The 528,418-nt window shown below is 37.4% G+C and overlaps 3 protein-coding genes across 8 annotated transcripts; 1 reads left to right on the plus strand and 2 right to left on the minus strand.

Annotated features, from left to right (window-relative positions):
- Positions 1 to 5,920: 5,920 nt before the first annotated feature.
- LOC113971941 (cytochrome c oxidase subunit 6C) lies at positions 5,921 to 11,283 on the plus strand. Its single transcript, XM_027692496.1, has 4 exons — positions 5,921 to 6,003; positions 6,615 to 6,742; positions 8,324 to 8,445; positions 11,156 to 11,283. The coding sequence occupies exons 2-3, from the start codon at positions 6,629 to 6,631 to the stop codon at positions 8,441 to 8,443; spliced, it is 234 nt and encodes a 77-aa protein (XP_027548297.1). The 5' UTR covers positions 5,921 to 6,003; positions 6,615 to 6,628; the 3' UTR covers positions 8,444 to 8,445; positions 11,156 to 11,283.
- Positions 11,284 to 14,152: 2,869 nt separating this feature from the next.
- On the minus strand, positions 14,153 to 439,022 carry VPS13B (vacuolar protein sorting 13 homolog B). Of its 4 annotated transcripts, XM_027692552.1 has the most exons (63): positions 438,942 to 439,022; positions 438,038 to 438,215; positions 430,492 to 430,635; positions 397,839 to 397,962; positions 392,994 to 393,161; positions 391,670 to 391,851; positions 387,938 to 388,112; positions 385,476 to 385,738; positions 382,829 to 382,924; positions 382,369 to 382,491; positions 380,894 to 381,031; positions 379,416 to 379,503; positions 374,220 to 374,411; positions 373,447 to 373,616; positions 371,158 to 371,352; positions 369,426 to 369,550; positions 352,151 to 352,335; positions 309,828 to 309,962; positions 308,846 to 309,019; positions 254,280 to 254,389; positions 244,424 to 244,571; positions 234,327 to 234,454; positions 225,897 to 226,131; positions 218,382 to 218,602; positions 214,525 to 214,731; positions 205,298 to 205,469; positions 204,121 to 204,235; positions 201,396 to 201,537; positions 199,188 to 199,596; positions 193,631 to 193,742; positions 171,081 to 171,284; positions 162,339 to 162,465; positions 160,534 to 160,677; positions 131,268 to 131,663; positions 130,961 to 131,165; positions 122,804 to 122,941; positions 109,172 to 109,579; positions 96,942 to 97,141; positions 94,137 to 94,344; positions 93,608 to 93,792; positions 76,976 to 77,172; positions 69,013 to 69,194; positions 66,892 to 67,241; positions 60,452 to 60,613; positions 51,085 to 51,240; positions 49,493 to 49,756; positions 49,263 to 49,346; positions 48,920 to 49,095; positions 48,263 to 48,433; positions 47,415 to 47,616; positions 46,237 to 46,425; positions 45,661 to 45,807; positions 44,189 to 44,472; positions 42,541 to 42,668; positions 41,750 to 41,949; positions 39,110 to 39,228; positions 37,125 to 37,939; positions 33,324 to 33,500; positions 32,233 to 32,403; positions 25,446 to 25,622; positions 22,932 to 23,034; positions 22,017 to 22,266; positions 14,153 to 16,141 (listed from the first exon to the last, which is right to left on the minus strand). In XM_027692552.1, exons 2-63 carry the CDS (start codon positions 438,182 to 438,184, stop codon positions 15,896 to 15,898), a joined length of 11,988 nt encoding a protein of 3,995 aa, XP_027548353.1. In that variant the 5' UTR covers positions 438,185 to 438,215; positions 438,942 to 439,022; the 3' UTR covers positions 14,153 to 15,895. The 4 variants fall into 4 exon arrangements, with proteins under 4 accessions (XP_027548353.1, XP_027548352.1, XP_027548350.1 ...); XM_027692551.1 differs by having other exon boundaries at positions 130,961 to 131,663; positions 397,839 to 397,959; XM_027692549.1 differs by having other exon boundaries at positions 130,961 to 131,663.
- A 62,591-nt stretch (positions 439,023 to 501,613) lies between these two features.
- OSR2 (odd-skipped related transciption factor 2) lies at positions 501,614 to 507,661 on the minus strand. 3 transcript variants are annotated; one of them, XM_027692534.1, is made up of 4 exons: positions 507,497 to 507,661; positions 503,855 to 504,581; positions 503,104 to 503,203; positions 501,614 to 502,381 (listed from the first exon to the last, which is right to left on the minus strand). In XM_027692534.1, exons 2-4 carry the CDS (start codon positions 504,508 to 504,510, stop codon positions 502,199 to 502,201), a joined length of 939 nt encoding a protein of 312 aa, XP_027548335.1. In that variant the 5' UTR covers positions 504,511 to 504,581; positions 507,497 to 507,661; the 3' UTR covers positions 501,614 to 502,198. The 3 variants fall into 3 exon arrangements, with proteins under 3 accessions (XP_027548335.1, XP_027548336.1, XP_027548334.1); XM_027692535.1 differs by lacking the exon at positions 507,497 to 507,661 and having other exon boundaries at positions 501,614 to 502,299; positions 503,855 to 504,669; XM_027692533.1 differs by lacking the exon at positions 507,497 to 507,661 and having other exon boundaries at positions 503,855 to 504,669.
- Between the last annotated feature and the right edge of the window lie 20,757 nt (positions 507,662 to 528,418).

Raw genomic sequence — 528,418 nt, forward strand, 5'->3', positions numbered from 1 at the left:
TATAGTAATCTCATGCCTCCTGCTTGGAAAAACACTGCAGTTTTTCCAGACGTTTACATGTAATGCCATATTGAATATGGCCAAATTTGTCTCAGAAAAATGTATCCTGAACTCATTTAACCAAAATATATTTAAGTAAGTTTGCTTATGCTGTTATCTATTGCCAGTTTTGTTAATCATGAAGCTCAAAAATTTCAATGCAGTAGAAACCTGAGGCCCACAATTTCCTAATTAGATTATTTCAAACAAAACATTAAAGTTAAAACAGGCTGGTTTAAGTATACATATTTTTAAAAGTTTATGCCAATAACAAGTTTGTTAAAAAAAAACATGAACAGATGATTTGTCTACTTCTGGAAGCCTCACACCTTTGACTGTGCCTCACCTTTCAAACCTGGGACCACAATCTGACGTGGATTTTAGCTCCACTGGGGATTTTGTAGTCAGAGACTGCCTGAATTCTGGGACTTAAAGTGTTGCCAAAGTTATGATTGTAAATAAAATCTATTATATTTGCAGTACCATCAAATATCAAATAAAATCTATGGAGCCCTTACAAAACATAGCAATCCTAAGTCGATAGATTCTTCCAATAACAAAATAAACAAAAGAAATGGCTTTTTTTTTAGGAAGAATCTTTTATTAGACCAGGTAATGTAATTGGAAACAATGAACAAGCTTTCAGGCTCACAATTTGTTCACCAGATCATAAAGAGGTCGAGAAATACTTGTTTTATTTTGGGTTTTTACTGTGTTCATTAATTCTCTTTTCATAAAAGGATATGATTTGGTTGACGTGACTGAACTATGATGAGACAAGGTACAACAAATCTGAGACACCCCTCACTCCTTCTAGACTCTAATTTCAGACACAGCAATGAAAACTTGCCAGCACCTCGTAAGGCTTACCGTGTCATCACCTCGATGTGAATTAAAACAGACTAAAATGAGATGTTCAGAAATCTATAAGAAAAAGTCTAAAAACTTGTCACAGAAACCAATTGCAAAGTGATACTTTATACATAACCCGAGCCAATCTTTTTTTTGTCAGAATGAGCTCTGTATTGTACTAGGTAAATCAAATAAATGGCAAAGATATCTCTAGGCTAAATCCTACTGTTGTAAATTTTTAGGTATCACTCTCTCAGGGTGCAGTCCCCAACCTGAGCAAGACCCTTCTCCTCTCTCTGCAGCTCTCTCCTCCGAGAGAAGCACACTGAGCCAAGAGCTGCCCAGAGCAAGTATATTGAACCTAACTAAGGACAGGGCAAATGTAGTGCCCTGTGGGGAATGAGTCCAATCTTCTATTTGAAAGAGACTTTCCCACTTTACAGCCACTGTCTTACACCCATGGGGAAGTTGTTCTGTTATTTTCTGTGAGAATTTATTCCTTGAACAAAATTATAGCTGTGTGAACAGCAGCAGTTGGCCACTTTCTGCTTTCCTGGAGGTCTGTTGATCACTGGTCACATCTAGGAAAAACAGAAGCTACCAAAGGGTCTGGCCTAAACCCTATTAAAGTATGAGGAACACTCCTTGTTTCAATGGCTTTAGATTACTGAAGGGTACATGTGAATCTTCTGCTCAGACTTACTGTAATGCATCTGTGATCAAGGAGGGAGCACTAGTAGATGTACCAAGGTGCTTGTGTGTAGTATTTGCCTGTAAAGATGGTTTAACTCCACATGTTCCTGGAAAAACAAGGATGAGGAATGAAAATACTTTTTCAGAGTAAGGCACCTCTACTCAAATACAGAGCAGTAAAGGAACAGGATAAAAACGTTCTCTTTGACGACTTTATTTCTATTGCAGACAGGCTACATAACATTTTAAACCACAAAAGATGGAAGAATCTTGGCATCATTTAAAGGGCTTTGAGCAAGGAACAGGGACCGGAAGGAGGTGTTTCTTGTGGGTGTGGTTTTGGTCTTTTCTAAGAAAACAGATGATAATGTAGAATGTTTATGGCAATGAATGATGAAGTCACACTTGTCTAAGTTCAGCTTCTAGGTGAGAATGACACACATAGAAAGTTGTATTTGTTTAAAAACTGAGTTTACCTAACCAAGGGTTTCCTGTTGCTAAAATAAGCAGTGTATTTATTTCAGATAGTCCCTCTGAACCTGGAGGACAGAGTGAGAACAATTAATGCAGAACAATACTCCAGAAAAAGTGGGGGGAAAAGCATCACATCAGTGTTAATGTCTCATCTGTGGAACCTGGTGTGTTTTCTGGTTCTTGGGCCTGAATACAGCCATGCTGGGAACTTGGGAAATAGCTATTTTTTTAACAATATAACTCATGATGGTACCAAACAGAGGATCATTCACATAATTATATCACTATTTCATGTGTATTGAATATACCAAAATCTGTCTATTTAAAAGTGGAGCAAAACTTAAGAAATCACTTTTTTGAGATTTTTCTATTTGAGAAACATGCATACAATCAACAAAGGCTTGTGAAATCCCTGTCTGCTCCATTTATTGTGATTTGAACTTTTTTTTTTCCCTCTCCTTTGTTTATAATGCTCTTTTGGAAGTACAAAAATATTTTCCTTCCCCCTACTAATTTTGACTTTTTCCATTTTGGAATTATTGATTCGCCCTCATTTTTTTGTGCAGCTGCCATTCCAATTGTGTCAAAGAACTTCTTGTGCCACAGTATCTTTGTTTTTTCCACAGCGCCATTGCTTTAGGTAGACACAGCTGTGGCAAGGGAGTATTTGATTAGTTAATTTCTGGCACACAAAGGGGAGGAGGAGCCCAAATATATGCATTTTCATATGTGGCACATAGCATTGTTTAATTTCTTTTTCTGTTGTGATAGAGAGGTGTATTTTATATTAAACTAAACTATTTGGGAATGCAGCTGGCTCAGGGGATTGCTGATATCCCATGTGATCTTTCTCCAGTAGATTTTTTGTTCTAATTTGATCCAGATTATGACTATCTGAAAACTTTTTGTGGCATATGCAAAATCACTTGATTGTCACAGTCCTGTTCCTAGTTGGCATCAGTCCACACCACAGAAAGTACAGTCCTAAGTATCACAGCTGGCACTCTTTGTGGGAGAGACAAGGATTCACTGCCTAAATTTGCTCTCACTAAAGTCAGAGGTAAATTTTATTTCAAATTTCAGTGGAGCACAAGCAAGAAATTATTTAGCATTAATGCCTTCCTTCACTCCTCAAAAGATGATCCCTTTCAAGGACACCATGGATAAGTGTAAACTGTTGCTGGCACTTTGGTATTTCGGAGAGGAAAAGAGGACTGAAGATTCTACTTTGATAACTGTGGCTCCTTTTGAGCAAACAGCCCAAAATTTTCCCAATTTTTTCCCAAAAATTGTCCCAAAGACAGCGGGACTAGGTGCCAGAGACCTCAGAGACCGAGTGGACTGGGAAGGAAACAACTGCTGTTGTCTCTGTATTATATGCCCTTGTGTTTTCAGAAGGTTTATTTGCTTTCATGCATTTGGATGCACAGGATCCAGTCAGGTCCAAAACCACGTTCAGCCTTATAATCCATTCAGAAACTGAGTCACAGGAAGCAACTCTGTGCACTGACTTAATGGAGCTGATTATCTCTGCCTTCCTTCCATTGCTCTTCCTCCAATGTATCCTCAATCCCTTTTTTATCTCCTACTTGCACAGTCCCTTTACACAGAACAATAAGGAGTTGGCTGTATATTCCTCAGTAATGACATCAAAGAATGATAACAATTAGCACTTCATTTAGCATCTTAACTATAACACAAAGATGCCTAGCCAGCAGTATCTCAGGCACATGGGAAAACTGGTCACACAGAAAAGAATTCAAGGACCTGGCCAGCCATGAAGTAAGCTATTGAAAACAGCAATCAATTTTTTTTTATTTGCAGACCTAGTTCCATCCACCAAACTACCCTGCCTCCACAAGACCGATGTTTATACGAAAGTTACTCATATATAATCTGTGATGAGAGTAGCCATGAAACCTGCTATGCTTTTATTCCAGTTAATTTTGTATCCTCTTTTTCTTGAGGTCAAGTTCAGTAAAGAATTTCTTTCTCATGTCTAATCTAAACCTGCCCTCTTTCAGTTTAATTGCATTCTCCCTTTGTCCATGTTGCCACCAAAGATGTTAGACAGTGCTGGTCCCAGTACTGACCCCCAAGGAAGGCCTCTCATCACTTGAATGTAAACCATTCAAGTGGTCTACACTTGAATATCAAGCCGTTGACCACAACTCTTTGAGTGCAACCATCCAGCCAGTTGCTTTAGTCCTTATCCACTAAATGGTCCATCAATCAAATCCATGTCTCTCTAGTTTAGAGACAAGGATGTTGTGCAGGACAATGTCAAATGCTTTGCACAAGTCCAGGTAGATGATGTCAGTTACTCTTCCCTCATCCACCAACACTGTCACCCTGTTGTAGAAGGCCACCAAATTTGTCAGCACGATTTGCCCTTGGTGACATATCTTGCCATTCTTTCTGCATGACATCATTAACATTTAGGTTTTTGTGTTAATCCACATGGGGGAAAACTCTTGGACAGACATTTTTCATTTTGGCCTCAACTATTGTAACAAACTTTTCTTCAGTTTGAGGAATGTTGTCCAAATTGTGTCTTTTCAAACGCCTCTTGCAAAGACCATTCTCCCAGCTTGTAGCCACAGCTGTACGAGTTCCCTCTGCAATTTTCTACTGACACTTTCCTCTTAATTCCATCATAGGTAAAGCAACTTCTCTTCAGTTTTAAGGGCCCATCTCTTCTGTCATTTTATGTCAGGATCTGCTGGCTTTGGCAAAGGAGTGAAAAGCTTGAATAAATACCTCATTGCACAGGAGGGACTTGTTTTTTCAAGGCAGGATTTCATAGCATTTAGTGTAAATCCCACAGAGACTCCCCAGGAATAAAAATGACAATTCCACATGCAGGTGGTGATTATGTGGAAATCACGGGCAAAGCACATGTGCCTCATTTCCAAGAAAGGTACAAAAACTGGCTAAGGGATATCTAGAAAGGATTATGAATGGTTTAATTTGTTTCTAGGCTTGGCCAATAAGTCCTGGCAAACTCTATATGGAAAGGCTTGAGCCTCTTGGCATCGCAGTGTCACCCTCTGCATCCTTCAAGGGGGCCAGCACAGTCTTCTCCTATGGCTCTTAATGGAATCACAGAATCACAGAAGGATTTGGGTTGGAAGGGACCTTCAAGACATAAAAAGGGACCTGAACATGAGCCAGCACTGTGTCCAGGTGGCCAAGAAGGCCAAAGACATCCTGGTCTGTATCAGGGATAGTGTAGCCAGCAGGACCAGGGCAGTGGTTGTCCCCCTGTACTTGGCACTGGTGAGGCCACACCTCGAGTGCCATGTCCAGTTTGGGCTCCTCACTACAGGAAGGACATTGAGGTGCTGGAACGAGTCCAGAGAAAGGCAATGGAGCTGGTGAAGGGTCTGGAGCACAAGTTTGATGAGAAGTGGCTGAGGGAGCTGGGGTTGCTCAGCCTGGAGAGGAGGCGGCTCAGGGCTGACCTTGTCGCTCTCTACAACTCCCTGAAAGGAGGTTGATTCCGGGTGGAGGTCGAGCTCTTCTCCCAAGCAACAAGTGACAGGACAAGAGGGCACAATCTTAAGCTGCACCAGGGGCGGTTTAGGTTGGGCATTAGGAGGAATTTCTTTACAAAAGGGTGATTAGACATTGGAGTGGACTGTCCAGGGAGGTAGTGGAGTCACCGTCCCTGGTGGTGTTTAAGGAAAGACTGGATGTGGCATTCAGTGCCATGGTGTGGTTGACACGGTGGTGTTCGGTCACAGGTTGGACTCCACGATCCCGGAGGTCCTTCCCAACCCATGTGATTCCGCGCCCCTGATTTGTCCCTGCGCGGGGCCGGGCGCTCCGCACGGCCGAGTTTGGCCCGCGCCGCCCGCCGTACGCCGGCGCCCCGCGCATGCGGAGTGGCGCGAGCTCAGCGGGAGCGCGGGCGGCGGCGGCAGGACCTCGGTGGGAGCGGAGGTGAGGCCGCGCCGCCCGCTCGCCGGGCCCCCCGGGCTCCTTCCGCACCCCCGGGCTCCCTCTGCCTTCCCTCGGCCCCCTCATCCCGAGGGTGCCAGCCGCCGCTCCCCCCTTGGCCGCGGCCCCGCGGCAGCGCCGTGACCTCTGCGCGTCCCTGAGGGCGGCGGGGTCGGGCCCTGCGGCGGCGGCAGAGCGGGGCCGGGGCGCCCCCGGAGCGGGGAGCGGCGCGGGTCTGGGCCCAGCCTGGCTCCAGGACCGCTTGGAGTGTCTTCTGACCTGAATTCCGGGACAGCAGGCCTGGAAGGGAAGACCCTGCAGGGAGGGGGGATTTAGTGTGAGCAGCGAAGGCCAGTCTTGATCCCACAAATAGTGTATGCAAGGAGTGTAAAAACTGATTTAGATTCATGTCATAAATAGGTTGCCCTTGAATGTTGTCCCTCAAATATTGTCATTGGAAGGTCAAATACACGGGAGCACTGTTGCTTATCTCGTGAAGATGATGATTACACCATACAGAAAGTACGATCTAGATCTAGAAAGTTGTTTCAGTAGAGCTGCTTCTCCTGCAACTCTCTTTATCTCCTTTTTTTCTTTTACTTTTCATCTTTTAGGAAGTAAAGTCACCATGTCGTCTGCACTGTTGCCCAAGCCACAAATGCGGCGCCTGTTGGCCAGAAGGATGAAGTTTCACCTTTTTGGGGCATTTTTTGTGTCAATAGGATGTGCAGCTTTATACAAGGTGGGCTCTGAAGTCATTCAATTACAAACTGTGCTCATTGGAGTGTTTTAAGAATTCATAATATTTTTCTGTTGAGATTCGGTTGAGCTGTTCATCAGAAAGGTTTAGTAATGTATTTTTGTAAGCATGTTTCCAAAACATAAATAAATCCTGCTAATCTTCATTTGAAGAAATAATATGAATAACCTGTTGCTTTAAGCTGTGTGGTCAAGATCACGCAATTCGTGACAACTTAACCTGGAGTCTCCCAGTCTCATACTGCTCTTGATCATTCACACAGTTGATGCACATGAACTCTGGATAATTTGTGTGTCTTTCTGTCACCTTATCCTAGATTCAGAGTTGTCAAAGCCTTATTTTATCTCTTGACTGATTTCAGAAAACTTGCTCTTAAGCAATTTGGAAAACCCATCCTTCACACTAAAGAGATCAGTGTGGGAAGGGGTGATGTGGTCCTTCTGTCCTTTCTTTTGAGGTATCATGTGGAAATGGACCGTTACATTTCCAGAAAAACACACTTAGAGGTTGGTCTTCTGATAAAGATAAGAGCAGTAGTTGTTCTCAAGTGCCCTTAACTAAATAATTCTGGGATCTCATACATGAAGCAAACAAGTGTGAATTTCTGGGGAAGAACGGGATCTTGGTTTGCCCATTGAACTCACGCATATACTATTTGCAGCAGAAAGCTGTACAAAGTGACTAGCAATGAAGGTAATTTCAGGTAATTCACAAAACTTTAAACTTCTAAGAGCAACAAATGTCTATCAGAAACAATAAGCTCACACAGTTAAAGCTCAACATGTACTCAATACATCTGTTAAGGGGTAGACAAGCTTGTTTGTGGTCAGAGTTAACAATATAAATTTCTTAATAGTCTCTGGGTGTATCCCTTATTTGGCACCCCCTGGTAAGGCGGCAGACCATACTTAGAACAAGTAACTCGGCTCTCAGGAGGGATTTACTTTGTTACTTGTTAGATACTGTTGTACAAACCCACCTTGGACTTCTCTTCACGTTTTTGGGGGATTTTTGAGCATACTCCTGTGCTTCAGGTGAATGAGTATCCAAGGAGTCAGGATTGTGTCTTTTTATGTTGGTGAGCTGTCAGAGTGGCTTGGCAGTCTTGTAAAATTTTACCAGGCTTCTGAAGTTGACTTACGATGTAAGTCAAATGTAGTCAAACTTCAGTTTAGGGTGCCATTTTATCTGGAGTTACAGTTTTGCAGCTGCCCACAGGCATAAAATTTGCAATAATGACATGGTTTATGTATAAAACTATTAGCAGGGATGGTGTTGAACACATGAGTATCAATATAAATGGAGCAGGTTTGGATCTTAAATATGTGATGTGCTGCTTTGTAACGTACCTTCTTTTTAAGGTTTTATTTCCGACATTTGTTTTCCTGACCAATGGTCAGGTATCCTGAACTGTGGATTTTAACAGGAAAAAAGTAATATTTAATAATTTCAGCTAAAGGCCTTTTAGACTAATATCCACTGATAGAAATCATAGCACTAACAAAAAAAAAATTCTGTTAATAAAGCTTTGCAAGCTTTAATTTTCTGTGTGTTACTTTCCAGTTTGGAATTGCTGAACCCAGAAAACGAGCTTATGCAGAGTTCTATAAAAACTACGATGCTATGAAGGACTTTGAAGCCATGAAGGCAGCTGGTGTGTTTGAGTCTGCACCACTCAAATGATGGTAAGCTGCATTTGTAGGTAGTAAGCTACTCTGTGTTAGTACAGGGGTAAGTGAGATTGTTTCAGTGAGATGTTGTGCTTCTGTTGGGAGGCTTTTCCTTTTTTTTCAAATCAAAAGGGATTTCCGAAGAAAAAGGATACAAATTGCGCTCAAGAGAACTCTGGGTAATAAAAATGTGAAGAAATAGGGGAATTGAGGGCTGAGGGTAAGGGCAGGATAGGAGCTCCTGAATACCTTTTGGGTAATTTGTTTAACTCATATGATATAGGAGACAGAGTGTTGATGCCAGGCCTTTGCCCTCCTCATGAAACCATGGAGAGGAGACAAAGTTCTTGTATTAAACTCCAGGTCTTCCCTGATTCCACTGTTATGTTGATGCTGTCACATCTTGAACTGCTTAACTTGGGGCTGTGTCTATCTACTGCTTACATACTTGTGGTGGTACAGTGAGTGAGAAAATGGAGAGGCTGTTTCTCTCTCATAGCTTGCATCTTAATGTAAGAAACAGAGATAGCTTCTGCACATCCTTTTTTATTTTGAAGTTGGTGAGAGGGGCAAGATAACTAGTCATGGGGGAAAATACATTTATATGCACACACCCACACACACACATATATATATATAAATTGCAGTGATGTACAGCTCTGTGTTCTCCCTTACTTGTAACACCAGGAAAAAAGCCTTGATTTCAGTCGTGCTGTAGTTACTAATAACTGCACTCACTAAACTGCACAAGCTCATGTGACAACTCAATAAAGAGTTTTTCCACCTTTCTTGATGCAAATTTTTTACATTGAGTTCTCTGCTTCTTCTAAAATTACTTCAGACTAATCTAGAATGATAGCTTTTTCATTCTTTTGGAATGTTTTCATATTGTGATCATTACGTGATAATCTGTGGCTCTAATTATCCTGGCCAGCTGGGTTTTCTCAGCCTGTTTGCGTGAAGCAGCAACATTGAATAAAAGACTTGTACTTAACAGTATTAATACAATATTCTGTTTTGTGACAATCTGCAACTCTGTGGTTTCTGCATAACACAATTACATAAAAAGCCCAGAGCTCCATCTCTTCTAAAAAATTAGAGAAAAAGGAAAAAAAACTTTGTCAGTCCCAAACTACCAAGCCAGTTGGTTTTTTCTGGTTTTTTTTTTTTTTTTTGGACAGTGGGATACTGCCGCTCTTTAGCTATGAGTGCAACGAAGATAAATAATGAAATTATAAATTCACCTGGTTTAAACCAACCAAGGTTTAAATCTTGGTAATTCTGCCTCTGGTTCAATCCTATTGCTAATATATAGTCACTTTTAAACTTCCTTAGACACTGGATTGCATTCTTTAGTCAGGTGGCCTTCATCAGTGTATTCTGAAGGGCCATCTGGTGGTAAAATCATTTGAAACAAACACTGTTAACAAGGATGCATGTTGAATATTTAATTGGAATCATGAGCAGGATTTTTTTCAATGCAAATAGAGCTCAGTTAGCTTGTGTTCCCATTTGCAGGTTAAAAATAAAAAGTTGCACGTTGTGTGCACCTGTTAAAATTAAATATTTCCTAAACATTTCTTCCATTTCTTAATTGTACTGGCTCAAAAGAAAATGAGACAAATCTTTTTATGTGATTTTGTTTGAATTGCTGATGCTTCTTATTCCTTAGCCTATTTATATAAGAACATATTTTTCACTCTATAGTAGAAAGAGGTTGTTTTTTGTTGTGCCTGCACATTAATGCAAAAGTAGAAGGGGAAAACAATGCCAGTGTTTCAAATGTTCTGTAAAGGACAAGTACACAGAACAGATGGAAGACATTTTTGGTTGCCTCAGTAGTTTAAATCTTAGCTATGGAGGTTGAATTTGATGTCTTTTTTTTGGTAGAGTTACCTAAAGGGTACAGTGGTTGTGCACACTCTACATCTCTTATTTTGTTGGACTATATTCTGTATGTGACAGTAAATACAGTGGCTTAACCTCACTGAATACTCACTCTGGAATCAGTACTTAGCCCCAAAATTGAGGAAAGGGTAGGGTAGGCAGGGAGGAGAATTCATTAGTTAAGGTGGTAGCAGGGCACTCTGTACCATTTGTTCCTGCTGGGCATGGAGGCACCTTGGCACCTCAGTGTTTCATCAACTTGGTGTGGTCTCCTTGTGGTGATCCTGACAATGGAAACTAAGTGCACATATAAATCTGAGGAGTGTCCTACCTCTACCTCTACTGTGTGCTCAGTCATAGAAAAACGGGGCAAGCTTGGAGTTTGGTGCTAACCACTTGCATGACTTTTGTCATGGAGCACAGCTGGTCTTGGATGGTGTTCAGTATAATAGGGAGAAGCAATTTGAATTTGGTTTTCTTCCTTCCTTGGTAGGCTGCCTGCACCACTTGTTTCCTCTCTGGCTCCTATCTGAAGGCTGCATTCCTTTCTCCTGCAGTCCCTCAGCAAGATTGATTCAGTTACCAGTGCAGCATGTATAGAGAATCTGATGTGCTGTGCGGTGTTGTTCCAGCTCTTGATTTGTTCCATGTTTCACTTCTGTTTGCCACATGAAGGGTGTATGAATCTTAAACCATCAGGAAATAACAGGGGGAATTCCTCTAGACTAAACTACCACATAAACATTTCTCTCTGTTGCTTTGCATTCATACATACTAATATGTTTACTCAGAGCATGAAGTTTGTCCATCATAATGTAATATTTTTTTTATCTTGCAGATCCCATTTAGTCCAAGGAGACCTGATGACCGAACCTTATTTGTTCACTGAATTGTGAAGTGTAATGCACTTCAGTGCATGGCACGCTCTAATGTAACTAACTAAATAAAATACATATGTCAGTGGCATTTAGTTGTCTTCATTAATGTAGAAATGCTTAAAGGCTTAGATGCTGGGAAGAGTGGTGGAAACTACTCAAATTTGCTCAAGGTGGTCAGAAACTGCACAAGATGACTAAGTCTAATTTTCTTTCCTCCAGGAATTATTTGCATCTCTGTTGTGGCCAAATTCCACATTTGATAACACAGAATATCCCTAAGCATAGACAGCTAGGTTGTCCCAGCTGCTGATGGGTGGGAATATGCAAGAGGACAGATGTTACAGGAAGAGAGAGGATAGATTTCTGGAAAGGTCTGTGTTACCTCAGACTTCACAAGGTGAACTGATCTTGAGAGGAAAGAATTTGGAGAGCCATTCTGGAAATATACTAGCCAACCCTCCTGTTTTTTTCTGCTGTCATCACTATATTGCCTTCCTTACAGCAGCAAACGGCTATAGCAAGACTTACAGACTGCAAATGCCTATTCTTACACGTGGTATGTTAGTTACTGTAATTGGGAAATGACTGTAAACTGCAGACATGTTCATGTGTGTTTGATGTACAAGGGGAAAGGGGGTATGGGCAGACAAAATAAGAAATACTTTAGGATATTATGGTAATGAAAATCTTGGCATGCTGCTTTTAGACATGTATCATCACCTTTTCAATATCTGGAAGTAGTCAGCTAAGCATAGTTTGGATCTCTGCTACATTCTGTGCAGTCTGAGACCTGATGCTCTGTCTTACCTACCTGTCAGTGAGGACAGGCTTTGTCATTGCCTGTTGCTCAGGAGAAACAAGGTACTAGGACTGCAGCTTTTGTTTGCTGCATGTGGGTACTAGGAGAGCAGTCAAAAGCTGACTGCGTGAAAGGGGAGGTTTGGTATGAAGCAGCATGACAAATTAGGCCATCTGTGTTGTATTTGAAGGTCTTCAGTTCAAATCCTGTTTGGAGTAACTCTTATTATTTTACATGGATCATTAACTACTTAACACTTAATAGGTATCCTTGAACAACATTTGGACTAATGAAAGCACGTAAGTAATGTATGTGATCCAGAACACTTTTTAGACCAATGTGGGATTTTCTTTGAACTTCCCATACAGGCAATGCTTCCTTTAAGCAGAGAAAGAATTTGACATTAGTGGTGCAGGGGAAACCATCTAGTAATCAAAATACCCGTTCTCCTATAAATGTAAACCAGAGCTTAACAACAGCAAATGATACCCATTTATCTTCCCAATGTACAGTATAAACATTGTATGCCATTAAGTACTGACTAACATTTTCTCAGGCCTGTGCATGTTTAAATAGCCAGTGGTCTTCAGTCATACTGACAGCTTCAGAGGCAAAGAAACTTGCTACTGCCAGGTGTGCAGGCTAATAGACATGACTTGCCTTGCAGTTGTAGTCCCTCTCTTCTTCCCAGTTGCTATGAATTAATTTACTTTTAAATTCTGTTTCTTCTAAGCTGTTGTAGCAAGCAGCAGTTATTGTAGTCTGTATTCCTTCACTTTCCAGCACGTGTTGATTTAAAGGAATGAGTTTTGTGATTGAAAGCAGTTTTTGACAATACAGCAGAGCTCAGAGGTGTGTATTCAATGTATTCAACAAAGAAAGGTGAGCTCTAATTTTCATGGCTGCGCTTTGAGAATCTGCAGGCTGTAATCGTTGCTTTCTGTATACATTCTGGTTTCACACTGGATGCAAGACAAGTACTTCCCTTCAGCAGGCAATGCCAACCAGCCCACAGCTTGCATTCCTTTGGAGTAGGGACAGCAAAGCTGGGTACCTAACCTGCTGTTCTGAGATCAGCACCAACCTGCCAGTTTTTCTTTTGTTTTTTGCCTTTGTCAGCAAGAGTTCAGCTAATTCTATCTTACAAAGAATGGGAGTGGGACTTAGCATAGTACAAGACCTGTGAATAAGACCCTAATCAGTTGCTTGTTACAGGGTCTGGCATGCTGTTTCTAGGAGATGCAGGGCTGAAAAAACATGCTTGTCCGCTCTGAGACCATCCCAACTGTCTAAAGGTTTTTGCTGTATTTATGTATGAAATAATATATAAAAAGGAGTTATTTGACCTAAACTACTTTGGGAAAGGTCTTTCTGTATATAAACCTGACCATGCCTTCAAATTTTTTGGCTGGCTTGCTTTATTCTCGAGTGTTTGAGGAGTGATTGATTGTTCTGGAAGCAAACTAAAAAGATAGATCTGAAGTTGTGAGCTCTCCAGGTCTAAAGAGCATTATGAGAGTAGGCATGTTTTAAGAGTACACACTGCAGTGCTTTAGCAGCTAAGTACAGGCAGCTGCTCTTTGGACAACTTTGTTTTCATAGTTCACGCAGCTCATATGTAGGAGAGGCTGATTTATGTGCCATCTCCACTCGTTTCCATACATGTGGTTAGAAGGGGGAGAAAGAACCTGTCTAATGCAGTAAAGATGCAGCTCAATTCACTGAAGAAAAGTGTAATTTAAGCGTTTATTCCAGGAGACTGTAATTCAGGAAAAACACAAATGTATTTTAAATAATGGCTGAAATCTACAAACTTTTAGAAATGAAACTGCTGTCCCTCATTTTTTACAGGTGTGTTTGCATCCCCTTGGCTTGTCTGTGTACTGCATAAATAAGGAACAGATTGGTTTAACTCAAATGGTGACTACAGTACTGTTTTGATTCAGTCACAAAAGCATAAAACTTTTCAGTACACATTTTTTGGCAATCTAATCATCAGTTTTTGCTTCCAAAGCATTGTCACGATCTATTGCATTTTCTGGTACATTACAAAGTCCAGTGACTAACTGGAATCTAATGGGGTCCACATGAAGTTTGTACGTCAGTATTGTCATCGTTCTGCATCTTGTAACTGAATGACCAAACACCTCACACACCCAAGTATTATAGGAATAGCTTTATTACCTTTAAACAATTCCATTATATTACAATTTATCCATCAAAATGCAAAATTAGAAATATTAAACAATTTCCATAAAATATTCAGGAACGAAGCATGGGTGTGTATATACATATAGAATTTTTAAATAGTGTTATTTAAACAATGACTAAGTTATTAAACCACTGTATGAAATGTTGATAATGGATGGGCTTATTTCACAGTCAGAAAAGGATAATGCAGACTCCAGGCCCCAGTATTCCCAGTACATGAGAGACACGGCTTTTAGAAATACCTTTTAACAAAACAACTCACATGAAAAACATTGCAGTTACTACATTCTTATTTACTGTGCATTTGGTCATATCAAGTATGCATAGGAGTTATTAACTCTAAAGCATATGCTCCAAATGGTGATCAGATTTTATTCCAGTTCTTATCTCTGACTCCAGCCATGTTCAGGAATCTCCAGACAAAATTCATGTCCGTAAACACATAGAAAAGGGGAGAAAAGTTAACATGCATAGTTGAAAACCAAGTAAGCTTTTGGGTTTTAAAATAAAACTGCCATAGCCAGATTTGGTTTATAAAGTCATCTAACTGTGCCCAGAGATAGTGATTTCTTGTCTACTACAAGAAATACAGCTATTTAACATATATTTGTAAGTGTATTGTGATGGTATCATTAACTATTAATGTGCCTGTGGGTCCATAGTTTTCAATCAATTTGGAAAAAAAGAAATCTCACTTTGCTTAGTACATACTTGAAAGGTCATGTTTCCAAATATTCCCGGTTTTATCTGTTTCAAGATGATAAGCATAAAATGAATTAGGGCTGAAGGGAGCACATACAACATAGATCAGAAATAAGCAAGACCCCACAAGGCTGTACTTAGCACCTGCACATCTGGGTTACATTGAGCTTATGAATTTTGAGGAGACAGCTCTGTTTCTTAAATTTTCGAACTGCATGTTACTTCCAGCTAATGACCAGACAATGCACAGTCATACACACATCGAAAGTACTTCTGAAAATTTGATGGTGGATAAAATAAAGTTTCTGTATACAGACAGTTTTAAAAATAAATTCATGTTGTAGTTCATGTTTTGTCCTCCAAACCACACAAAGGCACTAGTTTACATTACGGACTAATGTCCTGCAAAACTTCAGTCAAATAAAGGAAGCTATTTTAAGGTTAAAGTGGTGCTAAAACCCAGCTGTCACTAGTAACTTAAAACAGCCACACTTGGTTTTTCAGATTTAGTGGGGGAAAATGTTTTGCCTCAGGATGCACATGTTGGGGGAGAGTGGGTGTGGGGGGAAAGGCTCAGCCTTGAGCAAGTTTTTACAGCTGAGTTATAAACCTGGTTTATAACAGAAACTGGCAGACCCTAAAAGATGATATAGAGGTATTGATAGACATTTGTGTGTGTGGCACAAATGTCTGTATGCACGCAGTTTTCCCCTATTCTCTAATTTTTGGTTATTGAAAAGGGATTTTGATTGAGCTATAGTCCAAGGCTGTTCCTTCTCACTTTATTCATTTGCCAGAACACTTTCCTTCCAGCACTAGTATCTTGGCTAGAGAGCAGGAATGTTGTTAAGATTAGAAAAGCTATTGGGCTTTGTTACCAATTCTACCTCCTCAAAAATTATATGCATCTCTACTTGATGTAGGTTACTGCAGAGAAAGCATTACTTTCACACTGGTATGGCATTACTATACTCAACACAAATAACTATTAATTAAATCCTTTCCTCAAGGCCTTATTTTTCACCATGGTGAATTTGCTAATGAATACTTGTGCAAAATTTGGATCAACTACATACTGATAGGTTTTCGTTATAGTTGGGGGCTGTTCAGCAGCCACAGTTTGCGGTGCTGGCACTGTGGAGGTGCTGGGAGTGAGGTGGTAGGATGTCTTTGTGATGTACTCCACCAGGCGGTTGTACTGTTGTTCTGACAGTCTCTCTCTAGCTCCATCGGCCTGAAATCAGATACGATAAAATAATTATTGAGTATTTGACAGCAACTGAACTGAGTAGTAAGGACAATGACTTCCATATTACTCTCTTAAAAACCCTCCTCCCTAAAATATTCCTTACGATAGTTCAAAAGATTTTTTAAATCAACAATGTTCTCCCATAGTTTAGTCCTTGGTGAATTAGTCCTCCCCTCCGCTGTTTTGGACACTTCTGAGAAGCCCTAACTCTGCCACAGAAAATTTAAGCAGTATCTTTTGAGAATTTCATGGATGGACACCTTGGCCATGAGTAGAACTTTACAACAGATCAACTCTTTGTATACAGCAAAAGCATCCGGATCCCTTTTAGAAAAATGCCAGTAGCTCATGGAAGTGCTTATCAGATAGCAATTCTAATTAGCAAAAACATTTTCTCAAAAAGAACAATGAAAGACAGCCCATAGCTAATATCTGGGCAGTTAGTTTTAGGTCTTTAACTTGATTTAAAATAAAGACTAGAAGCTACCTTCCAGGTGAATGTTCTATGGCAGGATATATCCATCTGCTTCTGGTAACAAAAAAACCCCCATTCTGGGTCAGAGGACTCACACATGGACTTTTTTTAAACAAAAGGGTTTTACTAAAGATGTTTTGGGTATTTTCTTTCTGGAGAAGACATTAAGGTGTCTGTGCAAACTGGCTTTCCCACCACCAGGAGCTGGAAGGACTCCTCTGAAGAAATCTCTTTTCTGCAGACTGAAATACGTAGAGGTTCAAGGCCCTAGCAAGAGGGATTCAAGCGACCTACCGAGTGGAAAAAAATACAGTAAATCAAATACTGTCAACAGAAAGGTGGCATCTACCTATGGTTCCAACCAGATAAAGTATTAGATGAAAAGCTGTGGACAAACCTGACTTTGGAAGGTCAATCTGCTGTGCCCACTTTTTTGAAGAAGTTGAAGACAACTATGGCTAGCTTGAGAAGGGAAGGCAAGCTAATTGCATGGTTTCAAAAAAACTTTATTTCAAAAATACTACCATGGATGCTACAGTAGTATGACTATCTAAGTCATTCAGAACAGAAGTTATTTCCAAAATACGATAATGAACAAAAAGACAGGAGTTATCCTAGGGCTAGGGTTTGATGCTTCCTTATTTACAGCTGCAGAACTGCTGACCAGTTTAATTTCTGTAGGGTCTCAAATGTCTTTGTTGGACATCACAGTAAGGATTTATAGACTGCTATCTTCTGCATGTCTTTCAAGGAGTTTTACACATCTTACTAGATATGATGATGTTTTTAAACTGCCATTGGATTCCATGATCAGTATCTGGTCACATCTCTGGACTGCAAGACTCATTTTAAATACACCGTTGCTTATTTGAAGAGAGGGTTAATATAACTGATGGATAGTGACAGATGTCACATTCACATCAAAACAGTCCCTTCTGTTTTTTTTTTACTATGCCTTTGGAGATGGATTTGCTGCTCAGCAAGTAGAAACACTCCTGTTTTCAATCATCATCACAAAAATGCAAAAGGAAGCAGGCTCACGAACAAGCTCAGAAGCTTAAGGTTGATGCCTATGCCTAGAAACAGCAGAAATGATGAAATGGGCAGAGGGGAGTGTTGTTTTCATGAACGACCTTAAGAGAGGGAAAAATCAGAAGGCAGACTCTGCAGCAGAATCACGGCTAACAGTGGAGAATGGTGTCTGAACCACGTCTTCAGTGTGGTGGCTCAGTAGAAGTATCTCAGGAGTCAGTCTGTTTCACCGGTTGAAAGGAGAGAAATATGCTGAAGCACCACCTATGTAAACTAGATTTTAAGTTATGGGGTAAATCTTGCATGTAGGTGGCTTCACACTTTTTCCTGATTTCTCCTTCTAGAGAGGTAAGCCCAGGGGCAGCTGGGTTCTGCCTTCACACTGACCAGAAGACCCAGCTTATCAGATGGAAATGGTGCTGGCATCCCATTCACCTACTCTTGTGAACCCATTCTTCATTCAGCCTCAGGCTATATTCCACAGATACACCATAATTATCCAGGAGGAAATATTAACTGTGCTTGGATGGTCTTCCAAAGTAACTGGGACCCTGCCTGCTTCTAGAGGGCTTCATCTGTAACTAACTAACTGCTTCTGCAGCCACTTTCAGTTTAGCTTATATTGTCAAGACAAGAACAGAAGCTTGGAATTGTATTTTTTCCCAAAAGGCACCTAACATTGTCACTAAGTGCTCTCACTCATGGCTTTGCACAACTATCATGTTAATATCCAGACCATTCAATGGTTCAAAATTTAGTCAAGGGTTGCTTAATGCACCTGCTAGAGGAATAGTACAGATATCATGCCCTTTCATGCTGGAAGGGTTAAGAACTTTTGGCTTTATATATTGTGGAGTCAAACAAGCCATCAGGCAAACCAATTGCTTAACGAGTCAAAATATACTTTTGGGTTAAGAACTCCACAATGCTTCTAAAATTCCTCCCTTTACAGCTTATAAAGAATAAGCCTTCAGCAATTCTGACTCCACAGTAGACAAACAGCACCTTGTGTTGGGCAGTCCAGATGTGTTGGGCTCCTCTGTGCACACCGACTAAGGTCTGGTTCTTAAGGTTTTTTTTTCCACTCCTTTGAAGAATCCAGAGACTGGTTTTCAGCTCTAAAGATGGTAACATGTAGCACTGTCATGAAAGCCCTGTTGCATATTACCACAAAAAAATTCTGGAATATTTGAAGAGCCCTTCGATTTGTTGTTGTCTTCTTCATATTATGAGCTATACCAAGAGCAGCTGGAAGAGCAGGCCTTTTGAGTATGACATCTGTCTGGAAGCAAGTAGCGTGTCAATTACTTTGGAAGATAATCCAAGTACAATTAATGCTTCCCTTTCAATAAAAATGTTGTCAGTGCCAGAGTTTTCAAGAATCCATCCAGGCTATTCCTAGCCAGATGGATTAAGTTATATATTGTGTAGGCGAACAAGCCATCAGGCAAACCAATTGCTGAAGGAGTCAAAATATGCTCTATAATATCTCTGGTGATTACAGCTGTAGAAACTCATGTTTTGTTTCCTAACTGTTCCAAGAAGCTGAGGAGGGGGAATGGGAGAAACTGTTTTGGGCAGAGCTGAAACAAAACTTTTGGCAATTATTTTTGTGAGCAGTAATACAAAAAAGTGGATTTTTTAAACATTGAAATGAATTGTTTCAATTTGCTGCATTATTTCTATCATTTTTGACTAAATTAGTCAGAAAAATAGAGATAATTTACATTTGGTAACATTACCTCTGTTTTGCTAAACTTATCATAATATTTTGGTTGACTTGACTAGGCATTTTCCAGCTAAAAATTCTGTCCATCTTTACTAATGTCATCATGCACAGACATGTCTGCACTTCAGCTGAGGACATCTCCAGTGCAACAAGATGGCCTAGTTTTAATATTGAGGAGTTGTGCCTATTTAGGTGTAGGTCAGCAGCTCGGAGGCTGCTCAGCTGCAAGTCACAACTTGTTCCTCCTAAGGTTCCTTTTCCTAATCACATCACATCCAGTTTTTAGAAGCTCTTCACAGGGAGCTGAAGGGGAGGTTCTGGCTCCCATCAGCACTGGTGCTGCACATGACACCCCAGAGGACCACAGAACTGACATGTTCAGCTCCAGAAAGGAAATTATTAAGTATGAGGTCTCCCAATCCACAAAGGCAAAAAAAGCATAGTAAACATTAATTACAAAAGAATTTTACTTAACTCTAGGTAATCACTAAAACTATATGAAGTTTTTTGGAATCTTTCGTTGTGTAGCTGCCTTAACAAAAAAATTCAAACTCCTTTTATTCTGGTCTCTTTTACTTTCAACTGCTCCTTCTTATAGCACATTTCTTTAAATTTTTACACAAATTTAAGCATAAGCATCTGCATTTTGAAGGAATATTTTGCCAGGTCTGTTTTATACAGCATCACTCAACTTCTGCTGTCTTGCCATCACTGACTGTGCTGCACCAGGGCACAGGCACTCTTCACAGCTTTTACCATGCCACACATTTTCACTGCAATCTCAAGAGCCTGTGTCAGCAAAGAAGATGCTGTACTGATGCTGTACTGGTGGCTCAAGGCTTACAGCTCCTGGTGGTGCACTGCTGCACCACTTAAGTAGGACTCTCGTATTTCCATCCATAATTTCATAAAACCCCCATGTATTTGGTCCAGTACCTGCAAAAGAGGTCACACTTACCATGTATAACTAGGTGTGTGTATGTGGGAGAGCTGGACTCTGCACATGCCGGGTAGGGTTGCTCTGTGAATTCAGAGGAGCCACTTGGCCATAAATCCTACACATTCCCAGCTGCAGCAGCTGTGGGGACTAGAATTAGGCTCCCTGTCCCTTGCCTTCCCTTCTCCCAGACAGGCAGCTCCTCTGCACCCTTCATCACCTTCTTGCAGCAACCTTTGGGCAAGCTTCCCTTTTCCCATAGCAGCATTCTACTCCTCACCCCTTGGGTAACCAGACACAAAGACAAAAGCTATCACACTCCAATCTAATAAAAAAGGATTTAAGCTGGTGCTAAATTTAGGGTTGGAAAAGGTTGAGTGCATAAAATGCCTTAGGGAGAACAATTTTTTTTTCTTCTTCCCTCCAGGACAGTAGCTCTGGACTGAGCAGGATAGTCTGGATTCAGTCTGAGGTGTGCCATTCCCAACCACTCAGCACTCAGGACAAAAACCCTGAGCTTTGTCCACTTGCATCAAAATTTAAGTAATTCCTCATGTAGCTTTTTGATGAGAGAAGGCAATTTTAGTCAACAGTGCTCTGTGAAACTGAGGTTAGTGGAAAGACAACAAATGTAAATAGAGAATTCAGCACTAAAAAAAGCTTTTACAAAAATATTCAAGTGCTGTCACGACACAGATGAAGTCCTTGCTGTGCTGGAATCGATGGCAAAACTCTTCAGTCACTTCAGCAAAGTTAGGATTTGATTGAAGGTGCTCCTACTTTTTGTCACACCTCATACTTCATGGGGTTTTACATGTTCTTTTCTTATATTTGAAACAGAAATTTCTGGTATAGCAGTCTATACTTCTGACACACTTCTATAAAAACAACTGGGACATGCTTGTTTGTTTTTGAAATGCTCTCTCATATGATTCCACTTGAGAATTTAATACAATAAACATTGTTTCTCAAAAGTGCAAAAATATAACACCCTTCTACCATTAAAAGAAGATAATTCATCCAAAACCCAAAGTATTCAAATGGCTTAGAGATCCTTCAATATGAAGATGAATGTTTTATGCTCTTACTGGCAAACACTTGGTGCATCCAATCTCAGAAAAGAACTGACACAGTTTAAAGTTAGCATTTGCAGAAGAAGGAAGATCTAAAGAAGCAAATACAACTGGCAGCCAAGCAAAACAACTGCACTGGAAGTGGCAAGATAAGAAACATGCTGAAAGGAGCATCAGCACCACTGATCTGTCAACAGAATTCACAGAAGAATGAAAGGAACTGCTCTTGCTAGGACCTTGTAGGCACAGGCAGCAATACTGACTTGCCAAACAATAAACACCTTGTGCACATCTAGGCATGAAAACATTTCTGGAAAAGAGGTGATGCTTACCAAGAACTCAGACTTCCTCTACATTTTCCCTCAGAAAATTTCTGTCATAGATATGGTATATTATGATCAATAAGAGGACAGAAGGGAGGAGACACCTCCCTCTCATCCAAAGGGCAACACAGTCAAGTATGAGGCATGAGAAAACAGCAGGTCTCCTGGTTTGGCACTTATACCTTTGGCCTCCTGACCCAGTATAACCAACTGGTGACTATCCCTGTTGCCAAAAGCATCGTCATCAGTTGTAACTTTATCTTTGAATGAAAAACATATTCAAGTCTTTACCTCCAAATCAGAAGGCACTCTCTGCTGCTTTAGCTGCACCTTCAGCAGATCTTTTTGCTGATCATCTTCCAGACAATCGATTTCAGTCACGGGGAATGCCTGCTGCTGTGTGTCTTCACTGATGCTGACGACAAAGAGCACCTCTGAGGTGAGCAGCAAGCAGCCTTCATGCTGCTGGCCTGATCCACTCACAATCATGACATCTAAGGCCATATGGACCTCTGGCCTTCCTAGAGATTGCAGCATTTTCCTGCATTATCAAGGGAAAAAAAGAAAAAAAAAGATGAAAAAAAGAAGTAGTCAGTGTTGTGCATCGGGTCCTCCATGGCTTATTTTTATCACTAATGTTTTTACTTAAGCCTGTAGCTATCACCTACAGATGTAAAATAAGCCAGGGAGTGTATCCAAAACACCATTACTGAAAGATATTAGACTTCAGATTTAAAGAATGAATGTGAAATTGTTACTTATAAAAACCCCTTAATAATTTCCTGCAAAATTGGCCTAGTATCTGTGCTAGGTCAGCCTATTTCCCATCTTATTTCCTTGATAATAGAAAAATTACCCTAAGAAGTGGCTTAGAGATTCAGAGTAGAAAATAAAGCTATCTTCACTAACAGCTGTTTCTGGAGACGTGCAGTATTTTTCTTGGGCTTGGTGCAATGATAAATAAGTAAGAACTCACTGAATGCCATTAAATAAAGATCAACTCTGTAGTTTCAGAGCTGGATGCAGATCAGCAGCCCATCATTTGCAGATTGGGTTTCTATGCACTACCTTTGTGTTTAATGTTCCTAAACAAACTGCCATAACTCAGCCTTTCCTAGGGAAGCAGCCTGTTAACTTGACCACAGGCCAGAACCTATTAATAAACAACGTGGATGTAAAAATGAGCAATTGTCTAAATAATTTTACCAGACATATTTGACGTGGCTGTTTGGAGCCTGCTCAACATGTTGATCATTTGGATGAGAGCGCTGCTTGGGAAGCTGAGAAAGTCCAGCTCCATGCAAAATACCTGTGGTAAGAGAATTCAGGTTTTTCAGTAGTTGTTTTCTACAAAACAGTTACGTGTTGCAGTGATGTCATCTGCTTCAAGCAGTTCATAAAATAGTGCAGATTCAAAATGATGTCACATCTTTGGAAGCTGTATTCAAGATAATTCATTAAATATTACAATGCAGGAGTTGTGCACTTAACCCCAGTGATCTTGCATTAGCAAGAAACAAAAAAAGCCCCACTGTGTGTTCTCTGAATTAGACATACACTTGCAATCAAGAGAAACATAATGCTCCTGAGAGCCATCACTTCAGAGTAGGATCAGACACATCACTTAGGATTTATGCAGAAAAAATCAAGACCGTTGTTAACTTTCTTGCTTAATATTAAAATACTTTCATATACGTGTCATGATTGGTACAAATTAGAAGGCAAGTTTGCCTAGATACTGTATTTAAATGTTCAGTTGCTTAATCCAGCTGTTAAACACAGATCCATATACATTTATGAGATCTCCTGGGGCATCTGGTTTATTGTGAATTCTTCTTAGTGCCAGCACAGAATGGAGACTGCAAGCAGCAGTCAAACAGGTTTCTAAAAAGACTCTCCCAAGCTGAAGATGATACAGTATGTATGCTTTCAGATGGCCTGTAAACTTTTAATGATGAGGTATGGTCACCAGAAAGAATGAGTGGGTTGCAAAAAAATTCACAAATTAAGTAGTTTTAAAATTTTTTACATGAGAGACACAAAGTAGGTTACGCAGCAAGCACTACTGTTATACGGTTTGGTGCAAAGTTGCTCTCCAAATAAATGGAAGAAATTTTCTTTTTTCTAATTAAGCATTCCAAAGGCATTTTTGCACAAGGGTGTTAATAACTTAGATTCCTTTTTACACAATGGATAATAATTTAAACAAAACATCAGCGATGAAAAAAACCCTTTAATTTTTAGCACACATGTTGATGGTAATACTTAAAAGGAGTATCCCAGTTGTAACAGTTGGCTTACCGAGGTTCTCAGCATTATGTGAGTGAAAATGTTATTTACAGATGGAGAAAGAGAGAACATGTGTTTATTTCTGTGTGGTCCCCCACACCCCTTGGTCCCCCCCAAGAGGCACAGTCCCACTTCCAATTCAGTTGTGGGTAAGAGTTACTTGAACTTTTGTGTGTTTTCCTCTCACGCACTGTCAGTTATTATTGATACAGTTTTTATGTTTTTTCCTGGCTAACTCCTTTTGTCACATGCTCATGGAAAACATGACATCTTATATACCATATCTGCAATGAAAAGTGTCCCTCTGCTATTACAAGTTTCTTGATAAAGATGGGAGCAGAATTAAGTCTAGAAAGAATAATGCAAAAACACACAGGCAGCTGACAACAGAAAAACGTTTCTGATTTTACTGATATGGGTTTTATACCTATGGGATGTATAATTCAGGAGAACAGTTATTATTTATACTCATACAAACAAGCTAAAGTTGATTTGAAAGAATGCTAATAATTGTTTCATTATGTCTTTAAATAGATGGAATGAGTTGTGAATGTTGTCAGAAGCATCCTAAACTTAAGCCTTACAAGAACTACTCATATTCTAATCAACACATCACAAATATAAATATTGCTAGTGATTAAAGTCTTAAATATGCAAGATTTGTCTGGTATAATTAGTGAAGCAAAGTTATTGAAACATTGTCCTTTTATCAACAGGTACCCTGCTTCTCTTCCTTGACTGCCTCCACTCACCATTTCCTCTTCAATATCCAAACCAACAGCTTTGATGTATTGATACTGGAAGCAAAGGAATTAGTGTATTTTGGTATTTTATTTTTATCTTTTACACTTCTTGGTTGTTCACATCAATTTGAAATGATTTGCCACCACTGCCACTAAGTGCTAAGTCTAGCTGGAAACCCACTTCTTGTTGCTAAAAGGTTATCCATGTATCCAAAAACAGGACTGTCTCCTCATAACTCTCCAGTTTAAAGGGGATGCTCCCACTACATGACTCACTTCTTTCTCCCAGGAACGTAACTCTCTCTTCGCGCAGAGATAGCACAACTCTTTCCTTGCCATAACAAAGCAATCTCAAAATAACACTCTAATTGGATATAGTGTTGCTCTAATCCTTTTATGTCAAAAATCTTTTGTAAGCACATATGTTTCTGTAACTAATTCTACTGTATTCCAAGAATTACTTCATGCTTTCTGCATTCTATGTTTCTGTGGTTGTACATTGCTGATCGGTAACACAAGAGAGAACCACACCATGATGGCTTTTAAGAAAAGCAGCACAACATTTGTAAGTATTCTAAATCTTTCTCTAAGTCACACAGCTACTGAGCGGAGGAAGTAAGACACAGCAGGTTGTATCTGAAAAGCATTTTAAAATGTAAATGGAGATGTTGGAAATAGCCAAACTCACCGTAACCTGTCTGGGAGACGAGCTCAGCTGCCCCTCCAATGGGCTTTGTGAAGACGCCCATGATTCCTTTCCCCACACCCGAGATGACCCCTCTGGCTTTGTGCCCGGCTGAAGCCTGGGCCTCAGATACTCGTTGAAAATTCTGCATCGGCTGATCCACAATTCCAGCAATTGCACCTGAAAAAAACAAGGTAAGTAGTGAAGATTAATATCTCAGAATAAGAGGAAATCTTACTACTGGAATAGTTCTTGGAATAGAGACTGTACCCTACTCTTCTTATACAGCTATTTAGCATGTGACCAACTAGCTAAACACTACCTTAGCTTCAGTGTAAGTTAAATCTTGACTTTTTTTTTAAACATTCAGATCATCTAACCTTACAGTATGTTCTCCTCTTTCAACTACTTTTGCTAAATGCTCTTGCTGAGTTAGTTTAATTTGGCTCATTCTGTGTAGCAATTCTCAAAATTCTGGGCTAGGAATAAAATCCTCCAGTTTTAGACAACTTGAGCTCCTATGGAAATGAGATTTTCACGTAAGTGTGAGATTGACTTCATGAGAATAAAAACTGCTTGTATTCAATAGATCATTTTTATATCCTCTTCCACTGCCAGAAATGTTCATAAACTAACGCAACTTTTGATATATTACTAAGATTAGCAGAATTAGACTTTGAGACTTTTTGTTACTTTTTTGTGAAAATGATCATATTTTACTTTAATGTGCATGGGTCAAACTTTTACAAGTGACACAAGTGACCTTCCCAGCTTTTAGTATCAACAAAGAACTCCAACTTAAATCTTCCTAAATGTAAACAGGTATGTGAGGTGGTACATTCCTTTGATCTTGAGTTTACGCTAGCCACTTAACCACAGACATGTCTCTAGTTGTTGTAATTTTGATAGATAAGCTATTTGGAAATCTCTAAGAGTACAAGGATTGGACAAAGCAACACCAGTCTGCCTGATCCAAGGTGATTTGCTTAGTGAAAAGCAAGTTTGCAGGCTCCTTGGCCAGCTCTCAGTTTGCACCTGCAACTGCAAATATCAAAATAAAACAATTATTTAATCAGTAGGACTGAGTGTCACCCTGGTAACCAGGCATTTTCACTGCAACCTAGACATCTTTGAAGACTCTGCTTTGTATGCAGAAGCAAATCCAGGCATAATTCCACAGATTTGGGCAATTGCAACCGAGGTATTTGGCCCCATGTGTTTACCAGCATGACATGCACTAGGCAGCAAGCTGCTAAGTGATTTTCAGATGGTTTTAGTTTACTGTCACTGGATAAATGAAGAAGTTGCTGACTTTGAACAACAAGAACTAATATTGTACTTACATACTGGCTTTCTAACCAAAGAAAAGATGGGGATGAGAAGCAGCACACATCTCCCCAAATCCTCGTCCCTGGGATACTATCCATCGGCAATTCAAGAAACTTGCATCTCCCATAAATGCCTTCCTCTCCTCTTAGAGAGATTTCTTCCAACTTCTGTATATGTAACCTTTACTGATAAAGGTATAGTATTTTCCCAGAAAATGCTGGTCTATCTTTAATGTGATGCCTGCTTTTAATTGAGCTCACTCACTGAAGCTGAGCGTGCAGCTGAACCGTTCACCCTTTGTACCACAAAGGCCATGAAGCTTCTTCCTTAATGCCATGCCATGGAAATTATACAATTTTCAGTTCATTAGTACTTACCAGCTGCTCCTGCTGCTTGACTAAAATAATACCACAACACCACATTACACAATTGGGATTGTTTGTGCAGTCTTTTGTGCAATTGTGATGCATTTGAAGGCATAAAACAATACTTGGTGTCCTGCTAAGTTATGATATTACACTACCCTGTGAACTCTCTCACCCTATCTCTTGAGGTCATCTACAGCAACTGCACTTTTAGAACAGAAGTTATTGCCTTATTAAATGTAATCCACCTAAGTCCTAGCACTAGTAAATTATTTACTGCAATACACTTGAGCAATGTTATAAGGTAATAATAAATAAGAGCCTACTCCAAAGGACCTGTGGTATGCTCCAGGCACTTCTCAGCTGGAATTAGGCCCAGAGGACAAGAAAACAGAATGGAAACTGCTGTGACTGTGTTATATAAGATTATTTATATACTGCCTCAAATAATATATAGCTTAATTAGCCAGTTGTTTAGTACTTCCACACTTTCTGTTACTCTGGCATTTTATGCATGCTCTGAACTTGTTTGAGAAGACATTGCGCTTTTGTCCCTCAAATCCTTTTGCAAGTCCTGTTGTTCTACCTGCAAAAATATAACCAATGATCTTCTCTCCCTCTTTGTAATTCCTTATCTCAAATTGTGACTTATTGACATAACTCATTCATGTGCTGTAGCCATGCCCACAAATCACATAATAAACTATAACCTTACTCCTTTCATTGATGAGTGGCTGGTCCTAGCACCCTTGCATGGGGAATCCAGATCTGTGCAGCTTCTTTCCTGTGTGTATGAGTGATGTGTGGGCAAAGGAAAAAAAAATAGGCCAAAGGCTGAGCCACCTTAAAACCCGAGGCAGTGAGATAGTGGTGATACACATGTGAGGTTCAGGGCATCTCCTCACACCTGTAATGGTGCTAAGCACATATTACAGGTGCCTGTGTGGCTTCTCCTGTTCTAACATAAAGTTTGTGGCAGGAGCATCATGCTGGATGGACTTACCATAGAAGGTCTCTCCCTGCCAGATTTCAGTAGAGTATCAGGGGAACAGAGCATGGAACCACATGTAGTGGTTCCTCCCTTCCCACTCTTATTTCACACTCTCACATGGTGTCACTGTTGTCCCAGTCTTTTCCCTGTAATGTCCCTTGCCCATTATTTTTTTTTTTATTAAATGAAACCATTCTCCATTTTTCTTTTCTTCCTTACCCTAGGCATTTGATTTTATATGCATGTCCACATATGTACACACAGATTATATATGTATAAAGAAAACCTCAATAAAATTAAACACCAAAGCAACAAAACAAAAACATATTCTTCCATTACTGGACCAAAGAGGTTCCAGCAACAACATAACATCTGCTAAACATCAGATGGGGTGCACTCTGGTTAATACGTGTTGCTCAGTAACAATAAAAAAGTTACTTTGATAACTACGAAATTGAGATATTTCGGAGTATATCACTGGATTACTTCAAGAATTTGATTACGGGCAGCAACTGGTTCGTGCACAGACTGACAAAGTTTGGTGCATGTAGTACAGCTCACAGAACTTAGCAAAGCTCGGGTTGCTTGTGACAAACTCTTTCAGACCAAGACATGATCGGAAAAAATCCTCCCCCTCTCCCCAAGAGAAATGGGCCATGCTTTTCCATGAGGCTGGAAGCTAGCCAAACTGAAACCCTTTTGCTTCCTTTTCTCTTCTCTGTTGTCCTTCAGGACTGCTGCAAGTGTTTCACACCAAAATACAGCTAAAGCGTAGTCTCATCACAGCAAACATCACATAAAAATGCAGCTCAAAGAAAAGAGCACCTGCTGCCGTGCATTAATGTATTTGCAGTATTAGTGTGTGCAATAGCATACAACTTCAGGCTTAGCAGCAGCTCGTAGTATCTTGCGTTGCAGATAGGCAAAAGTAGAGTGGCCCTGATTCAGTGAGAGCTACACAGCAAGAACAGCCACTACCACCGATAATAACAAAAATTTGAGCTTCTGAAACCCAGGCTTTACCTTTGCTGGCAGGGCAGTTACACTGTCCATCAGCATGACTCAATTCACTTTCCCCAAAAGCAGGAAGGAGTAACTGAAATGTCGAACACTTTTGCCATTGTAAAAAATGGCTTTTTGAGTAGTTGTCAGCTTTTCAGTTCATCAGAAACTCTCAACTTCCTAAAGGGAGCTACTTCAATATGATATTTTTCACTAGGACCCACAGTTGAAAATTAAGCCAATAGTTTCAATAGTCTCTTTTACATGGTTATAAAGTATTATTTTAAGTTTGACCTTGTCATGCAAAATGTAAGAGATAGTTCCTCTGTGGGAATTCAATAATCTGAATATTTTACATACAATTTCACTGCATTTTTTTCTAATCATATAAAAGAAAAAAACACACCTATCATAAGCTTTTGCTTCTTTTCACACACAAATGTTAATAAAATTACCCAGAAGTCTCCCGCAAACTAGAAAAGAACACAACAGCTGGCCAAAGATAACAATCAAATCAAACAACACCCTGACAGTGCTTGAGTCATTTAAAATGAGACAGGACAAAGCACTTAAGAATGTACCACAGGGAACAACTTGCACTGAGGACGAGACAAGAGTACATGATTTTGGCCCTGATTCAGCAAAGCTCTTAAGCACATGCTTAAGTGCTCTGCTGAATCAGGGCCACCATAAGCCAGATTTTCAGAAAAATCAGAAAGGCAACTCTTCTTTCTGGGTAGATACCACAATGTATCGGTGAACTGAGGCCTCTCACACGAATGTGCCTCGGCATGAAATCTGCATTTGTAATTTTTTTAGCTGCTTGCATAGGTCAGATGGCTTTTACGAACACGAGAGTACTGTGACTACCCTAGAAATCTCTTTTACACTTGTCAACTTTACAATTAGAAAGTCACAGAAAGTATAGCTTCAAATGGTCTTGTTCTCTGCATTTCCGTACTCATTACTCTTCATCCTTGTGAAGGAAAATAACTGCAGTTTCACTTTGCTTTGTTATGTATGAAGAACCTGTAACTGTTTTTAGAGTAAGCATGTTCATGTTTATTCTGAATATGCTGGCAAAAAAAAGCAGCACAGTGATACCTTCGGTTCAACTATGACTGTTTTTTTTTTTTTGGAAGCCACAATATTCTTTAAACTAAATAGTCAGGACAGAAACAGCTTTCTGGTGTGTTTGTAAAAACTGAACATAGCTCTATTCTTAATTTAGGTCTTCACACAATTTATACAAATGCTGCTGTGTATACAGAGAAAATATGCTTTTTAAAAATTAGGTTTAAATTAAAAAAATTATGCCTAATACAAATTCAGTGGAATATTTCTGATTTCTCCCTTAGTGAAAGGTTCCATACTTGTCAAGTCCAGCTATACAGTATCTGTAGCTATTTATCTGCGTGCTTCATTGCCTCCACTGCTAAGAACAGAGGAATTTAGCAGGGAGGAATCTCTAAATAATAACAGCGTCAATAAGAACAAGAACTCTAACTTGTGAAATAGCACTATTTAAATGCTAATAATGAAGTTCTAAGTTTCTAACATGAAATCTGATTTCTCAGGAAATCAGGGACACTGAAATTCTAACTCCTTTTTTTTTGGTTTTGTTTTTAACTTGGGTGTACTCCCATGAACGATGGAAGCCTTGAGCGCAGATGGCGTATTTGTGCGTGCATGTTACGAGTTCTCAGCTTTCCTGAACAGCAGAAACTTTGCCTTATTACAGCCAAAGCTACAAAGTTTTGCTCTTTACTGCAGGCTGTACAGCTCATGCTTTTAGCTCTGAAGGGCTCTGGTGTGTCAGTGAAGGGGATATAGACACCATGTTACCTTGCTGTCTTATTAAAAACTGAACCAAGATCACCAACCCATTTCACCAGCACTCCAGGCAGACACAGTGCTTCTAAAAGTATAATCTTTCATCCAACTACTCAACCTGACTGCCCTTAGCTCAATAAAACAAGAAGGAAAAATAAAACCTCCTCCAAACTGCCTTTGATTTGCAACACCAGTTGCAGTTTTCTATTGGGGCAGTGGCTACTAATATATGAAATTTCTCCTTTATGCACATTTCTCCCAGGACACTCGCTTGCCGGCTTACAGACATTATCAAATGACAGTGCTTCACATCACCTAACGTTATTGCTTAAAATAATTCCCAGTAACTTAACCCAAACTTGTAACATTTTTACCACTTCCTCTTCAAGGCTTTCAGGGTTGCGGTTGCAAATTTAGGAGTTGTGTACACTACCGAAGATTAGGAAAGAGGACAAATCCTTTCAAGCTTCAGCTCTTCTAACCTTTTGCTCTGGGCTGGTTTTGGTCACTTTGATCTCTGAGAGATTCATACTGTTTAATACATACTCAGGAACTCTGCCAAACAATACAGTTCTGCATTCCTTTGCTGTGTGACAAGTCGAAGTAACCTAGAAAATCCAGTCCCTTACTGCAAAACTTCTCGCAGAGGTTTTTTCCACTGCGGGTTAGTGTTCAGATTTTTAGGTACTATTTTGAAATGGACAGAGAAATCTTCACTTCATTTGGCTGCTTGATGAATACAATTACACTGAATCTGGACGATCTGGGTCTCTTTGTAATAGCAGAATTCCTCATCAAAGCTTACTTAACATCTGCACTAAGTTCAAGTGGTTTTCAAACAAACCCAAGAATTCCTGATATCTACAGTGCAGCAAAAACAAGCAGGTTTGGAAGGCATTCCTGTACCTCATTGGAAAATAAACATGAACATGGTGACATCCTTGTGCTGACTTAGTTACAAACCACCTTGCTCAATGCAGAATTATTCTTCTTTTGACTCAGGTATACATCACGTACCAGTGAAAATATTATTTCACAAGGAAAGCGCAAACTCATTCTATATGTGCAATTATTTTATCAGCAAAAAACATTTACAAAAGTCACTAAGTCTTAATAAAAAGAAACTATCTCATACATATACTGTGAGGCTATTTCACAAGAAAACATCAAAATCCCCAGAATTTGGAATTATAACTCACATGTAGAAAAGGCTGGTGAGCAGATTAGAAAATAGTATTATCACTCAACTTGATATTTAATAGTACATTACCTAGAAGGCTAATGCCTAAACGAGAGAGCCCCTGTCTCAGTCCTTCTCCCAGGCTCTCTGGAAGTTGCCTTCTCCATTCTTCTTGTCTGTTGTAATGCTCCTCATCCAGTGACAGCCTATCCATATTCCGAGCAAGACTTGTTGCCAGATTGGTAATTGACGTCAGTGTACCTAAATACATGGAGATATACATTTGGGTCTGGATCAAAATGCTTTAATTTAAAACACGGAGTATGCCTCACTGCAACACTGAGCTTACGAGCAGAACAGCAAGTCAACTGAACAGACACCCATGTGGAACATGCTTTACTATTTGTTAAGCATCACCACGCTGCTGCTACGGTCCACATCATGCCTTTTACATTAGCCTGCTCCAGGTTTGCCTGGCCGGTGGGAACAGCAACTCATCTGAACATCCTTCCTCAGTTGCCTGACTTCTGTAAGGCTAACCTAAATGGAGGGAGGGGTGATGGAAAAGTAAACAAATATTTACAGAAGGAGCAGGGAGGCTGTGTCCTGTGGGAGGCTGGAGAGGGAGGCTTGGAGCAGCAGCCAGCGGCGGGGCAGCCGCCACAGTCTCTCCTGCAGCTGGAGCCACGCGATGGCACTGTTTGTACAGGCTTCTCAAAAGAAAAGCTACTCCTGTTCCTGGGCCAGGACAGCTCCACTGTCAAATCCTATCCTATAACTTACACAGTTATGACAACTGTATCTACTTCTTTCTTCTTTTTCTAAAGAAATAATAAATATGATGAGGCGACCGAGTGTCGAATTTCTGATGACTAGCAGAAGTGCAGAACACCTTTAATACTTCTGCAGTTATCACATCAAGTACTTGCTGAGTGAATCTCTATTTCCCACTGGGAGGTTTAAAATTCTGAAGTTTCTGAAACATTCTCATGGACTGCAGTTAAGTGGTGATCTGTTTAATACATGAGAGTTTACACGTGAGCTTTGTTACCCTCCCAGCACTTCGCTGCAGCCTAGCAAGCCAAACAAAGCTACAAGCAATACAGTTTAAAACTTTAACACATCCTTTAACAATGCATAACAACAAAGCAGTAGTTGGAGTAACAAAGTGAAAGCTCTACCTTTGGAAATGTGTTTTACAAATGATGTTGTTCCTCTGGAAACTCCACTGACAAATGCTCCTGGGCCTCTGGTCAGCCCTTCATAGGGGAGCCTAAAGAAATCGGCTATGCCATTCCCTATGCTTCTCACCAGACTAGCCGGGCTTCCCAGAATTTCCAACGAACCAACAACCCAGCCTGCGTAGAGAAACAAGACACATGTTATGGCTGCAAAAACTGCAGAAGCAGCAGTTGTGAAAAGCTTATTTCTTAATTATCTTTTTCACACTAGAATTCATCACATTATGAACTTCCTTTGAGCAAAACACAGGAAATAACTCATCCACTATGAATTCAGAAATGGCAATCTTTCATACTTCGTAAATCAAAGAAATCCTTTTGGCAAACTCACAAATAGCTTTAGAATTACTTCCTTCCAGGAGCTTCCCGTATTTCTGCTAAAAGCGTGCAAGGGAGGTGAATGCAAGAGCCTTACAGCTACGGAGGAACGGGACTGCAAGCTCAGATGGTTGGGTTGGTTTTAGATGCTGTAAGGCAGAGTTGTGATTTCACATCCTTATGTGATAGAATTGTGACAGGGAGTTTACACTGATACAATGTACTGCTTTACGGGAGTGTGCAGGTCAATTGCTTGATGGAGTGTTAGGAAAAGGGATGCAGATTTTTGACAAGTGCTTAAGAAGTTATTTTAAATCCACCCCAACACTTCTAAGCTGATCATTTTCTTTCTGAGTGCAGTGAAAGCCAGACAAATGTCTTCTGCTCAGTACAGTTGTGTAAACAGCAATGACATCTACATGCTGATTAGGTTACTCATAGGGGAGTATTCCTTATGCATATCCCAGGAGAGGTATCTGCAGATCTGGTTTCCTATATAAACGCAGGGTTGCCAGCAGCTTGCTGGATGGCCGAGCGCACAGCAATCTGTTGCTGGAAAGCTGTTTGCAGGTCTTGTCTTTCTCAGGCTGGTTGGCAGCAGATTTATTAGGGAACTAGTGCTGCATAACTCTTTTTCTGGCAGCCCAGAGAGAGCAATTCAGAAAGGGCAATAAACGTTAAATGGGAACTGCTTGGTCTTTGAGCCCTGGTACCATGAATTTCAACTGGCACTGTCAGAGTGGCACAAGGTGTGACAGGGCCAGGAGACTGAAGGATGGACAGAGTGGCCTCCTGCTCCCCCACAAGGGCCCTTGATCTGCACTCTGCCCTCCTCATTCCCATCTCATCACTGAAAACTCCTGCTATCCAGATGCTTTTCTTGTTTTCTGTTAACCCCTCCCAGCCACTCCTGTGGAAGGCTGAATCATGAAACTGAACAGAAGAGAAAATGTTATTCATATGAAATGGATTAATCTCATACTATCATTCTAAGCTCCTGGAAAATCTATTATTCTTCTTGAATCTGTCCCACATTTCAGTTCTGGCAGGTTGAGAACTCCAGTACATGGAACATAAAAAGTGGGAACCAGAGTGGACACAAGGAAGAGGGTGGGATGGACTACAAAAACAAAATGCAAGTGCTACTGGCAATGCAGTGAACAGAGCAGCAACACACACTGTGACCCCGTGGTGCCTGCCCTGAAAAGGAGCGTCCCCTGGCAGTCCTTCCCTGCTGGGACCAAGGGAAACCAGTGCTCCAGGCTGGGCCTGCAACTCCCTCGCTGCAGTATTTTTAATAAATTATCTTTGCCACTGTGTGAAGTGATGAAAAGCTGGACGGGTGGGGAGGCACGCACAGATGTAAGAGATGCTCTTTCTATTTTTTCTGATCAATACTATTGCAATAACCTCTCACAGACTTTTTTCCCCCTAAATATTCTTTGCATTCCTTGTCTCAGGTGGTGGTGTGACAGAAAGGGGCTGCAGCACACCGCAGCTTAGTGCCTTGATGTGCTGGAACATCCCCAGCAGGCACCACCAGGCCTGGACACAGGGGACTTCAACTCCCCTCACCTGCTGGGCCAGCCAGCATGTTCAGGAATGAAAAACACATAAAACCCTGGAATTAAAACAGTTAAACACAAAAATGATAACCCAGGGATGGTCTGTTCCAGTCTATCCCTGCCCTGTGGGTTTGGGAAGCTCTGGATGGAGCATGCTGACCCTTGGAGAGCTCATGGGAAGAATGTGAAACCTGCAGCACGGTTGACCCTCCTTGGCCAATGCTCAGAGCAAAACAAATGGCTCCTCAGTGCTGGCATGGACCACCCAACCCCAGAAGGAAGGTGTGGGAGTAAATCAGGAATAGGAGAATGAGGAACTAGGAATAATCCCTCAATTCACAAGCTCTGTGTGGCATTTACTTTGCAGAAATATATTATCATCCCAGGTTACCATTTCCCACAGTATGCTTAGAAATTATATCTACTGACATGAAATAATTACGACTATATTAGCAAAGAGGTACTGCATTTTCTTTATAGGCAACTCAGGGCTTCAGGTACATCATGTACCCACAGCAACTGATGGCCTTTGCACTGCTGCACACTGCAAGGCTAGCACAGGAGGAAAGAGCAAGAGCAGGCTCAGGAATCCCTATCCAGCATCTGTGCCTCACCTGGGATGTGGTGGATAAAAAGTCAGTATAGCCCCAATTTCCTGCTGCAGTCTGGAACTACTTGTAGCACCACTCCTAGCCAGTCGTGGGGAGAAGCATTCACATTGTGGGCCATATCTGGCCACAAATTCACTGTTAATTACCAAGCCACTAGATTTCCCCTTCTGTACTATGAGATTTAACTGCAAAACCAATCCAAAGAAGTAGGAAAAAGAAAGACCTGCAAATTTTGCAAGCATAATAATGCAAGAAAATAACGAATTGGTACACAACGTTCTGGTGCACAACTGTGTACACAGTTGTCACAATTAACAATACAAGTCAGGTATGCACACTGTGAAAGACCAGGTCAGCATTCCACCATTTCTGTTTATAAGTAGCTGAAATGCCTGCGTACAATTTTGGAAACTATGCACAGAAATCAGGTTGCAGCTATGACGGCAGCACAAGTGCAAGCATCAGGATCTCAGAAAATCTGACCATTAGTATTGAAGGAAAATAAATCCCACTTTTCATTGTGGAGTACGTTACTTGTGTGTGACCATGGAGGACCTTCTTCTTTCCTCAGGTTCACATTCTGTGCCACACTAAGACACATCAGAGATCAAATTTCATGATTTCTAAATTAGTATTTAGGGGAAACAGAATGTACCCGATAACCTGAAAAGACTAATTGCTCGCTATTGATCCTATGTGGGAAAAAGTTAGTAACAGCAAACTTCATAGTTCTTGGATCAAAGGACAACAAACATCTGTGTGCCAGTTTAGATTGAAGGTTGTATGAAGAAAGACAGAATCCTAATCATAAACTGCAGCCAAAAGGAGTTTTAACAACAAAACAACATACAGGGCTATAATTTACTTCTGAATGCAGAGCAACATGGTGAATAATTTGATTAAATGTAGTTTTGGGGAATTTATTTGAGGAATGTGGGTTGATTCTGACTAGTGCAATAATATAAAATGAGAAAACCTAAGCCAGCTAGAATACATTTTTATGCTGTGTTCAGGGTTTCGTAAAGCCTTCAGGCGGCTGGCTAATATTTAGCACAACTTCGGAAATCTTCACTGGTGTATGCTTGGCCATTTTATTTCCCTTATGTTGTATGGCAGGACCTGAAAGGTGTCTGAAAATATCATTAAGCAATAATTGTATGGCTAACATCTAGGTTATTCAGTTTGAGAGACAATCACAGAATCCTCGTGTCTAATAAAAATGTTACATGTTAAGAAAAAGTACTGACCTGCTCTGAAAAGTGCTCCAGCAGCGTAATGCATGGCCAAGGCGTGGACAAGTTGCCTGGCAGTGGTGAAGATGGGTCCTCGCTCAAACACAGAGAAGGAGAGAGGGGTGTGATCTGAGGCTATATACAGTTTCAATGAAGCATGAATACTGACAAGTAAATTTACAGGTTGTATTGTTAGTTTTCTTAGCTTCACGGGCTTAACTAAAGCTCTGGCATGCTCTCTCACTTGTTCAGGCACTATCAGGGTAGTATCTGAAGCATTCATGGATTTACAAGCAGTTTTGTTTTCTGGAAGATATGTATCAAACAAAGTCTTAATGTAGTAAACAAAGGTGTCTTCCACATACAGCCTAGCTGGTTTGAGTTCAAAGCTGAGGTCATTCACATGAAACATGAGATTCTCTTCCTCAGAAAAAGCAATGCAGAGTTTTATAAAGCAGTTTTCCTTATAGCTTTCCAAATCTTTGTTACAAACAATGAGGTTGTTCACTCTTGACCATTGCACAGTCTCATTTTTCTCTCCTTGGCACAGCAGGACTGCAAAATGGAAATTAGATTTGCTGTACAACTGATTGTCCAGTTGCAAGTCTTCACAATACACTTGGAGACTATGAAATTGTGGGAGGCCTTCCATGGAGTCCCGCTGGAACTCCTGTGACAGGGAACTGGTGGTTGGGGCCATGTGGACGAAAACATTGTCTGCTGTGAGACGCAGAAGTTCAGATGATACTTTGTGGTTTGTAATATCATCAAATGCAGCAAGACTTAACTGATTGATGAACATTTTCAGTGACAGGGTCTGCTCTTGACTTCTAGACAGGAGGGAGAAGAAATCTTGTTACTTCATGTATTTTGAGTCTATCTGGCATCTTGCTTTCACAAAAAGCTATCAGGAGAGACGTTCTCTATAACACATGGGAAACTCATTGTGCAAGTCCCGTTAACGTTAATGGGATTTGGCAGTCTTAATCACCACAGTGGGTACCACCAGGGAGGTCTTCTAAGAAATGGGATAGTATACATCTATTTCAGGTTTTTCTTTCTTTTTTATCAATCAGCAGAATAGTTCGGACAGGAATGTCTCTATCTACACATTCCCTATTATATTTGCTACAGAGCCAGATATTAAAGCAGACAACAAATACAATTTTCTGATAATTCATATACAGCCTCAGATGTTCCAATACCTTCTGAGAGCCACTACTGAAGGGTATTATCATGGATAATTCATTTCACATCACATGCAGTGAGTGCCCTCCAATGAGGTCACTACAGCATTTTTATACTGATGGCATTGAGGGCCTCCCTCCTCCAGTGTTAACTGCCCACTGCCAAATTTAACTAGCAAATGGGCTATTCTGTACTGCTGATGATCAGTTTTTTGTGTGATTATTACTAAATTATAGGGAAAATACAAACAGTACAAAAAATTTCATTCCAATTGTAACAGCATTGCTGAAGGTCAGGCATTCTGCCTTTTAGAAATACGTAGTATTATAACGGCACTTAATGAAGCTGAGGACCAGGTTGTGGTATATTATGGAAGTGGGAAAATCTTCTAAAGAGTGTTATAATCAAGTACAATTGATTACTGATTGTAAGACTATTTCTACAGCCCTTGCACATCAAGTTTCCTTAGGAACTTGTAAGATTACAGATGGCAGGACCTGGCTAAACTGATTAACACACTCAAAATTAATTATGATGGAATTTTTTTTGTTATGAACATCTCAGGTCCTCTTTTTGTATCAGTCATCTAGTGTTTACTCTAAAGTGACATGACTTTTGATCTTAGATTGTCCTTTTTAACTGTGATATACTAAGCCATATAGTCTAAACATATGCCACAGAGCATGCAGCAGTATTAAACCAAACAAACAGTTAGGCCAAAGTTCCTAAGTTCAGTTAACACTTAGAAAGCTGACTAACCTCTCAGCACTGTTTGGCAATGCTCTTTATCATCTTTTATGTACTTTATATACCTGTTGAGGTTGATCTCGATGGGTCCTGCTCTTCCTTCTGGGGCCAAGGTTATGACTATTGTTCCACAGTGATGGGCAATGTCCACATAAACACAGCCAAAGCCAGTTAAGAACACAATCTAGTGGAGAGAGGTAGAAACACATGGAATGTTACTGAAATTACTATTTTTAGTGTCATAAATTGAATTAATTCTATTAATGCCTTCTGGTTGAGATCTTTTACTCAAATCATGATACTATTCAGGAAAAAAAGTCAGAATTTAATAATTCAGAAAATAACAGCTCTGATACTTTAAGTATTTCAGTTGTACAGTTGAAATTTTCACCTCATCCTTCAACTGCATAACTGAATACATTTTAATAAAAAAATTCTCCAGAAATAAGCAAGATGTGCTGTGGAGGGGGGAGGTTATATGAGAAGAATAAATAGGAAATTTTAATTTGTGATTTTGCATTAAGAAGAAAGGCATATTTCTTGAGCTCTACAAAATTCCACCTTCTCCTTTAGAAAATAAACCCTTAACTAACACTGTGTTGCTATGGCCTAGCTCAGAGCTGGTTAGAAGAATGCCTGATAGAACGATGTAAAACACACGAAGATTGAAAAATAAGTAACCTTTTGGATCCATGAAGACTTGCGTGACAACTAACCACTGAACATACCTTTAGCCATCTAAACTGGTTTTGTGAGAACACCTTCACAAACAAGGTGCTGCCCCAAAGAAATGGCAAAAGTCTGTTGGAAAGCATAAAACTTCTAAAAAGGCAGGAAAAATGAGAACTTGACAACACATTTGTGTCTTGCTTCCAGATCTACAAACTTCCATTCTGAAGAAGTTGCTTTAAGGAACAAATATTTTACTTAAAGAAATGATGCATTTTTTTTTGGAGCTTAATTCTGCAATATTTCCATGCAAATTTTGTGTTTTTCCAGAATATAAAAGATTAAGGTATTTTACAATTTGGAAAACTCACAGCAGTCCTTCTTAGAGGAAGCTGGCTTCTCTATTCTTGTAGGGCTACAATCAGTGCAATTGTTTACTAGGTTGCAATAAGAGAAGCTATAATTTGAAGGCATGCAAACTCCAGGAATAAAACAAAGAGAATGGGCTAGCACAGGTAAAATAAACAGCTGTTTTTTCTTGAAGAATCTTTACTGCTGTTAACAAGTCATCAGAAACAAAAACAATTGGAAGTTTAGTAGGATCAGCACTTGAACTGATTCTTGTTAGACTATTTACAATAACCTTGTACAGATAATTAAATTTAATTCATCAAATTTCTTTCATATTCTTACGAGAATTACATATAAGAGAATTTCTAATTTTGACATGGTAGTTTCAATCCTTTGCTTGTCTGGAAAGGATTCGTAATCCTGCATGGTGGAATTGGAGAAAAAAGGACATTTACTGAATTTTCAAAACACCCTTATTATCTAAAAAACTCTCATTGATCTCAAAGATTGGTCATTTTAACTCCAATTTCAGATGATTTTGATGATAAACACCTCGATTTTTAGTAAGGTATTAGTTTTAAGTAATTTTAATTTACTTTCTAACAGAAAGAGAAGTACCTATCTGTGACTGCATAGAAAGAGTACAAATTACTTAAGATTCTTTAAATTCCCAGTTATTTCACAATCTGAATGAACTGTATGTAATGCTAGTAGCATATTCCTTATTGACATATATTTATAGTTTTCTAAGAGAAAGACTGAGAAATCCTGGGGAAATTTTCTTCATGTAAACCCTAAAACTTCAATAACAGAAGCCTACGCTTTTTATTTGGAGAGCTCTTCAAGTAGACAATGATCCCCAAATGTTGTCTTAGCATCTAATTCCTTCTAGGAGCCAGATACTTATAAAGAACCCTGGTCTGGCATAACATTAATGACTGAAATTTGAAACCTCGCATTGCTTGACTGGCTTGCTGAATGGAACTGAACTACTTGCTATATAACATAACACTCAATAATCAAGAGCATTTTGTGATTGCTGCCCAGGGAAAACATCTGAAACTAGTATTTCTTTCAAAGAGTCAAGCAGTTTATGTTGATTCCATGTAAACTAATGACTTCAAAGATGGAAAAAATTCCCATCAAAAAGAATTACTCCAGTCAAGGAAGCTTTCATTTACCTCAAGACTAGGGGAAAATTGCAGAAGGAAATAAAAGGGGATTTTGTTTTGTTTTAGAAAGACATGAGTAGCTTCTGTGAAGACACAGAGGGAGAATGACAGTGATGATTCCTACAAGATGTAAAGACAAAAATCTGTGATAATTAAGTTACCAAATAGAGGGATTTTCCTGGACCCTGTGGCATTCTTTGCTTACGGTGGCCAGAAAGTTTCTGGACTAATTTTTCTAGGAAACACCAGGTTAATTAAAAAGAAGTGAAAAAATTCAGTGTTAGAAAGCCTGTATTTCCAATCTAGCTATTTTTAAAAAGAGCCAGTGAAGAAGACAGTCTGTATTCTAAAACTTCCACAGGAAGGGGCTGAGGTAGGAGAGCTCCAAAGACTTAAATAAAAACACTAAAACCAATAGAAGGGAAATGCTTATTGCAGAGGAACAATGTACTGTGCAGGTCAGGAAGACAACCATGTATGCTGTGAACTAGGAAATAGTTTATAACGATTTACTTGTGTTCCTTGATTGTTGATGTCCACAACATCACTCCATTCATTTACTGATTCATCAGATGACATCACTTTCAGAAGAATACTGGGCAATAAATCTCTTGTTTTGCAATCTGGATAGCTGGAGACTTGATGGTAAAGTTCATGATGAACTGAACACTCAGCTGGAATCTTTCTACAATAAACTTCAAACTTTGGTGTATCTGAAATTTTATAAAATATGCAAGATTAGCACTTTCTAAAACCCATATGAAATCAAAACTCACTGATGCTTACACAAATGAAAAAGTTTCGTCTGAAATATTACTAAGAAATAAAAGTATTGCTTTTCTATTGGTTGGTATACTGTATGTTTGGGTTTCTTCATTTTTTAAAAAAATTTCATTACGTTTTACATAAATAATGTTCCACTGATCATTACTTTAACATACTGTAACTGGAATTTTGACAATGCATTTTTTGTTACATTTGTAAATCTGAGGAAATATAATTGTTCCATGGGATGGAATTGATGTCAGCAGAACTCTACTGCCTATGAGCTTCCAACAGCTGAGTCACCTTGACAGCTGGAACCAGAGAGACCCAAAAGCCTGGAGACATTTAAGTTCATATTCCTGACCTCACAATTAGCTCCAATAGCTTCCAGAGTCTCTCACTTTGAGACAGACCTTTATGAGAGCATCAAGTTCTTGTTAAAACCAAAACACATATTGAACTCAATGTTGGACTGGAGATACAGTAAAATAATTTATACTACAACAGTGCACTGTTTCTAATTATTGCACAGTACCTACCTTTGAAATTCTCTTTTACAAGCAGTGTAATGGAGCACCTGTTGTGTATAATTATACGAGGACTGGGATCTTCTGTAAGTGTTAGGTACGTCACGCCAAGATGCTCTTGATAAGTCAGTGCTATAGCTCTAAAACAGATATATTGGATTATGCATGTTTTGGATGAAATGTTTACGTATTATTACTCTGAACAATTAAAAACATTCAAAACTAGCATTTGTAAGATTCTTTATAATCACATTCCAATTCCATAGATATTTATCTATATTTAGGAGAGTATATATCTCCACTTCAACGGAACAACGCATGGAAATAGCCTAAAACACGTTAAGAGCAGAAATCTCTAACTAGAGACTACTCATGAGTTAAATTGAACACGTATGTCTGCAAGATGAGAGTCCTAGCCAGCAGAGATTTATATTAAATTAAAACCAGGAGATTGTAGGTCTAAATTTTCAACATAAATCTTTAAAATTTTCCAGAAGAATTTGCATGGATACTTCTCTGATACACATTTAAGGTATTTGAACAAATATATGAATCTGTAACTGACTGTTCCCCTGGAATGATCCACAATACTATCACTATTTTAAATGTCAATGTTATGGATCATTAGTACATCAATTTCAAAAATGAATATAAATTAATTTAGTTCTACTCATTAGCTACATAAAACATCTTCATGCATAAAGATAAATTCTTTTTTTTCTTATGCAAATTCATTGGCTATTTCTAAAAAGCTTCACTTCACAGTGAGTTTAAAAATCACTGAATAGCCCGAAAATTTGATTAGGAATATGAGATTCTTTATGCCTGTTATTATAAGGAATCCTTTGCTTGTTCTTTCTATAAAATTTTTTTAAAATCTGAAGGCCTTTTGAGAATCTTTAGTATCCACAATGACACCTCTTAGACTCTACAGAGGAACGGTATGAGGGTTGGAATAGTATCAAGCACTTCAGGTGAGAAAAAGATCACATCACTGCTAATATATACAGACTTAGCTTCTCTAATTTCAGTAGATTGTTTCTTGTTTGTGCCAGTATAAGAATGAATAGATTCAGATATCAGGTTTGAGAACTGAAGCTGGGCATATGACAAGTCATTGGACTGTTATTTTTAACTAGCTGGATGCATTTGCTTGTAAGTAGAATGCACATCTGGACAGTTCAGGGTTTAAAACTTAGAAATCTTTCTTTGCTGCAATCTCAAAATAGTTTCATCCCTTTTCTGCTTTATCCACTTATTATGCTTACAAAAATACATGTTTACCTTTTATAAACAAAATCTAAATTTTTGTATTGTCACAAGTCCTCAAACTCTTAAATTGTTATCCACAAACTAAAAAAGACCACAATCCTCAATAAAAACTTTTCATGCTCTTATTTGGGATGCACATAAAAAAATTGCAGACCATATATTATAAAAATTGTACAACTTGTACACGATTATAACATTAAACCATTTACAATAAAAGCATCAAAACCATCAGAAGATAACAATTTTTAAATTAAAGTAAGGCTTGCCTTTACATATGGGGGGCATGTGTTACTCTGACTTTTGCATTAATCTCTTACGGTTTCTTACTAGCTGAGGGTTTCTAGCAACAAGGGAAGTTCATTATTCATGACCGTTCAGTGTACAGTACCTGGTACAAAATCCACTTTCACTACAAACCCGCATGGGCACTGACACACTCTGTCTGGCAAACTCTGGTTTGATGACAGCGGGAAGGCTCCACAGGTCCCAGCTCCCAGCGCAGCCCCCTGGGCTGAAACTCAGCAGCACACGCTTTTCGGTAAGAGGCTCCCCTCCCATTAGGGGACTGGTGTCCGACATCAGGTCCCAGCAGGGAACAGCACTCAGTGCCTCACTGGGAGGTGCCCCAGACGGACTGATGCTGAACACCGTACTGTCAGGTGAGTGGAAGTCCTGGAAAGAAAAAAGATGATGGTAGCATAGCATGCTGGCTCCTAACAGGAATTTTCTTCATGTTGATTTTGCACAGAACACTCAGTGACCACAACTAACTAAAGGTTGCATGAAGTCCATTGCATTAGGGGCTATTTGGCTGAACACAGATATCTGGGCGGCCTAAGCAACCTCATCTAGTGGCAGACGACCCTGTCCATGGCAGGGGGACTGGATCTAGATGGTCTTTAAGGTCCCTTCCAACCCAAGCCTTTTTATGATTTTCTAATTTATGATCTACAGTCTGCTCTCAGTTGCACAACATAGGTCTACCAAAACCAAATTACATTGTTGTAACATAACTGTGAGAAGAAAATCCATTTATAGTTATAAAACTAAGAACGGATTTTAGCCTCAAGGTTCTTCCAACTCCCCATCCCATAAGACTGCCACAAATTGTGTGATGCACAACTGTAGACACTGATGTGAAGAAAATTAATGCAGAAGGAAAACAACACAGAAATAGTGAACTTTAAAAATTTGATCTGCCAACTCCTCTAGTAATTTTGACCCTGAGACTTCTTTCCATATATTTTACTATAAATGTAACCTTCAATAAATATGTATAAATGGTTGATTAAAATATATTGACCATGCATAAATTTTGGTTCGTGCAAGCTAGTCCTTAAATATACTGTGAGATTATTAGAAAACTGATATTCACGATTTGACGCAGTTTGCTGAAATACATAAACTTTGGGCACGTCTCTCTCTAGTTCTGCAGCTTTGTTCAGATAACTGGAATCTTCCCAAAAGGATAACAAAACGTTTTCAGCCTGCCAGGCCAATATACCTCTTTTACATGCAAACTCAGTAAAAATTCTGAGAATAATTTCAACAGCTACTATGGATTATGCTGACTATTTTACAGAAATGGCCATTAGTGCCTGAACAGATGGAGAACAGGCAGAACTAATTCTGTAATGTGCAAGAATCTGCTGCTTTCCACAGATTTCTGATCCCAGTTAATTATTGGAGTTGAATTTACCCAGTATTCCATATTTTAAATGATATAAATTACTTTATCATTATTATGTCTAAAGATTTCTGTTCAAGTCCTGCTTTATGCAGCTGATTTAAATACAGATACAGATCTAAACAACCATGTTCAATAGATGACAAACAAAAACAGCATCTGCAGTGCTTTACCTCTTCTCCTGACTGGCGTTTGGAAATAGAAAGCTGTGGCCTATAATAGATTTGATATGATGTATCATTGATTATTGTTGTCTTATCTTCTATCTGTAGAATTTGTATACCTTGTCGAACCATTGAAGAAATGCAGAACTGACACAACTGTAAGATAGTAAAAATCATGATGAGATCACACAAACCCACAAAAGGTACTGAAATGTAGCAATAGAACTGCGATTTTCTTTTTAACTGTGGAAATGCTGCCTATATTCATGCACTTCATAACTGGAGCCACATCATGTACTTTTGAAGTCGCATCTGTCAATGTTTCCCAAACAAAACTGAGAATTCATTAATTCTTTTTGTAGAAAATTATTACCTTGTATTATCTTGATGAGTTGCACAGTATGTTCTTGGTGATCTAATTCTTTAAATTATATTCAATACATTGTTTATACTCTCATTATGTAGGACATATATTAACATAATTAGGGAGGAGCTTTCACAGTGCATACATTTGATTGTTTTCATTTTCTATCTGACTTTGTTTTTAAATGATAAAGTTATAAACCATGAAAATTTTCTTCTAACCTTTTGATGACCTGGAAAAGCACCAAGTTTTATTTCAGCTTCAACAAAACCTTCTTCATCCAATGTTACTACTTCCCCATTATCAGCATCCTTCCATTTTGGGGAGGTCACATTATGAACCAGTTTAATTGCCACTGATTTGTGCACAGTATTAGTGTTTGCCCAGTATATTCCAACCTGAAAAGCTTCCTGCAAGTGAAAAATGAGCAATTATTAGTTGTTGACAATTTGAATCACTTCTACTAGAGTTAAACATAGTCTCCAGTATGCAGTCAATCTAAATCCCTACCTTTCTCCCTCTGATTCTTTCTATGTGGTACAAGGATAGATGAAACCTCAATGCAAATAAGGGACTGATCCTCACAGGGGAATTAAGCACATAGTCTACACTGAGATGTGTTACTAGGCAAACCTTTTGTTTATTAACAGACATATACCAGGGGAAAAAAGATGACAAAATAAACAGGAAGTATCAGTTAATTGGAATTGACAAGCTGCTGTGTCAATTCTTTTAAATATTTCAAAATTAAAGAATATTGGAGTTCTAATAAAAAAGAACGTGCATGGCCAACCTAAGGTATGTAAGAAGATTCATTACATAAAACTCTGAAATCAGGAAGGCAGGCATCCTAAAGAATCTTCCTTGATAGTAGTTCATCCTATGTCATTATCAAACTTTTCTTGGTAACATAAGAGCTGTGAAATAACTTGACATAAAATGCTCTCAAACCAAACATTCCTTCTGGGCTGTCAGCTCTGCTACTGTGGTCAACACACTTCCCAAGTGACAGGCCAGCACAGAAGCCAAAGTCTTTATTTAGCCTTTATAGCAATTTTCTTGGGCTGTTACACTGCGGACTTTTTGCCTGAATTGCAAGTAAGGAAAGAAGGCTGCTAATGCCATGAAGGTCTTCTGCCTACAGTGTCTTACAGACAATTTTTAACTATGCATCTTTAAGACATATTGTTTTTCAAACGTTGCTACCAAGTATGGTGTGTCAGTCTCTTGGTGACTCAGTCAGCGTGGCAAACTCCTATTGTTACTGCTATTCCTCAACACATGACTAACAAACAAACAGACGCAGTGTTGAAAGTGGGGATCATCTGGAGTAACAACCATTCTTCAGAATCAGCATGTTTAGCAGAAATGTGCCTATTAATGTGAACGACAAAGTTACCTCAAAGTTGGGAGGTATAATTACTTTCCCACTAGGTACTTGAAGAACAATCTTCTCTCCTTCAAACAGCCAGAGGTCCCACCTGGACTGATTGATAAGCAAAGCCCAGGGCAGGAGTTCTATCAGCAGAGTTTTAACACACGGTTTCCATACTGACAGCTTTACCCGCATCGGGCTATCCCACTGGGAGAGTTGCTCATTGCTGCTCAAAAGCAAATAAACAAAAACATAAAGTCAAAGGAATAATGAATTCAAGATTACAAATGATAAGCTCTTATTTTCAGAAATTTGTCAGGCTTTTCTGGTTTTGAAATAGAAAAACTATGTCCTCTTACCTTGTCATCCTGGAACTAAGATAATCTGACTACATGTAGGCTACAAAGGCATATTTTTAACTGCATAAGCTAACCCCAAATTTAGTCAATTAATAAATGTCTTAACAGAATCACCGTTATCCTTCAGAACTTGTGACTTCTGTAGTCATAAAATCACATTTCCTTTTTTCCCTAACAACTGCTTCTACAGCAACTCCATGTTTCTGTACTGAAACACACAGCAGCTGAATAAACAACAGCCTCTAGAGCTGCAGTAAAGAAAGTGCATTCATAAAAAAAGTCTAATTTTTAAAATATCCTTAGTGATGCAACCTTCTCAGTGTAAACAAAGGTAGCCCATAGGCTGACCTCATTTTTTTCCCACCTGCCACACATTCTGCAGCTTACATACAGGAATCACATAATTACTGAAAATATATTTAATGTTGATGACATATAGTCTTCTATTATGTGATTTTAGTTTATTTGGAAAGGCAATGCAAGAACCATGAAGAAGGTTAAGCAAGGAATTACCTGTCTGAATCCTTCCTATTATAGGGCCATGCAGGCTGGGGAGGATTAGCAGCACCATAGAACTCGGACAGTACTTGGCTGACATTGCCACCTGGATGGGATTTAGTTGCTATCTGTTTAATTAGTGAGGTTGAGATTGGGACTGCACATTCTGATGGATCATCTTCTTCCCTGTTGTTGAAAACAGATTCAGTCACACAACAAGATCAAGTATTAGCAGAACTAACATTTTCTCTAATGAAGCTTCCCAAACATACTCTGAGCAGGAACACTCTCGAGGTAATCATGGATGAATCAAGTTACAATGTCTAACAAGTTCCTGTGCAGTTCCTGACATGCATGGATTTGTTATGACAACGTAATGACCTTTGTGTCTGAGACCCTAGAAACTCTTCAGTATTCTCAAAAACATTTCAAGACCATTCAGGAATTTATATTTTAAAACAGAAATACATGGACTGCTTAACCAAACAAATGCCAGTGTGCTTAGCATAGTTATACCAAATTTAATATTTCATTTCAGGCCACATATGCTTGTTCTTTTTATCCCCTCTGCAATTGCCATACTCTTGGAAAAAATGCAGCAGAAGTTAAAGTGTAAATTATTCCTTCTTTTCCATACAAATGAACTGTTTTCAAGGAAAGCAAGTGTTTTACCTGGCTTGAAATGTCAGGTGGTGCGTAAGATCAGGTTCTATATTTTGCAGTACTTTCTCCTGTCCTTTCCCTGGAATCACTTGTGTTTCATTCAGTCCCAGACTTCTTTTCTCTAAATGTATAATAATTGGGTCTGGAAGATGGCTCCTTACAATGAAAAGAGGGCTGAAAACAATCTACAAAAAGAACAGAACACACCAATTTAAGGCTAATTTTATTTCAGTATTACAACTGTTCAAACAAACTATTAATAAATATTTACAGTGGGTCATTCTGCCCTTAATTTATTATATGACATGTAAGGCATAAATGTTTAGATTTCAGAGACATTAAATGTACTTACTAATCGTTGTTGCACATGCGAGTTGGGCTCTAAAGTCAAAATTGTGCACCACACATATGTAATTGAATTCTTTGAAGATGGTACCTGTATGCAGAGAGATCAGCATTACACATTATTTCACGATGATAATGTTGAATATTTATTATATCAAATAGAAGCCTAAATGCAAAGTCCCCAGTTATCTCAGACATTTTTAATGCTATATTCCATATACCCATTTCTAGTCATACCTGAATGACAGTGCTGTGTTCTGTATGTTTAGAACTTAGACATACATCTCGGGACCAGTCTTCATCTCCTGTAGATTTCACACTCAGCTCAGTGAGCTCATTGTTTTCTAGGATATACGAAGGCAATTTCTGCTTGGCTGCAAGGCAGTTGATGTGTTCTTTAACAACGGCCTGTCCATCTTGACTAATGTAATGCTGAACCACTTTCAGTTCAATACTTTCAGAGAGGTAACTACAGACTGTCTGTCTGCCACAGATTAGAATCTAAAACACACAAAAAATACAGCACATATATAAACAATTGTGAAAAAAAGGTAAAAATTGAATTAGAGTGTGAAAACCTGTAGAAGAGTAATCTCTCTGCTTTAGGTTTTCCCAAGCACTGCTGAAGGCAGTGAATGGTAAAACATTATTTTTATTGGCCAAATGTACGTGCAATTTCATAGAAACCCAGGCAGTAAAATGCTTGAAATATTGCTAAGGCCATATCTGGGCTTGAAAGAAACATGTAACATATCCACTTTCCTTCCCACTGAATGCAGCAGTACTGCCCATGGCTAACATAGTTCTAGTTTGGATGGTCTCTGATTGCTGAGACCTCTCTGAGCAGTTAGTGATGTAATTCAGAAGAAAGATTTCTACTGACACCTCACATTCCCATCACAAGCCAATGATCTAGACCTCTCACAGTATGTCTGCTGTTTTAAAGCTTATAATTTCTTTAAATGGCAATAACATATTTCTATATTTAAGTGCATCCACCTAGAAAACGACCAAATTAGACTTGGTGTTGTTGCTGTCCATCATGCATGAATTGTTCGTCACAGAACACACATCTGACTTTTTCTAAGCTATACCAGGGAACATCATTCCACGTGTATCTCTGCTACAGCCATCACCATTTGTTTTTCATTAATGAGGGCACACACCACAGCTACAACCTACCAAATAAAATTTAAGCAGGGCTTTCAGTGACGCCAGGCACGGTTCTTGTCTGATCAGCTGTATTGCTGTTGTGCAACGTAAGGCGCTCTGCCATATCCATGAGCTGAATGTGTTATGTCCACCACATGCTCTGGCTTCTGCCAATGCAGGCAGAGCAACTGCAGTGTTATTACAGATCTCTTTACAAAGATAGTACGTGAAAAGTTATTGCACAGCAGCTCATTTTCAAATGTTAATTTGGTCATTACTTCTTTCTCTTTAAAAAATAGGAAGGTCTGAACTACAACCCAGAATGTATTTTAAAACATAAGAACAGTTTCTTTAAAAAAAAATAATCTGTTTCTCAAGAGCTTAAAGCATGCAAGAGATTGTGTAATTTAGCACTGTCAGAATTTACAAACCACGCAAAGGGATGTTTACTGGAACATATAAAATATGTGTTGGCAATTGAGCTTTTAAATGCTAAGATCCACACCAAAGTGAAGAAAAGAGTTGTAAAAACTTCCAAAAATGGCCCCAGAAGACTGCTATACTTGTTTTTTTGCAGATCCCAGTAGGAGAGAATAAATAACGAAGTGACTAATTCGTGAATAGGTAACAGTTTAAATTACTCATGTTATTTTTTCCAAACTGAATCAAATCCTTACTTGCTTCTGCACTCCACTGATTTGCTGAACCTTGATAATAAGTGATGCTGTCCGGCCCTTGTACTGAATGGTACGAATGAAGGTCCCTGTATTGTCCACACTGAATGGTTCAGACCACCGCCAGTTTCCCCAGCCTTCAATACAGATGTGTAACAGCTGAAAAGAAATAAATTATTATTTCAATACATAACTGGGAAAAAAAAGTGCCTTGCAGTAGGATATGGATTCCCATGACAGAGAAATATTCGTAGTTTTAAAACTAAGCAAAACTAAGCACACTAGTTGTCTGAATGATTCACTCAGTCTGTGATTCTGTGATTTCAGATACAATCAGAAGAAACAACAATACCCTAAAATGGCTCTGAATCCTGCATTTCTATAGATTACCTGATTTAACAGTGTATTTAAGACTGAGGCACACAACTGTTCAGAAAAAAAGGGTAAGTAGAGAGCATAAAACAGGAAATAAGAGATTTTCTTTACTGCCCTTGAAATTGTTCTGGAAATCCACTCTATTACCAGTGAGGTGATACGGAACACAGGTCCAGGCTAGATTTTTGGCCTTCAGAATAAGACAGAAAATTACAAATACCCTTCCCTTCAAAATAAAGAAGGACTTATATAGCTTGCATATATGAGTGTTAAATGAAGAACATGGCATATTGCTGAGAGATGGGAAACATTTCATTTCTTACTCAAATGTGGTGGTAAGTTCAAGCTTGACTGCATGAGAAGAAATTTAACTGCATAATTATACTCCCTGTGTGATTTATTCCGGAAAAGGAGTGGCTTTTTTCCAGTTTAACTTAAATCACTTCCAGAGCAATATAGTCTTTCATCATCTGAAGAGCCTTTCATCCATTTACCCACCATACGCACTTACCTCTGTCCCATGGAGATTCTTTAAGCCAGAGTAGTGAAAATTGGTACTGTTCCATGTAGGTCAATGAAGTTATATAAATTTACACCAGCTGAAGATCTGGCTATTTAGCTCTGTATAGATCTTTTGTGGCTGTGCAAACTTAAGGATATGAGTTATATATAAGGGATCAAAGCAATAAGCATTCTGGGTAAAATTTATTCTTTGCAGAGGGCCAGCATAGAGCCTAAGCATCACTTAAGTTGTTTAAAACAGTCATATAAAGGACTTGTGGGAATTCTTTCTTGGGGGTTGAATTTCACTCTGATTTTGGACATCTGTCATTAATTAATTTAAGTAATTGAGAACAGGATCAGGCCCAAAGTTTGATTATTTACACTAGCAAAAATTGAAACTTGTAAATAGTGTGTTCTTCCCTGATTTGTTTCCAGAAGGAGAGCATTGGCCATGGGTCTGGTCAGTCGGACTTTGTGAAGGGCTGGATGTTGGGGGTTTTTTCATTGTTTTAAGAAACAACCGCAGCAATAACTTTCAAAGACATTACAACTCAGTAGCCTGTTTGCAATTTGTGGTATCCTCAGCACAAGTTACACACAGAACAATAACATCCATTCAGTGGGTGGCTTTTGAATTTGCAAGAGTGATGACTTTTGTATTCAGATTCAAATGAGTTTTATGCTGGAAGCACAAAGGCTAATATGTGCCCCTGCGCGCAAGGGCAGGCATCTGGATATGCTCATGCGTGGGCACAGCTTTATATTCAAGGTTATGTTGAAGGAAGTTAACACACTAGGACAGTCAAACTCATAAACAAACACCTCACTTTGATTCTTAAGTATTAGTTACAGAAAAGGAAAAAGAAAACAAAAGAAAAAAATCCAACTGCAGTGGCTGGAATCCATTCAGTTTCTTACAGAGGCAGCTGGGAATAAATCTCATCACATATGAAAATTAAGAGAAACAAGAAAACTGTTTACTTTGGAGAGACTAGTAGCTGGAAATGACAGCCAAATAACCAGAAAAGGTACTTAAGTGGTCAGTCTCAGCTAGAAGGCACACAAAGTACGGTATGCTCCAAAGATAGATGTCATGTAATGCTATAATTTACTATTAGTAATTGTATGTAGCTCCAACATTAGGATGTCTCCCACCCTGTATAAACAGCTTTGCTCATGAGCTGAATGTTCCCAAGAAACACACTGTCAGCTTTCCCTGAGCAGTCATTAGCTCCCAAAGGCTGCCTTTCTAATTTTCTTTGTAGCACAACGATTAGTCTGCATTTAACTTCACAGTTCAGAAAGAAAAATAAAAAAGAGCTATTATCACATATTGGCAATTTCTTATTTTATAAACATACTATTTGTAGACTGGTAAATGCAAAGGGAACAGCCTTCATAATTTATTTTAAAGATATCTAATATATTTGTATTAATGATATAACAGTATAAGAATTGGGTAATGTGTAAGCTTACTTTTGAGCCAAGAAACTGCATTCCATGAAAATGCAAAGGGATCTCTGGATGATTAAGTTATTTAAATGTGAGACTTCTGGAAAATGTGGCTAGAAATAATCAGCAAATGACACTAAGTGATACAGAGATATATGGCACGAAATAAAAATGGAAGTGATTTTAGAGAATTAAGTAATCAGGCGTTAACATTATTTTAGCAGAAGATGTAATAGGTGGTGTTAGATACTCAACAAGGCAGAGCTCTAATGTTATAAAACTGACCTAGTACTACAGATTCACAGTAATTGCCATGTAATTCTCATTCATTTATCAAGCTTTATGCTAATTATAAGAATTTATTAGACATTGTTTAAAAAAAGTTCAACAAGTATAGCTAGGTATGGGACATATATTAGGAGAAAAGAGAAGTCATTGCATAAAGGCATAAAAAAATTTCAATGGACTTCAAAAGCATTCTAACAAATATAATGAAAAGTGGAAATTTGTAGTTGAGAGAGAACTTAGACTATCTATTGTATATGTGAAGATAGGCACTCATTCATGCAAATATTTGATTTCTGCATTTTCTGTAAGGGAAATATACCAGCAGATAACCCAGAGAGTTTTGTTTTGACTAGACTTAGCTGGGGTTTGGATTTGTAATTCTGAGCCATTATGGATTTCTGTTTTGAGAGAAAAAGAAATTGCTCCAGGGGAGCAGACTAAGATGAAACTGCTCCTACTGGAGCAAATGTCTAGAAAAGCTGTATTTTTTACCACATCTCTTCACAGATTATTTCTATGTGCTCCTCAAAATTTACTTAACTTTTCCGCTAGATGTGTGAGTCAAGGATACAACCTGAGTAAATAAAGTTGAGTGTCATATGACAAGGCATGAAGACTAAAACGGGGGATTAAAAATGAGACTAAGAACGGAGCCTGTTCAGAAAAGGCAGCAATTTCCAGCTGTGTAAGTAATTTAAAGCTTGAGCCCTCAAAATGCTTAGTGATGCAAATTTGATTTCCACTTTGCTTGTAGACCCACCAAAGTTAACTTGGTTTCACCAAGGTTCTTTACTTAGATTGTATCTGTCTTGTTTTGCTTGTATTGCTCTGAACTCTGAGAGACCGGGAGGAATCAAATTAGGACCTGATTAATGGTGTGAAGGCAGTTCTTATTTTAAAAGATAGAAGATAGTAAAATAAACGCTGTGATAACACAGAAGCATGGAGGAAATGTTGCCCTGGAAAAGCAAGCTGAATTCTAAGACTTGAAGCTAAAGCACTTTTTAATTGAAAAATTAAAGGAGAAGCTTGACTGGTATTTTTCTGCTATGTTTTCAGGATACAAGGTGGCTCTTGACTAGGGTTGGGATTTACAACAATAAAACCAACTGGTATTTGGGTAAACAGTGAATGAAATGTTCATTCTGCACATTATCAGCTGCAGTGGCCACGAAAACAGCTTGAATTTCACTTTGGCTTCATTTTCTCATGGGACCAGTCCTATGCCATCAGTCCTTGTAAGACAGAAGGCCACTGCAGAGCATGGGAGAAGGCAGTTTCCATCACCCCCATGCTGGCTAGTAGAAAAAAGGTCACACTTGGCAGATAAACTCTGACCCTGGGGGCTCCTGGAGGTGTTGTGAGCCTCAAATAACCTGCAAAGGAGACCTGAAACTCACAGGTACAAACTCCCTCTACACACTGCAGAAGAGCAGGTTAAGGAACAGTAACCAAATTATGCGGGTTCATGGATAACATCAATCCTTATCTGCTCTAGATATTACCTAGAAAGTCAATTACATGTAATATAGTATAAGCATTGATTTAGAATGCAGGACTCCAAAGAAAAGCAACAGTACTTGAACAGTGTAAATTAACTGAAAACTGCTTTTTGCCTGATGTTGTTTTGTAAATGACATGGGAAGGATTATGTAAAGTACAAGAGATTGTGCAGAGATCCTGTAACATTCTAAACAGTAAACCAGGAAAATATCCTAATAATAACTGATACATAAGTTACAGTTTCTAAGTTTGAACCCACAGAGTACTGCATAGAATTGTACACATTATATAACCCAATATCTGAAAGAACGGCAACATGGAAATAAATAACAATAAATTGTGATCCTGCTGGAGATGCCACATAAATTAAAATTTGGCTTCACTATTTTTTTGCAGGAGAACAAGAAGGAGGTTCTTAAATAGCAAATTTGCTATTTGCAAAATTACAGTAGCCCTTAAAAATATGTTCATAAAATTCTATCAGAATTTGTGCTTTGCAGGCATACTGTTTAAAATAAGAGAAGAAAAACTTTAAATGTGTTCCAGTGAAGGTATTAATAATGTACTAACCAGTACTAATATCTAACTCAAGGATTTTTAAGTGCATAATCAGAAGAAAAGTAAGTGATAGAGATATTTTCCCTCAAATTCTATATAAGTAGCAATAAAGTGGCACAGAGTTATTTCAGGCATATTTACCTACTGTGATAAGAAATAAATCAATTTTGTTCATAAACTGTAACTTGGTCGCATTCTCATTGAAATAACTGCCCAAATCAACAGAAGAACTGATTTTCGCCCACTACATCTGCTGCTTCAAGTTAAAGATGGTGAAAAGTGAAAATGGACTGTTATTGTAACCCTGTGAGGAAACTGCAGAGAGGTTTGAGAGTTGCTACTTCTAAAAACTTCTCCTATGCAAAATTATGTTTTGCATAAAAAACAAAAGAATGAACTTAAATCCATCACTCTTTGCTTCTTCAGAGGACTCTGCTGAAGTTTGTGTGGGGAAAGCAACTAGTAATAACTGGCATGTTATAGACAATTTGTGCTGTCTATTCACAAGCAAACAATCTGCAGAATACAGTCAGGGGACTCTCACATGAATAGCTGGTTTTTACATTTGCTGTGATCCCTAGTGGGACCCTCCGACTGCCTACTGTCTTGCAAGACAGAATTCCTTTACTCTGAGTAAATTGCTAGGAAGATCTGATCTCTTCTAAATTCAGTTTCACCCTATGTATCATATGCTCCAGTTCTTCTCCTAAAAAACACAGCTGTCTTGGAGACAAACATGACTTTTGACATAACTGGGGCCCATCCCACAAAGCAATGTGAAGATCAAGATAAGGAGTGCAGACTCGATCCAATAATGACCTAGGAGCCAGTGTTGACTGTAAAGCTCAGGAGTGATGTAGCTTCTCTTCCTTTTTCATGATATCTAACAGACCTCTATCTTTCATTAAAATCTGCAAAAGGAACTCACGAAGTCTGGCAGCTTTAGCTGGAATTGCTTAAAGCCTCAAATGCCATCAGTTTTAGACCTACCTCAACTCTGAAAGGAACTATATAGTTGGGGGTGTCTTACCCCTAAGGAAGGTCAAAACCTCATGAAATCTGAGGAAAATGTGGGGGATGGAGAGGCATAGAAGAGTGAGCATTGGACCTCAGACTTATTACTGAAATATTAGCCAAACTAGTGAGACCTGCAGTATTCAGAATGAAAGTTAAAAGGGAAAGGTTAGGTTCCTGAAATGTAGAGGATCTGGGCAGGAAAAAAACAAAGGAAGTAAGAAGCTTTAAGTTAAGCAAAACAGTTGAAGGGACACCATCAAGAGCTGAAAAATCTAAATCTTTGGTGTGTTCTGGCTGTTTTTGTAACATGAAAAAGTTGAACAATTTTTAATTATAGACTATAGTAGCTTCATTAATATTAAAATTAATTCTAAATGTAAATAAAGCATTATATAACTATCTTCTTATTAAAAAATAACTTATTTTAGGTATATATATTTGTGTTAAATAGTTTAAATGGGCAACTACTGCATCTCTATGTTTAATTAGCAAAAGAAAAATGGAGAATTTTATTGATGTGAATGTAAAAGAAATACAATCCTTTTAAAACTATTTATTTTTGTTTAACTGAACTGCCTTGCCATACTAAAAAAACATTTTGCAGAGGTTAAATAAAGTATTTCATGGCAACCGCTGCTTCTTAGTGCCTGTGTAACAAGAAACATGAGCCAGCCGAAGTTGTGCAAGTTGGTTTTCTTTCCCAGTAAGAGAATGTGGTATCTAAGACCTTGTCCTAACTCATTTTATCCCCAAGAGTAAGTCAAGTAAGTCAAGTATGAACTAATGCCTGGAGGGAAGTCCCTGACTCCAGAAGTATGGATTATTTCACATTTATCTTACAATCGGCTCTCAGAGTTCTTAAAATTCACTAACTTGGCAAGTCAGGAATTATCATGAGAAATGAAATAATTTCATAACTATGAAGTCATCTAGCATTCCATGAATATGACACTGTGAGGGTTTGTCCATGCTTGGGCATTATTCTGACCTTTGGATAATAAGCTGTTAGATAATTTTGCATGGAAACAATTAGAAAAGTGCCACAGCATAACAGGGACAACCTGATGTCTTGATTGAGTTATTTTCATTTCAAGGATTTGTATTAATCACTGAAAAAATGTACATGACAACATTCGTAATAATATTTAAACAAACTTGTTTTGTATGATTTGAAACAACAAAGGATTGTACTGTTCAGATAAGCTGCCATTCTGAAGCATGTTATTTTTACAATGAATCGTATTTGGCATTAACCAAACGAATAAGCCTATAGGGGAATGCCAAGGTTCTCTGACCTTTATGAAGAAAATTTGGTTCTATCTCAACAGTGTGTGGAAAGCCTGTGCTTCCATATATTTTCAGTGAAATTACCTCAGCTATTTTTTAGTCTCTAATTTTACCAGCAAGACAAGACTGCTGAAAAATGTTAAGAGAGCAGAAATCATCTTGAAATTATTCCAAGGGTTGGGACATGGGAGGTATAACCCCCCTACTAGAAGAGCCTGCTGGTCAGCAATATGGTTGAGTCAGAAGTGAGCTGTTATTTTTGCCATCTCCTGGGACTTGGGAATCCATCATGACACTCTTGACTGTTTATCAGTCCAGTTCTTCAGTGAATCTAAATCTGATTAGAGCAAAACAGCATGGGGAAACCCTTTGACATCACCAACTCTCAGCTGAAGAATGAATATCTGAAAAATGAATCTGAAGTTCCTACTGTCACCTCACCCACTCCCTTATGTGTGATTTGGTTTTCTGATGGATTCACAACCAAGTAATTTTATATACGTAACCAGAATATGGATATAATAAATTTTTAGGAATAAAGCCTTACTTGGTTCTGAGTTTATTTACAATTGCTTTAAATATTTCCTTCTTCTTCCATGTGTTTATGAAAAGGTTTAAATGTTTTTTGGGTGGTTGCTACAGAAGCAAATGGTAATTGGATATGAAATATATGCCACGTTTAGCTAGCTTTCTTTCTCCCTCACACAACTGAAGGGAATTACATCTATCATAACCCAAGTGTCACTTGATGAGTGGGGATCCTGTCTAACACTGACACATGCCCAATTGCACAGAGCACAGTCACCCATTTGGTTTGCTTGCCTGTGGGATGGGACATCACAGGCCTTTTGCTTGTATGAGAAAACATATGTCTTTTTTGAAAACATGAAAAGGGATGTACAGTACTCCAGAGTCTCTACACCTCCAAAGGCCTCCCTCTGTGCACACACTGTTTATAACAGCTCCTCTGTCGCTGGGGTAAGACAGCCCTTTATTAGTCTGGCTTCCTCTTAACTTATGCCTTGACTTCAGTGTCAACTACAACTGTTTACTCTGGCTGAATTTTCTCTGCACAGATGACCACATTTATGTAAAATTCAGTAGTTTTGCACATCCACCAGCTGACATATGAATGAAAACCACAGTAAATTTGCCATATCTGCTTCCCAACGTAAGTTGAAACTTGCCAGCAGTAAAAGTGGGCACAGCTCCTGTTTAGAATTATGACACCTTCTTTCTCACATGCTAATACTGGTATCTTCTAGGGCTCTAGAGGAGTGAGGAACCCCTGTTCACTACACTTCTCCTAGGATCTGTAAAAATTTTAGTAACTCTTCAGAGCAGGAATACAGCTCAACAAGTAGAGTGGCACAGGTATGTAGTCTCCCACTCAGCAGGAGTTGAGTATATATTAAGAAAAGAAAAGAAATAGGTTTGCTGTCTCATTAACATTTTCTTTTTTAAAAATTTAAATTCCTATCTTGTTTTGAATTAAGATGAAAAGTCCATTTCTCACCACCATCCAAGTGTTGGTTTCCTCTCCCAAGTAACAAGTGATAGGACAAGAGGAAATGGCCTCAAGTTGTGACAGGGAGGTTTAGATTGGATATTAGGACAAATTCACAGTAATGGTTGTCAAGCAATGGAACAGGCTGGCCAGGGAACTGGTCAAGTCACCATCCCTGAAGGTATTTAAAAGACGTGATGATGTGGCACTTAGGGATATGGTTTAGCAGTGGACTTGGCAGTGCTGAGCTGGACTCCATGATTTTAGAGGTCTTTTCAACTTAAATGATTCTATGGTTTCATTGAAATACTTCCTGTTGATAGTTTAAAAATATTTTATTTCAGTTTCAGTGTTTATTCTTCAAATAAAATCAAAGAAACAGAAACTGAGTTATTTAAACTATATAAGTGGGGCGTTTCTCACAACTTCAAATCTTTTCTAATGCAAGCACATGCTAAGTTGAGCACTTTGTCCAGTTTGACCCTGTTCTGCAAACAATTTCAGTGAACAGATGCTCCTGGTAAAAACAATTCATTAAAAAAATTCTCCAAACCTCTAATGTACATCTCAGAAAACAGACACTGATCACTTAGTTATAAAAACCTGGCAAGCTGTCTTTCTCTTTTTTCAGAAGCTTCAGTTTCCACAAGCGCTCGGTTTTACAAAAAGCGGTCATGCACATCCAGTTCCACCCTTGAGTAACTTCTAAACACTTCTGGCTTTCCTCACTCTGTGTTTACCTTTTCTCTCTGTTGCAGCTCCTGAAGGAACTGGAGCTTGAGAGATAGTCAAGGCCACAGAGAAAACCAAAGAATCAGCATGTAAAGCCAACAGTCAGCTTTAGCAAATGCTGCACTGGGAGGACTGTTTCTGACATACCTGCGGGGACTTGTGCGAGCGCCAGCTGTACTGGTGACTGTGGAGACTGGCCAGCAAAATATTTTCATCAGTATCCACCTGGCCAAACCGCAGTGTCTCTTGTGTGTCATTACACATCACGAAATGGCTGAAGACTAACTCCTCTGCCTCAGGGCATTGGTTCTGGAAGGAAAGGGATATGAAAACCAGTAAGAATCAGCAAGAATTTGGCAGCTGCCTGCCCAGTGGCGACTGTTACAACACAGAAATGCCAGATCTCTTCGATTAGTTTTGGTCTCATAGTACTCTACTCTCCGCAAAAAATAGTGTTTAGGCTGACAAATAATATCCTAAGACTTATCATATTTTACTTTATGTTTCTGTAAAGCAAATCTTAGATTTAAAACTACAATAAAGACTAAATTTCCTAATTTGGGTAAAAAACTTCAAGGAAATTCAATTCTGTGGGAAATGACATTCACACAGGGCAGACAGGGCACTACAAAGTGAGCAGGGAGGCATGAAGAGGTTTCTCCATGCTTGACAACTGATCTCTAAGGCCAACAGGTTGTACTTCCTTTTCCCCAGCTCCTGCTTCTACTTTGAAATGTTGCTGTGGGTCAGCAGAAGAAGACTCTCTCTTTCCTGATACCACAACACTTGAAAAGTCAACTAAAGAAAAAACAGGAGACACAGGGAGTGTATTTTCATAGGTCCATGAGGCTAGTTTGAAAATGCACCATGCAATTTAAAAGGAAAAAAAAATTATCAAGGGTTTTAAAAGTATTTCAGATTCTACAGTATTTTTTCTCCAGCCTGCAGCATCCTTCCATCCCTCTCTTTCCGCTTTTCATCTGGCTGCTTGTCACTCTGTTGACACAGTGAGACTATACGATAGTCATAAAAATTACCAGAGCTACAGCTCCTGAAGGCACGAACTATAATCCCCTATATGGGAGAGGTCAAAGTGTGACTGACAATTTGGTTTGGAGATTATCTCTCATATATTTCTGCCCTAGTCACTACTGGGCTAGCACCTTCCACTTACAAGCAACTATCTAGCAACCATAACAATTACTCAAAGAAAGTAACATTTGGATAGTCTTCATGCAATTTAATGAGTATAACACAAGGAATTCATCTTCTTGTGTTTTTTTTTACCTCTTTTTGACCCATCTTTCCTAGCACACACTTTTGACAACATTTTACTGTTGGTTGGTTTCCTTCTTCATAACACAGCCCAGCTGGTCTTTTCTCATCCTTTCTGTCCATGACATTTTCTCTAACTTATGGAACCTCCATGGTTTCTGAGGGTTGCTTCCCCTCCTTGCTCTCTTGGTGGACCTTTTAAATGGACCTACCAAAGCTAGCACCTTCTCCGTCTCTAATCATACAAGTCTCTTAGTTCTTTGATAACAATGTGCCTGGATGCCTGCAGAAACTCAGAGATCAAACAAGAGGGAGAGAATTCTTTCCTCACAGATCCCTATGGATCCTCAGTTATTCATGAAAAACTGTTTGGTACACTACTTGTAGCCCATTGCTGGGTGATGCACATGGAAGAGTTTTTCTGAAAAGTGAAGTGTGCAAGGTATGTCCAATTGAGCATCCTTGAATGCATGTTCATTACCGTTATTAACTTCAGAATGACCAAAGATGAATCACAGAATGGTTGGAAGGCACCTCTGGTCATCACCTATTCCAACCCCTCTGCTGAAGCAGGTTCACCTAGAGCAAGTTGCACAGGATTGCACACAGACAGCTTTTGAATATCTCCAAAGGAGACTCCACAGCCTCTCCGGACAACCTGTGCTCTGTCACCCTCACAGAAAAGATGTTTTTCATGATGTTTAGATGGAACTTCCTGTCTTTGAGTTTGTGCCCCTTGCCCTTTGTCCTTAATTAAGGCAGGTTGCAATTCCCTTCATAAAGGAATTTCAGAATGATTGGCCAGGAGTGTTTGTGCAAAAACTATTCACCCAAGGAGTATTTAAGCATGAGAATATTTAGATTAAAGGTTTCTCCCCAAATCTCATGAATTGTTCTGCATAAGATCAGGTATCTTCTGTGAAACAAGAGTTAGGTAAGCATAATCAAAACTGCACTTCTTCCAAGTAGCAAAATTCATCATAGAGAAATATGTCTGTATGACATTCAGTAGCAGATCTGGGTGTGCTAAAGGCTGACATTTACAGTGCCACTTCAGAGTGCAGAGTTTATTTTGGCATTTTCTAGTGGAGGATCTATGACTTTTTACTGTCAAGCTGCCATACCCACATACCCATAAGTCTACCACAAATATATATATTTTCCCGTAACAGCTTTGCAAAATGTTCTTTTTAGAAGGGAGAATTTACTATCCACAGAGCTAAGCATGTTGCTATAGTCAAACCTAGATCTAACCTCAGAGGAATTTAAGTAAAGGCTTTTCTTTTACTCCAATACATTTTCTTGCTGATTACGCAGAGACTGGAAGAACAACACCAGAAGGTGATGAACTTCCTTCTTTTTACCTTACTAACTAACTTAGTTTCAAGTAAGTAAACACAAACTGTAGGTTCTTGCATTTTCCAGAGGGAAAAGAGAGTCCAGCAAGTTTTTGGCATGCATAGAACTCCTAAAATTGTGCTGGAGGAATGTTATCCCATCAGGAATTATTAATAGACTTCCACACATTTTGCTGCTGATGAATGACTGCCATTACTCATTACTCTTAAATCCTAGGTTTGCTACTAGAGTCCAATGCTTTTAACAGCAACACTTTTCAAAGTTAAATGAAGAGGTATTTTAAACTCAATTTTATAACAATTCCAAAATTTTAACCTAGGAAATACCAAGTTTTGCATAATAAGGCATTGGTCCATGCTGCCAGGCTTAAGAGAAAGCTACAGATGCCTCAGGTCTTGGTAATAAGGAACGTCAAGGAAGCTTTGGGATGCTTTAGCTCAGTATGGCAACTATTCACTGCACACAGGCAGGGTTCTAGGCAACTTTTATTCTCCTTGCAGTAAAGACAGGAGATTTTTCCCAGATAGAATAGCACCCATGCTTCTTGATCCCTGAGGATCTGCAGCAAGTCCTTGCACCCATCACTGGGAGATGCATCCTACATTGCTACTGAAGTCTGATGGTAGAAGCTTCTACGGGGTAAGCAGAAAGGGAGAAAATAAAAAGTCAGCAAAAAGATGCAGTGAGGAAATCTTGAATGACAAAAGAGAGTCTAGAGAAACCAGACATAATAAAAACAAATAGAACTGGGTCATTTGTGTGGCAATGATGCTGAAGGGCTGAATGATGACTCTAGGAGCAGAAAACACCTAAGTGTAGATTAAGAAAAAAATTTCCTCTCTGAATTAAAACACCAAATCAAAAGAATCAGCAAAAGATCAACAGCCTGAATCAGATACAGACTAGGGTCAGTTCCTGGGGGACAGTTTCTTGCCACTCTTTAGATCATTTTTCAGCTGTTCTTTTCTCTCAGAGAAGCCTGGAAAGTGTCTCTCCTTTACTGGGTTTCAAATATTTTGTGAATTCTATTCAGAGAGGGGGGAAAACATCCTACATAATACTAGTCACCAGGCTTTCCCTAGTCATTCAGGACTTTCTGCTCATGTCTCAGCTCATAGCTATTTCAAAGCATTTCTGGATCTGGAAAAAAACCCCCCATCATAAAAGCCTAGGCCTCTTTATATGCACAAAGTTATTTTCTTTGTGCTTCACAAGCTACCTAAGACTTCTGCAAGCTGTTTCTCTCCCTCTCATGTACACACACACACTCTCACCTAGTAATGTTTTTTGGACAGAAAATCTTTAGCAATTTCTTATCTCCCTTGAAGTTCCTCTAAGAGAAAAGAACATTTTTCATAGGATTCTTTAAACTTCATTCTCACAGCGATGTCCTGACATTATCAGCTAGAAACTTTCTGTATCCTTTTCCTTTGTTCTTTGTGCTTATGGTAGAAAGATGGGGAAACTACTGTGATCACAAGATGTCATTTTGACTGATCCCAGCTCATTAAGAAAACTTATGCAACTGCCAACAGAAAGGTTAAGCACCATCCAGACCTTGAGGAAAAGAAGTTCTAGTGGTTTAAAACAGGAGCTTTTGTAACTTCCGAGGAGTTTAGGAAAACATTTGCAACGCGAAACCACAAAGGAAAAGCTTTTTCCCAGGAATAACATTCAGTACCATACCTGGGGAGCTGCTTTCGCAGTTGACCCTCTGTCTCTAGATATCACAAAGCACTAATGCTGTAAAACAATTTGTGAAGGCTTAAATGCCCAAATAAAGGAAAAAATCACCACATCCTTCATCCCACTTATATTCACAGGAGACACGCATTTTCTATCTCACTTGATAGTCTATGTGTTATTATTAAATAATAAAACTAAATTAATAACAACCTTGAAGTTCCCTGCCCAGTTCTTTAATTATTAAACCCATTACTCTAGCTTTGCATTTAGATGTTCATTAGCCAGTTACTGTTTGCATTTAAATAGGGATTTCAGATTAGACAATGAAATATGTCAAAAGGGGAAACTCTTTCTAAAAGTGCTAATCCTCTCAGATTTTCAGCATGTGACTTAGAAGTATAAACCAAGTTGTATGCCTGGTGTTTTTTAGATTCAATCTACTTTCAAGATGTTCACCGTTACTTACACAAAAAAACCCCCACCAAACTCCCTCAAAAAAGAGAAAAAAAAGAAAAAAGAAAAAAAAAAATCAGTCCATATCTAGGAAACAAAGACACTGACAGAGGCTTCTGGTAATCCTGAACTCCTGACCTAAAGGTGCAGGGCCAAATTGTTTCATGCTTCATCTGTCTGTCTACTGACTACAATATCACTTGTTTCAGATATTAACCCAGTAAAAAGTATGTGGAGAATTCAAATAACCTTTTCTGGTTATTAAATTAATGCTTCTAGTTGCAGCATTTATATTCCATTTTGTGTGAACAGCAAACATCAAACAATGCCTATTATTGTGAAATTTATTCCCTCCCCATGCAGTGCATGCCAACCTCCCAGTCTGGAGGTAAAGTCACATAAAAAACATCTTGGCAACAATTAATTTAATAATCCATTTTGAACCCACTTGTGTGTTAACTGTTCCCTAATTTCAAAGCAATGCAAGTTTTTAATCTCAAATACTCAGGGCTACATACCCACCACATCAGAACATGGTGGCAAGTACCCTTGACATGAGAGGAAACGAGAAAATTACAGCAACAATTACAAAAGTATATCCTCCTGTGGCTCATGTTAACATTGCCAAATCCATGTATAAATCAGTACCAACTATTCATAGAATGTACCTGTCAGCAATATACTATGCGACATATGGCTCTACTTAATCAAATATACAATTCCATTTTTTTCAACTCAGAATATTCCTTCAAGGCACAGAATAGTCAGTCAGTCACTCACATGTGATGTGGTTTAAAACATTTAAATATTTATGCACCATATTTTATTTATATGTATAGCTATGTCTGAGAGATCTTTTTTTTTCCCATCCTAAGAGGAAACTGACCTTTCTGAAGGCCATTTTGCAGTAGTTGCCACACATGTCTTAGATGAGGGAGTAGTACTAAGTCAGAAATATTTTGGGTTTAAACAGCCTATCAAGGACTCTCTTATACTTTCTCTGTTTGTTTTTTATTAAAAGCATTGTTCAAAATATGACAAAAAACAGAAATTGGAGCTACAAAGATTTTTGTTCACATTGATATTTGAGCCAGCTGTAAAGATTTAAATCACACTAGATCTTGTTTTATGAATGTCCTTTTGCAACAAGAAAACCATGGAATGCCCTTAAAAAAGAATTTTTTGATATAAACCAGATGTTTTATCCTTTTTGGGGGTTTTGTTATTGTAGTGCCATGATAGGTAATTAATTCCCAGGCTCCACATAGGTCTTCAGGCAGATGAAGAGAATGATTTGATTTCAAGGCTGTAGTAGAGTAAGGGAATTACAGGCCTTTGAGGGGTCATTGCAGAAGCAAGGTTCCTTATACTGGGACTGGCTTCAGCCATTAATGCTGCTTGCACAGAATGTAACGTGAAACTAGTGTTGAACTTCAATAAGGATGGAAGTAGTAGCTGGAAACAATATGCTCTGGTGCTCAGACTTAGCTGTGCTTATATATCATGTCTCACTCACCTTTTCATAAATTAATGGATATTATGCATTTCAAGACAAATATTTTGATTATTCTGATATAAATTCATGTAGTTTCGCTGAAGTTTAAGCAGTTTAGGCTACATTTACCTTTACAAATAGCAAACACTGTCTCCTAATTTTCATTGCTATCACAGAATTAACATTTATTAGTAAAAACCACTTTCAGTATAAGGTACAGCTTTCACATCTTGCAATATTTTTAATGAATGCAGTTGTTATTCTAATTTGCTGTTAAATTAATCACAATAGCTACATTCTTACTATTGCATTTGCATACCTGCTGCCAAGCTTGAATTGCTGTATTTAAAGAATGAACTGCATACTGGCCAAAGTTGATGAAAATGGGGTCAACCATTATCGTGCAGTCCAATAGCCTTCTTGCTGTGCTGCTGGAAATAGCAATCTGTCCCCAGATTTTTAAAGGTTTCACAACACTCTGCAGAGTCACATTTCGACACTCCAAAAGTTTACAGGAGGCTTGAGTTGAAAACTGGATCTCCTGGAACACTGATTCATCGTTCCACTGACGAAGATATACATGAGGCTCATCAAAGGAAACTATCATGTATTCTAGTTCAGATGGTATGTTCTTATCAGATAAAAATGGCTGAAGAAACTTTGGTGGTGCTGAAAAGTGAAAGAAAAAACAAGACTGGAACATCATGATCACCACATTCTGTATGTTTTTGTAAATTGCGTGTTAACTGCCTGTACATAAGATGAAAACAAGTAAAATTCATTTAAGAGTTGACATTTCTGAAATCTGAAATGAATGCTGTTCACACTGTTTGTTAGATGTAAAATAGAATTGTAATTAATAACAGCTGCAAACAAAAAGTATCTGCAAACCAAAATCTTTTCATGGTAAATAGACCAGCCACCAAACTGCTTTATCTACACACTGCTCAATACTTCAGATTGCTGCCTATTTGGAGCAGAGACCATATTTCTGTGAGAATTTTGTAGAGGTCTATGATATTCCACACACACATTACGAACACAATAACAATTAGTATTATACTATTTGCTGACATGTGACAGTGCAGGCTAACAGGCTCCACAATGGAAGTTGTCTTTGATGCAATTATGGACAGTTCAAGACCACAAACCCACTGAGATGTGACATATTACCCCATAACACTAGAAATGAAACAAAACAGTATCCTGAGACTAAAGCATGAGAAATATATCACAAAAAAGATTTTATCACCTTCATTGAAGTCTCCGTCCTGCAAAATGCTGAGCACTGAGGCAGCAGACACTGCAAGGCATGTATGCTACTTGTGTAACATGAAGCATGCGAATATTTCCACTAATATTATTTATGTTGCTGGAACTTCTCACATGCTTAAAATTAGCATATGCTCTAGTGTTCTACAGATTTGGAACCAAAACACTCATCTCTATCCAGGATCAAGCCCTATTATTCTACAAAAGCGTAATAGATACAGTAAGTTTTGTGCTCCGTTGGTGTGTAACAGCACAAAGGAGCCCCAAAACTGAAGGCCTTTAGACACTATAACAACAGCAACAACAGCATAAACTGTCGCTGTTAAAAAATGAAACAGCTGGGTTTGATTTTAATCTGATTTTTGCCTTTTCCAGTATATGTACTTTTAAGACTGAGCATCTGGAATTGGAGTGCAATAGTGAGGAAAATTATGTACTGATAAAAGTAGCTGATAGACAAGAAATTATTTGCTAGTCACTGAATGTCATTTTTGGTATGATTTGATAATGAATATATTATAATACTTGCAGAAACACAAAAACTACTCACAAAGAAAGCTGTCCCTGTCAAAACTATCCAAGAAGTTTGCCCATCTTCCACAGAAAGCATTCCTGGCATTTGAAAATCAGACAATAATCTAAAGATCTCTTGGAATGTATTTGCCATTAATGCAATGACAGAAAGCACTGAACCAAACCATATGTAGCTCCAAAAGTGATCATAACTGAAATTACAGTTAAATCTGCAGTTCTCAGAACTCTTCCAAGGAATTCTTACTCAGGAGGTTGCAAAATCTTCAAATATTTTAGCAGTACTGTTAATATGCTGGAAAACGTAAAAGATCAAATTCATTCACTAAGATGGCTCAAAAGTGAAGTGGCACCTGCTGTCACTAATCAGACTATGGAAAACAGACGGCTTCTACAGTTACCCATTCCGGAGGCAGGAAGGGGGCTGATCAGCCTCACTGCCTACCGTATGTACTTTCTCAGTGCACAGAAGTCATCGGTTTTACCCTCGAGCCTGTACCACTGGTGGCTGTTTGTGATAATTTATTTCAAGAATGCTTGTTTGAATGAGGAAATGAGGACTACAGACAGCAAAAGAGTGGTTAAGCAGCATGTACAAACTATACACTTTTACTATGCTACACAAAAGAGTACATACCTGTGCCAAGTTGATCAAGATGATGGCATAGGTGGACTTCCAAATACGTAAATTGGATCACCACACTTAGTGATGGCACAAACCAAGGAGTAAAACAGGAGTCAACCCTGGTACAGGCTGCTAATGCTGTGGGGGTTACAAGCTGATCACATGCGCTTTGGGAGCCAGATTCACTTTCCGAGCTGCAGAAGGCAGATAACAAAGTAGTACTTTCAGCACTTCCAGGATTTTACCACTTTACAGTACGACTTGATCATGTTCCATGCTCATTTTCTGACACAGACAATGTCATCATTTTATTTTAACTACTGTCAGTGTCTGTACTTTTTCCAAAGCAGAACAGAACAGACAAGATTGCAATCCAACCACACTTTTATCACACTACACTTTCAATTTACAAACATTTGAACCACAACACCAACACATATTTTCAGAAAATAAAACCCTTATACACCAGGTATCTTTAATTGTTGAAATAGCTAAACAGCTGCTTTATCATTACTTAAGCTATATGAATGAGCTGCAAGTTAATCTGGTCAAGAGAATGATTTTTTTCCCCACTTGATTTTAAGAAAACCAACTTGCAACAATAAAACTACTTCTATGCATGAACCCTGTCCCTGTAAGCTTTATTTCCTTTGTTCTTCTCACTCTACAATCATAATTCAAAAAGAATCTCCAAGTGTTATAAGCTCAGCCTAGAGCCCTTTACTAGCATCTATTACAACACATTAACTACACATTTATAATGCCATGCCACTGATTTTTTTTCATAGCTGTGCTCCTAACACCATGAATTTCCAAGAATTATCTTTCAGTCTTTTGAGAGAAACTAACACTAAATCAGAATTCTATAGGTTGCTAAGACACCACTGAAGTACAAATAAACTTTCTAATTTAAGCCAAATCTATCCTTAATGTTCCTTATTCTCACTCATTTCGAAATTTGGTACTAAAGAGTTGTAGTTTAAAAGTTTAGACTTGATTCAAGAGAATTATGTCCACGTCCTCAGTCAAATAGTGTCTTTACTTTTCAAATAAAATTTAATGAAGGATGAACTAAGGTCAACTTAATATTTCTGTCAGAAAGTCATTAGCTTTTATAAAGCACCACAAATACATTTTTATTGACATTTTCAAGATATTTTAAATTCAAACAGGAGTTTAAATTTGACAATTGGCTTTTAAAAGTCTTATGCTTTCAGGACCAAATTTTTCACCATGCAATGTGTTTTACTTCAAAATTATGCACAAATATAGTAGGTACTAAAAATGTTCAGCCATGAGTGAATGGAGTTCCACAGATAGGTAAATTTATCAGGTTTTTTTTGTGGTACAGTAACTATCTAGCACAGTATTTATTTATAGAGCTTAAATCCAACTTTAGATTTGCAGACATAAAATACTTATGCAGCAGTAAAACCCAACTAAAATTAGCCAATTATCAAAGAATCATGACAGGATATTAAGAATGGACTAGGTTGGTAAATGATGAAACATGAATGACTTAATTGGAATTTTAGCTGCTTTCCTGTGCTTCTTTACTTCTTCAAATTGTCAATTTACATTCCAAAAATGGTGTTATAGGCCTTTTGAGACAGGCATCTTTGGAAATAAAATTATTCTTTGTGTTCACATGATAAAATATTTATGGGACTGGACCACAGTCAGAGAAGTGGGATGCTTTTCTTTGTTTTGCCATGGATATTTCTTAGATTGTTGGAACAAAGCATGGAAGCAAATCCGAAAGGACAAAAATTCATATGCTGATTTAGACAACCAAGTACTTTAGGCTCTATGAAACTGGTTAATTCTCTCAGAATAATGATTAATATTTAAAGATTTTTTGCTCATTGCATTTTGATTAGAAACAGAAGTTCAGGAACATACGAAATGAAAATGGAAAAATGGTAGATGGGTGCAAACAAATGCTAACCAAACTGTGAGGAACTTTAAAAAAAAGTAATTGCACTTTGATATTCTGAATTAAGACTTAATTCACATGAACAGCTGTAACACTAATTGCTGTAAAAAGGAAGGACATTTATTTCTGAAATTTGAGGTTTATTCTGAAAATATATACATCTTTTCCTCAGAAACCTATTCCTTTAGTCACCTATCACTGACTCAGCATTTTTATTTCTTTTAATATGGTTCGGAGATGCATATTTTCATAGAATTAAAAAAACAAACAAACCCCTCCAATTTTGCATTTAGTCAAATTTTAGTACCTGCTTTTTATTTATTGAGCATTTTACTGTGGTGGGACCTTTGTAATTTCTCAGTCATAACCACAATGATCACAGAGCAACATGACATGCTTGACGCAGGGGGAAATGTGGCAGGAACTTCACACTAGGGAGATAAGGTAAAGTATTTAGCCCTATTTTGCACTAGTTTTGCTGCCCCACAAACAGCAGACCAAGTGGAGGTAATACTCTCGAATTTAAAGTGTTGGGAACAAAAAGATTCAAAGCTGCTTTTTGTTTCCTCATGGAGAGTCACCTTAGAAACCAAAAAGGCTCACCACTGAAACAATTCCCTACAAAATTCTGAGTCTAGCCACGTGCTTAAAAACCTAACCAGAGAAAAACAGCAAATGAGAGTGGGACAATGTTGCTCCATGGGACAGAATTGGCGTTGCACCCTCTCTCCTGCTAGGGAGGGACAAGTGCTGGCAGTGACAGATTGAGAGGAGCAGGACAATGCTTGCTAAACCATCGTTTAGAAGGAAAAGACACTCTAAAGAGAGAAAATAACTTTCTAGAAAGCATCTGAAAAGAAATGCAACGAGGTCTCATTCATCACTCTTTTCCCATCTGCTCGGATTTCATTGAAGTGTAATTGTTTTATCTGTGAGGGGGTCAATTTGATTTTTACTCAACCAGAATTCATATTCAGAATTATAGCCCCCATGTCGTTATGAAAAAAAAATACAGTAACAGTATAAACCAGTTACAGTACATGTACTAAAAGCAGCAACCAAATTACTATTGTATTTTCTTAAAAAAACTCAACTGTAATAAAAAATTGTAATATCAAATGAACAGGTTTTAAAGAGGGACTGTAGCCACTACCATGACTCTCCGATTTTAAATTAAATCCCATTTAAATGTTTCGCATAGGTAGACTTCTGTCAGACCTGTAGCACTGCCACTTTGACCTTGCACAGAGCACAGAATGCAAAGACACAGTCCTTCATCACATGCTGTGCGCAAACAGAAGAGAAAGCAGAGTTAGCTGAAAACGCAGGGAAATTTCTATTAAGTCTTGGTAAACAACAGCAAGAGCATTAATATCAGAAGTAGATGTGATTATGAAATCAAAATTTGTGCATCAAGTGAATACATTATAAAAACACCCTCACTTTTCTCAGCTGCCTTGGAGCTGTGTGTACTGCCCATGATTTTTCACCTGCAGAGAAAAGGAACAACCAGCTTCTACTGCTTTGTGTTTGGCACAACATGCTGAGGGATGGGTGTAGCAAAACCAGAGGAAATTTTAAATAAAACTGACCTGACCAGAATTCTATTTTTTTTCAAAATCCTGGGAAATATCAGAATTTTTAAAATGGAAAATACCCATGTTTGAACTAATTACATAAGTTATGATATTCACATCATGCAAAGCAGTTCAAATTCAATATATGGCAACTGGGAGCAATGACTTAGCAGTGACCTGCATTATTCTTGTTATTTTAAGAGTGGAATATTTAAACCAAAACTGCCATTTGTGATGAAACTACAACATGGGAAAATATCCACTGGGAAGAAGAAAGAGACCACTTAACTCATTTAATTTATGACTCAAATGCTGGTCTGAACCCAAATTTTTAGAGGTCAAAATCCAGTACATCATTTACTTTGAATAAAAGCTAAAACAATTAGCAAGAAATATGATCATGATTCTTCACTTGAATTTTTAAAAAGTAGCAATTTAAGCTTATTTAAAAGTTTTGGTACTTGTTTCATGGTTTGTATGTTAAGGCATTTTCAATTACTATTTTACATTAATATGTCAGTAATTATAGAAATACTGTTCAAATTAGACAGCAGATGCATAAATATATAAAATATCTTCTAACATAACCTATTTAAACAAAAAATTATAAACCCCTCCCAACCAAACCAGGGAGGGACTTTAATGTCTCACCAACCAAACAAAGCTTTAAAAGTAATTTTGAATATGATTTTTTAGTCCTGTAACATGAAAATGCAGCCTCTAGAAATAATTTATTCTGTGACGATTTCTGTGATCATTTTCCTGTGATAAAACCCCCTACTTTAAGGTCTTGCATAAACAGTCATTTATGCCATATATGATTTATTTCATAAACACTGTCTTACATCCCCAAAGAGATGCTAAATTATTTCACTTAGGACTTCAGATTTGTTCATTCATTGATTAAACATTCGTAAATGTTCATTCAAACCTTATGCATACATGAAACAGGCTACAAATTTCTTAAAAACAAACAACATACACATATATACTATGTCCTTCACCAGATAGCTCCTTGATTTTTATACTTCCAATTCGTTCCTGATCAATCTCAGAAAGAGCTTGCATACCACAAGATTTGGATCATGACATCTTTGCACATTCCCATATTCATTACTAGTTGATATACTTCAGCCTGCCAGCTACTGGCTCAACATATCAGCTGAATCCACATCTTCTCACAAACCCTGTCGTTTTCCTGTTACATGAACCACATAAGTTTCATACTTTATAACTGATGTTAGGAATCAATAATAAAGTACTTAAAACACAAGGGATCAGCTCTCTGTTATTAATAATTAGCATATCATAGAGGTTACCACCAAAAAAAACCCTTGCAGAATTTTAAGGAAATGTTATTATTATTGAGCAGCAGCTGCATGCATATGGCAACTGTTAGAGTCTGACCCAAAATACAACATCAAACTAAGAAAATAAACTTCAACAAGACTAAGCATTTTTATGCTTTTACACAATTAATAGTGAATTAAATTTTCTAATCAATCATACAGTTGCTGCATGTAATTAATGTCAAATTATCAGGAGCCTCCAGGAAAACTGGGATTCAACTTTTATACAGCCTTTGTTTCTTGCTCTCGCAGATCCCTCAGCGTTAGAATTTGGTGGTCTAACAAGTCTGTAAGATCTCATGTTAAACATTCGTTTCAGGAACAGGTCTAACATTGAAATTTACTATGGGCATTACATGGGCAGTGTCTCTCTCAAAACCAAAAAAGTTTGTGATTTTTTTGGTCACGGTAGAATCTAGAACACATTTTAGAGTGCTTGGTGACAAGAAACTACCCATACTGGCAGCAATATGTTTGTTTGATAAAGCCAGGGTTTCAGCAAAGTTACTGCCAACATGGACTTCCTACATGCTACTAGGGGTCTAGAAAGGCTGGCCTTCTCTGCAGGTTCACAGTATCTGTCACCACCTTCTAATCAAGGCTTCCCTTTAAGAGAACATGATCCTTTGGGGCTTAATCATTACCTTAAATTTGTTCTGTAGCAGTAACTATATGCATTTCAGTGCTTGTGCACTGTCTCAAGACCTCCAGGTCAGTGACGTGACTGCCATGTTTGCTCTATCTCCAAGAAAAAGCCAGTGCGCTTCAAAAATCCTAGGTCAAAGCCTCATCTCTGAGGAACAGCTGATCTTATTCTGATTCACTCAGGAGCACTTCTGACTGGTCAGGATTAATTCTTCCTGACCGGTCCTTCCTGCAGTTGTCCTCAAGAAAGTTTGCAGTGCAGCCTTGTTTGAAGTTAGTGTAGAGAGATCAGCTTAAATTTCTATCATAGAACCATAGAACAGGTTGGGTTGGAAGGGACCTTAAAGACCACAGTTCCAACTGCCCTCCCGTGCATGGGCAGGACACCTTAACTAGACCAGGTTGCTCAAAGGCCCATCCAGTCTGGACTTGAACACCTCCAGGGATGGGACATACATAACTTCTCTGGGCAACCTTCTTCCAGCGCCTCACTACTCTCTGAGTAAAGAATTTCTTCCTAATATCTAATCTAAACCTGCCATCTTTCAGTTCAAATCTATTCCCCCTTCTCCTATCACTACATGTCTCTGTAAGAAGTCCCTTTCCAGCTTTGTATAGGTTCTGGAAGGCTGGTCTAAGATCTCGCCAGAGCCTTCTCTTCCTCAGGATGAACAACCCCAGGTCTCTGCCTGTCCTTACAGAAGAGGTGCTTCAGCTCTCTGATCATCTTCGTGGCCCTCCCACCAGGAGGCCCACATCCTTCTTACATTTGGGGCCCCAAGAGCTAGAGCAGTATTCCACTATGCCTCCAAACTGAAAACACTGCTGAGGCAGGGAATAGAACTTTTTCTCTTCTCTGATTGAAATCAGAGGTTTTCCTTGTCTATCCCATAGGTTTCTGGTTTCTGGAGTTTACCCTGACCTACACAAATCTTTAAATTTCCAGTCTACTGTTAGTTCATGTAGGTGTAAACTACACTTCTTAAAACTATTATAAATTCCCCAGGCCACCAAAGGTATCAAGACTACTGATTCTGCAGTCTCTGTACAGGTAGGTGGCAGTTTAAGGTACGTTCCCTTGACTTCCCTCTTTCTCTTCTGTTTATTTACCTTCAAATGCTTCAGTAGTGCAGTGCATGCTTTTTGCTACCTTATTCCCTCTCCTACTATCCCTCTGCAGTGAACTGCAAATGCTTCAGTTTAATTTCTGTTCTTTTTGAACAGTTACAGCTCATTAGTTTATCAGAGCTCCCTGAATGAAACATTGCATACAGTGATAAACTCTACTCAAGCAGAAAACAATAAACACGATTACAGTGCTAAATGCCTTAATGAAAAAAAATCTACTAAATTTCACTACATCATTTCCAGTTCCCACCGAGTTCACATTTCTGTGGTGTTAAGCTGACCAGGAAGGCAATTCTGCCAGGGTCCCACATTCAGTGGAATTAACCTTGTCTAAAACACTTAACTTCTCAATGATGAAAATGCATTCTTTCACAATTAACATCAAGAAATCATTTCCAACCTGATACTATTAATGGAAACCAGATGTTAAATTTTCTTCATTAATTTTGTAAGCCATGGTCTTATTCCCTGATTTTTGTGAATTCTGTAGCTTCGTGCAACGTGTATGTGGATGCTACATACTCATTCAAGCATGTGTTCATACACAAGCAGCAAGAATCAGCAAATACCAATAATCCAACAGAGTAATTTTGGCTTTTCTGCTCTAAATATAAAATATTAAGAAGGTCTTTGAAAGCAATTCCACTTCTATTTCTGGAGAGAATTTGTACTTATTTTTTCTTACTCTACATATTAACCAAAATGGAATAAATGCAAATAGAGTGAATATCTGTCACTGCACACTGATTCCAGCTGCAAACACAATGTAAAATGGATCTCCAGTGTTTGAAGACACCAATTAATTTTTTTTTACTGTTAGCATAGTAAGCAAACTGTGTGAATAATAATAATGTAATGCTCTTGAAATACTAAAGTTTTGTACAATATATTTAAAATAGACACTTGGATTATTTTAGTCATTGACTTGCACTGAGGAGAGAATAAGGTGATGTATGAGCATTGCATGGAAGAAGAATGTTTACTACTACATTATAGAATGGATTGTGTCTCAGCCTTCTTTTGTTAATTAGCTAATTTTACTGCCTTGTGCAGTTAAGAGGTTTCAGGATATGACCTGTTTGTCTCCACTTTTCAGCAATCCTTGTATTCAGAAAATGTATGGCTATGATGATGCCAGGCTGCCTATAAACCTAAAGGAAGCTCTTTTTTGTGCACACTCCATGCCCTTGTGTGAAGGTGAATGACAGTCTGAAGCTCACGTAAGACTAACTACCCTTATCACATATGAAAGCAGTATCTTATTTCCTAAGTCTCTTGAAATAGATCTCTCAAGAGGGTAGCATTTAGATGCCTCTTTTTCCCTCCTCCTTTAAAATTACCTTTGGTCATCGGCCACATTCTGGCTGTTATTCAGGACAATCCTCCAAAGGTCGGAGGCGATGAGCTCTTTCTGATCATTCACCAGGTTGATACTGGGCAGCTGCAGTTCACAGACTTTGCTTTCTGATAGACTGAATTCCCGGAATGCAACAAATGATTTCTGAAGCTCATCCCAGTACTCCAAACTGCAAGGAATCTGTGACAAAAGGGAGAAGGCATAATTAATTTATACTCAAGTGCAAATATAATAGTTTTCCTGTAAACACTAAAAGAGTAAAACTAACTAAACTAAATAAAAGTAAATTGCCATATAGAAAATCAGAACTGTAACCATTACTGAGATCCTGTGCTGTCTGGACTTAAAATGCTTTTAGAACATCATTGGAGACTAACTTTTCTAACTAATTTCCAACTAATTCCAACTTCCTCTGGACAAAAATAGCTGCTTGTTCCACAGTACCCATGAATAACAAAGACAATTCAACTAATTATTATTTGTATTATGCAGCCAAAAAATCCATCAGATGTCTTCACATTGTGGTATCAAAGACATTCAAGTCACTATTAATTTTTTCTGGAACTTGTTGTTTTAGTTTTATTATATAACAAAACATAAATTTATTAAAATAATCAATGATGCAGAGAAAAAAATGTGATAGACAGCACAATGCGTTGTTGGGGGTCAACACATTACTGAAAATCCTGGGTGAAATAATGAAGTACTTGTAATCACATGATCTTTTTTTTCAAGGAATATTTGTTATTTAGACTAACAAATGCAAATCAAACCCAGTAAATACATAGTAGCTTCTGTTTAGTCACATCCCTAACTTTAAATCTGTAAATAATCCACTTGGATTATTTCTGGATGCACCAATGAACTCGAGAAAATGTTATTAGATACATTTCTAAAGACAAAAGAAAACCATCTTTAATAAAAGTATAGACTTTAAAGGGTTGTGTCCTAGACCTCTTTTTTTTTTGGTAATAGCATGAAAATGAATGAGACTATGAATTTAAAACAAATTCAAACTCAGCTATGAAGATTTTAGAATTAAGATATTGAAATCCACAGTTATGACAGTTGTACAGGCTCAAGAACTACTAAAAGTCAAGCTGACATAAAACAATTAGTAAGAAAAAATTTACACATATATACTATTACCTTTTTCATCTCTGTGTGTCTGTGTATAGACATGCATACATAAATAACCAGGAAAAAAAGTAAGAATGTGGCAGAGATGCAAGCAAATCTAGGAAAAGTTCTGTAAGTTATCTTCCTTGTCCAGCAAAGATTATAATGCACATGGAGGTGACAGCAGGCTGATTAATTAACAGGAATGAAGGTTAAGAAGAAAAATTCAGGGAGCTCAATGGTTCAAGCTGGGGAGGGCAAAGGAACATAAATAATCACCAAAGAATTCTGGAGGACTTAACATGTGGAACCACAGAGCCTGAAAGGTGGATTTTTACTATATCTGTCAAGTCACAATGACTGAAAAAATCCACCACAGTCACTAAAATTTTTTTTAGTTTAAAAGGTAGGAAAAAAAATTATCTAATAACTGACAACAAAACTCTGACACCAGTAATGTATATATCACAGCGCACCACAGCAATATCAATCTGGAGAGCTGCTTTAATTTTAAAGACTAGAGTCTGAGAGAAAGGGATTGATTTAACATCAAAAACCATGTCATATGCATAAAGACAACACATTTGTTTATAAGTTACATACCGAATTGGAAATGGTGAAGATACATAAATGTCAGCCAGAAAATTATGAGGCGGTATGAAGATGACTAGAAAAAGCGAATGCCATCCTGAGAGACACCAGGTGAGATATTTCCAAAAGCAAGGGACAATTATTAATTGACTTGTATAATACACCGGTGGGGACTCATCTGGAATATGGCATACATTTCCATTTTTTCACCTTTAAACTGTATTAATTCCTGCTGTGGAGAGTTGATGACTAAATGAAATAAAACAATAGGAACATAATTGCTCCACCCAGACACCTCACAAAAGAAACAGTTAATACAGGAAAGGTCTTTAGAAACTATGGGTCAAAATTGAGGTTGCTCTATGAATAAAATGTAAGGCTAGAAACCACACAGAAAAAGATGGAAAGGTTCAAGGACAGACTTGGTGCTCATGACAGCTGCTTTTAAAAGCTTGGTTTGTTAATAAGATGGAGAAAATAACAAGCATTGCCCAATGGGAGGAGGCTGGGCTTGATCTTTGCTGGTTCTGTGTTGCTAACTGTACAATAGTGCTGTGCACAACATCAGCAATAAGAAATATCATATTATTGCATTTATGGGCATATTTCAAAGTCACACTAAATTGATTCTTTTTGCTCTCAGTGTCACTATAGAATTTTAGATATTTTCAGAACCTTCCAATGTTGAATTATTTGAAAGTTTAATGGATGTGGGCAAACACTCAACATTGCTACACTGCCACATCCGTGTTCCTACCCTTCAATTATGGATACCTCCAAGAAACTCCCCTATGTTGATGATGAACACATAAAGAGCAACTTCCGTCATCTGCTATCTTTCGTACAACATTGTGGAGCCATTCACACTCCCATATCTCTTTTTTTAAACCTCCACAGTCTCTACTGGCAATAAAAAATTTGATTTTTTAAAAAAATATTACAATACTTGGCATATTTTCTATATCATAAAGTCTTGGAATGATATAATTACAAAAGGATCTGTATAATTTTTGACAAAAGGCTGTGGTCTTTCATGGTTGCATAGGTAATTCTACATACTGCAGCATTTATTTCTGCATACTTTTAAATCTTAGTCCTTAAAATACTTTGAGATTCTTTCAGGAACCTGATTCAATCTTTTCAATCTTTTCTTATCCATGTTGTTGAGTAACATGTGTGCAACAAAAGTCTCACAAAGCTATCATGTTGTTTAGAATATTTATTTCTCTAACATTACATCTCAAAATAAAACTCTCTTTAAATATGCAAGTCTCCCTTATGAAAATCTCACAAAATTGGATTAGAATGGCAAGTAATGGGCATTTTAAGAGAAGCTAAGCAAGACGATGAATTCTATTCCCACTAAGATTAATGTGCTGGAAGAACAAGTTAAAGAGCACAATAATGGAATTTCCTAAGTGGCACTACAATATGAAAGCCATAAAACTATCAGTAAGGCAAGGGGAAAGTAATATAGAGAGATTGAAAATAAAGATTTAAAAAAAGGCAGAGCAAAACTTGAAAAAATCCAAACCCGATTTCAAATATACTCTTAAAAAAGAAAGTAGGTACGTCAATATTTCCACCCACTCAGTAGGTAGTGAATATATTGAAATTTATTGTGAGGAAAAGATTGCAAAATAAAATTATCAAAGCAATTATTATGCCATAAAAAAGTAATAACTCTTCTTCAGGTTCTGGTATAAACTTAATGCAGTGGAAATTCCATCTGAACATGAGGAAGAACTTTACCGTGCAGGTGATGGTGCACTGAACAGGTTGCCCAGAGAGGTTGTGGAGTCTCCCTCATCGGAGATATTCAAGAACCATCTGGATGCAATCCTGTGCAACGTGCTCTAGGATGGCCCTGTTTGAGCAGGGAGGTTGGACCAGATGATCCACTGTGGTCCCTTCCACTGTGACACATTCTGTGATTCTGTATGCTACATGCCAAACACTTTAAAGTGAATTATGAAAAATTTGGAAAGGCACAGGAATGATTGCTGAACTCAGCAGTATGAGTAGCCAAAACAAAAAAAAATTGCCTAACAATTAAAGCAGACTTTTAAGCAAGTTGAAAAGATTATTCCTCTTCATTTTTGTTTACAATTTTTTTCTAAATATCTTGTAATATGTCAAGAAAGTGCAAGAGAGTATGCTTCAAGGTGTCATCTGCATATTAGAAGTAAAAGGTCAATGACACACTTCATGTGACTGCTTGTAAAAAATACAGCTCAAGCTTTGGGACTACACAAACTGTAAGCTTTCTAGTTGAAGCTTGCAAAAGACTTAGTTGACTTAGAATCTTTGATTCCTACATATCTAGCTTTATTTGTTCTAGGGGGTTTATTACTAATGCCTGATCTGGATAAGTTTAAGGAAAGATGGTAGCTCTGGGCAATACTAGCTGCCAAAAACAATAATTGTGAAACTCTGGAAATGAGCTGTAATGCCAGAACTGAGTCATAAGCAGTGGGAATAAGTGAATTAGCTGCAACAAAAAATCCCCCATATGTTGAATTAAATATGGTACTTTTACCTTAAAATATTTGAATAAAAACTAAGCTACAATTCAGATAATTGTTACCTCTTAGAAAATGTGACCACTAAGGCTGCCTCTGTAAAAACAACCACTAACAAAGCATATTTAAATTTTTTGCTAAACAGCAAGCATGCATCTTCAGCAGACACTTTCCTGCAACTTTTTTCTTCTTCCCTAGCTCTCAAAGATAGTTTTAAATGCGATATTTTATTCACCTGTCACTTATGTGTGCATAAAATTATTATTTAATTTTAAACTCAGATTGAATCAGAAATCTCCAAGCTCTGTTTTGTAAGAAAACCACATACTATGGTGCAAACACTTATTTAGAAGGATGATTATGGCAATAGAGAGCAAAACGGTTGTCAAATGCTTTTTTTTCAGCAGCATAAACAACAGAGATTAGAAGCAGAAATGAAAAGCTGCATGAAAACAGTCTAAACTCTAAGTAGAGAAATTAAAGGTTCATTCTTTTTCTTTTTACTGCTGTGGACTATAGACATTTTGGGTTTGAAAATAGCATGGCACTGATTGGAAGAAGAAGGAAAACGGTGTATTGGCAAATTCTGACTGGAAGAAAATCAGCTGTCTCCACATGACAATTCCAGTCCTGCTTCCTGCAATTACAGGACACAAACAACTCATTGGAAATAGGTGCCTTGGAGCAGAAATCTTTGGAGTGGATTCATGTTTTCTCTGAAGCTCTCATTTCACTCTATATTACACTAACACATACGAGAAACACATACAAGCTAAAATCTCTATCATACACATTTCGCAAACACCACTCTGAAAAAACAAGAAACTTGAAAACCCTCTTAAAAATCTGCATCCCTCAAGTAATTTCCTTCACACTTGTTAACCTATCAGCAAGACAGTATTAATGTTAGTAACCGACATGAAGTACTCCCATGAAGGCACTACAATGTGATAGCTTGCGGTTTTCCTCATTCATCATATCTGTGTCACACATTATCTGTATTAGAATAATTTAATTCCTATTTGGAAACCAGGGGTTAAGAAATGCTACAGAATCTGTTCATGGTATGTTACATATTAATATTTTCATCCCTGTGTTGAAGAGATGGATACTTATTCCCACTTGCAGTTATGTCTAATAATAAGACACAAGAGGAGAGAAATGACTGTTGACCTGTACATGCTTTTTAAAGGATTTCATGACTACAACATGCTTCTAGATTTTCCTGTGAGCTGATGTTAATCTCCCAGCTTCAGGCTACTTGGTTAATTTGGACTTGAAAGGCTCTGGGTGCACACCACTTAATCTGTGTACAGAGCTGAGCTCTCTAGCTGAGCAGAGAGACAACACAAGTGGACTTCCACAACCTGTCATGTTACCATAAATGATCATACCTATGTTGTCAGAATGCTAACAGGTCTCAGACACAGACATGATTTCCAAGTAGGAAAGAAGTGATTGAAGTATCTCCATTTCTTAGCTAATCCCATCTTTTTCAGACATCTTTTTTGTCTCTAGGAAAAAGCTACAGCTATCAGTCTACTTCTTTGAGGTTGTTGAATGAAGGCTGTATAGAAGTATTTTTGCTTTACTGCTTAAACAATAAATAATTAACTTTTAATTGTACACATTGAGATTTCTTAGGCTGCAAAATATATATTGGCCAGCTGAGAAAGAAAGATAATATCAGCTGGTTTACAGGATGTATCTAATGTCATTTTCTGTGATGCTTCCTTTTGATCCACGTATTTTCTAGAAAATAAGCTTTTACAGAAGAAATATTCATTTCTGGAGTCTCAGTTCCACAGATCGTGGGCGCTTCCTCTTGGAAATTAATCTATTCTTGTTCCAGAAACAACTAAGAAACAACAAGAAATGCACACAGAAGACAGGAAGCGCGCGTGTTTCATCTTCTCCAAGGAAGGCCACCTCAGTGAATGAGGCAGAATACAACATAAACTAGCACTTTGACTCAGACACCAACCCATGCTGAGATTTTAACTTCAGCTTCCTGAGCATGAATAAACTGATTGCTATTCTGTTATTAGGATATTTTACTGTTTTAGGGCCAATTGCCTTAAAAACACAATTCTCTCATTAAGTGAACAGAAGTTGCAGTAGCAGGAAATAAAAAGCTTTATCCAGATTTTTACTAGGGAAAAATTCTTGGCAATAACTACCAGGAACATTAGTACTAAATTTGATTTTGAAGTATTATTTATAGCAAAAGAACCCTGTATAAAAATACGCTATATAGAAAATATGCTCAAAAGAAAAATAATATTAAATAGAACAAAACCTTTGTAATATGCCTATTCACACGACATACACAAGTCAATCTGACTGTTGGAACACCATTTTGGACAACTGTAAGATACTTCATCATCCACATTCCCTTTTATCTTGTGTGGTTGATTTTGTGAAATCATGCTACAAACCACTGGATAACATTTTTTAACCTTCCTTAGGGCTAAGATGGTATCATATCAGTGTGGAAAACACTCACTGGGCACAGCTACAGAGCACCAATTTTCCCATTTCGTGGAGGAAAAAAACCCCACAAAAACCCAAACAAATGAAATAAAAGTGGTGGTTTACAGTATAGCCTAGTATTAGTAGTGTTAGGATTAGCAGTACTACTAGGATTAAAAGCATTCTAGTTGTACAAAGTATTTGCTGTCCCCCCCAGCTCAATCTCCTTTGTATATTCACTATGGTTTTCTGTATATGGATGCCAGTTTAAATGTTACATACTTGCATATTTCAGGAAGTAAGAGTTATTTCACTATGGTGCACTCTCGATTTTCAAGGCTCAGGAATAATCAGACAACCCAATTGGAGATGTTGTTCAAAATTAAGCCATATAATTTCTTCAAAGAATTGCTCGCTTCTCTTTGAATTTGGTTTAACAAATTTGGTCCTAAAGCTAGGACCTTTAAATTACAACTACTCACTTTAAAATTGAATATGTAATATCTGCTTAATTTAATTTTTTCCCCTATCTACACTGAGGTCTTTGGCTGAATAGCAAAAATAACTACTATTTTGGTTTCTGAGTAATAATATATACTTCGGCTCTTTCAACTCCATTTAACATATATATTTATGTTCCTATTAGCATATTTATTTAATTTTATTTAATTTTACATCTGTCCTGCAGTTTCTAAAATAAGTATCAAATACAGTTATAATAAAGAGATGTGGAAGAAAACTCTTGCCTTCTGAGATAAATTGTTCTTTAAAAATACATAACTGCCTTTTAGCTGACTTTGGAAAAAAGCTTCTATACATCTTCAACTAATAGAAGCTATAAAAAACCTTTTGTAATATTGGAACCAGTTGAGAAACCACAAGTATTCAAATGCAGGAAATCATGATTTTATAACATTTTAATGTGATCTACTCTTGGGAAACAAAGTTAACCAAGCCCTATTTCTGTACAGGAAATATTCCACTGCACAGTTGTAATACATTGTGGTGAGGGGTACAGCTGCAATTTTTTCACCTGTAATGCCCCACTGGTATTGTGGCTTACTGAATTGCATCAAGATTGCCTTCCTGTCCGGAAAGCCCTCTAAGTACAAACAAGACTCTAAGCCCAGGTTTTATTTTCCCTTGGTATCAGAATATGGTAATTTAAGAGCCCTGAGAAATGCTTTTTAACCTTTTAGAAGAAATATGTAGCATTCTTTTATTAGGAACTATGTTCTTTGCCTTTTTAAAACAACATGTGACTAACTTATCAATTTATCAGGCTAGCAGGTTCAGAGCAAATGCAGGTGCGTGGAGTAAAGTAATCTGTCACAGATACTGGCTTTCTTCATCATGGAAAAATTACTCTAAAGACACTAACAGCTTTTGTTAAAGCACAGAATAGTGCTATGCTCTAACTGAGATTTCTGCAGGACTTTAAACAGGAAAATTATGTACTGCTAAGTTCAAACTTTTCTACTAATTGTCATTCATCTTGAGACTGAGTTTATGTGATGATCGCTTGCTTTTTGAATAGCAAAACCAACAATTTACTTTATTTACTTAAATTAATTAGGTCTTAATTTATTGTTGCAAGTATTCAGAAACAAAAGTATACAGATAGGAGATCATACATTAGGGACTTACCTATTTCTTGTAAAACCCCTTATTCTCTCTTTCTGATACAGGAACTATCTTGTGCATTTAATTTAAGGTTTTTAATTTTCTAGGCTTTAGTATCTATTAATAATATAAACATTATGCCATTGAAATGTAGCTCCCTCTGGGATTGAGAGTAGCAGCCTATTAATACATAAAGTAGTTTGTAATTTTCAGTATATGGGCTATTTTGACCACATATTCTCACCACAGTAAAGCCTGACTCCTACAAGAAGTACAAGATAAGTGTTCAGCCGGAAGGACTTGGGTTTGCAAAATTCCATAAATCAGAGTTATAAAATCTGAAAAGTACAGAACACGAGGAGAGTGTAAATCTGTCATTAAGATAATCTGATGGTTTCGTCAGTCCTCTGGCACCCGGTAGAATTTTCACTGGCTCAGTAACCCCAAAGGGTAAATTTCAGTATGATGCACAAGCAAATTATGCACAACTTCCATTAACATTCCCAGCAAGTTACGCTTAACTCCCTGCAGACTGCACAGAAACTCTAGGCCAAACGATACAGTCTCATCTCAATGCAGTGAACACTAAGATCACACGGCAAAATAATTACGATTATACACACACAAAACAGTAACAAAATAGTAAAGTCTGACATAATCCTAGTCTCAGGCAAGGAAGTTCACAAATAATGTTTAAAGTTGGAATTCCTAGAGAGAATGGGCTCTGTTTCAACATCTGCTTAAGACTCACGGTGTAACTCTCCAACTTCTTTAGCTCCTACTTCCTTCCTTGCAAGAAAATGAAGACGATTCTTACAATTAATAGTCAGTGTCTTAACTTTGGAAAACATGTGCGAAACTCTTCCCAGCATCAGAAAACATGCTTGCACCTGGATCATCTGAAGTGTAAATGGCTCAAGCAAACCTACAGCCCTCTCACACAGACCAGCCGTTTATGTGATGAACTGCATTCATTTTTGTCCTCATGCACGAATGGAAACACTGCTTCTACTGCTGGGAAAGTGGTTTCCTACATTAGAATAAATGGCAGTTGTTACAGTTATAGTTTATGATCAGATATGCTCAATAATTGGACTCTATTGTTTCATTTCAAGCTTGTTGCCACTCTTCGCACAGTAGAGAGATCATAAAAACACTGTATAGAGTCTGTGTATAGTAGTAGTATGACTATTACAGTCATACTGAGTAACATCAAAAGGTAGAATTAACAAGAAATGTAAGTTTTTTTAAAAAGCAGAATCCCAGACAAAGCACCAAATTTGCATTCTGCGCAATTCACAACAACTAGACAAATTATTTCTCCATCCATCTAAAAAGTCTCATTATTTGAAGACAGTACTGAAGTGTGTGGCAGAAGATTCAATAATTTGCAAACTGACAGGTTCATCAAGAAGCATGGTTGAACTTTACAGCTTATTATCTAGTAACACCATGACCTTAAATCACTAATCCGTCACACACAAATCATCTGGATTTCCAAAATAGTCGTTGCTTTGGGAATATAAGAAATATATCAAGCATGGATAGAAGTTGTGGTTTCCCAAAAAGCACTTTTCCCAGAATCTTAAACGCCCAGCTGAACACTGCAGTCCCAACAGGAAGCGAAAAGTAAAAAGGAACCAGAGTCAGCCAAAAATGAGGTATTCTCCGTTAAAAGGAAAAATGAATGTCTTTGACATTGATCATAATTCTTTTCCTGTTGACTGTCATGTCAAATCCTTCCTGGTATAATGACTTACAGTAGGTCTAATGTCAGTCACTCTTAAGCTCATGCTTCCTTAAGCCACTGTTTAAACAGCCACAAGGTGTTAGAAAATGACTGTTTATTGGCTGACAGTGTTGAAAGAATCAGATTCCAGACTACAGAGTTTGCAAATGCTTTATTTAAACAGAATAAGCATGTAAAGCAATGCAACAGACAATTTTTTGAAACCCTGTCTTTTGAAGTTGGAAATATTTTATGGTCTTCTAAAAGAGATTTCACCACCTTAGGAAATTCTCTGTGTAAATCTTACCACAGTAGTTTTATTTACCTAGCCTTTCCTTACTAAATCCCAGCTAAGCCCTTGCAACCTCAGAACTATACTTTCTGCCCTAAAATTTTCTCCAGTAGTCCTTGAGATTTGGTTAATTAAATCACCACTTTTCTAAACGGTGCTCTGTTTCTTAGGACACTACATAAAGAAGAAAGGCCAAAAAAGGAGGCCTTAGCACACATTCATCTTTTCATCAGCTGTTATAATGCTGACTACACTTGCATGCCATAGGAATCCTGGCAGGTACACAAGGGAAACATCCTCAAATACAAAAACCTGTCATAGTTATAGTTCAGCAAATATTTTAACTTCATGTGGAGAAACGAGCAAATGCCACAGATTATCTTTCTTTTATTTTGTGAGCTTTAACAGCTTGCATTTCTCACTGGATGACAATCCAGGAGAAAGAATTTTAAGTCTGTGTTGGTGATGCAGCTTAAATAAATCAGAGAACTCAGATTTCGGAGCATTACACATCATATGATTACTTTGATAAGACAAATCTGGTTTTCTCCTACATTTAAATCCATGGCCACTTATGTAAATAGTTTTGTGACAATGCATAGCTTTTTGTTTGAGATAGGGGGCAATGCCAGCAATATCTCTTATTGGAAAGATAACTCTACAATGCAATGGTAAACACTGAGAATCTCTGTAAACAAAGTTCACTAGTTAAAACAGACCTCCAGCTGTACAGGAAATCATTTGCATATTCTGTTCACCTGCTTGCACAGAAAAGCAGAATATTTCCTTGATGGCACATGCACTGTTTTCCTATCTTGGCGAGCCCCTCCTAATCTTTGTTCTCTCCCCTGCCAACCCAAACCTGTCAACCTTGTTCTTGGTAAAGATAAATGATATAAAAATATGACCCAGATTAAATCAGAAAAGTAAAACAACAACAGACTAATCACAGGCAAAGATAAACATATATCTGAGATTCTCAAGACTGCAAGAAGACATAGGAAGACTTTGGGAAACTAGATGCATAGTGCAAGTACAGTTCTAAGCGCCACAACACTTTCTTTGAGGTTAAATATCTAAATGTAGCTAACTCCGTATTGTATCTGCACAATGTGAAAGTCTGAATCACTAACTGAATTTTTTCCCCTGCAACTCCCTCCTTTGAATTTTAAAAATATCACAGTAATGAAGAACACTTGTCCTTTCTCAAATGCTGAACCTGACAGATCCAAGGAACTGTACAAGCACGGTTGAATTTAGCATCACGTGACAGCTCTGAAATACCATCTTTTGTTATGATGTGGAATACATTCTTCTTCAATTATTCTTTATGTTCTGAGACAGTGGCATTATCTGCATAATCATAAACTATTGTCTAGAATTCAAAACTGCTCCTACTCCTTTCTTCCTAATGCCATACTTCCAAGGCAACCAGAACAATCAGGATGATGTCCAATTTGGGAGATGAAGAGAGAGACTATGAAGCCTTTACTCTGCAGTTTAGACTGCCTAGCACATTCTTGCTCCTGAGATGCTCATGTATCTCCTACAACTCTGACACCTCTGCAAGAGACATTTCTATATACATTATAAACTCAATCCTGCTTGAAGGCTATCACCATGCTTCCACATCTCCGTAGAAGACATTTTATGGTCATATTTCATAAGAATGAGAATCATCACTGCCCCCCGACTCCAACTTTAACTGCTACACACCAAGACCATCATAGAGCAAATAGAAGACCTGTTGCCCTGTAATGATGAGCTGCTTGCCTTGTAGCATACAGTTTACTGTTAAACTGGGAAACCAAGGCATGACTTAAGTCTTCGCAATGAATACTTGCTGAGACAAATTTATAAACACCTGCACAATTTTTATTATAGAAATTATCTACACAAGAGAGTGTCCTAAATGTAGTATTAACTAAACTTTGGGAGCAAAAAACAGTAGGCTTTGGTTTTGTGGACATATTTTCTTTAAGTACTTAATAAAATAAGCTTTTGAAGTTGCTCATCCACATATCTTTAACCACAGCACTTCCTCTTACCAGCAATCTACTTGAAGGATTTAAGTTTCATTTGTTATAACAAAGAATGTCTCAGAGAGCATCCCTTTTTGATTTATGAATCTTCAACATTTTTAAAGTAAAGGCATTGCTACCTCATCTTGCTTTTTAGCTTTTGAATTAATTTTGTGAAATTTTTCCAAATTTGGACTTTCCTCTGCTCCTCAGGTGGCAATAGAATTCTAATGCCAACACCATTCTACTCTTTGCCCTTGCTGCTTTGGGCGGTAATAGACTATCCTGATTTACATGACATTGGATGGACTCAGCGCTGGAATTAACTTCATGAAGTTATCGGTGGAATATGCTTTTTCTTCTCCAAGTATTTTAAAAATAATCTTAGCAACATTCAAGATCAAAATGGTATGCCTCTACCAACATTTGAGTAGCTGCCTGAAGGTCTTCTGTAGATCTTCTTCATACAAGGGGTACATTAGTGGTGGCTCAAAGCAGTATTTATCACATTACTTGGATAAGACAGCCTATTTACTTTTTCTTCCTACAAGAACATGAAACTACGCTCTTGTGTGTATATTCCTTCACCCCTACTCACCTCTACTGAGGTATTTTGGCTAGACCTTTCTAAACATCAATCAAAAAATTTTCACAACTTGAAAAACAGGCAACCATCAGTGGAAATGACACAGAAGCTGACAGAGCAGTCAAGAGAACAGTTTTGATCAAGGAATTAGAAAGATTTTCAGTGTAAAAGACTCAGGAATATTCTACATCCATAGCATATTTCTTTCTTGACACAGAACCCAGTATTAACTCATTTTTCCAGTTAGGTTTCACCCAAACCACTTGTAAGCACATTTGTAAGTTGGTTTTTGCTTCACTTAATTGATCTTGCATTTCAAAAATAAAACCTATGTTCTCTCTTCATTAGTTAGAGCTTGCAAGTACTACCACAGAAACTTTGAAACAATCTTGAGAAGTTATATTCAGAAAAGGTCTTGGCAGTGATGCAGACATAAGAGGATCAAAATAAGAAAAGGTCTCCAGATAAAAAAGGGCCAGAAAAAGATGTCAGAGAGTGGCTTTAGTACCTGAGGATAAGAAACACCTTATGTCACTGAACAGGAACTCCTTAAAAGTTAAGAAGAGATACCAGAGAAGTCTAAAGGTGTTTCACCAAATACTAGTTATCTGAAAGAATGGTAAATCACAGAGCCAAAGAACATTTGCAGCATGTGAAAATGGGACAATGGGGGATTAAAAATTAAAAAGAAAGTGTTTGCAATGTCTGTTAGACAGGAAGAACAAGTTCAAATACTCTCAACCTCCCCAAAAAAATACAATCCTGATGCAATTTCTTGCAAGCGCATCTAGGATTCTCACTTCCTTCAAACAATAAGATCAAACTTCTATTTAACATTGCTAAAGAAAATGCAACATGCTATGCTATGGCAGAAACATCAGTTCTTCCTGTTCCCTCCACAAATAAAACAACGTTTGGATTGTAAAAACCAAAGTATTAGAAACTTGACCAGTGAAACTTCTTAGCTTTGCAAAAAAACAAGTAAAAGCATAAGAAAATAAGATTTTGGGACAATCTAGAAACAGCGGCAAGGTAAGGTTTTACAGAAAAAAACAATCTGAAGCTGATCTCTATCTTTTGGCCATAGCAGATGACATACACCTTCAATATTTAGAAAAATTCTCTTTATGGTGAAGCTTTTCCAACTTCCAGGAATTTGAAGAATAGCTATAAAACCAGAGACTTCTAAAACCTACCCATGATTAAAACGATATGCTAGAAGTTTAACAAAGATAGAAAGCTAGAAGAAACGTCACAGCAACCTAGAAAGAAAGAAAGAACATGCAACTGGCAGACTTTTAATTCATGACAAACTACAGAAGTGCACCTTTGACCGGATTCATGTGAAGTAGAGACTTAAGGGAGGCTGGTAACACAGTGGGTGACATTACGGGTCCTCCTTGCATTTGAACATATATGCAATCCTGGGAAAGTTTTTGAAATGTATTTTAATATATTTTTGTCATCATTATCTTCAAATTCAGATCCTTTGCTGAAGTCTTTGGCTTGCAGATGTTTCTCTAATGTTTCATTTCAAGAACTGAAGAAAATAAATGTTTTTTTGTCTTTTATCTTTATATTTAATGAATTTTCCATATCCACTAAATACACAGTAGGTTAATAAACAAACATATATCTATATAGGAGAAAAAGTGGAGTTGATGAAAGGCCTCACAATTGATTTAAATTAGAACCTGAAGTTTGGAATAAGTATTTGGTAAGTGCAGTTTACCTAAAAAAAATTGAAAACCAACTCTGTATTACTTATTCCACTCACATATCTCTCTTAGATTAATAAAAATACGCACGCTGTCCATGTTCATAAAGGCTGTTTATCCACACTGTGCAGAGCTGCTCTGTGTAGGGTCATTTCTGGAAAATATGAAAAATCACCACCTCAAGCCAGGCAACAGTTACTGCCGTAATCAATGACCCAAAACCAAAATGTGGATCCTCTTGGCATTTCTGTACTCTATGTGCCCAAGATCAAAGATTTGAATATGTGTCCTCCAATTTGGCTGACCGTTTTCATCTCTTCCCTTGTAGCAGAAATCTGAAGAATTACACGAACACCAGTGGAAGCTGATAGAACCTGACTGCTGGTGGCTGACTGCTTCCCGGTTTCTATCTTACTCTCTGAGGCAATTGCAGTGGACAGGAAAAAGGATTGCAACTTCCTTTCTTTCCCTAGACCACGGTATGGAAGCACAAAGCAGCAGAACCTGCGTGCTACTAGCAGCCCAGCTTTGTATGCCCATTTGAAGAAGAACTGCTATTCCCCCTGGACAGGGTCACATTATTACACAAGCACATACATTATGGCTCATGATGTCTGTTATCTATAATGGCAGTGTAATGCAATTACACCAAAAACTTGGTGTGCTGTGCTCCAAAAATACCATCCTGAAAGAGGGCAAAATGCTGGCTTTCATAGCAATCTAATAGGGTCATCAAGACAGCCTAGAATAACACAATTTTGATCTTTGATTCAAACCTCATGCCAAGTGCAGCTGATTTTTTTCCATTTAATTTTAATTTTCATATAACTGAAAGGAGTTGACATTTGGCTGTCTAGAGGGCAAAGAAATTGGCAGGACACTTACATGATCTCACTAACAGTATGTGCATGGTAATAACATTATACCATTTATCTGAGGAAGATTATCCTACTTCCTCATAACTCAAAGCATATTGGTGCATAATTCAATTTTAAAAGCAATTTTTAACATTATAGCAATAATGAAATACAATTCAACATTTTTTAATAAATAGGAAGAATGGGGAGATATTTATTTCCCTTGACTCACAACACTGTTCTAATTAAAAACCAGATTGAAATTTAAAAAAATAATGACATGTCCAATTTGTAATACAAAAGGGAAACTGAGATTAACAGAATTAAAACTGAGCTAAAATCAAAATAGGTATGCAAGGAATAAGCGCATTTATAAAGAATTATACCAGACAGGAGAAAATGTGACTACCTGATGGCACACATTAGAAAGCAAATATTCTGGAGTTAAGGATCAGTGTAATTGTGAGGTATGGTCTACTTCTGGGGCACAGAGTCATACAGCTGCAGCACTCAGCCCTCCTTCAAAGAGCAGTTCCATGATCTCACACAGTCAAACTGGACTGCCCACTTCAACCCTCTTGAAGTAAAACAAGAGAAAACAGACCCTTTCTTTCTACCCTGTGGATCTTACTAGAAGCAACACAGCCATCTGCCAACACAGACACAGGAGAGAACGGCTGGAGTGGAGATTTTAGTTCAATGATTCCACTGAATCTTGGAAATTTCAGACCAGGTCTTCCTCACATACTTCAGTTTCAAAATGAATGAAGTTTTAAGCAAGGACTGATAGATGAAATCACAGGAAGTCAGAATAAAAACTCTGTATGCTCGCAAACCAGAAGTGATAAATTCTAGCTAGCTTATTATGCAATCGTAAAACTTCAGAGATAAGTGGTTAAAAAGTCTGCACAAGTAGTTTTAAAACTAAAGATGTGCTCAAGCTGTGGAATTTACCTCCTATTGATTTTATAGAGCTCCTGACATTGGTTTTGTGCTTATTTTTAATAAACTGAGTTTGAAAATGCTCACTTTACAGCAGTAACATTTTCATTTGTTACTAAATGTAGAAAACTCTCATTACCCACCTGAAGAACATCTCCAAGGTCAGCAGTGCTAATATCTGGGTCTTCAGTCGTATTAAAAGGAACAGGGTTGATTCTTACAAGAGTGAGCACTCTGGGTTCTGGGTATCTCCACAACATCATTCCTGGACTGTCCTCAGTTTCATTGTAAAACACAACTTCATAGGCACCAGGCAGCTTTTGTGCTTCTGTCAAATGAAAGAAAGCTATAATCTATTACACAATTTCTAGAAAGAAACATGCTGGTTTATGAAACCAAAGTGGTTAAAATAAATTCCTTGGGATCAAAAGGAGAGAAAATAAAAAAGCAATTTCCCTGACTTTTAAAAGATTACAGCTTAATGGAAAGAAATCAAAAAAGTCTTTTAAAGTATTTTTTCTTTTTTTTTTTTAATTCTAGCAGATGTCATCTCAACTAGTTTTCAAAAAAATGTAGTTATTCATTGTAAGAGGCAAGTAATCTCTAAAAGGTTACTACTGTTTTTATTTTATAATCTAGAAAAAAAACAGAGAGCCATAATATTCTTCTTACCTGCATCTTGTATATACTGAAACAGGCCTGTTCTCAGATCATCTGAGGTATGCTCAGTTTTTGAGGCCTGATTCCTTTCCATAGAAAAACAAGTCGGGTGTGTACTTTCAGGTGCCAATGTCTCTACACTGCCCTTTTTAGTAAAGTACTGCCACAGAAGCTCCTGGAGAAGAACTAAACAGTTCAAATGCTCTTGACCCCAGAAAACCTTAAAAAAAAAAAAAGGAAAGACGAAACAATTATATTCAAATATTCAGTCATTTTTGAAAGGAAAAATCCCTCCCTAAAACAATAGAAACTTTATATGGCTTTCAGCCTGCTCTGCTTACACCATAATTGCTTGTAAGTATCCTTAATGTGAAAATAAAGAACAGGAACAACAAAAAAATCTTTACAAAAGCATTTGGTAAATTTCTTCTTTTCATCATTTGAAGGAAAGCATTAATTCCTACCACTTAACAATTCATAGTGATGCTGCCTGGACGACCACAGATCTTAAAAGCCACATTCAAGAATAGTTCGTAATGTTAGGATTGGTCACAGGTTTTGCAGTTTAAGATATGACAAAAAAGCCTTAAAGATATAAAGTTTAAACTGTTCAAGGAGCTTGTTGCTCCAAAAGTGGAATTCTGGAATACATTAAAAACTGACATAGCAAAGAAGGTGACTTGAAAGACATATTAAAGATCGTCTTAAACACAAACTGAAGCATAGGAATTGGATGTTCTGCAAGTCCTCAGAGTGCGGTTAAAAAGTTTAAAGTTTTTTAAAGTTTAAACCAGAAATACAGAAAAATATCTAATAAAACCTGGCATTCAAAGTACAGAAGATTCACAAACTTTATAGCAAAATAAAAGGCAAGTAGACATTCTTCTCTCCTGGTTTTGACAAGCATTGCTGTTTTTCTCAAATCAAGCTGCTATTTAAGAGAATCATATTAATGGAGACAAGTCCTTTAGTCTCTATGTGCAGAAGCAGATCTAGAACCAACATGGAAGACAAGGATGCAAGTAGAAATTAATAAAGAAATTAGACTTGGAAATCGGTGTGGGATGAAATCAAAATCTCCAAACAGTAACTTAAAAGTCCATAGTAAGGGTGTGAGTAAAATAAACAAGGCAAGTGTGTACATAAAGAGTAGTGCAAAGTTTTTCACTGGGGAATATCCATTTTAAACATGAAAAAAAATCAGAAGATGCCTAAAGGGAGTGTAGTTTAGCTGTCAAGAAAGAAGGTTTTCCTTCCCCTCCATCTACATGTAAGCCCACAGAATAAACCACGACCCTCTTGAAACACGGCCACAGCCAGTCCTGAGCTAAACATTCCCAGGCAACCCAGCTACCCCCCTAATTTAGTACATCTCTACTGCAGTTTATCTAGAGTACCTCTGGGCTCAGAGTCCCACTCCTGGTCTACCACCACCTCAAAGAAGCTCTCTGTCATCTAAGCCAATCTCAGAGGCCTCAGTTCCCCACTGATGGAGGAGGGATGAACGCTCTTATGCCTCCCTCTTCCCTCGACTTTTATTAATTTTATTTTCAGGCATCTGGGAACTCCAGGGTATGGAACTCCTACTACAATAATACAGATGAAGCACCAGTTTCATATAAGCTCTCAAGGCTCTGCTGCAATACAAATTAACAGTGGTAGAAGATGAGGTCATGTTTAGAGCTGGTAAAATCATTGGCTGTAAATAAATTAATTTGAAACAGAACTGCTAATGCTTTTGTCAGCATTCTCAAATCTATTCTGCCAGACCAAATACTTTACTGTTTTCTGCAAAAGCTAATTATCCCAGTGTATTCTCTAATAATAAATGGCTTTCTTGGATTTATAGGTATTTTTCTGGTCTTTGTCAAAACCCCAAAATTTTTGGAAAAAAACCCAAAAAACTTTCATTAACAACACACAGAGGTAGTCAGCCAAGTATCTATGAAAAACAAATTAAAAAGAAGCAGAGAAACAAACTGACTTTATTTATGCATTAAGATATATGTTTTTTAAATTTGCATTATTCAAGTAGCCCTATCCCCAGTGCTGTGGTTTGAATAACTTCTACTGCCAACTCTGGGAAAATACCTAATGACACGTTTAAATGTCAAAATTTCCTTTTCGTGTTCTATATGCTTGATTTATGTATTTATTTTAAAACATTTGTTGTGTATAGATACTACAATAAAAATAATTAAAACAAGACATATCTTAAAGCCCACTTGTTCAAGCCCCAGAGAATCTATTTTTCATTTCAAGAACTCCCATGCTTCCTGGACTGGTTTCAAGTTGTGGGCACTTCCAAAATGGAGAAGATAGCACAGCAAACTGAATATTAATTGCTACAAACAACAGTTTGCAGTTACTCCCATGAGAAATCCATGTAAGTTTAAAAAGAAAGGATATGTACTTCTTAAAGCTACCCCTACGCACTACACACACATAGCTCATGAACAGACAAATACACACCCATCAGAACAGCATCTTAGATATTAAGTGTTAGTAATTTGATCCAGTAGTTTTAGAGAACACACACATATAGCTACAATACAGGGCTTGAGCAGTATTAAAAAAAAAAATCAAAACCAAACCCCTGTACGTGACTTTTCAATCAATAGCTTTACATGAAAGAATAGATACTTATTTTATAAAATAAAATAAAACCCACTCAAATCAAACATGCAAAAAACCCCAACCCTGTGACCTACTGTAGGAAGCAAAGCTTTACAGGCTTTCATACAATTTATTTATGAAATCTCAATCATCCAAGGGCAGTCCAGCTCAATAGCAGAACCATAAGCATCTTATACAGACCTGCAGTAGTCCTCCTTTCAAATCGATGTATATTTTTGGAATAGATTGCTCTGGGCCCGGATCACCACTGTGCTTACACCACTTGGCTTCCACATTAACAGAGCAGCAAAAAGGGCCCATCAGAGATCTGGCTCTTTCCTTGAGACTTGTTTTAAGTAAGAAATTTTTAATGTCAAGGACAAAAGATGATCCATGGATTCCTAAAAAAGAGAGAGAGAGAATTAATCTCGCTGGTGATCATTCTCCCAACATTTATGTGCTTATTTCCTGAATTCACTTTACCATGAGCCTGGGAATTCCTGTCTGCAAGCAATTACTCACACAACTAGTCCTACTACTATTCCACTATTTCGTGGAAATACTTGTGTGGACAATCCCTCTCCTCTCCAAGCAAGGGCATCACAGTTGGGCCACAAGTTTGGCAATTTTGTAATTTTACTCTTTTTTAATTGAGCTTGCTCTTCCCACACTATCAAGCATGTCTTATATGGTGTTGCAGTTAGGGAGCAGGTATGTCTCATCCACATTCCTTACAAAGAACTATTTGCCAAAACATGACTTTTTACATGTGAGTATTTTAAGGTTTATGAGAAGAGACATTTTTCAATAAACTATGAAATTTTTTTTCAAAAGAGTATATTAAGAACAAGAACAGCTGGTTCGCTTGATTATATTTTAAACTAATAGGCAATAGGCATTTTAAACAATGCTCTGCTTTTGTTCAGGTTAGTTACTATAACATAGCACCTTGCCAGACTTCAGAGTGCTTACCAGGAGAAGAGTACGGTTTGAATTTAAATAATTCAAAACAAATGCTTATCTCAAAATATGTAATGTGCATTTTCTGAAAAAAATAGTTTAATCTACACTTTTCACATCATAACCATTTGCACTTTACATTGATTTATAAAACCTAAAAATGATGACAGCAGATTACATTTCTGACAGAACTTACATATTCTCATTAAAGATAAAAGCATTTTGAGGAAAGAAACACCTTCTAGAAATGTCCCAGCTCTTGTGAATCACTGTTTAATAAACAAACTATACTTAATATCTCTGTTTCTTTTGTATGCTTATATGGAAAGAACTACATCTGAGGTTGGCTTAACGTTTATCTCTTCTGGTGCTTGTACTTGGACTCAACACTCTGAATATTGGATGGCACTATACTTTATAATGCCCACAGCTTATTTTTCTAATGAAACTGGATATTTACAAAAGGCAAAAGATTAAAAAAACACCTAAGGCTTACACACAGATGTTTCAAGGTACAGTTTCATTTTATATTTTCATACCTTTGCTGGTAGAAAAATCCCACAAAAAACACAACTCGCTGTTTTGAACACATGCAGTAAAACTTCTCCTATGAATCTCTTCTGGAATCCAGGAAGAAGTATATCTGTATCCTGGGTATTATGATTTCATGATACTGAGAAATATTTTATATAATGGAAGGAAATATATTGGATTTTTTTTCAAACCAGGATCCGCTAGGAAGGTGGTCCAAGAGTCCCCACTGCAATAAAGGCATCAAATTGTGTCCAGCTTGGATAAGAACCACAAACTTGAACTACCTCTGCCTTGAGCAGCTTGGAGTTTAGTAAGAATGATCAAGGGCTCAAAGGAACGATCGCCCCATGCCAATCAACAGGACTGTTGTCACTGATTAGGAAAGAAGTTCTACCTTTGGGTTTTTTTTATTTAGGATGGCTTCTGAACCCCTGCATCTGGTCTCACGTGTAACAGGCTTATAGGACAAAATCTGTTCCAAGTGTTTTTTTGACTGAACTGAACTTCAGTGATAATCAAGACAACTAACATTAGCACACCCTGACACTTCTCCTTTTGGTTCTGGTTCAGGCTTGATTCTGTAAACCGTGGAATGAAGCAGCTTCACGTCTTAAACTAAGAAAAAAGGTGTTTTTACAGGAAGGGTTCACCCTGTTATCCCTAGTTATTTTAAGAGGCACTACAATATTTGGAAATTCAATTTTTTCATATTCTACATGGAATTTTGATTTTAAAGTAGAGAAATTCTTGCTAACTATTGCACAATTCTGCAATATACAGAAATGTTCTATAGGTTTATTGGAGTATGTGCCAAGTTGCAGAAATAACAAAAGGGAAAAAGGAATGCCAGAATACAAGCGATTTTATTTATGTTTTCTTTCACTGGGATTACATTTGGAAGGATCATGCTTTCCAGTTTCTTTGTGTTGTCATCTCAGCTCTACAAAGTACAAAGAAAACACAATATCCAACAGCTTAGAAACAGAACTGAGCATTCAGCACATAATACTGCTGGTTCAAAATCAGCAGTGCCTTTCTCAAATGCTAAGTAAACAATGAAAAATGAAAAAACAATTAAGAATAAGAAAGTGTCAGTTAATTTTAAATACATGAAATATTATGAGACACATGCATGGATTGTGCTTAAGAAATACCAGGGAAAGCTCAGGAACTCAATAAGGGAATTTTTTTTTTTTTGCTGGGACCCAGATTGCTCCTGTGTAGGCAAGAATCACACCCCCATCCTTTCTAGCAGTTATATCTACATGTCCTTTTGGGGATGAAGTGATTCAGTATAAAAACCACTGTTCTCTTAATAAAAAAATACAATGCAGAGAGCATTCTGACAAACTTGCACAAAGTGATGTCTTGAGGACGGTTAAAGAAAACAAATGAAGAATAAGTACGCACAAACCTTAAAAAGTAATTGTAAATAAAGGGATCTTTGGGCCTGAGGGAAGCTTCAATAGGCTACTGCTACTATGGAAATCCTAAAAGTATATGTTCACTTAGTGAGGGGCTTTCCCATGACTAAAGCAATCGTCTCAGAAAGGTAAAGATGCAAAATCATTTTCCTCTGGTTTTTTCCCTCCTACAGGGTATTTTCAGTAGGTCCTTCAATATCTCTCTCACAAATCTCTATTGTAGAAGTCTAACTTCAGTTTAAATAGATTAAATCAAAGTCTCCATTTATGAACTTGAGATGGCACCACACAGAAGCAATATATCTTAATAAATGATTGTTGTGCTATGTAGAAGTTAACTTATGCTGTTTGGATTATTGCTCACGAACACCAATGTGCTTTTCAGTACATGCAGTAATTTACTTCTAAGAACAAATAGTTTCATGACTTTTAAAATACTCCTCCAAGAGACTAATAAATATGAAGCACTTGCTTTGGACAGTGTTTAAAAAATGCTGCCAGCCCTCCCCTGTCAGACTCCATCCAGACCCACAATAGCACGACAAAATGCACCTATGCTAATGGAGCAAAACAGAACTGACACCAGGCTTCTGCATGCCACCGGAAGGATTACCTTTATGATGACATATGCTCAAAAGGAAAACCCAGGTATTTTTATATGGCTAGAAATAATGTAGGAGAGCTTGACTAAAAGCTAGCACTTGCTTGTTAAGTTCAGGAAATTAACTTGCTCAGAAATTAAAGACAGAGATAATTTCAACGGAATAGTGAAAAAAATTTACTAAAAGCAATTTGCTTTGATATTCTAACATCTTTTTCTAGTCAGTAGAGACTTGATTTATGCTAACATTTAGAAAGACATCTCACAGAATCTGAGTATCCTGATATAGTTATACATATAGTTAGATTAGGGTTTATATATAACTACAGTAGAGCTGTATTAGCATTTACTGATAGTAGAAAGCTCCATGCTTGTTAAACTGCCCTGTGTGCATAAATTCATTTGTGTGTACAGAAAAAGAAAGAGCTGGTCCATTTTAATAGATGGAGCAAATAGGCTAAAACAATCCTTGCCTTATAGCAACAATCACTTAGTGTTTAGGCAATACAGGTGTTAAGAAATAGTTCTGTTATTTTTCCTGGTTCATAAAGACAAATTTTGATACTAACTGTGGACTTTCTGTTTTCAAAAGCAGTTCAACACTGATATTTGAATCAACTTGAAATGAGTAGAAATGTAGCAGGATTTTTTTTCCTTCTATTATTCTCTGTGCATTTTACTCTTCCTTCACTGAAAATCCAGTTTGGTTCACTGCACTGTCACCTAATACAACACAGAGCATTATTTTAATTGGCAAACTTCAATATGGGACAGGAGTTTTAAAGAAAATGTAAACACACGTATTATAATAAAGATAGCAAGTGGCACTCGACTATAGTCAAGCTATGTTTTTAAAAGCCTCTTTCAAAATCTAGTAGCTTTGCTACAAACCATAGCACTAAGAAGAAAACTGCTATTCTGAGTGTGGGGCAGCTCAGAAGAAGGAGTGTGTCCCAGAGCACAGAGCCTGCCGTGCTGGTTCAGATGCACGTGAGACATGTGGTCTGCTCCGACAGCAGCAGCTGGACGACTGCATTCCCCCCTAGGGTTTGTGGTGCCCTCTGAAGGAAGAAGTCCAGGCTCTCCCATGGGTCCTCCATGCCTGGGCAGCAGAGATACAATCTGGCTGCTGAAGGTTAATTAGCAAGTGGTTTTCTTTAGTACCTTCTACTAAAGTGATAATCTGTGATATTTTCTCCTAAGCATTCACTCTTTGTAACATTTGTAAGTTCAGGAGCTAGTTTCAGATTGCTGATGACATTGAGATACCTTTGAATATGTAAATATGCCATTATATCTAATATAATACCATTATCTACATGACTTTTTTCTCTTAAGAAAACTTCAGATACATTATGTAATGAGTAGTTATACTACAGTTACAATGCTCTGTGCTCTGTTGACAGGTGTCCTCAACAAACAAAGTTTCTAAGAAGAAGGAGTAACAAAGCTATGAAAATAATTACGGGGGCAATACTGCAATTAATTTAAACACCAGCTCATTTATTCAAGTCTGGAAACAGCAGCAGCAAATAAATGGTGAGGCATAGTAAAGGACAATTTTCCAGGAGAGATTTAGTTAACAATCCACTGACTGCACTGGATTTCTCATTAGTTTCGAGCTGAATCGTATGATGGTTCATTCTCCCCACGAGAACAATATTTACACATTACCAATTAGCTATTCTTTAGTGAAAGAGAATTTCTCAGCATTACAGGGGGACACATGTGGGCTGTGCGAAAACATGAGATGTGTAACACACAGGAAACAGAAAGTAATGATCTTAAACAGGCCAAACCCTTGAATTCATCACTAATAAATGTCCCCATGCATTCAGCAGCACTGGCTGCTGCGAGCCTGTTTTCTTCAAGTACTTCAAACACTAAAATCCAGGAACATTTATTATTTTAATCCATTACAGGCAGTGCTTGATTTAACTTTATTGGTTGTGGTGGTGGTAGTAGTTATAGTGGGGGTAAAGCTATGTTCTTTTACACATCATTTCAAAAGGGCTTAATTATATTTTATAGCTCAGGCCAGGAATCCTGCTTGTTTTGTGTCTAACAAGGTTCAAATGGAGTTCAGGTCAGTGATGAATCAGAAGGGAAGTCAAAGATGGTTATCTATTTGAAATGAGCTCATCTCCCTTAAAGAATAACTGGGCAGGTACATCATGTTCATTACACTACTGCATACTAAATAACTGAAAAATCTCAATTCACTTGGTGATTTGGTAATTTTGGATTTCGTGATGCCTGATCAGAGAGGGCTTATTAAAGTTTAGATTTAAAAGGATTTAAAGTATTGTTGAAGGCTGTCTTTGGAGTACAATAATATTTGCAAAGCTCTATAATACCCTATGTTATTCCAATTAAGTGGAGAAATATGCATAATATAAAGTAACAAAAATAGTGTTCATTTTACATCTGTGAGTCCAGATTTCAAACCTGAGTGCTATACAGACATGAGTAGTACTTGGTTCTTGTATCATAAACATTTTAGATATCAGTAGGTTTCAGAAAAGCAACATTCTTACTCCAGCTTTACAGATGGGCATGGAAAGATTCTTCAAAAAAAGATCTATGTATTTTCACATCTTAATTTTAGCTGGTTGGTTGAAAACTTTGGTTTATTTTCAGGAGACAGCTGGTACCTACAACTGTCACTGTTATAAAGTTGTAGATACTTAGCACTACTGAAAAATCAGACACTGAATGGTTGCACAGTAAATGAAGCATTACAAAATAGTGGATGTCACTCAAACTGCAGCCCAGTATAATTCACAAAGCTGAATTAGAATTACAGTTTGGGTGTCTTGCTTCTCTGCTCTACACTTGATTCTCTAGATTTTGACTGCTTTAGTAAACTAAGTAGTCCACGAAGTAGAGGGTAACTTTTCTCTATAAATGAACCATGCTGAAGATACTGCCTGGCAGCAGCAGAGGTGTTAGAGCCTCTACAACCCAGTGAATTATGCTTATGGAAGTTCCAGGCTTGACAGATATACCCAGGCCACACAAATTTAACGGGCTTTCCTCCTCTCTTGGGATGTGGTTCCCGAGGATTAAGGACAGTCCAGGTCCGGCCTCCTATATTCCTATAATCCTATAATCTTCTCCTCCTTTCAATCCTTCCTCCCCCTTCCTCCTCTATATACTTCTCTGAATTCTCTTTTGTACCAGCATGGCCATTAAAGTGTACCTGTCTAGTGAGCCAGCTGAAGGAGACAATCTTGCTGGAAACTTATCTTTCCTGTTGCTTTTGTTTTCACACAGATCAGTGCCCTGACTCAACCTAATGAAGAGCTACCTGAGTAACTGAGCTAGCACAAGGCAGAGTGCAGAAATGTGCGGCCACAGTAACCTAAATTTCATATGGAATTGCACTTTTTGTTTGGGCAGCAAGCTGGTGATCTCATCCCATAAAAAATATTCTTGATATAGAGAAAGAAGAAACGTGTTGTCAGTATGTTAGCAACTTAAACAGCTTAAGGAACTGATCCCTAAGACTGCGCAATAATGCTTTACCTCTGTGTTCTGTACCTCACACTGAAAAAAAAAGATTGAACTGGAGGAACAGCACAGAAAGCATGAAATGCATAAAAAAAACTTCCAGCTTTCACTGTTATATATATTTTCTCACGAATGTAAACATTCTATAAAGTTGACTTCCATGAAAATACTGTATCACCTACTAGTGCCACAAACAGCACTGCGACCAACGCAACAAAAGAAATTCCAGTCTCAAAAAATGTATAATTGGTTTCACAATAAAAGCTGAAGAGATTACCGACCGAACCATATTTGTTCTGAGTCAAATTTAATTTGAAATAGTTTTAAAACCGAGTTACTCAAACTGTAAATGCAGTTCTACAAAATCGTTGCACACTGTCTTGAACAAACAACCTAAAAGTAACTTCTTTTTTAGCTTTTTTTCTCCCCTGAGTTAATGTGCTAGTTCATCAGTAGCAATTCTGAACCCTATTACAAAGTATCAGTAGGGAATCTGACCAGGATTAATAGTGGTACTCAGTCCTGGGATTAGGTGGTGTCTTGTTTCATGGATTTTAGGCCATCTGTTCTTCCCTCCTACGTTATACTCCTGCAGAACTATAAACGCACCTCCACCTCAGGGACTATAGAAGGGAATTAGAATTCTTCTGCTTTTCATTATCACAAGATTCAGTAACTCATTTCATTGTCAGGATAATCCCCTTTTACTCTTTCTTTTGCGCTTGCAGGATATGCCAAAATGACAAATAAAATCCCAGATGTTAGAGACCTGATGAGGTCTCCACCTTTTCTTGAGTGTTGGGTTTAAGCTACTTGGGACACAGTGTCAAATCTGACAGGACCCTGATGCCCACACCCAATATTCATTAAGGTTTGTTAGTGATTTGTATAGCTGTCTACAAGCTGCACTTCCACCTCAATCCTCAGTGGCCATTTAAATATTTAGTTTGTCCTCTGGCTTTTACTGACAGAGAATTAATTTCCTATTGTTTGAGTATTGGAAAGAATTTATATTTCTTTCTAAAAGTAACAAACGTCTTCTGGGTGTTGTAAATGGCTTGTTACTGCTGCATATTATTTTAGGTAGTCATATCTAATTTAAAGTTCTATTTCCCCATGGGCTAACTTGCGTATCTGCAGCATGCAAAGGCTATGACAACGCCTTAGCAGAGTTTTCTCGAGAGAGTTAGTTCACTCCAAAATGAAGTTTGGTCTTTGCTCTATACCAATTAATATCTGCATTTAATTTCTAATAGTTCTGTAAAGTATCTGAAGCATGTAATTATTTTCAGGTTTAGTAAGAATACTTACAATTATCATATGCTCAACTAGAGTTTATTTTTTTCCCCCTTATTTATAAGCGAAAGTAATCATCTTTACATATGGTATGAAGGGCTGGGGAATCCGGTGTATGATTCTTGAAATATTTTACGTCCGTAACTCTCTCAGTTCAGACACTGAACAGCAAGACTTCCCTCCTGCATCCAGCCAGAGCAAAATAAGGCTCCATAGGCTTATGAGAGGCTACGGGCTTTTTGCTGTCTTTCACTTTGGGGAGAATATGGTCCTCAACTCCTCTAATGTATCTGCTCTTTTGGCAGGTAGGTAGTGCTAATTTCAACACCAAACCTAAATTAACTGAAAGCCATATCTTTAGAATTGAATTATATTTTCTAGTATTTATTGCTAAAAATAATTTCAATTTTAATGGCATGAGAGAGTTCTGGAGTGAGCAACACAGCTCAAGCATGATACCAAGCAACCTCAGATCTGACTGGGTACATGGCACTCGAGCTCTTTGTAGAAGATGCCACATACTTCAGAAGACAAAAACTACTGAACCAGGTCTAACAATAGTTCTTGGACTTGGGGTTTTCTTCAACAGTATAAATAAACTGCCAAAAATAATCTAAGTGTTTGTTATTTACTTGTATAAAATGGGTACAAATTTTAACTTGTAACTCTAAGCCACAAAATATAAAATTACTACAGATAACTATTTTAATGAACATAAATATGACTTAAACCCCTGGCCTTAAGGGTTTCAAAAAACTATACCAGTAGTCTCTTTTCAAGTACAATAAATACCTTTCTTTTTGGGAAACGGATTTTGGGTTGATTTGGTGGTTTTTTGTTTTGTTTTTTTTTTTTCCTTCTTTTTTTGTGCCAATACACTGCATCACAGTATAGTACTACTTTATTAAAACCAAAATAGGATTTCATCATGACTACCAAGGAGAACATAAGTATTCTAGCAGAAATAGTAACCATGTTGTTATAAGTAACTGTTGTATTAAAACATAAAAAATGTCCAAAAAGTGAAGTCCCTTGACACACTAAAGCTTTGGGGGTGTACAACAGTGCAGCAGAACATGTAGAAACAGAGGGTGTTTTAATTTTATCCAAGTGAAATGTGAGTGTTCCACTCTTACAAATTGATTTTTAGAAGTGAAATCATTCAACTAATTAGCCCCTCTGCTTTTCAGAAGCTACAACTTTTTACTTTCGTAAGAATTTAAGAACAAAAATGAAAACAGAATGCCTTTAGTTTCCCTGATTAATCCAGGAAAGTCTACAGGGAAAACTGATAATTAAAAAAAAAATTTGGATAGTGAGCTTCTTTCTTAATTTCAGCTAAAAAAAAAAATTAAAGCATTACACAAGGTCATGTACTTTTGTTTTCCCCCTATAAGGGAGGAAAAATGCCGACAATACATTCTTGCAAGGTTTTTTCACTAAATAATTCCTAGCAAATAGGATTCCTTACAAACCAACTTCATCTCCTGCACTAAAACTCATCTGGAAAAGGGGTCATTTACACTGTTTATAAAACACTGCCACATAAAATGTGTAAAAAACTGTATTTCACTAAAAATAGCTTGCGTAAGTAAGGGATTAGAGTATTTCTACTGCTATAATTGTTCCTTTGTAGTTTTTTCCATGATGTTTTTGAACAGTGTTTTTAACTATGTTTATTAAAGTCAGGACATCAAAAAGGATCAAAGAGTAAGCTAGTGAGAACCAAAGAAACCCCAAATGTATTGTGTTGTCTCACTGGGGAGTTATGCAGATTCAAGTAAACAAGTGCAAATTGTTGAGGTTTTAATGAAAATTTTCTACAATTATTGTATCTGAAGTCATTCTATATAATAACATCTGTACAGCAGATGGCCATACTGTACAAAAGGCAAGCAATGATCCTTTTTCTTCCTCTGTTTTAACAGTACATCTGAGATGACTACTTTTGTCATTGCGCTTAGCTTGGTTCAGCAAATAATTCGTAAAATGCAGCTGCTGCAGATGGTCACAATACTTATTTGACTGTAAAATCAAAGACACAGTGAAGTATTTGTGTATTAGTTTCATTCTATTAAAAAATAAATCTGACATTAACCCTGTTCAGCTCAAAAGGTGTATCTATAAAACCTTTTGTAAAAAGAAAAGTAGTGAAGAATGGCAATATTTAAATAATCCTTTCTCTCAGGACATGGCTACCACACTTTTTAAAATTGATTTAGCTTGCATAATGTCTTTGTAATAATAAAACAAATCTAGTTAGCAACTGTGGTATTCTTCTAAAGTATTTTTAACACAAGATTATAACACCATTTCCCCCACATGGAGTATTTTATCTTCTTTCCTCAAGTTCTAATCTCCACTTTGATTTCTGTAAGTACTTTAAATTCAGATTAATAATTGTAAATAAAAATCCAAGCAATTTCTTAAAAGATTTTTTGACAATTTCAATCAGTTTTATGGAAGTGTGCCTTTTGCTCTTACTAAAACTTAAACTTATTGCACCCTCAGAACAGCATGCAAAACCTCATGCACATGTATTTTTCTTTCTATGAAGTAGAGATAAGGCAATTTTAACTGGAAAAAACTGTGCAAAAAGTCTGTTGATGCCTATTAATTGTCTGGTTAAGAACATTCTTTATAAGAATAACTAATGTCCATTTTCATTAGATTCAGCATCAGTACTGCTTCACTTAACAATGCCTGCCAGATTATGAACATACTGAAGATTCATGTATAGCTTGTAATGTGGAAAATAAAGATTGCTTTTCTCAGACTGCCAGAAGAATTAAGCAACAGAACTTCATAGGAGAATGTTCCTGAGGTTTAATGTGCAAGGCAAGGTATGTCCTTCTTCTGTGAGGATGAAAAACTTCAGGGTAAGTGATATACAGTGCTGAGTTTGCCAAATTGCTTTATAGTGCAGTGACAGAGCGGCTCGGCTTTGATATATTGAAGCATGATGTGGACACCATAATGTACCATGGGACGGATAATGTATAAATGATAGAGGGGAAGCGATGGAAGGAAAGAGGATTATTACACAGAAAGAAAACTAAAACTATTTAAAGCACATTAGAAAGATCTTTTACTCAGCTGCAGTGCCTTCAATGCTAGGGTTGTTATATGATTGGAAAAGCGTGGGAACACAGGCACTGTTCCTGCCTGTACTGCTGTTTATTTATGGATAAATCAAAAGTTTCAGGCCCCAGAACTTTCACAGGCTTTCATGTCCTATGAACCTTAAATTTTTCATTTTTAACTTTTAAAACAATAAAGAAGCACTGAAACTTGCTGGCCTGAGGAGAAATATTTCTGATGGAAAAGAAATAAATCACCACCTCACTTGGCCAACAACTTGCTCCTTTCAGCTACAGACCATTTTACTTTGCAAGCTACTCTGCCAACTACCTACATCTGGGTTATCTCCACATCATGGAAATGTACCATCTTATTAATTTTATGACAAGACTAATAAAAGAATTTACAAAGACACTCAAAATATCTTCATTTTATATGAGTCTCTGGAATCTGGTTAATTGTACCCGAGGTGTAAAGTTTCCTTGCAGTTCTGCAGTAATGGGGCCAGAGTGCCTGTTTTCCCCAAGTGACTTTCAGGTGCAGAGGAAACACGTAAAAATCGAAAACTTCATAACCCTGTAGGAGTGTAACTGTATGACCCCATATTTACATAATAACACATGTAAGGGTTCTGAACAATTATTTTTTTATTTGTTTTAGACAGAAACATAGGGTCCTATCAAAAAAATGTAGTTCTAGAGTGAAAACTATCAAAATTTTACTCTTTGAAGTATGTGCTAAATTACTAGGATACCAGAAGAGTGGTTCTCACAACTACCATTCCAGCCAGAATTCCATCAATAATTTAGTAATTTCAAACTAGGGGATATATACTACAAAATAAGTCACTCCTGGGTGGTGCCTCACTGAAAAAAAACCTCAGGTAATAGAATCTCTCAGGCATTTGTTGTTTTCTGTTGTGGATTTATGATGTTAGCTACAGCAGTTCCCTGCAATGCCCCATGCTTTAAAATGGTTACTGGACCACTACTTGGACAAACCAACTTCAAAAAAACTCTTACCTGCAGTTTTATGTCCACTTTTAATATTCAGGCTCCCACTGAGGCTTGACAAAGAGACTAACAAACAAGGTTTACTGGGATGTGGGATGGTTTCCATCAAAACGACCATTTGAACGGTGTGAATGGAAATTTTCTGGAAGCAGGAAAGGGCTTGCCACAAGTTTTCTTGTACTGAAGACTTTTGCACAGCATTGGTGTGCACTGCAGGTAGAAAATCCTTTGTACTGGGTTGTCTGGATACCAAAGTGACATCCTCATCTGGAATAGTGCCAGCTAAAGGAGCAGCCTCTTTTCTAGGATCACCATCATTTGTGGTTACGATTTTCTTCAAAAACTGGTTTATTTGGTCAAGTCTGGCAAAACTGAGATTTGCTTTCAAAGGTTTTGATATGTCCATATTTATGTCAGCTGTAGGGGAGAATTGGAGAAAGAAATTTGAGAAGCTATCATGTAATTATTCAAGCAATTTACAAGTAGTAGGCATTGAGTGGAGATAACTTTTCCACCATATTTCCATCATGTTTCATTAAAAGAACTGAATCAATGTTAAAACATATTGAAACAACATTTTTAGGAATAAATCTTAATTAAAATATTATAAAAACTACTATAAGCAACCTTCACTATATACAGTTTTAAAGTAAGAAACATAGCACAATGTGGATCCTATTTCCTTGTTTCTTCCCAGGGATCACTGCAGCTATCTAAAAGACACACTTTATTTGAGTGTGTAGAAGGGTAGATACATTAGTTCTTTTGTGTCAGAATGAAAATATACTTCACATTCTCTTGAGTTTTACAACCAGTAGAACTATTTGACTAAACTCCAAAGCCAATAGAGAACATTTTCAACACGTTTAAATGAGTGAATAACATGTCTGTTCTGTTGTTTCCTACACAGCTCATATGCAGCTTTCTTCAATGCATTTTCAAGATGAAATGAGAAATAAAAAGCAAATATAAAAACTGAGGTCTGTTTAGATTTCTTTTTTTTCCAGGGAGATTGAAATAACTTATTTTTTTAAAATGTTTTTTGTCTCCTTAGTAAAGGATTTAGGTACTTCTCAGACTGCTAAAAGTCTCACAGAATTTTTAGAACTCACAATTAATATGAACAACATTGTCAATAGTGATATCTTAGTACCTGAGATGGAGCAATTACCAAGATTATTTCACAGATGGGAAGCAGCATTTTATGAAGGCTTAAACTTATTTCTGTGTTGCAATGCGCCTTTATATCAGTACATAACACTTCCTTACAGAAATCAGCTTTAACTTAGTTTTTAGGATTTTTCATTTCAAATTCAGCTTTCACCAAGTAATGAGACAGTTACTTTGGTCTGGGGAAAAGTTTGTTTTTCCCTTTGCTTTTTGATTCCCACTGCCCCACCCCCAAGAACCAAAAGTGATTAAAATTCTGTGGATATATCTAAACTAGATTAAACATTCAAACAGCACTACTTAGTTTCAAGTTTCATCATAAGTATATACAGGAAATACTGTTTGTTGAAGGTTTTACACAGATTAATGAATATTTCATCAAAATTTGTTTCAACTTGTCCAAGATCACATTCTATTCTTAATGTTGATGCAAACTGATGAGCTAGGTAAATTTTTACACCAGTGGTAAAGGGCTGCAGGGGCAGAGTCAGAGTACTGACTTCAGAGAGTCCCAGGCACATGACAAAGTACATTTCTGATCCTGTCCCCCCTGAATATCTGGCACTTTTTCTACAAAGGTAAGAGAAATTTATTAATGACCGTGTAAGATGTGTCATAGCTGAAGCAAAAAAACCCAGAACAATCTTAGAAAAAAGTCTGTAGTACTCCACAAGCCACAGCTAACTGAAATTTCAGACTGAAAATCTACTTTAATTGTAACTTACAATTTTAATTAATGGTTTTCTGAAAATGTTTTTGCTTGCATTTAAAGCCTTCCATAGTGAACTAGAAACCAGCAAAACTCTAGTTAACATGTGAACCTAGTAGAAAGGCAAGTATCAAAGCTAGGAAGCTGGACATTAGAAGAATGCAAGACTGGAAAGGGTTCTAAAGCACTGGAATGGGCTGTCCGGGGAGGTGGCGGAGTCACCACCCCTGGAGGTGTTTAAGAGACAACTGGACATGGCACTTAGTGCCATGGTCTAGTTGAGATGGTGGTGACCAGTAAAAGGTTGGACTTGATGATCTCAGAGGTCTGTTTCAACCTAAATGATTCTGTGAAGATTTTTAGGCATCCAAAACCACACAAGATCAACTAGGAAGATTTTTCAAAATACTTATGTACTGGTATTTTTAATTAAAACCATGGGAGGAAAAATGTCATAACACTTTGGAAAATCTCCCTATCTTTCTTGGCACTAAGAATACCTCAAGACTGGCCTGCCTTTTCTGCAGACATCACTGGGCTTTTCCTCCCTCTGAATGGAGAAAGGAGACTTACGAAGAAAGTAGAGACCCAAGTGACATTATGATGTTAATTTATCTACAATACTCAAGTAGAAAGGAGTGTTATTCTAATGAAATGTTAAAAAAACCAACCAAACACATGTCTTATGAACTTAAATTTCTCCCTTAGTGATGCAGTAACAAAGGATTAAAATAGATGTTGTTTATTGGCTTTGCTAAACAATTAGGTTTTTAAGTTAGTAAATGAGGAAATGACCCTTACTGCTTGGTGTGACAGCTTTCACATCTATCTGCTTTAGCTAATGCAAATCTAATTGTCAACACTTTCCTATGGCAGTATAGCCCAGAAGAGGAAAAAAAAACCAAAACCCCCTGCAAACCAAAAACTGCTTAGACATAAGTTGACAGAACAGGTGTCAAGGGCTGAACTCAGAGAGTAAACTGATAGAGAAAGATTAAAAAGGAGATAAACACAAAGGCAATAGTTCTTTCTGGGGCTTCCTTGGGCCAGGGCAGAGAAGACACAAGGTGCTGGTGCAGCTCACGGTGGAACTTGCATGGCTCCTGGGCCTGTGCTTCATCACCGCTTTCATGAACAATGTGCTCATCCAAGAAAGCAATAAAAAAAAGGGACAGCAGAACACCAGAGAAATGCAAATGACTTCCCTCTTTTCTGTTTGGAAGCTGCACATGTCTGTCACACAGAATAATGTTGTCATGACTGATAACTTGACAAAGTTTTGTATGAAGTTATTATTATCCAGTAAATCAGCCCTGACAGAATGTGGTGGTAGCCAGAAGCATAGTTGCAGAAAATGTAACTTTGGAACCTTCACTGAAAATATTTTTACTATCTCATAATGATATAGGTTATTTTTAGAACTGGTGAAAGATTATGTAAAGAGATTCTCTGGCATCTTAAGTACAGCATTAAAAAAAAAACCAAACCAAAGAAACCCCACAATTGACCTCTTTTACACTTTATACTTAGCACTGCAAAAGAAACTTTAAAATCCCTTCTAAGAAAAACATATCCAAGTGATGGACAGAACTGTGAAAACTGATGAAATACGAAGAGCTATTTATAGCAGTTGATTAAGATAGACATTCGGCAGCTTCTCCAGTCACTTAAAATGGGCTAAAAAAAAAGATGTCAAAATTTAAGGGTCATCGAGAGTCAGCTGGAATAAAATTTCCAGGGTGCAAAATCCAAGCGTAACAGTCTTTTTAGATGATTTTAAACACCTTGGGAAGCATAGCACACAATACTGTGCAGATTCTGTACCCATAGTTCCTGTAACTCAAGTAACTCTTTGAATTGTCCAAAACTACACTAAAATCAGGACAGGGCAAAAAGTAGCTCAAAGTCACCTTTAACTTCCCAATTACAGAATCACAGACTATGCTGAGTTGGAAGGGACTGACAAGGATCAATGAGTCCAACCCTTAGCTCTGCACAGGACCATCCCCAAGAGTCACACCATGTGCCTGAGAATATCATCCAAATGCTTCTTGAACTTTGTTAGGCTTGGTGTTGTGACCACTTCCCTGGGGGAGCCTGTTCCAGTGCCCAACCACCCTCTGGGGGAAGAACCTTTTTCTAATATCCAACCTAAACCTCCCCTGACACAATTTCAGGCCATTCCCTCAGGTCCTGTCACTGGTCACCACATAGAAGAGATCAGTGCCTGCCCCTGCTCTTCCCCTCACAAGGAAGTTGTAACTGCAATGAAGTCTCCCCTCAGTCTCCTCTTCTCAAAGACAACAAACCAAGTGACCTCACCCACTCCTCATATGGCTTCCCCTCAAGGCCCTCCCCCATATTTGTTGCCTTCCTTTGGATGCTCTCTAATGGCTTAATATCTTTCCTATATTGTGGTGCCCAAACCTGCACTCAATATTCAAGGTGAGGCCACAGTAGTGCAGAGCAGAGTGGGATGATTCCCTCCCTCAACAGGATGGCAATGCTTTGCTTGATACCCCCCAGGACACGGTTGGTCCTCCTGGCTGCCAGGGCACTGCTCACTCATACGTCAACCAGGACCCCCAGGTCCCTTTGCACAGCACTGCTTTCCAGCACCTCATTCCCCAGTCCATCTGTACATCCAGGGTTTCCCCATCTCAGGTGCAGAATCCGGCACTTTCCCTTCTTGAACATCCTATGGTTGGTGATTGCCCAGTCCTCTGATTTGTTGAGGTCTCTCTGAGGGGTCTTCCTATCTTCAATGGAGTCAACAGCTCCTCTGAGCTTTGTATCATCTGTAAACTTGCTTAGTATCCCTTCCAGTCCTGCATCCAGGTCATATATGAGGATGTTGAAGAGCACAGGGCCTAAGAACCCAACTTTTGCATCACTCTCCTTTGCCACTAGTGACTGGCTACCAAAATTACACCTCAATGATTTCTTTAGATTTAAGATATATTAGCAATTACTTATTTTTGCCAGGTGTTATCTATTTCCAGCAAATAAATAGTAAAAAAATTACTGTACTTCTAAATAGATAGCATTCAAGTGAGTTATTACTGTTATGTTTAAATCAAACTCAACTAGATGGTATCAAAGGAATCTTTTTTATTGCAGTATAGCATTTGAGTGTAGAATTTGAATTGCTCTTTCTCTCTCTCAATTTCTTCACTACTTCTCTTTAGATTATCCAGTAAATCCATGTATGCCCATTATTAGTTTCTAATTAGCCTTTACAACTTTCTGAACAGCTACTAGGAAACAGAATGATGAAATAACTATTGAGTTAAAAGGAGATTAGATAAATATAAATAAATTACACTTATTATATGCTCCCACCACACCAGGAGATGACTTAACAGTGAAGGAAAAAGAATCACTTTGGAATAATGAAATCAGAGAGGGAATTCAGGTCCCAGAGGCGATTCTACAGAGTTTTATGTTAATGTACACCTTGTGGGGGGACAAAAATCAACTGGAATAGTTTCCTGAAAACTGTTTCCAGCTATTTTCTCATTTTAAAAGTTCCAACTTCACTTGACCCATTAGTCATCATATTACTTACGTTTATTATGTATTTTGAAATCTATTACAAAAAACCCAATGGATTCAATATGGCCTGTTTGAACTAAATCATAACATCTATAAAAGAAAACCTATGAGCAGCCCTGAAATTTCTGTCTGAAACAATTTCTTTCTTTGTCATTTTATTACTTAGGGCTTCAGATAAAAAATTTCAGGGTTATGAGCATTTTACCCTTGTTCTCCATAACATTCAGATTTGTATTATGAAGATATAATTTTAATCTGTGAAATTGGGATAATGATATTACTTAAAAGGACTTTTTATTCAGTGGGCTAGGGATGAATAAGCAGCACAAAAATAACAGAGCTCCTAGCATGTTGTTTTAGATAAATCCCAGATCTTACTGAAGTCACTGGGCTTATTCTAATGTATGCCATAATTTAAAGTACTCAATGCTACTATTTCTATGACTAATAAAATACTATAGTATATTTTTAATCTTAAATACCAGAAAGTAAACTCCATGAACATTACTTATAAGCTGGATCTGGACAGGCTGGATCAATAGGCCAAGGCCAAGACTATGGGATTTAAAAGACAAAGTGTGAGTCCTGCACTTGGGTCACCACTACTCCATACAGTGCTACAGGCTGGAGGAAAAGTGGCTGGAAGGCTGCTTGTTGGAAAAGACCCTAGGCTGAACATGAGCCAGCAGTGTGCCCAGGTGGCCAAGAAGGCCAAGCACATCCTGGCCTGTGCCAGGAATAGTGTGGCCAGCAGGACCAGGACAGTGATTGTCCCTCTGTACTCGGCACTGGTAAGGCTGCTGCTGCTCAAATCCTGTGTCCAGTTTTGGGCTCCTCACTACACAAAGGACATTAAGGTGCTGGAGCAGGTCCAGAGAAGGGCAATGGAGCTGGTGAAGGGTCTGGAGAGTGATATGAGGAGCATTTGTAGGAGCTAGGGTTGTTTAGGTTGGAGAAAAGCAGACTCAGGGGAGACCTTATCATTCTCTACAACTCCCCGAAAGGAGGGTGTAGCCAGGTGGAGGTCAGCCTATTCTCCCAGGCAAATAGTGACAGGACAAGAGGAAATGGCCTCAAGCTGCACTGAGGGAGGTTTAAGTTGGACATCAAGAAGAATTTTTTCACTGAAGGGTGGTTAAGCATTGGAACAGGCTGCCCACAGAGGTGGTGGAGGCACCAACCCTGGTATTGTTCAAGAAATGACTGGACGTGGCACTTAGTGTTATGGTTTAGTTGACAGGGTGGTGTTTGGTCAAAGGTTAGACTCCATGATCTTGGAGATCTTTTCCAACCTTAATGATTCTATGATTTGTAAGACTGGGATCTTTTCACAGGCTGAGAAATGTGGAAGGGTGAGAGAGAAAAATATGGCATTTTCCAAGAATTTGTTCACTTTCCATACTCCTCATTCAGCAGTGGATCTTTTCTTCCTCATAGCTAATACAGAAAAGGCCAGGTCTTTCTCCTTCAGGTTGGACACAGATCTCACTCTCCTCTACCCCAAGAAGGCTGTAAAATATTAAACTTTTTAATATACAGTACTCCTATAGAAGAAACTACTATTTGTCCTAAACTCTTAGGATGATTGAATTTCCTAGTCCTAAACAGGAGAGAAGCAGATGATGGCATGATATGTTTTCTCTCTGAGCCACCCATCCTGATGCAGGGAGTTTAAACAGAGGAAATCTGAGGAAGGTAAAGGTAATCCTAGGCCCTGATTCTGATTTGGAATTAGGGTGGCCCTTCAGCAACAGGGTAATGGCTGAATTGCAAAAATTAAATTTATAAAAATAGGAAAGAGACGTAAAGAAAAGACTAGCTGTACTGTTCTCAATTGTCTCTGGTCAGGCATCAAAAGAGAGACAAATTAAGAGAAATTGAAAAGCAAGAAGAATCCAAATGAATTGTTTTTATCCTCTAATTCATCATTCCCAATTTGGATTAAGGGAAAAGGAGGAAGAAACTTGAGACAAGGCTTCAGAGGCCATCTGCAGTCCATCTTGCATTCTGCTCCTGTGAGACATATGCCAATTAGTCTGGAAGAGGCTGGTAGTCACTGCCCAGTATTCCTACCTACTGCTGTCTACGTGATGCAGCCCCACAGAAGCGGCTCTCTATGGCCAATACAGCAAACTACAGCCTTCAGGGAGCTTTATCAATGTGAGCCATGCCAAGTGCTCCCCAGTGGTAACAACACCTACTTCCATGACCTAGTATGTCACTGACATTACACAAAGGTGACACTGAGACATTAATAGCTTTAACTGGACAGTGCTCAGGTTTGAGATCTCAGACAAGGCTCAGAGTGAAGCAATTCTATTAATTTTTTTAAATTGTCACAAGTAAACCAAAATAAATGGTTGTAGGTCAAGAAAACCCAAGATAGCATTATTAAGTGACGGAGAGTCACTGCTATTCATAAGATGCTGACCGAAATTAAGCAACTGAGCAGCTACCAAATACAGTACAGAAGTGTGTCAAGGGGTGGATGGTGAGGCCAAAAACTATAATGAGGGCACTGGGAGGCACTATCATGAAAGGAAAACCCTACCTAAGGGAAACATTAACTCTCTCAACAGAGAGTCAGGGAAGATGAAGCACAATTCGGTGAAACAAAATAAATTGTTCCAGGTCATGGAGCACGTTTGTGGAAAAGAAAAGAACCCATAAATATTAGCTCTCTATTTTCTGCCTAGCTGCTGAATAATAGATCTATTTTAAGACACACATTAAAAAAAAGGGTTTCAGAAAATGGAGTGAATGTTTGAAATAAGTTTTAAAAGAATGCCAGTACACTGAAAAAGATCCCAAGAAAATATTTTCCAACTTATCCATGTGGCTTCAGTGTGCAGTTTTCATTTTCAGTACTTAGGCATTTAAGAAACTAAATTTAAAGTAAGTGTTGTAGACATTGCTTTCAGAAAGGTACTTTGATAATTTTACTCATTATTACATTGATTTTACAGACAATAGATGTGTCAAATCCAAAGCAATACCTACAGGCTGGTACACCTGTTTGGAATATTTCTCTTTGCCCTCTTAATCAAATAAATATCATTTCATGGCTACAGTGTCAGAGCTTTAAAAACTTGTTTGTAAAAGAGCAAAGGGAAAAAAAACCTACTAGAAAGCTCAAAAGTTTTGCAAATGACCCAGAGTTAATTAGAAAAGTCTGCACCCTGGCTAGTTCCCCTTCTCACGTGTCAGCTCTCATTAAATCAAAAAATTCTCCTTTCAAAGTTAACAAACACCATGGTTAACAAAACTGTTAAACTGGGATCAAGTGTGCACATTCCTAGGTGTATATATGATGTCATGCTAAGCAGCCCACAGCTGAACTTGCAAGTAGTATGAATGATTTTTCAATATATTAAGTATCTGATCTAATGCTAATTTTCTCTCTATAGGCTAACTGTGCTGGGAACAGGTGGCCCTGCTTTCAATTATGGAGGGCTAACATGCCAGTGTGAGGCCTGGATTAGTTCACCTTCTCACAGGGAATTTGCCTCGGTTGGGAATGGATTTATTATGGCTTCACACATGGAACGGAGCTCATGTCAGCTGAGGGCAGTGATACATCATATGATTCAAATTAACCTGCTGTGGACTGTTCCGCAGGGCTGATATTGTGTATTAAAATGACGACATTTTTAAAACAGCTTGAAAGAAACCAGGATTGCTGAAGTGCAATGGTTCCAATTTGTTCCAACTAATCTATCACCTGCTGGAGATATTATTCTAGTTGGGTTTCTGGTAGCTGCTATTTTCCAGGTTTCTCCACACCACTGACCTTGGTAATGGATACAATTGTTGCCTCTGCAAAAGGGAGGGGGCGAAGGGAGAGTGTGCCATGGTGCAGTTCTGATTCCTAGGTCCACTGCTGTGCCCCTTGTGGTGCCCAAACCATGTGTGGAGGGACTGGCAGGAAAGAGCAACCTCCCCAGTCCCCAGTTATCACTTTATCTTTCTGTGGGACATGACATTTCTTAGTTTGTTTGGATAGTTTCTGCTGCAGAAATTATTTACAAAGGACCTCAGTTATTTCACTTCTCACTCAACACCTTCCCAAGAAACTGCTGGGAGAAGAGGACTTTGGTATAAACCACCTATATTTTGTGTGTATAAGTATTTTGAGGCAATTTGTATGAAGCCGTACTTCATAAACATATTTTGTATCATTTGCATGCAGAAAAAAATACATCAAATGGACAGCTTTTATAGCTAAGAAAGGTGATTAAAAAATAATCCAGAGAAAGGACACGAAACTAAAAAGACTAATTTTTCAAAAGCTATTGAAATAAGATGGTCATATTTGTTTCTCAACTAATGAATTATATCTAATGCTAATGCAATAAATAGTTTGCTATGTATTAGATAAGAATTAGAGGTACAATCCAGTAACAGACTGAATATAAAAGTCACATAAACTGATGTAAATGGAATTTTAAATATTTTAAATAATTAGTTTCTGTAAAAAGAGAAAAAATAGTCCTTTAATACATTGTGGGGTTAAAGCTGAGGTCTGTTCCCACAGGCCTGATGATGAATGCTTATTTCTCCTAGGATCCTATTACCTTAAATCTGGAAGAAATATAATTTTTCTTTAGTTGCCAAATATGTACAAAATAATCAACTCATGTGGCAAGAAGTGCATTAATGTATCCTGTTATTCTCATTTAATTAGTGGTTTCCAAGCTTAGCTACTTGGTGCAGTTTTTTGATCTCCGAGCTAATATAGACTGACAACCTGGTTTCCTGTGTGGTGAAACCATATGATTTTTCTGTGGAACACTATCTACTTATCTGATTCAGTTGACAAACTATTTGCAAGGAGTTCTGGTTTTATCTAACACAGCAAACACTGGGAACCACTTGCAGATTTTTTTCTGTTAACTGCTTGATAGCAGTTTGCATTATAAAACATAGGCATGTTTGATTGCTATATTTGAAATTTAACCTCAGCACATCAACAATGTATTTTGAGAGAAAAATGGCATTACAATTAAATCACTGAACTTTGAACACTTAAAGCCTACACAGAAAACTGAACAGTTATCCCAACTGCTACACCAGATTTTTGTCTGCATAGGCACAGCTTTCAAAAAATGTGCTGGCTTTTCAGAACAGCTGATCAGCTGTATCAACAGGTAGCACCTACTAGTACATCCAATGTATTTCAACAATTTACTTACTGCAGTTATAAAAAATACGTACATAAACGAATACGAAAACAGACAATCTGTAATTAGAAAATAGGTCACTTAGTAGCCGCATTTTTTGCCAAATATTCACCAAAAAAGAATAGCCTTCAAGACCTGTAACAATACCATACTCCAGCAGTGCTTTTATTTATTCAATTTATTAGCTGTCTCCCATCACAAATTATTTTTTTGTCTGTTGATTTTGCAAGAGAGTTTTGCTGAGGTTCTTGTCCTCAGTGAACAAGTACCAGCTGAATTAGGATCTGGTGGTGTAACACTTTCTCCAGGCTTGCTGACGGCCAAGCTACCTCACCCTGGAAGAAGCTGTGGTTAGGGGACTTCTTGTCCCCCAGGAGAATTAGTAACTCATTTTCCAGTAGCCTGCTGGGGAGCTGTCAAGCTCTCATAACTCTTTGCATGTGCTGTTCTGATGCAATCACATGCAGAATGAGCCTTCCATTAGTCATCCAATGAAACTTCCATACCCCGAGGAAGGCTTCTTGGTAAAGGTTAGTTTACTGAAGAGGATCTCATAGTGGTAACTGCTCTGCAAGGGAATGCAGAGCTGTTTTGTTATATTACACTGGCAAAACACTTCATTAAAATTCAGAGTAATTACTGTTGAGTCATGTGTAATGATAGTTCCAATTAGCAGCAAAAAGACGATAATAAATGCCTTTTCGCTAAGAATAGATCCTGAAAGAAATCTCTGAAGTTTTAAATGTTTTGTGAGAATAAATGGATTGAAGGTTATGATGCATTAATTTGTGGGTTTTCAGTTCCCTATTTAGCCAAACACTATGGAGGGGAGAGATTTAACACTGAATTGTTGAGATTGGGGTGGACACTTGCATTGCTTGTGAAGATATACTTTGCAAGCTGGTACCAACTTCCATGTTTGCTAATTTAGTTAGAAGTCTGTCCTGCTGGCCAGGACAGCATCAGGAAAACACCTTCAGGTGTGGAATAAATTAAATATAAAGGCTGTGCCAGGAAACTACAGTGAAAACCTTGAGAAAAGGGGAATGCACAGGTGAAGGGTCTGGGAATATGGAAATCTGCCAAATCTGGGGAGAGAGGACACAAAAGAACTGGAGGGAGAAGGATAAAAGAAAACCAATCTGGCATCAGTGACGAAAAGTCCCCTGATAGTAGGTGTCTTTACCCCTCTTGTGCTGGTCCTGATTAAAATGAAAATCTACCATTACTATCAATTAGTCCTTTTTTTCAAATGGTAGCAGAAGTAGAACATGCAGTAGGTCTGAAGGTTCAAAGGCCTATTAATGAAGCCAAATAGCAGTCAATATAAAAAAAGCTTTGCATTGTTAAGTTGTTTTAAAAAATCTTCTCTTAAAATAATGCATTTAAGACAGCATGGAAAACCAAAAAAGGAGGCAAAGATGCGGTTGTTCACATACTTTATTCTTTCCTTGAGACTCCTGTCTGTGTGCAAAAAATGTTTTTTCAAACTACTTAACCGCAGTATTATAGTTAGAGGGGAAATATGTGTGTCTCATTCACTGGTTGTTCTATTTGATGTCCTGGGCTCTAATATTCAGAAGTGATTACTGCTTCACCCACAGACAATATGAACTGTGTTTCCAACATCAAATTCTATATTTAAGTACCTGGGAAAATTAAATTACTTGTTTTAAATTGATAACCTTAACATAATGAGAAAACCTTTAACATCTCTGTGCCTCAGTTGCCTTCTGTGAAATGGCAAGGGCACTGTATTCCATCACCCATGTGAAGGTTGCATAGGTAAATTAGTATTTCCATAGTGTTCAGATCCTATAGCTAAGCAATGGAGAGGAAATAAGTAATTCTGCTGTAGATCCAGGTTTAGGTAGTGTGCTGTAAGACTGTATGAATAGGTAACTGAATGAACAGGAAAACCCAGTACTGAAGAGCTACTCACTGACTGATAACAGCTCACTCTGTGTGCTGAGTGAAGTAAGAATACTCAGGGTAAAAAAAATAAGTTAATTCAACAAATGATAAATACACATATGAGAAAATAATTATGATGGCACAGGTATATGTATTTTCTAACATTTAGTATAACCTCAATTATTCTACACTGTAATTTAGCTATAAATATATAATTCAGAAAATACAGAAAGGATGACATACTTTAATTTGCAGGAGTTTCTGACACTAGGAGTGAAACTTTAAGTCACATTATGTTATGTAAATGCTAACAAATCCTTTATACCACACTACTTATATTAATTAACGAAATACAATATCACTAATTTTTAAAATTTACAATATCAACACTTTATATGATTGGAATTTCCAATACCAGGTATCCAGATTTTGAAGAACCCAAGAGAAGATGGCTTACAAAAATCTTCAGAAACATTACAAAAGTCATCTTTTCTAAATGGAACTGCAATAAAATTTCAGTTGTTCTAGGACTGGAAGCAGGTACCTTCCATTCCCCTAGAAATCTGCCAACCTCAGCTTTTCTAAATTTACTGTGGGAAGAAAATTAATAATTAGACCTTAATCCAGTGATTGGTCCAGGACTGACCATTCCTCAATTTTCACTTCAATTCAGGGTAATTGCTGGAGGAAAATTTCACATTCATGAGCAAGGAATACAACACTTTTCTGATTGACTAATATAATTGAATCATAGAATAGTTAGGCTTGAAAGGGACCTTAAGATCACCTACTTCAAACACCCCTGCCATGGACAGAGACACCATACACAAATGAGGTTGCTCAGGGCCCCATCCAACCTGGCTTTAAACATTTCCAGGGATGGGGCATCCACAACTTCTCTGGGCAACCTGTTCCAATATCTCACCAACCTCAAAGTAAAGAATTACTTCCTAGCATCTAATCTAAACCTGCCCTCTTGCAGTTTAAAACCATTGCCCCTTGTCCTGTATAAAAAGGTCCCTCTCTCTCCTTTATATACTTATATGTGTGTCTATGTGTGCATATCTACAAACAGACTATATTAGAAAAGAAAGATTAAAGAGCAATGCTTACCTGGTCCATTAAGGAAGTCTTTAATTTGCATAGTGATAAGAGGAGGTGGAATACCACTACGAGCATCTACCTCTCCTGCTACTGTCTGCAACCAAATCTTGCAATAGTCCAGAGCTTCTGGCAGAGTCTTCCCAGGATCTACAGATGATAATTATCACAGTCATTAATGCTATTCTAAGAATGTGATACATAACAAAATACTACACATAAAATTGATTAAACAAAATTAAAAAGTTTAAAATGTAATATGGTAAACACTGTACCTAATATGACTGGTATACATAGCATTTGTGCCTAGAGACACATGTATATGTAGAATTATACATGCACACATGGGCAAGAGCACAGAGCTCTAATTACACAAAATTTAGAAAACCTGCAAAAATAGGAGTAAAATACATCAGTTACCCCAAGATCACTTTAAATAGCATACAATTTTAACTTTAATTAATGATTAATTATTGACACTTTTATGCAGTCCTTACAAAAGAATCGGTGCTCAAAATCTGCTACTTCTAGATTGTATTGTCATTTCCAGGTAGAGAAGATAATAATGGAAAAGTAAATTATGAAGGTGAAAAGACAAGAATGCTATGAGCTCTCAGGAACAGAGCATGATAGCAGTGCAGTTATATAATTCCCTTTGGTTTCACTCAATAGCTAATCTGCAGCTATTCTTGCATACATGCATGAACTGTGTTCCTTTGATCAGTCTATAATATTACAATTGTATATTAAAATTAAATCTGTCCAAGTGCTATTCTTGTCTTCATTTTCCAAGTATTACAAATAGCAAAAAGAGTAGTGTAAAAATGCTTTTTATTCTTTAGGGACTCATGACCTTCATTATAAGAGTACTCAATTCTGGCACAACAGGCCTTAAATTCTAAATAATCAATCATTCTTTATTATCAAGACTGCTATGTTAATTTTTGAATATCTGTCTCATCTTCAACAACTTAAAGAGCTTTTCTTGATGCTATTCTTTCCTTTTTTTCAGTCAATTAAAAACTGCAATAATTGCTTTGAGTTTTACTGAATGAATTCCTTTCAAGAATACTCACTGTTATACCAACATATGGTATCGTGGTATCATGGTCATATGTGAATTAGGTATATAAAGTCAGCTTTGGAATTTGTGTTTCTTGACCTTATCATGTGATTCATATAAAACTTGGCACATATGAACCCTTATGTGATTTCAAAGAACCTACTGAAACCAATTGATCATGACTTTAGATCTATATGGAAAAGATCAAAAGTTAGCACATTCTTCTGTTTTTATTTGATCAATTTTCAGGCAATGACTTTACAGCAGTGTTTGTACTGTATGGCATATACATTACAGCTTTTCCTTCCCTTTATTCCTGCTATATATATTTATAAAATCAGCTCTCAATAGTTATTTAAGAGCAGTCACTGCATACAACAGATTTGTATATTTTCTATGAGAATTTCTACATTTTTATGGTTCTTAAACCCTTTCCTTTAATTACAATAACCAGAATGGTGTGGCACACTCCCTTTTCTATAGTAAGTGCTTTAGGGAACATGTTGTTGTGTGTAGCATTTGTCTAGTATACTGCAAATAACAATAGTAACAACAATATCATCCTTTTTACCACCAAAGCATGTGTTTTTTCCAAAACACAGATTTGTAGCTGTTGTAAACATGGTTGTTATCTCTGACTTGGATCTATAAAATAATATCTTGTTTTGTGCTAGTAGATCATCATAAAGAACTAACATTCTAAAGTTTCTTAGAATATATAGCGTAAAGCATTGTCAAAATTACTGAATATTGTTCAATGAACATCACTGAATCAATTAAATTGATCTCTAAGCTACTGTTCCTTCAGAACTATTAATATAAACATTTAGGTGTACCAATGTGGAGCAAAATGTTGCAATATTTCATTATTTTGTCTCATTTCTGAAAGATACCATCACATACTGTATACGGCAACCTGTATCATCCACTGGCTTTTCAGAAAATCCACTAAATTTAGTCGAACATTTCTTTTGCATAATACATTTACAGGTAGTCTTATTATCCTAAAATGTGTTTATGTTATAAAACACCTAATAATTATTTCGAAGTTGTAGCTCTTTAAAGATGAAAACATCTCAGATGAGATTGCAGAAAATCCCTGCATGACCTAATACATTAACTATATAAACACTACCCTCAGGGCACTGGGAAATGCAGTGTGTAAGCTCAGTCAAAAAATAAAGGAATCATGGGACTCTCAGGAGATTGTTTTGCTCAGTCATGCCTCCAAGGAGTGCAGCACTGTCACCTCTTCATTACCTGGGGCACTGCAGGACTGGAATGTGTGAATAATGATAAGGACTCTGAAATTTACATATTAGGAACAGAACATGAGGAAACCTCAATGCACAAAATTAGCTTGAGCCCAACAAAATATATTACTTTTAACTCAGCACTGGTCTTACTGAGTTCAAGCATTTTCTTCTTAACTTTAAGTGAAACTGAGCTAATTCTGGAAGCAGGAGTGTTGCACTGACACAATTTTGCATTGGAGGTAATAATCTCAAAGGGCCACACAAAGAACTTGTTTGAGTGCTTCCAAGACCATAGCATATGATTCATTTGAAATCTGGGTAACAGACTTGACTGTACAGCCAAATATGCCAGAAACTGGTCAATAAATAAGGTTTTACGTAATGACAAGGAAGCTAAAACCCAGAGGTTTCAAAACTGACTATGATTCTGTATATCAAAAACTTGAGGGGAGTTCCAAATAAAATGTATCTGGGTAAGATAAATACATTTACATCAAAGGTTAAACGATTGAAACGTGTATCTTGATCAAAATACCTTATAAGGTAGAAAACAGCATATGCATTTTAATAAAATCAAGGATCAGGAAAAGAATAAAACAATATCAGTCAATCAATCCCTATGCCAAGGGCATAGGAAACATCAGAGAAGCAACTGAATGAAAAAAAAAAGAAATTTTAGGATGAAAAGTGAGGAATCCATGATGAGGAGAACTGTTAGAAAAAGGACTCTTGTCCCTCAAGGAAATGATGGAAGTGTTCAGAATGTTTAAAAATACACTTGACAGAACACTGTAAAATATACAATAGGGAACAATTATGCATCAGCAGGGAACTGGTCTGAATAATGTATTATAATAAGTCATTCCCATTTCCACTTTCTATGAGTCTCCCAAAAATCAACACTTAAATTTGCAGTTATTTGTATAAAGAAAATGCTGCAGAAAACCCCAGGGATGCATATATAAGTAAAAGGAGAGGCTAGAATTACTCCACAGCAAGCCAAGAGAGAGACAAGAAAGGCTTGAGAAGTGAGGAGTGGTGAAGACGGCCAGAAATTCTATCCCCTACACCATGAGAAAAATTTGTCTGTGGCCGCAAAAGAAAAATGGTGAGACAACAATTACAGATCGACAAGATTTTAAATTATAAGACTGTAATTTAAAATCTGCAAGACAGAGAGACTGAGGCCTTCAATAGGTCAACATTCACCTTCCTCCCTCCCCTTTAAAAAAAAAAAAATTTACTATATTTGAATTCACCTAAACCACTTTTAGCCTTTCTAAGATCCAGACCTCACTTCAAACTTCAGTTTATGAAGTATCTTCCTAAACTTGATTTGAATTTGCAAACTTTTTATTTACATGCTATCCCTTTGGTCTTCCAATAACAGCAGATAGCAAGCCCCAAACTTCTGAAGAGCAAAGGGAATAAGGGGAAAGGGAAGGAGGAAGGCAGAAGAAATTCCACATCTTGAATATTTTCATTCTCCAAAATGTGTTTTTGTTCCTGTTTATAGCTGACAACTAGGCCAGCTCAGGGGGCACAGCCTGTGGGGGTCTCAGCGACCCACAGCCCGCCCGCAGCCCCAGGCAGGGACAGGGCTACTGAGCGTGTGTGAGGGATGGCAGCTTGGCCTGTTCAGTTGGAACTCTACACAGCCCACATGAGAGCTGCAATGTGCTTTTATTTCAATGGATGAATCATATTTTGGTCTGCAGTCAATTTTAAAAGCCAGTACGATGCTGCAATCATCTTCGCATTCGAAACTCTGAAGTGGAACGTTTGGTCTTATTTTAAAAACGGTTTCCATTGGAATTTAAAGAACACAAGTGGGAAAACATTTCTGCTAGCGTACTCACAAGTGCTGTGTCAGGAAGTTCAAAAATGAGCACTTACAGTAACCTGAGGAATGCACATTCCCCAGCCTACTTGGCTTTATGGGTGGGGGCTGGACCCCCCCGCATCCATGGCTGCAGATGTACTGGACAATAAATATACTCAGAGGGGAACAGGTGACACTCCAGCAGAACTCCCTCAATGCTATGCTAAGAAGCAGCCTTAAATCCTCTCTCTGCCATGTAGTAAGCACAGGCTGACGGAGAGGCAGTGAATCACACCTCCTGCCAGAGCCAGCCTGCATCGCTCTTCATGCAAAAGCTTGGGCTTTACATTAGATCAGAGGTTACATGTGATCTTAGCTACTGCATCTGCTCTTCATGATCTCCCTGCCATCAAAGGCGTGGGTGTCAAATAAAATAAAATAAAATAAAAATCAAGAATAATTCTGGATGGCCTCATAATGCCTGTTTTTGCAAATGTGTCGTTGGCGGAAGTTGAAGAAATTCCATGCATAACAGATATTTACTGAGAAACTTCTCTCCCTTAAAACAACCAAGCACCACAACCTCCTCTTTGAAAGTAAACAAACAAACAAATAGAAAAAAGATTTTTCAAGAATGCCCAGAGCACAGTGGTCAGGAAATGAGGCAATTTTGTATCTGGATTGCATTACCTGAAACAAAGCAAATAAAGATTTTAAAAAATATTTATAAAAGCAGTTTATGAGATTACATTAAAAACAATTGCACCCACTATTATTTAAGTGGAAATGGTCAAAGCTGTTTGCAAAAACTAACAGTTAGCAGATGCCTTTTTGTTGAATGTAGGATGAACATTGAATAAAAAGGGTTTTTTTACAGTATCTTCCAGTCTATTTACACAAAATCTTACATATAAACTCAAGGAGCAAGTAGGTTTCTTTAAGAGCACTTAGTAAGGAGTTCAAATTTATTCCATTAATTTATTTACTTTGATTTGAAATTCCTGTACCTGGCAGTAGCATAACTGCAATCAAGCTGCCCAATTACAAAACACAAATGAAGCAGTTTAGTACAAGCATAATAAAACTGAGCTAACATTTCAATAACCTAATAAGTATCCTCCTCCTACAAACTGATTTGCCAGTGGACTTGGTTAGAGAGAAAGACTGAGGAAGCCCAGCCATCGGGTCTTCAGCTCCCAGGCAGGCAAATGCTCCCACATACAGACACTGATGGAAGTCTGATGCTACTAACTGTTAATTAACACACTAAGAATACTTAACTTTTAAATAGCCTATTTCCTCTTATTTAATTCTTAAGTTTTTATTTCTTTTACATTTCAGAAATTAAGCTAAAAATAACACAGCTAGTGCTAGTGACAGAGGAGCCAAGTTCTTTGGATAAAGTTTGGTGTTTCGGCCACTGTGCAATATACTCTTGCACAAAAAAAATGATAGCTTAATGTCCAAGATCCTGAATTTTATGCTCTGTTCAAAAATAATAACAAAACCCACTTCCAAATAAAATACATATGGTTTCACAACAGCATAAAAAACTTCATTTCTACACAGTGTTCAAAGCAGTAAACCATCATGAAGCAGTAACCTCAATTCTGTCACCAGCCCAGGAGTAACTATTTAAAATTCATGTTGGTGCAGTTTTAAAGGATAATTTCCCTGTTTTATTCAAAGGTTCATAAAACAGACTGTCATCAAATTACCTGTTAGAAGCATTTCTAAATTCTAGACAATTTTTTTGACTTACAGCTAAACAATGTATTTCTTAAAAGTACACTAATGGGAGGTGAGGGATGAAAAGCACAACTAGATCCAGACTATTACCAGCCTTTCTTTACCCTAAAGTTTTTTCTGGAGCTAATGTCAACCAAAGAATAAGACCTTCCTAATTTCGCAATAGAATTTTGTATTTGCTTCTGCCTTGCAAAAATTTGAGAGTTGTTTCAGAAGTGCAGATTTTTTCTTTTAGAAAAGCTGTAAGAAATTATAGCACAGTATTTCTCAAGACCTGAATCTACTGCTGTTGAACTAACAGTAGTCAAGTCTTCAGAATTTCACAACAAGATTGATACAAACAATTTTTCCAAATGTTTTAAAACATTCATAAAATACTCTTATGCAGTGTATACGGTGTATAGATATCCACAGAATGATTTGAAATGGAAGAGATTTTATTAGCATGTTTAGAATGTAACTTAAATATTTCATATATAGCTTAACTATGTAAGTTTAACCATATTAGTGGAAGTAATGAGAAACTACCCCCATAGGAGTACCAATAAAGTTTTATAACACACAATGTATTTTTTCTTTTGCCCTGGCAAGTCCCAATTTTTAGGTTGTGATGAAAATTTGCAGTGTTATAGGCCTGAATTTCTGAGCTGCTGCTGTGCTGTTGTCTAATCTCCATCATAGAATGGAATGCACACAATGTTTTCATCAGGCAGATGGTTTGGTGGTTGCTTTTTTTGTTTTGTTCTGAAGGGGGAATATGCTCCCTCAGTTCTTATAATCCAGTTAAAATATATCTTTTATGTTCAGCTTATGTCCTCTTCCCCATTCTACATTAGATAATGGAGTTAGTTTCATGTGTACATACACACACAAGAGCAGTCTTCTAGAGAGGCTAACTGGAAATACTGTTTAGCAACATTCACTGTAAATTAGACATAATTTATGTCTCCTTCCCACTTTCAAGTCCTTGATATATATTTCTTCCAGAGAAATAGAGGAATATAGTCCATATCTATTGTATAGAGGGAAAGAAGCTAATCTAGTTCCTTCAAATAAACTTCATATTGCTCTTCATATGGATGATATATCTGTTTCCCCAAATCTTCGTTCGCGAAGCCTAGCCATGATATCTCTTTCACAAAAAACTGTTGGCAAACAATGTCAAGAAAAATTGGTGTGATTGATGAAATCAACTGCAGCAGCGCAGAAAATGCCACAAAGAGCTCCTGATTCTGTATTATATGGTATGCAATATATAGTGTGTGTAGTGTGTATTCACATACAGACATATATAAAACACACGCAGTTCATGGCTATTTTCCCTCAAATACACGTTAGAAATGAAATACTAACATGTTACTACAGCGGTATGACGGCATTAACCCTAAACGATGCAATTACAAGCACAGCAGGTCTTCCTAAACAAGAGGCAATAAAAACTTTATACTACCTATTTTGCTGTGTGAATTAGTGTGTGACTTGAAGTGCGGCCTAATTTTATTAACTTATTGATACATTTAGGATGATATTTTTAGGTACTAGAACTTTGGCACTCACCTCTCAGACTCTTTTGAAAAGCACACTAATGCTTTGGCAGCAAGCACAGAATTCTGCGTAATACAGGAGTAAGGTACTTATTATTGCCCACAAAGGCAACAGGATGAGACTAGAACTTCTGCCTTCACATAATGTCTGAGTTCTGCCTCCACACTATTTTAAATTTGCCTGACATGGAGATGTAAAGCCAAAGGAAAGGGTTAGACCCATGTATGGCTAATCTTTGGTCTTGCAATTGAGCAACCACTGGTCACTGTGATACCGTCTGAAAGATCACTTTAATTTTCTTACAGTTTATGTTCAAAGCACCTGGTGCTTCTATAATGTTTATCTTTACATTTTATCAGTAAGCTAGTATAGGAAAATATTGTGACATTCAGTCATAAAAAATGCTTTTTATGAAATTACCTTGGCTTACAACTCTTACTTCCTTAGAAAACTTTGAGAAGTTAGAGCAATGCAACAATCCCTGTCACAATCTGGTAATGAGAAAGTAATACTAAGGAACAGGAAGAACTGGTTGCTAAAAGGTTAGATTTCAAACATTTTACACACTTAACTTGATTCAGCTGTGAGGTGTAATCCTAAAAATATGTAAATGTAGTGGCTAGTATTTAAAGACATCCTAAAAGTCTCTCAGCTGTTTTCTACCACACTAGTAACTTTGAGACGTGCAACGATTTTCACAGTTATATCCAGGACTGAATGTTAAATGCTCTTACCTGTACACTTGTAGTCTGAGGCAACTCCTTTAAGGCCAGCATCAAAAACTGATATTTCTACTTTTTGCTTTCTGTGGTGGCAGCTCAGGAGCACAGAGGGCTGTGATACAACGAGGTAGAGAAATGGCTGTAGCTCTATGTCTCCGGTTCCCCTGCGACCAGGCTGCCGTACAATAGTTATACCCAGAGCTTGTCGAGCAGATGATCTTGTGGAAGCATGTAGACTTTCCAGTGACAACAGACCCGTTTTTCTCCCAGTAGACAGGGGAGTGTTACTGTTCAAAAGATCATCTGCTGTGACAGATGAGATGCACGGCTGACTGGGCTTCTTGGTATCATGGCTGCTGCCTGAGCCCGTTTCTGGAAGGTTCAAGGAGCTTTTGCTTATCTTCTCACCATCTTTCTGATCTTGCACTGATTTTGAATTTGGTAAGGCAGTGCATGAGTAAGTCATCAAGGAGATTCGACTTGCTGTAACGAAAATGTCAAAGGGAATGAAATTGAGATTCTTCACAATGGAAGACTGGCGGGAAGGACGAGCAATGCGGTGCTGGCTGGTACCACTGTGCTGCTCGATCTGAATGATTCTGATCTTAACGCTGTCACTGCCAATTCCACTGTCCTGTGCCCCACTATAACGGGAAGAAGTCTCAACTGTTCCTCCATCAGCCACATCCATTTTTTTCTGCTCTTGTTTGGAAACCTGCAAAGGAAAGTATTATATTAACTTCTGATATACATATCTCAATTTTTTTCATTTCAGTCAGAGCAAACAATCACTAGACAAACATGATGTCAAAAAAGAGACTTTTAAAAAAAAATCTGTCAAGTTAACTTTAACACAGTAATAACTTGTGAAAACGCAGCAGGTGTCTATTCCAACAAAATGATGACTCACGATAGCTGAAGTGCCAAAAGAATACGTGAAAGAAAAACCAAAAAGCAGGCAGTAATGATTTCTAGACATAAAAACATTTGTTTAATTTAAATGCTTTATTTAAACTCTAAAGAATCTACAAAAAATTTATGGTTTTTACAAAACCATATAGCTGTGAACTAATGTACTGAAAATAAAAAGCCTAGGTAGAATTGTTTTCCAGTTTTGAGCACTGATGCTGAAAAAGTAATTTTTGTAACTAAAATATTTTACTGTGATTAGATGAAATAGAATATGATATTAATCTATTGCATAATCACAAAAAGATTAAATGGAATTATAAGCTGAAATGTATAAATATTATGTTGTAAAAAATATTTTTCTTGAGTGTCATGGAAATACAGCTGCCTTATATAAAACACCAAAGTTACAGGAAACATCAGCACTATCTAAAGACTGGTTCTGAGATGGGGTATGAGCTTGTAGCTTACTAAGGCTACACATGGTATTGTCTGTGATTTTCACAGGGTTTCACACGAGAAGTCATTGCATATAGAAATATTTTAGAAAGAAAACATACACCACTGATAAAAAAAAAAAATGTTCCTTCTATCAAATGAAATGCAAGAGTGAAACAAAAAGTCACAATGCTGTGTCCAGAAGCTGCATAGGCTCAAATCAAAAGACAGAGATATCACAAGACAAAGAAGTACTTCAAGAAAAATCACTTTCAACACTGCTCATGAAACAAGTAGAAATCCTATCAAGAGCTTGAGGACAAGGTGGGGAACATATACCAAAATCCTTGGTAAAAAGAAAATCTGCAGAAATTCAATTTTAATCATCATCATAATGATGCATGACCAATTCCTCAGATTCACAGAGTTTAGAGTCATGCATTCACCCTGTATAGCTTCCACAGCATAACTAACAAGTCCATCTGTGCTGCCCAGAAGCGTTTCTGCCCTGCTCTGTATAGGAGCTAACATAAGAAATGCCCAACTCAGTAGGATTCCAGCCCAGTATGCTGCTTCCTATAGCACCAGGAGGAGACTCTATTGAGATAGACTGTGAACCCTGGTCACTTCCCGCAATCTGTTCCTCTCTTACTTCCCAGGCATCCACAGCTGTTGCATGTAGGATGCCAGTGGTTCATGTCTGTGTGGTTGTTTAAGTAACCGTTTCTGGACTTCTTGTCCATGAATTCATCCTATTCCTTTTTGAATACACTGACAGTGTCTGCCCTCCACAATCTTCAGGGGCAACAAGTTCCGATTTTTTATTTAAATTACTTTAAACCATCTCCTCCTCATGACATTGCATTTTCCTGATCTTTGTAGTACATTAATTGAATAGGTCCATGTTCAGCTTTATTAGTGTTGCTACGACTTTGTAAACTGCGATCACAGCCCCCCTCAGTCTTCTCCTCTCCAGAAAGGGATATCCCAACCTTTTTAGTCTCTCCTCCCAAAGAAGTTGCTCCAGTACCTTTAATCTTTTTAGCTTCCCTTCTCTACTTCTATAACTCCACTACGCACTTTTTGAGTACTCTACAAAGCATTCAAGAAGTGGAATCACTGTGGTTTTATATAGTAATAAAATGACGCCTTCTGTCTTGTTCTCAGTCTCCATCCTGATATCCAGCATTTTTGTTGGGTTCTTTTGGCTAACACTGCACATTGACTCAATGATTTAATTTCTATGTTTCAAGACCTACTTCAATAGTTACTTCTTGTCTTCTCCACCCCCTAGTGAATCTTTGAAAAGGGAGGTATAAACTAGGACAAATTGTACCTTAACTTTCTCTTCAAAGTAGAATAATGAATTACAAGTACTTACATAATTTATCAGCAACTTAACTATAGGAATGAAGGGCAGTGATTTACTGAATTTCTTCAAATTTCCGTGGTCTTTATGCAGCAATATTAATAGAAATGTGGTTATGGGGGAGGTGAAGAAAAGCAGTTAAGGTTCCTTTATACTGGGCTTTATAGAACAAAGGCAGCAATCACCTCTCCTTTTCTTTAAAGGAATGAACATACTAGAAAAAGTATTACAGAGGAAATCCTAAAACAGAACCATTAACTAGCTGAGATTTTCTTTGAAAAGGTTTTTGCCAGCTCTGGTTACAATCTTTTCAGATTCACTCAAGTACATATTTTTCAAATAACCAATAAAATTCTTTGCGGCTGTTTTCTGTGGCAGACTCATATCACTGACTTGTAAATGTGATACCACTTTTAATGCAGCCTCTGTAAAAATAACTAGAGACCATTTTAATGAATCACTACATTATGAGCCAAGAAATCCTCATTCCTCCTGATATTCTAGCAAAGTTAGGCTATTTAGACCTCAGCCTCTCTCCCCGGTTAACTATAAAGTGCTTCACCCGTATCCTGCACTGACAGCACTTTCAAAATTGGTACAGATGGTTTTATTGCTTATATGTACTGAAGGCAAGCAGAAGGCAGAAAGGATGAAGCTGTGAAACAATCTTGCCTATCATTTCATGGAAATGCTGCCTGAAATGAAGCTGAGGACATATGCTGCTAAACCCAGCAATTTTTAATTGCTACACAGACATCAGTTGAGTCTGATAAAAAATGTTTTTAAAAAGCATGATTCTGTAGTGAATGACACTCTTATGGTTACTACATGGTATTCTCTTGCAGCAGAAATTTCTGCAGCTACCTGACATTTAGGTTATGCATGACTTGGCTAGAGGAAATGAAAACAGCGCCATGCACTAAATGATAACCTTCCAGGGAGAAAAGCATTGCATGTGTATGACCAAGTGGAGGGAGAAAACACGGTCCTTCTGATTTCTGAATGGATCTGCTCTTCTCACACCTCAATAGATTTGAATTGAAGCCTAGTTCTTTTCTTCTGCCTCTTTTTATGATTAAGTATTTATCAAATGTGCTGGTCTATGTAAAGCACCTCAAGGAAGGTAAGAAAGTAGCTCTGCCTCCATCCCCAATCAGACTGTAGTTTCTCTGTGCAGACTGCTGCAAGGGTGCTAACTGGTCCCAACTGCTGAGTTTCCTGTTACGCAGCCATTCGACTACAGAAACTTTACTGAGACCCCAAATCAATTCACGCAGGTCACTGAACAGCACTCAAATGGCAATTTCTACTCAGTACGAAGCAGTATGGAATATGAACCAGTGCCCGAAAGGTGAAAGACACCATATCCTATTACAGTTTTCCATGCCACCCGGTTCCACAATGAAACTTTGACTTACGTATGGTCTTACCACATATATTATAAAGGTTGAAACAAGTGAGTAATGATTTGCAAGACAGCTTTATATAACACAACTGGGTACAAAATAAAGGTGCAGAAGTATGACAGGAACTTCTTGCATCATTTTCAGCTCAGTGAGCATCGAGCCTTCCAACCATGTTTCACAGTTAACCTGAAAATACACCTAGTAATAAATTTGGGAAGCATTTAGGTATTCCTCTAACGGGATAAGGAGATGAGAGGGAACGACTATCAGTATAACAACTCTAAAAATGCTCTTTGCGGTATTATGGAGTAAACGGGCCAATACTTTAAACATGTCAAGAACAGCAATATCATCTTGCTGTTAGTAAATGTAATGGTAACATTTATCATTGGGCTGTATTTTATCAATTCTCCTACTCTTTACATAACCCATTTAAAACGAACAATAAAAGTTTTCTTTAATTAGCTACTGGTGTGCATAAACATGATCATGATTAAACCATAAAAACCAACCGTACGTTACTTTGGTCCCCTCTCCCATGTGTTTTAAATTATTTTAGTTGAAAATGTACTTTGAGTCCCTTTTAAAAGTTCGACCTTCTGCTTTCAGAGAATTAAATGCATATTACTATAGTGGAGAAGATAATGTTTCAGACCTCCAGGCATATATTAAACACACTGGCAGCACATTAGACAAAATGCTTTACTTATTAGATACTTCCTATTCTAAACAGTGTCATCAAAGGCTAAAAACAAAATCCATATAAAAGCTGCACAATGCTTCCACACAGAACCTGTGCCAAAATCCCTGTACTTTCCAGCTAATGAGGAAAGGATGTGTACTCTTAACATATGAATGTAAGATTTTCCAAGCATTCACTTTAGGAAACAGGACTATTGATTCCACATGGCTTATGTTAAATGAAACTGTATTGGTAAAATAACCTTTAAGATATTTGGCATGATAACGATAATTAAACAGTATTCAAAGGAATAAAACAAAAGGGAATTTGGTTCCACAATGGCTAATTAAAATAAAATGAAAAAACACAGCATGTCATCTATCAAGATAAATTGTTATTGTTTAAGAACTATTTAAATACTGTTAAAATATACTTTTAGATAAAATCTGAAAGGACTGGAAAAATATTTGTGGCTTAAAAATGGATAGTTTGGTGAAGAAAAAAGTATAGGAGGCTGAAATTTTATGCTGAGATAATAGCTTTAAAGCTTTGAGCATAACCAGATGCTACTTAAATCAGAGGAATTCTACAGTCTCACTGTCAGGATGAGTTGCAATATGGAAAGGTTTTCAATAGCTAGAAAAAACACGTCAAGATGATAGTTTACTTCTTAGATCACTTTAGTGCACTTTCTCATTCTTTCACAGTTATATATCCTATCAATACCACACACCATAGAAAAGGTGTTGAAAGCTACACTAGTAGTTGGGGAACTGTGGTTAATTCTTCCTTTTCATGTGTTGAGATAGGTAACTTGACTAGCTTAACCCCTTGAGTTCAATAGGGCATATGACACATATATCTATTGAGAGATAGGGCATGGAAATGGCATGTCCTGTGGAACACAAACAAATTGGCAAGCAGTCCCATCTGAGGTCACTGCCATCTTAACCAGGTAAGAGGTAAGTCTTGTTTATTTTCCATTTCTGATCAATGTATTTAGATGGTAGAGACACGTCTTCAAAGTTTTTACTGCATAAAGAGCGGGAATAAAATCAAGGTAAACACACAACCTAATACTTTAGATCAATAATTAAGACATTTTCCTGATCAAAGAGAGGTGTTTTACAATTGGCAACATTTCTACATTATATTTCCTAATCTCCCAAGAATTTTCAACAATAAGAAATGTAAGCACGTCCAAATTGCACTATAAACATTTATATCAGTTTTATATTCTTTTTGTGATACTTGACAGTATAATTCCTTAATTAATAGAATAACTGTAAGGAGTCTTTGGAAGTGCAACTGCTCTAGATGAAAAGCATCTACATCTGCATAATTTTTCCAGCTTCTCATATTAATTATGGTTACATAATGACACTATTGAAGTAAAATTTCCAACCATTTCTTAACTCTGATCAAAACCCCTCAGCCAATCATGAGATCATGCTTCACATTACATAAGTTATGGAAAGACTCACAAGTGTGAAACCACAAAATCAAAGTGCCAATCACATCTGCTCCATCACTGTTGCATGTGACCTAGTTTTATTTCTTTTGCTAAAAAGTAGTAATATTTACATGGAAATAAAAATCTTGCCTACTGCACAAACTGAATTACAGAAAAGGAATATGCTCCATTTTTGTTTTCCATTGTGCTTAAACTGGAATGACAAAGAAAACACTGCATAGCTTCTTCCTGGCTTTGTTCTAAGTACTTCATCTATTCCACTGAAGAGTTTCCAACAGTTTAGAAATCCAGTTGATGTATCGTTGTTATAAAGATAACCCTTTTTTTGTTTGTCACATTGCTCTACTGAACACTTCAACTAAAACAATTTTATTGTTTTGCATATGAGTTAAATGACTGATTTTAATTCTGACCATCATCAAAATTATTTTGTAACTTGATACATTAATCTCACATGGAAAATAGAATGAAAGACACATACACAAACATATTTGACTGCTAAATTATGTCTTCCAGTCTAATAAAGTTCCAAATAAAAACTTCAGACCTGCAATTAAATCTAGACAGAGTTACTTCTACTTGTATCAATCCAGCTGCAGAAAGAGTTCTGGATAACATGAATCCAAAGCTATCCTCCAAAAATGGAACTATTAAATCAAGCCAAAATGAGGCACTAAAAATAGCAGAAATGTCTAAAGTAGTTTATTTCATATAAAAATCAAATGTGGGTATTTTTTTCAACTAAGGAATTTTCTTTTTAGGCAGAATTTGTTGCAAAACAAATACAGAAATACTTCTGATGGGAATTCAATGTAGTTTTCACAATACTGCAGGAATTATGTGAAAGATGTGATGGCAAGGAGCAATACAAACTCAAACTCAACTTTTTTGTGCTATGTTTTCCGGCTCTTTAAAAGTAAAGTAAGAGGCTACATTCTGTTCAACACTGATGCAAATATTCATAAATCAAAGCTGTACTAAATGTTCCAATTGTAACATGGGTATATGCAAGTGCTAAATCCTTTCTAATGCCAACAAAATTATTTTTTTCATCTTAATACAAACAATCTGTTTATTTTGCTATCCTATGAAAGGCCAGTATGAAACTTGAGTCCATTTTTTTTCTTTCCAAATAAAGGATTTCAATTTAAAATGACAAGGCTGAAATCTGGCAGAGTATTTTTTTTCCCCAGTATTTTTTCACTAATATTTTTACTAAAAGCATTAACTTTTTTTAATGTAGTTTTTAAAATTTAAATTCAGAATTTTAAGTTATTATTTCTGCTTTTATGGAAAAAACAGTGGATTAAAATACACATGCATATTTACTTTAGACATGGTGAGAGTTTGCTTATTTTTACACATTCTCTTCTGGGTTTTGTTTTGTTTTGTTTTTCTTTTTAAAGCCAAGGAACAGCATTTTTCAGCTTGCATATTTCATTTGGACACTTTCAACAGCAGTAGTTGAAACTCCACCTTGCACAACATTCATATGGCACACATAAGACAACCAGGGGATCAGGCCCAGCCGTCACGGGTTTAGGAAAGGCAGGTCCTGTGTGACCAATTTGATCTCCTTTTATGACAAGGTGACCTGCCTAGTGGATGAGGGGAAGGCTACGGATGTAGTCTACCTGGACTTCAGCAACGTCGTTGATACTCTCTCCCATGGCATTCTCCTTGAAAAGCTGGCAGCCCATTATGATCCGATTAAGGTGCAAATGAGATCACAAGCCGAAGTCAATAACACAGATTTTATTTAATAGTAAACATGATGTAGAGAGATAGAAAGAAATAGAAAAGGATGTATGTGTGTGTGAGAGAGAGAGATTAAGAGAGAGAGAGAGAGAGAGAGAGAGCAATCAAGGAGAAGATGCAGTGGCATCCATTGGTCCTTCTCCATCCTGGGCTTCTCAGTGGTGGTTCTAGAGTCATTATTCTGGGTGTACATTGTGCATTTCTAAAAATTCCAGGCTAACACACAAAATCTTTTGTCATGAGAGGTTTTCACCATGTCAAACCTCTGTGCATGTGTGCACATGCATATGTCCTTTGGAGTAAACCTCATGTGCTTTGCCTTCATATCCACAAAACGGACCCTCCCCCTTAAGGCTTCCTATTTTAGTGTGAATTTACTTTGGTCCTACACCTCTTTTTCGCTTTATTGAAACCTAAGATTTCTGCTTTGAAGAGTCTTAGAAAAAACACAGCCATTTACTCAGTATAAGAATTGCATGTAGATTTGTACTGGCATGAAGATTTTTGCTCCTATGAAGTATCAAGAAGTAATGCACAGTCTTTCAAAAAGATATCTCCCTGCTGGTTTTTGCAAGAAAATCAAATGATGACACAAACCTTCCCAAGGAACGGAAACATGGTATAGCAGTGACTCAGGATACTGGCAAGGGCTTTATTTTGATAGTGTCCTTGAACTAACCAAAAGACCTTTTATTTTCAGGAAAACATCCGACAAGTGGCTATGTGGGAACCCAAGTAGTGGTAAAACTACCAGGAAAATGATGCAAGTATTATTCAGCTATTCCAGCTAAGGGTTTTTATTGGCATTCTCAAAAAGTTACACTTTTGGCACTCTCTCTGACAGTACTGAGTTACAAGATTATGTTTAAAACAGCACGGTGCCAATTTTGTCCCTCAAATCTATGCACACATAGGTCTTAAATGTGCTAACTTTTCCTACACAAATCTTCATGTTATTATATATCTGAAAAAAACCAAACAGACAAATTAACTCGTACAGCTTCCTTTCATGTGTCAAGGTTTCAGGTCTTTAAAATGACTAGAAATGGGAAATGTATGTCACCTTAGTATGAAATATTCACCATCTTACAAAAGTGCTGCAGAACACACATTTTCAGATTTAGGTGAGATTGATTCAGATGCCATTCTTTTACAAAGGTCTAACGAATAAAGAATTCTGATTATAAACTGGAGTTCTTTTCTTTTTTAGTTTCTAACATTAGAAAATTATTAAACTATAAAATAGTTATAGGTAATCCTGCCCAGCATACAACTACTTGTTGATGCCTAAAGATTTTTAGCTTTTTGTAGATTTTATTGTAGCTGTGTAGTTTTCTTTCACTTTGGACAGTTACTTTCTCACAGTCGCATTCTCAAGCTTTGGTTCATCTGTCTTTTAAATGTCTTTTGAAGGTAACAGAGTTTTTAGCAAGGACATTCTGCTGGGACATCCACCTGGACTGGAATAATAAGTTACATGGTAGACAAAACAAGACAGAAGGCCTGGAACCCTTGGAGGACTTCCAGTGGGGCAGTTCTGAGGGTGGTACCAGGGCAAATGGGTTTTTGGGTTGGCTGTCCCCACTAGATACGATAATTAGTTAAAGATATAAAAGTGTAAGAATTCTGTATGTAGGGGTGTGCCTATGTATTGTGTACCTGAAGGCCTTCATTAAAGAGCTGCTCTCTATCTTATCTATACTAATATTGTTTGGAGAGGTTTTTCCCCTTCCATTTTAGGCATCAAGTTATAGGATGTATCATTCTACTAGACAGTCTTGTATGATGTGGCATTACCTGAATCTGAAGACAGACTATAGCTGGCCAGAAAAACTGAAAAATTAGGAAGGCAGTTAATACAATTACCAGCAGTACACTCTGAAAAATTACGCCTCATTGCTTAATAGACAGGATATTACTACAGTACAATTCTGGCCTTAAGAAAATCAATATGAAATTAAGCAGTATATCTATCCCTAATTAACCACTCAGTCCATACAAGTCACACAAGTGTCTGAACAGTGACTAATGCCAACTACTGAATAGCGGCTTTCCCTCAGTGGCAGCACATGTTTTGGTTTCTCATCATTCACTTCCTGTTTTTTTACAAAACAGATTAAAAAATTAATTAACATTGAGACTTCTATTCTGCTTTTTAATTTAGTTGAGAACACAAAATATTATATATTATTATTATACAGAGATAGTATCATTAGCTTTATTTACATCTAAAAATAGGTTAAAATGCATGAAAAAAATTGTTTCTCATGAGGGAACACCAGAGAAAAAAAGTGAGGATCCTTCCACAAAGAAAACAGAGAAGTTCAAAATCAAAATTGCCCACTGTCTATAACTTCAATGAACTCTTTATTGGCCTCAACCATCCTTTCTCCTTTTATTCCTCATCTTTCCCTTTAAGCAAAAAAAATCTTATTTCACTTTAAAATGAAGGAAATTACAGAATCCATGTGTTTATAATTGCTGTCAAGATCCAAGTTTTCTGCACCTAGCAGGTGATGTTCCCTGCAGGGAAGAAAGTGTAACTGGTGCTGTCTAAAGGTAATGTTACCACAGCATCAAACTCTACTGTTTACAAGCATTAGATGACTCAAAGGAGAAGATTAGTCAAGATCAAAGCATGCAGAACCCTCAGTCCTACATCGTGTGACCCAACATTTAAACTTTTGTCTCCTCATCAGACGATTAAGCAAATCATCACTATGACACATTCAATGTCCATACTGTGAGAAAGTCCAAGCACGTGTTCTCTCACACTCCTCAGGGTGAGTTTTAGTCACCGCCTGTCTTCATTGATTTTGTCCTGCCTACATGTCAACAATCAACTATATTTGTTATTTATGGCAAAACTATAATAATTCTTACATAGTTTATGGTTTTCTTTTTTTTTTTTTCAAAAATGAACCAATATGATTTCTTGCACATGTTCTAATTTAAAGAACAGTTTGAATTTTGGACCTTTTTAATGGCAATATTTTTATTATCTCTGTAATGAATACCTCAGATTTTTTTGATTAATACATTAAATGATCAGAAATGGTAAAATTTTAAATTAACTTTACATACCATTTAGTTATTATTTTAATTTGACAAGGAAGTACAATGATATTTTAGGTAATAATAAAAGTAATTCACAAGTTGTCTTCAAAATATTGCTAGGCAGGGTATGCAATACAGAAATTGGACAGAATGTTTATGTCTTTTAGACTATTTCATTAAGGATAGTATGAGACAGAATAAATGCAATTCATTGAGCAAGAAGGTCTGGTTCGGATAATCGAGTACTGTGGGCTAAAGAAAGAAAAAAAAGGTGGACTGAATCCTCACTTGCACTTAACATTCATGTAAAAATTGTTCTATCCCATGAGGGTCCATCTTAAAACACTTAGAAAAATACCAAACCAGGAAAGAAAAAAACCCAAACCTTCAGACATTAAGTAGTATTGATGAGAACACAGAGGAAAAACAACACTGTAGGTTTGCTGTTGTTTTTTTTTTTGCTTTTCTTTCTGTCTTACTGTAAGTATTTTATTTTGCTGTTATAACTTCTTTTTTCCAGAAAATAATCACAATCCTTATGAGGTGTTTTCCCATTAGCTATGTTCCAGCATGGGAGTCTTTAAATCCTATTGATAATGAAGCTTCACAGTATTCCAGGGAAATACTTGTATTTTTCCTTTAATTAACAATACAAAATATCTTTTTGTGCTGAAGAAATATTCTTTGGAGTGTCCATGTAAGGAAGATTTGGAAGCATGCCTCTAATTTACAAACATATTTGCAGACTGTTGTTTTGTGTAATTTTCTCCCCAGTTATATTTTATGTGAAATCTTGGTATGCATGAACATCTTACCACCTTAATTTAACTGGTCACAGAAGACATTAATGAAAATATCAGAGAAATGGGTCCTGAATCATGAAGTGTTTAAATAGCTATGGGATACAAATTTCTATTTTTTTCCCACATAGTTTGTGGGACAAAAACCAGAAGGACAAACCAGTTTCTTCCTAGCAAAAGGGAAATACACTTTGAATCCACAGTTCAAATCTGGTTTTACCACACTAAGAATTCTTTACCTTATAAGTTTAATATCTATCTTATTTCATCTTATTGAACAGACACTTCATTGTAAAATAAAAATTTTCTTAACTTTGTATCTCAGAGACCATAAACCCTTTTTTTTCCACTTTAATTTTGTATTTGCAGAATCTAAGCATGAAGATTTCCTCAAAGAGCCATTTTTTTGCGAGAATCAGTTTGAAACATTCTTTTTTTCCTAGTAATTCTAGGACAGAAAGTGAAGGTCACATATTTACAGCAAAACAGATTTTCCTTTGTTTCCTAGTTCTTAATATTCCCTTTTCACGTTCTAAGGACATTACCCAGATTGACATGAAATGCCATTCCTCCTTACCAAAGCTTCATGAGCTTTTAGGTTATGGAAGTTACTGTCTTTTACAAATTCATGTGGAATGTACAAGGCACAGTTTGGATTTAAAGTACACAGAAGTGGCCTCACTATGCAAGAATGAATGCAAAAGACATTTCCTAATGCTGGTGACACAAATTAGAACTGCTTTGGAGATCTAGTTGTGGTGTGTGCTTAGAAACTACAACTTTCTGCAATCCTTTTCAACTGCAAAAACACTCCTCTGGATGTATTCCGTTATTTCCAAAGCCATAAAACAAATGCAATGAGAATAATCAAGCCTAATCTTAAACTAATCTTGTCAAGGGGTTGTCCTTGAGAACCTCTGTCAAAGTGCTTCAAACCTAAATAATCCAAATTTTGTTACTTTCCCTTTAACTTATTTCTTTGTTTCTGTTCCCCAAATCTTTGTTCACGAAGCCTAGCCATGAGTGAGTTGTTTCTGTTATCTGAAACTTTACATTTTGTAATCTAACTAGAAGGTTCATAATATCTTGAAGTGGGTTTCTGCGGCTAGGTTGGTAGCTACAGGGGTGGCTTCTGTTAGAAGCTGCCAGAACCTTGCCCTGTCTGGTGGAGTCAATGCCAGCTGGCTCCAGAACGGGCTTCCTGCCACTGGCCAAGGCCAAGCCAATTAGGAGTAATAGTAACGCCACTGTGATAACATATTTAAGAACAGAGGGTTGTTGCGTAGGAAGAACTCCAGTCAGGGAAAAGTGGAGTGAGAACATGGGAACAACAAAGTAGACACCAAGGTCAGTGCAGAAGGAGGAGGAGGAGGTGCTCCAGGCACTGGAGCTGTGGCCCCTGCAGCCTGTGGTGAAGACCATGGTGGAGCAGCCGTGCCCCTGCAGCCCATGGAGGACCATCAAGGTGCAGAGACCCACCTGCAGCCCATGGAGAAGCCCATGCTGGAGAGGTGGATATCTGAAGGAGGCTGTGGCACCGTGGGAGGTCCAAGATGGAGCAGGGTCCTGCCAGAGACCTGCAGCCCATGGAGAGAGAAGCCCACACTGGAGCAGGTTTTTCCTGGGTAGGACTTGTGGTCCCTGTGGGGGACCCACGCCGGTACAGCTCATTCATGAAGGACTGCACCCCATGGAGGAGTGACCCACAGGACAGCAGTTTGGGAAGAACTGTTGCCTGTGGGATGGACTCACACTGGAGAGGTCCATCCAGGACTGTCTCCCGTGGGAGAGACCCCACAGGAGCACGGGAAGGACTCCTCTTCCTGAGCAGCACAGAAACAACAACTGCCTGTAACCACCATTCCCTGTCCCCCTGAACTGCTGGAAGGAAGGAGGGGTGGGGGGAAGGTGTTTCTAAGATTATTTTACTTCCCACTCTTTTGCTCTGATCCTGTTAGTAATAAATTTAAGTAATATCCCCACTCTCAGTCTGTTTTGCCTGTGATGGTGATCAGTAAGTGACCTCTCCCATCTCTTATCTCTACTCACGAATCCTTAGCTGTGTTTTTTTCTCTCCTCTGTCCAGCTGCAGAGGGGAGTGGGAGAGCGGCTTTAGTGGGTACCTGGCATCCAGCCAAGGTCAACTCACTACATATCTCATGCTTTGAAATGTACAATCATAAAAGAAAAGCAATATTTATTGATTATTCATGCAAAAACGCAGTCCATGCATCCCAGATCATGAGATTGTTGCTAACAATGTTATCAATAAATTAAATATATTAACCCCAACTGCAATAAATTTGTGATTCTCCAATTACTGTAGTGCTGGCCCACCAGAAAGCATACCATAGCCCAGGATATCAAAGTTATGGTACTACATGCTGTGCAATCTGCTATTCCCTGAAATGAAAATTCAAAGCTTTAAAACATGGGGCAGAACTGACCAGGTACACAAGACCTGATCAGTAATTGTGCAAGCTACCAGAAAGAATTCTCTCAGACATATTATTGGTTCACATTTCAATGCCTACTGTTTCTGGGACATCACTAATATCATACACTAAGTTTGTTCTGTTCAGTCATTGCAACAAATTTCAAATGCATAATGAAAAAAGTTTTTAAATCCTCAGAAAGTTATCTTCACACAGCATTACCTTTTTTTATGCCCCAACACATTTTAGGACATCAAGACATACCTAAATTCAACTGATCTATGTAAAATACAGAAACCAAGACTCTTCTGGCTCTTTAACACTTATTACCTTAGATTTCAGTAATTACAAGACAAAAGATAAACAGCTTCTTCAAAAGAAACTTGTAAATGAGGATGCCAACTTCTCAAAGTTTCAACATACTAAAAATACTTCCAATTACACAAGCTTCCATAAGGATACTAACCAGTCAACACAACATCTGTGCAACATGTGCATCTGCCATTTCACACTTTGGCTGTCTGGCTTCTTAAGTAGTATTATCTGGAACTTGTTTTACCAGTTTTCTGACTGTTATTTTTTCTAAACAAAATACAAATGGAAAACAAAGTTATGTTTGTTTTCAACAAAAAATATGGTACTATTTGACTCTTTTTCCTTCTCCACATAAGTAATTGATAGCCTTAACTTAATTTTAATTAAATTGCTCATCACTGAAGAGCTCGCTCTGCTAAAGTACCATCAGCAAGAAAGTGTTATTAACTCCACTAGCTATTGTTCCTTCAAATTTTATGTGTGATACAATTGTAATAGCACTTTTGTACATACCTCCTGCTGATCATGTTCTTTATCTTACAGTGAAGTTATAGAAACAACAGAAGGTTGATGAGATTACCATAAACAAACTACAAAAGAACATAAGAACAGTCCTACTGAGTCAGATCAAAGACCCTTTTAGACTCCTGTTCTCTAATAGCAGACATAAGTGGATGCTTCGAGAAAAAAGTATAAATAAAGCACAGAGAAATACTTGTTTACAAGTTACAGACTTCCTAAACCGGCATATTGCAGGGTTTTATAATTTACCATAAATGCCTTTTTAAGCCTAATCTGCAGTGACAGAGAATGACTTATACCTTCTGCAAATGTTACTGCAATATCTCTAAAATGACAAATCAGTACGCAGTCTGATTCCACCAGGCTAGAAAGGAATCAGTTGCTATAAGTGAGTTTTTTACACCTTCTCCATTTTGGAGACCTCTCAGTTAACAATTAGTTCATTGTAATTAGCATGCTGCCTCTTACTCACTCAAGTATTTGCTTAATTATTTGGGTATCTGAGCACATAGAAGCTGTACTTACCCCAGTCTTTCCCATTATTGGGATGAATACAAGTAATACTCTGCTTACTTTGAAATCTCCAATATTTATACTAGTTTTTGTGGTAAAAGAACAAAATGTCAAAGTTGAAACAACTTTTTCTCCCCCCCAGTATTAATATCATTTATTCAGGAAGCTGGTGGGTTGTTGTTGCAATTTATCAGAACACAGGGGTTTGCCCTATGGAACATGTCACATCTGTTGATGGGGTTTATTCAAAATGATTGGCCATGAGCCAGGTCTAGAAGCAAAATACCATCTGACAGGCTGACAAACACTCTTGTGGCCAGTGCTTGTGCAGCCTAGATGGAGTGCTCAAAGGTCAAATACCTCAAAGCAGGTTTTACCAAAGCAGAAAACATTAGCCAGCAGGTCACGCCTAGAATTTCTGAAAGAAAACAAAGATCTGACCACAGCAGGTTTCCCCCTTTTTGCTCAACACTTCCCCCAGGTGAATGACAGCTTGTGTCCATTGCCTATTGGCTCTGACTGCAAATTATGTTTGAAATTTATATCAGCTATGAAGAAAAATTCCAACCAGAAACTTCAAGTCCCAGATCATTCTTTGTATGACCATTTTGCCAGCACGTTAGTTCACACTTCATCAGCTCAATCATTAAACAGAGGTGCTCATCAACTTTAACAAGAAGATTTTTTTCATATGCTTTTGGTGGAAGAAGTAACTTTTTAAGCATCTCATTTGTGCAGGACCTACTGTATTCTAATGACTAGCAACACATAGACACAATAATACCAAGTACACTGAAGAACTTTAGAAGGTTTGTTCATTGCTTAGGCAGAAATAATAGAATGTCAGGAAGGGGCAGGGGAGGTTCTGAGAGAGATCCAAAACAGGGACAATTTTTTGGTTTCTATTTAAACTGTGAGCAAATCTTTCCATATTTTCAACAACTGATTGTTGAGTGCTGCATTCCTCACTGCAATAAAAAACTTATGAATAAGAATGATGAATGGAAAAGATTATGAATTTGGCTATAGTTCTCTCAAGAAACAGCTAATGCTATTTTTATTTGTATATTAGCTACCTACCTGAATTTCAGACTACAGGATAGCTATGGACTTGTAGCTTACTGAAACATTGGGACTAACAGAAAATAAACAAACAAGGCTACGTGACCTGAGAAACAGGGACAAGGCAAACTGAGCACTGGCTGAATAGCAGGTCTGAGGGTTGTGATCAGTGGCACGGGGTCTAGTTGGAGGCCTTTAATCAGTGGTGTCCCCTTAGGGTCGATACTGGGTCCAATCTTGTTTAACTTTTCATCCATGACTTGGATGAAGGGTAGATGCTTCCTCAGCCAGTTCCCTGACATCACAGAACTGGGAGGAGTGGCTGACACCCACAGGGCTGTGCAGTTATTCAGAAGGACCTCGACAGGCTGGAGAGGTGGGCAGAGCAGAACTATCTGAAATTCAACAAAGGCAAGTGCCAGGTTCTGCACCTGGGGAGGAATAACCCCCTTCAAAGGTACAGGCTGGGCTGATCTGCTGGAAAGCAGCTCTGCGGAGAAGGACCTGGGGTTCCTGGTGGGCAACAAGCTGTCCATGAGCCAGCACAGTGTCCTTGTGGCCAAGGCAGCCAAGGGTATCCTGGGGTGCATTCAGAAGAGCACTGGCAGCAGGTCAAGGGAGGTGATCCTGCCCCTCTACTCAGCCCTGTGTTAGGCCTCATCCGGAGAGCTGTGGCCGTTTTTGGGCTCCTCAGTACAAGAGAGACATGGAGCTCCTGGAGCAGGTCCAGTGGAGGGCTACGGAGATGATGAGAGGACTGAAGCACCTTAGTTATGAGGAAAGAATGAGGGAGCTGGGCCTGTTGAGCCTGGAGTAGGGAAGACTGAGAGGGGATCTTACCAGTGTCTATAAGTATCTGAAGGGACGGTGTCAGGAGGATGGAGCCAGGCTCTTCCTAGTGGTGCCAAGCAATAGGACAAGAGGCTATGGGCAGAAAATGGAATACAGAAAGTTCCACCTGAACATGAGGAAGAACTTCTTTACTGTTCGGATGACCACACACTGGAACAAATTGCCCAGTGGTTGTGGAGTCTCCTTCTCTGAAGATATTGAAAAGCCATTGGGACACAATCCTGAGTAAAATTCTCTGGAGGACTCCTGAGCAGGGAGGTTGCACCACTTTACCCACTGTGATCCCTTCCAACCTTAGCCATACTGTGACTCCACAAGAGAGGAGATAAGGAGAAATATACCATCAGAGAAAATGGGTGAAGGCTTTCGATGACATTCTCTGGGAAACACTTCAGATGTTTAACTTGCCTTTAATTTTAAAAGCAAGCATCTTCTGTTGATTAGGGTAACCGATTCTCTCCTAGAACCATAATCCTCACAGAGATATTGTGAAGAAAAAGTATTTCAAAGTACTTTTTAGATTCTTCAGGGAAGATACACAGTGACAGTTCTTCGTATTCGCAATTGTCTGCAAAGTAGATAGTTACTAGATAGGAACATTTTTTAGGATAAATTTAAACAAATTGTTTGTGTAGAAATTAATTTTTTTTCCAAAAGTCTAGTCTTACTCTCAAGCTTACTGAGAAGTAAAAGAAAAGTTGGTAATGACCTCAATGGCCATAATTGAAGAGTGTAACATTCACTGACTGCAGTAAGATTTGTTACCTGTGCATTCCTATATGGACATCAGCAGACCAATATATGTGTTGGTTTGTATTTAACTTATTTTTCAAAGAGGAGTTCTTGTATTTTCTACTTCTAAATGCTACTATAACAAAGAAATGCTCTCTTTCCAAAAAATCTCCAGGTGGTAAGTGATGGACACTAGGAAATGGATTTGCCAGATTAAAAATTGATTCCTTGAAAATTCACCTGTTTTATCACTGATCATCAGTAAAACTACTTATCATTTATATTAGAAATACTTTTACCAGAAAATTAAAAATTTTTCTAAGAATGAGAAAATGTGGTCCTTTTATTAACATTGCACCTATAATCTTAGTGTATCACTGAAGAAAATCAGGACATTAACCACACTTCACTCTTATATTTGTATTTCATTTCCTAGCACTTCTGTTTCTGTTATCCATGCGTAGGTATTATACGTTCTTCTTCTAAGAATTTGGAATACATTAATTTTGAAAAAGTGAATAATTACAAAAAGGCAGCAACATTCTTTGCCCCTCAGGTAATCTATCAAACACCACATATGTGTCCTTACTCTAAACCTGTCAAGCAGATCAAAGCAATATTCTTTGCAATAATAGATTATACCTTATGAAGAAGTCAGTACAATAGGTCCACTGTACATCAAAGATGAATTTATAAAACAGTATAAAGCTAAGGCTTATAATAAGTAAAAACACAGCACTAGAGACCTGGCATGAAACTCGTTAGAGAGTTGAAGGAAATAGGATTTGCCCATAAATCATCACTTCTTTATTATTTTTGTCTACACTAATCTTTATGCCATTGCCCTATAAACCATCAAATACAGTCCATTTGGAAATCACACCTTTAAAGTTTAAACACGGGGTTGCTACTTTGATGACTATGTAACCAAAGCATAAACCCACAACGTATTTTATTTTTTAAGCAGGACACAATTATTTAATCCTTCTATTTACCAAGAACTTCCAGTGAATCAAGCTTTCTAATGAAGATTCATGATGTTTATAATTGCTTAACAATCATCAGAATTTATCTAGTCAAATATTTGGAAGAGTGTGTTGCTTTTTTACATCTTAAATGATGTTTTTTCCCATTCTTCTCTAATACCCATGAAAAACATTTTTCCAATGAGATTCAAAGCCAGTATTTATAGAGTACATTTTCTCTTTATTCTTTCAATTTTAAAATATAGTCAGCTATTTAAAAAATTATTTACAGACAAAAGGGAAAAGAAGCAACACAAACTGCCACTCTGACATTTGGGCATTAACAGCAATTACTGAATTTCTAAAGTCATAGATCGTAATTTTTAAACAAGAAATAGGATGCACTTTTTAAACCGGAAAATAATTACTTACTGGAAAAGTTTATGAATGACTATAGTGGATTCTCTATCAATGAATTATTTTATTATTTTTAGAAAACTCATTTAGGAAACAATCATTAGAAAATCTCATTAATAAAAAATTAAAGATAATTAATTGAAGGAATTTTCATGTTATGTGATAATTCCAATCACAGTGACCTCCACTGTCCTCTTAATCAAAGAGTCCATAAAACTCTGAACTATTAAAAAAGCCTAATGATAGAAAAGCTAGCATACCTGTCAATTTTGCTTCCAATGTTAGACAGCCTTCCAAAAGACATCATCCATATTTGCCCAAATCAGTTTTAATGCCACTTCTTTCAGCCTTAACATTACTTGTCTCATTCAGACACTATATTCAGAATTATATCTCTGAAATTTCATCCCCATGTTCCAATCAATACTTTTAATTTCATTTTAGCAATTCATCTGTTTTCATTAAAGCTTGCTAAATCTCCTAATTTACTTAAGTTCATAAATCAGTAAAAATCCCAGTTGTTAGTTCTACCTTAAATAGTGACTAAAATCAAACAAATCTAGTAGCAATATCAATGCTTCCAGGCCACTTGATGCCTCCAGCAAAAGCTACATGCACTGATGATTAGACAGTCCCTTAATTAAGTTGGACTCACCACAACTGATGAACAGTGCCATTCAGTGTAATCATACTTGGAAAATTTATGAGCAAGCAGATCAGCTTAGGTTACTGAATTAGTTACTGGTTATTTATTTAATAGATATCTGTGATGATCTAATATCATTCTAACCTGTAGTGCTAAACCGCTGAAAGAAAGAAGTTAAGAACAGCTCCTGACACGTGGAAGATAACAGTAGGCTAAATCACTAAGTTAAATAGAACTCTAACAATCCATATTTTTCTGCTTATACAGTCATAACAAAATATTTCAAAAATTCAGCAATGCCAAAACTTAAAAGCCTCCATTTAACTAACAGAGCAACAAGAACTCACAACTACATTTTGAACTTATGCTCAAGGCATACGTACAGAATTCTATTTTTAATTGTAATGTTCTGAGAAAAACAAAAATTTATCACTATTGTGTATCCTGGCCCTACTAAACAATTTATCATCTCGGTAGAATCAGAGATTAATCCATCTATTTGAATGTACATTGAGAAGAAAAAATCATTTTTCAAAAAGTCATTGTCTTACCAACTGAATAACTGCAGTTTTCTGGAATAAGGTAAGTCTGTGACCCATATACAGATTGCTTCCAATTATAAACATATTTAAAGGAAAACTCAGACATACTATAAAAGACATTATAATTCTAATTATTGAGAGAAGCTGGAAAAGAGCCTATTTTATCTCTGTCTGTAAGTATTTAGATAAGAGCTTTATTTCCTGCACCATTAAATGTTCTTTGTAACCTTTCATTAATTATACTCAACTTTTAAAACTCTTCAGATGTCTATGCAAAAAGCACATAATAAATTCCCCAGTACTGTCAAACCAAAATGTGCTAAATAGTTGTCTAGTTTTGTCAGATAATCCAGTGGTAAGCAAGAAGCAGGAGAGCTCTTCCCTTTCAAGTCTAAAGAGCAAAATGATAACTGTAGATTTCAACACTGAACTGATTGCAACAGGTTCCTCTATTTCAGAGAGTCTTTAAAACACAGGGCCTGCACTTTTTTAAGTTTACAAAGTTATTGGTAGGAACTTAAAGCTTTTAGGCACAGATAGACTTTTTTTTCCCTGTTTGCTTGCTTTTTAAGGGGAGAAAATGAATTTGTTGCTCCTACTTTACACCAAAGAGGACCTGCATTAGAAAAGTCATTAATATAGAAAGAGACATCACTGGAATATAATTGCCCTAACTGGAGTGGTAATACAGCTCATTTCTTTTCCCATTTATTCCAAGTAACAGTGCACTTAATCAAGAATAAGATACTCTACACTGGTAGCTTCTAGTCATGTTTTCAAATACTGACTGATTACAGAAATACCTGTTATTGAAGACAGGCAAACTCTAAATTACAGATACACACTGACTCTCAGAAAAGATTGCCTAGTACTTAAAACATGTACAAGTCATGTTTTATATGCTACCTAGTGCATATCACTGAATTATAACCAGAACGTGATCCTAACAGAAAAAGTTAAATGTATTTTGTGTTGAAAGCTTAACCATTAATTAACCATCAATACTGTTAATTTGTACTCGTGTGCTACAAGTCAACAAGAATACATGGAAAAGACAACCACTGCATTCTTCCCCTTCTCTTTAAAGAAAGAACACCACTGCTCACAGACAGACATGTAATGACATTCCCAAAAGTTATTTATTCCTAAAAATAATGAGCTGCATATAGGTGCTTTTTTTGTGTGTTGGACTGAATGCTAAGCAGATTATTGCCTTTCTAAGACTTGAATCTAAAGTTCTTAATTTTATTTGAAACCCAGCTTTAGATTATCATGCTTCCAAGGGAGGCTGGCAGAAGAAAAGCATAAATATAAATTTCCTATTTGTTTAAAATTTAAAAAACCCACCACAATTGCTTCCCTGACTCTAAAGGTCAAATGTTTATAAACACATCAAAACTAGCAGCTGTAAATTCAGGGTATTTCGACTCTGAATGACTTGATTATTTTTATAACCCCATAGATAAGTTTATCATTATCAAGTATGGAGTATTAGAATTTATAATTGGAATTTTTACCCTTCAAATTCATGTATAGGCATATAGGCCTGGGCTAAAGGCAGGAATCCAAAAAAATCCATTAACTCTAAAACCATGTTATTTTAAAAAGAGAAGTTACCGGTATCCCATTATATTACTGTTGGATTTTTACTGCCAGTACATTTAGACAAAACTTAATTATTTAGTTTGAAGAAATTTCAATTTGATGTAGAAATAGAAATTACTTTGTTTTTAAATACAACATCCACTATTAAATGAACCCACACACTTTTGGAGAACCCTACATTTCTCTATAAAGCATTAATTATGTTGGCTGAACAGCAAGGGTGAGTGTGCATTTATGTAAAATTTATATAAGAAAATTAGTTCTATTTTTAGTGTGTGAGACACACATAATAGCCATGGTACCTAATGCAAAACATCAAAAGAAAAAATGTTTTTCTTCCAGTGTCTGATATCAAGCAGGTCATATCCCTTTACAGTACTGAACATCTGTTGGGCGTGAATTAATTTCAGTGGCATAGATTTTCTTAATGAGCAGTGTGCCAAAATTGTGATACAATGTGGAATAGCTGTCTGCTTTCAATCTGCTTAAATTCAGTCCCTTGAAAACTCTCCATCTCCTTCCTCTGTAGCAGGCTCTTCTTACAAGTAATCATGTTACTTGCGAGAATTAATTACAAGATGATTGTAATCACAAGATGCATTATTACAAGATAATTCATTAACTATTGATAATTTCTCACTTTTTATCCAGGGCAAAAAAATACAGGTATGCAAATCCACATTTTTCAGTTACAGTGAAAATGTTTCTCAAAACTGCAAAATTCGTAACTAACAAAAATATAATGAATAAATTTTAAAAAAACAAAGCCAAAACAACTGAAAATTCATCATGGGAACAGGAATGGCTGTAAAATTTCTAAGATTAATTATAGAGGGGTGAGGAAAAGAGGAGGAACAGCCATATTGTCAGTTGACTGAGTTGAATTTCAAATGAGATTTTAAAATGTTGGGCTTGTTTATTTTAAATTCTGACTGGTTTGAATATTGACTTAAGAGCAAGACACGTGAAAAATCAGAACTATATCAGGCAATAAGTTCATGATAGGTAAGTGTGTCTCTGATTTCAAACCTGCTCCCATTGTCATGGGTTTTCTCATTAGACTTGGAATACTGAATAAAGAGAGTACGTTGTAAAATTGTGGCTTTAGGTAATTTTATCTGCAGATAAAATATTCCCACTATTGAAAAGCAATGTGCTAGCTGGGAACAAGTGCTCAGTTCACTGTGTGTCTAGTCAACTGGAGCTGATCACATTCAATGTATGCACTAATGAAAAAAGGAATGAAGAACAACAGCCTGAGGATCCATTTCTAGTCCAGACCATGTTCTGCTTATTCCTCAAAAAGAAAAAGAGTCAGAACATATTAACAAAAATAACTAATGGAATAGAACCCCCAGGATTCTTCAACCTGTAAGAAGAAAGACACTGGAAACAGGGTGTGTTCCAAGCACGTAAGATAAAATGGCCCAGAGATAGTGACTGAGAAATGGAAAATTTAGATGAATTTCAAAGGCAATTGATGATCTTCTATAATAAAATAGCTGGATCTGTGGATAATGGTACAGCAGTGGATGCCATTTACTTAAGTTTTGGCCAGGCTTGCACAATACTCTTGTATCTAACCTGGGACATTACAGTCTGGATGGGTTGATTACTAGATAGATATAAAACTAATTGAATGATTGAGCTCAGAGGGTATTAATTAATGGGAAGCGAATATGTGGAAGGACAAGGCTCGAAGCCCTAGTGCAACCCAATCAAATAGGCCTGGTCTATATGAACTCTGTAGATCCCTTCCACTTCAAATTATTTCATTGTTTTATCCTACCTTAAACCTTGTATGCTAAAATGCAAATCAACTGCAACTGTACACACATGCATAACAAGAAAACTTGTTATGCACATACCAACATACTTACAGGAAAGGTAAGGTAGATATACACTAAACACTACCAACTTTGCTTTTCAATAAAACCTCTTACTGTAAAAAAGGCTTCCTGAAAACAAGTTAAACACCACATCTTTGAATGTGGTTGAACAGTCTGCCTGCAAGAAAGATACACAACCTAGAGTATTATCTTAATTAGTAATAATGGGAGTGCCTAAAGAAAAGCCAAGCACTGCCTTAAGTCACTGTCATACAAAATTCCATTCATCATCTGAGTTCCAATCTAACTTTCCTTTTATCTCCCAACCCTGGTGCTCGAAAGTCCCTTCAGACCTTATATTTTCTTAAATGTTTTCATTAAGTCTGAACAATGATTCTGTGCATTCTATATATTGGATTGTTTTTTCTTTAAAAAGGCTAAATCACTACTAGCAATGCAGAATTTTTAATCAGCTGGACATTTTTTGAAAGAAGAATTTTTTGCAACTTTCAGTAGTTCATGGTCAGATCTGTAAAAATTCAGATGCATTTCTAGGAGTTCTTTCAATATTTCATCTGCAGTGTCTTTAAAATGACACCAATTCATAAAAAAACATGAAGACTTTACCATTCTTCTTCTGTTCATACACTTAGGCAACTCTTGAATTCCACAGCTTCTGTTAAAATTCATTTTTCAGTACTGAAGTATACTTTTTTACAGATACTCAACAAAATTTTTGACAAGAATGTATCTCAATTTTTTCATTTTTCTAGCAGAAAAAAATTACAATCAGTAAAACTAATTTCTCTTAGCATCAGTTATCACAAAGGAACGCTTGGAATTTCTTATCCCCTTTCCTATTCAGAGAATACCTGTGTACACTGTTTTTACATACTTCTGTTTATTCTATGGTTGCTCATTCATTCATGAGTCCCTGAGAAGCATTGAGTGTGCATAGTTTCTGAATACCCTTGAAAATAATTGAACAAGGACTTAATACAAACAGTTCAAAGGTATAAATTAATGTACAAATACCAAAACAGTATTTATTAAAAATGTTCTATTCCTTTCAACATTTAAAAAAAAATCACTTCCATGCTATCTTGGGGCAGGTTTGGAAGACAGGTTTCATACATTCTCATTTGGAAATATGAACTTTCTTGGTTTCTCTGTTTCATTTTGTAATTATCCATGGGGAATATACTTTCTTCTGTTTCTTCCTACTCTTCTGTTAATCCTGCTTAAGCATCTAATAGAAATATAGGTGAAAATCCTCAAATGCTATGCACCAGAGAGTCTAAACCTGAAGAGCAAATAGACACTGTGGGGAAGAAAGCACCTTTCTGTGAAATGTCTCGCTAAGGCTGTGTTGAATGCAAATGCAAGAGGAAACTGCAGCAGGAGAAACAGGGTCTGCGTATCGCTGACCAGGGTAATAGCCTAGTTAATTTACAGTACTCTTTGGAGGATGGGTAACTTAAGATCAGTTTTTTCCTTAACTATCAGACCAAATACATCCAAAGGTGTTTGAGGAACTGGCTAGTGTCACTGCTGGATTCTCCTTATCATATGTGAAAAGACATATTGTCTGCGAGAGTCTTTCAAACCTGGAAAACAGTAAATGTCGTGTACGTCTACAGAAAGAATAAGGAGGACCTAGGAAACTACTTGATAGTCAGCTTCTCTGCAATGCCTGGGAAGGTAACATTTCCACAGAAGCCAATTGCAGGCACATGAAGGACAAAAACATTTTTGGGATCAAACAACACATAATTACGAAAAGGCAAATCATGCTCTACTACAATCTCATCGTCACCTATGATGAGATGATTGATTCTGTGGATAGAGTACTAGATATGGCTTGCTTTGACCTTAACAAAGTTTACATGGTCTTCCACAGTAGACTTTTATCCAAACACCTAAATGTGAACTGAATGGGTGGAATACAAGGTGGGTATGAAGGACAAAAGTAAACTCAGAGTCCTGCTCCTGGATGTGGCACTTAGTGCCACAGTGTAGTAGACAAAGTGGTGATCAGTCAAAGGTTAGACTCCATAATCTCAGAGGTCTTTTCCAATCTAAATGATTTTGTCGTCTACTCTCTTATACGGCTCTGAATCATGGGTCATCTACCACCACCACCTGCGTCTCCTAGAACGCTTCCATCAACGCTGCCTCCACACAATCCTAAACATCCACTGGTCAGATTATGTGACCAATACATCTGTTCTAGAACAAGCAGCAGTCACAAGTATTGAGGCCATGTTACTGAGAGCACAGCTGCGTTGGGCAGGGCACGTCTCAAGGATGAAGGACCACCACCTCCCTAAGATCCTGCTTTATGGTGAACTTGCCACTGGCTGCTGCAAGAGAGGAGCCCCAAAGAGAAGATACAAGGACTCCCTGAAACAACATCTCAGCCTCGGCCATATTGATCAACATAACTGGTCTAGTGTGGCCTCCAATCGGGAGGCCTGGAGACACACCATCTATAATGCTGCTGATGCCTTTGAGAAAGCACGCAGGATCACCCTTGAGGAGAAAAGACAACGCAGAAAGAATCGTGTCTTGCAGAATATACCATCTAAGGAGTCTTTCTGCTGTGCCTTCTGCAACTGGACATGCCTATCTCGTATTGGCCTTTTTAGCCAACAGCGCGCTTGCAACAACCAGCGCTCTTGTGGGTAGAGCCCTTCCCAAATCTTTGTTCGCGAAGCCTAGCCATGACGTGACGATGACGATTTTGTGATTCTGTGAGATTATAAAATCCTAAATAAAATACTGGCTGGAGGCCAATGCTACAGAGTAGCTTTGCAGAAAAGAACGCAGGGGTCCCTGTGGATGACAAATTGAACATGCGATAGGAGGATGCCCCTGTAGTGTGGAAAGCTGAGCACCTACTGGGCAGCATTAGCAGAAGCACAGCCAGCAAATCAGAGGTCAGATTATCAGATCCTTGCAGGTCAACATCTACAGTACTGTCTCCAGTTAAGCACTCAGTAGTAGAAGAAAAAGATTCACAAATCTGAACAGGCAGGGGATCGTCAAGAGGGTTACGAGGCACATAATTTATGAGGAGAGGGTAAGAGAGAGCTAGGTTTGTTCAGACAGAAAAAAGAAGGATAAGGATAATAGTGGGGTATTAAATTACTGTTTCCAGTTACTTAAAGCAGGGTTATGAAGATTGTCAGACTGTTCTTGCAAATGTATAGTGAAATGGTGAGAGACAATGGTTAAAAGTTTTATGAAGCAAAATTCTGAATGGACATAAAGACAAAAATATGCCAGAGCGAGGGTAGTTAAGCACAGAACAATTACCTAGAGGGTCATTCCTCTGAGATAAAGAAAGATTTGACTGAACATTGTGCTAAAAATCTACCTTGAACATTAGTCTTCTTCTGAGCAAAAGAATGGTTTCCAGAGGTGTCTTCCAACCTAAAATATGTTTTGATTCTTGCAATGAAATTATAAGCAGGTGTGAAGTATGAAAAGCCATGTGCAGACTCCTGACTTCATTCAGTGAGATGAAAACAGCAGCATACAATCAATGCACAGTATTTCTCTCTGCTAACTAAAGGAGAACCATGAGGAAAATAATAAATGTGCATATATTAGAAGGGTGGGGTGGCTTCATACAGGCACAGAGAACTACAGAATACTGAAGAAGAACTGCACAAAAAGTAACACATTATGGGTTTTACATTTCCAGTATAGTAAATCCAGACATAGCTCTATAACTTACTAAAGAGAAGGCAAACACCATCTTGAACCAGAAATATTCCAATTATTCATTACAGGAGACCTCAGGTTTGCAAGGGAGATATCAATGAAGAACAAATAGTTATCTCAGGATGTAGTCAACAAAAAGCTTTCTGAAATTATGTAGTAAATTGCTTTTAAGTTTGTACAGTCCAAACCAGTTAAGCAGCACTTCTGTACAACGCCAACTCAAAATATAAATTCTTGGCACCCATTCAGATCTTCTGATTCTGTCCATTCCACTGACAATGCTTTACAAATAATTTATTGACAATAATCCCACATATAATTTACAATATTCATCTCCCCATGTCTGCAAAGCATCCAAGGAAAAAACACACTGTATTTCTTTTCTTCATCTTTCACGTTTCCAAATGGTAACAAAACAATGCCCTTTATTTCCTGCCATCCTTGGGAAGGAATAAAGAATGATGCCTAGATTAGCACAACCAACCAACTTCTGGAGTTTTGACAGGATGAGGAGAGAGGAATAAAGATAGTTTGGCTGCTGTAAAGCATTCCTCACTTCTACCCAGACCCACATACAATGCTGAATTTGTGACATTCAGGAAAGGAAGGAGAAAAGTTTCTCCAGGTCTCCCATTAGCCAGATTCTTGGAAGAAGTCTTGCTCTATAACCCTTTCCCTAACTCTTGCTCTTATTTGCAAAGGTACTTCAATGGGTTCAAACAGCCATTTCAATGGAATTAGTGCTTTGTCACATATTAACTTCTACTATCTTAAAGTTGTTGTCAGCCTGAGTAGATTCCTAGTTTTGAAGATAAGAAATACACATTTTTTCTTAGGGCAAAGTTTTCCCTTTTTTTTTCTTTTCAGTGGGCCCAGAAGTTTAATACTTTAAACTTGCCAGTCTGGCACACTTAGTGACTGGCCTTCAATACAAACTGAGGTATCAAGCTCCAGAAATGAAGAATGAAAAAATTCAAGAGATGGCTGTTGAACACCAGTATTTCAGAAAAAAGGAAAGATTAATTGTTCAGGTGTAGGATCCCTCATGATGTACCCATAACCATTCTTACTAAAAATATGAAAATATTCAGAGGTGGATTGAATTTTAGGGACTTGAGTGCAGACAGTTAATGTGAGTAGTGGTTACTAGGCACAGACAAAATTTTATAGTCTACTGGCTTTAGTGAAGCACAGTGTAGCATGTGAACTCACAAGAAAATGCCAAAGATTCAATAAAAGTTAAACACCAAATAATTTCAAAAACCTACTTCAAAATTTGTTTCCAGCATCATTTACATAAGATAACTCTCGTTGTACATAAGATGTGAATAATAGCATTTATTGAACAATATTCTTATTAAAATGACACTCATCCTATTCTTAAATCAACATTAACCAAACAGTAAAAACCCATGTATTTCATTTACCTGCATAATTTTTTCTAGATGATGCAAACACCTGAACAGAGTTACATTACTTTATGGGTGGATTTTTTAAAAATTCAGTTGCAAACCAGGGAAAAACGTACCTCAGTGGTGCTATTGGAAGGTTCCAGTCCAATCATGTTGGCTTGTACCAGTTGCTGAAGAAGTTGCACTTGAGCCACATTGAGGAAGAAATCCAGGTTCGTTGTCACATTCACCTCCAAAGAATGACCACAGACCAAAATTTCCTGTGGAGAAATTAAGGGAAAATTCTAGGTAACAGCTACTAGGAAAATAATTTTCAGCTTCTATATAACTGTATTGTGGTTCTCTGCTGTAGTCAATACTTTAACATTACATATTGTAATAATTAGGTCTTTTTAAGAGAAATTGGTGTGTCAGGCTTCTAAAGGATGCGACTTATTCTTTGCTTTGCTTTCAACAGCATAACTATTAAGACAAATTTTGCAAGAAAAGCACCTCATGCACAAGATCCTGTTTCCATCTCTTGGTAGGGTTGTCAGATTTTGGGTTTTATTTCCTTGGAAATTATTCCAATTCTCCTTTCCTTCCGAGAAAAGGATGCAGCTTTTATTTTTTTTAAACACAAACTCTACTTGATTTATAATGAAATCATGTGTTGGAACTCACTGATAACCAATCTAATTCATTTCTCTTTGCCTGTAAGCCACTGTTAATACCTTGGCAAAGCTAGTTGGATAGCCACTGTTTTATTGGTGTTATCTAGCTCAAATAAAGCTCTTCAACACTGTTGGCAAGCAATAAGGAGATGAAAAACAGAACCAATGCAGAAGGATTACTTACTAAGTAGAAGTACTGCTGTGTCTCATGAGAAGCTTGCACAATGTTCAAGCTCTTCCTAATCTAAACTAGACCTCTCCCTTCATCAGGGAACGTTATCCAGGGAATAGATAACAAGAAGAATGCATGTACAGAAACCACTGAAATTCTTGAACATAAGCATTAGTAAAGCTCAGATTTTTTTTAAAAAATGGAATAACTTCTATGCATCCTAGCCATCCCTAAGCTTTCTGTTTCTTTTTTAGATTAAATAATTTTCCATTTGCCCTGGTGATGACGCTTTACACAAAATATGAAGCTGCCATTTTCTCCTTTCTATACCCACTAGCTATTATTTTCAAACAATGTATTCCCACTGAATGTTGCAATACACACGTAATACCCTTTACACTTCTGTACCAGTTTTGCCCTTTCGAGGAGGTAGCTGTTAAGAGAAATGATCTTATGAGCTGACAAAAATTTTCTAATGTTTCCCTTATATAAAACACTCTTGCACTACAAACTAATGCCAAAAAGGTAGCCAATACCTTTTGTGTGTAACTTGCTTCACAGACTAATAAATAACAAGCTGACCCACAAACACGCAAAAGTGATTGTTAAATCTGGAGTACCTTGAAGTACCCACAGCAGTGATTGGGAGGCGGATGCTTTGTAGCAATCTCTGGGCTTGGAAATATGACTAAAAGAACTCAGCTCAACTTTCTTATAGATAGTCTATAGATTGCATTTCAGGCTTCTGTATGAGAAGCTTGCAACGCTTGTTTTGTAATGGTGTACTGTAGCAGCTCTTCTCAACACCTTTCCATCACCAACTTTTAAAAAATATTGATGGAAATCATTAAAAGATTCTCGTTTTTTGAATTGCAAATAGGCTTATCTACCTCTAGACAGACTGCCTTTAATATTGAATGCTATACACAAATTTTTTCTCCAACAGAGAAAGAACATTTCAGCTAGTGATCTTTTTCTAATTAGCAACCTCTGCATTTGAAAACACACCTGGACACTTCCAATGGTGGAATGGTAGAATATTAAGATTATCTACATATTAAAAGTTATGCTATTTCTGTTGACATATTGTACTGACCTCTGGGTGTAAATTCTCTGCAGCATCGATTTTTGTAAAAATAATTGCAGGAGCTGCAGTTATTCGGACTGTGAAATCTGTTAAAATTGGAGTTAGAATAGCTCTCCTTTCCTGATGCCGCCTTATGCTAGAAAAAAAAGGAAAAATAGGAAAGATGGAACTACATTATAAATTGTCAAGGGGTAAAAACTTCATATATTATTCTTTACATCCAGCATGTAGCACAAAACTTCTTCAATACCAGTTCAGCATTTAATTGGTACCTAAATAATCATTAAATATCATTATCATAAGTCATGTTAATTCCAATCCTGAAGGTAGACTTCTACCTTCATTTCACAGGAAAAGTAAGTCTAAATATTTAATTCTACAACCTATCTCCAGGTAGACATGTTTGACACTTGACATTGCTTCTTCTCCTGTTTAACACAGTATACTCAATAACTTTAAAAAAGATGTGAACTTCATTATCAGGATTCTCCAAACTTTATAAATAGCTGTCCTGAAGCCTGCATAATATTTGAACTCATGCATTAAAACTCTTCATTGAAAAATTCTGCACACAACATAACCAACACAAAAATGAAATACATGAAAAATTAAACTAGCAAATCCCATGCAACTCTAGGACTCACACATTAAATTTATAATGACTGCCTAAGATGTTAAAAATGACTTGAAAATGAAGGGATGTCACTCTTCCTCCAACGCTTCTGTCTTGTTCTGGTTGCTTTTAGTTGGTACCTTTTCATCTAAATAACAAAATTTAATCACCAAGAGTATTTGTGCCATTAAACTTGATAATTGCATTTGTTTTCCAGCTGGGTGTTTAGTTTTGGGGTTTTTTTTCCATTTTTTCCCCTTTAACCAAATAGTAAGCCTAGAGGCACAATTTTGTCATAGATGGATCACTAATAGATTATGACAACACATTCCAAATAGCCAGAATCTTCTGGGTCAGGTCAAATAAACTATTGGCACAAAATGCCATCTGAGAGCCTCTGATGAGGGAAAAAAAATGTAATGAGATCAAGATGGTGTTCAGCCTCTAAAAGAGGACACAGTTCAAATTCCTGGGAGATCCCTTCCATCAAGATAGGTAAAAAGAATTATCAAAAACTATTATCATTTGCAGAAACACTAAATAACTGCATTTCACCAAGGAGAACTCTAAAAAGCATCAGAAGTTTATTGGTCTGAGGTAAGTTTTCCTATGCTTATAAAATAGAAAATTAGCAACTATGAAATGATGCAATTTAAGAGATCAAACTACACTGCCCTAGAGAAGAAGAAGATAAATCTATGCAGAATTCTTCATCAGCATGTCAGTTACACTTCCCTGTATTACCTTGAATCTTGCCATCTCCAGTGATGGAGATGTGGCAGTTCAGACATCAGCGTAAATCACACAAGTGACCCAAACACATGAATTATGGAATTAGAGAATTAATCCTTACCATCAGCTAGACTTATGCATGTTAATGTTATTAAACAATATTATTATATGCCTGTCTATGAAGAAATATCTTGAATGCACGTGGAATAGGTATTTAAATCTCTTGATTAAGAAGGAGTATTGAGATACATAGTCTAGTAATAGTTCTGAAATGGATTTTGTTGAAAAGCAAACAACTTCAAATGCTGATGGTTTGTAAGCCAAGAGTTAGGCTGAAAATAAATTAAATGGATATCATAACCTGACTGGAATTCAGTCAACTGCAAAAGATACAAAATCTCTAGACGATAATTTACTGCTCAGGCTATTTCAATTTCAATGCTTCAAATTCTACTAACAATTTTTTTAAGTGTCCTCAGAACATGCAGAAAGCATGGCGACCTATAAGGAAATATAAACTGTATGGTATGGGTAGGCCTTAAAGCTTTTGAATTCATTTAGGACAACAGTATACAGAAGTTAACAGCAGATGCCACAGAGCTAGTATTTGCAGAGCACAAGTCTAATAAACTTTTACTTCAAATGACCCTCACAAACACCGCCGAGCAGGCTGCATGCTACTGTAAGTAGTGCGCAGTTTGCTTAAGAGTAAGTGAGTGTGAGAAAACTACCATCTTACCTTAAAAGTTTTAACATTTTGGTCAGCTATAGCTGTGTTGACCTCTAATGATGGCTTTTAAAGCAAGGTTAGTCTAATTAGAGCCCCAAACTAGAAAGTAGACCTGTTAGTGGTTAGTCAACATCTTCAACTTGAGAAAATGGTCTTAGATTTTAGAGTTCTACAAATGTTTCTCTCCCTGCCATCACCTTCATTTCAGATTTAAACCAGATGGCTTTCTACCCAATTCCTATTTCCTCTTCTCAACAGGATGAGAAAGAAATTCCTTTTTTTGAGGAAAATGAAAAAGCTAAGTAGTAGAAGAATTCTGTGAAAGAACACACAGCTATACATCAGAAACCTTCCACTTGAAGTGGCATAAAAATGCTATTATGATTTTAATGACGAAACAGAGCTGTAAAAGCAACTTATTTATTGTACTCCAAAACCTCAAATGGCTCTCTTCAATCATTGTTCAAATTATTTTTTAGCTCATGCATATTCCCATTTCTTGAATTTCATATGTCATTTTAGTAGATACGTAGTACACTGCATCTTAAAGGACTTTTTTGGCAATATATATTGATTACAGATTTATTTTATTTTTAAATCATCCTTATGTGCTATCCCTGTTCTGCTCTACTTACTACTTTCTGCATTTCTTGTTGGTGAATTTGAATCTCAACCAAATCAAGTATTAGCAAAATAATTGTAAGTATAAACAGAAGGCAAAGAGAGCACAGTAAATAATGAAGGGAAAGGATATGAGAAAGAGCAGAAAAGGAACAAAGAAACAAATTCCACTTTGAATTATTAAGTCTTCCACACTGCACCTAAGTGCAACGTTAACTTAACACAGGTGTACGCCACATGAGCTTATGAAAAAACTTGATTGTGAAGAGCGTAATGATGGCTCTATGTCTGCAGCACATTCATTCCATGGTTCATTTATGCATCTGTTATATATTTGTCTTGGAAAAAAAAGGAAAAGCTAGTATTTTTAGAGATGTTAAAGCAGTTGATCATGTACACTTAAAAGTAAGCACATTTGAAAGACCATATGCTAACGCAAAGCAAGAAGGCAGTTAAGCAATTGTGATAAGGCCTGGAGGTGCCTTAGTGCTGAATTTGGGGTTTATGGGCACAACAACATCAACTCTGGGTATGGACCGCGGATCCACATTGTAAAAGCACAGGATGAAAATGGTCTCTGTCCTCCAAGGCTTACAATTTAAGTATAAGGAAAAAATATACCCACAGACTGGGAAGTAAAGTAAACCACTACAGCACCATAGGTAATGATATCCAGTGGCAACCTGTCTTATGAGTTTTTATATTACAGTATAATAGAAATGAATTTTTTTGGAAGAAAACATGACAATAACCCTGTGAATGTTCACAAGAAATGCCTTTATAATACACAGGTTACCCTAGCAGTGAGCAAGGAAGTGCTTCTTCAAAGAATTGAATGCGGCAGTCTTGGTAACTGCTACAATGAGGTCTCACGAGCAGTGAGTGTAGATGTGTCAAAGTAAATGAAAGAAGACACATAAGGGGAAATGGATAGACCTAGTGGCCTGGAAGTACCTTGAAACTAAAGGCATATCTAATGATTAATATGACAAAAAATTTTGTGGGAAGAAGAGAGAAAAAATTGTGAAGAATGGAATTTTGCAATGGATGCAACAACATTTGATTACATCAAATCAAATCATCAGTATTTGATTATATCCACTCAGATGCATATTGAATTTATACAAGGAGGAAGGACTGCCAATGAGATGATGTTGCACTTATTAAGGAGGTGCCAGGATGTGAGACTGGATAAGCTGAGAAAATGCACAAGTAGGATTATAAGTTTGCTCTCTTATGTGGAAAACACTAATCAAAACAAACAAACATTGCCGCTAACAGCTAAACATAACCTAGATGTAAAACTTGGAAATGTTTGCCTTATTGCTAATTATATCTTTTTTAAAATAATACCTTATTGAATCTAGAGTTTGAGACTTTATATACTTAACAATTCATAGGTCAGGAACTTGTGTACATTCAATACATGAATGACAACTGAGCACATTTGCAACATGTAAATTTACTACCTACAGAAAGATGACTTCTCATGGAAAATTTTGTGATGTGAAAAAGAAAAAAAAAAGCATTAGCATGAAATAGGCCCCATAATCAAAGTGATCTCTAGTAGTGTGAGGCATGCAAAATCTCAAAAGATGTTACTTATGTTAGCATGTTAACTTAGGACTTACAAAAGATTTTTCTCTTGCAGGTTTCCCATGTAGTTGTATAAATCAGTTAATCTCTGATTCACCAATGTATTAGGATATCTGACTACTAATGACTCATTAACATCCTTTCAGCTCTCTGAGGTGTTGCAAAGACATGTTGCAAGACAGTAAAATAGCATAGCAACATTTTGAGGACCATTTAATGACCAAAATTAGATAACAAACAAATTTACACCATCTGGCTGTACAGAATTACTATTTTTATAATATAATGCTCAGCAAAGCTAATTTTCATTATATTAAGAATACTGTGCAGTATTTCTTTGCTGTGGATTAATATAAAAAATAACGTACCCCATCTTATTGAGTAAGGCTTTGTACAGTATGAATATAAGCCCAAGTTCAGGTACAACAGAAGCAACTAAAACACAGGACTGAATAAAAATGCAACTGCATTTTATTCCAAAAGATTCAAGGGAAATTCCCTTACTTCCATAGACATGGATCTGCAGATGAATTTTTTCTGGTCTTTCTTATTAGAACTTGGCAAGCTGCCAAGAACTTTCCAAAAAAGCATGAAAATGAAAACTATTCAAAGCAAAATCTGCAGGAAACCTTTCTGAGGATCTGCAGTGGTATTTTGTTCAATTTTGCACAACTGATCACTGGCTCCCTGATGTACTCAACAAGAGTCACAGAGAGCTGTTCCAGATGGTGGTATGCCAAGGACAAAACTGTAACACAGTATATTGCCACACTCAATTCATTACCACACAGAGAAGTAATGCTTTTAAGCTCAATTATTACTTTTTTTTAAACAGAGTTTATTCAGGCTGCAGGAAGCAGAAGTTGCTGCTGGGAGCTGTAGAAGGATTGCACAGGGATGGGGGCGAGGCCTCAAGAGAGGATATATTTCTTGATTTCCTTCAGGGCTGTTGTTTTTTCCATTGAGTGGAGGGAGAGGGAGGAGGAGATCTGCAAGCTGAAAAAGCAGTTTTCAATCAAGAAAACTTCTTTTGGTTAAGTACTCCCAGTTCCCCACATGCTGTTTGGTAAAGGGAATAAATGTGGACAGGTTTCATTTGTACATAACCTTATTAGAACTGTCTGACTGTTTCCAGTATTCTTTTTATATATTACACCATTAGGGAGCTTTTTATAACATCTACAGTGAAGTATAAACATTTCACAATGGAAAGAGTTATGATCCCTGATCCTCAGTACAGCACAGCATTTGACAGTTTTTTCTGTGAGACGGCATCCACACTACCAGAGTTTTCCAGTTCCCCCATTCTTCTTGGGGTGACCTGCAGAGACACAGGAGGCATCACACCAGCATTTCACGATCGCCATTCTTGAAGAATTTCGCACTAAACACCTTCAAGTATTCAACAACTTAGTCTCAAAGTATGACAGCATGCTTTCCAAACTACAACATAAAGGTTGAAAAAAAAAAACCAAAACAACAACCCCATGGGATATTGAGTATTAAAAGTACTAAACTCCGGAAAAAGTGATGGGAAAATGCAAAGGATTTACTTTCTGTGTAAAGACTATTAAAGCATTTAAAATTATAAATAATGTCAAGAGCCTTCAGATATCCACAGATCTTTTATTTAGAATGATTTGGTTTTCATGCAAATTTTTAAAGTGAGACCAGATTTCAACCCAGTAGACTAAATTACAATATAATTTATTTCAGAATTTTTGCAACCTAATTTTGAAATAATACAGTAATGCTTTTGGAAATGGGAATGGAAAATGAATGGCTGGTATCTATTCTGAAGTTTTCTGTAAAGTAACTATGAAATATTTGGATAAAGGTTGGATTCTATATCGCCCCACACAGCACCTAAGAACTAAAAAAATGAGAGAAAAGGATTTCAAAAAAGAATCTTTATGCCAAGTGATCCTAATATAGCTTAACACTGGGTAAAAACAAATAGAAATATATTAAAACCAAACAAAGAAATTAACCCTAAAATAACTCAGCAAAAATAATTAATTCATTATTCAGTTCCAGGTTAAACATGTCTAAGCAACTTAAGGAAATAAAAAAGAAAATGGTATCACAATTAAGTTAAAGAACAAAGCTTCTGTGGTAGTTGCAGGAAATCTTAAGGTAAACTTAAGCCCTTACTGAAAACAGTAAGCACCATGTAAAACATCATGCAGCTACCCTCTTGGTGCATGCTGGAAATACTGCGGTGGATGGCAGAGTTCAGTGCAGGTTCTTCCAGTTCTCAGCACAACACTTCCACAGCTCATAAAATAAATCCAGATACAGAAAAACTGACTGCCAAATAAAAACCAAAATGGGAACATCCTGAAAAAAATGTACTAAATCTGTAAAATTTAAAGCTAAAAGGACAGGAAAGCATTCATACTTTTTCTTGAAAACAAATTCAAGCTGGAATTAAAATACTGTAATTGCATACCAGAAAGGAAAAGCTAATGTACAACTGATATAAATTAAAACCCAAGTAGAAGATGCATTCAAAAGCAATTTTAAAACCAACATACTTATTTGTCAAACACATTCTAATAACATTTTATTTTGGAAGTCTGGCGAGGAAAAGAAGAATGTCCAAGCAGTTACAGAAAAAAAAAAAAGAGACAACTCAGATTGTCTGTAATAGCTGCTTCCCTTATGTTATTAGCTCTTCAGGAATCCCACCAAATTTTCTATCTAAATCTATAACCATAAAGTTCAGACCAAAGTGTGCTGGCAACAGGGTTTCAGTCACCAATGGGAAGGAAAACAAAAGTCAATTCTTCAGTGGCTGGTTTTGCTATGTTAGCTTAACTTGCAAATTGGCCACAAGTCCTTTGGAGATTATTATAATCTTATTTTTCAAGATATTCCAGTGGACATACGTAATTTTGTGACAAAGAACTTCATGAGGAACTTGTCCAATCTGAAGGCCCAACTAGGATGCCACAGATATTTTTAAGGCTAAGAATTTAAAATAAAAAACATCTTTGGAATGATGAGTTTAAAAAATAATAAATAAATAGTTAAAAGACAGGAAAGAACCACATGATCTTATAAATGAAGAACAGAGACTATTACTGTGTTTAAATTTTTATTGATACTCCTGTCACTTCTTGTGGTTTTATCATTACTGGGGTTAGAGCTGTTTTTCCTGCCTTCTATTTTTCAATGATAAACTGGAATTTATTATTGATCACATCTTTTTCCTGCATGCACTCCTCCAGAATGAGCTTATTTGCCCTCTTGGCCTTTCATCAATATATCACTTACAAAGCTCAGTCTGCGTGCCATCCTCATGTAGCCTTTGCTACAGACTGCCTCACTTTCAGAAAAATCTGAGTCCTCTCATCTCCCCTTTTTTGGAAAATTAAACCAAAAATAGTTATTTCATTATGATTCTGCCTGGTTTTCTACATCAGTTTTAGGAACTCATCCCTCAATTCAGATAGGAATCCTGTCTTAGGAACCATAAAATTATGCATGCATTTAATAAAAATTGGATTGCTTCTGCATGAGTTAGATATAAAAATATATAAATATATAAAACTTAGATATAAATGAAAATAAATAACTAAATGTGTAGGCAAAGAGGCATCTCCAAGCAGAAACACTGTAAATCCATCAAATTACTTTTGAAAGCTTGCTCTTGGCCATCAGACCTTATTCCTGTTGGACTGCTAAACTGTCAGTAAAAATTCAGTCTTAAACTACTTGGATGAATACTTAAGTATAAAAAATTACATTAAAACTAAAATAAAAATTTTAAATCTTCACAAATTACCAATTAACCCCCCTACTTTATATTTGAAAACTTTAAAATTTAAAACAGCACGCAAGTGTATGCATGCTGTATCTTCCAACCCTGTTTAACCAGAGGGTGGGGCTTTGCGTGCACATATCATACAATACACAATAAAGGAGACTTAGTTGAAATATCTCATTCTCAAAATTCATCTGGTTTTAGTTACAGAAGTGCAAAAAACAGTTCAGAATCAATAGGAAATGTTCTACTTTATCCTCCACTAATTTAGAAATGTCTAAGCTGGTTTTACTCAAGCTTTGTTAAATTACAAACAAAAGAAGTTTAAAAATACAGAAAAAACAACAACAACAAAAAAACCCCAACCCAAAACCTCCCATCACTTGTAGAGACTGAGAAGCTGAAGTCTCAGCCCTGGAGTTATTTTTATGGACAGACAGCAAGCCACTTAGGGAACAGCTTATAATGGAAGCAAAGGCACACAATAACTGGAGAGTAACTACAGTGCAACAATAACAGTAATATGCAATTCAAATGTGTAATCCAAAACTTCATGGAAATGTGCTTGTAATGTAGAGCAAACCCAATACTGAATTATTTAATTCAGATATACCGTCAATGATTTGTGTCTGTGCACATAGTGTCTGTGCTATGTAATGGCAGAAAATAAGAAGTTTTAAAAATCCCTACCTACTGGCCATGTTCCATTCAAGTGCTGGATTTTGAGAATTTCTCTCACTCTCTGTCAAAACCCCTCCTTTTCCATTTTCCTTTTCTGGTTTCAACTGATTCCAATAAGCAGTGCCAATGTTGATAGATTGAAGATCTATTTGATATTGTCTGTCTTCAACCTCCGATCCAGGGTCTCGAAGTATTCCTAGATTTAGTGCTCTCCTGTAATGCCAAAGAAAAAGGAAAAATAATCAGCATAGGTCAAAATCAGACTGGTCAGATATTCACTAAGATACAAAATTAAGGTATCAATTTTGCCATTCTTGACTACATGAAAGCATTATTTTCATTCTAGATCTTCAGAAACAGCCAGCTGCCTCTTTCCCATGGAATTCAATGTGAAATATGCAAATAGATATATTCCTAAATTTAGCCAGATCCATCAAAGTTGATATAAGTCTTCACTGCACTTCCAAAAGTCAGGTCCTTATGAGTAGCCTTATGGGGAAGCAGGACTGATTCAGATCTACTGAACGGATAACGGATGTCACATTCAAGTCCTCAAAAAACCCAGCCATATAACCCAGAAGATCATTATGAGACAATTTCCCCACTGTTCAAATTTATCAAAGAATAAAAATTAAAAAGAATATTCCAAGATGATGGAAAAACAATTAAATCCTTTTAATTAATCCTTTAATCCATGGAATTTCAGTATGGTGCTTTTTTTAATTAAAATTCTTCTGAAAAGTGAGAAAAAAAGCATTTTTGAGTGAACCATATTCCTTGTGGATTCTTCTAAATTCTACCACATTAGATTTTACAGAATATTTCAGTCTTGAGCTGAGTTTTGGAAACAGTGAGACTCAACTTCAACAAAACATTCAAGAGCTATTGGATGAGTGGGGGCTGCTGAGACCATTCAGTTTTATCAGTAACTGGTATCAGAGGAGTCTCCTACTACATTTGTCTTCTGCTAATAAGCACTAGGAAATATTAAAAAAAATTATCTTGCCCTTTTTACACTGGGAACAATATAGCTTTTTGAGCACTTGATACTATAATAAAAATTCACAATTAAATTTATCACTGCATTTCAAAACAAGCCAGTAAAGGGAGCAAGAGGATCCTAATTTTTTTTTTGCTTTCAATTATGACCACAAATTTTAGTCTATTTTTATTGATTTCATACACCTGCATTAAAGCTTAAGCTTCTTATTTGCATATGACATCCAATCTAGTGTTCTGTTCTAGGTTGTTGTCTTATGTCAGAATTATTTAGTATATAGCTGCTGTCTTCACAAAGAACTTAATAATTCTGCAATTTGTTTAATCATTGATGCTAATAATCTAAAAATAAATAAGGATTAAAGCAGCACATCCCAAACTGTGATGTACACACTGTATGTAGTCTGTAAGTATAGGTATGCAACCTGTTTCAAAGTGCAATCCAAATGCTGGTCAAATCTAAACACAGTTGAAACTGCTAATACACTGCCATTGTCAGCAACAGAGTATGTCAGCAATTAAGAAAATTAAGTAATTAATCGTATGTACCCACAGAGGCATGTGGATGACAGGAAAGCCATTTTGATCAAGTCATTCCTGGTGAGGCACTGTGATGGCATTGTTCAGTAGCCCCTATAACTTTCTTAAATGCTTAGTAGAAATACACTGAAAATCTGTTATGTCAGTAGTGGCATTTCAAAATTAAATGTGGTTTCTTAAAACTCAAGAATGTGTTTGTCAACTTTCCACATAGAGAGATTTAACCACAACAACCGTGCCTTTTATTATTTTTTCTAAGGCATTATTTCACCAGTATGAATGCAGTTGTTTTTTAAAAAACTTCACCACAGTAGATTATTATATGACCCAGTGTCTATTTACATACTTTGTCTAATACAAGTAAATATTGACATGTATGTTTTTAAAAATATTACTGAAAACAAAGCACCAAATTACATATTTTAGGAAATTTGCTTATGTATATAAAACAGAATATGATACTAATTTCACCTGCATAATGGACTCTTCTCTCCTGTACTTCACAGAGAAGAACATTTTTGATTTCTTCTTTTATGAGCAGCTTGATAACTTGCACTAAGATCACCTAGAACTATATCCCTTAGGCTAATTCAGCACAACCATGACTTTGTAAACCAAATTCCTTGTGACAATGGTTTTCTTTCCCTCACAAGTTTACTTGTTTAAATACAAACCACAACAAAATCACCCTTTGACACACATTTTTAGGTGCAGCAAAATACACAAGGGTATTATTTAAACACAAGGTACTGGTGCATTTAATTGGTGGTATAAAATTTGTCCACTGTACCTTTTTTTTGTTCTCCTTTGGAATATTACAGCCTAATACTTTCATGCTGATATAACAATTCACATTTTCATTCCGATCCTACTATTAACAATCTCCTATATAGTACAAAACTCTTCTTCTGACCCTTTAGATCACATTTGAAATCCAAGCAAACAAACTGTGTTTCTATAGATGACCCATTTCAAGCAACACCTATTTTACACATAGACGTAAAATACAAGAATTAGTTATTAATGCCTTAATTTTATTGACTAAGCTTATTATTGCTTTCAGAAAGTACATCATGCCAGTTTTATATAAAGATGAAAAAATAGCCTTTTCCCAAATAAGCAATATACATACAGGCATTTATATAAGCACTAGTTTCTGGTTTCCCATATCAACAAATTTATGCACAGGCATTTACATAAGCACTCATTCCTGCTTTTCCATATCAACCATTTTCCTAAGTATGCCTCCAATTTATTAGCTGTATACTTCCTAGAAGGATAAGAGCTAAACCATAGCAAAACTGGCTTCATCTTAAGCATACATGTCTTGTATAAACTCTGCAGCCTTTTTGATTCTGCAGCAAATAAAATCAGGAAAACAGACTAAGCCAAATTAATGACTTCTGTACCTCTAGCATCAACAATGTTTTAACAGCTGAAGTTTACTGTCAGGGTTATGATTTCAAGTGCTTCCCTCTTCTGAAAACAACTTCACTATCCCACCTGAACTTTTTGGCAGGCGGTGTAGAATGCAACAATTGGTCAATAATACAGTAAGATCATAAGCAACCAAAGACAATCGTAAGCATGTAACAGGAAACACAGCATTAAAGCTTTTCTTTTTTAAAATTGATTTAGTCTGGGTCAAGCTTTTTGTATGTTTACTGAAGAAGCAGCTCATGTTGAACCAGTTACTACAAGCTGCTGAATAGCCATAATTCTGAGATCCATTGTAAAGAAGCTAAATCTATCCACTTACAGCTCATCTGAGACCTACAAAAAGCTAAACAAACCACGAACGTGGCATTTAAAGACTATACATTATGTAACAATTGAAAAATATTAACCAGCTTTACACACAGCAGCTAATTTTTGTTAGCACTTATTGGATCTCTGTGTGCACTGATTTCTGCTTCCAGGTACAGAGAAGACAAACCTGTCTATCCAAATTTCTAATAAATTATTAAAGGTTTTGTCTGGTGGTAAAAGACCCTTCCTATTCTAATTTAAAAAGCAAACAGATAGTAAGCTTGGATCTATTTTAAAGAGGTAAATGGTGTGGCCTGTATGCAAGAGGACCCCTTCCTCTTCTGCTTAGGCTGGTGGAGTCCCAGCCTAAACGTAGTCCCTCATCTATGCATGAGATGTAACTGGATACTGCAGAAATCACAGTAATATTTATCACTGACCTAATGCACCTTAACTGCCTTTTTCCCAATTCAATTCAATAAAGTTTCCTCCTCGACAAGGCCATCAAACGTATTTTACCAAACAAGGAAAACTGAAGCAAGTGTTTATGGATGCAACGGACTCCATCTGGAATGAGATGCTACAGATGTTAAGAAGGGCACAGAACAAAAACTTAGTAAACCTAGAGAATCTATGACAACTACACTGGCTTTTGAAAATGCTAAGCTTCTATAAGTAAAATCTCAGACAGGAATCAGCTTTTCAAAGAAGGACAACTACTCTTTTTTTTGTTTTTAATTATAGCAAATAGATGCCTTTTTGTCACACACAAAGAAGTTAACACTTGAGCTACTGGGAGAGAAACAGAACTTCCCCAACATCACAAAACATCTATAGACATGATCTTAGAACAAGAATAAAAAAATCCTGTAGCTTGATTTTTCATGATGGAAATCTTGGATGTGTCTAAACTTGGCGATATTAAACCTACTTTTTTGTGAGGAAGATGGAAAGAAGAATGAGAGGTTAAGCAGAAAAAAAGGGGAGAAGAATTATTGGCTCAGGGCACTGAAGCTGAAATTAAAGAAAAGCAGCAGCTAAGAAAATTTTAATGTTGTAAGAAGAGAGGATGACACATCCTTAGGCAATAAGGGAACATCCTGACAAATTTCTAATATTTTGTACATGATCCTGGGTACACATTCTGCCATGCTGAGTGATATATGTATCTTCCAAGACAAGGGTAACCTCAGGTTTCTAACCATGCCATCTGTCCATAGGGAGACTCATTCATAGTTTAACAAACCATGACTGCCAGAATGTTGGAAACCACTTATTTTAGTCTGGGTCACTAGAGCAGGCTTTTAAATGCCATCAGCAGCAAACTCCAAATCTCACAGTTTCTGCTTCTTTTCTACAGGAACTATGCCACATATGACTGGCTTTGTTGGCAGCTGCTCCTTCTCCCTTCTCCAGCTCAGCCTCAGAATAACTCAACTACTGTCCCATCTCCACATCTGCTGGCTCATACTCTGGATTGGATACCAACAAAATTTTATTAAATGCAAATATAAACTGAGTACAGTAAACCTACTTTCTTTAATGCTTTACTGATTAGCAAGTGACACTATTGATTACAGGAATCTGTTTAACAATGAGAACTGCATGCCATCTGATTAGCTCTTGTGTTGCCTTCTGCACAGCCGGACACATCAACATGAGCTACAGAAGACAAAACATGGCAGATGTCCTGTAAGTCAGAGTGGTTAAGGTACCTGGGTTCATATTCATACTTGGAAGAGCCTTGAAAAAAGAAAACATTAGTGTTAGCTCCATGGGCAAAATAAAAATGACTGACCACTTCTAAACATTTACATAGTGGACAAATACATCACTCTAGGAATACAAAGGAAGAATCCATTAATTGCATTCTAACTGAATGTGTTTTGTAGTCAATAACAGTCATAAGTTCTAACTCTACAATGACTTGTAGTGTTTATAATTTTTGTGCATAGACATAAATCAACTTAGAGGTAGATTACTTGTGCAATTAGTATGTTGGAAAAAAAGACCAGACACTGAAACATATGCAAAATTTTCTTTTGATTGCACTAGATTGCTTCAAACTATTGATACAGGGATGCAAAAGTACAAGTGCAGCGGGAACTTTCCTTTTTCTTTAATTAATGTTATAAATGTTTGACTTTTCTCTCTTGGGCACCTCTTCCTCTTTTGCACCGTATACCTACAGAGATAAGTATCACTGTCAAGACAGGAACCGGTATAAGTGTTCAAAAAGCTAAAGAAGAGGATAAGACATCAATTAGCTAGAAAGACTCTTAGGTAACACAAGGATAAGCATATTGGAACATGGTACTTTTAAGTCATTAAAAAAATTATGATTCAACTATGGATTAGCGTGCCCTAAGACATGATTCAATACATGAATGCCAAAGTGCCTAATGGAAAAAAAAATTTGAATGTATAGAACAAATCATCTACACTCATTATGATCTACAACAGATCATCAAATAAAAGAGCACTAAGGTTTTAGTTGAGTGTTGTTATATGTTGTTGAGTATGTCAAAATTTGTAAAGAGGACATGTTAGATAAATGTTTAGAAAATTCAGCCCTGTAAAGGTGTTTGATCTACTGCTATTTGAAGACACTCTGAGCTTCTAGATATTCAAGCACAGTACAGAATCTACTACTATGAAGACTGTGGTTCCTGGCAGAGAATGACATTAAGCGAAGGTATTCAAGATCTCCAACAAAGCCATCACAGTACTCTATCTACAACTCTTTCTTTTAAATAGCTCCAAGCAAGGTATTAAAGTCACATTTGAGACATATAGATGGGACAGTAACAAACGCAGACTTATTTCCTCTCTGCTTCTAGACTTTTCTAGTTATGCACAATAAGTCTTCCACAGAAAATAACAACAGTAATAATCAAACTGTTTCCAAAATATCTTACTAGAACATACTATTTTCTTTTTACAATTACCTTTCAGCACAGCTTTTTCTTACCAAGTTGAAGCAGACCTTATGTCTACTCTTATGATTACTTTGTAAGCTTTTTGTTAAAAACATTCAATACAGAGAAAAACCCTCATTTCTTAAGCAAATTGCTCAGAGATTAAAAACCGTAAAATTACAGTCACTTTTCTTTTTGCTAACTACTCTGTGTCCTGTACTTGACCAGTTTCATCAACTGCAACTACTGAGTCATAAGGTATTTACATTAATCCAAAACTATTTCAGAAAGTACTGATAGCCATCGAGCTACCATAATGCAAGAGAAAAGAGATTTGGTCACGAACATAGAAGAAATCTGGTGAATGAAACTGAATGGTTTGTGCCTTTTTTGCACATGTGGTTGATACCCTCTCAAAAGAAACAGAAAACACTGTCTCGGTTAGAACTTGAGGTGTCAAGTGTAACTGGATGCATGGACATGTAGAAGAATGGAATCTGCCAGGTCCTCCTCTGTTGTGCACAAGAAGGTTTGGGTCTAGGGAGACCCTGCTGTGGGCCTGTAGGACATGCATCCCTCTTTGCAAGGCTAGAACATGCCAAAGGAAAATAGGAGAGGCAGCTTTCATTCCTATTCTCTATAAACTTGCTTACTGTGTATCTCTAAGTAACAAAAGTAACCTCTTCAACAGTTTACTAATTTATATTGTGGGGATAAAGCCAAAATGATGTTGTGAATATACTTAACTGCATAGAAAACATCTTGAGATCATCTGATATACAGCACATGAAGATATAAAATATGCATAAAAATTAATAACTGCAATTTTTTAATCAATATCTTATTTATGTATTCTATTAAGTAACTACTTACATATTTTTATTTTGAAACCCGGTCGGTACATATTCAGAGACAACAATGCCCACTTCATGCCCATTAATTACAGTGGTGGTGCCAGGTGGGTGCTACTATAATTCCATTTGCTATCCATTTAGAAGGTCAGATTTTAGTGAACCAGGCCACACCAAGGTCAGGATTGGTACCAGTGCACTGATCATATAAAAGCTACTAACCACATGAAAGGAATTACAGTAGATCACACATCAAACATTTTGGTCCCGTAATTCCTTCCTCTAGTCCTACAGGCAGGAAATGCTCTACATATCCTGTGAGGTGACCAGACATTTAAAACTAGTCCCTTGTAACAAAGGGTCTGGTACAGTAATTGCCTGCAAAGAAGCTGAAGAACTTCTCCAGTGCAATTGTCTTCTAGAGCTGTATCTGGAACACAGTAGGAATGACCCAATGACAATAAGGTATGGTATGGTAAACTATGAAGTAATTTTTGGTCTCTCTCAAAAAAAGCGTAAAATGAAACAAAGTTGAAGTTTGCAGCTGTGCATTTAGATGTCATCTGTTTAATTACTTCTGTAATTTTATTGTTTAAATTCCTCAGCAAAAATAACAGCATGAAAAAGTCTAAACTTTTAAAAATCAGTTTTTCATTTTTATATTGTTTAATGTTTAGACAGTTTGAGGAATCTCGTTATACTTTTGAAGCATTCACCCAAATTCAGGGAGCACTGTATAAATATACATTTGACAGACTGTATAAATGATAAGTATGCACAATTCCAAAGGAAGGTCTGCATGATATTTTTGGATGCCAAATGTTTCTAGAAAAAAAACGAGTGGAATAGAATTTCTCTAAATAGTGGAAGTCTGGGGAGGGGGCTAGCAAAAAAGCCAAAATACAGTATAACCCAAAGACTTTTATGCTTTTGTTTCATGATAAAAACAATTTTATCTCAAAACTTAATGCTGTTTGGCACTCAAAGGATCTTTTGTTTTAATTTTTTAAACATTTAATGTCTACTTGCTTTACCACGTGTCTAAGGTAAATAATCTTGTGATTTTCCCATTGTTTTCAGCCTGTATTTTACCTTGCTTTAATCAATTAATCTAGTTAAGTGGTACAATACCTCAGTTTTTTCAGATGTTCTAAAAATTCACCTGGAAATACCGAGGTTGAGTTTCACTGAACACAGCCATCAGATTTGATGCATGGAATTTCTTTAAACGGTGTGGTACAACCTGGTATAATGGTACAAGCTAGAAGGCACACTGTCCACAGTGCATTTGATAAGCTGACACAGGACAGGGTTTCTTTTCACTGTTGTGTCAGTATATCAAACTCATAGCTGGACATCAATCAAATTCCACACGAAATAGAAAAAAACATTATAAATAAAAAAATATCAGCTTTTCCTTTACAGTAAACAATGTGTACTAATGCATAGTTTCAGCACACGTCTATTGTAATAGATGACGTTTATAGCATGGATAATACAAGAGACTACTCTAAAACATGAATATTTAACTTTCCAAGTCAATTCACATTTATCTCTGGCACTGATTGATTAGTTTCTCAAGATGCCACTTGTACTTTCTTTTCCTTTTTGCAGAATCATTGTAATCATAATGGCAAGCTGGAACTATTTTTAAAACAGTGTATATGATATTGTAAAATACATCAATAACAGAGTATTAAAAATAACCTCCCTTTAATTCTTCTTTTCTGAAGTCCTGGCATATTGTCTATGTCTCTACTTTGTCTATTTCAATATCCCTTGAAAACTCTCGTGGTATAAAACTCATTCCATATTCATTATGAAATGTATTACCTGTCATGTTAAGTCCAATACTTTTTCTTCCTAAAACCCCCATTAAACTATTTTTAATTGCACTTCCAAAGTCAATATCAATCTATGCCTAGCAAGATATATTGAAGGGGAGTTTTACTTCTAAATACACATTTGAAGAAGGGGAAAAAGAGAAAGAAAAAAATGCAAATCTACTCAAAATATGCCTGTGTATTCACAACATTGACCGTGAAGACTACAGATGCCAATGTCAGGTAGTTCAGTGACTCCATCAGGCACCCAAAACATTTAAATGGTGGTGGTTATAAAGAAAACTCAAGAGTTTTATTTTCTGCCAGAAAAAAAATAAAAATGCAAGGACACTACACAGGTACAAACACACAAACAAATACACTGCCCATTTGGGAAATAGCAAATTCTATCATCTGTAATTAGTTTGAGTCCAGTTTAGTTAATATAATTTGTTACACTCTTATGAGCTGCAATGTGTGAAGAATACAATATGTAGATTTTATGAGTTATTTTTAGAAAGCAACTTTAAAAACACTTGTAGTTACATAATATATCAAGGGGTTTTTTTGGACTATGCCAAAAATGTAGAAAAATCAACCATTGCAAGCTGTCCGAAAAAAGTGGATCAAAAAAGATATGCCAGAGAATTGCATTCCTCCATATTTTTCTTGAATACATATATGCACACAGAGATACACTTTCAACCTTAACCTGGGAAACAGAAAAATTTCAGATTTGCTTTGAAACTGGACTTGCTAATCTGCAAGTTTCTTCCTGTTCCCTGAAAAACTGTCACATACAAAGATTAAATAATACTATTCAACAGTTAAATAATTTTGGTTATCAGGAAAAGTTCAAACCTGTTCTACTCCTATCCTGCTAGTACAGAGTATATTTATTTATAGATACTCTTATGTTCTATTTGTATCACCTCCACACCTGTTTATTTTTTATTGCTGGGGAACATGTAGTATCATGCCAGAAAACTGGAGTATTTGTGATTTATGCCAATCACTTACATTGAACTCAGCAGAGATGCCCGATACCATCTCTGTATTTTATTACTCTCAACGTGCACTTGTGTTAGCCATTAACATACCAGTGTTAGCCACTGCCTTCTTGCAGGCAAAACCCTAGCAAAAAAAAAAAGCATCAGTGGGCATGGAAAATATTTTGAGAGACTGAAAAATGGTACATTTATTTTTGTGTCCTGAAATTAATAAAGCCCATAAGATTGCAAACCAATCTTTAAAAAAAGAAAGTGATGGATTTTTTTGTTCTTAAGGACAAAAAAAAAGAATAGCTTCTGAAATGCAACAAAACCACTGTCCAAACCTTTTTAGTCTGGTTTTCGTTTTGTTGTTGTTGTTGTTGTTGTTATTGGTTTATTAATTATTTTTTTATTTTATTGCAGCATAATCAGGTTTAATAGCACAGTAATGGCTTAAACATAGGAATCATTAAGAATGACTTTTGACCATACTTAAGGTGGTTGAGCTAAGTGAAGCTATATTGGAAAAATCAGTAAGGGCTAGGAACCATGCTCACTTAAACAGCAATTTGAATTGTTCAGGATAACAGTAACATGGATTTAATTTTGCCATGGGAGCTTGGAAGAGTATCCCATAGAGAAATATGCTCAAATAACATGTAACCATTCTGTATATTTCTGATAATCCCTTTTGTTAAATAACTGAAAACCAAAGTAGGAATACTTACAAGCATTAAATGAAAGACATTGGCAAACATCTTTGCAAAAGAAAGAAATCTTCTATCCAAAAAGTAGTTTAAGAGCTGTGGTATGAATTTGTCATAGATAAAACCCTGTGAGGGACATCAGAGAACCCACAAATATTTATGGAATGAACCGCAATCTGTATACAGAAGTTAACAAATGTCTCATTACAAATGGGATATGGTTTTCCCAGTAACAGAAGCACACAACTTACATTATACTTACCTTGAGATCCTGTTATAATTAAAAAATACCACAAAGAAAAGAAGTCTGCTTCATATATTATTGGAAAATACTTTTCAACAAAAAATATTTGTTGAAACCAGATCTGATGGAAATTATATTTACTGACAAACAGTTAAGAAGAAAACTGTATAGAATACTAAGTTTTAAAAGCTCTTTTGAATTATTTTAGAATAAATTATTAATTGCAGCTGAGACTTTTAGATGCTAATTTTCATTATCTAAGACAGAAAAGCAACTTTGATATATGAATTCAATTGTATATTTTAAGAATCAGCAAAGGAAAGCCTGGGAAGAAACTGTAAGGAGTCTGTGTAAAGTAAATGAACATTACTTCAGTAATTCATACAGAGGGACCACTCTAACTCTTAACATGGCATTAATTTCTAGGGACCAACTAAATATTTTCTCCCATGTTAACAGAAACCCAAATACCTCCCCTCATTCCCCTCAGCTCCCTGTATTTTACAATAACAGGCAAAAAATAAAGCTCCTTGATTAGGGAAAAAGAAAGATTAAAGGGAGGTAACTTGAAGAAATGTAAAAGCTTCAATAATATTGCTTTATAACATAAAACATAAACCACAACTCATATAAAAAAATAACTCTAGCTTTCAGATTACCTTTTATTTCCTAGTTTTACAGCTTATCTGAAAAATTTTTCATTACATTTAGGTTGCTGAGTACGTAAACTGTGAAAAGTATCCTGGGATTTTTAAGTGGTATTTAATGTGTTTTTTCTTTGTCTCTGTGCCCTTTCTTGTTCAACTTTTTAAAGCCGTTACAGTCTATTTAATAATGTTAATGCTGAATCTGGGAATTTTATTAAAATTCTTAGTACACAGTGTCAGATTCTGTGCTGTGTTTCAAAAGCCTTGAGCATGATGGCAGCTTAAGCTGATACAAGTCCACGCTGATACAGTGCCCCTTTTTGCCAAGGCTAATCCTCATATATCTATAGAATAAATAGGCTCAGGGCAATAACCTAACTGAAAACAATTGCCTGATGACCCCAACATTTTTTTAATTCTTTCAGCTCCCTCAGCCAGTTCACAATACACAAGTACAAACCGCAACACCGTGGAGAAGAGAAGTAGGTCTTAAAACAGCTCGAGTTGTGATTTACAGCCTCAGTGGGCACAAAACTCTTTGCCTAAAGACCATAGGTAAAGTAATGTTAAAAATCAGCATTACATTCACCCCACTCTGGGCTGCTCCAAAGAAGCTCAGGGACATGCTTTACTCCTTTATCCCCTTTACTGGGCACGGCTAATCTGCACATCACTTGCTTCAGTGGGAGAGTGAGAGACTTCTCTACTCAAAGAACTCTTCAAACATCTGCCATGTTTTTTCTCAACTGTGGTAAAACAAGAACTGTTTTGAGGAAGAATTAACAGTTTGAAAAATATTTTCAAATGGAAGGAAGGGCCACTATTGGAGTTAAGGGAAGCACATAGTTACACAACTTGATCTCAGTGAAGGAGGTATGTTTCAGTGCTGCTTGAAGGGAAAGAGATATGAGATTTCTGAGGGGTTCATTCAAAATGTGCAAAATATTATGAAAAAAAAGGAAAATAAATTAGTCTTCCAAGGGAAAAGAAGAGGACAACTGCAATAACCTTAGGTCTCAATAAAAAATCCCCTATGTGTAACAAATATGTAGAATCTAAAGACTAGGAAATATAAAAGCAAGTAGTTAAAGATACGGAGTATTTGAGTATATAAAGTGATAATAGAATATAATGAAAAGTTTAAAAGGATTAAAATTAACCAAAAACCCCAAACAATTTGTTTCATTTTGTTTTGATTGGCTTCATCACAGTAGAATTGCAGTTTTTTGGAGAAAAGGAAGTGGACCAAAACTATGTTAAATAGCATCTAAAACCAGCAGAAATAAAGGAAATCCTAATCTCCACTGAGTCATCGTAAACATATTACAGCTTTCAAAACTGAGGCTATATGAACTCCATGCATCAAGTTCCGCATACACCACACAGCAAATACTAATTTAACTATGTTAAAACAGTTACTGAGACAGCAAGAAGTATCAGCAGAACAAGAAAACTCTGAGTTCAGGCTGCTGTTTATCTCTAACTTAGCCTTGACTTCGCAGAATATGTCATAGTTAAGATCACCCACAGCTGAGAAACGTTTTTATAGAACAAAGTATAGCGCACAAGCAGAACAGAGACAGCAATGCCCTTGTGAAAGTTTTACTTTACAACTGCTATTTACTTCTGACCTTAAGCTGTTTAATGATGGCATCATAATTAAATAGCCAAAGAAATGGAGTACATGCTACAATAAATGATATAAAATATGGTACTGAATACTTCATAGACTCCATTTTGAAAAGATGCATCTCTCGTGCCTGGCTCCCAAGTTCACAGCTAAACTGTTGATATGGTTTGGAGCTGGCTCCCTGCCAAATCTCCAAACCTTACCACAAGAAGTCCTCCCCCCACCCCAAACCAAGGGAGAAGAGGGAAAAAAAACAACCAAAAGAACCGCAAACGAGAGAGAGGCAAAGCAATATATATAAATATATTTACACTTATATTACAGTTATGTACAGTTGAAATATATATACAATTTCACAGGGAAAAGGGAAAGGGGAAGGGAAGAACAAAAACCAAAATAATATATATATATATATATATCCCGATCAGTAGCCCAAGGTCTATCAACTAAAAGAATTAGCAAAGAATATCTTACTACTCTCCTTGGGACAACGGAGAGTCACGCTGGAGTGACTGCCGGCAGCCTCCGCCTCCCAAGGTCGACAAGGCCTTACCAGGCCTTGCTCCCCAACCCGGCAGACTCAAGAGCAGGGAACCTGCACCTCCAAAGCTGCCGGAAGGAAAGAGAGTGAAGGCGTCTCCTCCTTTCTTCTTATACTGCAGCTTACGTAAAAATCGTAGGGAATACCGGGTAAATCTGGGCACTTCCTTGGTTACAAACTGGTCACCAAGGAACGCCTAGGCTAAACTACCACAACTGTCCAACATGAGAATTTCACAATCTGAACACAAAGTCCAGTTTAAAGGGATTCTGGAAATATAGTCCTAATTTAGTTCTAAATCACACACAGGTGTCAGAATGAATGACACCCAAGTAATGAAACAATCTTAACCCCACTGTAAATTCAAATGCTTTATGCCATTGCTCTTCAATAGGAATGTTTCTACAAAGTATTCACTTTGCTTTCTGTGAGAAACTGCATGAAGAAATTAAAAATTGTTGCAAGAATCAGATTCTGTGCTACTAGGCGAAAGAAAAAATATAAAGTAGGTATGTGTATTGAGAACACAATGATTAAACCAATGAATTGAAGAGAAAAATAAAGTTGTAAAAATGCTTTTCTTATGAAATTTATTTTATTTTTACTATTACATTATAAGGAAATATATTTCAAATATATGTATTTAGGTAAATAAGGAAATACATTTCAAATATATATATTTAGGTAAATTAGATACGTTGAAGATTCCTGTACAACTCATAAAGAAATTTCAAGTAAAAATAAGATTGATAGTTAAAGCTGAACATTTTTAAAGTTGAATTCCAAATATAAATTTAGCTTTGAATAGCTTTTGGTATTAGATAATTAACAAGCTACATTTCTGAAACTAAATGGGCAGTTCCAGCTGTTATTTTACAATTAGTTTCCACTGAGGGTTTTAAATTAATAACTGATGCAATAGCCTCAAACATGCCAATGTTAATTAGGAGTGGTGTTTCCATGTAATGCTATCCATATACATGAATATTTTACTGGGCGAAAGGTCTAAGCAGACTTGTTTTTTGCCTCTTAACTAAAGATAGAAGAAGTGAGAAACGTAAACCAGGAAAAGACTTTACCTTCAAGCCCCATTCCAGAGAGTGGTATAGGACTCTTATGAAAGATAAAGACGACATTCCTAAGGTCCTTATGCTAAAAAAAGCATGTGTTCAAGTACAATAGCAAAGAACAACATTTAGAACTTGCTTTTTGGTATGACTATTTTGATTTACACCCCAGCTCAACAATTAATAAATCTAAATTATTAAATGCAAGATTGCATGTTGAAATTATATGTACAGAAAATCCTGTTTAAAAAAAAAAAAAAGAAGCTATATCTTGAGGAATAAAACCATCCTGGTCTGAAATCTGAAAAAATTAGTAAATAAATTATAGGAACAAGTTAAAATCTTCACTGTTACAATTTTTTTTTCCTTTAACACAGGAAGAAGAGAACTGAAAATGGTGCTAGTGCAACTCTGTTTCACAACTTGTATGCAATGAAAGAAATAGTTTTCCTTGAAACACAAAGACTTTCTTTTCTTAAAAGTTATTTTCTTACATAACATTCCCTCTGCAGTTTTAACCATTTAGAAAGTTTAGAAAAACTGCAGCAGAGATTTTATGATATACTCCTTTTCCCTATGGTACATATGGACATTTTAATAAGCAGTTCACATTTCCATCAAAAATTATGTGCACATACTTTTTTTTTCACTGATTATCTTTGTTGCTTTTATTAAAAGAAAAAGAAAGAAACTCAGGTCAGCTAATTAGCATTAGCTAATTCCTTGTCTGCCTACCAAATAAGCTCCAAAGAAGTGTTAAAAAGTAAAGAAGCAAAATAGAAAATAAGTTTTAATAGAATCTTTGTAACATAATAAACTCTTAAAAGATAATTACTCATATTAGGTCCATATTCTGGAAAACATTTAGTTACTGTAATGCTACAGTTCTATGCTAAAAAGAATAGTTTTTAAATTGTTAATTGGTTTGAAAAGGAAAACATCAAAATTAACATTTTTGCTCATACTAGTTATAGAAAATCCAGGCTTTTTGTAACAATAATTTCAATGTATAGTTTTTGAATACAAATTTGTCCCACAGCGATTTAATACTGAATAAAAAAATATTCCTGAAGAGAAGATGCTTATAGATGTGGGTGCTGCTGAAAAGTTTTGAAAAGCATTTGATTTTCCAAACCACATTTGAAAGAAAAAACAGATTTCCACACAGACTGCTGGCTATGTATGTGCTTCTTTCATAAATTCCTTGCATCATTTTTTCCTTCCCCTCACTCCAGCACTATCAGGACAGACACACAAAATTGTTTATTACTCCTTATTTCACTGAAGGATTTTTGTTAACCAATTATGGGCCTTACATGATTATCACAACCATGTTCCAGACAGAGGTCCTTGAAATAAAGATAAATAGAAGATATTCTATACGGAAAACAACTTTGTTTTGTTATTTATAAATGTTTGAGAGTTGAACAGTGAAAACCAGTAAACTACAAAAATTAAAAGCATAGATTAGATACATTTACAATGAAAAAAAAACTTGCATTGATAAAAGGTTTCATGAAAAAAATAAGAAAATTTACAGCTACCTTTTCATGAGTAAACTCTACGTGTAATTTTTTTGGGGGGGAAGGGGCATGTTTAAAGAATTTCCATTTACATTCATAAATTGGAAACAGTCTAAGGACAGTTTTATGTTTTGATCTATGAAAGATCTACACATGAAAATGACCATGGAACACTCGGAGCTGGACTATTAAGCTTTGATATATGACATGAATGAAATCCTTGGATCTCAAAAATGATGAATCCAGAGCATGGACAACAATTAGATTCTTTATCGGCCAAGCTGAGGAAAGCTTGGGATTCTGTTTACCTAAACTCCCAGAACCTGACAGCTCTAGCAATATCATTCCAGATCTTATTAGTAAGACCTTTACAAACCAGTCTCCAGACAGCCTGTATTCTCTGAGTGCTTCATCAGCCATTTCATTCTTGCATTAAAAGTACTGTACCTGAACATTGCTTTACTCTATATGTTCATGGATACTCCCTAAAATTCTATTAGTTAATGTTTCACGACAGAGTTTGCTAAAAACAACCATGTTGAGGATGATCAGCAATGACCTATATAATCGATCAGAACATTTGCACAGTATATGGTATAATAGGGCCCTTATCCCAATATAAAACTAAACATCATCTCAATTTCAGCTCTGTGCTGCTTTATATTCAAGCACATCCATGTATCTACTTGCTGTTATTTTTTCAGTCAGAGAAACAGAATTTCTGTGTCTTGTGATGAAGTTTCCTCAGCCATTTTCATAATGACAATATCCAGTTCTGCTGGTAGCTTAGCACTACTAGTGCTACTCATTGTTCCCACCCCTGACATATACATGTTTTTTTAAATTCATTACTTTCTGTGTCATGTTTCCATTAACTAGAAGTGTTCAGATTCCACCTATGCTCAGCTTAATTGCACTAAGCACTCTTTGTATACAGAGGAAAATACTGCTGTAATCTAAAAAGGTGACAAAATTTTCTCATAGAATGTGAGATAATTGGGCAGAAAACTGATCAAGATGACTACACACACAGCTGATTAATCACTTCTTTAAGGATTATAATTTATTCATGTTGATATTCTACATTAGCCACTTCAATTAAAATAAAAAGAACTTAGGAAATGGCAAAAGGAAAACATATGAAGACACACAAAGAAGAAAATGTGGCTTTTTGAATTATCCTGGAAGATGCTACTCTGTTTGCTGTAGCCACCTCCATCTTCCACCAAGAAGGGCACGATCCTGGTGTCATCAGAATTGCTTTATATTCATAAGTAATTATCAAAAATCTAATAATCCGCTAGGTTTGTTGTCTGGACAAAGACTTGTGCAACTTGATCTAAATTGTTTGAGTAGGAGACTGGACAAGGTGAACTAGAGAAGTCCCTTCCAATTTAAATTATTCCATGACTTTTTTAAGCAGCCACATATCTGCTTTTAGCACTCGCCACATAATACCAATATTTAAGTTTTTAGAGAAGTGCTCACTGCTAATGAGAAATCTTAACGGATGTCCTCCAAAGCAAACAAAGTATTGCTACAAACACCACAACTGCTAAAAGTCTCCATGTAGTTAAGCTCTTAATTCCTTTACACTAACACTGTAGCAGCAGCATTCCTTTCATGTAGGGTACCAAAGAACCATAGACGAGAGAGCTTTATAAAGATCTTGAGGAAAGAAACTTCAGATGGAATTTTTATACTAGACACCAGAGAGCCAAACAAGAACAAATCCAGGCCTGAAAAATGTAACTTTTTGCATTCAAAAAGATGGTTGTTTTTTCCTGTAGTCACAGCATTTATAACATTTCTCTCTGATGCAATTTCTCTGGTATCGCATAACTGCCTGACTTTCCCTTCATCAGGGCATTAATATGATTTCCCTATCTCAGAATTCTTATTCCTCAAAACTGCTAGACCTCAGTTTTGACAAATCTATTTGACCATTCATTTGGCCACTTCAAAAGTTCTAACACATATAGCACGATCACACAAATGAGAAATGACCACATCATCTTGGTTTTTTGCAGCCTGTGGAGTCATGTACAAGCAGTTACCTCCCCCACTCCCAATCCCAAATTTAATATGACCAGGTAGTTAAAGCCCACAAAAATGTAGTTCTCTCCTTCACTGCTTAGCAGAAACTTCATTTAATCTGACTGACTCCTCCACAGTTTAAATTAACTGCTCTTCCCACTCTTTAGCCAGGTTAGGCAGCTGCTTTACTTGCATCCTTATTCAAAACTTCCTTTATTCTGCTCCCTGGCCACATACCAAGGCCTTCTGGTATCTACAAGAGTACCAATCAACAGAACTGGAAGTTTCTTGATAGGAACACACAGTTCTGGTCATATCTGTGGAAGACAAACACACCTTACCTGGAGCTGGGGTTTAAGAATGAGAAAATCATGAGAAATCATTAAAACAAGCAAAACAGCTTTTAGGATTTAGCAGAGGAAAAAAAAACCTGAAAAAGGGATATTGTCTCCTACTGTGACCAGTTAAAACTGTGTCTGTATACTTCTTTCAGAAGCCCTAAATTTACTGTTATGGTGCATGCATCTTTGTTTACTATGTGTACTAATAGACAAAACTATACTGGTCCATTTTCTGCTGGAAGAAATACTTTTAGACTCATTTTTACATGGCATAGGAAAACTGAAGTTACTATGTCAATACATTTCTTTCCAAATTCCAATAATCACCTGAAAAAATATTTGTTCCCAAACTTTTGAGGCACGTTATTTTTCCAACATTCCATTTTCAGTTTAGTTCTCTCTCCAACTTAGCACGTAAGCTATTTTTCCTAAGACATAGATGGAGTCAGTTCAGCTTACAGGCCAAAAGTAATCTGGCTTATTTAGTATGACCTGTAGCCATACCAAACTTACCTTTCATGCGCTGGCATTCTGTTAATGATATATTAGCACATTCAGTTTTTCATGTGTAAATTTATGGGATAAATTCAAAAGATATTTGGAAATGCTATTCAGCCTCCAGTCATGAAAATGTTTCTCAGCCTTTTCTAAAAGAGCAGTTTCTAAATGAGAAGCAAAAATTCTTTTCATGAAGCACTACAAAAGTGATATTAATTGCACGTGGTTGTAGTTCAGGCCTAAACAGAAGACTGTTTAAACCAAAGTGACACTGCAAATTAAGCTGGTATCCCCACTCCAGAAACACTGTAAAGACAGTGGTGCAGACAACAATCTATTTTCTTTTATTCTATTAAAAGCAGCAGCAGCAAATTAGAGAATAGCGGTTGGAAAAAGACAGAAGATGACATGTTGGGATTATTAGAACACTGTAGCAGCTAATTCTTCAGTAATCAACAGACTGCTGTAATTTAATTTTTTTTTGAGTCTCTTAAACTGGATACCGTACTCCTTGTATCTCTGTTAATATTTCACCTAAGTACATGAACTACACATTGTGAGGGTTTGCTCATTTTACTAATTGATTTTTAAGCATTCTGTATTAGCTTCAGGTTTTGCTATCTAGTACCATCTACCATGGGCATGCTAAAAGGGCATGCTACTTTTTAAGTTAACAAATCTCATATTTGGAGAAACAAACACTAACATTAGGCCTAACATCATGTGTTAATAATATCCCACTGTTTGGGTTTTTTCCCTTGAATACAGACTGTATGTCCTGCCCAACAATAAAAAATCCTTTGTATTATTTTACTTAAAAAACCCCAACAAAACAAAACAAACTGAAAACCCCCAAAAGCAAAACAACAACAACTGAAAAATGGTGACATTAACTCCACTCAAAACTCCAGCAGTCTAGCAGCAGTGACTACCATGTAAGAAAATGAACAGCTATCTTCTCTACCATGGTCCTGTAAGTACACTTTGTTCTGGATCAAAGAATATGTAATTAGAAAATGCATCTAGTTCAACCCGAAACTGGAAGCTTAATACTTTTATTTAAAAACCAATTAATTTATATTGCTTGAAAGTGTTGAAGTTCACTTAAATGGATCAAAATAGTAACCTTCTTCCCAAAATCAAAGGACCACCCACTACCAACTTCAATATTGTCCCATGAAATGCTGCAAAGTAACTTGACACTCTGTTCCAATATATCTTAAAAACAATAAAGCTAGTATGATTGGATGATTACAGAAAGAAAGATCTAGTCATCTGAAAGATGCTGAGAAATTAGAAGAGTGGTCATTGAAACAGTTAGAGGAAATTACTAAAAATGTGAGACATTTCTCAGAAAAAGACATAGGAAGCATGATGTTGTGAGACTGGTTGCAAAGAAGCCAGTAACACTCAAGATGAGAGAGGTCTTCGGCCCAGCACTAATTTCTATCTTACCCATTTGGTGTCTTCATTTCTGAAGGAGAACTGGAGCACATTGTAACTGTATAAAACTATGAAAACCAAATACACACTGCACAAATCTTATGTATATAAGACCCAGAGGCTCATAATGCAAAATGCCACCAGCACCTTTAAGCAATTAGGTAATTTGAAAAGCACTGAATTTCTGCATTTCAGGTAAAGAAACAGATGCAAAGATATTAGACTCAAAAATGTAAACTAGCACAGCTTCATTGATTTCACTGGTTTGTAATGTGCATACAAGGAATATCTAGGGACCCCTGGTGGCCTAGTGGTTAGGATGCGGCACTCTCACTGCTGCGACCCAGGTTTGATTCCCGGTCCCCTGGGCAGATGGAGCTCGTTAGCCCTGTGAGGCCATCCATCTAAGAGAAGGTCACTCTAAACAAACCTATGTCCTGAGGACCTCACTGCCATTGTCCAAGCTTGCTTGGCCCCGGCAGATGAACCTTAGGATTAAAGGGTGGGCTCAGTTCAGCGCATGCTGTGTCTCACCTAAAAAATCCATTGTGCAGGCTTGAAAGGTAAAAGACCTTTCCCAAAATCTTCGTTCGCGAAGACTGGCCATTATTATTATTATTATTATTATTATATTTATTACAAGGAACACCACAGTTTCCCTTGGTGACTGAAACGACCTCACAGAAGCTGGAAATTACAAATTCCACTTTATAATCAGGGATTTTCCTGATGAATTTTTGGTTGCTATGCGAAGAGCGGAACCTAAATTTGGTTCTCTAACTTCTCGAAGCAGATATCAGACTGTCTCCTCAGACAGAAAGGGCAGAAGCAGGAAGAGCCTGTACAAATGTCAGGAAGATCTCTTTCATCTGTGGGCAGGGGACCCTGGACCAGGGTCTACAATCCAAAGCTGCTGCTAGTGCCAGGCTGTAAAATTGCTTCCATGAAAGCTCCATAATACAATAGATACAATGCTTATTTAAAAACAAAAGGGAAAAAAAAAGGATAAACTACTATAACTAAACATACAAGGAAAGTCATTAATTTAAATGTTTCCACATGGAAATATGAAGAAAAAGACATTCTTACAACTTCTATGTGATCAGAAGTAAAACTGCAGATATTTCATGGTCTCCTAAAAATTCTAGTTTTGACAAAAAGTAAAACTTGCTGTCATTTTCTAGGCAGTAAATGTTTTACTGCTGGGAAAAGATTTTGATGTATGTAATTTCTATTGAGAAGCACTATGAAGTAGTTAAAAATATTGCCACATCTGAAAAACAGACCAACGGGAAGTATAAGACACTTGTTCATCTGTATTTCTGTGACTTTTCTCACTTGGTATTATTTGCAACCATACTTTCATGTCTGGCAACAGTGCCAACTCTACTAAGGATCATATATTACTTTTATCATGCTGATTACATATGTTCACCAGTTTTGCTGCCTATATATGATTAGTGTGGTTTGCACATACTTAGTGACACAATCCAGAGCATGACATTTTCACAGAAAATGTGTTTACTGGAAAGAGCTCCTTAGAAGTTTGCGTTCCTTTCAGCTTTGATCTACATGACATGAAGAATCCTGCAGTTTGAATATATGTTTACCATTTATATTATTAAGATCTATCTCCTTCACACTATATGGCTACTGAACACTTTGGTAGTCACAAAAAATTTCCTTTTCTCTTAGGTGAACTTAGTAGTAGCTGAATAAAAGAAAGCCTCTTAAAATGTTCTCATCTGTGAGCTTAAAATTCATAATGACTCAACATTTAAATTCTGTTATTCATCAGCACTTCACAGCAGAATTTGATTTGTCTAAATGGATTTGAAAGCCCACAAGTGAAGAAAATCAGAAAAACCTGGTTTTGAATATCAAAAGGTTGTATGTGAAAAGTATTTTTACAGGCTGCACGTACCCGTTTTATTGATCAATTAACTTCTCCCAGAATGAATTTTTCCGAGACCATATTTGAAAAGTCAAACCCCTCCCCCGACACTTACTGATAAATGTCTTTTCTGAGCACAGCTCTGCTAAGAGGGTTGTCAGCCTGAGGAGCCATAGAGACAGATCCAATCTTGAGAACCAAAGTGTCTTCTTTAATTGCCGGATTAGCTGTAGTTAGGAGAAGAGAAAAATATGTTTGATTAAAAGTCAAATGCACATAGCTGGAATAATGAAAAATTATTACCTTAAAAAAAATGAACATAAGAATATTTGCTAAGGGTTCAATTTTGTTCAGAAGCACTATTAAATCAATAGCCCTGCTGTGATACATTTCATTTCCCCAGAGTTTTATGGCACCATTGAATCCTGGTCTGTGACTTCTCATTTTCTCTGATGCTTTTTTATTATTATTAATTTTTTCTTCCAAAATTACTTTTTCCACAGACTTCTTTGAAATCTGTTTGTTTCTCGAATAATTATTTGCTGAAATATCAACATGTAAACTACTATAAATCATGTATCCTTTTTATTAAAGACCTAGATCCTTTAGATGTAAAACATCGCAGGTTATTGCAATATAACCATCCTAGTAGCATTTGTAATGGGCTGCAGCATACATGAAAAGTTCAAACACAAGGACTGAAACAGGAGAATCTGAAATCTGACACATATACAAAGAACAAGATGTAGTACTGGACAGTAAATTTCACATCAGTAACAAAATTATTCCAAGAAGAAAAATCTCTGCTTTCCACTTCATCTCTATCATTTTCAAATTTCATCCACATGTACAGTTTCTTATTTTTAAAAGCAATGGTGGTATTAGATTGAAAACCAAAGTTCTACCCAGAAATAGACTAGCACCACGTTTTCTTGCAGTAAATTAACTCTGTCAGCAGACAGACAAAGCACTTGGATAAGGTTGTGCTCAGAAGACTCCATAGGAACTAGGAAGCTCCTGAGAACATGCAATGCAAGTTCAGAGTTCATCACATGAAGGGAAATGTTCAGTGCAACACCTGTGTGATAAGTAGCAAGGGCGGAATGACATCACACTTGCTCCCACATCCAAGGAAGTTCTGGAAGACTCATATATGAGTTTTAAAAACAAAATTATAGTAGCAGAACAGAGTTTAAATATTTTACTTAAGAGTGAAATGCTTGGTGTGGAAAGAACAAGCAAAATCTATAAGCTTAAAAAAATGGCCATTCAGACCCACGAATGTCTTGGTGGAAAAGATAGCATGTTTTGCAGCTAAATGTGTATGTAGACATATCTGTATTTTTTAACAGATCTAAGAAGTCACAGAATTCACAGAAATTTCAAGATATTTTGAAACTATTGTAGGGAATACCACAGTAAAAATGTGGCAAAGCAGGAACACAGATTCTGATGCACAACTAAATCAGAACACAAGTGATTTACTTAAAAGAACCTCATCTATTTACAAAATAAAGTCAAATTCTTTAGTCCCCCCCAAAGCAAAACAGATGGTTTGGTTGCCAGAACTAAGGTAGAAAGGTTAAGCTGATGAAAACCCCTTTTTTTGACTAAATTTGAACCCATATTTTCAACTTTAAGACAAAAAAAAAGAGTAAGGCATTGTGCTAAGTTTTAGAATATCACCACTGTACATTTGTGTGTTGGATTTTTTGTTTCCAACACTCACATAAGAAAAAGGAGTGAAGGTATTAAATACACATCAGATTGTAATTGCAACTTAATTAGGTGCAAATGCCTTATTCTGAGAAGCGGTTCTTAATAAAATACATCTTAGGATAAGAATTTTAATTTGTCTCTGACAATTAGCAAAGAAAAATAAACAGAGGACTACTCATTACGGTCTCTACTGAGTATGTATTTCAGGAGTTTTTTTCAAGACAGGGCATGGACCTTTTGTGTACAGTTTCCTGTAGGTCAATAAATTAAGTCAATCTTAAACCAGAAAGAATTACAGGCATTAATATGTTCAGCTGGTTTTTAATGAGTCATGACTTCATGTGATGAATTCACATATCCATTCACTAACCCATGTTTTTCAAAATATGGGAATAATGTAGCAAACATAATGACAGTCATTACAGATATTAACAACTTTCAGGGGAAAAACATCTACACTACACAACGTAAGTACAATCTAGGAAAGTCTTAGTTACTCAAGTGTAATAATGTTGTTCATAATTTCACTTGGTTTTACGCACTGATTTCAGTTGTCTTTTTGCTGAGCTAAAGACATTATGCCCTTTTAATCCTTTCTTTTAAGGCTTTTCTCCAGCACTTAATCAATTAACATTTGTGATGCTTTTCAGCAACCTCTCTGCTTCTATCAATACCCACTTTTATAACAGAAAGCAAATTGGACATTATATTTCATCATCTGCCATATGTAGAAGTACAGCTCTCACCCTTATTTCTTTTCACTAAGTTCACTGTGACCCTTAAGCTGTTTTCAGCCACTGTTTCACAGGATAGTCTCTCCAGCCCTGATGACACAGTCTGCATGAACTGTTTCCTTGATATATAACTTCAGCTTTGGAAGATTTAGTATATTTTCTACAAGCAGGGATGTAAGGACAGTGACCCAGATGCATGGCCTCGGGAAATTCTTTGCAACATTTGCTGATGCTATTTACTTTCAGAAATACCAGTTTCACTTATTATTCCCAATTGACAAGTTTTTGAGGGTTTTTTTTAGCCTTCTGGTTAGCCATTTTTAATTCATTTAACATTTCCACAGATATCATATGGGGATGTATTTAAATTAAATACCACAAGACACAATGTCAAACTCCTTACAAAAGTCTAAGCATATCAAATCTTTGCAAACATTTTATCAACTAAGAATTGAAACCACAATGAAGAATGGAAATCAGATGTGTTTAACAAGAATAATTTTCCATAAAACCATGTTTATTGTCATGTAACAAATATGTAATCATTTATTAACTGAATCCTGTAATATTTTTTCCTATAATCTCACTGAGGGAGAGCAATAAAACTACCTGTCTTAATTTTGTTTGAACATCACACTTTTCACTTTACTAGATATACCTTTAGCTGTCTAAAACCTGGTTTTCCAAGGTGTGTTAAAAATTAGCCTCAGAAGACTAAGATCCCTGAGCACAAGTTACTCAGCCTGACTGATTTGAAACGTTAATAGTAAAGAAGGAGGATATTACAGACCATATGTTATGACAGACTTCAAAGTAGAGAGTCATGCTCATGTGACAAGAATATATCACTTCTACAAATGCAGGACATACGTTTATTCAGTATGCCGCCTTTTCTTTTTCACTATCATCAAATTTATCATGTCCTTTCTAGAGATTCCCTATATTTTGCTCCTAGTATGTACTAAAGAGAGTTGCTATTGTCCTCAAACCAGCCAGATGTGGATTTTCCATCTCTACCACTTATCAGTTTTTTGCAATTTACCATTTTTATTTATAGTCTTCTGCTATTCAGTAATTCTTGTTCCTATTTGTTATATATTGCTTTTATATATTTAGTTATCTTTACTTCATTGCTAAGTAAGTGTGGGCTGTTGGCCAAAGCTTGAAACACCACCTGATGTATTAAAAAATCAAACTTGGAGAAAGCAGCATTGCTTATTGCCTAGGATAGAATGCTGCCCTCAAATCTACCACAAAAAGAAATGTTAATTTGGTGCTGCTGCAAAAACCATGCCACTAAAATATTATAAAGTTGTGTGGATGTAGTCATGCATGCATGTAAATTCCTCAGAAGAAAAAACATGATTTTGATTATTTCATAGTGTTTGTCTACCACAGTTCATTGTGCAAGTTTGGTTTTGAACTGCATGAAAAAAGAGATTTGCTTTTGCTATTTTTAACTCTACACGTAAAGTCACAATTACATGTGGTTTCGGGGGGAAGGATAGTATTCATTTTCATAACTATTGGTGTGCACAAGGTACGAATAGCAGACAAATGACTAGAAGAGAAACTGAAATAATTTTTCTACTTCTAGTGCAGTGATTACAAACCAAAACATATAAATCTGATCAGATTGAAAATCTCTCCTAGTCAATAAATGATGAATGAGGTCTTATGGAGGCATACCTCCACAATATATAACACTTCCCTGACCTAGCACACCAGTGATGTGGGTCACATTCAACTCTTGCTCCTTATTACTGTTTCTAATTTCTATTGTTCTTGAAGACAATAAGTAGGAGAAGAGAGAAGCAATCTATTTCATGTTCATAAACAAATGAGACTTTGGGAAAATCTAGGGTGAAAGAAGAAATGAAAAAACAGTACTGATTTTCACAGTGATGCTATTTCAGAGTTTTCCAGTGAAAGAGGTTAGCTGGCTGTCTTATTAATTTAGTAAAGATCTTTAGCGTTATGCTTTAAAAGCAAACAGTTTTTCTTCCTACCTCGACTGCCTAACCATGGCAATTCTGTTCCTTGCATGTATTTTCAAGCAAGAGATAGCAACAAGACATGGTTTTTTTAAAACATCTTTTTAATGAAATATACAGCTACAGAGCTACAAAAACATACTTTTAAAAAAGATTTCCTTGACAGCATGCCCTAGAACTCCCTTCCAACTAGAATCATAATTCTTTCTTGCTAGAGAGCCAGTCTAATTTTATCTTCCTGTGTTTTCAGCATTCCCAGTTGGAAAATTGTAGAGGATACTGGCAAAAAAATGATCTATGTAAATTCTCACTGTCTGCACTTCTTGCAATTAGGTTATGAGAAAAATCTAAAGACTATACTCTTAGGACTAAAAAAAAATCTAAAGACTATACTCATTGTATGTTGTCATATATAATGGTAAAAAAAACCCCTCCATACCTACAGAACTTATGTAAACATATCATGATACCACTAAAACACTACTTTTTTTTTTTTAATCTCTAGAAAAATTGTGAGAAGTGAACACACTGTTACTAGCTGTTACATGGTGTAATTTTAACGTCAGCATCTCTATTTATCTATAAAGATTGTAATAGGGATGGAAATATATTTTTACATATGAAGAGAGAACAATTTCTAACAGGACAAGTATTATCCATAGATCAAATAGCTATTTACAAACAGCTTATTCTACCCAAAATGTAAATACCTGAAAGCCTGTTCCATAAGAGAGTCAGAATAGTTTCAACTAAAATGATAAACCATATCATCTGTTGGGCATCAATCACGAGGTACATTTTAACAACATTTTCCAAACTGAACTAGAATACTTAGTTGCTTCACTACTATATAGTTTTCCAGGTGTCAATTCCCACAAGAACTATGGCTCCCTGATTATGCTCCATTGCCAGAACATGTGTCTATGAAGACTAATTGATAGCAGTGTAATGAGAGCTGACACAGAATCACCACTGCAGAACTAGGTTAAGCTCCCTTTCCACAATCCTTGACCATTTCTTAAAATGTAAACTCTTTAGGTACCAGGAAAGCAAGGATCAAATAAATACCCAGAAGAACTTCTGAGCAAATCTGCAGAGAAACAGCACGAATATTGGATGTTTTCTAACTATGACTCTTAAAACTGAAGCAACAGTCAGCAACTTAACTACAAGTATTTGTCTACAACACTGAACAGCAAAAAATCTCTAACATAAAATACTGTACCTTCTGGATTATGACGATCTTCCTCGTTTTTGGGAAAGAAGACTCTTATTACACCAGTGTTGATATAAATCAGAGGCAAGTTGCGGGAAGTTAGAGCATGAGTCCTCATAGGTTGGCCTGGTGACTTTCTTTTCTCCTTTTGACTCTTTGGCAACCTGGCTTGAAAAATGCTTGCAATGGCATTAAGCAAAGGAAAACAGAGAACCACATCAAAGGCCTGAGCAGAGAGAAGGATCTCATGGAGAAAGTGAGGAGAACCATCAGTGTGACCTTCTGACAATTTATGGAATGTTCTTCTTTCATTTCTTGATATCAGTTTGTGCCGGACATTTTTTGTCACGGCTTTGGTATAAGTGAGAGAAAGAAATCCATGTTGCTGGTGTGAACCATCTAAAAGTTTTGCAGTTGTCTGTTTCAAGGAAAAATAAATAAATAAATAAACAGCAAAAATGTACATGTAACATTCATCAATTACCATATTCTCTGCTAGTTAGGTTGTTTAGTGTTCTATATTTTCTAATAGCTTTCCACAGTTCATTAACAGCAAAAAAACCCAAAACCTTTCTTTTTTTTTGGAATTAACAATTTGTTCACAGCATGTCCACACTTCTCTGCATTGGGTCAACTAAAACTATGAATTTCTGAACAACTTTTTCAACACTGGGTTGAGATGTGGGAGGGGAGCTTGGACTCGGGAATTGGATTTTGGGGCTCTCAAACCATGACAATTTATGTTGCATGAAACTCCAATCCAACCAGCCAAAAAAATCCCATGTATTTAAGCGTTTAAATTTACCGAATCTTTCTGATACTTTTTAACACAGTTATATATTTTGATTTCTCCTTCATTTTAGGCATTTGTAGATCTTACTCTCTTTGCATTGTTCCTTCTGTGTGTGCAAAAAACATAGGTGCTAAAATATGACTTGGGTGCTGAGACAGCTTCATTCTATTTAAACATGGGTATGTAAACCACCCATAGTCAACTAAATAAGTATTGAATCAGTTTTGCCTCATCAACTCTGAGCATTTAAAGAAAATAGCTGTACCACATGCTAAAGCACATCACTTAAACGTACAATGCATTGTACTTTAGAAGCTGCAGATTCCTTCACTTAAGACAGATTTTTCTAGCTGAAGATGACAGCTAGATGCTTAGCTCCCAGAAGATGTATAATGCAGTTTGCATATTATCTTTGAAAGTTAGTGATGGAAAAATATAAAAAAAAATATTTTACAATGTTATAAAGATTTTAATAGAATTCTTTACTATTGTTTAAATATTAGCTTTTATCATATGAGCACAAATGAAAGTAACTACATTTTGCAAGCTGTTGCTTCCTTCAGCATCTTAAATTTGATTAAATTAAATTGATTTCAAACACTGTTAACAGAAAAACAACTCTTTCCTTAATAAACAGGATATATAGCTTAAATGCTGGAAAACTGGAAGCTTTTACAATTAAGTGAATTAAAACAAATTGGTAAATTAATTTCCTATAAGAATTGAAACAAGGAGAATAAGAGAAAGTCTTCCCGATGAATATTCATGATGAAAATAAATCAGACCATACAGAACTTCCACTAACATAAAATGATATACCCACACAATTGTAAAGATAAAGACCCCAATGTCATAATATATAAAGCCTTTTAAGGATAAAGAGGCAAGAAAAAAAAGGGGTTAAATATCTCACACTGAGCTATTCTGAAACAGCAAGTAATGTTTGAAGCATTCAAAAGGAAGACTTAAATATGAAATTGTTAATTGTTTCATTATCATAATTAGAGAAGCAATTTTAAAAGGCTGCATAAAGGTATACTGCAGTAATACTAAGTACTTAAATTCCTAAGTAGATATCAGAATTACAGTAACATAATGCGGCATTTAGTATACTGGCTTTTATATATTAGGGCTTCAAACATTACTGTATGTGCTCATTTTTAATATAAATGAATCCCACTGACTTCAGTAGTCTGTTATGTACAAGCTGGTGAACCATCAACCCTCATTCCTGTATCTACTAAAAATGACAAATATTATGAAAGGGGAAGAGGGAAATAACACAATACATAATCAATATAAGCAAGAAATATATTCACCACAAAAAAATTAGATGCCAAGAAACTAAAGCACTTTAAGATTTTTCTTTTTTACTGGCATTTCAGTGGAAGTTCTGTAGTAAAAATTTTTAAGAAGATTCTTACAGAGGGAAAGAAGCCAGAGAAGTTACTGAAAGGATCCTGCTTGCTGATGGGTCGAACCAACAAGGTACGTCTGTTCAGCTTGTCAGTACAGGAAAGGAACACACCTCCATATTGTCCCAGAGACCAAGAATCTTCCCCAAGGCTTAAGGTAATGAACGAGGCATGTAAGATGGGAAGACAAAAACCAAAGAAACAAAAAAGTTGCTACAAGCAAAAAAAAATATTTACATTTCACTTGCATGTTTTGATGTAACTGCAAGATAAACCTATGCCACAGCTTTTCCTAAAAAGCTGAAATTCAATCTGATCAAGCAAAAAAAAATTGTTACTTTGCAAAATTTTATGTCAAGGGACAACCTATAGCAAGAGCTCAAGACACATGAGAATAAAATTATAGTAAAATTCTGCATATAGAAAAGGGACTTACCCTTGGATTTTCAGCAGATAGCTCTAACAGAACAAGAAGGAGAATGATTACAAGAACAAAGAAACTGTGAACATAAAGCTGTCTTCACGTTACAAAATCAGTATTATTTAGAAAAAAATTAGCTTTTAACTATTAAAATGTGCTTTGTACTACAGCTCTTGTAATCATTCTTTTTAACACACTGAAGAATAAAGCAAAAGTATGTTGCTTGAGTTATTCAGGTAAGCACCTTAGTTTACTAAAGACATCTCACCAAAAGTTTTTCTCTGCATTGTAGAAAAATTCCTTCAAAATGTCCTGACTGCCAAACTCCCCCTGGCCTGGAAGACAGAAAGTTCACCTCATCTATTCTCTGCTTTTGGTTTTAGTACGCAGAGATTTACAGATAAGAGTAAGGTATTCCGAAAAGATTAGGAAATACAAATGAGAACAGTAACAATCCTGTCAAGTGGAATAAGTTTTGGGCTTTTCTTTCCTTTTTTTTTTTTTTTTGTCCCCCCAAAGCTTCTTATGAGCACAAATCTACTGGGATTTCATAGAAGCATAGAATATCCCAAGTTGGAAGGGACCCACAAGGATCATCCTGGCCCTGCAAAGGACCATCCCCAAGAGTCAGACCATGTACCTGAGAGCACTGTCCAAATGCTTCTTGTACTCTGTCAGGCTTGGTGCTGTGATCACGTCCCCGGGGAGCCTGTTTCAGTGCCCAGCCACCCTCTGCATGAAAATCCTTTTCCTAAAATCCAACCTAAACCTCCCCTGACACAGATTCATGCCATTCCTCGGGTCCTGTCACTGGTCAGCACAGAGAAGAGATCAGTGTCTACCCCTCCACTTCCCCTCCTGAGGAAGCTGTAGACCACTATGAGGTCTCCCCTCAGTCTTCTCTTCTCCAGGCTGAATAGACCAAGTGACCTCAGCCGCTCCTCATGGCTACCCCTTAAGGCCTTTCATCATCTTTGCTGCCCTCCTTTGGATGCTCTCTAAGAGCTTAACATCTTTCTTATATTGAGATGCCCAAAACTGCACACAGGACTCAAGGTGTAGCTGCACCAGTGCAGAGCAGAGTGGGACAATCCCCTCCCTCAACTGGCTGGCGATGCTTTGTCTGATGCCCCCCCGGACACGCTTGGCACTCCTGCGTAGTGACTTGATTTTAAAAAATAAAGTACAAATTTCGATTATTAAATGTTACATTATATACAAACAATAACTGCATTTGTAACTTAAGCAAAAAGATAGAAATTGAAATATTTTTTAAGACAGCTGATCTGGAGTAAAGTCTAAGATATGTTGGTAACTTTGCTAAGTTGAATCTAAATCTCCTTCCTATTGTACCTAGGGAACAATAAGTGTCCAATAAGACCTTGCAGACATTAGTTCCCAAGTCAAAATGATTTGGGCTCCTAAATATTTTAGTTATTTTCAATGCCAAAAACTGTGCTAAAGGCTTTTAACTATGTTTTTCCTCTCAAGGAGTAACACAACTATTCTATTTTCTCTTCATTTTGGTCTCATATAACAGAATTTGTTGATATGTAAGGGCAAATTCTAACCTAGTTGAACAAACACTACATAGGCTCTCTCTTACTTTATCAAGATTAGTGTGTTCATGGCCAATACAAGTCAGAAGGTGGCACACGCAATCTCTCTATAGAACCGTGTGCCCAGGTGCCAAACGAACACAGTCACATTGGTTTAGCAAATTATCCAGATAACAGGACTTGCTGAAGTTGGAAGGCAAACTAGGCTTAACTACCTACCCTAAATGTACATAATATTGATGATATACTGGTTGACATTAATTACTGAAGTTTCACTCCTGTGTTTGCACAACACTACACTGTGTCACACAGACACAGGTACTCAGCTTAGTTCCCTGCACTACATAAGTGCTGCTTTGCCATAGCAGTAGAAACAGATTCATTTTTCAGAAACTTGGCTTTAGCATAAGAGTAAGGTATCATGAATCATTAAATACTGGCACTTGCTAACACACCACGAACCAATATTTCAGGAATTTCCCATTCAAAAGTTAAGCTAAAACCAATTATTTTGGTCCAATGGACCAACAGAGCAGTAAGTGTGAAAAAAAATGCTCTCCTGATGTGCAATGATTTCTGTGTATTTCTTTGGAATAAGATCTAATTCTGAGAAGACATAATTCTGACTTTTCTTACTTAAAAGGATTAAATATTTTCACTTAAATTGAATACCTTAAGAAGAAAATAAACCCAAAACACCACTTGCCTCCTTCTTTCAGTCTGAAATTAAAGCACAGCAACTCACAGGAATTACCTGTTTCTGTAATGGTCAATATTGAAACTTTCTATTTTACATTTGATTTTTGTATAGACATCCTGCATATCCACTGAGGCACTGAGATCTTCTAATTCACTGACAACACAAACTTCTGAAATAGGCAAAGAAAAAAAAATTAGTTAATGTATCTGAAACTTGCAGGATTTTAAGCAAGAAGTATATCTGAGACACTACATTTTGTAAATAGAATGATGCTACTTCTATGCAGAGTTTTCTCAAAAAGCCCTTCTTGATTTGAGTGTCACACAGATAGGTACCAGAAAAAAAACCCTATAATCCAAACCTTTTTATATAAATGAGTAGAGGTTATATATGGGGTTTTCAGTTCAGGTGTTCATAGTATAATTCCTGAATAAGAAAAGTAAAAATATATTTGCCAAGATATTTACTCTAATAATACTGGAGTTTTCTTTCTCTCATGTAATTAGTGTTTTAAAATCAAAGGTTCTTGAAAATTTGCTTTAATCACTAGCCACGTTATTTTTTTCATATATCTATGAGCAACAGTGTTAATTACTAAGCAGTAGTGTTTCCTAGCAAAAAAAAGAAATTTGAAGTCCTGCAGTTTATGGAATCTTGCAGTTGCTTTCAAAAATTACTGTTCAACGATAATCCAACTTTAATCTCAAAGAAAAAAAGATCAACTGTGTACCACACATATTTCTGTTTTCAGAAGAGAAGTTGAAACTTCTCCACTGAACTCCATATTAAACTTCCTATGACTGTTAGGATTACATTATAATGATTATGTTAAATTTAAATTTGAAATTATCAGTACAAAACTATATGACTATATATTGGACATACACGAAATAATTATTAAATCATATCAAAATGAAACATGCTTGCTTCTAAGGCAATAAAGGCAGCACTTTATTGAATAAATTAGCCAACTTATTTCCAATTTAACATAATTATCTTTCCACATGGAGTGGGAAGTTTATGCCAAAGAACAATACTGCAGTTTTGCAAAGAACATTACACACGGTAACCTAACTAGAGCTTGTTGCTGTAGTTTAAAATACAGATCCAATCCATTTTTCCATGTTACAATGTTCAGTAATGTCAATACAAGCTCTGAATAGCTAATACTGTGCTGTAAAATAATGTATGAAATTCAAAACAGCACATTAGGGGGAAAAGTGCTGAATACCTGTGCCATTATTTCTAGGATCAGGAGCAAACAATTTTATAGTAATTTTTGGCAACATCCACTGCATCCATAGGCTGACACGTCCACTTGAGACTCCGATATTACTTGTTGTTTGTTCCAGTGTAATGGAGTCTGAGAATGGAGAATCATCACCACCCTGAAGAGAATCACCCTATGAAACAGAAGCAATAGCTGAGGAAAATAGTATTGCTTTTTAGCATTCAGCTTCTTTCTTCTCTCAAGACTGATGTAGATGCCCAAACTATATAAACACAGACTCACCAATAGTATATTTGAATCAAGCCATTTTTAACATCAGGAAAAAATAAACAAAGTAGAGATAATAGACTTTGGCAAAGACTATATGGTAAAATTTTAAGGTTCCATGACAGTTCCACAGCTTTCCTCACTAACTCTACACTTTGGAAACACTATCATCAAAAACATAGGCTGATAGAAATATTTGGAGATGCAATAGGAAAAGGGATATGCAGGCTTGTGCATATCCAAAAGGCAAAGGAAGAAAGAGTTATTGGAGGTACCAAGTGAAGAGCCATCCAATAGGACCATAACACCTATACTATATACACACCAGGTTTGGGTTACTTTTTCCCCTTCTATGTGCTTCCCTGTAATGGCTTGGGAAAGAGGTTTCAAAAAATAAAAGTTTTTTGTAAGAATTGGAAATATTTTAGTTGCCACTTTCTAAAAATTTGGGTTTTTTTTAAAAAACATGATTGTCACTTGCAATACTCTTAAATATAAGAATATTGACAAATGTGCTTGATTTCTGTGCCATCGATTATCTCTGTTCATTCCCTAAAACATTAAGGGTTCAACAAAGAAGACAAGAAGGTTAATGTCTTTTAGGAAAAGAACATGACAAATGAAAGCTATACTGAAAATCCTGTTATGTGGGCTTATTAGAGCAATGCAGGCATGTTCTGATAATATTTACCAGCCATAAGACTTCATCCTGCTCCTTTGCTGGATCTTACTGCCTCCAAATAGGGAAGGAAAGATGCAAACATATAAATGCTCATCAGCTCCTAGTGTTTACAGCCTATTAAACTGAATGTAATGGACACCCAAGTCACTGGTGTCAACCAAAAGCCACTAAACATCCAGCAGCATCTTCACTTGCAACTCCACCATGTGTTGCAAGTTTACTTCATTCAAGCACAAAAGAAAGGAGCAAGGTACAGTCACTTTGATCCACTAAGATCAAGTTGTCTCTAAGATTTACAGATCAATAAACACTCAAAGTCTTAATTTTCATTGAAGGTTTGGGGGATTAGACAACGTAAATTATGATGAACAACATGTTTGCGATTTATGTAATTACTAACAAAGATTATTTCTATGGCAGACAATCTGGAAATCAGATCAACACAGCAAACATTGCAATTGGACTGAAACAATTTTAACCTGTCAGGCAAGAAGCAAGAATGCACTCACTTCAGCTTCACATGTTCCAGGAAAACTTACTTCCAGGAGCAAAATTAAAAATGTGACAATACTTGCCTCATTCTGCAGTCCAAGACTAGAGAATGTGAGCATGGAAATTCTGTTAGCAATCTATTTTTTGGATGGGTAGAATTTATCTCAAACCAAATGACATAACTCATATGGAAGCATTTATGTTGACAAATCACATTTTCAATCAACTCAGGCCTACAATTTAATTATAGGTTTTCTAAGCTCTTAAGAGGACACACAGAGAAACAGCAAAGGTACTTTATCTGTGTGCAGCAACCTTTACTCTTGAAAAACTCAGTGATACTTACCACAATTGGTAAGAAACCATACATGTTGTCAACAGCTGACACAGAGAACTTACCATTCCAGGTATTCCCTACCATCTCATTGAGCTTACCTTCTTACACAATCCCACCTGAAATCCCTCTCCAAGTCATGGACTTAGCATAACCCTCTTGCTTTTATTACTTGTTTACTCTTCCTTCTTCTGTTTTACTCTCACATTGCCTGCAAATTTAGTTTATTAAATGTAGTAGGGCATCTCTCCTGCTGTGTATCTAATAATATTTAATGCCCACCACAGCAGGACATCTAATTGGAGAAACATCAGATAGTTCATTTCACTAAGATGCATCCAACTCCAAAATATGAACGGCACATTGGACGTAGGGCACGCAACAAGATGAAAAAATAAAGGTGTGGTAGAACCTGCTAAATAACACATTCAGGGGTTAACTCCCTTCTGCCAAACTGTAACTCATATTTCCTATTTGCTTCTCCAGCAAAATACTTCCTGCCTCTTTTCAGACCTTTTGGTCCGGAGACACCTATCTCTGAATACTGTTTGCTAACTATGTCCTTGCAAGACATTCCCTACCGTCTTCACAAAGAACTCTACTCTCTGTAGAGTCCCTTAATTATCCTACAAGGCAGCACTGACAGAAATATGGTAGTAGATATCTTTTCAACACTGTAAGCAAAACTCAGTTTTCTTTCTTCAAGGATGCTGGCACCTGTCCTTAGAACAAAAAAGTATGGAGAAGCAGCCTTGGAGAGTGTCAGGACTGGAAGTTCCCCAGCAGCTGAAAGGATGTAGGTAGAGCTGGTTCTCCAGGGCTAACCAATGTTAGTCCTTATTGCTTCTCCTGAAATGGCAGGCTCCAATAATAAGACAGTGACATAAGCCAGGAGACAACCATCCAGCCATTTTGCTTGTTCTCTGACTATCCCTGTCAACCCTCTTCAAACATTAACCTGCCTCCCTTCTGACTATGTACTCTACCCACTTGTAAAGCTACAAAACGTAGGAGTGGAAAATGTATCCTTTTAAAGCCAGGAAAAAGCACAATACTTTGAAAATCCTATCCCCCTTTTTAATGAGTCTCTATTTGTCAAATCCTCATTCTGACATCAGAGAAGCCCCAACCTATTTCATGACTTGCAATTTCATGGCATCAGTTCTGAGCCTTTCAATTTCTGCCAATAAATTCCTTTCTTTTTGTTTCTTTCGTATAACTGATCCACATGGTCCTTTTGACACTCTGCCTTTCAATAATTTCTCATACCTTCCTAATTTGCCTTTGAATGATTGCCCTAAAAAATGATGCTTCTGTGTTGGAGTTGTGTCGGGGATGCCTGTTCTCATCAAATCTCACATGCTCTAGAGATGGTGGAGTAAACAGTACTTTGGAATGGGGGGATCCCTTCAGCAGGGCAGCTCTGAAGGAAGGAGCCAGCCAAGGAGAATTTCCCTTCACTGAGATCTTCAGATGGATTTCACAAGGTATCAAGAAATAAAAGCCAATTAATGGTTAAGAAAAGAGAAAAACAATACTTATTTAAACCTGAGAATATGCTTATATACAGTTCAAGACAAAGTTCAAACCAATGCTGATGTTCTGTGTACCCATTTGCGGCTCTCTGGTCCTTGCATTCTATAAAAAGCATTTATCTCCTTTTTTTTTTTCAGTCTGAAAAATTTTTCAAGTTTTTTTTTTTTGAACTGTAAACACACTCAATTTTGCCAAGCCATAACTTATAAACTGTGATGGAACGGGTGGGAACGAGAGACGGTCTCCTCCTCGTCTTCCACACACACCCTCACTCTCCCACTGAACACGTTCCAAAATGGATTTTGTATGAAAACCAACTTTGTTCTAAAATTTTGGCAGGTCTCTACATTTCTGATAGTTAAAAAGGAAGACAACAATAGTTGATGAAACTTAAAGCGGTACACTTAACAGCAAATATGTACTGCCACCGTGGCAAGTTTTGAATTTTATATTTGGATTCTTTTATTTCCATAATTTAATGTGTTCAGCTGTTTCATGCATTTTCTTGGGTTTTTTCTTCCAGAGAGCTGTTTTTATTTAGTGGTTTGAGTATATAGATAACTTTGTTCTGTAGAAAACTGAGGCTATAATTTTCCCACACTTATTTAAGATTTTTCTGAAGATATTAAATTATGTACTATGCCTCTCAGAGAATCAGTCAGTTGATAATTCTGACACAAGGTTACTTAAAACAGTATTGTGAGATTCTTGAAGAACTGCATTTATCCAGCATAACCCCAGCTATATATTAAAAGCAAATTAACCCAGAAAGTTCAACCAAATTTAAAAGCAGTAAATCCTGAATTTTAGGGAGTGTGGCCTCTACCACCTTCCAAGCTATTGTATCTATGAATTTCACAAAAAAACAGAGTTACAGGTACCGACCCAGATGTATCATTCTAGATACATTGTAGATGTACCATGTAGAAACTGGACCTGCAATTGCCAGGGGTTTGGAACTCATTCTACCTCAGAGCCTGCAAGTCCTAATCAGGGCCTCAACTCATTTGGGCTTAGCCTTGCAATTCTGTACTCTAGCGTGTTCCCACACAGTATTGAGGTCACTTGCGTGTCCTTGGACTAGCTAGCATGTCAGTATAGCTGAAACTGCAGTAAGCTGAGGCTTTCAGCAATAACCTCTTGATTGCAGTCACAGCAGGTGCAGAGCTTATCAAGAGACACCCCCAGCTGCTCAACACCTCCTTGTCAGATGCGATGGGGTTGCAGCCTCTACACATCCCCTACTTCAAGAGTTTAACGTGAACATACTACCTATACTTTTTTTCTGACATTAAAACATGTGTAAACAGTTGAATTGACCCATTCTCTTTCTCAGAGGTAGATGCTCCTCTGAAGACAGATGTGTCATATGGCTGTCCTTTGGGATGCAAAAAAATGAAAAAGATGGGATTTCTTCTTAGCCTTCTATTAATGGTACAATCACAACCATTGGGCAGAGCCACAGGACCTGAAAAACTGACGGTCTGCAGTAGCTGACATCTTTTTCCTATTTTTTCCCCAAATAAGCTGAAGTTCTTAGATTTTTTTTTGCCATGAAAAACTAAGAAATTGAAGTGAGAAGGAAGACTATGCTCTTGTTTCTCACGGAGTTTCAATTTTCATTTTGGATTTTCAGCACCCAGCGTGGTATTGTTAAATATGTTTATGCATTAATTTTCTGCTCTGTTTCCAGATCTACTGAAAAATAAAGCCAGAGTCAGAAACCCCAAACTATTTTCCCACAACTTCTCATGCCAAGTTTTAAAATACACAATTTAATTCTTTTACCAATTGTTGCAAATTGACCAATATACTGAGTTTATTTTCTTAACAGAATTTATCTTTGTTCATCAGGAAGATCCAAACATATGAGGCCTTCATCCTTGGCCTGCCTAAAGCTCAGGGATGATCATAGTTTGGCCACACTAATGCTATGCCTTATCAAAATAACTTCTGCGTTCTTGCTCAATCACTGACTTTCCCCAAGGACTAAACACTTCTACCACTGTTTGTACTTAAGTAAACAGTAACAAGTGGCCTGTTGTAGTCTGTACTACCTTTGCTTTTGCAGTTCCAAAGGAGGAATGGTAAAAATGATTAACTGTTTCCAGCCCTCCAGTATTTAAGCCGCTCACTGATGTTTCCCTGTTCTACCAGCATGCCAGACTAAAAGTCAGTAAGCTAGATAGCTTTATTCACATCGGACTGTCGAGTTCACCATCAAGTTGTCAGCAAGAAAAGATTTAGACACAGCTTAAAAATATAAATCATTCACAGATCATATAAACAAATTACTTTTTTCTTGCTATTTAATATAAACAGTTGTGCAAGTTTGCTTTCTTCCGATTCACTTATAGCAAGTCCATTGCAGCTGAAAGAAGCTCTAAAAATAATCATGTGTCTCCTATAGAACAAAACACGTTAAAAATCTCTAAACTTAAAAAAACCCCAATATCTATTGCAGCAAAGCATTTTTGTTTGACAGACTTCAGGATTTTAAGGCTCAAAAATGTAGAAATCTATAAACAAAATACAGACTGATAAAAAACCCAAACTTCTGGAAAATTTCCCTATGAAAAATATATTATTATTTAATTACTCTACATACTACTTCGCTGTTGTTCAGCAATAATGACTATAAAATATATAGCTACAAGGTAAAATTGTGCCAGATGCACTCAGTTTGTATTAACCTTTCTATTTCTTTCATTTAAAACATTACTCTTACAATAGTCTGAAATCAAGTTAGAATTTACAAATCCAGGATGGTATCAAACCACATGGACCTAGACTTGCTACCACTGATTTCTTTGAGATTAATACTAGGCCAATATTAAGTGCTTCTAAACTTCTAAAGACCAAAATAGGCATCAATAAGTAATCGATACTAGCATTTTAGAAAATGAAATATGTTAAGTAGGTAGTATCTAAAGAGATTAAATGTAAAGTATTTTTCTAATCGAGCAAGGTTGTTTGTTTGGTGGTTTTAGGTCTCCTGGATAGTGAGACCCTACGCTCTAATTGCCTCATCTGCTTTTATTGCTCTCTTAATTGAATTCAGAGTCTGTGGAAAGAGAAAGGTGTGGTCCTGTTCCAACCAGCATCAAAACCACAGACAGGTATATATCAGACCCAGGAAAATGATGGAATGCTGCTCCAGAGTTCTCAGCTGCCTCTCCAAAGCTGCCTCCACCTATTCACTGAAAGCATGCCTCTCTCAGTCATCCTCAACTTCCATGCAGTATCACTTCTCAGTTGGTTAACTTTCCTGACATCCCAGTTCCTAAATCACCATTTCTGTGAGGTCTTAAAGATAACTTCTGCCTTCCTATCTCCAAACACTAGCAGTCCCTTCCCATGGCTCAGCTTTTCTACACCAGTCTCTTAAGACTACTTGAAGACTACCATGACACATGAAGCTGAGAAGCATTTAGGTTACTCTGACATCCCCTACTCCACCTCTACGTTTTTGAAATTAAAATTACTTCTTCAGATGGTACCTGGGAAAATACTCAGCCCTCAATTATACTTTGGTGTAAGATAATTCAATTTGGGTTTTAAAATACCTGTTTGGATTTCAGCAGTTAGGCTCTTGTTCTCCAGATAACAAGTCATATGTCTAAGATAGATGTTATATACAACAATCTATACCTGGATAGACTGCGGAGGACTACATCTTCACCCAGAAGAAAAACTTGGCCTCAATGAAAATTGCATGACGTAACAGACTTACATCTGCAGCCCATTAGGCAACTTGACAGGTATAACTAGCTGCTGTACTTCACAGGAGACAAAACAATTTAAAAAATCTGTCTACATTTCTTGTCTACAAGGTCTGTTGACTTATTTTGCCTACTTTTGGGGCAGAGCTCTACAGTTCTATGTACAAATCATCTGTAACAGGGTTCTGTGCATATTTGAACATACTAAGGAGGTTAGTTTTCTTCATAGAATGTCTATAATGTCTAAAATTATACTATATGGACTATAACTGAGACACTCAGCAGACTGAAGTAGTCCAAAGTAGTACCTGGAGACAGCAGAAGTAACCCGATTCTCTCATTTACTGCTAGGTATGGTGATAGTAATTAACTTAGCAAAAGGAACAGGGAAACTAAGTGATTAACTTCTCTCAACAGTTTTCATTGATGAAAAAGAATGAGGGGGAACACTTTTTAGCTAATTTTTCAGTACATATATTTTTAAATTCTCGACAATCTTTACCTCAAGGAACAGGACAGGAACCATGTCATTATAATGAAAACCTAGCTGGTGCTTTGATACTATGAAATATGTTGAATAAGTTCAGAGACAGACACCAACCACAGAAGAGAATGTGTGATGGAGATACTGCCAACCATTATGTTACAAATGATTTAATTTATGTTGCCTAAAATATTTTATTAGAAATGTGAGAAGAAAGTATGGTTTCTTTTACTATTTCTTTCTGGTTGGCAAAGTGTGATTCTCTTACTTCTTTCCCCTTCCCACCTCAACAGTACTACAGAACTCATAACATCAGGACTGTGCACAGTCTCAAGAACAATGTTCCTGGCTACCTTACACATGACGATCTGCAAAACTTCATTGTATAGCTTCAAAACACTTTGAAATTTATTTTTACTGATGACCACTAAAGGATTAAAAAGAAACAAAAACTCAGGTAAAGCAATGACTATATTGACTTAAAATGCTGGTAGAGTGCTCAGGGTAATTTTCCCTATGGCTTAATAAAAATCCATTTGGAAAATGTTACTTTGGTTACATCATCTAGAATGTGTTAACTTGGTCATCCTACTTGGTGATTCAACTCATTCCAACTGGTAGCTTGACAAAATTAGTCCTAAGAGTGAAGGGATAATTGGCTTTTTGAGGTTTGTTTTGTTTTAAATCTCAGGCTTTAAATACAGGAAAGCAGTAGGTCAAGACAAGCTTTGATATTCTTTCCCATAACACTCAAATCATTTAAATGAATCCTCCACTGGCCACCCATTCTTTTATACCTTACAGTACCATTAACTTTAAAAAAAAAAAATCACAAAACTGGTATCAAAGGTGGTCTTGAAAAATAAATATTGACTCACAAACTCATAGAAATGATAGTACCTGAAAAGTCAAATACAGCATTGTTGTAGCTACTAATCTTATAAGAATATAAATTCTGGCTTGAATTCCCATGGCAAAGGTATTCTCCAAGTCTCTCCAAGTTTTTCAATTACAGCAATTCAAAATTCACCCTTCTCTTTTTTTGCTGTTAATTAAATCCCTTGTACACCCTACATACTGTTTTGATTTTAATCACCTCAATAGACCTAATATTCCCAATGAAATCAGAAATGGAACAAAATTTTCCTCAGCTACTGAGCCAAAAATATTACCCTTCTACTTGAACAATTCTATGAATCTTTTCCTGACAATTTAAAAATTAGCCTTCTAACTCTTATTTTCAATTTCTGACAAAACTTCTTACAATCTCAAGTATCTGTCCACATATACTTTATTCCACCTCCCTCTCTCCATTAAAGAAATGACACCTGCCTCAGTATGCTGTACACTTACATATTCCTTTCAAAACAACATTACTATTCTAATAATTCTGGACTTGAAAAATGCCTTTTGCTTCTTGACCTGCACACACTAACCATAACTTTCTGACATAAGCTAATATGCACTCACTTCAAAGAGAAATGATACAGACAAATAATAAATATAGGAGAAATACAGCAAATTCTTTTTTTTTTTCTTTTCTCTCCTCCCTCTTGTTCCACCAAAATGCATAATAAAGTATTCTTCATTATTTTATTGGGGCAAAGTTACTTTCCATCTGGACTCTACTGCTCTTTCTGATTCTTACTTGACTGCATACTGCCACATGATCAGAACTCACATGACACATTTTTTAAAGAAACAAAATACCTCTGTAGTGGTCCCAATGTCAGCAGATGGGCTGTATGTACTGGTATCTGGTGGAGCGGTACCAACACTACTTTTAACTGGAGAACTAGGAGGAGCAGGGCCTGCCATGGTTTCAGTATAAACAGAAGATTGGTATAGAACTCCTTTCCTCTGAATTTTATTCCAAACTTTACTTGTGATCTCAGCCAGTTCATACAGAAGCTGCACCTAAAGGAAAAAATAAAACTTAATTTTAACATGAAGCTTTTCTTAATGTGTGGAAGGAAAAATCATCAAAGTTCTCCACTGTGACTTAGAATATAGCAAAACTGAACTTCTCACTATTTATAACGCTCTGATAAGCAATTACACTGCAAATAAAATAATTAGCATCAGTTACAATATAGTTACTTTGGTAAAAATAATCTGTGCTGTGTGTAAACATACGGTACATAGATCAAAAACGTAAACGAGAACATGATCTTATAAAAATTCTACTAGTATATATTTTAACAATTGAACAAAGGTAATTTATTGTATAGTTCATATGTATAGATCCTGTCTGTAGGAGAAGGCAAACATATAAACTTTATAAAACATTAACAATGTAAAAATTATTCATTTAAATTGTTTTAAAATAATGCAGTATGTGAAAGTGCTCTGGATTTGGAAGAATATCCATTATCAACTCAATAGTCTCCTGGCATATGTCATTCCAATATTCAGAAACACTGTTTAACTTGCACACTGTTTGACTCAGTTCTAAGATATTTACACAAGTTTTTGTAAATAGGCATAAATCATGGAATTTGTATGACAACATACTGCAATATACTGTATAAAACAAGCTCAGAGAAAACTGCAAACAATATATAAGCGGATTCACAGCTGGATACCATACCCAACTTGCCATTATAAAAAATTGAAATTCCCATATTTATAAGAACCTTAAGCCTCAGGACACTTATACTCCATGAAGCTGGCTTCTTATGTGGGCAGAACAGATGCATAAAAACACTGTTGTCAATCTACATTTGATATAAAACAGTACTCGATGTTGTGCGTGAGAATGTGTGATGTCTCAAAGTACAAGCTGCAGTCCTTTCTTAGGAGGTGAAGTGCTGGAATTTTACAAAAACCTTCTTAATTCATCTTGGGTTTTCTTTTGAAGTTTCAAGGCTTACACAGAGCAGGTCATATAATCTTGTGACAGAATTTTTCCTTAAAGGAGGTAAACTTCCCAGTACAATTTTTGGTCTTCATATACAAAGCAATCTACAGACAGATAACTCTGGCTGTGACGAAAAGCTCTTTCATTTATGCTTAAAAATATTTTGTGCCTGTAGCACTCCGATATGCACTGGCAACCTTTAAATTACCAAATTCAAGTGTCTAAGTTTTCCCAAGTCTTTTCCATGTAATGCAGAAAGATCATCTAATAACATCCCCACGATTGATTGACTAGTATAACATTAACTGGTGTTGACGCTTTGCTGGAAAAATGTCTCTAGAAATTTAATATTATACAGGCAGACACCCAAATCATACATGCTTGCAACTTCCCCTATCTCTTTTTTTTTTCCAAGAAACCAAAGGATAATTTAAGTTATACTTGTCCCAATGAAGCAGGACCTTCAGAAAATTATTTATGCTACTGTTCATAAAGGCACAATGTAATGCAAAAAAAAGGAATTTGTGTTTACACCTATAATCATATAACAAGGTGAAGAGGTTTGTTATTAGTTAATCCAACACTGAAGGGTTTAAATCTTATTGGGGTTGCAGTACTCATAATCATTAAAGTTAATAATTACTTATATTTTCAGGGAGATTTTTTAAAATTGCTCAGGCTACAATCCTTGTAGCCACTCTGAAACAGTGGCTATTTCAGACAGCAGTAGCTGTATCTCTGAACTTCACCAGCAACATGACAGTGAAGTAGTATGACCAAAATACTCTATCCTGCTCTGAAACTAGATTCAAAATAAGTTAACCAAACAAAAAGGTACACTTTTATTAAAGGAGATAATTTTCAATGAGGTATGTTTAAAAGTAGAAGATACAAAAAGGCCTCACACCAAAAGCTTTTTAAAAACAAAAAAGACAGCACATGTCTACATGTAAATAAAATTTCAAAACTTCAGATAAAGAGTTAAAGTTACGTCATTGATTATTTTTAATACACTATTTTATTCCACTGGTTGTTACTCATTGAAATAGAAGGATTTCTACTCATGTTGGTTGCACTTTTTCAAATGAGTAGTCTCAATATTTTGAAAATCCATTTCTGATTATATTAGAAGGGTTAATGTCAGGCCTCTCTCCCTTGTGTTTTTGAGCATAACAGTTAATATATAATTATTATATTTAGAAGACTCTATTGATGAGAATAGAAATGGTAGGACAAAAATAATAATAACTCTGCCAGTATTTTTTTAAAAAGGCTTCCCCCTCTCACTGCTTCCAATTCCTCTCCAGTAAAACCACACAGAACTCAATAAGACCCCACTGACTATTTGGCAAAATCTGTAAAGCTCAATATGTCACAGCATTTTATACTTTAAAAATAACACATTGCTGCAAAATTGAAAACTACAACCAAAGACAATTTTGCACACTAGAACTATCTACTGACTTCATGACTATCAGAACATGGTTTCATATTAAATCATTATAGTCATATAAATAAAATACTTCACCTTTGCTACTTTTTAATAAATTCACCAAATAGCACCTACTTTTAAAGCTGTCATCTATAGACAAAATACAGCTCATCATTTAAGGAATCAAATTTCATAGTTACTGTGTATTTATAACTATCAAATGCTGTTTATGTAACTGTATTTTTCATCTTCTGTTCTGCAACATCTGGTAAAGAAGACTGATGGCTTTTTTTTTTCCCCTTTTTCCATAAGTGAAGCAGAAAGGACATGTGAGGCACATGTAAAGGAGAAAAAAACAGTTCAAGAACCTTCAGTAAACTCAAATAATTTGTCTGCATCCTTTCAGTCATTAGAACACATCAGTAAATTAATAACATCACAGTGTACAAGGACATCCTTTAAGACAACAACATTTGGTCTGATATTCCACTGTACAACTTCATTTTAACATTTCACTATGCTCATGATATGATTTATATGCAGCTTACAGTTTAAATTTTTAGTGTAACTATTTTCTTACAGTTTGCAAAACAAATTACTAAAATTACACTTTAATAGGAATACTTAAAAAATGCTGTTTACTTCAATTTTCTTTTTAATGCACAACTCAAACTTAGATAAGGCTTGCACTTGTAACAATGCTCTGCTTTTAATATTATTAATTAAAAACCTTCTCTGTTTGGAACTACAGCGAACTTGGTCCAGGTAAGTAAAATACAGGGTGCATTTTCTGAAAAATCTAAGAACACCTTTGCCTTTTAATAAACATAAATGAGGTGGTAACTTCTGTTTACACACATTGATCTCAGGCTTTTTCCCCTTTACTACTGGACACCTTTATTTGCTTAAAAATCACTTCATGTTGGAAGAAATGTTAGTTCTATGTAAATGTAGTAAAAAAATTACATTCAACCACTTCAATATATGAATCCACAGTGACAGCAGATCAGTACCATAGCATTTAGTGGTACATCTGCAATTCATTTCACTCCATCAGCCAAAAGATGCATTTATACTACAGCTATTACATGTGGAGAAGACTTTAAATTACAAAACTTGAGAGACTTTCAAAGCAAATCTTAATCTAAGCACCTTGATCTTGATGGCCCAGCTAAAAAAATTAAGATAGAGACCCTCTTCATGAAAATGCAGAACAATTGTACTTAAATCAAGTTATTTTTAATTTCCTTTCATAAATCAATTAAATGTACCAACCTGGGGGTTGGAGCATTTTATTTCAAGGGACTCAAGGTCGACATGGAGACAGACAACAAATGAGTGTCTGGATTCTGGCCCTGAAGGAAGCAGTTTCTGTGAAGTCACAGCTAAAGTAGAAGTACAGCCCATTGGTTCCACTAAATTAAGTGTCATCTGTTGTCCAAGAAGAGTATATATACTGAAATGATGCAGACTAATTGTCCATGGAAAAGCATCACCTAGTCAATAAAAAGAAGGGAAAACAGTTAAACAATTGCTTGATAAAAACTAGGCTATTAATTCCACACAACTCAGTAAAGACCTTATTCTAAACCACCTTAGAAGTCACAGCAAACGCAATCAACAACCATTATATTGATCCCAAACTCTCACAAATATAATTCAACCATCAATTCCATGCTATTTCAAAATCTAAACAATAGCAATAATTTTTTTACAACTTTTAAAAAATTAAAATCCATTGGGAATTTTAACCCAAACTGTGAACAAATGTACAATATTGTACTTAAAGAAGTCTTTTTGCTTCATGTGATTTTCCTCAAACGGACAAATATCTAGAACCCACTCCCCACTTATTTCAGCATATGGATGCAGTTCAGAGGCAGTTCTTTCTCTTATATACCTATATATATTTACAGTTTTTAACACTAAAAAAGTGAATTCTTTCCTCCAAAAATCTGCAGCTTGCATCTCAACACAGTGGTGCCACAGAGTGAAGCCTGTCCCAAGGCACTGCCCAGATGAAACTGATCACAGTGCAGCTTTTTCCACTGCCTCCACTTAACTTCCTAGGAACAGAACGGTGATGGATTTTCTAAAAACAGATTGCTATATTCATACACTTAGCACTTCATTTCTTACATTTAGGAGGAAGCCTACACAGAGAAATGCCTGGCACACTGTCATGAATCATTATCAAGAATAATCAGCGAGGGAATTGGTAGTGTACAGATGAACAACAAAATGCCAGCAGCTTCCATACAATCAGTTTTCTTTAGACTGTCAATAGATTACACAGATTACTCAACCTGAAACAGAATTCCTGTGGTGGGTTGACCCTGGCTGGATGTTAGGAATACACTGTTATCAGGAAGCCACTTCCCTTACTCAGCTGGAGTAGGGAAAGAAAATATAACCAAAGGCTTGCAGGTCAAGTATGAACAGAAAGAGATTGCTCACCTGTTACTGTCACAGGCAGAACAAAATCGACTTGGGAAAGTTAATTTATTGCCAGTTAACACCAGAGAAGGGAAATAAGAACAAATCAAAAATCATCTTCCTTGCACCCCTCCCCTCTTCCTGAGCTTAACTTCATTCCCAAATTCTCTACCTTCTCCCTGCTCAGTGGCACAGGGGGACAGGGAATGGGGGGTTGTGGTGAGTTCATCACATGTTGGTTTTGCTGCTTCTTCCTCTTCATGCTCTTCTCTTGCTCCAGCATGGACTGCCTCCCACAGGTGACAGTCTTCCACAAACTTCTCCAATGTGGGCTCTTCACACAGACTTCAAGAACTGCTCCAGCATGGATTCTTTCTTTGGGTACAGTCCTGCCAGCAAAACCTGCTCTAGCATAGGTTCCTGTCTAAGTTTTGATTTGGCTCCCCATCAAGTCCCCAAGACCCAGCACAAAAACCTCCAGCAAAGAGCAAAAGAGAAAAAAAACTAAGAAAAAATCCAGGCTAGCTGGCCTATATTAAAATATATATGTATTTACGTATAGTACAGTTATATACAGTTGAAATACTATATATTTCAACAAATATACAAAAAAAGGAACAAAAGGACACAAAAAAAGGAACAAAACCAAAACAGATATGCACAATCAAAAACTCAGAATCTAGCAAACTAAAGAATTAGCAAAAGAATATCTTACTACTTTCCTTGGGACAACAGAAATTGCACTGAATGACCACCGACACCCTCCACCTCGCAAGGTCCACGAGGCCTCACCAGGCCTCACTCCCCCACACGGCAGAACCAACAGCAGGGAACCCGCGCCTCCAGAGCCACTGGAAGGGAAGAGAGGAAGAGGCTTCTCTCTCCATCTACTTATATGTTGGATTACGTAAAAGAATAGGATGGAATACTTCCTTCCTGGCAACCAGAAAGGAAGGCCTAAACTCAAAACCATTACAGCTCCTCTCTCCATAGGTTCACAGGTCCTGCCGCAAGCCTGTTCCAGCATGGGCACTCCAAGTGGTTACAGCCTCCTTCAGTACTCATATACCTGCTCTGGTGTGGCAGGGTCCTCCACGAGCTGCAGGATGGATATCTTCTCCACTACAGACCCTCAAGGACTACAGAGGGACAACCTGTGTTGTCACCATGGTCTTCACCACAGGCAACCCTTTACTGAAGCACCTTCTCCTCCTCCTTCTTCTTTGACCTTGGTGTCCACAGATTTGTTTCTCTCACGTGTTCTCACTCCCCTCTCCTAGTTACTGTGGCACAGTCATTTTTTTTCACCCTTACATACATTATCCAGAGATGTTACCACCATGTCTGATGGGCTCAGCCTTGATCAGCAGTGGGTCCATCTGGAGCCGGTTCAAATTGGCTCTGTTGGACATGAGGAAAGCTTCTGGCATGTTCTCACAGAAGTCCACCTTGCTACCAAAACCTTGCCATGTAAACCTGATACATTTTCACATATGATAACCAGGTCCCAGTGAAAAAAAATTAGGCTTTTGGAGAAACACTAAGCCAAAACCCAAAGAATGCTCAAAAGAAGTGAGGAAAATAAGTCAATGAAAGGTATGTGGGTAATCCTCACTTTACCTGAAACAGACATTGGGTTTTTGCTCTTCAAAAGTGTAAGAACATAATATTTCAGGGGGGCTTTGTATATATCAGAAAAGTCTGTGTGTCTCACCCTAAGCAGAAACTGAACACTTCAGTAGTTTATTTTGAAGCTATTACATTCTGAAGAATTCAGTTCAAAGTAACTTGAAAATATTTTGGAAAGTTTTCAGATTAAAAGTTTTGAGGCAGGTAATTTGTGTTTTTTTCCAAGTTCTGACAGCCAAGAAATACAAAATATTAATTGTAATAGATGGAAAAAATTCAAATGCGAAGTCAACCCTGATTACACGTTTCTAATTACTACTCATGAACTTTGTTTTTCTCTGTGACCACCACAGTAAATTCACATAGTTTATATTTCATGGATTAGAAAGAAAGAATATCTAAGGAAAATACTGAATGTTAGGTCTACTAGGCTGCATACACTATCTACCTGAAAAGGAAAACACCAATAACATTTTATCAATGCAACCACAGTATGTTGAAAAAAACCACTGTAGTAAAGATATGGTGAATTTACAACTATAAGATTCCCCCTAATGCCATCAATTACCTCTTCTTCAGCTCCACATACATTATGTGTCCATTCTAACATTATACTGGAACTGCCCACCTGAAAAATCCTTGTTTTGTTGTTGTACCTATGTCTTATTTGTTTGTAAAAAAACTTGCAGTCATTTGCAAATTTGTTTTATGAAATGATTAAAAAAATTAATTCAAAGGGTCTACACATCAAAAGCAACATCACTTGTAGGATTTTTCTAAGATTGCAAGAATGATTTACTGGTAGAAAGGAAGGAAAAGTCAGTGCCACACTTGGCAGGTATTTTCTCTACATCTAACCTTCCCACCCATGTATACTATTATTTTGTCATCTAATTGATGAGATTCTTTTACTCTGAAATATAAGTAAACCTGGCAATGCCTTCAGTGGAACCAGAACACACTCCTTATCTGTTATGACAAGATTATAAAACATACACATGAAAGACCCCTGCTATGGTTGAAGATTCTGGCTAACTCCTGATCCACCGCTATCATAAATCCTTATTTTTAATTTCTTAGAGCATCATCACTGATTTGTATTTGAAAATTTATTTATTAAGCTATTTCAACTGCTTTTATAACTTCTTAAATTTATAAATACCACTTCTAGATATTTGGCATAGATAACTGACTAACCCAGTTATCAGACAATTTTCAAAGAACTGGCATTCATCACTTGTCTGCTATTTGCAATTGTTTAGCAAGACTCCCTTACTATAGAGTGTTTGAGTTATTTTTCCAATATATAAATAAAGAATTTTGCTATGTGCAAGCACTTTGTCTGGTACTTACTGATGCACTTTGTTTCTTTGCTGGAGTTAATTGCTAATGCTCAAAATAAGACTTTTCATATGCATGACATATAACATCGATAAATGTACCTAACTACTAAAAATTATGTGTTTGCTCTCATTTTTTTATGGCACTTCCTTTATTTTAAAAACCAGATCACAGAAGTGGCTGTTGTGTATAGAAGGTTGACAGTTCTACAAAAGAGAAATTTTGTTTGTTTAAAATTAGTAATGGTATGAGAGCAATCATGAAAGCTTTATCATGCATATGCTCTGGGATCTATTCCCAGACTTGCTAATGGTATCTGTTGGAATCTTCAAAAAGCATCCTGACTACTCTGTCCTCATTTCCCTTTCTGTACTCACACTGGTCTTTACATGGATTTCAAGTGCACTCATCCTCATGTGACATGCAATGTTTAAAAAAAGATGCAAACACTCCATGTTAGGTCACTTGTACTTCCTCCCAGTCATGGAACAGGGAAGCAGCTCTACAGCTGCAGAATCCCAGGTTCTCAAATGTGAGAACTAATTTTATAAGGTCAATACCATAACAGGTAAGTTGAATAAAGTAATTAACATATTTTATAAACAGTGACAGTGAACATAAACTCAAATAAACTGAAAGAGGGCAGGTTTAGATTAGATATAAGGAAGGAATTATACACGATGAAGGTATTAAGGCACTGGAATGGGTTGCCCAGAGAAGTTGTGGATGCCCCATTCCTGGAAGTGTTTAAGGCAAGGTTGGACGGTGGTCACAACTCGCTCTGTAAAGCACTTCTCTAAATATTCCAGTTTTGCTTAAACTGAGTTTCTAACTATTTAGTTTCTTTTTAGTAACTATTTTACTTAAAGAGCAGCTACAAATAGGACAGAGGGCCTCCTCCTCGCAAAGTGCCAAAACAGAGAAGACAGGCAAGAGGGCAACAGGTAAAAGTTGCACTGGGAGAGGTTTTATCTTGATATACGAAAGTATTGACAGTAAGAACAATCATTCGCTGGAACAACCCCTTTAGGGATGTGCAGGCTTTCAAGAAGTGACTGAGCAGGGTGTTGGAGAATCTCACCTTGGATCCCCTTTGCACAGAAGTGCAAAGGAATATCTCATTCTTTACATAGATAAATCAATTTATGTATTACTTAGTTGCTCAGTATGACTGAGCTATATTATGTTTCTGAATTAAAGTGCTACACTTAAAACATTCTTTTAAACATTCCTATAAACTACAACTACCCCAGAAAAGAAATTTATCAGAATTCTGAAAAAAAAATACAAAGACCTGATTGTGGGATAATGTATAAACTATTTTTACAGTAAGTTGACATCTTGGGGTCAATAAGTATCAGTGAGTGGGCTGAAATATCCCCAACGAGAGTATGACTATGCTCTCTTTTCCTCCTTTTTTAGTTTTTCATATAATAAAAAATACATAAGTGAGCACACAGCTTAGTAATGATGTATCCTTCTGAACAAGCCTTTTACTTATATATTTTTTTATATAAGAAGGAATGATTCAAAAAATAGTTACCAGGAAAAGCAACGTTGAATAAATATAATTTCAGAGAGATGGCAACATGTCTTAAGAATGATGGTATGTCCCTGAAGTCTTGTTCAAAGACAGAAAACAAATTAAGAGACTCTTACAATAAAAGTCCATTAAAATTATTTACCTCTCCAAGGAAAGGAGCAAAAGAAGTGACTTTAAAGCTTTCAAAAAAATTTTTTAATAATCTGTTTAAGAGGGAGTTTTGGCATAGGAGAAGGCAATGGCTCCATTAGAGAATCAAAAATATCTAGATTGTGAGAACTTCTGTTTGGCATTATTCCCAGGGCACAAAGCCACACACAAATAAATTCCTGACTTTATCCCAAACAGGGGGATTCTTTTCTCTCACTAGGATCCTTCCTTCAAATCTTGGTCCGACAAAATTCAAATGACTTCTTACTTTCATAAATGGTTCAAATTACATCATCAGTTTAAAATGAAAAAAAGACTTTGATTCAATTTTTCATCTATCTGTCACTATGCTTAGCAAATTAGATCATTCCTACTGAAAGTTATTAGGAAAAACACATATACCTTTCTCTCCCTCTTTTTTACTTTTTTTAAAAATTTTCATACGGCAGCATCTCTAACATGACTTTCAATATTAGAAACTACACTTTTATTTCTGCTGCTGTGAGTTAAGGAAAAATACAGAAAGGAGGAGAAGGGTCCAATATAAATGGCAGAATAAAAGGAGAAGAAAGACAGTGTCATAAATCCAAACAAATTTCAGATGGCAGGAGCAGGACTAGCTTTTGAATGTGTTTTTGACTTAATTTTTCACAGCATACCCTTTGTATTGTTTATATTTCAGCAACAAGTATGCAGAAAACAGCATAATTTTCCCAGAAAATGCTGTCACAAAATCAATGGAACAATTACTGCATCTCCCTCTCTTCATTTTAGAATGAATACACAAAACAGCAACAATTCTTTCTAAATAACATAGTTTGAAATGTTTGGAATGTTAAAGGCTGATTCTTTCCTCAAATCGGTCTACAATTCAAGTCCCTATCAAAGATTAGCTTTTCAAATAAGAACTACTGTACTTTTTCTCAACCTTCATAATTTCTTTCTTCAAATCTCTACAAAAACCTTGCTACAATCCATAAGACACAACAGAGAACACAACTGTTGCCTATTATGATGACCATTAAAGTCTCATTCTTTTCTTTTGACAGTCTGTTATATTTACGAATTTATTTTCTCATCTTACACTGAACCATAGAATATCTCACGTTGGAAGGGACCCATAAGGTTCACTGAGTAAAATTCCCTGCTCTTCACAGGACTACCTAAGGTTAAATCTTATGACTAAAAGCATTGTCCAAATGCACCCTGAACTCTAAAAGGCTTGATGCCATGACCACTTTCCTGTGAAGCTCTCAGTGAATAATCTTTTACTAATGTCCAGTCTGAATTTCAGATCCAAGACCTTGGTGGGATGAGAATTTTTTCCTAACCTGTCTCCATTCTGTCTTGGAATTCACAATTTACTGCTGCCTCCTGCTATGTCAGAATCATTGTTGGTGGCTACGAAACAAGTTGAATGACAAAACCAACAAGGGAAAAGATTGCACTTCTGAAGTTTTTAGCTTCAAACATACCAAACATATCACAGAAGTAGCTCTTTGATGATGAGTTTCACTTCGATTTCCATGGGGCAAACCTTGTAATTACTATTTCTAGACATCAATATTACATAACATACTGCTAAAAAAGCAGTACAAAATCAGAATTTTTCAAAATAAAACAAAGATAATTTTCATAACAGTAAAAAATGGAAATTAAAGAGTAAGCTTCTTTTGAGTTTATCACACTACCTTCTTCCAGGATGGGTCTCAGCACAACAAATGGGATTTCTTGCAATGGTTCCATGTGTTTGTGTCCAGCACTCATAACCTTTATCTGGGGCAAGCAGACAACAAGTGTGCCAGGCATATTGGCCTGCCCATGGTACCAGCTTCGCACAGTCCCAGGAATGTCACCTGATACAATAGTACTTGGAGAAGGCAGGCTATCATTTGGAAGGAATACACAACAAGATTGCACTTCAAGCTGAAAAAACAAAGCCAAGAAAGATCCTCAGATTATTTCCTCCCACCACTGGAGAGTATTCATCTTGGTACAAAATATGAAGTTATTCATCCATCACAGCTGATTAAAAATAGTCTTAACTTTTAGTTGAATTAAGGGGAAAGATGACACGAAACGTTGGAAAACAATACATTCTTGTAAATTATGATTATGGGAGGGAGAAGAAGGATGACTTTGCTCTGTAAATTAATCAGAAAGGTGTTGCCATATAAAGTGAACATACATACATTTCAACAGCTTTTTACAAGTGCAATTGAGTCAGAAAATGTTCTCACAATAGAGCTGAGAAAGTCCTCTTCTTTTAGCAGTTCATTAGCTTTTGTTAGCAATAGCTAAGTCTCTAGAACTAGCCAACATTTTATATGCTGTTACTTTTTATACAGAACTGTTCAGGGAAAATTCTGTCTTTACTTAACAGACAACAATAATGAGCATATACAAAAAGGTTAATCATTAGATAAACCAGGAAAAATACAAACTTTAGTGAAAACCTGACTTTTAAACAAATGGAGAGGTGTATATGTACACAAAGAGAAAGAGAAACTAATAAAGTTGGCAAAGTTTATACAGCTTTTGTCCTGTTTTCATTGCAAATGAGAAGTAGCATACACGTTTTTATATGAAATAGCATTTTTCTATTCTTTATTTTCAAGCAATATTTTTACCCTGGAGCATTTCTGACCATTTTGACACCTTCTTACGAGTTTCTAGCAAGGCTAAGTGAGCCCAAACCAAGAACTCAACTCATTACAACTTCTTCACTCAGAGTTGGTGTAAACTGCAGGCTGTTAGTCTTCCTTGGCTCCTGCAAATACCATTCTGGCACCTGGATTTCAAATAGCTCTAACAGCCTGCACACTTGAATGCTTTGTTAAGCAAATACAAGCTATGAGTCAGTTCATTTCTTCGCATTGCTTGGAAAAGTCTAGCATACAAAATGTTGGACAAGATGTTATTTGTAGCTGTGATAAAAACATTTATTTGCTGTAAACTTACGTAACAGTCTTTCAATTTGACATCATTAAAGACAGCACAGCTTAAAAGCCATAACCAAGGTTTGTATTTCATACTCTCCCCTGAAGGATATTAGGCCCTCAAGACCACAACAGTGATTTGCAATAGAGCTGAATTCCCCAGCACCATCAGCACTTTGCCAGTCTACTGAGGAAAACACAGATATTCATCTTTATTTCAGCATTTTTGTGCTCTTTTGCTTAGACAAACTGACAAGAATTCACTGCAAAAAATATAACTAGAATTTTGCAAAAATAAATACATTGTTACATGAAGTCTGTGTTTGTTTCTGGTTTTAGAACTGTTTGAGTTGTAAAATGAAGTTAATTACATCTTTGATAAGTAGTTTATTGATCCAAGGTTGCAGAGTATACTTTATTTATACTGGATGAAAAGTTAGGGTGTATTGTTACATATGTAATAGATTTGGACTTTTTTTTAAAACGGTAAATTAGTCATTATGTCAATTTGCAAAAATTTTTACAGTGACACATTAGATGATTTTCTGGTCTATTAGTAACAGGTTGCAGGTCAAGCCATTGTGGGATAATGATAAATAGATGACAAAGAACTTATTATCAGTATAACTATTGTTTTATCTGTGCATTTGCTGAGTAAACAGTTTATAAAAAATCATCCATTCTTCATATATATATACATACATATATCTATATCTATATATATATCTCCATGATGATTAACATCAAATGTTGCCAGGATATACAAACCATGTGGTAGTAATAATCCAAAAATTTCACCAAACTTGAAGAGATACTATACTTTGTCACATTACCAGCAGCAGGATCTACAGGACATACTTTACAAAGCACTCTTGAGAAGAGATCTCAGTACTTGGTATAGAGTTTTTGCACTTCATTTACAATTCAGCACAGTTTTGTACTAAAGAAAAGTTCTTCAGATTACTTTTGTTTTATTTTACTTTGCCGTATCAAGAATACTGAAGTAGAATCACAACAGTTTCACTTCTTTAAACTCCTGATGGAAATTCCTTTTTTGCACAAGCAGCTCTTTGTCATTTATTTTCACACAACTGAATGGGGGTTGGGCCATGAGTTTTGGTGGGCTTTACATAATAGCATCAGGCCCTCCATATGTGTGATATATGCATTCAACTGCCTTAACTAGACCAGCAGTAGCTCAGTACAAGCTCCAAAGGAGGTAAAGGCCTCTGCAGATGGGTCAAGAACTCCTCCAGGAAACCCAAAAAGGGCAGAGTGACCTGGTGAGCATGGATGCCTGGAACACTGATCACATGATTCACACTTGAACAGCAGGTGTTTTTCCAAGACTCAGTTATCAAGGAACAAAGAAAGCTGTGCATACAAGGAGTCTCTTGCACACCCTTCCCACTGTATGCCATTTGACTACAAGTCAATCACTTTATCCCATAAAAACGGCAGACTAAGTGAACCTCCTCTGAGCTCTCCCTGCCAGGTAGCACGGCTGCACAGCAGTGATGTCCCCTTGAACTGGGACATCTTCTACAAACAACAGATCTCTGGATGAGGTCAAGTTTTCTTGAAATTGCAAATGGACTGCACATCAGTTAACTCTCCCCTTGGGCTGGGATGCCTCCCAGTGTTTTGAGTATTTGATCTGAGACTGAAAGATCCTTCTGTACCCAAGGCACAGAGATCCCTTATTTGCAACAGACCCTCAGTAAGCTGCTGATTGCATGTTAAATTAATACTAATGAAATCCATGTAGTTAATTCCTTTAGACATAGTCTTAGACTTTGACAATGGTCTAAGATTACACCAAGCTGCACCTAAGTTCCATCAGGACACTTAGAAAGCAAGCGGGTCTACTCTGAAACTTGTGACTCAGTGGGAGAACTTCCTTACTCTTTGTATTTTTCCATCAGATATAAACTGTCATCCAGGTTTGAGACTAAGATCAGACCTAGCTGCACCTAAGCTCCATCAGAGGCTTAAGCAAGCAAGGATGTCCACTCCGAATGACTCAGCAGGAGGGTTATCTCACCGTTTTTTGTCTTCAGCCTCCATGTAAATAATGCCAAATTTATTCTATTTTCCTTTCCGTTTCACCCATGTAGTAAGTGATAGAGTGAACATTGCTATTGAACTTTGCCAAGTTGCAAAATTCCACGTTTGAGAGAAAATTATGCAATTATTATGATCACACAAGAAATTTCCAACTTGTATGCAAAAGGACCCCAAAAAAGCAAAATTGAATAGCACCTGTTGAACTTCTCAGAGGCAAATTCTGCTTATGCACAACTATCAACTTCAGTGGAATTTGTGTACTACTGAATTGGGAGATCTCTCTACTTACAAATTCCAGTAAAGGAATGAAGAGTACACCTAAAATGATGGAATTATATGTTGGACAAACGCGAGAATGTGAGCTACAGACTGCTTCACCAATCGGAAAGTGTTTTAAAATATATGTAATCCAAATTCTTAAAATTAAACTACATTAATAGCATATATTAAAGCTATCATATAAATCTTTTTACACTTTTTAAATAACTGTTAAATTGTGTGCCTAAAATTGTGAATTTAATGTAAGATGTGACTGATTTATGTAAGTGAATATAAATCTGCAGCAGTAAATCTTGCATTAATGTAAGGATCTGACAATCCAAGGGAAAGAAAATGAAGTAATCTGCCAGTAAGAAGTCCTCAAGCTGGGGGTCAGATCCTGTTCATGGAAACCATCTGGTTGGGACCCTCCAAGCCACACCAAACACAAATGATCTTTTAAAAAAATATCCTATTCATTAATGCTTCGCAGCTGCACTGAGTGTTACTTCATTTTTCCATGGCAACATCCTTTCTGTTTCAAGGATCTTATTTCAGTTTTGGTAGCAACATGTTCGTTTGCCAATACTGAACACATTCATGTGTTAAAGAGAAGGAATTATTACAATTTCTTGAAACAGGATCATCCCCTATTTTCTTTTCTATTATGTCAAGGCCTATACATGCTAAATAACATACACTAATGTTAAGCCAATGAAGTAAGCAGTATTTTCCTTTCCAGCTTTTAAAAGGTATGCAAAGCATATTGCTCTATGCTTCTATTAATATATGAGCCTAAAAAAGTCCAATGACTTTAAGACTTTTGTATAAAGAGGAAAGTATTAAGTTACTGAAAAAAATTGAGTATTTTTAATTCATATTTTATAAAAAGAGAATGTTGCTCATTAGAGAGAACACTGATATAAATACTGCCGAAAGATTAGATCTTCCTGAGCAGAGCGGGTGGAAGGAAAACAAGTGACACGCCACAGTTATCCTGCACAAGTGCAACAAAGAGGGAGAGGTTGTACATGAGTCTTTACAGCCTTTCACGGTAGTGATACCATGAGGAGATTCCCTTCCATAACCCACATTTTATAGTTACATAAAACAATTAGAGGCACCAAAGATTTTCTACAAGGTGACACTTGTATAAGGTTGTCTCTCTTGAGAAGTTGCCTCTTTCCTCATCATCCCACATATGCTCTTGGTAGGAAAGCTAATGTGTTTTTCTGGGACTTTCAAGTACAGAATATCATCTTGCAATGACTCCCAAAAGTGCCGAAAACTACCGATAGACATCTCATGTAGGGGTTCTGGTGCACTCAGCATTATAAGACCATAGCTCAGACTCTGACAGCCAAATTAGTTCTACCCATTTAGACCATTCACAGTTGAGCCAGAGATGCACCATTTGTCAGAATTTTAAAAAGCAGGACAGAAATTTGTGTTTTGAAGTTATACAGAAAGTAAAAATTATATAAATGGAAAGCAGAACATATGAGTAAGAGAACTAAGCGAGTAGGCTACCTGTACACAAAAATGAGTATAATATGGATCAGCTGCATTTTCTTTGACCACTTAAAACACGGTGTCTTTGTACTACATAGTATTCCTGTTTTTTTCTAAGAAAAGTTTCAAATGTTTTAAGAAGGTTTTATTTAGTTATGGAAAATTCAATTTTTTGTTGGTTTGTGGTAAGTAACAAATTTAAGAAATCATCCTATCTCATAACTGCTGAATAACTGCTGTGAGCTGTTACTGCTAAGTTACAAGTCACAGAATCTCTTTCAAAGAACAGGAACTGTTCCATCCTTCCCTTTCTGCTTCACTCTGACAAAAATTTTGTACAAGTTATATGTTTTAAAGAAAATATTATTTTCAATAATTTCAGGAAACAGATTTTTTTTTTCCAAATAAATTCAGGAGAATTTAAAGGCATGTGGCATATCTAAGTTTTATAAGTAACAATTACACTCTTATTTAGTTGGCATTCATTGCAACATTACTCATTAATTCATTTACTTTTAATACAGATCCTTCATTGTTCTCACTGGAATTCAGCATTAACAGCCAATTAAAATTAATTGTGTTTATACTGCTTCAGAATTTTAGCAACTATTAGTATGAAGAACATGTGAAAAATGAGTATTATTCTCCTACACAGCATAACTGCCAAAAAGACTTCAAGGCTGCATATAAAATCCTACAACGACTAAATAATAAACCAACTTTTTACAGTTAAGTATGAAAGTCTTCTAACTTACATACTAATAGCTTACCACAACTCCAATGCACAAAATCTTTATGCAATATTCTATCAAGAGCAAGCCAGGGCTAGGGCTAAGCAAGTACCAGCTTTGGATCCAAAATAAACTTTCTAGTTACTTTGGTTCCAAACTCATTTACTTAACTCAAACTTCTACTAAAAGAATAATCCTTTGATGATTTTAAGTTATGAAGTTCAGTTTTATCTGATGACAACTACAGACTTTTCTGTTCTACAATGATACTACTAAAATATCCAGAAACATAAAAATTAGCTTTAAAAAAAAAGCCACAGAGTCTAAGTGCTCCAGCATTTAACCAGACAAATTATTCTAGAGATTTGCCTTTTTCATGCCAAATAATAATAAAATACAGAAAATCTATATGAATTTAATCTATAAATATACTTATATGTGTTTAATAATATGCACATTATGTTTAATAAAATAAAGTTGAATTGAAAAATAGTCATAACCCTCATCTTCTTATCCTCTATATATTGCCTTGCACGAATTTTCCATTTAGGCTGGTATTGAAGAAAACAAGCTGCATAAATGGCATTTGTGTCTTGAAAAACATATTTAAAAAAAATAGATTTAGGGACAACTAGCAGTAATAAAAAGAACAGCAAGCATATCTATAAATCCTTCATATTTTACTAAGAACTACTGCATATTTGTGTGGAAGCACATTATTGAACTTTTCTCGTAAGGTTTCCTTGGAGTCATTGAAACTTTTCACTGATAACATGCAATATCTTTCTGGCAAGACACTGGCAAATTCTTTATCAAGTACAATCAAAGCACAAGGATGAAACACACCAGAAGTGTGTAAGGTACTGTATCAATTCATAAGGGTGTTTAATTTCAACATACATAAAAACTAAAAATATAATTTCATAGTCATAACGATGAAATAGAAAGCACGAGTACTCTACCAAAAAATCCTGTAAAAAGTAAATAAATCTAGAACCTCAAATACTAGAAAAAGTACCCAATACAAAAAACCCTCTGCCAGTATTAGCTCTAATCTGTGAACATATTAGGTCAGAGCAGCAATATATTAATGAATTACTCGCTGAGAAAACCTGTGCCTATCACTGTCACCAGCTTTCATCTCCACAAAAAAACCCATTACCTTTCTTTTTTTTCTATCTAGTAACAAGCAAACTTCATTTTTAGCTGGTTGTTATCTTAACCATTCTTCAAAACAAATTCACTTTTCTAGTTTCTCTCAAAAAAACATACTATGAAAAATGTATGAGCAGAGGCTCTTAGCCCTGATTCAATTTTCTGCATTTATAAAGGATCCACCTCTTCTTCATCTTCATTATGTTATTATTTTTATTACGACTCAAACTGTAAGTCTCACTGTGTTAGGTACCACCCAGACACTTAACAAAAATACACAGTTTTCTTCAAATAGCTTACAAATTATCTCTCTTATCTAGACATTTTAATCTACAGTGGTGATAACATTAAAAAGAAAGGAAAACAAGCAAAATACTTATGAAACAATGATGAAAGATATGGCTGAAAACTAAATAGAGTTAATAGGAAGCATCTCCTCAACTTTATGATGTTCTGCAATCAGGTCACAAGTCTCAAGTTCTTGCTCAGGCAAAACTTGAACTTTCAAACCTTCTAATATTGTCAATAGTAAGTCCTTTCCACATGAAAGAGAAGTAACACAGACACAGGCTCTGGGATGAGCCTGTATATAAATAAATATATTTCCTGGTAGGAAGAAGGAACAGGCATTCAGTGATTACTTTCTATAATGTTGGGGTTTCTTGTGATTTTTTTTCTTTTTTAAACAAAATCAGTTTTGGTACTACATACTGGTGTACCATAAAATACCAACCCCATAGACTGTATGGTTCAAACGGCACAGGTTATAGTAGTTCCAAATTAGGGTTATTTCCCAGCAAGCACTTGATAAGTACTGGGAACAGTCTAATTCTAGCATTTCTCAGCGATCTAATATTTGTTCATCCAATCTTAACACTGGACTTCTAACACAGCATCAATACTGCTACATGAATAGCCTGCTCTTACTGATCAGCAACCACCATCTAGAGCAATATAAACCAAAATGCTTTAATCCGAGCAGCCAACTACTTGTCCTTTTTGACAAGGTAAACAAGTAAGCTGCTGAGCCTTCACTGTATAACGGCATATTGTATCATACACCCTGAGAAAGTATTTATCGTACATGCTTTCCTCAAATATTTTTAGAAAAGAAGGCAATCTTCAAATCTAACTACAGATACAAAGGTGTATATTTATGCTTATAATACAGAAAAGTGTGACAAGCAATTTTTCTTCATATATTTTTTTTTAAGAATCTTTCCCTTGAATACAACAAAGTATTTCAAAACCCAATATTCTAAATCTAAAGCATTCTTTGTTTAATTTACCCAAAATCTGTATTTTATTTTTCATTCTCTCAGACTTTGAAACTACTGAAATAAGACAATAAAACTAAGAGCTCCTTTAAAAACCCTCTAATAAAAAGCACTAGGATGCATAAAAAGTATCATAAAGTTTGGAAAGACATAGTTTTTTTTCCACTTCCTTTTCATCTTACCTGAAGTGTAAGGCACTTAACTGCATTCCACACTATTCCAATAAATTCCTTCATTCTTTCCTCAGGACTTCTGCAACTTTCAGATGAGTTCAGCATGGTTTTCACAGGAAGTGACAAAGGACGAGATTCTAATGCAAACAACAAAACTCAGTTACAAAAAGAATATCTAACTAAATAATATACTTACTGATGAGCAAAGAAAAAGATTATTTATTTAAAATTCTAGAAGAGATTTTTCTCTCACTATGTATATCTCACCGTGGACATGATAACAATGTCTCTATTATTGGTTTTAAACCTGGCAATACAACTGTAAGCCTCATGAGAAATGCAATGCAATGCAATGAAATTAAAGGCTTGAAATTTTTTAATATAAACTGCTACAAAAATATTATGAAGAATGTTTGCCCTAAACAAATTAAGATAATTTGCAATGTGTGATAATCTATTTGGTGATGGAATAGAAATCCCGGAGGTTTTCACATACTTCGCTGCCAGTGTCATCTAAAGGTTTCACCTTTCTAAAATTGTAAGAAGTGACAGACAGCCCATATTAAATTACAGCCTTTAATTTGTTTTCTAAAAAAAATTCCATTAAAAAACTTGATTATGTTTCCAAAAAAGGCAATCTTACTTTGTCAAGATTAAAGGTATGAAATATTTTGGTAAAATTCATTTTTCTCTAGTAAAAAGAGAAATTTTCTTAAATTGTTAATTATTTCATAACATGAAAATATTTTAGATAACAGAAGCATTAAATTGAATATGAGCATAGTATAACTTTACAAGAAGACTGAGCGGTGCATAGTTCCTTCTGACATCTTCTACCGAATATCCTTCTCCTAATGTTTTGGGATACCCACAAAACTATTGTCAACTTCTTAAACATTTCTAGATTTGGCCTACATGTTATTTAACTGCCAAAACTGCAGGAATAAATTATGAGATCTTCATGACTTAAATTTAAACTAAATCGAGATCAGCACAGGTATGACAATTTATGTCTATCAATTATAGAGCTAAAAGAAATCTGTGGCATGCAAATTACAGAAAAATTCTTCAAACAAAATTATGCTATCAACTGAACTCAGGTGAACAAAAATATAAGCTCCTTGATATGCATCACTGAGTCATCAGTCAGTTTAATCATGCAATGAAACATGCAGAGATTTAAAACTGAAACATCTAAGAGGTGAATTTCTGCCAAGAGCGTGCAGTGTTAATGCCACAGGAAAAATGAATTTGTGACACTTTCCCTGTAAAGGCTAGATTTGATTATTATTCTAGAAAAAATCCTTCAACAAATAGTATTTTTAATAATCTCTAAGAGAAACATTCACTTTATTAAAATGGAGAATCCAAAGATTCAAAAAGAGAGGTGGTCAAAAGAGTGAAAGAATTTTTATAGCTGTAGTATAATTAATCCTCTCAGATATTCCTGGCTCCAATTATGGATATCTTAGAAGGATAAGGAATGAAAATTGGCTCGTGAGAATGTAAAATCCGTGACATTTCATCATTGTTTGTTGTCAGTTATGCTGGAGAGACAAACATGTAAATTGTTCATTTGGAGAAGCAGTATGCTGTAACTGTTTCATAATACCTTCTCACATGGACACTTATGCAACAAAATAAGTCTTCCCTCCACATTATGAATGGATTCAGTTAAAACAGACATTCAGTGAAGAATAGCTGTTCCTCTTTAACTTCTTACTCTACCTCAGTTCACACTATCTTCTGTGTAGGCAGGCCCTACCCTACACTTACTACAAAATAAGAATTAGGAACAGCTTGAGTATCAAGAAATATTAAAATAAAAGAGTTTTTGAAGCATAAAACTCTAGATCACAAGTGTGGGTAAGGGTGAGAACAGCATACAAAGTCACTGGGAGACTCTGGAAATTTCACAGGTAGGATGCTTCAGATCAGGATGAATAGATAAATACAAAGGAAATACATTCTATAATGCATTCAGCAAGGACTGTCAACATGCTATATCATTGAACAAGTACATCTCTCATGCGTGGGATTTAAAGCTAGGTTTTGTTCCAATCTCCCATGTTTTATTTGCAGGAAACACTCCGCTACTTCTCTCCCATTTAGGGGAATAGCCAGAAACAACAATCTGTGAATTAAAAACAAAATTTGCTGACTAAAGTACCACTTGTTTCTCTTCATATGTGTAACTGAAACCTGCAAAGCTGATAAAAATTCCAGGAATATCCACGATAGTAAATAGCCTCACTGTAACTCCTCATGCTCAACCAAAAGACAAAAAAAACCCAAAAAAACAAAAGAAAGTTTCAAAACCCAACAAAGAGATAAGGAACTATTCAACCAGAAATCATGAAAAATAGAAAAGAAATAAGAAGTGTGTCACATAGGGGAAAGAAGAAACAAACATAAAAGTAACTCCTGAAGAGAACAGAAGAAAGAAGTCTTCTGTTAGTTTTTTTTCCTGCCTTGGTAAATCCCAGAGTTTTGCCTGAAGGGATGCTGGGACAGAACAATACCTTAATTCCCTGTTGGCAAGGACATCAGTAGATGACACTTGCTAAGAGCCCATCAGTTGTGGTTACCATGTGTGTTTGGCTAGTCCCCTATAGCAGACATGTAGACTGGATCAGCTCCATCTGTCTCAGTAAGAAGGTTAATTTCCTAAAATAATTATGCTACTTAGCTACTACTGAATTGAAAACCTCGGAACATTTCCTGGCACTGTAATCTGCCTTGTGTTGAAGCCAGATGCCAGTCAGCAACCACTAGATAGAAAATAAGATTTGTATGAAACACTTGGAAATTTATGAAAGGGGAAAACCCAAACCAACACAATGCAGGGGGTGCTGCTTCAGGTTGTACAAGTAGAAGTTTTAAGAAAACCAGTGTATGGGAACATAAAATATTCCTACTCTCACCTTCTAGTACCATATAATTGGGATACCCATAACTGGTATTTTTGCAAACATATACACACCAATTACAGAAGCTGCCACACTCATCATCAGTTTCAGAAAACACTAGTAATGAACAGACTTTTTGAAAAGGACTGATCATATCAATCAGGATTGAGCTGCCAGAAGGAGCAGTTTTCATAATTAATGTCATATATTATGGTTAAAATACAGAGGGAGTTAAAAGTGGCAATATTGCAAAATTAATCATTAAAGTACTCACTTTGTAGGAGAGGCCACCAAGCCAAACCATAGGTATAAATTCTAGTTAGAGGTGTCTTTCTTAGATACACGTCTCCTTCTTTGTGTTTTTTAGACTATGGGGAACAAGTTGTTTTACAAGTCTGATCCATAAAATACATACGTTTTGAAAATAAAAAGAACATTTGGGAAAATGACGCTATTCCGTGCTATTAATATTCAGTGATCTAAGGAACAGAAAAGGGAAAAGAAAACTTTTGAAGTGTGAAGATTTTGGACAAATGGATATTTCCTAAAATAAATCAAAGCAAAAAAGACAACAGATAGAGATCTTCCACTACTGAATTGAAGAATAACATAGTGATAACATGTACTCAGTGCTGGCCTCGCTCTTCCAGTTTCTTCTCTCTCCTTATGGCTAGCAATTAAACTGAAGGGAGGTAAAATACAATGCTAATACCTTATTCCTCATTTCTATGTGGTACAGATCTATCATGTCTCATCTCTGTGGCACAAAAAATCTCATTTTTCAAATCTGCCCCATTGTGTGCTTCAGATACCTGACACATTAAGAAGTCAGTAGCTTCTTTCTGATTGGAAAAGGTTATCCTGCTGCAAGCAAACCCATACTTTCAGTAATCCACAAAAGCTCAAAGAGCTCCTACTTCAAGACAGGACCGCAGACAGACACCCACAGCAGAAACCTGCGTCTGTCATATGACCTCAACAAGCTGGGTAAGCTTTCCTTCCCACATCACTTCATCTGTCATACAGCTTCTCACACATCAGAAAGGAACTAAGCTGAGGAAAATGTTGCAAACTAGCCATAGTTACCAAGAGGTTATGATAGCAAAACACATGAACATTATTTAACAGTATTTAAAGAAAAAAAGAAAACAAAAGAAAAGTGGTCTGCATAGTGTCAAAGTACGCATTGGGATTTCTTTAATATGTATTCAGTTTCATGCATTAGACATGGTTTTCTATTAAAAAAACCCAAAACTAAGGTGTTTTCAACAAATGCAAGCTATTAAGGAACTGATCAAGGGTCTAAGGCATTAGAAATGAGATCAAAATGCAGGGGAGGAAAAAAATTAAAACTTCAAACGATCTTGAAAAAAACCAAAATGGCCTACAGATATATATGTATGTATGCATACATTTTTTTTAACAGAGGATAAATTGGTTTCTTTATATGCAAACAAAAACCTGTATTTACCAATTTTCTGAACCACCAATACTCCTCAGAAGTCTTTCAGAAATACTCACATTTTATTTTTGCAGTGTCGTAAGAGAAGTTATTCCCCGTATCTGGATGACTGATATTTGAATTATTCATGTAACTGGTATTTTTTTCGCAAGGATAGACTCTGATAATTACTTTTTAAAGTTTGCACTCTTCATCAGGATGCTTGAGAATAAGAGCAGTACTTAACTAACTTAAATAACAGCAGAAAATTCTTTAAAGCTTACAAAAAATGCGATATATTTGCTGGCATACTGAATAGTATTTGCGGCCTTTGAGCATTTTTGCATTTTACTTTACTAATAATACAGATAATACATTACTTTTATCTACCAAGATGATAATTGAGCCACACAGTCCCTGACAACCTGTGAGAGCAAGTCCTTTATACCAAGGGAAATGGAAGCAGAGAGGTATAGTGACCAAATTTGCATGGCCATTTGATGAGTTAGCAGCAGAGTAAGTGTTAAAATACAGAGGCTTTTAATATACTGTCAGTAAACAAAGACAAGTGTGATATTAACATTGCTGTGCAACCAGAAAGGATCTTTCTGTGTGAAAGTGTGTGCTGGCTAGGGAATGGCTGTGGTCAGCATTTTCTCCCACCAAATTCTTAAAGATTGCAGCACTATTTCTGGCAAAAAATACCTATTTAGTCCTGGGAACAAAAATAGAAAAGCACTACACTTTCCTACAAATCAATAACAGCCACTCAGAGGCCAAACTAAGCTACTATATTAGTAATTACAGAAATGTGACATATATGTGTTCATATCTAAAGACTATGCCTGAATTTTTCTTAATATCACTTACCATTCCAAATACAATTTATACTATGAAGTAAGAATTTCAGCGTTTGGATTTGCAGTAACTTCTGATAAATGTGGAATTCTGCCTAGTATTCTGCCTTTTTAAAAATACATGAAAAGTTACTTAGTCTTATAAATATAATCTAAAAATAAACAACCATTTTTTTCTCTCTCAGCATTGAATTTCTCCATACAGAAAGGATGTTTGATATACTACACTGTCTTTGAGATACTAATGTTTCTGAGATTCATACAGTTTCGAAATCCACACAGTGAACTGAAAAAATCATGCCACCATAACAAAAAAGTCAAACATTTTACCAGCTGAAAAATCTCAGAATAATGCATTTTTTATATAGATATGTGATTGTCCAGCCATTTAAAACTTTCTATAAATCACCTGTGCCTTAACATCTTTCTTTCAAATAATCCTTTCAAGAACTAAAGCCCTTTCATGAAGATCCCAGTATTTTCATGCACCCTAGGTAAATGTGTGTCAGACTTAAATTTCTATATTTTACTTAACCTATTTATCATCTTTTTAATTTCATTCATCTTCCCAAATTAATCATCATACATTTCCTAGTAGGCATGAATAAACAATAATCATTCAGTTCATTGAGCAGAAATAGTGACCTACTAATTCAAATACTTCAGATAATCCATTGATTTCTCACCAGCCAGACTTCTCTCACATTTGCCAGTTTTTTGCGTTCCAACACATTAGGTTCATTTTAGCATGGACCTAATTAAGCATTCTAGCCGTACTTTAGGGGGAAAAAAAACAGTAACTGCATCCATTTTTGCTAAGTACAGGTCCTATTCTGCAATACTATACTCAGTAAAACTTTTTTTAACTTAAGATGAAACTTCAAATAAAGATATCAGTCTGTCTGGACCTGTCTACATTTAAAGCTTCATCCTTTCTCTAATTTTATGGAAAAGTACTTAATAGTGGTTCAGAAAATATCTCATGTATACTTTTAAGGAATTTTAAGAATTACTTCAGTAAAGCTTTCAAAATCAAATTACTAACACTTCCCATAACAACCAAGAAATTTCAGTTATAGTAAGTATCTCATGGCTAATTTAAGTTTTATTATAACTACACTGTCAAATACTAGGAAGTGATTGAAAGGAAAGGTGGAGATCTTTGCCTGGTTTCCTATTGTAAAAAGGTTTATGCATGCCTATACTTGATGCTTATGCATGCAACTAATTTGCTTGTTTTGTAACTCTTTTTGCATTGGCTGGTCAATATAAATCAAATTCGACAGGATAAATATTTCAAAGATACTAAGTTGCTACAAATTCTGGGAAAATAAGTAAGCAGGGTAAAGCAGCTAGAAATTGCCAACCAGAGCTCTGTCCTTACTGCAATTCAGGCAATTTATACAGGACAGAGAACATAAGGGCCATCTAAGACAGAATTTTCAACTTTCTTGTTAGGACATGGTCCTGAAATACCAACAAAATAGTAGACTACATGTAATTGAGTACTTACGAAACTGTTAAACTCTTTAATTATTTCCCTGTAAGAACAATTGTTTCAAAGAACAAAATACCAGTGTTCCAGATACACAAGAGATTTTTCCAAACTGGAGTGCTTTCACGTCCTATATTTCTCTCCATATGCACATACTCTTATGCAGCACATCGACACTTCCTGCAGAATGAAACAACACCGGATTCTCTTCTCAGCTTTGAACTTGGGACTAACGCTGAATTTGTACTGGAATTACAAGACCAGTGAGCTGTGTGACCTGCAGACCTAGTCCATGAAAAACGCTGCCCCAAACCCCCCACTGTTTAATTCTCTTTTGCAAATGTCCTTGCAATTTGTCCACCAGACAACTAAATGGAGCAATTGGGTGCTAGACACAGTGATGAAAAGCACTTGCCTGCTTTTGCAGGCCTAATGTACACTCATGACACGGTTGAAATGCAGTCACCACCTGTACCATGGGCAAACATCTCGCTGTTGCATAACAGGGATCAGCAAAATTTTATGTGACAAGTGTACGTTCAGTTATGGACAAGGTATTCAGTTTTCAGATGCCTTTGTAACAGGTTACGAGGCCTACTATTATCAGAAATTTCATAACCTATTAGATGATACATTAAATTCCACTTACCTACCTGTTCTGTGGCTATAAGAAAAGTCAAATTTGAGGATTCTGAGTGAGAAAAAAATTAATAACCTTTTCAGCTTCTGTAAGTAGCTCCTTCCATTAAAGGCATTCCTCATAATAAGAGCATATGTGAGACTACTTTCCCACTGTTACTGAAAAATTACATGACATAGTCACCGGGTTACATCTCACAAGACAGCATCAAATTTGTATCTGGGATACCACAGTTACTTCCAAACACTGATAGATGTTGCTGAAATTAAATTTCATTATATTGACTACAAAAAGACCTCTCTAGAAGGCGATAAAAAAAACAAAAAACCCAACAAAAAACCCAACAAAAACCCCCCTCACACCCCAATTTCATCTTTAATAATGGAAAATGTTACTAAGTTTTTCAAACACCATGAAAATAATTATAATAATTTAATAAATATGAATGAAATTTATGGGTTATTTTAGTAATGAACAAGCACCCATCTTGAATGTGTGAACACAGGCACTTTAGCTGTAATCATTATTCAACGGTGTACACAAGACAGCTTTCAAAGACTGCACTATTCATCTACTGCAGCCCATATTATCTTCCTGTATAGGTATGCTACATATATTACATAATTACACACACATATAGCAATCATTTTGCAACTATCCAGACATAAGAGCTATAACTCTAAGCATAACTATGGGTCTGCAAATCACTTTTTATTGAACTAACATGAAACTGTTGAATTGCTGAGAATGGGAGAAGTGGGTGGACAGAGAAACAGAAGTACACTTTTTGTAATTATCTTTATCACCTTGCTTGTTCACAGCTACATCATACAAAATTTAAACCATATATTCTATTATCTTATTCTGTTTTTGAAGTCTCTGTGGTTAAGGAGATTTATAAATAATTACAATTTGAAACTTAAGAACAGAAACCCTGGATTTTCACAGACAGATACCATATAAATAGTAGTTTTGCTCTTTTCCCATGCTTCATTTTTGGCAAGGTCTCAGCAGCCATTAACTAATAAACTGAACTCAAGATCGATGTTTTAAATCATTTTACAGCTGTGATTACAAACTGCTTTCATCTAGTACATAGGGTTGCTTTCTAGCAGTTCTCAAGGGAGTGACTGCTGAGATCATGCTAGACTTGAAAAGAATTAATTCAAAATTACCACCTGAATAGCATGATTTTAAGATGAAATCTCTTTCAAATTATACGGACTATGCATATGTGCATATTATCAATGCAGGATCTCAGTTTTCTGACAATTTAAAGCACGTGTAGCTAGAGCCTTGGCAATAATAAATATGAGGCTTATGAGAACCATTGCCTCTTTACCTAGAATGGGTTTGTAGCATAGGTAGTATTACATGTCCTAGATCTATAATCAGTGTGGTATTCCTGGTTTAAAACAGTGACACAAATAATGAAAAAATACTCAGTCAGAAAGTAGATGAAGTTAGAAGAAAGGAATTAAAGTGAAAGAGGTACCCAGAAGAATTAGAAAGGAGAAGAATCACAGGCACTCTATTCTTAGTGCAATGAACTAAAGTCATATTTGCCATATTCCAACACATTATATAGCTGTAAAGAAAGAAATTGTGAAAGGTAGAATTAACCTTAAGAAGAAAAAAATTACATCATTCATTATATTGATACAGCAGAACAGATGACAAATACAGTTAAAAGAAGAATATGCTTGATATAGTCATTTAATTACATGGGCATATATTAGGCATAAATGAAGGAAATGCATAAATGATTTGTAAAAATAAATGGATAAATGGTAAAAATGAAGAATATTCATAAACAAAATAGAAGTCTTTGAAATTAATCTATTGTTTTACTACCAATGATAACACATCAACCCACTAATATTCAGCAAACAGATTTTCTGGTTTTAGCCCTTTTTATCAAAATAGGCCTTTATCCCAAAACAGGATTTAACTCTAACACTAATGGACAATACTGCAGTCTTAGTTTCAGCAGACAACATTTTGAAGTACTTCATAATTATCTGGAAATAAACATCAATACAAAGGAAAAGAGAATTTGCATAGTGTGTTTCAGAAGGATCAATAAATGTTTCAGCTGGACAGTAATTTTCTTTGGATCATCACCTATTTTACTACTTGCAGACAGTACTATATGAATAAATAGACTAGAAATTTCCAGAAAACCATATCATCCTGATTAGTGATAACAAAGTTTCAGTTTAGACTCTTAAATGGCCAGAAAGTACTCCTAAACTTAAATAGTTTCTTGAAGTCCAGAAACAGAAGCACTGACAAATGCACTTTCTATGGGTGATTTTGAAAACAATGAATTTTAAATTTTCATGCACAAATCTTGACTTCCATGTATGCCAGACTTTAAGCAATGCAAACAAACTGACTGAAATCAGAGATTAATCACAGCGAAGTCTGACAAAATTATGGACTAAGTATCAAGGCAACTGGCAGATATCCTATTGAAAGCAGCTCTTGTTTATCTCATTTTAAAAAATCTATTACATGAAACTATTGGAGCCCCAAAGACAGCACTAAATGAAAATGAGAAGAAAAGTAAACATCTATTTCAAAGTTATACATTTGTAGCACTACTGTTATACATTTGATTATTTTTAATTCAAAAATTTGTAATTTCTTTAGAGCTGAAAGTTGTTCCACAGTATTTGCACAGCTGATGTGTTCAATGGTGAAGGCATGTTATTGAGAGGTTGCAAATGCAAAAAGGCTAGTTTCAATTAAGTGATCATACCCGTTACTGTTTTTGTTTTGACGGGACTGCTGGCATACTCAGAGGCTTGATTTGACTGCTGCCTTGCCAAAGGTGCACTTCCAACTGATGCTTCATCCTCTTTTTTTCGAGTTACTGACACACCAAGCGGAACAGCTCCTACAGATTGCTAGAAAAAGAAGTACCTTGTGAACCACTGAAAACCAAAACACATTAATATTGGATTATGACGCTGTCATGAGAAGCATGTCAAACTACGTATTTTGAAATGTACAGAACACAAATTGAAACACTGACTGGAGCACAAATATTCTGATAACCAATTATGAAATGCTACATTCAGACTTGCACCTCTAATTCTTAATTTCAGTCCTGTTAGTCTGAAGAAAAAATCTATGATAACAAAAAACTGAAATATAACTAACTTAAAATACCATGGTTGTTAGCCAACCAAAATGCACATGAATAAACCTGGCTGATCACCAAAGTAAAATAATTATCTGAATGATTAAAGAAAATTGAAAAATTTTAGCCAGATATGAAGATCCCAAAGAAATTTATAACTTTCATTAAGCTTCAAAATAAAAGGTGCTTTGATATTTATATATTACTGTGTTTGTTTCTCACATCCTAAGTATAAAATGTAACTGACAACTGATTTTGAACTGTATTGTTTTTCATGCATATCTCCTCAAAATGTGACACTTATACAAAATCAAAGGCATTAAAACCTACTTTGAAGGACCGCATCATTATTTTAAGATTAGAAAAGAGTAATGTGTATTAATCCATGTGGGTTATGGAACTGGAGGTCCACAAATTAATATAGTCTATTGGCTTTGTTGTAACTTTTTTTTATTAATGAAAGCTACAAAAGACAAAATTATTAAAAAAAATTTGATCCTCAATGTTGCTGTCCAGTTGGCTCTTAATATTTTGCTGTAGCATCAGCTGCTACGTAAATTGCAGATGCATCACAGTTGACAAAAGCAGAATATTTATACCACTGATTTTGCAGAGAGTTATCATTTAAGGATGACAAAAGTTTTTTCTAAAGATCAGACATTAGGATTACACAGATCTTAATTTTTGTGTAATTTAATTTTGTTCTTATTGGAGTGAAAATATAATCCATATAACTGTGTAACGAGAAACCTCACACATTGCATTAGGAATCTCTGTGGGAAACAAATTCGTGTGAGGCAGGCAATGCGCTTGTAAATTTTCTCCAATAGAAAACAGATCCTGAATCAAGCAGTGTGCAACATGTGCACACATACAAAACCCCAAAACAAACAGAAAAATCATTTAATTGAAGTAGAATGACTTCCAAACGCCTTCATCATTTTCCACTATAAAAGTAAATTAAAATAAGAAAGACAATTTAATCCTATTCCAGTGAAAACAATCAACTTATATATACAGTGGTATGCAAAGTTAATAGAAAAAGACTAATGTCAATGACAAACAGAACTCTCATCTCTCATCCTCTTCTCTCTAAATGTAGAGTCATTAATTTTGTCTCCAAAAGCACAAAAAAGTTGTTCTGGAACATAGTAACATGCCACTTTGGTGTCCTCTAGCTATAACAACATCAAAAATCCCCATCAACTTTGAGAAGACAAGCTATGCCCCACAGAAATACTTCCCACATTCATACAGGGAGATGATCTGAAGTTTTCTAAACATTCATCAGACACTTTACATCACTTATTTTCACGAATTTTCAAAATCTAGCCATTTATCTGATACAACTTTTCACAAGGCAAAGCCATCTGCAGCTTTCCCGTGATGGCAACTGTTGAGCCATCATTTGGTAATTCTGGATGTAACATAACATTGCAAGAACACTTGACTTGCCAAAGTGAAGCAAGAATTTTTGAAGAATGAATACAGACAATACAGGACAGTTCAAAAGACAATAGGATAGAAATACTGTCTGAAGAAGCAGTATCTATTTCTGAACCACTAAAGAAACGAATCAGCAAAATATAATAAGTTACACTACTAGTCATGGAGTGAAAAACATCAAGGCTATCACAGCCAGACAAAGCTGGAAAAAATTATGACCAAATATTGAGTGCTTGAGTGCTGATCTGGACAACGAAACAGCTGTTTTATCTTTGCTCACTGAAATCAAGGCTGATGTTGCTGCTGATGACGCCCAGTACAATCTTGTCAGGTTTTTGGCAAAAGATTTCTGGTTAAAAGAATGCAGAAGATGAAAGATCAGCATTGAACTAGATGGAAAATGATTATCAAGATTTGGGTTTTAGCCACAAATTGATGAGGAAATTGTTGCTTGGGAAATAGCAGATGACAAGAGCCCCACAGCTGTAGGAGAAGCTGAATCTGATGGGAAAGGAGATATTCCAGGCAAGTGTTATCATAAGAATTTCATCACAAGAATCCAAAAAGCTAGCTATAAAGTAGTATGTAGTAAATCTTAAATACACCTACTTGGGTTTAAGCTTTATGGTTACTAATTGATAGTGTTATAAAGAAGATAAAGAGCACGTAACAAAGTTCTGGAACTACGGCAACATTTATATGATGTTATTTTGTTGACACAAAGTCAAAATCAGATTCTGCTCTAGAATACTGATCACAGTTTTATCAATGGAATAATGTTCTGTGGCTATTATACACAGAATACGAAATTATTTACAATACATGGAATTCAGAGTAAAAAAAATTACTACTTTTCAAGTACAATTATTACAATTAAGTTTTTAAGCAGAGGTTGAAAAACTACAGAAAAGCTATCCTTTTCTGAGTTTAATTTTTATTGGCACAAACAATCTAAGACATTACATACCATGTGAAGTATGTGTACACAAAACACACACATACATATATGCTATTTATGCACGCAAATGGATCAACAGATACTAATTTTTTTTTTTTACTTCATACTGTCTGGTCAACATGACTTTGGAAATGATAAAGATCTAAAATCAGAGAAAGGCTCAGAACAATCCTAGCTAAAAACCAACCCGCCAGAAATACTAAGACCCAAGTATTTCCCGGATTTATGTGGAGATATGCCAACTAACCAAACCTAAAATATCCTGTAAAGAGGGTTAGTGGAAATTTGCCCTAGGTGAATTAATATTTTATTTTTCTTGGGATTTTTGGTAATTAAATATTTTATTTCTGAATTATAATTTCCCACAAGTGTGAGGCTGAAGAGACTGCAGGCCCATCTGGGAACACGAGAAATGTGTTTTTACAGAAAACTGGACCAACAGAGCAGACGAGTAACTTTCATTTGAGGGATGTCTATGCAGTCACTTCCTTGATAACAAACCAAAGGCAAAAGAATATTCCAAGATAAGAAATTAACTATTACTATCAAAAGAAAAAAAATGAAGCACTGGCTTGTGAAATGTAGAATTCAAAAGAATCAGTCCAGGCGTGGGTCGCTATTTGAAATGGTACCAAACCCAGCTATCCCATATGGTGGATGCTGCATGCACACAGATGGATGTGAACATGTGCAGGAGCTTGTACCAGCAAGCAGAAAGAAAAACTACTGAAGTCTTTGGAGAGGGGACAGATGGCAGTTTCACTCAATATATGGTGCTTATTGAACATCTAAATCACTGTCATGCAATCACTATCTCCCTCAGAGAAGAATATTTACCTGTGTTACAAGACTGTCCAAGCTGTGCCAGAATGAGCTGCAACAGCGAGGAGAATCTACCTTGCCCATCTTACAAGTTCTAGTATCTTGAAATCAAAAAACTGCAGTTACATTTCATTGGTTTGATTTCTGAGATTATTAATATACTTAAACTGCTTCAGAGAGTTCAAACAAAACTAGGCATTAGGCCTAGTTCCCAATTAAAATTAATTAATTGAAATTAATTGCAAAATAAAAAGACTAGGTATGTCTAACCCCTGGGGTTCACAAATGCACCTTCTTTCCTGGCAGGTGAACTTGCTAATTCAGATGAAATTCTGTGACTGCTTCAGGTAGGAATTTCAGGTATGGTTGGAAAAGTGCTCTGCTGGGATAAAAGACCAATCTCTGATTAGCTGTAACGTTTCAAACTTATGCGATGAACTGGTGTCAGCCAAGAACCCCCTCGTTTTCACCAACTGATGAAAGCATTCCACCAGCAGTTTCAAGGGGCCTCTGAAAGTAGAACATATAAGGTTTGAGTCCCATGTAGCTCTAGTTTCCTAAGCAAGCAGTAACTTCATTCCTGTATCCTTTAGAAACATGATTGCCTTCCGTGGAGTAAGAGGTCAAAGATTCCGAATAGGGATAAACACAGTGCTCCTGACCTGCAAGTAATATCAGAAATCAAAACCTATCATAATTTGAGAAGTCTTTGCATACCAAGAAGATAATTATGTCTACTGTAGATACATGCTTGTTTTATCAAAGCCTTTCCAGATATTTATCAAGGTAAAAGAGAAACTAGGCAACACAGCTCTGCCTTCAACAGCCAACGTTGCTGCAACAGGGAAAAATCTTAAGTTTGGGTACTGAAACTTACTCTTATATTGAGTCATTCATTCATTCATTATCAGAATCATTTGGCTCTTAAAGAACCAAAGATGTGCAATATACCGAAAGTCATCCTAAGACAGAACAATTTAAAGGACTTTTTCTGCTAGAGTCTACTGACCAAGCTATAATGATAAAATTACTTCACCTCAGTCAAAAATTCCAGAGAGACCTCTAGTGCAGACTTCTGAATGAAAAGGTGCCCAAAGTACACCATCGAGATCGATAATATCCACAGCTCATATTGAACTTTCCATAAAGCAGTGAAAAGATTTTGTAACAAGGTAAAATTCCCAAGATAAGGGTAGTGAAAAGAGAAAATGAGCAGAGAAAAAGAAGAGTAGAAGGAAAATGATTAAATTGAAGTCTTAATGACAAATTCTGTAATCTACCTACACAGCTGAGGAAAAATTCTTCGTTTTGAATTCAGATGCAGTCTTCTAAGGCGGAGACGTTTATCGAAAGAGAGAAATTTGGATTCTGGATTACTTTAGGTGTGTTACATTCCAGTGCTATAAAGCACAATGAATCTGGAAGAGGTGCAATGTATTTTTCATAGTTCCTGTATTTTTCTGTTCTTGTATACAACTAAGGATGTTCACCGTGAACTGTTGGGCTTAGATTTACACTTTAACTGAAATACTCATTAGATAAGGTAATAACATATGCATGCATATGGAACAGCCAAAAAAATGACAGAAGTATGCAGCCATACACATTTATATTATACATCTCTGTGTAAACAGACATTTTTGATAGTTTAGTCTTCCCTGAAATTACTCATTTTATCTCATAGAAATGAGTAGTTAAAGAAAAGCATTGACAAGCCATGAAGGTTTTACAGTAATGTGCATTTGAGAAAGATGACATGCTCATTTATAAATTGACTGCAAACAGCATCACACATACCTGACTGTCTCACATCAAAGTATAGCTCAGGCTTCTTTACCAAGGAAAACAGACTCTTCAAATTTTTGTCTGTGCAAAGCTAAGTATGGGATTTTAAAAGGGAGTAAATACACGAAAAACATCATTGGTTAACAAATATAAAAAGCCACATCTGAAAAAGTCTTCAAAAATACTCAAATATCAAAAAATATCTAAAAGTTGCTAGAAACAAGGCCTTGCTGCCACAGAACACACCTGAAGAAAAAATCTTCAAAAAATACTCAAAATAAAACATTAAATTACTGGAAACTAGGCCTTAAATTTGGTTTTGTGTTGCTTTTTAATTGGAAGGCAATGTTAGGCTGTAAACCACATACATACAAGAAGTCACACTCCATAGTGATATCTTTCCCAAATTCTGTTCTAACTAATCTTTCACAAGGTATTAAAAAATACCTTATGGCATTCAGATACCCAAGGTATTCGGTCTGCATACCTTTTCAACAGGGCATCCAGACCAAAGAAACACAAGGGGTTTAAGCAGACATTACAGATATGCTGAGTTACAGAACTGATGCACATACAACAACATCACATTGGCTGCTGCTACACATAAAGCTCATTTTACAAAAACAATCCATACAAACTAAGTATTCTTAAAAAATTAACACCAATTTTGGTTGACATGTTTAAAAACAAAACCAACTCAAACTTCTGAGTCAGTTTACACTCTGCTTAAAATCTAGCATAAGTTCATCAGTTCACCAAGTCGGGTAGGGATGTCTTTTGATTTTGCTGCTGCAACTTCACGGATTATTATCAGTTACTGAAAAAAATGGTGGTAGCAAACATATTTCGTAGAAGTCTAACCAAGTCAGGGAACCAGAAATGTGATATTTAACACCAATAATGTAAAATATGTGATTTCAATGTAGGATGCATGGATGGGAGTGCAATGATTCTAGCTTATACTAATTTTCCTTTGAGCAGTCACATGGACAGTATATAAGCATAATAATTACATTTTTATCAGGTTTCTTATTAATGTATTTGTTCTTAAGATGTAGGCCTTAAGAGCAAAACATTCATATTCAAAAAATTTACCCATGTGTCCAACATAATATTTCTTATATATATTGACATCTTTAAACCTTTCTTAGTGTTTCTATTTCATAGTTACAAAAAATGTCAGTACAAAAAAGTATATACCATGGAATAACTTTCTTCAGAATAGTTTTCACCTATTCTTCATGTTTTGAAATAAAGGAGCGTAAAATTCTAAAGTATATTTTTTAATTCATTCTTGCCATAATTAATACTAGAAAGTTGAAAATCAATCCACTGACCATTATTACTATCAGATGACAGTTTAATAATAAGATGGTATGACAAATTCACTCTTTTTTAACATATATATTAAGCCACTGGATGGGGCTTTGAGCAACCTGGTCTAGAGGAAGGTGACCCTGTCCATGACAGGGGTGTTGGAACTAGATGATTTTAAGGTCCTTTCCAACCCAAACCATTCTGTGATTCTGTGATTTTAGCAAGTTCTGGTTGTTGAGGTTTTTCTTTCAAATGCAGAATTCGGTGTATCTTGATAGGCATGATGTTCAGAAGGGGTTGAATTAAAACATCTCTAAGATGTCTTTAGCTTACAAGCCAAAAACTGAGGATTTTGAAAATATTTTTATGCTACAGTACTTTAATTTATAAAGTTTATTCATTGATCTGCCCCAAGACTCAAGTTATTTCAGCTCATTATTATTAAAAAAACCCAGTAATTCCTGCTAGTTTAATATACAGTGTGTTTTGAGTGTTCTAGGGGATTTTTTGGGTTATTTTTAATCCATCAGCTTGCAAAGGTTAGTGTTGCTTACTGTACACACAGTACAGTGGTCCAAACAGGAAAGGTGTACCAGTAGTGTCTTTTCTCAAACAAAGCAGCATGTAATACTTCCTACACTTATTATCTGGAAAGACCATCAGCTGATGATGAGGTGAAAAGATTCTCATGATATCAAATATCGTTTCCTTACCTCATCCTGTCCCTATTACCAATCTGTGGTTTGTTGTTTTTTTTTAATTTTTCTGACACTAAACAACTGTATTTTCTTCTCCTTGCACATTATTCAGAGCTGTTAGATACGAAATCAACATAAAACACTTCAGAAAAATGTGTATAAATCATGTAAGTATTACACAATCTTTATTAAATTCTTGTGCTCGCTTGAGTTTAGAAAAGGAAAGGAGCAGGAGAACAAAAGAGCTGAAAAAGATCCAGCTAAAATATTTCATTATCTATAGGAATACACATTGATATTAAGTCAGGAAAATTATGAACTTATTTTCCTATTGGAAAAGGCTGAGGTACTGAATACCTTCACCTCAGTCTTTACCAGCAAGACCAACCTTGAATCCCAGTTACCAGAGAATGGGCAAAAGGCTGGAGCAAGGAAGGCTCACTCTAAGGGGAAGAGGATCAGATCAGGGAATACTAGACAAACTAGACATATGTAAGTCCATGGGATGTACCCATGAGTGCAGAGAGAGCTGGCAGATGGCATCACAAGATCACTTTTGATGTTCTTCGAACAATCACGGCAACTGGGAAAGCTGGCTTAGGACTGTAAGAGAGCAAATGTCATTTCCACTTTCAAGATGGGCAAGAAGAAAGCCCAGAGAACTACATGCCAGTCAGTCTCACCTGAAGGTGAGGAACAACTAATCTTGGAAACAACTTCCAGGCATATGAATGAGAAGGCGGTGGCTGGGAGTAATCAGTATAGTTTCCAGACCACACACTCCAATAAATAGCAGTGTACCCCATGGATCAACAATCTCATGTGCCAGTATATGCTGGGGCTGCCCAGCTGGAAAGCAGCTCTGCAGAAAAGGTCCTAGTAGACACCAGGTTGAACAAGAGGCAGCAAAGTGCCCTTGCTGCAAAGAAGGTGAACGGTATCCTGGGTCACACTATACAAAGTACTGCCAGCAAGTCAAAGGAAGTGGTCATTTCTCAGTACTGGGTCTAATTCTGAACTCCAGTACATGAGAGACATGGGTATACTGGAGCGAGTCCAGCAAAGGGCCACAAAGATGATTAAGGTACTAAAGCATCTTCCATATGAGGAAAGGCTGAGGGAGCTGGGATTGTTCAGCCTGGAAAGGAGAAAGTTCACAGGGAACCTTCTCAAAGTATAATAATACCTCAAGGAAAGCTGCAAAAAAGTTGGAGCCAGGCTCTTCTCAGTGGTGCCCAGTGAAAGGAGCAGAGGAAATGGACACAGACAGAAATACAGAGGCTTCCCTCTGAATGAAGAGGAAATATGTTTTTACAGTGAGGGTGCCTGAGCACTGGAATAGGCTCTTTATTCAGCAAGACCTTGTAAAACGTACTCTAATAACTGATAGGATTTTGCAGACTTCACACGAAGTAGTTAGCCTCAAGTTCAGTTCAAAGAGAGATGCTAATTCTATTTCTGGCTAATATAAACATAAGCAGCACTGGCTTGGCCATATCGCCTTTTAAAGAAAACATGCTGCACATTACACCATATAGTACGCAAACAGACAGCAGAACTTCTTACTACAAACTGTTTCAGTAGTAGAGTGGTGAACCTCACTGGGCTGCATGTACCCCCAACACTCCAGCACAGCAGTCATTAATTGTTCTGTTCCCGCTGAATAAAAATCTCTAATTATGAGACAAATATCTAAAGATTCTTACAATTGTCAGTTAATAATTGACCACTTATAACTGAGAGAGAACATCAAGCGATAGAGACCACTAGTTTTATCAGCTATGACAAATTTAAGCTCTAGAAAATTCTGCCAAACAACAGTTATAAATAAGTTTAGTATCAGGCAAAACCCATGTTCTTCTCAGGTCAGGAATATGGGGTATGAAAATTAGTGTCAAAAATACATCAAGAAAACATTGCGCCACACAGACCCACAGCCTTTGCTTCTTCTATCTTTTTCAAGCACTTTGTACGCAAACACGTAGTTCAATATGATATACAGAATCTGTTACAGAGCTCACTTCTGCCAAGTTATGAACTGTATGGTTCATCTCCTATTAAATGGGGTTTAATTAGAGTAGTGACTTTATAACCAGCTATGTAATTATTTGATAGACCATCCCAAATTTTAAAATATGATGTGTTATTCAGACTCAGAAGGCTTATGAGGTCTCAGTAGTTAAAATTAGTTGCAAAATAATGATCCCAAACAGTGACCACAAAACCACCTTTGTTCTTTAAATCAAAAAAGAAAAATTTATGAAATTAAAATTTAATTATGCAAACTTAACATTTTAAATAATTCAAAATATGATCAACAGTATGCCCAACAAGCTACACAGAAGATGGTAGCAAACAATAAATATTAGGAAAAAGAATGCACTACCGGCACACATGGAAGTGAACGCTTCCCCACTCCCACCCCTTTCCCTCCAAAAATACATACCTGCTGAATGTGTCTACTAGCTCGTTTCTGAGGTTGGTAGATAAGCCAAGTATACAGGACTGGATCAACATTAATTGCTAATCCTTGTACGCTGGACAAGAGAACTGCACCTACACACCATAAAAAAGAGAAAAAAATGTAATCTATCTGCTTAAGAATCTCCTTATATGTATTCAGTTTTCTTGCACATAAATCATCTTTCATGCAGACTTTTGTTTGGCTTGGATCTACATACATCATCATTTTAAATTCTAATCAAGAGTAATAATTAAAGTATAAAATTCAATAACTTCTTCCAAGTGAAAAACTTACCAGCACCGCCAGTGTTATGGACACACAAAAAAAGCAGCAAATCGCATTTTGATTTTGCTTATTAAAATTTTTTTGCCAAGAAAAGTGCGTGTTTTCACAAAGTTGTTTGTGTAACTGAATAAACACAACATCTTTCCTCAAATTCTCAGCCAATATTAACACTGCAAAAAATGAGTCAGTAAGACCCTTGACAGAAAGGAAAGAATATAATGCATAACTTCCCACAACATCAACAAAAAAATGCTCATGGTCTAGGACAGTGGGTTCTTTTAACAAAGACAGGCCTCCTTTAGGTTAATGTTCTGCTCAAAGCTGCTTAGGACAAACATTTTTCATGTAAACGTGGCTATGAATGTTCTTTAGAAGATGAGCTAGGCAAAATAAGGCAAATTTTTTAACTCTGATAAGATTGGCAATCTCAGTACCGTGAGCTCTTAGGATTTTACCCTAAGTTTTACAGTATATCTTATTTTCTTTAAATCTCACTTTTGAATTCCTAGTATTACAAAACAGGGTTACTATACCTTCATTGCTTAAAAGGAAACTTCTAGTTTTCTTATGGTTGTGAAGAAAAACTTACATGAAAAATGTTAAGGCTCAAAATAGGAGAATAACTATCCCAATACCCAGAAATGTTAGCATATACACCAAGCCATGCACTCTAAAACCCAATTTATATATCACTGTTTCCATTAAACCTGCATTAAAAATCTGATGATGCATTGGTGATGTATATTAATATAATACAAAGTATCTATTATATTGAAAAAGTGTGGCAAGTAGAAGTAGGTAGTTATCTTTCCACATAAGCTTTGCAATGTTAACACAAATTCATTAATTAAATATTTAAATAAATAACAAAATAAATTTAAACAGAAATCCTGGTTACTGGAAGATCCCAGCACCAAGTTCTAGAAAATTACAGTAGTTCTATAACACTAAGAATCATAGTTCCCAAAGCAATATATATTACATTTACTCCGTAGTATACAATGTAATTATGGAGCAATCTGAACTTAATAATAAATTCAAATAAATTCAGAAAGCTTGACACACAATTCAGTGTACTTTCCAAAAAACAGTAAAAACATGTGCTTCAAAACACACATCAGCAAAACTGTAAATTGGAAATTAATTAAAAAAATATAAGTTATGAGTTTATTGTATATAACAAAATTTTAAACTCAGCTGAATTCCAAATAGCAAAGACCCACCAACCTGGGGTGACAGAAGCAAAGCCTAATGAGCACAATGGGAAAATGGCAGTCAAGAAATACACAAAGATAAATCATCTGCCTAGCACAGGCTTGGAGTTGGAACACACACTGTGAGGAACTTCTATGCACAGAGTACTCCATGTGAGCTGATGGTTTTAAATGTCAGTAATAAACCTTAGAAATAAATCTGCAGTTAAGGCAAAGCCAGTGTCAAGCATAAAGTAAAGGAGTAACATGCAAGTAAGAAGAGCAGTGAATATGTCATGTGGCAGGATATGGAGGAAACTAGAAAAAGGAAGAAAAAGGTAACAGAGGATTGATAAAGTATATGCTTCAATCATTAGCTTTTATAGGATACTTGGATGCCAAAGTAAGAGAATCCTGCATCTTTAAGAGATACTGCCTGTTGTCAGCAATACTTAATGAAAGGTTTAATGTATATGTGAATTGATAAGTGGGAGACAGACCTCCCAAAGAGCTAGGAATAGTCAGCCTACAGGCAAAGTCAACAGAAAATCCCACACTTCTAACAGACTCCTGAAAAGAAAAAATGGTGTTACTGTAGCACATCATGCTATGGTAACGTAACATAGTTTCCTGATTACTGAAAAAAATTAGCTACAACTAAGAAGTTCAGTAAAATTAAGTCATGCTTTGAACTGAAGCTACCTTTTCCCCTCAATGAAGTCACACTGGCACAATCCCATAAAATTTTACAGTAAGACAGCAGAGATAGCAAAATATTTTATTTTTCCAGATGTCTTTCAATAGCTGGTGTCTGGGATGTAAAAAAAAATAAAACCAACCAAACAAAAAAGTCCAATAGAAGTAGTCAGACAAGCAATGACATTATTTATTTCTCAATTTGACTGTCAGGTAACTTTGGCTTCCTACTAAGCTACTTCTGCCACACTGAATTACTGAAATTTACTGTTGTATTTGCTACTCCACCACCATACTCAAAGAGCAGTTTAATCACCTATGTAAAGTTATTTTCTGTGTAACAGCTTTCTTCAAAAAAAGTATTCAGTAAAAAAAGTTTCTCAGATTTGCCTCCTGATTTCATGCCATGAAATAAGAATCCATCCCAGTTTTTAAGGAAGTTCTCACTGATGTGAGGATCAAGCTTTAAGTTGGCAGCAGGTTCTTTACACGTCTAAGAAAAAAAAATAATTGCTATTTTGTCTCTGTCACAAAGCAATGCTAAAGTTTCCTGGATTTCATTAAGATTGTGGTAAACTTTCTTTTCTTCCCCTCCCCTTTTCTCCCTTTAATTAAATTTACATTTTAGAAAAAAGCAGATCTTAGTCCCATAGCACACTTGAGTTTCCTTTCCAGATCCCAGTTCTGGCCAGATTTATCTATTATATATATCTAGTAAATGACTTGAAAAATAAGTATCGACCCAACATCATGTAATCTTCAATGTTTGAGAATTTCCTCAGTCATGGTGTCATTTGCCAGGTTCAGCTTGGGCAAAGAATTTCTTTCCTCTACAACTTTCCACTCTGTCCTGAAGGAACGAAAGAAGGAGAGGCTGCAGGCAGGCGGCAGAGGAGGACAAACAGAAGGTAGCAGAGCACAGCAATGCTTGGCACTCTCATCCACAGGATGAGCTTCTTGACAAGCCTCCTTGGATGATGACAGCTGCAACAACAGCACTTGTCTTCCCAAGGGATGGGGGATGGGGGCCCACAGAGGATAACCTGGGGCCTCCTGCACTTGGGTTGGCTCTGCCACACCACCTCCTCCCACTTGGAATGCTGAGTATAGGCTGCTGGAGGAGCAGGGAGGTGAGGGGTCATTAGCCTGGGGCTCTCTCTGTACCCGCTCCTTCATAAGGAAAACTCAAGCATGCAACAAGTGGGGAAAAAAAAGGGAACGTAGTACACTTCTGGTGAGCTGGAAGAGGACACCCTGGGGACATAGCTGCAGAGAAAAAGAGACCAGAGGTAAAGGCAGGGTAGGTGAAATGGGGCAGAGTCCAGCAGTAGAGCTGTGGAGCTGAGGAATGCTCAGTCACCATGAAAGAATAGGAAAGAGCCTCAAATATCACAGAGACAGGAGAGAAGAATGAAGGCAGCAGGATAGTGAAAGAGGAAGGCAGAAGTGAATGAGGACTTTGGGAAGGAGAAGGGAAGGGGCAACACTTGGCAAAAATCACTGTCTTTTTGGAGATGCGCAAACCTTGTGAAAGAGTAAACTGCGTTACTGAGTCACTCCCAACACTTTGGAGAAAAGAAAATTTACCAGGAAGAACAGACAGTAATAGTTCAATCATAAATTTGTTTAGTGAAACTCAACATTCAACACAATGGTAACAAACCATGATGAACTAGACATTGAGAAGCAGTGTTGGGATTTATGCACCTAAACATGTATTTAATCTCTGCAACAATAAAGGATCGCCCTGGCAGAATTCTTTCCAAATTCTGTTCTGTGTGTATGCAGTATCCAAACACACCTTTATTACTATTTCCAGTAAAAACTTTCAGTAACACATTTCAGATAGTCCTCTATAAAATGAAGAACCTCTACAGGAAACTGAAGTTCAAGTTATAGTTAATGTACATTTTCTATTGAGGAGGGATCATAAACATGAACAAAGGGAACGATCAACAATAAAACCCAATTCTGACACGCTCTGTAAATTACTAGTAACTAACTTAAGAAAATATTACACCATCTTACCATATTAACTACACCATGAATTATTTTAGCATTGAGCACTCATGACTCCTAGATGTCTCAGGCCACATGAATGATATATGCAGGATGCTGATACAGGTTGGGGTAAGTATCCACTTATTTTAAAGGATAACAGAGATAAGAAATGTTTTTTTTTATTTTCTTGCTGTTTTGAAGGGCATTTTCACTAAGGCATACTATGAAAATGCAGATGTGCATATTACACCCAAATGAATAGTTCTAGTTTATAAAAGTGTATAGGTAATTAATTCTTTCTGCTAGCTGACTCAGAACAGATGCATTGTAAATCCCTAAATGTGGAAATATCTAAGTCTGTTTAATTTTAGTCTGGGAGTCAACTAAGGGAAAAAGACTGCTCTTAACTATTCTGCTTACTGCCAATATGGCTCGCTTACCCACATTCCAAACAGGCTTTAGCAATTAGCTATCCTGTGGCACCACAGCCATTTTCAGTAACATCCCGAAGTGAAGGATCAGAGCTAAAGAGTCAGAGATTGCAGTTACACAGCATAAAAATTAAACCTACAATTTTCTTCTACTTTGGAATATCAAGGACAAGCCAATAGGATTGTCTTGCAAAATAATCAGTTTATCTAAGAGACACAGTCTTGTATTTCATCCTAAATTGCCAAGTCAGACAAGGGAAACAGGTATTTCAAGCCACATCAAAGTTTATGTGATTGTGAAAAATTATTTTTACATTATAATAACTAATTTTTACATTACAATAACTCACATAAGTTAATAAATTTTGTCTAACTACAGAAATATGTCTGCATGTCTCTTTATTCAAGGTTGACTTGAATGACTACAGATGTAAACATTATCCCAATTTTATCTCAGATAAAAACTCTAAGTCTACTGTACTTTCATAGAGTTCTACATTCCCCAAGTGCTTAAAATAACTCTAAGATCAATTAGTTTAGTTACTTAGACCACTATAAGAATGCTTCATTTAAACAGAGGTAGTGGGGTAACATTTTCCCATTAATTAAAGTGCTTTGGTCTGTAAAATCAAACACAGTTGTTATTCTTTGCTCGAGAATACATACCCCACAATATTTTAAATCTATTCTTTTTAAATAAAAAAACCCCTTTTAATCTTAAGAAACATTCAGTAAGAACATACTTCTGCTATCATCACCTTGTAACTCTCCTACTGAGGTTTATAGCAAAAAAACATGGAAAAAAACAGAGGTCAACATCATTATTTTTATTTCAAAAATAGAGAAAGTGAGGCAGGGAACTGCAATTATTAAATTACACAGCAGGACATCAGGACCCACGGATAGAATTCAGATGTTAAAATTATGTGCCACAGCTACATGGCTGCTGTAATCAGTAAAAAAAAACAAGTACAAGTGAGTCTTGTGTTAACCATAACTCTAAATCACATAGGCCTAATTTCAACTGAACCTTCTGATAAGCCATTGTTAGGATTAAAGAAAAAAAATATCCTCTCTCTATTAACATACATACCCAAATACTCACAAATGCTGAATTATGAAATTATAGAATTAACACAGAATTATAGTCAAAGATGAGGCAAAACACAAAACTGCTGAACACACCAGTTAACACAAAGGACTGCACGTAATGCTTCATTTTTCAGGTACAAGTAGCCGTTTCTGCAAATCAATCTCAGCAGAAGGAGTTACAGAGTATTCTGAGCTGGAAGAGACACGCGAGGATCATTGAGTCCAACTTAAGTGAATGGCCCATATGGGGATTGAACCTGCAACCCTGGCATTAATAGCACCATGCTCTGACCAATTTGAAACAAGGCATGTCAAATCAAGGTGTGGACAACAACCCTCAGTTATTTCATATCATCTCTGCTCTTTGATATTAAGAATAGAGTTGATTCCATTTAGCATTTTGTCTTTCCTACTGAGGAAAAACATTGTGACATGTTGAGATGCAAGTTTTCACAAAAATGCTAGAATATATTAACTTGTGTCCTGCATGTTTTTGGGAAAAAAAAGTTATCTTGAAAGACTGCTTTATTTTCCAAAATCATTTGAGCAAAACTTTAATTTCCTTTAGAGAATATGGTGATGTGGGTTCAGGGAAACAGTTTAATAGGCAATAGCATGCCTTGGCAGGGAGGTTGGACTAGATGATCTCCAGAGGTCCCTTCCAACCCTAACAATTCTGTGATTCTGTTATCAAGAAAAAAAGAAAACATGTAGGCAGCTGTAGTATACAAAGATGCCAGTTTTATCTGCATGATTACAGAATCATCTCTATGAAAATGCAATGGTAATATTCCTATGCTGAGCTGCATAGCACCTCTTCTTTAATTCTAGGGTTTTATTGCAAGAATGTCTCACTCAAATATCATTTCCTTATGTTAACTTTTAGGTCTTGTTTACAGATTTAACCATCACAACTACTATTCTGTAAATATAAGAAGACTGAGGAATTCTAAATTCAACTGACAGAAAGGGCTATACAGATAGAAAGTAAGAATATAGTATAAGGACTTCAAAAACATATTGTCAGCGAGTAAAGAAAATTATTCTGAATGCTTTAGAAAACAAGACATATTTAGAACACTTGGTTTAATTCATAAAAATATAAGGAGAAATAAAATATTTGATTTGCCCAGAGAGCTATGTTTCCACTCAGACACTGCAGGGTGGCCCAAACTGACTCCAAGCAGAGGTTGTTACTGGAGACAGTGCTATGAAAGCGGGTATTCAGAAACCCAGAAACATTTATATCTCGCCACATCAGTTTACAAGGTTATCTACCAAAGTCTGGTCCCTTTGTCTTTTTCTCCCCTGCTAAGTCCCACTAGAAAGCTATCTAACAGTCAGCATTATAAATCTGATCATCAGTCTGACTCCCAGTCCTTAGCCTGTGTTTATTATGAAACTTCATGGCTAAGATGTGCTCTGCAAGCATCGTGGTACTTTCACAAATAAGAGAGTTAACAAGCTACCAACAGTTCTGCCTCTGCATCTGATACCACCATCAGTACATGCTTGACAAAGACTACTCAGAGCTCTCACTAATGCCATAAATTACAGTTACTTGATCATAGCTGACCAAATTCTCAAAATGCTCACAAAGGCTTGAGAATTTTAGCTTGTTTAGCTCTCCGACAAAAGAACTCAGATACATGTTGCAATGTTAAGGCTGTTTATTTCCATTTTCCATGTGGAACCTGTACAATTCACAGTTACTCCTACGGATCAAGAGGAGACTGAATATTCCACTAAAGACCTTGTTTGGGGCTCTGAATAAACTCTGAGGCAATTTTCCTAACTTTTTGTTCACCTAGCTGAGACCTCCTTGGTCCCATTTTAAAGGCTGTAGTGGTTATTTTTTCAGGTTAGAAAGACTTCTAGTCTCACTTGTAAAATGTAGTAACTTCATTGAATGGATTTCTGACAAGCTACTGAAAACAGACATCTTCTCAAGCAGACTAGAAATAAAATGTTTATATGGATATTTTTTATTCAAGAAGAATTTTTCTAATTCCGTTATTTAATGGACTAAAAGTAGAAATGATAGGAATAGGGCAACAAATTCCTTCTTCCATTTGATCTCAGGAGTCTAATACTACTTTTGGATCCCATTCTATTCTGCAAAATTGTGAACAAATTTTGTGATAAAATAAATACTGTGTCTCAAACCTGAGGAATCAACACACATAAGGACAAGGCAGATTTAATTACATAGTCTATTATAATTCCCTACACAAATTCCACAAGGTGATTAATCAAAGGCTTTTAAAGAAACTAGGCTATCTACAAGGGATATGAGAGGAAAGAAAATAGATACATAGTTTGAGATGCGGTAAATTATTTGGGAGAAAAGAAAAAGTGATAGAAAATTACCCACCATGATAATTTTCACTATGGAAGAAGGCAGATCCCTGCAGGGACCTGTACTACCCAAGACATTTCAGGAGATTCATGTGGTGACCAGCTCTGCTGAGCTATCCGGAGAAACCAAAAACTGGGCTGACTGAAGAACTCCCAAAGTATTCCACCTGATTCAACACAGATAAACACACTTTTCCTACTAATGTTGCTGCCTCATATCTTAACTCTACATGTAAAATGATAACTGAGCAGACTGCTTTGACTAAGAAAACAACATTTTTGTTTATTCTAGAAAAGCGTTAGACCAACGTTCAGTAGGAAGAAAGGAACAGGCAATAAAACAGAAAATACCATCCACACCATTGCATAAATCCATTGTGTACAAGATATTGAGAACACTGCATCTAGCTCTGGTCAGTCAAAAGGGTCAGTTTTAAGCATTCAAACCTGAAATCTTCTGTTTCACAATACCATTCATTCAGCATTTATGCTCCCTGATTCATTCTATGCTCCATGCCAAATGCATTATACATTCTCCAAATCCCAGAGCAGAGAGCACAGAAATAAAAATGTATACGCATGTGTATCTTGAATTTCACTTACTGGTTAAACAATTTTCTTTTCTTCATTTTTAAATGATTGCATATTTACTACAGTCAACTCCAAAGCAAATGGGTTTCAAAAAACTTCAGGTCCAAACCACCTGGACGTGGAACTCAGAGCCTTAGACAAGCTGCAACATCAGAACCTCTTTTCCAAATGCATTATTATTTGTAGATTTTTATAATTCTGTTGTTCTAGGTAAGTATGTACACACTTGTGTATGTACCACCACTATCTGCACTTTATATGCTGTTTACACAGACATAAATTGATGAAGATCCCAGATACACAACAAACAAGTTCTAATCATTGTAGACAATCCGGAAAAACATTTTGATTAAAAAATCCTCCAAATTCCACATAAAAATTCTGCACAGAGAGCTTCAGCTGAAGGGCAAAAGGCCATGGAGAGGCAAGCCACTGAGAAAACACTTATCAATGGACCAAGACCTCTTGCAAGTGAGTGAGGAAAACAATGCTTCAACAGAGAAGAAATCTAAAAGGTATCTTAAATTGGCTGGGTTTGGAACAATTAATCATATAGAATCATTATATATATATAAATATATATATATATATAAAAATAATACACACACACACGATATATCTATATCAGATATTATAGGCAGAAAATAGCTGAAGTCTGCTCCAAGGCTCTGAAATTGTAGGAAATAGGTCTTTGCTGAAACACTTCCCATGCTCCAGCAGGGAAGAAAGGAGTACATGCCATCATCTTTTTTAATGTAGAGAAAAATATCAGTCGTGATCCAAATGTATTACCCTCAACTAAGCTGTCAGAATGCCTAATAATCTCTCTTAAGTTTTAGACTATGAAAAACAGCAGAGAGAAGCTTTACTGAGTTTACAAATTATGATTTCTATGACCTATAGGCAGTTAACTGTGTATCACAATATACATAAGCACACTGATAACAGGATTGCATCCTCCCTCTCCCTATGAGCAGATTGCTAGTGTTACCACACCTTTTCTTCAGCTGTGACACAACAAGAAGATTGTGAACTAATGAGCTAGTTAAAATGAGTAATGCCTCAATACATCACTTCTAAGTGATTTTCAATACAGTCTCCAGTTATATACTTCCATAACATGGATTTTAAACTAAAACCAGAAAATGCTCTGAAAACTGCCAAGAAGTTTCTTAATACAGTTCAGCTTCTGTATTTATAAACACCTCACTATCATCTGCCAAAGCGGTATTTTGCAATTTCTTTCTGCAGTATGCTTTTGGGAATTGCAACAGGATTCTTCCCCTATGGCAGCAGAGCACCAAGGGAGCTATTTGCATTCCTTCTTCAGTAGTTGAACATTTGTAGTGTTGTGACTATGGATACCAACCAGTCTTGCACTTTAAGTTATAAGACTGAAATCTTTTCAGCAATAGATGCCTCATGTGCCTTCTCTTAAAAGTAATTTGAATAATATACAGCTGTGGTTTCTGTTTCTTTTTTTTTTCCTAATCATTACAGCTTCTCAGAGGCAACAGAAAACACACATTATTTCATATAAATTCTGAAGTACTCAATTAAAAGAACACAGACATAGAGGCTGAGAAATACAAAAATAATTTAGAAGGGCAAGCAAGATTTACAGTAAAAATTCCACATAAGCTTATGCTTTTCTGTAGCAGAAATGTAAGAACAAAATGCTATGCATCTTCTAAATAGAAAGTCCTAATTAATTGATTTATTCCTTTCTATTGCTTAAGAAGACTTCGTGCTCTACAGCAGTGATTCAAGACTGCATTAAATAGCATATAAATGAGTTTCCAAACAATGAGCCTGAATAAAAATAGCCACAGTATTTTATACTGTCAAAGTTATGACACTGCAAGATAGGTAAAGTTACACAGGCAGTTCAACTATAAACTTCTTTTTCTTTTTTTAATACGTACGATTCAACAGAAACTTGACACACAGGTCTCAAGCTGAAAGCAAATGTTTTCTTTAAAGTAAACAACTTTGAAAAAATGCGAAGTCTGCAGTGCTTGGTTACTCAATGAGAAAGAAATAAAAGCTTTAGATACCACGAACATAAAACGGACACATTTTCTAAAGGACAGTTAATCCTGGTCCTCTTTGCAGCTGATATCTGCATAGGCAATAATTGCAAAAGGGGGTTGTATTTGTGAATGACAGTACACACATATCAAAAAGCCATTTCATTGAATGCATACTCAATTTACATAAATAAGGCCATTTACATTTTAGAGGTAAGCTTAATAACATCATATTAACTCCAAATTTAAATGAAATTCAACAAATCCATTAAAGATCATTTCATTTCGAGATTTACAGTACCATTTTGATAGACTTACACCTGTCATGTAAAACCAAAAAGCCTTCCTCAACTTATGAAATCTATGTGCAAGAAAGGAGAGAGAAGAGATAAGCATCTCCACATACACTGAAATGGTTGTACCAAGACACCAACAGGCACAGGCTAACTGACATCTCAAATGTGGAAATAATTCTACTCACACTCAAAATCAGCTTCAGAAAGTCTTGGGAACGTGTTGTAGTTTCAAGAAATTCCAGAAAGAAGATTTCAAGTTAACTACATTTCATATTGGGGGTCCTTTTCAGGATACATGCTGTACTACTAACTGAAAATTTCCCACACAGAATAAATACCAAGAATAAATGTCCTGTTGTTGCATATTGTGAAATTGCCTAAAATTCTGATTGAATTTACCTATGAGTGTATTGAATGCACACAGTGCAATCTGGATACCTTGCTTGTAGTTTTGTTTATTCCTTCTCTAACAGCTGGTAAACTCAGCAGAATAAACTTTTCATTGTATAATCTTCTTCTGAATAAAAAAAATCTAAAATTAAATAAATCTAAAAAGAAATAATTAGTCTATTAATTCAGTAATCTCTACATAAATATAAAATTGTGTCTTTACTGGTATCAATTTTATCCCCTTCCAGAATATCTTCATATATACTGACTACAATGAAGAACTGATATGAGACATCCTCTAATTATTTGGTAATTTCCTAAACCAGTATTTATACTACTAGAAATGTACAGTAATTCAGACTCTGTAGACGATGGTGATGGTCACTATGAATGTTATAGATATAGATTAAAGAAAAATCTTAGTTGGGCAGGGGAAAGCCCACCACAGTTTTTCTACAGAGATGAAGCAAATAATGTTAAAAATTTCAGTAAAGCGAGGATCCAACACAAAGCACCAACACAAGTAATACTGGAGGCAACTGTTGATCATCCTGCCTTTATGTATTTTTAGAAACTGAAATAATCTTCCAATTCATAGAAATAAATGTTCCCAGGTAAATTTATCAAAAATTTTGAATTATTTAAGTAACTTTTCTCAATAATCTAATGAATGTTTCCATGATCGTCAACAGACAAATAATTAAAACACATCTTTACAGGTCACACAGAGGAAAGAAAAGGCAGAGGATTAAGTTAAAGGTGGTGGTTAAATCTTCATGGCACAGTATGATATAATTTCATAAAGTATTATTAAAAAAAATCGATGAAAGAAAATGTTTAGAACATCTTTAAAAATATTCAGATTGCCAAACTAGTTTATTTTAAAAGTTGCTTTTTTCTTCTGCTTGAAACAATACTGTGAGCCTCCAATGCAGCAAGCAGAACAAGTAACTGCCTTTTCACATCAGAAATTAATGCACAAAACTACAAAGATGAAGTCTGTGCAGTTCATTTCTACCAGCAGTGAACAGGGACATGGTTATTTAACATTTGTTTCAACATCACTGCATCATTTAGTTCATGTAGAACTAAGTTATTCTTCTCAATACCAGCATGTTTGTACACTTGGAACATACAATGAAGGTCAGGTGTTAAGACAAATGATTATGAAGATTGAGAAGAGCTAGACATGATGCATCCAAAAACCTGAAACACCTATTATAATAAACTCACTTTGTTTTAGACTGAAATACACATTCTTAAATGGTGGCAAGACCTATGACCAGTATCTTCTCACTCATGCTGATCTAAGACAGGGTAACTAATATCTCCGAATTACTGAAAATCTGTATTACATTAACTATGCTTAATATATATTAAAGCATTTGTTGTATTCCATAAACGCACCTATTTTCAAATCCAAATTTTAACCTCTTCAATCACTGCTAAGCCTTTTTAAAAATTTGGAAACGAGGTAAAATTTAATTTATTACATACAGTCTGATTAACAAATCCAAAAAGTTGTTTAGTTCAGTCAGTGTTTTAAATCACTGCCTAGCTAGACAGAGAGCAGGAATTTTACTTTCACTTTCGGGCTTGAGTGAATGGTTCTCCTTATTCAAAGTATCAACAACACTGTCTAGTTGGCTATTATTTACCAAAAAAAATTATTATTATTATTGCTTTTAAAAGGCACAGAAACTTCTCCAGTACGGGTACTGCAAAATCACAGGTAAGGAAAATTTAAAAACTGCATCTCTTAACAAGTAGAAGTGCAGAAAGCTGTTGTCATACATTTAGGTCACAGTGGGAGTTTTTAAATATGTTTCCTTGAAAAACTGATTAAGTGAAACCAGCTTTCACATTTTTACAGTGTCTTCTGAGAGAGATGTTACAAATAAATAGAAATATGTAACCTTTAGTATTATTTTGGCAGTAAGCTGAACACTGCAGCTTTATGATTTTGCAAACCTCATTTAAGATTTTTAGCAAAAAAAGTGTTAACTGTACAAAACATCTGCACAAGCACTATAAGAACACTAAGTTTATTTACAAACCAAATATCACTGCAGATGGCTAACAATATATCATGTTGTCTTCAGTATACTAATTTTCTGAGCAGATCTTTTGGGGATGTGCTCCAAAAGAGCAGTATGTGCTCCTGCGTCATATTTTACAGATCAGCAAAAAACATACCTGCTACAGACTATTTAGATCAGGTTTTACCGCATTTGTTAGTCCACAAGTCAGACTATTAAAACTATAATAAAAAAGAAATCCAGTCAGGCAAAAACAATAAGAAAATAACTGAAGAGAGTTCTAAGCAATCGAACATTAAAAGGAACGTTTCCTTATAGCCATGCAATTTTACATTTTCTGCCTGACACTAAATGTTGGGGCCCTATGTGGTCCCTACATGTAACCATAGCACTAGCTAAACAAATCGTTTCTAATCCAGATATGTCAGAGCTGTACTTCTATGCTGGGGCTGGAGAGGTGCCAGTTCTAAAACCAAGAGGTGAACATAACAGCGAGCGTGCTGTGGAATTTCTGTACCTGGAAGAGGAAAAAAAACTAGAGGATTTTACCTCATCTTTTCTTGTTATTAATGGAAATAATTCTGACCAGCTGCTTCTTCCCCAGCTCATTAACCTCATAGTCCTTTATTACGATTATAACACTGCACATAGAAACCAGAATTCTGGAATAAAATACAGATGATTATAAAGTCCAGTGCCTGTTTACAGCGTTATGTTTTGTGATACTAAGTGGATACTTGGCATTTGGGTTGGGATTTTAAGCGGGGGAGAACTGGTGAGAATGTTTAAAAGCTGTTTAAAAAGTGACTGATGTATAAGCATTTCAAGTATGCAGTTTTCATTCTAACAAAACTCTCAGTTCATAAACTAAGTAATTTTAAAGTTTCATAGAGTCATGGGTTTAAGAGAACACCAGTTGATACACACTGCTAACAAAAGGAGCAGTACCATACCTGCTGTGTTTCAGTTCCTTCCTACTCCTTACCACATGAATAATTTTACTTGGAATAAACTTTATCTGCTTTATTACTATTGCTGTATATCTGCTTTTTTCTTTTATGTAAGTTTATACCAAGTCCAAAGGTATAAATTTTCTGTTAATAAATCTATGCTCAGCTATCTCCAGAGTGACAAGCTAGATGCTAAACAGTGTCCAACCAAAGAACACGACAAGACAGCTCAAAATAACTCTTGTTTACTTAGCTCTTTCCAGTCCAAGGCAAAAGCAGATGAACAGTGAATATGACAAGCTTGGCATTTTTTAATTTCATGTTCTTATTTTACAGATATATGTAAATAAAATAATCTTCATATTTTCTTATGATCCAGAAAATTTTTTCACGTCCCTCATAGCTAGGAATATCCATGTTGTTTTTACGCAGTAACTGAGTGCCTCCTGGAAATGGAAATGGAAATGGAAAATAACTTCCATTCCTATCAATCTGGTTGTGTTTGCAGTATGCCTTAAAAAAACCCAAAAAACCAAAACCAAACCAAAACAAAACCCAACAAAAACTAGGGAGGCTCACAACAGCAGTCTGCTACAGTTACAGACCTGTTGGAAGTACATTATTTAATAGAATCAGCTCTAAATTCTTTTACCCTCAGGTGGAAAGCTCCTGCCTGGATTACTATGAAAACAACAAGGTACACTTGAGTAAGCAAGCATTTTATCGTGCTGCTTGTACAGTTTGCTGGTTATGAGAGCATGTTTACATTAGTGTTTGCATCAGTCAAAACTTCAAAGACCTGACAGCATCCTCAGTTATTTTATTAAATGCACCTGCTCCTGGTACTCTCACATACTCTCATGCAGATGATTATATGCCGAATTCTACATTAATCCTTTTCACACAACTACACAACTCAGAACATCTAACTGCACAGAATCAAATCTTCCTCACAAGCTGAATTATGATTTTCTGTTTTAACAATTTGCAGTGTGTTTACAAATTTACAAGAAGGATTATTTAACAGCCTAACAGATTTGTATTTTTGAATGTGTAATTGTCTAGTTCTTCTCATTTGTCAGTACATTCAGCCACACAAGAGTAGGATAACAGATTTCAATGGATGCTTATGATTAAAACAGGCTATACCTGAATTTTATTAAAACTCCCAGACACTAGGAAAAATATGTTCCTTATTTTAAACAATTCTCATAATGATAAAAAAGAAATACAATACTTCTAATTCAATCACAGTAGCACAGGAAGAGTAAAAGAAAACACAAAACCAGTACATAAATGTAAATGAAACTCAGTAGGGAGAAATGCAATAAGCAAATCCAATTTCAAAAGATGTTGAAGATGAAAATTTAAATGTGGATGGCAAGATTAACCTCACTGAAACTATGATTTTTCCATATCTGTCGTAGGTGTAAATTCATAGGCTACAATCAAGTAAAATATTTTTCAATATGAAACATAATAATGTATGAAAGTTTTAAGTTTCCTGCATCAGAAGTATGATAGAAAGGTCATACACCAGTTAAAACCAATCTGTCTTAAACATCTATTTTTTGTCAGACCACAATGTAACGAATACTAATTGTGCTTAAAAATCAAGGTAAAAAAAGGGTTCTCAAACATGAAAGATGAGCACTTTTAACATCAAAGAACCTACTGTACCCTTCTTCATTAGATATGACTTTTTCACTTAAGCGGAATAAAGCAAATTAATGAATAGATCATCTGTGGATCTAATCTGACTTTTTGTAGTTGTTTCCATCTCTTATTATAGTCTCCAGCTGTAGTGGCCAGTGAAACTGTTACAGGCACTGAAAAAAGATAGTACTTTAAAGCTGAAGTTTTGAACAACAGATATTTCATGTGCAGCATATTTTATACTATGAAACATTGTGATTATTATAATAATGCTATGGGGATAATCCATACACTATTTACAAATAAAAAACAATTTACTGATAAAAATTCAGAAATTAATTCAGTCTTGTATTATCCTACAGAAAAGCAGCGATTAACAGTTTCTTCCCAATATCACAAAACCATCTAACTTTAACTTCTCTAATATATTCTACAGACAGATTTTTAAAGTAAGAGATACCAGTATTGCTGTAATACCTAGAAATGTTGAGATGTAGACTTTTTTCAGAGTCTTTGTTTGTTTGTTTTTACAACTGAAGAGATAACTTTCTATATAAAACAGTCCTCCAAAATTATATATAAATTTCCATTCTCTCATGATATGCACACTGACTCCAGCAGCCTTAGCAAAGACTATTGTCATAAGAGATTGTCACATTCAGGAAAGGGATGAGAATCCCCCATGGATGCCACTTGAAGAACAAATACACACACAGCTCCCAGCACTTTCCAGCAGAACTAGCCCATCCTCCCAGATGGTCAAGCTATGCCCTCAATTCACAGGCCCACAGCTCCTTCAGGGAATGGCTGGCACAGACTAATTCTGCACAACCTTTCCCTCTCAAGTACCAGCAGCCACCTTGAGCTAACACACACATAACTGATGCACCACTTGCAAAGCACCTAAGGCAGATAACCCCAAAAGCAGTACTACTTCCAGACAGCTGTTTGAAGGGAAGATACATAGGAACTTTCACAGTATATGCAAGAAATCTATCATGTTAAGAGATTTCACTGTGAATTAGAAAAAAAAGACTTATTCTAGCCACAAACTCGGTACTCAAGCTTCAGCACAGTACAGTCAAATAATAAGGTTCAAATGTAATGTACATCATTATTACATCAAAGTTTACTTTCCTGTCACTACTGCCACATTCAGGAGCAGCCTACGGTTCTGAAGGACTTAAGTATTTTCCATTAGTGTAAAATATTTGTAAAAGTTTTCTTAGCTAAATACTCAGAGAGACTTCTGTGAAGAACCTTTCCCCCATTATTCTGTCATTACAAAGTGAGCTACTGTGCACCATACACTATTACATAGTGTAAAATGCTGAATTTGACTGGAAATATTGAGAGAAGCTATAGTCTCCCTTTACTGATATATAATTTTTTCACAGGCAGCACAATTTTCATATTGTCCAATGGAAGCATTGAGTTGACACACAGCAGTGTGTGATTTATTGATTACAAGGATACTGTGGATCCTAAGCGACAGTCCACGAATTATACCTTAAATGCCTGAAGAAGAAATGCATGAGACAGGCTGACATGATAAATGCGAAAGGATGAGGGGTGAAAACAAACTCACACCAAAACTCAGTAGATGGATCTTCTACGACTTTCTTTCTAGAACTTTTATTGGGCCAAGATGGGAAAAAGGTATTATCAGAGAATAAGTTATGAAAACATATAGCTTCCTCTATATCATCAACTCTCTCCAAGGCACAGACTGACGTGATGGCCCCCTAAAGAGACCCAGCAGTGCCCTCTGGTGATTCAGGTCAAACTTAGCTGTCTTATATGGGCAGAAAAATGGATCCTACAGTGCCACTACAGAAGCTCCAGACAAAGGAGGAGGACTCTGACACCTCTGTTGGGGAATTACAAAGGAGCACATCCAGTCTGCATATATATGTACTGTGCTGTGAAAACATTGCTACAACATTTACTTTTTTGGAGCAAATAAAAATTTTATCTGCATTTGGGGACAAAAAGGCACCAACATACATCGTGTCTGATGTATTTGTTGCAAGTTGTCAGTCCTTTGCTGACACTAAAGAAGACAGTGGTAAACAGAGCAGTTTTAGAGGATGAGACAACAGAAGAGGCATATGCTTTCTTGGTTGCTTGGGGGTCTTTTTTCTTTTTCTTTTGAAGTTATGTAAGAGACTCCCCACAAGAACATGGCAGAGTAATATGATTGAAATGAACTAAGTGCAGCAGACTGGCTGCTCTATAGCAGACTATCTTTTGGTCAGGAGAAACAATTGAAAATGGTAGCATGGGAAACTCTGGCAATATTGCTGGTCTCAGTGGAAATCAAGTATTCAAAATTTGAATACTTGAATACCCAAGTATTTAACTGTATGGCAACATCTACAGGTTGGATTCCACAAATCAAAGCTTTAAAATACGCTCTTAAGGCATAACTAATTTAGGAGCTTTATATACTGATACAATCACTCCTGTTTTGTATCTTATCTTCAATCAAACTTACTCTCATTGACTTCTTAACCTTCCTTCCATTCATTCTGTTATCAAACAGCTTCCTTCCTTCTGTCTCATCTTCTTTTGCAATTCCATATTATTCCCAATACACCAAATATCTTTATTCTCACTGGCATTTTTATTTTATCTTCAAATGTAGCCAGCCCCTCAAATACATGTAATATTTTCAACTTTTGACCCATCAGCATACCCTATACTCTTATAGACATGTTGTCCTACACCTATGCTTTTGGTTTTATTTCTTAAGTGTGCTGAGTTTTCTGAACCTGTAATAGAGTTTATTTTTTGAAGGTACCATTTACTTCTACAGTGTGACAAATAATTTAGAGTAATCTGATTTGAAACTCAATTTTGGTAACTGAAGTTTTACGGCAATCATTATATATAGGTCTCATGTAGGAAATAATTACCATCTATAAAGTTCCCACTAGGTCTGCATTATTTCTATTTGAAATTTAAACAAAAATTATCAAGAAAGGAGACTTGCTGTCTTGCATACACTTTGATGCTGTAAGCCAAATGTGAAAATAGCCTTTCAAATATATTCTTCGGCTGAACACTTTTAACTAGAACACAAATTAAAAGACATTCAGAAACAGGGAAGGTGAGCAAAACTTTAAGACAGTATTTTGTTTTCTGTTGGGTTTTTTCAACAGAAGTTAAGGTAATAGGACAAGAAACATACATATGTTGGATTCTCACTTCAGAGATTCACTGGAATGGTGTTGCAGAACAATCAGTAAACCTGGACCACGTGGATCTCGCCTTTCCTCTTAAAGAAAGTAAGGCACAAGACGAGGAGTGTGTCACTCAGCTCCACTGCAACAGCTGTTCTTCCACTCCATTCTATGTCAGCTAATTTTTCTCTGTAGTCATTTTACTGCTATCTCCTGTGCAATTGGTTTTTACATCTGCTCTAAAATGGCACAAAAGAACAGCAGATGCATTACCACTGAGCATGACTTTAATTCTTATCTGGCTGCAAAGTGGGGTCAGAAGCAAAGATTCCTTTAATCTAATTTCTTTCCTAAAATACTATCACTCCTGCTAAAGCATATTATATCCTAACTAGGTTATTAGGGACACGAATAATATGTTGCTGGGCTACTGTTTCATTTCCCATAGCTCAGAAACGTTCTTGTGTTCATCACAGTGAAAAGCAGTATATGCTGTCAGGCACATGACTTGCTGATCTGTGCCACTTGGCAGCACTGCCTGTTTGGAAGGCAAATTGCTAGAAATTATGACAGAGAACACACACTCCTTTTGCTAACAGATAATCATGCAGAGCTGGCTATTCCTACAATAAGGGCACATTTGTAATTCCTTTTTTTCATTTGGTCTTTATGCTTTTTGGGTTTGTATAATTCCAATACTGAAGATGAAAGCTCAATCTTAAGATAAATCTGAAAAATAAATTAGTTACTGATATAAAAATGAGTTACTGAAAATATAACTCACTAGTATTTACAAAGGTATACTGTAAATATAAAAGTTGTTGTAAATGCCTACATATCCCCCCATTTCTTCTCCTACAGACAATGAACAAACACTATCCAAATGAAATTCACACTTCAGAGGCAAGTTAACGTCTTTTCATCTGAAAAATGAGCTTTATCAAATTACACACATACAGCTGAAGAGAATGAAAGATTTCCTAGATGTCAAACAGGGGGAAAATATTGCTGTATTCAGCAAAAATTTTTGCTTCATACCATTTTAAAGGTCTCAAAATGCAGAAGAAACAGAAAGCATATTTGCTTTGCTGCAAAAAAAGAAATCAAACCATTATTGGCTACATTTAATAGATTACAAAGTGTTGTCACTTTGTGCAGAATAAATTTAATGTTGCAAATGGTAATGTATATCGGCATGTTTAAAACAATGTAGTGTTAAGCAAGAATAGATTGTAAGTATAACACTGACTTTGCACTCGTAAACATCCTTTCCACACAGAGCCCTTCGGGACATTCAAAGAATTTACTGAATGAGCTACTTGGAATAAATAAAACACTCAACTTGGCCTGTAACACTGTAACTGATTAAAAAAAAAGTTTTAACTGTTCCCCTAGTTGCCTGGAAATGGCCATTTAAAAAAAATGCTGCTGTGGCAATAGCAAATGTTTATTAATAACTCACTTTTGGATTTTACTGCATGGGGCTTGTTAAAAATAAATCTTCAATCCAACCCATTCACAACTGAAAACTTAGTAGTATATAGTGAACCACACAGACATATGCAAAAAAAAGATAAGTTACCTTTTTTCAGCACATATTCACAGAAACCAGTAAAGTCTGACAATAAAATTAACTTTAGTGACAGTTACATAATGAGAATTTAGAGACAGTTACATAATTACACAAATCAGAAGATGCATTTCTTCCAGATTACCATGCTGAGCTTTCACAAAAATCACCTTAAACTCAGTTGCAAGTATCAGCTACGACTTCATTGCTAAGTTAGTTAACATGCCAAATTTTATTTTTAAAATATTGAAACAGATTTTAGAAGTTTGTAGATACACTTACATAAAAATTAATTTAAAAATGAGGTTTAAGTGCTTGAAAGATGAACTTCTAGAAAACTGGTGCGCCACAGGTGCATTTGCAAAATTACGAGTTATAATTACTTGAAAAGTGCATTTCTTTTCAAGTTATCTGTTTCAGAGTGCCAGCACCTACCTTGCCATATATTGTTTTGTTTGAATACCAAGCACGTAAAAGCCAGTTGAACTCTACGAGCTCGGAGTTGACAAAGAATTTAAAACTGCTTTATATACAAAATGCCTTCCCTAACTCCACTGTACATTCTGACTATATCCATATGGGGGCAGTAATGTTAAAGAAAATAAAACACCCTAAAGCAGTCACCTTAATTAATTTGTTCACAGACAAACCCTTAAACGCAAGGTTCTCAATACAATACTAAAAATCTCATCCAGAACCTAGGTCTATTTGTAGGTGTATTTAATTGCCCATATCAATAATCTGCTATTATTTTTGCATTGTAGTTACTCAGTCTAAAGCAATACCTACAATGCAGCACTGTCCAAAGATAGGCAGCAGATGGGGAGGAACTCATTTGTCTATAGTGTTTGAAGAAACAAGATGCTAAAATAGCTATTATGGATTGTTACCAGAGTAACACTTCCTGGATTAAGAGAATTTATCTCAATGTAAATTATTCTATCAGGTCAGCTGCCTTCCCCCACCATGGAGTAGCTGGAATCTTGCTGGGATAACTTCTGCTTGACGTTCAGAGCAGCAGCTTCTCCCTTGAATTGAAGTTGGCCTGAATCAACAGCCTTGTCAGACTCACAGATGAATGTTCTTTCAACCCACGTGTGTACCGCTCAGGCAGACTTTTCCAAGCTAGCTACAAAAAACCACCATTATGTATGTCTCTGAAAAAAGTCAGTTCTTCCCCAACCTTTCCACAAAACTAGAGTAAGTCACCACCAATTATTCAATGGTTTCCTGAATATACTGGTAATCTACATGGAAGAAGTCATTTATATTTAGGTGAAAGGCTGTAGGAACACAGCAACCAGCCCCACAATATATTAGAAAGAGAGAGCATGAATGAGCTACAGAAGCATAAATGTTTACGATGTTGCACAGAAAATCCCCCAGCAAAAGTCAAACCCCAGAAAGTATGCCAAACATACAGTGATCATTACCCTGATCCCCTCACTAAAACTTACCATTACATCCCCTAAACAGCCTTCTGACTTTCCCAACACAACAGCTTTCTACCTTTTGTGGTAAAAGGGTTGAGAGGTGCACCTGTGTGAAAACAGGCCCTCTGAGATGCAGCAGGCTTCGTACCATTCAGAAGTTTGAAAACCCAGTAGCTTAACAAAGGTTGCAATGCACTGTAATGTCGCAAAGCAACCAAAAGAAATAAATACAAAGTTTCTTCTGTGCTGAAGATTCAATGACAACTACTTAATAACTTAGGCAGAAAAAAAAATTCAAAAGTGAAGTTAATCATATCAACAGAACTCCAACTCACTGTTACAGTTGTGCTATTTGGAGATGGAAATTATATAACCAGGTCATAAAATAATAACAACGATAGTTAGTTAGCTGTAAATACCATCATCCAAGGTGGTAAAACATTTTGAGTCTACTCAATAAGAATCATATGGTTACCATAAATATCCTAAATACCATCATTTAAGGTGCAAAGGGTATGGCATTTGCATGTAATTCTGTGAAACCGAGTAAAAGCCTCCTTGCCTCCAACTGTGTATATACATTTCAGGAGGAAAACAGCCATTCCCATTAACCTTCAATTAAGACAAACCTATTTCTCCCTCACTCTGCATTTCCCAAGGTCAACTTTCTCGTCTCTTCACTTTGCAATCTCCTCTATCCTCTCCTGCAGCTCATCCAGCTACTATTCACAAACATCCCCTAACCATTCATTCAATTATTCACAGATTTTTCTCACAAAATCAACAGAGCAGAGAGAAACAGGAAAGTAACTGAAAATAAGACTACTTTGAACTTATTAGATGTAATTTGATCCCCATAGAAAGTGAATTCAAATTTGATGATGATGATAGTTAATATTTGCTTACTTTTTCTTTTTAACAAGGACTTTCAGAATTTCTGTGACTTCTGTAATAAATTAAAAGGAAAACGAGCAGAGAACTACCTAATTTCTTACTGTACTACAAAAATAACTACAACTGGCCATGTTATCCAATGACTGTGATGCAAAACCCGTTTTCAAAGTTAGAAGAAATGGAAATGGCTTACAGAATGAGAGAAAACTTGGAACATGACTATAAATATATTGGGACCACCTAGTCATTTTGAAGATGCAATAGCCTTATGTCACTTCTGAAGTAACTGGTCCAAAAACGCTTGACTTGCAGTCTTCAAAGCAGCAGCGACGACGAGCTCTGTTACTTTTGAGGCAAGAAGGGGCTGTATTAGGACTAAAGAGCACCCTTATTTGGGAGAGAATGACAACCTTGAAGTAGTTTTCTGGGTTAAGGAAAGGGAAGCCTTATTATCTGTGTCTGATCATTAGCTCACGGAACAGACACTTTCCTATATAAAGGGCAGAAAAGGGTCAGAGCCACAGAGCATGTCTAGTGATTATGTTGATAGCTATCATGCCAGCTGACAGCTGGGGGAATTGTGGGGTGCATTACACATGAAGTTGACTTTATGGCTGCAAAGATATCAGCTTTCTTCATAATTTGGAACTAACAGGGAGTTTCCTCTTAAGGCAGATGGATTTTTCTGGCCATTTGAGAAGGATCTTGGTTGTTAATGCTAAGAACCTGTACAAAGAGAGAGAATGCTAACAACTGTCTTAATTGCACTTCTGACCAGAATACCCACAGAGATCTAGACTAGAGAGCTACCGTATCAGATAAAATTCTTCCCCCAGACATTTGTTTGTCCTATTCAATCATGATTTCTCAGATAAACATTTTGGATTTGACACTAACAATTCTAATTTTACTTAGGAAAAGACGTGCTGAAAGGTTTTGGTTTTGAAAAGCAAACATGAAACATTCCTGGTGCACAAGTTCATACTGAAAAAAAGAAATCTCAATATATATTGATCCTTGTGTGAGTATGGGATTCCTGGTAAAAACTGAGAGACACTAACTTCTCCACCTAAATCAAGAACATATTGTGTTCTCCTTAAAGTAACAGAGCAATGTAGCAACAGTTTCCAGGTACTGTTCTTGAGTTTCTTTTTCTTTTCAGGACTAAGAAAGAAAAAGAAAAAAGAAAAAAAAAGAGGGGAAAAAAAAGGAATGGGGAAAAAACCCAAACTAACAAAAAGAAAAACAGAAAAAGAAGGAAATACTTTGGCATATCTGCTTTTTAAGTCATTTAATCTAGTTCCCTTACCACAAAGAACTAACACACATAACCCACTTTTCCCAACTGGGTTGAAAAAGCTTGTTGTTACCTAAAAGACATCATATTCAGATTTTAACAACAATTGCAAGTACACTGCGGCAAATAAATCATTCCTCAACTCCACAGGCTGTAAATCAGGCTATTTTAAAATTTACTGCCTAAGTTGAGTGGAACATGGAGATATTTTTTTGCCTGTGATCCTTGTCAGACATTCCTATTTATTTTAAAAGACATGGAGGGTTCCCACTCTGTCAAAGGGATAGGATCAAACTACAGGGTATCCTTAATTTTGTTAATTATCCAATCAGGTCACATATGCATTTAAGCAAGTCTAGGACTATTCTGAGACTGACAGCAGGATGTAACCAACCTGTGTGCTCCTAACCACAGCACCTGCAATATTTACAGTAAAAAGAGCATCACCTTTTCAGTCACACCTAATCACATCAGCAAAGCCGAACAACAAAACTGTGGTATTAGATATTGACCTGCCTATTCTTTTTAAAATGAAATTTCCAATATAAAGTTCAGGATACAGAGAAAAGAGTATTTGTATATACATACTTGCATACACATGGGTATATACGTACTTGGTGAAACTTCATGTCTCCCCTACTTCCTCACCATCCCCCATTAAATCAGTCTAGTATCCACCTGTTTTTTATTAGATGGTTAAACAATTACATACATCCCAAAAGCTATGAAAAGATTTCACTTGCATCAAACTACAAGTTCAGGTTGCACTACCTTTTATCTGTAGTGCAGAGCCTTTACAGGCTTCAATTTTACAGATGAAATCCATTATTCATGTGAGATAATTATGTACCATATAATTTATTTATTTAAGCTTAATTTTCTTTTTGGGCACCTCATATTGCTTTACTTATTATTTCTTTTGCAGTCAGGTTGGCTATCGCCTTAGGTATAAAGCAGCTGTAAGACACTGTTCCTGCTTCTTCAGATATCACGTATGGACAAGAAGCTTTCCTGTCTTAGAAATAGGAACATATGCATACACACTATATACACATTATCTACATCTTCACACACAGATACTGGCTTACTATCAGCATTTAGTTTCTTTCAAACATCTCAGATTCATTATTAAAAACCAAAGCTTTTTTCACAACGTGATGTTTGAAACATCATGGGTACATGGACCAAGTCCAGTAGCACTCCGTAGAAAACACAGGTGACTGCTGGACTTTTGAGTGCACCACTAATTACTGGAAAACACATCAGAGCAAACTAAAACATCCCTCCTTGCTGACTTCTCCTCACTACACCGGCAGCAAAGCTGACTGGGTGACCTAACAAGCCCTTTTCCAACTCCAGCTTCTGTGTGAGCTGACAGGTTCACAAAAGAAGAGGTTTTGAGGAGGAGTTTCAATGGAGTTGAGAAATGCAATGCACAGTGACAACATAAGAAGAATAAAGAAATGAATGAAAATGAAACACACTTGGGAAATTGGCTGGTCTTTGCTACTTCAAAGACAACTAACTTTTTTGCATTTGAACATTTGTTGGCAGCAGATAAAACAAATGCATTACAAAATAAAACTTTTTAATACTATATTCACCAGTTGCAGCCTCATGAAAGACTTGTTGAATGAAAAATGTGTATAGATTTACACACAGAGAGAGTTAATAATTGTTGAGTTTTCTATCATCACAATGAATTAACATTCAGAGCAATAGAATGCAACCAAGGATCTATTAATAATTCAGCAAAATAATAGATGACAAGTTTGAAATCCCTTTGCAGGTTGTAACAGTGCCTTCCAGTAATACTATTATAATTGAGAATCTGTCATCATTGTTAAGACAAAGCAGGGTGAGGGTTTATACTTCCAGTCATCAAATTCAAATTTATAGGAAATAAGTTGTGTTCAGCATCCCCATTCTTTTCCAATAAAAGCTGTGGTCAGGAAAGGTAGCCTGTTACATTAATGTAATCAGGTTTTGTATCTTTTATTATAAATCTAATAAACAAAATCATATCATTATAACCTAAATGTACATAAGTCTATGGGACCCGACGAGATGAATCCCAGAGTCCTGAGGGAATTGGCTGATGTAGTTGCCAAGCCACTCTCCATGATATTTGAAAAATCATGGAAGTCATGTGAAGTTCCAGGTGACTGGCAAAGGTGAAACACTGTACTAATTTTTAAAAAGGGTAGAAAGGAGGACCCTGGGAACTACTGACCTTTCAGCCTGTGTACCTGTGAAGATCACAGAAGCAAGGGCAAGTCTGGCCTGACTAACCCAGTGGCCTTCTGTGATGGAGTAACTACATCAGCGGACAGGGGAAAGGTTACAGATTTCATTTCTCTGGACTTCTGTAAAGCCTTTGACACAGTTCCCCACAACATCCTTCACTTTTAGTTGGAGAGAGATGGATTTGATTGGTTGACTGTTAGATGGATAAGAAAGCGGTTGGATGGTCACATGCAGAGAATAGTGGTCAACAGTCCAGAGTCCCAATGTACATCAGTGACAAGTCATGTCCCTCAGGGGTCTGTACTGGGACCAGTGTTATTTATCTTCTTTAGCGATGCAGATGAAGGGATTGAGTGCACCTTCAGCGAAATTGCTGATGACACCAAGCTGGGTGGTGTGGGACATGGACATGGACAAGCTCAAGAAGCGGGACCAATGGGAATGTCATGAGGTTTAACAAGACCAAGTGCAAGGTGCTGCACCTGGGTCAGGGCAATGCCCACTCTCAATACAGGCTGGGGCATGAACAGATCAAGAGCAGCCCTGATGAGAAAGACTTGGGGGTGCTGGTGGATGAGGGGCTGGACATGAGCTGGCAATGGGTGTTGGCAGCCCAGAAAGCCAAACATATCCTGGGATGCACCAAAAGCAGCGTGGGCAGCAACTTAAGGGAAGTGATTCTGCCCCTCTACTCTGCCCTCGTGAGACCCCACCTGGAGCGCTGTGTCCATCTCTGGGGTCCTCAGCACAAGACTTGGACCTGTTGGAGTGAGTCCAGAGGAGGGCCATCAAGTTGACCAGAGGGATGGAGCACCTCTCATACAAGGAAAGGCTGAGAGAATTGGTTTTTTTCCGCATGGAAATGAGAAGGCTTCAATGTGACCTAATTGTGGCCTTCCAGGGCCTGAAGGGAGTCTACAAGTAAGATGGAAAGGGACTTTCTACAAGAACATGTAAGACAGGGGTGCATGGATTCAAACTGAAAGACAGTAGGTTTAGATTAGATTTCCGGAAGAAGTTCTTTGTTGTGAGGGTGGTGAGGCATTGGAACAGTTTGCCCAGGGAAGTTTTGGATGCCCCATGTCTGGAAGTGTTCAAGGCCAGGCTGAATGGAGCTCTGAGCAATCCGGTCTAGTGAAAGGTGTCCCTGCCCATGGCAGGGGGATTGGAACTAGATAATCTTTAAGGTCCCTTCCAAACCAACCCATTCTATGATTATGCTAGTATCATCACTTCCCATAATTGCAAAAATATTGGAAGGAGCCTGCCCTTCAGTCTGCAATTCTAATACATGCAGTAATTTCACTAATGGATTCCCAACCAGATAAATATACCTTTTTCTTCCTCACCTTCTCCAAAAAAATGAGTATTTTGATTTTATAAAACATTTCTCCTTATGACAGGCTGTTACTAGAGAACTTCCCATATTTTTAGATCATTCTCCTTTCACTGTCTTCTTTACCTTGTCTGCTTAGGATTCTCTCCATTACAGTCCTGCAAGAGCACAAACAACCTAAAAGTAACAAATTGCACAAATTAACCAACTCCTGAGGAGACCTACCAAGACAATAATGTCTAATGTTGTGCTCATGAGGATGCGATCACACCCTATTTTTGGCAAAGTATGACAAAATTCTCACTCTATCCAAAACTCATTCCTGTGTCACCGGTTTAAAGCACTGCCCTAACTCTGCTAATGCTATCGCTGTGGCTACTGATCGCACCCCTCCTCACAGCAGCAAAAAGCCAAGTACTTTCTCCTCACCAGACCTCACAGAAGAAACAAATAAGCAGCAGAGAAAGCAAAGCTTGGTAAGAAAGGTGTTAACAAAGGACTTAGCTGTCAAAGAGCTGTGCCATAGACAAATCTATAAATTAGCAGCATAATCCAATGAAACTACAGTGACAGCTCTAAAGCCCTAATGCCTGTTCTTCATCAGGCAAAGATAGATCTAGGTCTTTGACATTTTAAGGAAGTAAAATTATTGCTGATTTGGGTTATCAAACCAAAAAGCCAGAAAGAGCAAACCAGCCAGCAGCTAGCTGACTTTTTCAGCATCAGCCATGTAATAATAAGAGACATAATGGCTTCACAGAATCCAACTACTTCTACTTAATACCTGAATTATGGGACTCTGCTAGAGAAATACTCTCTGTCTTAAGAGACGTTTAGGCTCTTTCCAGTAACTAAAAGGAAAAAAGAACCTACAAGTTGGTACATTAAGGCTAAGCTTTAACTTGAATTTTCTGTCAAATACGAAGTATGTGAGAAGAGTCCCTGAATTCTGACAATCCAGAAAAATAATTGTTTCAGTTCTAGTTTCCTGCATGTTCTCCTTTGCAGTGCATTAAAAACAAACCAAGCAAAAATAAACCAAAAATTTAGAAGACATTTCACGGAACCTCTTCTTCACTAAAAGGATAAAGAAAAGCAGCTGAGCAATTTTTTTAATCCACATTTCAAGATTAAATATTTATGGAAGAATGATAATTTTGCTCCTATGATACCATAGTCATAGTTCCTGTGATTAAGCAACAAATGCCTTCCAGAAATATATGCTCTTTTTAACAAAACAGTGGAGCAGGTCTGTGTAAATAATCTAAATATATTAAACTCTTAAAAATGTCAGTCACGACATGAAATATTTGGCACAACTTTATTCTAACTCCCCAAGCTTGAGGATTCAGAGGATTAGTTTTCAATGCTTCCTACTTTTGAAAAGTAATGTAACTTCACAGTTTCTGCAAGTTTCTTTCTAGCCCCACCTTCTCTTTTAAGACCTTCTACAGCATTTATTTTCATTTTGAAAGTTACATGAGATACTCATGAGGTAAAAATATCATGATCATTGGTTTTAAAGGAGCAGAAGGGGACAGTATAGTAGAAAAAGGTAAAGGAAAAATACTGGAAACACTCCTTTTATGAGGTTCCTGGAATCACATACAGACTAATCTGGCTTTTGTTGAGCTACCCATCCAACCCCTGCTATCATTAGACTTCTTACGCTCTCTTCTGGTCCCAAATCCTACTAAGTTCATGACCTTTTCAGCAAACAAATATAAGTTTTACTAGTATTGGCATAAAACAACCGTGTTGAAAAGTTAAGAAAGGCTCTTGCTATGAACAGCTGAAGAACCATGTTTAGTTTCTTGGAAAATAATTCATTCCTGAGTCTTGAAGTGCATATGTAGGGACGCTTCTGGGTCTTCTCCAAGTCCTAGTGCTCAGGAGAGTATGTGAGCTCTAAGACTTCTAAAAGCTTCCCATGACTTCGGTGCGGGTCAAATGCACACCCTGATGCCAGCGGAGATTATGACTGAAGAACCCGGAACTCGAGGAACAGAATGGAGATATTGTAACACCGCTCAAGAAGAGAGTTATGTGTACATTTAAAAAAATTTTTTTTCCAAATGAAGAAGATTTATAGGTTGCTTTGTTTACAAATGATGCAACACTATTCAAATCACCTCTTAAATTTTATGAGTGAAACTTTTACTTCAAATCACTGAAGACTTGCCAAAGTGGCTTTACTAGTAAATACCATACTTAGAACTGAATTAAATGTGACTATTGGCCATTAACTGTCTTTTGGCTGACTTCGGCATTCAGGTTTTTATTCTCACAACAAGCTCTATCATTCAGTTTTAAACCAGACTATACAACCATCGATCCTGGACAGACATTAAAAAGTCATATTAGCTGAAGGTTTATATGTTTTACCAGTCAAAAGCAATGCAGCTTCTTTCATTCAAGTGAAGCAGAAGTGATCATAATAAGTAAATATTGTCAGCTTGTGTCTTACTCATGCAGCATCTTACATGCTAAGATCTGTTTTGAAACAACAGTTTATAAACTGAAACATCACTGAACCTTTGATAAAAGATTTGTTATGCAATTTATATTTTTCTTATGTTTTGTCATAATCCAAGCAATAAATATACCTTTCTAAAAGAAATGTGAAGCACAACCTCTCAAACTTTCATCCGTAATCATTATTCTTTTATTTTCATGTAGCAGTGTATGCAGTAATTCTTCAAGATAGGGCAAAATGCATGATCAATATCCACTTATTCCATTCTTAACTGTCATTTAAGAGTAACCAACTAAAGTTTTACTTCAAAAATTACATTAAAAGACAATTTTACAGATAAATTATCATTTGTAAAAAAATATTTTACTTAAGCAGATCTTGCAAATTAAGACACTCAACAGGCACTTGATGCACCACTATATTGGAAGTTAAGAGATTTATTTTGTAATCACAAAGTAAAAGTGAACCTGATTAAAGACTCATTCCCACATTTCAATGATTGAAAATTTGTTTATATTTAATATATAGAGAAAATTAACTAAAAGAAATTTAGAAAAAAAGAAAGAAAATTAACTAAAAGAAAACTGAATAACCAAAAGAACACTTTATCTGATTTTTAGCTCGTGATTCTAAGATGTGGTTGTACAATACTTGGAGTTGCCATTACACACTCTTAATTTCCAAGTCTATAATGCTGTCAATATTATTGACAACAAAAGTTGCCCTGTTAAGCCTACCTTCCTTTTTTTGGTAGAGGAAAAAACAAAAACTAACCTAGTTCGGCTTAATAAGCACCTAGTCAGTAAACTTTCTGTGCTCCCAGAATTAATATTGGTTACATTCCATCAAAGAATAAGAAGGGTTCCTCCAGGCTGCTTCTCTTAAACCACTGCCATCAGCTCATATTATTTGGCTTTCAGCCAGCTCGTCCTCATGTAAATCCTGTATCTTCATCTGACCCTGACTAATGTCACTATCCAATGGAGACACATGCAGCTGGGTGCCATCACTGCAATGTAATCACTGTTCCATGGACAACATTGAGTATACAACATCCTCAACAGGTTGTTAAAATTCAAATATTTCAAACCTGCATTTAAAAAACCAAACCAAACCAAAAAAGAAAACCAAAACCAAACCAAAACCAAAAAGAACTTCTAACTTTTGCTATCAAACAGGGGAAAACAAATCCCATCCTTTTGAAGTAATCTGAATGACCAGAAACAAGCACTAAAACACTTTACATCTTACTGAGAGTGCACCCGAATACCTACAAGAGTTGGGCCAGCTGCAATTTTAGCCTTCACTACATATCTTGCTTGTATTTGACATGTCAAACAATGTCCAAGACAATCATCAGCATTAAGCTGCATATTAGTCTTTTAAATTCTTTTCATGTATTTTTGATTTCTAAAAGTCAAAAGGAAGAGCCAGTACTACAGAACTCTAGAGATAAATTAGCAAAAAACTCTGAGGAAGACTAGTAATGGCTCTATATTGGCTAACTTACCTTACTTAGGATTTCTATAATAGAAGTCTATCAGTACCATGTATTAAGTGAGAGACAGCTGTAAGTAAAGATCTGTCTGCCTACTTAATTAATTCTGCTGAAAAACACATACAGAACTTTCCTGAATTGGACTTCAAACATAGCTGTACTTGAACATATCTTCTGAAAAAGCCCATACTAGGTTTTAACATTACCAGTATTAGAGAATACATTGACCACCCTTCATAAACAGTTCTAATCACTACAATACACAACTCTTCAGTTTAAATTGTTCTAGAATCTGCCCTATCTACTATCAGAGAGATAAGGCTGTTTTAAAAATTACTTAGTAAGCAGTTTTCACAATGTTTAGTTTATCATACCCCCACACTGTCAGTGTTTAGTGACCATTGCTTTTCCCTCAGATCTGTAGCAATAGTTATTCCCAAAACAAGCTGTATCCTTTCTCTGTAGCATCACTACTTGCCATTCCAGATTGTGAAATCTTATTCTTACACAACTGGCCAGTTTGTATCTAAATAAGAAATAAAAAAATCATCTTGTGGAAAAAAAAATAGACCCGTCAACTCTAAAAAAAGGATTATCTGTTTCAAATCACAATTCTGCTTCCTTTGTTGCTGTCATGTATCTAATAACGTTATGGGGAGAGCTTAAAGCCCTTCAGGTTAGCCATTCTGATGGAGCAGCTCTTGAACACTGAGTGGTGAGAGGATGAAGCAACCAAGTCACTAAGGAGAGGTGATCTGATAAAAATCCTCAGTTTGACAGTTATGGGGGAGCTCTACTGTAACAAAAATAAATACACCTGCCTCACCAGACCTGATCTGGGCCCTCAATTAACAAATGTCACTGACACAGAAAGAAACAGCTCATCCACAGATATTTTCACTCCCAGGACAACAAACTCAAGACCAGGTCATGCCTGAACAATGTAACTAATTAGCACTGCACTTGGATAAAAATTTCAACTGCTTAGTTCCTTGGGAACTACAAAGTATTGAATACATTTTCTCCACAAAAGAAATTACAAATTCCAGAAATTTAAATTAGTTCACTTGCATGTTTTCCAAAGCACTGCTTCTGAAAAGAAAGCAAAGGTAGACACAAGCAACCTTCCTCTTCAAGAAAATTTCTTGATAGTATGTTGTTGCAGAACTAAAAAGCACATAATTTATAAGCGTGCTTTGAAACAGGAATAATTTTTTTAATTGTGTTAAAACCAAAGGGATGACCCTCAATTTTGCTCCTTTCACCATGACCAAATTAAAAGAAATTTATGTGGCTTAACTTTTAATTCCTTTCTTGCATTCTTACTTCAAAGCCAGTTCTCCAGCAGAGATCCAACTGTTGGCTTAAAACAAAAAAAAAAAATTTCCAATGCTTTTATCTTTGCTACTGTCTGCAAGGATCTCCTCCAAACCCCCAACTAAGGACTTTATGCAAGTTCAAATCTTACATCCCATCCTGCATTCATTACTTCACCCCATTAACATTCCACGCAGAGAGCCCTTTGCTAGTTTTACGAGGCGAAACCACAGAACGTCAGGTTAACAAAGCCCTGCCGAGAACATTCCCCTCAGTAAAACTGTTCATCGGAAGTCTGTTTACATGGATTTGCAATGAATTATTAGCATTATATAACCAGAGGAAAATTAGAAAGGTTGATAATAAAAATACAAAACTTATCTCTATAGCTATAAATAATACTGGCCACTTTCTTCATCACTGATATTATTTCATCATATCATTGTTTATTAAATGAAATTTAAGACATAGCTAGTACACTCTACTATGTTATCACAAGACTTTTTGTTTTGTTTTACTCTGTTGGTTATAAGGTGGTAAAAAGGAAAGGCTTTATAGCTTGTAGGACATGTGGACTGATGTTTTTTCAAGTGTTCTGACTTAAAATTATTATTGCATTGGTACCTGTAATTCGTTTGATGATGAGGATGACTCAAGTCTATCTATATTCTTGTAATCCACATATATAAATCAGTACTTAAAAAAACCAGTCTGGGTATGTTTTTCTGGGATCTGCCTCATCAGTATTTAACATAATTAATTGAAGAAAGATCAGGCTGGATGGGGCTTTAAGCAACCTGGTCTAGTGGAAGGTGAGGTTGGAACTTGATGATCTTTAATGTCCCTTCCAAACCAAACCATTCTATGATACTACAAAGTAGTAGTTGTGAAACTTACATATAAATAATACTAATCTGATAATTAAACTACTATTAATGCACAGATCAAAATTAGTGTATACACCTACATATACCACAATAACACTCAAGCACAGCATTCAAACATGTACACTTTATCATACCACCCAGCCTGCCATGTCTGTATCTTGCTGCTCTAGAGGCACCTCAGGTGCCTACAGGGCTTTAATTGAAGTCCTCTTTATTCAGAAGTTTCTTCCTATCTTGCAAAGACATGGGAGTTCTTTGCATCTTCCAAGAGGGACATGACATAATGCTTATATTCATTTTAGATTGAAAAAATTACAGAAGTACATAGATTTATATCTGTAAAATAAATTTCACTCCTCTAGTAGGAGTCCACCTTGCAAAAAGGGAGAAATTAGATGCTACCTTTATTTTAGCTTTAAGAAAGAATGAAGAGAAAAATCAGAAAATTAAATGTTAAATACAACATAATGGAAAAGAATGCTAAAGAAATGAAGTTATATGCTTTAGAGAAGGTTTGCATAACATACAGCTATTTACTTTTAAATATTTTCTCTAGCTGTTGAAACAAGATTATAGGAATATAAGATTTTACTGAAGCACAACTGAGGGATTTTTAACCCAAATAAAAGTTACTGTGATAGAAAATATAACATCTCAGCAAACCTTCTTTATATCCTTTATATCTAAGTTATCATTATTACAATAAAATTATTGCTATAAAGGAGTGTGCATAAAAATGTCGATTTGGGTTGGCTAAGCTAGATGACTTACACTTTTTACAAATATAAGAAAAAACAGAATGGGAAACCATCTTGAAATTATGATTGCCACAGGAAATTTTAATTCAATGTCTATTTTTAATAATGGTAAATATTTACACATTCATATACATCACCTTACTATGGTTTTAAGGATACAACTTAATACTTGGAATAATTTCCAAATAAGATTTTTCTACATTTTCCAAAGGCCATTTAACCTTGCAAACAGAGCAATTCTAATGTAGAAGCAGTTGGTTTCATATTGTACCACCTCTGACAAACAGAAGTACAGTGAAGATGGTTCAAGCAAGAACTATTTAAATGAGTGCTTCCAATTTGATTCTCATTGCAAATCCTACCAGTGGTATTGATCAAATATGCCCCATTCAAAAAATCTTATTTAAATATGACACTACACAACTCTGTAATAACTTGGTATCTCCACTTCGTAGCAACACATTGCTAAGCTACTAATTTTACTTTTGTCTGAAAATGAGGGAAAAACATTGTTAAGGGCAGAAGTAAAAAAGAAAGGCTATTTTCACTGAGACATGACTGATTCAGTGGTCCTTATTCTAAGGACCAGCTCCAGTAGGTAGCCAACTGTGTTAAGAAATCACTACCAAATTTTTTTAAGATCTGCAATACAACTTGTTCGACCTCCAGTAAAAGGCCACCTCTTTCAGGCAATTGCCTGTTGTTGGTCCCTTGGGTGGTCCAAGACCTGGGTGGTCCAGTGATTTCAGCTTGGACAGCTTATTTCAGATTTTACTGTATTTAACTGTCTCACATCACATTTTATTCTTCTGGAGAAAGAATTCAAACTTCACTAAAACAAGAAACAGTCACTTATTTAAATCTTGCTTCCTGAACATTAATATGAGTCTTACGGGAAAACTGTATCACCAAACCAAACCAAACAAACAAAAAACTTCTACACTACATCATTCCAAAATGAGATGAAGGACCCTAGGGATCCAAAACAATCCTGAACACATAATACATCTGCACAGTAGTTTGAAATCTTTAAATGCTGAGGCTACTATTCATGTCCTCACACCAAAATTTCTAGCATATCCACTGGCAGAACTGTTGTTAGCATCATTTTTTTCTTATTAGTGTGGGATGTAAGGAAGAGAGCAAGTCAGTGCAGGTGAGACTGACACTTCCACAGTTGGTTATATTGCTTCTGGCACCTGGCTGAGCTCTGGTTTGATTTTCACTATGCACTTGACAGGCAATCTGTTGTGGTGTGAACTTGTTTGAACAACGGTGGCACGATGAAGCATTTCTTTTAAAACTGATTCTTAGGACATGTTACTATTGAGAAAAACAACAGCAACAACAGAACGGCACCAAGTACCAAGCCCTAGCATTTAACCAGTAATAGAGAATGGCAGCACTGCAGCTGGATGCTGTTCAACATACTGTTGCTCTTCAGAACTTCTCAACTGAGAATTATTATCCAATTGCTCCTGCGGGGCCCTATTGCAAGTTCATATTTATCCTTCATTTTTCCCATCACACCAGCATTGCATTTTTACCCTCTCCATGTTCTTATTCATTACTTATATTTGACATGAAAAATTAAAGATAATTAAATTATCTTCATTATCAAACTGCATAAAATTTAGAAGTAGACAGCTCAATTGTTCCACACAATGATTTATTATAAAGATTAAAATTCAAAGAATATTACAGTAATGTTGATTTTGTAAACACTAGATGGTACCAGTAAGTAGAAACAACGAACAATAAGTGACCAAAACAAAGCAGAAATAACTGAAAGAACAGATGTTCATTAAAAAAAATTACATATAATTTTGATCAAAGCAGAAAATTCAATTTGAATGGGAGGGGAGCAGGAAGCAGCATTGCTACATTTTTCTACAATCAAAAATATGTTCTGAATGTTCAAATGCACATGCCCCCCTCTTTTTTTAAACAGAGATGATTATATCGAAAAGATTCTTCTCATGATGCAGAAAAATTATTATTATTAACTAAGGTCAAAAAGTTCTGAAAGATTCAAGGAACACACCAGCAAATGCTTGAACTACTATTATTATCTCCCAAGCTGCCTTCAGGAGGATTTAGCAATAATGCTGCTAAACAAGTTTGAAGTTTTTTATCAGTTTCAAATTAAGAGTCAATTTAACAACAGGTATAAAAATCCCCTTCATGCTTTTTATTTATACTTATCTTATTATTAATGTATTAAATGCTATACCTTGACCCAATTAATTACATACTCTGGGAAGAGGAACTATTATTAGTAAATAAATGATTCTTGAGGGCAGTATTGCACTGGGGGGTTTAAAAATAACCACTGTCCAATTTTCCAGTGAACGCAATCCTCCTCTTTTTGGGCAAAAAAAGCCTAAGTTCATACATATGGAATTTATACAATAGACTTGCTTCATCAGAACTATTCAATATTTAAAATATCATACTAAAATTAATAAATATGCCTATGTAACAAACTAATTCCTCCCTATCAGCATTGATACTGGTGAACTATGCAGTACCCAGAAGTTACCACAAAATCAGCTGGGCGAAGACAATGAGTAAGTCCAGGACAGACAATGACTTGGGAGATTCTCTCTTTCCTTTTCCCAAGATTGTACAGCCTCTGGCATTTCAGGAGGAGAAAAATAGCCCTAGAAACAATCCTGTATTTGTTTCATTTAAATGCATTTTAATAGCTTGGGCAGGCAAAAGCAATCTGTATTCTGACAAGTGAAGAAGCACCAAACAAAAATCCTTCCTTCACCCAAGGATAAGCTCCCAATACAGCCTGTGAAATCTCACTGTGGGATAGAAGCAGCATATGAAACAGCAGGGAAAAAAAAATACCTTTAAATTTGCCTATGCCTTAAGCAATAAACACATTTAAAAACCTTCAGTTCTAGAATTCTGCTGTGTTATTGTCTTTCATATGGAAAATGTATGAGCAGCATATGTAAATCTGTTCAAATCATTTTGCCGTTAAACAAACAAGCACATGCCTAGAGGGGACAGAATAAAGTAACTGGTCTCCCGATGATGAATAGCATTAACTTGCTTTGGCTTGCCAAGTCAGTAAGCAGTGTGAATTTAATGGCAATTAGCCCAGATCAAAGTTGAAGTACCATGAACAAAGTAGGTAAAACTGACAATATCAAAGAAGGGAAGCCTATCATGAGTGACTGAAAAAAAATTACTTAGATTTATTTATAATGTTTGGAGCTGTTAATGAAAAAGGACAGATCCTTACAAAATGTTTATTTTCAAAACAGTATTACCGATTAAGCAGATTTCTAGGAGACTGCTTTCATGGGTAAATTGGCCAAAAAGCGAAGTAAACTATTCTGTAATAGCTCTCACTGTGGACACACTGCTCAGAATGATATTTGCTCAAGAAATTAAACTCTGAGTTAAAGTCAAGCATTCTCCCTCCTACCCGGCAAACAATTTATCAGGCATTCAAAGCAACAGAAAAAGTTCACAGACAGAGGCAGTTCAGAAGCAGAAGAGGAGAGAGTTCATGTGTTTTACATGCAGTAGGCTTTAGGCATTATTAATATAAAATATTCCTCTCATTAAATCTACATGTCTTAATTAAGACTGACATTAAAAAGCTATAAATTTAAAATATACATGAATGATCTGGAAAAAACAGCTTTGGATCTTTTGTTTGTTTTTTTACTGCTTAAGGAGATCTCTACTTCCACGTAATATTAGCAGGAATAAAATCCTATTTCAAATATTAAATGTTTACAAAACTTACAGCATGCTAATACTTAATATTTAAACTACTATCACTATAAAATTGCAGGCTTCGTGTAATATCTTCCAACCAATAGTCTGAAAATCTTCTTATAGTAATTCCCATAGCATTTTGCATGGATTGGTAACATGTATTTTTGCAGATGAAATGATACACAGAGAAGTTAAATAATTAGCCAGAACCACTAAGTTAATAGAAGAAATTGGAATTAACAAAAGATTGCTTCTTTCTATTGTAATCACTAGCCCATTCTTATAATATAGGTAAAATAATAAATAACTAAATCAAGTTGCATTCTGTTTGAATTAAATGTATTAAAGCTAGGCACAGAGAAACGGTTCCAGTATAATAAAGAGCAATGTATTTTTGACCTTAAGCTGAAGGGTAAAGACCCAGCAGTTCTTCAGCAATTAATCAGTGAGGTTTATGAGAGATTTGCCTGAGCAAGGACTAAGTTTCTCAGAAGATCAAAGATAACTGGTGTTACACTCTGCCCTAACCAGACCCAGATTCACACTTTCCATTACTTATTTACATTGATCTTATGACTATTTTTATAGATCCATCAGAATAAGTGTGCTTTTACTCTTTTACTAATATTTGTTTAATTAAGTTAATTAATTACAGGTTAACTGAAACGTTGTACAAAAGACCTCACGCAGCTTTCAAAGTGTAGGTTGAATCTAATCCTTTTTTTTTCTTTTAACTAGCAGTAAGGATAAAGTCAATAAATTGTCAATTAATAACATACTTGCTTTGATGGCTCTTCAGTAATTTACTTTCATACCACTTCATAAATTTCTTAGGAAAACTTCTGGGATCACTGATACAGTACCTCTGCCCTGGGAAAATTTCGTTTAAATCTGCTCTACTGCCAATAAACCAATAAGACTAACTGGCTGATAATCCTCCCACACTACACTGTTTAGGTATATGCACTCAAGCAGCAAAAGTTTAATTTGTTCCACTAATGGCACAGAAAACTACTCAAACTTATTCACCATATAAATTTGAACTTCAGTCTGCTACTTTTTGTTATTCCTTAGACAGAAAATTCGAGCTATCGGATGCTTTGTAACTCAGACTATTTTATCTTTTCCTTGATCCAAACCATAACAATAATAATGGACACTATCAGTAACTAAATATTAAACTGCACTTCACAGAAGAAACATTGTAAAAAGCCTTAGAAAAGTATGAATATTATTTGCATTGCCACACTGACATGCAAGGCACATTCTATTGTTCTAAGTAGGTGTAACATTACTCTTAAACTACTAAAATCAGCCATGCTTGCTGCCTTGGACATATTTCAAGCTGCCATACAATAACTTTTGTTTAGAATTTTTAGTGGGATAACACATAGTTTATTAGGTAGAGCAGAAAATGTTTGGAACATAATTTAATTTATAAAACCACACTATGAATTTAGTAAAGAAGCCATATGATGCTAAAAATCCTGATTTTCTCTAAAGTTGTATTGAGAGCATTGATACTGATTAAATAAACCAAAAGATCTATATAAGATAATTTGGCACACAAAGTTCATTTAAAAGTGTTGCAGGTGTCAAACATTCATGACAGTCCAAGGCCAGGTAGAGTTCCTAAAATAATTATTATATCATGAGATATTTTATTATTATCCTATCTTATGAAGGAAAAACTACTGGGAAGTAACAGGAAAAATTCACTACATACATATACTGATATATATATATGTGTTTGGCTGGCATTTTTCCTGGGGTATGAAGAATCAACTGGAGATTTTTCCAAAGGGACTGAGTTATGGATAAAGCAAATAAAGAAACTGTCCTCCTGTTCCACTAGTAATCCTCTGGGAAACAAGAGCATCTAGAGCTAAAAAGATTTATATTTTCCCTCAAGTTGTAGCTCTCCGACATATTTATAGGGCTAGGTCAAACAATGCACTGTGGATTACAGAATCATTTTTCTAAGATTTCCTCCCAGATCTCAACAATACTCAGAGCATCTTATTCACAGATACAATGAGTAGGTATTTCGTTCTCTCCTTACATTTATATACATGTGTATATACATGTACAGCTAAACATGAAAATACTTAGGAAAACTATGTCAGCTGTCTGGTAAGTAATTATATATTTCTACTGTTTTCAACTGTAATTAAGAAATTGACTCTGGCTATTCCAAATTCTAATTGTAGCATTCCAAGTTTAGAAAAGAAGGGTAGGAAGAGGGTTTTATCTCTTAAGAAAACAAATACAATTCTCTGGAAAAAAGAAAATGAGTAGGATTGCAAGCAGGGTTGGTTTTACATTTTTACTAACTAATTTTTTCATTTGTTACATTGTTTCTACTTCTCTGAAGCAGCACCAGTAGGAAGGCTTTTATGTTCCAGTGCAGTTGGGAGTCATGACCTGTGAGGTGTGAACTTCAAAACAACTACCCACAAAGGCTAGGTCCAAGGCTTGGGAACACACAAACAGCAGTCCCCCACACTGGCTGCTATGCTATGAGCCAACAACCACCCCTTGCAAGAGCATTAAGGAAAAGAAACATGCAGATGTACCTCTATTAGACAGCCCCTTGCCCCATGTCGATAAGCATGGCAGGAACTCAGATGTTGCTTTATTTCTTCAAAGCCAGGTCCAAAATGCTGCTGTAACTGATTCTCTGCTACACTGGCTCCCAATATAGCAGCATTCATTTGCAAGTGTTTCACTATGGGGGGACCTCACAGAAAATGCATGAAAAACATCTTGTTCCCTTAGCATTACCTCATGCTACTTTTGTACAAGTATGCTTCTTAATTACTAATTTCTGTGCTCTTAAAAACAAGTGTTCTGGAGTAACGTAATTGAGTTAATTCACATCTCAATACAGAGAAACCATTTATTGGAGCTAGCTGAGCTGCTGCCATTTGAGAAGGGGTGAAAACCTCCAGCAGGTCAATCCAAATAGAGCCGAGCCGGTCAAGGCTACAAGGGTTAGTGCATCCTTCCTGCAAATATCCCTGCATCATACTCTTGGAGTAGTCCAATAGAGTACCTCAGTGGAAAAGAGCAATGCAAACCACTCCAAAATGTCCCACTTCACACAATAGTGTAAGAAAAATACTATCCTCCCTGGTTATATACAATCATGGAATCGTTTTAGGTTGGAAAAGGATTAACCAGGCACTACCAATCTTAGCACTAAACCATGTCCCTTAATGCCACATCTACATGTCTTTTAAATACCACCTGGGATAATGACTCAGTCACTTCCCTGGGCAGTCTATTCCAAAGCCTAACCACACTTTTGGTGAAGAAATTTTTCCTAATACCCAATGAAACCTCCCCTGGCACAACTTGAAGCCATTTCCTCTTGCCCTATCACTTGTCACTTGTGAGAAGAGACAAACCCCCAACTTGCTACAACCTCCTTTCATAGAGTGGTAGAGAGTGACAATGTCCCCCCTGAGCCTCCTCTTCTCCAGGCTAAACACCCCCAGCTCCCTCAGCCACTCCTCATGGGACTTACTCTCTAGACCCTTCACCAGCTTCATTGCCCTTCCCTGGACTCACTCCTCAATGTGTTTGTTGTAGTGAAGGGCCCAGAACTGGACACAGCTGAGTCAAAAAGTTAACTTCCATACACTCCAGTAACCTCCTAGGCTGTTTCCTCTCCAATGTATTGTATTTCAGCAGACATCTGGTAAGTTGAAGTCCCCCAGGAGAACAAGGGCCAGTGACTGTGAGACTTCTCTCCCAGCTGCTTACAGAATATTTCATTTGCCTCTTCATCCCAGTTGGGAGGTCTATAGCACACTCCCACCATGATACCTGCCTTGTTGGCCTGCCCCCTGATTTTTAAAATAACTCACCCATCACCATCATTAAGCTCTAAACTATCAAAACACTCTCTAACATCCAGGGCTACTCCAACATCTCTCCTTATCCTGCCTACCCCTTGTGAAGAGTTTATAGCCATCCATTGCAGCACTCCAGATGTGCAAGTCATCCCACCACGTTTCCATGATGGCAAATATGTCATACTTCTGCTGCACAATGGCTTCCACATTCTGTTTGTTGCCCATGCTGTGTGCATTGGTGTAGATGCAATTCAGTTGGGCTACTGATCCTGTCGCCTTTTGGGGGTGACAAGCCCTAATACCTATGGGACCGTTCTCAGGTGCTTCCATGATTTCTAAAAATTCAATAACCCTTATGTCTTTGCTGCTGTATGGATGTCCGTCCCCTACCTCCAGTGAGATGACAGACCAAAGGATCTTACTGGCACACCATCCCTCAGACAACAGCGTGCTAGCCCCAGCCTTAACTGTAGCAAGCCTAGTTTTATTCCTTTCCCCTTCAAATCTAATTTAAAGCTTTTCAAATGAGTCCTGCTAACTCCTGTGCAAAAAGTAATCTTGAAGAGCTACATCCAATAACTTTAGTAGGGCTGCCTTGGAAAAATGTAACTGAAGATGTTAATCATTATATTTCTACCTTTAAGGTGGATTATTCTTGCCTCTCAGTTTTCCCAGTATAATGAAGGAAGGCACAATCTCTGAGTTTGTGGCTTAATCTGCTGTCATTGTGTAGAAAACACCTGCTCCTTCCATCACGATTTTGAGATAGTGACTTTCCAGAGGAAAAAAAACAAGTTGTATGGTGTATGCTAGAGATGCCCTGTTCCAGGAAACAGACTGAAAGTACATGGAATCTTAATTCTGTTTGTAACAGAAAGAAAGAAAAAACCATTTGACCAATTCCTGAATGATCCTTCATTAAGCATCCCTGCAGTCTCACCAGCTGCTGTAAGATGATTATAAGTATCCCTGGGTAGGTACAACACAAACATTATTGTCTATCTCCCAAGTGCAACACAACGATCACACTGCCCTTACAGATATTCCAACACGCAAAACTGGATGTTCCTGCTCTCACTTCTTTTCGTAGGAACATGTACAATTCCTGCAGTAAATGAAGATGCGTTACTTCTGTATTGTTGATTTGGGAATTGTGAGGATACTTGAAACACATATGGCACTTTTTATCAAAAACCTCTGTTTCAAATGTAATGGGATGCACACCCTTTGGTATTGTGCTGGCATTTGAAGAAAAATTGAACAGTTAATTTACTGTATGTATTTTCAAAGAAAACACGATATCAAGCTGTGAAGACAAGGAAGCTGGCAATGCCATCATCTGCAAAAGACTGTGTAAGCTGAAACACCCCAACAGTGCAAAGAGACATACATTAATTTAATACATGGCTTTTACCAGTTATTATACTATTACATTCTTAACGAGCACAAAGGCAGCATTTTTGAAACTGCTACCCATACAGGGGCTTTATTTTGATATTTTATGCATCTCTAGGATTACTATTCCCTCATTACAAGCACAACAAAAGTTAGAGAAAAATCTATTTGCTTCTATAAAGCAAATAAGGTCTTCAAATAAAGTTGGAATAAACTGTGCAATACAAGTGTGCAAAAAGCAGATAAATATTCTGTTTCTTTAGTCCCAAATGTTCCAATGGCTCTAGAAAACAAAGTCTTTAACCAAGGATGCAATGACTAAAATAATACTAGCCTTGGTTAGCAATTAAATGATCACACCTTGCTTCAGACTAAAAATGTAGACAACAGCTAGTAGCTGACATCTCACTTCAACATTTTACAGCTGCTCTAAAGCAAAGACTTTAGACATTTGAATGCAGGCATGCATGCATCTTATTTTCCCAGGATTTCAAAGTCCACATCCAGGCTGCTGTTCAGCCATTATAAATGAGTAATTCAAGTAGGGCATGACTGCTTCTTGTATTAACTTGATAAAGATGTTTCATTCGGAGTGCATCAACAGTTGTGTTAAGTCATCCCTTTCACAGGCTTAAACTTATTCTGTGTTATGTTACCAGTGAAGGAAAAAACAAAGTATTATTAGCTTCAAATTATTATAAAAGTCTTTCTACTAAATATAATTAGTATTATGATTATTATATTTTATTACACCCGTTTTCAAAACTCAGAAATATAAATATACCTAAATTATTTCCTGTTTTTTTTAATTAAAAATAATTTAATCAACTGATTGCAACATGCATTCAAGTTCCATCTCATTAGTTTAGACATGCAAGTGCTTAAAGAACTGATATGTGCACTTTAAAATACAAATCTCTTTTCAGAAAATTCCATTATACTGAAAATTATTTTGCATCCATAAGATTTTTCAAAAGTAGGCTTTGGTTTAAAACTGCAATTTTAATATAATAGGTTCATTTTAAGCTTATCATTTAACAATTAATTTATTATCAAACATGTATGACCCAACTATTTTGCAGTAATTTTAATGTCTGAAAAATATTAATTCAAGACTTCGGCTAAAGCATCTTTCAAATACTACAAAGACATATTGAATATATTTAATTTTCTCGTATGAATCTTCAGGTCACAACCTGCGAGAGAAGATCTGCTCAGTACCGAATTTTTCTTCTCTTATCGCAGCAGGGACATGACAAGAGAGCTCAAAATTACAGAAGAGAACCCATACTCTCATTTCATAAATTTATTTCCACTGAATAGATGACCAAACATGAACACAGTTACACTAGAAATAAAATGTATACATGTCATCCATAGTCCAGTGCCTTAAAGTTGTACTGCATCAACTTTTAAATAAACTGGACGCCTGACAGATTATGTCTTATGCCATAGAGAAATACAGAAAAGAATAATATCCAAAGATGGTGATCCATCACATGTTCTCCACAACCCTGCTCACTAATGTTGAGCTGTATATTGTATTTAATAACTCATTAGATTCAACCAGATCTTCTCTTATTTTTCCAATAAGTACTGTTCCTATTTACAAAGTTTCCACTATTTTCCCCACTTTGAGGGGGAAGAATACCTATGATAGCCAGTTCTAATATTATACTTTATATTGTATTTACACAATGTTTCTGCATGGTTTAAGTGGTTTTATTCCAAAAATAAAACAAGCACAGGCACTTTTGAGGGCCGGGGGAGATGGCAAGAGGCAGTCAGCCTTTTACTTACTCAGATTATCATTCTGATACATATTATTAATCTTCAGAGAGTACTTTACATTCATTTATGGTTTGTATCATATTACTAGAACGTGGTCTTTTTTTTCACTGGCATGATTAGTTATCAACACCAAAATTCAAAAAGACATGGCTCAAACTCAGTCTGACTCCTTTCATGTCCACCTTCCCACTGGCAGTGGGCTACTTTACCAGGATTTCTAGACATGCAGCATTATAGTCAAAGATACTTCTTCAGCTTAGCACAGATCCCAGATGAGCAGACCAGGAAGCTGTACAGTGACAGACGACGCACACAGGTTAAAAGTGGAAGAGTTGGTCGATGCAGGCAAACTTACTGTAAGAGTTGAAATGTTTGGAACTCCTCATTCCTTCAATTCTCAATATCAGGGCACCCATTCACTGCATAACCATGAAATGTTCTCCTAAGGTCAGATAGTAGAACCCCAAAATAATTCGCTATTCTGCAAATACACGGTTTTCTAAATCTCTTGGAGGGTAAATGACTTCTTTTTTTCAGATCCATCTACGTCACCTTGGAAAGATATCAGGAATTAAAAAAACACTTAGGAAAGCCAGACTTTGCACTATTGTGCTGTGCTGCAAATGGAGCTCAGTATCAACAATTAGCAATAGAAATGTGTTTAGATGGAAACTCGGGACTCAGGTCAGCAAATACTTTGCTCCAGCAAATGTTTGTCTTGACTGAACCAGCTGCAAGACCAGGTGAGCACCTAGAATCTTCTCTTTAAGACAGGACTTCTGAAAAACAAATTTGGTTTTTTTCATTTTCAAAATGCCTTTCTCTCTACTGAAGAGTGTAAATCAGATTAAAATTAGGAATTAAAAATATTTAGGTATTTAATTGAACTATATATCCACTCTAATCCTATCACTGCATTTCTCAAGTAGATTTAGTTCTCCATGTGATACTGAGAATGTCAGGATAACCTCAAATATACAGCATTTGTGTTTGAAGTTGCTGTACTCAGAAATCTGTTATATAGAGGTATCCAACATTAAAGGCTCAGATTATGTATGTAGACTAATTTTAGCTATTAAATAAAACTGAAAAGTTACACAGTGCACTCTTTTCCTCATATCAAGTACTTCTGCCACCTTACACAAGTACATATACAAGTATCTTGCACATATTAGTTCTATTTCAGTGCACAGGTAACATGAAATCAGCTCATAAAGCACAGAAGTGATTAAGTGGTCTAAAGGTTACAAGTGAATAACAGTTCTGCAGTTCTATATGGTTTGCAGGTTTCTGATAACAACAGAGATTGACCTCAAGAAGCTTCATAGCACATGAAAAAAAACCAGAACTAATTTAAATTACTTTAAAGATCATCTGTCTGTTGAAAATCATTTTCAGTTTGGTCAGCTACAGGAGGAAGTCCTAGCTTGGGGATCATCATAGGGATTATCTAGATAAATTAAAATTAAAATATCACTAAAATTCTAACCTACTTTGTCTAATCCTGGCTGTGAACTGTTGTTTTCTACAGAAAACTAACTCCTCAGTCCCTTAGTAACGACCACAACTGGCTATTTGTAACGTGATAGGAAGGAACTTCTGGACAGTAATGTTTGGGTAGAACAGGACAATGTAGTTGAATATTCACTCTAACTGCATCCTAATAAAAATGAGACTATTAGTACATTTATATTATAACCAGAACACTGTAATATTGGGAGTAACCTGTAGCTTCTTTTTAACCTGCTACAGGGCTGAACCATGAAAATTACTGAAAAAAAATTAGATTTAGAAACAAATACATATATATTTAGATCATAACTTCTGCATAAGATACTTCATTTAGAACTGTTTTTCATCAAATGTGCTATAGTTCAGTAAAATGTTATTTAACTACTTGTTAGTAATTCGAAAAAAACAGAAGCTGACCTAGTAAAAATATATTTAACCACCAAGAGTGTACTGATTTTCAGTGGTATCTATTTAGCATTTAATTACAAAAAAAACCTCCAATCTTATATGAATCATTTACATAACTAAAGAGGTAGTGAGAGCAACATAATTCAATTATAAAACCTGGAAATAATTTAAACACTATTTGAAAATAAACAGTTACAGTCCCATATGCCCATGTCTGGGAAGCATCCAAATGGAAGTTAAAAATCCCATGGCATTTTTTCAAAATGGGAGGGAGCTATCCCAATATGCTGGCCAACATATATTTTCTCAATTAAAAACAGATTTCAGTGTCCAAAGCTATGTGTCAGCAATTGTTGAGAGCCTATACCTGCCACATTTTCAGAAAATTCCAAACCATCAGTAAGTATGTAGTCACCTTGCTGAATAAGGATTTTCCAGATGCCACAAGTGGAAAAGGTGAATGCATTTTCATAAATACATTAAATACAGATATATTAGCCTACACTGTTATGAAAATAGAAATCATCATTTGAACCCACATGGAGATTTTTTTTTTCACTAACAGAAGTGCTAAATAGGACTTTGGTGGCCATACGGAACACTTTGATACTGCCAGACTGAAGTCAACAGGAATCCTGTGGAACACACATACACACACACAAAACAAAGGTAGCAGAAATAATCTATCATCTGCCATTCTCTAACTTCTACATATTTAATGAGTTAAAAGTTTAAAAAAGAAAAGGCTTTTTAACAACTTTTTTTTAGTTACTTTTACAGAATTTTCTAGGTTATGAGCTGTTTAAAGAGAAGGTTGGGAGATTGCCGTTATGTAGTTTAAAGCCTATATTGACTGTACTACCCTCCACTCAAGAGCTCAGAACTTCAGTTGCTAATACTGAAGCTCAAAGTCCTGTCCCAAGAACTACAAGATCAATTACATTATCTATAGGCAGAACACTGCTATCCTCAGTTAAAAGAGCAAGTCAGACAATGACTTTTTAAAGAAAAAGTTATAAAACCAGAAGAGATCCAGCCTTTCCAATTTCCTCAGTCAACAGATTTCCCAGTGCAATGTCTAAGGCTCCTGCTATTTGGAATTGAGTCACCATCTTCATTGTCCAAGTTTGGTTCTTATTTTGCCCTATTACCAAAGTCTTAAGTGATACTATTAAGAAAAAGAAACGGGAAAAAGGCAAAAGTACTACTTTGACTAAAGGTATTACTCAACTTCCACAGTGCAGCTGACCAGTACATCCAAAGTCAGTCAGGATTGAAAGAAAAACAAAAATATTTTCAGGGAACTTTACTATACAACCTAACTTCCTAACAACTGACAAGACAGTGGAGTTTTTTCTCTCTCTCCTTTTTTTAATCAATTTTTAAAGTACCATTTTACAAAACTCAGAATCCTATTTAGTCACATTTTCAGAATTCTAGAATGAATACATGTACTGCTGAAGGATTTATGGCATATTGAAAGAAACCAACCGCAACATAAGCAGAGAGATGAAAACACCTCTTCCCCCAAGGGGATTTGCAGAATTACTTGAGGGAAAGTTGAACAAGCTGGCTTACTCCTGCATTGTGCAATTACCTTTCTATAACAAGAACTTACTGCCAGTTGCCAGATTTATGCAATTCACTGGAAATACTCTTAATCTAGTTAGCATAGTATAGTTTGTCCCTCTCTCATGCTACTCCCATGGACATGAAATTTACCATTGGAGCCAGCAGAGGAACAGACTGCACTTGAGGACAATTTACTTCCCTCTTAGAATAAGATCTAAATGCTGGATCTTTGTAAGACAGTAGATGCAGACGTGATTCAAGTCTGGAAAAATATTTTATAGCATACTGAGTTGTGGGGGTTAATGGTTGAGGATGGAGCACACACAAAGCTGGCAAAAAAAAAAAATAAAAAGAGGCTTTTACTTTCTCATATAGCTATTAACTAACTTGGCATTGGTGAACACTGGTTGCCAACTTGCTCTTCCCCACACCATTCTCCCACCCTGAACTGGTCAGCAGTACCACCATCTGCTGCCCTTGTTTGAACTGTGGATAAAGTTAAGTTCTCAGACATTGTGTGTGCTACAATCAACTAATTTCAAAATCACGAGAGAGAAAGGGAGGGAGAAATTGCATTACCATGAAATACTTTTGCCACAAGTTCTATCAAAGATAAAACTTGTAAATTTAGCCTCATACTTCAGGCAGTTGAACTGCTATTTTTAATCAAATTTTGAAAACTATAGGATATTACCAGAAAATTTCTTCTGAAAATGTTTACTTAATTGAATTTAAATCCACTCTACTCCAAAATAAGACTACATGAATACTGTGTTTTCAGTAACTTATACTATTAGTATTCATATTTTTCCAAGGGAAAATATGACAATAAGCCAGATTTTAAAAGCAATTAAGAGGATACAAATGTTGTGCACTGCAAGAGCACAGTTCTCAAAAGACCAGAGTCCTGGCAACTATCATAATCCTTTTGAAATTGTGCATATTAAGATTAAAGATCACTTTGTTCCTCTATTCCCACAGCTAGTTGGTATGGTAAAAAGATCAGTCTCCTAGTTTTATATGCAACATCTTTAACATTTGCTCTCCTTTCTGTGCATGTGATTAAATGTAACATTTTGAAATCCCAAAGTTCTGAGAAAAACATAAATCCTTGTCCACAGCTGCTGTTTGACTCTGGAAACACATGCATTTTCTTTTCAAGCATCTACCATCAAAAAATCCCAAAGGACTTGAACTGGAGAACACCTGCATCTCTTCATTTAGTTCCAATAACAGAGTCTAAACTTCAAAATTACAAAAATAGATGCTATGTTCAGCTGCAGTTACATTCTGCCCCTAATTTCCGTGAACAAAAATGCTAAGAGCATGAAATCATTCAGGCAAGCTCTGTCATCGAGAGGATAAGATTTTTTGCACCAGAAGCCCAGTGGGAACTTGATAGAAAACTGGCAACAATTACAGATAAAGTACATAGTGAAATCCTCAGGGAGAGAAAAGGAAATGTAATAAGATAGATGGGTATAATTTTTACACATTTATGTCCAAACCGCAAATGTGAATTGTCTTTAATTACTCCAATATAGTAAGCATTTTTATTTGTTCATTGTGTTAAAACTTCCAAGATACTTCAAATTAGTCTATGAATTCTCTTTTACAAGTTTTTTTTCTTTAAAATTTATTTACTTGTACAAGTATTCACTTAAATTTGAACTGAGGACTTAAAAAATATTGTTCCAGCTTCAAAATCCAGACTTTGTAGTATCCCAAGTCCAAGCAGTGAAAACTAAATAAAAAATATGTCAATGACAGGCATTTTTAACTGCAAAAAGTGGAAGCTGGGGGCATATGTAGATTTATATGCATAAAACCAAACATATGTAAAAATCTCTCACCTCCTTTCAAGTAAGTTCTAACACATAAAAATCAGCTGGTTTATGATAAGAAAAAAAGTTTATGTCCCTACTTTTACAACAATTTTTTCATATTTGAAGATATGATTTCTTCAGTTATTTTTTTCCTTTGTTGGGAGAAGGGGGTGAATGGAGTGATCTTATCTATATTATAAAATATTGACAGAGGAGAAAAAAAAAATCCAAAAGTTTTTGGAAGTTTGAGAAACTTATCACTTAAACATGAAATATCAACTTTTATAAGGTTGAATATTTGCTCTTCGGTCTTCATGCAGCTTTGACAAACCAGAAAAGCCTCCCCACTCTTGCTATGCTCCACAGCATAATAGGAATACAGGTGATACAGTACTTCTGTTTACTCTCTTACTTCACTGCTGCATTACTGAATATTTAAGCTGATCTCAAAGAAAACTTTATTAATTGTATTTTTTATTTTAGTTCCTCTTGATTTATATGTAATAAAGCTGTCCATACACTGGCTGTGCATGCACTCCCAATTATTCAACATGGCAAACCAAATAGAGCGTAATCAGCTCACCCCATCTATTCAACAGCTGGTCATAATTAAATACTAACACCAGCATTCATTTTGAAATTTCCCTCTTCTCTCAAAGGCCAGGTGAAACAAACAAGGTCTGCAGCTTGCTCCAGGGTTAATAAAGCCACGGTTATTTCAGAGAAAGAGTAAGAAGACCTCCCCAAGCCCTGGAGTAATGGAATAATCTCCTCTCTTGTATTTATTTTAGATGCTGCAGTTTAAAGACTGGGTAGCATATCAACTGGTTTTTACAACTATGCACAGAGATACCTGGGACAGTTTTTCATACAACAAAATAGCCAAAATTAACATCAGAACTCAGACTTGTATTTAAGGATTAAACAAAATCATGCTTACGTTCTTTGTCCCTAAATACTTCCCTCAAATTTTAAATATATCCTCAGGGCCATGTACAGGCAAGCAGTAAAAGGAATTTGCACAACCATCCCGATCACCCTGGATCATATGATTCAAGTGATACAAGACAGTATACAGTTGCTGACTCAACAAAGAAAGGAGGAGGAATAGTGTCCTACCTGTTCCCAAGATAAATATGCCCTGATTTATTCAAGAAAACCATGGCCATTTGCACAACCTCTTCCTTAGCATTTCATATCCAAACAGGTGCTTTGAGTTTTGACCAAGTTGTTTTCCAGTCAACTTAATAAATTAATTAGTCCAAATTCCTATTCCAGACAACATTTTTAGGAAAAATTTCACAAACAGCACAATGTCAGTACTGCACAATCACCTTCAGTAGTACAGCTCTAAACCCTTTTACTCCTGAGGCATGAGTTTTTGCTGTGAAATTATCCAGTATAGCTTTTTGAACTCCCAGAAGTGACTGCAACTGACAGCAAAAGCATTTTTATGCTCTCAAAGCACCTCCTGTTTTCCCTACATGTAATTTTCACAGTCATAACAAAAAGAATAGCGATATCTCCTGTATTAAATTGCCCAGCTTCTTCAGCAAGTATTTGAAAGCAAAAGCTTTTCTTAACTCCCGACCGTTTGTATAGAACCTCAAACAATTGAAACATTAATGTTTCCTGGTTTAATTTATGTTTAAAAGAAAAATCACTTGCAGTATGCCATTTTTCCTGTTGACTGGGACCAAAGTTTAGCAAATCAGTCAGCTTTTCCCCCTCATTTGTCACCAGACACAGGTGCCACCTTACAGATCTAGAGGAGCAGAGCTAGAGTCTGAACATGCAGGTTAGCAAATGTCATTGAGTACATGGGATCAATACAACTTTCCTGAGACACTGAGGGGGTAGGTGATGTGTCCAGTAAATTTTCAACTCTAAGATCTTCAAATTTGTAATGCATCTCCATTCATCTACAATACAGGTACCACAGACACTAGTCTTACAAAACCTATGTTCTGCCTCTCAGAGTCCCTGCACCACATTTGTCAGTGCCTTAATTCTCATTGGCACCTCCTGTCACAACCTATTAAGGTCTCTCCACTATCTAATTAGACTATTCATAATACTGATGAGCTAAAATGTACCCTGTGACCTATAACAAAAGCAGTCATTCTACAGTATAGGTAAGTATCCACAGATCCTTTAAAATGTAGTTAATATTCTAAGACAAAAATCAGAAAATTTAACTGAAAAAGGCAAGAAATGCAACAATTAACAATAGCAATAAATATTGTTATTATGAACATTTAAAAGTTATTTAAGTAAGACAACAGGTGCAAGAGATTTTAACTTTGTTTCAAAATGGATCTGAGTAATTCAGACACTGTTGAATCATGAACTGCTTTTTGGCAATGTTTTAGGGGCAGGAACTGAAGATAATTATTACAAAAACACTGCTGTAATCATTTCCAACATGATGCTCTCCAAGAAACATACAAGTACAGTTACTGAAAAAATAACCTAACTGCTGGAGTGCACAGTGCTTACAAATATTTACTCTGCATAAGAATCAAGTGTTGCTTACATATGCTCATAAAAATTACAATGACGGTAATAAATTCACTGTTACTTTTCAGACTAATGACATTCAACAACCATTACAGATAAAAAAAATACAGAAAAAAGCACACTGTTCAAGTTATGTCTGTGTTTCATAATATTGGGTCAGCTAATTCTTTTGCTTTCCTTAACCTTGATACTTTTGGGGTTTGTTTTTCCCCCCCATTTGATTCCATTGATTAGCATGGCAACAGAATAAGCTTTGAAAAACACGAAAGCATGATTTTTAACAAGCACCATACCGACAGCAAAACATATTTCCATGTATATTTCACAAACCATATGAGAGTTATTTTAAATAACTCTAGACACATTTCAAAATGGTCAGTGTTGCTTAGACTAATGTTTTCTTTAAAGATCACTTGAAACCATAAGAATGTCAGGTAAAAGAATTTATGCCCCCACAGTCAACAACACCCTTCAATTTATCCAAGCAACTCTCCAAAATTATTAACTTCTCATCTAAATCCACCACAACACCGAATTTGATGAGGTCAGATGTGTGCCCTGTAGCACTTTAAAAATCTCTTTTTTATTTTTAACAAATTTTATTATAAACAAATTCTTAATAATAAATTATGCTGCAAATTCATAAGAACCATTTTGAATTCAGTATGTCAACTTCTGTATAAGAAGCTCAACCAGGAAGAAAGACTAGAGCTAATATTTTCAACATGGATCCTGCTTCCCCCTCCCCCACAAACTCCAAGTTTACAAAAGTTTCCATATAAATAGTTTAAAAGGCAACCAAAGTCAATGAAGCATTCCTTATTGAAGAAGACATACATCAAAATGCAGTTCTTAGTTGTTTTGTCTCACAGTGAGCTGAAGTTATAATGCGTGCAGTATGTGTAAAAGATACTTTGACATTTGGCACATTTTATATCAAGCCCTTCTTTTGAAAATTACATTGGATCGGAAAAATGTAATGTGATACCAGCTTAACAAGACTTTTGCACTTACCAGAATTATGGCAGTAGTCCATATACTGTGGAATTTGGATTGTAAAGGCTACCAAATCTGGAGCTAAAAGAGATTCTGGCTTTCTACTCTCATTGAGCCATTTACTGCTGTGTAAGTCTCTGGTGTCAGAAGGTCCTTGAATTAAAGGAATCAGCTTCTCTTTTCCACCATCACCTAAGATAAAGATTAGACTTGTTACAGCTTTTAGTATAACAAGATAAATTTTCAACACATAAACATTCACTAGTCCAAAGAGAACAGCTATTAACATTGCGAGTACAGAATTAAAAGAGGAAATAGAAAGAGTAGTATCATATAAACTACTGAACAACTTAATGTTTATCCTGTAAATGCCTTGACATCCAAGAGGATTTCAAATAAAACAATCAATTATCTTTAAAATAGTAATTTCCTTTCCAATTTTTTATAATATTATATTTAAATTGAGTTCATGGTAATGTTCAAATACACTAAATTTTTTATGTTCTTGACATTAGCTGCCTTTATATATGAAGGCATCATAGATGTTGATAAGTTCATGCATGCTCTTCAAGAAAAATTCTATTAACGAAATAAAAAAATAGTTATCACAAAGTCCTCTAAAACTTCACAAGCAAAATACATACTTGTAATCTTAATGGAAAATGAGACATTAAACAATCAACATGAAAATTATGCTAAGAATAAAGCCAGGTGCAACTATTCTCTGGTTTTCTCATTTCTTGAGTGCTTTTAGATTAATATTTGTCTCTGCAGAAAAAAAAATATTTTTGATTTAATGTAAAAATTGACTGTTCTGGGGCAAGGCTGGATCATCATGACATACTTAATAATAATAAAAAAAACAAAACAGAATACAAAAAACCCTCTCTGATTCATAGGAACAATGAGTAAATTCTTGTTTCAGTAACTCTCCTTGTAAAAAGCAAGGCCAATTCTCCTATACAGGCAATAAAGTTTTACATGGTCCAGCTGCACATACCTGGGGCTTTGGCACAAATTTTTATTGATCCCATGGTCCCAGAGGCACATTTGACCAATGATGTGCTGCAGTACTTCAATTCAACATTCTGGATTGAGCCCTCAAGAGTTGGCAGGGGATTCTTAGATTTCACACCTAATAAAAGAAAACTGCAAATGTACTAGCCTGTTGAATTTAAATATTTTTATATTCCTTCACCAAGGCATTTAAACTTAATTATATTTTAATTATCTACCTTAGATGTTCTTACAGCATTTTTGTTGTGATTCACAGTTTTTAAATGAAAGTGAGAGAATGCTGCATATGGGCTCTTTAATACAAACAGTTATGCATGAAATATATATAGATACTGTCAGGAAAACACACAAGGCCACTTAGAAATTGGAATAATAAATAGGTATATATACACACACATACAGTTTTGTTTTCACTTTATAAGTGCCATGTCAACTATTCTCCACATTTTTATTACAACCATTTCATTTCAAGATCTTAAAATGACTAAGTGTTTTCAGCTTTAAATTAGACAACAGCATTTTACTCAGTAGCAATGTAAAGCATTAAATCCATGCAGCTGAACAGTACAGAAGGCCAACGGCACACTTGCCATTTTTCAGAGGAAACTGGAGTTCAAACCTTGCCTTAGGTCACAAGTGGAAATAAGTTTTGGTGGTCTTTCCTCAGCCCCCATTTGTAAGCACCAGAAAACTACTACACCACTTGGAAGAAATCGGTGCTATTGGCAGCCACTTCTGAAGAGCTGCTGAGAACCGCAGCAGAAGCAGCAGGGGATCTACAAGCCAGGACTGAGATATGTTGGCAGAGCTCAAGGGCAGGCCCCCAAAACAGCCCCAGAGCATAGGTGGAGGAAGCCAGCCCTCCTATTTTCTACAGCTCTGCCTATCAGAAAAAAACACATAAATTTACTTGCAAATTAGAAATAAATAGTTTCAACACCTGTAAGAAGTATGAGAGGAAAAACTAACAGAAGTTACCTTTTTTATGTTTTTTTCCCCTCTTGCAGAAGTGACTTGGAATTTGTCAGTTAAAACTGGCAAGCAGCTTGTTAATTATGCAAACATTAGTATAATTATGGAACCATTTCCTCACATATGTGACACAGAATTTGTTCCAAAGTCCGTAATTATGCAAGGAAAGCATTATGGAATATCAGGTAAAAAATTAAAGCATTTTGATACATATTTCAAGATAGTTATACACATTAAAGAAACTTAAAGTAATATCTACAGAATGAATTAATTAGTTTTTTGCAAAATATCTCAAAGACTTAACCAAAAGAAAAACCTTTAACATATATTAACTAGGAAAAAAATCCTAAAAAAATTTCAGGAAACAAAAACTTTCAGATTAAACTTGGTAATTGTGCTTAGTTCACTGTGACTATTTCAGCTCCTAAACATTGAAGAGTATATGGTAGCGCACACACAATCATTTAGCAAGCAGTCTTTAAGCTTTTTTCTGGTAAGACATTAAAATAAATTTTGAATAAAAAGTACTTTCCAAGATACGAAGAAAGAAGCAGCATATGAAGGGACACACAGCACTTAGTAAAGCACAATGCTGTCTGCAAGTAGGTTCCATGTTCTATGCATACTTTCTTATCAAAATTTAACCTGTCTTCTGTCTTCAAGGTATGTCCAGCCTTTTCCTAATTTGTGATTCAGGAAGGCTTCAGGCTGAAAGAATGCTCACTAAAACCCATTTGTATGCCTTCCTTTACAACACTCCATCAGTTCTCAGTCTGAAAGATCAGTTTCAGTCTTGTGAATAGACCCTCTTTCCCATTCTTGCCCAGGGTAAGCCTCTCTTAAAGCTGAAAATCCCGTTTGATCTAAGGGATGGTATCTGACACATCACATGAATTTGTTAAAAGCAGATAGGGTAGCTGTAGGCATTTCTGCATTCTCATACTTCCTATAAACTTGTTCAAATAGAGGTCATTGTGTTAAAAAAACTTAAAAAGAAAAAAAAAGAAGAAAGAAGGAAAAAAAAGAGGAAAAAAAGGAAAAGGAGAAAAAAAAAGTTTTCTCCATTTTCTGCCTATTCCAAAACAAAGTTTATAAAATACTGTTAGTAGCACCCAATATTACAATAAACCAAATCAAACTCAGTTCATATTTTGACCCCCATCTTTTAAGTCCTCTCAAAACTGGTAGCTTCTTGCTGTTTCCATCTTTCAGCAACTCTTTTTTGCCTGAAAATACAAGGTGGGATGTCTGATACATTTCACTTCCCCATGCAAGACTAAGTTTTTTTAAAACTAAATAATTCCCATAATGGAGTCCACTTTTAGATGCACTACCCTGGACAACTTCTCTGCATTGAGCCTAAAATATTCCATGTTAGTTATATGCATAACTTATGTTCTCTTTTAGTATCCTATTTGAAAACAAGGAATGAAGTTTAACATGATTGTGTTCCCTATTTGTTTCTGTTTTTCTGTTCACTTCTATTCCCTCACCAAATAACTTCTGGACTCATTGAATTTCAGCAAGATATGACAGCATTATCAAAGACATTTATTTTCTACAATATTTATGAAAACATAGGTACATTTGTCCTGTTAATGGACCAGTCATCATATTCATGACCGCCAGCAAAGCACAGCTCAAAAGAGCCAGTGCACTGCTTTTCACCCAGCCAGCAGTTAGGGATGTAACTGCTGGGGAACCTGGGAAAGCACATGAAGAAGTAACTGTACTAAGCAATTTTTTCTGGAACACCTGTTACAGGGATAGCATGAACACTTCCTCCATTGTTTGCAACTGCCTAAAAACGAAATACAAAAGCATTAGGAAAAGACAGTATAATCATGTCCCTCCTTTCCTACTACATTGCTTTTGACATCAAATGGCAACCAGCTTTCAGCTTTAACACCTGATAACCACCACACACTACAGTAATCAAGGAGAAGTTGCAAGAAAAAATTAATTTTTCTCAAGTTTCACAGCTCTGGACTGAAGGATACTCAGAAAACACATTTATTAATTACTGAAATCCTATACAGAGTCTACAGTAAGGAGCTTAAGATACCTAACAAGACTTTCATCACAAAGACAAAAATCACTTGAACCTAACGTGATTTCCCTTGCCAATGCACAAGTACCTTTTTCAAAGCACAGAAAGTTTAGAGACTGTTGGTGAACCATTTATAATGAGCAGGTTTAATATAGGAGCACATTTTCTTCAGTCTCTGAAAATTTTTGGAAATTATGAACCATCACTCATAAATTTGTCAAATTGGCAAGCTGCTCCACAGAGAAGAAAGAAGCCCTGTTTCCTCCCTACGCCTCTGATTATCTGTACTTTCCTACCCTGTAACTATAGTTCTTCCCAAATATTCTCCCTTTTAATTTCTTTCATCATAATAATATCATCATAAAATCAAAGTCTCAACAATTGTAAACATAACTAAAATATTCCTTAAACACCTATTTCAGCAAACAAATGTTTAAGTGAGCAAAGACTAGGGCTTCCTTCCCTCCCCTCAATGTTCATTAACTTTTTAGAAGTAGTGCCATTTCAAGGGATTGATTGAGCAGGAAGATGTTCAAACTCCTAGATAAGAAATGCTTTATGCCTTCAAGTACTAACTCAAATTTAGTATGAAGACAAACATACCAACATTTTAATGTAGACATTGAGCATGAATTTGAAGAGGAAAACCAAATCTATCACTGCCAACAGCAACATTATGCAAATTCAACGTCCTGCACATGAAGCGTGAGAAAGGCTTATTCCCAAGATGCAAGACAAGAGACTAGAATTTGTACTGTCTTCACTCTTCAGGAAACACCACTGCGATTTACTTGACTTGGTTGCTCAGTGGAATCAAAACTGGAGAACAGGGCAGCCATGTTTATTTTTTAGTACAACTCACATTTTCTCCAATTAATTTAGTATCTTCATCAGGAACAGGGTAATTAAAGACTTTATGGAGAGTGAGAGAGTGTGAGAGAGATATACATATGCTTGTCTCCATTAAACATAACCCATTGCTGATTCCAGATAAAAATTACAATTTTCTAAATGTGCGATTTTTTTTACTGGAAACATCTTGCCCATTGTAGAATGATTTGCAATACAAATCAAGTGTTTCCTTCCCAGTATAAATATAAATTTATATATAAAAATCTATATCCATTTATATAAATATATATAAAATATCGGTATATGTTTATATAATTATATATAAACCGTGTTTATACTTGGGGATCAAACATAGCCTGTTTCACTTGATTCAGACACAAAGATTAAAACACATCACCAAATATCTAGAAAGCTGTTCTTTCTGTACTGCAGAAGCCAAAAATAGGCAGAAAGGTTTTCTAACTTAAAATCTACTCAACCTCGACAATTTAAACCTTGTGCACAATAACCCTGAAGAGCCATTCTGTTCCAGAAACACAGACGAGGAAGGCTCTCCCACACTTTCAATCAGACATTCACATCCTACTCCCAACTTTTCTGATTATGGTCAGCTTTGGTCTGTTCCATGTACATAACCCAGCCACACAGCTTGCCCTAAGTTCCTGCATTTCATGTCATTTTGTGCCATTATCATCATCATCATCACCATGGCTAGGCTTCGTGAACGAAGATTTGGGGAGAATTCTATGTGCAAGCAGAGGGGAATCAAATACCTAAAGGCAGGTCACAACTGTGTCTTTATAGATCAGCCCAGGATTTCTGTTAACAAATCTATTAATGCTGAACAATCCTTTAATTTAAGACCTGTTAAAAAACATTACCCAATTAGTGATTTTACCAACGACCTACACATCTTTTGCCAATCTGTTCATGATAAGGTGAATTTGCAGTGATTACCAGCAAACAAAGAGACAAAATCTAAACTGATCAATAACAAAGACAAGAAACCAGCAAAAGAGGTACGTTACTGATTCTGAGGACAACAGTCAGGACTGTGTGCTGCCAAATCCCCAAAATACAATAAATAACTCTTTAGAAAAATCATAAAAGAGAGAACTTCAAAATATGAAATAGGAAATGAATAAGGCATGACTAAAACTTCTAGAAGCAACTCCACATGAATTGTCCCCATATTTAGGTTACGGCCTCAGAAGAAAAAATTACAATATTTAAAGCATTAAGTACCAATAAACTATGGCTTGGCAACATGCTATAGTAAAAGACCATCACATACTTGTCAAAATGATTGCAAACTGAGTAAAAAGATCAACCCATGAATAAAAGTAAGGAGTTATTAACCAAATGAAATAACACTTAGGCCTAAATCTTACTGGAATCAAGACAAAAAATGTCAAATTATTTCCACAGAAATATATATTTACGTTTTACATGACTAACACAAAAAAGCTAGTAAACAAATTGAAGCATTAGAAAAACTTCACTTCTCTCCCGATACCCATTTGTGTTCAGTCTCTGCTTAAGGAGTACATCAGTGAGAACTTCTGAAAGTCAGTATTGAACTTGGTTAGAGAGATGGCACCTCTGAGGAACTTGAAGATAAAACCAAACTTAATTCTTTCCTCCTTATAATAAGAATGTAATAGAAGCCAGAAAGATCAGCTCTAACTGGCACCAGTCCTACTTCTCATGTTCAAAGCATTAGGGGAGCATAAGTTTTCATATTCTTCAATGCAATAAAAGCAACGCAGTGGCATAGGAACTTATATCTTTTGATCATTCTGCTTCCTCACACACATCACCTGAAGAGAATAAACTGGGAGTTTGTGTTTGGGATCCCCCCTCTTTTTTTTTAATTGGAAAACAGAGAAAAAGAGAGATTTTTCTAAAATGTAGAAGCTAGGTTATAAGTACTTTCTGAGTTTTTTTCATAGTAAAATTAAATCTTTGTGATGAACTTCCTCAAGCATCTTTACTGTGTTCACAATTGCACAATTTTAATCTATCACCATAGTCTACAGATCATATTTTGCAACCCTAACACAGACACTCACAAGCTACTATTTTCTTTCTTCTTCAAAACAGTAATTCAGGCAGCTTATTTGAAGGAACTTCAAGGGACAGTTGTTCAGGGTTTTTTTCTAACTCAGATTTATTTAGCATCACAATTCCTATTCTGATTATCATAGTTCCTTATTTTCTAGTAACTGTGTCAACCTGTTTTTAGTCTACATACCTCTATTCTAAGAAATTATTGTTTCAACCTCACCCACTCCCAAGACTTAACACGGCAATAACAAAAGGATTACGGTAGACTTGTCTTGCATCCAATGCATGGCAAACTGGACAGATTTTCTACTGTCTTAAGCTTCTTGTGCCACAGTTCCACACATAAAAGAAACCTGTCCCAAAAAATAGCTCTGCTTTCATTTTCTCTTCCACCATGGTACTAAAAGAAAAAGTAAATGCATGAAAGGGTGAAATTCAGTGACAGTGTGAAATACTCTAAAAAAGGTCAAGTTGTTTTGCTCTTGGGCAACAGTGATAAAATACTTATCAATTTAAGTATCTACCATTCTCTTCATCAGAACACAAGCTGCAAAACCCACATGTATGCGCATATACAGCAGAAATGAACCTCTTAACACAGTTCCAGTATTTTCACAGGCAGATTTCAGGGCCAAGCACACAGCCAGTCATACACTGGTCTTCACCTTGGAGATCAATATCAAAATCTCTCTAACTAACCACTTTAATCCTCAAACTGTCTGTAAACAAACTAAGGCTTCTCCATTGCCTGAACACTAAACCAGATGTAGGACTGCCATTATTAAAAGAGATTTACATATTGCAAAGTATTTCCCAGCTTGCTAAATAACAGCAGCATTTCACCTACAGGAAGAGTCACTTAGAAATGTAGCTGTTGTTACATTGCTATTTCAAGACTCCCTACACAATGGCCTTCAAACAGTTCCCCATCTGCCTCAATCCAAAAGCCTCTTGATTTTTCTAAAGCCCTGCTACAAATGGAGAGGTAAATAAGAAACCTGTGACTCAAAAACTGAAAACCAATATTCAAGAAAGCATGAAACACTTGGAATAATATATTTAAGGCATTCTAGGTAAGAAACACCTTTGCATAATTCTTTAGTGATAATCTGTTTTAAGCGATTATCCAGTCAGGCAAAATAATGCTTTAATTTTGCATGCTCACAGAAGAGCTAAACCGCTACCACTGAAAACACAGCAGAGCTGGGACATGTTTCAGAATTCTCCTTACACACTGTACTAAGGCTGGCCAGCAAACATTCATGAACTTACTACCACAAACTATCAAAAGCACAAGGGCTATCCTGAAACATTATCAGTGCAAGGTACAGAAACAAAATCCATGCATAGAATCCCTGAATCACAAGAATCATTTAGGTTGGAAAAGACCTTTAACGTCATTGAGTCCAACTGCAAAGCTAACACTGCCAACTTCACCAAAAGATGTGATGGGATGACCAAACACCCTTCTCCAGGTGCAAGAGCACAGCTGGAGGTGATGTCAGTGAAGATAACATCTTCACTAATTAACTAGGATTTTACCATTCTTCCCTTCTAGTAATACAGATATTTCCTCATAGACCTACCAAAACTCCCAGTGTGCTGTTTCCACCTCCAATGGCACTAACACTGACTGGAGCACAACTGAGCAGTAACTGGCAAGAGTTGCACACTGACTGCTAAGTTTCACATGTGATTATTAACAAGTAATATTTATTTCAACTACTATTATGTACTATTTGATAAGTGTTTGCAGGACAGAAAAGACAGGGAGTGTGGTGATGGAAGCTGTGAACTTCACTAGGAGCAATGATTCTGTGAAAGAAATCTGCGTCAAAAAACTGCACTGGAGTTGGCATAGGCACAAGAGCTGGTGCCTGAGGTGCTGTGAGAGCAGGGGAACAAGGTGGGAACAGCTCTGCCTCAGCGACTTGAGGGAAAAATTGTAGCAGCTCAAACAGTAGACCTGTGAGCGTGACATGGAGTGGCAAGCAGCTGGCCCTTGGCATCCCCCAAGTCAGAGGAGGCCAAGCCTGGGAAACATGGACAATCACCAGTCTCTCTGCCATGAGCAACCTCAATCTTGTCCCCCACTGCCAGACTTCTCCCACCCCCAACTGGACTATGGCTCCTTTTGATCTAAATAGCCAACATTTAGAAAAGGAATACTCCCATCTTTAAACATATATAATATCGCAAATAGCTTTAAAATCTTGGTGTGGAAAGTGTAGTTTTGGGCAACTTATTAACCTCACTATTGCTAACAGTCAGGCTATTTAGGCATCAATAATTATAAGCATACCTAATTGAAGCTATTATTTTAGATTTGGCAATCTGACACTGGTGAGGACACAGGATTAAAGTGGCTTTAGTGCCACAGTTCCTGCTGTTGTAAACAGGGGTTCAAAAAAAGAAAAAGATCATTTTTTCTTTCTGCACAATTCAAAACCTGCATTTCAGATACTGCTGTGTCATTTGAGAAAAATGGAAGAAGCCCAAGTTAATGAAAATAACGTCTTCCAAGAAAATGCAAAAAACCTATCAGTCTGGATTTCTAACTCTCAAAAAGCATGTCTTATCAATCCACATACCTATGCATTGTCAGTAGACAAATGCTAAAAGTTACTTGGATGCAAATGCTTCCAGGATACAGATAAATAAGGACTTGAGAAACCATTAAATATTTGAAGTAAGATCCTGAAAAAAACAAAGACTGACAGAGGGACAGAGGAAAGAGCTCACAGATTCCACTCCCTGCACGACAGTCTTTGTTTGGAAGCATGCACTCACAATTGGTTGTTTCCATCTCAGTTGTACATGCCCTTTCAAATACAGTAGTTTTGTTGTATTCGAGGATAATAATAGTTCATGCAAAATGTCAACATGTAAAGTATATTAAAAGACTTTTTCTCATTAATATATGCTAATATGATCAGAAAAAACCTGAACTGTGTTTTCTACCAAGTCTAGTTTGATTTCAATCGGCTTATCTTCAAACACACTAAGCATAAGTTTCATTATATCTTAGGCTCTGGAATACAGCCTTCATTTTACAAGTCTTCTTTTAGTAAAAAGGAAGGTAGCAACTAAAGAAAAACTTTCTAGGAAAGCAAATTGTAGGACGAAAGGACAAATTCTTAGATGAACCCTAGCTCATCCCAGATCTTATCACTTTCTGGTGCAGCTGTGGAGCTCTTTTTTCTAAGATGCATCTACTCAAATAAGCTATTTAGCAACTATAAAACTAATAAAGGTTTCCTATGAGTTTGTATTACCCATAAAAAGCCTCATTCACCAGAACAAATGCAAACTCTATAGTGCTATGTAACATACCTACTATGCAAAAGACAAGAAGTGCCAGATCTTCGATGGCTGTGAGTTTCCCAGTAACACACATGATACCCAGTCACCTGTTTGCTGTCAAACAGAATATCCAATGGCTGAAATCTGTCACAAGCTCAGTTGGAGATAACTGAATACAGGACAGCACAGTTATGGACCAGTAAAAAGGTTAACAAGTTGAGGATTCTAGAGGATGGTCACTGTAATCCTTTAAGTACAGAAACTGCAAAGGTCCATAAAAATTCAAAAGAAGGGCAGATGTGTTCAGAAACAGCATTATAAAAAATAATAAAGACCATCTAAGGTGCAATCATTAACAGTTAATTTCCTGAGATGCAAGGGATGGTGGGAGAAGCAAAAGAGAACATTGACATCTTTCAGTTGGGAAGTGAAGAAAGCCAGCAGTCGCATGGTTAAAAGACAGACAACAGAGGTTGCTGCTTCAACCACTGACTGTAAAGGAGTAGACGATGGCAGGAAGACAGTAATTTAGACGGGGTGGATAAGTAAAATACGACGGACATTACATGGAAAGATTAAAATACATTATATCAATATTATCTTGAACAATCTCTCCATGATTCTTCTTCTCGGGGAATACATGATGCTTTAAAAAACAGAAAGATCTCAGGTTACCCTTTACATGTTGTTTTCCATGCACATAGATGACAAGATCTCACTGTCTTTAAAGATGAGTTTTGTTTCTAACTGAAGTATCACTTTTACTCAGAGTTTTCTATATCACACTGCATTTCTTTATATCACTATGCTCCTCCCAGCAATTTAAATATAGATTGTTAGGATATAAACTTAAAACGAACAATGCTCTGATATTAACAACCATGTTTGTATTTTCTTTTAAACAGCCTATACAACTACTGAGGACTTAAAGAAAAACAGTACATTTAGTGTATGGAATGGCAGTTTCTTACACCAGGAGGATATTAACCTTTAATACTTGAAATGATTAAAGAAATGTTTGTAGAAATATTTTTAGCCTCTTTATCTGGTCAAAGTACTGGAAGTTAAGTCGTGTCTGTACAAACCAATCATTTCACCAGCAGTTTTATATTTCTTTAAAGCCTCATATAAAAAGCACCTGCTTAAAGTGAGTAATGGAGTTTTATATTCATTGCACTTAGGAACAGCGTATGTAACCTATTCCGTTTTCCTCCCTTGTGGAATATATTTCAGCTTATATTGCACAGCACATTACCGATGTGTATAAAGACTCTCTGATCAGCAATTTGGACTGCAGACAGCAACCTGCATGAGTACACTTTTTTCCCCCCTCCTTAAATACAGTATCCACTTGATTCACCAACACAAATTAAAACCATCCTTTTAAGACGATGATCTCACCTTCACAGTGAATACATAAAGCCCATGCATGGAACATCATAACAATGTCAGGCTACAATCTGCAGTATACACCCTGCACAACCAACAAGCAATACACATGCTGTCAGCATTATAAAGAAAGAAGCAGTATATAATCTTTTGCGGCCAAAGAAGAGAAAATCTCCATTAGTGTGATTAATTTTTGAAATGTTAAAAACCTTACTGTCTATTAAGATGAAAAAAAAAAGAAAATCCAAATGCACGGAGTCCTGTAACATAGCATGTATTAAGGATACAATTTAATCTTGGAATTTGCATCTTGTTAAAAAAAGCATGAAAAAGGGTACTTCTTTACTATAGCTTATTAAAGCACATGCTTGTGACATCTTTGTAGTTGAGTAATTTAAGGAATTCAACTCAGCCTCAGCAGAAGGTTTCCCTGCAGAATTTAGTACTGTATTTATTTTAATAATAACATGAACTTGAATAGCCTAAGAACGGTTGTCTTCAATTACAACAACATTCATATTGTACTCAAGTATGTAATATAGGCATGATTGTAACAAAAAGAACATATTTCAGTTTTTTTTCATTAACAAGGCAACAGTGGATTTTAAAGGAAAACTTATATAATTTCTGTAAACATTTCTGCACAATTAACCAGAATCATACAATTGTATTCATGAATCCATTGTAACATGGATTTTTGTGTTCTGTGTGTATATTACACACAGAAAACACATTGATTTCCATGTATTTCGAAGTGTCCTTCTAATTTATCCCCTATGCACAGAATCCTATCTTCACAAAAACAGATGCCACCTTAAAGCAGACAGTTACTTTTTGCATCTTCTTCCATGCACGTATCTCTACGTTGGTAAGTTTTAGGTAACATGGAAAATAAATTTGCCAGAACAACTTAAACCCATCAATATTATTGCACGTAAGTACTCACTGAATACTCACTGAACTAAACATGAAGAAGGGCTATATTACATTAGCTTGATTAGTACCTCATGGAAGGTTGCAGAAGTTTTGAGGTCAAGGCAAGTTTACAGAGCTCATGAGCAGTGGAAGAAATAGATATTCTGTAGTCACACATCTGAGGTAATATCTGTGATTGGGGAAGAACATGTTTTCTAACTTACTCTAATTAGGTTAGCACAACAGTAGGCTTGTTTTTTACAAATTTTAACTGTGATATACTTAGGACAGTAAATCTTGATAAATTTACCCATTATTAAAATAGCTGAGGAAGAGAGGACTTCAAAGTTAAAATTAAATCCTGGTAAATCTTCACAGTATCTTAGAATGAAATTCAAGGGAAATGTTGAAAAGGAAAAAAAAAGTCAACTTTTTAATACATGGGAACAATACTATGAACTTACTCTTTCTACATTGTTGTTTCTTTTGCAATTAGACATCCTTAGCATAATTTCAAGTCTATATTAAATGTCCTTATAAGTATTATAGTTCAGCTTAGTTTATAAAAAGGAGGGCTATATGAATACCAGTTGTATGCTTTTCAACAGAAAGATGTAAACTTATTTGGTGATCTGTTTTTCTCTTTCATCTTATCTCTAGTTTCTGTGTAGATTTATAACGCTCATTGTTTCCAATTTTAACAAATCACCTAATGGCAGAAAGGAAAATATGTTAACCCTGGAATTATTTGCAGTTGTAGAAATCCCTTTTGTCTGGCTCATGCAAGGCCTGCAATCTGTTTTAAACACAGATTGTCTGTCTTTTGTCTGACAGCCACCAAGCTGCACAAATTACTTTCTGCCTGTTCACCTGTTTGCAGCTGTGTCTGTAAGCTACGGATTCTGTAGTTTGACTTGAGCAACCACTCCAGGATTGATGACATGTGCTGCTGATAAACTGAGCAATTTGAAGAAATTACTGGCTAAACTTATTGAAAGACATCTGTGCATGAGCTGAGAACTAGAAGCCTTCAGTTGTGTGTTTGCAACCTGCAGTGGCGGCAATCTGTTTGAAGTGATATCCTTCTATAAGAGAGCTGACCCTGCCGCAAAATAACTGAACCATCTTTGCAACATATTTCTTCAACCACCAATGGAATTCTGCTCTTCTGGTCTTACATATACTTCCTATATGTAAGAAGAGGCTATAACAACAATTAAGACTTTCTATACTCATCTAGCAGAAGCAACTTTTTTAAGTGTTTCCATTTCTCATTTAGATTTTGCATTCTCTGTTGCTTCCCAGCCCTCTCTGCTCTAAAGACAAGTTCTCAGCAGTTAATGCTAGTATAAGCATCTCGCAGGCACACTTATTATGTTAGCCAAGACAACATACCCTTGCAGAATTATGGGGGTACAGCTCAACTTCTCCTTCCACTTGCAGTACCTCATTACCTCTTTGGCTAACTAATATTACTGCCTGAGATTTCTGCTCTAAAATTCAGTAATCCAAAAACTGCATTTCTGAGCCATGTGAACGTGGATAATGTTTGAGCTTCTGAAGGATACTTGCAGATGTTCATTTTAAGTACAAGAAGCCTAAGATCTCTCAGGGTGAGCATGTGCATGCATATGTGTGTATGTATGAAATTCTTTTCATTTAAAAAAGTTCCATCAGCCTGGTGAGCTGCATGTGATAGCTAGTCATTTTTAAGCTGTGCATTACATTTAGCAAAATAAATTTCTAAGTCCTTTGGGACACATTCTATAGTGATATACTTCAATGTTGCTCCCATTTCCTTTGTTCTTACACATTTAGCACAGGGATATATTGTGACAGAGTAAGCCACAGCAGAATTCTACACATTTGCAAATGTTTTAGTAGCCCAGAATAAACGACAAATTAAAAACATTACTAAAATTGCTTCATACAGTAATGAGAAAAAAAAAAACAATCAAAGGGAAAGTATGTTAAGCCTAAAAAGGCAATTAAGTGCCTAGAGAACTTCCACAGCCTGTAGACAGAAGCACAGAAATTGTCCACTCTCACATCTGCACATTAACCCTCTCTCCCTTAAGCCCTCATTTTAGGCATTTAAAAAGGATTAAGTAAGCAGCACTTAAGTACCCAAAACAAACTGGTCATTTCACCTTGTTGTCTTTGCAACTACTTCATACCAAAAGTCAAGATACTGACTAAAAGGATCAAACTATCAAGACTTATATCTGCACTATTTGTGAGAATTAGCAAATGACAGGAGGGTTTTCATTTAAATTTCTTTAGTATTTGGAAGCAAATATTACCTTTAAAAGTATCTTTACAAACAAGGTCTACTAACAATGATAACAATTTTCAAAACGCATATTATATTTTATGAAAAATTATCACTGCGCTCAAAAATAAGAAAGCAAAGCTTTCCAGTCAAGTAGTTATTATAAATTGGTCTTTCCCATTTCAGAACCCATAAACTGGATTCACCATAGAGCTGAAGTGACTTCCTGGAAAAAAAGAATATATAGCACAGTGTATATGCAGACAATAAATCAAGTCCTGATTACGTGCAGCTAATAAGTATACATCACTAATAATAAAACCCTTAAGATACCACGCTACAGTAGATATCTAAGGAAATACAGCACATTTTTATTTTTAGTGTCTATGCATATTGTGAGTTCGAGCGTTTTTAATGTCAGCTTTTATTTTAAAAGAGCTAAGTCGTGAGAACATTCTTATGTACCACTTCATAACTCTGACACCAAGTATGTATAAAAAGATTAGCCTTTATTTGGTATAAAATCAGTTGGCAGTTTTACATCTGTGCAATGCAACATAAATACCCCAGCTGGCATCTCAAGCTCACACACATATGGACTTCAAAACAGAAACTTCCTTATTTGCAGCACTGCCAGGGTAATTTTGTATACTCTGCATACTACAGCTATTTGTCAGGCCCCTGCAGGTGTGCACTGCACATAAACACACAGCTGTAGTCTAGCAAGCCAAGTGTTCCATCAAACACATAAAGGGAGACCTCAGCAGCTGGATTAGTCATCCCTGCAACAGGTCCAGGGAGAACAATATGGGTTAGTATTTTTGGAAAAGCATGGATGGTAAATTTATGATTATGCTGGCCTTACCAAATAACTGCTGGATTGTGTCATTTTTATGCAATGTCTACTTATTAAAGTTTTTGTTAGAATGGCTGGAACAGACTGAATATTTTTTAGTTTTTAATATAAACAATAAGGTAGTTTATGTATAAAATAGTTTATTAAGTGCAAAATGTTAAAAGGTTTTCATGCTAGTGGTTGGTTTTTGACAGATGTTACAATTATTTGCATTGGCTTTAACAGACAAATCGCTGGAATCAATTATAGTTAGTATATCAAAGTTTCTTACTAGTTATATATTATGCTTTGTCACATTTACTATAACTACATAGGATTTTTCTATCTCTGTTTTTTGCTCTAACTGCTTAGATCACAGGTGAATTCCTAAAAACAGTTGATAAAGAGAAGTGCAAAATAAACATTTACTGTTATTAACTTGCTTATTTAAACTATGATTTTATTAAATTTAAAAAACTAACCAAAATTACTCTCCCTCAGCACTCTTTAGAAGACACCAGCATCCACAGAATTTCATGGTGGATATACAGAAGTTAAAAATATTTTAATCAACCAGAAAAAGCAGTAAAACTAATTTTATGCAATTTTTTTTAAGAAACTTCATATGTCAAAAGCAAGAATAAGATGAATCAGTAAGAAAATGAACAAAACTTTCAAAATATTTTCCACCTATTTTATCCAGAATGTTCACTGTCAGTATGTATTTCAGCTTCAGAAAAGATGACAAACTATGAACACTGTCAGGACCAATCCTAGACACATTTCATCCACTAAACTCTGAGTTCAAATAGGCGGGCACCTGTGCTTGCTGCTCTTTGGTGTTTGTTTAGAAACACAAATATTTACCAGACCTTACTCATAGGTCTCTTTTCTGAAGATGACATATTTACACACTTGTAACAGCTCTTTCGGATTTCACGTGCTGGGAGGAAGATGTCAATTCGATTCGGTACAGTGGACATTGACCAGCACTGAGAATATAACCATGTTTTTCCTTGCATACAGCAGCACTTGGCAGCACCTGGGAACACTATGAGCAGGAATCCATTCCCAACTGCTCCTGCTTCATTAAGTTAATTGCATCATTTCACGAAAGAAGAGAAGGGGTTTCCTAAAGGTCACTTTCCTGAACATGACCAAATGACATTTCGAGACCCTTTATGTGTCATCCACCAGGAATATCACTACTGGTGGCTCAGAAACGTACATGAAGGTTATGTTAATATTATGGTAACATAACATCTAATCATTACAATTACTGATACGTAACTATCACATAGTCATTTCCTCATAAAGGTAGCTGGTTTTTTAAGCCAAACAGGTTGTAGTAAATGCTGAAAAGGCACTCATGGCACCAGACAGAGATGAACAGTACTCAGCCATACTCAGTATAACAGCCACTAAAACATGCCATAACAAAATCACAAAGAAACACTTCAATACAAAAAAAATCGTTATTTAGGATATAGGGTAAATGGAAAAGCAAAGTTAATGCAAAGTTTTATGCAAGCAACTATCTTTCTGAATCAAAAGAGAAAATCTGCTACTTCAGGGATACATATTTTGCACCCATCTTGGATCTACAGCTGACAAAAAACATGTATAAAGCTTTAACCATGGAATTACTCATTTGGTAAACTGAAGACAGAGTCCATATCAAAGATACAATAACAAAGGGAATATGGCAGAACAGACCGATGGTTTGAAGGCAAATTTTTCAAGGTTTAATGGATATTATACCATTGATGAACAAACCTCATTCAAAAGAACAATAACTGTATTAAAATGATGTACAATCATAAAAGAGCCTCTGAGAAATCAGTCAACCTTACTTCAGATGAAACCTAAAATATCTTTCTTTAAAAAGAGCTAAAGATGATCATATTATAGAGCAAAATAACATGATGCCCATAAAGCAAAACTGTGCCTTTCCAAAAAGGTGACTTCTCAGGGCATCTTTAAGAAAGTGTTTCTGTGAATATTACAAAAAATTTTAAGAGAGGAATTAGTGGTTGCAAGTGTTAATATTATGCAATGAGCTATAGGAGAATATAAATTTGAGAGGGCAAGAGAGCAAAGAGAGGGACAAAGGGCATTGGTTTTCCCTGGTTGTTACAGTTATATAATGGATTATATATGGATCTATCAGCCAGAAACTTGTGTTTTAATCCTGGTTTTGGCAGGTATTTCCTGTCCGACCTCAAGTAAAAAAAGCATCCAATTTCTGGGCATTAATCTCTCTAGAGAAATATAAGGTCTTACAGGGGCATTTATTCATTTGATAGGGGGAGATTCATGTTTTGTAATAGTTTTATTAATATTATACACATTAATCACTACACAACTATCACAGAACTATTACAGTATTATATATGTAGATCTAAAATAAGTTTTCTGCTTGTACACCAGGACAACCTGGATTAACTGAAGCCCACAACAATTGCTGTGTTATGCATCAGTCCTGGGACTGCCCAGTTGCTCAGATTCAGCCTTTCCAGAAGCAAAGCTTCAATAGCACCCATGAAAATGATGAACCCAATCATAGGCTCTACTAAGAGTATCACTGTATTTTGGCACTACAAATGCATGGTGCACAGGTGTCCATTACTGGGCGGGTGAGGGGTAGAATGTCCTAGTAAGAAGTACAAGACAAGGAATGAGAGCACTGAATACTCACATAGTAGTAGGGCTCTGGAAAAGGGAAAGTCCTATAGAGCCAGAAGAAAATCAGGACCTACTTCCTCAAGCAGACTAAATATGGATCTGGGCTTAGCCTTATTGTAGGTATGGATTTGAATCTGGTTTGAGCTCTCTGAGATAACCCTTTCCAATTAAAAAAAATAATAATTAAAAATCTAGACCCATCATGATGCAACTTTCTCTTAGCCTGTTCTCATGTCCTGAAGAACTGCATTCCAGTACAACTAAATCAAGCCATAGACCCTCTTCTTTGCCTAGAGACCTCAGGCAAGCAACCACTTTCAACAAGAGGTCCTTTCTAGGAGGAAAAATTAGCTTATTTGAAAAAACTGATAGGGAACCTGTTCTTACAACGAAGGATGTGTCTGTACAGCTAGATGGCAGGGATAGCTGTACTTTTTTTTGCTTACACAAGTCAAACCATATTTAAAATATCTTCACAATCAAGTCATCTACACTTTTGTTTTCTTTTAATTTAAAACTGAAATTCAAAGATTTGCCAGCCTTAGCTGACTGGGATTTTAGGTACAGTTACATTACATATATCTTGATCACATCCTGCCTAAGACTGTATCAAACCCTTTCAAAGAAAATCAAATGAAAAAATCTAGGGGTATAAAGTCATTGATGAACTTCATTTTCTGCTGCAGATAGCATGCCATTTTTAAAAATTTAATTAATAAAAGTTAAAGCATGTAAGAGTCCCACTTGGGAACTGTTCAAGAATATTGATCAACAGCACTGCTGGGTAAGAGCATTTCATGTCTCCAAAATTTTGATGCACTCCTTACGCAAGACACTCCTACTCAATGTTAAGAGAGCAGACCTGGATAATTTAGTGAAGTATATAAATATTGCCTACTGCCGGAAAACTACCAGCTACTGCTGAAATGGCAACAACAAAAAATGCTGGTGGTTAATCAATTGATACTACACATTAAAGAAGAGAATAATAGACAATTACTGGAAGGATACAATGGTTTCCCAAATTAAATTTTGAGACTCATCAGTGACTTAAATTTTAGAACCCACCATCACTAACAGATAAGTGTTCTTTGAGAAACAAAGAAAATGTTCTCCCTATTCAATAAGTCTGTCAAGTGAAATAGGCAGGCTATGCAGAGATACATTCCATTTACACAAATGGATACAAATCAAGAGCAGTAAAAAAGATTTTGTACTAGAGAGAAACACAGGGAAGAATTGCAAAAGGTTCTGTAATTTTGGTCTTTATTTCAGTTAAATCCTATCCTGGTAAATGTTTCAATTGAAAAGCCATCCTGCATCTTAAAATGCTTGAGAAATGCATACTGACTGTATCTCCAAAACATTTTAAAAGCCTAGTTATACCCAATTTGATAAAGAACTCCCTATATGGAGAACTATACTACCATTGCCCAAACAGCTGAAGCAACACTATCAAACTGTAACCAATTCCAGACCCCTTCGGGCATCACACAGATCATGCTTGCTTCTCTCTCCATTCCTACCTCCACCTTTTTTCCCCCCATTTTTCTTAAAATACAAGCTATTTTATAGGGTGACTGTAATAGGATACTATGATCATTGCTGATTGCATTTAGAAACAGACCCTTCTAATCCAGCTGCTCTCCACTTCAACAAATGCCATTTAAAAGCTACTTCATAAAAACATTATTGCTTCATACTTAAAAGACATCAAGATTTTGAAAATTCCATTCACTTGATTGTATCAGCAAGTGCACTATATGTTAGATTTATCATTAAAGCAAAATCTATGAGAACTGTTTTCCAGACTTCAGTTAATGCTCTTATGACACATTTGGCCAAGGAAAAGGGATGAAAACCAGTAGTGCTTTGAAGCAATAGCCAGTAAATGCCACTGTGGTTTACCAAGAGTGGGATGCACAACATATTAGACCACAGCTAATGAAATTAAACCATTTCTTATGTTTTTTAAATGTGTGCTGTATTACTTGCTTGGAAACTACACAACTGCTTCATTTTTGAGATTTTACCTTTTTTTGTACTAAATTGTATCTCTTCCATCTACTGGTAATTAAATCAGTAAGCGACTACCACTGTTATGTATTTGATAATACTATTTAAAGCAAAATAACTGAATAAATAAACTGCATGTTCTTTTTTGTTTCTACATAAAAAATAAGTTCCAACTTTATGTTCCTTACTCAAAGATCCGGGGAAAAGATTATCGTGAGGAAAAGAGGATAAAGTTTTCGCATACTACGTACTTGTGTACGATGTGCATTGATAAGCAGTTTCCTTCCATAACATGCCCATGAAATGTGGATTTAATGTAATGCTTTCTTGACAGAAAAAGAAAATTCTCCTGGCAGATATTTTTGCGTAATAGATTTCTAAAGCTTTAACTCCAGTCTTCAAGTATAACGTCTTCAAAGAAATAAAGTGGCTTATTTACCAAAATAAAACACTGTTTGTCCTCTATTGTTCTTAAGTCTTGAAAAAACAAACAGATAATTACTCTTCAAAATCCATTTACATCTCTAGCACTTCTAAGTATTTACATATTAATGATAAATCTATGGTTAAAGCACAGCTAAATTAAATCCTTAAAGATGACTATATGTGTCCATTATATAACAATACACTGCATATTTTCCTATTTAAATCAATAAAACTATGAAAGATAGTATTTTCCCCTTGGAATTTAAGACAGAGAGCTCACAGACAAAAATTAATTTCTTTCTAGCAGTCCAACCAGCTGTTGTCTTAAGCTAAGAACTCAGTTCTCCTCAGTCCTTCAAACTTTCCAAATGCAGCTCTTCACACACTACACTCTACAAAGTTAATTTATGACTACACAATGTTAATTAATAAACTTTTCCAGTTACCATAATTAGTTAACAGTAAACTGGGGAACGGTCAACAGTCTAGATCATTTTTACATTGCACCACTGTAAGAAGCCATTACTATTCATCCCGAGGGACTATCATGCCACAATTTTGTTAATTATAGTTATCAGCAGAGTGAGGAGATTTATATGTGAGAGATTAGTCATGAAAGAGCAGCAAAAACAACCTACAAGAAAAGGCAAATGGCAATAGCCCTTCTATTAGCCCAAATCAGAAGAGCTACTGTCTTTTGTTTGCTACTGAGGATCATTTTAATAAATATTTGGAAAAACACTGATATAAAAATTAGAACTCTGATATTGGGAGGTGGGGCATGGGAGCGCCATTGGGAGGGAAATGAAGATATGGGACTTCTCATTATCAGGACTTTTTTTAGACAAATCACTTTTCCCAGATAAAAACTCAACAGTGAAGCTCTCAATGAAACTTCCAATACTGAGTCTATAATTTCCGTAGATATAAAAAGAGAAGACTCCTAAAGTGAAATAAAATGAGATTATTGTGCTTAACAGAAAACTGTCCTTATTAGCAGAAGCGTTGGATAACACAAGTTACACTGCAGACCAAAGTGGCAGTGAAGTTCAGATCACATACCCTCATTTCCATAATCATTTTCAGATGCCTAGAATGCATTAAATACAGTACCATCTTAAAAATGAAAAGCAGACATTCCTTTGGAAATTAATTCACTATTTAGCATGTCATACTCAGAAAAGATCTCCTTTTATAACGCAGAAAAATTGGAACATAATAAATACTATAAGGATGTTTGTTATTTCATTTGCCTTAATTTTGTCCTACAGGCATAAATATACACTACAGTTGTGGAAAGATGGCATTCATGTTCAGAACACTGTATTCTAAGAATGTAAGCTGTAAGTCTTTTTCTGAAAATAAACATACTCAGAATCTAAGAAAAAAATATCGTCAAATCTTCTTTACCATGCATTTTCACAGACCTCACATTATTCCTGCTCGATAGTCTTTAGCCACTTCCCAGAAAGAAACACACACATCACAGAACATTTCTCCTTATCAGATTCTTTCTCCACAAACAAATATTCAAGCCTACACTTAATGCATATTCCTATCTTAAATTCACATATGCTAGCATTGCAGAAGCTAGAGCTAAGGAGTCCATGCAAGGATGCTAATTAGAAATTGTTGTGAATATTGATTCTCTTTATGCCGACTTTTGAAGAGGATCAAACCCTTCCCTACAGTTTGTGTCTGGGTTATCCACATTCAAGTTAACTCAGCTCTGAGGGCAATTGCTTATGGAACAAAACTAAAATTACTGCATCTGTAACAGTGGTATTTTCACTCATTTGTAATTATGACTTCCAGAGGCAAGACCGTGGTTCTCATCATGGCAAATTGAGTTCAACTATTAAACCCTCCACTGTGGAAAACTTGATTACCTCTTTTGGATTAACAGGATATCTTGTGAGAGTCACTAAAGAATTAGTAAAGGCAAGTAGAGCTAAATGACATTCTCCCTGAAGATCACACTACAAGATACATTAACTTAAGCTTTAACTTGCATTTTCTTTCAGGACTTTCCATTATGCTACTATAACATATGGGAACAGAAATTATTTTTGCAGTGCTAAGAAGCCCCTACTCTGCAAATGCATAATAAATCACAATAATGAAATTTCAAATTACATCCATGCTTAGAAGAACATGTCTGTAAGCAGAGGAGCAAGGGAGAAATCGTTTTTAAGTTCAATCATATCATAGAATAAATAAAATATTCCAAAGTGAAGTTTCTCCATTTACATCACAGTGCATTAGCTACTTGGAGTGGATACACAACATATGACAATGTAGTTCCCAGAACTTCAGACAATGTCAATAAATACAGGAAATAAATTTTTTCAACACACCAACCAGAATGCATAATTAATAATCAGACACAGGTTTCAAATTAATTCCCAGAGGAAATAGTAACTAATAAACTTTTCACAGAGTACACAGAAGCAATGTGTAGACCAGCTAGATGAAATGGCAACTGATGTTGAATACAGGAACTTCCAATAGGCTTCATTCTGTCATGGGAAACTACACATCTGCCAAAACATTCACAGGTGGAAAGATTTGGGTTATCTTGTCAACCCAAAATAATTTATTGCTACAGGAGACAATACACAAAAGACAGACCACACAAAAGGCATAAACTATTTACAACAGCACATCAAGGAAAGAGAAGATGTTAGCATGATTTGTGAAAGTCAATTTACTCCGTAACAGTGATCCAAATTAAAAACAAGTAAATATTTCTAACATCGGTGGCAAAGCTACCCTAAGAGAAGACATATTACCCTAATACTCCTTGAAAAGGCATGTGAATCTTAAGAAAATATGTCCATACTGATACAGACACACATAAATGTAATGTCTAAAATAAAAGACAAGAAGATAGAGATTTCATTTCTTGTATAAGGAATTTTTTTTTTATTTCCTCTGCTAAGCATGTCATCGCTGTACGGTAAGGCCAAAGAAGGATTATTCCTAATCTTGCTGATTATCAAATTTTGTTTGTCCAGAAGACAGTTCTAATGTTAAAAATGGAGGCATCTGAAGGACTGTTCTTGTTAACCAAGAATCATTGTGTTAACCAAGCTGCCAAACATGACAGCTCTTACTAAAAATATTGTAACTGCTTAGAATAGTTTTGGATACAAATAGCAGTTTTCTTTGCACTGCATACCCCGGCAGCTGTATAGTACAGAGGCTTGCTTCACAACTCTTTACAATTGCAGGATCCCTTCATAAACACAATCTCCATATGTACCTTCCTACAGTCAAAAGTTTCTGTTCTCCACTCCACTCCTACTTTCAATTTCTCCTTTTATATCTCCAAAACATCTCCGATGACTGTTGATATTTTCCCCTCTCTTTAAGGCCAGAAAAAAACAAATGAATTTTTTACAACAGAGTATCTGCAGAAATCTCACCATACAAGAGTGACTAAGTAGTGACAACTTCTGAAATGACCACCAAATAGCAGTAGTATAGAAAAGAAATTAAAACTTTGCTTTTTGAAAAGTTATTCACTCCTTCAAAATTGCATGACTAAATCTCACCTACATGCTGAGTGCAGATATGTGCTTCATAAATTTTCAACGTAGGGATGTTGATGAAAAAAATTCAGCTGTTTTACCACTAAGAGTAACTATATATATATATATATATAATATATATAATGGCCAGTCTTCGCGAACGAAGATCTGGGGAAAGGTCTTTTACCTTTCCAGCCTGTGCAATGGATTTTTTAGGTGAGACACAGCCTGCGCTGAACTGAGCCCACCCTTTAATCCTAAGGTTCATCTGCCGGGGCCAAGCAAGCTTGGACAATGGCAGTGAGGTCCTCAGGACGTAGGTTTGTTTAGAGTGACCTTCTCATAGATGGATGGCCTCACAGGGCTAACGGGTTCCATCTGCCCGGGAGACCGAGGAATCAAACCCGTGGTCGCAGCAGTGAGAGTCCTGCATGCTAACCACTAGGCCACCAGGGGTCTCACTAAGAGTAACACACAAAGTATTTTTGGCACATTACGTGTTACAGCACAGCAGAATGTAGAATTTCATCAACTCTGACATCCTTTTCATTGAGACAGTACAGACTTCAGCATTAATAGACAAGGCACAAATAATCCTATGCAATTTACCTAAGTCCAGTGCAAACAATAAGAAGTTAGTATTAATAATTATGTTAAACACACAAAGAACATAAATTATCTTAACCTGCAAGATTGTACATCTTCCAGAAATTAAAAGAAGCCAATGCATTAAAAAGTGAGCTTGAGATTGCTGCAGAGAATGATACCAAGACCAGCTTATAAATTCATGCAGCTTTGAGGCATTGAGTTGCCTCTTATGCTCTTGTGGGCACATTATAGGCCAAAAAAATGGCTAAAATGATGGAAAAATAACCTCAGAAGGAACAACTTGCAGCTGGATCTACAAGCTGAACTAGCTGCTCACATATCTATCTGACATGTGGGAAAGCTGCTGGCAGGGTACACCCCTCTACACAGTAGTATGATCCTACACCCCAAAAATAAAAGGAAATCACATCCTTTGTAAGACAGTACAGGTGAGGTTTTAAAACTCTCTTAACCTCATAAACATGTCTACAGTCAAAATCTGGCACCACAACACTTCAATAGTGCGTACAAGAGTAACAGGTGCCAAAAGTTTCTAAAAGACTGCCTACGACTTTGTAAGAGATAGATCAAAGTGTTACATGTTTATTCCTCGAACTCTAAGGCATTCCACTGGGGGTGTGATTAGATTGAAAAAACTGTTTTAAAAAAAAATTTGGCTCAAGCAGACTGAGGGGGGCTGAGAGGGCACAAAGCAAAACTCTGCATCCATTATAGATGAGATATGACAATTACAAAGGAAGAACACAAAACACTGCTTTGCAATGTACTTAATATCTTTCCTTGCTAAGGTAAATATTACTTGTTTTGAGCTACTCCCTGGGAACCTCAAGCAACAGGGCCCTCTTTTCTAAATTAGTGATTCTGAAGAGCAGCTATGAATGCCACCACTATATTAATACATTGAAGTGTTAAAACCCACTATGGATTTGACATCATAGTAAAAAAAAATTAGTTCCATAATATATTAGATACTATACTTATTGCTAAAGGATATTTCAAATTTAAACCGCTTAGATTCTAACTAAAGAACCAGAATCAGGGAAATGAGGAGGCAAATGTGTGGGCAAGACTGCTAAACTTAGGATTTGCAGTTTCCACCTCACATCCCTGCAAATAAATTGCCTAGAAAAATATTACCAACTAGTGTTTAGAAATTTTGGTTTTGATTTTTTCCCATAAAATGACAAAAATTAATTATGTGTATTTTTTCCACAGGGTCCTTGTAAGTAATTACAGACTACAGAAGCTCAGATGCTTTGGATGCTCAATTCTTCCATGACACAGAAAGCCGTTATTGAGTTGTGGGCTGCTATGGTTTGTGCACATTTTAAGCATCTGTACTTTCGAGGACTGAGATCTTCTTTGTATAAATTTTGCCTACATTTCTTGTTCAAGTTTATATCATCCTGGATTTTACTTCAGTGGATCCCCATAACCATGTAATTCAAATCATACCATGTTTGATATTCTTCCTAAATCACATATTTTGCAATGCATAATGGTGAAATTTTTTCCAACAGTTCTGCAAACAGGATTATTTATCCTTTAAAATGATGAAAAGTTCTGGAATAATAGAAAAGTGTATTTTGTGGTTTTTTAAATAAAATATTCATACCACTACACAAATGTCATTAAACCAAACTGATGCATAGGCAGTCTTGATTCAGGTAAATGACACATCAGCATGAACAATCTTAAAAAATGTGTGAGAAGTAAGAAGACTTCTTAATGAAAAACATAGAAATGTTTCCATATGTTTTATGAAGTATTCTTTACCCTTTAAATGAGCACATTCAGATTTAGTCGCTGGCTTTGTTTCAGAGAAACTCCATCTGTACACTACATCGCTTACAGGCACATCTCAGTCATGCAATAGCTATGTCACAGCTCATATATCAAATAAAAATCACATTCAAGGCCACACAACCTTATATACCCGAAGTCTTCCATTCTATTTTAAGTAATCCTAAGAGAGCTCTTATTGCACCTCACTGCTGATGTCACATGACTTTCGTAGGGAAACAGAGTCCTACAAGTGAAATATCAAACATATCTTAACACAGATGAGAATGATACAAAGTACAACTGTATTGTACTTATATATTCTGAAAGTCTTTTTATCAAGAAAGAAACAGGTGTGGAACTAAGAGCATAAGAATAGTAATACTGCACAATATTATGTTGTACTGTGAAAAGCAGAATAAAACACATGCAACTCACAGTAGGCTTAAGGAATACATCTGACACAGGTTCCAAGGCTAATAAAACTGATTGTCCACATCAAGGACAGAAAGCAAAGAAGTTATCTAACCTTTCCGACATCAAAGGTTTCAGTGTCAGAAAATTGCATTTCAAACCCAACAGCAAAGACAGCCGAGTGGTCAAAAGGCTTCTATCCACATTACATGGCAGTCCATAAACCATTAACTCTTGTAGCAAGGAAATAGTACAAACTGCTATGTTAGAAATCATGAAATCATACAAAACCAAGGCATCTCCTCCACAGAACACCTTGAGCAAGCAGAATGCTTCTGAAACACTTCTCTATTGACTTTTTTTTTTACCTTATTATCAGGAAGTTTCCCTTGCCAAAGAGAAATTGTGCGAAACAAAAAATACCCCAGGTAGTCAGCTAAGTATAAGCACCTTACAAGAAAAACCAACTATCTTCAGTTAAAAAGAGATTCATTCACGCCAATGTCTAAAGTTACAACATATCTCTAAATCACAGGGAATATATATGAAGATGATTATTTAATAGTTGCTGCTTGATAACTTCCTGAGAAGGTAATGCTTCCATTAGCATATGAAATAGCTGAGTCACTATAAAACCGAATGTTTGTTGCTTTGTTTTCGGAGTTTTTTTTCATTTTATAGATTACACTGATGAATGACATAGCAATCATCAGGAAATTATAATACACTTGTTTAATTTCAAACAGTCAGTTTCAGGAGGTTTATCCTACCAACATTTAATAACTTGTATTTCAAACAGCTAGTAAAGCAAAAAAAAAAAAGATGAGCCAACTTCTATAACATGTCGTAGTGAGCAAGTTTAGTAAATTTGTCTCATGATTTGGTATTCTAAGTCTGAACTGTCATAATACTGACAAAACATTTTGGTTTTTAATTGCCACTCACTCCAGATAAAGGTATTAGGTTAATATGCAACAGAATGAACAGAAGCCTCATATAATGAAGGCGTACACACAACAAGATACAAATTCAATATAAACCAGTAGCAAAATATACAACTTCCACTAGCACCAAAAAGCCAGCTAGGGTCAACTGCACTAAACAGACACACCCTGAACAGGTAGATAATTCAGAAATCAGTTGGCTTCAGTTAGAAAACTGGGGGAAACAATATTACAAACAGAAAATTTGCGAAGCATCAAGTAACACAAAATGAAAAAGGAAGAGAAGGAAGCCTTGTGATCATCCAGCCTCAATTCTTTTAAAATACAGGCCATGGGATTCTCCTCCTATACGTAAACAACAGTATGAATCTATCAAAAAAAATCTGCATTCTCGGAAACTCGTTGTAATCATTAACTATTGTTAACATAAAAAAGCATCTTTTTAATTGGAACTTGTTTTGGATAATGGAACTTGTTGCACCTTAATTTGCTAGGCAGAGATGTTGCATTTCAAATAAATGACTCAGTTGACTGAAATACAGGTAGATTTGCCTCTTACAAAGAAAATTTTTCAGGTGTGTGTGCAATTTCTGTTATGGGTCTCATCTCCTGCTCGAAAGTCCACATGAGCCTTACGATGATGAGCGGCTTTTCAAAATTACAACTTGAACAGCATTTGGAAGTCGAGCTGTTCTTTGAGACTTCTGGGAGTACAAGACAGCACTAATCTGAAGTACGACCACCATGGAGTTGTTTCTCAACCTTATGCTCTTTTTGTTTATATGATTAAAATTGGGGAAGGCTATGACAAAAAATGGCAAAGAACAAAAGAAAATATTCTCCACTTAAACAAAAAGACTTAGCCAAGAGGTGATATTTGTATTTAAAACAGATAAAGGAAAAAGTGAACTACAGAAATTATGGCTTTAAAAAGGAAGAAAGCATCCTGGCACTACAGCCAGCGATTTTCTGAACTCCACCTGGTAAGCAGTATTCAAACAGGGAAGCACCCATTAGGATACTTAGTCTCTGAACTGTGATTTTAAGTGTAACTGCACTAAGAAGTAGCTTTCTAATTGCCAAAACAAAAAAGCTCTGTACTATCTCAATGTAATAAAACATGACTCTTTCGTATAGAAAAAACTCAAGTGCGTTTTACAGAAATGAAGGGCAAGTCTTTTCCCTTTAGATTATGAGACGCTAGAAGTCTTCTACTGACTACAACTTATTATTAATGAAAACAGTTTCAAAACAGCAATAAAGCAAAGTCAGAGCTGGTTAAAAAATTTACAGTGTGGTTCATAGCCATATGAATATAGACCGGCACATTAAAGCTTCAAGTTTCCCCATTCTTTGCAATAGAAACTTTTAAAGTACTATAAATGAATAGGAAATAAATACATTATCAGAATATATTCAATTATATTCAAAATGTGCAATTATATACAAACAAAGTAAAACTGGTCTTTCAAACTGCAAAGGAGATCAAGGAATGTGATACATACACAGAGAAATTTTTATTCCAGAGATAGACAAATCTTATTGCATTACAGCAAACAAGAGTTTCAAGGGAAAATTAAAAATTTCAAGTGAAAATTAAAGTCTTAGAAAAACTAAAAAACTCACATAATTAACCTACAGATACTTGTGGCATTTGGAAAGCCTAAGAACAAAGCCACTTGGAGCAATAAACCAGTCTCATGTTTACCCTGGAAGCATTTGTACAGTTAGATGCATTCCAGAAAAGATTGGGCATTATTAGAGAAACCTGAATGACAACCTTCATAACTCAGACTAGCTTCAGAATGTAACAGGGAGGGAAATACAGAATTCAGTTCTCTACAAAATCATCCATTTTACTTGCACATGCACTTCAAGGTATCTTGTTATAAGGTCTGCAGCTTCTTTTTCTGTAGCCAGATTTTCTCATCAAATGCTACCATAGCAAAAGCAGCACCTGGCTGAATGCCTGATAGACAAGTATTAAAAAAAAAAATCCTTGTCAGTGAATGCTCTGTACCATATTTCTTTATTTCATGTCACAACCATGAGTCTGGACTTCTTAGTGCTTATTGCAATGCTGTAAAAACTGATACCAACTCTTTTCTGTTAAGCACTTTCCCCTCCAGTTTTGAAGTTAGAATAGCTTTCTACTGACATTGTTAGAAAGAAACTCGCATAAAGGCTTACACTCAAACTCAGCAAATCATTTAAATGAAGGCAGCAAAGGAAGTGGGAGGGCATGAGGTGCAAAGACTGAGATCCTGACAATAGTTCAGTCCAGTACTATTCCCTTTTCAAATAGTATTTCCTTCGTATTTAGGAAATATTCTGTACATGTAAAGAGAGTTTTTCAAGACTTCATGCAAATTTACAGAAGGCAAGTTTTGTGAATTAAAGGAGTTGTTCTTATTGCTGAATATGGTAGAGGTACTACCTTGGTGATAAGCTCAAAATCTGCTGGCAAGCTGTGTTTCATTGATAACATATGGGACTCTGCAACATACGAATAGACAGCAGCATAAAAGTGATCCCACTGGGAAAGTAGCCTGGACACGAAGTACACATCAAAGCAAGTTTTATAAAAAGCTCTCTTGAAAGACAGAAGATCAAGTGCTTAGCACTTTGGTGATCACAACCACCTCATCTAAGCCCAGTGAACGGAATACTGAGTTAACCGAAGAAACCAGGAGCTGTGAGAGCTATAGCAAGATGCAATTATATGAGCTTTCAACAGAACTGCAAATGCCGTTATATCAGTGCCTCAAAGCTTTGCTTTAAAGCTTACACTCAGCCTAAATTGAATAGACAAATATCTATGGACTGCTAATGCTTCTGAAGTTATCTGGTTTGTTGGCACAAACTGTATGTTTTTAGATGCAATTTTCTAAGACCGTGGCCAGAATAGTGCCATTCACCCTTCTGAACTGTACATTATCATTGTTAGACACAATTCCACAGCATTTGAAAAGCTATTGAATACACACAGAAAATACATTATTTAAAAGTCAAGAGGGATTCCAAAATAATCTGCAAAAAGACTAAGTATAATAGATATATAACAGGTGTTTTACATTGTATACACTACAATTCTAAACTTGCCAGTCAGACGTGCACTGCCAAGGGCATACCAAGCACACAGTTGTAACTACTTACAACAGCAATATTCACTATTGAGTATTCATACAAAAATTGCATTTAAATCCTGGGAAGCATGAAAGACATTATGACTAGGTTAAAAAAAAAACAACTGTCCTCCCTGTTGCCAATTCCTTTGTTTATAACACACCATAAAAAAAAACATTTTGCTTTGGTACATTTTGGATGGAAGGGAAGATCCCATCTGGCAGGCAGGGTTGCCACTCTCCTTCATTCCACTGGGTAAAAATGGACTCATCTCTGATTGCAAATGCAACAGACTCTTGTGATATCCAAAGTGTCTCTGACAAAACACCAATTTCATTCTTAACTCTAGTCATCCTTTGGAATTGCTGAAGTTTGAAAACTTCCCTTTTTTCAAGCAAACAACTGAACCAAGTTCTTATGTAACTCCTTTTGCTAAAGTCACTGTAGATGGATGGCTGACTTATTCTTCACACTGGTAACAAATCTGAAGGTACTCAGAAAAGAGTAATTCTGCATCTCAAAATTTAACTGAGGTCTGGATTTCTTAGATAACACATTGGTATATGTGTTAAAGGAGAGCAACAGAATTTAACATAGTTCTTAGATGGCCAAAATTTCAGAAAGCATAAAGTTAGAAAACTGAGTGGACCCAGCTACCCAAAAACAGGGCACACATTTGGAGGATGTATTTTTGCTATCCAAACTGACACCAAAAGACATCAGATAACTTCTGAGTACAATCCACTGAGTTCACACTAAATAGGCTGATACTGAGATAGAAAAGAATGGATTTTTCTTAAAATATTTTCTTTGAAAATCCATAAAAAGATAACAAAAATATGTCAGAAGATAGATGAAAATTAAAATCTTATGGACTCCTTGAGTTGCTAAAATAGTAAGTTGAGACAGCTCTAAGTCAGTTTAAAAACACTTTTTTGTCTTCTTGGCTTGTAGTAAAGCAAGTGATAATTTATTAGTATTGTTACTCATTATAACTTCAAAAATTTTCTCCAGTAATTCCATTTACTAAAATACCTGGTTTAAGATGATTTGGCTACATCACAAATCTGAATTTACATATAGGAGAATGAAAAATGCTAACTAATGCAAGAATACAACAGTTGACATAACAGAAGTGCTGTATCCAGCTGTGGTATGGCACACAAACCAGGTAAAACCCAAGCAATCTATCATAAGAAGAGAACTCAAAGTAGCAGCAATGGCACACAGCTAGTTGGAATTCTTGCATTTTGCTCTAAATCATCCAGTATTCATTACTCTCAGAAAACAGAATCAGACTACAATATAATCCCACTATGGTGACAATTCATTTGAAGAACTAAATGTAGCTTCTCAACAAGATCAGACCCCTTAGAACAATTAAGCTTTTCTTCTTCAAACAGTAAGTTTCCATGTTTTAAAATTGGAAGTTTCGAATAATTACTGGAATAGGTCAAAACACCCTTGGAATCAGTCAAGAAGACTCAAAACATTTCTGTAACACTACCCAAGATCTGCATTTCTTCTTTCTCAATTTCTGTGTTTTCTAGTCACTCCTTTTGCCCTACAATAACTGATGGGGGAAGAGAGAAATGGTTACCATAAACCCCAGAAAAAGTTCAGAAAAAGCATCTTTAATGAGAAAAGCAACATTTGAAGCTACCATGCAAGAGATAATTTTCCTCATCCATACCTAACTGATCATGTCCCCTGTTGTTTATTAAAAAAGAAAAAAAGAGGAAAATCAAAAGGAGAAAGGCAAAAGACTGAAACCAAGAAGTCCAATAAAGAAAAGGGTTAACTACCACAGGATCTGACATAAAAGTAGTAAAAGGAGGAAGAAGTCCTGAGTGAGATGCAGCAACAAAGCCAAGGTGTAAAGAGAGGAGAAATCAACATAAGACTACGTGATATCTGGATTTATTTATCATGTTAAACAAAAAATTAGAACAAAACAAAACAAAAAAAAAAAGGCAAAAGATATTTGGGTTGATCTTTATCCATACTAGACTTATGATACAGTCGTAAAAGAAAGAAATTAAGACTAGGAACTGTGCTTATTTAGATGATCTCCAACTAAAACAAAGGTGCTTCTGGAAATAGCTCTGATTACATTCTCTGAATCGACAGCAGCCCTGGCTACAAATTATGTTTTGGAGGATGTTAAGCAGATTTAGGAGCTCTTACTTTGCATAAGACAAAGCTCTCAAAATGCAGGAGCTGTGGTTAAACATAGAACTCTGACATCTCCTCAAAATCTAAGATTTTAATTAACATTTTGCATAGTGTGACATGTATCTTTACAATACTACAAAGTAGGGAATACTTGTTTCAGTAGTACAATACTTCAAAGCAAGATCAAAGCATCTACATCTGCTTGTGCCATTTTCGATTTTCCTATTATGCTTCACACAGAAGGGACATTCACTGGATACAGTCAAATAACACTGTAACAGAACACATCCCTTTCTACACTAGGTCCTTAATAATTACTCTCCAACAGTAAAATCAAAACTGTAAAATTTTCATTTAGGAGTTTTCTTGCTTAGCATAGTTTCCTGAGAATCTAGTGTTTCACTAACTTTGTCTGCCTTATTGTTACTACTTTTTTATGTTACTGTGTATTTCTACCATTGGTAGAATTTTTCTCCAAAAGAACTTCCCACCTTTAGAGACATAATACTGACTAAAAAATTAATTGCCAAACAGTTGCTATAATTGTAGCTCAGCATTTTCCAGTAAAAATACATTTTCTGTCCTTACCATTACCTTATTACATGTACCTTGCAATAATTGTATTCTATGACTAAGAGGTGGACTAGACACATAGAAGAAACATTAATTCTTTACTGCTGGATTTTTAACAGCTTAACAACTCGTCCACATGATATATTCCAGAAGAAGAATACATTTTTCTTGAATATCCATGCAATTAAAAAATAGGATTTGGATCTATAATCTCTAGGTTTAAAATAATCACAATGTATGTAGCTTTTACAAAAGCCAGATTTAATATAATAAGAAGTCATGTGTTACATCAGACTAAAAATTGCTATTGCAGTACATAATGCTCTGGTATCTTTCTATGGCAAGAATACCACTGGTATTTATCATCTTACCTTGCCACAAGAAATGAAAAGTAGTTTTCCATGCCATTCACTACTACTTTACACAAAAGTAACTTTAGAGAGTACTAGTATTTTTTAACTCTTAGTATTGTAGACACTTTTATAAGTTTTAAGCAGCAGTTCAATACTTGGAATCTCTCCCATGACTTCAACTTAGTGCAACTTTTATTTCATGAAGACTACATACATTACATAAACTCACTATTCAAGGTCAGCCTTCAATATTACATATTTGCAAACAGAAAACATGCTTCTACCACATTTAATAGTTGCTTATTCTTAAACCTTTCTACTTTTGATTATGCCTTGGCGATTTTTTCCTAAAGCAAAGAGTACTACTAAAATAAACACATTTTTACTACATTAAGTTCCTCACAGGAACTTCTTCAATTTTATCTTTACTATTTTCTCATTTCCTTCATATTCCTTAATCATCTATTCCATTAAAAATTTCCTTGCTGATATTTCTTGCCTCTGAGATCAAAACATCTAATTAGCCAGTCACTTTCCAAACTGCAAAATTTATCATTCTAAATACAAAGAAGAAAGATATGCTATAAGGTGCTCCAATTTCTTTTAGAGTGATTCAAGTTGTTTCTATAAATAAAAAGAAATAAGTAAACATCATAAAAAGGTCCAATGAAACCTCAAACGGAAAACAATATATCATAATGAACATAAACTATTGATCATTTCTTTGTGCTACTACTTAGCACTTGTATGCATTTTCATTGTCTTCTCAGAAAAACTCACTATATAAACTGATCTGATATCCTACAAAATAGGATAATTGAAGGGGAAAAGGAGACATACTGACTTCTGGAATTTCCACAACTGCCAAAGTAGCACAGAGTGATGATCTAATCTGGAATTAAGTCATGTCATTCATTAGTATACTCACTAATCAGACATACTGAGTTTGTATGTACTGATACCATCAACACTCAGGTTAAATCTATTTGGCATGAGAATTATAACTGGAAATGGATTCCAGAGTCACCATCACCAAGTTTTAGCACTAGTTAGGACTCCTCAGTTATAGCTTTGTTCTACTGTTTAAAAAGGTCAAAACCAGTAGTAACACACTTGACATATTAGCAGCTTTCCCATATGTATGAGAAGGTTGTGATGAAGGATTGTAACAGAGGTGCACAGGGGAACGATGAAAAACAATGGTCATATATCGAAATAAGAAAGGTTCTGTCTGGATTGGAGGAAAAGCTTTCTTGCCATGAGAACAGTCAAGCAGTGGCACAGGTTGCACAGAGAGGTAGGGTGTTCTTACACTTGGAGATTTTCAAGACCTGACTCGGTAAAACCCTAAGGAACTCGGTCTGATCCCATAACTGACTCCGATTTTAGAAGAAGACTGAACTAGAGACTTCCTGCAGTCCCTTCCAACTTGAATTTTCTGACAACCCTTTTATTTTTTGCCAGGTGAAAAGAAATCGTTGCCTTTTGCTCTTCCGGAAAGCACTGTTCAGCCAAAGGCAGTGTGACTGGCATTGATACTTCTGCTGCAGAACCTCTGCACAAACTTTTTCTTAAAAAACACAGATGTCAAAAAAACACCATGACCTTCTCATTGATGATTTATTCTTGCATGAGCAACCGCTGATGGCTCTCTGGTTCACTCTAAATTTGACAACAAGCTCTCTGGGCCCTCCTGCAAAAAAGAATCTTTCCTTCTGTTATCTCTGAAGCTTTCTTTTGTGTGTGCTCAGAGCACTTCTCAGAAAATTCACATCTCCTATTCTGCAGCAGATTCATGACTTCTGTTCTTCCCAGTCTTCTTGTCATAGCACTGAATTCCAGTAGTTTCAACACACTCTATTGCTCTTACAAAGAAGCCACCATCTCAACCTCCCTGAGAGTTTTTCACCTGATGCAGTACCTGGCAGCTAGAATAAGGCAAAAAGGCAGCCCTCCTCTCTGCTGTCCAAGCACACCTTTCTTAATAGAACAAGAAATAACACTAGACTAACAGCTGAACAAACAAAACAGGTGCTCTCAGTCACAGCTTCCACTGCTATTTGTGCAAATAAACTACAGACTGGAGTAAGAGCACTATTTATAGCTCTAAGCTCAGGTGTCTTGGTGTTTTGGAAGCCCACCTACATACTTAAGAGTTTGCTGCTAATTTCAACATACACACTGAACTAAGCTCTTCTGCAATTCTGAAATAATTCAACTTAAGAAACTTATATACATTTATGTATAGCTATGGATTCCACGCATGCATGTATTCCTTTCACAACTTACTGGGTTTTTTAGCTTTTCTTTTTCTCCTTCGCTGTGCTGTTGACAGAACGTATACATTCATTTTCACCACAACAGACATTTAAAAAGTCTCGAGTGAATTTTGAAGCACATTAGATTCTTAAGCACAACATTAAAAACCAAAGTTAAGCTTGTATGGATGCCTTAAGTATGGTTACCACCATTCTTTCATCAGAATACTGCATTTTTCAATTTCAAACCTTATTAATTAATTTCAAACCTTATATTAATTAGACCAGAAAAAAAATAACAAGATAATCATAATTACTGGGTTCCATGCATACTTGGCATCGATTGGCAGTTTCCCATTTCAGGCCACTACAGAATCATTGCTTCTGGCAGAGGATTTACTAAGAAGATACCAGTAACATAAATCTGACTGATTACATATTGAAATGATAAAATGTCCCACTTATCTCTTTCAGTGCAAGTCAGTTTATGACTTAAGAATATCACTGAAAATGTTTACAATAAGAGGAAACAAAAGCTTATACACAACTCTATTAAGCTTAAACAGTAAAGTTAAAGAAAAATTGTGCTTAGGTTGCTTATCCATGCTGTTTTTCCATCTGGAATTATTGTTGATAATCTACCAGACTTTTAAAGAAATGTACAATGTATAACAATAGTACTATTTACACACTTCATTCTGAGCCTACATGAAGGATAAGGACACATGTGGGTAGTCACCCACGCCAGACACTAAACTGTTTATACTGCACAAGTTTCATACAGCTGTGTCCTGCCACTCCCAAGCAACCACTTAAGAGAATACACTCTTACACTTTGATTCTAGACAGAAAGCTTAATTCATAATGCCAAAACTGGCCATGTTATATGGAACAAACAAAGGTTAAATGCCAATATGTTGTAAGGAAGTGATTGGAGCTGAACAACATGTATTACCGCTACACTTTGAAATGTTGGGCTTTTGCTGGCTTTTGTGTTTTGGAGTTTGGTGGCAGGGGACCAGGCAAGAGGAAAAAAGTCGTTTTAAAAACAGGGGTATTAGAAATGCAAGTCACTTATTTCAGTCTTTTTCCTAAGTGGTTAATAGAACTATGCAGCAGCTCCACATCCCTTTTTTATATGTACACCTGGGAAGAATACTGAATCCTGTTACTTTCCTCAGTGTTACCCTGATGTGGTTTAGACCAGATGTTTAAATGTTACAGTATGTACATTTTCTTCTCTTCTTCCAAGGCAAAAGCAAAATAAGAGGAATATTTGACTTCACTCCACAAGAGACCTATTTAATAGTTTGGCGGTTATGTAAGTAAAGGTAGCTTGGCTAAGTCAATGTTGACGACATACAGAACGACATGATCCTAATGAGTTGGAAAATATTGGCTCTCATGAGATTCAACCAGATGCTACTGCGCTGAGAAAGCTACTGTATTATTGAATTTCATTTTTATGAGGTAAAATTTATTATTCAACCATTAAGGTATCCCACATGAAATCTTGCATAAAATAGTTTTACAGTTACTTTCTGGAAAGTAGATTTTATTTTAACTTTAAGACATCATTTACATGAGGGATTCAAATGCCTATTTGATCACCTTCAATAGAGAAATGTAAGGTCTGCAAGCAATTTTCCCAAAAATACCAGATTAATGGAACCGAACTGTCAACAAAATAATGAACTACCTGAATAGGACAAGGAAAAAGTGGTAGCAAGTTCCAGTTTTCCAGAGTAAACTAAAGCCACATGTAACTGTGTACGTATTTTCTTGGCAGGCTGAAATGGTTAGAAACTGAGTGCTTCAGGTACTTACTAACAAATAATGGAAAAAATACACAGTAAAATTACTCTATAGGATTAATCATGCTCAACCTTTGAAAGATCTTAACTGGCACCCTTTTCCTAACATATTGGCATTTTGTACATTTATTTTTGTTTAAAAATTTGTATAATAATAATTGTAATAATATTATTAACATCTATACCTGCAATAATGTAGAAAGCATGGCATATTTCAGATTTATCTTTGTTTCCACTTTTATAGTGATTGAAACATAAAATTAGGATGTTTCACAAGCATGTGCAAGCACAAGAACTAACATCATTTAACTGACAGGTAACATGCTCTTGTGCTTGTACTCCAAAGGATTATAAAATAAAACCAAAACAGACATTTCCAAAGATTGTAGATTGAAGACTGCTTTGTTCTATTTTTCTATTTTAGATGTAATGCATTAAAAAAAGCTAGTAATGGCTTTTTCTTGACCCACGGAAAAGAGCAAAAAGCTGTTTGCAGCTATTTTACTTACCCATTTCTTATGGTGCATTTTGTCACTTGTATTCCCATCTACTATTTTAAATTTTCTATTCTTTTTGTTCTTGCATAACTATTTTAGGCAGTATGCATCAATCTTGTACTTGAATGGTAAAGCCTATTCATTCAAGTCATAAGTTCCATTGTCTACATTATCTCAGTTTTTTTAATTGCCTTGGCTTCTCAGAACCCTAAAAACACCAGCCCACATTTGAAAAGAACCTTTGCCAAGTAGGCATTTAAATATATGGATTACAAAAGGTGTCACTGCAATGAAAGGAGTTAAGTGCTTTCAAAAATCCCATTAAATTCCATATCAATTATAATTAAAAACCTGCTCTTAGCAGAATTAGACAGTCTCAAGCTAAGAAAGACTAAATATTTAAACATGTTTATAAAAATATCTATCTATAAAAAAATATCTTTCTTGACATAGTCATTTTATCTGTCCTCCACAAGTTCTGAGCTCAATCAGCTAGTTCTTTTTACTGGAAGTTTTAAGATAACAGACCTTACTAATGCATATGACAAATACAAATTTTAGGTAGTACAGGCACTTCATTTTTAAATTCCGTCAGAAACCAAACACACACAACTTGCTTTTGAGACTTCAGCTTTTATTATTTTTTTTCAGACAGTTTGCCTTTGGATAAGTTAATTAGAAAGTCTAAGATGATCTGATAAAGTAGCAATCTAATAACAAACTAGGAAATATTTGAGCAGTGTTTTTCTCCTACTAGGAAAAAGTTTCTGAAGAGCAAGGGGAGGAAAGTAGATAGGGAACAGAAGAGTGTTAATCCTAAAGCAATCTTCCCTTTCTGGTATTCTATTAAACTATTCTGAAGAAGAATTTGTAGAGCATAGAGCTTGGAGAGGTTCTTCTGAATCCCTAGACCAACTTCAGCCTCAATTACTTTTGAAAGAAGTTTTGGAGCAGGAAATCATTTCTGCTCCAGGTAAAACTTTAGGACAGAATCCCAGATACCAGCTATAAATTCTGTTCATATGTTCATGGAAATACACAGTGCAGTTACCTTGCAGACAGGTTCCCAAAGAGGCCTTTGTACCTTGTGAGCCTTTCCACAGCATGTCAAAGGGTCAATAGACACCTGCCTTTCTCTGAGGTTTTTCCCTCCTCCTGCAACTCATGTATCTGTACTTGTCTTCCTAATAAATTTTGCCTTTCTTAACTTTTACTGTTTTTCTACTTGAGATATTCCTACCTGTTTCTCCTTGTTTTATCTTCTTCTGCAGCACTCTTCCCTTTTTATTAGATGATCCTCTTTCTCGCTTTTTTATTCCTTTCTATTTTTCCTTCTTTTTTCCCCTAATTTCATCTGTTCTTTTCCTATGGAATATCTTAGCGCATATTATAAGCACAGTTTAAGTGATACAGTTTTAAAACTGGAAGAGATGGCTGTGTTGGAAAAAGCATATAACTATGGACCATAATTCCTGCTAAAAAATATCTGCTGAGAGGATGCTCGTGGTATCACTTTTGAGTTCAAGTAATACTGAATCACTATGTTACGGAAGCACATCACTCACTAAAGCACCTGGCACAAAGCCCCAATAAAGACATAAGCCCCAATAAAGCTGAGCAACAACTGTTTCAGCCCAATAATGCTCTTCAATCACACATGAAAAGTGGGAATACAGACATAGGCAGATGAGAAAGATGTATGCTATGTAAACAAATGGCAAACACATTTCAGACTAGCTATGTGCAAGTAATAGAGAGAAGAAAAATGTCAAGTCTCAGTATATTTCAAAATGGGCAGAACAGATCTGGGCGACTAACTTATAACTAGACCATTTCACTAAGAGGCCACATTTCATTCACAGAGGACAAAAAAAGCATGTTGTTTCACTGTATATCAAGAATGTGTAAAATCCTGTGATCCAGCCTGGAGCAGGCAGATTTGCTGAAAACCTCTGGATAACAGCAGACCATTAATAGGAAGACAAACTACATAAGTCCTTTTTTTTTTTTCTGAGAATAATGTCATAGATGGGTAGGGCTTTTTTACTTATTTTTAACAGGGTGATAAAAATCTAGATAAATGCATAGCTGTTTGTCCTGCTGTATTTCCAATTAGTTAAAAAGATGGTTTTTAGAAGTTTGAAAATGCAAACATAGAGAATAATTTGGGCAACTGTATTCATGAAATACATAGTTCATGATTCTTTTTAACAGCACAATGAAAGTAAATCATATTAAGAAAGAGATTTCCTGAGAAACAGGATAAAGTGAAAGTAAGGGGATCTTTAAGCATGTTGTTAATTTTTCCTGCAAGAAAACTACAATTTCATGGAAACATAATCGGAAAAAGCAAAGGAACAAAAGTAAAGAGCTATAAAAGCAAATACAGCAAACATGTTTATACTTGCATTTTTTGTACTAAATTGATCAAAGAAACAATTAATTCACAACACCATGTGGATGGAAAGCTATTTTCTCTAAGTATTACTTTTACGTGTAGCTAAAAATTAGTTGGCTCAGATGGAAAACACAATCCCATTGACAAAAAGGCTATTATTTCCTTGAGATGTCAGGTTACACAATAATAGCTCATCTGTACACCCACAAAGATTCTCAGAGAGACAATGGCTACTGCCAGGCCTACCACATGACCCGTCTAAGGCCAATGTGCACCAGCCCAGAGGAACACAGGGGCAATGGCAGGTAGGAACTCCAATCAAGGACTCCCAGGGAACACTCATCAGCTGTTGTTTTATTTTGGAGAAACTAATTTGAATGAATATCAGTAAAAGAATATCAGTGCATTATCCTCATAGTTACTTCACTGGAAAACAAAAAAAAAAAGAGAAAAAAGGAAAAAAAGAAAGAAAAACAAAGAAAGATAAAAGAAGAGTTGAAATTCAAACTTCCCTGTGCAAATACGGTCAGGTAATTTTTAGAAGCTTACAGACATACACATTACTGTTAAAAGTATGTGAAAGGTAACACTAAGTATAAGGATGACTTTCAACAAGGCATAATACTACATTTTACACACCAGTATTCAAGCAAAATGTAGTTGGCTTATAGAATCAACAAAGACAAAAATTAGGACAAAAGGATAGACAGCAATCGCTTCATAGCCTTGAACACAAAGCTGCCTTCATCTAGTTAATGCGAAGCACAACTACAGAAGTATAAAATTTACCAGGTCAAGCGTTAAGCCATGAACAAGAAAAGATCAAAACAAGTGTATTATATTGTTCATTTACTTGAAGTACTTAAAATGTGTGCTCCAGATTTTTATTCTGCAGAGATATTGTTAGCAGAGTTGTATCACAGTTCATTAAACCGACAGATTGAAACATGTTAAATGATAGAACAGGTTAGTTTGAAACTGTGAAAGTCCTAAGACCATCTGAAGTGATCAAATGACCATATTTTCAGATTTCTCCAAGGTGTGGATTGTAAATCTGCTACCTTTAGAAATACCAGAACTTGAACATAAAACCTCACCATTTCATCCTAAGGCGACCCACACAGAATGAAGGATTAAAAAGAACAAGTGACTTTTGGGAAAGCACTTTAAACACAAAAATACAACAGTTCTTTTGCAACATTAAATCAACATAGATTTAACTTTAATATAAACAATAGGACTGAAAAAGAAAAATAAGATTGAGAAAAACAGGACTGAAAGACTTCCAGTAGTCTAATCTACCATTCTGCTTCAAGTCATGACTTTCTACATCTGAATCATTCTCCTAACACATTCTCCAAGACTGGTAATGATGGAGATTCCAAAGTTATTCTTGTTACGGGTTTACACAGTAACAGCTACAAATTACTATAGCCTGCATAGAAATCTTAAAAAAAAAAAAAAGTCATTTTCTGGATGACCTTTATGTACTTGAAAATTCTAGTTTCCTCTGTAAATTGGTCAAAATGCTTAATTTATTTATTAAGGATGACAGGTAACGGATTTCATTATTTATGTCACCAACACCAAAACTTGCATATCTTCAGCAGTTTCACAACAGTTAAGTAACATTTATTTATGAAACTGGACGAGAAACATCTGCAGCCCCTCTAAAAAATTCAGTGTATGCCATTGATTAATAAAGCCCTTAATAATCCAACTTCACCTCTGAATGATCCTAAGTTACAACATTGGACCTTATAAGGTAGCAAGGGTGGATGTTTCAGATGAGGGAAGCATGGAAAAATTATCCTGTATGGGAAAATTAAATGCATTCAGAAATTGGTGCCAAGGAGTGAAGCTGGGTGGCTTAGCTTACATCCTGGATTTTAAGCATAAGCTATAAATACCCATATACACACAAAAACCATTCTGTCTGTTAACTACTATAAGTAAAAACCTGGATTTAAAGGATATAGTTGTATTCACATTCACTAGTAGTGCTCTGTACCACCATAAATACTTAACCAAAAGCATCACATATTTACCTGAAGTTTGGAAAACCTCATTCAGTAAAGGTTCATTCACCACCACTGAACTGACATGTCCAACAGGATGAAACCAGCTCTGATAAATAGTTTGAAGCAGAAGGGTTTGAGCTCTAGTTGCTTGAACGGTCAAATTAGGGAGCTCAAAAATGCATTCTGTTAGTGGGACATGAGCTCGCTTGGTCCTGTTTAATATGGAGGAAAAAAAAAAAGGAAAATCAATACTTTGGTGCATAAAAATAACAATTTTAGAACTTAGTCACAGAATATCAAACTATTAGCAATTAGTTTGGAGGTTGGAACTGCACGCCTATTAGATTTTTTCTTGTAAGAGCTGATTCTGCTTATACGGAAATGAAACCTAAATAGGACCTGTTACATGATTTAACTTTATATCTCCGTCCAAAACATGACAGGAAAATTCATATATTTGTATCTAATTATCTCTTGGTTTTAAAATACTTAATAAAAGCAATTCCATGTGCTCCCACCAAAATAAGAGCTATTCAAAATTATTAAGTTATTAAAAACACAGAAAACACCTGTTCAAAAATTGAATGTTCTGAATTTTTTTATTTAAAAAGCTTACAATGAATCACTAAATGAGATATGGCCAGTGACCCAAAAAACATATAGAGAATATTCATACATGAAAATACAAACAGGCACATATTCCACATTTCGCTGACATAATAATGGCCAGTCTTCGCGAACGAAGATTTGGGGAAAGGTCTTTTACCTTTCCAGCCTGCGCAATGGATTTTTTAGGTGAGACACAGCCTGCGCTGAACTGAGCCCACCCTTTAATCCTAAGGTTCATCTGCCGGGGCCAAGCAAGCTTGGACAATGGCAGTGAGGTCCTCAGGACGTAGGTTTGTTTAGAGTGACCTTCTCATAGATGGATGGCCTCACAGGGCTAACGAGCTACCATCTGCCCGGGGGACTTGGGATTCGAACCCGTGGTCGCAGCAGTGAGAGTCCTGCATGCTAACCACTAGGCCACCAGGGGCCCCTTTCAACTGGGGAGGAGGAACAGGAGGGAACAGGGAGTGGGTAGTGCAAAGTAAAGGACATTTTGTTTGGAAATAAATTCTTCTGTGACAATATAATCCACCATCAACAAGAACACTTTACAAAAACGATAGCAACGTCAGTAACTTACTTTTTCTTCCTAACACACACACTATTACCTGAAATGAAGCAACAGATTGATTTACTACATTCAACAAAAACTATAAGGTTTTTTAACCCTTTCATTTTGGAGCCTTTTCGTGCAGCACATTTACAACATTATTATTATTGCCCCAATCACCTCCTGCTCCATCACTGAAACATACTTTTTGTGCTATTTGGCATTATTTTCTCTAATGTCCCACATGGCAGGGGCAGTTGGAACTAGATGATCTTTAAGGTCCCATCCAACACTAATCATTCAATGATTCTATGATTCCATGAAAAATAATCACTGATGAACATATTAGCTCATTCTCATTCTGGAGAATCTCCTAAATTAGAAGATTTTAGGGACATTCTTAAAGCCACTTACAAATAAATAAAAAAATGTTCTATTGGGAATCAGAATCTCAAACGAGGTAAAGCTGCTAAAGCTGCTCACAAAAGCCCTTAACCCAGAAAAAGAAGTGTGCTTTAGCAAAATACTCAGGACTAAAGATGCAATACATGCAGACACTGAATGGTTCTTTAGATCAGCAAAATCAAAACCTTTCAAGGAACTCTCAGAAGCAATCACAAAACACCGCATCTCCATCTGGGTCCAGAAGAAAATGCTTGCAGCTGCACGACCTAACATTTGGGAGAGAACATCAGCAGTACAGACTCTGCAGGAGGCTCCATGAATTCAGAAACAGGCCATTCCTGATGCTCAAACTCTAAAACTTTTAGCAGAATGAAGTGACACAAAATTCCAGTAATAAGACTTCCTTGAATATTCTCCATCTGATTGGGAGAGTGGCCCTTCAAGATGACTAGAAGGAAAAAATACTTCACTTCTCAGCCCCAGGATAATTATGCTCTAAGTGAAGGAGCAGAATAGAAAAACATTCTGTTATTAACACTTTTGGCCCATAAGCTGCAGATAAGGCCTGTGTGACACATGAAACATGGTTTGGAAATAAGTATTCCAAACATCTGAAGACATCTAACAACTACTATGTTGACATGGTGGTACAGCCAAAGGCAGTGTCATGACTTGGAATTTGGACTTGGGCACACAAGCATTCACCTTAAATCACAAACAGAGCTCCTCCCTTAATCCCTCGTCAACACCAGGAAAGAGCAAAGCGAAAGCTTTCTTTCTTTGGTTTGGGTGGATTTTGTTTGTTTGTTTTTAATAGGAGTCACAGACACCAAATAGTGAGCTAGAACAAAAGTTACATATGCCCTGTTTGGGGGAACTGTGCATCTCCCACCTGCCTTTTCTGCTGACAGCCAGGTAAAGATCTACAGAAAACCACTTTGGCTCAGACAGCCAAAAGGAACGAAGAGCCTGGAACTTATTCTGACCATCTCCACCACACAACATGCACAAGAGGACACACGGAAATCACCGTCTTGTGGATACAGTTAGATAAAACATGTCTCCCATTTCAGCTCCTCTTCAGATACACAAACAATCCTCTGTGCAAATGTACATATATCCCTATAAAGACTCACAGAAAAACTCTGGGTTCCATGAAAAGCACAGGTGGAGACTACAACATTATGACCTTTCCTGATGTTCATGTCAAGTTAGAATTTGAACTTGTTTGCCTAAAATTTCCTAGAATTTAAGTCCAAGCTCGGTAATCTATCAATTTAAGCAGAAAAGGTGTACTTAAGCAAAGGAGTATTCAAGGCAATTCTGTACTTAGGAAAATCCATTCCTGTAAAACAAAATGGTACATACATTATAAATAATTTATTTTAAAACTCAAGACTAAACAGACAGCACAGCCCATTTCTTTTACATAGAACTGAAGTTGGACAACTAACTATGCGTGTTTGCAAAACTTTTGCAGGCATTGCCTGGAAAGAAATGGAATGCATGGTGATATCACAATGTTTCCTGGTATTCTTTTTTTTTTTTTCCCCAAGACATGTACTGTAATCCATTACTATTTATCTCCTTACAAAAGTGCACTGTACCATTTTTCCTTTCTGGTATTTTTCCTTTTGTTATCCTTTCAGACAACATGTTTGTCTATTTTTCCCCTCTTATTTCTGACTACCATTTTGCAGGATTAAAACTAAGTATTACAGAACAAAGTGTCTGAATATTTCAAAAGATGGGTTCCCTAGCGTAAAACTGGGAAGGAAGAAAGTAGGTAGAAAACATTTTTCAGCAAAATTCAGGACAAACATGATTCTGCAATAATTCCATCTAAAATAACAATTTGGTATTAACAAATTCATGTACTTTAGAGGGAAACTGAGGAGCTGTGACAATCACAAGATGGAATATGGCACTGGAAAAGATTTTGCTTTAAAAGTTTGCCTCTTCAACTAATACATATTACAGCTACTGTATGACCTATGTTACATTCAAAACTAAGAGTTTCACATAAAATAGTCCCTTAGGAGTAATAACAGTGTATTAATTTTTTTAACAATATGCAAATTCTACACTTACTGTACTTTAACAATCCCATAGGAATAAAGTCCACTGCTTTTTTTCAGATAACTTTGGGGGAATGGGAAATTGAAAATAAATCTTTTTTTATAGAAAAAAAATCAGGGCAGGGGGAAGCATTGTACCATGTGTGCAGCAAATGTTGCTTAAAGGAAATTTTAACTAGACCTGGCTAGTGATGAAAGTACAATTATAATTCGGGATTTATTATAATAGTTTTGAAACACAAACAATGCATTTAAAAGATCTTAAAATATAAGTTTACTACCAAACTGCACCTGTTATTACAGAAAATATAACATTAATAAGGTATTGAGCTATATTTAACCAAGTTTTTATGACCCAAGAGATATATTTGAGCAGTAAGTGAAAATACAACTAAAAAAAATTTTTTTCAGTAAACCAAGTCTGATCTGTGTTTCTATACTGTATCATTAAATTTGTATTAAGCAACTGAATATGACTTCATATCAAAACTCATCACCATACTAAAACAGTTATGGCACATAGTTGGAGTCTAAAATCACTACTTAAACTGCATTTTAAAACTGCAACAGCAATAGAAATAATTGTTTCTCAAATCTTTACACTCAAGAGTTAAGATGCATTTCTGAACATATGTTCATTTAACTGAACAGGTTAAAAAACTACCAATTCAAACACTCTTCTCTAGGGGAAAATAAATCCTAATGTAACTAGCAGGATAGGCTACTCATTAAAGCTGAACTTGGACAAGTTCCAGAATAAATTTAAGGAAATATGAACAAGAGAGTCTTGCTGTGTAGTGGCATGGAGTGAAAATGAATCTGTCCTAATTAAATGATTTTTAAATACACTTTGGTTGTAACCAGTTTGCTGACAAACTGTAATACAGACTTGCTGAAATATTTGGATAAATCTGGCATACTATTAAAGAAAATAGTTTTCTTCACTGTTTTTGAATGAAAACAGGAACTGGACCTTCTTATACACCAAGCATAGGCACCAATATAACCAATTCACAGGCCCGTTATGAAATATTTTCAGTTTGTAGACTTTAGGAACAGCAATTCATTCTTGTAAAATCAACACCTCAGAGTGATTGAAAGAATATAGTGGTGAACAGCTGGGTCCAGAGGTTTATACAGAGTCCCCAACTGCAAAGCTGGACCCTGCGAAATGTTTGAAAAAATTTGATTTTTGTTATTACTCATATCCTGTACAGTAAAATACGATTAGTTCATTTTTTCCAAAATAACAAAACCAGTAACCTGCTACTAGAACCCAGCATTGTGCCTTAGAAGAACCTGAATGTAATTTAAATGCCCAAATAATTTCAGTCAGCATTTGAACACCTTTCCTCTTAGGCAAACGGAAAGTGTATGCTGGTTTTATGTGACATGAATGAAGGCTTCATCTACATACCTACAACAAACCTGTATTTATTTCTACTTAACCTGATGTTTCGTATCAACTTAAAGAAAATTATAATTTTGACCATTTTTCTTAACATTTAAGCAACTATTTATTATTGTAAAGGAAACAACATCTAGCTATGTAATGACAAATATCAAACCTCTGAAGGGAACACATGGAAAGGGAACTGGAATTATTATTGTTTTAAATGCAAAACTGAAGTCACCGCTACTCACAAAAAAACCCCAAAACATATCACGTCCACATATACTAGCACAATTTTCAGTCTTCAGTGAGCAACATACAGTTATTCATGCTAGAGGGTCAAGTTAATTATTATTAAAAAAATAATTAAACTGGCTTTAGAACACTTAATTCCAAAAACATCTCAAAGACTGATGTCTTCAAAACTTCTGTTCTTCTAAAGACTTCACTAAAAGCTGTCTGACATCTTACGCCATCTCTTACATGGATTAATTTTCAGGAGCTGCAGCTGCCTTGGCCTCTTATTTGTAGGAAACACTGCTAATCATACAATCCATTACAAGGGAGAAAACAATGAACTTAAAGGTTCACCACTTTTTTTTTCAGGAAATCAAAACATTAACTTAGTATTCCTGCAAATTTCAGATATGGGATTAGAAGAGTACAATGCTATCATTTTTAAACTGACTACTGTATCATTTTTTAAACATTAGATCTGAAATTTGTCAGTGATGAAAAAATTTTTGTAAAGTATTCAGTCATGTGTGAAGTTCAAAAAAAACCCCCTACAGATTTCCTTCAAACAATTGTGAAAACCAAACAATACAGGCAGAGTAAAAGCTTCCATATGGCTTAGAAAATGAACAGAGACTATCCATTCTTCATTCTCAATAAAATGTGTGTTTTAGTGGAACAATAAAATTTACCTTTACATGGCAAAGCAAAAATGAATAATTGCATATTACAAGACAGAAATAATAAAATCAAACAAATATCTAAAGGAAGAAACCTCAAAAAAAAAATCTATTTTAAGTAAAGAATGCAGGACTCTGGACATACCTGTTAGAAGGTCTAAATTTGGATTTTTTAAAAAATAATTTTATTTGTTTTGATATATCTGGATATTAAAAGTTATGATCATTAGATTAAAAATTATGATTGCTATATGCAAATAACTATATTGGCTTGTGAAGCAACAAGGAAGTGAAAATCAGTGACCTCAGTAAGACAGTTATTGTAACTTTACCTGCCATGAGATATCATGAGAAAAAAGTGGAAGACTGCAAAAAAAACCCCAAAGACTGGGACAGCAGGAAAGTCCTAATTTTCACCAACCTAATTCCAGCCACATTAATCATGAGATGAGTCTTTCCACCCACTGGATTAAAAGTTTAAGAAAGCAGTCAAGAAAGCAGTCTATGTCCATTTCTTGTTAGGTCATTGCCTATGTGCCACAGATCTGAACTAAAAATCTATTGTTACCAACAGGGGATTGGGGATTTTCAGTCTTATTTTTAGATAAACTAAGGTGGCTGCTGAAATTTTAATGGAGGAACATGTTAAACCCGCAGCTGCACTAGAGAAACATACTTAGGATATTATATCAAATTCAGCTTACTAGCTCATCAATGGGACAGATGCTAGAGACCTGAACACTCATCGAATTGCAGGTGAAGATCAAATGAATTGTCATTTCTTCCTTTGTAAAAACTCTGTTTCTAATAATTAAAGTGATATGAGCAATCTACTGAAGAAGAAAATGAGATTACAACCAGATCTCAGCCTTCTTTAAGCACTTAATATATATGGGTTACACACATTAAACAACTTAATCTTATGCATAAAATTACATCTTTAAAGAACCATATCTTCAAAACTCCACAAAGTGTGGGGTGCACATCAAAAAACAAGGGATAAGAAACTCTCCTCATGGAGATGCCAATTCAGGACTTTTTTTCTTGCTTGCACTTTAAACATCCAGCCTTTCTTTACTTCTTCTAGAAGGTCTAAATTTTTTACTTGGATCTAGGAATCTTCCTGTCACTGATGGTGGGTATTAGTGAGAACAAGGGAAGGGCTATGACATTTAGCTGCATTATGTTCAACAAGATCCAAACATAAGGACCATGAGAAAAAAGTCAGTACTCATTAGAGTGACCCATGATCAAAATGTATTAAAAGCAAAAAAACCCCAGAAACATTCCAGAAAGAAGCAAGGACTTTCTATAGGGAAGCACCGGCTCGATGAAGGTGTTACAGGGTGGAATCATGTGAGAAGCAAAGGACTTTTATATCTACATCTAAATTGTGCCTTGTATCTTTTCACAAAAATAGCTTCTACCTGAAAAAGCAGCAATGACAAACTAAATGACATCGTTATCATTTACCTCTTAAGTAAATACTGGGGGGAGGGGTAGGGAGGAATCACATGGAACTTGGAGATGCTGTAACTAAACAGCTGCAGATGAACAAAAGCACCAGGGGTAACCAGGTAAAAGTTGCTAGTGGCCATAAACCTTCCAAATGCAAAGATCTGTGTTTATTAAAACAAAGCAAGCATTACTTTTTTTTGTAGCTTTTAGAAATCCAGTATCATTGCTTTATATATCCAAGTGTAATCCAAGCTCATTGGCCACAGGGGTGGTACAGGGTTTGGGAAACTGGCTTCCCACAGAGCAGCCTGCTTTACTGTCCCGGGAAGTAACCCCATCCTCTCCCTTTCCTCTCCTTCTTCTCCTTTCACACAACCCCAGAAGGAGCAGAAACAGCCATTAAATCAATCATCTAAATCTGCCACACAGAGCCATTTGGTTGCCATTAGCAGGTAAAACAGGGAGCCAGAAGGGCTCAAACATGCTGGTGCTCAGTGAAGAAAACTGCACTGACAAATCCAGTTCAAAGGTCTTCTTGGGAACAAACACAGTTTCAAATTCCTTGCTGAAGATTCAAGGGCTGAGGAGAGCCCCAGCTTCAAGTAAACACTAACAACTGATCTCAATAAGAAAATTTGTCAAAAAAGGTAAGCTGGTTCTGATTTGGGGGTTTCTGTGAATTTCTTCTACTAAAAACTTGTGCATAGCGTTTATGTTGTTTTATAAATAGATTAAATACTTTGGTGGAAAAAAAGACATATTTACTATGAGAGAAAAAAGGTTACTTGAAATTGCAGTAAATCATTTATAGCTCGTCAGAGAAGTAAGAAGGTGAATGTCTGCATTAGTGAAACAAAATTAGTACTTGAACAAAAATATTGCACTAAATGGAGATGTCACAAACAAAATACACAAGACTAAGAGAAACAAAGCTATATCTTTAAAAAGCCATGTCTGTCGTGCCATACCTTTCCCTCATCATCCCCTGCTAAATGGGGATATATTCACAGGCTACTGCTCAGTTCTGTTAAAGACAAATCACAATGGTTGGGGGTTGGAAGGGAGATCATTTAATCCAACCTTACTGCTAAATAAAAGCACTTAACCCCACTCTTTACCTTACAGTACCTCAAAAGCCAATTCCACTATCCTTTAAGATAAAAGTTACAGCATCAAAAGGAAGCTGCTGGAAGCAGGGAAGCGTGTTTTGTTTTTCTGATTACCAGAAAAGCCTTTAATATAGCAAAGGATGGATCAAGGGTGTCTTCAACAGCAAGGACATGAATGGACAAGGTGTGCTAATGGTTCACGTGTATACTCTGCATAACTGCAGAAAGAGTATAAAGGCTTTAAAATTACTATACTGTGGCCTCACTAAGTAGCAACCTCAAAAGAATTTTAAAGGATATCAAAAGCTATTTAAAGCAAAACATTAAATCTCAGTAAATGCATAATACTTTGTACTTCAAAGACTACAATTATTTTTAAATCTAATCTTAACATCTTTAAGCACTGACTCCACCACTACTTTACACCATTCATTCCTCAAAAATAATACAAACTTTAAAGCAGATTCTATGTATACACTTTTCCTGTGTTCAGTTTTGGTCCATTCACTGTGTGCCTCATAACATTTATTTCATTAATTAAAAACTCCACATATGAAGAAAAGATACTGACAGTAAAATACATCAAAGCCATTTTCTTGTAATATGTATACACAGCCAAATCCAAGATGTATCCAAAATCAAAGTCATACATGTACTTTCAGAGCAACAGACTAAGTCAGTGACATAAGAAAAATTCCACTTCAATTTGCCCTTCCTTTAAAAACCTATAATACAGAAATCAGATGCTTAATTGTGTCATTCTCTATGTATATGCACATTTCTGCACTATCAAAGGTAAACATGATTAGAATATTCTAATCATGTTTACCAAATATATTTCCTTATATTTGATTGTTTATTTTGGAATCAGTCATTAAACTCAAAGAAAAAACATCTGCAAAGTAAAAATTTTTTAGGCTTTTGTTTAAAAAACATACATGTTACAATGGGCAAAGAAATCTGATCAATTGAAAAATGAATCCACAATTTTTGTACTCGTGTCTGAACTAACACAATCCTTTCCATTTCTTGCATTGATATCAGAAGTACCTGCAACAGGTACTACAACCCATTTCCAAATTTGATAAACAGGTTTTATTCTCACAGTTTACTGTTTAAGGGCTTTATATCCCACCTGAGCCTGACTCAGTTGTTCTCTTTTTCGTTTTTTGTTCAAATGGCCCTCTAACATTCTCATCGAAAACATGTCATGCTAAAAAATCTAGTTCAGAAACTGGGAGCTGATGTCCTGTAGAAGATTAAAACATAATGAAAAGCAGACAATGTTTACCAAACATACAGGCCCAATGGAGGTCTAAATGTTCACATGTTTTCAATACAGTACCTGTTTCTCGGTATGTACACCTGACAGGTTACTTTAACCTACTTTAAAAGGCGTTCCTAAAGAAACAGTAACAAAAAAATACAAAGCTATAAACAATGAGGATAAAAGTGCTTGAGGAAAAACACCAAGGATGTTTCCTTGCACACAAACGCTTAGCTTAGAACCCAAGACAGATCCTGATCTATGAGAGGGACTATTTCTATAGAAAAGAAAAGGCACATCGGGTTCTGGGGGAAACAAGCATGAGGAGAATACAGCAAACAAATGATCCTGGACACAGGACAAAATCCTTCTCCAACCTAGAGATGAACATAACAGGTGCATTAAAGCTGCTAAGGTATTATGGACAGCTGAACGCGCACAGGAGCCCTTAGATTTGGTTTGAGTCAAGATAAATACAGCTTTTTTTAAACAAAATGATTTTAGTTACCATTTATCATGTTTAAACTTTAACCGAGACTCAGATTAACATGCTTGTAAGAGTAGGTGCATAATTTAAGACGACAGAGTTTCTGGTGCCTACTGCTTGAGAGTGAAGCTCTGCAGAGTCAAAAAAGGATATGCTACAGCTTGCCCAGCAATACTACAGTGATCCATGAGCGCAATGAAGATAACCATATTATAGCTTCACTGATAAGCATGTAGCTTATTCAAGAAGCCTTTAAACACACAGTTTTGGTGGAATATTTGATACGTAAGGTGAATAATACAATTTCATAAACATAATTCTATAGGAAACTATGTTAGAAGTCCCAATGAAAGAAAGGCCATTTTTTTCTTCAAATTATTGTATTTAATGACTACAATGACTATTTAATGAATACAAATTATTGTATTTAATGACTATCAACTCCCATGGTATTGTCTTAAAAAGAAGATGCAAAGAAAAAGGTGAAAGGTTAGAGAGCAACTTCAACACTATAGTACATTTCTTCAGAATTCTATGTAATACCCAACATTTGAACAGGCTGGCTAGCAGAATGACATCACAGTCAGCTTCAGGGTGCAAGTTTCAAGCATCCTTGATTGCAAACTAGGGAGGCCAAGTGCAGGCTCCAGTAATGGTCTGTGGCTGTGCCCACTGCTGACCTGTTTGCTTGCTCTCCGCCAGTCTCAGGCCACGGCAGCTGGTACTTTCTCAAACAATGCTGAAAGGATCAAGCACATCAGAAGCTATTCTCAGTCTAAAGCCTGGCCATATCCTTCTTAGCTTTAATTTTACTTTTTTCCCCCTCCTTTTGGGAGCAGAAGGGAAAGCCACAGGTATGTGTACATGAACTGAGCTACAAGAGGTCACCAGGCCTCAGGGCAACGGATGTCTTCTAGAATATTTTATTTAGCAGCCACCTAAATATTTAGATTTATTTAGATGACAGCTCAGAGATTATATTTTTCTTCGTAATTCAGAGATACACTTTAAGAGGTAGAAAAAAAAGGCACAAAATTGCAGGCAAAATTCTGGAGAAACAAAGGACAAACCTTGTGTGACGAATTGCCACCAGTGCATCTTTCTAGCCAGAGTTTACATGGGTAAAGCCTCATAATAAAGAATATCACTGAAAATCCTAACCAGATCATTTCATACACATAGCTTTACCATTAAGAGAAACAAAATTTCTAAATACATCCAGTGCAAAAGGAATATATATTAGGGATTCATTTTTTCTTTAGAATCTATGCTACAGAACAGCACTTCAGCTTTAAGACTAAGTTTTTGAAACCTTTCACCAGTCTCTAACCAAAATTTGTCTTTAACCCTGAAAATCCCACACATTTTGAAATACCATTTTCTTGGTTTTAGTACAAATGCCAGCAAATACTTACGGCAACAGTTATAACAACCAGGATTAAGTATTAGCCATGTGCAATCACTTTCCCCGGACAGATATTAGTTAATGGGCTTAATTTACTTCCACTGAAGAGACTTGACAATTAATTAGTCTAAATAACTACACTGGAAACACTACAGATGACCACCCTTTACTGTCAATTCTGCTGAATTTCCTCCTCGTGGACAATACTGAACAATGCAACTGCTTCCAATTTACGCTGATTAAAAGTGAATTTTTAACAGATTTGCTGAATGCTGCCTGCCACATCTGCTGAGAAGCAGTAACATTAGATCTGGACTTGATTTAAAAAAAAAATTAAACTAAAGGTTTGCAACTGAAGTTAATTTGTTGTCACACTAATCAAGCTGCAAGTCATGTACTCAGGATGCAAAACTCTTCCTGGTCTAAGGGCTTTTCTTGGTAACTGACAACAGCTCCTTCCAGAAGTTGAAAAGTGCCCCAAAATGTTCTTGCTGAAATTTAACATATTAATATCACTACAGATTATAAAATGTTCCACACAAGTTCCTTAAGCATCTTCATCCTTACACACAAGCATTGGCTCCCTTGAACTTTCATAACGCAAGATATGTTAAATCACATTTTCAATGAAAAGTCCTTCTCCTGTTAAAGCTGTTAAATCACCCTTTATTACTGTTCGTAATGTGCTATGATATTGCCATACCTACTCCTCAAACACAAAGATGCACAGGAAACCAATTTCTGAAACTGTCAAAGTTGGTGCTCACAAAGCCTTACCAAAACCAGCTACCAATAAGTTAATTTAAAAAATCTGATTTAGTATTATGTTCTTTGATGCATTTCCTAGGCAATGGCAGAGAAGCATACAATGCTGAAGCAATCCAGCACACTCCCTAGACTGATTGTTCACATCTGAGGCAATTCTACACAACCACCTCTGTAGAACCCAAGAGAATGACTGTTGCATTCTGCTTTTGCACAGCCCATATCAACTGGCGTATCTCAATAGTTCAGACAGGTTTTAACATGTGCTAGCTCTAACTGGCGCAACGTTGACGTGGTTGAAACTCCCCCATCCCATACACTGATGGCATCTGTTCAGGCATTCAATCTACCCTGAATTTTCATCTGGCAGATATATCCAATTACTAACATAACTAATAGTCACAACTGAATGCTACAAAATGAGTTTCATGTGTTTTCAACCTGTTTCTACTTCTGACCCAGGAAACAAGCATGCCCCTCAACTGCCCATGTGAAACGCAATCCACACCCAATCTAAATTGACATTACTCTTGATTTACCATGACTAGCCAGTAAAACAGGCTGCCAAAATCAAGACCGAAGTGTCAATTTATGAGAAAACTTCCTAGATTTACGATCTAGTGTTCCCAGTCTGTGGATATTGGGCTCTGTGTTTCCTGCCAATAGGGTCCGCTTGCCTCTTACTAGCACAACTGCACTGAACAGCACAACAGCTACGTCTTGTGACTCTCAAGCTCAGAAAGCTACTGTGATTTCTAGTTCTAAGCAGATTATTCCACTGAACATGTCCTGCAAAGATGTTTCAATCAAAAAAGTAACAGAGACAGATAGTTCACCTGATCCCCCATAATACACTTTTAATCCTCTCTTCAGTGAGCAGCAAATCCTAAAATCTCCTACTATCATCACAATAGTACCTTGTAGGTAAAGGCCATGTCACCAGGAGATAACTTCCTTGTTAAATAACTTAATATGTAAGAAGCCAGATCTTCGTCTACCAATCTGCTTGTGGATAAACATGAATTGCTCTCACTCGAGTCAGTTCATTGGGATATCGTCAAATGCACACAGGATTTACAAGATGACACAGAGCAGACATGAGTGGGTGCACATGTTCACTCATACTGGAGCCTATAATGACCTTACTGGATTGTGTAAGGAGTCTAACAATGAATTCTGTCAATAAGAATACGGCTGTATGGCACACTAGTACATGGCTATGACTGAGAGGGATGTTTGCCTTGTAAGGGGACACATCATGGAAGAAAATGGAAGCAAAGCTGTATAAAAATACAAACAACTTCACAGTAACAAAAATTTGAGCAGAAACCTATACAGTGATAATGAGGGCTTTAGAATCCTCCATTTTTGTAATAGTAATATTAAAGTTAAAAAACATAAGAGAAACTAAATTGTATGTAAAAGCAACCATTTCACAACTACACGGTGACAAGTTCAAAATAAAATGCAGGAAGTCAGGTAAGAAAGTAAAACGCTGATGTTCAGGTTGCTGGCAAAGTATATTTCTCAATATCACTGCATAATAGTTAGCCAAAGGCTAACTTCCGAGTGTGCCTGTCAGAGTATCAAAAGCTGTCACAGATAGACACAGTGAGAACCTTCCCACAGACCTGATAAAGAAAAACGAGAGTCTGGAACAGGTTAAGAAAAGCAAAAGCAATGCAATGCAACAACACACATAACTGGACTAATATCTAGCTCAAAATATACAGAGGACACTTCACTATCATTCAGATATCAGAAAAATAAAAGGAAGGTTATTAAGATTTTATATTGTGTAATGTTAGTTTAATATTCTTCAGAAGTACAACGAAGTGGTATTTTATAAGTGATAGAGGGTTATAACACTAAAGTGTCTTACACTAGATTACCTCATCTGTTACTACAGACATTGTAGCCAAAAGAACAAAAGGGAAAGAAATCAGCTAATTCCTGTTTGGCAATAAACATTTTTGTCCTTCATTCTAGGCTTTTAACCATATTCAAATAATTCTCAGTTGGTTTTAGACATCCTCCTAAAAGCTCTGAAAGCTGCTTTACAATCTGACATGCAACACTATATAAAGTAGTTGTAAAATATTGACATGAACGTATTTTGCATCTTGTTGTGCTTGACAAAAACAAAAGACCAGATGGTTTGTACTTTCCAATAAAAATAGATTAGCTATGCAATTTAAAAGATGTCCAAGACTTAGTTAACTAGTGAGTTGGAGCATATTCTTTTATAGAAAGAAAGAGTATTAACTGCAATTAAAACAGACATCAATTTAATACAAAAACAAAACAGCACTTTATGACAGTTTATGGTTATTTACTGGAACTCACTGGGTTGATGCTGTTGAAATTTTATCTCTTAAAATATCCTGCCAATGTTTATCAACCAGTTTTAAAAAAATTAATATTACTACAGTATTTTATACACTGTATACATTTTAAGATTATTGTACTGAAACTAGAAAAGAAAGCTATTCTACTGATTTATGTCAGAAATAAAGTTAAGATTTTCACTGCTAACTCAAAACATACTACCTAAGGGATTCCATAACAGTTCATAAAATGTCTTTGTTTTTAAAAGGTATGGTCTGTGGTATATATTTTCTATGAAGAAATAGAAGAACACATGTAGCATCAGATGTGTGTACTTTAAGAAACTCTGGAATGTGAAATCCACAAATCCAAATAAAGCAGGTGGTATAATTTGGGAGGGAGGATTGAATTTAAGTTTAATGACATTACCAGGTTATCCTACCAGACTAATTCTCACTCACTGCATGACTTCAATGAAGCTCTCAGTCCTCATGCTGATTTCGATTTAGTTGAAGTGCTATTTGATGTGTTTCATCTGGAGTTTTATTCACTTCAAACTACACTTCATTTAACCAGGCTGCTGCTGTACTCATTTGTTTTTCTACTTTATTACTCACAAATTGGTGCTGCTTAGTTTAGATAAATCCTTGGAATAAGTTCATTTTATATAATTGTCTTGTACTGTTAATAAACAAACAAGCTTTACAAAAAGATCTTATCACAGGAAAAAAGTGAGAAAAATATTTAAATACACTAGGCCACAATAAGTGTTGATCTTACAAGATCTACTAATAAATGCTGATAGATGATTTGCTGTTTTAGCAGGACCACTCCCCTGCCTCCACTCCCCAAAACTACTGCTCCTTTATGTTATTAATCTACCATACTCTATTTTCCAGCTGGGCACACACTGCAATACAATGCATTTTTAAAAGAGAGAGACAGAGAAACAACAGAGAAACAGAAACCATGAGAGAATCAGAGAATGCACGAGCAAGAGAATGTGAGCGCGAGACCACGAACATGTGAGACAGAGCGTGATGGCAAGTGTGCAACTGCACATGTGGAAAAGCACGGGACACCAGGCATGGGCCAGCAAGAAAGAGATGGAGCATAACGAGCACAAGCACCTGCAGAAGAGCACTCATGAAAAAGCAGCAGCACTTGAACTTGTCAGATGACAGATTTCTTCAACTATTTTTCATCTGGAAAATAATTTTTTTGATTTTGCATAACTAACCTTGGGATTTATAATACAGTAAATAAATTTAAGTTTACCATTAAACACTAATTCGTTCTTACAGTTTGCTAACAAGGATCACTAACCAGAGCTTAGTGTTAAATTTTAGGTCATGTCATGAAAGGTTGTCAATCTTAACCAGGTCCTGAAGTACTCTAATTAGTGCTGATTATGGGTTATCCTGGTAACAGTTATTATTTTTCAAAAAAAGGTTGCAACACAACAGCAATTAACTTGAAGAGGTTAATACTTTTGCAAACTATTGATAAAAAATATGACAAAGTCAGTTAGGCTGCTACCACCTGGTGGTGTTCTGATAATGCTAAAACCCCAGCCTGCGAGAGAAAAATTAGTATATTCTCTGTGTGGCACTAAGAACAGTCAAAGACACAGTCCTTTTTTCTTAATCCATTAAGCTTTCACAAACAAATGTATCTTATAAATTAGCTATGCAACACAATGTTTGAAGCCAAAGTATTGAACATATTAACGTGTTTTCTTGTCATTTTATGTAAAATTTTTTGCACGTGTTTAGTCAAAGTAGTATTACAGACAGCTACTTCTCAAAAGAAGGGATAAAGAAAACTAATATCCTGTCCAAAGTATTGCCAAAATGCATTTTCCTGAAAATAGATTTTATAAATGCATTGACATCTATGTCCACGAGATTTAAACTGAAAAGATAAATTTAAATACTGAATTTTCCAGGACAATTAAGCTTAAAATAATTTTATATAGCTCGTTTCATAATAAAGCACAGAATTTGTTTCAGAAGAAAAGTGTTCTCTTTTAATATATGAACTACTACAAACAGCTAAAATACCTGATCACAATGTTAAAACACTTCCAACTGTAATGAGAGATAAATAAAAGTGTAGTAGAGATTTCGTGGGGTTGGGATGTTTTGGGGTTTCATCCTCCAACTTGTTGCTTTTTATTTGGTTGAGTTTAAAACAGCAAGAGCTGACCTGTTCAGTTAAACACATCAAGCTTTGCTAGCAGTATGTAACTTAGAGTGGAAACTGGTTCTAGAAATCTACGAGGTCTAGAACAAAGCTATTTAATATAGGGCTTGTGGGGACTGCTGTCTTGGCCAGACAAGGGTCTAAAATGTTTATTAATAGCAATCGTTACAAAGAAACTTATTAATAATAACAAACAATAATAGAATATGATAGATGAGACAGAAAAGTTTAGGGATATATATGAAGCTTTGCATTTTTACGTCACTCATTAGAAATGCAAAAGTAATTGTGCATTACTTAAACACTTAATGCTCAGGCTTAATGCTCACCAATATTTGGGAAACTTGATCAGCTTGCCATAAACAGCAGTACTGAACGAGGGGATAACTGGAACAGGGATGCAGTATAATCCTTTACTGTCCAAAGAAGTCAGTGCTGCTTGAAAACCAAATACCTGGAACAAATTCAGTTAGTCAAACAGTATGCTACCATAGGATTAGGTCGCTTTCAGGTTATTTTATAACATAACATACAGAAATATACTCAATAAACATTAAATAAATTATGTATTAATTTTAGATAATTCCTTTCACCCAAACACAAATATAGCTACAGAAATCTACGTAAAATAATGCCCTAACAGGAATACATACAACAATATTTTCTTCACTCAAAAAGTGTTAACTACGCTCTGCTGAATTTTTAACAAAATGCTGAATTACAATTTAACAACTCAAGTACTTTATTCTATATTCTTTAACTTGCAGATCACACGCTGCCTTTCATATAAAATAAAATCATTTTTGGTAATTGTAACAACACTGGTATGAAAAAGTGGTATTTAAGGAAATTAGAAGCTTTTCTTCAACAACAAATTAACTTCAGTTGCAAACCTCTAGTTTAATTTTGTAATTAAATCAAAAAGCTTTTTTTCCTTCAAAAAGCTTTCCTTTCCCTGTTCAATAATGGAGAATGAACTTTTGTAGAGTTGCTTTTTAAACTGCTGTACCACCATTCACATAAGAACAGACCACTCTGGCCAATATTAAAGCTAGCAAATAAACCCTTTAAAACTCAAATCTGATGTTCAAATGTTGCTGCTGAAAAAGTTTTTGAATAGAAAAATCCCCTCAAACTGAAAAACATACAGATGACTTGCAATATTGCGATCCCAATCACTTTAAATGTGACAGAAGGTAAACATGTCACCCAGAAAACTTAAAGCCTGCCATGCAATTCTGGAACAGAGTTTTGTTCATGCAGACAATAAAGATTTAAATAATTAAATTCTTACTAAGATCCCAGCATGGAAGTGAATAGATAATTGAAAAATTGAGCAAAACTAACAGTACTAGTATTAAATATTTACATTTTACTAGCACCCAAAAGGTTTTGAACTGCCTGAGGCCATCCTAAAAGGCTGGAAGGCCTGTTTTAAAATTCCTCTTGAGAGCAGAGGGCAACTGAATACTCCCAAAACAATTTCCCATAACTTAAGCTTCCCCCAACTTCACAATAAGAACTCCTCTCACATACTGTCTCTTTAATCGAGAACATTCAGAGGTCTTTCCTCTTATAATGAAAAACAATTAAATTGTTAGTCAACAGTTTTTGATTGCATACCTTCACTATCATGGTATTGCTACATCAATACTACTAGTAGTGATGGTTTTCCCTCATAACATCCCATCAAGTGTCTAAGTGTACTTTGCAGCGCTCAATCTACATATTCTATGAGCATTATCTGGGAAGAAGAAAAAGATTTCGTCCCACATTATTTTAACTCAACCTTGCCACAAAGACCTTGGGGCTTCGCTCTGTGCAGTTTCCTCATACGAAGTTCTCTGTTCATATTACAAAGCATTTGGCTCCAGTCAGAAGCAGCAATCCCAAACAACAATGTTATGTGAAATGTCTTTACATCCTTTTAGACAAGCTGTTTTAGACAAGCTGAAAACTTTCTCCCAAGAAACATGCTAACACTTAGGATTAAACTATATGTGTATGATCACATATTTTTTCAGCACAGCAGCAAGAAACAGTTTTCAAGCCTTCCTTTACCTTCAGATAGCAGTGTGAGTAACAGTAATGAAGCAGGTTGTCAGATGGCTGGCCAAGGTTGCTGACCACATGCACCAGTTGCTCAGCATACATCGGCACTGAGTGCTCCAGGTTAACCTTATCCACCAAAATTCGGATGGAAGGTAAAGGTCGGAGGGGATGGAAACTTGCAGCATTTAACACCCCACTTAAGTTCTAAGTGACAGAGGAAAAACCCATACAATTATTATATAACAGATGTATTATTTATGATATCTACATATTCTTACCTACATACACAAGCAAATCTACCTGTAATTAACTATTTACAGATACCACGGCATTACACTCATCAACTTTTTATCCAGAATTGTCTTGGGTGCATGTGATCAGGTGCTGGTGGTGGGCAGAGGGGGTTGCAGGTCTGACCAAGGGTTGCCCCAGGGCAGGCTCAGCCAGTGCTGGATAAAAAGTTGATAAATTTTAAACTCCAAAGAAATTATTTTGAAAATATTTCAGGATTCATAGTATAATGAACATCCAACTATATTTTTTAATAATATTCATTAAAATGAAGCGCTGTATTCAGCACAAGACAGACATGGACATATGAGAATAAGTTTGTTGGAAACAAAGTGGTTATGGGGTTGGAGGACATGAGTTCTGTCTCAAGAAAGACTGAGACAACTGAAGTAATTCAGTCTAGAGAAGGCCAGAGGGAAATGCTACTGCTGTCTACTGCTACCTACTGGGAGGGTAGAGAGAAAAGGGAGCCAGACTCTTGTCAAAGGTGTACCGTAAGAGGATGAGTGACAATAGACACAAGCTGGAATACAGGCAATTCAAATTAGGTCTATGGGAAAGCTTTTTATAGCATCTCCATTCTTAATGCTAATTTGGCACTTGACAGAGTAACCCCTGGAGCAACCTGCTCTTCCTTTGTCCAGGATGTTGGACTCCTGGAGAACACCTCAAAAGATCTTTTCCGATCCAAATTACTCTATAAATCTAAAACAATTATTAAACTTGCACCAAAATAGGACAGTAAGTTGACATATATATGATTTTCAATCTAAAACTCAAAATTGTTATTTTAAATATGCATGGCTTCACTCAGGAAATGTAAATTGAAACTCCAAGTGGTGACTACACCAACCAAAAAGTTCACTTGATTTAAACTCTTTGCCTCACATCTAAAACAAACATGGGACTGTTCTCCCATTATAAAAATACCATCTTCCCATGCCCATATGGTGAAAAGCACCACTGCAGTGCAACATGCTAAAAAATTCTAAAAAGGAAAAACCTCTCTGGGCAACCTGTTCCAGTGCTTCATCATCCTCTGAGTAAAGAATTCCCTCTTAACATCTAATCTAAATCTGCTCTCTTTTAGTTTAAAACCATTGTCCTTTGTCCTGTCACTATCTGCTTGTATAAAAACTCCCTCTCCCTCCTTTTTATAAGCTCCCTTTAGGTACTGAAAGGTCACAATGAGGGCTCCTTGAAGCATTCCCTTCTCCAGTCTGAGCAACCACAGCTTTCTCAGGCTATCAGACGAAATATCAGACAAAAGTTCCAGAAATTTAATTAAATCAAGAATTGATTGATTTTGCTCTTTTCCCATTCCTTCTCTTAGCCATAGAATACCTTCCAGCCTCTGCCAGGAGAGATAAACCTACTGCAAATCTTCACTACCAAATGCAGATTCATCTCTACAGTACCTCAGCATTGTGCACTGAGGAAGGAACTCTATAGGAATAAAACCAGATTCTTAAACTGGTGTTATACTACACATATCCAGAAGATAAAACAAATTAAGGCTGTTAGGAAATTTCCGTCTCTCTGAGCAAGTCGTTCAGTAGTTAAATTCTCAGTAACAGCCCATGTCCTGCTCGCATCCTGGCTGGAACTAGCACACACACACCTGGCTGTTAACATCTGTGTAGTCTCTATTGAGCCTCTGTATTAAAAGATTTCAGACTCTACCAAGTCTGGGAAGACCTGCACAACAGGTACTCTTCTGATCAAAGGAGCTACTACTTTTTCAGAGCTACTACTTTTTCATCTCCTTGATGGTTTAAAATCTTTTTTCTTCACAATTATTTTTTCTTACAAGTACAAGACATCTTCAGTTTATAAGCCTAACTAGTCATATCCCACTCGTCTTAGGTGAGCTAAGGCTCATGGGCACCAAACCAATTCAGAATTCAGCAATGTATCCAGCACATGGAATCACAGACCAGTAAGAAAATTTATACGGAACAGCACATGCCAATATAAAGAACTGAATAATTATCTGTACATACATACCTTCTCACCCATGATTATGGGCAGCAAGTGGTCTAGTAAATTGAATTCTGCCACAGGGATTATAATTGTACACTTGAGAACAGTGAATGTTGTAAGTCGAGTGGGAATGTATTCCTCCAGTGATGCTATTTCTTCTGAGCTTGGCACAGTTCTGTTTCCATCTGTAATATCTACAATAAATCAAGATTACATGTTTCACTAAAATATATAAAATGTGTCCTAGAGCTGCTGTTTCAGAAACGATTAGGGACTAGCAAAAAAAGCAAAGCTTCCCCCCCACCTCATAGTTAATAATGTTATTCCATGCTGGTTCTACCTAAGGCTAAATGCAATAGTAACTGGATTTTCCTGACTTTGAAATCTGTATTACTCTTCCTCAGAAACTCATCTTAACTGTTTACCATAACTTATTTCCATGCATTTTCATCCTGTATAACTATTATTTCAAACTAATAAATATCAACAAGGATACTTTCTTCTCTAAGACTCCAAAATTAACCTAGAGTAGTCAATTAAGTAAGCCCTTCTTACTCAACAAGAGTCTTATGATTAAAACAAATGGCTTCCAAAGTGTCTGAAATTATCTCAGAAGTATATCCAACACTGATGAGGATACTACAATGAATTTTATCTTTATTTTACATTTTGCTCTTCAGACTCATAAAATCCCCTGAAAGGTTTTGAGTTTAACTACTTGGAAGCTGCACCTTCAAGAGCAATAAATTTGGTCTGGTTTAATTCTGTACATTTGTGTATATGCAATAGGAGCAAACCTGGCTTAGTTTTGCTGTAAGGCTCATACTCATGTTCCAGAGCACAAACTATCATTTTCATTATCCGGTGTACCGCGCTGCTATCCAGCCGAAGATTGAGTGGGCCCACAATGAGGCTTTTTGTAGACATCTCCTGAACATTTCCAAAATCTTCACTCTTTACTGAAGAGAGGTCTTGTTGATTCCCAGAGACTATAAGAAGTTTTATAAATAACAAGTCACACCAAACAATTGGACATAATAAAATTTTTTATCAGCTACTTCTGTTTCAAATCCTATGATCACAGACTTATAAATATATACAAAAATATAACAGTGCAAACAGAACACACAAATAGACCGTGACTGGTTTAACATGTTTTTTAACATTATTTCTGTTTAATGCAGAGAAAACAGGGTAAATTTTTGCCTTGCCTCCAAGCAGAGTACAACTTAGGAACCCTTCCATGAATTTTGTATTTCTCAAGTTTAGTATTCCCTGGAAGTCTAAACTTCTGTGGCAACTTAACCCCAGGTGCCAATGACAGCTGTGCTGTTCAAAACTTTCTACAGCTTGTCACAAAGATATCCATCCCTAACAATCAAGGAAAAGGTGTGCTGCAAAGAAATTACAGACTTGGGCCCTTAAAAGGTTAGCTGCCTGTACACAGCCATGAGAATCACACTCACTTGTACTGTCATAAACCAGACTGACAGCTAAGGCAAACCCTTCCTTCCATTCACATTTACCCCAACTCACTATTGCATGGGCAGTGAGAAAACAAACTTCTTTAATCATTAGGTCTCAGGCTGTTTTTAGAAGAACCAACACAGAGATAAAAGAGTGGTTTAGTAAGGTCAGGTAATAAGGTAGACCAAAACCATACATTCACTGGATACAGGCTACTCATCAGTTACCAAACAGCATGACTATTTCTCTAAACATACTTCACAGAAATTCTTCAGTTAAATTACGCAAATTTCAGAAACTCAAGTTTTCCTGTTACATATGACTTGTAAAAGAATACCCTCATCCCTCTAATATATTTAGCTTGCACAACTGCAGAACTGGATTTTTTTCTTAATAAACCATCACTTTGACAGTGTCTTCATTGCTTTGACACATGCACTAAACATTAAATGTCTTGCTGATCATTACATAAATGAACAGTTAGTCTGACAAAATAAGCATCAAGATTAAATGGATTCTGAGACCACAGAAAGGCAACAGAACTGGTGAAACGTCTGGAGCACAAGTCTTAAGAGGAGCGACTGACAGACCTGGGGCTGTTTAGCCTGGAGAGGAGGTAGGGTCTCAGGGGAGACCTTATTGCTCACTACAATTACTTGAAAGGATATTGTAGCAAGGGGGCGGGAGTCAGTCTCTTCTCCCAAGTAAGAAGTTATGGGATGAGAGGAAACAGCCTCAAGTTGCACCAGGGAAGGTTTAGATTGGATACTGGAAAAAATTTCTTCACTGAAATTGGCCACAAGCATTGGAACAAGCTGTCTAAGGGAACTATTGTAATCCCCATGCCTGGAAGTGTTTAAAAAACGTATGAATGTGGTATTTGGGGACATGGTTTAGGGGTGAACGTGGCAGTGCTGTGTTAATGGTTGGACTCAGTAGCAGTTCTTTTCCAACCTTAACAATTCCATAATTTCTGGTTGCCTGAGAGGAACCCGGTCTTTTACCTTCCAGAGTAACATTCCCTTTTGCCTCTCTTCTTTACCGTACTCATTCAAAACAGTCTTTCTATTGGGGGAAATGAGCTTGGGGGAAAAGGAAGCAAGGATAGGTTTTTTTCCTCCCTTGTGTTTAAATAATAAAATGTTGTTGCTTCTAAGCATTGGTGAGAAGAAAGGTCCTAGCACAAACCAAGACTATGCCCAATTTGACACTTAGCTGGTCTAATGCTCTGCAGGCCTTTACAGGCTTATATACTCAGCAGAAGAATTAACTTTATCCTTAAAAGCCCAACAGAAGTTGATGGCAAGAGCATTTATAGCCTCTGATTCCCCTGGCGTGTTGTTTTTCGGAGAGGAAAAAGAACAATAAAAGAAAGATAAAAGAACAGAAAGATACTACCTTATAAAACCTATTCAAATCTTCAGCTGGAACTGAGTTACAACCTTTGTAATAAATTCCGAAAAAGATTTTTTTTTTAAAAAGCCAGCATATAGCCTCCTGCATTTATTCTACAGGCAGTTAACATGCATACTTTTATCCTTCCAATTCTACAGAGTATTCAGTGCAGATGAACACTACTAAAAAGAGCAAAAAGCCATAACATCACATAAAAAGGCCAAAAATAATAAAGCCAGGAGTAGTAACAGCCTACCTTTTCAAAGACTTATACTTGCTTGTATATATTGTTTGTATATGAATAATACATTCAAGTGACAGAATTTATACAAACCACTTTCTGGAACAGTCCCATTTAATTCTAAGTGCAAAGAGAATGTGACAGAAAATCTATTGGTTCTACTGAACTAGGTGATCACAGGTGACTTGAAAATTCACAGTTGCATAAAGAAAAACAATTTTTGATCATTGAGTATTCAAGCTCTCTGTAAACCTTATGTCTAATTCTAACTGACAAAAAATACCAAAATGAGTGCTGCATAATAAACTTGCCACCAAGATAAGTACACATTACAAACAAAATGGAACTTCAAAAGTACACCCCGCCAGGTCAGCGATCAGGGAACTGACAGGCTACATAACGTTTCAGGGAAAATGTTTTGCATTGAAATACGAAGCCAAAATCCAGAAAAATACAGGAAGGGGAGGACAGGCAGCATTTCAAAATAAAACTACTGTGCATGACTATCTCGTTTTCATTCAAAATACAGAAATTGATTAATGCACTTCTGTAAGTGACAGATGAAACTCCTGAGGTTAATGTTATCCAGGAGGCACTTGTGGTTTAATCAGTAATTCTATGCTTCAGGAAAGGTTAAAGGTGCAAAGAATGTGTCAAACCAAAATTGCCTTGACAGATAAAAATCTTACAATCACAGTAACTGCCTCCTATAACTTAAGTTGGGTTAGGGTATTTTATGGAATGTGGTGTGCAGTGATTGTAACTAAAAAAATAGTTAATATCAAAATAAGAAATAGTAAAATTTAAACTTTCATATAAACGACACATTAAAAATGCAGCAGGTTTATATTGTTTTCAAAATCTTGAGGTATTTATATCTTCATTTTAAAGAAATTATTTACACTTTTTTTTATGTGTTATTTAATAACTACCCACTTAACCCACAATATGGAAAAATAAACTACAAAATAACTAGCAGAAACACCACATTTGCTTTTCTGAGGAACAAAACTATTTGAAAATTTCAAGTTTTAAGTTCTTGATTTAGAGAAACAACAACTATTTTAACAATTTAATAATTAATCATTCCATTCTTCTATGTAGAGAGGTAGCTGAAATCAAAGGAGTAATACCAAAATAAAAGCACACAGCTTGATAGGAAGTCAAGCTACATTTTGTGAAGTGTTTTCCTGGATGGAGAAAACAGAAGCTAAGGCTCTGAGAAGGCAAACTGGAAGAAAAAGAAGAGAAGCTAAGGAGGGAAAAATGTAGTCAGAATATACCAGTAGCCTGGCATTGAGGAAAATAAATTCATTCCTGAGTTCAGTCATTCCTGAAAAGGGCTAGTTAAAAGTCAGAAAAAGATATGATCACAGCATTTCTTGTGCATTCAGAGAAACAAGACAAAATACTCCACAAAACCAATTTTTCTTCATAATCAAATAGTCTGCATATTCAATTTTCTACAGCAAGATTCAAAAAGGAGATAAGGCTTACCCAAGATTTTCAACTTCTCTACATAAGAGTTCAACACACAATTAAATATTTATCTCTATTAAAACCAGAAGTAGACTGCAGTAGAATCTTGACTTAACTGTATATTTTCTCAGCTTCACACCACACTCATAGTACAGAGGAAAGCCTCAGAACCAGGAAAGAACTGTTAAATTTCCTAGTGTATTCCTCTACTACCAAAGGCAATAGCATCATTTATTTATTTTTTTTAAGTTTTTCCTCTAAGGAAACTGGAAGTTTCTTTCCTACTCCTTTTACTCTTAATGTCCAACAAGTCCAGAAAACAAAATCAAACATTAAGAGTTATGGTTTCTTTTACACAGACAGAAAAAACACAACAACAACAAACACACACAAACAACAACCAAAAAAAATAAACAAAACCAAAAACACCAACCAAACCAACCAACCAAACAAAAAACCAAACCAACTAAAAAAAAACCAAAAAAACACAGATGAATTGGATTAGGTAGCAAGGACAGGACAGATAAATGTTCGGTCACAAAACAGCAAGAAGTTCCCAATACATGTCCAGAGAAATAGTGTTCACGATAATAAATACACAGGTGGGGAAGAAAGCACTATTAGTTTGACAATGAAACTGCAGAGCAGCAGCTGTAGATGACAGTCTTAGAAGAATTGGGGGGGGAGATCACATTGCAATTAATGATAAGAATACATGTGTAAAAATACATATGCATTTCTTACTAATAGATTAACTTCTTTGTCCCGTTTTTTGTAACACTCACAGTAGTAGATATACTTCCTGCACTAAATTCACTTCTCAGACTTAGAAAAGACTTGATAGGAATCTCAAAAATTACTCAGAATTGGCCAATATCTATGTGCACATGGTTTATTTGTTCACAGAATTGTTCAGATACATATATTTCAAGATTAATCTCCACACTATCTTGCATCCTTGCATTTTAATTCACAGGAGAAAAACCACAGCCCTTTTCATCTTCTGCAGCAAGTACACAGTCAACCTCATTCTTCAACCAGGCTTTCTCAAAAGTTGGGGTTTTTTTACATGCAAAGTCAATAATGACAACTTTAAAAAAAGAAAAAGACATCATACTTTATGAACTTCATCACTGCTACAAGCTAATTACTTTCAGTTTAGCAACTGGCTATAAAAATATCACTGTGATTCGTTATGCAGGAAAAAAAAAAAAGAACAACACCGACAATCAACAGCTAACCAAAATAGCTAACCTCAAAGACATCAATAAAGAAACAAAGATGAAAGCATTTTAATGATGGTTTTGATGGTAAATCTAAGATAAGTTAGAGGACAGTTGGTCAAGGACCATCTAGGCATGAAAAGTCTTTGCTTCTATTATTTATCAGGGTCAACAAAGAAAAAAGGTACCTTTGCCACTGGTGCTTTCCATTGTGTACAAGTAATCCATGTAGAAAGCCCCAAACCTCTGCATTCCAGCTATCTCTGTGTACATCTCCTACCAACACAGCAAAGCAAACAAAGAAAATGTTGTATAAGGATAGAATCTTGAGATTACCAACTGATAGACTGGTATTAGAGAGATATATTCATGTTTGGATTTGTGCATCAACACACGGAAAGGCTTATCAAAACAAAGGACAGAGGTTATCCCAAAGAATTCACCTTTCCGATAGGTAATGTAATTTCTATTTGAGGCCACACAAATGCACATCCATAATTCCAGTGGACATGCTGACCAATTCATCAATAACATCTAGTCAATCAGTACCTTTAATGGAGTAAATATTCTTCACCTCTTGCATGCAACAGATCTACCTAATTAAGTACACTGAAAACTTAAGCTCGTTCAATCTGGCTTTGTTATTCAAGCAACATTGTGGTTTTATCTTTAAACAGCAGGAAACATATTAAGACTTTATGCCATCACTGGGATTTATACATAATATAATCCATTACATAGCAAACTTGCTTCGCCAAAAAAATATGCAAATCTAAAAGCATTGAAGACAGACCAAGTATAGAGTAAAGCTTAAAACTAAAACACTATATGGGAAAAGTTTGAATACAACTACTTGTGATTTTACTAATTTCATTTTTACGGGATTCTTCAAGGTTACACTTCAGTAGTGCTAAAAAGGTGACATTAATAAAATTTAAATTTAAAAGAAATTAGACACATTCAAAATTGTAAATGGATTATCTGTACATTAAACAGAGCATAGAACTCCACCTATGAACAAAGAACCATCTTGGTCATTACATATAGTTTTTAACAATCACAGATAATCAGAGAATAAAGTTTTACTGCACAATTTACAACAACAGACACTATTGGTGACTGAAAATTTGTCTCTAGAAAAGGCAGGATTAGTAAAATTTTCTCTAACTAGACAAACACAGGACACAAACAATAAAATTAACACTGCCCAAATCTGGTTTCCAAGACAGCACTTCTTAGTCTGAAGACCATGGACCACTTACTGTTTGGGTTTAAAGTATGTGCTGGTAAAGCTTTTGCTAGCATTCTTTCATACCTATTTTTCTCTTAAAGTGTTCTGTGGTTAGTGCTTTTAGAAACTATGGAATTAATTCCGTTTTTGGAGCAGGAGACGGGGGTTTGAGGTTTCTTTCGAATATGTTTCTTCAGTTTTGGGGTTTTTTTTGGCTCGGTTTTTGTGGGTGTCTTTTTTTTAACACAAACAGATCTACTTTTTTTTAACACAAACAGATTTTCTTTTTTTTTGGCCAGCTGCAAAGTAAGATTCAGTTAAACGCGAAGAAGTAATGAAAAATCAGTCCTCTAGTAGTACACAGATCTAGATAGTTATTAGAAATCTATTAGACAGCATTGGAATTTTTTTCTAAGAAAAATGTGATTCTCTGACCTTATGATGAGCTGCATCCAATATAAATTCTGCCCGAATACTATTATTTTCTGGACTTCTGTAATCGAATAGTGAATTGGTAAGATATGTCATCCCTTTCGCACTCAAATTTTCTCCACAATTGAAGAAGTAGGCCTCCTTCACGAGGTAGTACAAAATAATATGGCAGGGGAGGGGAAAAAAAAACAACATAGTCAAGTTAACAGAAGTTTCAATTGTCATAATACACAAATAACACACACACAGTAGCAACCCTCAAGAGTATATTTCATTATGAATGAAGATAAAATAATTAAATTATTTTCACTGAAGTAACACTGAAGTTCCTGTCCCCTCCCTCCCCATTTTCAAATCAATAAAAATGATTTTATAGCTGACAATCTCATAGTTGCTGCAGACAAGGCTGCTGCCCACCCTCACATGCCCAGAACATCTCACTTGTACTTAACAAGGCCACCAGAGCATTTTTACAGTTTTTCAGCCTCTCTTTCTGGAAAAGCCCACTTTTATCCCTTGCAGCACACCGGCCATGTAGTGTGTCCCACTGCATCTCTAAAATCCCATATCATAATCTAAAGTTGTGTAAGGATATCTAGATCTTTTTTTGTTTTCTGTGCTGCATACACAAACACCTGAGATGGATGCTAAGCCATGCTTCTCTCATAGGTTAAGGATAAGAATCTGTCCCATCGTACCTATCACAGTACAGTGCATGGTTTTCCAGATTAGGAGATATTTTACATAAATATAATCATTTCGTGTTTTCTTTCATATTCTTAGTTTTTCTCCTTAAAATACATTCCAAGACTTCACAAAACACTAATGTCAAGTTAATAGGTTTGTTCTTGGCTGCATTACTTTTTTTTATTTAAAAAAGATAATAGTTGCTGTTCTCCAGTACCTTAGGACACTATTCTATCTACAGTTCAACCAAAAATCGTTATTGAATTTAAAATTTAATGCACCACTTCATTAAATATTTTAAAGTACTCCATACTTGATTTTGTCTTAAGCAATTGAAGATTTGCTTCTATTTAAAATTTAGAAATTAATACTGTTTAACTCCTTAATTTAATACTTCTCTTAACCTTATTGAAAAATGAGGTAAAATACTCATTTGATATTTGTACCACACTTCTATTATCTGCAGTATACAGTGTTCCCAGTTGTTCCCTTCCAACCTTCTGTTCATTTAAGCACTTTCAAAGATTTTCAATTGCTTGTATTTGTTATATAAAATCAAAGTATGCAGACATAGACAATAATGGGCTATTGTCAAAGAAAAAAGTCTTGTTTTGCCTCTTCTCATTCTGAAATATTTGTCTTTTCTGAGGAATAGAATTGAGTCCTATATACCAGTAACATTCAAAAACTTAAATCACAATTTGTAACAGCAGTCTTTTCAATTTTTGCAATCAATAAAGCATAACAGAACTGCTAATTGAGCAAGTCAGCTCATATTTCAACATACTCACTTCATCACTCCTATTCATGTTCTCTTCAAAATCTTTAATTCCCATAATTCCTTTAAGGCACATAGCTTGGCAACCAACAAAACCAATTTGGCAATCAAAGAAAAGTTCACCTTTCATAAGGACCTAGTGAGGAAAAAAAAGTGGTATTTTTAAGACTTCTACTCCCCAAGAAATAAAAAATGTGGACAAAAGTGAAACAAAATATGTTTAGGTTTATATATTTAGAGCTTTAATAAACAGCACTCACAAGGGCACTTCAAAGGAAGAGATTACTTTAGTATTTCATCACCACAGCACTAGAAATTTAGAGAATTTATATGTAAGTGATTATTACAACAAACACATCCAATATGACAGAATATGAAAACTTGGCAACAAAATAATTAAAAAATATTTTATTGGTAAGTATTTGCTACATTACTTATGATAAATCAAAAAAGCCCAGTCAAAGGAAAATTACCTCAACTGTTGTTCCTTCTTGTTCCCAGCATATAACTTCTTTGGATTTTACTTTCTGAGGGCTGTAATAACTACTTTCAGCTTGCATTTCAGTGAGCTATGAAACAATAGGATAAACACATTATAAAAGTCAATATTAGTATTAAACAGCAGTAATGTCATTAATATACAGAATTGATGAAGACAAACTATGGGCCAAAATTTATTAATAGGCAGGAAACAGGTGCAATTAAACAGCTGTAACACATTATCCATATTGGAACTTCTCATATGCAACTTCTGGTTGAAACATGCCATAACAGAACGTCTAAAATCCACTCTAGTATTTTTAGTTTCCTTATCTAAAGAGAAACTATGTAAAAAGAAGAAAGAAATACACAGTTGCATTATTAATATAATAACAAATTAGCTCATAAACTGCTGTAAAAATACATAAATGCGTTATTTATTCTTCCCAGAAATAACTAAACAGCATGATGATATTACAAAAATATTTTGGTTACAACCATACTCATTTTTCTTTCTTGTCATGGCAACCAAGAGGAACATGCATTTATATTTCTTGAATGATTTCAATATAAAAATTCAAAATGGTAAAACAGGTTAAAAAAAAGCACATAGCCTACAGCTAAGAAAAACAGGAAAAGAGGTACAAAATAATGATGTTATATCTTGACTGAAAAACACTTAGTTTATGTTGAACAGCTTAAATAGTTCAAATTCTAATTTTTATATAAAAATATCCACAGGCTCTCATTTTTTTCAAGAGTGGATACACATGGATGTTGTTTCAAATTAAAATTTTGCAATCCAAATGTCCAAGAGAATTGGATGAAAAAAATCACTGATCACCCTTCACCTGCGTGCAATTATAGTAGAGGAAAAGCAATTAATTGATTAAAAGAACTCAGACATTACAAGAATAATTTTCACCATTATTAGAAAACGCTACATTTAATTTGGCATGATTTTTAGCTGGAATGATATCAACTGTTCAGAATGCTAATGCAGAAACTTGACCTTATTTTTTAACCAAAGTATGAACCACAAATTAATTCCATACATTCTTTGCATGCAAGCAGAACAATGAATTCTGTTTTCCTCCTAACTGTCACCATATTAATATCGTACATCATTTCACATTTAAAATTTATAGAATGTAAGATGTTACACTCAAAGTAGTTTTTAATCACTTCCCAGTATAAAATGCGTGAACTTGCCAATGAAGCATTAGGAAAGCCCCCAGAAAAGTATGTTCAAAAATAAGTTCATATTATTTTTAATGATTTTTCTCACATGAGGAAAGAGTATAAAATTACTATTGTATGACAAAATGCAAAAGAAGATGCTGAGCCATGAAAAATGAGAAATTTGAGTCCTGGTAGTTTGTTTGGGTTAAATGTCCCAGGGATGATAAGTAATGCAGGAAGAAAAGATTTTCCATTATTTATTTTTAGCCTTTTTTATTGAAGACTGAAGCAGATTGACACAAAAGAACACGACAATGTTTGTTGATATCCTCAAATTTTGCAACCAAATTTGCCAGGAGGCTGAAGGCTTAAAACATTAACCTTCCCACAGAATGTCTACAGCTTCCAAAGTCATTTGTCTCATCCTTTCTGACAGTTGCCAAGCAGCTCAACACCCTGCTATGCCACCAAACAAAAATAGCTAAGAGAAACTAAGCATAAAGCCCCTCACAACACTCTAGTGCACAGATGACAAGCCAAACAGGCAATAAAGGTTCAGGGAGCTGCTGATGGTATTAGGTGTATAATCAGGCACGTAACTGTTGTACCAGAGTTACGAAAGTATTGCAGTTCATTTGAAAGGCTCAAAGCCATAAAAATCAGCCTTAGTTACTCTGTGGCAAAGTTCTGGCCTTGATTTAATACATGTTTAATTGTAAAGCCAAGAGCCACTTTGTGTAGTTATGCACATAAAATTGCTTGCATATAGTTTGGCACATGTTAAAAGTATTTTGCTAATTCAGAACCTTAATTTTAACTTCTGTCAGTATATCTCAATATCTTATTCAGACTTTCCATATTCCCTTCTGCAAGCTTACAAAAGAACAGAGAGAAGGCCAGCAACCAGTTTGAGATTTGTTTACAAAAAAATACTTAAATCTTTCTCTACATACATAGTATATAGCTCAAAGTATATGTACCATTTATCCTTTGTTTGTTCAATTCAATTTCAACAAATGGAAAATAATTTCAACATTATCAAGTTAAAATCATACTTTTACTCACAATAGTCTAAAAAAAGAACAGTCTAAACAATTCCTCGAATTCACAATCTCTATGAAGGTAAAGCATTTTTATAAAGAAATATTACACATTACATGGATAGAATACTTCAGTAAACATTCACAGAAAGCCTTTAAGATTCTTCTCCCATCAAAGAATATTAATCTAAGTTGTTTCCCTTTAAGATTATTAAGTTGGTTGAAATGGCAAAACCAGCTCACATTGCAATTATCAGTAGAGTATGACGGAAGAGGAACATTCAACATTCACTTTCCATGTTATTCATTAATGTACCATTTCCCACCTCCAATCAAACTGTATGCAAATGCCCAGGTAATCTTTATGCACTTCCTCAACAAGTCAAATGAATCCTTTATGAAACAGAGAAATACTTACCTTAAAAGTCACTGTTGCCTTCGTACAGTAAAACCCAACTGAAATAATAGGATCCTTTAGGGACTGAGATTTCTGCTGATGTAACATTGTTCCATCGTCAATTCCACTAGAATCATTCTCTTCATCATCATAACTTACAATGGCAGGGACAAAAGACCAAGCCCAAGATACCCATCCTTGTTGCTGGTCATCGTCTTGATGCAAATAAGGATCTTGATACTGTGTTGGATATTGCATTATTGAGCTTGTTTCATCTTCTGCATCTTTTAAAACAAAAACCAATTTAAATTTCAGAGCAACCAAGCTTCAAAGTTTATTTATTAAGTTCAAATTTTCAGCATATGAAATTTATCCAGGACAGTATTACACATAGCATTCACTGATACTTGGTTTATAATGACAGAAAACAAGAAGAAATTTTAAATTACTGAATATAAGTCTCCAAACACTTGTTTCTTTCATTAACATTTTCCTCCAAATAATATTAAGGATCTTTGCAAAAGTTTTAGTATATTTGCAGTGAGGCCAGAATTTTTCATTTATACCACAAGCTTTCAAGATTTCTTCCATTAAAGACCTTCTAAAGTTGCAAATTAAACCTTACTCTAATTAATTAAAATAAAAAATTAAAAAGATTAATTAAACTTTACAGAAATTATGCTATGTTACGATCTCGTAGTTTCCAATTTTAAAATGAAAAAAAAGGACTTCAATTGCAACAGTGATAATAAGAAAAATGTAAACACAGCACAAAAATTAACATCCAAAATTTAAGGCTGAAAACCTCCTTTGTTTAACTCAGCCTTTCAAGTATTCAAAGATACAGGTTTAACTATGCTCAAAAAAGCTGGTATGCCATCTGTAAGTCAAAAGTCCAAATGTTAATTCTTCTGTGAAAAAAATTAGAGATAGCATACAGAACAAAACAAGGATTTCCCCAAGGATTCAAGTCTAAGATTCACGATCCAGATGGGTAATACTGCATGTACTAAGAGCATAATTATCGTCTATCTGGTTTCATCACCACTCTTACGGGACTCTCAAGGGGTATTAACTACTTCAGAATTACTAGAGGTAGTATAGGATGCAGTACTGTTCCTTTAGGAGAAAAATATTATGTTTATTGTATCATTTAAATGAGAACAGAAATAGGCATACTCTATTTCTATTCTTTTTAAACTCAGAGATCCCACTCTTACAAATTTTAGACCTTTCAATCTTTACTCTAATTAGTCTTTAGTCTTTTACTCTAATTATTTATACTTGCATAATGGAAGAAAGTGTAATAAAAAAACATTTGTGAGAATTCTGTGCACATGCTTAGAGGCAAGGACACCTTCACCCACAAGGGCAGTGCAAGCTTCCTTCCTCCTCTCTTCACAAAAGAGTCTTAGAGTTCAGATTTCAATCCAAATGTAAATCTTGAAACACAGGAAATACAGAAGAGGTGCACGTAAAATCTTGGAAAAAGCCAAGAGGCGCAACTGTCAGATACAGAAGGAAAAAGACTTGATATGGAGGATGACTCAAGTAGTTTAGACTGACTTGATGACTCAAGTAGTTTAGCAGTAGTGTAGACTGCTATAGACTGCTGTTGGCAAGCACAGAAGAAATGGTGGAAGGTCTGACAAAAAAAAAAAAAAGGTGGAGGGGTAGGACCTGGGTCATGCATAATATTTAGTCTACATAGCCATAAAATTAAGCCACCATTTAGCATACCTCTTGCTCCAGCACACACAGAGGCAACAGTAAAAGATGCCAGATAATAGTTTGGACTATAAATTTTGTGGAAGTCATTAAAAAAAGACAGCACCATTTTAGTTTACCTGCTCTATGTATTTGCTGTGAGATAGAAAACAGAAGGAGGAAGCTATACGTATTTTCTATCACTAAATTAAAACCACAACAACCATTATGAAGAAACATGTAGATGAGGGAATACATGTTGTATGAAAATAAAAAGCAAACAAGACCAGACAATGTAAATGGACAGAACTATTGAAAACATAGTGCAAAGCAGTACTTTGATGTTTAAAAGAAGTTCTGATATATCAATTGTCAATAACAATTTCCAAAGAAAGATGACAAAACACACTCTGGCTTTTCTCTTATTTAGTTCAAATGTGGCTGCTGCCAGTTTCAAACTTGCTTATGGACATGTGCTTTGCTGCATGACACAGTGACAGGTAAAGTGAAAGTACCCTACTGTGTCACAACTCCCAAAATGGTCTTTTTGGATCCTGTTTAACCTCAGTTTAGTCAGGACCACCAGAACTCTTTATGGAACCTATATGAAAGAATGTTAGAGTACTAAATACTTACCCGGCACAATGAACTGCTTCTAACAAACTGCAAACTGCAGAGATACTTGATAAGGACTAGACTTGGGCATTTATATTTGCAAAAAGCAAAGAAATTCATGTTTTTAACACTGCTTCTTAAAAAGTAGAAGTTGTATTTACCTGTGATATTTCCCAACATATCTTTAGTGTGGCAAATCAAATCTTCACTTTCCCCATCTTTGAAGCTGCCTATTTCTCCATAATACAGAGCAATCCCAAGTTGCATTATACGTATAAACATAGGAAGCTGCTGATCAGAGATTGAAAGTTTCAAACTTTCAACTAATGTGTGAATCTATAATATGAAAGAGAACAAAAGCAAATAATAACAGTGATCAGTAATGTTGGCTTTTAAACTGTACAACTCCAAATCCTTTTGGTATGGGCATTCTGATTTCCAAAACTGAAAGCTGCAGTACAACACAAGGCAAAGGGGTGCAAACAACAACAAAAACATACACTCTTTGGGTTGCCACACAACAGACCTTCAGGTTGAAAGGTCAAGTGTAACATATTTTACATATATAAACATTTATTTATTTGGGCTTTTTTACAACTGTTGCTGAAAACGCTTCTCAAACATAAGTGACTTAACTACATCTGATTGAACTTTTATTTTCATTTTTCATAAAAATCTCTGCATGCTAAAGAAACAGTAGATATACTAGTTTTAATATACAAGGTCCTTCATTTTGATTCTTTCCCACTTCCAACACTGTTGCAAGCGCACAAACCTTTTCTGTGCAGAAGAACAACAGGAAGGATAAGTTAAAAATAACTATCTGGAAGAAATTATTTGGAAGAATAAAAAAGGATTATTTTCCCAGAAGCCTTTTTAAAGTCACAAAAGGCATATGTCATAGTCGAGAACAGGAACACTAGATAGCATTGTAGGCAATGGAGATAATTATAGAGTAGCTTCATTGAAATTACATTACGCTCCATGACGTCCTGTATGGTACTATCCTCCCATCATGATCCTGCTCTTACATGGTCAGTGGAACTCAGCTGCTCCTCAGCTGATTCACTCATCTTCCTAAAACTGGTAGGAAACTATTTATTTCTTCTTGTCAAGTTAGCTTTCTGTCAACACAGTGAGTGGACTTAGATGACTGACAGGTCAGACAAATGTCAGTGCTGCTACAAATAGACGGAGGCAGGACTGACATCCCCAGTGCAAATCAGCTCATCTCTCACAGTTGCCTCATCCTGTGATGGTTTTTACAAGAACAGCAGAAAAAAAAGCTTACAACTCTAATCATTTTACATGTGTTTTGTCACTCTCACCCACTTACACTATTTGCATTCTAAAACTGAAAATAGGAGCTTAGTGTTCCCAGTTTAAAAGCATACAAATACATAGCCAAGTACTTAAGAACCATCCTCCTTTTAGAAGTCTTAACTCCAATAAAAGTCATTAAAATTAGTTTGGCCAAAACTTTGCAATGGACACAGTAATCAAAATTACTCAAGTTACAAAGAAACTTGCCCCTACAAAGAAACCAAAAGAGCACGTCTTGGAAGTTTTCTCTCAAGCCTGAAAATCAGACATCCTTTACTAAGTGAACAAGACATAGAATAAAAGATCTTATTATAAAGATCTTCACAGATTTGGAGAGAAAGATTGAGTGCTGCTGGCTTTTGTCTTGAGCTGGGAAACAAACCACTGTCCTTCACTAACCTACCCTTCAGACACACTGAAGCTGCAGTAATATCATTTCCAGCAGACACTTTTAAAAAGCTTTAAGCGTCCTTAAATTAATACCACTAATGAAGTTGTTGTATTTACTGATAACAGCTCCTTTTACTTCAACTGTAAGAAAACACAGCTATTTCCACTGATTAGCTAAATATTTTGAAGAGTCTCTTTAAAATGCTGCAACCTAATGACCCACAATGCACAATCTCCATGCATAAAACCATTCAGAAAGTTACCAAATCCAAATTTGCATGGGTCAGCAGATTTATAGATCTAATTGTTGCATAATGGTATGGCAGTGAAATATTAAAAAAGAATAAATATTAAAAAAATAATTATCTTTAGACCATTATTCTATGGATCATAATAAACAATTATTACTTCACTTAAATATTAATTTAGCATCATATGTCTAATATTTTAATTGTGCACATTTCTGAATATTTTAATAAACAGTATTTTATGTTTAAAGATTGAAGAAGAAGGAAGAGAAAAAAAAAGAACAAATGAAAAAATAAAAGTGTTAAGTAAAATATGTGCAACATAACCAAAACCAAAATCAAAGTATTAAAAAAAAAAAAAAGTTAAGACATCTTTGAACAAACTGACATGTGCCTTAAAAAAGGGCAGAAGCAATAAATGGCCAACAAAGATGACCAAAAAAGTTTAATACAAATTTAATTAAATTAGTACCGTCACTGTGTATTTTAGTATGAGTTTTATTTTAGTCCAATATCCTCTAAAAAATTGTAAGTAATAAAATAATAACAATCATCATTTTTACAACTCTATAATTTCAAAGTATATGGAAGACTGTCAGCATTTACATTAAAGCATGCTGTCAGAGACTTGTAATTTGGCCATAAACTTTTCCTCTGCAAACTTAGTATATAGGATAATCATATGATTCCTTATTAACACTGGAGTTCACAGAGATTCCAAAGTAAAGGTATATAGTTAAAAGTCCTACTATGACTGAATGCACAACTACTTGTTTATAAAACTCAAAATAAGCAAAATTCCAAAATTGCTACACATTTCTCTGAATAAAGAAGAAAATAAATAAAAGAAAAAAAAAAGTTTTTCTTTCCAGTATGAAGAATCAGTCTTTGTATAAATCAAGATACACATATGAAAAAAGGAAGTTTCTGCAAACATGCATACCACCAGGCATTCTATGCAACATTTTGTGATTATTCTTAGCTGGATAAATATTCATCTGGTCATTACCATATCCACAAATCTTCAAATTTGCTCAAAGTAACCAAAGGCATAGAGATGTACAGCACATAGAACAAACAGGGGCACTTGGCAAACCAGATAAGATTAACTCCCAACCTCAAATTCAAAGCAGGACTTCCTGAATCATATGAACTAAAAGACTGACACTTCTAAACTATATTCTTGAGAAATGTCCATCAAAACTGATCTCAAAATCTACTATTTTGCAGTACATACATCCAGAGATTAATTTTTATTGACACTGTATTTTTCCTAATTTAAAAAACTTCTCAGCTAATTAAGCGGACACCATTGATATTCTTTGAGAGAGGGAAGGAGGACAGATGAACCTTACATTTGTGACTATTCAGAGCAGAAAAAAAAATAGGAGTGTAAGATAGCTTAGTCTCCCCATCAACTCAGTGTTTTGTTTCTGCACTGCACACTGTAAAGATGTCACCTAGTGTCGGATGTCTGTGTACAGCATCACAGCCCTGCTCACGAGGAGCTGTTTGACTCGCTAATCCATTTCACGCGGTTCACTGCACAGTGTTAATACACTTGAGTTTCTTCTTGTTCGTGAGAGTTTGCACTGCACTTGAAACAATAACTTGAGGCAAAAAAATCCTTTCCATCTTATTGCAGACACCTTTGAGAACACAACTGGTTTTTTTTCTTTAACAGATTACCTGCAGACTGCACCTTACAATTGTGCTTTTTTTAAACTCCAAGGAAAAAATATTAGAGAACATAACTTCCTTATTTACATACTGTTACTGTAGATAAACTAATTGCATCATATGAACAAAACACAATTAAAAATTCCTTTAGCAAAAACCAACAGCATAAGCTTTTCATACTAATTTAAGTATCTTTTGAAAAATCTCAAAACTCACAAGTGAGAAGCAAAAAATATTATTTTGGATACCTACTTTAATAATTGATGGCATTTTGGAGTTGAGGTTATCATACGTGAAATGCAGACGAGTCCTGAAGGAGCATTTGTACAGCAGAGGTTCCTGGTAAAATTCAATTTTACCACTAGCATTTCTCTTATCAAGACATACTGTGCAGTCAGAAAAGTTGATCATCTTTCTCAGTACCAGATCGGTGGCTTTTAAAAGAAGTGTATAGGTTAAAAAAATATATTGCATAAGAAAAATTGTGCATAAAGGTTCTTAACTAAAAAGAATCAATACAAGATACTTATTTGGTCATTATTCAAATCAGCAGCAAAGTACTTGCTTAAATGATTAATGTGTCACAGACTTTTTCTGCTGAATGCATAAGAGGTGAGGACAAATTAGTCACACTCAATTAAAATTTTCACCCCTTCGCTGCACCTTAGATCTTTCTATAAGAGTACTGTTTCATATGGAAGCATAAGAGCAATAAATATCGTTCTCGTTATTCTCCCAGAAATAACTTTGCATGTTTTCCCCCAAAGTTTTCTTTTGAACCTTCCCAAACAAACAAGAGTTATTACAGTGATCTTAACATGGAACATATTTTGTAATTTTGTCATATTAATTTGTAATTATTTTAGCCAGAACAAAAACAATATGTCCAGGAAAACATTAATTGAATTCCCCACTCTACCTGAAATCTTCTATGTGATCTTAGTACTCGTACTGTATTTCAATTCCACTTCTACCAAATGTCAATAAGAGCAGCTAGACATAGAGGTGAATGCTGACAATTCAAGCACTGAAACATTGAAATACTGAAGACCAAAACAAAAATCAGAAGTTGTTTCCTTTTACCCCTGAAAACATGAAGCGAAATGAATCATGTCCTGCAATTGGTATGCTGTGCTCGCTACAGTGCAGCACATTTTACTGCCTCTCTAGCCAGCCTGTTGAGAGTTTTAAGATCATCACAAACAAGGGCAATGAAATGCCTTAATATGCTACTGCTCATTCACAAAAATAGAAACTGCTTGCCTGTGTACTCACCACCAGCAGCAAGCACAGAATGAAATACCCTCAAAGGACGGCAAGTATGAGCAGAGGACTGCAACACATCTAATGTAATTATGTGCGATCATACAAGTATGCATTAAGAATCAATCTATATTAGCATAATTGGCTTTTCAGAATCAAGGAAAGGACCAGGAAAAAACTGATTAGAAATGAACACAGGCAGAAATTATTTTACTTCTGATATAAAGTGCCATTTTTATGAGACTTGCAAATTTCTATATGAATTTAAGAGTGTGTCCACAGTGATATATAAAACCAAAAACTGTCTGCTCACCAGAAATGTCCATAAATGCTCGATCCCAAAACTCATCCACTGTATAGCATTCTGCAGAAGTGATATTGACCGAGAGAACAATATCATCCTCCACATACTTTAATATGAGATTGTTGATCACAATGTTGACATTGTTTACAACACGCCTAATCAAACTCTGAACATAACCTATAAAATAAAGCAAATTATTGGGAGTGATAAGGAAGACATGATACCAAACTCATTTAGTAATAAATACAATTATTTCCATAGATTCACTATTTTCAACTTGCACTCTTCTTTAAAAGTCAAAATTTATACAAACTAAGTAACATTGTCTTTTATTTATCAAAAAAATCACACAACTTAAAACTCTTTAACATTCTGTGCAGCTGTTAAGTCAACCAGCATCCTAGAAATGCAAGACACTATAAAAAAGTTGTAAATACTGTGAATACAATAGAGCATAAGAGACTAATTAACTTCCAAACTGATTAAGAAAATAGAACACACTATGGATTATTGTAGACAAAGAATTGTAATGGCAATTACTTTTTTACTTGAAAGATATTTAGAAATAGGTTTGGAAAAGTGAACACCAGTTGCTACATTACTTTCCATCTTATGTCTATCTGCTCCCTCACAGTTTTTTACAAGTTGCCTAAACATTAATATGCCTACTACTTTTTCCCCTTCTAAAAGCTGATACATCCACATCTTGTTCAGTAATACCCCTATGAGGTATATCAAAACCAATTTCTGTCAACAACACAACTAGTAAGCACCTGCACTGAAGCCTCTTGGGAACAAAGCCATTTACATTTTTTCAGACATAATATGATTGGAAAAATAATATCATCTGGGAATTCACGGTGTGTGGTATACACTCATATTTTACCAACATCATAAAGAAATAAATGCTACTCATATTTTTGTCTTTTATGTATACTGAACCTAAGTATGGAGATAACTAATTTGCGCTGGAAAAAAGTGAGCCTTAAAATTTCTATGTTTATAACATTACCTGCATCTAAAATACATTTAATACACACTATGGAGTTCTAGTTTGGTAACTATGCCGAAAAAAGGCAGTTAATGATACAGGCTTAAATCCACAGGTTTCAAGGGTAGCTTTCTGAAACTTGCATTAAATATGACTCATTCATATCAACAATTTTAATTCAAATAAAAAACTAAATTGAACATCAAAATATTGTGAGGTAAGTAGGAAAAGACTGAAGTTGCTACTTCCATTCCACTCTGTTTTTTGTAGTTATTCATTGTTTTCACACTCAAATATTACTTTTCACCTCTGAGTATATGATAATGTTCTCAGGTTATATGAATTCAGAAAACCAGATGTATTATTTCAATAATTAAGAGGCATAAGAGACCCATATTCATCACTAGAGTGATGTAAACTGACCTGTATATAAGTAGAAGCCAGCGTAAAGCATTTAGTTCCTTTTCTTAATTTCACCATAGAAATATTTTGCAGACTATTTAACCAGCAACTATAAAATTATAACCAGGTATTTAATTATGATTTTAAAGCAAGCTACTAATTTCATTGAAGAAAGTGAAGTTATCCCTCCACGGACCCAAAGTTTTTTCCATATTTTGCTTTCAAGGGTCTTTCAAAGTCAATCTAATATACATTTTCCTGATGGGGATGACAAAAGCATTACAAACCCAGCATCACAGAAGGAAAAAAGGCAAATTCTTGAATACCTTCCAGTCTTTTAAGAAATTGCAATCCTTCTTATTAAAAAAAAATTAATAAAAACATCAGCAAGCTCATGTATAATAAAGAGTTTGTTGGGTTTGGGTTTTTTTTTGTTTTGGTATGTTTTTTTTTTAAAGGGCTTTGTTTTAAATGCAAGTGGGAAAAATGCAAGTAGAGGTTGCTTGTTACTTCTGTAATTTTTAAAAATAAGATTATGAGCAACTTTGCACTAAAATATAAGTTTTCTACAGTAAGTGACTGTAAAAACACCAGAAAATCTGTATGGCTAAATTCTTTTCTGAAGTGTCATACGAAATCCACAAGTATGTTTTTTCCAAATTATCCAGAACCCAGGAGGCTGCACTGTGCACTAAGAGCTACAAATGCAGTTTCGGATCCAACATTCCAAAAACATTGTAGCTCTACAGTCAGAGAGTTGATATCATCTGACTGGTCACTTCTAAATAACTTAAGTTTAGCAGTGGTCTATTGTTACCAAAGCTACGTTTTTAGCTAAATTCTGCCTAGCTTCATCTCTGAGAATACTGTAGAACTAAAGGGCTCAAAATCTTACTAAAATGCAGGATGTGCACATTGAAGCTTAGGAGTTTTTACCACATAAGCTCTATACTAAACAGTGTTATTTGTCCACACAAAACCAAAGCCAATTGTACTTAGAGAACTTTGCCAGACAGGCAGTAATGTACAAAAATCCTAAAAATGTCGCTGGAGGCAATATAATCATCAAATTTTTGGCAAGCCTTTGACTTCTGTGGTTTGCAGATGTGACCCAAAGAATCAAATGCCAAGGAGCAGCCAGAGCTGAAGTGCTGTCCATGGTAGGAAATGGCGTCCTGCAATTCCAAGCCACTGGAGTTTATTGCATCTCAAAGCCCTAAAAGAGCCTCCAGATCTGTCTCCTCAAGTACCCATTCCAAAGCAAGATGATACTCTGTAGTATACGATATTCTACACACTAAATTTCAATGTTGTCTTATGATTCAAGTCAAGTATAAATTTTCTGGTAACAAAAGACAGCAAAAAAGCCTAACACAAAACTGTCATGTCATGTCTTTTACTCTTCTAAAATTACATGCCCCAAGAAGGCAAAATGCAATTCATTCCAGTACTCTCCAATTTCATTTTTCTGCACAGAACAACAGCTCATATCTGTTGCAGATGTAACAGAAATCAGAGACATAATTCCTTAGACATTTTTATATCATAAAATATCTCCAAATTCAACATCCAAATTCCACATTCACATTCAAATTCTACATCTGGGAAAAGAAATCAGTGAAAATTTCTACCAGTAGATACAAGATTGTCATAGGTTAAGCCACCCTCCCCCCCAGAAGGGGGCTGGAGTGGTTGGTCCCAGGAGAGTTTCCCCTGAGGGACCAATCAGAGCTGTTTTCTTTCACTCCTGTGAAATTAGATATTCACAACAGCCGGAAGTTGTTAGGGGAGCGTGTGGGAGAGTGTCTGAGAGAGAGAGAGAGAGAGAGAGAGAGAGAGAGAGAGAGAAGCCGAGGGATGGCCACCGGGCCCCTGCGGTGCTGGCCTGGCCAGGGCTGGAGGCAGTGTGTAGGAGTGTGTGTATTGTGAGGGAGAGACTCACAACCATGAGGTGAGAGGGGGAAGGTCCCTGGTACCTTACAGGGGCCAAGCCCTCTTCCCTCCCCAGCTAGGCTGCGGGGGCTTGGGACAGTTTATAACTGGACCGAGTACCCGTGGCCAAGGCTAGGGGTCTCTTTTTCTTCTCCCACTGCCCGGGGAGGCGGTGGCATGGACTCAAGGCAGGCGAGGCATTGGAGCCGAGCCAAGAGACGGGCCGGAGTGGTCCAGTTGCCCGGAGAAGCAGCTGCAATTCATGCAGGAGCTGGAAGAATTCCAAGCAGAAATGGGAGACGGGCCAAGCGGCTCGGAGGTGCCCTACGTGGGTTTGGACGAGGGCTGCCGAAACTGAAAGCTGCAGCAGCTAAGGAAGAGAGGAAGCCAAACCAGCAGGTTTTTCTGGGTTTAGGACTTTTGGTGAAAACTACCTGGGGTAAAAGACTGAGCGAGATCCAGAAGCCTGCAATGTGGAGAGTGAGAACGGATCATCTTACTTTCTGGGAGGAAACCTTCATGAACCAGGGAGGAAGGACTCACAAGCTAACTCCTTGGACCTTTCGTGATGAACACCTGATGACACAAGTGTTTCCCTTGCAGCTCAGGATGAGACCTCAGCAGGGGCTGAGGGCTGGTGGGGGTGCGAGAGACCCCTTTCCCTAATACCCCAATGAGAGAGTGACTTTTCACTATCGCCCTGAAGACTTCTCCTGAACTGATGTGGAAGAGTCCAAGGGGTGGTAGGGATTGTGTTAATATTATGTATATAGTTGCTTTTTCAGTTTCTTTAGTATTTATTGTGTATAGTAACAAATTGTATATAATCCCCTTCCCCATACTGAGTTGTGCCTGCCTGAAAATTTCTCTTCTGTGTTGAGGTAAATTGTGGGAGGAGATTGGAAATTGGATTTTTTTGGGGTCAAGCCCCCACAAAGACTCAATAAAAACCTCAATAAAAAGCAGCCTTCCAGTACATAAAGGGACTCTACAAGAGCTGGAGAGGGACCTTTGACAAGTGCATATACTGACAGGACAAGGGGTAATGGTTTAAACTGAAAGGGGGCAGGTTCAGATTAGATATTAGGAAGAAATTCCTTACTATGAGTATGGTGAGGCACTGAAACAGGTTGCCCACAGAAGTTTTGTTCAAGGCCAGGTTGGATGGGGCTTTGAGCAACCTGGTCTAGTGGAAGGTGCTGCTGCTCATGGCAGGGGAGTTGGAACTAGATGATCTTTAAGGTCCCTTCCAACTCAAGCCATTTTATGGTGCCACCTTGCACTATAAATGACTTTTGTAAATTTAAGAATTTGATAAAATGGAAAGAAAGGTTATCAGCATTAAACCACATTTTATTGTGATTTTGTGATTGTTCTATTTTCTAACACACAAGTACTTCACTGACTTTTATGTGATTTATGGGTAGACAAAAATATAATAATCTAACTTAAACACTGTGGACATCTGAATGAACTTCAGGTGTTTTTTACAACTCAAATACAAACCAGCTTCTGACATTATGGATTACCTGGAGGCAAATCAGGGTCAGGAGAAGCAGATTGCTGAACTCGTCGTGGTTTTACTGCTGATTTCATGCTTTCTGTGGTACTGCGATTTGTTGAACTGGAACCACAGCTTTCGTGGTCTTCCTGCTAGAGGAAAAGAAAGCAGCTGTGTCAACCAAACAGAAAGAAAATAAATGTGGGGAAAACAAGTTGGTCAAGATTCAGGAACTTCTGTTACTGTTTTTCCATCAATTCAACCCTGTAATACAGAAATTATTACAAAATTAGCTGGACAACATAAAAAAATGTTCATAATTAATACTTTCACTAACTTTTGTTTAAAAAAGAAACCAGTCATTTAAATATTAATTTCAATTGAACACATTTCATCTTGCTGCATTTCTGTTGAAACATTCCTTCAAACAGAGATTAAGCCCTGCAGACTACTGAAACAAATATGAGAAACTACCTAATTGTCTGAGCTTACATGCCTACTCATGAAACCACCTCAGATGGTTCTAAGATGTCAGTCACATCCTTCCTAATACCACTAACTGAAGCTGATTCATAAGGCAAAACATTTTCATAGACTTCTATAATAGTAAAACATGACCCCAGAAAAGATATATGAAATGAGGGCACCTGCTCATCTTGAGCTTTTATATAGTTTATTCTACTTTAGGAATTCAAAAGCAGAAACATCATTCATAATTAGAGAATGTGATATAAGCCTTACAAGATTAAATTCACTGACACAGGAAAATCTTAATTAGCTGAATCAAGGATTTTAAATACACCACTAGTATTCCCATTACATTCCAGAATGACAGTTTAACTACAGGGCTCAAGTGCAAGAAAGCCAAGAGAAGTAATACAAATATTCTTGTAAATGTATTAAAAGAACGGGCTAAAGAGGATGCAAACACAACTTTTGACCCAAGTCAAATTACTTATTTGATAGATGTAGTCTTTTGCAATGCAAAATGCCTTCTGGGTCATGGCACTACTCAGATCACACAATGTGTTGACAAAAAGATGGTTTGGGGAACAAATGTCAAGTACCACAGTACTAAGCTGTAATATTCTTAAGTCCTCTAAACACTAAAAAGCAAACAGCTTAAACTGCTGAGTTTTTGTACAGGACAGATCATGTGTTTCCCTGCATGCTGCCTGGTATTTTTAATAATCTCAGAGAAATTACAAAATGGAATCTTCACAGCACTTGCTTTTTGATGTAGGGGGTTTTTTTCATTTAAAAAAAAAAAGAAAAAACAAAATTAAGTTACATGTAATGATACATTTTAAACACGAGTCTACAACTTCAAAAGTAATTGAAGAGATTTTTTTTCCCTTCCACTCCGTATTTAGAACAACAAAACACAGAAATTCTCTGACAAAGTGGAAATACCATTTCACTAAGAAAAAGAAAAAAGAGCAATACAATCTTAGTCTCAGAAAAAAATAAGATGAAGATAGAAGCTTGAATTTATTTGGAGCAATTGCATAAGACAGACATATTCACATATTAGAAGGGTAGATGATAGTTTCTAAAAGAAGGATGAGTTACCATAAAGGATTTGAGATTTTCCAGTTATTAATAAATATAGAATTGAAACAAGCTGTTTGATGTTTTTTAATTTATGGTTATTAGGCCATTGAAGTCATACAGGACTGTCTCATTCCAATGCATAAAAAAACCTAAATGAGCATTTAGCATCAACTCTGTTTACAGGGAATTTGTTTGTTTTGTTGTTTTCTCCTCTCTGATGAACTTCTGGTACTTTTTATCAAGGAGAGTCTCCTGAAGACTTCTTCAGAACTTCAAACTATGGTGCTATTTCACAAGAAAGCCACCTCTCTCTTCATGGCATACCTGACCTAATGAAAACTCGAAGCTCTTGCTTTGTCTTTAAGCCCAGGGTGATGGAAGCCTCTTCATCAACATGTATATTTTGTAATTAGTGAAGCTCAACCCACCTTCCTCTCCAGTTTACTGAGAAAACTTAGATCACATACTTTTAAGCTAAAATTTTTTAAATAACTTCTAACTATACTCTTTCTTGAAAACTAGTTTGCATATGACGTGAAAATATTTTTTCACATGAGTCATCATACTTATGGCTTAAACCTGCAGAAATCCCAAGATGTCAGAGTGACCAAACATCTCAATTAGCACATTTCCTTCTTTCCTGAGCTCACTCTTGGATTGAACATATTGTTGTGCTGTGACAATTTAATGACCTGATCCGATGGGATCACATTACGCTTGACTTTTAATATTTATGTCAACTACAAGAAAAAGAAAAGGGGGGGTAAGGAGATGAGGAAGGCATTCTTTTTTTTTTAAGCATTAACTGTATCAAGCCCGATTACATTCAAGTTTAACTTTTCCATCTGTGTACTGCTACTACTACGTTTGATGCATCTTCTGAAAACTTCACGTAAAATCTATGCAATATTGAGTATTATGAACAAAGATTAAGTAAGAGTGGTTTAAGTTTTTACCACTCAGAGAGCTAGGAATAAATACTAGCACATTGGGGGTGGGTTGGTTTTTTTAAAGGAAAGGGGCAGAGAACACTCAGAGTTAATTTTGAAAGAAAGTCTCAAATCTCAACCTATAAATTCATTAAATACAATAAGCTTTTTATATTTCCCTGAGCTACAAGTCTGTTGTGATGGAAAACGGTTGGAAATCATTTACAGCAAGTTGGACCCAAACAAAAGCAAAAATGTACATGTTCCAAGATGGTATCAAAATACAAAACAAATTTATCTCAGAAATATACCTATGTGACTTAATCCATATGAAGTAACAGAGTATACCTACGTTTAACAAGAATTCAATCTAACATTTGAAAAAAGGGTTTTTTTTTATTATATCTGGGATTACATCCATTCATTTCTTTACATTACACAATTATCAAAAATATTTTACAGCTGCATGGGTTGTTTTTGGTTTTTTTGAGCTTGAACACACACCATTTTTTGCAACAGTTACTGATACTTTGTAAGCCAAATGTATTCTTCAATTACTGGAAGATGATAAGAGTGGCCATGAACTTATAAAAACTACATTCCTAAGTACACATACATCCAAAAGCTTTCTGTATCTGCACGCCTCTGCTCAATGTTAACTTTAAGAGCACGCTATTAATTTCTCAAACATGTGGCTGCCTCATAAGCCCAGAAGTAAAACATGTTCATTAAAGAGATGGGGAAAGTTCCAAGGAAACTGCCAAAACTAGCATAATTATGAAACTATTTAACACTGGAACCAACTAGAGTCACACGCTGTGTCTAGATCATAGTGATGTCATCAGAAACACCCAGCCAAAAGGCACTAAAACTACTGCGGTCCCATAAATCCACCTCACACCAGGTGACAAACATTTAAAAGCTGAAGTCAAAATCACACTGGTGGAGGGAAGGGAGTTACATTCTGAAAGTGGTCATAACTATAGTTATGGTACGAGATTTGATAAATGCCCCTTCATTTTAGCATTAATGAGAGCGATTCCAAACAACAGTCACAACAGTGGAAAACTAAAAATACTAATGATATATCTAGAGAGATGATTTTTAAATAAGATAACTCATTTACAAAAATATCTTTTCCCACTAGCTTGTATCATAAGCAAAGCCTAGAACACTTACATTCGAACATGAGGGCCTGTTTTGGGGTGTTGTTATGCAAATATGACAAAAACAATTTTGCACAACCAGGCTCCTTTTTTGCTTTTAACAAATGTGTCAGATCAGGTACTCAGCTGAAATGTTTTTATAGAGCACTATAATTACTTCCAAGTAACATCCTAAAGACACCTAGGCTAGTAAAGTTACATGCAAATTCCTCTATCAATTTTCTACTGCAATATAAAATTATTGCAAGGTTTAGTGCAGATTACAACTGACAACACCTGAACGCATAACAGATGACATTTATTATGATCCTTCCTAATAATTGTTTATAATCTTCATTCACTATTCTGTTTTCCAAACACTCTCTTTTTAAAACACACAAATCTTATTCAATGTGCAAGACCTCCAAAATGCCTCATAAGCATGCTTTAGGGGAAAGCAATGTTTTCTCTTGGAGATCACTTAGCTATTTATACAAATATTATCCCTCTGCTTTCATCAAATCAAGTTAGAGATAAAGAAAACTGAGTTCTTTAAAAGCCACCCAGAAAAATGTCTAAAAACAATTAATATTATGAATTAAGATTTTAAAACCCAAACTGATCCTAATTACCTACTGCAAGAACTTGCTGAGCTCTCCATCCCCATTTTTTCCTCTTCCTCTACAAAATTTGCTTTTTCTGATCCTTTATAATTTCTAAAAAAATAAGCTTAATATCCTTTTAAAGTCAGTCAAAGACAGCTACTCCTCTTTCGGTAAAGCATATCCTAAACTACAAGATGCAAAAATTGGAAGAGAACTCATTTCCCACTGTGCCTATATGGCACAGTTCTTCGCTGGTGGCAAGATTAAAAGTCATATTCAGAATGTGTTAATTTTAGGAAGGCCTTTGACACAGTGTCCTGCACAGACCTTATCTGCAGATTGGTGAGGTATCAACTGGATAGTGGGAGATAAGTTCAGTGAGAAAGTGGCTGGACCACTGGGCTCAAACGGTTGTGATCAGGGCTCCAAAGTCCAACTGATGGCTGGTTACTTGTGGCATCCTTCAGGGATTAGTACCATGCCCATGGTGTTTAACACCCATATCAAAGACCTGGAAGATGGGATAGAGCACACCCTCAGCAAGGCTGTGGATATTACCAGCCTAGGGGGAGGAACCAATGCACTGGTGGGCAGGGCTGCTATTGATACAGAGTCCTTCAGAGGTTGAAGAAATGGGCTGTCAGGAACTCAGTGAAGTCCAGATTCAAACACTAAGTGCTGGGGCACCTGGGATGACAGTGCTCTGGAAATGCAGACTAAGAGCCAAACTGCTAGAAAGCAGCTTTGCAGAAAACAATCCAAGTGTCCCACAAGACAGTAAGCTGCGTGGGTCAGCAGTGTGCCCTTCCTGCAAAGGCCAACTGTGTGCTGGGCTGTACTAGCAATGGTGAAGCCAAGGGCACAACTCTTCTCCTCTCTTAGCTCCTTGTGAGACATCGTATGGAATACTGCACCCAGTCTAGGGCTCCCCAAGACATACCAGAAGCAAATCCAATGCAGGACCACCATGGTGGTTAGGGCACAGGAGCACCCTCTTGTACTCTCCCTCAGGGGAGATTGAGATAAATTAGGGTTGCTCAGCTTGGAGAAGGGAGATCCTACCGCTGTCTACAGCCACCTTCTGAGAGGGTACTGGGAAGAGGAAGGCAGACTAAGTCTGTTGCCATTCATCTTTTCGTGGTACACCCCGACAAATCTGAAACACATGCAACTCCAAGCAGGGAAAGCACTTTTTCATTGTGAGAGGTATCCAGTATTGCCCAGAGAGATGGTAGTCTCTCAATCTTTGGAGCTATTCAGCACTTTGCTGGCTAAGCCCTGCAGCAACCTGCTCTAAATGGACCTGCTTTGGGCATGAAATTGGACTAGGTCATCACCAGAAATCATTTCAAATTACACTATGATTCCCCTGCATGCAAAAATGAAACAAAAAGTAATACAAGTTTTTAAAAATAATATCTTTAAAATACACAAGTTTCACTGAAATGGTAAGCACTATCAAGAGTTTGTTTTCAGAAAGATATCTGATTCTTTTCCACTGCTATAAAATTGCCAATATGCATTATACATAAATAGACAAATTGATTCATATTACACTTCTAACCTCACAACAACACCGCTGCTGGCTAGCACAGGTTAAGTGTTACTTAGAAATTAGTACAGAAACAGAAAATTAATTTTATAATTTTTTCTAATGAACAAAAAACTAGAAGCATAACAACACTGAAAGAGAAAATCCAATGACCAAAATGTGACATCTTTTGTAAGGTGTGATTTAATAGTGTAATGCACATTAACGTTAAAATTATGTAAATACATGTATATTTAAAAACTGTGACAGTATAATATTTGGAAGATATTAGACAAATCAGGCTGCACTACAATTTTGTAGAATAATTAAGTTCAGTATTATATATAGAAATTATATCTATAGGTCCTACACATACACTTCTTGTACTTTCAAAAGTCTTTTCAGGACTGTTCATTTTTTTTCCACTGTTACAAAACTCAATTTTAAATCTTTTCAAATTGGCAAATCATATACCTCAGACTGAGTGTTCAGAGATTAAACGCTGTCTTTCTCTATGGCAGATGGGAACATGATGGAAGGTCTTTTTTTCCTGCTAAATTTTTTTCAGTACAATTTCACGTAGAAAGATGTCAAATTTTTTCATTTATTTAATAATTTATTAAATGAATTAATATTAATAAAAATATTAATTAATATTATGTACCAGACCACAAAGAAGAAATACGAAGGAATTTTTGGGCAGAGGTGCAGAGGGTGGGGCAAATAAACAAAGGTTAAGCATAACAGACAAGTTGGAGCAACCAAGAAATAAGATAACAAGGTGTTAGCCTCCATTTGCCTCTTGTTGTATATGATCTCAGCTGATGTTAAATTAACAGAAACAACTAGCAGTGATGACCTACAAGACACATTTAAAATACCTGCATTAGATTAGGAGGTTACATCCACCTCCCAATGTTATAATAAGCCATGTTTAGTTAATTCTACATTAGCATAGCACACCATGCTCTGAAATACATGTACCAGTTAAAAATCCACATGAAAGCTGTGGACAGGCTAAAAAGCTGCCACAGAAGCCCCAGAGATAAGCCAATAAGCTTTGTAGGAAATCCGTTGCACTGATATGGCAACACGTGTGGCGTTGGCCTATTGATTTCTGGGCAACAGCATCTCCCTGGGATGTTGCTACTGTTTCGATTAGATGATTATGCAAGGTATTTGAAAGGAACATTCCTCTGTTTACAAGAAAGGGAGCTGTCAAGAGTCTGAAAGCCTATGGTGATAAGGTCATAGAGCCAAAGATAAATAAAACAGGCTGTTCTCACTAAATGATTCTCAGAAATATACCCAAATTTCTCAACACCTAAGACAGATTAACAAATAAAATGACTTTGCAAGTCTTTTTGAGGGGAATTGTACAAATATCTTCCTTCTATTGTGGAAAGACAGTTATAAACTGTTAACTGATCATCTAGTAAAGCCTGATACATTTATTGTGGTTTTAAAAAATTATGAGGCCACCTACCACGATGTAAGTGCTTTTTAATAGAAATAAACATTTCAAAATGGCTTTTCTGCAACTTCTCCTAGGATAAGCCTTTTCAAGATGTCATTCTTATGTTACAGGAAGCTTGAGTAGTGCTTTAGTAGGGGGGATGTGGGTGGGGACATGGTAATTCTTTAACATTATTCTGTGTTAAAACCAAACATAATGAAGTCCTGATCCATGACTAGAGCTCTCAAAGCCAAAAAAAAAAAAAAAAAAAAAAAAAAAAAAAAAAAAAAAAAAAAAAAAGGAAGGGATACAAAAGGCAATTCTGAAATGTGTGTTCCACAAAACTCACAGTGCACAGAATTTGAACTCAGCAACTCTCACACCAGCGTGACCTTAAAAATCAGGGGGAGAGACAGAGCAGAAAAACTAGTACTAGGTAAGCTCCTCCAGCAAAACTGATGACATGAGTTAAAATGGGTTCTTCTGCCCCACATATTCCCTGTGCCTGAGACAATTTACCCTGAAGGACTGGAAGGAAAGAGTTACAGGAAGTAAACTCAGAAGAACAGACTGCAAACCTAGGAAAGGAGATGAGAAGTGGCCTGCCACATTTTTATTCTCTTTTCCAACTTGTGTTCAGAAATAAGCAAATCTAATAAAATTAAGAGTGATAAAAGAACTGATACCTACTTAAAAAATCTCTTAAAAATTACATCTGAAAAACTAGGACATGTATTTCAAGTTGAAACAGCTTATCTCCATACCTGAAAACTCCAGACCAGTTTGACTGTTCGTTGTCATCCAGCTAAACGTACAGTTTGGGGGCTGTTTTAGGAGCATCTCACCCATGGACAGGTCCAGCTATTGAACTGGTTAACACTGCAACAAACATTTTTCTTACAATGCTGTGTTTCTTCTGTGTACAGAAACAATATTTAAGCCAGTTCACATTTCTCTGTGTGCTATTTTGGAAGACACTGTATCAAAGACTGGACATACTCTGATCCTTGTTACAGGTGCCTTGAAATACTGAGAATAGCTGAGCACTATTTCTCTAGGATTTATCAAGTATGTTCCTGCACTGTTCACCATAACATGGAAACACCATTGAATTATATCACTTATTCATTAAATGACACCTGGGAACCATTAGCAAAAGCTTGGTCCATTCAGGTCACTCTTCTTTGTTCCACCTGCCAGAGGGCTAGCACTAGTCTCCAGTTCTATTTCAACAGGCACCACACTTCACCAAGACATCACTTTCCTTTTTGCTAGTAGATTATTGAGGGTATTTGTTTGCCCCCACAGTTCTGGTGAGTTGTAGTTGCAGCTCAATTTCACACTTTATTTAGGGGTACTTTCCCCTAACACATTTCCTACTGGATTTTATTAGAAAGCCAGACCTCGTGCAAGAATTCCCTTCACCAAGCACCTGCCAAGGACGTAGTAATAATTTTTATTACAACATAACCTTGCCACCCACTTCCTTCAGAGGAAGGCAGAATACTGTCCAGACAAAATTTCCTACTAATCCCAAACACTACTGAACAGCAGACCTACAGCAGGGCCCCAGCAAATTGAGTAATCCTCAGCTCTCAAATTTCCATCATCACAATAAACTTCTGACATGTAACAGTGAAAGGCCTGAGGCAAAAAGCTTTGCCTGGAGAACTTGTTATCCAAGCAGACTCTTTTCAGTGCTGAGCATCATTTGGGTAGCGCTTGGCTTTTGGCAGCTGATGGGGGTGGAAAGAGAGCAAAGAAGGCAATGAAATGGCAATGCATTATACATGCCCATTTCAGAAGGAGGAGTATACCCACTAGGGTCTCTCCAGCTGCTACTGATTTTCACAAGTGTAGGGGTTATCCTCAATGACTAGTTCTTCATCAAAACTTTTTGAAACTAGCCAGTAGGTTCAAAATTTCAAGGGGCAGTGCAAAAGAAGAGGAAGACAAGATTGAATGATGAAGTCATGCACATCTGTTTCCTTAAGATATCAAGCTTAAAACCCAACTCAGCTGAAAAGCATTGGGTAAGAGATGTCAGCGTAGCAATCCTTTCTTCCTTAGTTACTGTCCAAGATAGGTCCAAGCCAAATTTGAGCTTGTGTCCATTGTCCACAGAACTCACACCAGGGAATTTTTCCCAAGCTGGGAACGGTACTTCTCAGGATATTTTTGCCAGTACAGGAAAGTTCAATTAGGAAAGATTTCTCAGGCACAGACACAGCAAGAAAAACTCTCTGCAGCTTTCACTGCATTCTTCAAATTCAGAAGTATAGGCATTTCATTAAAGAAAAATTAAGATCTCAGCATAAAATACAAAGGAGATTGGAATGTCAATATGATACCAATAAAAAATCCTCCCCCTTTTTAAAAACTAAGCACAATCTCTAAAAAAATAATAGTAATGGATTTTTTAGTTCTATGTTAAAACAAAACTTCATTTCTTAACTTATTTCCAATAGTTCCTCTCATGCAGTATGCTTTTCAGGCATTCTATGAACATATATGTAGTACTATATAGTTGTATTATTAATGCTATGTATGAATGATATTCAAATAGCTTTAACAAATTAAAATCTACTGGGTGAGTATACGTGTACATCAAATTTTACAGATTTCCATACACCTGTCTGAAACATCATTTGTCCTAATTTAAATAGTTTTCTTACTTTCCAGCTGATAAATTCTAAACACAGAAGCCAAGTTAGTCGAGAGCTTCACTATTTCGTTGTCTCAAGCAAAACTTCCGTAAAAACAATATGATGATTTTCTCAAAATCTTTGTCTTTAAACTTTCAAGTACATATTATTAGCTCTGCTGTGTTTGTAACAACTCACCTGAAAATTTGTACTTTATTTGTATTCTTTCTCTTTAAGTTAGCTTCAGACACCATCACGGGGAAGAAAGATTTTCACCAAATGTAATTTATCAATTACATCTTATCTAAGTAACAATATTTAAAACTAATGGACTAAACTACACAGTTGGCTGAATGGCTGCAGAAACTCCCTGGTTAATCAATGTAAAAAAGTACACATAGGAGTAACTGACTCAAAACATGTACATTAAATGTTTTCTACTTATAATCAGCCTTTTCTTTGCAACTGTCAGTCTGATGTGTGGACCATTTTAAAGAACTTATTGCTATTTATAATGCACTGCTTTTTAAGTAAGAAAGTTTGTGAAACATTAACTTAAACCTAAATAAACAGTAATTTATCTTCTGAAATAGTCAGCAGTCTATTACACAAAACCGACGGAATGCTATATATTAAGACAAGTGTAGCTGTCAACACTACACTATAAATGCTGCAAAGTTTTACAAAAGATGTCTGTAATTACAACATAACATGTAAATTTTTATCACATTGGTTAGCTTAAAATAGTATGCCTCCTCTCAGGCAGTAGGGACTTTTTATAAGGATCCAGCATTTGTTATTCTTTCCAGTGAAAATCATGTGCACATCACCTACTTCCTTACAAAAATTTAAATGTTGAGAATTCAAATATATCTTCCTTAGTACTAACTAATCAGAAGGAATGTCTTCTAATATCAAATTAAGAGCAAGACACCTTCTTCCAAATCCATGCCAATCATTTTGAATGGAAAATAACTTTTATCCTTGGTCTAATTTGCAATGAAAGAATGAGTACAGGTTTAAAATGAGGTAGGAAAGTGAGTGTCAGGAAGAAAGGAAGTTGAGTGCCCAAGGGAACAAATACATAAATATTCTGAAAGGAGCTGTCAAGACAGGACTGTTTCTATCTATGCTCAACTGCAACTCCAGCCATGTGCAACAAGAAGAGATTAAAAACTGGACAACAGGATGGAGAAATAAGATTGAAAACAACTTGGGGAAAAAATACGCATGCAGGAAAGTGAAAAGCATGGAAACATCCTCTAATCTCATATAACGCCAAGAAGGACAGCTCAGGGAGCATTTACTGTGGAAGAAGAAAATATTGTATCTTATTTCAAATCAAAACATGGAACAAAATCTGTACCAAAACTACTGAATAACATCAGCCAAGAAATATATTTAAAGTTAAACTCACAAAAATATTCCCTTAAATCTATAATTCATTAGGTTTCTATCTATTAGTTTTACACTGTGAAATGTGTTCTTTAACATGAGTAATCACAGTTAACACACTATTAAGTCATCAACTCATTCAGGTTTCACTAACACTTATTTTACATGGTATATATTGGTTGGGATGGTGAATAGCTTTAGCATCTTCAAAAACTAACCTAAAGTATACTACCCAAAATACTACAAATTTATCTAAGTGCAACTGCATTCATATCAAAGGAAGTGACCTTTCCTTGAGTGATACATTTTATCTGCACTCCGGAAGAGCAGTTGCAACAGATAATTTCATTAGTCAGAAGGCAAATCCCTCACTTTACAAATAAGTCCTCCTGTGAATTTTAGATAATACCAATAATTTAAGGACTATGACAATCCAGGATTATCCACCCATGGCAATCACCCAGGGATCAGGTTCACACTTTAGCACCCTCCTGTGACACAGACCATAGTCCACTCATGAATCCACAATACACACACAGACACCCTCCTCTTATTCTTTCCAGACAGGTCTTCTCAATACTCTCCTCTCACTCCTTCTCCCTCAAACTGCCTGTGGACCAAAAATTTTTACCCCGCATCTCACCGAGTAGGCTGAACAAAGCTAGACGCTGCAGCTATCACTTCTGAACATGTCTTACATATCATTAAAATAGATGTCCAAATAGCATTTTAAAAACTATGATTGTTCAAGATAAAGTACTGATACATATATATCGTTAAAGTGCTCTGGAAACGTAAGGCTCTAAAATACATCAGTTTGAGCAATGCTTTTTTCTGAAATGGTCAACTGATTCTTGAGACTTACTGTTGGGGAGGAACACAAGTTTGTGATTCAATGCACAAAGATTAAGTATTTCCTTTATAGTTCATAAGAAAAAAATGCATCTAACTTTCATACAGTTAACAGGCTGGTACATCGTTATTTCCAAATTTCCTGGCAGAGAAGCCAGGATGCAAAGAACCACACACCTCCACTTCATTCTGAAAAAATACTGAAGCATTGGGGGCTGAAATACTGAAGCATTGGGGGCTTAAATAGTTCTTTTTTGTCCATGTGACAAAATCAGTTTGCAAGGCGCAATAAACCATTCAAATAGACAATACACTGGATATCAAGGAAGTTACCACAGGACATGATTGTGGAAGTGCATCTTACTGACAGGAGCCTTTTAACATAGTCACACGATATCTAAATATTCATATTTTTAAACACACTACTGTGCTCCCTACATTGTGACTTTGTATATTTCAGATACATGATCTGGGAGTTAAAACTTCATCCTAATCCTGTTCCCTTTGTGGAAGCACACAGGCACACTTACACATAGGTAAGAATTTGTATCAAATGATGAACAGCCTTTTTCTATTCACATGTAGTCTTTTTTTAAGTTATCCCATACCCCAACAAGCATTAAGATAAACAAATGTAGTTTAAATAGAAAAATATATCAAAATTAATTTAAAATACAATTATAGAGTTGCACTTTCAATGTACTTACAAGTGTGCAAGAATATATTCAGCTTCCTAGGGCTGCTTAGCTCACAAACATCCTGATTAAGTTTTAAAAAATCCTTCGTAAGTGTACCCAAGAAATGCTTTCAGGCACCAAACTAATTTTTTGGATGTCATATTTTAGCCCACAGAAGAAACTGACTTATAGTAAAACCAAAGATCAGGGAAAATTAGTTCAATTTATAGACACCTTCTTATAAGAAAATCAGATTTGATGATCATAAAGCTCCTGTTGATGTTAAAATACTATTAATTCAGAATGGTAAGAAGCTTCTTCAATAATTATTTACTCCAATATCGACCACTGAATATTGCCCCCAAAAAAACAGTGCCAAAACTAGTAGAGGATCAGAAATGGAGGTGAGATAACACAAAGATGACAAATTACAAAGGAAACATGAACGCAGAGTGGTAGAAACAAAATGCAAAGTGTTTCTTAAAAAAGAAATACAACTTTCAAAGAGTGCAAGTCATAGCATGGCCAGTCACTTGGCTTATTCCAAGAAAAAAAAAAAGCAGTAGACATTGCCCTTATTCTCTTTCAAATATATTCTTTTTCTATGCACAATTCAAATGTATGGTTGTCTCTCTACAAGGGTTTAAAGCGACCAAAATTTACCAAGTGGTTTATGATATGAAAGATATGCATGTTTACCAAAATAGTTTGGAAGAAGTTATGAAAATTGGTCTCTGAACAACAGCCAAACTAAGAAGCATGAGAATATTTCGCATTAACATCTTGCAGCAATACTTCAATCAACTACCACATACTAAGTTGAACTACACACAGTGGTAGATGTTAGTTCCAGCATTACTAAACATTTGACAGTAAATTTTAATTTGGCATCTGAATGTAAAAGTATGTCCAATAATTTATTTTGATCATATAAAGACAATTACATACACAGCTATTACTAGATGTATATTAAATACTGCAAGATCTATAAAAGTTATTGGAAACAGGTTTTTCCCCCTACTAATGTACAGAAATTTACATCACTATCTTTTAAGCCATCTTAATATCCCACAGCACGTGTTCAGAAATTCGGTGCCAGTATGCACTTCAGATAAATCAGGAACAACAGGATGTAATGTGACCATATGAGACAATATAGGTAGAATGAAGTTCCTATGTTCAAGCATTTCAGATAAGCAATGAAAAGTATGCTTGTTACCACTACATATCTACCAAGGTTTGGGTTTTCCTATTTCGTCCCCTTCTTTCTGGAGGAAGGAGCTTTGTTTCTCAGGTGGAAGGAGCCTGAGTTTCTGAGTTACTTTGCCCCAGTATTCCCTTTCAAGCAGAGTTTGGGACATTCTCCAATTCAGAGTGGGAGGCCAGCAGTGGGGGAAGATTAGATTCATTAAGCGTTTTCCTGAAATCCATGCAGGTGGATTATTGCAAGAATATTACAAAATACCACCACGAGTATATAACAGCAGCTTGTTATGAGATATTCAGTAAAACATTTTATTGAATAAGAGTACAGGAAAACCAGCTGTAGCAAACCATGCCCTCCAGAGAATCATGAAACTACCTGCTACTCACATGGTATTTTGTGCAAATGCCACTAAGTACAGAATTAAAATGGTTAAAGTATTTTCAAATTAATCTTTGGACAAGCAAACTATTGGTTTCAGAATTGCATTTAGAGCAATACATATCACAGCAATGAAACACACAGAGTAAAGCTACTGAACTACATGTGAATTTTGACAGCTGGGGAAGCTGCTGGGCCACACACAAGGTGAGGAAGGGCCGTGGACAGCAATGGATGAGATGGCCAACCTTGGGAGTCAAGGGCATCGTGGTATGTACCATGGGGGCAGTGAAGCAGCAGCACTACTGTGCCCAGGCTGAGCTCCTGCAGCACCTAAAACACTACATCCTCCAGCGACAAGCAGCTTTCGGTACAACCTCCGTAGGCAGTGCCTGGCCCAAGCAAACATGAAAATGAGGTGTCCACACAGTAAACACCAACAGGCAGCGAGTTTCAATATAATGGTTATCTCCGAATTTGTATGCGGACCAGAGACTAGTTTTGAAGTTCAATAAGCTCATCGATTTTATCAGGGACTTTTTCCAACAATTTACATGTTGCTAGAAGATTGTGTCAGCTGCTGTTACACAGGAGCAAAAGAACTAATTTACTGATAATGTAACTTACAACATGTGGGAATATATCTGCAGCCTCACACACACACTAAATAAATAAATAAACCACACCCAACACTACACCATGAACCCTCTTTTCAAGCAAATTCCAAGGCACATTACTACGATTAAGTTTTTTTCTCCAAGTCTCAGACTACAGCAAGAAAGATAATGGCGGAGAAAAACGTTTGCATTTTACATTGCTCCTGTCATTTAAATTTCTATTTAAATGCATATTGCATATTACATATCACCATTCTCTATGTTAAATGAAGTATGTAGCTTTGTTCTCATGAAAGGGGTGATTTTAATTAAGAGACTGGAAAAACAATTACTTAAATGGATCATAAGTGCCATGACATTCCTGCGATGTATTGACTTCAGTGTTAAATATTTAGCATTCTAGTGAAAATATAAAATGATTTTATAGGATCACAGAATTATACATGAGAAGCTTTGGACAAAACATCAAATATTTAAATAGTTCATGAAATAACATTCTTTCAGAAATTAAAGCTGTGAAAAGAATAAATAGAAAAACATGATGAAAGCAGCATTCCCAAGAGGGTAAAAAAGAGGTAGTTTTCCCTAAAATAAACCAGTTTTCATTTAAAAACTTTTAAAGTGAGAGTTTATAAACAATTACATTTATAAACAGAAATATGATAAAGACTACTACTACTTGCATTTTTACTGCCAAAAAAAACCTCTGCATCAGAAGACTCTATGCACACTACCTCTCCTTACCAACTCAAGTGAATGAACTTCAAAACTCCCCCAGGAAATTGTGCAATTTTTTTAAATTATGACATTCATCCAAACAGTCTATTCTAATGGAATCCAAATTTGAATTTTTATTGTATAAAATTAAGCTCAAAGAGACAGTACTATGCAAGTGATTTTGTCAGATAAATACTTGTCAATCTCTAAGACTCATTAATCTTGAAGAAATAAATATTTCCAACTCCTGTAAGAACTGGGAAAAGTTACCTTTGTCTTCTAACCAGTTGCAATTCTAATTTTCAGCCTAGTTTAGATCAGGATTCTGAATAAAGCAAATATTTATAGAAAGTGGTTCAGGACTGTAGAACAAGTTTCTAAGGCCTGGCTTTCTGATGGGGACCATGCTTATACACTACTTGTCTTCAAAATACAATATGAACCCTTTCCAAAACTCATGTCTTCTACTCCTCTAAGACAAAATCAATCATGCAATAACTCCAATAAATCGATATTAACATTCAAAATGAAGAAGCAATTGAAGCACTAGGGGTTTGTTAAGCAAAAGAGGTCACTGAAGCAAGGAAGGGGAGTTTGGAAAGGGAAAGCATAAGCTCAGGCAGCAGAACAGCATCTTAAAGTAGGACAGCAAGTGGTGATCTGAAGCACACAGTGAATAAAAAGCTGAAAATAAGCTTTACTGTCTATCTCATAAGAATAATTTTGAAAGTGTTCAAGCCTACCAAATTGTTACATGTGTGGGCTGACATGGATATCAACAAACATCCCTGTTCTCCTCCCTTTCCCATCTTGCTACCTGCTCTCCTACCACTGTAAAACAAGATCTGAAACTGTAGTGCAGGCACAAATAAAAAAAAAAAAACTCCACACCATGCAAAACTGATCTGTTGCTCGTTTGGAGTTTTTACTGATTAATCACTATATACTTGAAGCCAAGCAGCATCACACTTCACTATTTACTTTTACATAACAGCACCTTTCAGAAGCAGAACAGGCCACAGATTGTTGTTCTGAACAGGCTACACATTGCAGCGAACCAAAACCAGAGCAATGGCAGAAAATACGTTTAGGAATATACTTGTGTTTCTTAAATTGAATTAAAAAAAGAAAAAACCTTGCCTGAACAAAACCATTTCTTACTCAATAACAACAGTAGACCTGACCTGAATTTATATAGAAATATCAAAAAGATTGATTAGTGCAAGGAGTTACCTCAAGTCAGCACAGATGACAGGATCATGCCACACTTAAATTCATTACAATAGTGTTCAATGATGAAAACAAAATCATCATGTACAAAGGCAGCTTTAAAGCTATTGTGACCTGAATGTGTTTATAGGGTTACTTTATAGATCACTTATGAAAGCACTGTCTGCCTAGAGATAGGAATAAAAACTGAAGAGAGCAGAACACTCCACTTAAGTCTGTCCTTACTTTCTGTCTATACAAGATCGTTATGCATAAGCCTTTTGCATAGATCTAAGAAATGTTTTTCTTCAAATGAAAAAAACAAAAATATGAAATACAAGCATGGGACATCTTAAAAACACAAGTATCACTATTAAGAGTTTTAACTGGGTAAAGATACCCAAGAATATTACATAGTCGTAAAATGTCATACACCAGACATTTTAGATGAGTAAAGCGAACTTAAACACTACAATCACTTTGAGATGAGGCACAAGGAAGTGGCGAGAAAGGAACAGGTATGTCTTTGATGCTGCTCTGACTGTCTTCAAGCAGAGCAGGACAGGACAAATTCAAAAAGCTCAATCCCACCACACAACTCTTCCTTCATGCTTCTGTTACAGTCAAATCTCCCAAGCAGGGGATCTCTTCATAACAGCTAGCTGCAATTCCCTCAGCTTCCTCTCTGCTTGTGGCACTACTCATCATTTGCTCTGGAACCAGCAAACTGCCTCCAAGTGAGAAAAGAGCACATCAGAAGCCTATTAAATCAGAAATCACAAAATACCAAGGTCAGCAGACCATAAAAAATACTTTAAGATTAACAAGCAATAGTCACGGGTCATGTACCAGTCCCACTGGTGCCAAGGACTGGATAAGATCTAGGTACTAGTATAACCATCAGATTGGTTTAACAATGGGTAAAGACATGAAATGTTAATTTCAAAGTAGCTCCATTTTACCCTTAAACAGAGTCAGAATTTTATAATTGCATTATAAACTAGAATCTGTGGGCCAGAATCATCAACCTCTATCCAGGTTCAGCACAGCCAGAGGGAAGATGAGCGCTCATAAGCTGGCAATTCTGAGACAAGTCTGTTCCTCACCAGATGCTAACGCATGGGCCAATTCACTGAGTCAGGCTCCTGTGGTCCCACTACCTTGATACTTGCTTTCAGTACAAGATCAAGATAAAAGCTGGTGGAAAAAAAAATATGTAATTGGAAACACCAAAGTTTACTTTCAGATTTCTGAAAAACTGTATTTTTCTAAATGTGGTTCAAATAGTTTTCCAACATTCCTGAAAGCAGCACAACTTTATTTTGTCCGATGAAAATATTCTGCTGTTTTCACAGACAAAAAAGCAACCACCTGAAAAGAAATGTAGCCACAAGAGCTTTGAGCATAACCAGTTCTCTCCTCCAAAAGAATATCGCCCTGGTGGTGCCCTGTAACCATAGCACTCATGTACTTTATTAGGCACTTCAGTGAAAAAGAATGTTGCTGAAGAAACACAACACAGCAGCAGTTCAATTAAATACAACTCAATACTGAACAGTACCAAAAATGTGAGGAACCTGCTTTGACAAGCAGAAAAATACTGCTCTGTGTTCTTCCAAACTCAGTATCTTGTTCAGGTTTTTTTCCCCAAGACAAAACAGACACTAAAAACATCATTCTGAAGAAATTTTGTTTTCATCAAAAATACCAGAAGTAAAATGACTGAGCAGCTATAGCATACTCTTTCTTTCAAATTAATTTGGGTTGTGCCGACACCAATAGAAGTGAATCCCAGATTCTCCTACGACTATATGCACAGTTCACTTGGGTTTACTTGACTGAGAACAGAAGTGCTTAAACAATCAGTATATGGGTAATAAACTACAGTTTTATAAGCCCCAGTTATGAGTGGAATACTCTTTGATACCTAATAAATGAAAAATAGATTACAGTATCTTGACCTTCAGATTACAGTTCTGAGAACGGAAAGGGAACTGCAGGAGATTTAGCATGGTCAACAACTAGAGGATTTCAGATGAAAACAACTGTTGCATACACGTAAGTAGATAAAAGATACATCCACCATTAACTCTGTGCCACACAATTGCTTTCAACTTTTATATGGATACAGCAACCATACCTCATTTTTGTACAAGTCAAGGAAAGTAGAACATCCTTAATAGAGCAGGAAATGAAGTTTTATTCATTGCACAAAATAAATCAACAAAAATGTAATGTCTGTTGATGACAATGAAACCACTAGCATATGCACTTGGGACTGATCTTTTCTGTATACCAGATGCTCTCTTTTTGTGGAAGGCTGGTAAAAAGAATTAGGCTCATTGTGGCTTAAGCAGATTTTTCTCATGCTGTTAAGTATTTTTCTAAAGTTTTACTGCAAAATCTTAGTTTTCTTAAGTATCATAAGCAAATATCTACGACGAACAACTTATAGCCCACAGGCCATAAGCAGCATGGCAGGACGATTCATCTAGCTTGTTCCCTTTGGCCTCTTCTCCTAAGAACCTCAGCTGCACACCAGATGACTGCAGTGGAGCAGGCAGCGTGCTCCCCACAACCATTTTATCTAGGAGTTGTAGCCTCTCCTCCCATCATATAATAAGCCCATCTTTAATGCATGCTGGGAAAAGGGTTGAAGAGCTTCCAGAAAAGGTGGCCACTTCCCACTGCCAAAACGAGGCATTTACCCCACAACGCCATCACTGTCCACATCTGAGGAACATATGGGAAGAGACCATCAAGAACAGGCTGACTGAATTGTATGGAGTCAGCAGCACAGTCTTGTCTGCCCTTTTTCTCAGGTCTTCATCAGGCCCTGCTGGGGAAAAACTGCAGGGCAGAAATCTTAAACACCTGGAATCCAGTAGAGATACAGGAAGGCAGAGACTTCCAGAAGGCAGCAGAACTACACATATATACAACATAGTCCAGATGATATTCACCTACAGAAATTGTTCCAGAAGCCATGAAATATGACACTCCTGCCACTGGGAATAAAAAACAAACCTGAGACCAGCCCACCCACCCAAAAACTGGAACACTGCTGTCTCCTATGCTCCCACAGCAGAGCAACACTGACTGCGTTGATCAGGAGACCCCTCAGCTACCGGCAATGCACAGAAAAGTAATCCTGCATTACCAACACACTTCAAAAAATCAGGACTAATCATCTTTGGGTTTAATTCTAAGTAATTACACATTACTGCTGCAGCAGCAGCTGTTAGTTCATTTTGGGAAATCCTAAAGTAACCTGAAATATTAAATAATGCTGAGAGGTTAACAGGTCTAATAGGCTTTGCTATCTAATGAAACCAAAATACATTTTCAGTTTTAACTGAAAATAAATAACTGAAATCAACAGAACCCTTTACATAAAAAAATCTTCCAGAAGAATGATTCGTGCATATATAACAAAAAAGGAAAAGCAGCTTTGTGTTGCTCATCCTCCAATTAGATACAATACAGGACTTCAATTGAAAATGAAGGACAACATTTCTCAGCATTCTGAGCTCCATAGACCTTTGCATGGTAAAGGAAGTCAAGTGAGGATCCTTAGTAAGCAAAGGAGAGGGCCTCAGGACACAGTTTCTCAGCAAGTCAGTGTCAGAATCACTAAACAAACATCTTGGAGAAGATGGAGGGGAAAAAAATTGTATTTCTCAATAGAGGGATCAACTTTGTTCCATATTTTCCAGAGGAAAAGAAATAAATATTTACAGTTAAAGTTCATGCTTTTATAACGGTTGGAGTAAGACTATATGGTCCAGGGTATTGCCAGCAGCATAGTACAGTTTCCCTGGGGTTTTATGGCCTGTAAAGAGGTAAGACAATGACTCTTCCTTAGAAAAGAATGTACACATTTAAACCTGAACATTGACCCATTCTTTCGGAAGAAGTGTAGCTTACTGGGATAGAATTTATCATTATCCATAAGTGTTCAAAATAAAACACAGCCTACACCAGTTGTGCATCAAAATTATTTAACAGGAACTACTCTTCAAGTGCAAGTATTGCAAGGTAAGTCCTAAGCAACAGGTGAATAAAGGGAATTTTTCTGCTTAAGTTGTATCTAATAAATTGTAATTCAACCATACCCTTAAAAGGGAACAAGCTATAATGTCAGAGTATACTTTGTAGTTAAAAGAATTAAGAGTATTTTGTCCTTTGGAATTTTTAGATGCTTTTACGCAAGGTGGATAAATTACAGGGTTTTTCCACTACAAAATCTGTAATCATGCCCATTCCCAAATAGTAGGTTCTGCTATAATGAGGAGCTAAAATGCATTCCAACAAATTTAACTATGCTTTAATCTATCAACAAATGAGGAAAAACTACTTCCTCTCCAAGGAAATATTTTTAAATGCATTACCTCACCTCATTCCCCATTAAACCACACCAATCCAAACTCTTCACCCAACTACATGAAACAAAGCTGGATTGTAGGGTCCTGATTTGATGTCAGCTGGACTGGGACAAGTCTGGAATTACTCCAAAGTAAATCAATTGAAGTAGTCCAGACCTACACCAGGGAAGCTGAATCAGAATCTGACTCTCTACTACTAGGAATTACGCCAAAGATGATACATAAACCCTTTTACCCTATACCTTGGAACAAAGACACTGACTATTGGCATTACATTTCCTTGCTGTAAGTAGGTCAGGAAAAAAGAAAAAGCTGAGTAAAAATCAGTAAATGTACAAGGATTATTCTTCATCTTTCTACTTTATACACCTATATTTACTCATAAGAACAGGTTCTCTGTACTTTATAAAGACAAATACACCATTTACATGTTAGTATTTTTGTTTGTCTTAGTAAACCTATTTTCTGGAATATAAATCGGCAATGTTGTGGTATCTGAGTCCAACTCTTACATCTACTTTCTACTTGCCCACTTGCAGAATTAAAATAAACACTTTTGCTGGTTTCTTAAAAAAAACCCGTCTGCTCCTGTGCAAATGGGTTCCCTTCCGAAATTCAAGAATACATACCATGATATCACCCCCAATTATTAATTTACCATATTAACCACAGCAAAAAGGAAACCAAACAACCTTTTTTAGCTGGTGCACCACCATGAACAGCGAAGACTTATGCTGTGGCAAAAAAAGTCTGAAAGCTGCTGGTGTAGGTTTGAACCTTGAGCTATGTCACAGCAAATGCAACTCAGCCTTCAAATTGAAATTCAGTTTCATCGGTGACATAGGTGACATAAACGCCAGCTTCTGCTCTCCAAATGCTTAGTATACATACACACCAAAGGGAAGGAAAGGGACTGTGGCAGGGAAGAACAGGTCTGCTGGTTAGCTAGCACAGACCAATTCAGTCAGTTACCTGTCCAGGACTATCCTGCAGCACAGGTCCTCAAATAGATGAACTCTGTATCACCCTTGTCTGTCTCCCTGGATAGTCTCCCAATACATAAAGTTACAGACACAGCACTCGTAATTCTCTTCGGAAGTGTTGGCACTCTAGGTTACTTACACATTTCCAAAATCATTATGTACTAACACACAAGTTTCTGGCAAGATGATGTGCTATTTTCCCTGCTAATTTTGATGTGATGCTAAAAGCATAAGATACAGAGACAGAAAATTATCTTCAAGGAGGCCTATGTCAGGAATGAACTTCATGAACTTGCAGAAGACCTGAATATCCATCAGCACTGTCACCTCCTGGAGTTATCAGTAAGTTTGACAAAGTTTTCCTGAACATGAGCACTTGAAGTTGATTTTAGAAAACTCACAGACACACACACACACACACTCTTTGCACTCATACGTATCCCAGAGACAATAAATAATTTTACACACAAGCAGATGCAAATCACTAGCATTAGTTGGGAGGCATTAATACATTTTTTTACCTATTAATATTTTTTCCCCAGAATACAGCACATTAAGCTGTTCTATAAGCAATTCTAGTGCATTCATATTCAAATTCACAACTTTGAGATCCATAACATACTCCAAAGTTCTAAAACACAAGTTACAACAGCCAATGCTGCATTAGCTCTAATATTTAAATTATGCCATTTGTTTCCTTGCTATGATGTTGGTTTGCTGCCTGTAATTCCTTCAATTTCCTGACAGCACAGCCACTTCAACAGAAAAAGTAATGGACACTATCTTAGCTGGTACAGAACAAAACTATTATTCACATTTTAACAATGAACTTTCTAACTGGTGCTTTGCCAAGAGTTTAACCTGACGTTTAGTTTCCAAGTTCATTTGGCAGCCTAGAAAGCTCTTGCATATCATCTCCTCCTCTCTCCACACAGCAAATTCAGCTGATTTGATTTATAAACAACCATAACATCCACAATCTTAAACTTTCCAGAATATAGCTGTACTACATAGTGTAAATACTCAGTCTGGGGTCTGCAGTTTTCTAGTAGTTACAGAACATACGAAGATGGGAACACAAAAGAACTCCAGAGGAAAAAACTGGTTTTGTTTCAGGGAAGGAAGTTAAATATACATTGACTACCATTCAGCTGGGCACTTGCGGCAGTGCCTGCCCACAAAACAGTCAGAAAACAGCTCTTCACTGCTCTAGATGCCTTACTAAGTAGATTAACAGTGAAATTACAACCAATGTAAAACACTCAGTCCTGAGTGTTATTCATGTTTCCTGTCCCAACTGTTCCTCCTTACCACCAAGCAATAATGAAATAAAAAGGTCAGGTGGGTCTTTAATATGCATAAATACATATACACATATATATATGCACACAGAGGTATGTATAAAGAACAAGCTTCTACACCAGTGCAGTACAACAGGTAAGTGGGATTGCTGCTTCCTCACTTGTTAAGTAACATCACAATACACCAAGCAACGGAATCTAAAGCAACAAAGCAGAAAATAGGGAACTACAGTTTTAAATGAGAAAAAGAAGCAACATCAGCTTCCTTTGAGACAAAAATTCTTCCCCTCCACATGGGCAACACTCCTGAACTGTCAACATTTGAACTACTTCTCAGGTAAAGTGGGATATGTACAGATGTTAAGTGTCAAAAGGTGTAAGTAAGAGCTCACTGGAATGAAATTGTATTGCAGAACAGAACCCATACAGAGATGAACACAGAAACATGATTCCTCATGTAAAGAAGAGAAGCATCTGCTTTTAGTTAAAACAAATAATACATATTTTGTTAACACTGGCATTTGGCATAGGTTTATAAGTTTTCATATGCATGAATAAAGAGAAATGTGCATATATGGAAGTCAAACAGTTTTACTGGCTGTTTGCTTACATAATTTGTTTTCTAATGTTTTTTATTTTCAAATAGAACATGATTTGCCAGTGACAAGTTACAGTCAAATTCTAGAATCAATTTTAGAGAATCGTATGGAAGTAGAAATAAAAAAGGAAGGGGGAGAGACACAGAGAGAGAAATGGGTTAAAACGACTGTTACTTGCGGTCTATTTGAGAACAATAAAAAAAATGCTCAACAATATGTAAGTTTCCACAACTAAGACATGAGGAAATGCTTCAGTCAGAACACACTCCCCCAGCACAGTCTGCAGCTTCTATACCAACAAATCTCTAATCCTAATCCCATTCCAGGAAAAATCACAGAGATGGATATCCTTCTCTTGTTTTCAGAAACATCAGCCCATGTACAACAAGCTCATAACACTTCAATTTTCAGCAAATGAAAATTAGTATTTTCCATCAACACAAATAGTATTAAAAAAACTTATATGAACATGTTTATGAACATTTGTTGATTTAACACTAAGTTTTGAGATTCCGAATTCTCACCATGTTATTTCTCATTTCAATTTTGAAAATGGACCTATTCTCTTTCTTCACACTCTACATTGAACTGACATTGCCAAGGGCATTGACATGGAGTTGCAATAGACAGACACCAGGTCTGGGACATTCTTTAGTCCCAAAACACAGCTCTTACAGAAAAAAAAAAAAAGAAACATATTGGCCTTAATTCAGAAACATCAGTTTAGTAGGGCAGCTGATAACTACTCAATATATAATTTAGTGGCATGAGACTGATCAGACAAGGATAGGCTTATACAACAAATGGAAAAGTGAAGTTACAAAAAGAAGCAGAACCAACTTTCACATCCAACTGTCAAAGTACAATTATAGCTAAACTGAAGGTCTAAGTAGAAAGGAGGAACCTAACCAGGAAGTCAGTGCCCACAATTTAAGTGTATAATGAAACCCCAGCATATATAAAAGAACAGTATAAGAAAAAAGTAAGGGAATTAACAAAAATAAAGTGGGTAGAGTCAGAGATTAATTTAAGAGCATCTGCCCAAAAGACAAAAGCTTTAAAAAAGTACAAATCCAAAACACATGTCAAATAAAGCACTGATTTCTGCTGAAATACAAACTGATCCAGAAAAAAGCAAGCCCCATATCTACATCCATTTTGGAACCCATGAAATAACTGTGTTGTAGTAATCTGCTCTGAAAATATTTTCTTCAAAACATAGGAGAAAATAATAATATATTAAACTACTAAGTCTGAAATATTTTGACAGATTCAATAAATTCAGCACTATGCAAGATTCCCCAAAAGATACATACATGTGGAAAACTACTCTGACATGTCTAAAATTAGGATTACATCTTTCCAAAATATGGCATCCCGACAAGGTTCCACCAAAATAAGTGAGATATTTCTCAGCTAGTCAGGTGTTCCAAGGTAAACAAGTGGAATTTTTTACATAAGCGTGCTACCCTCACCTGATTAAACAATCTACTTAGAATTACCTGAAAAGCTACAGAAGCTTAAAGGACCACTAGGCACCACATCCAAAAAACACCCCTCTCCTTCATATTCATCAGGTAGCTTTAATCTCTTCTCACCTAACCTATTTGTCCATTTAGCTGCCTCAGCCTTCCTCCATGTACTACTCCCATCTGCATTATCCTTTCCTCTTGCTACTTGAGAAAGACAGAACTCCAACTGATGTTCTACATAATACCAACTAACTTCAAAGTCATGCTCCAAAGAAGTGCCTTGCCCTAAGCTAACAAAGCCATAAATCTGATATAAATTATTTAGTGCCTAATTTTGTAAATATGTTTGGGACACTACAGAAAGTTAGAATGGACTCCAGAAGAGCTCTCTCGGTTGCAGAATACGTATGTTTCCACCTGGTTGCCTCAAACTTTACCTGCTAAAGGAAGATTGAAAATTGGCTGTTTAACAGTCTATAGAAAATTCATAAATTAAATGAGGTACAGTACTAGTATCACATAAGCATTTTAAAAGACCTCACCCTCCAAAGACCTCAAGCTCCAAATTAGGGACGTTGATTTGGCACTTAAAAGAAAGCTCATGTACACTTTATGTATAAAGAATTAAAACATTAATGTATATAACCCATGTTTATGCATAAGTAAACATATTTCTCTCTTTCTTGAATTTAAAGGACAATTACACTGGGTTTTTTGGAGGGTGATGAGTTGTTTAAAACATGAAAAGTGTTATTTCCTTTTTGGCAAGGCCATGTTTCCCCATACACAACAGACATTTTAAAAAGGCAAAGAGCCAGTCTAAGCCAGTATAGTCAAATAGTAATTAAAAAACCCAAACAATGTTTAATTCTAAATATTTAAATTTTAAAAAAGCAAAATGGCAATTTAGGATAGATGACAAGAAGTCTAGTCCATATGCCTAAGACTAACTGTCCAAGTATACCAAAAGATAGAAAGTACCACAAATTATGCCAAGGCTACTAGAGAACCTGAGGCCTTGAACCTCAACAAGACCCCAGCAGTTGGAAGGTATTACTACTTCTGGAAGAAAGTTGTTTTTAAACAGCAGTCCTCCACCCAGATAGCAGCCATAAGATAATACATCCATGTCAAGTAGCTTTTCAGCTACCAGCACTGCATTATGAGGACTGTCTTTTAATCATTTGTTGCAAGCCAAAGTAAATCATCCATTTAGAGGTAGTTTAGGCAACAGAAGGAACAAAACAACAGGAATTTTTGAGCTTTACTTCCAAAATGTGAAAAGCAGAAACTTCTTGCCCTTCACCAGTACTGAAATAAATTCCACAGTACACAGCAGCACAAATAAGTATCAGCAAAACTATGGGATATCTATGCATGATAATAACACTATAACCTTGAGGTTTGTCAGTATGAAGGACATAAGGACTCCTTCACGCCTGGACTGGGTTTTAAGGGCAAGGTTTTAGTAGCAGGGGTCTACAGGAGTGGCTTTGTGAGAAGCTACTAGAAGTTTCCCTTATGTCTGAGGGCGGCAATGCCCAAGAGGGAACCCAACACTGGCCAAAAGGCCATCAGTGACAACTATCAGATAACAGATTTAAGATGAAGAACGAAGATACTGCACAGAAGCAATTATGGCCAGAGTAGAAAGGAATGAGAACATGAGCTAAAGAACCCTGCAGACACCAAGGTCAGTGCAGGATGGGGGGAAGTGCTCCAGACACTGGAGCAGAGATTCCCCTGCAGGCCACGTGAAGACCATGGTGAGGCAGCTGTCACCCTGCAGCCCATGGTGGAGCAGACATCCACCTGCAGCCTGTGGAGGACACACACTGGAGCAGGTGGACATCTGAAGGAGGCTGTGAGCCTGTGGAAAGCCCACACTAGAGCAGGCTCCTGACAGGACCTGTGGACCTGTGGGGAGAAGAGCCCAAGCTGGAGAGGGTTTGTTGGCAGGACTTGTGACCGCTTGGGGGACCCACATATTGACAAATTCACATGAAAACTGTCCCAAATTAGAAACACATTAAGAGACATTCAGGTAACCAAGGCAGATACTCAGGTTGAGGCAACACAATGGCACTAAGAAAATTAAGAAATGTGCCCACAGGAGTCTTTGAACAAATTCACAAAGGCAATTTCTTCTTTCGTAATATTCTTTCAGAATAACTGCAATCTAAAGCATCAGATACTTTGATTTTAAAATCTATTAAGTGCTTAATAGGAAAAAATATAGGTAAATTACATGGTCACTCTTGCTTGCCCAGCTAGAACATGTGAAGAGTAATTCAATTTTAAGCAAAGCTGCTCAGCATCTCCTCTTTAGCCTCCTTTGAAAACAGTGGAGATAGAAGACAAAGTGTCTGAACCAAATGCTGCAAGGCCTTTTCTAGCAGTTACAACCTGCCTTTACTACTTCCTCTACTGAAAGAGTAAGTTTACTAAATGTTTTTGTAAGAAATTCGTGGGGCATGGTATTTCTCCCTTAGAAAGATAATATCCTTGAAAAAGAGAAATCTCCTACCTAAACCACTTTTTTTTCCACATCTATCAATTCATAGAAAAATGTAAGAACTCTTCGTACTGGAGTTCTTGAAAATGGCATAAAACCCAACTAAAGACTCTTCCAAATCTTCCTGAGCCTTTGGAAGAGACTAAACAACTGAAGTCGGATTTGCACAAAGGAATTTGCACAAAATGCTTTAATTCATAATATGGAAAACTGCTCTTGTTAGTTATATATACTAATTTGTATGCATGCACACACAGAAACATATAAAATTCCCGTTTTTCTTATATTAATCCACTAAAACACATATAAGAGCAGCATGAACTGGCTGCTTAGTGAGAATTTCAGATCCATCATTAACCTGAGATGATGATTCAACACTAGCTGATGACATATTTTGCTTCCTGCAGGGCAGTTCTCAATATAATCTTCACTTTAAACTTTGCATACAAGTGCTAAAACTCAGTATCAGATTTACTGAACTAAAGAGACCACTATGAAAGTGAGCAGGTATCAAATAAAAAATACTTTTAAAATAAAGACCTTGAGCTTCTACATGAGGAAACAAAAAGCACAAAGGTGGGTCACTAAAGACTGTTAGTTAAGTTTCTGATTTCAAGTCTTATCATAATTTTGCTGTCACAGAACAGCAGACAGACTCAAATGGAAAGAAAACAGCACTGCTTTTCCATACAGCCACTTTCCATTGAACTACTACAACCCAGGTGAGGACAAAAACAGCAAAGCACAGCTTCAGACCTGGAGATAGCTTTACCATCTAAGCAAAAACTTTATATAACTATACCCTCATTAAACATAAGCCTTGTGTCTTTACTGTCAAAGTCCTTCATAACCTGTCTACACACCTTATCTCCCATCTCCATCATTTTCTGGTCAAGACTAATTCCCGCTTTCAGCATTCTTTGATGGCAGTCCCTACCAACTGTCAGATAAGAATGTGTCTGCAATTCTGACAGTCACGCTTGTGGGCTGTTTTCCACTGTTTCCGCAGTTATTATATTCCTTCACAACTTCTTTGTCATGCCTCCTGAAAGGAGAAGTGCTCAATTGTCTGTATGCTGATCCAAACTACTTGGTTTCCCTGTGCCCCTGTAAGTGCTTCTACCTAACAGTCTTTCTCAATTCCATAATTAGTTATCCTTGGAGTACAGAGAATCTTCATCTTCATATACATCAGCATATTCCTGGTGCACCGTGTCCTGATTAAAGGCGAGGACTCAGAAGTGAAGCAATAATACAGATAACACATTTCTCCTTGATCTCCTCATTGCGTCAGTTCCAAGACTAAAAACCACAGAAATCAAGGCTGAACATGAAGAATATTAGTCTTGTGGTTAGTTATGATTGCAGGAAGGTGAAGAAAACAGACATGGGCTTACAGGCTTGTCCTTCCCAATTTGTACTACCTGAATTTAAAGCCTGTGGTTTGGGCACAGAGGTATTGTGGCACAGAGAGGCAAAGAGAAAAGAATTTCAAACAGGCCAAAAGGAGAAAAAAAACTCTAGGAGGAAAAACAGCAGTCAACACAGATTTAACAAGCTGTTTTCAATTCTATATAAAGTCATGAGATTTAACACATAGAGATAGGTAATGAGAAGAATATAATACCAGAACTTTAACTATCTTCTATAACAAGTCAAACAAATTTCAGTTACATTTAAGTATATAATAACAGATTTAACAATCATACTTACCAACATGTTTCGTGAATTTGAGAACATTATAATTGCTTATACTTAAAACTCAGTGCTGCAGAAGATTACAATAAAGAGCAAAAAAACCAAAAAAACAGGCACAGTTGCAATAGGTTGACAGACATCAAAAAGCAATGCAAAATGCCTCACACCAAAATTCTATTTCAAGTATTGCCATTAAGTCATAACCAAAAGTGCACATATTGAGAATGTTCAATAGAACACCACTTTAATCACTGCAAAGTTCTGTTCCTGATTCATTTCAGTTTAATTTTCTTGTAAAGTAGCCATATTTAACATTTGGTTTTTAGAAGCAGTAGTATCAGATGTAAAAAAGTAAGAAAAGGAAGCAAAGCACAGAGAAAAGGGGAAAAGCAATGACCTTCAAAATGTCCAAACTTCAAAACCCACAATAAATACCACTAATTCTACAACATAGATTTTGTATATCATTGAGTGAACTTACCACTTTTACAACACTTCTGCTTAGAAAAGGAGAACATTTGCATAAAACTAGAAGTTGAGCCATTACTATCTACTCCAGACTTAGCTGAGGAGATGCTGCAATAGCATGAACAAAAAAAACAACTAAACTAACACTGAAGCTGAACTAACAATGACAAATCATCAAAGTAAAGGGCAAATGTACAAAAGCACTCCCAGGGAACTGATACACTTCAAAAACATAAAAAGGAAGAGAGGTTTTTGCTCACAAAAATCTGCAGGGCCCATTGGACAATAGCTTCAAACAATGCCATGTATTTTAATCTTCATACATCTTCAGTAGAAACGTTGTTTGAAATAGCCCCTTTCCAAAGAATACACATCTCACTAAGTTGAGGTCAGAACTTTATTTTTTGCGCAGGTGAAATTATGCATGTGCTCATTAGAGGTTTCACCTGAGGAAGGAAATGCAGGATCAAGACAATCAATTTGAGACCTAAACTAAACTTTCTTGGTAATTATGTTCTTCATAGATACGAAGTTCTTGGCAAAACAGTTCCAAGTTGGAGCTAAATTCACTGAAAGTCCATTTTACTACCATTTTGCACGGAAATAGTTTATTTCATTCATAGTTTTTATTCTCTGATTACAAACATTTTTATGACAATCGGTTTTAGCCAAGTACTCTGCCATACAAGGTTAGAACACAAGAATTTCTCGGAACACTTTCTTTTTATAAAACACTTTCAAATAGTAATTTAAAAAAATAAAATTCAAGCTGCCAACTTTTTAAACCATATCCTCAGAAAACAGCATAAAAGTGTTTTCATTTACATTCTTGTTAGTCAAAGATAATCCTTCTATGGCACAGACCCAAATTTTATCCTCCTGGGTGTACATACCACTGAATAATTTGTTCATATGTCAGTTGCAATTTTCAAAATTCCTTTCTTGCCTCTGAATCTTAAACATCTGTAATAAATACTTGTTTTGCAAGTGCTTTACATTTGTGACACTTGACCTCTTGCTGTATGCACCACAAAATTTAAGTTTCGAATACCACGCAAGCAGGAAATCTGATCATTCCAGCAGTAGCCATCTGCAAGGTCCAATATCAAATATTAGTTCTGGGTTGCACAAAGTCGTGGGCCACAAATCTTTTTCTGCAACTCTTATAATCAGTTGCAATTTGCTGCTTCTAAAACCCATTTCTCATGGAACATCTGGTCTCAAAATCTTACCTTAATATTGGAACAGTACTTGGCATTCGGCTGCTGGTGCGTGTACCTGTGTGTATATGCACGTGCACGTCTGCACATAGATTAAGCGTAACTACAGAATGCAAGCATGTGCTTTGTGGGTGGCACAGCTAGAACTAGAGATTTCTACTCCAGCAAAAAAGCCTCTTATATCTGGAACTGTAAAAGAATATTACAAGAAATATCAACCATCACCAAAAAGTGTTTGGCAATGTTCTGGTTCTTGCTGGCTTGCATCTATTTATTGCTGTCAAAAGTTAACAGCTCATCAAGCACCCTACAAAATACTTGAATTTTGCATAAATTGAAATTTTCTTTTGCATGATCCTCAATATAACTGAAAGACCACGTTGAAATTGAAATGTGAACAAGGCTTTAAAAAAAACAACAAAAACAAACCAGACAACCTCTCTAGAATCAAAGCACCATAGTGACTAAAAAAAAGCAAGTTTAACATTAATATATCTAGGTACTTTTGGTTAACTAAGTTAGACATATGACAAAAACTGAGACACTGTATTTCAGCTTTATTGTGTCAGAACAAAACCTTTCCTAAGCCTGCGAAACAGCATAGTGTACAAATTGTTGTGAGACCTTTACATAAAGGAAGCCTTCCAAGTACTATACTCAAGCAAGCACTATAACTCCTAAAGGTAAACATTAATTACAGTCCAGGATCTTAAAGCATTCCTTCAGCAACATCACTTTTGAAAAATGCCCAATGCTGAGTTGTGCCACATTCAGCTGACTCATGCACCCAGCACTGTTTCTTGAGAGGCAGCAAGCCCACCAGATGCTGCATTGCTCTTGAAATCCACTTCTTCTCTAGTCATAGGAAAATTCTGATAGAGCACTATTAACATGCTTTCACATCTGCAAGAACTCTTTATTAGCTGCAGCTAAGACAGAGTTTAAAAATAAGCATAAAGGAAGAGACTAGCCATGACAAGAACATTATTAGCCTCTCAGAAAATAAAAGGAATCCCAACTTTACATGTGAGATTCTTCAGAAGGCTTTGAAGAAAGTGACCTGTAGAAGTTACTATTGTCATCAACCTCTCAATGTTAGAAAAGCATTCATCACATTTCTTACCTGAGCACCATCCTTTAACTTCAAGATGCATTCCATTGTATTGATAGTGATGACAACTGGTTCTGATCCCAATTTTGTCCATGGCACGTGAATCCGAAGTTCATGAATATGCCCGCTTAAAAATGTAAATGGCAGTTTCAGCTCCTAACAACACCAAAGAATGCAGAATTAACTACTGAAACATATCAAAATTCAAGATGCATTTGTAACTCAAAATAGTATGGTTCTATCACAAAACAAGTCAAAATTTATTCTCCCCTAATCAGTAGTGTGTCACAAGGCATGGGATTTGCCCTCATAATCACTTGCATGCTTAAATTACAATTAGTCTGTTCAAAGGAGATGTTTGGATTACCATGTCCTTCATAATAAAAGACAGTTTAAAACCACCTCTCTCACATGAAGCTACTGCAACATGTGTCACTATTCAAGGGACAAGTAGAAACGATCGAGGTGAAAGTAAATGCTCAAATTAACATGCAACCTGTGTTATTGTGAAGAGAACAAATTTAGAATTAAACATTGACAATGCAACAGCAAGGCAATTTCTTTGAAAATATTTTAATACTTAGAGTTGTAAGAGCTCAGTGCTCTTAATACTGGCCCACCATTGCCCCATTCACATCAAATTGCTAGTGAACACAAAGTTACTAAATTTTTCATTGACAAAACTGGACTCCTCACCAAGGCCTAATGCGGATGTCACACTGCTTAAAAAACTGGTGCAAATCAGTCCAGAACTCCTAACAAAATCCTGACACTCCATCCAGTCAATGCAGAGATCACAACTCTACAGCACAGCCCCACTGAGCCAACTGCTGCATGCAGCAATTCAGCAGGAAATAAGGTGCCACAGTGTTGTTAACTTCTCCAGTAGCTTCAGAGCACTTAACAGACACAGTGGTCAGGCTAGAGACCTGGTCCCAGGATGAGCAACCAAGATTTGGAATAATGAAGGCAAGTGCTTACTGCAAAACAAAGAAACAATTTTTGATACTATGTCAGAATTTTAAGTCAGCATTCTCAATACTAAGTGCTCTAATGATGAGGTTCCAGTGATGATTCATCTTCTTACCTTTCTGATGTCTTATTCTAACATTTTTTACTATAAAATTTTAATGGAGAAAAAATAACAGATATCTTCAAGTTGCTTATAAGCCTGGTGTTTTCATCTCCGTCTTAGATACTGGGAACTACAGGTGTAAATCTTCTCAGATGGAGAAATAAGTGAATCTAAGTCTCCTAGACGCTAGGTGATAGCTTTGGCCAACCTACAACCACCCTCTAGTCCAACTGCCCAATTCAGGGCTGACCGAAAGTTGCTAAGGGCATTGTGCAATTACACACTCACTGGCATGGGGCATCCACCTCTTCTAGGAAGCCTGTTCCAGTGTTTGACCACACTGGTCAATGCTTCTTAACGTCCAGTCTAAGCCTCCCCTGGCAGAGCTTTGAACCATTCCCACATGTCCTATCCCTGCATACCAGGGAGAAGAGCTCAGCACCTCCCTCTCACATCCCCTCCTCGGGAAGCTCTAGAGAGCAGTGAGGTCACCCCTCAACTTCCTTTTCTCCAAACCAGACAAGCCCAAAGTCCTCAGTCCCTTCTTACAGGACATTGCCTCCGGCTCTTTCACCAGCTTTGTTACCCTCCTCTGGACACATCCTTGTTAAATTGTGGGACCCAGAACAGCACACAGTGCTCAAAGTGAGGCCACACCCACACTGTTACAATGAGACAGTCACCTCTGTTGGTGACGGTTGGCTGGTGATGCTGAGTTTGATGCACCCCAGGAGGGGGTTTGCCCTCTGGGCTGCCTGGGCACACTGCTGACTCCTACTGAGTCTGCTGCTGACCAGCACTCTAAGGCTCTTAATTGTTGTGTTTCTTAGTAAACTCGGGGACATTAAACGTTGTTCAGAACTCCAGAATTATCCTGGTAAGCCAGAGCTTAAGTACCTTTGCACCTTGGCTCAGTTTGGGTACATACAACATTCAACTCAGAACTCCTCTGAATGAAAAGATGTTAAATAGAAAAGGCCCAAGAAACTCAGAGGTCAAACAGGCGAGCTGCTAGGCAATTTTAGACAAATATCTAGAAGTAGACGCAGAAAGCCTCTTTTCCTGCACTGCTTGACCCTAGACCTATCCCCGCTGTATAGAGCTTCTACATGAATAAAATTTGGGGACAAAGGTATTTTGCCTTTGGTACGTGACATATATTATAAAGTCTTAAAAATCTGCCTATAGAATATTTCTGTGAAGCTAGCTTATGTCATTATTTTCCTAATATCTTGAAATAAAATCAAGGATAAATTTACAAATTATGAATATATAATTAAACCTTAGTGACATGTTTTGAAAGCCCACCAAAATTTTTGATTTTCCTAAGTAGTTACCATGTCCTAAGTTGAGAGTTGAAACAATCACTATTACATTTGTGACAGGTTAGCATTCTGAGATAGCCTCTAATTAGTCACCCAAAAGACAAGTTAACAATTTTTACTCAGGAATACCTATCACCACGACACCAACAAAGCTGCTAATAGGAGCTGTTTTAAGGAACGCTTTCCACTCTGCAGCTGATACCTCTTCAGCCTTTCTACTGGTACTATGAAAAAGTTCATCTTGCATCTGAGAGCAGATGAAAGTACATTAACTGCTGACAAAATCTTCAGAGAAGAAAACTATATAAAATTATGGCTCTGGGTTTTTTTGCCAAGTACAGCTTTCAGTTTATAAATTAATTTTGGGAGTTTAATGAGCTTTCGTTAATGAAGTTCAAAAAAAAACACACCCGTTTCATGTTAGGAAAACTCCTGACTCCTTCCTCAGCCATGCTTACACAAAGTCACATCTAATTTCAAGTCTCTATTCTAAAAGATGACAGTTACAGAGTTTCTCATAAAAGGTTTGAAGGAAATGGCTAATTTGTTTTCACAAAGTGTTTTTTCTTCATCTCATTCACTAAAATACTTAAGGATTTTAGCCAAAAGCCTCTCTCCTAAAAATTCAGCTGTATGCTCACAAGCAACACAAATAAAATTTTAATCCAAACAGTTTCAGTTAAGACACTAAAAAGCAAGTACTGGGCAGTTTAGCTACACATGTTGCTACAGTAATCATGCAATAAATTAAATAGAGCCTTTTGTCCTGGAGTTTTGTTGTGGTTTTCTGTTGGGTTTTTTTGGGGGGAGGGGGAGTGGCACTTAAGTAAATTATAAAAGAACATACAATCTAAAAATACAACTTAAGAGACAATGCTTTCACAGATCAAGATAGCAAACTATCACTGTTAACAGTAATAGAAATAAATTCCCATTCCAGACACGTAGTTTTCTAAATTTTATGTCACTCATCAATACCTCAATGTCTATTTAGATCCTGACCTGTGTTTACTTCAAAAGGCATTCTAGAATAGCTCTTTTTCCACTATATTCTGGATGGATTTAACATATTCTCATTTTTGTCTAGTTAACTGCAAGATATTGAAAGAAACAGAAGTAGGAATTATTTCAAAATTAGGTGACACAAGCAAATGCACTACATATTTAAAAGATAATTCTTTCTCAAAGAAATTCAGATACAAATGTTGTCTGGCATTATTCTAATTTTCTTAAAGCAGTGCAGAGAACTCTCTGTTGTACTATTTCAATAGACAATACATGTGTGCGCTGAATTTATAAACCTGTTCATAATATAGCATAACAAAGACCACTTTTATTCCTCCTCACTTCCTATGCAATCTTTCCCCTTTCATTAAGTACTGCTTGAAATTCTTAATATTTCTTCTGTACTCATGACTGATTAGACATTACATTTTAGATTTTACATGTACATCACATAGATCCTTCATAAAAATATTATATGACTAAAAACAAACTTCTGGGCTTGACCCATAAATAACGGATTGATATCATGCAAGACTGCAGACTAGATGACCATAATGCCCCTTTACCTAAAATCTCCCCTTGCTCTAAAACACAAGACTATCCCAAACTGTGGAGTGTTTGGCAAGTATTTTTCTCCACATCAGCATTAACTTAAATACCTTTTCCTCACAGTCAAGGCTGTATTTCGCAAGTAACCCAGTGGCACATAACAGACACCTAAAATAAAGATATTTCAGTGCTCTAGTTTCCTTAAAATTATTTAAGTAAATTAGAATTTTTCATATGTCTTTATAAATTCTTTTGGATATGAAAAATCCACACTTATAATACAACTCAATCTTTAGATCAAACTATTCTTTGTCTTCCAAAGACTGCTTCATCTTTCTCTTCTGAGTTTGTAAAACAGCTAACACAAAAAACTACATTGTTAAGAGAATATACAAAAGCTGCAAAAAGAGCTCACCATGTATCTTATCTCTTTGGTACCACTGTGTCAACAGAAACATTACACACAAGTTGGTCACCAAGTTCATGGTAGTTCTGTTACTCCTGGTACCACGGGAACCTCACATAAAAGTTGACAAGTGCTTAAAAGGCTTCTCCAAAAAGCAGTATTTAATTTTTTATTGCATATTACTTTCTTGAAATAATCTTTGTACAATGCGTGCATTATGCATAGATGGAAAATTTCTTGGCATGTTTCATCTTGCAGTAATTGAATCATGCAAGATAGGGAAAAAAGATACCAAAATTTTATCAGATTTATTCTTCAACTAAAGATAATTATTAAAATATTATATATTATATACATATAATTATAATTAGCTGGCTACTCAAAGAGGGACACAATTACTACAAAAGCTACACTGTATCCAGAAGGTAGAACCTGAGTACAAACTAGTACTTGACTTCCACTACAGAACTGACATTGTACAAAGAAAAAGGGAGCAGAGAGAAGGACAGACCTAAGAGTTATTGCAATGACAATCAGCTCAGTTTAATGAGAGCATAAAACATACATAAATATATGCAAAAAACATGCGAAGTATTTTCAGGTACTGAAAACATTCTCTTTGGGGTTGATAAATTTTCTATGTATTACATTATCTTTTATTACAACTGTATTACATCTGATTTCAAAAGGTACTGGTTCCAAGTTGGTCACAAAAAGCTTTTAGAAGACAGACAGCAGTTTATGTTCTGTTGTCACCTGTCCTTTGGGATTCTGTTCGGTGGCCTGCAAGAGCACAACATGGGAACACTAACATCAGCTGAAGTGAGGGGAGTGAGGGACAAAGCACCGACTTGTCCTAAATCTGTTATAAGGTGCTTTGTCCAGGTAGTTTGGCACCTATGCTAACATTCCCAAAAAGTCACGTATAACTCCACAAAAGGTGGAATTCTCTGAAAAATGTTCAAGGCTATAGACAAAGATATCCAGGATATGTGCAATTGTATCTAAAAACCTAAAGCATGAAAATAAAGCTGTGTTCATCACAAATAAGGAGTAGGGAACCAGGCTGGGGATAGCCTGGGACAGAAAGGATGTTAAAAGAGCAGAGCAGTTAGGGTGACTAACTTCAGATACCATGAACCCATCATGGCAGAGAACCCAAATAAAATAATATAGCTGGTAATTTTTAGAAACCACCTTCTCAAGGGAGCTCCCTGCCAGCTGCAAAGGCTTGGGTCATTGTATTACCACACACTATATACTCAAAGACTTCTGCTGAGCAGGTGTAAAGCAGCATCCCTTCCGCAAAAAAGAGAAAGACACCCTAAATACAGTCCATGGGTCCAGACAAGTTCCAAAGAATAATAAGAGTCAAATTACAATCACTACATTTCACAACCACACAGCCAAATAATGTAAAAACAATGAATCCGAGCTAAATTTTGCATTTATCACAGATTCACATCCCCATTCAAGCTGATAAGTCATGAGCATGGGTATATATGGTAACACTACAAGAGCCATGACATTATTAGATTGAGCTGGATATTTAGGAACCCAGCTGACACATAGGTAGACAAAGACGAAGCCAGGGATCACCCACCAGCAAACTGCAACTACTGGAAAAGGAATATCACCAATGACAGCAGCAAAATTCTAATAGTGTCAGGTAATACAGCAAGTTTAATACATCCATTACAAGTCATCATTTGTTATTAGGACAAGCTTTCTCTCTATACGGTGGAGCATTGAAACAGCTTACCCAGAGAGAAGGTTTTCACAACACAGGAGATTTCAAGACTCAACTGGACAAAAACATAAGTTGGTCTGACAATGCTGGCAACAGCCCTGCTCAGAAGAGGAGGCTGGACTACATGACCTCCAGAATTCCTTTCTGACCAGTCCTTCTTTGGTTCTATAAGACATACATTTAAAAAGGCTCACAGGGGGAACACATCCTACACAACTGAAGTCTAGTATCCACATCAGCTGTATGGACAAGCTGTGTCAAGAAAATGAGGAACTAATAGACCTGAGAGAAAATAGAGAGGCCAACAAATACTTGAAGGCAGACAAGTCAGGCTCTTTAAAAGGCACAGAAAATAGGATAGGATCGCTTGAAAGATTGTCTCCTCTTCCAGAACAGAATCAGAGATTCTTAATTAACCACAAGTACTTCTTCCACATTTTAAAAGGTGTCCCCGACAGAGACTATGCAGTCTCCTCAGTCTACTCCAATGCCTCATAATCAAACTAAAAAATGAGATTTTCATTTATGTCCAACCTAAGACTCCCTGTGTGCAATTTATTCCATCGTTTCTTGTCACATCCAAATAATTCTTGGCCTATCTTGTCTCCCCGTATTTTATTCAAAATTAAAAATGCATTTCCTGTCTATTTCATTCTTCTTTCAATGGATGTATTGCCTAAATCTCCCATTCTTCTTTGCCGCATTTATCTCAGTTCCTTCACGTGGTTGGACTACATCTGGACACAGGACTCTAGCTAAGACTTGCTACACCGTGCACAACAAAAACCAGCTTTATTTGTCTCACACACTCAAGCTGTCAACTCAGATAAGCATAAAAGGAAACCATCTCTCTGCTAAAACTTAATTAATTTATATTGACAGGAGACTCCAAATTCTGTATCTAGTGTATTAGTTGGTCAAGCTTGTCTTTAGTCTCTGATCTAATCTACATAAACCAGCTGATCAAATCTGTCCCTCAACTACTCTTAAGTTTAGATACAACTAGCATGATGAAATCTTAAGTAAGAAAACCAAACACAGAAAACAAATCTGTGTTTAGCTTGCATAATTATAGAGATCCTACTTTACTTTGTGACATTTTGGATTAGTTACTACATGCAATTAGTAAATATGACTGGAAAAGAAATTTCATTAACGTTCATACTGTAAAACAATGGTTACTGAAAGAAGAAACATGTCCGCAAAACGGCCTTTCTCTTCACACCCCGTAAGTTACAGAATGTGTAAAGAACTACCATTCATTGCTAAACAAATGGCATGAAATTAAAGCAAGAATAACTAAATGCAGGGGGGAAAAAAAGGACTTGCATGAGAAGAAAAGCAGCAAGTACTAAATGATTATTTAGCTGTGCAGCCCAATCTAAATAATTCAGTCAACTTCTTTTAAATCAAAGGCACAGACTGTAACAACTATAAACATAACATACCTGTTCAAGTACATCCAACTTTAATTCAAGTTTACTAAGTACAACATCTCCTCCCCAGAGTGACAACTGCAGATCCGAAGGTTTCAAATTCTTTATGTAGCGATTCACATAACTCATCAAAATAGGAGTTACATAGGACTCCAGCATCCTGGAAGATATCTATATTACAGGTCAAGCACTAAGAAAAAAGGACAAGAGATTGAGTTATTAGTTACAAATCTGATGGCCTAATTTTCAATAATGCACCAGTCCCACTGTTTGAATGTATGAAAATAATTCTAAATATGTGTTTATAGGTAGAGATACATATAGTTACATATAAAGCATATAGCAAGATGAAAGCACATCTATTTGCACCTACAAATTTTCAGCTTACATACATATATATATACAAATATACGTGTGTGTATATATGAACTAGTAACTGGCTTGCTCAAAAGAAAAGTCAACCAATCAAACCAAAAAGCAGAAAAGATGATCACACAGCATTTAAACGACAGGAAAACTGCTTTTCGGAGTCATCAAAAGGATAACTTTTGATAACATCAAAAAAGGATAACTTTTAACAGACAAAAGTGCACACTAAAACATGCCCTTAGATGCCCCTCTCCGCTCTGACACCGGTGTCAGCCTCCGAGCACCGTGTCCAAGGCAAACCCGCCAGTTTCCTGCCACCCTGAACTCCAAGAAACCAACATCGTCCATGACCCGAGCCGAGGTCACTCTCCTACCTCCCCACACCCTTTCCCACACCCCCGCCGTCCCGAGGAGACCCTTCCCCGCCCCGTCACCGCCGTAGCCTCACCCGGACACTCTCACGGCGCCGGGGAGCCCCCGCCCATACCTCCGGGACACATCTTCACATGTCCCTCCCCAGGCCCCCGCCACCGCAGGACCCCTTTACCTGCTCCAGCAGCAGCCCCGAGGCTCCGCGCCCCCCGAGCGGGCCGGGCCGCGGGACCCCGCGCTGGGAGCCCCGCGCTGGCAGCGACCCCACCGCGCTACGGCCCCAGCCCCGCCGCGCCGCCGCTTCCGGGTTCCCTGGCGCGTGCGCGCTGCGCCGCCGGCCCCGGCCGGAAGCGTTTGGCGGGAGCGTAGGGGCGGGGCCAGGGGCGGCACTGAGGGCGGGGTCACGTGCCCTGCTGGGGGCGGGGCGGGGCCCGGGAGGGGGCGGGGTCTGTTCGGCGCGTGTTCGTGAGGCTGCGCGTGTGTGGGCGCTGTGCTGGAGTCGGATGGTTTGGAAAAGATGTATGGGATCGTCGAGTCCAACCTATGACCCAACACCACCATGTCAACTAGACCATGGCACTGAGGGCCACGTCCAGTCTTTCCTGAAACACTTCCGGGACAGTGACACTACCACCTCCCTGGGCAGCCCATTCCAGTGTCTAATCACCCGTTTTGTGAAGAAATTCTTCCTGATGTCCAGCCTAAACCTCCCCATGGCAACTTTAGACTATGTCTTCTCATCCTGTCATCAGTTGCCTGGCAGAAGAGGCCGACCCCCACCTACAACCTCCTTTCAGTAGTTGTAGAGAGTGATAAGGTCCAACCCCTTTTCTCCAGGCTCAGCCTCACCCAGTTCCTTCAGCTGCTCCTCATCAGACTTGTGCTCCAGAATCTTCACCAGCTCCACTGCCCTTCTCTGGACACAGTCCAACACTTCAATGTCTGTAGTGAGGGGCCCAGAATTGGATGCAGTTCCCAACAGTCTCCTTCCAGGGCGTAGCAGCCTGGCTGCCTCCCAGATATGTATGAACCCCGCTGTGGGAACTTGGGCACGGTGGGCTCTGACCTGGAGCACCAGTAATCCCTGGGATGTGCCGCTGTCCCAGCCAGCCCAGCTCCAAGGTTTGATTCACATCATTAATATTGATGAGTGACCATGTGGAGCGACCCTTAGTGGTGGCAAATGCTTGTTGTTTCCACGGTGCTTAGTAAAAGTGGGCATTTTCCGGCTTGCTTTTGAGTGAAGTTCTTCTTAGGTTCTGAATTTCACCATTTCAAATGTGAGAGGAGTTCCTGTCATCCAGGAATACCCTTGATTATCTGCATGCCCAAAGCACTTCTCACCATGTTGATCATAGAGAAAAGCCTTTGCCAAAAGCCTCAAACCCTTTTGGGGTTGCTCCTGGCAGCAAACGCCCTGAAAAGGTGAGTTAATGGACTCCTTGGAAATTGGCATGTGGAAAGCAGATGGGCCCATTTCTGTCAGAGAGAAGTGTAGTAGGCATTGCCTGTGGGTATGGCTTTGATGTAGATAATGAATAAGCTTTTACAAAGGCCTCTGATTTGAGTTTTAAAGAAAAGCCTGGAATATGCCTGTTGAGTTACATATTCCTCCTGGAAATTTTTAAATCCCATGTGTTTAATCTGCAGTGTAGTTATGTGGCTGAAAACAGAAAATACAACATTATACAGCATTTGAGATAGTTCATGTGAAGCCCAAAGAGCGAGCACTCAGGTAGGAGCCTACCCCCCATAGCAGTACATATGTTGAAATCTGCCTGAGTTACTCAAGGTCTGGAGGCTCCAGCTCCTGTTGGATTACCTGTGTGTTCTTCCTCTGTTATACATATGCTGAGTTAACCATGAATCTAACCTCATTTTACGTACACCATCGCCTCACTTGCTGTGCCATATTCACTCGTGAATCACAGACCATAAAACAGTATTCACCTCAGAAAGAATTGAAGCAGCTTGGACTACTTTTCTTCTTACAATGCTCACCACTCCCACAGCTTGACCGTATCATTCTTCAGCAACCTGTGGCTAAGAGGTGGTAGCAGGCAGGTGAGGGACAGAAAGATTTTAACAGCATCAGTGGTCTTTAATTAAGATTGTGCTTCTGACTTACAATTTCTCTAGGACTAACACTCTTTAAAAAGAGTTCCTTTACAGAACTACTACATCTGTGCTAGAGAGTGGTGGGAGTGATGAATTTTACTGGTAAAACTTCTCGTGAGTCTGCACAGCAAGCCAGCTTAGTGAAATAATCCATGTTAATGGAAGCAACCTCATTTATAGCACAGCCTCCCTGTAGAGTTGCATTGACACAGCAGAGGGATGGGCCAACAGATAAGTGTAATGTTGAAGCACACCCTGAGCATGCATCAAAAGCCCTCATTTCAACAGAAAAACATTCCTCTGTTTCTTTGTCCATTATGTGATTAATTTTGAATGACACATCCAATCAGCACTGGAATGTTTTCTGAAAGTTTAGAATTGAAGACCAACGCCCTATTTTGGTGAGAAATCAGTAAATTAGAAGAAGAGTAGGGGAAACACATAGTGCTCCTGGCAGCTGCTTGGCAGATCTAGCAGCTGAGAACAACTTTGTAATTTTCCTGGCAATTATTAGCATTTCATTATAACTACCTCCATCTCAGTTCTAGTTCAAGTATGTTGACGCCCTGAATAATTTATTTCCTACAGAAGGGAAAAAAAAATAGAAAAAAAAATGGAAGGAAGAGATCATGCAGGAATAAATCTTTGAAGAAAATTAAATGGGTGGCATGAAACGAGTAGTTGGAGAGGATTACAAAAGGTCCCTGATGTACAGAGGGATGAGAGTACATGGGGAATTTGCAGGTAACAGGCAGGTGGTGTGCAGCAATGAACTTGGGCGTACTAAAGCAACAAGGGCATGTCTGCCAGAAATGTCAGCTGCTTCAGCTATTCCAATTTATTCAGTATTTCGTCAATTCAGTGAAATGCACAGGATAAGTATAATTAAAAAGTGCAGGTCTAGTGGTATGCACATCTTGTTCATTCTTATAACTTGAGCAATTGCAAATCCCTTAAAAGCTAACAAAAGTAGGTACGATTTAACCTGGAAACTGGAAAAGTGTACACAAGATCCTGTAACTTTTCGCCAAAAGGAAAAGAAGAACAGCACTTACAGGAGGTTCTCAGAAAATGTGTTTGCCTGCAGAGTACTTTTTCTTGATAAAAGAGTCTGTCAATGTGTTTTTAGCTTCAGTGTTTTTGCTGCTATGGGTGATTTGCCATTTTCTGCAACAGAAGCAGGTTCAATAAAATACAAACAAGAGGGTAAAAATAGAGTTCATAAAAAAATTATGGAAGTCTAGAAAAGGTAGAGGATGATTAAGTGTCTGTTACAGAATCACTCAATCACAGAATGGTTGGGGTTGGAAGGGACTTCTGGAAATCATCTAGTCCAACCCTCCTGCTAGAACAGGTTTGCCTAGAGCAGGCTGCACAGCATCATGTCCAGACGGCTTTATATCTCCTGAGAAAGAGACTCCACAACCTCCCTGGGCAGCCTGTTCTCTGGGTTCTCTTTCACTGTCACAGTAAAGTTCTTCCTCATGTTCAGGTGGAACTTCCTGTGCATCAGTTCTGCCCATTGCCTCTCATCCTATTGCTTGACACCATCAAGAAGAGCCTGGCTCCATCCTCTTGACACCCTCCCTTCAGGTCCCCTCTCAAGTCTTCCTTTCTCCAGGCTAAACAGGCCCAGCTCCCTGAGCCTTTCCTTGTAACTGAGGTGCTCCAATCCCCTAAACAACTTCATACCACTCCACTGGACCATCTCCAGTAGTTCCTTGTCTTTCTTAAACTGGAGAGCTCAGAACTGGACACAGCACTCCAGGTATGGTATCAACCAGGGCAATCAGCCTGAGGCTGCAATCAAGGGGAAAAACGAGGAAAAGAGACGTTTAAATAGATTTTTAGATATTTGGCCCAGGCAGTTTGCAGAACGGGAGGAAATCTGAGGTTACTGACCAGGAGGGTTAAGAAACAACCTGTGAGGATCTCCTTTTTACACTGGAAAAAGGTTTTCAGTCCTCTAACCTCCTTCACTACGTCCCTTGGCTAACATTGGTACTTTAAAGAGGATAACTTACTGGGCAAACTGCTGTCCATGTCTGTCCTGCTCCTATGCCTCCAAGTATAGCAGCATGGATATGGGCAGCTGGTACCAGCCTCCAGTCTGTCCACATGGGAGAAAACTTCGCTGTTTTATGATTCTTTATAGCCCACTGAGGTGTCCCATAGACAGCATAAAACTACAATGTGAAGGAGTTGGTAATCATAAATAATCAGTGCTAAAAGAGATATTTTAGAATCACCTGTGAAGGAAATAAAAATTTGTAACGTTTCTTGTTGGTTCCTTTTTCAGTTTTTACTGCAAATTATTATTTGTAGCAAATTATATTGTATCTTATGTATATATTATAATATATAATATATTATAAACATATTATGAATTACCCTCACTGTTTTACTGGGAATTTCCTGAGTTCGAGTCTAAACTGACTAAAATATGTATCTTCTAATATTTTTCAAACATTAAAAAAATGCATCAGCAAAACCAAACAACATAAATCAGTCTGCTTTGCCGTTAGAAGTAAATGGCTTATTAGCGATGTCATGTTATCTAATTATTAAATCATATATAGCCATAAGAAACTGGGAAACAAAAATTGCCATGTCACTTTTATTACTGTAGGGTTATTTTCGAGTTCATCAAAATGCACATAGATTTGAAATTTGGAAACAATAAAAACAAATTTTTAAAAAAATGAACAAATGCTTACATTGTAATCTGAATGTTAGGTATATTCTAGATTGTTTATCATAAATTTTATTTGTTTTTCTATTCCCTAAATTGTGCCGGAAAATCATACTGAAAAAACTTTCAGCTGTAGGCTTGAAGTAGACATTTTTTTCAAGCGTTAAGGAAAATAGACTTAATTGTGGCACCTTTAAAATGAAAAAGTGATATAAAAAAATTAAAATAAATTTATGTTTTGTAACTATGATTGTGAGCAAGAATCTGTTGAAACAGTTACCTTCACACCAAGTGAAACAAACACACACAAAAAAGTATTAATTTAGTGAACAAAGGTCAGGAAATTCTGGGAGCAGGTACCTTTTAATGTATAATCCCAGCTCATTGCTGCCTCATCTGGCTTTTTAGGAAATGACTTTTCCTGAGTCTGTTAAATTTAAATCCCTGCAGCAGCTTGGGGACAGAATGTGGGGAGCGAGGCACATTTATGCAGATTCGGTGCTAATCCAGCTCAAGCTTCACCAGCTTTCCACGATGTCTACCCTGTCTGTGCTTGTTCACGGTGAGTTAACAGGGCAAATGTCTGTCGACCCCCCTCTTCAGAAAGGTGAGCAATGGACTAAAAATTGATTTAGCCAGAGTGAGCAGTGTAGTGGTCCAAACAGTGGTGGTGCACTCAAATGTAAGGATTTAACTACAGTAACTGGTGTTTTTATATGTAGATTGCATGAATGAATTCTTTTTACATACATTTGGATTCATTTGGGAATTATTAAACCTCAAATATAGAGGTAATATTGCATTTCTACAATGTACATGGTACTGAACTTTTTTTCACGCACAGGAATAAATGAAAGACAAGATAGGAAACCTGAATGGAACAGGGTGGGAATGTACAGTTCAGTCTTCTAGGACTATAACTTTCAGGTAAATCATGAGAGGCAGTCCTGGCCATCTAACCAGGGAAGTTAAAACTTGGAAGTGTTTTTCAAGTCTTTGTTGAATTGGTAACAAAGGAGAACAATTGCCCGCCTGCATTAGTGAAATTCTAGGGTCTATAGCAATATTTGACCTGTTCTGATATGCTTCAAGTGTTTATGTATCCTTTGGGTATAAAGTGGTGTCTTTGACTTTTACACCTAATGTGAAATACATCCAAAAAAGGCAGCCAAGAAGATGTTATTTCTGGTTGTGGTACATGAAATATATGTTTGACAATTTAAAAATTTATATGTAGATAAACATGTAACTTATTACTGCCTCTGGGTATGAGGAGATTTATGCACTAAAAGTTTCACACAGGTTTTGCTAGACTGTTCCTGTATTGCTCATGCAAAATGTGTATTTCCAATGACAACTTCTAGCATACATTCTTTTAAAATATTCCTGCTTTTCAGGAGTTAAATGATGGCTTTTCTCTGGTATTTTTATATTTACATTTACAAAAAATTACAAGTATATAATTTTATATGTATTTGTACTTATAAATTCCTTTCAATAAATATTAAATACCTAAATATGCTATAAATATATTTCAAATATGTTGCCAAAGTGTTTCGGGAGAGGGATTTATGGGATGATCTTCAAGCCTAGTGAACTACCATCAGACCTTCGTGACGCAGTCATCATCACCTTGTATAAGAAGAAAGGAGATAAATCAGACTGCTCAAATTACCGAGGTATTCTCTGCTTTCCATTGCTGGCAAAATCCTGACAAGAATACTCTTGAACAGACTAATACCCGCTATAGCAGAAGGAATTCTACCTGAAAGCCAATGTGGTTTCAGAGCCAACAGGAGTACTACAGACATGATATTTGTTCTCAGACAACTGCAGGAGAAGTGTAGGGAACAGAATAAAGGTCTCTATGTAACCTTTATTGACCTCACCAAGGCTTTCGATACTGTGAGCAGAAAAGGTCTGTGGCAGATTTTGGAATGTTTAGGATGTCCCCGCAAGTTCCTTAAAATGATCATCTCACTCCATGAGGATCAGCGCGGCCAAGTCAGATATGGCAATGCACTTTCTGAGCCCTTTCAGATAACCAATGGTGTGAAACAAGGCTACATTTTTGCACCAACCCTATTCACAATCTTTTTCAGTATGATGCTCCAAAGGGCCACGGCAGACCTCAATGAAGAAAATGGTATCTACATCTGATACCGTACTGATGGAAGCCTATTCAATGTAAGGTGACTGAAGGCCCACACTAAGACCTTAAACCATCTTGTCCGGGAGCTGCTTTATGCTGATGATGCCGCCCTTGTGGCCCACACAGAAGCAGCTCTGCAGCGTTTAACATCCTGCTTTGCAGATGCTGCTGAGCTCTTTGGGCTGGAAGTCAGCTTAAAGAAGACAGAAGTTCCTCATCAACCTGCACCTCAGGAAGTCTTTCATCATCCCCATATCACCATTGGCCAATCAGAGCTCAAATCAGTCCAGCAGTTTAATTACCTGAGAAGCATCATCTCCTCAGATGGTAAGATTGATGGAGAGATAGACAACAGGTTAGCAAAGGCATATAGTGCCTTCGGAAATCTTCATAAAAGAGTTTGGCAAAATAAACACCTGAAGAAAAGTACAAAGATCAGTGTTTACAGGGCCATTGTGCTGTCTACTCTTTTATATGGGTCTGAATCACGGGTCATCTACCGCCACCACCTGCGACTCTTAGAACGCTTCCATCAACGCTGTCTCCGTACAATCCTAAACATCCACTGGTCAGATTATGTGACTAATACGTCTGTTCTAGAACAGGCAGCAGTTACGAGTATTGAGTCCATGTTGCTGAGAACACAGCTGCGTTGGGCAGGGCACGTCTCCAGGATGAAGGACCACCGCCTCCCTGAGATCCTGCTTTATGGTGAACTTGCCATCAGCTGCCGCAAGACAAGAGCTCCGAAGAGGAGATACAAGGACTCCTTGAAACAATGTCTCAGCCTTGGCCATATCAATAATCATCGTTGGTCTACTCTGGCCTCCAATCGGGAGATCTGGAGACACACCATCTATAACGCTGCTGCTTCTTTTGAGAAAGCACACAGGATCACTCTCGAGGAGAAAAGACAACATAGAAAGAACCGTGTCTTGTCGATACCACCTAAGGAGTCTTTCCACTGTGCCTTTTGCAACCAGACTTGGCTATCTCACAATGGCCTTCTTAGCCACCAGCGTGCTTGCAGCAAGTGTGGGTAGGGTCCTTCCCAAATCTTCATTCACGAAGCCTAGCCATGATATTTCAAATAAATATTTATAAATATACATATTACTCTGCTATTATAATTTTTCCTCATTTTAAAAATATTACATGTTACCAAAAGGTAAAAGTAACATCTGCTTTCTGTGTCAGTGGTTCATTCTTTAGAGGATGAAGATAGAAATGGCAACACTCAGGAACATTTTTGCTGAAATTATGCTAAAATCCAGTTTCCTTCATTATTTATGGCCAAAATGAGTTTCTCAGTGAAACTATAACATTCCATGATGCTCTTCTTCTTACAGTCCTGCGGCTGCACCTGAAGCATTTCTGCAGAAGCTGGTCTGTTCTAAAATTTCTTCATAATGTAGGCAAAAATTATCTTAGATTTGATTTGCATATTGTAAAGCTGATCTTAATGAAAAACAGGAATGTTGAACACCTACAAGAACTGCAAAGCCACGAAAACATGTCAGCACCACAAAGCCACCCTTGGAACCTGATTGGCAGCCACAGCTCCATGTGAATAAGTCTTTATTATTTCAGGACTGATCTCCTGGGTTTCTTGGACTTTACAGATTAGTAAACATGAATCCTAATATTGAAAACAGTGTGTATAAATTGAAATCAGACTGTGAAAGAGACAAAGGAGTAAAGAAAAAATATGGAAAGCAGATAATTAAGATACATGGATCTATAAAATGAAGGAGGCTTTTTGTCCTTTCCAGAACATTTAGTAATTTCTTATGTCTCTGTCCTAGCATATAACTTACAGGCCAGAAAACTTGCAGATGTTAGCATTAAAAGACATTCTGACATATTTTGTCAGGAAATTAAGTAGCTGTTTCACACCTCTCCAAAAATCAATAGCTGTAAAAGCCCTGTAAGGATCCCACTTCTGACTGCTCAGGATTCCCTCTGCTCCTGAGAGACAAGGTGTAGTTTAAAATTTTTTTGTTTGATTAAATTTTAAACTGAGAAGACAGAGTGGGTGAATACGGAGAATGTAGAAGAGGCCTGGAAAAGGTGATCGGGAGATAAGTACACCACCTATTCATCACATTGCAGTTTTGAGACATTTTTGCTTTGGTTACAAATTTTGAGGCACTCTGGGTTTATTCTTGCTATTTCAGCAGCCATTATCAATTGCTTGCTTTCCAGGATTTTTTCTTTTCATTCATGTCATTTCCTGTCCACATTTTAGATTCAGTATTGGTAACAACAGTAATCTAGGTGTGAAATGGAAGTTGCAGAAAGTGGAAACTTCTCCTTTCAATCTTGAGATCACTAAGTAGGCACTGTTGCATATTTGTATTTTATTCTAAGGGCTTAATTTTTATTTCTTTTTGTCAGTCCATACTTTTATGTGACATACTACCAGTTAGTATTGATTTCCAGTGTGCTGTATCCCACATGCATTGATGTGATGCACAAGAACTTCTTGTTATACTTCTTGTTATACTTCTTGTTATGCATGTATGTCATCCAGCCACAATACAGGGAACAGTTCTTTATGTACAGATCAATATCATTCATTTGTCAAAGGATGATGGTATTGATAGTCTTGATGCCATTTCAGTTACATATATGCACCCTATATTTTCTCCATAGAAACTAAAACATGGAAGGATAGGAAGAATGTTGGCTTACCCCAGGTTACTAATGGTAGCCAAAATTCGAGAGACTGTTTTATAAAGTAAGCAAATATTTATAGCATGATTTAAGTGAGAGATTATTACAATGTTGTATAAGATATTACAAAAATTTTTATTGGTGTTGGCTCTCACTCTTTTCTGAGTCTTGTTTCATGTTGGAATTTTTTAAGGTCTATGTGACAAATGATGAAAATACGACTAACTCAATCTATCAGTAATTTACATTTGTGACACAGACTGCAAAAATAAAACTTCTTGGCATCTGTACAGTTTCAGATAGTTTATTCAAGATTTACATAGATATCTAATATCTAAGAATAAATATCAACAAGTCTATGAGATGGAAAGAACTTTCCAAAATTAGTTCTTAGATTTTATTTGAAAGGCTGAATCACCTGTTTTGCAGCAACAGATCTCATTCTTACATCCAGATGTTTTCTCATAACCTTTATTATGTTTTCAAACAAACATGTAAGATTTCTGGAAATGCAAATTAGACCTAACGATTTAGTGTACTGAAAAGACGTTCTCTTTGCAACAGAACACAGCTGCTGATTTTAATTCTGGGCACAAATTACCTGAAAAACCTGAGTCATTTTAGGCTATTTTCTCTTCATACCTCCACGTTCTCTCATGTTTCACACAGTTCCTTTTTCAAAAAGAAACAAATCTGTGTGAAAAGGGAGAAATAATGGTATTTCATAGGACAGTGTATTTCCTTCTTTCAGACACAGAAATTCAGATACTGAGAAATGGTGAGTCCTTGTTTTAGGGAAGTTGGAAAAAAATATCAAGGTAACCTAAACTTCACTAGTGGAAAACTTCTGAAAGTGGGACAGCTCCTATTAATTAGCAAGATAAAGTTCATGTTCTCATCAGCTCATGTCTGAGGCACCACAGCATCCTTTTCTAAAGCACTTGACAATTGCAAATCTACACCATTTCTCTACAAAGTACCAACCTTCCCTTAGCATCACTCCATTAAGTTGTCTGAGTTTATCCCAGTAGAGATGAAGGATTTAATTTTCATTACTTTGCATTTCTTTCAAGCATATTACCCTTACTCTCCCTCCTTTACTATTGCAACAGATACATACTCATTCCTGCTCTGGCAGAGATGCAAATAACCATCCCAACACCAAGTTTTTCACCCTGTGTACGTTATCAACTAAGCAGTCTTTCATGTATTGAGACAACATGTTTTAAACATCTATAAAAACCTTCACTATGCTTTGTCATCTCCTTTCCATAACATTCACTATCATCAAGATGTCTTCCAAAATGACAACAGCTGGGAGCAAGGGAACTGATACCCTCCCTGTCTGATGGATCACTGTCATGCGATTATGTCCTTGGGCTCCCCATCCATCAGTCATATCTCCATGTTGTTACCTTAGGATGTAATTAGGTGCAACCATTTTTCATGTAGCAAAGCTGATGTACAAAACACATGCTAACTGTTACATCTGGGGAAAGCATAAAGCCAAGTGACTCCTTTATGTTGTATATTTTTCAGGTTGGGATCATCTTTTTGTTCTGGATTTGTATAGTGTCTTGTAAAACATTACTTCAATTCCTGATTTCAGCTTTTGGTTTTGCTGCAATGCAAGTAATTTTGGTAGCAAAATCCTTTTGGTGAGATCCAATCCATGGACCGGAGTAATGTAAATCCAGTTTACATTACTTGGATGGCCTTTAAAACCATTTGAGATAAAAGCAATGGGCATTGGCTCATGGAGAATTACGTCTTCTAATCTTTTTTAGCTCAAGGGCTTTCTAGCAGCAGACTGTGTGAACTGGCAAGAGGACTAAAAGCCTTCCTGTTCACTGCCATTCTCAGAATTGTATACTAGATAAAGAGAGGGATATAGTGACCACAGAGAAATACAACCAAAATAAATGCAGTGTGCAAAGTAGGTGAACCCAAGTCTGAGTAGAGCAGGAGTTTAAACCAAAACATCCTAGAATCTTCAGGGAACTGGGAGCACCTACTGTAGGTCTGTCTTTGTCCAGGTGCAATAAGAAATGAAGCACTTCTTTCCAGACACCAAGACAAAATAAGAATGGACAGCAGATGTATCATTTTTCCCAGCTAAGCAAATTTATGATGGACTGTTTCACTCTCACTTTACAAAGATGAAAGAACAGAGTAGTACAATCCTCTTAGTGGGGTTGTAACAGCCACACAGACCCTGATCGTCTTGCTCTCTGGGGGCGTGCTACCTTTTGTGCTCTTTCATAGATGATTAGCACTAAAACCACTAAAACATTGCCACCTCCAATTGAGTGAGAAGCCAGGGCCATATCACAGTAGTTCCTTGCTTCTGAATCAGTGGTCAATCCGTTCTAGGAAGACAAAAATACAGAATAAATATTGTTGTTATTCTACATAGTAGTATTGTTTCAATCTGTTGGCTGTATGGTCTGTGAGATAGTGCACTGGTTAACATTGTAAAGGCTCCTTTCAGAACCTGGAAAGTTAGAACATATATTATTTTAATGAAAGCATAGATGTGGAGGCTACAACAAAATCCACAGGAAGATCCTAAATCCTCCAACACTTTGGATTTTTCATCAGCCTGGATTTGGATTGACCCTAATAATGTGTATACTTAGTGCTTAGAATCACATGTAAAAGGTCCATAAAAAATACAATTTACCAGCTGTGCAAGTATTTTTCTAATGACTCAGACTCTCTGCTTTTTTGTTATTGTATAAAAATGTGATGCTTTTAAACTGAGCAGCATAAATTACTTTGTTGCTTCTCTGCTGCAATATAATGTAACCTTTCCCCGTGGTTACGTTTTAAAAGGGAGGTATAGAGAGTTCTGTGTATCCAGTGTACCTCCTGGAGTTCCACTGTCCTCTAGGGGTAGAGTGGCTTTTGGGCCCTCTTCCTATCATTTACTTCCTAAGCGACAAAGATATAAAATGCTTCTGTTAGCTGTTTGCATCATGGGAGGCACGGGAGACCTCTGCTTTCAATTGTCTTTCTCTAGTTGAAGGGATACCTTCAATTCAAAACACTTCATTGCTATGAAAAAAAAAAGTGTTGCTGTCACAAAACATACCTTTTGCAGACTGTTACCGTAAAATAAGTTACCTTAATGGTAATTTACATAAATCTCCTATGAGACAAAACCTGGTCAAGAATACCTGCATCTGAGACAGTTTCTCTACTGGGAAGAATGTGGATGAATGAAAAATTTGTTTCCACGCATGGAAGATAGAAATTTTGTTTTCTCATTATCAAGAGCCTCACTGAGATAAATAGGATCAGGACATGACAGAGCCCTGCATGTAGTGATTCTTGGCAGAACTAAGTCAAAAGTATTCCATTACAAAATCATTAAACATTAGCTTTTTTCAAGTTTTGGCGCAAAGATTGCACCATGACATCAATCATTAAAAGGTATGTGCAGAGTATAGCAAATGTCTCAATCAAAAGCAAAGTAAAAGATTCCTTTCCATGACATGTTATTTACAGGGGCAAAATTAAGATGAAAGTACAATAAATCAAAACCTTAAACTGGAAGATATATAGTGTGGTTTTCCATGTAGGACACATATGACCCATGACTTACTAAGTGTCCTTCTAGTCATGAAGCAACCACCCCTTTAGTGGGACTTTGGTGTGAGTGAATCCATTCGCAAAAGGGCTATAGGATTATATTTTATGCTCACTTAAATGTATGGCTGAAGCATCATAAGGAGATTTGACTGTGGCTTAACAGGTATCCAATACACAAAAGACAATCCTAAGGGCTAATTACTGCCAATACAATGTTTATTTCAAGAGGCAATTTAATGTTGTTTATAATGTACGACATATTGTGCTGTAACAGCCTATCTTCCAGTATAATTTAACTTTTCCTGAGGTTCAGCTTATTGTTGTGTACGTCTGTCCCTCTTTCAGGGTGTTAGAAGAAACTAACAGCGTAATTGCAAGAATTTGAAATGAAACATGAAAAAAGTGAATGTAACTTCTTATATTAAAAAACAAATACATATTTTAATAAAGTATTAAAAAATATTAATAAATAATTCAAAAATGTAAGCATACAAACATAATTTTGAAATTATAAACAAAATTAATTTGTCCTCTGACCATTGTTAAAAGATTTTCTATTATTCTAGAGAATTATATTTGTAAATGGTTCTTTCCTTAAATATTGCAGTGCAAAAACATTTGTATTTTTTTAATTGCTTGCACTTCTATTTAACTGAAGTACAGTGTACATGCTTGGAAACCTAGCTTTCAAAAGCAGCAAAGTATGTACATAATTAGTAATGGGGCCTTCAATCATTCTCCCTCTCATGTTCCACTGTTTTCCCGTATTCCAGCACAGTTATGTGCCCTTTAAGCTATTTTTATCAAGTGTGACAACTTTGAACTTGTTCCAAGACCATATTGCCTTAGATGTGACCTTCTGGTGTGGAAGTTAAATGTTCTCTGAAAATCTTGCATATAACATGTACTTCTCTATATTTACTCTTAATGTAATATCTTCAAAGAATACCAAAAAGTCAGTGAAACATGAACTTTTTCTATAACAGCCTTAGAGTCTGATCCTTTATACATGACTTCAGTAGGATTTACACATGTGTAAGGGCTGTGGACCATGTGTGCAAATATGGACACATGTTGTATCATATTAAGGTTCAATAATAAGGCTGGCCAGGAAACAAGGATTCTGTTTCGTGAAAAATTCTGAGGTTTTGGCATTTGGTTTCATTCTGATGCAGGGTGAAATCAAGACTTTTCAGCGTGTTTTGAAAGCAAGAGAGTCCACAAAGGAGACGGATGCATAACTGGGGCTAAGTAGCTACCTGTCATGGTGAATCCCCATTTCAGACACTGCTTCAAATCTGACAGCAAATCTGATTTAAACCTGGATGCGGCCTGGGCAAGATGAATTTCCTTGCTACCACATTATTTGTTGTCCATAAGCAAGTGAAACCCTTCCTCCTCAGTTTGAGTGAAACTCCAGTCTGATGTTAAGGTGGGCAACTCCGGCCCTCTCTCACTAGGACAGGCAGCACTGCTAGCTAGCTTTTTGCCTGTATGACATCATCTAGCTGTGAACTCTACTGTATGCCAGAGAACCCGTGTGGTGTGTTTGATCACAAGGCAGGTGACAGACTATAGTGCTCTACTCTGCTCAGGACTCTCTAAACTTGTGCCCAGTGGTTGTTCCCTGAGCAGCCACAATCTCCTCCACAGGCAGCAGTCACAAAGCAGAGTTTGGGGACCAATGGTGTGAAGATTTTAGATCTCATAACATGCCACAAGAATTCCCTGTCACTGGAGTTGTTTGTGTGTTATACCTACAAAATCTTTGTCCAAGATGTACCTTTCTGAAGTATCAGCTTTTCTCTGGGTTTACAAGGAATCAGGTATCCAAGGGAATAAATTATTCAGTTTGATGAATGGTGTTTGGTCAGAAAAGAAATGCTAAGTGATTACAAACACCATCAGCTCTGATTTTTTTCATTGACCTCAAATGAAAGTAAGCACTATTTGATTTGTTCCTTTGAAAAAAGACAATGTTGCTAAAAAGATTTCGAGATACATATGCCTTTGAGATATATCTGTATCACATAATCCGCAAATTGTTTTCTGTACCTGGAGCATTTTGTGTCCTACAAATATTGTCTTAGCAATGTGCTGATCTCTTCTGCAATAATGTGGTAGGCAATGACAGTAAAACAATTCTCACACAAATTACATTTCCATTTGGATTATACTATAAAAAGTAACTTTTCCAGGTTAGATATAAGCTCTAGCAAATATTAGCTGATAATTTAATTTAACTGAATATGTATTTGGATATTGATTTCATACAATAAAACCTCAAAAGAAATTCAAAAAAACTTGAGTGAAATTTTTGTGGACAAATGGAATATAGCTTTGCCTGTGGGTTGAAAAATACTTGGAAATATTAATGGATGCCTGTTTTGTTCAGCTGCTTTACTGTCTGCAAGCACTGAACTGTGAAAACAGTAGGAAACAGTTAAAAACCAGTAAAGAAAAATTTCTAGAAGAGGAAATAGAAATTGACTGCTACTGCTTGTTTTAAATTTGAATAGTTAGAAAATGGATGAACAGGAAAAAAAAATCTAAATTTTCTCTGAGTTTGTTTCCAAGACAATTGTCTAAATTTAGTCTCCATGTTTGAAAAAACTCACAGACCCTATTTAAAATAAAAAAGTATTTCCTTACTTCATCATTTGTTGTTGGCATGACCCTAGACAAGTTTCTGGTACATTTTGCCTAAGGGCCAAAGTAATAATTCCATTCTGAATGTTAAATACTATCCAGCAATCTGTCCTAGATCTTGGCATAAGAATTGCCAAAGTAGACTTTTCTTCTGTTCTTTTTTATTAAAACAGTATTTCAAAGGTTTATTTAAAGGAAAAAAATGGCAGGGAATTGGAGCTGCTCTTTTTGAAGACCAGATGATGGTTCAGTTTTAACATTTATGTGGTAGCACCAGAGAGGCATTACCCAGTCCAGCAGAGGCAGCTTAACAGATGATATGAAGTGTAGATGCTGAAGCTATGCTTCAGAGTGCCTGGTAAGTATTATAAGTATCATAAGATTATTCCCACTTTGTAGATGTGGAAGCAAATCAGAAAGATCATAACTAGATTTTGACCAGGACTCTGTGTTAGAGACAGGACTAGAATTCAAGAGTCAATTGCTAGCAAGTTGAGTTCGTTAACCCAAACTGCTCGGCATGCTGCTGCATACCTGCAGCTCTTGTGGCTGGTGGTCACATCAGTGCCCACCCAGCTCTGAATGCAGCGTGTTTTGGCTCTCTGAACTGACTCACTCTGTTACCAACTGTGGGCACTTGCTCACATGGTTATGCTCTAACAGGCCTCAGTCAAAGTGAGGAATTAATTCTTTCCACAGAAATTCTCAGATTGAGCAGTTTCACCAAGGATATATTTTAGCACTGTATTTCCCCGCTATCTGTGCATTCAGATAAGGTGAACCAGCAAAACTTCCTGCAATAATGCCCAGCTGATCATGTATAGATCTCCCCAAAATGAAACTTTGGTTGCCCAGTGTTCCAGAGCTGGGAATGGCTGCGTGAGGGAGCATGTCCTTGTGGGGAAGAAAATAGGGGCACTAATGCACAGTCATATCAGTAAAACAGTAGAAATACTATTTTAACAAAGAAACCTGTGAATGTGCATGGACTGTAAAATCTTTTGCCTGAAAGGCAGAAGTGCATCAATCTTCGTGTCCTATTGGTCCACTAAGACATTGAGCAGTAGGGATTTTACAGTCATATCAAAACAAATAAGCAGAATGTTTTAAGGCTCTTTCTTTTTAAAAAGTTAGAGGACCTAAATTTGTCTTTACTTTGATCTTGGTGTGTAGAGGCAAATGCCAACCAGTAGAGGGAGCGCATGTCAACTGGAAGTCTATTGCCAGAGCTCTACCGACTCAACTAATTACTCTGCTGACAAATACAGCCATGTTGGCAAAATAAATAAAGAAGATAAATCCAGGTTTGCCTTCTGGAAAAGGTCAAAGATGATCAGAAAGGAACTGATACATACATACACAACTGAACTGCCCTAGCGGAAGTATTTCCACATTTAAGAATGGCTGGATTTGAGGCAGAAATGTGTCAATTGTGCTCTCATGTACATCATTCAGCTCATGAGATCAACAGCAGACTCCTTGCCCTGCCTCTCCTACCTGCAGGTTGCATAGGGATCACTTATGTATGTAGTACAAGTCATTTCTTCCTGTAAAGAGGCCATGACTGTTAAATATTTTTCTCTTTTACTCCTTTCTTTTGCCCTCTTTTGGTATTGCTTTTTCTTATTTCTCCTGCTGCTCTGTTTGTCAACTGTCCTTCTACCCTCTGTTGCTCAGGCACTAGATTACAAAGCAGATTGGAAGCTGTAGCGGTCTGGCTGCCGGCGGCACCCCTGCGGCTCTTGGGTCGCTCACCCTGCTCGCAGAGCAAGTACCAAGTGACTCCAACCGTAGCTGGCTGCAGCTGGGTCTGTTGGCAGGAGCCCTCAGCTCTGGGAGAAGTAAGGTTTCCCTGCCACAGGACTCCTTCTGCCATCTTTTCCTGCTCCCACTGACACTGGACCACAGCTCCAAATAGTTGTCTTGGCATGAAGGCTGCACAACCATTGCCATAGGGTGACTCACAGGGGTTGCACGTGGGTAGCTGGGAAGCACTGATTGATCCAAGAGGGACTTGCTGTTCTTCCTTAAGTTTAGCATTCATGTGGGATTCTTTTCCTCCCTTTTTGGCTTTTTCACTCTGTCCTTATTTTATGTAGTTCTCTCTTTTCCCACCCCCCACCCCTTGGCTTATTATGCTGTTTATCTGTCCCCATTGACTCTGATTTTCATTCTTCTCCATCACATTCTTTACCCTCTACTCTCTATTTTCTATTGTTCTTTTTATTCTCATTGTCCCCCCTTTTTCCTTCTTCCTTGTTCTTGTCTCTGCCTCTTCAGTAATAATCCCATCTCCGAAGTGATATCTCACATCTTCATTGTACCAGAAAATAGTCCTGTTTGCAAACTCACATCTATTTTTCTTTCTTATGCTGGACATGACACTTAAAACATCTTTGCTTCCTTGAAGGGCTCTGATAAAGGTTGCAAATATTTTTTTTAAATGGTTAGAGTGAAACAAGTGTTTGAGAAATATTGATTCAGCAAATTATTTTCTCATTAATGTTTAATATATTTGTTTCTCTTCAAATAGTCATTGAATTATGTTATAGTATATTGCAGTCCTAACAGCAATCAATTAACATATAAACAATAAATTTAGAATCATTAAAATTAAATTGCAAAACTTATTTGAAATTACAATTTTCCTGATTATATGTGTAAGTTACATGCCTGTATACAGAAACTAAGATGCTAGGTATAAGTATTCATTATTTTCTTTTTAAAATCTGTCCTAGAGTGTGACTTTTTGCAAACGATAATTAAAATTATATAATTTTGCAAATTATTATTTTTAATTCATTACTGAACCAAAACCAGAAAGATTTTTCCTTTCTATATTATTAAGACCAACAGAAGAGGTATAAGTGATAGTTTTATTTACTTACTATAATGGGACAAGAGATCATTAGGCTTTACATAATATGAAGTAACTAATATTATTCTTTTCCATCCTTTTCTTTCTTTCTGAGACACTGTGTGCTTGATCTTTTTAAACAACACTAGGTCAAGTCAGTTATCTAAGGAATAGTTTGCTCGAGAAAACAAAAAAACATTGGTGTCTGACAGTCTTCAAATGCACTTTGTACCTTGTTTTTTTAGTGTCAGCTATTGACAGATCTAGTTGGGCAAATTTCTGGTCCTATCAGCAACAACAATTCAATCTTCTATAGTACTTTTCACATCACAGCACATTGCAAATAGCATTATCATCCCTCTGTTGATAGCACAGGAGGTTGGAGTGGGGATAGCTGACAGGTTATAGGTAGGGGAAAGATTTGACTGGAAGAAATAAATTTCCATCAGGAAACAAATATAAAGTTACATCTTTCAGTGACATTTCTCCACCACCAGAGAAATGTTACTTGAAGAACTTTTCAAATCTTGCTGAAATTCCCCATCCTATGATCTGATTTTAGATATAGTTGCAAAAATAATGAAATTAGGGTAACTGACACTTAACTTCTACTGACGCTGTTTTGGCTTAGTCAGGTCTTTCCTTCCCCCCCCCCTTCTTTTTCTTTTCTAAAGTATAAGTTTAGTCTCTGAGGAAACATTCCCTCTCTACCACACAAGTGGTAAATAAAATCTACAAATAAATTCTATTTCCCCAAATGTATTGGATACAAAAAAATGTATTCATTAGTGTGAGATATAAAAATGTAGACTCACACTTCTGAAATCTATGGCTGTTCCTTTCACACTTGTGCCAAAGGCAAACAAACATAATTCTCCCTGGCAGCTGGACGACATTCCAAACAGCCACCACATTAATTCACTCACCTCCATCAGCCTCCGCCTGCAACCTGCACAGCTTGCTGCCAGGAAGCCTGGCAATAAATTCCAACTCTAAATACCAAACAAGGTAGAAAATACCATACAATGCATTATTCCAAATGACAAAATGTGCTTGCTTGATAGGGATACTGAGCAAGGGGCTCTTCTACAGCCTTTTGGAGTTCCCCTTATTGCCCCAGTGGAGGTTGGCAGTTGTCACAGAAAATGTAGGTTTGCACTGGCAGATTAAGTCTGGATTCATTACTTAATATTTGAGTCATTTTGCTAATGCAGCCTATAGCTAGATATTTGATTAAAACTGAGGTTTTTTATGTTGATGATTTGCAAACTACTGATAACCCCTGATATGATTATGAGGGATCAAGCCTGGAATTTCTGTGTATTCAACCGCTTCTGGATAAGGGTGTTGTGGACATCATGTTGCAGCTCTGCAACATCTCTTGGTGCAAGGCTTCCTATTTTCTCTACAACAAAATGTGTATGAAAATGCAGGTAAGTACAGAATAATAACATCATCTATCATTATAGATGATCTTTATTTACTTTATAGATATGTTAGTTTTTGGTTTGGGGTTTTTTATATATCTGTGTACATACGCAAAACTATTCCCCTTTTCTCTCAGTCTTTGAGTTGTTTTTCTTTTAATTTCAAGATGAAAATCAAGAAATAAAAATAATTCTGTTCTAGGAAGAAAAGGAGTGCACCTTTCTTGCCTAAACAGCAACTGCAAACAAAATGGCCACTGTCTCAGGAGACAGATAATTTCTCATCAAGTTAAAGGTAGAGTATTTGATAAAGGCATCACAAATTCAAAGGTTTTCAAATACGGGCTCGTTCCGTGGCTTTTTCTCTTTTATTCTTTTTCAGGAAAGTTGTATGTTCTGAAATGAAATGAAAACAGTGTGTTAATTTTGTTTTCCCTGAAATAATTTTCAGGAACTCAGCCTGAAAGAACACCCAGCAATCTTAAGTTTTCCAACTTCTCACATTCTTCTAAGTATGAAGATCTGGGCTGGAAAACTTAAGGGAACAGTTGTTGAAAAAGGTTATGACTAGTTTGGCTTAAGATTGCACTCAGCACACAAGTCAGCCATTCTGTACATTCCAGCCAAAAGTAAGTGGAGCAAATGGGATAGTAAAGGAATAAAATCATTCTCAGAAGTGTAACAGGCGTTTGGAGTCTCAGAAAAATTTTACTTTGTGTTTTGAGCAAAGTTGCTGACAATAATTTCATGCAAACTGCTTCCACCCATGTTAGTTTTACTAACTTAGTGTGAGTTCACTGGCTTTAGGGATGGTAAAAAGCTCCCTCTGTTTGATTAGTCTTCTATCATGACTTGATCTTCTTAGAGTTTTGCAAAGCTGATAAAAATACAGAAGTTCACACAGAACTTGAATTCACACAGTATTTGGATTTCAGCCAAACCTGAGATAAAATTAGCTTCTGTATCATCAAAAGTAGCTCATTTTTTAACAATAAGATAAGTAGTTCTTTAAAATGTATTTTACACTTTAGAGAAGTGTTACAGTCAGGAAAATTTTATACCCTGTAGATCTATACATGTTTCATGTATTCTTTGAGTGAACGTCTACTCCTCACTACACCAATGACTTATTTTCACTGCTTCTTTTTGTAAGGATAGAGAGGTCATTCATATGATCTCCACTTTTCTTGTTCTTTTTGAAGTTGCATTATGATCTCCACCTCTAGGCTATTTACCATGTCAAGTGGCTGTGGTTTCTATAGAATTAGAGCTACAGTGAGCTTTCTAATAGAAATTGAATTCAACCCTATTTGCTTCTACTGCCCAATTGTAATTGCACTACATTTCCTGCCACTGGATAGAGTTTTGTTTTTAGGTTACAAACTCTGCAAATGTCTCCCTTTTTTTTGGTGTTTGACAGCACAGTTGAAAACTTTCCCTGCATAAGTTTGATTTAGTCCACTCTCAACTAGGACTAATGCTTTACAGTTACATGCTTTTCTACTTTATGATTTTCTTCATTTCAGAATAATTTAAACTGTTTTGTGGGCTTCCTGAAGTACCAGTTTAGGGTAAGGAGCTATAGGGTCAACAGGTCTTGCTATAATGGCTAACTAGACAAGGACTAAGTGCTTCAGTCCTTTCACATTTAGTACTCCTGTTGACCTCGACAAACCGTAAGGAGATGGTTTAAACTGTCTTCACCTCAGAAAGGGCATTTGCTGGGCAAAGAGAGCTGAAGACAAAATTAACTAATCTCCCCTTCCAAGTCTTCAAATGTCTCAGGTTTTTTTCATATCAGCTGTTGAGCTTTAAGTCACTTTGCTTTCAGGATATTTTTAAAGTTAATTTTTCTTTAAAGAAATGACACTATTGTGCTGTATTTTTGTTCTACCTTCTCAGTGGAGATCTACAATCTGAATTCCAGAATAAGAGCTGCTTTCAGTTTGGGGGGATGGTAGTGCTCAGTTTTGAAAAGTCTCAAGATTTTATCTTGAGTTTCAATATTTGCTTCTTCCTTTATAACTGCCATTCTTGGACATGAATGAACTCATGACCGTTTTAAGCTGCTTTTTCTTTGCATGCATTTCTACCCCTCACATTTGTAACATCTGAAAATACAAAACCAAAGATTTGAAAAAAGATTAGAAGTTTAAAAATTCCATTTTATTTTTTCTGGAACTTAAGATTTTTAAGACAGTCTCATTATTTTTGACACCTGTAGGATGCCAGTTTTAGGGCTAACAAAACTATATGTTTCAACATGATTTGAAATCAAGGGACTTAGAGCCTTAAAGAACAGCTGACAAAAAAAAGACACAAAAGAAAAAAGAGAAAAAAAAAGAGAAAAAAAAAAGAAAAAAAAAAGAAAACACATGCACAAAAACCCCCAAAAAGACACTTTTAAAAAATGTCTTTGTAACTCAATTATTCTTTACCGGGGCAAAAATTAAGATCCTTATTTTTCATTTTTGATGACTTTCATATCATATTGCTGAGTTTACACATCAGAAATCTTTTTTTTCCATCTGCCAACCTGAAGCTTCCACATGAGATTTGAAATTAAAAAATATTCATTGTGCCTCATAGGTCATTGCTGGTAGTAAAGATTCCACTGAGGAAATTAGCTGACAATTTGGTTGATGATGCACAAAACAAAATAGAAGCCAGCTCGCCCTCCCAGAGCTCCTTGGATCTGCAGTGCTAACAATAGTAAAAACAGGCTTTTGGTCAGAAAAATAAGCAGCTCTAATTCCAGGGTATACGGGGAACAGCTCTGTTGAGTAAGAGTGTGTTCTTTAACATTGCTGCCCATAACTCTGCTTTAAGCTGCCAGTGCTCAGCGCTGGGGCAGCTGAGTTGTGTTCCAGCAGCAGCAGCTGCACCACCAGCCCCAGTGTCATCATGCTGGGCTCTTCTCTGCTGGAGGGAAAGTGAAAAAGAGAGAGACTGTGTTTTGGGTGGTAAGGTCCTTCAAATCAAAATGCCAGCAGGCACAAGATGTGTTCTGTTCGACTGGAATTAGTCACTGGAGCAAACAGGACTCAACTCTTCTGGGTTGCTGTGTGACAGCTGGGATTATCTCCTTTATGAGCAAGAGCTGGTGTTTTTCTTTCTTCCTGTACCTAATAAAGAAACCGCAGTCACTTAAAGAAAGAAGTATTCTTCAACTCTTTTTTAAATAGTCTTCACATAAAATTTCATCTGTGTCAAAGAATCTTCAGAGATTTTAAAATGGTTGTGGCTCTGTCCACAGATGAGGGAGAACAAGGCATGAATCGGGACTACGAATTTAACTTTGTTCACAGTCTGTTCCTTGGGAAGAGCAACTACATGCATGAGCAGCTTACAACCCCTTAGAAGGTTAAAATTTTGCCTGTGGCAAGGATTACTTTAGTGAAAATGCATTAATAACATGGGTTTGTCTGCAATGATATAGTCAGGTGTCTGACTCAGTACTATTACCAAGAATAATTAACTCAGCAACAGGGAAAACACACATATACACAAATGAGGTGCTGATGTTCATGAGATAAATCTCATTTATCAGCAACTGTCTCACCTGTCTTCTGCCCTGCATGCCATCCTGGCCTCTAAGACTAATGTGAAACAGCCTGAAACACGTTAAGGACCAAACAACCAGAAATACGTATTTCTGGATAAAGGTTTTCTTTCCTCTTCAGAGGTGGAAAAAGCATAGGTCTTGGATAAAGTGGTATTTACTGTTGCATCTGGGATAGACTCTATGGAGGGAACAGCGCAAGAGAGGGAGAGCATTAGAGATAGCAGGCTGCAAAAATATGGTATTATGAAACATGGAGCAGCTATTTCAGGGTCATTTTAGAGAATTCCTAAATCATAAAGTGTTCTCTTTAAGATACCTAATTTGACTCATGTAAAATCAGTAGCCTGATTTAGTGAAAATGCATTCAGAATAAAATAATATGTAATGTTCAGATGCAGGGCTGCAGGACTACTGCAACCCCCAGCCTTTTGGAACTAGTTTCATTTGTAAACCCAGTAAAAAATCACAGATGTCTGTCATTGAAAGAAATTAACTTTATGCAGTTTGTTTCTTCCCACAAAAGTAGACAACCATATCATTCCTTTTGGGCATTTGCCAAATCCTTTGGGATAATCAGATAGAGATGCCTTGGAGTTGTGAAGAGTTGTAGTTCTGCTGTTAACCTACAGTAGCTGTTTTATTTTTTTTCTGCTGTGAACCTTGCTTGAGGAATGCCTGCTCTGTGGATTTTATTTTCTCCTTCCTGACAGGATTCTGTATACCATTCCATACCATGTTGGCTTGCAATGCAATGGAGCCATATGAAGTGACTGCAGGAAGATCCTTGGAGAGATCAGCACATATTGCTCTCAAATATCTTCTGAAGCAGCAGGAGACATTCTCATTGCAACAGGCAAGAAGAGACAGTGGTGTGGTGTAGTGCTTCTTATCAAATAGACTGGAAAAGAGAAACCTCTCTCTCCTTTCAACAGAGGCGAGGGAAACCTTTGCTTCACTTCTGAAAATATTTATGGAGGGAAATAAAAGGACTAACTCCAGTAACATCTCCTATTACAGAGCTACAGCCCTGAGTCAGGCAACACTCTTTTGATGTCAAATGACAACACTGGGAATTTTGCTAAGGAAAAGCTACAGAATTTGGCCCATTTAAAGTGACTAGATTATCTTTCTATTTGCTTTTCCAAGCCAAATTCTTTTTTCTTGTTAACATTCATGCAAATCAATAGAGGAAGTGAGATGAATTCATTACTCCTGAGGTTTACACTGTTGTAAAACTTTGGTTTTCTTAATTCCATTACTCAGCTTTTAGGGCCTTATTTTGTTATCATTTTAGCAAACATTCCGAATCCCTGGGAAGTTCATCACCTGGCAGGTTTTTTTCTGGGGATTTAATAGAGTAAAGGAATCAAAAACCACTTAAGTGGTTTTACTTGGGACTACAAATATTGTGGAGGCACAAGTTTTGCCAAGTGGTTAGCTAGAGGCCAAATTCTGCAAATCCTAAAATCATGAGAGTATTCCTTTCACTTGAAAAAGTTCACAGTTTGAAGGAATGCTCATTTAAATAGGGATCTCCAGGATTTGGCCTTTTCTGAGAAGGCTGAATCATGGCTTTGCTGCATGTAGTTAACCTGGATTTTGTTTAAAGAGATCCATCAGGAAAGTGGAAACAGATTTTTCTTAACTAAGTGCTTACAGTTGAATTTTAAAATGCTGCCCTTGTCAGAGGTTAAACTGTTCCCTGCCTCCCTTATAAGCATTTTAAACTATCTACATTACATACTGTAAATAGGAGGTACAAGGAATGAGGGCACAATCTAAGTACAAGAAAACATAAAATGAAAGGGCAGTTTCGTGGTCCCTATTAAAATGTATTTAAAGCCCATGAATCTGCTAGTGTTTAACCAACAAGAAGTATGGTTTCACACCAAAAGAACAATCTGTTCTGTGAATTAATGCATTATAGGGCCTTAGTAACAGTGGTGAGCACTTACACACATGAGCAAAGTCAATGGCTGCGTGCATATTAATGCAGATAATGTTTCAAAACTGGAGTAAAAAGTATATAGAATAACTGAACATGGTTCTGGTAAGAAGTTGATCAAAAAAAGCCAAAATACCTGAATGACTGTGGTAAAATAGAGATGTGTACGCATAGAAGTGGCATTCAAAAGACTAAGCCAAATTTCTAATTTCCATAGCATTCCTTTCTGTCCTGTTGCACAGAAATAAAAAATCTGGCAGCTTAGACTTATCTCCATTGCTTACTTTCTCAAAGGTCTTGACTTGTTTTCTGCATGGAGAGAGTTAGAACTTTTTCCTGGGTGAGTGTAGCTAGAAATGTTTATATACACATCACTGAACTATTGTGCCTCCTGTCCACTCTCCCTCAATGTCAATACACCCTACATAACATAACAGAAATGCAGCAGCCTAATTAGCTACAGAGATGTAACTGTGTGTTAATAAAAGGCCTAAGAAAAACAAAAATATGTCCTCCAACGGGAGTGCCTGTATATACATTTGTTCCCAACCCCTCAGGCTTTACGTAAAAATATAGTGCATCTCTTCCCTAACAATATGTATAAATAAATTGACACAAACCTCAGTCAATTTTTACTCTTTAAAAAAATTATTCACTGGCTTATTATTCTGCTTTTCTTCTACTTATTTTTTTTTCTATTTTCCTCTATTTTGCCCCACAGTTTCCTTTAGTTTCCTCCCACCATTCTAGATTTCTTGCACAAATTTTGTTACATTTTCATTTCCCTACTAATTTTCTAATTTTCAATTCTATTTTTACTCTATTTTCAGTTTGCACATCATTTCCTCTACCTATCAAGTTTTTATTCTATATTCTGCTTTTCTTTTGTTCCACTTTTTGTAGCCTCTCTCCTGACTACCCTTTCTTTGTTTCATTCACCTCCACATCCTTCTTCTGCCTGGCTCTTTACTCCCTTTTTCTAGCTTGTGCTCCCTTTCCCTGCATCCTTTATGTTTACATCCTGCCTGTACTTGAACATCCTGACTAAATAGTATGGAACTATCTCAGGCAAGTCCAGGAGAGAAGATATTCTTTTTATGTTTCCCTGTAACTGATATGAAGATAATCAACTGCTCAAGGAATAGCTGAGAATCTCCCTTAACATGGCAAAATTTGTGAAACTTTTAGGAGACAGGATTCTTTTTTTGAAAGTAAATGGGGCCAGTAACAGTGATGCACAAGTAGAGATAGAAAGAGCTTTTCAAGGGAGCTTATCAAGGAAATGAAGAAAAAAGTTGTCCAAACTAAAAAACAACAAAACCAAAAAACCCTCAACCAAACAAAAAAACTGAACTAAAATCATGAGAGAGGTAGCAAGCAGCTGCAACTGTGTAGTGCATTTTACATCAAAAGAGCAATAACCCCCAAACAAAAAGTCCTCACCCTGGAAAACTCCCAACTTACCAAAAACAATTTTAAAAATTGGTTTTATGTTGTTTGCATTTCTTCAATATCTTCACACCACTTCTTTCCTTTTAAATTTCCTATCTTCTTGTATTTTGAGATTTTTCCTCTTACAATGTGCAATAGTTGGTTTCCTCTACTTTTTTCCTCTGCCTTTAGTGTACTGTCCCTCTCTGTCTCTCTGGATCACTCCTATAGCTCCTTCCCCCTGTGTTCCTTACTCTAACTCTTCATGTATTCTCTTTGTACTAATATTTTAACCCAGGAGTTTTATCATACTTTCAACACCATAGAGGTCTTCTATGATGGCTTCTTCCCTTGCCACAAATTATACATTCATGCTCTGCTGGCTTAGCCACAAAAAACAACTCTTTTTCACTTACATGAGCTCTCGTTCTCTCCTATGCACACACATTGCACCAGCACTTCAAAACTAAACCAAATATGTGGATACACAACGATTTTCCCAATATGTGTTTGTCATGCAGGCTCAAACCCTGCTTTACAGGCTCTATGCCAGACCCAATTTATGTTGAAATACAATCTCCTACTGTTTAATTTCTCTTCAGCACATGTACTCCACTTTCTTCTAGATAGTTCTTCCACATGTGCACAGAACCTCCTTCTCACGTCCTTTTCTGCTTTCCTATTAGATCCATCCTCAGAAGACTTTTAAACAAAGATATTCGGATTTTGAGTTATAAGGTATCAGCTAGACTGAAAGTAGTTGAGTGAGTGTTGTGGGGGACAAGTTTGCTCCTCTAGTTTGGAAAAACTCTCCAGATTTTCTCAGGAGAGGGAGATTTATGTTTTTTATTCCTGAAAGGAGCAAAGATACTCTTTGAAAAGTAGGGTTTTGGTAGCATCTTGCTGAATAACTGGGTTCGACCAGTATCCTTACTTGATCTTAGGAGGAAGCTCATTTGACTTTTCAAAGGATAGTACTTACAGTATGCTTTTATCACACTTGGTTTTAGGCTTTTGTTCCCGACCTCAGGCATGTCAGAGAAGAAATTACAAACTAAGGTAGGAGTGGTTTCATGACAGAAGTTAGGTTCCTCAAAGCAGTGCAAGAAAGGACAATCATAACCATCGATTCTTGTGAGACTAATGGCTAAGGTGTAAATACTACAGCTCTAGCAACCCTCTTCAGGGCTGGCTAAGTGTTACAGAAAGGCTCATACTCTCCATAAAGAGATTGATTTTATCAGGACTTAGGGAAAATTTTTTTAACTTTTCTCCAGGGAATCTCCCCTCCTCTTGCACACTCAGCTGAGGACAATATGGAGATATGACTTCCAGCCTTTGTGCTGGAACAGTTTTTTGCAGCCTGCCTAATGTCCTGACAGTCAGCAGAGTATAGTCAGCATTGCAGCTGCATTGAGGAAAGGAAAGCACTCGGTTGCAGTCTGGTCCAGCTGGGCCCTGAGCCTGTGTGACCCATGAGCCAGAGCCCCAGTTCAGGCACACACCAACTACTCAGTGGAGATATGGTGGAAGTGTTTCAAAGAGTGCTTTGCCAGCAGTCCTTCAGAGTTGTGGCTCTTGGCCTCTGCAATGTTCCCCTCATCAACACCCTCTCAGCTCCCATGAGACTTTTCCCTGTTGCTTGCTGAGGCGCTTAAAAGGAGAGTATTTACTCTTGTTTATCAGACCTGCCTGTTGCCCTGTGTCTTCTCTGTTCAGTGCCTCCACCACACAGCTAAGCTGTGTGATCCAATCCACACGTGCTCCCTTCAGTCCTCAAGCTGTTCTTTGGCTTCCCACTCAACCTAGCACAATCTATCTTACTCCTCAGCTTCACTGGGAAATTTTTACAAGGAAAAAGGAACTATTCAGCTCTTCAGACTGCAGTTAGATGTGCTGGTGTGTGTGTGTTTGGTGTGTCCCAGGATTTTCATACCTCAGATGAAAACTGGGGAACTGGTTAGAATACAAGGCAGGTCTCTTCTGGATAGATTGCTGAAGTTTCTTCTTAAAGGAAATGGAGGTACAATGCAGCTGAGGAGGAAAGTCCTATGTACGGAGAGCCCAACTTAATATGGGGTTCCTATGCAGTTATGTTGCTTGCTTAATTTCAGGACCTCCAAACTGTTTCCAGGGCCACCAGTTTAGAGGTAACCTTAGTTCATCATGCCAGCTAGGGAAGGTCACAATGCCCATCAGCAAGCAATGTTGAAAAGCTTGCACCTTACTTGCGACCCAGGAAAGTCGATGTTTTCTCTCTTACAAATAAAGCAGCAGCAGGAAGTGGGATAGACTTGGACAGCACCTCTAAGACCAAGTGCTTGTTTTACAGCCATCTATGGTCAATTGGATGAAACTATTAATTAAATGTTTGTATCATTTCATAATGAAATACCAGACACATTCTAAGCATCTTATTATTTGCATAAAATGATGTCATGTTCTTTTTACAGTCTCCTAATTTCTCTTATGGTAAGCAGTTTTCAGGTTGATTCATCTGTATACCAGCTATGCCACAGAACAGACTCCTATTCAATAGGTTTTGTTGTGGGCTTGATACCACTTTGATTTAAAAGCTGCACAGTAGTGGCTTCCTTCCCTATCATGTGTGCGAAAAGGCAGGTACACGCAATGTCACTGTAGTCTCAACTCACAGAAAACCCCACAAAAGTATTGTTTGATCTCATGCATCAAATAATGTCCAGGAGCTTAGGACACGTCTACATTACTGATGAAGAAATTTCTGCCTGAGCTGGCATGGTTGATAAGTGGTAGAAATGTGCCTGAACAAACAAGTTCTACCTTACACCATCCTGCTGCCAGGCCCTGTCTAGCTCATTTGCACAGCAGTGATCTGTGCCCTGCCAGCTTGCTGATGTGGCTCACTGTGAGCTGAGGGATCGCTGCTTGGCTCAGCATGGAGACAATGCTAACGAGATCTGACTCCCAAGGAGTGCTGGCGGACAGGAGGAGGAGATGCAGAAGACAGAAGGAAGGCTGACTGCCATCTTGTTTTTTTCATTACATTCTCATAATCTTATTTACATATATTTTAATTACTTATATTTATGCTTTTCCATAATATTTTTTTCTCCTTTCTCTTATTACATTACAGAAATATTTATTGTTATTTCTTCCAAGAATCTTGGGAAACCCTTGGTGCAGCTACTGAAGAAGGATGCTATAGGAAGCAAACTTCAGCATAATGCTGCCGTCACAGCTATCAGGAAACTTATCCCACACCTTTAAATGTAACGACTATAACAAATAGGCAAGTATCTAATATGATACCATTGAAACAGAATTGAGGCATTGCACTGAAGCCAGAAATATTCCATAGTTTTTAAGTCAAGGCCACTCTTACCGACAGGATTAAAACATGCACTAGAAAGAGTGTCTGGCAATGCAGTTGTGAGTGTATGTTTGAAGCAGAAAGTCATAAACAACTTTTAACAAAAGCTTCTGACTCTGCAAAGCAATTCTATTTTGTATATAGAGAACTAATTTTTAGCCATAGCAGTCCTGCAGCATGAAAACAGTGAAAATGAGCAAGAAGTACTCTGACAGACAGAAAATCCAACCATATACCATTTTTAACCAGGGATTAAAAAAAAAAAATGAACCTCTGCCCGGTGTATGTGTGAAGTGGATAGTTTTCCTTTTTTTTATTCCTATACAGATGGTTTTAAGGCAGAGATTTGGAAAATATCTGAAAACAAACTTCACAAGACCAAAGCTTTAAAAGTGCTTGTGTCTAGCTTTCTGATAGGGTAGTCAGACATCAGGGAAAAATTTTGCTTGCCTCTCAAAAATATTAGAGCTATCGAGATGAATTGGGCACAGAAGATAGCGCATGTAAGGGCAGCTGGATGACTGAAAATAGAAACTCTTAGGAATAACTCAGAGCCATTTTGGAAGAGAATTCTGTATCTGGGGAGCCAGAGGCACAGCAGACTGGCCAAACTATATCAAGGATATGGAGGAACCTGGTGAACAGATGTGAGGCATGTGGGGAAATGTGGTCCAAACAGCAAAAGAGGCTATGAAAAACTGCAGCATCCCTAGCAGGCCTTGGAGCATGATAGGAATGGACAGCTTGAGAAAATGCACGCAAGAAGTTACAATTTTGAGCTAGAAGATACTTAGACGGTAAGTACTTGTACATCTCTTGCAAATACAAAGTTAAAGCACTGTCACAGCCGAGTGTAAATTTAGCCCATATTGCTTTGGTTTTGAGTTGCATTGAGTTGCAAATTGAGACTGTTTCCCAACTGAGAGACAGTAATTTAACCCCAGATTGCCTTAGCTTGGGTGGTTGCAATGACCTGAACAGAGCACGAGACTCTGTCTCTGCAACCACTCCTGAATAAAGAGATACATGTACCTGAATAAAGAAATACAGTGAAGATGCCTGAACAGCATCAGGAGGCTGCACACAACGTTGTATGCGTATTTCTTCATCCATAGCCCCAGCATCACTGTCACCAGTAGTGGTAAGAGGATGAAGAAGAATTGTGTGGATGAAAAGATGAGAACTCACTACCACAAAAAACCTAATTGCCTTCTAAACAGGAGACTTTGTTGTAACTGGGGATCTCCCCGGGACAAACTGTGATCTTGAAAAAATTCAGGCCATTGAAGATGTAAATTCTTGTTGATATAATACAGCAGTGGGCAAGCATGTGTTTCTTTGAGACATTATTACAACACTGAGTGATTGGCATTGCTATGAAGGATAGTAAAATCTAGCTACACTGAGATATGAGACATTGAGAAATTACAGCCACCGGAAGGACTGATTGCGAGACAGCCTTTTGGCACCATCAGAAGATAAACACTCATTAAAGTCCTATGGAGTATATTCAAGACCCTCTACTACAGCGCAGTGTGGAGCAACACATCTCCAAGCCCTGAGGAAAATATCTTAGATCCTACACACAGTTAAGAAAAGAGAAAGAGAGAGATGAGTGTGTTAGAATATGTATGATGTTAATGAATTTCAGACTTCAAGGGCGTGTAACAGAATGCTAAGCACATAAATTGGCTGTGGTATTTGCAATTAATTTTGGTATCTCAAATAAATACAACAAATGGGACATAAATATAAAAATAGTCCCTATGGGGACATTGTCACAGGTTAATCTACTGTATAAAATATGTCTGTCTTTACCCTATGCTGTTTGCTGATATCAGTAATATCTGTGAATTGAAGACCTATCCATGCTGCCACAGGAAACACGATGCAAGTACCAGCAGCAATACCTACACCAGCTTTTATCTAAATATTTCATGCAACAACAGTGACTATACACAGGAACAAGGTTTAGCACAAGCTTCACTAGTCTCCTGGGGATGAGTGGCTGGTTTATGTAGGGGCCTGTGCAACTCACAAATTACTGATGACATTGTCTGAAATGGTGTGAGGATGCTTACTCATTCTCCAAAATGAAGTGTAACGTGACTGGAGGAGGCACTGGTCAGAGAATTCAGCATGTAAGGCTGAAGAAATACTGCCAGGCTATTGAATTGCCTTGACTATCTCCCTACCCTCGCATAAAAAACTGAATGATCCCATGCTTTTGCTCTCATGTAGACATGGAGAAATCTGCCTCCAGGCACCCCTACGCCTTCTCCTTGTGCTCCTGACATACAATCTTCTGGGACTGGTGATTCTCAGGAAGGGCGTGCCAAAGGACATCCCTCCCCCTGGCCCAGCTCCACAGCACTGTGGAGTGGTAGGGAATAATTTCTGCTGTGGGTGGAGCCACCCATCACTTTCTCTCCTTGATTCCCTGCTCTGGAGTGGGGCACCTGAAACTCAATCCTTTCGCTCCACTAAGCACTAAAGCTGTTGCACACAACCACATACACAGACATATATAAGAGTCAGGCAGTGAGCAGAATTCTTTCCTGCACTCAAGTCCAGTTTTGTTCAGCTTGAATATAATTTGCTCCCACATAAGGAAGCTAAAATCTTCTAATATATACATTTATTTTTTTTTACTTCTAAATTACTCTGTACATTCCAAACTTTGACTTACACTCTGAATGCTGATGGTCAGTAACCTGCTGAATGTAACCTCTCAATGGGCACTTCATCCAAAAGGGATCCGAAGCATACAAGAACATGTACAAAGAGCAAGGAAGATGATGTCACTGCTACACTTAGCATTGGTAGGACTCATGATGGACTACGACCTATTCCTGATGCTTACAATCCATAGAGGATGTTAAGAGATTACGCAGACTACGAAGAAGAGCCATGGGACTGATTAAACCATTAGAAAACATGTTTTATAGCAGTAGACTCTAAGAGTTTCATCTGTTGTTTTAAAAAAGAAGAGGCTAAGAGTTGAGATGATCACAGACTGTGAGTATCTGTGGCAGGAATATGATTTTGATAAATAAGAGTTAGTCAAGCAGACAAAGGCATAATAAGATTTAATTGCTGGAAGCTGAATTAAGGGAAATTCAAAATAAAAATAAGGCTCAAAAATGTAAGGGCAAGGATAGTTTTTCCTTGAAACAATTCACTAAGGGTTGCTGCAGGCTCTTCATCACTGGAAATATTTTAATTGAGATTGGCTGCATCTCTAAACTTTGTGCTCCAGTTCAAACAGGAATTAATTCAGGGAAGTCCCATGGCTTGTATTATAAAAGAGGCCAAGCCAGATGATCACAGTGGTCCCTTCTGACTTTATAATTTATGAGCTCTGATATAATCAGACCCTAGCACAATATAGCCATAGGGAAAAACACTTCCTATTCATCACAGATTATTCTGAGAAATGTTAACATCTTCTCATTATTTCATCAGGATAAATCAGGCATTACAATTTATGGCTGTATTAAGCTGGTAAAACATAACTGTAGTTTCATGTGTCTTTAACTCATTACCTTAAAAAACCTCAAAACATTTACTCAGCTCATCCTAACTATTCAGTGTAAAAAGCATTTAAATGTTGAGAACAATGAGTTCAGGCTTCAATACCGCTGAGTTGTCCTTCAGTAAGAACACACAAAATGTATCCTAATAAATGAGCAACCCTAAAGTAAACCCTGCATCACTATCACCTGGATGTAACTACACCTAATGTCCCCTTGATCTTTGCACAGAACTCTCATTGCGTACACAGCAAGAGCAGTAAATGGCTCTAAGGAGGTAGATACTGTTTCACAAAAAGGTTTAAGACAAACACAGGCAGCAGAGAAGTGCTGATTTAGTAACAGAATATTTTACAGCAAAGAAGGTCACAAATTGGCAGCATTAGAAGTTTTATTTTGGTTAGTTGACAAGTGCGAATAAATGCTGTACAGAACAGGTAGTCAATTGCCAGCAATATTTTTCTTTTGAAAATGTTATCTTGAATCTGCAGTAGAATATCATCAGTCAATCATAAAGCTGGCTGTTCCAGCCAAATACTTTTACCATTACACAATCCTGTGTGAATATTGGGTTCACGCAGTGGAGACATAATCCTGCAAACCCTGAAGAAGATAATGTTCTCTAATTCAAAAGGAGCCCATTTCACCTTTATAGATAGGAAATGAATATTTTCAGAAAGTGATTTTTAAAACAAACTCAATTCCTATTCCAGATAGATTGGCTTAAGTATCTTTACAGAGTTGGATCTTTTGTTATAAGCAGAAAGACAGACAAACAGCTTATGTCCAGCATGCTTTTCATCCACAGTCAAGGCAGTGTCTTGTGACCAGATTCACGGAACACATTTTTTAACTAATGTACAGTTTTTAGAAATGAGAAACTATAAACTAGAAACAGTTTTTAGTGACTGGTTGTTTTAGAAACAAGCAATGGACTTAAAGGTGACTCTGAGCAGAAAACAGAAAGAAGTTTGTTGGAATACCACATAGCCAGCTGTGTCATGTTAGCCACTGATTCACAGCAGCTAAATTTACCCAAACTGTCCCAATCAGACTCTTTGTTGCTTATTTTTTTAAAGTTCATCAGGAATTAGCATATTTTTTTAAATTATAATTCTATTTTTCATAGTCACAACAAAAGAAATTTCAAAAGAACTGTAGAGTCTCAATCACCTTTTCTTCAGATCATATTTTCAATGTTGGGAAGCAGTTGTCACATAGTATTGCCACAAAACATTTACATGCTTATCATCAGCAATAGAGGCGATTAAAAAAGCAAGTGGATTGACTTAACGAGTCGACAAGCAGCAACTTGTGGGCGAAGTTTAAGTATGCTACAGAATTACCAGCAGAGCTCAAAATTAATAGAGTCTTCTTTGTTTATTTTTTATTTTAATCGTCCTGACTACATCTTTACAGTAACATACTCCAAATCTCATCCCACTTCTAGCTGCCTATGACAATTTCCCACTGGCCTCTCCTCTAGGCATCCTCCTTCTGTTCCTGACATTGTCTCTTCTGTGTTATGTCTTTTTTATTAGGTTGAATTACTTTTTCCTCTCACTTGGACACTTACCTAATTTATACTACTTGAATTCATCTTAAAACTACTGAAAGCAAAGTCAACATTTTATCCTATCCTTCACAGCACACAAAGTTCATGGCTTGAGTTGTACTTTCTTGTTTTTCATCCCCAAACTTGTACTTAGACAAACAAAATGGACAGGAAGTATACCACCAATAGATGTAACGCAATAATTAGATCAATGGTTTTGATTTGGGTATTACCTTTTTGTAAAGGACTTGACTTTGCAGTATAGCTTTTGATAGCCAAAGGTGCATGGATTGACTTGCATACACCAACAACTAACAGTCACACAGTTGTGCACTATCAGGAGGAAAAAGAAATCCATTCGCTTCAGAAAAGAAATGAAAGACTATGTATTTCAATCCCAAGGAAGAAGTAGCAAAGCAAATTAAATGAAAGCAAAACCTCTGGAAAGAGCATTGCATCTCTGAGAAGATGAAAGGGGGGTGTCAGCGATATCATATGATTTATAGTAGCTTTGCAGTTGCAGGCTGTGATGTGTGAATGTGATGTGTTTTCCCAATAAGAGGAATAAGTACTCCGAGTTGATCCTTAAATAAATGTATTAAGTGCTGAAAAGCATGAGCACAGACCACGGCTTGAGAAGTGTAAATAGAGATATGAAATGACTGCTCTTGAGTGCTAGAGCCTGTGTCATAGAACAATGAGAATGAAAGTATATAGTGTTCCTAAAAGAGTTTACTGCTTAGTGAAAAAAAAAAAAGAACATGCTGGCTTCAGTCCTGCACTCCCTCTTTCTTTCTGCCTTTTATCATGTTGCCAAAATTGTTTGCTTTTGAAAAATAATGAAGATTTTTTTAAGTAATAACCCTCCTTATACCTTAATATATTGTATCATTTCTTCAAAGTGCTCAGCAAACATTACTAAGTCTTCCTAACAACATGGCTCTAAAATATTACTATGAGATTGGGAAACTGAACCCTGGAGATGAAATGACTCAGCTGTGATCTCATATTTAAAGCTTCTAAGTGACACTGCTGTACAAATAATGATTATATTAATAAACAATGTCATTAAATAGCTGATAGTGGAATCAAACCTGGAACACAGGATTTTCTGCTGCTCCTTTTAACGTTTTGGGCCACAACGTTCTACAGCCCACTGTAGAAATTGATCTAATAAGTGTTCTTACTTTGCTGTATGAACCTCTTACCAATGAGTAATTGATTCCTGAACTATCAGTTTAATAAGTTACATATTATACCTCCCTTGCACGTGTTATCAAATGGGATCTATGATCCACTCTGAACACCTTGAAGTATGCACTTGGAGTATGCTGTAAATCCAGTGTGATCTAAAGACATCCAAATACTGCTGGATGTTCCATGACTCCAGCAAATGAATGTGATTGTCTCCACAGCTTTCTGACTAAGAAAACATCCTTATATCAGAAAAACTGTTTCCACAACTGACAAGTCAAACTGAAAGAATGAAGTCTGCTAGTTCACTCAGATAATATTTCTTATTAATATCAAAGTTCCTTTCACGATCAAGCTGAAGCAAACTTAAGAGACAATGTGAGTCCATTTTGCTGTAACTGCCCATGCAGTTTTTCTTTAAGGAAACCTTCTAAACTGTGAGAAACTTGCAGAAAAAGGAAATTTAGAACACCCTCACTCTTACTTATCCAGATACTCGAGGTTCAGGTTTGCCTGGTATAGCAGTAATAGGCAAAAATATACAGTTTGTAAGAATATATCACAATATGACTAATACTATAGAATACAATAGAATGCAGAGAGCTCTGTATTCCATAGTGTGTAGTAATGTTTTCTGAAGTGGTGTTTTTCAGTTGAGTCATCCTTGTACAGATAATCTCTTCTTAAATTTCATTTTGAATATCTCAGGAAGCTTTTCAAAAAAAAATAATTATTTGCAAAAAAAGTCTGGTAGGAATATTTTGTATGTGACTGTTCTGCGCCTTTAATGACTTAATTAAAAATTTGCACACTACTGGGCATATAGTTAATAGGAAGTCATGTTTTCCTGCTAAGTCACAGAAATACTAAATCCATCATTCTGGTTTTGGAACATTCCCTTGAGGACTTTGTGACCATAAACTAATAAATGGATTACATTCATTCCCATGTTTTTTCCCCATCTGTGACAGGTAATGCAGTGTTCCACACTAAGGTAAAATATATATATATATAATGGCCCATCTTCGCGAACGAAGATTTTGGGAAAGGTCTTTTTACCTTTCCAGCCTGCGCAATGGATTTTTTAGGTGAGACACAGCCTGCGCTGAACTGAGCCCACCCTTTAATCCTAAGGTTCATCTGCCGGGGCCAAGCAAGCTTGGACAATGGCAGTGAGGTCCTCAGGATGTAGGTTTGTTTAGAGTGACCTTCTCATAGATGGATGGCCTCACAGGGCTAACGGGTTCCATCTGCCCGGGAGGGACTGGGAATTGAACCTGGGTTGCAGCGGTGAGAGTCCCGCATGCTAACCACTAGGCCACCAGGGGTCCCTACTAAGGTAAAATAGGATGGTCAAAATGCAGCTTCTTTCATGACTTACAATTCACCAAGAAGCATTGGGATAGACGCCAAGACTTTCAAAATCTTGAATCAAATGCAGAGGCTGAACCACAGAGGTTTAAATAAGGACACTGACATTTTTGAATATCTGGATGGGGACATCACTGTCACAGAGCAGGAATACTCGCAGCCCAGCTGCAAATGGGTAAAAATGGCACTGAAAGCAATCAACTTGAGAGTATGAGGCAAGAACTCCCACAGTTTCTTTCCTCCTCCCCAGGCCAGCAATAAAAATCCCACAGAACAGAAAAAGTTCCTTTTAGTTTGGGTTTTAGATGTTAAAAAATATGTATGTCACTTTCATACAGCACCTGATGAATTAAGTCTCAAATAACATGAGAATTCTTATATAACCCAGTAATCAGTGGACTCAATTGTTTATAATATGCCAACAGTAAATGCAGGAAGAATTTATAATCATATTTTCATGGGGAGTAAGCCAAAACCCCTTCTGCAACTCAAACAAACTTCATCAGTTTTTCATTTTGGACAGGTTTAAAATGCAGAGAGAGATGACATGTCAGATGAATTTCTCTTGCGGTATTTTCGCCATAAGGGTGACGCAAAGAAAAGTTAGAAGATTAGCTTGTTACGTCCAGTGTATTTTATATTTACTGTACAGGTGGATGGTTACAATAGTCTAATGACAAATTCTTTATAGAAAAAAAAATTGCTTCATTACCTACAATGTATATTCTTCCTGTCACTCCTCCACCTTTTTCCTCCTCCTCTCAAAATGGTCTTTTATTTCTCAACATATCTCTCCAGTAGGCTTTGGGTTTTTTCTTTCTTTCTTTCTTTCATGTCTATTTTAGACTCACTCAACAATGGAAATTAAATGGGGTTGACTGAATTGGTTCAAACACAATAGAAATACAGTTCCAGAGTCTGGAACTTAAAGACAGATTTCCCTGACTGATGTCTGCTAGTCCTACATGTTTTGAGACAGTATTTTAAAATTATTTCTCAGATTTTTCTTCTTCGAACGAAATGGTCCTGTTCTCAGCAGAGAAAGAGACAATACCTTCCTCATTTCCTTGCTGTTGGCCATCAGTCGCTTTTTCTCACAGGCCTCCATTAATTCCCATCTCTAGCTGAAGCTTCTCTTAAAGGAGACTTCAGTTGGAAATGTGCTTGAGCACCCCAAAAGCCAACCCCCAACTCTCTAAATGTCCGAGCACCAGCAGGGCAGTGTTCTGGCATTGGCTTGTCTACAGTCACATTGCAAATTCTCTTCTCTCCTCTTACTTTCAGCCTAGGTCATTTTTAGACAGAAGCTGCACTGGGGCTGGGAAGGAGAGGAAAGCAGCTCTTCCTTGGAGCCAAAGCAGGCCCTTTGCTGGGGGAGCAGGACAGGGGCAGAGGGGATGTACCCTGAGCATACACGTGCTGCTGACTGGTGCAGTGATGTAGGGGAGCATGAGGGATGATGACATGAAAGGCTTTTTATGGAAATGCAGCAGTCTAGCTAAGGAAAAGTAAAGAACTGAGTGGTAAACCAGATATTTGCAGCCTGGTGAGCAGTTCTGGGGGTCCTGTGCTCAGTGTGGTCCCCTGATACCTTCCTGATCTACTTGTGAGCACTCAACCCTCGCACTCCTGCCTGTTTTTGCCTTTGCTCATCATAGGGGGTTTTTTGGCTAGTCTTTTCTCCTCTGGGGAGATCTTGACACTCTGGTCAGCCCATTAGTGCCCTAGCCAGCACTGAGACTAGAATAACAAAAGCTTGCCTCCTCTTCCATTAATTTCGGCTCAGAAGGCAGGGAGAAAGGGTTGGCACCCCAGGGAGGGAGAGAGGAGGTGGAAACAGCATTGAGATCAAGGCACCTGGAAACATTTCAGAGATTCCTACTGACACTGACTCCTCTTCCAAAGTCCAAATCCTGCTTTGGTTCAATGCCTATGTTTATGCCACAGCTTTAAAGGCCAAGATCTCAACCCAGAGCGGTGCAAAACTGCCAGTTTTTCCCTTGGATTCAAGGCAAAGTAACTCTTTCTGCACTTGGGCAGAGGCGCTTGTCTTCAGTGGTGAGGCTGAGATTTGTGACTAAAACATTCTTGGTAATACAACTTCAAGATGCTTGGCATGGCTGAACTCCCATGAAAGAATCTGATGCAAGAGAACAGATGAAAGCTGCAACGTGGTTGAAGGGAATTGCAGAGATTGGATTGAGGACAGGATTTGGCCTCTACCACTGAACATTCATGAGGCCAAACATGATATGGAAACTGTTTCAGTAAAATGTACTCCACATAGTCAACATGCCAGGGAGCCTGAACAGCTTCATTTATCACTGTTCCACTGCTTGTCTTTACACAGGGTTATAACTTTTTCCATTAAATCCCATGTATGACTCTAAGTCCCTGTTGATTTCTAAAGATGCAGAATGAAAATGTTTATAACCAAATCTATGTATAATTCCTTTTTTTAAAAGAGAACTACATGCTTAAATCCCTTCCAACCAGGAACATATCAGTTTAGATGTTGTTCTGAAGCCATTGAGAGTAAATAGAAAATTAATTGCTACAGATAGGTGTGGTGAACAAGAATACTAGATGTTAAAAATGCTGTCTTTAATATAGAAGAGTGTCTGTGGCAGTACCCTAGTTTTACAAATATGGAGACAACTATGGAAGACTTCAGACACTTCGTATTACGGAACAAAACTTATCAAGGATGTAGCTGTTTTTTCACCCTCTACCTGCACCTGATTCATTTATCCTTCGTGTGTTCCTTTGAAGTAGCCCAAATGGCACTGGAGAGAAGAGGTTTCCACTGTATTTTTCCCATAAATTTGTTGAAGGTTGTTAAAAAAAAGATTTCACACAAACACACTTATTTTCATATGGAAATCTTTAACTCTTGAAATGAAGATAACTCTTTGGTCTCATATCCAGTATTTATTGTAGTTACACATTTTAAAAGTGATGATAATGATTTGCACCACTAAACAAAGAGCACATTAGTATTACAAGCAGTCATTTGCCATCCAGCTAAGCTTTCTTTGGAATGTAGCTGTCAATTTTTTCCTTTTTCAGACCCTGGAGGAAGTATCCACATTTATTCAAAATAAAGGATCCAAAATCTTGGACTCCTTAGAGCAAAATAAGCCAGAACATGGAGTTGCAACTGTAATTATGATCTCTTTAGTGCCTGAGGACAATGTCTTTAGCTAACTAGATGCATTCCACTGCTACCAATGCAGTCTGTTCATGTTTAAAAATGTTTATTTTGCCCTATCTAGCATAGCTTTTAATGCTATTGACAGATACTAGCAATGCATGCATCCAATAAACATATGAAAAGAATCACTGAAAACATCCCTTTCTTATTGGCCCAACATCAGATTCAAAGACACTGTTTCATAAACAGTTAGCTATTCTCTTATTTGATGTAAATGTGATAAATGTAATGCTTATCACACCCTAACAATAGTTTTAAAACTGTTTTTGAATGGTGCGTATGTACCTAAAATGGAATTAATCAGATCAATTTTACATATGAAAATACACAAATTGCAGAGATCAGGGAATTGTAGAGATCAGAGCAAAAGTGAAACTTTGTGAACTTCAGGTTATAAGCAGTTTGTCTTGGGAAGAAAGTATGGAAACATTGCAAAGCTACAACCCCACGAGAACACTTTCTTCCATCAGCTTTCCACGTTTTGTGCAAAGTGGGTTCTGGTGAGAGTCTGTTTTTAGCTTCGCTTGCACTTACAACTATTCTAACGTTCTTTGCTGCTAGTAAATATTACTCAAGATGGAAAAACGCTTTAACACTGTGAACTGAGAAATACAGTACAGTGTAACCGCCTGCTCATAGTCTCCACCTTTTTAGTTTGAAATGCTTGCAGAACTTTTTTCATGGAATGAAAAATCTCTTTCTGACATTATACATTGCACCTTTCTATCAAAATATGATTAACAGAGCTCAAGAGTGACTGGCTCGATACCACAAAAATTAGCACTTGTTTGAAATGTGAGAACATTGTCTTGTCACAGGCAATCAGAAATGATACTTAAATTGCAAGATTTTTTGCTGTCATTTGCTTATTTCCCTTCAACGAAAGTTCATGCCACAGATCTGAGATAAGCTAGTGTGTAAAACCAGGGTGAAACCTGGCCTACAACAAAGAAATGGAGAACTGTAAATTATTTAGACAACTATGAAACAATTTTGTAATGCTCTTATACTACAAGTTACTCAAAGGCTTGGAAGTTCTGCATGTGTGCATGCAGGAGTGTGCCTGTGTGTGCGTGTGCATGTGTGGGTTGTACCCATATGGACTTTTCATGGCAGTGAAGTTTTTTAATCTACAGTCATATACCTCAGAAAAGCTACTGCATGTGTCTATCCTTCAAGCTAAATTAAAAGAGCATTCTAGTCCCTTCAGAAGTAGGAGGCTGGAGACAACAGAAGATGCCACTCGAATCGTGCCAGAGCTCCACCTGAAGTAGGCTGAGCTTGACCAGAATCTGCCGTGGCATGCAGAGGTTATGAAACCAGTTGGTTAGATGAGGGAAGGAGGGGGAGCATGGGGTGTGCATGTGCATATGCGTGTCTCACCTCACTGTCCACAAGAAAGCAGTCAGGGAAACAGTCCTGCGAGGGGCCCAAGCTGGAGCGGCATAGCTTTATGGGGAACACACTGCACTACACAAAGCTTGGAAACTTTGAGTAAGAGAAGTGCCTGTTGTTTGTTTCTACTGCATTCAGAGAAACAAGATTCTGAGTACATGCTTTGTAAATAAACCAAAGACATTCCTGACTCCTATCATCAATTTCTCCTCTTAATGGAAAAAATCCAGCAAGTTTCCACTCTGCGAAGAGGGGCAATAATATAAGCAGAAACACAGGGCCAAGTCAAGTCCTGTCCTCACTTATACTGTTAAAGTCCCTCTCAGATCAGTGCAGGAAAAGGGGTCCCTCTATAGAAGAGTCAGAGAGATACTTTCTCTCGTGTTTGAATTTTCAAACTCAGAAAACTATATGTAGAGGGATCAACTGTGCTCATTCTTTTGGCTAGAAACACAGTTGTACTTCCAACAAAGTAAGTAGAACCTGATTTCTCTGAAAAGTTTTAATTTATGGACCAGCATTTTTCTAGTCCTGAAAGTATGGAGTTAGTTTGCTCAAATCCCTTCTTCTTCAACCTTCCTAAATGCAAAGCAGTTCTTGTATCACCGCACCAGGCTGCCTCATGAGGAGGTGTGAGACCTGATTTTTTCAGACTCAAATGCTATGAAGTCTTTTGGGTAACAGGTACTGGACACTCAGTTTCTGATTGTCAAAAGTATTTTTCTATAAGTGCAGATCTTTGGAAAATGCAATTATACTTATTTATGTTAAATATATATTCTACTATCGATTTTTATTATAAATAATATAACTGGAGGGAGAGACAAACCAGTTTTCCTGTATGGTAAGCTTGAAATCATGCATAGTTCATGAATAGTAAGATTTTAAAAAGCCTTCAGAATAAGTGTAACTGCTTGCCACACACATCCTGTATGATTGGAGTTCATTACCATTTGATAATGCAGCCTCCATATCGATGCCATATTACAGTTAAACACTAGCAGAAGCCTTGAAATTTTCTACCATCTGTTTGAAAGTCACCTTTGAAAAATCACCCTTAATCCAATAAAACCATTGCATTTGAAGGCTTCTAACTTTTCCTCCTGGGATACTGCAATGAAGAAAGTGCACATGGGGTTGAGTGCAGCCACTGACGAAAAGGGCATAACCGTGTAACACACGGGCAGGGTTGTACCCAGTGCGTTCATGCGAACAGCCTCGTCCACTCTGATCACATCTTGCAGGAAGACAGGAGGAGAGCATAGAGGAATGATTTAGGGTTGAATCAAATAGTTTGTCCGCAAAGACTTTCACTCATGTAACCCTCTCTTGTACAAGAGAAGTCCTGCTGCAAGAGTAGGGCTCCTGACCGCTCCAATAGCACAGGTAAAATAGTTAAGCTACCTCTTAACCCCATTTTTTGCTTAGAGTCTCTTGCAGAAATAGGGCAGCAGTCAAGAAAGCACAGTAGCCCAAGTTGTATCAGAGAATGGCTAGGGAGGACTTTGTTGGTTTCTGCCTCTCCAAAGCTGCAGGATCTGGAAAGACAAAAAATATGTCACCATGTTCTGGAGAGCAAAAGAAATAACAACTCTAAGAAGGACAAAGTGTTACAAGACATTTAATCTGTAGTTATAAATGAGGAGAGAACAATAAACCCAAATTTAAAAAATCAAGTTTCTAAAGGAAGTTGGCTTTAAAGTTCAGATAAACAAGACTAAAGGAGTGACAGTCCTTCTGGTCTCATCATTTCTGCATTCCTGGATGTGTGGTGGCGCGGAGTAGGGGAATGGATGGGCTTTTTTTTGTTTGAAAGCAGACAATTTGAGTAGAAGGCAGGACAACGTGGCAGAAGATGCATGTTAGAGCTAGGAATTGTTAGCGTAACAATGAGTTCTATATATCTATTTCTGGAGGAGGTTGTTCACAGACAAAGCGTACAGAAACCAGGAATGAGATTGAAGTCAAAACCTGAAAGAGCCCTTCAAAAATGAGTAGGGCATAAGAAGGTGTTTTCAGGGGACTTGTTAAAAGAGTGATTACAGAGCTGGGAAAATCACAAGAAGACAGCAAAAGCAAGAAACAAGACAACAGGATTGAGTAGAAGAGAGAGAAAGCACAAAGTTGGGAAGAACAATCCAAGAGGAGTAGGATTCAAGCAAAAGAGACAGAGATAGGGGTTTACAAGGTCTGAAAATACTTTTCAGACACAGATCCCACTTTCTCATGGAGAGTTTGTGCAATTGATGAAGTACAAGTCCAGTGACACCCCTGCTTCAACACCTCCTAGCCAGCCAAGGATTTCTCCCCTCGGGTGAACTGACAATCACTTCCCAGCAATGGAAACCCCACTGCCTGATGGGTGCCCCAGTCCGTCCTCCTCCCACCCCTACTGCTCCTGGTCCCACTTGCTCCTTCCTGTGTGCCGGCTCTGGTGCTTAACCAGCCCTGCATTAAGCCAGAGTAGAACTAACCTAACAAAGCAAATAGTTTTCCACCAGCTTAGTGTACTATTAAGCAATACTTTAAATAGCAAAGAAAATACATGGGATGACATATGGAGACACTTTCCCACAGAAGCATTAAAGGGAGTTTAGCACAGTGCTTAGTTTCAAGATGTATGAGTATCTTTGATGTCTATAGCCCCACCTTTACTACTGCTTGCAGTCTCAGAATACCAGATGGAGAGCAGGGTGGATATACAGAGGCCACTGTTTACTCTGAGCAACAAAATAAAAAGGATACAATGTTTAAAAGATAGGAGATGCACGCAGAAGCACGTTAGTTCTGCATACACTAAAAGCTACACAAATTGAAATCACAAGTTCTCATTACACCGTGAAACACCTTGTATGTTTAACTGAAACTGCAGATACATCAACCGGCTGTATTTGGCCACAGGTAAACGTGCCAATAAAGAACCAGGCAGTATTAATGCTGTATCACAAAAGACAGCAGCACAAGGCAACATCCCACTGCCATGTGGCTGCATGGCAGTCCCTGCAACATTGAGCTTCTGTGGGACCTATGTTAGGTTTTGGACAGTATGCTGATGGAAAGAAAAAACAAAACAACCACCTTATAAAATCTTAGAAAATGCTTCATCCTAGCAGCAAAAAATGGTATTTGGTCATACATATGTAAATTTAGGTTGTGGGTGTAGAGATATTTATTCTAAATATGAAATTATGATTAGATTTTATGGGAGTATAATTGAATGTTAACAGTACAAACTATTGATAGTATTAACATGTCATGTAGTTATTCCCCTAGGAAGGATGAAATGAATATAACGATGAAAGTGTATGTGTAGAGGCAGCTACACACTGCAATGTTACATTTACATGCAGAGAACAGTCTAGACATAAAGGGACTCCATTTGCGGAACTTTATATGTGGAGGAAGGAAAGAAAGCCCAGCGTTTCACTCTCTTGGCTCTGTTTCCATGTTTGCTCACACAGCAATCGCTGACTTTGGCTGAATCCAACTCACTGTTCAGTCTTGCCTCAGTGCTTACTGTCAGCACTAGCATTTTCAAGCCTTTGCAATGTTGCCTGTTCATCACAGGCATGGTAGGATACACACTTGAGCTCAAAAGGCAATGGTACATGTGTATCTAGCAGAAGGAACTATTTGTTTGCATAATTAGGTGACATTTGTCACTCAGCTTTCTGCCAAGCATTTGGGAAGGGCGGGCAGCCAGGGTACACATGCCAAGGGCAGCTCTATCAAACCTGTGCCCAGGTTGGGAGGGCATGGCCATAATGTAGTGCTGACACAGTTTGTTCAGGTTCACAGCAATTTTTTGTGGAGGAGGGAGATGTGGAAGCTCTGGTCTCCCCGGGTTGCACAGCCCGTGCACCTGAGGCACATGGGAGCCTCGCCTCCCTCGGTGCAGATGGTGTGATCACTGCTGGCCAGTGATTCCAGGCAAAGGTATTGCATGCTGCTGCTAGTTCCTCCCAGGGTTTGGGAAAGCTGGCTCTGTTTATCCTTTGTAAATAAGCAGGATTGCACCAGAGAATTATCATCAATCTCATATCCAAAGGGAACACTCAAAAAGGTCTTAGATACGGGCTGACATCTCAGACTTCTACCATACAGCTGATCGAGTTTCTAACATCCCAAAATACTTGCAGGAATACCAGTACTGACTGGCAGAGCCAGGCACTGTCCCACCCTGCCTGTACGGGGAAGGAGCTGTCCTTTCTACACTAGTCTGGTTTGGCCCAAAGGCCCCCATATGTAGGGTTAAACCCCCAGGGGAATATTGGGGGTCCAAGGGTTCAAGGCAGGGAGTTTAGGATAGGTCTGGTTAAACTCTCATCTCTTGTACAAAAATGGTATCATCTGCCTCACATAGCTTTAGTAGCACTTGCACAGCTAGAGCCATACAGCCAGGTGAAAGGTACAATAGATCTCTTTTGAAGAGCTTTACCTGGGAGAGAGAGAGAGGCTGGTCCCATCCCATAGGTACCTCATGCAAGAAGTCCTTAACTGCTTCTTCAGGGGTCAGGTTTTGTCTTTTGATGAAGGTAAGCAGGATTTCACCAACAATAACCTTGTCTTTCTGGGAAGCAAGGAAAGTTCATTAAGTTCACTTCTCTCCTGGCCTGGTCAAAGATATAAGTTACTTAAATGCAAAGGTACCCAAAGGCAGCTGAGGGCAGGAAGGGCAGAGGTCCCATCTTAGATCCAAACCTCAGATGGAAAGTGCATGGGCAAATTACACTCGCTCATGCTTATCCACTCTCATTGGCATGCCAAACTCTTTGGAAAAATTATGTAGGATCTTTGTCATGAATGACAACGGCTGATTTCACATCTTATCCCAAAAGACTCCACTAAAGATCCTGAGGAATTTCTTAAGTAACCACATATGTTGAACTGTTACTTATCTTAATGAAAAAAAGATAGTCACTTAACAGAAAGATATCCAGAGATGAGTTCACGCTATGGATTATACAATATGTAAACCCCACCACCCCCCAAAAAAGAAACAATTTTAATTTATACAGGCACAAAATTTCCATCTGAAAATGCTAAATGTAATTGTTTCCCATAATTTGAAGGAAGTCCTGGCTCCACTGAAGTCATGGCAAAACTCCCATTGACTTAAAATGAATCAAGACTTAAACCTTTGCCTTTAAGAACATGCCGAATTATTTTTAAATTTTCTTTTAAAAAAATTGAAAGAAAAATCTGCTTGTATTTAAAAGTTTTGATGCCAAGTTTTTCCCAGAGTGGATTACTTCAGCCTTGATATAAATCTATCAAAATAGGTTTAAAAAATGTAAAGATGAACACACCCTTAAAGAATAGCCCTGCTTTCCTCTTCAGTTCAGGTCCATGCAACAGCATGTTGCATAGACAGTAATGTGAATAAAGGAGAAATGATAAAATAACAAACTAAATAATATCCAACCTTATGGGTATAGTCTGCAATTTAGAAATATGCAACATATTGTAGTCCTAAGCATTTAATAGTGAAAATATTGATTCCCTCAGCTCCAATTTTACTGATATGTCCAATATTTAGGAAATAAAATTAATCTACTTAAATGACATCATGTAAAATTAGTGAATTACAGATACTTAATCTGAATGAAAAAGATACCTTTTCCATTTCACTTAATGTCTTACCTAATACAAGAAAGCTGACAGACTAAAGGTCAGCCTGTCATTGTATCCTGCTTTTGGCAATTTTAGGAGCATTCCTTTAGGGACAAAGTATAAAGCCGGGACAAACATAGAAGTATCAGGTCAACATCTTCTAAAATGCAGTTGATGCAGAGATCATTTAAAGATTTTATTCCTTCCACAAATTCAGTTGAGATTTTCTAAATCTGTTCTGTATCTGGCAATATTGTCCCGTGGAGGTCAATGAACTAATGCTGCAGTTTGGTGTTAGCATAGATCACATTGAAACTTCTGCTTAAATAAAATAGTTGCATCCTTTCCATTATAATCTTGATTCATTTGTAATAACATTAATAAAGAAAAATTTCTTCAGTACTTTCATATTTGAGTAGAGAAACAGCTGGTGTCTTTTGACTCCGTCTAAAAATTAAACAAGCTCCTAAACTCAAAATAATACCCAAACAAGTTATGCAGTTTCCCCAGATGCATTAGCACAGCTCACCGATCATTGCAATTATAGTATGATACGATGATGATACAATTTTGCTATATTAGTTACAGTGATACCAAAGGGGAGGGGGGAAAGACTGGATGCAGCAGAATGCTGTAGAAACAATTTCTCTTCTTTCTGATTATGATTAAATCTTGGTGTGCTTTGAAATCCCTAATGTGTAATGCAAACCAGGATTTGGGGTGTTAGGAATGCGTCCCCACCCTTCTTCCAAAATGCTCTGTAAATTATCATCTGCAGACCCCAAATCCTTGAGTGGAGGGGGGGAAGGAAAGAAAGGGAGGCAGGGAGCAGGAGAGGGAGAGGAGGGGGAGAGAAAGAGACAGAGGAGAGAGATTAGAAGCACTTTTCACCTCTTGGTCCCGTCAGTGTGCTCAACGCCGAGAAGTGTGCTTCAAATCCGGTGTTATCGTTAGGCCCGATTCAAAGGAAGTGAAATAGTCTACTGAGAAAACAGTGGAAAAAGTAAAGGTCCTGAAGAAGTAAGTGCTGCATGTTGAAACGTATGCATGTCACACCCCATTTGTCTTTCATATTTAAGAATAAAGCAGCCTGTCCTGCAGCAGTTATTTTACACCATATTCTTTATTTTAAAAATGCAAGAAATTTGGCACAAAGAACAAAAAATCAACTGATGAAAAGCATTTATGTCATGGTTTAAATTAAGACCTTTGTAATGCAAGAATTACATCAGCAGTGGGCTTAGTTTAATGAAAATAAGACAGTGTTTTTAAAGACCACGAACGAACAAATCCTCTCTGCTTTCTAAAAGAGAGAAAAGGCAGATATCGACAAATAGGTAATTTAAGCTGAAATCAGAGCAAATCACCCTTTGCTACCTTTAGGAGTTACTGAAGATTCTATTCTAGTGACAATTCTAGGTCAACAAAATCAAGCAAGAAGTTATTTTATATTCATATGCGGAATTGAAATATTTTCAGGGCATATTAGGTATTATAAAGTCTCTTCGGTATTGCCTTTGCTTGAACTTCTGGTTAAGATTAAATGAAATTTTAGATTTTCTTCTCTTTTGATGTGCTTTTATTTTGGGGTCCACGGAACAAGAACCGAAAGTTCAAATGTTCTACATTATCAGCTATTTAAAATGTTTATTAGTATATTATTTTGATATGGTAGTTAAGGATTTAGTAAAAAATCATTTTGAATGAGAAGAAATTAATAAATATGAGCCATTTGTGGCTACTAGCAATGATGTAGTAATGATTTGATTAATGTGAAAATATATGGATGGAGGTAGAAAAAAGGAAGTGGAGTCTCTTCTCTTTGATGTGCATTGTTTGATATAAACTTTTGTCCTCTATTCTTTGTGCACATTTTTATCTTTATCTGTCTGCTGAATGGTTTATGAGAATACAATAATTATTCTGATGAGAAAGGAACATTGTAAAGCAAGATAAAATAAAAGAGTGGTTTCTGGTAGAGATGAGCATAGAGTTCAAAATCTAGACAGAAAACTTTCTACTGTAGTATGGTGAGTATATATTATTTTAATATTTCTGTACTGCATTTATGTGACAGAAAACTGCAAAGCAATTGGATTGGGTCCGTGTTTTTCTATTGATGACAAAGGCAACTGGTTTAGTAACAAAATGTCATATCTATTTTGGAGGTGTGCGGTAATGTATATGTGTCCAAATATATATGTGTTATCCACTCTATACAAAACAACATAGACAACTAAAGTTGATTTTAATTATCTTAGACTTCCAGGGGGAAAAAAAGTGCAATATTTGCATTACTCTGTTACTTTTTGTATATGAACTAATTATGAAATAACCATCCACATGTTGCAAAATGAAGTTATATTAAATATTCGGGAATACAAAGATAAGCATAAGAATGATACATGATACATGAGAATGGACACTAATATTTATATTTTATAAGCATGTTTCGTTAATGCATTATTTCTGAACAATGTGATCAAGGCACTGCCAGTATTCGAGATGATGACGAATATTAACACACTGCTAGTCAATCTGGTTTAAAGATTCTCTGAATTACTTATGAAGAATAAATTATTTCTTAACTGGGCAAAACTAGCTATCCAAATCCTGAAAGATTTTTCTTTTGGGATTTCCAGGAAGATAGTCTGTTCTGTGATAAAAAAAGCCTTGTCCTCTGTGCACTCTCAGTAATGAAAGGAAGAGCAGCAGAGGTTTTCTAAAAAAAAAAAAATTAAATTATATCAGTCTTATAAAAACTAGTTATTGTCTTTCACTTTCAGAGAACTTCTGACATTTGTTTTATTTTGAACAAGTGCAGTAAAAAGTTAACTTTCATTTTTCACTTCCCTTGGGCTGTGGAAGTGAAAGGGTAAAGGGAAGGGATGAGGAAAGACATGGCCTGAACCTATACCCAGAACAGGTCAGGAACCACAGCTGTGTCGATGAGACCTGCTTGAAAGTAGCAACTGCAGGACTAGGGCTGATGCTAAAGGTGATCTGGCATGCAAGAAGGAAGGGAGATAAGGGAGTTGAATGTGCTGCTCCTTTTATTTGCACAAACACACACACACACACCAGTTTCTTATTGATCAAATACAACTCTTTCTCTCGCAGTTGGTGTCTCTCAGGGAGGACTCAGAAGGCTGTTAGGAGTCTGCCCAGTCTTTGAAAAATAGCAGACAACACACGATGTTTACCAAGAAATCCCTCCCTCTCTCTAAGTATTGTAGGTAGAAGCTAAACAAAACAAAACAATTTCAAACTGTCTAAATTCAAAAAAATGGCTTTTCTTCCAAGAATTCTTCACCCTTTTATTCCTGTTATGTCATGCCAGATATCTTGTGCCTCATCATCTCTGATATCCACAATCACCAGGAAATAAAGAGGGCCAGTACCTACCCTCCTAGCAGCAAAAAGGAGACAAAGGAGAAAAATATGCCACATTTCCTTCAATCCAGAGAAACTCAGGAAACAGACAAAAGACCCTAACACCTAATCCACAGATCACCTTGAACAAAAACTGATACCAACATTGGCGTCCTCTGACAGGGTGGCACTTATGAGCTGGGGGGCAGAGGTGAGGTGGGAGGCAGAGAAGGTTGGTCCCCATCCAGGATTTCTTGTCTTGTTGTGCTGAGCAGTGTCCGCATGCTGCCCTGTTGCTATGACACTACACTCCTTGAACATGCAATAAATGAGCAGAGCAGCCTTTCTTATTGGGATAACTGCTACTTCTGTTTTGCCAGAGGACTTGACAGATGCTGCTTATGAAAAGACGTGTCTTTTTAGCCTGTCACTGGTAGGTGGCTTTGAGCATGAAGGTTCTCTCCTGTCTTGCTGAAGTTTCTGAGCTTTCAAAACACTTCCCCAGACAGAAAGGGCACCAACATGAAAAACATTTGTGCCAAGGAATTCTTTCTCATCCCTTTCTCAAGGGATTCTTTCTCATGCCTGACACTGTCAGGCAGGATCCTGAGTGTGATGTTTCATGCTGTTGCTTAACGAAGCAGATATTCCTCCCGATGAGCTACAGGTCTTAAAATGCGGTCAACAAAACACGATTTCTGAAGAGCTGTCTACTCACCTGGTACTAAATTCCTTCCTTCTGCTAACTGCTACATTGCATTAGACACAGACAAAAACCCATTAAAGATTTACCTTACATTAATTTTCTTAATATTAATTTTCCATGTCAACGAGGGTTCTCATTACCGCAAATATGTTTTGCAACTGCAGGCTCCGTGGCCAGATCTGCACTGCAACTGCTATCTATTAAGGTATGAGCCACATCATGAAAATATTAGAGAATGTCTGCATTAAAAAATTACTATCTCCTATTTAAAGCAGATTTATATTAACAGGAATCCTCAGCCTAAAGTGTTTTGGGAAAACAAGCCATCCCTAAGAAGCTTGATGTGGAGCTAATGCTTGCGGGGCCTGATCTTTGCAAATGCGTGCACTCATAAATAGTTTTATCAGAGACAGAAGCCGTGCAGGGTTTAAGGGCTCACTCTGTCAGATGACACACATACGTGTTTGCAAAATGGCCGCGCAGGCAGCCCTACGAGTCTCAAAGACTGCACTTTGGTACGAAGCAGGGGAAGAGTCTTACCAGCAAACATAATTTGAACACACTCACTTTTTTTTTTTCCTAGAATACGGTAAAAGGTGCTACAGCTTTAGACTTCAAAGTTTTGAAAATTATTTGCGGTTAATCCACCCCTGTTACAAGCTATAACAAGAACTCTACCCATGCTGTAAAAAAAACACTAATAAGAGTGTCTTGACTCTAGAGTCGGGCAGCCGCCCTCTTTGGGAATGAATGAGCAGCACCTACCTTCCCCAGCTGGATGGCTAAATCACAATAAATGATAATTAGCAAATTAAACAGTCTTCCTGCTTGCTTGAAAGGGAAAAATTGGTTACAAATGCATTTTTCTATTGCTGAACTAAATTTTATTGCATCATAGATGTGTGAAATTTTTTCCGTAGAAAAAGTCAAACTTTACCCTCCATAGCACATAAAGCTGCGCTTCATACACAGACATGCACTTATACACAAGCAAATTTTTGCCCTTCCAGCTCCAGTGATTTCAGTCTTTTCATTCGTAATTGTCCTGACACATTCTTGCTTCCATTTATTTTAATTGTCTCGGATTGTGACTCTTATTTGGAAACTGGAGCACTTGAAATAATTCAAGGGTACCTTCTGAAAGAAATACCCTTTTACAGAGCATTTTGTAACATTACTGTTGTAACATATTACAAACTGGTGGTGTCAGACCACCATAACAGTGACCACCATTTCCCTGCTCTGCCCTTCTGAAATGTTTACTTTATCCTACAAAAGAAATCTAATTAAGCCTCGTGATCTGTCTCATTGCATAAATAAGTGTTAGTTGCCTTGGGTTGCTAACAAGAATACTGAGGCGCAGATGGGTTAAATGAGTTGTTAAAAGCCACACAGTAGCTGCACTTTTATTATAAAGGCTAGCTTGAAGGGTAGCTTCACTGATTTAAAATATGAACAAAGGAAAGAGAATCCATATGAAAAACAAATGAAAAAAATTCACCCTCTGTGGACAAATTTCTGCTGAAAAGGGTATGCACAGTGATCAAAGCAAAGTTTAAAGAATGAGCGTCTGGAAAAAAAAACTTTAAAAGATGTTTTAGTTATAATAATGCAGTTATCCAAATGTCAGTGAATTTGATCAAAGCTGATCTACAGAGCTCAGGTTTAGCATTAGGTGAGTCATTTTCTTTTATTAGTGATGCTTTTTCATTCAAATGGGTAAAAAGGTGAGAGTTTGGGTATGTTGAAGGTTTCATTGGCTTACAGTAGGGACAGACAAATGAGGCCCACCTAGTTTTACAATCTGGCCCACAGCTACTTTGTTTTTAATAAAATGCAGCATATTGAAAGAGCATGTCTCACCATGTCTTGACCCATCCAAACTGGATCAAGATGGAGAGTCCCATATTGAAACCAGCCCACTCCCAGGACTGGGCCTATTGTCCTCAGGGAGTGTGAAGAGTCTCTGTCTTGCCAGGGGGCAGAAACCAGCAGCCTTATCCTATCAGCTGTGAACCCACCCCTCTCCTGGTTGCTTTGGAAGCAACATAATTTTCTGGCTTCATTGCTGCAGAGAGTCCTGGTAGTTCATTCAACCATCTTGACCAGCCTCTCTACTACCACAGACCGCCTACATTACCAGTGAGTGCAGTGTGGAATCCAGAGCGGTGTTAAGTCCTCAGGGGCAGTTTACAAAGCCCACCAATTTTGGGGCAGGGATTTTCTCCCCCCTTAGTCCTTCAAGTACCTTTATGAGAACAGTCCCCAGGGCTCTCCAAGGAAAAGGAATAATGCAGTGCCCAAACCCCTATTTTCTCCTCTCATGGCCCCTGAACAGCACCTATCACTGCCTTGAGGAGCATTTCAGGGTGCCTCTTCTGCTGCCTGGCAGAGGAAACACCTCAAAACTAGATTTTTAAGTAGAGTCACCTTTCTAACCATCTGTATTTTGGTGGGATATGGTAAAGTGCTTGGGGGTTTGCTGGGACAGCAAACTGTGTGACAGTAGGATGCGGGTTTCTTGAGCATCACTGTGATATTGTTTACTACAACAAGATCCTGATGCTCCATTGATCTCAATGCTATTAGAAAAACCAGTATTAGTAGCAGCGTTAAAATTAAGAGCTCAGGGAGATGTTGCTTTTCACAGCTTGAAACTGAAACTGTTTAAATGCACTTTACAGAGCATTTTCTCATCTGCAATTTCCTGTTGCTGAAACCTGAAGAATTTCAGTCAAACCAAGTTGCTGCCTACAAGTGGGTGTGAGGCAAATGCCCACTGAGCACAGAAGCTCCCAGGTCATTCCCTCACCTGAATCAGGACTTTACAGCTGGGCTTTTAGGGAAATTAACCTGCTGTGCCCCAGAGTTTAGGGAGGCAACCAACTAACTGCAGGACAAGGTGGCATCAACCTACAGTTTGGCTGCTGTGTGGTGGCAAGTGTCCACCTGCACTCTCTTATCCGCAGTACCTTATAGCAAAAGCCAGGTATCTCATCCCTTGTGGGAGAGGGAAGTGAGTTTGCATTTATGAGGGGTTAAAGAATCCATAAGAGCAGTTTCTGAGCAGTAGCTGAGGTGCTGAACTCTCATATCCCCTCTTTTTCCTGCAGTGACTTGCTTATCTGCCTACACCCTCACCTCCCAGTTGGAAAATGCTGTTGAAGCAGACAAACAAATGCTGCGTATGCAGGGATAGACTTGGGCAAAGGCAGTGAGGTCCCCACCTACGACCCTTGCTCCTGCACCATAATCCCATTTTATTTGGACATATTGGGTGATTTTAGGGAACTGAGCCTGCTGTGCTCCCCAGGAAAAGACAGGACCATGCAACTGCATCGCAGTCTAATTTTTTGTTTAAAACTTGGTGTGTATAGAGTTTGTTTTCTGTTTTAACTAAGCAAATGAGACTCAGAAAAACATGAGTTGCCTATGGCTGAATTACTGAAAATCTGTTAGGTAGCTTTTAACCTTTTTAATGGGAAATATGAATCATGACAAAGCTATGGTTGTAGCTTGGCAAGAACATGATGTGATGGTATAAGCTACCTCATGCCTCTTAATGTGGCATTAATTTCAAGACCTACTTTTCATGAAATAAAATTAGAGGATAACAGGCACATGACAAAAGAAGTTGGGGAGGATCTGACCCAATCAAACAGATTCTGTCATTTATGTAATTAACTGAAATCCCCTCAAATACTTCCTTGTTTTCTCAGCGTTTCTCTATTGTCATTCATGCCCGTGGTTGGGCCATTATTTCCACTGTGGAGTGGGAAAAGGAGGCCACAACATGGAAATGAGATGCACAGTCATGGGGTGCTTGTATGGTTAAATGATTCATCCCAGCAGAACCAGCTCCTGGACTAAATCAGCACTGGGTTTACATTGTACCCCAGCCAGGTGTCCTTTAAAGGACTCTGGAGGCCATGGTGCCTCCCAGGCAGGTGCATCGGATTTGCATTGCCCTTGCAGACAGCCTGAGCACACCCGGGGCTGGAGCTGCCCATGAATCCCATCTGCCATACCTGCTGGGCCTTGGGGCCTTCTAGAAGGGCCCCTGAGGGTTTGCCTTCCCGCCACCCTCCTTTCCAGCCCAGCGTGCAGGCAGACAGGGCAGTGTGCAGCCGACGCAGCACGGGGAGCCATAGGGTTGCACTGAAAGTATTAACTAAGGCCATCCCCGGGGCTGGCTTCAAGGGCACTCAGGCAGGCAGCCTGTGTCCATAGCTGGTGTTGAGTTACTCCCTCACAGGCAGGTGCTTTGGTCCTTTTCCTGGTGACACACTGAGTGCTGAGCTTAGCTAGGGGGGCTATGGGACCCAGGCAGGAGAGGGTGCTTCCATAACCTGGGAGCATTCCCTGTGCTTGCTGACTGCAAGCCTCAAGATTAAGATAATCCAGCTGTCTGCCTATGTTTATCAAACAAAAGAATTTACAAGGTTTAAATAAAGGGACCGTGATATAGCAATGAAAACACCTAAAGCACGTAACTTGTGTGGAAGATTAAGTCTGAAGCCGCGCCCATTTCACTCGGAGACCCTAGTATGAGCTCTCCGTGTGCGCTCAGCATGGCACGTGGAGCTCAGGCTGCTTTGAACGCAGGCAAACTTGCATTAACACGATGGGAAGGAGCAGCTACATTCTAGCGCACCAGTGATCCATGTAAAATGGGTCACCGGGAGATTTAGAAACTGTACCTTTCAATTGCAGCCAAAGAGATACATCAAGGCGCACTGACGTGAAGCACGACTGACACACCTTGAGGCATCTTCAGTGCACTGAGTGGTAGTGACGCCAAAGGATGTCAGCTGGCAGTAGCAGAGACAATGCCTCGTAAATAATCTCAGAGGAAAAAAGAAATAGAGGTTTTACTTCCTCTTACACTTGAAAAAAGAAAAGCAAGCAATCAGTCAATCTACTTCCCCCAGACGAACAAATGTGTCTCCAAAATGCCTCAGTGTGTAGGAGAGCCTTCACAAGCGCATGGCAAGGGAGCTGCAGGTCAAGGTGCTGCCTGGGGGAGTGGGAATCTCACAGCACTGCCTGTGGCAAGACACCACCGGCGCCACCCGTGCCGACAGGTTTCCTTCCCTGATCAGCAGGGAAGGTGAAGTTTGCTTATTTCAAAGCCAGAAGTCTGGGGGATTTCTGCAGAGAAGGAAAGTCGAAAGAGCTGGGGTTTGTAATCTTCTCGAAGCCACAGCCCTCAGCCCTGTGAGGCAATGGAGCCACTCTCTGGATCCTACAAGAATTTCAGGGAAGCAAAAGTCTTGCTGTTCCCCTCCTCCTACGGAGAGGAGGCTGGTGGCAAATGGACTCTGAAGGCCTGGAGGTTCACTCAGCCACTCCTGATCATCCCAGGGACTGCCCAGCACCCTCCTCAACCCCCTTTCGCTGTGGCCCCAGTGAAGGACAGCTTGTGGGAGTGCTATTCATCTCCCAAAATCCAAACCAGCCCTGCGACTGCTGCCAGGCCTGGCTGCTGGGACTGGTGGTAGCCCGCAAACAGGAGAGATGCTGCCTTCAACCAGCATCACCAGATCTGAGAGGAGATGCCTGGCCCCTGGGGCCACTGCATCTCCCAGCACAGCACAGGGGTCTCTGTCAAAGCCATGCCCCTCCCATGCCTACCCATACCCCTGCCAGCAATTGGGCTGGACATGCAGCCAGTTTACAGTCCCCACTGGTACGGCCATGCCAGCAGGTCCCCAGAGTGTAGACTACTCACTTCGGGTTGAGTTTGGTGTTTCTGTATCTGTAAATTTTAAATTAAATTTTTTAAGTCAGTCTGCAGCACCAAGTTTTGCCAGAGTGCTGGCAGAGGAAGAAACCTTCCCAGGGATGGTGACCATGCACTGCTCCAGCTTGACTAAGTGAGGATGAAGGTGTGAGGCCAACATTTTTGGGTCCCACCCACCACTTTTGGATCCTGCTTCACATACCATGAAGTCCCAAGTAGTGTTTGAAAGTTGCACCTGGGAGAGGATGCTAAGGCTTGCGAAGAAGGCTTGGAGGAGGGGAAGTAACCTACACTTCCATTGCCTTAATTTTGCAGATTTAAGAAGGATATTTAGTGTTTTCTGTGTAGATATTTTTGTATCTCGTTTGATAAACTGGAAGTTTCTAGTAAAATGTTTCACAAACATTTCAGATGGATTTTTGAAAATAGATATTAAAATTAGTGGTTTATATGGATATGATGGGTTTATTTTGAATGTGAATAAGTATTTTTCTATCTAAGTATTCCTCCTTTTAATTACTTCAATAAAAATAACTTTTTAGCTAGTAGCTACCCTATTTTTGTCATAATTGTGCTGTTATAAGTCAGAAAAAGAGTTAATACAAGTTTCCATATATAGGAAGGAAGAGATATTCTGTAAGAACAGAAATACAAGCTGGAAACAATTTTACAATAAAAGCAACATATGCCTAATTCCTTGTTTAGTAGACCAAGTCACTCTTCTACACATAAAGGACTATCTGTAATTACAAAATTAAGAGCATGGAATGATTAGAGGCTCTGAGCCACCAGTGCAGCTTAGCTGACTAACTGCAAACTCAGTCTTGACATTTTGGGACCAGTACATTGCACCTGAAATCAGTGGCTCCTCTTGACCTTCATGAGTGCCACAAAATTTGGGGGCTGCAGCGCTGCTGTCAGCAGTGCTTCCACCCTTAGCAGCCCAGGTTGCCACTGGCTGCATGTGCCACCAACCCTGGTCTTCATGGGATCATGCTGCTGGCTTTGTGTCAGACCCAGCATACTTAAAATTGTCTATCTATGGCACCTGCACTGATGTCTCCTGAGTGCCTTGTAGACATGGCATCAATTAATGGGATCAGAAAGGAAGGGCCAGCGGCATGTGAGAAGTACCAGGCAGGAGAAACAAGCTCTGGGTCAGGGAAGACAGAGAAGCTCATATGGGATGGTGGCTGAAGGACAGAAGGAGGTAACAAGTTGGGGTGATTCGAAAGAGGGAACCAAAAAATCTGAGTGAAGGAAATTGTTCAGGAAAAGAGGTTGAAACACAGGGTGAGACATGAGAAGGCAAAAATGAAACAGGGGAAAAATGTGGGGAAGGAGGTAGAGGGGAGACTAGGCAGGAGGCAGGGTGTAGTACAGGATAAGTCTAGGGTAAGAGAAGCAGCTTCTGAAGCAAACATCCAAAAGGAGAGCAGGGAGAAGAAAGGGGTGGAAGGTGAAGGAGGCCAGAGAGGAGTTTAATAAATAATGGTTTTTCACATGTTTTACTCAAAGGGACCCTGGGCATTAGCCCTTAGCTCCAGGGAGACATAGCCATGCCACATTCCTGGGTTGCTGCTGGGGTGTCTGTCATTTAGATCTGGGCTTTACGTGTTCCTGAGGTGGTACTGGTGTAAAGTTGGGGTTTGCCAGCAAATCTGCACTGGCATCAGGAATACTCTGTGCTGGTCTGGAATAGCATGGTATGCTGTTGCTATGTAATAGATGGCCTCATAGAAAAGCTTTATGCACACATAGCTGGGCTGAGCTGCTCCGTTGGCAGGTGTGGACAGCATCCATTTCACCAATTGATGTGCAAAGAGCTCAGTTTTCAGATGCAACCTAAAGGGCTATAATTTGCCCCTAGAAAATGGAGATTATTGTGTCATTATATCTTATTATCTGCTCTTTTTTCCCCCTGGTATAAAACACAGCTAGTTCTTTTCCCTGCCGCCACACTACAGCTGCTGCCTCTAACACAGTAAAATGCCAGTGCAGGCAAAAAAAAGCAGTGCCAAAAAAGAAGGGGCAGTGGAAGGGATGCACATGGGGCAACAGGTGATTTGGGAATCTCTGGGAAACTGCAGAAGCACGGAGCTATGTGCTATGTTCTGCAACTGAGCTCCAGAGGAAAGGAGGATACTTGACAAAGACACAGGCGGTAATCACAGGGATATTGCTGTATTAAGTGTTTGCATTGTGCAAGTCAGGTTGGCACTTTATGGCTATAAAAACCCTGGCCCCGCCCAAAAGGTAGCTTTATAGTACTTGTTTCTGTTCCCAACAGGTCTAAAACCAACAAACCATATGTGTATTTTAACATGTTCTTTATAGCTGCCTCTGAAACTTTCCAGGGAGAGAGGATCTTTTAAAAAGTGAATGGAGCGTGTCCATGCAATAGGCAAGTATATTGATAGTAAAGAGAAATACTAGATCATCCCCTGACATTTTAAGATGATAGCTACTGGTTTAAATATAAAAAAACAGTCCATGGACCAACCCTTAGAGATAAATGTCACTGACCCACTTCAGCAATTTGGGCTTTTTTTCTGGCTGCTGAACTTTAGAAATTCTCAGAAGATAAATTTACAGTCTGCTCAGGGGGAAGATTGCAACCTCAAACAATTAAGTAAAACCTTAGCTATATACAATCATTTTAATTTCGTCCTTTGATATTGTTCATCTGATTAAGTTCTTTCCAAACAAACTTCACATATAACTTGGCCTATGAGAAACAGACTAAGCCCATATGTATCCTGACAGGGGTGTTTACTCAAACGGAGTTATCCCAGCCATGCTGTGCGTACTTGGGGACGTAAAAGGGCCTGGGGGAAGGAACTCAGAGAACAATAAGGATAGAGGAACTTAGAGGAAATAACCTACTGGGAGAACAGGAATGCACTGGGAATAGAATAATCAGTCAGACAAGAAGAAATCAGATATTGGGAAAATACCCGTGAAGAGGGAGCAAGAGATACCCGTGAAGAGGGAGCAAGAGATGCCCATGAAGACAGGTTTGGAGAGGAGCAGTGTGGAGCAAGGAGCAGTTTGAAGATGGAGGATAGGGGCTGCCCACAGAGCAGGGCAGGGTCGGGGAGAAGACAGTTCCAGGAGTGCAGCACTGGAGCAAAGGAAGGGGTGCAAGTCACAGAGGGTGAAGAGGAAGAGAGCAGATGACACATAAACTTTGACTAGGGAGGCTTCTTTTCAGCCAACAGACCAGTATTTCTTGCTGCAGAAACATTTTTCACTTCCTCATCTTCCTGGACTGGAGCAGATGGAGAGATAGGCCTTGACTACTTAAGAAATCGTGGCTGAGTTTGAGACAGCCATGTCTTCTGCATCAGTGGAAATCCACCTGGCTGCCTGGTCTGGGGTAGAGCAGGACTGGCTTAGGGGTCCCTGCCCCTGGCCCTCGGTGGGCACTGCAGCCCTCTGTGGATGCAGCACAGATAACAAGCAGGCGCAGGCAGTGATGCAGCCCTTTCTGCACTGATGGCCTGACTGGACCCAGGTGCTGCTACTTGCTACTCATTAACAGGGCTCAGGCAGTGTGGTTCCCTCCACAGGACCAACGAGGGTCGGAGATGGTGACGGTGCAGCCACCCAAGCTCTGTCAGCATCTGCTGCCCTTGGACGTGCTAGGATCTGTGACCCTCCCCATGGATGGACTATCCTAGAGTTATGGCATCCTGCTGGGTGGGGCCTAGGAGTGAAGCCCACTCTGCCGAGCTAGTGGAAAGGATTGCTCTTCCCTTAGACAGGCCTCCCTGAGCCTGGGGGAAAGATTTCGTCCTGCAATTCTTAGCTGGTCCTTAGTTTGGCAGAGGAGTAGGGCAGGATGGGTGCCCCCAGCCTGGGAAAGAACAACTTTTGGGGCCCCATACTACTCAAAACACTGTGGGGAGTGTGCCAAAAGTGACAAGAGCAGTGGGGTGGCAGATGAGGGAATGCATATCCAAGTCATCATCAGGGAAAATCTCCCTTTCCAGAGGTGACCAGAGGCACTGGTGAGGGCTTGCAAGGATGAAAAGAGAGGGGAGCCCATGGTTCAGTGCCACCATCCTGCTAGATGCATACCCGGTGCAGGTGCTGAGCGTCCAGCCCATGGGGTAGACGTGCTGAGCTGCCAAGAGTCACCCCGACGGGGAGAGTCACCCCACAGAGAGGTGAGGATCTCCCGGAAAGAGGGAACAGTCCCTCTCCTCAGCGCCTCTCCATCCGACCCCCTGGGCGTGACGTGCACTCGGCAGCGCAGATGGAGGAGGGGAACGTTTTTGGGGTCCCCACTTTTAGTGCTGCAGCTCCGTCAGGGACCGGCGGATGAGCCCCGGGCAGAGGGCGCCTCGCTGTTTGCTTCCAGAGCTGTCGGGAAAGAATCGTCTTCTGCAGGATAAAGTCCCTGTCTACGTGGGTGTATTGCCCATGTCCAAAGTCTACAGGCAGGAGGCTGCCTGCTGCAATCCCCGAGAGAGGGATGACTTTTAAAATATATGGGCTGATTGCAAATAAGTTACTAATAAGCCACTTTGGCATAAGAACGGTTCTATGCATTATTTCCTAAGATCTGTTTATTTGCAAATATTTCTTTCTTTTTCGTCATTTTTTTATATTGTTCGGGGGAAAAAAAGTACAGAAGTTAATATTTAGACATTCATACTATTAAGTAATAGAGCTATAAACTCTCAAATAAGGCACTTTCATTTTACTTAACAATAGATAACACAACAGCGACAGTGAAACAGACCAAACAAAAGCGATCACCAAAATTGTTGTGACAGTACAATTACCCGGCTAGAAAATTTATTCAATATGCTTTACCATTGCATTGACACAGCAGGGAAAAAAAAGCCCAGATATTCAGAGAATAATACAACAAGGCAGGAGGTATTTGGGAAAAAAAAAAAAGGATTTATTTTGAAGTACACTTTTAAGAGATACTTTGCCTCCCCGATTTGTTATCGATGTGCATCTGACACGATACAAAACAAACAAACGAAGAAAAAAACCACGTTCTGTACAGAGCTCTAAAATGAGCCGTGATTATCTACAAGATGAGCTTTACGCTTGGGTGTGGGTTGGAGAGGGGCCCGATCCTGCAGTCCGCACTCTCGAAACGAGTTTCGCAGACATGTGATAGGAAAGCTTGGCCCCGAGTCTGCGTGCGTGTCTCCGTGTGTATGTGTGTGCGCGCGTCTGTGAGTTCCTACAATACAGTCCTTGAGTAAAGTGGGCAAGTTGGAGCTGCCGGAGCGGGCGCGGGTCCCTGGCTGCTCTAGAAGTCCTGCCGCGGGGTGTGAGTTAGACTGTGCCGCCGTAGATCACAGTTTCGCCTGAACACTTTGCCGCACTGCTCACAGTTGTAGGGCTTGATGTCTGTATGGGTAAGAAGGTGAGTTTTCAGGTTACTTCTTTGATTAAAGGTTCTTCCACATGTGGGGCATTTGTGTGGAGATTCCTGTTCAGATTTGAAGCAAGCAAAGGATTAATCCTTCACAAACCACCTGGTTTAACGTATCACTGCACTTTTTCTCATCGCAACGCACAACTTGAGATATCGGGGGTGGACACGAACGAGAGCAATCCCGGGCGGGCGGGCGGGCGACCGCCCACCTCGCTCTGTCCTGCCCCAGAAGCCTTATTTTATACTTCTCAAGTCGTGACATTTCGCGCCCCTGTCGTGCACGGAAAGCGGCCGCCTCGCCGCCCTCCTGCTCTGGTACTCCCGCTGCCCGCCCGACCGCCGCGGCGGTCCCGCTGCACCGCTCCGCACCGCATCCCGCCGCCGGGCTGTCCCGCCGCCCCGCGCCCGCCGCCGCCGTCAGGGCCGGGTTCAGCCCTCAACGAAAAACGCCTCGAAGCAGCGGCGTGGACAAACCCGAACCCGGGGTTCTCTCCCCGCCGCCAACTGCGTCCCTGCTGGCTTTAAGCCCTTCTCCCGCGGCCGCCGTTTTTCCGCGGGTCTCCCGCGGCCGCGGAGGTAACCATCGGCCGCTGCCCTCCCCCAGGAAGCCCAGGGCCGTCCAGTGCCGGAGCTCACTTTCTCCCCTCGCTCCCCTCCGCACCAGAGCCCCGTTCCCCCGGCGGCCATCGCCCCTGCCCCGCGGCGGGCCGAGCCAAGCCGGGCCGTGTCCGTGCCGGCGGCACACGCGTGGAGAGGCCGGGGAGAGCCGGGCTCACCTGCATGTGTAGGGTTTTGTGGACCGCCAGGGTCCTGGACTGGCAGAAGCCCTTCCCGCACTCCTGGCACTTGAAGGGTTTCTCTTTGGAATGGATGTACCTGTAAGGCAACCCGCGGGGTGAGCAGCGCTGTCGGGGGCGCGGGGATCACCCGTTCCCAGGCCCCGCTCCCCCAGACTCAACTGCCCTCAAAAGCCCTCACTCTGCTCCTGTCTCCTTCCCCCTTTATAATTCTGTTTATGATCAAACTTCTTTAATGGTTCAAAACATTTGCAATAATTCGTATCGAAGTGTGAGTGCACTCTCTGGTGCCAAACCGGGACAGCATCTGTGCCGCCGGCCGGACCCGAGCCCGCTCTTCTCCGAAAGCGCAGAGGATTCTCTGCCCAGTGGCCGCAGGCGCCGCTCGGCACCGGCTGCGGACTGCACAGATGAGGGGGGGGCGAGCGCGAAAGCGCCCACCTGCGCCCTGTCCTGCTCCCCGCACCCCCCAGGCTCGCGCTTCAGAACCACAAAAGCCTCGGGGGCTTCCTCCCCGGGTGTGAACCTCCCCGTCTCTCCCTCAGGTGGGTGCCCGTCCCACGCAGAGAGCAGGTTTCGGCTGCCGTGATGCCTCCGCGGCCGCGGAGTCGAAGCGGGGATTCTTCCTGCTGCCTTCGTGGCTCCCGGAGTGGCTCAGCCTCATCCCCCCCGAGCGGCTCACCCTACCCCGGCTCCCCTCGGCCCGACCCCGGTCGTGGTGGTCCCTCACCGGTGGTCCCGCAGGTGGTCCTGCCTCCGGAAAGCCTTGTGGCAGATGTCGCAGGTGTAAGGTCGCTCGTCCGTGTGGGTCCGCTCGTGGATAAGGAGGTTGTAGGACTTGGTGAAGTGCCTGCCGCAGAACTTGCAGATGAACTCCTTTTTCGTCTTGGAGGGCAGGCGGCCGCGGGAGGGCTTCCTATCCGGAGACAGCTTGCTGATGCTCGACAGAGGCGAGGCCAGTCCGGGGCTCAGCTTGGCGAGCTCCCCCACCTTCGGGGGGTCCTCCTGCGTGGCGGCCACGGCCAGGTTGGCAAAGTCAAAGCGGGGCCTGTCCTTGTGCAATGCTGGGAGGACGTGGGCGATGGCCCCTTGCTTGGGGTGGAAGAGGTGCGTGGCGAAGGGGAGCGCGGGGAAAGGGAAGCGGGAGTCCACCAAGCCCTGCGCGGCCGCCATCTCCGTGATGGTGGAACGGGTGATTTCATGCACATTGGGGTAGCCCAATGTCCAGTGGTTCATGTGCATGGTTTGCACGGCGCTGAGTCCGTACAGACCTTGCAACTGGTCCACAGCTGCGGGGAAGGTGTTCACAGCCTGGAGGAAGGAGTAGTTAGTGAGTTGCAGAGACGGGTGCAGCGGGATGGGGGCTGGCAGCGCCTTGCTTCCCATCTTCCCGGGGCAGGCGCGGGCCGGCGGAGTAGCTGGTGCCTCTGCTGGGCTTCCGAGACGGGGAGAAAATCCTAAGAAGAAAGAGGGAGAAAGGAAGGGAAAGAGACTTTTACTGAGAACAGCGTGGTCCCCCCCTTAGCCGAGGCGAGCGCAGCGACCGAGCCAGGGAGGGCCAGGCACGGCTCCGGTGCGCTGTCGTGCCGCGGCCCTAACGCCCCGCCGCAGCCCAGGCTCCCGCCCTCCGCCGGGGCCGGCGGCCGATAGTGACCCACGGTGCGATCGCTTCGACTGGAGAAGCTAAAGCGTAAAAAAAAAAAAAAAAATCCGTCCCAAAACACCCACCCCAAATTAAAATAGAAAGGAGAAAACCCACTACGGAGCCAACCGAAGGCGCCGCAGATTCAAATTAAACGAATGGTGGAAAAATACACGCGGAAAAGAGACGGGCCGGGGCTGAAGCCCCTCTGCTTCCCGTCTCCCCGCCGCCGACCCCCGCAGCGCCCACCGTGCGGATCACGGAGCCACCTCCTTCCTGCCCCCCGCGCCGACCCGGCCCCCGGCGTCGCTCCCACCCTCCGCCCGGCCTCCCGCGGGCGCAGAGGCCCCGACCCCGACCCCTCCTGGCTGGGGCCTCCGCGGGATGGAGCAGGGTGCTCACGGAGGGCCGAGGCAGGCCCGTGAGGGAGCGGGGGGGGGGAGCGAAGGGGAAATAAACCCTGCGTTCATCCCAGTTCGGTTGCTTATTTTTCTTCCTTCAACAACAACTAATTTATCAAGATAACTGAAGGAGAGAAAAAGAGCCCCGGCCTCGCACGCACACCTCCTACCCAGCCCCCCGCGCCGAAGCCATCCCATCGGCGGCGAGGAGGGTGGCTGGCCCGGAGGCCTCCCCGGTCCGCCGAGGGCCGCCCCGCACGGCGCTGCCCCGCACTCGGCTCCCTCCGTCCCGCAGAGCCAAGAAGGACGAGCGCAGCCCCGATGGGACGGAGCCGTGAGGACGACCACCCCGCACCCCCAAGGCCATTCCCAGGCTGGGACCTCCGCCGGAGCGGCGGGGCCGTGAGCTAATGAGCGGTGTGTGACTGTCAGAGGGTTTCACTCAGCCCACTCAACCGAAACCGCCGGGCCGCTGCTCCCGTCGCACGGGAGGTCCCCTCGGTGGCTCCGGGGAGATGGTCCCCTCCCGCAGGGCAGGGGAACATCAGCGCGGGGGGCAAGCCCATGCCGTTTCCTTTTTTTTGCTTTCGTTGAGGGTTCACTTCCAGCTGCCAAGAGGCTGCCGCGACCCAGGAAAGCGGCCGAAAACAAGCGCCGGGGTCTCTCCGGGCCTGTAAACAAGAGGTAGGGCCGAGGGTGCCCCAGCACCTCCTGGGATTTGTGTGGAAGGACTGGTAAGGCGCAGTTTCCAAAGTAAACAAGAGACCCTCCCCCAGCCAAAATCCTAAACCAAACCCCCCAAAACAACAACAAAAATAAAAGAAACTCTCCAAGCGTAGAGCCCGCGCTCCGGGAGAGGCGTCCCTGCCCCCCGGGCCGCCACCGCCCCGCAGCCCTCACCACCGCTCCTGGCTCAGACCACTCCGCTGGCACCGGGCACCCTCTGGCTGGAAAGATACTTTTCGATTTTTTTCTTAAAATACCTTTCCTCCCCGCTTGTGGCACCGCACAATTGGCCCACCGGGAAAAAAAAATTGAGCAAGGAGGTCAGGCGTGAGCTGCAGCGCTGCACACCCCTGTTTTCGTTTTCCTCGAGTCGTGGCTCCCCACGGCTTCCTCTGCTGCTGCCCAGTTTTTCTCGTTTGTGATTGTATCGACACTGGGGACAGTGTTATCGATACGACCCATTATATATGGCGACCTTTTTGTTTTGTTGGAGGGAGGGTGGTTATATATAGAGACTTATTTTTAAAGATGTCGTAGTGTGAGTTCCTATTCGCTTTCCGCCAGGAACCGACACAGAAGCAATAAAATCGCTTTTCGCTGGCTGCTCCCGTGGCTCCTGCCTCCATCCCTGCTGGCTGTGCCTGGGTTTCGGAGCCACCGGCTGAGAACTATGACAGAGGTAGGGACAGTGTTTCTGTAGGGCAGAGCTCCCTCTGTTACAGCCGCATTTGGTGGCCGTGTGTGGGGGTGTCATTGCATGACGCTCGTTTTCGTGTCAAACAACCAAGTCTGAAAAAACTATTCTGAACACGAAATCCGCATTTTAAGGAAGAAACTTTTAAAACTGCACTGCTGTTTGAACTGCGATTCCTCTGTTACTATTTGTATTCGGAGGTAACTTTATTAAAACCTATTTAAAAAAGACCAGAAAGTGCCTTCCTACGTGATTTTAAGGCCATTTATAACAAGGTGCGTTGGGGCGCGCGGGGGGGGGGGGGGGTAAAGTCAACCAAAAACGGATGTTATTTAAACTTTGGCACTTCCTTTTCCCTTTTCATTCAGAGCGCTTAATTAAATTAAGCCCGGTGCCTCGGCAGGACACCCCTCTCTACCTGTTTGCCGCCGACCTGCTGGCCCACCCGGCGCTCCCCATCCTCCCACGGCGGGGCCGGGCCGTGCCCCGAGGACACTGCCGTCATCCCCGGGGAGCGGGTGGGCCCTGGGTCGCCTCCGCTCCCCGCCGGCCTCACCAGAAGCCGCGGCCGCCGGTCCCGGCGCTGCCTGGTGTTTCCACGCACCGAGGATTTCTCCAGTGTCACCCGCGGATCAGCCCCGTAGTCCGCGCACGGACCGGCTTCTCCCCGCTAGGAATTTCTCGTGAAGGACATCGGCTGCGCGCCCCGCGAGGCCCCCGCCTGGCCCCACACCAACGCGCCCGCGGCATGCGGAGGGCACCCGCATCCCAAATTGCCCGGAGCTGCGAACTGAAAGTAAGCCCGGCGGTCCCGCGCTCCCGGCCGAGGGGACGCTCCGCTCTCGGGGCGGCCGCCCCGCTCCCGCCGACAGCAGTGGGCAGGGCGGGCCGGGAGAGCCAGTCACCTACCGCAGCCTGCTGCTCCTCCCGGGGCAAAGCTGAGGCGGCGGCCGCGGCACCTTCACGGAGACATTAGATCCACAGCGAGGGCGCTCAGCGGGGCCGGGGCCCGGCGGCGGACGGCATGTTGCGGAGGGCTGGGCGGCTGGGAGCTCTGGCCGCGCCGGTCCCGGGGCCCCGGCATAGACCGCCGCCACCCGCCCGCAGCCTCCCGCCTTCCACCCCGGCGAGGCTCGGCGCGAGTCTGAGCCGCCCCCTGCCCGGTCCATCACATTTCAGCGGTGAGTGGCGTGGAGCGCTGTCCCCGCCCGCCCGCCGCCGCCGCCGGCCCACCCCGCGGCGCGCTCAGCCCCGCGCTCGGGGCCGCACCGCTCCGCCCCGACGGGACGGGACCGCCCCCAGCCGCGGCCCCGGCCCGCCCCGCCGCGCCGGCCCCACTGTTTACTTGTGTTTGGGTAGCAACTGGACTTTAAAGGGGCAGGACGCCCCCCGCTTCCCCCGCGTCACCTAAGGTGACTTTTCCCTCTCCGAACAGCCCGACGTCCCTCGCCCTGCTGCCGGTCGCGGAGATTTGCGCGCTCCCTGCACCACACTGCCTGCCTCGGCCGCCCACCCGCCGTGCCCCAGCCGGGGTGACATAGGCGGCTTAAATATCTAAAATAACTCCCCCAAAGCCAGAGCGTGGGTTTTTGTGGGTGCCTACGTCTCCGAGGGAGGTTGCAGTTAAAGCTCACGTCCAAATGGCTTCGTGGCCGTCATGTCGGGTCGCCCTGGGGACCCACCCTTCAGCAACTCAGCGCTGCCCTTCCACTGAGATCGGAGCGCTTAAAGGCAGATTCCCAAAGAGAACCTCTGTGGAGGCATCTCCGTGAGCGGTGACTAAGCACACAATCCCTACCTGGAACAGACACATAGTTTCGAAAGCAGTTTCGATTTACTAACGGGGAATTTACTGCTAAATGGGGCCTTCGTGACCCTCTTCAAATTTCCTGATTAGAGCGCTCTATTCACGTTCGTCGATAGCCGCAATACGGCTGGTTGCACATGGTGAATTTCGGTTATATTTTTATCTGTAACGATATCTTGTTCTGTACATTACTTAAATCACATGTATGGGGAATTTACCTATAATCTGGACTGGACATTGGAACTAGGATTTGAAAAGTACGGAAAGATGTGGGGGAATATGGACCTTGAAGGACAGCTATGAAAATTTTTCAGAGGTAGGGGCTGTGCTAGTTAGTTCGAGCCCGAGGAAGAGGACACAAGTGACGGCTGCAACGAGATTTTTTATCCTTTTAGTGTACAGAAAAAAAATAATCAAAGAGGCAAATAGGAGCCAGCAGAGAATGGTTTGGCCGTGTCCCCTCACAGCGAAGTGGAGTCGAGGCTGCCGCACGTTACAGCCTGCGGCTGCTGCCGGCCGCCGGGGCTATTTTTCGTTTCTTTTCAAAAATCCGTACTTCGAAAATGCCCTATTTTAAACCTCAGACGCCCTAAATAAATAGCACTTCTTCTCTCGGGCAGTGAGGATAGGAGGTTCACAATTCTGAGAGAAGGAGCGATTCCCCTGGGCTGGGTGCGACGTGCGTGCGGGCGGCAGCGGGAGCCTGCGAGGGGCGAGGACTTATCGGCCGCGGCTGGACTGGGGTGCTCCGATAGGGCGCGAGGCAGAGACCCGCATCCCCTCTCTTTTGCTTTCGAGAGAGAGGCCGGTTGCTTCAAGAACGAAGTGAAAAGGGGACTTTACAGTTGCAATTTCTTCCCCCCACTGCTGGCTTGTGGATACCAAGAACGAACCCCTCCGACAGAAGGATCAAAGGGAGATTGCTTCGGGAGAAATGTCATTTCTTGCCCTTTACAGCAAGCAAAAAATAAGCCACGCTTGCCGGGGAAAAAAAAAATGTTAATCTATCTATCTATCTATCTACCTACCTACCTACCCACCTAAAGGAAAACCAACCCAAACCAAATTTAAAAAAATCCTTAAACAACGACTTCGCCAAATCCCCAAGCGACCAGGCAAGGAAAAAAGCCTCAAAGTGGAGGGAACTCGGGAGAGGAACGGCGCGGTCTGGAGTTGCTGCCCGGGCTGTTCGCTCCCCGGGCGCTCCTTAGTTTCGGCTGCGCCGGTAGTGGGGAAAGCCGCGCTCTTTCACCACTGGCAGCGCGGCCGCTCCAGGAGCACCGGACCGGGAGCACCCGGTGACCCCGGCACGACTCCGGCCGGTCCGGCCGGCAGGTGCGCGGCGAGAGCCGGTGGCGTGGCCCGCCCGTACTGCCGCGGCGCCCCCGCACCCGGCGGAGGCCAGGGTCGCTCGCACGCCGGGGAGCTCCCTGGCACCGGACAGCCGCCGAGCGGGGGTGACACCAGAGGGGGTACAGGCCGCGGGGTCCGGCGTCACCTTTCCGCATCCACGTCGGGCGGAAGCCTCCCGCCCCACGGGTCTTACTCCTCCTCGGCGGGGCGGGCGCGCCGCTATGCCCGGGCCGGGTGCGGGCACGGCCGGGTGGTGCGGGGGGAGCGCCCGGGACCCCGCTGTGCCCGGCGGCGGCGGCCTGCGGTGCTGCAGTGCCGCCTGCAGGTCGGCGCGGGGCCCTGCGCGCTCCGCCCGCCCCGGCACCGTCTCTGGCTGCGGCCCCATGGCCGCCGGGCGCGTTGGGTGGGTGTCCCGGCGAACCCAGCACGTTGAGTGGGTGTCTCGGTGGGCACAGCGTGGAGCTCTGCCCGGGGCTCCGAGGGGAGCGGAGGCCGCACCGCTAACCGCGGGCACCCGAGGGCTTACCCCGCACTGCCTTCTCCCACCCGCGCGTCCTGCCGGTGCCGACAAAGCTGCGATCACCTCAGCCTCCCTTCGCTCTCTCGTCCCCCCCCTCCCAAAAATATACATCCGGAGCGCTGGATTCCGTCCAAGGAGATAGGCAGTGCTTGTTCTCGCTGCGAGGAACAGATTAAAGCAGTTCCTCTGCGGCCGTGAAACCTGGGGCAAACCTTGACCACTTGCCCCTTCTGAGCACAGAAACGTGCCCGGGAGACGGCAGCGAGGCCCCGCGGCGGCGCTTGGCGGAGCCTCCCGCGGGACACCGTGCGTGGCTGCGGTGCGCGATGCGCGCACGGAGCGGCTCAGACCGCCGCTCTCGGCACTGGGGGGCTGCAGTCGCTGGGGACTCACCCCCGCGAAAATGAATTTTCAGAGGGGGGCGGGGATGCGTCCGCAGCCGTCGCCGGAGGGAGAAGGGGCAGCGGGTATCCGGGCCGGCTCATGACTCCCGGGAAGGGGAGCACAGTCTCTGGTGTAGGGCACCGCCGCACTCTGGCTTGGGAGTTGCTCCGACAGCCCTCGACGGTCGCTGACTCGGGGAGCGCTGCCGGGGCGCGCAGGGCAGAGCTGGGCATCTGCGGACGGGCCCAGCCCCGGGCTGCCCCGGTCAACAGACAGGCCTGTGCTGCAAACGACTCGGGCTACACACCGAGGGCTTAATTTTTTTATTTTAAGGAAAACAGTGACGGCCCGTCGATCTGACATCTGATTCCGTTGGTGTTTCTCGGTGACTAAATCATCACCGACTTAGCTCCGATTTATTGGTGTGGGATATTTTGTTTTGTTTTTAATGAACCGGTCAGGAAATGCCAAGATTTGACAAACAGGCGTAGGCGGCCGGGGACGCGGCGCTTGGCAGGCTCCGGGGCACACCGCCGATGTAACTCCCGCTCAGCGTCCTCCTTTTCCCTCCTCCGACTCAGATCCCCGTAAAACATCGCCGCGATTAATTTCCATGAAAGAAGAAAGCAATTAAGCACGCAATGCCCTCAGCGGGCTGGCTCCCGCCCGCGTCTCCCACGAGCGCGCAAGCCCAGCCAGCCCCTCGCCCGCGGCCTCTACCCGCGGTCTGGGCCGCGGGGGTGCCCCTGGGCGGCAGGGACCGGGCCCAGCCGCCCCACCCGCGGCTCCGCGGCCCGCCCCGACGTCTCCCCGAGGTGCAGCACCACCGCAGCCAGCCCGACGGGTGCTTCCTCCTCGCCTTACCCTCGCTAAGGATCACGGAGCCCCAGGGGCTTTTGCTCTCCGCGGCCGTGCCCCGGCTCCCCGCTCCCGACGGCTGCCGGCCCCACGTCGGACACCGCGGGGCTCACGGGCATACCGGGAGAAGTGTCAAAACGCCCTTGGCGAAGGTCGGCTTCGCCATGTGCACGGCAGTGGGGGCCGCTCATCCCGCAGAACTTGCGCGCTGTGCCGCAGCTATTGCCGCGGGGCAGTAGCGCGGTGCGGATGGGGTGACGGAGGATGCGGGGGCGGCCGCCGGCGCCGCGGGGACCGCGGATAGGACGCCGCCCGCTGCAGTGTTTACCACCTTGCAGTGACGGCGGACCCCGAGCCCTCGACAAATCGACTTTTCCAGCCTAAAGTGTTCTTTCCCCCGCCATCAGCAATGAGAGGTTTTTGTGGTGCCTGAAGTGAGCAGTTGTCAAGACGCAAAGAAATATAACACGCCCTACCTCACTATAGTTTGATTTAAGCAGCCTTTTGGCTAAAGGCTTTCCTGCCGTCAGCACTGAAACACTGAGCAGGGCTGTGCTGTGGAAGCACAGACACAGATCGCACACGAGTGGGCCCCTTTCTTATTGCTCCATACCTCACTGTCCTGCTACGCTCCGTCAAGTTAAGCCTAGGGACAGCAGAGGGTCCCCAGGCTGGCAGGCTTTGCTTACTCTCTGGTGGCAGCATTTTACCTCTCTCTCGGCAGACTTGCCAAAGGACAGCCTGCAAGGTGAAGGCCGGCAGAGCTTCAGGGCCCGCCTGCTTCACGACCATGGGCTTGTACGCTCTGCTCCTGCTTAAAGGGGGGTTTCGGGCTACAATGAAGTTCTGCAGCTGCCTCAGGCTGAAAGGATCACAAAGTTTGCAATCTCAGAGCCAACCGTTAGGAGGGAAATCTAAAAGAAATATTGTGTAAAAGCAATAAATTGGTTGAAGAAGTGCAGTTGTACATTTGGTTGCATGCCTTGTAACTCACCTAGGACATGAGAACTCCAAGGCACCAGAGAACAGGGCCCATACATCTTGTCCTGTGGCATATATTAAATAACTCAATTTCCTTTTAAGAACTTGCTATATCCCAGTGAATAACTTGATTTCACAAATAAAATTAATATTATAGAGTGTAAGTCAGCAAACAATGGAAAAGCTCAGAGAGTTTTTTCCAGTTGTGAACATGCAGAATCCATATGGTCATTAGATACATCTGTGGGTTAAGCGCTGATTTGTTTATGCAAGCCTGATGCTTACAATACTCTTAAACTGGGACTATTCTGTCCAATGCATATATACTGTAATCCCCTTTTACCTACCTTCTACATATGCGTTTCCTGTTTTCAGCATGCATTCTCAGTGTGTAAACTGTGGTGAAGAATATGTTATAAACCAGGATACTGCAGAGCATTTCAGATATTTTCAGAGCATTACAAGCACAGTTCAAGCACATGCAAATCATCACTTACAGTTGTGCACAATGTCTATTTTAATTTCTGTGTGGTTTTGTTCATTGTTTGTGGCATCTAATTAAAACAGAAGGGCAATAATAGATATTACAAAAGAGTACCAATTGTTCCTGGGCAGATTGATCCCTAGAATGTCCAAACCTTACTGATGAAATCCTGTACTTCTTAATACAATCAGGTTTTTTTAAGGTTAAGTTATTGAAGACTGCTGAAATACAAGGAAATTGAGGGAAAGCTTAATGGGGTAAGGCACTTGAAAACTCTTAAAGACACTGCCAAGGCTGAACTCACCCTGTATCTCTACAGGGTATGACCCAAAAAATATTTAAGCACATGCTAAAGTTCATTGCTACCTGGGGCAGATTCTAAGCAGGTGCTTCAATGTCTTTATATGCCAAAGTCACCTGATGAATGTGTGTTTTGCTGCTGATTTAAAATATTTACTGAATCAGGGATATTATTTTCAGATTGCCTCATAAAAATAAACAAACTAACAAAAGTTTATAAAAGATCCAAGAACAGTTACTGTTCTAGGCAAGAATTTTCATCGTGCCTGCTTTTATATCCTTTTCCATGAGTTACATTGTTGGCCCTGTCATCTGTATGACTACCTTATTTTTGCCCTAAGTGCTGGTGTTCTCTTCAGCTTCTGCTGCCACCTCATAGCACCACTGTGTGCATCATCCTGTTGGGTGAAAGGACAGTTGCTCCACAACAAAGTCTGTGGTTATGATGGTGATTGATACACCTTAGAGATTTTGCAGTGCAGAACAGTTTGAATCTAGCTTATGACATGGGAAAAAGAGCCCTTTTTCTCCATGAACTCTCCACAGCCACTGTGGGGAAAGCTCAGGGCAAGATCACTCTGGAATACAGTCAAAGCAACAGCTACAGAGCAGTTCAAGAGTGGAACTGAGCTGGGCATGGACCAGTCAGAAGACTTTCTGGTAAAGAATATTCTTCTATCTTATTTTCCTCCCCTTCAAGGTGAGCCCTTAAGAAGACAACATGCACACCCAGTGTGTCATGGCAGACAGCCTCTGGTCTCTGGGTATTGTGAGTCAGCAACGGACTGAAAGCATGTGAAACCAGGATGAGTCAGAGTGAAGCCCCAGTAGTGGGTTTCCACTGTCTTTGCTCATGGATTTCTGTTTTCTGTTCCCGTGGTGGTTCAGGTCCCTGCTCAGCGGACTCACATTCTGGTTGCCCTCCTTAGTTCCCTTTCACAGACCTCACAGGGGTGAGGTGAAGGGTAGGATGAAGGGTAGGTAGGATGAAGGTACTGAATGGCACTTTTCCCTATTTAGTCCATAGTAGATGGCATGGTCCACCTCATAAACAGTATCCATGATTATCGCAGGTCTGCCTTGTTTGCATTAACTATTTCATTTATTTGACTTGCTCACCCATGGTAGGTTGGTGAAAATTATTAGTTGTTACGTTATTCTTTCAAATTCCACTTTGGGAACTGTTTCCCGGAAAAATACAAATCCCATTCATTTCAGCATCAGGACTCATTTTAGCACCAGAGGAGCGCTGAAAGCTGAGGACATGACAGTGCAGCAGAAACAGAACTGACTCAAGGCCTCTTACTTTCAGCTTCAGTGAAGAGGGGAAAGAGATACTGTCAGCCAAACTACAAACTTTCCAGTGCAATATATATTCCCCTTTTCAACTTCATTTGTCCTGGTGATTACTTGGTGTTCAAATGCAATCAGGAGCTTTTGAATTTCACTGCCTATTTTTGAACTGCTGGATGGAGCCTGCCTGTTAAAGTACAGCACTCTGCTGTTTCGAGAGGCTGCACGTATGTGGAAGGGAGCAGCAGAGACCCTGGGACAAGGAATGTGATGGAAGCAAGGATCTACGGCATCTGCAAGACCAGGGGCTTTCAGGGAGCCTAGGGAGAGTGTCTATGGAGAGTTGTGAGGAAATCTCCATCCTTAACAGAAATTCTCAGGACAGAGAAATGAAAGCTGAGTATAGAAAGTGAAAAATTATTTTCTGAATCCAGGAATGGTCCCACAAGAAGACTCATGAAGCCACCTGAAAGGATTTTTGAACAAAACATATCTTGTGCTTGAATTCTTTGTGAAACCTGAAAATAGAGAAGTCTCAGTGTCTTTGACCAGAGGGCTTTGACCAGTGTAGCATAGTAAGAATTTCTATTGGGAAGAAGCATCAAGTAAGTACAACAGTGTGTTTATTTCAGTGGGAGCTGGCATGAAAGTCAGTCAGTGTCCGTAGCAGCATTGCTGACACTCCTGAGATCTGAAAAAGAGACCACCAATAAAGGTCATTAGCTAAGGTTAAGCAGGGTTAACCCTGACCTTTCTCCAAGTCTCCAAGCAGGCAGCTCTTGGGCAAATACAAACCACATTTATTAAAGAACTCTTAAACAACTACAATAACAAAGTAGAGTGAAGCGGAGTCAAAACTTCAGACCTGTTTTATTCAAAGCATAATATTTATATATTACAGATACTGAAAGGCAGCAGAACTGGTTTAAAGGACCATCTCTGTACCTAGATAGGGAAGACATACCTGAAAGCATTCTGTCCTTTGAACCACAGTGAGACATAAATTTAAGTTTTCCAGAAAGAGTATTTTAGTTCCTAGATCTTGGTAATTCCTAAGTGCTTGGTAAAGAACCATATTAGAAATACTCGACTTTTTGTTAGAGTTACAGGTGGAGCCTGAAATGCTAAAAGGCTGTTCAAAGCATCACTTAAGTCTGATCTAGTTCAGCATTAGTTTAATGTTATCTTTCCCACCCTCAACTGTTCCAAGAAGATATATAAAACCAGACCAGAGCTGATGTTTACTTTTACAGCTAATGGTTCCTCAAATCTACAAGAACTTCTAAGGAATAGATAAAAGCAGCTGCAAAAGTGATCTAGAAGTAAACATCCAGAAGAAAGCATAACTGCAATCAAAGTTCCAGCTGTTCTCATCCTAATTCTTATCAGTATTCTTTTTAATCAGGCACATTTTGAAGTCAAAGGCTTATTTCCAACAGCTTTTGTTCATATATATATATGTAAGCCCCTTGAAATATTACAGAAGTTCTGTTTCACATCAAAATACTGTACATTGTCACTGAAATTATTAATTTTCTTTTCCTCATCCCCCATATTCTCTCTGGGCCCCTCTTTTGCATCTGGCATGTGTACTGATACTCAAGATGACAAATACTGATAACTACAGAGCTGCAATGCTGCATACTTCCATAAGGCAAAGCTTAGCCAAACTTAGTCATTGATTTATGTCCCATATTCTGTTCAACAGCATAGGGCATTTTTTTCCTAGTTCTATACCTTTAATTCTTGCCACCTTCAACCTAGAGTGTGTCAAATTTCCATCTTATTGTTGCAGCTGTGGTTTCTTAAATTGAAAGTATGCTTCTTGAAGGCAGTGACACATTCTTCAGTTTATTCACAGATTTAAATTCTCAGTTGTTAAAAAATGCCTGAACTCATCAAAATGTGATGGTGTGGGGGTTTTGCTATATGAAATGGTTGATACAGACGTTTTAAAAACCAAATAAGGGATGTTGGGATGATTATTTTTATTTGCTCCAAATCTGTAGAAAGTGTAGTAACTTAGGCAGAGATAGTAAATCCAGGGTTCTCTTTAGCAAAGAGGTTACTTATGAAATACACAAGGTAGAAAAAGCTCTCCCACACATAAAAAGCCTTGGACAGGTATACAGATGAAAGGAAACAAACTGTGCACTGTCTAGGTACAGTATTATTTAGGATGACTTCATAACCCATGGTAGGAGACAGCCAGCAAAGCAGATTGATTTCAGAAAAATCTATATGATTAAAAAACAGAGCTGTAAAAGTTAAGTATTTTTATCATGACCTCCATTGTTTTAGGAGAGAAAAACCTTTCCAACCCCTTTGACAGCTGTCTATGAAGCATTACTCTTCCTGTAGGTGAGCTGGTGAAAAGGACCATACCTTTGCTTCAAGTAATTTCAATTCAAAGTCCAGTGCAGTAACTTGAACCCACTTTTATCATCTTTAAAAGCTAAGAGGTTAGCGTTTTCCACGAGAGCAGCTGAGACATGTCCAATTCCAGGAAAAGGCCAAGAAAATAGCTGAAAGCAGTCACAAAAAATCTGCCAGAGGACATCTGTCAAAGTCCGAAGAGTTCCAGTTATGTATGATTTCATTTGATCCCAGAGGCTAAATAATGTACAGGAAAGATTTAATAATGTTATGCAGATTATATGTGGATATGTAAAAGGAACTAAATACAATGCCAGTTTGGAAAATCTTCATGTGCACATAGCACTATTATTGCTGCACAGTCAGAAAACACAGCTTGAGCAATAGACTATGATACTAAAATAAAAATTGGAATTGCTAGAATATTTAGTCAGGTGAGGCTATTCGATTAAAAAAGATGACAATATTTTTTTCTCTGCCAGGAAATTATCAGTGGAGAGAGCCCCATTCCTGTTTCCACTGCATCACTTCCATTGCCATGTGAAAGCCTGATAGTGAAAATGTGGTAACCAAGGATCACTGCTCACAACATTTCCAAATGCCAGTTCAAAGGAGACATCAGCTACTAAATGCAGAACAAAAATGAATGGCCTTCAGCTATCTCTGCATTACGGCATCTGGCTGAACAAGAATTGCTGAACTACAGGTATGATCCCTTTTGCTGAGCCACTTCCAGAAACAGTAATTTCTGTCAGAGAGGGAGAAGAGGCAGCTGGAAGGATGATGTGAATGGCCACCACAGGATCTGCCAAATGATATCAGTCAAATCTTCTGGTAGCATAATGCTCCAATGCCATGTAACACAATTTAAATACTGGCAAAGGAGGGATTATTAGACAGGGTTCTTAACCAGGAGGGCTATGGCCTTAATTATTAAAAAAACCCCCACCAAACAACACCTGAAAGCAGAAGAAAATGGATCCTACCTGGCAACACCTAAAAACCTTTGTGTAGACTCTCACACAGGAAGCTAGTGTAATGTTTCCTAGATTTCTTGAAGCTGGCACTTGTGGTGGTCTTGCTTCAGGAAGTGCTTTTATCTCCCTTGGGATAGTGGCTATAGTTTTACCAGCTGAAAATTTATGCTCAACAGTTTTTCTTTCAGTGGAAGGATCTAAGACTTTTCCTTCCAAGGTTAGGTCTTTATTTTCAGGGAGTTCCAGTATGTTTCTTAGGTTTCTCATTTCCTCTTGTTATTTCTGCTCTCATCTGTTTTGCAAATGGCCACCATAATGTTAAGCTTATCTAATGGCCAGGCCTCTGGCCGGAAGAATGCCAGCAGTATTTTGAAAATCAGTCATCTGAAAGCATTCAGAGGACATGGCCATCACCTTCTCCCTGAACCTCAAACATAAAACTTCCCTGATAAGCACACACTCCAACGCCATGAAAAGCAAAAGGTTAATCCTAAATTCAGATATTGCCTTAAGCAGCTTCCTTGGGTGACACTCAGATACTCTGTTGAATTCATCTTAATCTACAAATAATAATTCTTTTTTTTTTTTTTAGTGTTTGGAAAAGATAACTGGTTATACATACACACAGGAAAGAGTGAGTGTCCCCATTACGGCTTCACTGTGAATGCAGGTTTCACTCCACAGTTGTTTCTGCTTATTCTGTTAATTTGGATACTGTTTTCCCTCACTGACAGGGGAAAACCTCACACTAGGTCCATCTATTCCTGGCTTTTGAAATCAGGCATGGCCATGGCAGTTCCTACCATCAGCATGACTTAGGGACTTTGTCACAGTCCTATGGAGAAAAGGGCAAAGGCAGAACAATTTTCTTTCCCTTGGTAAAGGGAAAGTCTGTTAAAAGGCAAGATTTGTTGCAGGTCTTTATGTGCAGACATAGAGATTAAAAATCTCATCAATTTTGCTGTTGACCTCATTGATTTCTGGATTTTATTCAGAAGGAGGAGTACTGGGCCTCCAATTTAGAAATTTGAGAAAGCCTAAAAAACAGCCCAAGGTCTGCATAAGACACTGAGGACACAACGTGTCCATAAAGATTGATGAAAGTGCTAAGAATGTTAACCTTGCAAAAATAAAAACAGAATTTTGTCATAACATTTATTAGTTAAGATATGAGAAGCAACTCATGTCCATCTTTTGAAGAACCAACTCTGTGGGAATGGGATCTGTGTGGAAAAATCATCCCCCATTTGAACTTCTATTGCCTCAAAGAGAAGGAATTCTGAACTTGTAGGAGATAGAAAAAACAGGCCCAAAGGAAGAAAGTGCAGTATGAAGACACCTACACAACAAGAGACTACCATCTGGAATAACCTTATTTTGGAAAGAGGGCTGACAAGAGGAAAAGAAAGATCTGCTGTCTGCTGCAATATCTCTGCCTGAAGCTCTTGTTGAGTCAGTGCTGACAGAGCGAGAGACGTCCTGAGAGCCTGCTGGGAAAAGTCTTTCCTAGTTTCCAGGGATCAGTGCTCTGGGATCTGCTACTGACCACAGCACAAAGGCTGCTGAGTCACTGAGCACCAGTCAAACAGTTTCCACTGTGATATACCAGAGGACACAGAGAGCAGGGATGTAGGAATGGACGATGGAACTAGAGGAGGTATCATATTAGGCAAGGTAAAAGTCTTCCTGGGAAAGGAAAAAAAGTCATACACTTAATACTGTTTTATTAGAGTACATGGTATAGCTTAGCTTATTTATTTTGAGTAAATAAGCACATATTTAGAGGGAAGCTACATTTAAGTGACTTCAGTAAAAAGTTAAGCTTAAAACAATAGTTAAACAGGTTTAAACAGGCACAGCTCTAGGGGTATCAGCTGGTAACTACATAGGCTGCAGGTCTGCCTTGGCACAGTTATTTGTTGATTAAACAGACCTTCTTGAGGCTGAGGAATCCAGATAACAGTAAGGAGGCTCCTTCCAGCTCCTAATTTGCAGGACAAGGTCCTCTACTAGCTTTCCTGTCCTAGGACTGAGACAAAAAAACAAAAATAGAATTTCTGGAATCCATTGCATTTCTGAAGGATATTGTTTAAAAATTAGACCATAAGAGATTATTATCACAGGCGTACCACTTTAGAACAGCTTTCCTATAAGCAAAGCAAGATTGGGGAAAACCTCTCAAACAATCCCCCTTACTGTAAGACACCTGTTCTCCTTAAAGCACTTTTTTAGTGGAAGTCACCCCAGCTGAATTAAATTTGTTTCCCTTGGGCCTGCATTTTCTTTAGCCAACACAACAGCTGCACCATGTGGAGATGAGCCACAAGAAGTGTAACAACACATGTTTGTGATTGCTGTATCAGCTTTGGCAGATTTAAGTGCAGAGGTCTTTAGCTGCTTTCTACTAGAGAGCCAGCTTTGCAATATATACAACATCTTGCAAAGTAGTAGCAATAATATATGTAGTTCTATGTATTTTTTGTACATGCTGGTACAGTAAAACCAGAAAAGAACTGATTATTACTTATAGCTATAAATACTGTATTAAGCACAAACGTTTTCTTTTGCATGTAAAAGTAGGAACAGAAGAATGGGTTAACTACAGCAAACTCCCCTGAGACTCCTGGGCTAGCTGTTATCCAGTCTTGCAGAGACACTCAACCATTCAGAATGTACAGTAACACTGTTATTTCAAAGCTGCAGTAAATTTAATCTCTCCAAGAAATTGCTGAATTCCTGGAAAATAATGCATAATCTTGGTTTAGTGTTTTTTTTCTTTTCTCATATCAAGAACAGGTGCCAAAACCTGATCTTGTGGAGCCTGATTCAGTACACTTCAGAACTTTTAAAGTCTTTGAGGCATTTAATTCAGAGCTTTTGAGTATCCCACACCCATCTTGGTCTTGAAAGACCGTTTTGAAAGGTCATGAAAAATGCCAATAACACAGCATAGAATCAGGCCTTTATAAATATAATGTGTTGTTCCTGTTACTTTATGTAAAACTAGTGCTGTATATGTTTGTGGGTATACTAACACAGTTGTGTAACTTTAATCTACCTACACATTTTCTCACTTAAAATTGCTATACCATTGCATATTGTATAATACATGATGCATATTATACAGATATTTTAATGCATTATACATTCATATGCAATGCATATTATACAACTTTGCATAAGTGTCCCCGTGACTCAGAACAGCTGATTTTCCCAGAGTCTAAAATCTTAGATGCTTAGTATCTATTCCACAATAAGGGGACCACTTCTACACTGTTAATCTTCTCTGACTGTATAATTTCTAACCTAATGAACCAATGACACATTATTAAGAGGTTATGTCAAATAAATTGTAATGTCTAATGTGATCTGCCTCTAATTTTGTCTTTTCCTGCGTCCTCCTGGGAGATCAATTGGGCCAAGAATGGAAACACCGGTCAAGCAAAAATCTGCCTTCATATTCACACTCCCATGAGACAACTAGACAGGACTGTCTTTTGAGAACTGACCCCCAAAGTTGTACATTTGAAAGAAGGACTGCTGATGTTAATAGATTTTGGATCCGGTCCTAGAGACATTCTGCCTAGTTTGAACTGCATAGAGCAGTGATTTACTTATAGTAAATCACTCTCTTCCTTACAGTGAAGAAGAGAGAGAGCATATAGTAAAACATAGTTTGGTGGTTTTATTCTGTTTCAGTTTTTCCTTGTTTAATCTAGAATTCAAATTAGCACATTCATTTTAAAATTAGCTTTAAGGAATTCAAACTGCATATTTTTAATCTGGTAAGAGCAGCTTAATACCACCAGCGTAACAAATTAGATCATGGAACTACAGAGGAGCTCAAGGATGAAGCAATAAATGTTGTGCACTGGCCAGTTCAAGGCTACACAAAAACATTAAGCTCCCTCTTGTTTAGAAGACATTGAAATGTGATATATGAACACAAAAGAAGTAATGTCTTTAAATCTTTAAACGATTAGCAGTTTTACTCTGTAGGGATCTATGGGAGGAGATGGAACTCCACCCTGAGGAAGATAAAAGACTTCAGTTTTCTCGACTGGAAGGAGTGATTCATGTTAGGTGGAAGTGGTATGCATGTGATATTCCTCATGTGGTAAATTAACTGTTTCCATTAAGAAAGCTCCTAGCATATGGAATTGCTCCATTTTCCTCATCTCTGCAGAGAAAATTATGCCACCAAAATGCTTTTTTTTTTTTGTCAAATTCAACCTGGGTAAAAATGGGCCGTGTAGATGGCCGTTGATAGAATTTTTTTTTATATTAAAGAAATCCATTAGTCTTCCACTAAGAAAATTATTTTTAGTGAAGGAATAGTGGAAAAAGCTTAGTTCTCAAATCTAATGGGGTTCACTAGTTCTCTAGATAGTAACTTGCTTTACATTTTACTGTGGTTTTATAGGCTGACCTATGTACGCTCAGTCATTTCAAAGTTTTCTTTTCAGCAGAAAGTTCCCTTGCTCAGTAATGACAGCAGTTTAAGTGCTCATCCTGGGTAGCTGTGAGTATGTCATAAAAGTCTCCTCTATTGAACCAAACCAAACTTGCTTAAAGGAGATTCAAACGAGTGCATCGTATAAAGCCTGTTCTGTGAAACTTTATTATTTGCTGGTTTGCTGTTTCTTTAGTACACGGGCTGCTGTGGGGAAGGCTTCCCACTGCTTTTAAGAGCAAAATGGGAATATAAGTGTAAATCTTAATGTTTTTCTTGTTTTGGATATATTTCTACTTTCCATGGGACCTTGCCTTGTAATCAGACCCATTACTTCACTGTCAGTCATGAAATGGCTGTTATGTCCCTGAACTTTTTTTTTGGTGAAGTTTTAAGACTGGAATTGTATTTAGGTTTTGGTTTGTTTTTTTTTTAAAGTGTGACTGTACATTTTATACAAATAGCTTATTTGGACTTGAGTTATGATCTCCTGGCATGGTTTGATTGGGAAAGCTGGAAAAAAGTAAGAAACTGAAATTTTGTGGTTTCTGGATTGTAAAGCACTCAGATGAGTGATTCTTCCTCATAAAAAAACGCTTGCTTTGTAATATTTATGAAGGAAGCTGGAGATGCGCTTCAGAAATAAATAGGAAGGGTTTTACTGAAAGAAACCCCAAACTCTATAACTGAATAAACTGTAAGCATTTCATGGCATTGCTTTTGTAGCACTCAGTATTCACGATGTGCTTTCTGGCTGTATTGGATTCTCCTTATTTGTCATTAGTTATTCTGTAGTTTGGCTTCCCACCATTTTATACTTTTGTGAGCACTTCTGTAAAGGGCCCACAAGGGCAAGGAAATTTCCCTCCTTTGAATCTGAAAGAATGGGTCTTGTAAGCCTCTTGAAAACATTGTCCCTAAAAAGAAATTTAAAAAAATCCTAAAAATCCTAATCTTCCCTAAACATTTCTGTCATGTACTCTTCAAACTCTCAGCTCAGGAGGTAAAGGAAGATAGGAGAAAATCCAGCTGTCACAGAAGCCTCGGGCATAAGGTTGTGTGTATTCAGGCAGCTGAAGTTCATTTCATATAGTACTTGCTCCATCAAGTAATGATGATTCAATCTTTCTTTAGTTATTGATACTTGTTTCCACTCCTAGTGCAGGCATCAAGGCTTGCTTGTTAAATGTTATTTATTTTATTCTCCAGGGTGTGAGCACACTTCTCTGCAGACTGGAGTGCAGATGGTTGCTCCAACAAAGAGGTGGAATATTTTTGTGCAGAAGGGAATCCAGAGTAACCCTCAGTATTACCACAACAGCAGTAATTGTTTTACAAAGCAAAATGAGATTTTTTTTTTCATGTAATGGCAATCCGTAGATCCCACGAGCACAATCAATGCAGCTGTAGTACAGACTGGAATATCTCCTGTGGTCAATTGTAAATAGCAACTCTGTATCCATGGTTTATTTTTACCATAGTGTGCTATAATAGGAAAAATAGCAAATGGTAAGTCTATATATAGCCTGTTACCAAGACTGTGAGCTAAATGGTTAGTCAACAGAAAAATCCTATCCCAATCAACAAATATCTTTAGGTCTAGTGATAATATTTTGGATATCAAAATAATGCATACTACGTAGTGAGAGAAATTGTAGCAGTGCAGTTAATATTTTATGGGTTTTACACCTCTTTTTAATGTCAGCTAGGAATTTTGTGAATCATGCTGATTTCAACAGAGTGAATACAGATGGCAGAATCTGTACCTATATTGCCTGACTATTTATTTTCTGCATCTTTCTTTTGTTGGACCAGCAAAAAGTCAATTTCCTTTTAGGTGACATTAATTAACCATTAAATTATGAATACTTCAGGAAAAGAAGCCACTCCCAATTGTTCTTTATTCCTAAACTTGATTTAAAACTCGCTATAAAAATATAAATTTTATTCCAAGTTTGAGAATATGCTGTTCTTTTATATTTTATTTATAACTATTTTATGACTGACAGGGTTAGGAAAGTATATAGCAAATTCTTAGATAAGCCTTCAAGGTTGCTTCACATAAGCATGATAGGTAGGAAAAAAATACAAACAGAAGTAATTTTTTCTTATCTTCTGTATAAACAAGCCAGTATTTTATTCAAGGCCTTTTCCTTAACTTCCAGCATACCAGATCACTATCAGGCAGTCACAGGGAGAGACATGCAAACATGTTGTTGTTGACTATTTGTCTACTGAATTTATGAATTGGATTCCAAGGAAAGCAGGCTCCTGCATTCACTCCATCTTTGTGCTTGCTTGCTATTCCCTGCCTTTCTCCCCTTCACAACCATTTGTGACTTATAAACTAATATTAACCATGTTTGATGAACAGCTGGAGGTCTGTCATTATAGTAAGTTCCTATTTTACAAGACTCATGGGTAGAGGAGGGAATGGCCTGTTTGTGGGGCTGTCCACCCTATGGCAAGGGAAGAGTAAGGGAAACTCTGTCCTTAGGTGCTGGGTTTGGGACCAGGCTGTGGACTGGCCTGCATCCTTTTGCAAGCCAAACCCCTTCTCCTGCCAGCCAAACCCCTCCTCCTGCGAGCTAACAGGCAGGTGTGATGCAGACACAGCATCCGTGTAACTCGGTGGGGAATGATACAGGGGTGTTAAAGGAGAGAGCACTGAGCACCCTGTGAAAGAACTAGCAGGGTACCACGGTGAAAGGCTAGAAAGCATATGGGGAAAAGAGCTGGGATGTGAAAAGCACCATAGATGTGATGAAGGATTAGGGGTATTTTGTTTGGGGAGCACAATGTGTTCATGACATTTATTTCTTGGAAAACATGTACTGTTTATTAATTCTGCTGTTTTCTAGTTGCGTCATGTACTCATTACGATGCACTTTGTTTAAATGAGCCTGATTGAATACCTTCTGAAGTAAATGCTGCTTTCATTTGCTACCAGAGGAACAAGATAAGGTCCCTACTATAATGTACGTAATCTATTTGCAAGACGTTTATGAATGACTTTGAAGTATATATTTGTAATTTAAATCCTAACATTAGTAATACCTGTCAGAAACTCAGACATGAGCTTCTCAAGAAATTTTTATACTTCTTGGGTTTATTATGCACTACATGCAAGTGAGGCAGGATTGACATCTTGGAACCTTTTTGTTCATATATGTAGGTGTTCGGGGACTTTCTTAGTTATACAGCACCTAATATTTGTCCATGACATCATGATTCCTGATTTCATTGCAGTATAAGTAATTATAATATAAATTATTTTATCTGTTTACAAAACTACATTATAATATAAAATAATTACAGTACTCAAAACCTAAGTATGGTCTTCATCCATCCTTTAGTCTAAGGAATTATATTTGATGTTGATGCCAGTTCTGCAGAGAAGGGAGTCCTAATTAATGCTGATAAATTTGTGAAGTGGATGAAATACTTTAGAAGAAAGAGAGAAATTCAGTTAGTTTTCTCCTATATTTTTAAGATTGGGCTACATTAAGCCTTTTCTTACTCAGCTGCCTTCCTAGTAGTGTTAGATAGTTCCACTGTTGGAAGAAATCATGGGTATACTCATGTAGATTGTCTGCAGCTTCCTCATCTCCATCTTGTCTAGACACCAGCAATCTCATAGTATATTCATGCCTCCAGAACATCTAGACTTCCCTTGACTGGGAAGCCTGAATGAGGTAGTAGAACAGAGGGAGTCTGTTCTCCCTTTCAAAGTTCCTTCTTTGCCAGTGGCTAGGTACAGTATTGTAATGAATACCAAATCAGTGTCATATTTCACAGCATAGTTCCCAAATTCATGTCACAGGGGAAAGGTGAGATGGTGTTATTTATTCCAATGTCATTGACTAAAAATACCATTCGAAATTATAAGAGATGAATAAAGTGATCTTGCAAAACACTGTGGTATATATGTTATCTTATTGATATTTTATTTTCAGCCTAAATGTACTTAGAAAGGATTCTGGCAGCTGCTTAAGACACAACTGAAATTTCTATTAAAAAGGCATGGAATTAGTCCATACTTTTTTGGCACTGTCTGCCTCACCAGGTTATAAAGCCAGGTTACTTAACTTTTTCTGCTTCAGACATCTTGGGTTTTTTACATGCTTTTCTTCAATGGCATAGATGGAGGACACTCCTGCCACCCTTTTACTCAGTTACCAAGTAGTCAGGGTTTTTTTTGGAAATGAGGATTGTGGTATTCGATAGTTTTGAATGAACAGAGAGAATATCTAAATCTGCTGTTCTGGGACAGATTTCCTTTAGACTTGTTCTTGTCAACTGTTGTTTAAGGGGGAGGTAAGAGTGGCAGATTAGACTGTTTAGCCTAAATTTAGACTGTTTAGCCTAAATTTTTGCAGCGAAAGAAGTGTGAACGGAGCACTTCTTGGCTCCCTTTCTTTGTATTGCTGTTACAACTATAATATTTTACTTGTATTTTTTTCTAAGCATCCTTTTCCCTGGTTTAATGTATAGTTTGTGGCAGATTTGGCTTGAGAGGGGGAAGCAAAACCTGCCTTCCCTGAAATAACCCGGATAAAATATTGCCTTAAACATTTGTGTTAAAGGATGTGGAGACATTCCAAGAGTATTATAGCCAAAAAGGAATGTCAGACCTGTTTCACTAGGTGAAATTGGTGAACTGTAAATAATAACTGGTCAGTGGGTATAGCCAAATATCTTGTAAAAACAAGCTGCACACTAGCAACATGGTATTTGCTATCAGCTTGACCTCACCTGTCCTAGAACTGGGAGATGGGAAGTCTTGTGGTTCCTCCCCACCACCTTCTAAGGCAATTGTACCATACTGCATCTGAAGCATCTGCTGGCTTCTTCTCCTGGGTGGTTTTTTTTGGCACATCCTACAAACTGTTGTCTACGGTACGGACACATCTGGCAGTACTGCTGGTGAGCCACTCTGGCTTGTGGGATGATACTTGGGAGAGCTCTGCATTAATTTGTTGTGCAAAAGACGATGTTCTATTGCAGTTTTTCCATGACTCAGAAAAACAAAGAAACCTAAAAGGTCATAGGGTGGTGTGTGATTTGTTTTATGGGTTCATTCAATATTGCTATTGTGCATTTGGCCCCACCACAGTGAGTCAACTGGGTTGGATTGACTCAGACAAAGTAGAAGACTTGCACAACAGTAGGATCTCAGTCATTCAAAATTCCCTTGCTAGTACACATCAAAGAGATGAAATTAGGTACGGAGTGCACATTTTTTTTAGGGGTAAGTGTTGTAATACTTGTACATCTAAAATCAGTTTGAAGTGGAAATTGGGCATCTCGGTATTTTTATGGAACTTGCCTAAGTGTTTTACCACCTCAAACTTCCATTAGTTAGGCAAATAAACCTTCTGTCAGGAAAGGATACAGAAAATGGCTTGAACATTTACGCTTTTCTTGTATTGGCTGGATCTACTTGGATCCAACAAATCCAAGTACACGAGCAGCAGAAAGAAGTTGTAAGGCGGTGAAATTGAAGGTAACTGTCACAGGGTGCTCTGTGGCCTAAAATGTGCTTCTTGAATAACGACGTGACAGCTTCCCCTGGCCTTGCAGGGTAACTCGTGTGCTTTGGCACCACACGCTCAAGCGCGAAGCGGCAGCACTTGTCACCTCGGACCTCTCCCGTGCCACGCGAGCGGGGGCTGCTCCCCCGTCCTGCCGTCACTTCAGGCTTCCCCTTCGCAAGCTCTGGAGCCAGCTGCTCACGAAGAAATCACCTTACAGCGGAGGGGCTGGCGCAGGTGCTCGCCCCGCGCCCACGGGCGGGTGAGAGGCGCGGCCGCCCGGCAGCGTTGCCCCGAGGCCACGCGGGTGTCCGCGGGGGAAGAGCCGCCCTCAGGCGGCGGCGCTGCCCCAGGCTGCCCTTCCCGGAGGCGCAGCTCCCAGTCCAGGGGATGCGGTGCGTGGGCGGGACAGCGCCGCGGGGCTCCCGCTCGGCGCGGCCCAACCCCGCAGGGCCCCCCGCGGGTGGGGCGGCTGGCCCCCGAGGACTACACCTCCCGGCATGCCCTGCGG

Source organism: Neopelma chrysocephalum, unplaced genomic scaffold (assembly GCF_003984885.1).
Source record: "Neopelma chrysocephalum unplaced genomic scaffold, ASM398488v2 Primary Assembly neopelma1_86, whole genome shotgun sequence".
In the NCBI taxonomy this organism is placed as follows: domain Eukaryota; kingdom Metazoa; phylum Chordata; class Aves; order Passeriformes; family Pipridae; genus Neopelma; species Neopelma chrysocephalum.

Bases quoted from the DNA above. Each gene is read 5' to 3' on its own strand.
- LOC113971941 (XM_027692496.1), top strand. From the start codon at position 6,629: ATGTCGTCTGCACTGTTGCCCAAGCCACAAATGCGGCGCCTGTTGGCC. The intron at 6,743-8,323 runs GTGGGCTCTGAA...GTTACTTTCCAG, and splicing joins GATGTGCAGCTTTATACAAG to TTTGGAATTGCTGAACCCAG.
- VPS13B (XM_027692549.1), bottom strand. From the start codon at position 438,184: ATGCTGGAGTCCTATGTAACTCCTATTTTGATGAGTTATGTGAATCGC. The intron at 352,336-369,425 runs GTGAGCATTAAG...CATATTAAACAG, and splicing joins ATCAAGTTTCCCAAATATTG to GACCAAGCGAGCTCATGTCC. The intron at 23,035-25,445 runs GTGAGTTTGGCT...CTCTTACCACAG, and splicing joins CGTCTCCCAGACAGGTTACG to GTATTTTGCATGGAGCTGGA.
- OSR2 (XM_027692534.1), bottom strand. From the start codon at position 504,510: ATGGGAAGCAAGGCGCTGCCAGCCCCCATCCCGCTGCACCCGTCTCTG. The intron at 503,204-503,854 runs GTGAGGGACCAC...GTTGCCTTACAG, and splicing joins GACCACCTGCGGGACCACCG to GTACATCCATTCCAAAGAGA. The intron at 502,382-503,103 runs GTGAGCCCGGCT...AAATCTGAACAG, and splicing joins ACAAAACCCTACACATGCAG to GAATCTCCACACAAATGCCC.